This window comes from Rattus rattus, chromosome 1, assembly GCF_011064425.1.
Source record: "Rattus rattus isolate New Zealand chromosome 1, Rrattus_CSIRO_v1, whole genome shotgun sequence".
NCBI classification, from domain to species: Eukaryota; Metazoa; Chordata; class Mammalia; order Rodentia; family Muridae; genus Rattus; species Rattus rattus.
The window spans coordinates 56,745,735-57,322,450 of record NC_046154.1 but is presented as its reverse complement, the minus strand read 5'-3'; the positions used below and the strand labels follow the sequence as shown (position 1 = coordinate 57,322,450).

At 40.2% G+C, this 576,716-nt stretch overlaps 1 pseudogene; it reads left to right on the top strand.

The window, feature by feature from the left end:
- The first annotated feature begins 373,875 nt into the window (after positions 1-373,875).
- LOC116887738 lies at positions 373,876-374,215 on the top strand (annotated as a pseudogene).
- Positions 374,216-576,716: the final 202,501 nt, after the last annotated feature.

Genomic DNA, 576,716 nt, shown 5'->3' with positions numbered 1-576,716 from the left:
TTAAGAAGTAGGATTGTAATAGGTATGAATCTATTATTCTACTGGGAACATATTATTGAAAAAAATGGTGTGACTCCCATCTGAACCTCTTTGTAGATTTTTGAACAAATAAAATGTTCACCTCAATCACTACACCCTTAAGCAAAAAGAAATATATCATTTTAATTAGAATGACACCTGTCACAATAGGAACAACATCTGTAATAAAAAAATTAAATTGTTTAACAACATTGAAAGTGGTTAAAATGCTTACTACTACTGTGTGGATTTTAAAGTCTTTTTTATGGTCCCACAGTCTCGAAGAACTTTTAGGAAATGGGAAAAATACATCACCTTCTTTATTCTTTTGGAAAAATAATTATTCAACTATAACTCAAGATGCCAAAAAGTACTTCCTTTTAAAAATATGGGGGATGCTTTTCTACAATACCATGAGAGAATTACAGGACCCCAGGAGAACAGTCCATGATTTTAGCCACTGCTTCCACAGTTCAATTTATTACAGTGTGCTTTTGACCTGTAGCCAGCCCATCACCATATTGCAGATTTATAAAAGGTTCAAGATGGAAACTTAGGATTCTAGAAACTACTGATGTGCTTTAACAAACTCCACTCCACTTCTTCAATGTAGATTTCATAATCGTAGAGTCACCGTAAAATTTTATTTCTTGCTTTTGGTCTCACCTAGGGAAATTGTACTAGCCTATTTCCCACAATCTTCTAATGTAACCGTACAAAAATCGAATTGTTTTTCTGGAAGTCACCAATAATGTTTCACATTTTAAGCAACACACACACACACAGAAAAAGAAGCCCGGGTTCCGGCTCATTCCGTGATTTATGACTATCCTCTTCTGAGCAGTTCCTATTTATACATTCATTTGTCCTGTCTCTGGCAGCATCACTAGACACAATATAGAGTGTCCCAATTTTTCCTCTGGAATCATAAGAAAACATTTAGCAGAATTGAAATGATATTGCTTTTTAATTTTCTTGCAGAAATCTGTGGTTTGTGTAACATGACTCAGTCCAGTTCTGATTAATAGGAATGCATTTCGCTCCCCCAATAGCCGAGTCTGCAGGTATTAAAAGCTCTCACAATCCAAATACCGGAATTAAATGCAAAGCCCCGTGAGCTCGGAATTTACTGCTCTAAGGAAGAGATTACAAAGAAATTGGAAATAAATCCAATAGTAAATTTAAAGAGGTTCCTGAGCTACTGTTTCCACTTGCAATGGATTCCTTGCAAGTCTGTGCTGATAAACTGCTTGGATAAGCACTGGCCCCAAAGTAACCTTTGCACTAGACTTGATGTAAGGAATGGTTCCGTTACCATAGGCATATCACACATGAAGTTGGGAGCCGATGTATTAAGCACAGGACAGAATCATTCTATTGGGACTGCCAGTAGTGAGGCTATGCCTGACGTCACTCACCCTCAGACCCGAACACAAAAAAAGTGTTTCTCTCAAAGCAGTTCATAAACCCACTAGTGTTGCTGCCGAACACAATGGTTGTCCACACCAACAGAGTAAGCTCAAAGGTTTCTATAGGATATTGAAGAATATTCTCAGATTTTAAGTGTCAAATGTTGGTCTCTGTGGTAGGATCTTCCCTAATACATAAACATTACAAAGGACCAATCACTGGGCAAGTAGGTGAGAAGGGACTTTGGGGTCATAAAATGGAAGAGAAGGCAGGAGAGAGGGATGACGCCAGTTTTAGATGGGGGAGAGTAAGGAGGCAAACAGAGGCTGCTGTTTCAAGTAACCGGAGGATTTCTAACATAGAATATTTTGTAAAATTGAGATGCTGTATTCTGTGCCCAGCAATCATGTTACCTGTTGATTCTAAACTAAGATTGCATGGTGTTGTCCTTCACGTGCAACTCAACTGAGTTCCAGAGAAAGGTATTGGCAGAGCATGGCATCCAGGTATGGGAATTTGGAAGCACAGGGCATACATGGCGACAGCCAGCAATGGGAATTTAGTGAGACAGGAGAAAAGAGCCCTGGTTAAAAGGAAAGAATGCGATCTTAGCCTGCCCGCCAGGCTGATGAGGCCGTCTGCTAGTGCTTGTCTGCATTAGTGTAGATTTTTTTTTTGTTTTTGTTTTATATTTCACACAACAGGTCTCAGAAATGTCATCTTGAGACCTGATTTCTTATACTTCCTTCAGCCCAGCTCTTTGAGTTTTTCTGTACTTGAAATAGTGTCTTTATAACAATTTTCACATAGTATATTTTAATCATATTTCACCCCCTCCCAGCTCCTTCCAGATCTGCCCCACTCCCTCCTTCCTCTCTCATTCAAATTATTTTAATTAGAAAAATTTTTCATATAATATATTTTGATCATAGTGTCTTTTCTTCCAATCTCTCCTAGATCCTACCCAACTTTCCACTTAACCAACTCCATAACCTTTCTTTCACCTTTCTTTCACTATGCAAAATAGAGAATTTAAAAAATGAAGAAAATCACAAGAAACACACATATACACAAAAAGCCCTACAGAACACAAAATTGGAAATCATAATACATAGGTAAACAAAAATGCAGAAACCAAACAGTATGAGACAAGAAGTTTACAAAAATGCCACTAAGTTTGTTTTTTGTTAACCATCTACTGCTGGGCATGGGGGGCACCTACAAAAAAGACACACACACACACACACACACACACACACACATACCTTTTGTGTTGACCAACTTCCCCTGGGTCTTTTACTGAATCATGGTTGATATACCCACTGTTAAGTGTGGGACTTTGTGTCAGTTCTGCTTCTCTGTGTGATGATTTTTTTTTTCTGGCCTGTATTTGTGAAAGTGTTGAGCATATTGTAACATTTTCTGTGAGTTCATATGTGCACCAGCCTGTTGTATCTTGAAAATGATGCTTCCTTGGAATCATCCATGATCACTGGCTCTAACAATTTCCCCCCTCCTCTTGGAACTAGATTTACTTAAGCCTTGAGATGAGGGTTGCAATAAAGTCATTCCATTTAGGGATAAATGTTCCAGTGTTTCTCCCTCTCTGAACGTTGCCCAGTTGTGGGACTCTATGTTAATAGTCATCTACTGCAGTAAGAAGCTCTCTGGAAATACCAACATGTCAGTTGGACTTGTTGCATTTCTGTGTTCATTAAACGTAACAGTAGTAGGGTTTCCCCTAGAGTCCATGCACTGTCTAGTCTTATTAGCAGTGTCAGCTTTGGGATCTGTCACATGGAACATGCCTTAAATCCAACTTTTACAATGTGGTTGTCTACTTCTATGACACCTGTGCCACTATTGTACCAGTGGTTACATCTTGCAGGCAAGCTTCTATTGTAGCTCAGAGTGTACGTAACCAGGTGAGATTGATGACTCTTTTCTACTTTGGTAACAGAGATAGTACTTCCAGCACCATGAATGCTAGTCATAAAGGTGAAGCTTATAGTTGAGTACCTGCTCAATCTCTCCATGTTGGATAGCATAAGTTATCGATTCATTCCACAATAGGGACATACTATCAGTTTGTAGAAGGTAACCAATAGCATTGGAAATCACCTGCTATGTTTGAGATGAGGGTTATCTATAGGATCCCATTGTCTGATAGTTCAAAATAATATAATCCAATTTTGGTTCTGTGGGTTTTGGTAGCACATGATGTCTAGTGAAGGCATTGTCTTCTGTATTATATGGTAACTTCATTTAAGTATTTTACATATGTATATTTTTAGGAAACTCCCATAATAGCAAGTTTTGATACAGATTTTCAAAAGCCATTTAATGTTAATTGTCCCTTCCCATATTTCCTTCTCTATACTGCTCTCCTAACCCCTCCCCATTTAATTTCCTTTTTTAATTTATCCTTTATCTCTTTATACACTATATACTATTTTCCTTTCTTTGGAGGATCACCCTCCCACCCTAGTTTCTTACCACTTATTTAACTCCATGGACATTCTGAAAGAAACCCACACATATAAAACTTAAAAGCTAATGTCCATATGAAAAGGAAAAATGCAATGTTTGCCTTTTTGGGTCTGAATTGCCTCACCTGGAATGATGGTTTTTGACTCCATCCATTTATCAGAAAATTGTATAATTTTATTTTTGTTAATAAATGACTAATAATCCAATGTGGAAATGTACTACATTTTCATTATTGATTCATCAATTGATAAATACCCAAGATTTTCTCCTTTCTGGTCATTGTGAATTGAACATCAATGAGTATGGGTGAGCAAATATCTCTCTAGTCGACTGTAGACTCCTTTGGGTATATGCCCATGGCTGAACCATTTTGTAATCCCACCAGTCATGAATAAATATTGCTGTTATCACATCCTTACCAGCACTTGCTATAATTTGTTTTATTAATCTTGATGATTCTGATTGAGGTAAGATGTAATCTCAAAGTAGTTTGGTTTATATTTCCTTAATGGTTAAAGATGTTGATCAATTTTTACCCCATTTGTATTATACCTTCCACAGTATCTTCAAATTTTTCTTGGAATAAATCTGTGAAAGATTAGTACAATAAAAGATTTAAGACATTGAAGAAATAAGTTGAAGAAGGCACCAGAAGATTGAAAGATTTATCATGCTTATAGATCAAGAGGATTAATATTGTGTAAATATGGCCATCCTACCAACCTACAGGATCAATGCACAGTGTAATAAAATTAAAGATGCAGACATAACTTTGTATATATACAGATACCTGTCATATGTTTCTTTGTTTTTGTTTGCTTTGAGGTTTTTGTTTATTTTTTGATAAATCAAGACTATACACCAGAGTAAAGAAAGCATCTTTAATATCAGCATACCTTGAGTCTTATAGTAGAGAAATATGCTGAAACTCATTGGAACAGGAAGGGGGTTTCTGAACAGGACCCTGATAGCCCAGGCACTATGACTAAAATTTCATAAATGGAACCTCATGAAATTAAAATGTTTCTTTACAGAAAGGATATCATCATTCAAGCAAAGAGTAGACCTACAGAAAGGGGAAAAGACTTTACTCTTTGAATTCATGTGATCTTCCTTTAGTGAAAGAACAGAGAGAAATTTCAGGAACATCTCTTTGACAATTGATACCTTTAAAGACTATAAATGAGAATATCACTGCTATTGGATTGGGATCTTACTCTTTGGGTACCATTTTGTATTATATCCTCCTTAAAGGTCCAGGCAATCATGTTCATCATTTAGAAATACTCATTAGCCATATGGCCATATATGGGACCTTGAAAACAGACAGGGAAGTAAAGAATAATTACCTAACTCAAAGGCCAAAACCAAGACACAAGAATGTAAAATTGCACAGTAAAGTGTAATGGGTATGGGTATGATTTGTGGTCATGAAGAAGTATAAGATATATCTACTGGGATATATATGGGAGAATAGCGGATAAATACTGGTCTCTTGGCTAGATATTGGTCTCTGGAGAGATTTCACCTATCCATGGGATAATGTAGAAGTATAAATATTAAAAAATAGATTTCTATTTATTATAAGGCTCATGGTGAGCCAGAATCCTTATACAGTCTTCAACTGGACAATATTGTTACCTAAATGAAACCTTTTATTTTTTCATATTCTACTCTCTACCCCTACTTTATATCCAGATGATTCTATACCATTCTTTTTTAGTCAGTCTTCAGACTCCTTTTGTTACAGTTGTCTTTTCAAGGAAAAGCAATGTCCAAGATGTTACTTCCTTACTTATTCTGTTCTTAGTTGGACAGACTGTAAAATGACCTGCAAGGTGGATCCATGATTAGCTGCCTCCATCTAAAGTGTTGTGACTCTCTGTGGTGACTCCCTGTATGTTCTATAAAATATGTCTTTTGCTTTGAACCAAAACTGAGATCTTGTCTGTGGACTTGGACTTGGAGGAGGGCTAATCTCCCTAGAGATTACTGTAAGTTTTTATACATATTAGTTTCCTTTATTAAAAATAATATAGTCCACTCCATTATAAAATACAAAACCACTATTCTGCTAACCTATTTTCATAATTTCTTGCCCAGGTCCTAGACTGTAGTAGGTGCTCAGAAAAATGTGTGTTAAATGACTAGCTAAAGCAGTTACTGGATTGCTTCCTGCCAAAAAGTTTATTTTCTTTTCATACACATGTCATTAACAAACCATATAGTTTAATGTTAATTGGACTTTACTGCCACTGAACTGGCCTCCTTCTCATTCTCTTTCCATCTGAGCATCATATACATAACTGGATAATGTCCATCTTTTGTAACACACAGTAAATGCAGAGCTCCCTGAAGATTCTAGACAAGGCACCTGCTTGTCCATGTTCAATGATAGCAAAGATTGCTGTGTCTGGATGTGTGCATGCTGCTCATCCACTAGCTTTCTGCAGCCACTGTTCCGTCTGCACCTAAGTGCCACCAAGCACAGCATCACTCATACAGAATGATACTCTCCAGAGGAAGAATGAGCACCACAGAGACAGCAAAGAGCATCACGATTGATCTTCATCTCAGCCTTGTAACCGACTGGCAAGCAAATTGTCACCACCCTTATCATCCTCTCGGCATCTTTTACAGGTTTGGTGCTGAGGCCTGGATTAACATTTGCTCCAACATCTTAAGTAGAACTCAGGCCCTCTGCAAGTATAGCTAGTGTTATTAGCCACTGAGCCATCTCTCCAGACCCTCTGCCAACACATTACTGCTTAGAACTTCAAACTTATAGGAAACTTGAAAATGTTTTAATTTGAAGACCTAAATTCCTGTCATTCAAGTCACACAATTAGCATTTTGCTCTACTCACTTTATCTTATATTATTCATCTCTTTGAACCCGTTTTAATCCAGGTTAACTTTTGAAATCACTGCTTTTATTTCACACAGGTATTTTGATCTTTCTGCTCTCTGAGCCAGTCATCTGTTCAAATTCCTTACTGAGCATCCTCTACTATGTGAGGACCTGGAGGCACAGCCATTTCCCCAAGCTTAGCTTGATGATGAACAATGAAACAAGACACAAGACAGAAGCTTAGCATTGTAATGCTGGATCAGTGCTCTGTCCAAAAACCACGCGCGCGCGCGCGCGCACACACACACACACACACACACACACACACACAGAGACCGGCACACCCAGGCACCCAGGCAGCATGTCCACGGTGGCAAGCAGGTTCTATGCACACCTCCACAGGGTGATATTGCTGCAATTGCCCTTCTCTCTCCCCTCTTATAGTCCTGTCACTCTTGTGTATTGAGTTCTTTCCATTTGTACTGGGTTTGTTTATTTGCTTGTTTTACAATCTTTTTTCATTTTCTAGAAGTGCTTGTTCAACAACTTCACTATTTACCAAAGAGCTAGGCCTACAGAATGTGCAGAAATTCCCTCAAAAGCTGCTGAAGCTGAGTTCTACAGAACTACCTGCAGGAAAATTTTGGAGCCACTCCCTCAGGCAGAAAGCCCCATACGAGGGGCTAACTCTTTTGTTGGAATTCATATAGTTTCCTACCAGTGAATGTCAGATATGGTCCAGGACTCCAAAGATGTGCTCTTTATTGTTTCATATAAAGAAAGTCAAATAAACCCAGCTTCCATAAGAATTCCATAATGATTTCCATAAGAATTCATTACTGTCTGTGATACTGGAGTGACAGCGACTCTCTTTTTGACCTTAGAGGTAGGTGCAGCCAAGGAAGCCTGGAGTCCCTGTGGCACGGAGGGGACTAATTCACATTTAGGTGCAGATGCTCTCTCACTTAGTGCCCTTGCATGGCTGTAAACTCTTCTGTTGCAGTCATTAATAATGAGGAAGAGAAGAAGAAGAAGAAGAAGAAGAAGAAGAAGAAGAAGAAGAAGAAGAAGAAGAAGAAGAAGAAGAAGAAGAAGAAGAAGAAGAAGAAGAAGAAGAAGAAGAAGAAGAAGAAGAAGAAGAAGAGAACCAAGAATTTTACATATGTCACAAGGAGTGAGAGGGTGTGACAAAGTAACAATTTCTAGATAAATGACTTTCCAGCACAGGATGAAGAACAGAAGTCATGCACATAACAATGAAAAAGAGGCACAAGAAGAAAAGCCTTTGGATGTCATAATCACATACACAGATATTTTATTTTGAAAGTGACAGCAAATTCATGAAGATATTTTCCAGGATGCAGCAAGTTATGTCTCCATTCAAAACAGGATAGAAAATGAACTTTCAAAGGATAAAGATGAAACACAGAGAAATGCTTAGGTTTGACCTAATAATAATAACCCTAGCAAGAGGACCAAGGGAGTTAAACTAATGTGTCTGAGGCAGAAGACAATTGAGTTGGAATAGCAAGGTTGGCCAGAACCCCTGGTCTATGGTCCCTTTTCAGGAAGTCACACCTAGAACCTAGCTCTCAAGTGTGGTCAGTATATTCTCTAGTGGCTAAGAAAGTACAAAGTCTAGTTGAATGGCAGCAGAGAGGGACTAAGCAGGCAACATTTCTTCCCTGTTCTCTTTCTTCTAATCAGTGAAAGCTTAATATAAAATGTTTCTATTAGCCACTACAGGACAGTGTGAGTATACACTCTTGCCTATTAAAATCTTGATTCTACTCTAATAGTTGACATCAATGGTACTTTTTAGCATTATTGTCAAGATAAGATACAAATTCAAGGAGGGGCTCAAAAATCTACTATTTGCACTATATACTCAATACGCTGAGGCAATATTTTTATTTTTATCTCATTAATAAAACAAAGAAAGGGGGTACTGTCTGGGAAATTTGAAACCAGCTCCCTCTACCCTAATGATTCTACTGCTTCTTAACTCAGTTTTTCTGTGACAATAAAAGGATGATCAATTGTCATCTAAACTCTGAGTCAAAAGTAAACTTTATATGTATCATGCCACTCTCTCAGAAAACCTATGACATAGGCATTTTATTGTAATGATCTCCAAGTGTCAGATTTTCAAAGGGCTATAGAATAAAGGAAGTGTTCATGTGCCAATGCTGTGTTTGACATGAAATCAAAGGTCTACACCATCATAAACATGTTAAGAACCAGTTGGGGTACACAGAAAAAGATGCCCTTTTAATTTGCCCCACAAACCTACTTGGATCATGTGGCAGACATTGGTTGACCATTTTACACACAGAGATGAGGGAATAAAAACCACTCGAAGTTTGTCTGGAAACTATTAGAGATTTGCCTAGCATGCCCTTATTCTTTAACACCATTTATAATAAAAACAAAAATACAACTTACCGATGTGTCCTGTGTGCTTTGTATTTGTATCTATTTATTTCAAACCTGCCTGGTACGTATGGAAACACAAAATTAAAGACAAAGAAATCGACATTCATAGAGGTGAAATAAATTATCCTAGCCTCAGAGTTGTAGAACACAGAACGGTCCAGGACAGAAAACTACAAGTGACCTGGGCCCATAGGGGCTCACAGAACCTGAACTGCCAACCAAATGGCATTCATGAGACAGAACAAGGCCCTCTGCACATATGTAAAAGTTGTGTAGGTGGCTTCTCATGTGGGACTCTTAAAGCAGGAACAGGAGCTATCTCCGAAAACACTGCCTGCCTTTGGATCCTTTCCTCTAACTGGACTGCCTTGCCTAGCCTCAGTAGAAAATGAACTTAGCCCTATTGCAACTTGATGTACCAAGGCAGATAGACATTCATGAGAGGCCACTCCTTTTATTAGGAGAAGGGGAGAAGGGGGGGTGGTAAGAACGAAGGACTGGAAGAAAGGGAGGGAGGGAAAGCTGCAGTAAAAATGATAGCAAGATTCAGGAGAAGAGATCGGCTGATGGTATGCTGTTAACCTACAGATACAGAACTGAACCACAATGATTATATATGATAACTGAAGAGTCAAGCTCAAGTCCTGTTTAATTTTACCTGACCTCCCAGGTTCACTTGATTTATGACTGGGTGAATTAACCCTGTATCTTTATCAGAGTACTTACAAAAGAAACAGCTAAGTTAACAAGTGCAGATCATGAGTCAGGATCCGGGTTAGGCACAGCATGGCATTATTTCATTGAGTGCATACAGTAACTGTCAGAGACACATTCTATTATTATCTAGATTCCATACATGAGGCACAGTATAGTAGACGGTGGCAGGTACTTTGCTGAACTTACTGCCCTCTGTGACTTAGCTTATCTGTGACATATCTGGACTACCTCTTTTGTTCCCTGTGAAAACTCAGATATAGATTTTTGCAGGATGTCATACAGGTGAAGACAGGTACAAGATAGAATGAGGCCTGTCATTGGACAAGAAGGAAGGATGGCCAGGAGAAAAGTTTTAGAGAAAGGAGGAGACTGGAGCGAAGAAGAGAAGCGGAGGAGAGAACATGGAGGCGAATGTTAAAGATACCTCTCTGCACATTTACAGGTTGTTATGACTATTTTTAAGGGATGGATGTGTACAGGGCTTTGTATGTCTAGGTGGGCAATTATATCTTATCATTTGGATCAGAGGCTATTGTGTTGTGTTCTTTCATGTGGCGATTTCAGTTCCAGACAGTATGTAGTAGCTGGAGACACTGGGCCACCACAGAATTGGGATGCATATTTCTGGCATGGTGGCAATCTTCCTTGGGAACTAGATAGGTAGAGAGATTGTTGCCAGGCTCATAGAGAAGCCATTGGCAGTGTGATATGGGATGGAGCAGAGCAGGTGAGACATTTTGCTGACTGAGATGAAGATGTTTACCAAGTATCTTGGGGCACTGCAGTGCCGAATCTAACGCGGGATAAAAGACAGCATTTTTTATAATTTTACAGCAACAGATTTTAATCTCAAGTCAGTCCACATAGACCAGTGATGCGAACTTATGTCTTACCTGTCTCTTCCCTATATGTTTCCTCGGTGCCGATTCCCTGTCTACTTATTATCTCTGGCCTTTGAGCGACTTTGTGTTGTAGTGTACACACAGCATCCCATAGAGAACTTTATTTGGATTATGCATCAACAAAAAATAAACTATCCATATATCAAACCATGGATATTTTATCTCCCACAGAATCTAAGATCATATCATAAAAGGTCATAATGATATTACAGAGTTGTCAAGGGTTACATAATCACTAAGTGCTGGAAAAAGATTTGAAATCAGTTAGTTCAGCACAGATTCTGCACATCTAAACAAATGCCATACTACCTTGTTAAATGTCATTTACCTTGCTCCTTATTAAGCTTTGAGGTTTTTCATGGAAAATTTTTACATTTTTAGTTATGAATCAATAACATTAAGTACTTAAAAGGAGCTCAGATGAAATTTAAAGTAATTAAATTGAATTGGATGAAATATTACATAAAATTCCCCAGCATTATTACATTATCTCTTCCCTACTAGGAACTTGCATAGCATTAATATTTTCAAATCATTTTTACTTTTCACGAGCTAGTTGCAAATTCCCAGGGGTTATTAGTCAATGTTAAAATCATTTTGACACTTGCTGTGTAACAAACTCTTCTGGCATTTTCCCATTGATCCTGATTGAGCATGATTGATTAAGTTCAGCCACTAGCTTCAGCACTTTTCTAGGCCATCAGTTATTTCTACAACAATGTTTCAAAATCTCTCTCTATCTTAAAGGTAGGAAAACATAAAAATGAAGGCTTGGAAATGTGCAGCAATTAACCTAAAGTTAGCTGTTGACAGATGTGTGCTTATCTATTGATATCTAGTGATGTGTAGTGTGTGTGTGTGTGTGTGTGTGTGTGTGTGTGTGTGTGTGTGTGTGTGTGTACACTGGTGTGCCTTTTTCTCTTTAAACATAGTTCTTTGGTCAATTTTCTCAGTGTCTCTCTTATTCTTAGAACTCAGAAAGGTCTGCCTACTAGACGTCCACATGAGTGATGCTAAAAGATGAATCAAGCTAATTGTAATCAAAGTAAATGGAGATATCATCCGTTGAAGAAGACCTGGGCTCAGTGTCTCTTTTGAGCTGAGGAGCATCTTGAAAAGAGCTGGACAATGAAAGAGCATCAAGAAACAACACTTCAGAACCCAGATTGAGATAAAGTGAATGTTCTTTAAAGCTGAAGATCAAACTAAATTTTATTTAAACAAAAAATAACAATGAGAGACCAACTAAAATTCAGAGTTAGAGCTAAAATTTTCAGAATCCATTTCTCCTTGTTGATTAAGCAGATAGATTTAAACTGTTACTGCTAGGTTTCCATAGCCCCACATTAAGGCTTCCTTGATTTATTGCCAGTTTATAAAATCCTGAAGTGTTTTTAAATTAAACAACTTTCTCCTAAGTTTCTTTTGAGTCAAAGATTAAATACTGAATGAATCCTAGAGAAAACTGTCAAATATTCTTAAATAAACAGGAATATAATCACAAAATATTATGTTATACAAATAGTGCATTGCTCAATGGTATAATGATATCACTAAAGCTGACTAGAGCAGTATAAATGTGAGAGATAATAAACTAAAGGTCTATGTGTAGAAAGTAACATTTTACAAACAGCAGATTCAAGAAAAGCTTCTTTGAGAACAAAAGCTTGAATGGAAGAAAGTCAAGATGTCTCCATCAAGTCTATCAAGTCTCAGACCTCAGGGACATTTGCAGAAGAGAGACAGAACAATTGCAAAAGTGGATAGAGGACATGAAGGAAACAAGACCTTTTACATTTTTTTATTAAAATATGTATTTATTCCCTTTACAACTCAATATCAGGCCTCCCACTTCACCCAGTACCCCCTCACAAGTCCTTCCCCAGGTCCTCTTCCCTTTCTCTCCTGAGAAGGCAAAGCCCCCATCTGTGTCAACCCCTTCCCAGCCATACACACATCAAGTCATTGCAAAATGAGGCACATCCTCTACCACTGAGGCCAGACAAGTTTGTCCATTTAGGGATGTGGGATCCACAGACAGGCAGGCAGGCAGGCTTAGAAACAATCCCTGCTCCAGTTGTTTTGGGGGCCCACATAAAGACCAAGCTGCTCATCTACTACATATGTGCAGGGAACCTAGGTCCAACTCATGCTATTTGGTTGGTGATTACGTCTCTGGAAGCTCCCAAGGGTCCAGGTCAGTTGACTCTGTTAGTCTTCCTATGGAAATCCTGTCTTTAAGTTCCTCAATCTTTCTCTCAACTCTTCTGTAAAACTCTTTGATCTCTGTCTGAGGTTTGGGTGTGAATATCTACATCTCTCTCCATTGGCTACTGGGTGAAGTCTCTCAGAGGAGAGTTATTCTAGGTTCCTATCTACAAGCATACATGAGTCTTGATAATAGTGTCAGGGATTGGTTCTTGCCCATGGGATGGGTCTCAACTTGAGGCAGTCATTGGTTGGCTATTCCCTCAGTCTCTGCTCTCTCTGTCCATGCACATCTTGTAGGCAGGACACATTTTGGGTTGTCAGCTTTGTATGTCCTTATCCTCCCACTGAGAGTCCTGCTGAAGTACAGGAAGTGGCCACTTCAGGATCTACATTCCCCCACTGCTGTGAATCTCAGCTACAGTCACCTTTTTATACCCTCCGGAGTCTCTGGTACCTCCTAGAGATTGCTGCCACAGCCGATCTCCCTTCTCTCTTGCCTGCTCTCCTACCTACGATTCCCCCTACCCATCCACTCCCTTTCCCCCTTCCACTCAGAACTTCCTGAAAGAACACCAATGCCTCAGGTGCTAAGACCAAGAATTAATAAATGGGATCTCATGAGACTTAAAAGTTTCTGTAAGTCAAAGGATACTGCCATGAGGACAAGACTATAGCCTACAGGTTGGGAAAGGTCTTTACTACAACTGACAGAGGGTTAATATCCAAAATATATAAAGAATTCAAGAAACCAGACACCAAAAATCCACATAACCCAATTAAAAATAGGATACAGAGCTAAAGAGAGAATTTTCAACAGAGGAATCTCAAATAGTTAAGAAGCACCTAAAGAAATGCTCAATGTCCTTAGCCTTCAGGAAAAGGCAAATCAAAACAATTCTGAGATTCCACTGTACAGCCACCAGAATGGCCAAGATTAAAAACTCGAAGGACAGCACATGCTGGCAAGGATGTGGATCAAGGGGACTGCTGGTGGGAGTTCAAATTTGTCCAAACCACTCTGGAAATCAATTTGGCAGTTTCTCAGAAGATTGTAAAAAGTTCTTCCTGAAGATCTAGCTATAGCACTACTGGGCATATACCCAAAAGATATTCCACCATCCCACAGGAACACTTGATCACTATGTTCATAACAGCTTTATTCATAATAGCCAAAAACTAGAAATAACCTAGATGTCTCTCAGCTGAAGAATGGATACAGAAATTGCGGTATATCTACACAGTGGAATATTACTATGGATACTATTGTATACTATATACGATGTATGTATACTATGAATTTCAGCGGCAAATGGATAGAACAAGAAAGTATTGTGCTGGGTGAGGTAGGTCAGACTCCAAAGGACATGCATGGTGTATACTCACTGATAAGTGGTTATTAGCCATAAAGCACAGGATAGCCATTTTATAATCAACACACTCAAAGAAGCCAGATAACAAAGAGGGAACAAAGGAGCAAGTTTAACTCTTTCTCAGAAGAAGGAATAAACTAGGTATCATAGATGGATGGAAGGTGGGGACTGTGTGGAATAACAAGACCTTTTAAACACAGCAGGACTAGCAGTTCATAGGAAGTCACACAGACTGTGGCAGCATGCATAGTTCTGAATGGGACTATTCCAGATGGAGTCTTTCTGCCTCTACCTACAACCCAGAAGATATCTCCACTTAAGAACCACAAAACAATTTAGTTTTCCCAAATGAAGTCATATTGGGGATACAAACTACTCTTATGGGCAGATCTTGTTAAGGGCAGCTTATATTTCCAGTAGCAGTTGGCCAACACACATGAACACAATGGCTTTTTTTATTGTTTGTTTGTTTATTTGTTTGTTCATTTGTATATTTTTGTCTCATAATGCTTTGCCAGGCTATTTTTTCTTACAGGTATTTTGCAAACATATTATGGTTTCTGGCTTTGTTATTTTATGGGATTTCTGTGTGTGATAACACATGTGTCTTCGCATCTATATGTTTTTTCTGCTTTTATTTGGCTCTTTTTCTTCTCTTTTTTATATTTATTTATTTACTTTATGTATATGAGTACACTGTAGCTGCCTTCAGACACCCAGAAGAGGGCATCAGATCCCATTACAGATGGTTGTGAACAGCCAGTTCTCTTAACTGCTGAGCCATCTCTCCAGCCCCCTCTTTTTCTTCTCTTTGTTTGATTTCTTCTACTCTGTTTTGTTTATATTTGATGATTTTTTTATTTTATTATATTTTTTAGATTAATGTTTTCTTTCTAATGAAAGAAAGAAAGAAAGGTGTGACTTTGTATGGGCTCAGTGGTGCAGAGGATCTTGGAGGAGCTGGTGGAGGAGAAACAGTAATCAGAGTAAGGTGTGTGAAAACAATCAACATAAAAAAATAAGACCACATTCCATTATGACAGTCCCACAAACTATAAAGCTTCAAATACTGGAAGATAAAGATGATAGAATGCCAGAAAAGATTTTATAGTCTTACTTTAAAAATGACAAATTACTCAATAGAAGATTCAAATATGCAGGTAAAAAACTTAATTCATTGTCTAGACAAGAATGTTATTTAATCGATTCAGAACATAGCCAAGAAGTCAACAAAGTGGATGAATCAGTAGCATGGAAAGGAAAATTTGAAATGTATGAAGGAAATTTTCAGGAAGGAAGCTAAGACAAAGAAAAGATAAAAATGCTGGCAATGAAAGAATCCAACAAGTCTTCGTAACTGAACAGCAGTAGGCAAGAACAGCATCAACTCACAAGACCAAGAAGAATGAACTCAAGGATGAATGTCAAGGTCAAAACCAATATCTATACACACAGACATATATGAAGAAAAACATTCATAAATATATCCAGAACTTCCTAAGAAGTCTGTGACAAATTGAACAGACCAAGCTTACTAATCAATAATATTTTAGAAAAGAATTTCCCAAACTTATATAAAGAAGTAGGCATGATCTTCTGGTATCTTCTTATAGTCAGAATGTTAAAAAAATAATACAAAGCAAATAGTCAATAAAAATAAATAATGCTAAAGACTAAAAGAAAAAACACATTTACATAAAGAGACAAAAACAAGAAAATCCACTGGCAAGACATCCCTAAGAGGAAAGTTTAAAAGTGTTCATACATAAAAATAAAGTTGGAGAGATGACTAACATCCCAGTGATGACACTCGAAGCCCTTACAGAGTTAACAGGCAAGAAAACACAAATGTAAGTGATGGCGAGTGAAGGCTTGTAAATCATGCACTTACTATACACGTAAACACAAAAGAGAAAACATATTCCCCTAACAGAAAAGAGAAAGACATCCCAATTCTCTGTGGAGGGAGGATCTCTGGCCCCACATTTGAGGTTGTACAGTCCTGTGATTTATAAACTTAAACTAAAAGTTTAAGTTGTCTGAGTTAGGATAGGGCTGTGCTGATGATTGGGGCAGGCTATTTTATTCATGGAAAGTACAATCCATGTATTCTACAATGTACAAATTTTTCTTTGCTATGACTAGTCATTAAACAACACAGTGTAACTACTATTTCCAATATGTTTACTTATCACAGTCCTCTTCAGAGGATTCAAAGTATACAGAAAACTCTGTATGGGTGTGGACAGAACCAAGGCTGGGGAATTCAGAAACTAAACACCCTTGCTCCTAACTACAGCTATATGTAGGAGAATATTTCTGCTAGGTTTTTACATAAAAAACCTATGATGGGAGTTAGCTCAAATATCAGTTAATGAAATAATACTGAACAAATACTTAGATGTTTGACACATAGTAAATAGTCAAACATGTGCCTACTCACCCTTATTTCCACAATCATAGAATCATATTAAGATTTAATAAAGCAGTAAATTACAGAAACAAAGCACTCTACACCACACAGTCTGTGGAGAGTTTGGAGAGGGGAAAACATAATAAGAAAATAATATATGGGGAAACATCCATTTCCTATTTTAAATGAATATTTTTAAGTAGTCTTAAAAGGTAAAGACATGACATTCAACAAAACTCTAAACTCTATTAAAACTCTCTAAAAGTTTAAGTTTTCTAGAAACACTCTAAACGTTATAAAAGGTACTATTGGAAAAGGCAAATTTAATGAATAAAGTGAAATGGTTTCTTTCTGTGTTGTCTGGAGGAGTTTGGTCTGGTGTTGTTTGTGTTTAGATGCTAAATTCTGTACCCCCAAGATGGAATCTCATGTATACTTCAAGTGTGAATCTTTTCCCTGGTACAGAGGGGGAAGAGAGGAGACCATCATGAGAGGAGATGGACCATGAACATATGAGCAGGAGAAAAACAACTAACAAGGGACGTCTGGCTGGGATGTAAGTTAAAATCATTCCAAAACCTTCCCAATATAGGCTTACAGCTTGTAAATTAAATACCTGGATTCTGTGCCTTTTATGTGGGCTAGCTTGAATAAATAATTACATTTACATTGTTGGAAGAGACTGTAATTAGTACAGTGAAACACGGAAAAAATAAGAGAATGTGTTTGTAGGAATATTTTAAGTAAAACCATCTTTATTTATAAACAACACTTAGCTGTTTAGAAGTTTTAGGGATTGGTAGTGTACCTGTAGTAGATACAAAATTTCAGCATTTAAAAAGAAATCTTGTGTGTGTGTGTGTGTGTGTGTGTGTGTGTGTGTGTGTGTGTGTGTAATCAAAATCAACTTAGTAAAATTGTATAATCATATAATTTATGATTGCACACAAAAATATATTTAAGGGATTTTATAACAATTTTATTCATAAGAACACAAAACTGCAAGCTACCCCATATTCCCAGCAAGCAGATTAATGATAAATATGTTATAATATTTACCCAATGTAGGATCACTCAGCAGACCATAAGTTACAGATATGTGCAACAACCTGGTTGGACTTTAAAAGTGAGCCATGTAGAAAGCATATGTAATATATAAATATATAATATATTTATCCAAGATTCTAGCTTCATAAAAGTTGATATGTAAAGAAAAATAAAGCAGAAAACTGGTTGCCACTCTCTGTCTGTGGATTGGAGTAGAATCGGGAGGGGTTGTTGATGCAGATGACATCAGCATTCTGGATTGTGGACATGCGGCTACACAAGCATCTGCACTTGTACTTAATGACTACTGAGTCTGTCAAGTTTTGTTGCTTGAAATCTATGTGCAAATTCAAATGAAAAGACAAAAATGGGGAAATGGACAGAGAGAGGGAGAGGGAGAAAGGGAGAGAGAAACAGTCCCATAAATTCAAAAATAGTTGAGGCAACAGCTGAGAAAGGAAGAGAGGAGGCCCTGGAAGGGTTAGATCATTTCAGAACCCTGCAGCTATTTAAAGATGCCAAATAAAATCCCGAAGCAAAAAAGAAAACATATTTTTGAGATGCAAAAAGCAAGAAACTGACCTCTGACCTCTGACTTCTGATCTATTGGCTTAGATAGCAGTTGGAAGTATAAGAGTTCATTTTCAGGAATTAATTTGTATAGCTCTCTTGTTCGGTCCCTTTAATTTGGAAAATAAAAGTCGTTCCAAATTGCCCACTGTATTTCTGCCAAACTCTCATGTGAAGAATTGGGTGGCAGGTGTTTCTTTCTGTAGTCATTCTTAGGAGGGTTTGTTCCCATGTTTGAATGGAGTCACTTGTGCAATTTCCCCCTCCCCCAGATCTTTCACTGCAGCCTGGCCTGAAATCTATTCTTCTGGAGTACGGTGGAATGTTCGCCCATTTATAATTGCTGCAATCCTTCATTTCTCTCTCTGTTGCTTTGCTGTGCCAAGCACATCAGAGCTAAATTCTTGGCAAAGGATTTTTTGCTTGTAATAGTACAAAATACATTTTACTATGCCCTTCAGTGTGTGTCCTGAAGGGACATGAAGAAAAGCCTGAAATAGCTGAGGGAAGATCTTCTCATGAACAGTAGCTGATATATGAAAGTAACCTACAACAGCTAAATCAAGGTACTTCCAGACTGTGGCAACGAGACCAGCAAAAATTACCTTTAGTGCAGGCAACACCAGAAACCAAATTGTAAAATATGTTAACTCAGACTCTGCACCTAATTCTTATCATTACACTATCGATGGTCATTTCTATTTCTTCTTTGTTTTAAATGGTAACATTCATACTTAAAAACAAATACTAAGGTTTTGGAAAAGTGGGTTCTACAATGGGTTTGAGACATTTTATGTGTCCAAATCCAACCCCAGTGGGCTTTATGCTAGCTCAGATTGCTTTATAATTCCACCCCCAAAATCTATCACCAACACCTGTCACTGAAAACTCTGGATGAGTATGTATTGTGTGAAAAGCCTTCAGAAGAGAAAGCCCACATGAGAAGTAGCAGAGACATTGTAAGAGAAAGTCAACTATAACACATTTTTTTTTAGAACATCTCAATTGTTCAAGAGCCACAGGAAACAAGAAAAACAAAATGTAATTGACAAAACATACATATACACACATACACATTATATGTAATACATGTACATATACTAGATAGATAGATAGATAGATGGATAGATAAATGGATATATAGAAGATAGATAGATAGATAGATAGATAGATAGATAGATAGATAGATAGATAAATGGATAGATAGATAGACATGGTCATATTAATAAATCACTTTCTGGCATGCTTAGCAATTTCAATGACTCACTCACGAGACCCTAATTTTATCAGCTCTGAGACTTTCGATTATTTCATTAATCACTAAGGATATGCTTTATAATTCACATAAAGCTTTTTGGACCTTCAAATTGTATGATGGCACCAATCACCATCTATTCAGAGGGGATGCAGCCCTTGGATGACTGACAATCAGTCTTAGAATATCGATCTGAGTAAGATTGGACTGTTGTTGAGGTTACTGTTTTAGTTTGCTGTGTTCTGTGTAGATTTTTTAATTAGGCCAGTGATCTTAAGGTTTCAGGTAATTGTACAAAATTGTATGGAAACTTGTAGGTACATTATATTTTATATTTGGGGGATGTTGTTTTCATGATTTTATAAAATTAGTAAGGAATTTATGACTCATCACTAAATATTAATGTAATCTTTAGAGCGTAAAGGGTGATCTATAGAGCTTCTTCCTGTATTAACTATTTCTTTTGCTGCTGTAACAAAGTACCTGATTAAAAGCAAACAGAAGGAAGGAAGGAAGGAAGGAAGGAAAGAAGGAAGGAAAGAAGGAAGGAAGGAAGGAAGGGCCAAGGGAAGGAGGGAGGGAGGAAGAAAGGGAACTAGGGAATGAGGGAGGGAGGTAGGGAGGAAGAAAGGAAGAGACAAGGGAGGAAGGAAGAGAGGGAGGAATAGAAGGAGGGAGAGAGAGAGGGAGGAAGGAAGGAAGGAAAGATTGATTTATGTAGGCTCAAAGTTTCAATACAGAACCCATCATTGCAGGGATGCACTGAAGGTGGGAACACCAGAGTACTCAACTGGCATGCCATTTAGAAATATTCCAGGTAGAGTATTAGATGTCATGAACAATTTTTAAACTCTAATTGCAAAAGTCTGTAATAAACTTAAGCATTGAGAAAAAGGTTTCATTGCTCTGGGTACCAGATTGCTAGTGATGTTGATGATGAGCACCATCCAGCATGGTGAAAGTCTATTTGAACATGTTCTCAGATGATGTCAGGAAGCTCAACACCTCCTAGGAGTAAGGCAGAAGTAGCTGGATATAATCCTGTTTTTTTTAAAAAAGAATAGAGTCATTGCTGTGAGGTTTTTCTTTTTTTTCTCTCTTCCTTCCTTCACTCCTTTTTTGTTGAAATCATTTTTTATTCTTTGGAAAAGACTAATTTTAAATTATAGTTAAGTATTTTATATTATTTGTTATTTGTTGATCTAATAGACCAAATTTTGTAAGCAAATTCAAATATCTGTCCACTAAAACAAGTTTTACAATCATTTTTTAATTTAAAGTAATAACCCATGTAGGCATCATGCTCTAATCAAAAATATTTTTATGGTTTAAACAATGAATGACTATCTAAGGTTTTTTCCAATAGGAAAACATAAATCTATAATTTAATTATAGGTTTAATATGTCGTTTCAGAAAAGGATACTTAAGAACAAATAAATGATTAAGAAAATATTATTGTAGAAAATCAAACATAATTTTATTTCAGCGTATTGAATTAACCTTCAAAATTTTCATAACCTTTATATTATTTTTAACTTAGTTACAACCATATTTATTTTTTAAACAAACTTCTATGGCATACTTTAATCTTAACATTATTATTGTTATTTAAAGTTTTTAGAAAATACTTTTAATGAGCTAATTTTCAATGAAAACTCAGGGGGCTATATCTAGAGCGCAAAAACATATGGTAACTTAGATATCAAAGAGTTATAAATGCAGGTAATTATATTAATTATTTTTGTTTTCATAACTTAATTACTCATTAGAGATTCAAATTATTATAACATGTACCTTAATGTGGTCTTTGCTAGGAAAGCATTTGTTTTTTATTAGTATTAATGAAGCTTCCAAAGACGAATAAGGAATCTAGAACAAGCATTTATGACTTTATCACTACTATTTTTTAACTAAATGAAGATGGATATTTTTTAAAATAAGTTTTTATGCTGGAATATATAAAGATGATCTTCAAATGTGAAGGTGTCTGTGCAAGCCTCAAAGTAGGATTTTTAAAATAACAATTAAAAAATTGGCATGTATCTTGGGTAGTCTGAGGTTTTGGGCTAATATACACTTACCAGTGAGTGCATACCATGTGAGGTTTTTTTTTTTTTTTTTTTTTTTTTTTTTGTGTGTGATTGGGCTACCTCACTCAGAATGATATTTTCTCCTTCCATCCATTTGAATAAGAATTTCATGAAGCCATTCTTTTTAGTAGCTGAGTAGTATTCCATTGTGTAGATGTACCACATTTTCTGTATCCATTCCTCTGTTGAAGGGCATCTGGGTTGTTTCCAGCTTCTGGCTATTACAAATAATGTTGCTATAAAGAGAGTGGAGCATGTGTCCTAGTTATATGTTGGAGCATCTTTTGGGTATGATACAATCCACAGACCACCTGAAGCTCAAGAAGACGGACAACCAAAGTGTGGAGGCTTCAGTCCTTCTTAGAAGAGAAAGCAAAAATATTCACAGGAGGAAATACAGAGACAAAGTTTGGAGCAGAGACTAAAGGAAAGGCCATCCAGAGACTGCCCCATCTGGGAATCCAGCCCATATACAGCCACCAAACCTAGACAATATTGCTAATGCCAAGAAGTGTATGCTGACAGGAGCCTGATATAGCTATCTTCTGAGAGGCTTTGCCAGAGCATGACAGATACAGAGGCAAATGCTTGCAGACACCATTGAACTGAGAATGGGGTCCCTATTGGAGGAGTTAGAGAAAGGATTGAAGGAACTGAAGAGGTTTGCAACCCCATATGAACAACACTACCAACCAACCAGAGCTCCCATGGACAGACCCATGTCTCTAGCTGCATAAGGAGCAGAGGATGACCTTGTTGGGCATTAATGGGAGAAGCTCTTGGTCCTGCCAAGGCTGGACCCCCACTCCCAGTGTAGGGCAATGTCAGGACTGGGATGTGGGAAGGGGTGGGTGAGTAGGGGAACACCCTCAAAGAAGCAGAGAAGGGATAGGATAGGGACTTGGTGGATGGGAAACCAAGAAAGGGATAGCATTTGAAATGTAAATTTAAAAAGTCCAATAAAATAAAGATAAAAGACAAAATAAATTGGCATGTTTTCTTAAGTAGATCTGGCTAAAGTAAGGGTCTTGAAAACCATGTTTGCTTGTTTGTTTGTTTGCTTGTCTTTAAAAAGACAATAGTGGCCAAAATAGTGGCCTTAAAACCTCAGCCTAGCTCTTTATCCTCTGCCTCTTACAGTCTTTCCACCTCTTCTTCTTCAATGTTTTCTGAGCCTTAGACATAGGCATGTTTTTGCAGACTGTATTCTTTAGGACTGGGCTCCACAACTCAGAATTTTGGTATAAAGCATCTGTCTATAGCAAAGGGAGGTTTTCTTAATGAGGGGGTAAAGACTAAACTTCTTTGTGGGTATAGTGCAAATGTTCATAGACGGTTGTTGGTGATTATTCTGGTTTAATAAATTAGAGGATGTAGTTTCTCCTCTTGTAGTAATATTTTCTTTACCATTAAATAGTTCTAGGTTTCCAGTACCAGGAAAAGTCTCCCTTTGTTGAGCTAGTCTTAATCCCAATTAGGGAACAGCTGCTTACTATCAATGTATATGTGAAATTATTGTAGCATTAGGAAATTATGCATTCTGGTTGTTGATGTAGTTCATAAGCATCATAGCTGGATAATACTGTTGGTTGCCTCCTCACTTAGAAATTTGCATAGCTCTTTCTCCTATGATGAAGCTAGTCCTCAGAGAGGGGGCATTTAGGCCAATTCAACTCAGGGGCTTTAGGACCCTATTTATGAAGTGTATGGTGTCATCAGAAATAAGGACTTATGTTCTACTCTGAGGGTTAGGGCATGGTAGCCAAGGACAACAACAATGAGCTGTATGCTTTTAGAGTTGCTTAGACAACCCTTGTCAAAAACTCAAAAGATGGATTAGGTGGTCTTTGGCACATAGAGCACTATCAGCTCAGATGAGAAAAGTTCATGAAAATATATAAGCATATTTACACACAGAATTACACACACTTTTCCTTAGTGACTTTTTTCAGCCATTCACATTGTTATTTTACCTATTTTCCTTCTCCTGTATTTATCATTCTACCCTGCTCTAAGAGACCTTCATCTTCCCATGTTACCTATCAGATTACTTATACCCTGCTATTCCCATTTACTCTCTTACTACCTTCTTCTTTCTGTTTTTACCTCCCACCTCCTCTCTAAGCTCCCCTTTCTCATTTCACAGATCTGACCCCGATTGGATTCTGAAATCCCCTCTGCATTGCCCCCCCAATCTCTCTATACTTGCAATGACCCCATTTTACCTTCCTGTTTTCTGAAGTTACAACATTCTACATACATCTGAACATTTGAAGCTAGGAATGGGAAATAAGGTAGAACATATGACATTTGTTTCTGTGTCTAGGTTACCTCACTTGATATAATATGACCTTTTTTAGAACCCGCAAAGTTCTTGATCTCATTTTTTATACCAATGAATAGTATTTTATAATACATATACATATATATCATACATACAGTTATAATATATATATATATAACTTTTCATTTACCATTCACATTCATTTGGTTGTGAGAAATTTAAGTTGTTTACATTTCCTAGATTTTGTGAATAGAATAGCAATGAATATGAGTAATCAAGTAAGGAAGTATCTTAAGAATAAGATGTTGATTTTAATAGCTGAATAGTATTCCATTGTGTAAATGTACCATATTTTCTGTATCCATTCCTCTGTTGAAGGACATCTGGGTTCTTTCCAACTTCTGGCTATTATAAATAAGGCTGCTATGAACCTAGTGGAGCATGTGTCCTTGTTATATGTTAGGTCATCTTTTGGTATACACCCAGGAGTGGTATAGTTGGGTCCTCAGGTAGTACTATGTTCAATTTTCTGAGGAACCACCAGACTGATTTCCATAGTGGTTATACCAGCTTGCAATCCTACCGTCAATGTAGGAGTGTTCCCTCTTTCTCCACACCCTTGCCAGCATCTGTTGCCACCTGAATTTTTGATCTTAGCCATTCTGACTGGTGTGAGGTAGAGTCTCAGGGTTGCTTTGATTTGCATTTCCCTGATCACTAAGGATGTTGAACATTTCTTTAGGTAATTCTCAACCATTCAATATTCCTCAGTTGAGAATTCTTTGTTTAGCTCTGTACCCCATTTTTAAAATGGTTATTTGACTCTCTGGAGTCTAACTTCTTGAGTTCTTTGTATATATTAGATATTAGCTCTCTATCAGATGTAGGATTAGTAAAGATCTTTTCCCAATCTGTCCGTTGCTGTTTTGTCTTATTGATAGTATCCTTTGCCTTACAGAAACTTTGCAATTTTATGAGGTCCCATTTGTTGATTCTTGATCTTAGGGCATAAGCCATTGGTGTCATGAAATTCTTAGGCAAATGGATGGAACTAGAAATTATCATCCTGAGTGAGGTAACCGAGTCACAAAAGAACACACATGGTATGCACTTATTGATAAGTGGATATTAGCCCAAAAGCTCGGAACACCCAAGATACAATTCACAGACCATATGAAGCTCAAGAAGAAGGAAGACCAAAATGTGGATGCTTTAATCCTTCTTAAAAGGGGGAACAAAATACTCACAGGAGGAAAGAGTGGAGCATAGACTGAAGGAAAAACCATCCAGAAATTGACCCACCTGAGGATCCATCCCATATGCAGCCACCAAATCCAGTCTCTATTGCTGATACAAAGAAGTGCTTGCTGACAGGAGCCTGATATGCATGCCTCCTGAGAGGCATGTTTTGATATGAATATTAGATTCCTAGTCATTAAAATATAATTTTCAAGCCAGTTTTCGTAAATTTGCAACATTTAAGAATGTCTTTGAGGTAAACATAACCTTAGACAAAGACATTCCCCAGCAGTCTCCCACGCCTTCACCTCCATGCTCCTCTTCCTCTTAGGATGAATGTGTCTGTTGCCTGAACCCAAAGCTGTTCTTAAGAGAGACTTTATCAAAGGAAAGGCATTTGAATCACAACCAAATGCCTTTGATCCCAGGTCTTCTGAGATCCAGCATCCCCACGTGCCTTCTTCTAGAACTCCAAGCAATATGAGGAGGTCAGGCTGAAGAGATGAGACACTTCCATCAGCATCCCAGCTGGGCTCTGTGCTGACAGCCAGCTCAGTGTCAGGTATGTGAAATGATTCATCTTGCGTGTTTTACTTACTCAAGTGTCACATGACCACAGCTTAAGATGTCAACAACAACTAGAGCAGCAGTGAGCTAAGTCAGGCCCTGATATTTGATAACCAGTTGCAATTTTAGACAATTAATTGTTGAGGCAACATTGTTACACAGCAATAAGTAACATGAATCTTACATCCCCCAAGACTTTTTTTTGGAGGAGGGCAGTTGATTGTAGGCAAAACATGTTTTTTTGAAAATAACATGCTTACATATATGATACGTAATCATGCTTACGTGATATGAAGAAAAAAATAATTTAACTGAATTAGCAATGTTTGTTACTTATAATCAGAAGCATAAATGTGTGGGAGTCGTTTTAGAATATCCCATTTAACCCCAAAAGCTTCCTTCCTCTTGTCACTCATCATTACTTTATTGAGTGTTTCCATTTGTAATCTACAGCACTGTCATAGCTTTGCTGGGTTATCCAGCTTGTCAATGCCACCAGACTAATCTTTCTGAAAAATGACTTGAACAAATATTTAAATGTGGTGTCATAAAAATGCCTATAGACTAAATTCATTGAACTATTTGGTTATGGTTTTCATCAAAGCAAGCCTCTGGTTTATAGTTTGAGTTTATCCTAACCGTCCCGTTCCACTCGCCTCTAAGAACTCTGTTTGCCGTCACTGAGTTTCTAGTTCTGCTGTATTGATTCATCCATTTCTGCCATTTTTAGAATCCATTCCCCTATTCTGCATTTCCCTGGGCTGTATTACTCTCCCCACTCCTACTCTGTATTCTGTTCTTCTGCGGTAACTGCATTCACCCTTCAAGGTTCATGACAAATACTTTATGCTAGGTTGTGAATTTTCATTATCTCCACCTAGAAGTAAGATGCCGTCTAATCTCTTGTTGATTTTATCCTTTAAAAACAATTGGAGACCTCTTACCTGGAATACACTGTGTGGTATAATACATAGATGATGTTTCTTATCCATAAAACAACTGCAAGCAAAATAATAACCTTGAAGTATTGTTAGTGTTTCGTTCCATAGATAAGAAAACTGAGTTCCTGGGTGTTGTATATCATATGCAAAGAGGTGTGCAGTTAATTTGCAGATTCTAGGCCAGATCCAGCTAACGCAAACTGCTTAAACATACAATGGTGTTGTGTTTAGAGAGTCCATTTTGTATTGTTTGTACCATTTCATCCTTGAGAGACGGCGTACTCATGGTCCTGGCACTTAGAGGGTGCCAACTGCTTCCTTGCTAAGTGATTTGCTGATCAAGTACAATATAGTCTAATTCAAGATAGCGAGGCATCTCATTTTAAAGCACTTCATAGATGCCTGGTATCATTTGAGATGCCAAAGGGGAGACAGGGTAAATTGATGTTGCAATGTTTCCTGCCTTAATGCTTATCATAAATCTTGAAAGGGAAGATAGACATTCTCCCGTGCCACCAGCACAGACAGTGTTAAATCATTGTGTTGCAGCAAGACTTCTTTTTTTCATTCTCTGCATAAGCATTTCTCGTAGAGTTTCAATTTCTTCCATGTTCATTGGGACCAGTGTTCCCAACATTGACGCACGATGTGACAGCAGATGTTGTTCAAGGAAGGAGGGGACAGAAGTACTTACTGTGCAGGATAGAGTCTAATAATAGATTGCTTATTCATCTGCTACTGATGGCATTAGCATTCTGGATTGACTCACTATTTTGGCAACTAGCACACTACTCCTAGGGAAGAAGAAACTGATCTCTCTCTATTTCACACTTCTCTCTAACCTAGCTCTATCCTTCCATAGTCTCTACTTTCACACCAGTGCACATACAAGTAGCGGATGTTTGACCAGTGCAGAGATTATGTGGTAAACTTCTCATTGTAAGAAGAAAAGAGGTAGGAAATAGAGACATTGAAAGCAGTCATATATCGAGGGCTCTCTAATGTTATTTATTCACTCCACAGATTCTGCTCACCACAATAAAACCACAAAGAAATATACGGATCTAAACCTTAAGAATAACACCCATCACAGCAAACCTTAGAACTGAGATGGGGGTCCCTGTTGGAGGAGTTAGAGAAAGGATTGAAGGAGCTGAAGGGGTTTGCAACCCCATAAGAACAACAATACCAACCAATCAGAGCTCCCAGGGACTAAACCACTACCCAAAGACTACACATGGCAGACCCATGGCTCCAGAAGCATATGTAGCAGAGGATGTCCTTGTTGGGCATCAATGGGAGGAGAAGCCCTTGTTTCTGCCAAGGCTGGACCCCCTATTGTAAAAGGGTAATGACAAGGCGGGGAGGTAGGAAGCAGAGGTGGTTGGGGAGCGGGAACACCCTTATAGAAGAAGGGGGAGGGGGAGGGGATAGGGGGCTTATGGACTGGAAACAGGGAAAGGGAATAACATTTGAAATGTAAAAAAGAAAAAGAAGAATAGCACCCACCAACAACATTTTGATATGGTTTCAGCATGATGACATAAAACCCACAGAGGATCCACATACTCAGTTCCTGCTTGGAGAAATAACATTATTTGGTCATGGTAAAATTTTCCTGACCTATCTATGCCCTGACCATTATTCTGATTTCTCTTTGACTATGTCTTATCTCTCCCTCAGATTTGAGCAAGGTTTAATGTTTCTATTGTTTGCAGTACCTTGTAGCCTGTCCTGCCTCAATCATTAATATGTTCCTGGTTCTCTAGGATTTATGTGCAAAGTAGTCTTAAACTAGCCTTTAAGATCAAGGTCAAGAGTGATTATAGGTTGGGTGTTATTTGTGTGTTCGCAGGGGAACCTTTGGCCACTAGGACACTGTTCAGTAGGGTGATGGGGCCAGGAAGTGGTGGAAATTTTGGGAGATGGGCAAGCTAGAAAATCTTTAATTCATTCATGTCATTATCTCAGTAGGTAGTTCTCATGAGAACACAGCTTCCCCACCACGGAAATAATACCATGTATTTGAATCTTCAGAACTATAAAATAAACATTTTTTATAAAGGTTAGCTGCCTCAGGTATTATTTTTACAGTGCTTAAAAGTTTACTAAAGGAAATACTACAACTTCTTCAACTTCTTGTAATTCTTTTCCAACATTACATGTTAATCTAGTCCTTTCTCCTGCTCTATTCCATAAATTATTGCAGAAAAGCAACCAGTTTATAGTATAATTATTTTATCTATGCTCCCATTTAAGAGTAATCCTTTAGAGCAGAAAAATGCATATTTTATTTTGTTGTGACCCATGTGTAAAAGATGCCATTAAATTTTCTGTTAAACTAAAGGTAAAAATATACAGTTCTCTAATTCAACAGTTGTGAGGGTTATGATCTCAGATCCTCTGGGTTGATACCCATGCTTAAACACTTAATGGTGTATATAATATTGGAAAAGTCATGTGTTCTCGAATCCTCTATGACCAGGTACCCTCTCAGGTCTTTGTCCCTTTATCACTTACTGAAGACACAAAGCCCTGGTATAGATGCTAGACTGTCTAACCTTAGCTACCATCTGATCTCTAGGAGCTCTTGTTCAGGAGTGGAGGGTCTGTCACAGGAAATGTCTAGTTATACAAGAACCACAGAGCTCGGAGGAGAGACCCTCCAAACATTGACATAGGGATCACATAGAAATTTGCAGAAGGAGAGAAAGAAGAACTTTATTTACTGGCCACAGACTTACAGGTTTGCAAAATGAGAACTTGAGAGGGACTGTGGTTGTGATTATTCAGTAATGTGAATGTGATAAATATTACTACAGAACATACTTAAAAATAGTTAAAATCATCTGTTTTATGTTATATGTATGTCAAAACATCAAAAAATATTTCAATATAGTCAAATGAAGAAGATATAAATAGAGAAAGATAATGATGCCCAGAAAGCCGTTGATTCCTTGTAGCAGGGCACAAAAGACCACACTGGTAGCATTGTTTGCTTCAGTGAGATTTTAATGATGAATGATCTAGATCCAGCCACTTTGTCCCTCCGAGGCTGTGACATTAGATTACTACACGCAACTTTTGCTTCATGTCTCTTTCCAGAATTTTTGTATTTTTTTCTGTTTTTTCTTTATTTTTCAGGTTCTTAATTCCTTTTTAAAGTAAACCCCTTTTACCTTAAAAGACCAGAGGGTCCTTTTTCACATGTAACCACAATCTTGAGGCACTGAGACAATCTCTAGTGAAACAGCATGGCAGAGTTCATAGGCGGAGAAAAATAGGCCTGGGAACCTTGTGAACTTGGAACATCCTTTATGGAATTTCTTCACCTTCAGTTGTTCCTTGGAAGATCTACAATTTTGTTGAAGTTAATTGTATAAATTATCCTTCAAGATTTCTTATCTTTCAATGTTTTCATTTCCTCATCCCTTCCCTATCATTCCCTGCAATTCTCTTCTGATATTTCCACCAGCTTAATAAAACAAATACATTCTGCAGGCAACAGAATGGCCAGCAGTACTTTCTCTACCCATCTCTCTCCGAGTCAGCCACCATTCCTACTAGAGAAGAACGACTGTACTAAACATCTGTATGTTTGTCGAACCTAGGAAGTTTCTGGAATGAATACGTTAGTAATAGAAAATTTAATGAATGAATGAATGGATGAATTGTTGAATGTAGTTGATTTGGAATGGAGAATGTTCTTGATTCTCTTCACTCCTTACTGATTTCCGTCCCCCCCCCCAAGCTTTCTGGGCTACAGACATTCTTTTTGAAGTCTCATTTCCACAGTCAACATTTGCACCATGGATAATAAATTAGCATCACTTTGAAAACAAAAAATGACTCCCTTTTGCACTTGGAATGTGGTCTACAAATTAGAAAGGGCAGCAGTGCTACACTCCCTGAGGCCTGGAAAGTCTGTTGGGGTTTTATTAGGTAACAATTTCTGTTTTTCCTGGATTTACAAGTTCCTACTTTGTCCCTGGGAGCCTGAACAAATGCCAAGAGGAAAACAGAATGTATCGTCTACCTGGAGACCATGTGACACCCAAACCAAGAGGCATCAACTACTGAAATTAGAGGCACCTGTTATGGTGACTCTGAGAATGGATTTCGAAAACTGTGAGCAGTCCAAGGTAGGTGTGCATGGTGTGGCTAAAGGCAGTCTTACCACGGTCTCTTTCTATTAGCTTTTCTAGTGGCAAAGTCCTAAGTAAGAGAAATGGAACAACTACTTCTCATGATAATGATAGTCTGATAAATATTTATTTTATAAAGGGTAATATTTTGGGTTGCCATTTTCATAACTGTGTTAGATTCAGGGGAGCTGCAATCATTTTTCATGAAATAAAAGACATTTGAACTACAGTCTATCTTTCTATCTCTAAAAGTGTCATCTGTGAATTCTTAGCATTATGCTGCCGAGTAGAAAAGCTCTCTGTCCTGGGATAGTATATAGTAGCCACACAATTAACCCAAGAGGTTGGAGGATTGGGTGACATATCTCTCCACACTTTATCCGCAGAAGACTGTAGTCAGTACTTCCGAGATTGTGTTCCTGGCTTGCTTATCAAGGATACCAATAGGAATCCTTCGTGGCTGATCATTGCCTTTGTTATTTGGTGCCACAGAGAAGACAAATCTGCTGAAGTATTTGCTTAACAGAAGGGCACAGTCAAGTAGAAAAGATTAAAATGGTGTCTTTGTTAGGGTTTCAAGTGCTGCAATGAAACACCAAGACTAAAATGCAAACTGGAAAAAAGAAGTGCTTACTTGGCTTACATTTCCTCATTATAGAGCATCATTGAAGGAAGTCAGGACAGGAACTCAAACAGGCAGTTGCTGATGCAGAGACCATGGAGGAGTGCTGCTTACTGACTTGCTCTTCAAGGCTTGCTCAGCCTGCTTTCCTATAGAACCCAGGACCACATGCCCAGGGATGGAACCACCTACAATAGGCTGCCCCCATCCTTCAAAAAATCAGTAACTAATAAAATTCCTCATAGCTGAATGTTATGGAGTTATTTTCTCAACTAAGGCCCCCTCCTCTCACAAGGCTCTAGCTTGTGTCAAATGTGCACAGAACTAACAGTACAAATGGGGAACAGGAACACCTTCTTTTCCAATTTATTTTCTAGAAACTGCTAGGAATCCATCAAAGTCTTGTCATAAGGCCACAAGGAACTGCTGAACAAGATCTAGCTCAGGTCCCAGGCAAACTTTGACTCTAATCCTTCCAAAGGCTGACTTTTGTAAACCTTCACACTTCCTTCTCTAGCTTGGGGATGGAGAACTCACAACATAATGGGGCTCTGGCTGAAGATAAGGAGCTGGGTGAGGTAACAACGGAATTGACTAAGTTGAGAACCTTGGTGTTCTCTCTCCCTTTATTTCCCTCCTGCAGTGGGGTAATGAGATAAGAAGGTGAGTAAGCTCCCATGTTTGTGCTCTCTGTTCTCTCTATATTAGCTTAATTTATTTTAACTATAATTAGTAATCGGGGAATGAAAAAATACCTTGCAGAAATAAAAGTTGTGGCAAATGTTTATTCTCCTTCCAATTCTTTGATATATGAGGAAAATACCAGATCAGCAATGGATTGGGGACCAGATGTACAAACCTATCTGAATGAGCTACACTTGCCCTGCTGAAGGTGCTCGTCTCATCCTGGTTAAACATATTCAGAGGTAGGGGAGTTCCCCTGCTTTAAAAGAGATTGCTTCAAAACAACATCACAGACATCAAGAAGGGTTTTCTGTGGCTTGTGGCAGGACCTGTTTTTGTCTTCATCCTTCTGTTGGCTAATACGTAATTTTATAGTTGACTGGATTAAGAATCATTTGCAATGTAGCCTTGAAGGCTTTTCTAGGGGGTTAACTGACTAAAGAAACCCCACTCTCAATATGTATGGCACTGGTCTATGCCCTGGGTTCACTAACTGAGTCAACAGTAGGAAGGGAGAAAGTCAGCTGAGCACCAAGATTCACATCTCTTCTCCCTGACTCTGGCCACATCGTGTCCAATGATATGCTCCAGCCACCACACCTACAGACAGCATTGCCGGCTACTGTACCTTCCCTACCATAATGCTCTCCAACCTTAGGCCAGAATAAACACTCTTTCCCTAAGTTGTTTGCTGTGGGATATCTTGTCATGTCAATAAGAAAAACAGCTAATGGAGTCTTCTTAAGAGAAAGTCTCGCAGGAGATTCCATGTGTGATAGACTACTCATTCGCTTGCCAGGGGAGTCTAGGGCTGAGCTGTGCTATGCTGCTCCTATGGCCTATAGTTCAGTAAAGTGATTGGGAGCTCTTCCTTTCTTCCTTACTGACTGGGGTCTTAACCTGGTCCAGTATTTCCTATCAGGACAATAGTATCCAGTGTATAGGTACTTTCTGTTGCTGTGATAAGGCATCATGGCCAAAAGGCAACTTAAGGAAAACAAGATTTTATTTTGCCTTACAATTCCACAGGGAGAGTCCAAAAAGACGAGAAAAGCAGGGTAGCAGGCAATAAGGGCAGTGCACTGAAACACTTCCACTGTGCATAGGAAACAACAGCGAGTGGGCTGAAAGGACGGTGAGGCTATATGTACTCCAAGCTCATCCCCACAGGAGGGTGTTCATCCTCGAGCATGGTTATACCCACTAAAGGTTCCATAACCTCTCCAGCAGCAGCACCAACAGGTCATCAAGTATGTGTTCAAATGCATGCTTACATGGGGGTGCATTTCCCATTTAGTCTACCACAGCCATATTGTTCAAATTATCAGATTCAAATCTTTTTAGGTTTAATGTGCAAAATAGGACAATATAATACCCATCTCAAACAGCTCTTGGGAGGATGACCGAATGCACTTGAATATCTTACTATAATGAGTGTCTCGTAGAAATATTTTTAGCAATATTGTCTAATTATTGTCATTTTAGCTGATGTTCCAAGACGAGTTTCCTGATTTCTTCTTAGGGCAAGTAGGGTCAAACAGAGAGTAGTCCAGGGCACAGGTTGCAGTTCTGGGGTTCAAATTCATGTCTCTAGGCTTGCAAAGTAATTCCTTTACTGACTGAGCCTTCTCCCCAACTCTGCAAGCTTAGTTACTGGACCCATCCCCCTTCAGATTTTGGATGGCTGAGAACCAATTATTTATTGTTTCTCTTCAACATATTTTCAAATGATATTAATATCACTATTGTCTGGGACATTTTGATAATCACTGCCTTTAAGTGCCTCAGAATATTCATAGTCAAGGATAATTTTTAAAGTGTGAAAAATATCTATGGTGTATCTGCAATGATTTGGTGCCATGCTGGGTTTTGGATATACAAGAATAAGCAATTATTGAAAGACTGATAAATAAACCCAGGTGCCAACACTGTCAAAAATTAAATTGGCAAGACAATCAAGCTGTTCTATTTGGCTTGTGTCTGAGGAGGAGAAAATATATAGTGAATTCAGCTACTCTGAGTAGCTTCTTGGAAAATTACAGTGTTAAGCCCAGGGATGTTGACTAATAGTAATGAGTAGGACTGCGATGGAGAAGGATGCTGTGTCTCTATCTACTTCTCTGACCTTTAATGATTGCTCCTCAAAGATGAGGTTCTGGGTTTATTAGCTACGTTGGGTTCCTTTTGTAGAAACTTTCTGATAAAAGGTTTCCTGTGTGTGACTTACCTTCCTGGCACTATATTTTCTTTTCATACATTGGGATGGAGATGGTGACATGAGATTGGCTTCCTTAGGACACTTCTTTTATATTGACTTTTAACAATGAGAAGAGGAAGGTCTTTGTTGCCTTTAAGGCTGTAATAAGTGTTTTAAACATGTCTCGTCATAAATTTACACTGGATTTCATCACAAACCAGCTTAGACCATTGTAATATTGTATCTTCTTTAACTACTATACCACGAAGTAGAATTTGTGTATTTGTTTGTTTATTCTGATTGACCATCTCTCTCTGTCTTTGTCTCTATCTCTCTGTCTTTCTGTTTCTCTCTGTGTGTCTCTCTGTCTTTCTGTCTGTCTTTCTGTCTCTCTCCGTCTCTTCTCTCTCTCTCTCCCTCTCTCTTTCTCTCTCTCTCTCTCTCTCTCTCTCTCTCTCTCTCTCTCTATGTATGTGTGTGTGTGAGTGTGCATGTGTGAGCAAGCATGTATGTATGTGTGCATGGGTATTTGATGAATGGAGGCTATGGTGTGCAGGCAGAGGTTAGATATCTTTGTGGAGATTCTGTCCTTCCACCTTTATGTGGATTCTGCCAATTGAACTCATGTCAACAGGTTTACATGTCAGGTACCTTTACCTAGGGACCTATTCTTTTTATTACAAGTACTTAGGATTAAACCCAGGGTTTCATGCTATACAAGTGCTGTACCATAAAGTTACATTCCTAGCTAAAGTAGACTTTTGAAAGAGTGTTTTCTTTTTAAGGCAGTAGTTCTCTATCTTCCTAATGCTGTGGCCATTTAGCACACTTTCTTATGCTATAGTCACCCTCAATCATAAAATTATTTGTATTACTGCCTCATAACTACAATTTTGCTACTGTTATGAATTGTATTGTAAATATCTATGTTTTTTGATAGTCTTAGGTGTCCCTTGTGAAAGGGTCATTTGACCTTCCCAAAAGTCAAGACCCACAGATTGAGAACTACTGTTTTAAGAAATGGAGAAATGACTTAGTGATTAAGAGAATTTGCTGATTTTTCCAGAGAACTAGAATTGGGCTACACACACCCACATAGGTCAGCTCACAATTGCCTATAAATTGCCTGTAACGTCAGCTTTGGGGAGCACAGGACATTCTTCTAGCCTCTAAGGGCACCTTCACAAGATGGCAAACATAAATACATTTACACATAAATAAAAAGGAAAAGGGATACTTCTAAAAATTTAAAATTTAAAACTTAAAAAAAATGAAGACTAGCTTTGTTTGTTGAACAAATGAACTAAGTAGAATTTAATATATACACCAGTATGCATAAATAAATATTCAGTGATATTATTTATTATAACTGATAAGTAACATCAACACAGCACTTATACCCAAGAGTTATGGCTCATGACAGTGTTGTATATCCTGTGGATTTTGACGCACACCCAATGCTATGTAACTGTTGTCAGTTTACTATTTAGTATAATTTCTCTGCTCTAAAATGCTTATGTTCTCTGATTATTCACTCGCTTTTATTGCTGACTCCTGGCCACCAAGATCTTACTTTCACTATAGTTTCTTTCTTTTCCATATTGTTATATAATAAGAATTATCACTATTAATTCTTATATGTTATGTGATTTTAAAATGCTGTAGCCTGGGAAAGGAACCATCTCAGATCTATTTTTATTATTTCAGACAAAAAACACCTCCAGAAAAAAATGGGTACATACGGAGAAAAGGTAGTTTATTCGTAGATCACATTCTGAAGCAAATAAACAGTGTCAACTTCTTGAACTCTGGTGTAAACAACTCTAGATTCCGTAGAACACTCCCTTTGCTGCAGCCTCTTTCTTCTGTAACCAGAGAAGGGATATCACAGGGATACTGGATGCTTCAGTAATGGGGTAAACCTTCACAAACACATCTGTGTTTCCTTCCTGCTTGGAGCATACAGCATGCAGCACAACAGATGCTGTTTGTATTAGATTGAAATTTGAGAAGAGGAGGGGTACTTGGTAGTGAGTGTGTACTTTTTGCATCCATTTGAGGAACATGTGACTGAAGCAACTTAAGAGAAGAAGGTTCCTTCTGGGTGATGGTTTAAGAGGAGATAGAGTTCAGTTTTCACTGGAGGCATACTAGCAGGGATGTGAGATAGGTGGAGACATTATGTCTCCAGTCATGAACCAGGGAGCATAAGGCTGATGCTCATGTAAGTGCTTCAGTTTGTCTCTATTTGATCTGGGAACCCATTACATGAGAGGTTGTTTCCCATATCTGGCATGGGTCTCCTTTCCTCAGTTAAATGTGTGTAGATATACCTTCACATACACACCTCTGTGATTTCAGTCTTATCAACTCACTATGTAAACGTATTGCTTTTGATAACAGCATTTCATTCCCGTCCCTCAGAGTTTCAGGGAACTTTAATAAGGCTAAATGCATTCAATTCAATTTCAAAAATTTCCATAGTCAAGGAAAAAAAACTCCTCAAATTGACTGTGTCTGCAGAGGCTGGTTGGCTGACTAGAGCTGCAGTATTATGGGGAGATTAGAATATTATAGCTCCTATCCTGGGGCTAGTTACCATACTTAGGAGGCTAGTTCTTGCCTCCTTACCAGCCAATCTTTGCCTGTGTTTGTGTTTAAGTATTGTCTTATGAATAATAGATAGAATCTTTTAGATTCTCTTACCTCAGCAGACCTCTACTTCCTACCAATTCAGAAACTAAGAATGCCATTAGACAGCACCTTTGATAGATAGCTAAGCTTCCCTCATCTTGCTATAACTAACTCTAGGATGTATCCACGAAATGTGTTTTAAACTTGCCTTGATTTATGACTTTCTTTGTTACATAAAACTATAAAGACTTCATGGAATAACTTCCATGTTGGAACATGGAATCTGGAGTAATCTAAATCTGTGTTCCTGGCCATGGGAATTCAAAAATGACTTCAGAATAAATTATTTCTCATTTTTTTTAAGATGAGAATTTTGATTTTTGTCTGGATAATTGTGGTAACACAGCTTGGGCCTCCAAGAATGAGCCATCTTTTATTGGAAAAATCATTTGTCAGCCAGGCACCTGCATGGACCCACTGAGTCCAGGCCACCTCATATTATCTCCTTATCTGCACTGTTAGTGAGCTTAAACTTTAATGACTTTTTGGGCCCTGGCAACTCCCTTGGTTTTCTCAACAGCCCATTTTGTTTATTTGAAGCTTCATCATAAGAATTGTACCATGATACATACACATTCAGTCTGCTTTCGATGCATTTAGATGCATTTAGTTTAAAGTGTCGGGCATCAATGGGAGGAGAGACCCTTGGTCCTATCAAGGCTCGATGTCCCAGGAAAGTGTCTAGTTTGTTTGCTTTAAAGACACTTTGGTCTAGACATCTGATTTGGGCTTCTTTGTTCGCTTGCTTTTGAATCTCTAAACATGTTTTGGACTTTGCTCAGTTTCAGAACTTTGAAGGAATTTTTCTTTTTATTTTGTCATGGCTTTCTTTAACATATATATGACCTCTCCAAAATATTCTTTTTTGTTTGTTTGTTTGTTTTTGTTTTTTTTTTTTTTTTTTTTTTTTTGGTTTTTTTTTTTTTTTTTTTTTTTTTTTTGGAGCTGGGGATTGAACCCAGGGCCTTGCACTTCCTGGGCAAGCGCTCTACCACTGAGCTAAATCCCCAACCCCTCTCCAAAATATTCTTAATGTAATCTGTTAAGTGTAAGGATTGTTGTATTAATGATGGACTACATATAGTAGCTGGACTTTTGGCTACTGTATAGGTTCCTCTTCCTTCCATACTTCTCCACTCTTCTTATTCCCTTTCAACCCCCTAACACTAGGTAGGAGAAGAGAAAGGATAGAGTAGAAAGGATATGGTGGTATGACTACATCCTGTTAATTAGGAGTTTTGAATTCCTTGGGGTGAGATTGATCTTTACTATCAGGATATCTACTTTCTTCTTACCTCTTTGTATATGACTCTTTGACTAAGTGCAACAAACCACATCCAGCCTCCTTCTAGCCAACCAGTTCCTTCTACTGGGGCTCTAGCATTTCTATATCCTCGGAAAAGTCCTCAGAATTCCAAATGTCATAAACTTGACAAAACTATCAGCTGCTGCCAAAATCATGGCCCCTGCTAGAGTATGAGAGGCAAATCATAGTTAGCTGTTGTAGACAATCTGAAGTAGCCTCATATCCCATATTCAAAGTGGGGGTTCTAGAAAATATTATCTCAACAAGCAAAAATGTTCAAAAGCCTTGGTTTATTTAAATGTATTTTGTGTATGATTATACACATAATATATATATTATATTACATGTGATTACTATTTGTTTTTAAAATGTACTTAGTATCTAATTGGTTTATAAGGAAATGGTCATTTAAGCTAAAGTTGTTAATTTGACTCAGCTTCATTTGGCTCATACGAAAACTAAAAATTTTAAATAAGAAATAACAAGAAAAGAAAAACAATGCATTTAACCAATGTTATCACATTGGTAAAAAAAAAAATAAATTATAGAGATGGCTAATGGTCCTGAATCTTTTTTGGGACAATGTGTGTCAGTAAAATTAGCATATCTTCCCCCAAGTTCTAGCCTGATGAATGTAGCCCCACATATTTGTTTTCCACTTCCTGCCAAGCCTAGCCCAGTTACCAAAGCATTGGCTTAGTCTGGCAACCTGGGCTTTGTAACAGATGACTTCTAGGCTTCCACAGTGTCCCAAATCCCTTGCCCTGGCCTAGATCCTGGAGAAAAGAAGCTTCCTTCATTGTTGGGATTGTAAACACTATTAAAATTATAGTGGAGGATTCTCAAAATAATTAAAAATAATAGATCTCCCATATGATGCACCTAAACGAGACTTTGACATATTCCCAAAGGATTCAACATATTATTCTTTTTTTTATTATTTTTATTGGATAGTTTCTGTATTTACATTTCAAATGTTACCCATTTTCCTGATTCCCCCCTCTCCCATCTTCCTTTCCCCTGCTTCTATGAGAATGCCCCCCTCCCACCCACCCATTCTTACCTCAAATCCCCTGACATCCCCCTATACTGGGAAATGAGCCTTTACAGGACAAGGGCTTCTCCTCCTATTAATGCTAGACAATGCCATCCTCTGCTTGAGCCATGGGTCCCTCCATATGTATTCTTTGGTTGGTGGTTCAGTCCCCGGGAGCTCTGGGGGATGTGGTTTGTTGACATTGTTCTTCTGATGGGGATACACACCCCTTCAGCTCCTTCAGTCCTTTCTCTAACTCCTCCATTGGGGTCCCTGTGCTTAATCTGATGGTTAACTGCAAGCATCTTAACATGTCTCAGTAAAGCTCTGGCAGAGCTATACAACTTCAGAGGTGATGGACTTTGACGAAAACCTGACAGGAGCCTGTCAAAGTCACTGTGATGAGTCTTCCTCGATCTTCACCCACTCTGAGAGGTCTTTCCCTGAAGTAACACATGCATCTTCTAAACTGCACATGGCAACTCTGCCCATGATTCTCCCACACTTGATCCTTCTCAAACTTCAGCTAAGGAGCCCAGCTGAGAAGGCGGGTGCAATGAGTGTTTGATTAGCGGGTTTGGTGTAGAGCATGTTACTGAAGAGTTCAGCAAGTTCACTGACTGCCACTGCTGCCAAGCCACGAGAAGTAAGGGCAGAAGCACAGATTTGAACATGGACTAGATATTGCTTAATTCCTCTTTGCGCCTTCAAAGCCTATTATTAGCTCCCAGGTATTGTCATTAGTCTTTTCAAATAACGCAAAATCCATACCCTCCATTCATCTCTACCTTCTTTTTTCTGTGCTCTGGGAACACTGACTCTGCTTCTGTGTCCAGTCTCACACCATTAGCCCCAACAATTCTCTGCCTTAATGTCTCCTGCCCTCACTCATCGCACACAAGCATACATATACCCTATGCTTATAACACATGACAATGTTTCTAATAACATAACTTTGGTCAACTCTGCTAAAATTGCCTACCAGTGTATTCACTAAGTAAGCTAGAGATATTTATTTAGACATAAAATAGCAATTAAAATACTGTCTATTTTATGCCTATTTCATTGTCTATTTCTGTTCCCCTGATTCAAAAATCACTTACAAAGATGCCCCCTGAACTTTCAATATATCACTATCAAAACAATATTTATGTATTACTGTATTCTTTATATTTTAACCACTATACCTCAAAACCTTAAAAAAGAACCATATCTTCCCAATTCTTTATATCTAACCCCAACTCAGAACAATTGTTACAATAATGCATCAATTAAACATATAGGTAGAAAATTAACAGTAATATTGGCAATATGAATGAAGGACTTTTAGTGCAAAAACAAGAATATTATCGTCACCAAATCTCTTGTGGTTTTTGTTTGTTTGTTTTTGTTTTACAGCAATGTGCTGCTTCTCACCTAAGAGAAAACAAGATGGGAAAAATTTGAGAGCAATTCTAGATTGAGTGTGATTTGAACTATGATGCCTTCAACTCCTTTCCACTTATGAGACTCTGATACAAATGACTTAGCGAATCTTGTTAAAAGATTTCTAAACCATATAATTAGTTCTCCCTAAATGATACAAGAGGGAAATTTCCAATTCATGACACTTAGAGAGAGACAGTAATCCTATCATCCATACTTTCGCTGATAGGTTGTTTTAATCTCCTGTGAACGGAACTGGGATCATTGGCATATCCTTACAAGTCTCCCACTGCCAGCCAATGTTTCCCAGCTCACTAGAAGGACCCAAGTGATTATAGCTTCAGGAGATGGGTAGTACAGACAACTTGGTCTTGTCTTTTCTTCTCAACTCTCTCTTGTAGCTTCTGTAAAACCCTTGCAGTTCAAAGCAGTAAGACAACTATTGCCAGAGAAGAAGAAAATAGAATTTATGGAATTGTTGTCTCAAAGAACTGAAAGTACTCCCAATGGACAAATTTTTCATTTAGGCATATTGCATTACATCAATAATGCTATTTTTTGGCTCATCTTACAGGAAAAACTTCACATTTCTTTGTAATCTGATATTGAGTTCTTTGCTTGTTATAAGTTTCAAGAATGTCACAGCTAATTGAGTTCTATAAACTGATTCAACAATTACAAAAATATTTATTACATATTTAAAACTACTGTGTATTATTTGCTATTATGAGAAGATGTAAGCTGGACAGCCTGACACAAAGACATCACAGCCAACTTATTACATGGCAGTGCAAGGGCAATAACAAACCAGGTCCCTCACATTCACCAACAAACTAACCAAATCAATCCTGACTGTTTCTCCAAATTAAGAAAAGGATTTTTTTTTGCCCTTGTTAACTTACATGACTGTCTCTCCTTTGCCATAAGAACAAGAAAGGGAGAGAGGGAGGAAGAGTGTTTAACCCATATCTGGTGTCAGATGTCTGTCTTTTCCACTTCTTTTCTCCCTCATCTCGCACTCATGGCTTAGCCCCAGAGGCCATCAAGTAGACCCGTTAAATGGAGTCTAGACAAGTTTGCCACAGTTATGCTTCACAAGCTCATGCTAGAGCAGAAGTAAGCCAAACATGCTGGAAAACACACACACACACACACACACACACACACACACACACACACACACACTTCAGCAAGGACATGTTCTGACTTGGGGTGGGGTGCAAGTGGGGCTTCAGAAATTAAATTTTAGAAAGTCCACTTTAGAATCTCCCTTAAGTATCTCACAGGCTAGAACTAGATGATAAAACAAAGATGTCAGGCCATTTCGTCAAGTGTGGCCCTTGTGGTATCTCTAATCACCACATTGGAGATCTGGAGCAACCCAAGTACCTCTGTGCCTGTGAGAAGGATGCACAAAGAAAATGTGGAATAGTATTCACCATCGTAAAGAAGGAAATCTTCACATCTGTAGAAACATGAATGAGCTGGGAGCACACGACGCTAGTGAAATTAACCAGATACATGAAGACATGTACTTCCTGTCCTCACACAGAGATTTGAAAGTTGACTTCATGGAAATACAGATAGAAGGAGGGTTACCAGAGGACAGTGAATTGGGGGAAATAGGAAGACACTTCTGAAAAGGATAAACTTTCAGTTCTGAGATGATGTTATGGCGACACCACACAGTGAATACAGTTAAGAGCATTGTATTGGAATCTCATTCTTTGCCTGCTAATTTAAAAATAATTCTTAAATTTTTAATTTAGTTTTAGTGTGCCCATGCATCCATGTGTGTGCATGTATGTGTGTGTGTGTGTGTGTGTGTGTGAGAGAGAGAGAGAGAGAGAGAGAGAGACAGAGAGAGAGACAGAGAGAGAGAGAGAGAGAGAGAGAGACAGAGACAGAGACAGAGACAGAGACAGAGACAGAGAGAGAGAGTTTGTGCCTCAGAAACCAGGAAAGAATGTAGAATCTTCTGGAGTTCAAATTTCAGGCAGAGGTGAGCCATCATGTGTGGGTGGTTGGAACTGAACTCGAATGCTCTGGAAGAGCTATGCGTTCCCTTATCCACTGAGTCATGTCTTCAGTGTCCAACAATTCTTTTTTAAAAAAAAGCTATTGAATAGTATTCTTGACAATTACTGGAGCAATGTCTCATAAATGTTCTTATACAAAAATTTCCACTGTGAGGGACACATGAATCATTTAATTTGATCACGGTGACTGTTTCATATTGCAAACTTGTAGCAAAACATAATTTTGTATGTCTGAAATGTGTGTAATCTTGCCATTTTAACCCCAATAAAAATGAAAATAAAAATTGCATACATATACAGTGGGGGTATTAGCCCAGCATGGAGACCTCAAGGCAGGCTTCCCAGGGCAAGTTAGCACCTGACACTTTTTAATCTTCTAATTCAGCATATGCATGTATACGTGTGTGTGTGTGTGTGTGTGTGTGTGTGTGTGTGTGTGTGTGTGTGTGTGTGTGTGTGTGTGTGTGTGAAATGTACCACATCCAAGAATGCTAATAACACATGAGTATTCCTGGAGACAAGATATCCTGCAAAGTTGCAGGAACTATTTCAGCTCTATTGGATCACACACAGGGGAAGTGGCTGTAAGTTAACAAGTGGTACAGTGATGTTTGTAGAGACCCTTAGCCCCAAGCCTGAGCATTCAGGCAAAGGGACATTTCAGAGCACAGTACCATATACAGTGGGGGTATTAGCACAGCATGGAGAACTCAAGACAGGCTTCCCAGGGAGGGTTAGAACCTGACATTTTTTAATCTTCTAATTCAGCATTTTCTGCTCCTTTAAACTCTGCCAGGCATTGACAGTAATGTCATAGTCTGACAAAAAGGGGGCCAACTGTCACCTGCATGTGAAGTGAATTGTGTCACATGGGAGATGCTGACCTACAAAACCTGTCTTTCAATAGTAAATGACCAAGCTGCTTTTCCAGGTGCATGTTGGGGTGGGGGGCATTGTCTTTATTACTATAGAGAATACATATGCCTGCCTGTTACACACAAGGAAGCTACCTTATCTTTTAAGGCCACTCACTCACCTTTTGAAGCAGATATAAGGACCTTCATAACAAAACATAAAAAATGTCTGATTTCAGATGTCCTTAGTATGTGAGATTGCAGCATGCCTTCAATGTAGACTGTGAGCTATGCACTGAAGGATTCCTTTCAAAGAAGAGTTGATGAACACTATGGCTTTCCTAAAATAAGTGTGCATGAGAAAAAAACATACTGTCAGAAAGTAAGAGAATTTATAACAAAATTCAATGAAGTATCTACTTGGCCTCAGTAGGCAAATTTTACTATGTGTTCTCAAAATACTATGTGATTTTTCTCTTGAAACTTTTTAATAACAATTGTGATATATGAAGTAGTTGAATGTCTTTGCCTCAACTTCTATTGATTTCCCTAGACTATATAAACTCTTGCTACTAAGGGAGCTGAGTGCCTTATTTTTAATGTTATGTTTGAATATGTGTAAGTAATAGCATAATATTGTATATCTACTAGGTACAAAGTGTGTACACACTTTGCGCACGCACACACACACACACACACACACATATATATAATTACAAATATTTTATATATTTATATGTAAAGTTATGTTTTAGTGTTGACCAAAGTCACTTCACTTCCTAGTGGAATATGGAAATTTGACCATCAGGACTCTATCATTCTTCTGTTCATGGTTTTCGGATATCTTACTTGAGTTCCCTATGACAAGAGACCATCTAGTATTTTGGCTTTAATTTACAGAGAAGTCACTGTGAGGAAGGGATAGCAATGGATTGTCTAAGTCAGACATCAAGTCATGAAGGACTTAGACTGGAGTTTCCCACCTGCTGGCTTTCCACTTCTCCCCGCTTCTGTGTTCTTCCACCATGAGATGTTGTTAAGGGTTTTAGGGACAATGGGAGGATTGTGAAGATATCTGAAGTTCTATACTAACACCATCCAAGTCGCCTGTGGATCACAGAGCTGGAGTTACAGATACAATTATCAAGTCTCTAGTGGATTCTTCAGTTTGGAACTTTGTTGTTGACTGTTCTAAGAAAAGAGCTTTGAAAATCCACAGGACAACTCAACAAGTCAAACCATTTAAATCATCTGCCAAGTTCAAAGATGCAGATAATTACTGTTTCTTTCTCCTATGCTGTTTAAATCAGTGAAAGAAGCTTTTCCTACTCAATTTGCCTCACTTTCTGATGATTTAGCAATCAATTCATCCATAGTGTCTAAAATTTAAATATGTGAATTTTAATGGCTTAAAGTATATTACTTCTCTTGTGATTTTAGCAACATTATATAGTAGATATACTGAAATAGAAGATCATCAATAACTGATCCTAAAGATGACTGATAATAAAGATCCTGGAAAGCCATGTCCATTTCTATTGTGAAAGACAGCCTGCCATCTGCTCGCCTGACAGCACTACAGCATTCTTGTGATGGACTGTTGCACCAGCAGCCTGGTCTGACAAAGATGTTCCTTTGAATGACAGACTGACTTTAAATATAATAAATAAACAAGGATTAGGAATTGCTATGTAGGTTCTCTACTCAGGAGAGGTAAGTATTTGGTTTTTAAATTTGAAAGAAATGCAGAGCTATTCTCCATCTTCCACCTTGGAAAAGCCAAGATTTATGGACATGAACGTCGCCATTCTCATTCTCATGCAGCTGCAGCTATTGGAATACTTGAGGTGAGATTGCTTTATGGCCCCAGGAGAGCCAATGCTGGTCTGTCTTCCTTTCCAGACTAAGTAGTTTCACACTCATTCCTGAGCAATGAATCTCTTCTTTTTAGTAAATTCCATGACAAGGTTCTTACAGGTAGAATGCTGGAGAACAAATATTTGAACCAGAGGATGAACAGAAAACTTTCAAAATGCAACAAGTCATAATTTTTCTCAGCTACTGGCCAAGCATTTTGCTGTGAATGTGATAGTCTTACTCAATATTTTCTCACTATATACATTGTGAGTATGACTTAAGAGATTCTACAGATTCACAGTTTAACTCATTCTCTTCATTGGAAGGGGGCTACCAGATACACTAGACCTGTGTGATGTTAAAATAGTCTGATGGGAAGTTCTGCCCTTAGTTCATATTTTTCTGATCTTGAGCCATTTTCTTTGATCTGAAAATGTGATATTTTTGGAATCATAGTGCTCTCTTGGTCCTTTGTATTTAATCATCCTTTTGTCTACTGAAAACAGGGAGCTTGCTCTGTCTCTCTTGCACACTCTCTCTTCTCTCCCTATTTATCTCCCTTTCTGTGACAGTTCCTAACTTTTAGAGTACTGAGATGCCATTAGAAAAATCAGACTTGATTTGAGGACTGCACAAATCAAGCCTTCTAATTTCTTAGTTTTAATATAACCTTCACTTATAAAAGCATCTTCCTTAGTAAAACAAAGGCAAAGGATAGAATCTCAATTCCTGTCTCTCATCATCTCTCTCTTCTCTCTTTCTCCTGTTTTTCATACTTTAAAATCATTTGCATACATAAATCTATTTTAAAAGACATTTAAAAGCATACTTACAGGAAGATGTAAAAGTAGGAAATGTATTAGAATCATGAGCTGACTTTTCTCTGGACAAACTTCCTGTCCTCTGAATGTTTAACTCTAGAGTAGAAAGAACTCCTAGTCACAATTACAATGAAATGGGAGTAAGTTTAATAGCTTTCTCATTGGTAGGTGACATGGTATGCTCTACCTGTGGGCATCGAGTTCATGCAATCTCAATGTGTCTATGAACCAGGGTCTGCTCATGTGATAAAACAACACTACCAAAAACCACCCAGGCAGAAAGGGGTTTATAACTTGTAGTTCATTATCTAGAGAAGTTGGAGAGAAAACTCAAGGCAGACACCTGGGACAGAGATGAGGTAGAGGTCATGCTTTCTTACACACCCCAAGACCATCTGTTTAGAGTTGGTACCACCCATAATGGGCTGGGCCTTCATACATCAATCACTAATTGAAAAAATGCCCTTCAGTCAAATTTTATTGAGGCCTCTTTTGAATTGAAGGTCTCTCTCCTCAAATTACTCTAGCTAATATCCAGTTGACATAAAACTAGCATTACTCCCAGGAATTTGATATTGCTTTCTATCCAACCTAGAACTTAGATAATGACAATAACATCCCTTCCTTTATATGATAGTTGGTGTTATTTATTGAGTTAATATATGTAAGGCTACTGGAGCGGTGCCTACTTCTTAGCTACACATGAATGCTGGCCATATTCCTGATTCAAAGTTCACGTCCATAGGCAATCTGTTAAGAGTAGCACAAACCCAGGCAGAAGAGTCCATGACTGCAGCCCTAGCACTTGAGAAACTGAGATCACTAGATCAAAGTCACCCTGCACTACAGAAAGTTCTTGAATTCAAAGGCAGAATGGTCTTTGTACTGGCTGTTTTTGTGTGCCAACTTGACACAAGCTGGAGATATCATAGAGAAAGGAGCCTCCCTTGAGGAAATGCCTCCATGAGATCTAACTATATGACATTTTCTCAATTAATGATCAAGAGAAGAGGTCCTAGTCCATTCTGGCTGTTGCCGTCCCTGGGCTGGTAGTCCTGGGTTCTGTAAGAAAGCAAGCTGAGTAAGCCAGGGGAAGCAATCAAATAAACAGCATCCCTCCATGGCCTCTGCATCAGCTCCTGCCTCCAAGTTCCTGCCCTGTATGAGTTCCTGTACTGACCTCCTTTAGTGGTGACCTGCAATATGGAAGTGTAAGCTGAATAAACCCTTTCCTCCCCAACTTGCTTCTTGATCATGATGTTGTATGCAGGAATACAACTATAAGACAGCCTTTATAGTTCAAAGGAAAAACAAAACAAAACAAAAAGCATGATGGTATTCTTAAGACTGGGCATGACTTGCTATCAAATAAGTACCAGAAAGAAAGTCTAAAGCAAATGTTTACACATATTGGGAACTGTAAGCAGATACTTTGTCTCCCAAGATATGATGAGCTCTTTTTAACCCATATATAGAAGTTGAGACACACTGCATACTGCCTTAGGGGAAAGGAACCAAAATAGAACATGGCAGTCACCAAACTAAAGACAAGACCAGACCTCAGGATACAGCTATACTAGATCTGTTAAACAATGAATGAAGGAGGGAAGGAAATCTGTTCAAAGAAAAATACTAAGAAAATTACATGGAAATTCTCACTTCTTGACTTAATTCTAAGCTTTTCCAGAATACACAGAGCCACAAGAGGTGGAGGAAAACTGACTGTCATGGAAGAGAAGAACTAGCCAAGAGCTATGAGGTCACTAACTACTAGTGCTCGCCAGATTTCTCGGGGATTCTCATTCTTACCAATATGCAAGAAAAGAGCTTGCTGGAAGTCTGGGACACTTATATCTGTGAATTTCACTCTTTACAACAGTAGCAGAAACAGAGGGGCCACCTCTATGTAAATGCTAAGGGTCATAAAGCAGCAAAAGCATCTCCTGTAGGAGGACCTAAATGAGGGCAGCCTGAGAGACCAAGAATTGCTGTCACAGACAATGACAGCCAATCAGGAACTGGTGTTTAGAAGAGAAGCTTTTGTGGGACCAATGGGGCACAGGTGGAGAGTACAAAAGGAGTTTGCTGATCTTTTCTCACCTGCTCCTGGAGTCTGTGCCATTCACACTCTGCCACCTCAACTCCAACCCCCAAGGGCAAGTAGGGTTGGGCTTGAGTAGTCCGGGGCACAGGCAGCATACAACATAATTAACCTCAGCATAAAAACTTGCTCCAACAGGGAGAAAAAAAACATGATGACTTAGTATGTAGAGGCAATTGCTGCCCTTTGTAAGGATCTGAGATTGATCCCAGGACTCACACAGTAGAAAAAGAATCCCACAGGATATCGTCTGACTCATTCTGACTCCACACAAGTGTATATACGCACAGTCACACAGTAAATAAATAACTTGCAAAGCAAAGCAAACAATATTTTTAAACCATAAAGACATATAACCTGAAAGTTAATTTCCTATCTTTTAAACAAATCAGGGTATTGTTTAAAACTCAAACAACGTTCCATATGTCAAGTATCCAATAAAAACTTATTAGATATGGGGTGCTGGAGAGATGGTTCAAGGGCTATATTCATGCATATAAAGTAAAATAAATAAATATCTTTTAAAAAAAAGTATTAGATATGCCATAAAGCAAAGAAATAAAATCCACAGTTAGGAGAAATACTAAATAAATAGATAAAAATGAATAAAGATAACATTAGCAGATAAGCATATTGGGGGAAGTAAGGGCGAAAGTAGAGGAATGAGGGTACCTGCAACACATCCTCTCCTCTCTAGACTTAGGGGTCACATTAAAAGAGTGAGCAGAAAGACTTAAGATCCAGACACAGTAGAATACCACATCAAAACTGTGTTTCCTGAACACTACAGGAAGTCTGTACATATGAACTCACAGCAGTTGTGACATCATGCACTATGAAGCCAAACAAAATCTCAGTATAGAATGAGGAGATGGGCAAAAAGACTCACCTTAGCTGAGTAGGCATTGACAATGAGTCATTGCTAAGAGAGGAAGGATTGGTTTTCTTTGTGGATGTTACCCTTAGTAGGTCAACCATGCTCCAATAGATTTATATGGAAATATATTCCCATGGAATTCCAATGGGTAACATACATTGAACCTGATAGGGTTTTTTGTTTCTTTGTTTACTTGCAACTTTATGTATAATACAAAGTTAATGGAGATATGTAGGCACACACACACACATACATATAAAACTTGGGATGGAAAAACAAAGAGAAAATTCTGAGGAGAATTCATATTAATTAAAATAAAACAAACAAAAGTGCTACAAGTTGTGGGAAAATATCAAATTATTTAATGTAGATACAAATGATGTGAAAGATAGAAAAGGCAGAAAAATATTTAAATAATCACCAAAATACTTCTGAGTTTCCATAAGAAACCACAGATCCACAAATTCAGCAAACTCAAAAAAAATAAAAAATAAAAACACACAAAGCACCTAATAATTGAATATCTCAATGCCAATGGTGATAACATCTTAAAATAAATTTGAGGGAAAATGTGCATAATGCATGACTAGGGTAATAATCAATATTAATTTTATATCTAGATTAATAAAAGTCATAAAATGATAGAAGATGGTATTTGATGTGCTATGGGGAAAAAATTAAAATGATTAACTTGGGGCTTAAAAAAGCTCAATTGGTAAAGTGCTTGACTTGGAAGCATGAGAAACAGAATTAAATCTCCAGCAAATATGTAAAAAGCCAGAATAGATATCACTTACTTATAATCCCAGCACAGGGGGGCAGTGACAGGTGGACATTTGTAGCTCACTGGACAGCCACCTCAGTTTACTCGGTGAGCCCTAGGTCCCATTGCAAAACCTTGTCTTACAAAATAAGGTAGACGTCTGAGTAACAGCACATAAAGCATCTACACACATGTCGAGTCAGGCACATACACACATGCATCTACACACATATCTAAACTCATATAAAATTAATCATTAACTTAAAATTCTATACTCATAACAATCCTCCAAAACAAAAGCAAAATTAATACACATCTTCAAGAAGCCATCACCAAGGTATCTACCAGGCACTAAATGGTCATATTAAAGGATATCACACTAAAGAAAAAATATAGAAATAGAAAAATGGCATCTTTTAAAGGGTAAAGCCAAAAGACATACAATATTGTTAATCTTAATTTCTTTAAAAGATAACTGCTTAAAGCTAAATAACAACAATAGTGATATATGCAAGGTAGTGTCTTTTAGACATGACAGAAGCTGCACTCATCAAATTTCAACAATATGGCTGCCAAAATATGATCTGCATAAGACAGTAACAGTTGACATGCCAAGGCAGGTGGGAGAAATTTTGCAAGGTCCCACCCTTAGCTAAAGAGTTACCAGAGAAGATCAGTGCTCCTAAGAGAAACAGACTCAGTTTTCTGGTAGGTAGGTGGTGCAGGAGTTCTTGGGTAGTTTATGTACTCCCAAAGTGGTCAGTCTGGACACATGTCAGATAGGAACAAAACAGAGAGAGAGAGAGAGAGAGAGAGAGAGAGAGAGAGACAGAGACAGAGACAGAGACAGAGACACAAGACAGAGACACAGACAGAGTCACAGACAGACAGGCAGACAGACATAGACACAGACAGACAGACAAACATAGACACAGACAGACAGAGACACAGATGGAGACAGAGGCAGAGACAGAGAGAGACAAAGAGATAGAGAGAGGCAAAGAGACAGAGACAGACAGGTAGAGACTAAGGCAGAGACAGAGAGGGACACAGAGAGAGACAGAGGGAGAGACAGAGAAACAGAGAGAGGGAATGTTCTTTTCATGTGTAACAATAACTAAAGAGTTCACAAATTTAAGAGTGGGTGAGTGTTGTATATAGTTTCCTCCATGAGTAAAACATTCCATCCTTCAGAAAAGCTCCTTAAGACAGAAAGTAAACATCTCAAAACATTTTCAGCAAGTCCCTGAAATTGATCAGCTTCACTAGGCCCCTCCTTCCTTAGGGGTAAATAATAAAAAGTGCAAAACACTCTCAGAAGAGCCAAGCTACAAAGAAGTCTCAGGTAAGTCCAGCCACCTGGATGAAGCAGAGCCCAATGAGCTGTCGGCAAGAGGCCCAGATGAACTGAGCAACCAGGAAAGGACACTTTCCAGCTTACTGAGTTGCCCACAGGCTGTGTAGTGTTCTCCACGTTTTCAGTTTTTCTGAACCATCATCTATGCAGGAATGGGCTTTAAAAACGCACATGTCTTTGAGTTGTTTCTCATCCTGTAAGCAACCCCTTACCCTCATTCCTGTAGGTAGCTCAAATAAAAACCACTGCTCACTGAGTCGAACACTGGTACAATCATCACTTTGGTTTGTCATGGGCTCCCTATCTGGGGTGAATAGATATGTGTGTTGTATCTTCCTCAGAAAAAATCTGTCACACAATGGAGACATGAGAAGAGTGGCAGAGGGCAAAGGAAGTATGGATGTTGTCGGACCTTCTTCAATCCAACATAAATCCAACATAACTTAAAACACCAGCTCAATAGTCAAGCCCCTGCTGCTCTAACAGAGCCATAGAAAAGACTTAGGGGCTGAGCTACAATCCTGAAGAGAAATTGCAGTGCATATTTAAAGGATAAGACCACAAATCTATGGGGAGGGAGTGGGCTGTGGCATTGTCCAATTGTAATTTTCACATAAAGGGTTGAGTAAGGGAGTTTTCACCAATCAGGTTAGGAGTAGGTTCCTGGGCCTGAGAACACAAAGCTAGTTTGACCCTGTAGCAAGATGGAGAAGCTTTCCTTGAGATGTCTAGACTTCGACTAGTGTTTGCTTATAATAGAAACTATTCATCTATTGGGAAGTCCCCAGCTCCTCTAGGGCCTGGGACGTTGAATTTAGGTTTTTTTCTATGATTAGACAGAGTCTGAGAACAAAATGGTAGTACTTAGAATGAGTGTTTTGTTTTGTTGCTTATTCCAAACAGATACTATGTAAGTAACTATCGTGGTCTGTTACAGGATATTTGGTTACACTGTGAATGCCAAGACTCTACCGGAAAAAACCCTCTCTAGCTGTGGTGTGGCTCAGTCCTGAGACACATCTTTAATCTAAGATTGTCGAGGGATGTTTGATCGCACTCCGAGATTGTATACTGGAAGAACCTGCTTATAGTTGTACTCAGCACTAGCCCAGACCCTTAAGCCAAGAGTTTCCTGTTATTGTAAACAAGATGGAGTAAAGTCAACCATAGGTCAAGAGGTGAAGCAAGCAACCAATTGACATTGAGTGACTATAGAAAAAAACCACAGAGAGTGAGAAGTCAGGAGGACAGACAGAAGAGACACACAGGAAGTGGAAAGGAGATTTTCAGTTGGTAAGGTTATTAAGATGGTGTGGAGAGGGAGAACCAGCCTTTTTCTTTGGGACATCGGCTGTAGAGGAAGATCAGCTGGGTGCTTTCTCTGCCTCCCTGAGATAGCAGGGAGAGCGGATCACCCTGAGAATCTGACTCCTGGGTCTATTTTAGAAAAAATTGAATGTTTTGTTTAAAACAGTAGTCATATATAAAAATTTTTAAAAAATAATAAAATTTAAAACCAGTGTGAGTCATTGTTTTTTTAAATTAGAATAGATGCAAATAGTCTGTAAGCAGTGACTGGAAGGGACAAGAGGGAACTGAATGATAATGCTTTCTACTCTTGACGTAATATTTATTGCATGCATGTGTTCAAAGAGTTCATGGTAAGACTGTGTGTGTGTGTGTGTGTGTGTGTGTGTGTGTGTGTGTGTGTGTGTGTGTAAAAGACAGAGGAAAAACAGATAAGATTATCCTGGAGTGTACTAAAACTCTCACACTGCCTATCGAGCCTAAAGCAATACCAATCATCTTCGTAGTCTTTGTTCATAATTACATACCTTGAAGCTGAACCTGAAGAAGATTGCAAACCTTAATGATTGCTGTGGAAAATGTCCTGGAAATGCATTTCAAACATTTGTTTTAAAGGCAATGATTTTGTTTTTATCTAAGTATATTCATGTGTGTTCGTGTGGTATATGGGCATGTGAGTGCAGAGGCCAGAGGATCCCCAAGAGCTTGACTTACACACACTTGTGAAAGTTAACACTTAACATGGGCTAGAAGTTTAACTTAGGTCCCAGACAAGAGCAGCAAGCATGCTTAACTGCTGAGCCGTCTCTACATGATTTCTGCTGATATTGTATTATTAAAATTTCAAACTTATAGGAAACTTGAAAATAGCTTAATCACAGAGCCACCTCTCAGACTTGCATTTCAAACATTTAGTTTCCCTTCTGTATCAAGCACAGGAATATCAATCCAAATTTCATCATGACTGTTTTTAAGAAGTATAGTCATTCAATTTTTATTGAAAAGCAACACTTTGTAGTGTACATACAAGAAGTGCTTTTTCTATTATCATTATTGTTGTTGTTATTATTATTATTATTAGTAGTAGTAGTTATTATTTTTATTATTATTAGTAGTAGTAGTAGTAGTAGTAGTAGTAGTATTTACAGTCTAGACATTAACCCCCTTGTGGTAACCCTCCCCCAGTTCCTCATCCCATTCCACCTCCCCTCTGTCTCCCAGAGGGTGCTACCCCTACCACCACCAAGCTTTCACCCTCCCTGGGGCCTTAAGTCTCTCCAGGATTAAGCTCATCTTTTCCCACTGCCAGACCAGGCAATCCTCTGTTATATATGTGCTGGAGGCCTTGGACTAACTCCTGTATGCTGCCTGGCTAATGGCTCAATATTTGGGAGCTCCCAGGGGTTTTGGTTAGTTGAGACTACTGGTCTTCCTATGAGATTGCCCTCCCCTTTAGCTTCTTCAATCCTTCCCCTAATTCAACAGGAATAATTCTGTGTCAGAAATTTTAACTGTGATTTGATAACTATGTCCATAATCTTGAGGCCCTGGATATCTACTGGGAGTGGACTCTTTGAGTTCCCTCTCCCCACTGTTGAGCATTTTCGCTATGGTTGCCCCCAATGAGTCTCTCACCTCTCAGGTCTCTGGTACTTTCTATAGGGTGCCCCCCCCAACATCCCTCCCCTGAGGCCGCATATTTCTATTCATTCTGCTGACCCTCTCGGCTTCTCTCATGTCCCCCTCTCCCGTACCTGATCATGTTCCCCTTTTCCCCTCCCATAATTATTTTCTTCCCCCTTCTAAATGGAGTTGAAATATCCTTACCTGTTCCTTTCTGCTTGTTAAACTTCTTATGGTCTGTGGGTTGTATCCTAGGTATTCTCTACTTTTTGGCTAATATGCACTTATTAGTGAGTATACACCATGCATATGCCTTTGGATCTGAATTACCTCACTCAGGATATTTTCCAGTTCCATCCATTTTGCCTGCAAAAATCATAATGTCCATATTCTTAATAGCTGAACTATGTTCCATTGTGTAAATGTGCCACATTCTCTGTATCCATTCTTCGGTTGAGGGACATCTTGGTTGTTTCCAGCTCCTGGCTTTTACAAACAAGACTGAGGTATTTTTAGAATATGATGTTTATGTGTTTTTTTCTTGCTTTTATTCTTATTTTCCATATTTCTGGCTCAGTATTTCAGGAATAAAATTTTAATGTATCTTTATTATTCCTATGCAGAGCCACCTTAGAATTTTTTATGTTTCTACTATTGTCTGGGAACTAGTTGTAGTAATAACTTCTATTCATAGGGCACATAGGCTGCAACCAAAAAAAAATACAGAATCCTCAGTATATTTACACGTGATAAAATCTAATATTGTATATAGATATATACATCATATCTATATATGATATATAATAAAGCTTAATTTATAAATCGCATACAGTGAATTATCACTTGTAGCTAAAATAAAAACAGAGCAATTAGAACAATATCCTATTACCTTAGTTGGGTTTTTATCATTTTGAAAAACAGGAGCCAAAAGAAAATTTGGAGGAAAGGATTTATTTTATTTTCCATCATGAGGGGTAGACAGGGCAGGAACTCAAGGCAGAAAAATGGAGGTAGGAACTGAACCAGAGATCATGGAGGAAGAGGGGAACGTTTCTTACTAACTGGCCCCCATGCTTGGTAATTTTCCATTTTGTATATAAAACCTAGGATCATTTGACAGGCATGGCACTGCACAGAGTAGACTGGGCCCTCCAATACAAGTAATAAACAAAAAAAAAAAAAAAAAAACCCTCCAACCCTCCAACCTCCACAGTAGTGTCTCCGAGAAGCCAACCCCCAATAATGACACTGATATTCCTAAATGTCTGATTCCCTTTCTGTCTGGTCGGTGAAAATCTCCCATGTCTGACTGACTCTACCAGAGTTCCCCTTTCTCCCTGTAAGTTCTGCCGATCAGGTAAGGAAGGGCAGAGAAACATCTTACAAAAAGATTCTCCTAACAGGTTTACTTATAGGCCAATTGGATGGAGGGATTTTCTCAAGTGGTTACAGCTTCCCGAATGACTCTTGTTTGGGTCAAGTTTACTGAAAACCAACCAGCACACTGATAATAGCAAGACAAGTGATATGGAGTGGTAAGTAGGAAAAATGGGGAGACACCTCTAGAGGGAAGGGAGGTTGAGGTCAAAAAGAAGGGAAACGGAACGAAGATCACCAAGGTAGTTTTAAAAAGTATCAAGGAATTATATTATTCTACATTTACCTAAAGTTACATGTAATACATATTATGTACTATATATACATATATAACATAGGTGTTGTCCTTGGTTGTCTCTCAGAGATTGAAGGTAAGCCACTATTGCTAAAGACACTGTACATAGAACACACGATTCATATGGTTCCAGCTGGATCTAACTTGAAAGTCTCCTTCCTGCATTCTAGTTTTCAAAACGGCAGAAAGTATTATGCAAGTTGCAAAGAAGAGAAGCAGTCAATAGCCCTATCCAGTTAGGATGCTTATGAACTACAACACTGACTAGCATGGCAAACTATCCCTGAAGCTTTAGTATTGGCGCTCATGTCTTGGTGCCAACTGTCTAAACATACTAATGCAGATTCAGCAGGAGGGAAATCATGCCTGGGACTAGAATCTTAACCAGCTTCCCAAGACCAGTAAGGTTATAGATCATAGAAAAGAATATACCACAGCCACTTTACTGTAGTGGTAAAACTCATAGCTATCATAGAAATCATCATTTTACCCACAGATAAGTATAGCTATCACCATTTGTCAAGGAAACTTCATTTCACAGAAAATGGGTACCATTATAGAAAACCACAGCTAAACATCATACAGAGATAAACAGATGGTGGAGAGCCCAGACCTAACAAATACAATTACAACACACCTCCTTCCTTAGCATTCCAATAGCATAAAACCCAATAATATATGTGTCTATTTACATTTATGTGTGTATATGGTGTATAATTTTTGGTAAGTATAGAATGATATGCTTCTTTGAGGCTTTTGCATACACATATATTTAATATGCATTGCATATAGCTTTAGGCTCAGGAACATTGTAGACGAGGGAACAGGAATTTTACACAGTCTAGAAGACAAGAGTTCTTTTGTGGGACTGTGTGTTTTATAAATGGCTGCCTGACAAGAGCTGAACTATGACAATATCAATAGACATGCTAAAGCAGAAGGGAGAAAAATCACATGGTGCCCCACCCCTAGACAAAGGACTACAGGCAACCAATGATTGCTGAGTGAAGCCAAATGAGCTCCCTCATTAGTTATCCAATACAAAGTGATCAGTTCTGAAATCATAAGGAAACAACAAAACAGACTCATCAGGCGTGTGTGTGTGTGTGTGTGTGTGTGTGTGTGTGTGTGTGTGTGTGTGTGTTTCAATTACAATAAAAGAAAAAAAAATAGGAAACCATGAATTTAAGAGGGAATTTAATGGGGAAAGAAAGCATAGGAAGGGTGGATTATGAGGACATAGGATGGTTAGTAACAGGAAAGGGAAGCAGGGAAAAGCCTAACTATAGTTTCATTTTAAAAATATTAAATTTAAATTTTAAACTTTATTTTCAAAGTCCCTCTTAAAAAATCTCCTTGTACTTCCAGTACTGTAGGTACTCTTCCTGAACACGAGTGATGAGTAACTGAAGGTGTATCAATAGGTAAGAAGTGATGCTGTAGATGGCCAGTCAGACCTGACAGGTGGAGTAAGTGATGTCCAAGGCATCCTTCCAGAACCCACTCTCCTCTCCTCTCAGAATCCTGGCTGGCCTCTGAGAAAACAGGAATTCCTTGGTTTATTTGAAGCGCCATCCAGCACCACCAGCATATTGTAGTTCTGCTAGGGCCGGTGTTTTAGTGATTAGTTGACTTGTTTATTTCTGTCTCCCTAGCTAGACGGTTTTGGCCACCCACACCTAGCACAAGATCTAACACATAGGAATAAAATGCTTGAAGATGAAAGGGGGGGAGGGGAGAGAAGGCAAAGGAGAAAGAAGAAAGGAAGAAGGAGAATGATTTGCCTAACACTGGCAGAGGGAAAGATATTCTTGGACTTGTTTGTCCAGCAAGTTTCAATTTGCATCCACTGTCACAAGTAATTAGAATCTTTCCGGGTGCGCTCACAGCAATGTCTGTGAAGCCTTTGCAAGTATTAATCCAGTGTTAGGCTGGTGCTGCGTGTCCTGCTATGCCATATGAATCCCTTCCCTTATGATCTGAGGACAGTAAAATATTGTACAAATATTATTATGCCAAATGAGTATGTGTAAAAATTATCCTCAGGGCTTCCACTGAGGAAGGAGTATCTCACCAGCAAAATAAACACACTTCCCCAGCCCCAGGCAACACCGCTCCTCCCTTCTCCTGACTCCCAGAGCACATTATTCATTCTTCTCATTGAGCGCTCTGAGAGGCAGCTGATGGAGCCCCTCTGAGTGTCCTGCCTTCCTACTGTATTTCTAGCCCCTTAAGGACAGAGATCTTTTCCTGCCAGCGTCAGGTCCTTATGTAAGCACTGATACATGTTATTGCCCCACATGTATTTCTCCAGTGCTCTAGTAAATACAAGAGCATCTTTTGATGCTAAGATTTGAAAGTGTTTCCAAGCTTCTGTCCACAAAATACGGTGGAGTTCAACATTAAAGGCCCATCCTAAACAAGGACCAATATAAAGTTTTCCTGAAAAGTGAGCTTCAGCCACTGGTGACAACACTGGAAACAGAAATGGACCCGAAACCATCCCAATATGTTTGGTCAGCAGCAGCAGCAGCATCCATGCAGGAAGGCACTTCTGTGATCTTGGGTGGCATCCGGTGGCTGTTCTATTTTTTCATGTGAAACTTTATAAGCTCACAGAGCAAACATCCGCACATCCAAACGATGCACAATAAAACTATGAAGACAACAAACAAGACAGAAGTGATAGAAGTGGGAAAAACTGCTTTCTACGTGACCACAAACATATAGCAGGTTCCACTCTAGATGCTCAGGATTCCGTGTTGCAATAGGACGAGCTCCCTGGCCTGCCTCACATGTTCTTTAGAGTCTGTGCAATTACAAAATACCTCCTGCTGTACGTTCACAATGTTCTCAGAGCAGACTAAACAAACTCATTGGGAGCACAAGAATTTGGTGCTCAATGTTCAAATTCATTTAGTTTTAAAATCCTGTAAAGTCCAATCTTGATTTACCTAGCACGCCCAACACAAAGAGCATCCTAGTCAAGGTTGTGCTTTCCGGGCCTCTGCTCTTCAAAGTAAAAGCAGAAACTTAGCAGTGTTAGAGATAAGTTGACTCATGCAGCCAACTGAGCAGAAGACAGTGGACAGGAGACTGGAAAAAAACAATGGAATTTGAATTAAGTTACATCTGTGAACCAAGCAGATGTGATAAGGAAAAGAATATTATTGTGAATCTGGAATGGTGAAAGGTGATCATTCCCAAGACTGGAGTGAGGCCACTCAGGGGGTGAGGATGTTCCAAACATTTAAAAGGATGCTTTTTTATTACGCTAATGAGAACATTGACATCAGCAAACAGGATGAGAACATTGACATCAGCAAACAGTATAGTCATCTTCACATGACTTTGGAAGCACTATGTTAGGATTTACTTGAAATTTGATAAATTAGGATTTATTTGAAAATTGTCATCAGTCTATGAGAAGAGATGTCCTAGTAATCCAAATCTCTAATGTGTTTGTCGTTTAATAAAATCTGGAGTCCCATAATGAGCCACAAAATAACTTTGGTTAGCAGTTGAATGAACATGTCACTGGTCTCATAAGAGTGTTTTATATAATATCATAGCCACCATAGTTCCTGTGATTGTCCACCAGTTCAAACGAGGTCAAAGCTCATAAAAACACATTTATCAAAACAGTTCCTGTCATTAAGGACTGCATGAATACATTGTCATTTCAGGGAGAAAAAATATTACATATTAAGACCCATTAACTGATTAATTTAAAAGATATCAAGCACATTTTTGGTGGCAGTTGAAACTTTAACATGTGTACTCGCTTGGTGTATCTAGAAAGTAGGTACTGATCCTATTTTATACACAGTAACAGCCCACAGGTTGTTCATAAACCCATCTCTACCATTGTTTCAGAGCGTTTTGACCTCATTGGTTGTGATTTTCCTGTCTCCTGAAGCCCTATGACTCCCTTTAGAACTCTTGTGGCCATGTTTATATGTGAAGGAGCAATAAAAAGCAACAGAGAGCTAGCAAACTAGAATGCAAAAGTTCTTTTTAAAACCATTCTATTTCAGGTTCCAAAAACCCAGATTTTTTTGGGCTTCAAATATTCTAAAAACTTCTTTCAAAACCCTAGCTAGCACTTTTGCCTGGGTTGGGAAGTTCATCTTACAAGTCACATGGAAAGGCTAAGAACACAGAAGAGCAGATAATCGTGAAACTTAACTGGAAGAGGTTTCATGTTCTTTATTATAAAACATACTATAAATCTACAATGATATAAAGAGTGTGAGATAGGGTGTAAGTGAATGGAGCTGAGAATCTAAAAGAAAACCCCTGCTCTCAGATTCTTATCAAAAGTGTGAAAATGAGTCAAGGTAGAAAGGATTATCATTTGAACAAAGAATTCTGGGATAACAGATAGCCATGAGCCAAAGAGTGAACTTGCCCTCTCACTTAACGCTTAATGTGACACATAACATATAACTTAGATATAAAACAGTAAATGTAGAAAAGTATTCATTGAAAGTAAAGTTTTTGTGATACCTTTTAATAATCCTTACATAATGCAGAAACACTTCAAAGAATAAAACTAAGATAAATACTTTTGAATTTTTATAATTGGAAAACTTTACAGTTTAAGCCAGTTCAGAAAGAAGATGAAAGATAATACCACAGGTATGAAAAAAAAATCTAGGATTGTATATTTGATAAAGAACTTGCATCCAGGAAAAAAAAACCTTAATAGAATATAAATGAACCAAATTTTAATGTGAAAATAATTGAACTGATGAAATTCCAACAAAGGTATATAAAGGACAAAAAAAAATCAACTCTGTAAATGAACTTGCAAAAATTGGGACTTGGAAATTCAAATGCAAAATGATGCAATTGCATTGCAAAACTTCCTATTTTCTTTTAATGATCATATATTTCTAGAAGACAAAAACAGACTAACTCTTTGATATTTGTGCAATAGTAATCAAAGTAACTACTAAAACTTCAATGTGAACGCTCAACACAGCATTATTCTTAATTGGGGGTGAAAGCAAGCAAAATACTCATCAACTGGTGAATAGAAAAACATGTGGTACATCCATACAGCAGAAAAATATTTGGTAACAGAAAGACACATAATACTTCAACATGAGTGAACTTCAGAAAACATTATTCTGGTAAAATACACCAAGAAAATAGTCACATATTAGATCACTATATTTACAGGATATCCTTACTTAAAAGGAAGTTAAACTTGATTGAGAAAGACAATGTCTTTCTGTGACTTTGGGAGAGGCTGTGTCTCCCTTCAATTAGCTTGGTAGCCTTTTGTCTTTTAACTGACAACATTCCTTTTCTTGGGTCAGTCCTTTTTGTTCATTGGCTACCCCCTCACCACCACCAGAAAAGTACTTTAAAACCACAAAATATGGTTCAGAAAAGTTGATACTAATGAAAGCTGAGATGTTTCAGAATTTAAATTTTTTTAAATCAATTAATTTATTTATTTACTTTACTTTATTGCTACCCCTGTCAACAACCCTCCCCCAGTCCCTCACTCTATCCCGTATTCTCCATCTCCTTCTCCTCTGTGAGGGTATCGGTCTACTCTCAGAGAGTGTCGGTCCCCCCTGGTTATCTCTTTACCCTGGCAATCAAGTCTCTGCAGGGCTATTCACATCATTTTCCACTGAGGCCAGACACTCCATTCATGAACTAGGAGATACCCTGGTGGCCCCCTCTTTTTTCCCACAACAGGCTTGTCTCTGTTGAACCTAGTGGTTGGCCTGTGATAAACTAGAAGATTCTGGATATTTGAACCTCTCTTCCTCCGTTATGCCTAATGAATAGTTTTAGGTGGCAAAGTCTGGCACAACCAGACAGTTCTTCTGAGAAACACCATCAAAGAAGTAAGCTTGCATTTATAGGCTGGTGTTGGAAGAAAGATCTGAGCAGGAGGAGAGAAATGAGGATGGAACCAGAATTCCTGGGGAAGTCCGAATCAGAGTTATTATCCATTCTTTGTGCAGTGTATACACACTGTAGCTACACTGTAGAATCTCTTTTCCATCCCACTGCCCTGCAGTATTCTGTGCACACAAATAATTTAGTCCACAAATTTCAACCTCTCCTTATTTTCATTTGCCGCTCACGTTTTCATTTCAACATTTACTTATTTTTAAGACTATCATTTTACCATTATCTCTTTGATAGTCTGCTTAAGAGCGAAGGATTTGGAACCCCACAGACTTGAAATTGTATCTTGGAAGCTCACTGGCTGTTTCTTTGAACACTTAGCTCCTCATAAAATTACTCTATAGAATTAAGTCAATGATATCTGACTCATAGAGGACAGTAAGAATGGAATAAACAATTGTGTTGTGTGTTTGTTGGGTGCCCTGGCCCAATGACTAAGAACTTTGAGATTTATGGACAAGACCAAAAATATTGGTAGCAAAAAGAGCTGTCCATGTGTCCCTGTCATCCTATATGCTGGCCACCCTTCTTTAACTGAGTGACATCGTGCAAGTCTTAGGCATAAGCAGAAACACAAGCAATGGCTGGACTTTAAGCTTGGACCAACCTTCACTGACTTTATTACTGCACAAGCCTGACTTCTCAGTCATCTGTCAAATGATTGATTCTTGATGTCTGCCAGAACGGCACTAAAATACTTTGAATGCTTTAAAAAGTAAAAGTTTCTTAATTTTTGATTCCTTCTTTTTAGTGCCATTAAGCTCTCTCAGTTCAAATTATCTCATTTATCTGCGTAACTCTATTTTTCCCTTTCCAGCAGATGGTATCATTACAATCTCCCTCCTCACCACTCTCCATGCAAACTCATGGCAAGGAAACGGTCCAAATTTAAAAGCAATTTAAGTTACAGGATATTTGTTTAATAACACATTGATGCTATCCTCCTATCTCCTTCGCACAAGTCAGAATGTGGTTTCAAGAGCCATCTCTATAGACTCTAGCTTCCACTGCAAACTGGCCAGAGCACAAATCCAAACTGAAGACTGTTTGGTCATCACACAGCTGAGTTTTACCCACTCTGAACACAGTATGATTTTAGACTTTTTTCCAAGCCACATGTAATGGAGAAGGAGGTTACCAGCAGTGACTGTAAGCAGACTAAATGTGATATGATTTCTGCCCACCATTAGCTATTGGAGCAAATTACTATTTTTACTGATGCAAGAAAAGTCAACAAAATACCCATGATATCTCAGAACATCTTAGGCACCCATCCTCTCTCTACTTGCCCTAATGTCTTCTATATTTATTCATACATTTAAAAAGTATCAGCCAAGCAAGCTCCAGGAGACAGAATCTGCCACTTCAGATACACTGTGAGTCTCCACGCCTGAAGCTCTGGCAGGCTGCAGGCATCAAGAGTTAAGATTACAAGCTTCGTGGGAAACCAATAGCCTTAGGAAGGAACAGTCAATCTGAATTAAGACATCAACACGTCAGATGAGGAAGGTGTGCAATGGAGTCTATTGCTGAATGTGTGTCAGGTGAAGGCAGTACTAATTACTGTGCAATCCAAATGTGTCTGTTCTCTATCCCTCCCAAAGTAGGGTCACCTAGTTATTATGGCATAGTGCTTGCACTAGTTTGGATTCTGCCAAGTGGCAGGTGGCCTGACAAACATTCGACTCAGCATGTTTTGTTGGGTCCCCACAGCTGTGCTGCCAATCAGTTCAGGATGGCTGCAAGTTAATGCTAATTAGCTTCTGTTGATCTGCATATTCCAACAGCCTCCCAGGATTCCCATTTTGATATGCAAGATTGCCAGTTGGGTGTGTGATTGAATTAAGAAGCAAGAAAAAGATTTTTAAGCTTCCATGCGAGGCTATGTGGATTTGAATTCCCAGCAGAGCCCCTTACCTTTCTGATTAACAGTTGGCAGCTCTGGCCCTTAGTGAGGGAGCAGGGGCTCCAGGCAAGGGTGCTGCTGTGTAGCTTGTGAAAACAAGATGACACCTTCACCTCCTAGCACCATTAGAAGGAATCATTCCTTCCATCTGCTCTGTGAACTGTCATTGGCAATGTAGATAGGCAAACAACCTAGAGCTTTCAGTTTGGTTCAAATCCATTTAGCTCCACTTCTTTCTAAAGCAAAAGTGTGGTGATAATGAAATATTATTTCCCATGTTGTTCCAAATAGCCACTTCCACCCTCCCTGGGTAGCTTTGGTTAATGTACATTGACTCCCTGGGGTTCTGTTTCTCCTATGGCAACAATACACAGTTATTATGGGATGTATAGTACACAATAAGGATGCCACAATGTTTGACTAATGTGAGATTCTAAGAATTGTAATATATTATAAAAAAAGAAAATTGTCCAATAACAACAGCTTGTGTTTGTCTAGATGTTCACATTTGAACAAAAACTTACCTTTTCTCCTTTCTCACCACAGGGTAAACGGGCAGGTACAATGGGATACGTAGGTGCACTTGAAGGGCACTAACGCAGCCCATGTCATACCGTTGAGTGAGTTAAGTGAACTAATGCTCAGTATGTTACTGGCACCTCATCAGTACCATTCAGTGAACGGGAGCTTCCTTTGGCTTTGTCTTCAGGAAAGCATGTGAGAATCACAAGTGTGGAGGACAGAGGCAAGAGCAGCAAGGTGGAAGGATCTCAGCCATGCCGAGAGAGGAAACTCGGCAGGAAACCGCACTGTGGGCCTGATGTGTTTCCATTTTGCACCTGTATTTCATCAGGGCAATGAAAAGATGATCTCACTGAGTAAACATTACAAAAACAATTTCCAAAAGTTTTACTTGGCCACGGCCTCTAGAAAGTCTGCTTCCCTGAAGTGATTAAACAATATTTCTTGGAAATCGTTTTTTAAATATAATCATAAGGTAAAATTCTTTCCTCGTTTTCATGTTGTTGAATTTGGGGGCCCAACTGCACATTTGTAAGAAGAATTATTAATACCACGGGTACAATTATATTTTATTTTTATTGCATATTTTATGTTTTCATATTTGTGTATATAAATATGTATGTCTCTACATATATATATATAACAGTTGAACATATGCATCTCTACAGTGTATGTATTTAAATGCCATCTATGCATATACAAATGTATGTCCACTATGATTTGAATTCAAGCACATATGTACATCTGTGTTTTATAATATGGCCCCTAGAGTTATCAGTCACTTCACCATATATTTTTAGTGATGAAGAGAATAGACCTAAATCAGACATTCTGACCTTGCTCTCCTGGTTATGAGTTTAGAACAGTTATTTAACCTCATTGATCATTCTAGAATGGGGACGCGATTATGCCTGGCGCAGAGATTGCTCTAAAAATTAAATGGATTCATAAATATGAAGGTGCATTCTATCATATGGCCGTTTTATGGTATATAGTCTTCTTTCTAATTTATTCATTTGTTTTGGATTCCTTCGGTTTTTAACAATATGTTTCGCTTGTAAACTCAGTGAATAGGAATTTTTCTTAACTCATAAGGGCAGAGCTAGTAGCATTTCTATTCTACAAGTAGTAAGCATTTTAAACTACATGTTACGGCATATCCTTCCTGCATTTTGAAGACTCATTGGTATATGTAAATTTAGCTCTGCAAATGTATATACTGTCTGTCCAACCCACCTCACTGCCTTCCTCATCCTCAGAGAGCACAGCGCATAACCTGAACGCACATGCTTCAGAATTCATAGATAGCGTGCTAGTTGGCAATGCAAACTGAGTGTTTGCTTCAGCAAAGCTCCTCCTTTGCATATTTGGCTGCTTCTTTGAGAGGAAGATTTCTTTATTAAGTAACTTAGGATGAAAATTATTGCTTGTTTTGACCAAGTTGCATATGCTTGGCAATCCAGACCGGACTGAATTAGAATCTCCTCTCCTTCCTTTCCATGTGACCTTAAGCAAGCAGTGAAATTGAAGGTAAATGAATGTGCCTGTCAGCAGTATTGATGTTGGGGTGTTGTCTGATGTGGTCAGACGGTGGCCCCAGTACTACTTCTGAAGAAAGGTGTTTTTATATAAACAATGTTACCCTTTCCACTATAATTATGAGAAGCATTGAATCCGGAGAGTTACAAAGTCTGCACTTTCATTTTCTCTTTAAGAAATATACTTGCGTCAAATACTTATTTACCATACTCTTATTCTAGGTAGGTTTGTTTGGGTTCTAGAAATAGGACATATGACCTCTACTTTTTAAACTCTCATGATAAATAGGGAATATAATATGTAAATTAACAAACAAGATCAATATGATACAGCCGAGTGCAATAAGCAGGTGTGAAGGAGGGGAAAGACCGTCTGTCTCTTCAGATGTAGCAGAAGATCAAAATAAAATGAGCCTAAGCTGCCTCCTTAAAAAAGGAGGGAAATCTGACAAAGGGAAAGAGGGAAAAAGGATGTTCCACAGCAAAGGATCCTCCAGGGTCACCCCAAGAAAGAACGTAGGAACTTAAGAAAGTCACCAAAGGGTCTTGTGTGCCTGGATCCTTCAATGCAAGGAGTAAAGTAACAAGAATGAAGGCTGAGGAATGATTGGCCATCACACTGGCCTGTGTGTGTAGACTAAACAGTACCATTGCTTTTCCTACAGGAAAAGTGCAACTATGGAAATGTTTTAAGCTTTTCCACATGCTTATGGGCAAATATCTTGTTTACATTTTCAGTTTCTTTTGATTACTGGAAATAAAGGTGAAGCATGGAACTGAGGCAGGGACTTATTTAGGCGGGCATTTGAGTAGTTGAGGCTGCTGTAATAAAGGTTAGGAGCAAGCTATGATGGTAGAAGCAAACAAAAAGAAATTGGATGTTTGAAAGAGTTAGAGTTGCACCATCTCCTTGATTTGGAACTGGTTTGTGGAAGGAATGGGTCAATGACAGGCCTAGGCCTCAGCAAGTTATAAGAAACCTAGGAACTATGGGCTTAGTTTCGAAAAGAGGAAGATACTCTGGGTATAGTCCAACAGATATGTAAATTTAGATACATGAGTTTGGAGCTCACAGCAGGGGTTGGGGTTAGAAGGAGACATTTAGAAATAGCTTAGAAGTTTAATGATGGAAATACATCAAAACCCACAACGAAGGCCTTTAAAGACAGATGAGAATGCAGGTAGTGGGGAGGAACCATGGCAGTGACAGCAGATATGAGCACCAAACCAACATCTTTACACTGGGTGACCCGATCACACCTGGCCATTCAAGGGAGCAAATGACACCCTGGAATTCTTGGAAGACCTGAACACTCAAGGGATACAGTGTCCTCCAGAAGCTGATTTCTTTGTCATATGGAGCCCCTTTGAACTGAGGGCAAACAGAAAAAAAAATAATTTTAACATTAAAGGGAAGGATTAAAACTGTGGTGACCACTATTTTGAATGACACCCTCGAATTTTCTCTAGTCTATTGAAAAGAAACAATATGACACTTCATTTTCTCTTCGAAAAGGTTGGTAAGGATGCAAAACACTGGACTCTATTTCAGAACAGAAGGGCCCTATCCGTACAGTGACAGCAGCAGTGAAGAATACTAATTGCTGGTTGGTTTAAGGATTTTTGTAAGTACATGAATGAAAGGTCACCCAGTGATGTGACACCTAAAACTTAAATAGTAAGGCCAATATCTAATTTAATAATATATTCAATAACAAATTTAAAGAGCAGAAAAACCTTTAGATGTTTCTTATGGAAGTTTTATTAAGTTGGGTGGGGCTGATATATCCCTGAAGTTTATTCTTCTTTAGGCAAGGGAAATGACCTCAGAGTGATAATACAGTATTTGTAAAATGCTTTCCTTTTATCAAAAGTTAATTATAAATGAAAACTATAGCATGATTAATAAAGCTTAATACATTTCAGTAATTCATGTATTCTCTATAGAGGAAATTTATAAGTAGTAAAAAATTTGGTTTGGGATAAATTAGTTGGTTATGTTTTTAAGAAGTCATGATAAACGTAATAAATATTTTACAGGAATGTGAGGTTTGGCCTCTACTCTGAAGCCATGTAAATTTTACGTTGGTTGTAGCCCTCTGTTCTATTGCTTAGAAATCACCATTTCCTAACACACACATGCTCTTGGAGCTCCTGACATCTCTGATTTCAGACAGTGCAGTTGTATCTCCTGTGAAGCCTTCTCCAGCATATGCCATGTTTCTTGACCTATCCCTAATCAATAGATTGAGCATTATCATATGTACATAGCCATTTTAAATTCCTTTTTATTTTATCTATCTATATCTGTCATCTACCTACCTATATGTTTTATGTATATTGGTGTGTTGCCTGAAGGTAGGCATGTGCATCACATGGGTGCCTGGTGTGTGCAGAAGTCAAAGGATGCTATCAAATCCCCTAGAACTGGAGTTATGGGTAATTGTAAACCACCATGTAGATGCTGGGAACTTACCTTAGGTCCTTTGCAAGAGCTTAACTTGCAAACTTAGAAGCCATCTACCCAGCCTACTCTAACAATTGATAATGACTTCATTATTATGACCTTTATTTGAATTTCAAAAATGTATCTATCACAGGACTTTAAGAATAGCTATATTTAATCCATATTTCAAATATTGAAGGTGAGAATCTCAGTTTTACTCAATATACCATGACAAGTAAATAGAAGATGAGAAAACAACTCCTTTATGACTCCAAATATATTTGCTTCATTTAATAAATATAGTAATTAGGCCCATGCGCTCACAAATTTAGGCCTTCAGGACATTATTTTATTTGAATAAACCTGAGGTATTTGGAATTGCATAAATCCTATCTCTAGACTTATAATCAGTAGCTCACACCCATCCCCGATACTGTGCATATGCCTGTATTTAAGTTGTAATAAAACGACTCATGCTCACAGATGAAATGGAAACACAGGTGAAGGGAAGTTTCCCTGAAGCAGACCCAGGTGAAAGGATGTTCTGCTAGGGCAGATACAAGAAAGAATGTTTTGCTGAAGCCCAGGTGGAAGGATGTTTTGTGATAGCAGACACATGAAAGGATGTGTGATGTTACAAAGAATATAAGTACGATCCCACAGACAGTGGGAGCTGGACCATTGGTTTGCACTGCTCTGTCTTCTCTATCTTCTCTGATGATACACATGTATTGGTTCACCTTACATTGCGTTGTTGAGCTCTGCTTGTGGCGACTTCATCAAGAGAAACTTGCCACAGGACTTCTTGGGAGGTTCCCGGGATTCTTGCCACTTCTGCACACTTGGGTTACTTGTCCAGCCCCAAGGTTTCTCCGGGATTATTTTGGTTTGTGTGATGCCTGGCTGAGTGAACTGAATTTTGCAGCTACCCATTTCCTGTGGTGTCTGCTCAACGGACTGACCGCAGCTGTGAATCATATTTGGTGTTTACTTTGCTGGACTGGACTGAGGACCACAAAGATCGAAACTGCCCCAAAGAACTATTTCTAAACACGTCCACTTCCCCGTATCCTAATAATCTTTCTTTTCCACTATCTCTGGTGGGTGCTAGGCTAGAGGGGAGGTTGAACCCTTACTAAAGCAAGTTTGGAAACGTTGTGCCTATACACAGATCTACCACTCAGTTCTACAAATAAAACATTCATTACTGTCTATATCTATGTGTTTCTCTTCCCCAACCCTAATCTGCTGTCTAACTCTGAAGTACTTTACTTTGAACTTTATACCTCTCATGTCCCTATTTTATACTTAGTTCAGCTTCATTTGCTCTAGCTTGCTTTCATCTTTATATTAATGCTATCAAATTGTATATAGCTTTCTACAATTAGCATTACTTATTTGAACATATATTACAAATGTATATCCACATTACTTTTGTATAATTGCCTTTTCCTAATTTTCATTGCTAGATAATATTTTGTATAAACATGTTGTAATTTATTCACTCTTTATTTTATTAATAGGACTCTGATCAGTTTTCAATTCTTTTTGTTGATAATGACTATTTCCATACATATTTTATATGTTTTGGAGAATGGAACTATCGTTGGATATGCTTAGGTGTAGCATTACTTGGTTGAAAATTATAGTCTTTATAGGATGATGCCAAACTGCTTTTACAAAGTTGTTCTAACAGTCTGTAAACCCATGGTAAAGGTATAAGAGATTCAGACAACCCGCAGCCTCTACAATAGTCTTTGTAACCCTTTAGCATATCGTCAGTTGTGCACACAAACTGATCTCCCATTGGCTTTTAACTTGCATCCCCTTCAATTACTAATGAGATTGAGAATACCTTCCACATTGGTATTTTGAATTTTTTGTTTACTTATAGTACTTCAAATAATGTGGATAAATTCGTTGCCAGTTATATGTATCTGTCTTCTGTATATATACTCAGCTTTACCCCATAACTCCCTAGTGCACAGGCTTGGGGGAGAAACTGCTCACTTACCTCAACCAAGACCTCTATACTATCTGTTCTACCCAGAGTTCTCCATGGAATTAAGGCTAGTCAGGATTTTAGCTGATCAGCTCCTGCAACTTTCTCTTTTTTTTTCTTTAATTGAATATTTTCTTTATTTCCACTTCAAATGTTATCCCTTTCCTGGTTTCCACTCCTGAAACCCCTATCCCACCTCCCTTCCCCTTGCTTCTATGAGGGTGCTCCCCAACCCACATACCCACTCTCTCAGGCCTTGCTGCCCTGGCATTCCCCTACACTGAGGCATCGACCCTTCACAGGACCAAGTGGTTTCTCCTTCCCACCGGATGCCTGACAAGCCATCCTCTACCACTTACCTGCCTTCTGGAGCCATGGATCGCTCCATGTATACTCTTTGATTAGTGGTTTTAGTCTGGGATGTCTGGTGGTTGATATTGTTGTTGTTCTTCTGGAGTTGCACATAGCTCCTTCCATTTCTCCTAACTCCTCTATTGGGTACTCTGTGTTAGCTCAATGGTTCCATCCTACACTGAGGCTCTGGCAGACCCTCTCAAAGACAGTTATATCAAGGTTTCTGTCAGCATCTTTCAAACCCTGTCTTTAGCCTTCATAGATGTCTCCTCAACCAAGCACCATTCTTCCTTTAATAATGTATCCATGAGTTATTTTCTTTAAAACAACTTTAATAAATAGTTTTAGTAAAAGGTTATCATTTCTTTAATTGTAGTAAGCTTTTCTTTTGAAGAAATGTTTATTGAGAAAGCCTTCCCTACTGAAAAGACAAGAAAAAATACCCTTCTTTGAGTAAGTTTGCTTTCTTTGCTTCTTCCCTTCTTTCTTCCTTCCTTCCTTCCTTCCTCCCTTATTTCCTTCCTTCCTTTCTTGCTGTCTTTCTTTCCTTCTTCCTCCTTCTTCCCTTCATTTCTTTCTTTCTTTTTAAAAAAATTATTAAATTTATTATTTTTTTAAGGAGGAAATGCCAGGACAAACATGTGAACATCATATGACAACTGGTAGGAGCCGGGTCTCTCCTACTATGTGGTACTGAGATCAGTGTGCATTGACCAATTGAGCCTCTCATCAGCCAATTTCTTATCAACATTTATAACTTAGTTTTGGCATTTCTGTCCTTTTGTTCTATTTATATAGCATGAGGAAGATAATCAGTGTCTTTATCTTGTTCTCCATTTCATTCCAATTGACTTACAGAAACGTTATGTATCTTTGCACAACTAATGATCTAGTCAAGATTTTAAAATTACACACACACACACACACACACATACATATATATATATGCATTGAAGACATAAATCTAGAACATGTGTAAATATGAAACATATCCCAAATATCAGAGGGCTTCAGACTAAAGGGAAAACAATAAAAAATGAGTTTTCCTTGGAAAACTTCACAAAGTAATTAGATGTCTCCCAACACAAGTCACGAAAGGCTTGACACAGGAAGTCTAAGAACAGTCACTTTCTGGTGAAAAAAAAAAAAAAAAGATGCTTCTGGATGGCTCCAAGTTGAAGCCACAGATGACCTTTTCGGAATTCCCCTACTTGTATGTGACAAGAGTAGTTGTGGCAACAAATAAGAAATGAGTTAAGAATTCTTAAGGCCTTTCATTGCCAATACTATACTTATTGCTTATTATTGCTCATATCTCTCTGTATAGCCCCATTTCTTAACAGATTGTTTTACTATTAGGGCATGGTGGTACGAATGATGGGACCCAGACTTGGTCACACTAAACTACCTTGGGGACACAGACATTAGTCAGGGGTAAGTTTATGCTACAGTCAACTTTGACCAAAATCCTTTTATGAGATTAAAATATCGGTGTTTAAGTAAGCATTTCTATTAAAGATCTAAACACCAAATTCACAGAAATAAATATGACACACATTAGAAATGTGGAAGAAAGGAAGCAAAGCCTTGAGGTCCCAGAAATGACGTGAGCACCTACCTGCAAGAGAACTGTCTTAAACTACCTAGGCCAGGCAATCAGTTATTCTTATCTAAACTAACTATATTTACATGAAGTCTGACATTTTCAACTAGTAAAGAAATCACTAAAGCAAGCATTAGTTTTAACCTTGATGACAACAATGTGTGATTAAAGCCCCTCTTTTAGGCCAGTGTCCTGGTAACAGCTGTAGGCTTTCTGCAGGTTTGGAATGAAGGGAAAAAACAGAATTTGGAGAAAATAAAGTATAAGAAATGCCAAAAAATAAATGGCAAAAAGATCTGATGGAGCAAAGCCCATATTTTCTTAGTTTCGCAGTACTTCCATTCCATACTATCAAATGAACACTGTCCTATTGATGAAATGATGTTCAAAGAAATGTTCTTTGGTTTCTACCTGGCACCCGAACCTCCCTGATCCCGGCCCACAGCTCCCTGCTCCCAAACAGGGAAAGAAAGCTGATTGCCCAGACATGTGGGCACTCCTGAAACTGCAGGGCAGGAGAGACTGCCAGTACTGCCCACCTTTGCCCACATTCCTGGCCCAACAGGAGACTGTATAGGGCCTCTGGGAACAGGAAGATAGGGGCAGTCAAGCTGCAGGAGCCCTGTGGTCCAGGCTGCGCGTGGATCTGAAGGGACATGGTAAAACAGCTCCCTGCACTCAAATCCCATGGGAGGGAGAGCTAGACCTTCAGAGTGGTAGACATGTCTGGAAACCAGGAGACTACTCTCTGCCCATTTCTCATTCAGAGGGAAAGCATGCGCCATCTGGAGCCCCCTGTACACAGGAACTGGAAGAAAGGAGCAGGCCTTCTGGTTACTGCTGCCCTCAAGGCTAAACCCTGGGCCAAGGGTGACTGACCCAAGACCAGAGAGTGAGACCAACTTTTCACTCCAAGTGACCTGCCTGGTGGACTCAGGACACACACCCACAGGATCGGGTGAAAGCCAGAAGACAGGAACAATTCCACGCCTAAAAGGAGAATGCTCTGTTCCCATAACTGGCTGAAAAGAAAAAAGAAAAAAAACAGGAAAACAGGTCTACAGCACTCATGACACACAGGCCTATAGGACAATCAAGCCACTGTCAGAAATAGCAGAACAAGGTAACATCAGACACAACCTGATGATGAGAAGCAAGCAGAAGAACCCAAGCAACAGAAACCAAAACTACATGGAATCATCGGAGCCCAATTCTCCCACCAAAGCAAACACTGACTATCCAAACACACTAGAAAAGCAAGATCTAGATTTAAAATTACATTTGATGGGGACTTCAAGAGACACATAAAGAACTCCCTTAGAGAAATACAGGAAAACACAAGTAAACAAGTAGAAGCCCTTAGAGAGGAAACACAAAAATCCCTGAAAGAATTACAGGAAAACACAATCAAACAGGTGAAGGAATTGAAAAAGGAAATAGAAACAATAAAGAAAGCACAAAGGGAGACAACCCTGGATGTAGAAAACCAAAGGAAAAGACAAGGAGCCATAGATACAAGCATCACCAACAGAATACAAGCGATAGAAGAGAGAATCTCAGGAGCAGAAGACTCCATAGAAATCATCTCAAAGATAATGGAAAATGGAAAAAGCTACTGGCCAAAAACATACAGAAAATTCAGCACACAGTGAGAAGATCAAACCTAAGGATAATAGGTATAGAAGAGAATGAAGACACCCAACTCAAAGGGCCAGTAAATATCTTCAACAAAATCATAGAAGAAAACTTCCCTAATCTAAAGAAAGAAATGCCCACAAATATACAAGAAGCCTAAAAAACTCCAAATAGATTGGACCAGAAAAGAAACTCCTCCTGTCACATAACAGTCAAAGCACCAAATGTACAAAACAAAGAAAAAAATATTAAAAGCAGTAAGGGAAAAAGGTCAAGTAATATATAAAGGCAAACCTATCAGAATCACACCAGACTTTTCGGCAGAGACTATGAAAGCCAGAAGATCCTGGACAGATGTCATACAGACCCTAAGAGAACACAAATGCCAGCCCAGGTTACTGTATCCAGCGAAACTCTAAATTAACATAGGTGGAGAAACCAAGATATTCCATGACAAAACCAAATTTACACAATATCTTTCTACAAATCCAGCCCTACAAAGGATAATAAATGGTAAAGCCCAACAGAAGGAGGCAAGCTACACCCTAAAAAAAAAGCAAGAAACTAATCGTTTTACAACAAAACAAAGAGAAGACAAGCACAAACTTAATCTCACATCCAAACACGAATATAACAGGAAGAAACAATCACTATTCCTAAATATCTCTCAACATCAATGGACTCAATTCCTCAATAAAAAGACATAGATTAACAAACTGGATACACAATGAGGATCCAAGCATTTGAAAAAATTCAACACCCCTTCATGATAAAAGTCCTGGAAAGAACAGGAATTAAAGGCCCATACCTAAGCTTAGTAAAAGTCATATACAGCAAACCAGTAGCTAACATTAAATGAAATGGAGAGAAACTTGAAGCAATCCCACTAAAATCAGAGACTAGACAAGGCTGCCCACTCTCTCCCTACTTATTCAATATAGTTCTCGAAGTCCTAGCCAGAGCAATCAGACAGCAAAAGGAGATTAAATGGAGACAGATTGGGAAGGAAGATGTCAAAATATCACTATTTGCAGATGATCTAATAGTATATTTAAGTGATCCCAAAAGTTCCACCAGAGAACTACTAAAGCTGATAAACACCTTCAGCAAAGTGGCTGGCTATAAAATTAATTCAATTAAATCAGTAGCCTTCCTCTACACAAAAGAGAACCAAGCTGAGAAAGAAATTAGGGAAAGGACACTCTTCATAATAGTCCCAAATAATATAAAATACCTCGGTGTGAATTTAACCAGCAAGTGAAAGATCTGTATGATAAGAACTTCAAGCCTCTGAAGAAAGAAATTGAAGAAGATCTCAGAAGGTGGAAAGATTTCCCATGCTCATGGAGTGGCAGGATTAATAGAGTAAAAATGACCATTTTACCAAAAGCGATCTACAGATTCAATGCAATCCCTGTAAAAATTCCAATCCAATTCTTCATAGAGTTAGACAGAACAATTTGCAAATTCATCTGAAATAACAAAAAACCCAGGATAGCTAAAACTATCCTCAACAATAAAAGGACTTCCGGGAGAATCACTATTCGTGAACTTAAGCAGTTCACTTACACAGCAATAGTGATAAAAAAATAAAACTGCATGGTATTGGTACAGAGACAGATAGATCAGTGGAATAGAATTGAAGACCCAGAAATGAACCCACACACTTATGGTCACTTGATTTTTGACAAAGGAGCCAAAACCATCCAATGGAAAAAAGATAGCATTTTCAGCAAATTGTGCTGGTTCAACTGGAGGTCAACATGTAGAAGAATGCAGATCAATCCATTCTTATCACCCTGTACAAAGCTTAAGTCCAAGTGGATCAAGGACCTCCACTACAAACCAGATATATTCAAGCTAATAGAAGAAAAAGTGGGCAAACATCTCGAACACATGGGCACTGGAGAAAATTTCCTGAACAAAACACCAATGGCTTATGCTCTAAGATCAAGAATTGACAAATGGGATCTCATAAAACTGCAAAGCTTCTGTAAGGCAAAGGACACTGTTGTTAGGACAAAACAGCAACCAACAGATTAGGAAAAGATCTTTACCAATACTACAACTGATAGAGGGCTTATATCGAAAACATAAAAAGAACTCAAGAAATTAGACTGCAGGGAGACAAATAACCCTATTAAAAAATGGGGTTCAGAGCTAAACAAAGAATTCACAGCTGAGGAATGCTGAATGGCTGAGAAACACCTAAAGAAATGTTCAACATCTTTAGTCATAAGGAAAATGCAAATCAAAACAACCCTGAGATTTCACCTCATACCAGTGAGAATGGCTAAGATCAAAAACTCAGGGGACAGCAAATGCTGGCGAGGATGTGGAGAAAGGAACACTCCTCCATTGTTGGTGGGATTGCAGACTGGTACAACCATTCACAAATCAGTCTGGAGGTTCCTCAGAAAATTGGACATTGAACTGCCTGAGGATCCAGCTATACCTCTCTTGGGCATATACCCAAAAGATGCCCCAACATATAACAAAGACACATGCTCCACTATGTTCATAGCAGCCTTATTTATAATAGCCAGAAGCTGGAAAAGAACCCAGATGCCCGTCAATGGAGGAATGGATGCAGAAAATGTGGTACATCTACACAAGGGAATATTACTCAGCTATCAAAAACAATGACTTTATGAAATTCTTAGGCAAATGGAGGGAAATGGAAAATATCATCCTGAGTAAGGTAACCCAATCACAGAAAAACACACATGGTATGCACTCGTTGATAAGTGGATATTAGCCCAAATGCTTGAATTACCCTAGATGCACAGAACACATGAAACTCAAGAAGGATGACCAAAATGCGAATGCTTCACTCCTTCTTTAAAAGGGGAACAAGAATACCCTTTGGAAGGAAGAGGGAGGCAAAGTTTAGAACAGAGCAAGAGGAACACCCATTCAGAGCCTGCCCCACATGTGGCCCATACATATATATCCACCAAACTAGATAAGATGGATGAAGCAAAGAAATGCAGGCTAACAGGAACTGGATGTAGATCTCTCCTGAGAGACACAGCCAGAATATAGCAAATACATGGCGAATGCCATCATGCAAACCACTGAACTGAGAACAGGACCCCTGTTTGAAGGAATCTTAGAAAAGGACTGAAAGAGCTTTAAAAAAAAAGGGCTTGAGACCCTATATGAACAACAGTGCCAACCAACCAGAGCTTCCAGGACTAAGCCACTACCCAAAGACTATACATGGACTGACCCTGGGCTCCGACTCATAGGTAGCAATGAATAGCCTAGTAAGAGCACCAGTGGAAGGGGAAGCCCTTGATCCTGCCAAGACTGAACCCCCCAGTGAACGTGATTGTTGGGTGGAGGGCAGTAATGTGGGGAGGATGGGGAGGGAAACACCCATAGAGAAGGGGAGCGGGAGGGGCTAGGGGGATGTTGGCCTGGAAACCCAGAAAGGGAATAACAATCGAAATGTAAATAAGAAATACCCAAGTTAATAAAGATGAAAAAAAAAGAAATGTAAATACATAAAATATCCAATAAAAATAAAAAATGAAAAAAAATGTTGTTTTGACTCATAAATTTATCCTTGATTGAAAAAAATAAACAGGGAGAATACTTTCCTATATATATGTATCTTTCTTTGTTGTTAGTTATTATCAAAAGTCATTCAAAATGTAAAGTATTAACAATTAAATAAAAATACAACTGAACATGTTTTTTTTTATTTTTCAGGCTAAAAATTAAAGAAGTAATGGTTTATGAACATGAGTATAATCATTCTATTTTTTCTACTAATTAATATTTTACATGTAAAAATATTGTTAATATTGCTTGTCAGTTTTTATAATGCATAATCATTAGTTTAGAAGGGAATTTGTTGCTTCTAATTTTTTCTTTTATTTCTTTTATTTAAGAATTGTTCATTTATTTTATTTATGTGAGTACATATGTGGTAGTCTTCAGACACACCAGAAGAGGGCATTGGATCCTGTTAACAGATGGTTATGAGTCTCCATGTGGTTGCTGGGAATTGAACTCAGGACCTCTGTAAGAACAGTCAGAGCTCTTAACCACTGAGCCATCTCCTCAGTCTGCTTCTAATTTTCTTAATGCTAATGTTGCCATAAGCACCCAATATGAAGGTCCCTTTTTGTGTTTCAGGTTTTGGAGTTGGATAAATTCCAAATAGAATTACTGGAACAGAGAATATATTCCTTTTTGAGATTATTTCTACAGTATAACTATAAAAATTATACTATTTGCTTTATTTCAACAGAATATGACATGACTGTGGTGAGAAATATTCTCAAGCCTCAGGATCCCTTCACATGTGAAAGGGGTGGGCCATTGGATTCCATTGCGTTTCCATAGGTGTGCTGTTTTCTGTGCTTTATTGTTGTCCTTTAGCTGCTAGACATTTGATAACGTTTCTTTTCTGTAGCTTCAAAGAATTCCAAATGCAGATTTAGTTCAATTTGTCTTTCCTTCTCTGGAGTGAGGTGGAATTTAGGGGTAGTTTTCCTTCCTGAAGACAGTCCTGTAAATGTGTTCTATGGAGTAGAGGACTGGTTAGGAATTTCTAATTTATTATGTTAGATTAGCATTAATTTAAGATCTTGAGTAGTATATTAAAAAATACAGTGTTTGTAATCAGCTTAAATTAGAGGGGAAATTCAAGTTTTATCAAAAGCTTATTACTTTAATTAGGCTATTAATTTATTTAGCCTTAATATATTTTCTGTATGAAATCTAACTGATATAAATAAATATCTTGCCAAATCCAACAATCTACAGAGAGTTCATTTCTTTCTGTGTGGGAGGCCTGAGATCAGAAGATGATGCACACACACAATCTAGAGAGGACAATGGGGGAGAGGGGAAAACTGATGTGAAGGTACTTTGGCTTTCATTGCTGGTGCCAATGACTGGTCTCCTACTTTTATTAGAGCTCTTCCCCTACAAAATAAAAGGGAGGGAATGTACTCATCGGTAGCTGTTCCCTTATTGGTCAAGGACAGTCAGTTTTACTTGCTGGACATGTTCAGTATTCAGCCAATATCTACTGAAAGTCTGTATTGAGAGATAGAAGATGCATGGTGTAACTGGTTGTCCCTGCACAATGCTACTCAGTGAAGATCAGTAGCAGTAGCAGCAAAAGATGAAGCTAATAGTGATATTAAGTGACACCAAGCCTTTAATAGGGATGGAATTTAGAGATTCTAAAATAACTCATATATGATGGAGATTTGCCATTATGGTATTTTCTAGGAGAAAACACATGCCTTGCTTTTCTCAGTTTCTGAAGTCTGCCCTCATTTCTTGGCTAATGACTCTCTTCCCTTTATGATAATGCTCTCATCTTACTTGATGAGATGAGATGGCTCCTTACATGATGCCTCCTTCTTACCCTTGACAAGCCTATATCTCTGTTGTAAGGACCATTGTGATATGTTGGGCTTACCTCATAGTCATGATTTTAAACTTCCCTTATCAAGAGCCTTTATACTTATAAAGACCCCCATTTGTGCTTAAGTAATATATTCATAGGTTTCATCAGGTAGAATACAGTCATTTTGGGCAATCATTGTTCTGCCTACCATAATCTGCAATAAAATATTTTAATAAATTTGTATTATAATTCATTTATCTTACTATTTTTCTGTGTTTACAACTTCCCTTACACACTTACATAAGTCAAGGTTCTTTAGAGAAAGATAGATAGATAGATAGATAGATAGATAGATAGATAGATAGATAGACAGATAAGTATTACATACATACATACATACATACATAGATGGTAGGTAGGTAGACAGGTAGATGGTAGATAGATGATAGATAGACATAGAATGATAGGTGATAGATGATAGATTTATGTGATTATTTACAATTGTCTCATAGATAGGAAATCATGCAATCTCTAACATGCAAGTTGAAGATCAGGAAAGCTAGTATCATTCAAAAGGCTTAATAACCTGAGAGCCAGAGAACCAATGCTACTGAGTCCAGTTTTGAGTCTTTGGAACTAAGAAGCAAAAGCACTAAGGACAGGAGAAATCCAATGCCCTGGAGCAATCAGTCAGTGCTAGCAAGTCTCCATCCCTCCGGCATTTCATTCTATTCAGGACTCACTGGGTTGAATGATGCCCCCGTATGGTAGGATCTACTCTACCAAGCATAACAACTCAGATGCTCATCACTTCCTGCAATACTACCACAGATATTTCATGAACCAATATTCATCCAGCTATTGAGCCTCTGGGGATCTAGTCAAATTGCCACATGAAATTCACTACCATCACATGACATAACTTTTGATCAAGTCACAAAGCCAATTAATGATAGGGTACACTCACTCACCTTAACAATGCGAATGTAGCTCCTCTAATACAGGAGTGAATATTAGCTGCTAATGGTGAGATGTAAAGGCAGTGTCACTAGTCTTGCTGCTCACAAAGGACTGACTGGGATGACAGGAATGTACCTAGTGATGAACTAATGTGAATGAAAAGTATCTTAACTATGAACATGACCTTGCAGTACCTACAACATCAATTTTCATTCTTTGTGTGATTGTACTGAATTGATTGTGATCTACAAAAAAAAAAATCAAGAAATATACCAGGTCTGAGTTGTCAATGACAGATGACTTTGACAAAATAATAAAATTACTGAACCTAAAATCTTGAATAAACACTAAGTGCAAATGTTATTTTGATATCTTGTACCAGGGTCTAATGGATAAATGGATAGAACAAGTAAAGATTGCATTGAATGAGGTAAGCCATGTCTAGAAAGATAAGTATCACATGTTCTGTCTCATCTGGGGCACCTAACTTCAACTGTTCAGAAGCTGATCATTGCAGAAAACCATAACTCATTAGAGTGGAGAGAAAAAGTGATTGTGTGGTGCCCAACATCAGTTGATTCATCTACAACATAACTCCTGTACCTAAGGCAAAGGAAAATCATGGAAAAGGGGGGCAAAATGATTGCAAGAATATAGGGGACCGGGAACTCAGCTGTGATATTGTGTCTCCTAGAAATAGCAAAAAAGCTGAACACATGTTTCAACAACATGACTCTCTAAATAAGACCTGAGCAAGGATACTCATAGACATACTAACAAGGAAGGGAAAAATCTATGAACCCCCAACTCTAGACAAAGAGGTCATGAGAAAGAGTCTTTCCTTTGGAAATGTCACTCAATTGGTTATCTAGTAAGAAGCAAACAACCCTGAAATTGTACATACATGTAACAGTATAACAACTTACAGAGTGGGTAAGCTGCATTCATTTATTAATATACTTATATGTGCACATTTGTGCGCTCACACACATATTTGAAGAAAAGGGTCATGCATTTGAGAGAAAACAAGAGGCAGAGAACATGGGGGGGTGGGAGCAAGGAAAAAGAAGGGAGAAAATAATGAAATTATACTTAAACTTCATAAAGATTCTCATTAGTTCATTGTTACTAATTTTAAAACTTGGCAGTCTCCTGAAGACAAAAAGAAAAAAGAAAAAGAGAAGAAAAGTGAAAGAAAATGTTTTTTCACATAACATTTTAAGAAACTACTTTTTGGTTTGTTGAAATTATAATCCCATCCGAATAATAATAACAAATGTATGTTTAAAAATTAAGGAAATAAACAATCTCCTAAGCACCAGCTGACTTATAAAGAGAAAAGCAAAACTCATCACAAGTACTTTGAAAATATTTGGGCCTTACTCACCCCGTTACAAGTCTTATTCCAAAGTACTGGTTCTATCCTGAATTTCAGGTCCTTTACTTGTTTTTGAAAATAGTCTATTTCTAGATAATACCATGCCTTTTCTTTTGTTGTTGTTTTTTTGGCAATTTCATACATAAATACTATAATTTACATGAATCATCTCCTCTCAGCTCTCAACTCCATTCACCCCCCCACCTCTGTCCCTCTCAAATTCACGCGATCACTTTGTTATTATTAGTGTGCTGAGTCCATTTAGTTTTTTGATCATATGTGTATGCTCAGGACTGACTGCTCAGAACGAGCTAACCCATGTCTGTCTCTCCCCTTTTCCAGCAGCCACTAACTACCTTTAGATCTTTATCTATGGGTGTGGCCTTATATGATGTCCACTATGTTCTTTAGCAAGTCAACTCATGTTCTCAATGGTCAGGCTTGAAATTCCATGGCTAGAATATACTACAGTATACAGAGGTATTATCTCAGAGTAGGTTATCTGTCTGCTCTGAATTTTACAATCTACTTATGGGGTTGGGGGATTTAGCTCAGAGGTAGAGCGCTTGCCTAGCAAAAGCAAGGCCCTGGGTTGGTCCCCCCAGCTCCAAAAAAAAAAAAAAAAAAAAAAAAAAAAAAAAAAAAAAAATACAATCTTCTTGTTCTCCTCTTCTGCCATGTTCCCTGAGCCTTAGAAGTAGAACTTATGTTGTAGGTGTATCAGTTGGCATTGGTTATCACATAACCAGTTGTCAATTGTGTATTGACCACATGGATTTCTGTGGTGATCTCTGGCTACTGCAAGTACCTTCTTTGATGAGGAGTGAGAGGTATAACTATCTAAAAGTATCTTAGTGTTTAGAACGAAATTGAAACATACTTCAACACAGTCAACACTATACAGGATATACCTGGAGCCAACATTATCCCAAGTTGAGTAAAACTAGAAGCAATTTCATTATAATCAAGAATGAGGCAGGCTTCTGCATTGTCTTTACTCCTTTTCAACATAATTCTTGAAACACCAGATAGAGCAATACGGCAAGAGATAGAAAGTAAAGAAAAATACCTTTAAAAGAAAAAAATAGAGAGATTGTAAATATATCTTTAACTACATAATTACAATTTAATAGAATAATTATATAATATAATAATAAAATAATAAATAATAGCTATAACATAACTTTATAACATATTTGTTATTCATATATATATTTATTATATAATATTAATATATGTATATCTTTAGATAGATAGATAGATAGATAGATAGATAGATAGATCGATAGATAGATAGATAGATAGATTGATAGATATCAGATAAGCAATTTAAAGAAACCCATAACCCCTGGTAAAATAAAAGCAGTAATTAAAATTCTCCTCACCAAAAATGAATAAATAAATAAAACAGACCAAGGCCAGATGGCTTATGTTTAGAACTCTACCATAGAAAAATCAAAGCTCCTCCTCCTCAAATTATTCTGCAAAATAAAAATTGAAGGAACATTACCTGATTATTTTTATAATATATTATTAAAATAATCTAAATTATTCATAGTAATATTATTAATTATTTAAATATTAATAGGTTTATATCTAAACATATGTACAATTTTTAAAAGAAAACAACCTGAGCATCAGAACAAAGACAATTTAACTTTGTGACAGAATTAACAGAGAGTTCTTAGAAGATGAAATAGTACAAATGGCTGAAAAGCACTTAAAGAAACGTTCAACGTCGTCAGTCATCAGGGAAGTAAAAATCTAAATGACTATGCAATTTCATATTGCACAGTCAGTACAACCAAGATCAATAATATAAGTGACAAAGATCTTGGTGGCAAGGATTTTGGGTCGGGCACAATTTGCTTCTTGTGGGTAGGGGTGCAAACTTGTACTATGACTATGGAAATCAGTGTGCACTTTCATAGAAAGTTGGGAATGTATCTACCTCAAGACTTAGCTATACCATTCCTGAGTATACACCCAGAGGACTCTACATCCCTCTATACAGACACTTGATCAACCATGTTCACTGTTATTCTATTAATAATAACCAGAAATAAGAATCATCCCACATGTCTATTAGGTAATATTTCATTTATACAATGAAATATTATTCAGATGCAGGTAGTGGATGGGGCTAGAAAAAAATCAGTTCTGAGTGAGGTAAAAGGCAAACATTGTATATATTCTTTTATCTGTTAGATTTTAATTCTTCAATGGGCATGTCCATGTAAATACAGAAATCGAGTATGGAGAAAGGGGTAAGTATTAAGGGAGCTCTCAGAGGGTAAAAAGAATAGATATATTTATACATAGGAAAAGGACTGGAATAGGAAGCACAAAAGGAGAGAGGGAAAGGAGGGGGAGTTGAGGCAAGGACTATGAGGATGGTCAATAAGAATGGAGAGTATGGGAGGTTATATGGTAACTTACTACTCTATGTGCTTCATAAAATATATACATATATGAAAGAAATCTAAATGGAGTCACCCAATAGTAATGAAGACAGAGACCCAACTAGACATTTTTAATAACGGGGTTAAACCTCCAGTGCAAGGAATGGGCTCTATCTCTTTGAGTCCAAGGGAACCCCATGAAAACCTCCAAATATCTACGGCAATTACCAAGGCTGTTAGCTGCTTTCTACAAGCTGATAGTATGGCCTTGCTGTATGTTTTACTGAAGATGAAGAAGTTGAGCTGGTGCCTAACTGGATCCTTCACTCCTTCTGACCAAGTGTTCCTGGTTCTGGGGAATATTCTCCATTCTACCAGGGGAGAAAGGTAAACACCAATCCAGCTCAAAATTCTGTAGTCTACCACAGTGACCTGTTATCCCAGTTGGCTGGTGCAGTTGGGACACAGAGATTGTGTGGATAACCAACCACTCTCTGATGGGATTTAAGGCACAGTGTATAACATGCATGTAACCCATGCCTGACACTGTGCTGGTAACCAAAACCTGGAGATTAGGTAAGCCACAGAGCTAGGGGGAAACCAAATACTACTGTTCTGCTAAAGAAATGAAGCAATAATATGAATCCTAATGAGATTTTCTATACTCATAGATCAGTGTGTTGCTCAGCCATCATGAGAGAAACTTCCTTTTGCAGTATATAGGAAATAACACAGAGAGCCACACCTCAACAAGGTGTGAAGAGTAAGTGACATTGGAACACTCAATCCTAAATGGGATATCACCATCAAAATACATGTCTCAGGAAACCATGTGGAAGAGGAGGCATAAGGATTAGAAGAGCCAGTAGTGAGGTAAGACAACAAGGAGACAAGACTTCTAGACACAACAGGACTGATATACATATGAACTCACATAGACTGTGGAAGTACTCACAGGGCCTGCACAGATCTGGGTCAGATGGGAGCCCAGCACTAAGAGGCAGAAGTGGACATGAGTTCCCATCCCTAACCAAGAAGCTAACTCTATTTGGCATCCACTTGTAAAGGAAAAATTAGTTTCTCCAGTGAAATCTCATCAGGTATATTAAGCACATTGAAGAGTAGGCCTTATGCCTAACAGTAGATGGCCAACGCAAGATGAACTCAATGTTATTTTTCTGTAGAAAAAACAAGACAGAAAAAAAGAAAGTAAAGAAATACAAAATGAAAGAGTTGCATTATCCCTATTTGCAGATGATATGATATTATACATAAAAGATCCCACAATTACCACAAGAATTCATCTAGAAATGACACTTTCAGACAATCAATTTATAAACCTTAGTTTTATAAATATCAATACAAACCCTATATAATGGGATCTTAGAAGCATCACCATTCTCAGTGGAATATAAAATAATAAAATAAAATATCTAGGAGCAAACCTAACTGAGGAGATGAAAGACCCCTGCAATGAAATCTTTAAATGTTTGGAGAAATTGAGGAAGACATGAGAATATAGAAAGACGTCTCATGCACATTGAATGGTAGAATTAATATTATAAAAATGACCATTATATTGAAATCAGTTTACAGGTACAATACAAAATTCTCAAGAAATTCATCACAAATAAAATTCTAAAATTCATAGAGATCTATGAAAGACCATTGATAACCTGAAAAATCCTTAACAATGCTGGTAAAATTATCATACTTGGTTTTAAATTGTGTTAATAGAAATAGTATGATCTTGGCCTCAAAACAGGTTTGTGGAACTAAATAGAATACTCAAATATGAGTGCAATTAACAATAGCCATCTGATATTTGACAAAGATGCCAAGAGTATACACTGGAGAAGAGACAGCATTTTTCACAAATGGTGCTGGGAATGCTGGATTTACGAGTGTGGAGTAATATTGTTCTTAAGTATTATATATAAATGGAATGCTATTACACAAGTTCTACTAGTCAAGCATTCTGGTTTATCTTGAATCTTGATCCTCTTAGTTTTCTTTTGCTACTTAAATTCGTGTGTGTGTGTGTGTGTGTGTGTGTGTGTGTGTGTGTGTGTGTGTGTGTGTGTGTGGTGTAGTATAGTGTTTCATGTCTATGTGTCTATGTGAACCTATGCCTAGATGTGCTGTATAGCAATTTCTTCCAAATAGAGCATTTCATATCAAAGAGAAACTAATTAAGACTCAGAATGTTCTAAAGGAAAGTGAAGGATTCTGTCCTGCAGGAAAGCTCCTTAAGACTTAAGAAGTTATTGGATTGTAGAAGATTTTTATTTGTATGCATATCTTTATTATCTTTGTGCTCCATATGCCTATGGATCGCATGTGTACTTGGTGTCCACAAGGGTAAGAGGCAAGAAGGGGCCTCGGAACTGGAGTTACAGATGCTTATAAGCCACTGTGGGTGCTAGAAATTAAACCCAGGTCTGTCTCTAAATCATCTCTCTAGCCCCAAGTCTTGGAATGTTCTAAATGGAGGCCTTTTAAAACTCAGGAAATAACTCAGAAGCCTCAGGAAGTCTCTGAACACCTTCCCCAAGTTTACTCCCATAGTGAGTGAACTACTAAGGGGATGCAGATCCTTGCAGCCTCCTGGAAGAGGCACAGACCAACTGAGCTGCTAATGAGGTGCAGAGCTCTGCTGAGTTGCCTGGAGGAGGAGTATGCTATGGCCTTCTCAGCTGTCTGAAGTTCTTCTGTAAGCTCCAAGATTCCAGCTTTCAGAATCTGTCACCCATACTAGCTTATGCAGGTGCTTTTGAATCCCTGTTCCAGTAAGACACCCTCACTTGGGATAGGGACACCAACTCACCAACTAAACTTTCAACACAATATTTGTCCCATCTAAAAGAAATGCATACATGGAGCAGAGGCCAAAGCAAAGGCCAACCAATGACTGACCCAACCCGAAACCCATCTCATGGGCAAACACTGATTCCTGACATTATTAATGATACACTGTTACTCTTGCAGATAGGAGCCTAGCATAGTCATCCTCTCAGTGGCTATACCCAGCCACGGACAGAAAAAGAAGCAGATACTCACATCCAGATAGAGCCAATCATTAGACAGAGGTCAGGGATACTTAATGGAAAGAGTTGGGGGGAAGCATTAAAGACCCAGAAGTATAGGAGAACCTCATAGGAAATTCAACAGAATCAATAAACCTGGAGCCCTGGGAGCTATAGTTATCTGAGCCACCGCCAGAGAACATATACAAGATGGAACACCCCACCCACACCCACCCCTGTGCCCCGTGCCCACCACACGTGTAGCAGACAAGCAGCTCAGTCTTCATGGCTGCCATGTCTGGCTTCAGTGGGAGAGGATACACTTAATCTGGCCTAGACTTGATGTGGCCGGGGTGGGGAGGGTCCCATCTCTCTCACCCTCCTACAGGAGAAGGGGAGGGGAGATAGGGAAGGGACTCTGTAGGGAAGAATATGGAACGGAAACAGCCTTTGGGATATAAACAAATTTAAAAAAATAATAATATGAAAAAGAACCCCTCACTCATATTTCTGTAAGCAGTCCCATAAACTTATTGTCTCACAAAGACAATACTGTGTACTTTAATGGTGCACTTAGTTTGTTCTGCCATTGATTTAAAAAAAAATCTGGAGTGAGTACACAATTGTTCAGACTCCCTAAAAACAGAGCCACATAACAGGGAGTGCTAGAGACTGGCTTCTGGATATCTTTCCCTGTCACTCTCTACCTTGTGTTCTAGGAGAGAATCTGTTCACTGAACTTGAGAATTGTGATTTCAGCTACAGTGACTGGATAGGGAGCCCCTCGAATCTTGCCTCTGCTTAGCATTGCTCTTGTTACAGGCTCATGCCACCACGCCAAGATTTGTGTTGATGCTGTGGATCTCACATGGGTCCTAATGCCAATAAGACAAGCATGTTAGCCATCAACCTGTCTTCCAGCCCTATTTACCCATTTACCCATCCTTTTACCACTGTAAATATTTAATCTATTTCCTCTTTTCTGTGCTTGTTTTGTTTGCTTACTGATTTGTTTTGGTTCTCTCTCTCTCTCTCTCTCTCTCTCTCTCTCTCTCTCTCTCTCTCTCTCTCTCTCTCTTTCTCTCTCCCCCTCCCTCTCTCTCTCTCTGTGTGTGTGTGTGTGTGAGAGAGACTTTTGAGAAAAGGTCTCACCATGTAAGCCCACAATGAACTGTAACTCCTGACCCTCCTGCTTCACGCTCATCTGTGTTGGGAATAAAGCCTACACAACAATCACAACCATGAAGTTATTTACTGGGCTATTAAAAATTATAAGCCTATATGTTTTTTGTCCGTAATGAACACATGAAAGAATCTGAAGTACAAATCTATGATTTGCTTATTTGTAAGGTATAAAATGGGTTTTTTAATTTTTAATTTTACAAAATAAATATAATAAATATTTATAATGCATATGATTTCATATTTATTTACCTCTTTAAGATAGAAGAAACTTTTTAATAATTTTTCAAGTTGATTGAAAAACAGAAAGCCACCAACAGTCATGCTAGATATCTCAATAGGCTGTTGTGGTTGGTTTTTGTCAATGTGACACAGCTAGAGTCATTTGTGAAGAGGGTACTTCAAAGGAGGAACTGGCTGCATCCGATTGGCCTGCGTACATTCTCTGTGTGGCATTTCTTGACTAATAACTGATGTGGGAGGACCCAGTCCATTGTGGGAAGTTCCAACCCTGTGCAGATGGCCCTGGGTTGTAGATAAAAGCAAGCCAAGCAAACAGGCAGTAAGCAGTGCTCCCCCAGGGCCTTTGGTTCATTTCCTGCCTCCGGGTCCTTACCTAGAGTTCAGTCCTGATTTTCTCAGTGATGGAGTGTGACCCGGAGTTATAAGCTAAAACAATCTCCTCCTTCCCTACTTACTTGTAGTGATGGCGTTTATCACACGATAGAAAGCAAAGAAGTCTGTTTCTAGCCAAACTTCAAGATTGATAGAGTTAAATTTGGGCGTTCTAACAAGTGTAGAATAGTATATTTTATGAGTGTGTAAAATTTTATTCTGGTGGTATTTCTATGCTTTATTTAGAAAATCATTTCTACCTTTAAGTCATAAGATATGCTACAATGACTTATAAAATTTGATGGTTTCTTCTAAATTAGAGATTTTTATTCTAATTAGGATCAGATTTTTAGATAGAAAGGAACTCAATTTATTTCTTCTGTGTATATAGCCATCTTCCCCTTAGCGTTAGGCAGGTTTTCTACGTTTCCGTCCTAAGTCAATTGCCCTGTCCTACTTCACGCCCACATTACATTTGCACTTGCTGTGCTCTACAGTCAGTCACATCTCGATGGCCGATGGATCATGTCCTCACTTTCTCCTTACAAACTCCTTTGACTGCTCAGTGTGTCTTCTTCATAAAAGTTTCAGGATAAATATAGAATAGTGTTATATACATGTATGCATGATTTACTATTTATGACCATGGAATTCTTTTCTATTGGTTTATAACCTCTTTAATATTTTTAATTTTTTTTGAGAATTTCATACATGATCCACACTCATTGGTCTCTCCAACTGCTCCCAGACTCCCAGCATATCTCCCTTTCAACCTAACACATTCCTTATTTACTTACCCCTTTTGCAACAGATAGCAGTTAATTCTGAGATTGCTAGTTGGCCCAAGTCCTGAGAATAAGTGACTCTTCAGCCTTCAGCCAGGCATCAGAATATGCTCCTGGAAGGCACAGGGATAATGGAGGAAAAGAAGGCAGAACCAAGTAAGAGCCACATGGTGAGGAAAGCCATGAAAGGTCTTCTGGGAGTGACCTGTCCACTGCAGTAATGATCTCACAGCAGCTGTCATTACATGCACAGGTCTGCAGAAGACTGAGTGTGCTTCTGCTTGGGGAGAGGCTCATGGGGCCTGCCCTTCCAAGGGTTGTATATGAGGGAGACTTGGTGACACATGTTAGTTGTCATAGCAGAGGAGTCATTGTATTCAGTAATGTAGCCACTGGTGAGTTACCCATGTTCTAATGGATGCACCACTCTTTCTCATGGCAGTGACTTTAGTTAAATTTTTTGATTACAGAATGAAAACAAAACAAAAGACACTGTAAATGGAGAATGAATTTCAGGGCATAGGGTAGTGGGACAAGAAAATATTCTATACCTGTATGACAATCAAGAGTGTGTTAAAATTGTGAAACTAGAATAAATTTATAATGTTAAAATCACTTTGTCTAATTGAATCAATTCATAAGTTCAGAATCAATTCAAGTTTTACAAAAGATTTAATTAAGGCTTAAGAAGTATTACTTTGGGGAAACTTGATAGCTTTACAGCATTAGAGCCTTGCTATTCATAACCATGAACCCCTCTCTAATATAACTTTGTCATTATTTTAATTCTTTTCATAGGGATTCCATACATGATGTCTGTACCTACATTATTTCCACTCCTCTTTCTCCTATGCCCCCAACTCACTCTCAAATCCATGATCTCTTCTTTAGATATTGTTACACATCATGCATACATATGTATGATAAGTATAATATGTACATATTTATTGCATATGAACACACACATGTGTGCATATAAATACAGCCTGCTGAGTTCACTTTCTGATTAGTAGATTAAACTACAAAATATCTTACCAAGTAGGATACCTAGACTCAGAGGACTAAAGTTTCATGTTCTCTCTTTGCCTTAGTTAGGGTTTCCATTGCTATGAAAAGACACCATGATTAAGTCAAATCTTATAAAGGGCAATATTTAATTGGAGCTGGCTTACAGGTGCAGAGGTTCAGTCCATTATCAAGACAGGAGCATGGCAACATTTAAGCAGACGTGTAGGAGCTGGAAGTTCTACATCATAGCAAACCGGAGAATACTACTCTCTTCCATGCAACTAGGAGGAGGGTCTCAAAGCCCACCCCAACAGGGACACACTTCCTCCCATAAGGTCTCATCTACTCCAACAAGGCCACACCAGGGAATTGTGCCATTCCTTGGGCCAAGCATGTTCAAACCACCATACTCTTGTTTATTGATATAGCTCTGAATCTTTAATGTCTCTCAGTCATTTGTATTTTGAGAACTTTCCGTTTAGTTCCATACCCCATTTTTAATTAAGATTCTTAAAATATATATTCAGTTATTTTAATTTTTTGTGTGTTCTAGATTCTAACATATGTCAAATAATATATATATATATTATATATATATATATCTGACAAAATCTTCCCCATTCTGTAGGCTGTGCCGTTACCCAAATGATGATGATTTTTGCAAGCATTAAGATCAGAAATTAAGAATTAGGGTCTCATGAAGCAAAGAATCTTTCATACAGCAAATCACATGCATATATTTTTAAATTTGTTAAAATGAAAAAGTTCATATTACAAGATTCTTTACCATCATTAGTCTTGGTAGCTCTTTAAAGCAATAATACATACCATCTAGAATTGTGTGGGGGATTAAAGAAGTTAATAAAGGTGAACTCTTGAAATGTGAGATGTTTCTATTGGCGGCAGTATTAATAGTAGTAATGCTTGATTCTTTTAATATAGTAGAAGGGTGAGGGGATCTCTTCTTCTGCTACATTATATATTGGACAACCCTTTTAAACTCTCTGGTGTCGTTTCCCTTACCAATAAAACAACGGAACTGAGTTAATGGTCTCTAAATTCAATTATAGTTTTAATGTAAGAAACTAGGATTCTACACCTATAAAAATTTAAGCATAAATCCACTTTCTTCCAACAACCTGTCAAGTATTCTGCATTATCTTTACAACATGAATAACTTCCATAACTATTATTATTCTTCCAAAATTTTAAAGGGTATATAATATTTTATCCCTCAATAAACTGTTTGAGTATGCCATTTAATCACATTTTATATTTTAGTGTATTAGTTGGCCCCAGCTATTTTCCAGCCATGCTGATGAATTTTGACAAAGTGTAAAATAACTAAAGACAGATGGCTTGCAGCTCCAACTGTTGGGGTCAATTTTCCTCTACTAGGAAGGTCAGTGATCCTTCAACTAAGTGTGACCTCAGACTACATGATGGCTCTTATTTGCATGTGAGAGAAAGTCGGATTCAAGCTCTTTAAGTTTCCTTCTGAAGCATATGAGTTTCGTCATGACGTGTGACTGCCGCAGCTTACAGGTTTACTATGGGCAGCCTCACACATGTCTTTGCACATTTTTGAAATAAGGAGCACATTAGCAGAATGCCTGTAAATTAAACACTTCCCAAAGGAGACATTGCCTTGGATCCCAGAAAACATCCTGCGTTCTAATTAACATACTAAAAGCCATTCCATTGAATAGTTTCAAAGGGAGATTTTATGCTATATAAAATACATTTAAAAAATTCTGAATCTCTATTTTGTAACCTCAGCATTTTAGACCATCGCTATTATGCTCACTAGTACTTGAAATCTGAACAATATTTTTGAGCATTTATTTTAGTGCACACATGCCACTGCATGGATGTGGAGCCCACAAGACAGCCCGAGTCAGTGAGTTCTCTCATTCCACCATGTACTTTGAGATCTGGATCAAACTCATGTCGTTCTGTTAGCAGTAAGTATCTTTCCTATTGCTTTGTCTGCCTGTGTTTGTGTGTGTGTGTGTGTGTGTGTGTGTGTGTGTGTGTGTGTGTGTGTGTGTATGTGTGTGTGTGTGTGTGTGTTTTACAATACTTTAAATCAGCTTTCATCACATAAAAACAATGTCAAATACACAGAGGTTTTTGTGAAGTGTCTTTCTGATTCACTCTCTCCAAATAAGGTAATGCTGAGTTTTCTCACAGTGCTTTACCGAACACAAATAAGGCTTTATCCTTTATATGTTGTTATCAAAAATGAAAGAACAAAGTACATAAACTGGCTTTACATATTGGCTTACTGTCTGAGGCTGTGTCCAGTCAACTCACACCATCACTAAGAGAACAGGCTCCTCTACTAACCCTGAAGAAAGAAGATAGAAATCAGGAATCTGGGCTGCAGGGGCTAACAGCTGCAAAGGGCTGAGACCAGTCATCACTTGAAAGTCAAGTCCTGCTCCTCGTGGAGAATGGAGAACTGTTCAAACACCAATAACTGCACATGGCCACAGCAGGCTCTGCTCATCAATCAGTACTCAGATTTCCTGAGTGTCAACGGTCATTACACTGAATTATTTTCACATGAGTTAATCATCAAAATTTATAGAATTGAGTTTCTCATGGTTGGAGAATCTGTGCCCTAGAAGACATTTGTTAGTATCTAGGGATATTTTTGTCACAACTGTATATGACTGGGGGAGTGACAGGGGCACAGTCAGCAAAAGCCAAGGATCCTGTTCAGTACACCCAATGTATAAGACAGTTCTCCGAAGACTTTTCCAATCCAATGTCAACAATGCTGTGGTTCAAAATCACCATTCGAAATGCATCCGTAGCTCCTAAGCCCTTCAAGATGTATTCCCAAGCAGCAGACTCCTGAAAGTTGGCTATACGGAACTCCCACCAAAATCATTCAAGGAAGAAGGAGCCTCAGGCTTTGCTTAAAATAAATAGTTCATGTGGATTCAATTCAGTTGACCTAAAACTTTAATGTTTACCTACTGTGCAAATAGCACTAGGCTATATGCTATTGGGGAATATGTGAACAGTTACAGCACACTCCCTGCCCTTGAGGAACTTATAATTTATTAAATGTGACAAGACCATTAGAACAAGGACACTATATCCCCAGTACCTACACAGAAAATATTTTACAAATTTTAATTTTTCAAAATTTCCCCTAACTTGATCAAAAAATTTTGTACCCAACATTCTCTCTTTGTTCTTGTCAGAAGATTTTGCCACATGTTTATCAAACAAATAAACAAACAAACAACACCCAAATCTGAACCCATCAGTTGGTACCAACTGTGGTTTCCATATCTTTCCACTTACATTAACATTTCAGGGGACAACCTGCCTCTCGTGGTATCCAAAGATAGCTCTTTCCTTAGTTTTCTAGTCATTCTCCCTTAACTATATGACTCTTAAGATCCAATTTAATCAGTCATCAGAAACACAGAATTAGTTTAGCCAAAACAGTAGCATGGTACAGCAACATTCAGTCAATAAAACTTCTATATCCCCTCTCGGGTCATCCTGTGTATCTGGAACCATCTCAATACCTGTTATACACCTTCTATCTTATTTGTTTCAAACTCTTTCATGAATAGCTTCTGAGTCTCTTCCTTTCTTCTCATCAATCTACTATGCTGAAATTGGATGATGCCTCTATGATTGTTTGAGATTACTTCCGTCCATTCTACTGATCTCCATGCTGTGGCATTCCAAAGGCTTATTCTCAGAGAGTCTTAAAGGCTGAAGAGTGTGCCCTTTCCCACATAAACAGCATATGTAGCCACTCATGTTTTTAGAAATATATATATATGTGTAATGGAAAAAGCAATTCATTTGGAAGAGAGCAAGGAGGGAAATATGGAAGGATTTAAAGGGAAAATAAATGATGTAATCATATTACAATTTCACAAAGTAAAATAATTTGTACAAGAAAGATTAAAAAACTTCATAGAATCTTCAAAGGGTACACAGACACACCCACTGACACCCATTTCCAAAGTGTGGTACTAAACAAATAGTCCCTACTGATTACTTCTTGAGGAAATATGCCATGAAGCTATAGATATGGGGCAAGTTATTAAAGCATAGGAGAGATACATCAAGACACACAGAGTCCAGAAATGCAGAATGAATATCATTTGGAGGACTAAATAGCTCCAAGATTTAAAGTTTGATTGTTCACAAAGGCAGCAATGTCATTCATTGCAAAGAGAACCCAAGAAAAGGGTATGAACTACGAATACAATGGCACTTGTCCCTTGGACATACTGTGATTGAAAAGTATACAAGATATCCTAATGAAAGAGTCCAGTGTTACACACACACACACACACACACACACACACACACACACACAAAGGTCTCTATGCTTCAGCTAACCTCCCAGAAAAAAAATAGAAAATTAAATTTTAGGGTAAAACACTTAAGGCTATTAATTATTACAGAATTGTAGAAAGGTCATGGCTATTGGAAATAAGATAGAATTGATAAGTGTAAACCAGCCATCACATGGTATGTTTGAGACCTTAAACAAGTACTCAACCTCATAAAACTCTAAAATTTTCATGTATAACATAAGGACATCTGTGCCTAGACATCATGTAGAGATGATGCAGCCAAATGATGTTCAGGCTCAATATCACATGAAGAGCAATCACGTTATACTCATGTCACTACTAATTTTACCATTAAAGTATTATATTTATTAAATATCTAATCATAAATTTAAAGATCACAATGTTAACTATGCAAAATGTTTTAAAGATCAATGTTTTCTTATTATTGAACTCTACGATCAGGAAAGAAGTCCAAGAAAATTTATATTTTATAAGCTATAACTTCCTGGCATCAATCCCTGGAATGTTCCACACTTTCATCTATCCATGGGATTATGATAATTCATATCTGAGTCATGAGTCAAATGCTGTAAGAGTTTCTCAGATACTTACACAAAAGCCTGAAGTAATAAAGACAAGTTAGTCATTCTTGTATTCATTTAAAAGCACACAATGAATCTATTCTACATTCTAGGACAATGATAGGTGATGGGGATTCCATAAAGAACAGATTCTATTCACAAAAAGCTTACAGCTTCATGAAGATATAAAGAAAACCACTCTGCTGATGTGTAATGACAAATTTGGATAAATTCCCTCCTGAATAAAAGCATGAAGAATTTAAAATCTGCAACAAGGAACCCTGGTGTCTTCTGCAATTAAAAGAGTACTTCCCTGGGCCACAGTCACATGGGTTGAGAATAAGAAGACAAGAACATTCCAGGCAAGAAAACTGACCATGTGAGGACACTGCAGAGGGACCAGGAAGGATATCTTAGGAAAGGTATAGAATAGGGAATAAGCCTCTCAGATTTAAAATCAAACTTTCTTTCCTGAGAGGCATAGTTCACTAACAGCCCCACCCAACACACTTTGGATTCAATAAAGTATTCACATGAGACCAAGTGTGCCAAGCAGTACCCAGCTTCAGAAGGATCATGGCAGCATACTAGAGCCAGGCCATTTGAATGGACAGGATACACTTCCAATGGGTATTTCCCTGTAGTTCCTCTGCAGTACAAGATTTTCTCCTTCCCTTTCTCTTACAGTCCCCTTCTTTGTTAGATATATACTTTTATTCAACCTCAAATATACAATTGGTATTTTACTGCAGGATAATTTATGGCCAATGCTAAATTTAAAACTAGGTGGCTCTGATAAAATCCACCTCACAAAGTGCAGTTCGGGATGCAAGTTGTTTGGGTGTTTTTTAGTTAAGTCTTCTGTTTGTAGCAGGCCTCTATAACATACAAAACAGCCCAGAAGACCTACAATTATTTGCATATGACATGTCATTGCCTTTTAAGAACCTGTATTACCATGTAGGGGTCATCATGAGTTTTATACTCCATCTTGCCCACTAGGGACACACCATCATTGAGTCTGCACAAACAACAGAGTTGCTCAAGATTATAAAAAAATTAACTGGAGAGAAGGAACCCTGCACCATGATGAAATGAAAAGGTGCTCTCTACAGACCAAGGCTAACAGTATTCATCTCACAGCAAAGCAAGAGACTCTGCTGCTTCAGATACCAAACCTGAATAGAAGGCTGACCCACTATGACCTATGGAGGAGAATGGGACTTTCTGCTGTTACATTCCTGACAGGACTATGAACAGAAGAACTTGAATTGCCAAGCAGGACACCAGAGAGAGCTTTGCACCACAGACAGAGTCCCTTCCGAGGGTAGACTCTAAGGATTTCCCCTTAGTTCCCACATATGAGAAGTTTCACTTCCAACCAATGTCAAACTGGGGGCCAAACCCTCAGGACACTCCATTATTGGTATTCTTCATCTTCAATTATAATTAACTTAATAAATCGGTTTCTAACTGTTGCTAAAAGCTGCCTTCTGTATTGCATACATAAAGACCACTTAAGTTTTCTCTGGATGCTTTGGTAATTCCCTAGAAGACTCCTTAATCATTTATGCCTAGCTCCTGGATGTTTCAAGCTTCCCCTACTGCTTAGCCTGTGGGCTTTGGTAGTTTTTAATAAGGTCCAAGAGAACCTACCTATGACCATTAACTCTTCCTGCTCTTGAATATTTCAACTAACACATTTCAACTATATTTTACCCTCAGGGGTTCAAACCTTCCCAGCTGACACTCAGGTCATTGTCAAAGAAGAGGGAGAAAATAATAATAATAAAGTTTCAACTGCTTCAGTGATAATTCCTATCCCTTTCATTTTTCCATGCTTGACTCTAAAAAAAAATAATAAATTTGCTCCAAAGTATGCAAACATTTATTATGAAACATATTTCCCCTTTCCGTAGAATGAGACATAAACACATTGCCTGACATATGGGTCCATGTGTTCCTTCACCAAGGTGTGATGAGACTCCATGTGGCGTATGTGCCAGGTGAGGGAGAGCTTGCTAGAGAGCAGGAGGAAACAGGTGCAGGAGGCCCATGGGAGCAGAAAGCCCTGCGAAAGTGTGGGCACTCGGATCTTAAGCTCTAATGTAAGACCAAGGCGCCGTCTGACTTTGTTTACTTAGCACCTTACCTACGTGGGAACACGAAGGACTTCAGTGCTTAGTAAACTCCCAAATCGCCTTACAGAATGAGAATCATACAGTTCTAGCCAAAAGTTGAGTGCTTAGAGCTATCAGGTGAACTTCCTTAGTGGTGGTTCTCAGACTTGAGTGTGTTAAGATTCATTTGGGCATTTCACACCTGGTACCATCCCTGCTCTGCCTTAACACAAAGGCAGTTTCTGCATCTCAGACTGAGCTGTATAACCTTCAGTGACAGGATTTCAAGTTGATGTCATTTCTACAAGTCTGGGAGCAATGTACCTTGCTAATTATAATATTATGACACCACACACACACACACACACACACACACACACACACACACACACCACTTATTGAGGTTTCCTTGCAATTCATTTCTTGCCATTCTTCTAAGTGTAGCTCTCTGTGGCTCTGGGAGGGGTGAAAAAGATGTGCACAGGACTTTAGAAACTGTCCTTGATTTTGGAGATCTCAGAACCTAATGATGTGTCCACCCTAGGCTAGACTGAGGGATACTGGATTGGGACTGGGGAGAAGTCATGCATTCTACTTTGTGAGGAAGGAGCAGCTCCACCGTGAACACAGAGTATAAATGTGCCCTCAGTGATGAACAGGAATTTGACTGACAGACCTGTGAAGAGAATCATTTACCTCATTTCCTCCTGCAGTAAAAGAACAACATTTTACCTCAGGGTCAATTCTATCCATAGTGGAGAAAACAGAGAAAGAAAGAAACAAACAAAAAAAGAGAGTGTTTTTGTTTTTTTTAAATAGGCTTCCAAAATGAAGGTTTTGGAATCACTGAAATGAAGTAAATGAAGTAAAGGAATCACTGAAATAAACACATTTTCAAAAAGTCAAGGGTCTTCATGAATAGAAAGATTAGCGTTTTTGAGTGATTTTTGTTGTTTTTTGTTTGTTTGGGTTTTTTGCTTATTATTATTTTTTTTAAATCAGAATCTCTTTCCTGCTTGTCTCCCTCCAGGGAACACTGAAGGCTGTTGATTTTCCTGAATTTCACTGTATTCTTAAGCAAACTTCTTAGAGTTGGAGTATAAAACAGAAAATGTATACCACAGAATCATCCTTTACATGCAAAGTTTGCTGTAGATGTTAATAATGTTTTGTTTTGTTTTGTTTTTTAAAGGCAACTCTACCGTGGCACCACTCCCTGCTTTTCGCTGCTTTGTAATCTGTCTGCCTTAGCATAATGACACTAAGGAGCTTAAACAACAGAAGCATCTCACCAGTTTGTTTTTGTTACTGTAAGTGCACAATGGAAAGGACAATAGGGCTGGTGTTCAATCTCTACTTTGCAAAGCTCCAAGCTCTCTATGCTTACTGAGCATGTCCAGTCCTCTATGAACACATAGAGAGAGTGACCTCTTGATAGTCCTTTTTGTAAAGAAAAAAAATATAACACCTACCTGGTCTATCAGATCAAAACCTAACCGTATGACTCCAGCTACTCCTTTAAAAGTCCTCATCTCCCTGTCACTTTGGGGTTCCTCTTCTGGCATCTGGCTTCCTTCTTATGATTATTTTGACCTCACTTTGTGCCTTGCTCTCCTTCTAGGGAGAGGTATGAATGCACCCTGAACTAAAAGTTCCTTAAGGTCAGAGACTTTATTTCCTCTTAATTAGATGTATTTCCTATTGCCGTTCCTGGTACACTGTAGGGCATTTGACTTGAACAGAATTCACATTTACTGTTTCAGTAAATCATCCCAGCCACACCAAGAGAACTGTTAAAGTATTCTGAGTGTGGGGTTGAGCAATCATGGTACAATATAAAGTCCATGCCACATTCATGCACTTGTTCTAAATTCTTCGCAGATCAGCTACCATAGTTCTCACTTCAATAATGAGGAATTGAAATTCAGAGAGGCCAAATGCCTAACTGAGATGATGTGTAGGAACCAGTGTCAGAACTAGAATCTAAGCCTTAGTAGCATGGTTCACAGCTTTTACCCATGCCACTGGCCACCTGTTCTCTAACAGATGGTTGAACTGTGACTTACTCCATGTTTCTTATCAACTGTATTAGATTCCTAGGGCTGTCAGGAGTTTCTACAGATGTGGTGGCTTAACACAGTAAAGATGTGTTCTCTCATAGTTTGGGAGGGCAGAATTCTAAAATCCAGTTATTGGCAGAACACAACTCCTTCCTTGGGGAAGGATTCACCCTTTATCACTTACGTTTAGTAGCCCCAAGCAGTCTCTGATTTGGCGCTATAAAACTTAAATTTAAGCCTCCAACCCCCCCCCCTCTCTCTTCCCTTTCTCCCTCCCTCTCTTCTTTCTTCCTTCTTCCACTCCATGGTATATGACTTTAATAAGGGTCATTACCATTTGAATTAAGGACAACTTGAGTAAGCAAGGATGTTCTCAAGAGCCTTGACATCATCATATCTCAGATATATTTATTCTCAGTAATCACAGGTTCTGATGGACAGATGTGCACACATCTTTTAAAGGAGCACAGTTCTGCTCACTAAAGCACCAAAGGAACAAAGGACCCAGCATACAGGAACATTCTCCACTAGACCCTTCTTTTCTAGAACTTTGTCTTTGTGTCCCTAGTAAATCTCATCACATGAGTACTCCACTCCTCAAGATGAAAACATGGGCAATATTTGCTCATGAGTCATTGACCCAAAGTGTATACTAATCAAATTTGATTTAATATGTAATTTCACTAAGGAGATTTGGCTTGGGATCAAGGAAGAAAAGTGGAAAAATTGATTGATTCTTTCTTTCTTAAACAGGATTTTAAGTACCCTACTTTGGCTTTGAACTTGCCACACAGCCCAAGATAACCTTGAAATTCTGATCTTCTATCTTCAACTTCGTGAGTGCTAGGATTAGAAGACTACACCATGACAGAGAATGTAAGGTATGGGGAACCCATCCCAGGGCTTTGTGCCTCTAAGCAAGCATTCCATCAGCTGAGCCATTTTTTATAGTTCATTTTGCTCTTGACAGCCACATTTTGAAGCAGGTCTGGGACTGCTGTCCCAGCAGATCCAGCAAAGAACCGAGGTTCAAAATGCAATGTTTGACTCTGACAGACTCAGAGACTGAGGAACTCAGTACCTCATATCACTCTCCTAATTGTTTCCCAGAATAAGATCCAAACACCCCATGGTAGAGAGGCAGGAAGAAGAGACACAGGCGTACACAGGCGAGAAAAGAAGAGTTCTGACGGCATTTAAGTGGCTCTAACCATCTTGAGACTGTGATATTGTCTCCTTCAGTTCAATGACATACTTCGAGTTCTGTGTGAACATGCATTTGTTTGCCTTAATCGTTATTGCACACACAAGTACTCGGCTCCTATAAAAAGAAATCCCAGCAAACGTCTTAGTTTCAGTTCTGCCCTGCCTTTCCCATCATTTCCCAGGATTAGAAGACTGGAGAAGCTGGTGGATACCTAGAGCTCAGCACTAATGACTGTGAGGACTCTGGTTCACAGTTGGGAAACTTTCTTCCTTGGCTTTTCCAAAACACCCTTCTCTGTTGTCTTTTCCTGCTCAGGCAGAAAGACAGGTCAATTGTTGACACAATCTGAATAAACATCAGTGATTAGATAACACTTTTAGGGGCTAATTAAATATATTTGGCCATTTCACCGATTGGCATAGAATGCTATCTCTTTATTGTTCTGTTGCTGCTTTTCAAAGTTTTTCTTTTCTCATTTGTAGTTTTGAGTGGATACAGCATTACAAAAAATAAATAAATAAAATAAATCAGTATACATTAATTAATATTTTTCTTACTATATAGCCAAAAGGTTTTCAATTATCTCTCTGGAAACTGGATCTCTATCAGATTTCAGGGGAATCCCTCTCCCATGAGGCAGGGTAAATAAAGTTAAGTACAAGTTCTCTGGAATCCACTCCTAGCACAATGCCTCTTTCTGTTCGTCCTCCTCATCTGCCTTACAGAATTCAGCATTCAGTGTAAAAGGAGTGACAGAAAGGACTGCAGCCTTCAGCTTTCTTTCTTCTAGTGTTTGTTTATGTGACAGAAGGTTTAGCTGCTATAAATAGGCACCATCATCTTTGAAAATAGAGTGACTGCTGTGTTTCCTAGGAATTTGACACAATTAATCCAAGTTAACCCTTGCAGCCTCCTATTTACAGATGAAGAAGAGATGAGTAGGTTGTGGAACGCTGTGGACCTGAAGTATGACAAAGTTGCATATAGAGCCAAGCAACTGTGCTCTTCCCAAGACTGTGGGGCAGGCCAGTAACTCAGCCCTGGAAAGAACATGCCTTTGCTCCAGAAGGCTCTAGGGGGTGGGAGGAGTGGAGTCCTGAGATTCTGGAGTTCACAGTGTTCTTAGACAATTCACCATAGTTTCTCATTAGCCCATGTTGCTTTGAAAGCATCCAAGTAATCTGTTTTTATCGAAGACAGCTGTAAACTTCCTTCCTGATCCAAAGATAAGTCCAGGCTATGGCTCCGTATGCTATATAGTAGATAAATTTGCCCTGCCCTTTTTCCTGATGTCATTGTTACCACAGTTTTCTTTCTTAAATATCTATCTAGCTTTTGCTTTTACTCAAACCCCTTGAGGGTAGTGATTCCTAGTTTCTGGTAGGCTGACCAATTTCCTGGAGTTGTTCACCACAAGTAATAGGGGCTCAGAAAAATGGACTCACTCCAGTCTTTCTATAATAATGCAATAAAGTGGATTTCAGAGTCTCAAAGATCCCTACCAGTTGATGGTTGTGACTGGAAAGCTACAGAAACTCTTTGCTGGGAGGAAATACCTGCTGAGACTCTACCTCTCTCACAACTCTGTTTCCAAAAGGAAGAATTAGAGAAAGGATGAGTGTAGAGGGAAGAAGCTGAATTAATTCATGGTCAACATAAATATATTTAAGTAACAAATACAAACAGTTAAACTAGGTAAGCCAGGATAGAATTCAGAGATTCTGAGAGCTCAAGGGACAAACCTCAGCATCAGATATACAGACAAGCAAATGCAGGGAGCCCTAAGAAAGAGCCACCTCTTCTAGGACAGTTGCTGCTGTCATGAAAATGTGTTCAGAATTGTCCATAATGATTCTAAGGATCCAGTCTTTCTGATTAGAAAGCTGTATCTAAGGGTCCAGCCTATGTTTGAAGATAGAAGATTAATACTAACTCACTTAAATGATTGCTAACAAACATAACCTTGAATAAATTAATTAACCTTTCCATCCATCACTTCATCTCATCTGAAAAGTGAGCTCATTATGAAAAGCAAGTGGAATCTATTCACTAAAAACAGAAATGCTTGCCATATGCCAAGAACTGGTCTAGAGTCTAAAAATATGCTATGCAAAAATCTTTGCAATTATTATATAAATAACTCACGTAACAATTTATATATGATACAAATACCTCTATATTTTGTGCATTTATAGGTTTATATATTTATTCAATTAAATATTTTTATTAAATGTTCATGTATGATATGATATGATATGATTGATATATATCTTGTCACCCTACAGAGATTGTTCAAGTGATAGTGCACACCATAAACTGGCATTGGCGCGTCTTGGGAGTGGGAAAAGGCACCTCTAAGCAACAAGTCACTGTGATAATAGAGCAGAGCCTTATGGCTAATGGTAGTGCAGCTTGAAACTGAGATCAGAGATGGCAACAGAACCATTTTTACCTCACAGGTTATTAAAATCAGTTTTCAGACCAGTGTAGTTGGTGTCCCATCCCTTGTGTATGAGCCCCAACACTTTGCAGAACCCAGTTGCTTCATGTCCAGTTATGTAACAAGTTGAGTTGCCCAAATATAGATGGAAAAGACATTATTTACAAATGGTATGTGCAAAGGCACTGAGGTACAAGGAAGAGTTGGCTGTGACTGAACATTGGCTATCCAGATAAATACATGGATACATTGAAATCTTATCTTATTTTTGTTATCAACTGATCTCCAGAGAATTCACTCTTAAAGAGACCTGCAGTAGTTAGCTGATACTTTTTTCTCTCCCCTTTTATTGTGTTCTGGAAATTTTTGGTAACTACTTTAGGGGAATTGGAAATTAACTGACTGATACTGACAGTTCTCTGGTAACAAGATACTGGTCATTGAGATCAGCAGACATCACACTTCTGGTGTCTCTTTATCTGGCTGATCTGGCCTATCCTAGGGAGTATGTCTTAGCTCTTGTTGATCATCCTGTCACTATGTAGATCAAACCCTTACTCCAGCTGTGACTGACATGTATGTCATGGTAAAGAAATAAAGGTGAAGCAGGTAGCTTGGTAACATAGTCAGGGTGAGATGTAACTGAAACAACAACATTGAAACAAACGTACTCTGAGATGAAACCCATGCTCTATGTATGTTCATTAAAAGCTTCTGTTTCACCTGAAACATGACATTTTTCAATAAATATAACCGCTTTGTGATTTCACAGAGATTTCTTTTTTTCATCCCCAAACATCCTCTGGGACTCTTCCTTTGTTGTGGAACACAGCTCAGTAGTACAACTGGTCACTCACTAGGAAACATGCAGCAGCTAGATAAATTTTACTTGCCAATGTTAATTAATTGACTGTCATAAAGGCCTCTTGTCTGGAGACATTGGGAAGGTGACTTACTTTGGGTATAGTGTTAGAGTGCACAAATTTGGAACCTGGGTAAACAGGGCTATTTGGGCGGGATTTCTTTTCACTGTTTGATGATGTAGTTTGGTAAGCACCATTGGGTTACTGAGGAGCCCTCTTTGCTGGTCTTTCAGTTTATTCTATCCATCTCCTCTACCTTAGAATACAGGACAGCTCTGTAACCACAGTGACCTGCTTACTTCATCACTTCCACCTGTCGGCCTCCATGCTTCTCAAAGGAGAAGGCAAGAGCTGTTTGGTTCCATAGAAGCAAACTGCCTTTGTCTATAATGTGGAATATAGAATGAGTCAGGTGGGTCCAGCACAACCTAGTCCTAAAACCTTGACTTGGGTGACAACAGAATAAAGAAAGAACAGACACACAAATGCAAATACAGAAAAGCTGGGATCCACTGGGCTATGCTTGCTCTGGTGGAACCTGGTCTGCTCGGCAACGACCTGGAACCTCATCTTGTTTATTGTGTACAGCCCAGAAGAAGGGCTGGAGGGGGTCTCTGTAGGGGAGCTCTCTCAGATGACAGTCATCTGGAAGGAGGAAGCTGCAGCTGCCAGTGTTTGCATCTCTCAATCAATCCTTACAGACAGAGGAAAGCCTTGCCTGGTCTCAGCCCCACCAGGAGGAAGACGTTGCTCCCATTTTATTTAAATTTTGTATTTTTTGGAGTCGAGATGTCTATACTATTTACTTGTGATTACTGGCTTTCTGGATAGTAAATGTCTCTTCTTTTCACTGTTGTCGATGATGTGTAACTCTCTTTTGTTTTCCTTTTTGAAAGGGTGATCCTTTCAATTAGCTTTGACCAAATCGATCTACTTTGACTTCCTTGATCTTTGTCTGATAGTTGCATCTTGGGTGCTGAGTTTTATTGCCACTATTTTATTGTCCCCTTGTTTTTTGAGACTTGAAATCCCATTTTTCAGTCTTCCTGTACAGACATTGGACTCAGCCTGTTTTGCCAAGGGTCTACATATTCCTCTATGCACCAGGCTGCCCACGTGCTAAAGCGCCAATAGGCTCCACTCTTATTACCATTCACTTAAAACTTTCCAGTTTTGACTGAGACCTCTTTGACCTAACAATCTTCCAAAGGCAGCTAGAAAACTAGCTGAACATTTACTGGACCTGTTGGGCCATCATGTTTCTTACTGTTAATTTCTAACTCAGCCTCAGCATCCTCAGAAGTGGTCTTGACAGGATTCCAAGCATTTGGAATTTGTTGAGAATTGTTTTCCAGCATAACATATGGATTTGTTTTGGTAAATTTTCTTGTACACTTGAAAAATCACGTGTATTGTGCTGTTGTAGAAGTCACTTAAGACATCTGTGTTCTTTATTGACTCTGTGTGCCTCTTGTGTTCTGTACACATCTTTTGTTATTGACTGGGAATTCACTAAAAGGCTTCATTGTAATCGTGGATCTGTTTCTGTTAGTTTATAGTCCATGTGTTTTTGTGGTTGTGTTATTGGATGTGTATATATTTTGAAATGAAATATCTAGCTTGTGGATTTGCCCATGATATTTCTATCCTGCCCTGCAATTTACTTTGTCTGATGTTAGAAGAGCTGTCCTGGCATAATTGTGATAAACTTTGGGAAAGTCCATCTCCCAGATCATTAACCCCTAACACTCTTTCTCCATATTTAAGATATATCTTCTAAAACTAACATTAACAAATGTTTGTTAATATAAGTAATTACTTTTTATTCAAATATTTTTCCAATTTAATTTGATGTTGAGTTTACTTATATTTTTCTAGTCTATTAATTTTCTGGATTTTACTATATCTCATTCTTTCTTGTTTTAATATTTTTGTTGGTTTATAGTATAATGATTTATTATATCAATTTCCTCTTATTCGTGTGCTAAATACACATCTGTTCATTTTTCACATTATTACTACAGATCATAACACATATTCTTAACAGAATCCTTATAACTAATACTTTTGTTATATAATGGATAATTCAAGAACTTTGAACGCTCAATTTATCCTCATCTTATCTTTGACTGTTGGTGTGGACTTCCACACTACACATATGTAAAGAAAATAACTTATTGCTTTAAAGGTTCTAAAATCCACCATCTGCATTTGCCTTTTCCACTGTATTTATTCTATTGTGTGAATTTCTATATGTCTCTCTAGGATCATTTTCTTTTTGTCAAGACTATTCAGCTTGATATATGCCTTTCTCTTATTTATTTATTTATTTATTTATTTATTTATTTATTTATTCACTTTACACTCTGATCACAGAGCCTCTCTGTCTTCTCCCAGTCTTCCATCACAAATCCTTCCTTCCATTACCCTCTCTTCTTCTCCCCTTCATTTTCATTTGCTCTTCTTGAGAATTTAGTACCATAAATTGTTATCATATTCCCCCTTCTCCAACTCTTCTTACCCTTTTCCCATCTCACCCATTTTATGTCTTGTCTTTTCTTGATGGAGAACAATTTTGCTGTCCAAACATTCTTAGATGTACAACTTTCCACTGAAGCCCTGTCCACCCACAGTGGCAATACCCTTAGACTAAACTTAGCCTTCCTTTCCCTATAGCTATCAAGTGCCATAGATCCACTGCAAGGGATGGAAACTCAGTTCAGTTCCTCTCTCCATGTTAGGATTTGGTCTGGCTTGGGCTTGACATATCATATGTATGCATTCTGTCACAATCACTGTAAGTTCATGTGCAGCTACTCTGCAGTGTGCAGGAAGTAATGTTTCTTTGTGGACATCTACTGCCTCTATCATTTTTCTGCTGACTCTTGGAGATGATCTCTGAGTTATTGGAGGAAGTGATACAGTATACATGTTCCCTTTAAGGCTGGTCATTCTTCAGTTTCTTATTGTAAGTCTCTGTGTTGACATCGATTACTGAGAACAGAAGCTTTCTCTGGTAAAAGTTGAGAGGTTCCTTAATCTTCAAATAAAGAGATAAGTGAGGGGTTAAGTTCCAAGCAATTACAAGACATTTTCATGAGTGGCTCAGTTAATTGTAATTTTTATTGTTCTAATAATTTCACTACAAAGTATTTATACATTGGACATGATTTAATTGCAAACTTTAAATACAATGTACTTCAACTATACAAGCAAAACCAGCTGAAGGAGCATGTATTTTATCCTTCCTTGTTCACACTTTCCTTCATCGTTGGACTTTCAGCTGTTTCCTGTTGAAGCAAGTATGACATAATAGCCAAAATTCTCCACACTGCTGCTGCTGCTAGAAGCCTACCACTTTCTTCAGTATCTATGTTTTCATGGATTTTTTTTATGTTTTTGAAAATTCTCAGGCAGTAGTTCTTCAAAAGTTTCCTTTCTACCCTCTTATACCATTTTTGCCTATAATTGCGGATATTTGAACATTTATCTATTGTCTGCTTCACATCTACTTTATTCTACATTGCCAAATTTCATTTTTCTCTTTGAATTTCTCATTTTTCCACTAATTTATCTTCTTGATCACTTATCCATTTGTACCCAGCTACAAAATTATATTAAATCTAATCTTTAATTTATTTTTAAAAATAGTGTGTGTGTGTGTGTGTGTGTGTGTGTGTGTGAGACAGAGAGAGAGAGAGAGAGAGAGAGAGAGAGAGAGAGAGAGAGAGAGAGAGAGATGAGTGGAGGGACCTGAAGCCTGAGCAGATCAGAAGAATACATTGGGTTTCTTGGCCTGAGAGACCTGAAGCCTAAGAAGATTAGAAGAATACATTGGGTTTCTTGGCCTGAGGGACCTGAAGCCTGAGGAGATCAGAAGAATACATTGGGTTTCTTGGCCTGGAGTTATTAGGGGGTTGTGAACCACCTAGTGTGAGTGGTGGCCATTGACTTAAGGTGTGCAGAAAGAGCAGTAAGTGCTTTTAAAGGCTGAGTCATCTCTCCAGTCCTGCTTATTAAGTTACTTTAGCAGTGGTTATAGTTTTTCATTACTGACCTCATGGATTAATTTACTTGATAAAATTTTCCATCTCAAAATTCTGGAGGCTTTTTTGTATTCTATTAAAAAAAAAAACCATCCTAACCTGGTAGACTTAAATGACAGACATTTATTTCTTTTGTGTCTGGAAACTTGCAAGTCAACATGATAGTATGAGCAAATTTAGTTGTCAATAAGATCCCTCTTCCCGATTTGCACATTACTACTTTCTCCTAGACCATCACATAACAGAGAGAAAATACTTTGTGTTTCCTTCTCTTTCAAACCATGATCATGAGCTCATCTCTACATACATAGTCCTCCAAAAAACACCCCTCCTGATATCTTAATACCAGGGACTAGAGTATCAAGAAGAAATTTAAAAAGTTAGTTGTCAATGCCATTTGCATGTAATTCTGTAGTCAGAGGACTAGAGTAAGAAATTTATTTCAAATTGAAATTATTCTGAATGTAAAATAAATTTTGTTTTCTAATTTCTAATTCTAAAAAACAATTCTCTAGACAGTATTCCTTTAGCAAATTCTTCCCAAAACAAATATGACAGGTCATTTTTCATACAAAATAATTTTCTAACATTTTTATGTAATTTCGTTGGATAGATTGATATGATCACACTTTTAATATTGTGATGTGGTAAGGTAAGTACAGTTAATGAAGTAGTCTAGAAATTAGGAGCTTTGGGTTTCTAGTTCCATTTCTCCCATTCCCTGCTGTTGTATCCCAAAACAAATTGAATACATTTTATTTGCACTTTTAAATGTGGTTTTTCAAATGATGCAGTCTTCATTAACTATTAATAAAACTATTTTAAAGATATTTGAGACAAAGTTTAACCCTTCCTGAAATCTAAAGTATACAAAATATCCATTAAAATCTCTGATCTAACGAGCCATAAAATATTGAGAAATTGTAGGGATCCTAGATTTAAATACCATCTAAAAGCTAGTATCTCAGTCATTGTATTATCCTACCTCTCCATCCAGCAGTTCAGTGAGCTATGGAGTACCTTTCCAAATGATGATTCACCTCGTAAGACCTAAGGCTAATTAAATATCTAAGATAGAAATAGATTATATTCTTTATGTTAATTATGTATACTTTATTCAATACATTCAATCGTTTGTTTGTCTGTTTCTCCACCTACTTCTTAAATGACCAATCTTTTCCTGTTTTACAACATAGCCCCCTGAAGCAGATATGAACATGACTCTGGGACTTTTTCTGGCCTCAACATAAACTCTACTTTCCCAGCCATAAATCACGAAACATTGAACAAGATACAGTTTTTGTTTTGTTTTGTTTTTAAAGACAGACACCCTCTCTGATTAGAAAGAAGAGAATGGAATAGGAGATCAGGAAGAAAGTCAAAGTCACAGGGATCATTGTGGAACAGGCTGTGTGATTGTAAAAGCAGGAGGATCAGGAAGTTTGCTGTGAGATTGTATCTCTTTGGAACATCAAAAGATTCCTGCATAAAGTCTTATCAACATGACAACGGAGACAAATTTGAACATGGCTATACCAGTAGACATGGTAATGTGGGTGGGGAGAGTACAAAAGGTCTCCACCCCTTGCAAAGAACTGTAGGCGACTAAGGAATATTTATCAGGTGTATCCAACACCAAATACTCAGTCCTGAAAACATGCACACATGTCACACTGTACAAGTAGAGCTAGTTTTATTTATGCGTTTAGGAATATTTGTGTGTGTATATGTTTCTGATTATATATAATATGCATATTATATGTGCATGTTTGTAACAACAATTAATGAAAAGAGGAGAGCATGAAAGAAAGCAAGGAAGGCTATATAGGAGGGCTTGGGGGAGTGAATAGGGAGGGGGAAATGATGTAATTATATTATAATCTCAAATATGAAATAAATAATTAATAATTAAAAGTGGTAAGATCTCAAATTTGCTGCTGAGAAAAGGCAGGCTACCTCTGTGTTCCAGCTCAGTCACAGAAGCTATTTGGTGGGTCAAGAAAGTGGAGTAAGCAGACCAGGATAGAAAGCAGAGTGAATGTTTGCCAAGTGTAACGAAGGATATGTGCCCAGATGTGACCAGTTGAAAAGACTAAACACTAACATCCAAAGGTGTATCTGTTTCTGAGATTTTAATGTGTTTCTGCATCCAGAAATTTAAAACAAATGGCTCTGAGTACGTTATGAGTGGATTAGGTTCAATCTCAAGCCCCTCCCACAGACTTCAAAACTCTGATTGACTTTCATCAAATAGTCCTTATCTTCCACTTTGATCCTGACTCATGTGACTTCCTGCTGTTTATGAACTTAGATGAAACCTATACACTTTATATTAAATGCATGTCTTTTGTAATCTAAATGGAATCATCCCTTCTGTCTTAGACACATTTGTGTTTGGTTTATGGACCCTTGAACACTAAAATGTGCTTTTTCTATAAAGTATTGACCACAGGTATCTCACATTTTCAGCTGATCTCTGATGCTCCTGGATTTTTCTGGGTGTTTCCGGGTTTTTCATATTCTTCTGAGCAGCATTCTATTCTGCAGCCCTAACATGGAGATGATGTATAAAGATAATGTACCTCCTGCCACTGCTAAAGTCACAGTAAGCATCCAGCGCACTCCTCAAGTTGACCACATAGTAGGTTTTATCTATTTTGAAGAAAACCCAGTGGATAACATTTTCTTTAAAAAGTTCAAAATCCAAAGCTGTTCATGGCATAGTTTGCATCACTTAACTTTGGCCAAACCAAGAAGAAGGCTCTTCCTTTGCAAAGACTCACCCACCATTCAGAAAATGCAAAGCAGGAAGACGTTTCTCTTACAATAAGATCTCATTTCAGAGCAGTCCTGAGGAGTCTCCCAGCATGCCTGGCTGCATAGCAGCTGCTTTTGCTGGTGACAATAAAGAAAAAGTGACCTGTGCATGATTATCAGGTTAGAAGCAGAGAGAGAAAGCACCAGGTCTTTATGGACTTCTCCTGTCACCCATTCTTAAGACTGAACTAGGAGATGGACAGAGAGAGATGCATGGAGGTGACATTCAGGGAAACTCATTTTGCCAAACATAAAATGTTCTCTGTATGTATTCTAAAGGAAATGGAAGCCACATGTTTCTGATTCATTTACATGTAATCCATCAAAATATTATTTTGTAAGAGATACTTAATGTCTAAGGAACCTGCCAAGCTTTTTTGTAAACACATTTCCCTAAAGGACCAGCTGTACTGAGGCAGATGTATAAGTTACTCTTGAAAAATGGAACTGGTTTCAAAGTCTCAAGTTCAGTTTAAACTTCCCCAGAACAGCTTAGGATGAGAGGAGTAGCATAGATTCTAGTGTTAGATTCATATTTTTAATCTGTTTTACTTCATAGTAAAATTCATAAAAAAGTTTATGTCCATATATTGATCCATTTGTACAATACTAACACTAGAAATGCAATTAGATAAAGTAAAATCTCTCTCTTTATTGATACTATTACTAAGCTTACACAGCAAAGCATTTTCTTACTGTGAGAAGGTAAGTTATTAAGACAAACCCCTAAAAGTTCCCATCAGTCAGAATCTCTGGCATGAAAAACGAGTTTGGCAAAAGAATTTCCCTTCAATTTTCCATGGAATCTGCTTTCCCTATCTGTGCACAGACTCTCAGACAAGGTCCCTGCTCCTCTAACTCCCACAATTCTCACATAATTACCATGCCTCTCATTTGTCTGTATCTTTGTTAGACAAAAACACACTTTTCTCTGAAGTCCAAAGCTATACACTTTATGTTCAAATGAAACCGTGAGGCTCGAAGTGAGCCCTAACTACTGGGAGACCCACGGCCCCCAAGTGAGACGCAAGAACAGAGTTCGATGCAAATGCAAGAGGTTTATTTTCTGGCTCATCGGGTCACCCTTTAATCAGCCCCTCATGTTGAGTGACTAGAAGATGACCTCGAATGGCTATAACAAGCAGTTTTTATACTTTTTAGGGGTACAGGTTACATCAATAAGGTTACAGTTTAAACTTTTGGCTAAGCATATTGACCTTTAAATCTATTGGCCAGCAAGCATATGACAAGCATTCAAACTCTATCTGGGACCAGAGGGTCAGGTGACTATCAGTCAGTACGTTCTGTGGTTTTTCAAGAATGTCCCTGTCCTCCTGAGAACTGTGGGTGGAGAATAGAACTTGACCTAACCTTGACCTGAGGCGATAGGTATAAAGCTGTTGAGAGCCCTTAGGGTACTACATAGGAACTACATAGCCTACCTATTTTCTACCAGGCCAAGCTTCTTAATAGCTCTTACACTTCAGTAAGAACTAGGGTTCTTCAAAACAATTCCATTTGGTTGTGGGATTTGCCAGTCAAAGCTGTTTCATCCTAGTCAAAGCCGTTTCATCCTAGTCAAATTTTGTGGGTTCATTATATAACCTGTATGACTGGATTTAAAATATTAAACATACAAAGTTGCTTTGATAAATTAAATAATATAATACCAAGAATGGCAGGTCAGATAACTTTCATGAAGAATAAATTAAAACATTTCATATACAATGCTTAAAAACATGATATTATAATCCTCTGAGTAGACTACATAAATTCAGGGCTTTATTCAGTTGGAGCAAAGCCAGTACACTTATCAGCTCTACCCAATAAACACATGTGAGTAGCCACTGAATGTCTTAAAAATGCCCGAGGTTAAATCTCCATAACAAGAATACAAATACAAAATATTTCATTTGCTACTTTCCTTTAATATGCTCACTTCAGTCATGACTAGCCAATACAGACAACTTTTATACAAAGCAGACAGCATCCTCAAATCTTTTCACAGCTTTTCATGAAGCCACTGTAAATCCTTAAGTCTTGGCAGGTTTTCGATATGCATCCTCCGTGTATGGCACCGTCTTGCCCAAGCTACTCTCCTGAAATTTCATGTCTGTGCATTAGGCATTTACATAGTAGTCCTTCTGTCTTCCTGGCTGTGGGGTTATGAAGGTGAGCTACAGAGAAAGAAGCGCACCTGACACACAGGATGACTAACTGCTAAGCAGGTGCGAAGTAGGACAGACAGGAAAAGTAATGGAGGATAGAAATGAATGTTTGTTTTTGTTCTGTGTATCCACTCCTCTCAACAGAGTGTGTCTAAAACAGGGCCGGAAGATGCAATGGATGCTCATCGACTCTGCACCTTCTGAGAGCTCTTAACTACCATGATTTAGTATCTTTGATTTTTCATTTGGGGGATGTTAAGTGCTAACTTTTGAAACATTGGGGAATGTGAAATGGCTAGGAACATTTATACTGGGCCTTAAAGGGCTTAACATATTCTTTCAGAGAGATGATGACATCCAGGAAGAGGGGGATAAAAACTGCTCTGAGCCAATACACAGAAGGATGAAAGTTTTCTGTCTTTGCTGGTTTGCCACCTCCCAGGCTGAGACAGATGGACAGATTCAAAACCAAAGCCTGTGGCCAAGCAGAATAAAGCTAGGTCAAAGGAAGATGGTGAAAGATGCCAACAAGAGAGGCTGTTCTTCATTGTTTGGGGCCTTCGCTAAGGCATTTTTTTCCCATCAGTCACTGCTGCCTGCTTGATCATTAGCACCCGAACATCTTGTTTGTTTCCACCAGACGGAAGTAATATACAATTATGCAAATCACCTTAACTCCAAGTAAGGAATCACAGTCCAGTCAATAATGTTGATGCATTATGAAAGGGCAGTTCCTCCTGGAAGAAATAACATCAAGAGCCCATCATAAGCAAACATTTTGAAGCCTGTGGAGGACTAGTCCCTACAGCACAATCTATTATCATATTTCCACATAATTAGTTTGTTTTCCACTTGAAATCAGAAAACGATTCGACATTGTGTTCCCTGCCTCGGGATGGGAGAGCATTCAGTGGAATTCTCCTGTGAAGGCTTGCATTGTGAATAATTAGTGAGAATTAATCAGTGGAAATTAAGTTTGGAATATTGTCCTACTCATGAATAGTACATGGGGCAGTTTGGTAGAGGACAAGGAGAGTCACACGTCCATGCCAGCCAATCACAAATGGCTGCTGGCGATCCACTTGGTAATCAGTGCTGTGCCAGTCTAGGAGGTGCGTGTGGCTATCGGCTGTGAAGAACAGCCAACTTTTTATTTATTTTTGCAGAATAAGGACTGGGTTCCAGAGACACCTCACAGTGTGTTCATTGTGGCTTTTCTTTGTGAGACAGGCCCCAGAATTAGAAGGGCATTAACTATTTCAATCCTTGTCAGGGCCCTTCCTCTTTGATTCTATTATTCCCATTTTACTGGTAAGGAAATTGTGGCTTTAATAAAGCACAGTCATTGGCTAGAGTCACTAGTGGGTAGATGGGCACTGAAATCAGACAGCAGGTCTCAGAAGGCTAACTGCTGGGTGAAAAGTCCAGCATAGATGGAATTACTCAATGCAACTTCCAACTTTAATTCTTAGGTCATTTTCCCCAAATGAAAAATGGACGTATTGAATTCTATTTTATATGTTTTTAAAAGTTATCTGAAAACGCCACAAGATGGTATAGACAAATCCTTCTTACAGTATTTGCACACTTTATTAGGGAGGCTAAATTAACTCAAGCTATTAAACAGGATGCTCTCTTGGAGCTCTGACACTTTGATATTTGAAAACCCATGCCTTGAGAAAATCCCTACGCATGATTGCAGGATCAAGCTGGATGTTCCCCTCTGCTCCAGCCCTGTGGGGTAGTCTCTCGAGCTCATGTACCTGAGAGGAGACTGAAACGGAAAATTTGTAAACGATCAGGGTTAATGTCTCCAGTTATTAAGTAACCGGAAAAATGGGGCAGCAGGAACACACAGCAGGGGAACATTTTTTAGATGCAGAAAGCGAAGATATTCCTGTAGATTATGGAACGGTTTTGGCTTTCAGGTCTGCGGCATGCTTGAGCACTTGCTGATTGCAGTTACCAGAACAATATGGTCACCAGAACTGAAAGAGCACTGTGGAGTTTTTTTTTTTCCTTTCCTTTCTATTCTTTTCTTTCCTTTTTCCTTTCTAAAAAAAAATCAATCATTAATACAAAATTTGATATAGGAAAAAAGTACGGAAAGGTAGAGCACAGCGGCTCACGACGATCTTAAAGATCTTAAAAAGGCTTTTCCTTTGGACATTTTGTGTGTTTTCCTCTTCAGAAGCAAATGTGAAGGAGGGTGTGTTTTCCATAATAGATACATCTGCAATTTCAACTTTCTTTTTTCACTCAAAGTGCTAAAATAAGCACGTGTCAACTGTTCTAAACACTATAAGAATTTTAATTTCTTGAAAGGCACAATCGGTATACATAATATTAATTGTTTTCAGCTTCAAAAATCACCTTTTGTTCCTTTCTCAGGCAGAGCCATTTCCCATCCAACTGCACATTTCCCTCTCAGGCATCTGTTGAATTTGGAAGAGGTTTCCAGACGGAGTTGAGAAATGGTCATTACAGTTAAGCTGCAACTTCAATCTTGAAAATGAATGAATGGATCCGGTCCAGTCCTTTGGCTGGAACCCAGTCTTTAAAATCCAGCAGAACAATGAATATGTGGCTTCGTAGCCAGCTGGTATCAGACTTGGGCAGGGAGAGTGTCAAAATATTAGTGACTTTTTTGCATTTGTCAAAGCTGAGGCCAATACAAGAAATGCAGACAGCTTGCAAATGTGGATTGAGCACCAAGGGGTGTTTGTATGTGTGTGTGCGGGTGTGCGAGCACACGGGCGTGTGTGTTTTAATCTTGCCCACCGGATGTCAACATTTCCTTGCTTTATGAATATCTCAACAGCAAGGATCTCCTTTACTTTGAGTATAAAAACCGATACAGATTTATCACTAATTCATCAGCACTAATTTATTATACTGGGGCAATGTACTCAACTGGAATGATGGAGCCCTTAGCATTTCCACTGGAATCCCTCCTCTGCTTTCCTGGGTCTGTAATTCATCTGCTTACTCAGTTGTTCCTGAACCTGGCATGCAAGGTCTCAGTGGGAGAATAAATATATTTATACACAGTGTTTAAGAAAGGCTGCCCACACTGAGTTAGAAAAACAAGCATATGCTAGCACTGTCTGGCACTCTCTTTGCAATTCCTGTATCTCTCCAAAAGGGACAAATCTACAACAGGAACTTTTTTTTTCCCTAAAAGAAACACTGCTGACAGCCAGTGGGCAATATGTACTTAATGAACATTTTTCTCTTCATCTTTTTTTTTTCTTGAACCCTTTCAAACAAAACTACAGGAACAGAAACTCATTGTTTCCATTATGAAGTAAAATCAATTATTAACATTCACGTGTCACAGAGAGGCCCTTTTCTTCATTTTTTGTTTCAGTATCCCTGTGATGAAAGAGGGCTGTATTGTGTTGTTAATATCCCATGTTCTGTACCCATGGTGAGAGGCACAGTGGAGTCATCCATCACTAGATGTGTTTGTTAGGTGTGTGTCACTCTGTCAGCTCAAGCCATGAATTTTGCTGTGGAGAAATGCTAAACACACATCCTGAAATTTTAGTGAGTATGAACTATTTACATTTGGAGGTTTGTTTCTGTCAGTGTCTTGCTGCATCAGTCGGATGACCATGGCAAAACTCAGAGGGTAAAAGCACTTACTGTACAAGGATAGGACCTGAGTTCACATCACCAGCACCCATATAAAAGCAAGGCACAGTGTAACCCGTGCTGGGAGCATGGAAACAGGTAGATCTTAGTGGCTCCCAGGCCAGCCAGTAATGTTTAATGTGGAGCTCCAAGGTCAGTGAGAGATGCTATCCCTCAAAATAAGTCAGAAAGTGGTAGAGGAATACACTTGAATTTGACCTTTGGCCTCATGTGTGTAGACAGGTATGCACACACACACACACACACACACACACACACACACACACACACACACACACACACAGCTCATCGAGAATTTTTAGAAACTAATCAGACCTACAAAATTCAAGGACAACGAAAATATTAGACAATGTTGAATTTAACTGAGCTAGGTATGGCCTGAAAGTAGTCTGCTACAAAAAGCCATCCTCTGTCTGAGATATGAGCAGTAGATGAAATTCTTATTTCTCTAGGACAGGGGTAAACACAGAACTGCTCTTTTGCCTCAGGAATGACTAGTTGAAGGATTTCTTCTCATTTACCAATCTGAACAACTCACTTGACTTTTTACAAGCTTACAGCTTGTATCCTCTCTCAGGTGTGGAATTTTACTTATGTTCCATACATACCCTGAATTTGGGATCACCTCCCAAAGCCCCAATGGTCCTTCCAGAGAATATCCAACCATGAGGATAAGAAAAAAAGAGATATCAGATGAACCATATGCCCCATGGTAGTTCTTTATAGCATTCCTCATTTATTAAAGAAAAATCCATCCTGGTATATATAGGAGAAACTTGCAGTTCTTAAATCCAAAATATTTGGTTTCTGCAATAGCCTCCTTTTCTTTATTATGACTTTTTAAAATTAAGAATAGTTTCTTATTTAAGTGTACAGCATTTCATTTGAACAGCAATACTAATGATTGGTAACATATGTGTAGATCTTCGAATTAATAAGCACTTTTACAAGAATCATAACCTCTATTTACATAATGCTAAATGACCATATTTTAATTTTTCTAATTAATTTCTTTCCAAAATAATTATTCACCATTCTTACATCAGTCATTGTTTCATTTAAAAATAAAATCATAGACAAGGAAAAATAAAGCAACTGTTTTAGTCATAGAGCCTAATGCATGGGGATAAAAATGGAAACTTCAGACTAGCAAGCAGCCTCTGTGCCCTGGTCCCCAGACCTTCTTCTAGGCTGGTTATACTGGTTTTTAAAAGTCTGTCTTTTGTAGGATAAAAATAATGGAAATAAATTTGAAGCGAGAGGGCTCTTCAGTCACACAGACTCCTTTTAACAGCATATTTTAATTCATGGTTTTTCTTAGAGACTCCCCACCAACTGTATAATCTTCGAGTCTAACCAAGCTTGGATCTACCCCAGAGAAGGCTGCCAATGTGTTGTTTGAACAGTGTACCCGCAGGGCTATTCTCACAGAAAGCACTCCTTAGGTGGTATAATACCAACCTTCCACAAAAGCTGGTTTTTCACTAGTCATTGCTTGCCAAAGTGTAGTTTTGTAGAGTGGTAATTTTATTACATATTAACAAGTGACCCACAAAATAATTGGTAGTCAAACAAAAGTCAAATTTTTAAGGTTGTGGTTTTTGTTTTGTTTTGCTATTTTAATTTGTAGTCCTACTCTGTGTCTTGCTTATGCTAGCCCATGTAAAGGCTCCTTCTGGACAGACCATTACCTCACACTAACACAGAAAGACGGTTTTGAGAGGGTCAGGATGAAGCCTCAAGGATTTTATGATTCAAAGGAAATACACGTGGACAGGCAACAAAATAAGTCAACAAAAGCTCCCTATACTTTAAGCTCTGTCAGGTTACCTGTATTCAGACTTTTCAGAAAGATGTCGCAGCAGCAGAAGAACAGGAACAGATACGTTGGGATAAGTAGTTAGTGAGGAACTTGCAGGAACTGATGGGGGACGGCAGTCGAGATAGATCCTCCAGAGTTTATGGAAGCATTTTTGTCTAGAACAGGAAAAGAGCTCAAAATGCTCCAAACCACTGGGACAAAATTCTTCTGAAACAAAAGTGAGAGCATAGCAGACAGCCATGATGATGTAACATTTTTAGCTAGAACACTGTTTTTGCAAAAATGTTCTTTTTGCTTCTTTTTTAAAGCAGCTGTGTTTGGGGGAAAAAAAAGACCACTGGACAGAAAGTTCTTTAAATGTGTTTTAAAATCCCTTCTTCTACATTTGGGTTTTTAACATCGAACACTGCTCTTCACTGTTATGAGCCTTGGTTTTCCCATTTTTAAATGAGGAGTCAATTTCTACTTGGAACCTGGCTGTACCTCAGTCCGGCATGTGGAAAAGTAAGCCTGGAGGCTAATGTGTGGCAGGGTATTAGAATACATGTGTGTTGGGAGTTGGGAAATGGTTCAATCAGTAATGGTTGCCAGAATCCATGTAAAAAGCCTGCCGTGGTGGCACCTACTTGCAATATCACCTCTGAGTATCAGTGACAGGCATAACCCTGGGGCTTGGTGACCAGCCAGCCTAGAGTCCTTAGAAAGCTCCAGGCCAGTGAGATACCCTGCCTGAAAAGAATCAATAAATAAAAAGAAGGTGGACATTTCCTCTGACCTCTACACGTGTGCTTGTGCACACAAGAACATACACAAACACACACACACACACACACACACACACACACACACACAAAACCATGCACACTGGATCTGAACTACAAGTCTGACTGATTAATAATTTATTATACCAGAGCAGAGAAGTTGAATTCTTCATTCACAGCTACCCAGAGAGAATATAAAGAGAAAAGGCTCAGTGCCAGGGCTGCTGGCATGGGACTTTGCATTTTCTCCCCGCATTCCATGTGATTTTTTTCTCATATGTTTTGGTATTTGATCTGACCACAATAAATAAATAAATAAATAAATAAATAAATAAATAAATAAATAAATTCCTTGTCACTTTCTGAAGCTATGATTGGGACCTCAACAATAAGGATAAAAATGAAGCACCCAGAAGGTGAAAAGCACAGAACTCTACAAAATCTTATGAAAGACACCCCTTTCTGGCTTCTCACCCATTTTTAAATCCTAAACTGTAACTTTGCCACATTCCACTTTGAATTCCAAACACAGTAAATTTATATTTCTCAGAATATATGAGCATTGATACCCTTCCGCAGTTTGGGTTATGCTATATAAACCTGCCTGCCTTCTGTTCACATCGATATTCCATTTTCTTTAATTATTATTAATTTTATTATTATTATTGATTTAGTTTAGCTGATTTCTTCCAATATTTTCAACTTCATCTGATTTTTCTGACCAGCTTTAAAAAACTATTTCTATATTGTCTAGTTTTGGTGGCTGTATATATATATGGGCTACATCCCTAGGTGGGGCAGGCTCTAAATGGCCATTCCTTCAGTCTCTGCTCCAAACTTTATCTCCATATCCCCTCCTATGAATATTTTGTTCCCTCTTTTAAGAAGGATTGAAGCACCTGCACTTTGGTCAACCTTCTTCTTGAGTTTCATGTTTTCTGTGGATTGTATCTTGGTTTAATTCGAACTTTTGGGATAATATCCATTTATCAGTGAGTGCATACCATGTGTGTTTTTTGTGATTGGGTTACCTCACTCAGAATGATATTTTCTAGTTCCATCCATTTGCCAATGAATTTCATAAAGTCATTGTTTTTGCTAGCTGAGTAATACTCCATTGTTTAGATGTACCACAGTTTCTGTATCCATTCCTCTGTTGAAGGGCATCTGGGTTCTTTCCAGCTTCTGGCTATTATAAGTAAGGCTGCTATGAACATAGTGGAACTTGTGTCTTTGTTGTATATTGGAGCATCTTTTGGGTATATGGCCAGGAGTGGTATAGCTGGGTCCTCAGGTAGTGCAATATCCAATTTTCTGATGAACCTCCAGACTGATTTCCAGAGTGGTTGTACCAGCTTGCAATCCCACCAACAATGGAGGAGTGTTCCTCTTTCTCTACATCCTTGCCAGCATCTGCTGTCACCTGAGTTTTTGATCTGAGCCATTCTGACTGGTGTGAGGTAGAATCTCAGTGTTGTTTTGATTTACATTTCCCTGATGACTAAGGATGTTAAACATCTCTTTAGGTGCTTCTCATCCATTTGATATTCCTCAGCTGAGAATTCTTTGTTTAGTTCTGTACCCCATTTTTAATAGGGTTATTTGGCTCTCTGGAGTTTAACTTCTTGAGTTCTTTGTATATATTGGATATTAGCTGTCTATTGGATGTAGAAGTGGTAAAGATCAATTGGTAAAGATCTTTTCCCACTCTGTTGGTTGCTGTTTTGTCCTAATGACAGTGTCCTTTACCTTACAGAAGCTTTGCAGTTTTATGAGGTCCCATTTGTTGATTCTTGATCTTAGAGCATAAGCCATTGGTGTTTTGTTCAGGAAATTTTCCCCAATGCCCATGTGTTCGAGACTCTTCCCCATCTTTTCTTCTATTAGTTTGAGTGTATCTGGTGTAATGTGGAGGTCCTTGATCCACTGGGACTTAAGCTTTGTACAGGGTGATAAGCATGGATCGATCTGCATTCTTCTACATGCTGACCTCCAGTTGAACCAGCACCATTTGCTGAAAATGCTATCTTTTTCCATTGGATGGATTTGGCTCCTTTGTCAAAAAATCAAGTGACCATAGGTGTGTGGGTTCATTTCTGGGTCTTCAATTCTATTCCACTGATCTACCTGCCTGTCTCTATTCCAATAGCATACAGTTTTTATCACTATTGCTCTGTAATACTGCTTGAGGTCAGGGATGGTGATTCCCCCAGAAGTTCTTTTATTGTTGAGGATAGTTTTTGATATCCTGTGTTTTTTTGTTATTCCAAATGAATTTGCAAATTGCTCTTTCTAACTCTATGAAATCAAGAAGTGCATGCTGACAGGAGCCTGATATAGATGTCTCCTAAGAGGCTCATCCAAAGCATGACAAATACAGAGGTGAATGCTAGCAGCAAACCATTGAACTGAGAATGGGGTCCCAGTTGGAGAAATTAGAAAAAGGATTAAAGGAGCTGAAGGGGCTTGCAACCTGTAAGAACAACAATACCAACCAACTAGAGCTCCCAGAGAATAAACCACCATCCAAAGAGTACATGTGGACAGACCCATGGCTCCAGCTGCATATGTAACAGAGGATGGCCTTGTTGGGTACTTAGGGAAGGGGAAGCCAAGGCTGGACCCCCAGTGTAGAGGAATGTCAGGGTGGTGAGATGGGAAGGGGGTGGCTAGGGAGGGGGAACATCCTTGTAGCAGAAGGGGAGGGGGATGGCATAGGTAGACAGGAAACCAGGAAAGGGAATAGCATTTGAAATGTAAATAAAAAATATCCAATAAAAAAGAATGTTATGTATTTTCAGATTGGATTATTAAACATTAGGAAACAATGAAAAAAAAGTTCTTAATTAGCTCAACGCATGAGTGAATGGAAGACTGTGACCATATGAGGGTCTCTAAATTGTAAAATAAAAAGTAAATAAAAGAACTCAAGAAAAAAAAAACAGAGGAAAAAAACCTATATCTAGAGTTGCCTGCCCAAACCTTTACTAGAACAATAATCAAAACCCTACTGTACTTCTCTTAAGATATTATTTCAATAAAGAGCCAAAAATAAGCAACAGTTATTAAGAACATCAGGACTGAAGTATTCTCAAAGACCAAAGCACCAGAAACTCACAGACATCTGTATTATAACATCGATATAACACTAAAGTCTATGTGATTCCTCTAGTCCTTGATCTAGTATCTAGAAAACCAAAGACTTACTCTAATGTTAAGGGATCTTAACCACATAATTTAGAGACATAGCTCCAGAAGATGTATGCTATTTTAACTACTTCTGTAATCCCACTTTCTACACTGTGATAGAAAAACACTATAGGTGCGTCATGAATATAAATGAGAGTGGTAGTGTCCGCCATTTAGAAACCAGCAGCATGCCTTACACCCAGCTCTACTCACTCTCTCAATAGATGAGACTTGAGATACAAGAGATTAATTTCATTTGGTCATCAGGCAGGAGTGCTCACTCAGCAGTTTTTAAATGCAAATCCAATTGTGGTTGCTCACAGTGTAATTTTGCCTTATTTTCTCTTCTTTTTTGAAAGAATTGACTAGAATGCAATTCTAAAGGATAATGACCACAACCAGTTATATTAAAATGTCAGATATAAAGTAGAAGTAATTATCTGCCCTTCAAGAAAATCTTGATCTATGGAGCCCAAAACCCATTATGTAGTCCATTCATCAACATCCATTCAATACCCGCTATGTACACAATATTGCACTAAATGCACAGAGTGCTTTCCAAGGAAGGTGAAGACCAGTTCTGCTGTTGGAAATTATACAAAGTTGGCTAAAATGGATTGTGTGTTACCATGGAACACAGAATAGTTAACCAACTCACTTTACTCACACACTACTCTTTGCTAAGTGTTTGAAAGAGCAGGATCATATAGCCCGAAGAAGAAAGGATAAAAAGAAAAGCAATGGTTATTTTAACCAATACTCATTAATCAACAAATCTGTACCACATTAGTTTTTAGCTATGTGAGGTCTTTCTGTGTTCTTGAATTCTCCTACAAAAAAGCAGACACAAATTCCCACAAATAAACAAGATGTTTCAAATAATTACCCAGCAAGTAGATCAAGCCAGTGCAATGAAAGCAATTTATTGCTTTAAATTAGTTATTATTAGTTATTAAATTTATTATTATCAAGGTGAATTTTCTGAGCATAGTCTAATATGATAGGAAGTAACTAGTTTTGAAGGTGCTTCAAGAATAATTCCTTGTTTCTTCTTTGGTAACAGGAAATGTCAAGTCTGTGGGAAATGAACAAGCTTAGTTTTAAGGAACAAAGGAAGACATGTGTGGTAACGAAAAATTACAAGTTCTGGGATTCAAAGAGACAGGCAACAGATGTAAATGCCAATTTTCAGGGCATGACAAGAAGTATGATGAGTTTTCCAATGTGCTAGGACATCCCCTGGGCTTTAAGTAGAGAAGTGACTTGACATAGTTTAAGGAAGATCTCTAGGACTGTCAGGTACAGAATAGATTATACAATATGGGAGCTCAAAAATATCCAATCAGAATGAGATCTAGATCCTTTATAACAGTCCAAGAGAGAGATCATAGTATCTTTATCTAACATGGGTTGAAGAACCATCTCTTCAGCCCACTACCACACATTTATTTCTGCAAGTATTTTTAGTAGGACTAACCCATAGGATGGGTTATTGGTGAGTTCTTGATCCCTGGAGTGCTCAGGAAGATACTGAATAATCATGTTCACTGAAGAAACAAGTTAAATAAGAAAATACTTGGATTTTTGACTCTATTTGCAAGTCAATAACAAAGTCAGGATACTCTCAGGGTTTGGTTGAACATTTTAACTCCTGGAGGCAACCTGGTCCAGGCGAACTGTGTATAATAGACAGAACCCCCAACTCGGTCATTTTATTACGTGGCTTTGTTCATGCTCCTTTGTAGCTCTATTCATTCATACTTAGACAAACTAAGAGACGTCATGAACCAAATGGATTTATCAGATATTTATAGAACATTCTATCCTAAACCAAAAGGATATACCTTCTTCTCACCACCATGGTACTTTCTCCAAAATTGACCATATACTCGGTCATAAAGCAGGCCTTAACAGATACAGAAAGATAGAAATAATCCCATGCGTCCTATCAGACCACCACGGGCTAAAGCTGGTCTTCAATAAGGAAAGAACGCCCACATATACATGGAAGTTGAACAATGCTCTACTCAATGACAACCTGGTCAAGGAAGAAATAAAGAAAGAAATTAAAGACTTCTTAGAATTTAATGAAAATGAAGATACGACATACCCAAACTTATCATAGTCTTTAAAAAGAGTAAATCAGGGGATACATATTCAAATCATCAAAGTTGGTATTCCTTTCTTTGTAGGATCCTTTTCAGATTCTGCAAAAACCTCTACAGAGCCTATGAATCACCTCAAATAAGGTCTCCATCTTGGTTCTCACATTCTGCTTGTCATTCGCAAAATAATATTTTCTCTCTCATGCCCACTGACATTACCCTGGCATCTGAACTACTAGATGTGACACACAAAAGCTTTAATGTGTAGACATGCTAATAAGAAGGGAAATGTCAAATCTGCATACATTTCAAGTGACCCACAATATTTACCTTACAGCAAGTCTCCTGTTTCTCTGACAATTGCCTCATGGAGGAAGTGACTCATATACCACACCAAGCCTCATACCATTGGATAACTTTACTTCAGACTTGTTTAGAACACCAGAAAGATGAATGTCACTGACTTGCACTTGATAACAAGGCTAATTTGATATGACAAATGATGCTGATTTGAAAGGGTCACTGACCACTAGAACTTCCAGGTCCAAAAGAGCCTTGAAGCTGGATAAAAACTGAATATTTAAGCAGGCTGTTAAAGCAAATTTGTTTCCTACCTGTCAGTAGTGGGCATAAGACAGAACTAGAGAGCTGGTGGAAAGCCATGCCCAGAAATGATGGCTGCCAGGCATATACCTTGCAGACTGCATAGATCTTGTGCCTGGCAGCCTGTGGAGTTTCTACTCTCTTCATTCCTTGGAGCTTAGTTAGGCATACTTCCAGAAGCAGTTCAACCCTATCTATCTTTCTTTTATTAATTTTATGTTTTATGTGTATAGATGTCTTGACTGCATATTTGTCTGGGAACCATATGCATGCCTGGTGCCTGAGAAGAAAAGAAGGGGATATCAAATCCTCTGGAAGTGGAGTTGCATAGAGTTGTAAGACACCATGTAGGTCCTAAAAATCAAACCCTGCTCATCTAGAGGAGTAACCAGTGACCTTGATTGCTAAAACATTTTACAGAACCTATCCTTCTTTCACATTCCCTTTTCCCCAGTCCTCAAAAAAGAAAAGTTGAATCAGGTTCCAAACTAGATTTGTTCCTAATACCATTTAGCAAATGACCTCCACAAGGCGCTGGCCCAAAAAAGACCCTCTTGAGAAAGAAAATGGCATATTTTTGTATCTTCGGAATTTCAATGTCAGTGATAAAGCCTCTCATCTCTCAGAGCTAAGGAAATGCTTGTCTCCAGAACTACTCTACTTTTTCTAAGCTTTTTGGTGCTTGAACCAAAGCAGCTTTTTCACATAAGCTAGAGGAGGAACAGTGTGAGATTCTGGTATGATTCCTTTGGGTATTTTCATATCTGAGGTAGTGCAGAGGTGACATATATGAATCGTCTTTCCAACATTGTTGAATTGGTCATAGAAGATCCTGTAAACCACAACAAGAAATGTAGTAGTCCCTAAGTGGATCAGGAAGGTAATGGGGAGTTTTTAGCAGTGTCTTTTTATGTAACTATTAGGCAATGGTAAGCCATCAGAGAGCAATTGCAAAATAATATATGTAAAGCACAGAGTAGAAGCCTGTTATGTAGCTGGCACATAACAGGCGCTAGTTGCAGCTATTATAAGCATTAAATCTATAGCCTCTTTACCTTGGCCTTTTCGTTATATTTTACTTCCTTTCTTTTTCTTTCTGTGGATAGGAGAGTACATAATCAATCAAAAGGATGTCCTTGCTCTTGGAAGACTGATGTGCACTTCTGAATAGTCGTATAAGAGTCTACCCATTCCAGACTGCATGCTTTTAGCCACTGAACCAAAGCCAGATTTCTTGTTTTTAATATCTTCGTGCCGGGAGCTAAAAGAGCATCTTGAGACTAAAGGAAAGTTAAAACCAAGTATGACTGGTCTTTGCCCATTAATTTACTCAAACAAATCATATGGAATTCACATATAAAATATAATGTCTTTGAATTCAAATATTTTCTGTGGAGGTCAATTCTACTGTTTAGATAATGCATGACTGTGAACTTTTACCCAATATCTTGAAGTCTGTTTCCTCATTTTCAAATAGGAGTAACGACTTTAAAAGCAAGAAAGAGAGTTTGTAAAATAAATAAAATGATAAAAACAATATAGTGACAGACTGAGAGATGCCTCAGTGGTTGAGACTGCCTTTTGCTCTTCCAAAGGACTTGAGTTCGATTCCAAGTACAGATGCTGGGTGGCTTGCAACTTACTGCGACACTAGTTCCAGGATATGTGAGGTCTCTTACTTGAGTGGGATCCTGTACTCTCATGCTCATATTTATAGAGATATAAATACATGCATTTACAGAATTATACATAAAACAAATCTTTGTTCTTTAATACAGTGTTTGGAAAGATAAAAAAATTGTGTGTTCATGAGGTAGGCATCCATTATCTTCAATGAGCTAACTGCTAATTAAGAATAATATGGTTCTACCATGTCAGAAAATATACTTTCTACAATTGAGAATCTGTATACAAAATGTTCTTAACATTAGCTGCAAATGACATAAACCTAAAAAAGTAGTTGTGTCACTTAGGGTCCCAGATAATAGTCCAATTCATCAAAATATGCTGGCTAACATAAGTGAAGGCCAATTGATGGTCTTACCCCATCCTAGAAGCTATACCATACTGCCAGCACTTGTATTCATTATATAAAATAATCACCATTGTCTCAACTTTACTGGTGAAATAGCTTAAGATGAACTCGATGTTTTCTAGTTGTTATATGTGATAGTTTGAGTTCCCATTGAACACTGCAATGACGAAGATGTATATAGTACTAACCCTGACTCACATAAACCCCTGGGTGCAGTTCAAAATGTTGGCCAAGAAGTCTTTGCCCTGCTGAACTTTACATTTATAATTTGAATTCATATCTGACCTACTCTAGAAGCTCTATGTTCCTACAGAGTCCAATACTTCATTGTGGATATAAATACTATCTGTAGAGATAAATCTGACCCCAACTCAATGAGTTATAGTGTCCCCATGATGCCATCATTCCCTTTATGATTTAATCAGAACACTTGCTTAAATTGAAATAAAGCTTAGTCATGCATATGATCATTTTTCCCAACATCTCTTCCATGGAGCTGTCAGTTTTTTGAACAGGTTTGATTTATACTGATATTTTATCCAGAAATAAATTGAATTAGCAATTTAAAGTACAGACTACAAAAGGCTGCCAGTGTGCTAATAACTCCATTCCCCTGATTAAGAAGGCTTTCACCAAAATGGATAAAGGACAAAACTCTCTCCATTCCAAAACTTATTTTGACAATGGGCTCAGAAACAGTAGAGACTAGACCACAACCATGTCTGACAAATGGGCATCCATCTATGGCCAGACTCTCTTCAGAACTTTAATTCCCATGTTTTGGTCATAAGCCTTTGAGGTTCTCTTTGCTCATAGAATAATAACATCAAACTCCTTTGCCACTGAAAGCCACAAGTTGATTCCTGACGTCATCATTTCATCTCTAATTTTCCACCCCATCTTTTTTAGCCTTAAAAGTAAAAATAAACTTTGCCCTCTCCTCCTAGATCGAGTGGTTCAAATAGGGCAAAGAATCTGTGAATGCCAAAGCACAGGACATAAGTCACCTAGTATTATTTCTACTCCACCACAATTGTCTAGTAGTCTAACACAAGAATGTATACATTTTTCACAGGAAAATTTCTCATCTCTGGCAAAGCTTTTCTAAGTTGGTATATCTACAGTCTTGTGTTTTTTGTTTTTGTTTTTGTTCCTTTTCAAGCTGAGCTCAGCATAACCTAACAGAACCCAAGTCCCTCATTCTTCTAGTCCTCCAGAATATTCTCTGACTTTCTGGGTTTTATTTACTTAGTATCGCCCTTGTCATCCTGGGTGTTCTTTGTCAGTGACTCATCAACTAACTTTCCAGTGAGCTTTAAGAGAGAGTATTAGTCCACTATGGACTATTATGATGAAGATCTACAATTGGATATGTTGAAATTTTTACCACAAGTTTAGAAACTAAGTAGTTCAACATAAGTATCTGAGAGTCATGGTATTATATACTCAAAGGGCAAAAACAGAAGAGGAAGGTTGGACCCAGACAATCCCACTAAATCCTTTTGTAGAAGAATTAACAAAATAGAGTCTGAATCTCTTAAAAGCTGTCTGGCCTTGAATATTTGTTTACTGAAAATCTAGTTTCTTATACATTCATCTCATGGGAGGAAAAGCTGCATTTTATACCAATATATATTCTTTTACTAATTTCTTTTCTCACTGATAGAAAATATCCAACAAAAACAACTGAAAATAGTAAAGATTGGTTTTGCCTGATCAGAAAGTGCAGCCAGTCATAGCAAGACAGAAGATCTCCCTCTACAAAGGCAGAAGAGCTTAAATACATGGTAGGACCTAAAGGTCCAGAGCCAGGAAGGACAGAAATCATCTATCTTTCAAAGGCCAACCTCTTGTACGAACTAGTCCTCATGCCACAAAGGTCACATGACCTCCCCAAATGGTGCTGCCAGTTGGAAAACAAGTACCTAAAACAGGAGTGTTCCAGGGTCATGTCTTGACAAACTGGAGTGCAGATTCCGCTATTTGTTGAGTGTCTGCTACTGACTCAGAAATAATCATAGGTCCTCTCGTTCATTACTGCGCTTGCCACTCATAAGGTAGCTAGTATCGCTCACATTTTGCACACATACAAATGGAAATCCAGAGATGCTAAATCTTTCTTGTTCAACATCTCGTGACCAGCAAGTGGCAAAGCTGAAAAATGATTCCAGGAGAGATTTCAAAGCCATGTTGTTTCTACCAAAATATGCCTTCTCCTTTGTTGAGTGCTGGTAGATGGCTACCCTGATTGAATGGTTTAAGTAACTGGGGCATTAAATGGGGTCTCCGGTAGCTCAGAGCACAAACCATCTGGGCCCAATTATAATTGACCATGAGGATTTCTATGTGACTATTCATCTTGTAACCATCCCTTTCCCTGGCTTTTACTTTTTTGGTTGTTATATCACACATGAAACAAGGAAAATCATAGAAAATAACATGTATAATTCAAATACTAAGTAACTTTATTATCAATATAGTTTTAGTAACTCCAACGTCTCTGTGACCCAGATTCCCCATAGCAAAAAAATGAGAAGATGGTTGCCAAACTAAGACGCATACACTAACATCTATTACAGTAGTAGGCAAGTCTAAGATATTTAGGAAATCTTCAGGAGTGATAACTAGTAATAACTCTTTAATTCCAATTTAGTTATTATGCCAAATATTAGGCATATTCTTTATAAGATATCCAAACTGATAATATTCTAGGCAATATAATAGAATGTCAAATGTATATAGATTAATATTATGAAAAAATAAGCATCAGGCAATTCTTATTAATTCTTTGAAGTTTCAAAATTTGCCTCATATTTTTTTCTAGAAGATTCTTAGCATAGGAAGGCTACATGGACTCATTCTTGAATATGTTTGGGTCAGATTGGCATAATAAATATGAAATACTAGGTAACACTCCTAAGAAGTAGCCCTGTGTATACTGTTGGGAGAAACGGGTAATAAGGGCAGGTGAGATAATGTCCCATAGAGCTGTGATCTTCTTGTTATCCAGGAGATATATATTCCAGTGGCGTCCTCAGCCATGTGTCCAGGAAGATGACAGGAAGAAGCCAGTTAAATTGGAAAGAAAACAATTTAAAGGTACAGAGATGACATGGGACCCTCAGAAAAATAAGGTATTTCCACCACAACACAAAAATTAGTGATATACAATATTTCATTTACTAATCTCTCTAAAGTTTTGAAGCAGAAACTTAATATATTTGTTTGAAATTTCATTACACTTATATATCAGATATTGATCATTTGCATCCAACCTTACCTCTCTCTAGCTTTCATATCCCTTATACCATTTCTCTCCTGGCTCATGTCTTTTATTTTTGTTATTAATAACTGAGTCTATCTAGCATTGCCATATGTAGATAGGTTTGGGGATATCACTCACACATGATAATGTATAGATAGTAGTGCTAATGTGAAGATTTGGCTAATATTTATTGAATGCCTAGTAAATATCTGCTCTGTAAAGAAGAATCACAGGTCCTCTTGTTCAGTATCCCTCTTGGTCCTCATAAGGTATCTATTATTATTTTGCACACATAGAAATGGAAGTGCAGGGACATTTAATCTTCCATGCTCACATCATAAGTGCATAACACATTGTTCATCATATATGGCCATATACCATTCATTATATATTATCATATATCCAAAGTAGAGGAACTGTCCCTCTCTCAGCAGCCATCTATTTCCAATAGCTCTTCAGTTAGGAATAGGGCCTTAGAGGCTCATTCCCAACCATACTATAATTTTGACCACATTGATCTCATGTAGATCTTTACAAATAACCAAAAGCTTCTACTAGTTAGTTGTGCAATGGCCATATCATGTCCTAAACTCAGCATTTCCCAGTCTTGTTTCCCATCTCCCAAATCTTGCATTGTTTCAGTCACTTCTTTAGTGAAGTTCCCTGAGACTTGGATGTTGGTAAATTAATATAGATGACCATTCAAACTAGAGTGCTCACCGTTATGCTTGGCAATTGGACAAGTTGTGAGTCCCTACATCTCTGCATTTACCACTACTCATGGCACACACACACACACACACACACACACACACACACACACACACAGAGACAAATAAGCAAAACAAAAAACACCACCAACAGCAACAAGAACAACAAACGTCTCTGGCCAAAGAAAGTTTGGTACAACACAAATTTATGAGTATTAACATGAATATTTAGAATGCAGTTAAACAGTGTAACCATTTAGGAAATGAGCACCAATCAATTCACTTTAGGGCTTAGGATCTCATAGTCATGAGCTTTGGGCTAGGTTTCCAATATCAGGCCTGAAATCGCTCCTGTAAAGCAAGTCTTATATCCAATCAAAGAATAGTTGGTTACTTCCATAACTTTCATGCCACTATTGCACCAGTGAACACCTCCTGTTAGCATGACAGTTATAGCATGCTGTCTCTGGTACTGGGAATACCCCTGATATATTTTCTCCCCCAGCAACCTTCATGACACCCTTTAAAACTAGGTAAGCTGGCCAGAAGGGAGCTTCCTGGTCAGTTCACAGTTGATTTCTTTAATTCATGCATCCAATGTAAATTGAGTCTTCAGCAGTCATAGTGGTCAACCAAAATCAATGGAAATACTGTATAATGTTTTGGTTGGCTGTGGTCTCCCTGACCAGTAACTTCTAGGAAAGTATCCTGTTACTGGTTTTGGATTTTTAATTTTATAAATTATATCTTCTTGGTTTTTATCCTATATTGTTCACCAATGTAGTATTTCTGTTCAATACTCCCTTTTTAAAAAAGCCTATATTAATATATTTGATTTATTTTATTTTATGTGTATGAGTGATTTGCCTGCATATATAGATGTATACTATGTGCACACCTAGTGCTATCAGGGATCAGAAGAGGGAATCCATCCTCTGGAACTTAAGTCACAAAAGATTGTGAGTTACCAAGTGAGTGCTAGGTCCTCTGGGTTGATGCTCTTAACCACTAGAATATTTCTCTAGCTTCTGATATTTTTAAAACCTTAAAACTACATGTGCATATTTATACATGGAGTTATGTGTGTTATAGGTTTCAGAATTTAAAGTGTAACACGTTAATTGTTTGACTCCTTGTGGCTTTCTCAGACATAGTATTGCTATTTTACCCACCTCTTCTTCCTGGAGTGTTTGCTTTTCTTCCACTTACCTAAGGATCTCCCCTTTCCTATTTATTCTGTTAGAATATTTGCATTCTGTTATTCCCTTTATTCCTCCAACTTTCTCCTCTATTTATCTCCCATCCCTAAACCCCTCTATTCAGGCAATGGTCCCATTTTACATTTTTGGTTTCTGTAGTTATTGCAGGCTACATGCTGCATCTAAGACTTGGAGCTAGGAACAGAGAGAGAGAGAGAGAGAGAGAGAGAGAGAGAGAGAGAGAGAGAGAGAGAGAGAGAGAACATGAGATAATTGTTTTTCTGTGTCTGGGTGACCTTATACAATATGATCTTTTCTAGTTTAATTTGTTTCCCTGCAAAGTTCATGATTTTATTTTTCTTTACCTCTGAATAGCAGCTCTCCATAGTGTATATGCAAAATCCTTCACACTATCCACTGGTCAATTGTAGGACATTAAGTTGTCTTCATTTCCTAGCTATTGTGAATAGAGTATCAATGAATTGGTTGTAAGTTGGACTAGCTTTTCAAGTTCTTGGAGCATAAGCCAAGGAGTTGTATACCTGGATCATGTGATAGATTGAAGGACTGAAGGAGCTAAATGGGATTGCAACTCCATAGGAAGAACAACTGTATCAATTAACTGGACCCTTAGAACTCACAGGGACTAAACCACTAACCAAAGAGTATACATGAGCTGGTGCACAGCTCCCACTATATATGTAGCAAAGGACTGCCTCCTCTGGCCTCAGTGGGAGGGGAGGTGCTTGGTCCTGTGGAGGCTTCTTGTCCCAAAGAAAGGAGATGCTAGTGGGGTGAGGATGAAGTAGGTGGGTGGGTAGGGGAGCACTCTCTTAGAGAAAAAGAGGAGAGGGAGGGAGTGGGAGGTTCTTGGAGGGGAGAACTTGAAGGAGGATAACATTTGAAATGAAAACCAATACAATGATTAATAAATAAAAAAGAAAGATAGAGAAAAAATTCTCCATAGTTTTCTATTTTTACTGAATAAGTTAGAAGCTCCCCAAATAGTGACTAAGGATGTCCTTTTCCCTGCTTCCCCACCAGCACTTGTCAGCTGTTCCATTGATCTTCGGTGTTCTGATTGGGGTAAGATAAAATCTCAAAGTTGTTTTGATCTGCATTTCCCCAATTTCTAGAGAAGATGAACAGTTTTTAAGATGTTTCTTAGAGCATATATATTTTTTTTCAAGAACTTTTTATTAAAGTCTCAGGGCCATTTTTCAAATGGGTAATTTGTTTTGTTTGTTTTTCCTTTTTGTTTTGACTCTGATTTTTGAGTTCATCATATATTCTGGATATTAAACTTTTGTCAGACATAGCTGGCAAAGATGTTCTCCTATATGGAGGGCTTCCTCCTTCAACAGTTGATTTTTATCTATTCAGGGTTTTTAGTTTCATGAAGTGCCACTTGTTATTTGTTGGCCTTAATTCTTATGCAAATTGATTCAGGAAGTTCTTTCTTATATCTCTGCCACATGACACTGTCTATGTTTCCTTCTAGCACTTTCAGTGTTTTTGGTTCCAGGTTTATGTTTTTGGTTCATTTTGAGTTAGGTTGTGTGTGTGTGTGTGTGTGTGTGTGTGTGTGTGTGTGTGTGTGTGTGTGTGTGGTGTGTTTTAATGTGCAAGGTGATAAATGCAGGTCTATTTTTTTTCTGCATGTGGACATCCAGTTTTCTTAGTAGCACTATTGAGGATGACTTTTTTCTTCTAGCTTATGTTTTTGGGGTCTTTGTCGACTATTAAGTGTCTGATGTTACATGTGCTCATTTTTTTGTATTCAACAAATGGCTTGGATGTGTTTGTTTCTGGTAGGCATCAGTTAGATTTTGTTTCTTGATCTATTCTGTTAGCGTGTGTCCTTTGATTAGATAATCGAGGCCATTGATATTTAATATTATTGTTGAGATGTATAAGTTAGTTGCAGTGAAAGTGTTGCTGGGTTTTGTTTTGTGTTCTTAGTTGGAATTTGTATTTCAATAATAATGGCATCTTATTTCTTTCCATTGTTTCTCTGCTAAGTTCAATTCTCTCTTCAACCCCAAATAATGCTTCCTGTATCATTCTTTGGTTAAGTTTATTGGTCATAAATATTTTAGGCTCTTTATTTTGGGGAAATTTTTTCTTCCTCCTTTAATTATAGCAGATGGTTTTCCCGGGTTTATTATTTTAGGTTGGCTGTCATCGTTTTCATGCGTATGTTGTTGACTTGCTATTCTTCACCATCATACACACCTATAATTTGAAGGTTTGGTATATTCATGATGTTCTACATTATCTGTTTTTCTTTCCTGATTTGTTTTTAAAATTCATATTCCCTGCTTATTAGATCTAGATCCTCTATTTTATCTTTGAGACCTGGTATTCTATCTTGTTTTATTCATTCTAATGGAAGCCTTTCCTTTTAGTTTTCTAGTTTGGCCATTGGATATTTCAATTTCATCTTCATTTAAGCTTGGATTTTCTTTAATGTTTCTATCTCCTAATTGAATTACATTCTCAAGTCTTGGCTTGTCTTCAAAGCATTTCTATCTCCCACCCCTTTGAGTTGTCTTGGGCACCACTCAAGCATTTATTCAAATTCCTTGTATTTTTTCCCCTTGATTTTATTAAACTTTTCCTTTGCTTCTTTAAACTCCTTGAACTCTTTGAGGATATTTAAGATTTCACTTTAATTTATGAATCCTGGAGTCCATTTGAATAATTCTGATTGGCAAGTATTTCTAAAGGCAAGTATTTTGGAAAGAAGATATTAATTTGACCTTTCATATTGTTGATATTCCTGCAACAAGAGATCTGGACATGTGGACTTCCTTTATTCATTCTGAGTTTCTTGTGGATGAAGTAGGGTAGTGGGAAACAGAAGATATGGAGACAGGTTGAATAAAAAGGTTGGGTGTAGCTTGGGTGTAATGAAGCCATTTGAACAGAAGAGACTGGGCTGGAATATGGGATGCATTTCCTCTTCTAAGTTGGGAGTATAAGGGTAGATAAGGCTAGGTAGAAAAGTTGAATATGTTGTAAAATAGTCTTGTGACTTGATGAGTAGGTAGGGAACAGAGTAGTCCAAGCCAAGAGAGCCTCTGAAGTGAAGGTAGAGAAGGCAAGAATAAACGGATAACATGCTTGAAGACCAAGGCTAAATCTAGTAGGCTGTGACAAAGATGTGGATAAGGAGGTCATGGATACTCACTGTAATAGGAATGGCAGTGACCACCTCTATGTAAATGCCAGGGTCCATGCAGCTGCAAAAGTATCTCCTGCAGGAGGATGTAATTAAACACTGCCTGAGAGACAAGGATTGCTGATGTAGACAATGCTAGCCAATTTGGAACTGCCATTTAGAAAAGATGCTTTCTTAGGACCAGTGGGGCATGGGTGGAGGGTCTTAAATGAGCTGGCAGCAGCAGCATTCAGGTGAGCTTATTGTAGCATTTCTCACCCGCACTGGGAGACTGCATCATTGAATCCGTGCCAGTTCACCTCTAACCCGCAAGGGCAAGTAGGGTTAGGCAGCAAGTAGTCCAGTGCACAGACAGCAACTCACCAGGCTAGACCTTGGAGGAGAGCATGGGATTTGGAGGTACAGGCTAGAGTGGTGGAAGTCTTATACAGATTTCTGTGTGTGGATACAGGCAAGACAAAGCTGGACAAAGCCAAAAAGAAGGTGTTGGGGCTAGCAGATTGTGTTTTGTTGAATCATTAATATATCTCTGGCATGAAGTTAACTGACCATCAATGGTATTTGTTTTCATTATTATTATTTTTACACAGTCAAGAATTATTCCCCTCCTGGCCCATCCACCTATATTGTTCCACATCCCATACCTTGCCCTATCCCATCTCCAATAGGGTGTCCCCACCCTATCTACCCCACCAGACCTCTAAACTGCTTGGGGCATCCAATCTCTTGAGGGTTACATGTACCTTCTCTGACTGACCCAGACACAAGAGTCCTGTGCTGTATATGTGTTGGGAGCTTCATATCAGCTGGTGTATGCTGCCTGGTTAGTGAGAGAGATTTCAGTGTCTGAGAGATTTCAGGGGTCCGAGTTAATTGAGACTGCTGGTCCTCTTACAGGGATGCTCTCCTCCTCAGTTTCCTCCAGCTTTTCCCTGATTCAACCACAGGAGTCAGCAACATCTGTGGATTGATTGGGTGCAAATATCTGCATTTGATTCTTTCAGCTGCTCGTTGTCTTTTGGAGGGCAGACATGATAGGTCTCTTTTTGTGAGTGTTCCATAGCCTCAGTAATGGTGTCAGGCCTTGGAGCCTCCCCTTGAGCTGGATCCCCTTTTGGGCCTGTCCCTGGACCTTCTTTTCCTCAGGCTTTTCTCCATTTCCATCCCTGTAATTCTTTCAGACAGGAACATTGTGGGTCAGAGTTTTGACTGTGGCATAGCTACCCCATCCCTCTCTTGATGCCCTGTCTTTCTGTTGGAGGTAGGCTCTACAAGATCCCTCTCCCCACTTTAGGGCATTTCAACTAAGGTCCTCTCTATGACTTTGGAGGGTCTCTCACTTGCCTGGTCTATGGTGCATTCTGGAAGGTCCTCCCAACCTCCTAACTCCTGAGGTCGCCTGTTTCCATTCTTTCTGCTGATTCTCAAGGCTTCAGTCCCCCCCACCCCAGTACAGATCATGTTTCCCTCTCCCACACCCTCTTGTCCTTCTTTCCTCCTCAGTTCCCCTGCCCCGCCGTGGTTGCCTTCTTCTCCCTCCCAAGTGGACTGAGTCATCCTTACTTGGACCCTTTAGCTTGTTGACTTTTTTTTTCTTTTTTGAGTTCAGTGGATGGTATCTTGTATACTCTGTATTTTTTTTGGCTAATATCCACATATTAGTGAATACATACTAATATGTGGATACTAATACATATCCTTTTGGGTCTGAGTTACCTCACTCAGGATGATATTTTCTAGTTCCATCGATTTGTCTGCAAACTCAGGATGTCCTCATTCTTAATGGCTGAGTAGTATTTCATTGTAGTATTCTATTCTTCTGTAGTGGGACATCTGGGTTGTGCCCCTGTGGTTTTATATGTTTAAAAAATCATCCATTGCTTTCTCTTTGATACAATATATATTTTTAAAGTATACGATTATGATTCTATGAATATCCTCAGTATCTATTGGAAGAGATACCTTTTCATCTCTAATTTTATTAATTTCAATATCTCTCCTTCTTTTGGTTAATTTGCCAAAGGGTTTGTCAATCTTGATTTTATCAACAAACCAACTCTTTATTTCATTGACATACTTTATCACTTTCTATTTTTATTTCATTAATTTTGAACTTGAGCTTGATTATTTCTTTCCATCTACTCTTTTGGGGTATTATTTCTTCTTGTTTTTCTAAGTTTTGTTGTGGTGTTCAAGTCTACTGGGAGAAATAACAAACTTAGATTCAACTCAATTTTACATTAAGTGAACTTATTCTTACTTATTCTTACTGCTAGCAAAAGGAGAGTAACCTTAGAGCCAAAACAGCATGCCCTGCAGAAATGGGGGGAAGAGTGAGGTTTTAAAGGCTGACATCTGAAAGGTGTGCATCACAGCTGTTCATGTAATTGTCCACAGCTGGGCAGGAACACTGTTTTACTTCCTTCTTTTGTGTTTCTACCTTTCTCCTATACAGTAATAAAAAGATGATTTCAGACCCCGTCCCATAGCAATAAGCAGGTTTTCCAGAAGCAAAGGCAGCTGTTAATACCCCACAGCCCATTAACTTATTCCCATCTAACCTGCAGACTACCAGAATCCCCCAGGCATTCCAGAACAAAGGGCAAAGGCCCTTAAGGGTGCCTGGCTCCATATAAAGTCTCTTAAGTATGGCAAGGGCCCTGTGTGTCTGAGCTCTCAACTGATTGGGATATAGCGGTTAATTTCAGGGCAGGCAAAAAAGAAAAAAAAATACAGTGCCATCAGGTTAGGGTTGACGGTCACATCCCTATAGTTTCAGACATGCTGTTAATTTATTTATATAAAATCTCTCCAGCTTTTGTTTTAATGTAGGCCCTCAGTGCAATGAATGTGCATTTTTTTTTGATATTTCCTTCTTTAGATTTCAAATGTTATTTCCTTTCCCAGTTTCCTGTCCATAAGACCCCATCCACTTCCCCTTCTTCTGTAAGGGTGTTCCCCTCCCCACACACCCACCCCTTACTGTGCCCCTTCCACACTCCCTTTCACTGGGGATCCAACCTTGGACCTTCCATTGTAATCTCCTTCCATTGGTTCCCAACAAAGTCATCCTCTGCTACATATGCAGTTGGAGCCCACGGTCAGTCCATGTATAGTCTTTGGGTAGTGGTTTAGTCCCTGGAAACTCTGGTTGGTTGGCATTGTTGTTCTTATGGGGTTGCAAGCCCCTTCAGCTCTTTCAATCCTTTCTCTAATTCCTCCATCGGGGATCCCATTCTCAGTTCAGTGGTTTGCTTCTAGCATTCGCCTCTGCATTTGACATACTCTGACTGTTTCTCAGGAGACAGCTATATCCATTTCCTGTCAGCATGCACTTCTTAGCTTCATCCATCTTATCTAGTTTTGGTGGCTGTATACATTTGGGCCACATGTTCGGCAGGCTCTGAATGACCATTCCCTCAGTCTCTGCTCTAAACTTTGCTTCCCTACCCTACTATGCATATTTTTCCCCTTTTAAAGTAGAAGCGAAGCATCCCCATTTCGGTCATCCTTCTTGAGTTTCATGTGGCCTGTGCATTGCATCTTGGTTAATTTGAGCATTTGGGCTAATATCCACTTATCAATGAGTGCATATTATGTGTGTTTTTCTGTGATTGGGTTACTTCACTCAGGATGATATATTCTATTTCCATCTGTTTGCCCATGAATTTCATGAAGTCACTGTTTTTGATAGCTGAGTAGTAGTCCATTGTATAGATATACCACAGTTCCTGTATCCATTCCTCTGTTGAAGGGCATCTGGGTTCTTTCCAGCTTCTGGCTATTATAAATAAAGCTGCTATGAACACAGTGGAGCATGTGTCTTAGTTGTATGTTGGAGCATCTTTTGGGTATATGCCCAGGAGTGGTGTAGCTGAGTCCTCAGGTAGTGCAATGTCCAATTTTCTGAGGAACCTCCATACTGATTTCCAGAGTGCTTGTACCAGTTTACAATCCCACCAACAATGGAGGAGTGTTCCTCTTTCTCTATATCCTCACCAGCATCTGCTGTTGCCTGAGATTTTGATCTTAGCCATTCTGACTGTTGTGAGGTGGAATCTCAGGGTTGTTTTGATTTGCATTTCCCTGATGACTAAGGATGTTGAACATTTCTTTAGGTACTTCTCAGCCATTTGATATTCCTCAGCTGAGAATTCTTTGTTTAGTTCTGTAACCCATATTTTCATAGGGTTATTAGGCTCTCCGGGGTCTAACTTCTTGAGTTATTTTATATATTGGATATTAGCCGTCTATTGGATGTAGGATTGGTAAAGATCTTTTCCCAATCTGTTCGTTGCTGTTTTGTCCTAATGTCAGTGTCCTTTGCCTTCTAGAAACTTTGAAGTTTTATGAGGTCCCATTTGTGGATTCTTGATCTTAGAGCATAAGCCATTGGTATTTTGTTCAGGAAATTATCCCCAGTGTCCATGTGTTCGAGACTTCCCCACTTTTTCTTCTATTAGTTTGAGTGTATCTGGTTTGATGTGGAGGTCCTTGATCCACTGGGACTTAAGCTTTGTACAGGTCGATAAGAATGGATTCATTTGTATTCTTCTACATGCTGACCTCCAATTGAACCAGCACCATTTGTTGAAAATGCTATCTTTTTTTCCATTAGATGGTTTTACCTCCTTTGACAAAGATCAGGTGACCATAGGTGTGTGGTTCATTTTTGGGTCTTTAATTCTATTCCACTGATCTATCTGTTTGTCTCTTTACCAATACCATGCAGTTTTTTGTTTTTTTGTTTTGTTTTGTTTTGTTTTTGTTTGTTTGTTTTTGTTTTTGTTTTTATCACTTTTGCTCTGTAATACTGCTTGAGGTCAGAGATGGTGATTTCCCCAGAAGTTCTTTTATTGTTAGTATAGTTTTCGCTATCTTGAGTTTTTTGTTATTCCAGATGAATTTGCAAATTGCTCTTTCTATCTCTATGAAGAATTACTTGGAATTTTGATTGGGATTGCATTGAATCCATAGATTGCTTTTGGTCAAATGGTCATTTTTACTATATTAGTCCTGCCAATTCATGAGCATGGGAGATCTTTCCATCTTGTGAGATCTTCTTCAATTTCTTTCTGTGGAGACCTGAATTTCTTGTCATACAGATCTTTCACTTGATTGGTTAAAGTCACACCGAGGTATTTTATATTATCTGGGACTATTGTGAAGGGTGTCATTTCTCTAATTTCTTTCTCAACTGGATTTTCATTATGTCCCATAGTTTTTTGGTGTGTTGTGTTTTCATTTCATTCAATTCTAAAAAAAATTTCTCATTGATTTCCGTCTTGATGTAATTTTCAATTCAGTAATGAGTTGTTTTGTTTCTATAAGTTTGTATACTTCCTGCTGTTTTAGTGGTTATATCCAGCTCTGATATATGGTGAACACGATGGATTCAGAGGTTGTTTCAAGATTTTTAATGTATGTTAAGACTAGTTTTGTATCTTAATACATGGTAAATTTTAGAGAAAATTCCAGGAGCTTCTCAGAGGAAAGTATAGGGTTCTGATAGGGTAGAAAGTTTTGCAGCTATCTATTTGATCAGGGTATTAAAGTCATCTGCTATTATTGTGTGAGGGTCAATATGTAACATTATCTGAATTGGCATTTCTTTTATGAGCTCAAGTGCTCTTGCAATTGGCGTATAAATATTTAAACTTATATATATTCTTATGGCGAACTTTTTATTAATGAGTGGAAAAAACCTTTCTCTTTGGAATAGTTTTGATTTGCAGTTGTTACATATTTGATTTGATTTATTACCTATCAACATAGCTACCTCTGCTTGTTTCTTGGGTCTATTGGAATACTTTTATCCGTCTTATCCATCCTTTTGCCAGGAGGTGATTTATTTATAAATTATTTATAATTAATAATGAAGTTGTACTCCTTGAAGGCTGCAAAAAGGTCGATCCTGTTTTCTAATTGAATTTGTTAGTGTACTTTTTATGGGAGTATTGAGACAATATTGAGAGTTATTAATGATCAGTGGTTATTCCTGTGATTTGCTGTGGTGGTTCAATTTTCCCCCTCTTTTTGATTTACTCTTCATGTATTATTTATTTCCTTTGTCCTCTTTGGTATAGTTAATCTCTTTAGGCTTATGTTTTTCTTCTCTAGAGCTGGATTGGTAGATGGATACTTCTTTAATTGGGCCAACCATGGAATGTTTTACTTTCTAGTTTTGCATCCTTCTACACACACTCTTCTACACGCACCTTAACTAACATCACCTGTAAGCCCTTAATCTCCTTCAGCTGTGTTATTGCTCTAGCTAAGACTTCAAGTACCATAATGAATAGGTATGGAAAGGGTGGACAACCTTGACTTCCTTACTTTAGTGGACTTGCATTGAGATTCTCTTCATTTATGTTGACGTTGTCTTTGGAGTAGCTGTAAATCACCTTTCTTATATATTGAGATTTGTTCCTTGTACTCCTAGTCTCTGAGCATTTATCATGAAGGGGTGTTGAATTTTGTCAAAGGCCTTTTCTGCATCTAATGAAAATTCTGTCTTTTAGGCTATTTATATTGTGGATTATATTTTTCAATTTATATAAATTGAACTACTCATGTATCTTTGTTCATAAGGAAAATTGGTCTGTAATTCTCTTTCTTTGTTGGGTCTTTATAGATATCTGAGTAACTTTTGCCTTATAAAACTAATTGGCTAATGCTTCTTCTATCCTGTGAAATAATGTAAGAGGTATTGTCAGGAATTCTTTGGTAGAATTCTTGAGGTTCTTGAGGTCTTATATTTGTTTGTTTTCTTTTGTTGGCTTTGCTGTTGATTTAGGAGAGCTTCAGTGAGTCCTCCTATTTCACTAGAGGGTTATAATTCTGCTTAAATTGTTCATCTGATCTTGATTTTACTTTTCTAGGTAGTATATGTAAAGAGCATTATCTACTTCTTTTAGATTTTCCAATTTAGTGGAGTACAGTTTGTTAAAGTATGTCATTATGATTCTTGGAATTTCCTCACTGTCTCTAGTTATGCTCCCCTTTTGTCTCTCATGTTACTAATTTGGATCTTCTCCCTCTAATTTTTAGTTAATCTGGTTGAAGTTTTGCCAATCTTATTGATTTTTCTCAAAGAACAAAGTCTTTGTTTCATTGATTCTTTTTATATATTTGTTTGCTTGCTTGCTTTTCTGTTTTATTCATTGTACCCCGAGTTTAATTATTTCTTGCCATTTACTCTGTTTAGGCATTCTTACTTCTTTTTGTTCTGGAACATTCAGGTTTTTAGTTGAGTTAATAATACCATGTATCTCCCTTTTTTGTAGGCATTTAGTGCTATTAATTTCTTAGAATCACCTTTTTTTTGTCCCATAATTTGGAATATGTTGTGCTTGCATTTTCATAAAATTCTAGAATGGTTTAAATTTTCTTCATTTTAATTTTAACCTACGTTTTATGCAGTAAATGAGATGTTCTGTTTTCAAGACCTTGTAAGATTTTGTTCTTTCTGTTGATGTTAATATCCAGTTTCAATACATGGATGTCCAGGTAAGATGCAAGGTCTTATTTCAATCTTCTTGTATCTGTTTAGACTTGCTTTGTGTCAGTACATGTGGTCAGTTTGGAAGAAAGTTCCATGAAGTGCTGTGAAAGCAGGTTCATTTGTGTTTGGGTGAAATGTACGGGAATACCTGCTAGGTACATTTTGGTTATGAGGTCAGTTAGCTTCAGCATTCCTCAGTTTTTGTCTGGATGACATGTATATTCCTGAGAATGGGGTATTGAAGTCATCCACTATCATTGTGTGAAGATTAATGCGTGAATTAAGTTGTAGTAGTATTTCTTTTATGAACTAGGGTGCAATTTGGTTTGGCACATAGATGTTAAGAATTGTAATAACCTCTTAGTAGACTTTTCCTTTGATAAATATTTCCTTTTCTATTGCTTCTGATTAATTTTGGCATGAACTCTATCTTGTCAGATATTAAAATGGTTATACTAGCTTGTTTTGTAAGTCCATTCATTTGGATGATCTTTCTCCACCATTTTACCCTGAGGTGGTATCTAGCCTTGATGGTAATGTGTGTTTCCTGGTTGCAGCAGAAAAATAGATCATGTATTTAGTTATAATCTGTTAGCCTTTTTATTGGGCTAAAAGTTATCAAAGAACAGAACTTGTTAGTTTTTATTTTGTTCTGATGGTATGGGTTTTTCTGCTTGTGACTTGCTAGCCTGATATTATTTATTCTTTATGTTTTATTGGGTATGGTTAACCTCTCCAAGTTGATCTCCTTTTAGCACCTTACATAGGACTGAATTTGTTTAAATTTGATTTTTATCATGGATTGTCTTTTTTTTCTCCTTCTATTTTGATTGAATGTTTTGTAAAGTATAGTAATCTCACTGGTCTTACTGACACGTTGTATCTTAGAGTTAGTAGAACATGTGTCCAGGGCCTACTCACATAACTTCTCCATTAAAAAGTCAGGCATTGTTTCCTCATCCACACCTAGACCCCCATGGAGACATGGCTGACATTTTGACTGAGTGGTTTTCACACTGGCACCAAGACATCTGTGTTTGATGATTGTAATGCTAAGTGTTGATACCTGGCCTTGTATTTGTTGCTTCCATTTTCTGTTTCTTGGCATCTGTTCCCCCTTTGGATCTTTGAAGTGAGTGGTAGCTGTGAGTCAATTAGTAGGTAGTGCTTCTATGTCTCTGACAGACATGAATACTGAGATCCCAGGGAGAACTTGTTTCTAAGTAATGGGAGCTGAGATACAGGATCAGAGATGATGTAGAAGAGTGAACAGCTGAGAGGGTTCACAGAGAGTAAAAAACTTGCTCTGCCAGGATGATCCTGTGGAGTCCACAGGAAATGGAGGAAGAGAAGAAAGATGGGTCTCTGCATGTGATCTGGTAAAGGATTGAGGATGTCACTAGCAAATTGGAACTCGGAATGGGAATGAAAGTAAAGTCACCTATCTGATTACTTGTCTGATGTGGCCAGACAGTTTCCAGGGAAAGACTGCCTTGGGGGTTGGCAAGTATGACAAAGGCATGGAGTGAGGAAGGAGGGCACATTCTGTGTCTGGTGTGTTCAGTGCATTTCCAGGGATTTCCCACATTCACAATTGAGTTGTATATGTACATACAATACTGTCTAAATTCCCAACTTTTCACTTTTTGGACACTTTTATTTATCTAATATACTTTCTAAAAATATTTAATACAAATTCATCTAGTAAAAATAAAAATACTAAGATTGTGAGTGCTACTGATTTTCAATATTATTACCTGCACCAATTTTATTATGATAGCAAATATATTAATCACTATGTTCCAAGCATTATTCTTTGCTTCACAACAAATGCTATTACTCCCTCCATTTTATAAATAAGATAACTAAGAAGGTTCAAAACCTTTAGATAACTTAGCTAAGTTACATGTTATTTGGAAAAGATGGTTATATATTCATTAGATTCATATAGGAATTTTAATGTAAAAGGATATGGTTTTTACCTTTATATTGATGGCAAAGAAAGCACCATGACAACATTTAAAGAAAAATATTTGATTGGGCTTATGTTTTCAGAGGGTTAGAATCCATGATGCTGGCACTACATGTGGGAACACCTGAGAGATCACATCTCTAATCACAAGCAGGATCCAGAAATTACACTGGTAATGGCAGTGAGACTTCTGAAACATCTAAGCCCACAAAATGTTTTCAAGGAGAGTCATGTGCCCCACTACAGCCTTTCTTGTTGTTATTTAGCTGTTCTGGGTCTATAAATTGTATCATGATTGTCATTCACTTAACAATTAATACCCACTTATCAGTATATGTGTTTGTCATTCTGAGTCTCAGTTACCTAACCCAGGAGAGTTTTTTTTTCTACTTTTGTCCATTTGCAAGCAAATTTTATGTCATTTTTTCTAACAGCTCAATAATACTCCATTGTATAAATATACTATATTTTCTTTATCACCACTTAGTTGAGAAATATACATGTTGTTTCCAGTTTCTAGCTATTATGAATAAAGATACTATAAACATAATTGGGTATGTGTCCTTGTGGTAGGATGGAACATCCTTTTGCTATATTCCCAGGAGTGGTACAGGTGGGTCTTACGGTAGATTGATTAATTTTCTGATGAGCCACTATATTGATTTCCACAGTGGCTGTACAGGTTGACAATTTTGCCAGCAATGGAGGAGTGTTCGAACACCTTGCTCTACATCCTCACCATCACTTGAATTATTGATCTTAGCCATTCTGACAGGTATGTGGTAGAATCTCAAAGTAGTTTTCAATTTTCATTTCCCTGATGGGTAAGGATGTTGAAATTTTCTTTCTCAGCCATGTGAGATTCCTCTAACAGAGAACTCTTTGTTTAGGTCTATACTCCATTTTTAGTTGAATTGTTTGGTTTGCTAACATCTAGTTTCTTGAGTTCTGTATATATTTTGAATATTAGCCATCTATCAGATGAGAGATTGGGGAAAATCTTTTTCCATTCTATAGGTTGCCCTTTTGTCCTACTGACAGTGTTCTTTGCCTTACAGAACCTTGAAGTTTCTTGAGGTCCCATTTATTGTTAATTTAGGGCTGCACTATAGGTGTTCTGTTTAGGAAGTTGTTTCATGGGACAATGCATTCAAAACTATTTCCTATTTTCTCTTCTGTTGGGTTCAGTGTGTCTGGTTTAATGTTGAGATATTGATTCATTTAGACTCCTGTTTGTGCAGGGTGACAAAGTTTTATCTATTTGAAGCAGATATCTAATTAAACCAGCACTGCTTGTTGAAGATGCTTTTTTTTTTCCAGTGTGCATTTCTGGCTTTTTTGCCAAAAATCAGTTGTCCATAGATGTGTACATTTATTTCTGGATCTTCAATTCTATTCCATTGGCCAACCTGTCTGTTTTTATGCCAGTACCATGCAGTTTTATTACTATAGCCAGGCTGTACAGCTTGAAACTAGAAATTGTGGAGTTTTGTTTTTCCATATGAAACTGAGTACTGTCCCTTTAAAATCTAAAAAATGTGTTGGAATATTGATAAGCATTTTATTGCATGTGTATATTGCGTTTGAAAGGTTGACCATTTTTACTATGTTAATTGTATCATTTCATGAGCATGGGAGATCTTTGCATCTTCTGATACCTTGTTTAAAGACTTGAAGTATTTGCCATTCAAGTCTTTCTCTTGCTTGCTAAGAATTGCACCAAGTTATTTTATATTGTTTGTAGCTATTACGAAGGGCATTATATCCATTATTTCTTTCTCTGTCCACTTGTTATTCATATACAGGAGGGCTACTAATAGTTTTGTTTGAGGTAGAATTTTGAGAGTTACTTGTGTATACTTATCATATCATCTCCAAACAAAGATATTGTGAATTCCTTAGTTTCAATTTTTATCCACTTGATCTTTTTCATTTGTCTCTTTATTCTAGCTAAAACTTCAAGTACTATTTTGTTTAAATATGGAGTTCATGGGTAGCCTTTTCTTACTGATTTTAGTGGAACTGCTTTGACTTTATCTTGATTTAATTTGATGTTGGCTACAGGCTTGCCATAAATTGCTTTTATTATATTTAGGTAAGTCCCTTGTATCCTCAATCTCTCCAAGACATTTTAAAACAATTTTAATGAACTTTTAAATTTACATTTCAAATTTTATCCACTTTCCAAGTTCCCTGTCCATAAACCCCCCATCCATATCCCTTCCTCCTTCTACTATGAGGGTGTTCCCCCACACACCCACCCACTGACCCCTTCCCATTTCCATGCCCTGATATTCTCCTGCACTGGGGGTGGGGGGTGTCCAGAATTGACAAGACCAATAGCTTCTCCTCCCATTGGTGCTGAACATGGCCATCCTCTGCTAAATATGCAGCTGGAGCCGTGGGCATGCCCATATGTACTCTTTGGATGGTGGTTTAGTCCCTGGTAACTCTGGTTGGTTGATATTGTTGTTCTTATGGGGTTACAAACCTCTTCAGCTCCTTCAATCCTTTCTCTAACTCTTTCAATGGGGACCCGTTATAAGTTCAATGGTTGGTTGCTAGCATTCACCTCTGTATTTGTCATGCTCTATCATTGGTATTCTGTCCAGGAAATTTTCCCCAGTACCCATGTATTCAAGACTCTTTCCCCACTTTTTCTTCCATTAGTTTGAGTGCATCTGGTTTTACGTGGAGGTCCTTGATCCACTTGAGTTTTACTGGATATAGCAGTCTTAGGGTCTGTATTACATCTCTCCAGGATCTTCTGGCTTTCATAGTCTCTGATGAGATGTCTGGTGTAATTCTGATAGGTCTACCTTTATATACTACTTGACCTCTTCTACTTATTGCTTATAATATTCTTTCTTTGTTTTGTGCTTTCAGTGTTTTGACTTTATGTGATAGGAATTTCCTTTCTTGTCCAGTCTATTTTGAGTTCTATAGACTTTTTGTATGTTTATGGGCATCTCTTTCTTTAGGTTAGGAAAGTTTTCTTCATTAATTTTGTTGAAGATTTTTACTGGCGCTTTAAGTTAGAAATCTTCACTCTCTTCTATACCTAATATCCTTAGGTTTGATCTTCTCATTGTGTCATGGATTTCCTGGATGTTTTGGGTTAGGAGCTTTTTGTGTTTTGCATTATCTTTGATGGTTGTGTCAATGTTTTCTACGGTATCTTCTGCCCCTGAGATTATCTTCTATCTCTTATATTCTGTTGAAGATGCTTGCATCTGTGACTCCTGATCTCTTTTCTAGGTTTCCTATCTCCAGGCTTGTCTCCCTTTGTGATTTCTTTATTGTTTCTATTTCCATTTTTAAATCCTGGATGGTTTTGTCCATTGCATTCACCTTTTTGTTTGTGTTTTCCTGTAATTCTTTAAGAGATTTTTGTGCTTTTACTTTAAGAGCTTCTACTTGTTTACCTGTGTTGTTATGTATTTCTTTAAGGGAATTATTTATGTCCTTCTTAAAGTTTTCTATCATCATCATGAGATGTGATTTTAAATCCAAATTTTGCTTTTCTGGTGTGTTGAGATAGTCAGTATTTGCTTTGGTGGGAGAACTAGGCTCTGATGATGCCAAGTAATCTTGGTTTCTGTTGCATAGGTTCCTGTGCTTGCCTCTTGCCATCTGGTTATCGCTGGTGTTAGCTGGTGTTGCTGTCTCTGACAGTAGCTTAAGCCTCCTGTAAGCCTGTGCATCAGGACTCCTGGAGACTGGCTTTCTCCCAGTGGGGCTGGGTACAGAGAGCTGTGGCACAGGCACAGCTCCAGGAACAAGCAGAAACTGGAAAGGCAGTCCCAGACTACTCCTTGGTTCCTTTGTCCAGAGGGCTCTAGGTAGGTTCCTCTTGGGCCAGGAATGTGAGCAGAAGTGATGGTCTCCCCTGTGCTCTTAGGATTGTTTGCACTCTGAGAGTCCTGATATTTCACCAGGGGATCTGGGTACAAAGAGCTGTGGAACTGGGTCAGCTCTGGGCGGAGGCAGAAACCAGAAGGCTCTGAAACTTTTGGCAGGAAGAAGTCTTGAATTTTGTCAAAGACTTTTCTTTGGCATCTAGTGAGATGACCATGTGTTTGTTTGTTTTTCAGCTTGTTTATCTTATAGATTATATTGACTGATTTGTTGTTGTTGTTTTTGTTGTTGTTGTTGTTGTTGTTGTTGTTAGTTGAGTCTTCCTTGCATCCCTGGCATGAAGTCTACTTGGTCCTAGTGAATGATCATTTTGAGGTGTTCTTGAATTCAGTGTTTGAGTGGGTTTTGTTTATTATTTTTGCATAAATTTTGCATAAGCAACATTGGTCTGTAATTTTGTTTGTTGAATCTTCATGTGGCTTGTGTATCAGGATGACTGAGCTCTCATAAAGCAAATTTAGCAATGTTTCTTCTATTTCTATTTTTTTGGGATAATTTGGAAGTATTAGCGTTGATGTTTCTTTTTCTGCACCCACATTAACGTTTCTTTATTTGTCTTGTAGTATTCTTCTTTATAACCACCTGGCCCTGGATGGTTTTTGGTTGGGAGACTTTTAATGACTACTTCTATTTTCATGGAGGTTATACGTCTATTTAAGTTGTTTATCTGATATTGATTTAATAATGTTGGTTTTGATCTCAGTATCCTGCATATTTTTTTTACTTTATTGGGTAAATATATTTCATCACATTATTTTCAGAGGAAGTCTACCTTATTAGAACAAATATTGCATCATGATCTTTCCTATTCTCATATAAATGAAAGATGACTTTGACATGTGCCTCCAGTCCCATGAAGACAGAGATTCTTGCTTTATTATGGTGTCTTGTGTTAATGAGATTCTAAGAAACCTTACAATTTATATTTAAGTTACATTTTTCATGCCCACATAGCAATTAAGTCACTTGATGAGACTTCAAAGTTTTTTAATTCTTAATTTTATTTCACAGATTCTATATGCAAAAAGAATCCAGGATTGTTTTGTAGACTGCAGCCAAAATTTCTAATATTTGAAAATGTTATATTTGCAATATCATCTTTTATTACATAAATAACTGCATCCAGTTTTTATTGGGCTCACACACCTACTTACGATTTTCTGAGCACACGGGTCATATCTAGCCTCATACATCTTCTGTATTTGGTGTGGGTCCTGGCATACAAACAGATGTTCAATCATTTTGTTGAATAATTAAAAGGCAGCAACTTATGGCTCATTCATATTTATCCATATTTGGCAGATGATAAAAAGATATTTACAGGAATAGATATGACCTTCAAGATTATAGAATTTGTTGGTGACAGAACTAGAATTCAATCCTAGTTTTTATAACCCAAAGTCACATTTCCAATTAGCCACACAATACAGAAACAAAGGATCCCCTGTATATTCTTACAACTATATGGCAATTAAATTTCATGTGGTTTCCTGTGTCAACTATATAAGAAAACTCAAAGTTCAAAGGAACTTAAGGGAAATAGTAAACCTTATGTTGCATTTATAAACTGATCCCTAAAAACAGTTTATTTTGTAAATACAGTAACATATGTCAAAAACCACTCTAGACTTCCTTTTTACGAGGAAAGCTATTTTTTTCTCAAAAATTACATCTTTTGCCAACTTTGAATTTGAGATTGTGTTAATGAAAAGCTGTTCAAAAAATATAAAATTCCTGCTAACACTAGAAAATCATGGAGAGTTGGAGGTATGCCAAAACACTAAAGGCAGGCTATGCCTGGTGGGATTTCAAAAATGGAGATAGAAATCTCCCAGGAAATTCAGATGGATGAGTACAAGTTTAACCCAGTCACTAATAGGTTTCCTACTATTATGTGAGAAACATGAAACACCATGGCTTCACTTGGAACAGATCCCACCAAAGAAAACTCTGAGAAAGACCATAGAGAAAGTTAATGAGACAAACTTCATATATTGAAGTCTGACAACACATGACAACATCTCTCATATCACCTTGATGAAGAATACAAGAATGTTAAAATTAGATATAATATTGAATAGCAGTTGGTATAACTATAAACATTGGTGTTAATTTATGCTGCCATAAGAACTTATTTGGTTGACTGAATTCCTGATAATGACAAGAAATAAGACAGTAAACAGGGGGAAAGTATTCAATAAAACAGAGAATGTAAAAGTAGAATGAAGTTAGCAGTATCAGAAACATAACTACTGCCACAGATGTTTACCAGTTCACTGTGTTTCCAGGTCAAAGTTCAAATGTCAAAATGCAGGGAAATATTAGATTTGAAGGTTGGAATGGATGTAGAGTGTTGTTGGTAGAAGATCCTACTACCTTTCCTGTGGGAACCAGTCTACATTTTCCTCCTTCCCTAGAGAACTGCAGCTTGATCAAACAGAAACGATAACTCTTCACTGTAATGTGGGTATGCTACTCTTTAGAATCAACAGTGATCCTCATTTTCTATTTATGTCTTCATCTTTCTTGCTTATCAGAAACACCTCATGTGGACTTCAGTACTTCTTGATATTTAGGACAATGGCCTCTCTGGCTACTCTGTTAGTTTCATGTCCTTTCTTCTTAGTTAGAAGCAGCCCGGGTTCAGGCATAAATAGTCTCCCTTCTTTATCTGAACTCACTGCCTTTGGGTAATCACCTAATTTCATGACTTTAATTGGCATCTAGATTTTGACATCTATAACCCAGACCTCTTGCTTCATCACTGACTCATGTGGTCAGTCACTTACGCAGATATTTCCCATTAGACATCTTCTAAAAGTAACGTTTATTCACCTGATGTAATTGTCCTCTCAGAGGCTTACTGCATCTGTGTGCTAACCAAGGCCTAATCCTGGAAGGCTCTAGCCTCTGTACAGCCTAGAATGTTTTCAGTCTTTGAGACTTATTGCTGAATGAATTCTTCCCTTCCTAGACTTCTGATCTCTGCCTGGCTCAGTCAACTCAGCTATTCTGACTCAAACTCCTCTCCAAGCTGACTGAGTCAACCTAGTTTCTTTCTCCAGCCGCTCCTGAATTGCTCTGCTTGACCTTATCTGCATTTTGGCAATCTGTTCTAATCTTCTGATTCCTTCTCATTCTCTGGCTCATTCTGTCTTCATCTGTGTCTAGCTTGTTCTCTCTTTGCAACATGTATCTCTACCATTACCCCAATAAAAACTGCCTCCTCTTTTCTTTCTCTCTGCACTGCTCTCTTAAGTAGTTTCCCTTTCCTCTCTTAGACCTACTTATAAAATGTACCTAGAACTACATAATTTTTGCTTTATCTGTTTTACCAGAAATTCTGTCTCCATTTCCTCTCAGTTTGCATTTGATCGCCATTTCACACTGGGCCATTCTTGACCAGTTCATTTTATATTTATTCTGTCCACTTGTTGGGGTTCAGGAATCACCCCACAAACTACAAAAACACTTGTCTCAGTGAGACAGAGATGGTTTATTGAATGAACAACCTGATACTGATCAATCTAGACCATATCTCAGAATTTGGGGGCTGAGCCACAGCACTGAACATCTTTTTCTGTCAGCTTGTGAGGAAAAAAAATGGTGAGTTCATATACAGGTTCAAGAAGTACTGGCCATTGGTTGGCTCTGGCTCAAGCCATTTTAGACATAACAGTTCATACTGACCTTTAATTTGATGGGTCCTACATAAGCCTTGTTCTGAGTCAAGTTATGTTTCTGTGTCAGTTACTGGCAGGCATATTACAGCAACAATATGAAATAGCTGACAGGATGGAACAAAATGGCTACAGCTATGCTCTGGAGCCAGGGGATCATAGACCTCACTAGACCAACCTCATGAACATCTTATCTCACTAACACCTTAACTTTTCCTTGTCCACAGTACTTTTAAGCATCTGTCTCCATCTGCTAGAAAGGGATTCATAGAGAAAGTGTTGCTTTTTCTGTTTTATTTATTAGTGTGCTTATACATTTTTTAATGTTTGAGATTATAAAATAACCAGAACATTTCCCCTTACCTTTGCTAACCCTAAACTCTTTAGTATAGCTCTCTTTGCTCTTTGACTCTTTGGCACTGAACAACAAATTAACATGCTTTTCCATTCTTCTGCTCCCAGCTTTTCTCATTTGCCTATAGATCATCCTGTTCCCTCTTCTACAATGTTGTCTCAGCCTTAGACTTGGGCTGATTGGTAGAACCAATAGTGACTGGATTCCACAACTCTGCATATTGCTTGGTTGGGGTTAAGCATAGTGGTCTCAATTTATTGCCAAGAAAAGTTTCCTTGATGAGGGGTGAAAACTATAATTATCTGTGGATATAAGAATACATGTTTACATACAGTTTAGTAAATTAGTGGTTATAGATTCTCCTTCATAACCACGACCTTACTAGAACTGAGTAGTTACTAGGTTTCTAGTAGCAGATATGGCCACTCTTTTGTTAAGTAGGCATTAAGTTTAGAGAATTGGCTACTATCAAGGTATGTTTGCCCCTACTGCACCCTTAGGTTCTCCTGCCAAGCTGGTTGTTGATGTGGTTTACAGTTATCATAGCTGGGTAGGACTGTTTGTTGCCTCACGTTCTTCAGTGGATATAAACAAACTTAAAATATCTAAACAGGATGGCTATAACACTGAAATGTTGAATTTTTCAGCATCTATTCACTTAGTAATCTTGAATACCAACCCTTGAATAGACACCTTGGTTTAGTCAATAGGATGCAGGATGTTCATATATAGGATGAATGATAAATGTTAACATAAGATTATTAATATTAACTAATATACAAATACTATTAAATTAATTACATGATATATTGCATAAAATAATTCATTAATCACTATATATATATATATATATAGTGATTTAACAATACCATATCACTAGATGATATATTTTATTATGACTCTATTAAGCCAAGTTTTCTACAGGTATGGAATTGATAAAATGAATATACTTTATAAACAATTTGCTTAGATGATAGGGATTTGGTAGTCCAACAGTGGCTATGGGAAGGCAGAGAGAATTTGGTACTTCATAAAGCCAGATGCCTCAGCAGTCTTTGGAGGGCTACAAGATCCCTATACAGTCTCTGATGTGCAATCCTGCTTCAGCTGGAATTGGATGTCAGAGAAAGGTGGGAGTAGCAAGAGATATATTCATTCAGAAAGAATCTCAGGTAATGCTACTTTCTTTTGAATCCCTTTATGTTGAGGTCACCCATTGGACAGCATTGCTCATTCTTAGGACCAGGCCTCTCCTCTAAGTTAATTTATCTGGAAATGCCTTCATAGAGCAGTCCAGAGGTATATGACTCCCGTTTTTCCAGCTTTCCTCAAGCTGACAATCAAGATTCACCATCATAAGCACAGATTCATCTCATTCCATGTAAGTAACCAATAGTATTAGTAGTATATTGATAAGTTTTGTGTATAGTGATCAAAATTGCAACAGAGACTAAGAGGAATCCTGCTACAAGGGAATTAAGGTTTCTTCTAGAGATATTAGGAATAAACTCTACTTTGGGCCATTTTTAGAGATTGAGCTCTTAGGAAGACCAGGCTGGGAGGCTTACTGTCTCATCTTGAGTGAAGCTCTTTGGGTCCTTCATTCAGAGTGAGATTGCTTTACTGAGCTTTGATGTCTATAGTGGCCTGCATCCTTCCAATGATGTCCTTTCTGTGGCCACTGTTTGAATGCACAGATGGTCCTGGATAACAACTCCTCTACCTGCTGGGCATACTTCTCCTTCCTCCTCCAAATCTCATCTTGCAATTTTCCCTGCACAGAGGATTACTTTCATGAAAGAGAGGTAGCCATTTAGTGTTTTTGAATTGAGAATAGATTCTCTCAAACAATACATCCTGACCACAGTTTCCCTTCTCTCTACTTCTTCCAGCTTTTCCTACCTTCTACTCTCCCCCAAACCCACTCTCTGTCCATTTTCTTTTCAGAAAAGAACAGGCCTTCAGGAGACAACAGCTAAACAGTACAAAGCAAGATACACTAAGACAAAGCAAAAATCCTCATAAAAAAGTTAGACAAGGCAACCCAATAGAAGAAAAAGAGGCACAAGAACAGGTAAAAGAGTCTAAAAGCACAGTTTCCACTGTTAGTATTTTAATTAATAGTGTTAATTTTTATCGTGTGTTCCTATATCACTGAAACCATTGCATGTTTTCCTATCAATAATAAAGAAGAATGAAGGCTAGTACAGTTGTAGCTTAGTATGTAGAGCCCCTGAATTTAATCGCCAGCACTACATAAATTGGTGGGTGTTCCAAGCCTGTGATCCTAGAAATTTGTTGGGGTAGGAGAAGGCAGTAAGATCATTCATTCATGGTTATCCTTGAACTGTCCATAGAGAGTTCAAGCCCAAGCTGGACTACATGATGCCTGGTATAAAAGAAGAAAGAGAAAAAGTAGGTAGAGGAGGAAAAGGAAGAGAACAAAGAGAGAATGTTAAGGAAGCACTGTGAAAGCCAGGCTTAATGATACACAGCTGACATCTAAGCACTCTGGAGAACTGAAATGCTAAGGTATAAAAGCCAAGATAGGCTACTGATTTAGCCCAGTGCATGTGCAAGGCCATAGATTTGATCCATAGTTCAAGAGAAGATGGGAAGGTATAAGAAAAGGAAAATAGTCCACAAACTTCAGTCCAGAAAGCCAAAGAAGTCACTAAGTATATGTATTCCCATGAGCATGAGTATAATCTCATCAATAATGCTTCTTAATATGGTTTGTATGTTCTTCTCAAATTCCATATATGAACAGGAAATGGACATAAGTTATGGGATTATGAGTGGGTTAAAATATCCATTGCTACCTTCAGTGTTTTCATTTACTGGTGTGTTGGATTAATATTTATTTTATGGCTGCTCTATCATGAGCCTTGGTGATTTACTAATGGCAGTGTAGTGCTTGGATTCAACAAACTTGTGACAAGCTTCTGGAATACCTACTGGCTTCCATGAACCCCTTCATGATGATGCAGCCCTGTGACATCCTTAGAACCCTACATTATTTAACTTCATGATACTCATATTCATTTTCCTTCTGCTTTATTTTGCTTTGATTATGATAGATTGCCTTGGTGTGAGAGTCACAACCAGTCCCATGTAATCATCTGTACCTTTTCAAATAGTGGTAAGAAGGAAGGGGGTTGGTTAACTAATCATAGTGAGTTTGGAGTACCTGGCAAAGTGTGGTAGGATATAAAATAGTTTGTGAGGAAACTTGCATATCCTACTAAATAATTAGAATTTTATTATTTGAAGAGGGAAGAACAACAGGAACTGGAAATACCATGGCAGATGAAGGCAAGAATATTCATACATTCAATTCAGAAGAAGCATTGCCTATGCTCACTTATCCACAGAGGAGCAAACAGAAGCACCCAGCACGTCACACCCAGAAGAAATACAAAGAGTAGCAGCACCCAACGTCTCCTTAGGATATGTCTGGCTCTGCCTGGAGAACTTCTTTGCATTCACCTGACTTACAGAATGTTGTTCTCAGAAAGCACAATAGCACTGATTGGGATCAAATATCTGGATACGCTCCATCTACTGAGCCAAATATGGGAAGCAGGGACACTGCAGCAGTCAAATACACTGATTACGAATCTCTTGAAATTGTCAAGGATTCAGGGAACATCAGTGCAAATGTGAACGTGTTGATTGTCCTACTCTTAAAAGGGGGCTGTGGAGAACAACCTTGGAGAAACATTGAAGTGCTTGCATAGAAAACAGTGACTTCCCTGCTAAGTTGCTCTCTCACAGCAGGATTCTTGGGGTTACCAAGGTGTTGTTCATTCATCCAGAAAATGTTTATTGAACATATACTTGGTCCCAAGGTCTTGATCAGTTAGAATGTAAACTATTGATTTGAGGACAATATGGCTTGGGAAGTATTTAGTGTGTGTTGAGGCATATAGTGGTGCTTACCAACATGAAAAAAAATAAAAAAAACCTATAGTCTATGTGCTGGTTTCTGTTTTCCATCTGACATAAAACTAACAACATTTGGAAGAAAAATCTTTGAAGAATTTTCTCCATCATATGGGCTTGTGGGCATTTCTGTGGGACATTTCAACTTAGATGTTAAGGTTAAATCAAGCGGAGATGGTCACAAGTTTTAGGTACCATTAATATTATTTTTGTTGTTGGTAATAATAACTAACACATTGGAATACTTAATATTATATGAGCACCTACTTTGTGCCAGGCATTGGCTCCACAGCAGTGTCTTCTTGATTAATGCTACAAGGACCCACTGAGATCGTCATTGTCATTGTCTCCATTTTACAGAAGTAAAGGGAAGTCCCATAGCTTGTCTACAAGTACTCAATGAATACATTGGGGCAGGCACTGTTTGGAAGCAATGGTTTTGAAGCTACTGTTGTTACCTGTATCTGTCATAAAATAAGAGATAGTGACTGACTCTTTTGTTCCTCTCATCCCATTACTGGGGCAGGCACTGTTTGGAAGCAATGGTTTTGAAGCTACTGTTGTTACCTGTATCTGTCATAAAATAAGAGATAGTGACTGACTCTTTTGTTCCTCTCATCCCATTACTCTTGAATTGGCATGGACCTAGTGGTTTAGCTATAAGAGGTTTATGAGAAAGAAAGGAAGACAGAAAGACCAAAGGCAGACAGACAGGGAGGGAGAGGAAGAGGAGGAGGAGGAAGAGGAAGAGGAGGAGGAGGAAGAGGAAGAGGAGGAGGAGGAAGGAGAGGAAGAGGAAGAGGAGGAAGAGGAGGAGGAGGAGGAGGAGGAGGAGGAGGAGGAGAGAATGACTGATAGGTAACAGAAAATGTGAATCTTCTAACAAATAACAAATCTTGTCCCTACATTATCCCACAGAACGAGAGGTTCTCTTCACTTAGAAAGAGATCTCTGTCAAAGAAACAAAGGATAAATGCAAAATTCTAAAACACACTGAGGCCATGGCAAAGGCACAAGCCATCAAACAAACAGTTCAAAAAAGCTAAACTAAAAATACGTCCCTGACAATAAACAGGCTTGGTAAGGGTAAGAAGACACCAAAGCAGTTAGGTTCTACTATGAAGCGCCTCCTGTGCCATCATGAGGACACTCAATATGTCCCTTGGCCAGCAGGTTAAGGCGTTTGAGCAGAAGAGAAACCACTGCATGTCTGTTATAAAGAGCACACTGAACATTAGGTGATGGCCATACAATCCACTGTATGCCTGGCTGGGCTCCCTTAAGAGTGAAAACAGGGCTGCTAACCACACCTCATTTTGTATTTCACAAAAAACAAGGGCAGAAAGCAAGAAAAACAGAAAGGAAAATGACTTATCTTCTAAATAACTTTCGGAGGCATTATCTCACAAGGGAGAATTTTAGCTATCCACACCTTGTTCCCCCCACCAAGAAAAATAGGTTTATGAAGATTAAGTCAGATTTCAAGGATCTCAGACACGGGAAACCAAAGAAGTCAAACCTAATTCAGTTCTGTCAGATTCAAAACATGATCTCTGTCCAGTCATCGTGTCGTATTCCCTATATGTATAAAAGTAGCATCCATCTTCAGTGATCTGGCAAATTTACTTTAAAAGGGATCTTGAAGGCAAGCAAGTCTGCCTTTGAAGACTGGCAATTACCATAGCTAGGCAATGTGCTAATTTCTTAAAGCTCAGCTCAGCATCCATTTTATGCAAAACAGGAATTTATCAGTTAAAAATTTATAATTAGAGTTCAATGAGACAAAGCATCTAAAGGTCTCCAGGGAGCATAACTTGGCGATCTTCAACGGAGAAGAACATACAGAAAGGCTGGAATGATTTTAGACCAGAGAGGAGGACTGAAGAAAGTGTTCCCATCCCCTCAGCACTCCTCTGTGAGAAGAGACAATCTGGACATCAAACCATGGGCATGTACATTTCTTCCAAAGTGAACAAACATTTCTGTTTGTTTGAGTTTCCTGTTTACTATGGGTCTATAAGCATTTATTATGAAACATGTTATAGAACAATATTGCATGGTAGGTAGCAATGTTAGCATACTGGAGCACAGGAGGACCAATCAGAAACAGACTACCATCAATTAATAGGTTCACCTGGTAATCAAACTAAATGTTGAATGTGAAGAGTACCAAGCACAATCAAAACAGAGTAAGTAAAGCATTCAGAAATTTGAAGGGGAAGCAAAATCATCTTTCTCTACAGGGAATAAGAAAAGACGTTTTGATGCAGCATTTCAGTGTAGTAGCAGACAAAGAGCTGTCTGGAAGCTCTAAGCTTTTGGCAGAAGCCAAACGTGCGTGCAGAAAAGTTGCTCATAGGATATCTGTTGGGGACAATGTCTAGTTATCAAAAACTAGCAACTGCTTTTGCTAACCTATTGAGCTACTGTTGAGGGGTTCCAAACGGGTTTTTGGTGATGGTTTGTGACTCTTCTTTCTTTGTAACACTTTAAAAACATGGAAGACAGGCAAAATCATTAGAAAACCATATACCTACTCCAGCCTCTTTCTGATATTTCTCTCTTCGAAGTGCCTTCACCAGTCAACCTTCAGAACTAGAAAAGTCAACCTAGCTTTTTTGTCCACCAGAGTTTTTCTTGCTTCTTCCTCACCTGACTGGCTTAGTTTTATATTTTAAAGTTCTCACTAAAACCCTTCAAGATCCAATGCAGACTTATACCAGGATGTTTTTTGTTTATAGTTACATAAACATTGGGTCTCTGAATTTCTTCATAGTTTTAAATGTATTCCATTGAACTGGCTTGACAAACTTGTGGATTGGAAAGCAGGGAATTTATTACATGGCTTACTGTACTACAGAAAGAAACAGAAATCCAGAGAGTTGAGTAACCTGCCAGGCATGGCAAAGCTGATGGTACTTTCCAGATCACTAATCCTACACTCCTCACCCTGTCCCAGATCTCTCTGGGAGACAGATGTGACATGACTCCAGGCATTTTCACTATTACCTGCATCAGTTGTTCCCTGTGTTAATGAAAAACATCAAATAAGAAAGCCCAAGGTTTAGAGAGAGATTAAAAACAGGTTGGATGCTGTGTGTTTCTCCTTTTCTCTTTTGCCCTCAGCAAGACTGATTCTAGTTTTAGGTGTTCAGAAGGCACACTCCTAACTGTGGATTATCAGTTATCCACCCTTTAATGTGGTTGGCCTTCTGGGCACTATGAAAGATGTTACACCATGCAGCCAGATGTACTTGGTGTGAGGCTATTTCCAGTGAGTCCAAAGAGACCAAACACAGACTTTGCATTAATAAGTTTGTCCTTTGTTATCTTTTCTGTTAAACAATGAAGAGCAAAATAAAGAAGATCCAGTTGCTGCAAATCCCAGTCTCTGAGTTAGGTAGAAGTGGCTTAGGAAAAAGGAGGCCATAGTGATCTGTCTCAATTGCTGTTTCTCTAAAGGCAACTTCTCCCACTTGCTCCTGGGTATTTCCTTTCTGGTCTCTTTTCTTGCTAACTTACGGTTTTCCACTCCAGTCTGTTTCCTCATCAATAGGGACCATGGTGTTTGTTCATGTTCTAAACACTGTCTTCCTGTTCTTTTTCCCACCAATATTCACTGAGGTTGAATTTACCTAGGTAGTTTGCTGATTAACAAGTCTATGAAACAATCTGTTGCTCCTGACCACTCTGAGCCACTGTTCATCATCGGGTCATCAGTTGCAAGCCACCTACTTTGGCACATAGGTCTTATGGGAAAAGTGTGCTTCAAAAGCTCTTCAAGAAGATTAGCTTAATAATAGTTTATCTATGTCGAGCCAAGAAGAAAACATGCCAGGAGAGTAAAAATTGTGGAGAAGCCCCAAGACCTAGAGATATCACAACTGTCAAGAGGTTTGGGTCTGATCTTCTGTGGAACTGGCAACAAACTTATTTAAAATTAAATATTAAAAAGTGTAACATAGGTGCAAGATATGAAATCTCAACCAGCAAAGCTAATATACGCAAACTAGATAAAACAGTGAATTGCATATTTTTGTAGAAATAATATAGAATGATAAGAAGGACACAAATACCTAGAAGTATGTAGAGATGGTTCATACTCCCACTTGGGAAGGTTCCCTTCGGGTAATAATGCTGAATTAAGAGTATTGCTTCCCAATCCCACTAAAATCAGGGACTAGACAAGGCTGCCCACTCTCTCCCTACTTATTCAATATAGTTCTTGAAGTTCTAGCCAGAGCAATCAGACAACAAAAGGAGGTCAACGGGATACAGATCGGAAAAGAAGAAGTCAAAATATCACTATTTGCAGATGATATGATATTATATTTAAGTGATCCCAAAAGTTACACCAAGAACTACTAAAGCTGATAAACAACTTCAGCAAAGTGGCTGGGTATAAAATTAACTCAAATAAATCAGTAGCCTTCCTCTACACAAAAGAGAAACAAGCCGAGAAAGAAATTAGGGAAACGACACCCTTCATAATAGACCCAAATAATATAAAGTACCTCGGTGTGACTTTAACCAAGCAAGTAAAAGATCTGTACAATAAGAACTTCAAGACACTGAAGAAAGAAATTGAAGAAGACCTCAGAAGGTGGAAAGATCTCCCATGCTCATGGATTGGCAGGATTAATATAGTAAAAATGACCATTTTACCAAAAGCGATCTACAGATTCAATGCAATCCCCATCAAAACACCAATCCAATTCTTCAAAGAGTCAGACAGAACAATTTGCAAATTCATCTGGAATAAAAAACCCAGGATAGCTAAAACTATCCTCAACAATAAAAAGGACTTCAGGGGGAATCACTATCCCTGAACTCAAGCAGTATTACAGAGCAATAGTGATAAAAACTGCATGGTATTGGTACAGAGACAGACAGATAGACCAATGGAACAGAATTGAAGACCCAGAAATGAACCCACACACCTATGGTCACTTGATTTTTGACAAAGGAGCCAAATCCATCCAATGGAAAAAAGATAGCATTTTCAGCAAATGGTGCTGGTTCAACTGGAGGTCAACATGTAGAAGAATGCAGATCGATCCATGCTTATCACCCTGTACAAAGCTTAAGTCCAAGTGGATCAAGGACCTCCACATCAAACCAGACACACTCAAACTAATAGAAGAAAAACTAGGGAAGCATCTGGAACACATGGGCACTGGAAAAAATTTCCTGAACAAAACACCAATGGCTTATGCTCTAAGATCAAGAATCGACAAATGGGATCTCATAAAACTGCAAAAGCTTCTGTAAGGCAAAGGACACTGTGGTTAGGACAAACGGGCAACCAACAGATTGGGAAAAGATCTTTACCAATCCTACAACAGATAGAGGCCTTATATCCAAAATATACAAAGAACTCAAAAGTTAGACCGTGAGGGAGACAAATAACCTATTAAAAAATGGGGTTCAGAGCTAAACAAAGAATTCACAGCTGAGGAATGCTGAATGGTTGAGAAACACCTAAAAATGTTCAACATCTTTAGTCATCAGGGAAATGCAAATCAAAACAACCCTGAGATTTCACCTCACACCAGTGAGAATGGCTAAGATCAAAAACTCAGGTGACAGCAAATGCTGGCGAGGATGTGGAGAAAGAGGAGCACTCCTCCATTGTTGGTGGGATTGCAGACTGCTACAACCATTCTGGAAATCAGTCTGGAGGTTCCTCAGAAAATTGGACATTGAACTGCCTGAGGATCCAGCTATACCTCTCTTGGGCATATACCCAAAAGAGGCCCCAACATATAACAAAGACACGTGCTCCACTATGTTCATCGCAGCCTTATTTATAATAGCCAGAAGCTGGAAAGAACCCAGATGCCCTTCAACAGAGGAATGGATACAGAAAATGTGGTACATCTACACAATGGAATATTACTCAGCTATCAAAAACAACGAGTTTATGAAATTTGTAGGCAAATGGTTGGAACTGGAAAATATCATCCTGAGTGAGCTAACCCAATCACAGAAAGACATACATGGTATGCACTCATTGATAAGTGGCTATTAGCCCAAATGCTTGAATTACCCTAGATGCCTAGAACAAATGAAACTCAAGACGGATGATCAAAATGTGAATGCTTCACTCCTTCTTTAAAGGGGGGAACAAGAATACCCTTGGCAGGGAAAGAGAGGCAAAGATTAAACAGAGACTGAAGGACACCCATTCAGAGCCTGCCCCACATGTGGCCCATATATATACAGCCACCCAATTAGACAAGATGGATGAAGCAAAGAAGTGCAGAAGTGTAGATCGCTCCTGAGAGACACAGCCAGAATACAGCAAATACAGAGGCGAATGCCAGCAGCAAACCACTGAACTGAGAATAGGACCCCGTTGAAGGAATCAGAGAAAGAACTGGAAGAGCTTGAAGGGGCTCGAGACCCCATATGTACAACAATGCCAAGCAACCAGAGCTTCCAGGGACTAAGCCGCTACCTAAAGACTATACATGGACTGACCCTGGACTCTGACCTCATAGGTAGCAATGAATATCCTAGTAAGAGCACCAGTGGAAGGGGAAGCCCTGGGTCCTGCTAAGACTGAACCCCCAGTGAACTAGACAGTTGGGGGAGGGCGGCAATGGGGGGAGAGTGGGGAGGGGAACACCCATAAGGAAGGGGAGGGAGGAGGGGGATGTTTGCCCGGAAACCGGGAAAGGGAATAACACTCGAAATGTATATAAGAAATATTCAAATTAATAATAATAAAAAAAAAGAGTATTGCTTCCGGGTTGGGGATTTATCTCAGTGGTAGAGTGGTTGCCGAGTAATCGCAAGGCCCTGGGTTCGGTCCTCAGCTCCAAAAAAAAAAAAAAAAAAAAAAAGAGTAATGCTTCCACCACTGAAAGAGCGATTTTGTAGATGCAATTCATAAAGACTATTAGAGACAGTTTTCTCTGGTAATCCAGTAGGCTTCATTACCCTACAAATCCTTAGAAATGCAGAACATTTCCCCACTAGTTGAGGAGAATTTGGAGATAGAGAGAGAGGTATGAGGACAATGGAGCTGAACCACTGAGATCTGCAGCATGAGGAGATTGACTCAAGAAGGGGGCCCCAACCAATGAATGCATCACTATAAGCTCGGAAAGACTCACATAGATTCTCCTCTATAGCCTTTCTATAGGAGGTTCAGCCATGTTAAAAACTTAAACTGAGCCCAGGATCTCCAGTTGGCCTCTGACTCTAGACGGAAAAAAAAAATGTGTATTGTTTTCAGCACCAAATTGCTGGTATTTGGTTATAGAATCAATAGAAAATGGATCTAGTTTAACTTACAACATTTAATTGCTGTGGGGTTTCTTTTCTATCTCCCTTCATTTTTGAAACAAGAGCAGTTCATTTTGAGTAGTAGCTATTCACTTCTGAAGTTGATGGGGTTATTTCAGGACCATGGGAAAAAGTTTTTAAGTTCATAGAGAGATGTTTATCGGCGCAAGCAGTTCTGAGATGGCTGTTGCTGTCTTCTGGTTTGGTTTTGACGTCACAGGCTGGAGGCTTTGGTTTCCACTCTCAGCGCTTCTGTGGAACAGTTTCTCCACCCAGGAAGAGCTTGGATACAGCTAGCAGAGACCTTGTTTGAGGCACATCTTGTTTCTTCTTGTTGGGAATCTCAAGTGTAGAATGTCACTAAAAAACAAGCTTTGGTTGGGGATTTAGCTCAGTGGTAGAGCGCTTGCCTAGCAAGCACAAGACCCTGGGTTCGGTCCTCAGCTCCAAAAAAAAAAAAAAAAAGCTTTGTTTTGTTCTCAATTTCTATTTCCTGGAAAACGGATACAGTTTGGGACAATTTTTTTCTATTGCTAAATAGAAGTCTCATGGCATAAGAACTCTACTCGGATATCTCATTGACTGTTCGCCATCTTTTGAAATCAGTTCCTTCCAAAAGAGCATTCACAAAATGGGGTCTAAAAATTCCTTCTGTAAAGTTGTCAGAAGCCCACTTCTCTTTATGTTCTGCCTTACTTCTTTTACTTTATTAGCCTAAATTCATAACATCAGCAGAAGCATGGAGATGAGATCAGATCTGAAAAAGAGAACATGGATTTTCTTGCCATGTCTTTACACTACAAATGGGCCCAGTGCAGGGCAATCCCAGCTGTACCTGGAAGAGAGCTTGGGCCCCATGAATAATCCATGGTCCTTTCACAGATAGCCAGGAAGTGCTGACTCAGCAACTGCTTTCCAAGCAGCTGAGAATCTAGGTCAGGGGAAGCAGAGATACAGAATGAAACTCTGGGTGTCCACTTGATCTTGAAAACAGAAAAGGGACTTAAGAACTCTGATTAGAGATAGTTTCCGTTCTCTTCCTGTTTGAATCCCTTTGATTTCCTTCTCTTGCTTTACAGCTCAGCTGGTTCACTGAGCGAAGCATTAAATGAAGTGAGGGTGTCAGATCTCCTACTCCTGATTTCAATAAGATTGCTTCAAGTTTTCCTCCATTTAAGATGTTATTCCCTGTGGGCTCTTCATATTTTATTATGTGAGATTTGTTCTCTTTAGTTTGACTCTCTCTGGAATTTTTATTATGAAGGCATATGGGATTTTGTCAAAGGCTGTGTCCATTCAGATGATTATGTGATTTTTGTACTTGTTTATTCATATTAACTATTATATTTACTGACTTATATATAATGAAATAGTCCTCCATTTCCCAGATAAAGCCAACTTAGTCTCAGGGAGAATATTTTTCATGTACGTCTGTATTTGATTTGCCAGTATATTTTCATATTTTTATTTATTCTTCTCTCATATGTTTACATCACAACCACACTTCCCCCTCCCCTCCCAGTGTCTCTCCACTTCCCCTTTACCCCATATCAACTCCTCCTCCTTTTGTCCTTCAGAAAAAGGCAAAGGTCAAGCCTCCAGTGGATATCAACCAAACACAGTATATGAAGTTGCAATGTGACTAGGGACCTCTCTTTGTATTAAGGTTGAACCAGACGACCCAGTAAGCAGGAAAGGTCCCAAAAGCAGGAAAATGAGTCATAGACAGAAAACTCCCACCGTAGGAGTTCCATAAGAAGACCAAGCTACACAACCATAACATATATACAGAGAGCCTAGGTCAGACACATGCAGGCTCAATATTTGTTGGTTCAATCTCTCTGAGACCCTATTAACTCTGTTTATTTAATTCTGTGGGTTGTGTTCTTGTACTGTTCCTTGCCCCCTCTGGCTCTGACAAACTTTCCAACCCTCTTCCTTGAGCTCCACCTAACTTTCAGCTCTGAGCCTCTGTACCTGTTTTCATCGGTTGCTGGATGAAGCCTCTCTAATGATAACTGACTAGACTCTGATCTATTAGTATAGCAGCAGAATAGCAGGGTACAATCCTTTCATTAATTTTTTTTTCCAGCTGTGTTTGTTTCTGTCCTAGGTCTCTGAGCTATCCGGCCTCTGGTTCCCGGCCCTCCAGGCCAGGTCAGGGGTGAATTCCCTCTTGTGACATGGATCTCAAGCTGGAACAGTCACTGGTTGGCCATTCCCACAATTTCTGTGCTGCATTTACCGCAGAACAAATTGTAGGTCACAGGTTTTGAGCCTGGGTGGTGTACCAATCCCTTCACTGTAAGTCTTGCCTAATTAGAAGATGGCCAGTTCAGGCTTTGTATCCTCTACCACTAGGAGGCTTAGCTAGGGTAAAACTTTGTACATTCCTTGGTATTTCCATTGCACTAGGTTCTAGCTCATCCAGAATATGTCCCCAATTTCAGTTGCTTCTGCTAGTACTCTCTCACGCCATCCTCCCTACACCTGATCCCTTCTGTTCTTGTCTTCACCTACCTCTAGTCTACCCACAGAAATGATTTGATCTGTACCCCCATTTCAACTGGATTATTTGACTTGTTGATGTCTAGTTTCTTGATTTCTTTATATACTTTGCAAATTAGCCCCCTGTCAGATGTGGATTTGGTAAAAATCTTTTCCTATTCGGTAGACTGCCTTTCTGGCCTATAGATGATACCCTTTGCCTTACAGCAGTTTTTTTTAATTTCCTGACGCCCCAATTATTATTTATCTCTCTCAGAGCCTGCAGTACTGGTGTTTTGTTGACAATGCTGTTACCCATGCCAACACATTCAAGACTATTTTCCGCTTTTTCTTCTCTCATGTTCAGTATATGTGGTTTCATATTGAGGTCTTTGATCTGCTTGGACTTGAGTTTTGTGCAGGGTGGTATATATGGACCTAGTAGCATTCTTTGACCTGAAGGCATCCAGTTAGACCACCAACATTTGTTGAAGATGCTTTCATTTTTGTATTGTATAATTCTCCTCTTTATCAAAAATCAGGTTCCTCAGTTGTATGAATTTGTGTTTGGGTCTTCACTTTGATTCCATTGATCAACCTGTCTGTTTTTATGCCAATACTATACCATGGGGTTTTTATTACTATAGCTCTGAAATAGAGCTTGAGATCAGGGTTGGTGAGACCTCTGGAAGTTCTTTTATTGTTCAAGATTGTTTTAGCTATCCTGTTTGTTTTTTTCCATATGAAGTTCAGTATTGTTCATTCAGGGTCTATAAGGAATTGTGTTTGAATTTTGATGGGGATTGAATTGAATCTATGGATTGCTGTATATTGTCTTTATTATATTTAGGTATGTCCCTTGTATGCCAGATTTTTCTAAGAATTTTATAATGAAGAAGTACTTGATTTTGTCAAGGACTTTTATGGCATCTATCGAGATAATCTTGTGGTTTTATTTCATTTAGTTTGTTTACTACTTGTTCACATCAACAGATTTTTGTATGGTGAAATATCCAGAAACCTCTGGGAAGAAGCCTACTTTAGTGTGGTGGATGATCTTTACAATGTGCTCTTGGATTCACTTAGAGAGTCTTTTATGACTTGTAAATATTTTATTCAAGAATTTTTTAACCTATGTTTGTTGAGAATATTAGCCTGCAGTTTTCTTTGTTGTTGTTCTTTTACTAGGTCTTGATATTAGAGTAATATTGGCTTCACAGAAGGAGTTTGGGAGTGTTCCTCCTGCCTCTTACTTATTTTAAATAATTTAAAAGAATTAGGTGTAGATATTTTTGGAAAACTTGGCATAACTCTGCTGAGAATCTATCTGAGCCTCAACATTTTTAAGTTAAAAGCATTTTTATGACTGTTTTAATTGCCTTTTTTGTGATGAGTCTGTTTAGGTTGTTGATTTCTCCATTTAATTTTGTTTGTTTGGATGAATCTAGAAAATCATCCATTTCTTTTGAGATTTTCCAACATAAAGGTGTTCAAAGTATTCTCTTATAACATTCTGAATTTCTTTAGTATCTGTTGTAATGTTTTACTGTTCATTTTTGATTCTGTAACTTTTTAGTTTTCTTTGTATTTGTTTGGGTCAGGTGGTCCATGGGTCTTTTGATCTTGTTTCTTTTCAAAGAACCAGATCTTAGATGTTTTGTATCATTTTCTCTGTGCTCAGCCCTGACATCAAATACATAAATGAAACATTCTACAGAAGGTTGTATTTATATATTTAGGTGTGTGTGTGTGTGTGTGTGTGTGTGTGTGTGTGTGTGTGTGTGTGTGTGTAAAAGAGGCTATAACTTTAAAGTAAGTGAGAGTTAAGTGAGGGGGTAAAAGAAAAAGAAGGAGGCAATGATGTAATTATATTTTAACATTATGCTTTACATTTTTTTAAAATATAACTACATTTTCACTATCATGTAATGCAATACTTTCATGGTTCAAACATTCAACTATCCTCAGAATTCAATTCTAGTTCTTTACTTGATACACAGAGCCGCAGAAATAACACCATCTGTAGGACCGTCCCTTCTGCTCCTACTCACTAACCTCAATTAGCCCTGTTTCCACCTCACTCACCTCCACTGCCAGCTATACCAAACCACTACATGTTCCCTAAAGGAAAACAAATATTCAACTATTTGCTTTTATTTGTCTCTTTCCTAGAAGTTTCTTCTCTCATTTGTCAGCAGTAATCTAAATTGAAGTCTATCATTCAAAGAGAACTCATGGTCCTATCTGTAGAAAGATATCCCCACCATGCAGCTGATGTGGACTTAGCAAGTCTTTCTTAGGTAACACCTGATGCATCACAATGGCCCTATCAATCTATACTAGACTCACCCGCTGTCAATCCTGCAAACACCATGCTCTTTAGAAGTAAAACTGTTTTGGCTCTGAATGCACACTGTTCTTGGCACAGTGCCCAGTAGTCATTAAATGTTTGCTGAAGAAGACCGTGAGAAGGAAAGTGGGAAAAAAAAGAAAGGGAAAGATTTTTTTTTTAACAAAGGAAGTAAAGAGAGGCAGAAACAATGAAGGAAAGAGATGGAAATGAAGAAGGACAGGAGAGGGAAGAAGAAAAGGAAACCCAAGCTCACAAATGAAAAGGTGTTCTATAAATTGCACATTGCTTCATAGCTCTGAGGAGCCCATTCATCTTCACTGGAAATATGCTGATTAGTTTGCCTTTTTGAGTTCAAGGTAAGGTTGCTTTTCCTTAAAGCCTTCTTCAGACATTCTGAACCACTAACATACTCTGTAAGGCAAGTCTGTGACTACTTCAAGGTAGATTTTCCTGGCCAGCTCTTCTCTGTTCTAGTAGGATCAATAACTAATCTGGGTGACAAATTGCTATTAAATACGATCGGAAAAAAAGTGCCAAAAATCACATGGAAACAAATTTTGCTCTCTCAATAATTGTAGTCTCCTGGAACATTCAAGGGCCCTGTAACTATTCAGTGTGTTTTAAAAAAAAGAAAGAAAGAAAGAAAGAAAGAAAGAAAGAAAGAAAGAAAGAAAGAAAGAAAGAAAAGGACTAAGAAGATGGAGCGTGGGTTGATTCTGAGACCATCAGTATCTGTGTGTGCTGGTAAAGGTTGAGGCCCCTCCAGAAACAGTATTCTCACTTATGTGGAAGAAACTGAACTTCCAAATCAACCTGAACAAGAGTTTGTAGGTAATGGTTGCAAATGCCAGTTGCTGCTATTCCCACTTCAGTACTATGGCTGCTTCTGATTGCTGGATGGTTTTGAAGCTGCCTTACACTGTAATAATTGCACTTTCCAAATTGCACCTGAGGCATTACCATACCTGATAAGGCTCTTAATTGGTGTTTTAGAATAATCACTTGAAGAACACTTCCTTGGAAAGAATACTTTCAATAGAAGAGAGATCACATATGCTCCAGAACTATCTTTTAGAATCAGTGTGATAACTGCCTCTGTCCTTCCCTTATCATGAATACTCTCAATAACTTCATAGTTGTACATTTTAAAGGCACTCTAATATTCTGGAAGCTTTGCTTTTCTTTTTCAAACCTGTGTCTCTGTTTCTGTCTCTTTATGTCTCTCTCTCTGTCTCTGTGCCTTTCTGTCTCTCTCATGTCTCTGTGTCTCTGTCTCTGAGTGTGTGTGTGTGTGCGTGTGTGTGTGTGTGTGTGTGTGTGTCTCACTAGCTTTCTCATCTTTACAAAGCAGTATTATCAGAATAGAGAGATTATTTAGAATCAAGGTACTCTTGACCTTGCCTAGTTCTTAAAGAAGTATTTGAATTAGGAATGACTGTGAAGGAGAAAGGATGAAATTTAGAAGTAGCAGTGAACCTGGAACCTCTTCTTAAAACAACTGTCTGAAACTCAGTAAGTAGCTTTCATTTTCGCTCTACTTTTTCATTATGAGATTCTAATAAAATTGAATGCATAAAAAGAAAAACAAAAACCGAGCTGATCTGTATCATCAAGAGACTTATTAATATTATTATTATGGGGTAAACCTGATTGAATGGGAGAAGAAAATGCAATCCATATGCTATAATAATCACTTGGGGAGTCATAATAAAACTCCAACAGTGGAGTCACATAACAGAAATGTATTTCCTCACATGTTAAGGGAGGAAATCCTCATTGTTACAGGCCCCATGTTCTGGGGAAGCTTCTCTTCCTGGCTTTCAGATGACATCTCATCTCATTTACGTCAGTGCCTCAGACCCAGCCGCACTGTGCATTTGAACTTCACGTGTAAACCTTGGGCACAAGACAAAATCATGCAGGGTAGCCAAAGGACTATCCAAAGGACCTCCTCTTCCTCCTCTTCCTCCTCCTCCTCTTCCTCCTCCTCCTCTTCTTCCTCCTCCTCTTCCTCTTCCTCCTCCTCTTCTTCCTCCTTCTTTAGTGGATATTTTAAGTATTTACATTTCAAATGATACCTCCTTTCCCAGTCCCACCTCTCCCATATTCTCTCCCCCTGCTTCTATGAGGATGCTCCCCCACCCACCCACTCCCACCTCACTGCCCTGGGATTCCACTACACTGGGGTATCTACCCTTTATAGGACCAGGGGCTTCTCTTCCTATTGATGCCAGACTGTGCCATCCTCTGCTACATATGCATCTGGAGCCAGGGTCCCTCTATGTGTACTCTTTGGTTGGTGGCTTAGTCCATGGGAGCTCTTGGGGGGTGGGAGGTTCTGGTTAGTTGATATTATTGTTCTTTCTACTTCCTATGGGGTTGAAAATCCCTTCATCTCCTTCAGTCCTTTCTCTAACTCCTCCATTGGGGTCCCTGTGCTCAGCATCCTCATGTGTATTGGTAAGGCTCTGGCAGAGCCTCTCAAGGAGACAACTATATCAGGCTCAAGAAGAAGGAAGACCAAAATGTGGATGCTTCAGACCTCCTTAGAAGGGGGAACAAAATACTCACAGGAGGTAGAGGGTGGGAGGGACTTGGGAGGAAGAGAGGATGGGGAAGAGAAAAAAGGGAGGCAGGATCAGGTATGAGAGGAGACAGGGATGATATACAGAGGGCCAGGAATTTGAACAAAGGTGTGTAGGATGGGGAACTAGTGATAGCTACCAGCAAGTCCCAGATGCCAGGAAAGCAAGAGGCTCCCAGGACCCAACAAAGATGACATTAGCTGAAATGTCCAAAAAAGGGGAGGGAGAACCTGTAGAGACCATATCCAGAGGTGAGGCAAGACCCCCGGTTGGGGGATGGGGCCTCCCACCCTACTCAAAATTTTAACCCAGAATTGCTCCTGTCTAAAGGAAATGCAGGAACAAAGAATGATGCAGAGACTGAAGGAAAGACCATCCAGAGACTGCCCCACTTGGGGATCCATCCCATCTGCACCCACCAAACCCAGTCACTATTGCTGATGCCAAGAAGTGATTGCTGATAGAAGCATCTTCTTTAAGTAACATATGACTGGCTTTCAATTACACTCTGGGCTAGTTCAGAATGTTACCTTTTTGCAAGTATTCACTTCCCTTTTCTTACCAGTCCCACTTGTTCCTTGTATCTTTTATGTTTGTTCTCGAACATTTTGTTTATTAACACTGGTCTGTCTCTCAAGGGATGGAGATCCCTCTGGTTACCATCATTACTGAGCAATCCCCATATCAATATTTTACCTCCTTACCACTAAAGTGCTCTACTCTTAATTTTTAGTTATTGTCATTATTGCATGTGCAGTATAAGCCTTTAATATTAGAAAAAAATTAAAACTCTTTCCTGCTTCTCAGAATAGAGCATCTGAGAAGAAGCTGCAATCTCAGCTACAAGATTTTATGTTGGAAAACAAAGACATTCATGAAGGCTACAGTGGTTGATGCTGAAGCTTTAGGAAGTATGATTAATAAACTGTGCCACATACGCTTCTCTATGTATAACCATCCAGGGTACGGCATCAAAACTGTGTATCTCCAGTCTTCTGGTCCTACTTCTAGATAGAATTATTCCAGACTGGACAAGCCTCCAAAGAACAATAGGAAAAATAGGAGTGATCTTGTATGATTAAACATATTGTAAGAAAAGGGAAGCCAGCTTTTTGCTTTGTTTATGTTATAGATCTGAAGGTTGTGTGATACATTCCTTTCTCAATTTTGTGCATTTAAATTTTCAAGTGTGACAGCACAAGCACTGGAATTAGGAAAAGGTGTCGCCCCAATGAACTGGTTAATGTCACCACTCAATTCTCTGGTGTCTGCTACCATATTGACGATAGAGTAAGAATGTAGCTTTCTGAAAAACAGAAATTAATCCCTCACCAGACACCAAATCTACCAGTGCCTACCAGTACCAAGGACTTCTCGGCAGCCAGAGTTGGGAGGACTGTGTTTCTGTGTTTACATGCCTTGCACTCTGCTCATTTGCTTTCCAGCCTGAACCAAGCAAGAGAGGCTGATTGTGTCTATTGTCTCTTGAGGAGTCTTATAATCACAGCAATTACACAAATTATGGCATAATTGAAATAATATACTATGTGATGCTCCGTAAGTATTAATTATTGTATCTAATATTTTAAAATTCTAATGTGCTGTTTCAGTTTCCAGTGTTGTTGATAGTCTCCCCTCTCTTGGTGGGAATAAAATAACTTGAAGTCCAGTAAACAGTGGACCTTGGACTTGATGAAATGGAGAATGTTCACAGGAGCTTTGTACCTGAAATTCAGTGCAATACTTGGGGTTAGTTATAATGTTTATCCTATTATACTGATAGATGACTGTTATAAAGAGTTTAGTTAGCCAACATCATCATACCTAGGAAGTAGAGAATAGAATGATCATCATGTAAAGGAATTATATACCTTTATTTTTATGAAAGAACTTTCTCTTTCTTTTTTAATTTTTTATTGGTTATTTTATTTATTTACATTTCAAATGTTATCCTCCTTCCAAGTTTTCCCTCTGTAAACCTTCTATACCCGTCCCCCTCCCCACACCCACTCCAACCTCATAGCCCTAGCATTCCCCTACGCTGGGTCATCAAGTCTTCACATGACCAAGGTGTAAAAGAATGTGAATTGATCCTTTTGATATGGCTTTCTGAGAGTGGGGTTTAACTTCTCAACTTCACTCGGACCAGAAAACTCTATTGGATGGCAACATCATGTCTCTGTCAACTAGGTTAGTGGTGCATTCTTCAAATGTCATCTCTAAGTGGATGTTCCATACATATTAACCTCTGGTACCAACTCAACTCTTATTGCTCCCTGACTAGGCTAACTGGGCATGTAGCTCTCTGAGCTGCTGAGGCCTTCCTTGTCATTATCTGTGGGGTAACTACAAGATTCAGGGAGTGGGATTTTGTACATTGAATAAAAACTTATGAAGATGAAATGGCTTTAGACTTACTTGGTATTGCATTGGAGAGATGATAGGTTGTGGGAAGGCTTGATATACAAACCTAAAAGGTCAAAGATGTACTTGGTCAAAGAATGACATCTTTTCCTATATAAGCTTCCCTGATTGCCCAATTTCTGCGTTAGAAAAATAAGATTTGAAGCTCCATGACATTGAGAGATACACTCATTAACTCTGAGCCTTGGCGCTTCCTTTTCTAAGCTAAGGTGACAGTGAGGACTACTGCCTGAAGGCACTGCCTGGGAGATCTTTAACAAAGATCCGGCACACCTTTCCCCATGAGCCATTGCCAGCTTAGCTCTGTGAACAATGCCCCCCTTCTTGAGATCTGTGTGCTTCCCTTTCCCTTTTATAGTTTCTTCTGCTTGATTTGACCCAGCACAAGTCACTAACCTTGGGTTAAGCTGTGAATCAATTCTTTCCCGTATTGACTGCCTTCAATCAATTACATGCTGCATCGTGGGAGCATTCTGCCTTCTGGGTGCTTTGATATTCTCACTAACTATAGCTTCATTCAGACCACCATCACCTCTGGGGTTAATCTCATGTTAGAAAATAACTATCCCTCTGGTACTAATGTCTCCAAACCTATTCCTTAGCCCAGGTTATAAATGTGACCATTCTAGTTTGCCACTGAAAAAGCTTTATGACTGCCCATTGCTTAATAGTGGCTAACATTTGCTAAATGCTTAATACCCATATAGTATATTTTAAAGTACTGTAATGTGCATATTATTGTCATTCCTCTTATATAGCAAGGGTTTTGAAACACAGGAGCACAGGGATGAATAAGTTGGCAGAATGTGAATTAATTTTAGTTTTCCCAATAGAAGTATATAATCCCATATGACTTTGTTACCAACAGTCACCTTGAAAATATGCATTTTATACAAATATGACCTCAGAGAATTTGTGCTTCTTTCCTGTTATTCACTTCCTAGGATAAACATCTTATATTTTCTGCTGACTCCTGGCACAATATCTTCTCTCTCAGTATTCCAACATATGCACTAAATATATTAATCATTCTATTAAGATGTAACATATAGGGATGCTGATGTGAGAGTAGATAGATGATAGCCAAATGAGTGGATAGATAATAGGTCATTGCCAAATCATAGACAGATAGATAGAAAAACATATGGAAGGATATATGACAGACAGATAGATAAATAAATGATAAATATAGAAATAGATGACAGATTAATGGCTATATAGATAATATAATGAAAAATGTATGCATATATGTATCCTTTTCTCTTTGAAAACAGACTAATAATGAGGATAACCATGGAGATAGTACTGTAGCTGTTGTTTTATTCTGGCAGAATAAATAAAGATGACCATGATCTAGTTGTGCAGATTTAGTTTACCCAAAATGCCATATTCCAACTGGATAATATTGTCATGAGGTTTTCATGATAACAGAACAAAGAGATCCACAAATCAAAATATCTTCCAAATACTTTGGTATAAACATCAGGTAGGCTGGTTACCATAAAGTAGGACAGGCTCTCTTTTTGGCCTTATATACTACCTGAAGACATTATTAGTCTTTGGATTAATAAAAACTAAGAGTCTGTTTGTATATTCAATGGTTTATCCAATAGTCACAAGGATTGATGTTAATTCAAACATAGAGGTGGGCAATAAATAGCTATTAAAGATAACCTGATGTAATTTAGTTCAACACATAGCATATTATAGGTCTCTACAACCATAGAATTTCTAATCAGGTAGTCTTTAACAATTTTTAACACAGGTGTGATTTTCCCCCCTAGGAATTTCAGTTCACAATGCCATGATAATAAGAGCAGATAAATCAAAGAACTAGATGATGTGTCTTAGAAATGTAAATGAGTTAACTCTCAGTGAGATGACCTTTAACTAACTAGAGAGCCATGAAGTCCAATTAAATGTCTCCTTTTTGCCTCCAAACTGTAAGTGCTACTATTGCACCACTGAGAATATCTTGTTGGGCTGGTCACTGTTGCATCTTATAGACTTTATGGTTGAGTAGGACTGTTTATTGCCTTTTTCCCTTGGCAGCTTGAATAACACCTTTAGATGCTGTGAAAGCTAGTCTTCAGAGAGAAGCTTTCCAAATCCGTTCCAGTTCAATCACTCCAGGTCCTCTTTCCAAAGCATGTGGTATCATCAATTTGGAAGACAACCAAGAACAACAGAAACAACCTACATTGTTTTGGAAGTTTCTTGGGTTTGCCAAACAACAGTCAAAAAGGAAACATCTTATGCAGGACACTGGGGTTTTCATTAGGAACTTTAAGGAGCATTACTATCACTTCAAGTTCATTCAAGCCATATGTATATAAACACAAATATATAATATAAATCATACACAAGCATAAAAACATATATATGAAGAGAAACTCAAAGAGTGGGCAAAATCTTTGCCACTCTATTCCTAATAGAGAATTTAATATACCAAATTTAAAAAACTCAAAAAATGAAGAATCAGTAATACAAATAGCTAAGCATTATTGTTTTCAATACCCATACCAACAGCTGTACCTTTGAAATAACTTAGGCAGTATGACTGTTGTAAAATGAAATCTGAAAATAATTTTAAATCGCATTTCCTTAACAATGTGGTTATTTAAAAATGCTTCTCAGTATTTCTTCCCATGAAAGCTCTCTGTTTAGTTACATCTCCCATTGTAAACTGAGTTGTCTGTTTGATGTTTAGTTGGTTGGTTTGTTTTTATTTTGGGGGGCATCTTTGAATATTCTAGATACTAACCCTCTATTGTATATGCAGGTGGTAAAGATTTTTCCATTTCTATATGATGTTCATTTAATAGAATGCTAATGCCCTTCATTCTAGAGAATCTTTTTTAGTTTCATGAGGTCCTATTTATTAATTGCTAGTTTTAATGTCTGCAATATCGGGTCCTGTTCAGGAAATTCTTTCCTGTAACAATAAATCCAAGCATAATCCTTAATCTATAAAATTCAAGGTATAGAGTCTCATGCTGAAATCTTTGATTCACTTGTAGTTCAGTTTTGTGCAAGATGAGAGAGAGAGATAAGGATTTAATTTTGTCCTAATTGATATACCTAGTACTATTGGCTGAAGATGCTGTTTTTTCTTACTTGCCCTCTTGTCAAAAATCAGGTAACAATAGCAATTTGGTCTTGTGTGCAATTTTCATTATAATAGGTGTACAATATCTTGAAACTGACATAGTAATACCTCTAGCAGTATTTTTAACTGTCCATGTTGGCTTTGGCTATCTATGGTCTTCCGTGTTTCCATACAAATTTTAATGTTTTATTCAATTTTTTGAAGAATTCTGTTGGAAGTTTGATAAGGATTACACTGAATTTTTGGATTGTTTTTGTAGGATAGGCATTTCACAGTATTTGTGCTATTCAGCCATGAGCATGGCAGCTCTTTCTGTCTTCTAGTACGATCTTTCATTTCTTTCTGCAGAATCTTAAATTTTCATTGTTCAAGTTTTGCATTTCCTTGGTTAGGTTCTTTCCAAGATACTTTAATATTTTGACACTATTGTTCATGATATTGTCTTCCTAGATTTTCTCGTATGCTGTTATTTGTATATCAGAAGGCTGCTATACAGTGCAGCCATGACGAAAATCAGTGTAGTGGTTACTCAAAGACTTAGAAATAGACCTGCTACATGGTCCAGAAATATGACTCTTTAAGATACTCAAAGAAATTCATACCCTACTCTAGAGATGCATGCAGCCTATAGAACTGAAAAATATTTTTTACTCACCTCACATCAGATAGAGGACTAATATCCAAAATACATAAAGAACACAAAAACTCAATATAAAGAAAACAAATAACTCAATTAAAAAGGGTATAGATCTAAACAGAGAATTTTCAAAGGGGGAAGCACAAATGGTTGAGAAACACTTAAGGAAATGTTCATCATCCCTAGTCATCAGGGAAATGAAAATCTAAACTACTTTGAGATTTCACCTTATACTTGTTAGAATAGCTAAGATCAAAGCTACAAGTGACAGCTTATGATGTCAAGGATGTAGAGTCAGGGGAACACTCCCCTATTGCTGGTGGGAGTGCAAGTTTGTACAATCACTACAGAAAGAAATATATATGGTGGTTCCTCAAGAAAATAGTAATCGATCTTCATCAAGATTCAGCTACACCACTCTAGAGCATATACCCAAAGGATACTTCATCCTACCACATACACACTCGTTCTACCATATTCAGTGCTGCTCTATTCATAATAACCAGAAATTGGAAACAACCTAGATGTACTTCAACAGAGGAATGGACCAAGGGTGAAACCAAGTACTACTGTTCTAAAAGTAAGTAAATAGTAAACAGATCGATAAATAAAAGGAACAATAAAATATCTCCTAATAACACTCTTTTATACTCATCGATCAATACTTTGTTTATTCATCAACAGAGAAGCTCCTCTTGCAGCAGATGGGAGCGAATATGGAGATTCACAACCAGACATTATACAAGGAGTTGAAAACCTTGGAAGACTCAAACCTAAGTGGGATGTTTCCATCAAATTCCTCTCCTCAAATCTCAGGGAACCCCACTAAAGTGGAGTAAGATAGAATTTAAGAGCCAGAGCACATGGAGGACAGCAAGAAAACAAGACCTTCTATATCAGAAAGACCAATGCTCACGTGAACTCAGGGAGGCCGAGGCAGCATGCACAGGGCCTGCATGAGTCTGCAGAAGATGGGGTCTTAGAGCTGAAAGGAGAAGTGGACACATGCCCCATCCCTAAGCCAAAAGCAATCTCCAGCTGAGAACCACTCACAAATGAACCACTCACTTCATTTCACTGAAGGGAATATCAATGTGGAAACAAACTACTCTAAAGGGTAGGCTGCATGCCCAGGGGTAAATGGACAACAAAAAACAAACTCAGGATCATTTTTGCAGGTTCTTCATAATATCCTGTTAGGGCTTTTTCTTTTTATAAATTTTAACTTTTTATTACTTTTTTATTTTATATTTTCTTCTTTCTTTTTCCCTGACATGCTCTCTAAGTATATATTTGGCTTCTAGCTCACCGTTTTTATGGGACTTCCAAATGAGCAAACAAGTGGATCTCTTGAGCTTTCTCACAGGTTTTATTCATCTGTATGTTTGTTCTCGCCAATCACAATGTGTTTGTTTTTATTTTATTTTATTATTATCCCTTAGAAGCCTATATTTTTAATGAGAGACAGAACATGGGTGAATCCAGACGGAGAGGGAGGTAAGAAGGAATATGAAGGAGTCAAGGGAAGGGAAAACCATAGGCAATCGGGATGTATTATATGAGGAAAAACTATTTTCAATAAAAGAGAAAAAAATCTGAGAACCAAACAGAGGGAAAGAAAAGTCTCAATAAAAATTAGGTATGGGTCAAAAAAAGATGATTCTCAAATGAAGAAATAAAAATGGCTAAATATTTGTTATTTTAGCAGTTGATAAAGTGCAAACTAAGTCTAATAAAGACGTTCGAGATTAAGAAACAGCTTATGAGAAATGCTGCTGTGAGTACGAAGGAAGGGTGAAGCTCTTTACTGCGGGTAGGAATGCTAACTGGTATCATCATGAAAATAACTGTGGAAATTGTTGAAAAAACTATGTCATATCTACTGTAAGATACAGTGATTCCTCTTGGCGTTTGCCAAAGGATGTGACACCCAACTCCTCAGCCGTGTTCATTGCTCTCTGTTCACAAGAGCCAGGAAAGGGAACAACCTAAGTGCTTTTCAGTTGATGAATGGACACTAAGCATGTGCTACAAACTGTTAAACTGCATTCTATTCAGCTGCAGAGAAAATGAAATCATAGAACTTACTGGTATATGTAGAGAAATCTAAAATATTATATGGAGTGAGGCTTATGGGGTCTTTAGATAAGACATTTATGAGACAAATGCTGTATCTTCTTATGTGTGGATACTAGTTCTGAACCTGTAAATGATGTGAATATGTCACCTGGAGTAACTGCAGAAACATGAAAAATAAAAAATATATTATGGGGGAGGTACTAATCTCATGGTCAATAATAGTAGAATTCCTATGAAGAGACAAAAGTGGAAAATGAGAAAAGGAATGGCTGACAATCAGCAAAGGAGCTCAGTACGAGGAAGAGGAAAGGAGGAGAATAAACAGTAAGGACGTTTGATAAAACCGTGGGGAGTCATATTATTTTCTTTTTACTTCTCATCTCTTTTAGAGTGCTCTTAAGGTCTGGGTCCCTTGTGTATCCTACCCAGATATGTCTCATAAAGATCTGGTAGTCCCACCTATTGATAGCTGAACTGCATTTCTGTGGAATCTGTGACGCGACAGTCAGTTAATAATGTATGCTTTGCCTAGCTTCTCCATAATACAAAATTGCATCAAAAAAGTTTAATGCACCTCAAGGATTATACTTTCTCATCCCGTCATGTTGGTCTTGGAGCATATCCTGCAACAGTTCTGTTGAGTGGGAAATACTGTTATGTTAGCCCCATCCTTCCAACAAACCTGAGGAAACAGGCTGTAAGATGGTGAGGGCATCCGGGGAATTTATTTCTAGAACTCTGGAAATTTACTGAAAAGTCTCCTGTTTTACATTTCCTTGTGAAGGGATAATCAATCAGCAATGACAGGAAGCAAATACCAGCAAGAGCTGGTCACCCAGTGCCTTGTTTGTACTCGGAATGTTGATGAGTGTAACCACAAAAGGCAACTGGCTGGCATAGCTAACTTAGACATCCACGCCAGCTTCGATAGCTTTCGCTCTTCTCTCTCACCCTTATGTCTAACTCTTCCAGGAAACTATTAATAACCAGCCATCTGTATGACTATACTACTATATAGAGTCCATCTTTGAAGAGAATAAGAATACTATTTCCAAGTGTGGGGAAGTAAACTTATAAAACGAGATCAAAATAAAAGGGCTTAACTAAGAGGGCTGGAATGTCCCAGAGATCAACTCATAGGGCATCTCAGGTCAACTGTTTCTATGTTAGAATCCCTAGGATGCTCGTTTGCCTCATCTGTTATTTCAGACACAATGCAGATCAACTTGGACTGAACACTTGCTTAATAACAAAGTAGACTCTATTCCATGAGAGATACCGTACAACCAGCTCCCAGCTATGTTTTTGCTTCGGCAAAAAATACACCATAGTGATATGGGATATAGTTTCTTAAAATACTCCACACATAGTCCAAAGATATAGTAGGAGCATTCAGGGGATTAATAGAGTAGGACCTAATTCTCTACATTCTGCAGGGCTTGATGAACTTGTTCTGCAAAGAATTTGATGGCCTGCTGAGAGTGGCTTATTTTTCTAAGAACAGTAGGCCAGAGTGATAGCATGTAACATTTCCCTGATGCCAACCCTTCCCTACACTTTCTCTCATTTTTTTTTAACACATAGGCATGAAAATTTAATTCTGCCCATTTGCTTGGTAACTGTGGATAAGACAGATATAACAGAATAATAAAACATCAAAATTTTCATTATAATACTAAATAATTCTTCATGTCCTACTTTGTGCTAAGTACTGTCATATATGTAAATTAATGCATATTAATGAAGCCAAGTGATGGCTAGTCATTTCTATAACGCCAGTCTGTAGTGCGCATCAGCAAGGAAGGTACTGTTTCTGGGGATTTAAAGAAAAAGTAGATCATCCTTACACAGGCTCTCTTGTCTACACTGACTAATGTAAGAACATGTCACATTTTAAGCTCTAAATATTAGCATGAGATCACCATCTTACATAGGTTATGAAATATAAACCAAGAGATGTGGGATGGCACTTCAAATAGGCACTTTCCCATCTTGAGTTAGGAAAAATTGTATAAATAATGTATCTGAACTCTTACAGGGTAAAAATTGACAGTGACTTCCCTGAGGTTCTTAAAGGACAATTTCCAGATTGAAGAGTCATTTGTTTATCTGGTGTAATTTTCTGCTATTGAGCAAATTCAATTCAAAAAAAAAAAAAAAATGAAAGGCCACTCAGACTCCTGAGACTCATTTAGCACTCACAGGCCTTCAGCCCCTGAACTGCTTGGCCATTTACCTACGCATTACTCTCGATCTTGAACAAAAGTGGAGAAGAGATTCGATGTGTATGCATCTCAGTGAATTCTGGAGGCCAGGACAACCATGAAATGTGTGTTTTAAAGGGATGGACTGCCTGACACCTGTCAGGGGATGCCACACAAACGGTTATCAGTTTGCCACTGTGCAATGTGCCCTGTAAATAGGAAAACCTAGCACCTAACAACTTTAGTTCTGCTGGCAATTAGTTTGTACGTTTGATGATTAATTTTGCTATATTAGTAAGAACAATATCTAAACAATGAATGGAAAATTATCTAATTTCAAAACAAAAAATATGGGCTGAGTAAAGGCCAAACCAACATGGCTGCCGTGCAACAGTACAGATGATAGACATCAACATGACCTCTGATGGACAACAACATGGTCTCTGATGGACATCAGCATGGCCTCTGATGGACATCAGCATGGCCTCTGATGGACATCAGCATGGCCTCTGACAGACGTCAGCATGGCCTCTGATGGACAACAACATGGCCTCTGATGGACATCAGCATGACCTCTGATGGACATCAATATGGCCTCTGATGGACATCAGCATGGCCTCTGATGGACATCAACATGGCCTCTGATGGACATCAACATGGCCTCTGATGGACATCAGCATGGCCTCTGATGGACATCAACATGGCCTCTGATGGACGTCAGCATGGCCTCTGATGGACATCAGCATGACCTCTGATGGACATGGCCTCTGATGGACGTCAGCATGGCCTCAGCATGGCCTCTGATGGACATCAACATGGCCTCTGATGGACATCAACATGGCCTCTGATGGACATCAGCATGGCCTCTGATGGACATCAGCATGGCCTCTGATGGACATCAACATGGCCTCTGATGGACGTCAGCATGGCCTCTGATGGACGTCAGCATGGCCTCTGATGGACGTCAGCATGGCCTCTGGCAATAGCATTAGACTTGGTGTCTCAGGAGGTGGGACGCAAGGGTGGAAGAGTAGATCTGGGAAGAAAGGGAATCAAGTGTGATTGTGTGAAATTCTCAAATAATTAATAAAATATATTGAGAAAAAGCTCTTATATATTATATATGAATATTAAATATTTTTGATTTATTTTATAACAATGTATAATACATAACATTTGTATATAATATGTCCATAATTTATATACTTTTACACATATATATTATATTTTTTAAAAAGAGTAAGGGTGAAGGAGGAAACATTATGCTAGCAGACATCCACAAAAGCAATTGCCTCATGTGGACCACAGTGTTCACCAACAGGAAGGATGAGGAACTCTGAGAAAGCGGATGGTAATGTTCTGCTCATGTGTAGGCTCTCATATTTCAAAGAAGCCTGCTTTCCTTTAAACTCTAGGGAGCTGGGCCAGGACTAAAGGAAAATGCTGATTTCTGGTTTTTGTTACAATTTTAATTAACCAATAATTGTGTATAAGTATAGAGTGTGATGTTTTGGTATGTGTATGCATTGTAGAATGATTAAATTAATTAACATAGTCATCACCTCACATAATTATTTTTATCGTGAGACCATTTAAAATGTACCCTCAGCATTTTGCAAGAGTGCATTATGGCTAAAGTCACCATGCCATACAATGGATTGCTATTGATTCTGCTTCCTTCTAACTAAAACTCTGCCCCTTTTGACGAGCATCTTCACACTCTTCCCAGTCACAGATCCTGATGGTCACCACTTACTCTCTGCTCCTATGAATTTAAATTTTAAAATTCAACATTTGAAGACGATTGTGCAGTATTTCTGTTTTCATTCCAGACTCATATACTTGGTTTTGTTGAATGTGTTCACCCTCTTTTAAAACCATTTTTATGTTCTGCTATGTATTTTTACCACATTTAAAGTCTGTTCTTCTACTGAAAGATTATAGATTAATTTAATAGCTTAATAATTCTCAATAAAGATTTCATGAACACAAGAGTGCAGACATCTCTTAATTTTCCCCTAAAATCTGTATTAAGTCTGCTGGGTCATAAGGTCGTGTTCTTGATAATTTTTAAAACATCTTCATATTGCATTGGCTCCACTAATTATTACTACCACCCAGGGTACACAATGATTCCCCATTCTCTAAATCCTCACCAACACTTGTTATATCTCACCTTTTTATATAACTGTCTGAAAAAGTGTTAAGCAATACCATATCAGGTTTTTAATTTGCATTTATCATTTAATAGTGATGCTAAGAATGTTTTCATACAAATTACTATGAGCAAACTGTGAAAGCAGAGATAAGTATATCTCCTTCTTTTCACAACTTATCAAATAACAATAAATTCACAAAATGTAATGGTTTTAATCACAATAGTTTGTCAGATAATCCTACATATTACAACCTGGTAGAGTTGAACACAGGTCTTTATTTTTAATTCCCACCTTATTTACTAATATGAGCTCTCATATCATAAAGCATACAGTGCATTGTGTTAGTGTGTATGTGTGTGTGTGTGTGTGTTTGTGTGCTTTACAGAATGGATACATGTTAAAGAGATTATAGCAGAGTTCAAAGAGCTTCAGAAGTAGGCTGAGAGAAATCCCTAGAGTGTCTGTGTGGATATGATAACAATTTCAAACCAATATCATAGAAGAAGTTGCTGCTGAGGTCAAATGATCATCAGGGTGTAAAGCAAATATCAGAATTGACTCTGGCTGTGGGATGAGAGGGCAAAGTAAGATCAGAGCAAGAAGACAGATCTGGGTGCAAAGGAACAATAAGATTATGGGCAGTAAGAACAGTGGGGTAAACTATTTCATCAGTACGGAATGCAGGTAAGCTGAGAGACCCTGGAAGAATCAAGTGTTCTCTTCTTGTAAGGTGTTTATATCAGATGGCAGGTCAGAGGAGGGGTCAAGCATTAGATGTTTGATTCTTTATGGTCCAGGTATTTTTGGTCTTATATGTTCAATAAATTCTTAAAGCTGGTTTTGCTCACATGATGTTAATACGCACATGTGCTTCCACAGTCTCAGGTACCACTGATTTTTTATAGGGTGGTATCTAAATTAGGAGATATATATATATATATATATATATATATATATATATATAGAGAGAGAGAGAGAGAGAGAATCTTGAGCTAACACAACACAAATATATATATATATAATTTTTTGCTGTGATGAAACACCATGGCCAAAAGCAAGAAGAGGATAAAAGATTTAACTTGGGCTACATATCCTGGATCATAGTCCACTGGGAATCCAAGGCAGGAATTCAAGCTAAATAGAAACCTAGAGGCAAAAGTTGATGCAGAGACCACAGAGGAGTCATGCTTACTAGTTGGCTCCTTGTGTCGTGTTCAGCCTGCTTTCTTATGCTACCCAATACTACAATCCCAGGGTGGTACCATCACAATGGACCTGTCATATTAACAACTGATTAATAAATAGTCTTCAGGCTTGCCTACTGCCTGATCCTATGAGGGTACTTTCATAATTGAGGTTCCTTCCTCCCTGATGACTATAGTTTGTGTCTGGTTGACATAAAACTGGCCAGCACAACATCCTTTCTACTCCACAAAGCGAGTGATTTATCTGTCCATATCTAGTGGTGTGGGACAAATTGTGGCAGATGAAGATCTACCCTAGAATATAAAGATTCTCTAGCTTCAAAATGGAGTCAAAGGATACTTGTAAAATGGAGTCTCTTGGTGCAAAGGAAAACCTAAAAGCAACTATTTGCTCCAATGTTGAATGACTTAAACCATGCATGGCCTGACCTTAGCACAGTTGTTGGCCATAAGGTATATTTTTTGAATGTATGTTCAGGTCATTTGATCATTCTGAATCTTTAATAAGGCTGTTTTCTGGACATGAATTATTGACTCTTTTTTATATTTCAGGATACAATCATTTTCCATAAGTATAGCTTACAAATATTTTTTCAAATCACAGGCTGTCTCTTTACTCCATTAATTATTTATTTGTTACCAAAAAATGAGATATGATTCCATTTGTCTACTTTGGTTTATGTTTCCTGAGCTTTAGAAGTCATGGCACAGACCAAGGTCATGGTGGCTTTTCTGTTCTGTTTCCTTTGATAGTTTTGCAGACTAAAACAAATCTTCAGTTTGCTTTATGTAACTGTACCTGTTGGAACTGTACATGTTATGTTTAAAGGTCCGACTTCATTCTTCTGCAAGTGAATACTTCCAACATCATATTATAAGATCTACCTTTTACCATATTTTGCATTCGTTGAGCCCTTTAAAAATACTAGATGGCTGGAAAAACAGGAATATCTTTTGAGGTTTTCCAATCTATTCTGTTGATTGAAACATTTATTTTTATGTTAAAAACATGTGATAACTAGAGCTTCATAACATGTTTTGAACTCAGGAAGGCCTATAGCATGATGTGTTAGCTCAAGATTATTTTAGTTATTCAATATTTTTTCTAGTCCCATAGGGTTGTAGCATTTTTTTCTCATTTCTGTAATGAATATCATTGGTTATTTGCTAGGGAATATTTCCTGAATCTGTATGTTACTTTGCTTAGTATAAAACTTTTCGCACTTATTTTCTCAAATCATGAGCACAGAATACCATTCTACTGATGTGCATCTTCCTTCACTTCTTTTCCCAGTTATTATTTTCAACATGTAGGTTTCTCAACATTTTTTCTACATTGATTTCATTTAAACATTTAGATCTTGAGCTGCTTCATTAATTTTATTCCATTGTGTTGATTGTTTTCATATATTTCTTTAAAGGATTTATTTGTTTCCTCTTTAAGGACCATTATCATATCCATAAAGGCTATTTGAAGGACATTCTCTTAAGCTTCTGCTATGTTACAATTCTCTGGACTGACTATGGTAGAGTTGTTCGGCTATAATGAAAACATATTGTCCTGGATGCTATTAATTGTGTTTTTATGCTGGCATCTGAACTCCTTGGTTTTTGTAATTCTGGGTATTTATATCTGTTCTTGTCTCCTTTGAGGGGGCATATTTTTCCTTTGTTTCTGATTCCCTTCCTAGTTGTTTTTTTTATTTTTATAATTTTTATTGGATTTTTTTATTTACATTTCAAATGTCGTCCCTCTTCCTGGCTTCCCATCCATAAAACCCCCATCTCACCCTCCCCTTCTTCCACACAACTTCCCACCTCACTGTCTTAACATTCCCCCACACTGGCCAGTCCAACCTTGGCAGGAAAAAAAGCCATCCTCTGCCACACACACAGCTGGAGCCACAGGTTGGTCCCTGTGCACGCTTTGGATGGTGATAAAATCCCTGAGAGCTCTGGTTGGTTGATGTTGTTGTTCTTATGGAGTTGCAAACTCCTTCAGCTTCCTCAACCTTCCTCCAACTCCTCCAATGGGGATCCTGTTCTCAGGTCAATAGTTGGCTATAAACATCCATCTCTGCCTTCCTCATGCTCTGTCAGAACCTCTGAGGAGTCAGGCAGCCATATCAGGCTCCTGTCAGCATGCACATCTTCACAACAGCAGTATCCTCTGGGTTTGGTGGCTGTATGTATATGTGTATATATATATATATATATATATATATATATGTATATATGTGTGTATATGTGTGTGTGTGTGTGTGTGTGTGTGTGTGTGTGTGTGTATGGGCTGGACCTCGGGTGGGGCAGGCTATGAATGGCCAATCCTTTAGTCTCCACTCCAAAATTTGTCTCTTTATCTACTACTATGAATATTTTTCTTTCCACTTCTAAGAAGAACTAAAGCTTCCTCACAATGGTAATCCTTCTTCACCTTCATGTGGTCTATAGATTGTATCTTGGGTAATCCAAGGTTTTGGCCTAATAGCCACTTTTAACTAAGTGCATACCATGTGTTTGGGTTTTTTTGTTTGTTTTTCTTTTGTTTGTTTGTTGTTGTTGTTGTTGTTGTTGTTGTTGTTGTTTGTGATTGGGTTACCTCACTCAGGATAATATTTTCTAGTTCCATCCCTTTGCCTATGAATTTCATAAAGTCATTGTTTTTGATAGCTGAGTAGTACTCCATTGTGTAAGTGTACCACATTTTCTGTATCCATTCCTCTGTGGAGAAACATCTGGGTTCTTTCCAGCTCTGGCTATTATAAATAAGGCTGCTATGAACATAGTGGAGCATGTGTCCTTGTTATATATTGGAGGATCTTTTGGGTAAATGTCCAGGAGTGGTATAGCTGGGTCCTTAGGTAGTACTATGTCCAATTTTCTGAGGAACCTCCAGACTGATTTCCAGAGTGGTTGTACCAGCTTGCGATCCTATGAACAATGGAAGAGTGTTTCTCATTCTCCACATCATTGCCAGCATCTGTTGTCACCTGAGTTTTTGATCTTAGCCATTCTCACTGGTGTGAGGTGGAATCTCAGAGTTGTTTACATTTGCATTTCCTTGATGACTAAGAATGGTGAACATTTCTTTAGGTGCTTCTCAGCCATTCAATATTCCTCAGTTGAGAATTATTTGTTTAGATCTGTACCTCATTTTTAAATATGGTTATTTGATTCTCTGGAGTCTAACTTCTTGAGTTCTTTGGATATATTGGATAATAACTCTCTATGGGATGTGGGATTGGGAAAGATATTTACTAATCAGTTGGTTGCCATTTTGTCAGAAGCTTACAATTTTACAGAAGCTTTGCAATTTTATGAAGTCCTATTGGTCACTTCTTAATCTTAGAGAATAAGCTGTTGGTGTTCTGTTCAGGAAAATTTCCCCAGGGCCTATATGTTCTAGGCTCTTCCCTACTTTTTCATCTATTAGTTTGAGTGTATCTGGTTTTAAGTGGAGGTCCTTGATCCACTTGGATTTGAGCTAAGTTCATGCTATCTTTTCTCAACTGGATGGCTTTAGCTCCTTTGTCAAATATCAAGTGAATATAGGTGTGTGGGTTCATTTCTAGGTCTTGAATTCTATTCCATTGAGCTACCTGCCTGTCTCTGTATCAACTGTACGATACAATTGTTATCACTATTATTCTGTAATACATCTTGGCGTTTGGAATTGTGATTCCCCCAGAAGTTCCTTTATTGTTGAGGATAGTTTTCCCTATTCTGGGTTTTTTTGTTATTCCAAATGAATTTGCAAATTGCTCTTTCTAACTCTATGAAGAATTAAGTTGGAATTTTGATGGGGATTGCATTGAATCTATAGATTGCTTTTGGCAACATGGCCATTTTTACTATATGAATCCTGCCAATCCATGAGCATCGGAGATCTTTCCATCCTCTTAGATCTTCTTCAATTTCTTTCTTCAGAGACTTGATGTGCTCATCATGCAGATCTTTCACTTGCTAGGTTAGAGTCACACCAAGGTATTTTATATTATTTGGGACTATTGTGAAGGGCGTCATTTCCCTAATTTCTTTCTCAGCCTGTTCATCCTTTGAATAGAGGAAGGCTACTGATTTCTTTGAATTAATTTTATACCCAACCACTTTGCTGAAGTTTTTTATCAGGCTTAGTAGTTCTCTGGTAGAACTTTTGGGGTCACTCGAATATACTATCATATCATCTGCAAGTAGTGATATTTTGACTTCTCCCTTTCCAATTTGTATCCCTTTAACCTCCTTTTGTTGTCTGATAGCATAGCTCTGCCTAGAAATTTGAGTACTATATTGAATAAGTAGGGAGAGAGTGGGCAGCATTGTCTAGTCCCTGAATTTAGTGGAATTGCTTCAAGTTTCTCTCCACTTATTGTATGTTGGCTACTAGGTTGAGGTATATTTCTTTTACTATGTTTAAATATGGACCTTGAATTCCTAATCTTTCCAAGACTTAACACAAAAGGGTGTTAAATTTTGTCAAATGCTTTCTCAACATCTAATGAGATGATCATGTGGTTTTTTTTCCTTTGAGTTTGTTTATATAGTCGATTACATTGATGGATTTTCATATATTAAACCATCCCTGCATACCTGGAATGAAACCTACATGATCATGATGGATACTTGTTTTGATGTGTTCTTGGATTTGGTTTGCAAGAATTTTATAGTATTTTTGAATTAATATTCAAGTGTAAAATTGGTCTGAAGTTCTCTTTCTTTGTTGGGTCTCTGTATGGTTTAGGTATAAGTAATTGTGGCTTCATAGAAGGAATTAGGTAGTGTGCCTTCTGATTCTATTTTGTGGAATAGTTTGGACAGTATTGGTATTAGGTCTTCTATGAAGTTCTGATAGAATTCTGCACTAAACCCATCTGCTCCTGGGCTTTCTTTGGTTGGGAGACTTTTAATAACTGCTTCTATTTCTTTAGTAGTTATGGAACTGTTTAGATGGTTTATCTGATCCTGATTTAACTTTGGTACCTGGTATCAGTCTAGAAAATTGTCCATTTCATCCAGATTTTCCAGTTTTGTTGAGATAGACTTTTAGAGTAGGATCTAATAATTTTTTGAGTTGCCTCAGTTTCTGTTGTTATGTATCCCTTTTCATTTATGATTTGTTAATTTGGATACACTCTGTGCCCTCTGGTTAGTCTGGCTAAGGATTTGTCTATCTTGTTGATTTTCTTAAAAAAAAAAAAAAACAGCTCCTGGTTTTGTTGATTCTTTGTATAGTCATTTTTGTTTCTACTTGGTTGATTTTAGCCCTGAGTTTGATTATTTCCATCTTCTACTCCTCTTGGATGTATTTGCTTTTTTCTGTTCTAGAGCGTTTAGGTGTGCTGTCAAACCACTAGTGTATGCTTTCTCTAGAGTCTTTTCGGAGTTACTCAGAGCTATGAGGTTTCCTCTTAGCACTTCTTTCATTGTGTCACATCAGTGTGGGTGTGTTGTGCCTTTATCTTCATTAAATTCTAAAAAGTCTTTAATTTCTTTCTTTATTTCTTCCTTGGCCAAGTTATCATTGAGTAGAGCATTGTTCACCCTCCTTGCATATGTGGGATTTCTGTTGTTTTGTTGTTATTGAAGACTAGCCTTAGTCTGTGGTGATCTGACAGTATGCATGGGATTATTTCAATCTTCTTGGATGTGTTAAGGCCTGTTTTGTGACTGATTATATGATCAATTTTGGAGAAGGTACCATGAGGTGCTGAGAAGAGGGTATATTCTTTTGTTTTAGGATGAAATATTCTATAGATATCTGTATGATCCATTTGTTTCATAGCTTCTGTTAGTTTATCTGTGTCTCTGTTTAGTTTCTGTTTCTATGATCTGTCCATTGTTGACAATGGGGTGTTGAAGTCTCCCACTATATTGTGTGAAATGCAATGTGTGCTATGAACTTTTGTATGGTTTCTTTTATGAATGTAGGTACCATTGCATTTGGAGCATAGATTTAGGATTGAGGGTTCATCTTCATAGATTATTCTTTGATGAATATGAAGTGTCCTTCCTTATCTTTTTGATAACTTTTGGTTGAAAGTTAATTTTATCCGATATTAGAATGGCTACTCCACCTTGTTTCTTCAGAAAATTTGCTTGGAAAATTGTTTTCCAGACTTTTACTCTAAGGTAATGTCTGTCTTTATTACTGAGGTGTATTTCCAGCAAAATGTTGGATCCTCTTTATGTATCCAGTCTGTTAGTCTATGTCTTTTTATTGGGGAATTAAGTCCATTTGTGTTAAAATATATTAAGGAATAGTGATTGTTGTTCTCTGTTATTTTTGTTGTTAGAGGTGGAATGATGTTTGTGTGTGTCTCTTCTTTTGGGTTTGTTGCGAGAAGATTACTTGTGAAGTTTCCCTCCTTGTATTGGACTTTTCCATCTATTATCTTTTGTAGGGCTGGATTTGTGGAAAGATACAGTGTGAATTTTGTTTTGTCATGGAATATCTTGGTTTCTCCATCTATGTCAATTGAGAATTTTGCTGGATATGGTAGCCTGGGCTGACATTTGTGTTCTCTTAGGGTCTGAATGACATCTGCTCAGGATCTTCTGGCTTTCATCGTCTCTGGTGAGAAGTCTGCTGTAATTCTGATAGGTTTGCCTTTATATGTTACTTGGCCTTTTCCCCTTACTGCTTTTAATAGTCTTTCTTTGTTTTGTACATTTGCTCTGTTGACTATTATGTGACAGGAGAAATTTCCTTTCTGGTATAATCTATTTAGAGTTCTGTACGCTTCTTCTATGTATATGGGCATTTCTTTCTTTAGGTTAGGAAAGTTTTCATCCACAATTTTGTTGAAAATGTTTACTGGCCCTTGAAGTTGAGAGTCTTAGCTCTCTTCTACACATATTATCCTTAGGTTTGATCTTTTCATTGTGTCCTGGATTTTCTGAATGTTTTGGGTTAGGAGCTTTTTATGTTTTGCATTTTCTTTGATGGTTGTGTCAATGTTTTCTATAATATATTCTGCCCCCGAGATTCTCTCTTCTATCTCTTATATTTTGTTGGTAATTCTTGTATCTATGTCTCATGATCTCTTTCCAGGGTTTTTATCTCCAGGGTTGTCTCCCTTTGTGATTTCTGTATTGTTTCTATTTCCATTTTTAGATCCTGGTTTTGTTCAATTCCTTCACCTGTTCGATTTTGTTTTCCTGTAATTTTTTAAGGATTTTTGTGTTTCCTCTTTAAGGGCTTCTACCTGTTTACCCATGTTGTCCTGTATTTCTTTAAAGGAGTTATGTCTTTCTTAAAGACCACTAACATCATCCTGAGTGAGCTAACCCAATCACAGAAAGACATACATGGTATGCACTCATTGATAAGTGGCTATTAGCCCAAATGCTTGAATTACCCTAGATGCCTAGAACAAATGAAACTCAAGATGGATGATCAAAATGTGAATGCTTCACTCCTTCTTTAAAAGGGGAACAAGAATAACCTTGGCAGGGAAGAGAGAGGCAAAGATTAAAACAGAGACTGAAGGAACACCCATTCAGAGCCTGCCCCACATGTGGCCCATACATATTCAGCCACCCAATTAGACAAGATGGATGAAGCAAAGAAGTGCAGACCGACAGGAGCCGGATGTAGATCGCTCCTGAGAGACACAGCCAGAATACAGCAAATACAGAGGCGAATGCCAGCAGCAAACCACTGAACTGAGAATAGGACCCCCGTTGAAGGAATCAGAGAAAGAACTGGAAGAGTTTGAAGGGGCTTGAGACCCCTTATGAACAACAATGCCAAGTAACCAGAGCTTCCAGGAACTAAGCCACTACCTAAAGACTATACATGGACTGACCCTGGACTCTGATCTCATAGGTAGCAATGAATATCCTAGTAAGAGCACCAGTGGAAGGGGAAGCCCTGGGTCCTGCTAAGACTGAACCCCCAGTGAACTAGACTGTTGGGGGGAGGGCGGCAATGGGGGAGGGTTGGGAGGAACACCCATAAGGAAGGGGAGGGGGATGGGGATGTTTGCCTGGAAACCGGGAAAGGGAATAACACTCGAAATGTATATAAGAAATACTCAAGTTAATAAAAAAAAAAGAAATGTAAATAAGAAATACTCAAGTTAATAAAGATGAAAAAAATCATTGAAAAAAAAAGACCACTAACATCATCATGAGTTGTGATTTTAAGTCAAAATTTTGCTTTTCTGGTGTGTTTGGGTATCCAGGGCTTGCTATAGTGGGGGAACTGGGTTTTGATGATGCCAAGTGGCCTTGGTTTCTGTTGCTTAGGTTCTTGCCCTTGTCTCTCATCATTTGCTTATCTTGCCTGTTAGTTGGTCTTGCTGTCTTTAACAGTGGTTTGACCCTTCTTTAAGCTTGTGTGTCAGCACTCCAGCTTTCTCTCAATGGGACTGGGTACAGAGATCTGTATCCCAGGTTCAGCTCTGGGCACAGGCAGACAGTGGAAGTTGCCTCTCTCAGACTTCTCCTAGGTTCCTGTGTCCAAAGGGCTCCAGGTGGATTCCTCTTGGACCAGAAATGTGAGCAGAAGTGGTGGTCTCACCTGTGCTCTCAGAATTATCCACACTTCTGAGAATCCAGCTCTCTCTCTCCATGGGATCTGGGTATAGAGAGCTGTGTCACAGGGTCAGCTCTGGCTCAGGGGCAAACTGGGAGTGGTGCACACGGAAACTGGAACCAACTTCTTGATTAAATAATATATTCCTAAATGTATATGTGTACAATACCCATGTATGTCAAACTCAAACACTCAATATTGTTATAGGATTGCTTAATGTTGTTGTTAGGCCATGTTAATACATACAAATACCAGTGATCAGATTTTTGCTGTACTCTGAAATTTCCCAAAATCCAACAGCTGTTGATGTGGTCTTTGGGATTTTTCATTTCCTATTTGGATGAATTTTCTCTCTTTTATTGCATAATTGTTTTTGGTTAAAAAGGAAGATAATTCTTAAACACAAAATGTAGCAGGACCAATTTCCCTGGAGTCTAGTTTGGGATGTCTTACAAATAGACGATGTTAAGCAAGGTTTGAGGTCCAGAAGTATCATGTAACATGTGAGCTGCACTGGCTATATGCCTTAAGATCTGTGATAGCTTGAATGAAACATGTGCCGTATAACATTTCGCATTAGAATATTTGGCACTATTTGGGTATTTTTAAGATGTGTCTCCTTGCTGGAAGAGGTGTGTCATTGGGGACAGGCTTTGAGGCTTCAAAGCCTAGAGTCATTTCCAGTTCATTCTCCACTTGTGCTTGATGTTCAAGATGTGAGAACTGAGACTTTTTTTTTTCCCTTTTAATTCTTTTTTTTTTTTTTTTTATTTTTTTAGCTTATATACATTTCTGAAGTGTTACCCTTTGCCTGCAAACATCTGTTCCTCCCAACCCTCCCCCCCATTTGCCCTCTCCCAACAGTCTAGTTCACAGGGACCAGGGCTTCCCCTTCCACTGGTGCTCTTACTAGGATATTCATTGCAAAAGAGTCCACATAAACTTAGTCCCTGGAAGCTCTGGTTGGTTGGCATTGCTTACATTCTTCAAGCTCTTCCAGTTGATTCCTTCAACTTGTTCTCAGTTCAGTGGGTGATTTATTTCTGTATTCTGGTTGTGTCTCTCAATCACATTTTGAAAGTTTCATTTGTTCTAACTAATACAAACTTATCCTAAACATGTATGTCTTTCAAAGTTATAGGATGATAAGTTCCAACCATTTGCCTATTGTCATTGTTTTTATATGTAATATTCCAGTATCCATTCCTCTGTTGAAGGGCATCTGGGTTCTTTCCAGCTTCTGGCTATTATAAATGCCATAGTGGACATTGCTTTGCATCTTTTGGGTATAAGTTTCAAGAGGAAGGCAGTTCAATGTTTTCTGAGGAATTTCCAGACTGATTTCCAGAATGGTTGACAGTCTGCAACCCCAAACAATGGAAGTGTTCCTTTCTCCACATCCTCGCCAGCATTTCTGTTGAGTTTTGATCTTAAATGGAATAGAATTGTTTTGAAATTTATCTAACGATGTTGAAAATCATTCGGCATTTGCTGCTCTGTTTAGCTCTGAACCCCATTTTTTTAATAGGGGGAGGTTTAGTTCTTTGTATATTTTGGATATAAGCCCTCTAAGGATTGGTAAAATCTTTTCCCAATCTGTTGGGTCCACAGTGGTTACAGAAGCTTTGCAGATGGTAATTATTAGAGCATAAGCCATTGGTGTTTTGTTCAGGAAAAATGTGAAGACCAAGAAATGACTTGGACTTAAAATGATATATTTATTCTACATTTTCAGTTTTGCTGAAAATGCTATCTTTTTTCCATTGATGGACAAAAAATCAAATGACCAAATTTTTCCTGAGATGAGATCCACCAAACTATTGCTCTGTTCCTTGAGGAGAATTCCCCTGAAGTCCTTTTATTGTTGAGGATAGAATAATACTGTCTCCCCTTTGAAGAATTGGATTGGTATTTTGATGGGGATTGCATTGAATCTGTAGACTTTTGGTAAAATGGCCAAGAAATGAGACTTCTAAATTATATTTATTCTATTTTCAGGAGTTCTGATACAGAAATTCAAATTTTCCTGAGATGAGCTGGTATTTCATAATCATTAACCTTCTTTTAACATAGAATAATCACAAAGTGCCTTAGAATATAGATAAATCTAAATAAAAGACATATTTCTCATATTTTCTTGCTCCTGCTTGTAATAAATGTAAAATGATCAGAAAAATAAAAAAGTAGAAATATCGAGAAAGCTGTCCTTGCTACAAATCAATATTCTTTTGCCCTTCGTGGCTTTCTCCTTTTAACCAGCATGGAAGGTTGGTAAGATGCTCCAGAATCCATCATGAGAAATGATTTAACCTTGTAGAGGGAAGCAATATGCTGATGGTAGTGACACATAAAATAGGCCCTGAACCCTTTTTGTAACACTGGGAACAAACTCTTTCCTTGCCTTAAAACTTTACTACTAAATAGAACTGAACTCAGTCCTAACAAGTACAGCCACTGTGCAAAGTAATCTGGAGAGCTTGAAATTTAACGTAATTTCTTTGGACCCATCCATATTAAATAATCTGGTCAATAGACCCTGACATAATACTGTACCTCCTTAAAGGTTCCCTAGGATCTCTGGAAGAACAACAAGAGCAATAGCCAGCCCCTAACTGCCACCAAATCACCCCCAAATCACCAGGTTACCTAGCAGGAGATCTTTCCTCTTCAAATGTCTCTATTCTCTTGTTCTATAAACTGTTCTCCATCTTGACTGCTTGGACCACACATCTTTTCATAAGAATGTGCTTCCACCTTTCACCCATCTTGCTCACCCATATTCACAAAGACTGAAGAGTCTAAGAGTGCAGTTCACAAATGTCTGGGTCGCAAAAGCAAAGTCTACATTTGCATGTTGTTGTGGGCCCCAGAAACATTCAATTGTATATTTTTTCTGTATCAGTATTTACCATTTAGAAATTTAAAGTAAGAATAAATTTGATTGTTTGAATAACAATTCCCTTATAAATAATGTTAACATATGCTAAAATGTTTAAAATGTGATTTTATTACAGTTAATGAGAAAATTGACAATGTTTTACATTTTTGCAAATTTTCTATTGTGTGCTTTAGTACAAAAATATGTCTTGGTGGGGGTTAGGTGTTAAGTTGAGAGCATATGAAATAAACATACAAATGTTTACTACTTAATCAAGGATTTTTTTTGAATGTCAGTTTTAAATGACCACCATGACATGATTACCCTAAGGGTGTCATACATGCCTTGGTGGTAACCAACAGCTCCTGACAAACTAAAGACCAGTTCAACAAGAGAATACCATGCTGAGTACGAGAAACCCAGCCAACTACTCAGGGCAAATCATGAACACTGGAGGAGAATTAAAAACCACCACTATACTAAACCATAATAATCTTCATTATAAATATTTGTTCTTATTCTCAGGTAAGTATAGTGCTCAGCCATTGTCATGTAACTTCCATTTATAACAGAAAGATACCATTATATAAAACCACAACAAATCACAATGTAGAGTTGTAGAGCTCAGTCCCAACTGATACATCATAATACAACCCCTGTTCCCACAGCTCAGGAATCATTGCAGGGAGGAGGTGGAAAGATTATGACTCAGAGGACCAGAGTGTAAGATTGAGTCTCCTAGTAATAATCATTGCCAAGACCATAAGCATGAGCAGAACAAGCATGACTCTAATAGATATGTCAACTTGGACTTGAGTAGAAGAAATGTCAAGAGGCCTCAGCCTTACACTAAGAACTCTAGGCAATTAAAGAGTGCTGAGAATGGGAGCAATAGTCTTCCCCAGGGAGAAACACATCAAATGGTTATCCAACCAAATGGTCCTCCCTGAACACATACACATACAAGTAACATAGAGAGTAAGCAGATCGTACTTATGTATTTAGGAAAGAATTATTTTAAAATAAAATGCCTATTTTAGTTGTACGCTCAAGCTTTTGCAGTGGCAGTATCAATGAAGTTTTTCTGAGCACGATTATTGCTAATAGTTGTACATTCAAGATGCTAACGAACACATTGAATAACTTCTAGTTCCTTGGCACCGCTTGCTTTCAAGCTAACTCAATTTCAGTTTCCTCTGACTGCTCTCTTTTCATTGGTAAAAAATGCTAGAAGCAAAAAATGAAGAACATCATCAGATTTATATGGTTATTAAGAAGTGAATCTCATCAACATATATTCCCTGGGTGAGAACATGATCCACAGGAATCCAGGGGCTATGATTTGAGAGCATCTTCTCTTTCCATCTTCCTCATAAGAACTGCCACTTTTTAACTCCTAAAACCTCGGATGGATGCTGTCTGCTTCTAAGTAATCCTTCCACACATATCATAGGTTCTATCTTCGTTTTGTTTCCATTTGCTTTGATAAAATACTCTGACAATGGGAACTTAAGGGAGAAATGCTCGACCTGGTACATACATCCTGATTATCACATTGCAGGGGAGTCAAAGTAGCAGGAACCGGAAGCAGCTCGTCACATTACATTCACACCAAAGGACCTCGTTTTCCTGCCTTCCTGCCTCGTTTTTCCATTCTTACATGATCCAGGATCCTCTGACTAGGGAATGGTGGCACCCCAAAATGGGGGAGTCTTCCTACCTCAGTTTACATAATAATATTATCCCTCATGGATATGCCCACAGTTTAACCAAATCCAGACAATCCTTCACTGAGATTTCCTTCCCAGGTGATTTCAGATTAGGTCAAGATGACAATTAAAACTGACAATCACATTACCAATCAATGGCGTCATTGCCTTAGAATGTGAACAGTTCGCTGAAACAGCCTTTCCTTGGTATTTGAAGCCAGAATATATTAAAATATTGCCAGTGTTGGTAGCAATAATCTCTAACAATGACTAAGAGACAGAAACATCTAATTTTCAGTAAGAATGATCGAAAGATTAACAGTGAGGAAAAATGAAGTGTTTAAATACGCATATCCAAGTCTTCACATGCTTGGCTGTTGTGATATCCATGAACATCAGGAAACATTCAGTGTCTCCACTGCAAAGGCCCCTCTCACAATAAGTCATGTTGGTGTTTGCATCTTGCTTTGTGAGATGATATAAGATGTAGCCCAGGCTAGACTCCAACTCCCTGTGCACCTAAGAAGAACCTTGAGCTCCTGATAGTTCTGCCTCCACCTTCCAAGTACTGGGACTACAGAGTTGCCACCATGCCCTGCTTTAAATCCTTTATTTAATCAGAGGTGAGAACTTTCATCTCTGTACAAATTTAAAACACCTGTATTTGTACCCATCTCTGCACCTACCCAGTGTTGGAATGGTTTCTCCCTATGGCCTTCTCCCAACACATTGCAAGCCCTTGGAAAGAAGTATGATTATGGAAATTTTAATTTTAATTTCAGGGTTAGAAAATTAAATGTATAGATGATTAAGAAAAGAGAAGGAGGGAGAATACTGCTACAACTGTCAGTCTTGTTTTGTTTCTTCCTAAGTTATTTCATTCTTTTAAACATATACAAACACATTTGCAAATCATCTAGACACCAAAACCAAAGCCAAATAACATGACATTTGAAACACCTTCATTGAAGAGTTTCTGAAATTTTGATACAGATTCTGAAGACATGGTATATTAATTAAGAGCACATACTGACTATTCTTGTACATGGTCCAAGTTTACTTCCCAGCACCCATTTCCATTGGCTTACAACTGCATGTAACCCAAGACCCAGACTATCTGATGTCTCTGGTTTTTACAGGCATTACATGTAACTGCACATACTCAAATAGAGACACCACACTATATTATTAATAAAAATAATAAGTAAAACACTTTTTAAATTATGAAACATAGTCTTGCTGGCTCACTTATAAACAGTTATGTTTTGTACCCTGATAGAAATCCATGATTATTTTAAATATTATAAAACAGTGTGGTTTATAAATCAGTGATGTTTAAGCACAGTCTGTATAACTTCCTCATTTATATTATATCCATACTTAGGAGACATCAAAATTAATCCCCCAAATCACTAGGTAAAACTCATCCAAATTTAAGTTGTACACCTCCTTTAGCCAGTGTTCGAATCTTCATATCCTCATGATAAACAGCATATTCCCCTTCTTGGGACTCTAATAAGGTTCACTCAGCTGGCTTTCTTTGAACAGTACATTGTTCATATAGAGAATGGGATAAACTGTCTATAGAATGTTTTCTCTCTTCCAGAAACATTATGTACCTCAGGCTTCCTCTCAGGAAGTTCAGACTGAAAAATAATATGTAAAGAGGAGCTAACCAGGGGCTTGAAGAAGTCAGAGAATGGACGTCCATTCCACAGTTTAAGAATGCTGCCACCACAGCCTTCCAGCCTCCACATCTGATCTGATCTGCACATGCTGAGTCTCCTCCTTAGACTAAAAGCATTAAAACTTTTCTTCAAATAAAACTCAAGCATTTCGCCCCATCTTCCTACCCTTGGATACTGAACAAATGGAATCTGTAATAAATTGAAATGGCATCGTACATGAGGGTGAACATCTCAGGGTATCTCTGAGGAAAAACAATGGCAAGCAGCACTCTTAGAAGATAGGACCCCACCATTGTCCTCACCCTTACATGGTGAGTCAAACAAGTTATTATAAAAACACAGCAATTTTGTCACATGCAGAAGCAGGAGAAGTGTGCTGATTGTATGGAAAAAGAGAATGAACTCATTCTGAGCACTTGGATCTGGGCTGTTTGCAGACATTGTGTTGCTTAATTCTTAAAACAACCCTAGTCAATATATACTTCCCCCCACTTTTGCCAGCAAGGAATTTAGGTCTCATATGTTTATTCAATCTGCATGAAGTCAAAGAATGAATCCCTATTATCACAGCCATTCATCACAGACCACTCTACTTGCCTTAAAAGATTGCTGTGGGATACAAGGAAACATGCTGTGCTTATCTCACAGGCAAAAGATTCATGCACATCACCTGAAAACCTGAGTTTGATGTTTCTCCCTCACCACCTACTAAATGTGCAGCCCTGACATCATTGTCTCTTCTTCAAACCTTAGTTCTCTTGTTAGTCAAATGGATACATAGTCTTACAAGCCCAGATACCTACCTTGCAGGGTAGTAAAATGTCTTGTGCCCTTTAGCACTCTTACACAAAGTACACTATTATTATTATTGCTATTACCATTATTATTATACCATGTTCTTCAAGCAAGACATTTATGTTAAACTGACACAGCATATAATTGGAGCGTTCAAGTTAAATAAATGAAGTCAGCTGTCTGACTTCTTTAAGATAAATGATGTTATTACAACATAATTGTATAACCCCATATAGCTTACAGCAGCAAAAGGATGTGTATTTCACATGCCCTCCTATAATTACATCCCCATTATAATTTTGCAGTTAGTTGTGTTGAGCTCTGGTCATGAAAACATGCCAATTTTGTATGGGATTGAAGTCTGCCTAATTTTAGCAAATTGAGAGTCACACAAAAGAAAAGAGATAAATACTATGTTGTTATTTTTCATTAGAGAATTGCTATATTAAGAGGCTGTGATCCAGCTGTGTTTGTTTAAATAAAAGTGTGATTTGAATACCTCCTACAGCTAATGTTCCTGCCAATGAATAAAAGATAAAACTGCAGCTCTCGTTAGTTGGGAGTCTCTGCCTTCTCGCTGACTCGGAGATTTATTGTTCCACAGAAGGAAGTTGAAAGCGTGGATAGTAGACCACACGCAGCGGCCTTTTGTGTATTGTTTCAAGCCATATCACTAATAGATTTCTTCCACCAAGGCTCCCAGCAATTCAGCTGCGTTCAAATGCTCCACTTAACTGTGGAAAAAAATAAGAATAAAATAGTAATTATACTTAAATGGCTAAGGCAGCTCTACTCAGTGCCACAAGGAGGAAAGTAAACAGGGACAAATCTCGTTCAGTAAGATGTGCTGTACTTAGTGTCCTCATGATAACACATTGGAGCCTCCTATATTTCTTCCTAATACACCCTTTCCCTTCAAACCTAGTGCCTCTAGCTCTCTCTTCTGTATATCCCCCAAAGCTGGGATATTCTGTTGGAATTCATGGTCCTGAAAACTTCCTGTCCATCATGAAGGATGAGAAGGGCTGGCCAATTAGTAGCTCCAATGCACTACAGTCCCAAGTCATCAGAGTGTTGTGCGAGGAGGGGCACACTGAGTAAGGGAGGGCTAAACCTGTCCTCTGGTGGACCAGATGGTCAGTGAATGTGAGGTATTCTCTAAAGTAATAGTGTTCATTAAACAATGACATTGTCATTTCAGATAGAAGGATAATACACAAAATATACGAAAAACTCAAGAAATTAGACTCCAGAGAATCAAATAATCTTATTAAAATGGGGGTACAGAACTAAATAGAGAATTCTCAACTGAGGAATCTCACCGGGCTGAGAAGCACTTAAATGTTCAACATCATTAGCCATCAGAGAAATGCAAACCAAAATGACCCAGCGATTCTACCTCACTCTGGTCAGAATTGCTAAGATCAAAAACTCAGATGACAGCAGATGCTGGTGAGGATGTAGAGAAAGAGGCACACTCCTCCATTGTTGGTGGGATTGCAAACTGGTACAACCATTGTGGAAATTAATCTGTTGGTTCCTTAGAAAATTAGACATAGTAGTACCTGAGTACCCAGCTATTCCACTCCTAGGCATGTACTCAAAAGATGTTCCAACATATAACAAGGATACATGTTCCACTATATTCATAGCATCCTTACTTATAATAGGCAGAAGGCTGGAAAGAACCCAGATGTTTCTCAACAGAGGAACTGATACAGAAAATGTGGTACATTTACACAATGGAGTACTACTCAGTCATTAAAAACAATGACTTCAAGAAATTCAAAGGCAAATGGATGTAACTAGAAAATATCATCCTGAGTGAAGTAACACAGTCGCAAAGGAACACACATGGTATGCACTCACTAAAAAGTGGATATTAGCCCAAAAGCTCAGAATATCCAAGGTAAAATTCACAGACCACATGAAGCTTAAGAAGAAGGAAGACCAAAGTGTGGATGCTTAGATAGGGGAACAAAATACTCGGAGGAAATATGGAGACAAAGTGTGGAGCAGAGACTGAAGTAAAGGCCTTCCAGAGACTGTCCCACCTGAGAATCCATCCCTGACACCAAACCCAGACACTATTGCGAATGCCAAGAAGTGCTTGATGACAGAAGTCTGATAGGGATGTCTCCTGAGAAGCTCTGCAAGAGCCTTACTGATACAGATGTGAATGCTTGCAGCCAACCACTGGACTGAGCATGGGGACCCCAATGGAGGAGTTAGGGGAAGGACTGAAGGAGCTGAAGAGGTTTACAACCCCATAGGGAGAACAACAATATCAACCAACTAGAACCCCTCCCCATTGCTCCCAGGGACTAAATCACCAACCAAAGAGTACACATGAATGGATCCATGGCTCCAGCTGCATATGTAGCAGAGGATGGCATTGTCTGGCATCAATGGGAAGGGAAGCTCTTGGTCCTGTGAAGGCTTGATTCTGCAGCAGAGGAGAAAGCTAGGGAAGTGGAGCAGGAGTGGCTGGGTGGGTAAGCAAACACCCTCATCGAAGTAGTGGCAGGGGGATGGTATAGGGGAATTTGGAGGGGAAACTGGGAAGGGGGATTACATTTGAAATATAAGTAAAGAAAATAACCAATAAAAATAAAAATAAACAAAAGCAAAAACAAAACAAGAAACAATGTCATTATCTCATCTCATTAGTTACTCCTGACTATCTCTTCTTGCCAACACCTATACTTTGTTCTTTAAAGTAGTACTGTGGGCTGAAGAGATGGCTCAGTGGTTAAGAGCACTGACTACTCCTCCAGAGGTCCTGAGTTCAATTCCCAGCAACACATGGTGGCTCACAACCATCTGTAATGGGATCTGATGCCTCTTCTGGTGTGTCTGAAGACAGCTACAGTGTACTTACATATAATAAATAAATAAATCTAAAAAACTGTATGATTACATGGCTTCTTGTCCTTCTGGATACACAGGTACACAAATTCATACACACACACACACGAGAGAGAGAGAGAGAGAGACAGAGACAGAGACAGAGACAGAGACAGAGACACAGAGAGAAAGAGAGAAAGAGAGAGACAGAGACAGAGAGTGACAGAGAGAGTACTCTGACAGTAACCTGCAGTCCTTATCCTGAACTCCGGAAGCTAGTCTGACCTAGAGAGTCATATCCTTGGAGTCTTATCCTTACTCTCATGTAGGAGGAGGATGCCTTTTCGTTTCTTCCTCCTCTATTCCTTCTGTCATTCTTTATCATTTACTAGAGGGATAGTCATCAGCAGTAACCACTGCTGACACAGAGATGCATTGTTAGGTATGTTGAGCTGAAACTGAGAGACCTATAGTCATGTTTACATATCCAGCTTACTTACATGCATCCTTGAATAAGATCTTGAGAACTGGAACTGTGTATCCTGAAGGTCTCTTAACCTTGACTAGAACATTGTAGAACAAATGTCTGATGCAGGGGTGGATGAATGGATACACAAAGGAACCTAACTTTGACTGGTGAGATAAGAAAAGCAAAAATAAATCACAATGATAGCCAGAATTAGGGTGAACTTACTTATAGCTCGTTTAAAAAGGAGAGCTCATATGGAAAAAGTAAGCTGGGTGACTTTTGCTCAGGAATGGAGCCTCCCAGTCAGAGAGCACTGTAAGAGCAACTCATTAATGGCCACATCAGAGTCTATAACCCAAAGGGTGTAGTTTACAGTAGCTAAGATTTATTGCACTAAAAACCAACCTCTGAAATATTGAGAAATTATGTTTAAGACAACTGAGGAACAAAATCTATTTGAGATGAATTTTCTTTGTTTCTTCTTTCAAAATTTCAAGCCTTGGCTAACTAGCATGATATCCCTTACTTTGAAATATGTGGTTCTTATCCAGGATATTTTCTTATTATGAGAAATGAAACAAGTGGACTAAAAAGGTCAGAACCACCGAGGGCACAGAGGTGTTATAATACTTTGTTATGTTTGTAACTTCATGATACTGAGGGAGTTTCTTGTTAAGTTAGGGGAAAAAGGAAACACACACACACACACACACACACACACACACACACACACACACTTTTTTGTATCTAACTGTGCATACTATTCAACCTCTCCGAGACTCAGCTTTTTCCTTTATAAAATTGCATTAACAGAGACCATAGAGATAGCCAGCTCAGTAAAATGCTTTCTGTACAAGCATGAGGAACTGAGTTCACGTGTCCAACACCTACATTAAAAAGCTGAGTTTTGCAGCAAACTTTTGTAACCACAGCACTGGGGCAAAGGAGCAGAGATGGGTACATCCCTTAAGTTCCTCGGCCACTCAGGAAGGCCAATCAATAAACTCTAGGTTCAACAATCAAACAACTTAGTTTTTAAAAACAATACAGTAGAAAGCGTGCTAACACATACCTAACTCAAAGTTCTCAAAAACAAAAAAGATGTATGACTATAAAAGCTATAAAAGAACATGCTCTCACAATTAATAAATAAACAAAAAACCAACCAAACATAACAAAAAAAAGAAAACTAGAGTATTTCAGAAAAGAATGTGTGTGGTCAACTTATTTTTAAATAAATTATAACCACAGATACTCTGGCTGCATGTTAAAACAGGTTTTATTGGAATTATGCAACATGCACCCAATTTGAAAGAACTGATGTGTTAGAGCTGACTTAATTTAGGCCAAGTGGAGGTCTGGATGGCTGACTGCCAGAAGTCATTGACTCCTGAAGGCTCTGGAATGTCAGAGAAAAAGCCTGGCTTGCACTGCCTCAAGTCAATTTAAATAACTCAAACGCCTGAAGCCCAAATGAAGTCTGTTCAAATGGTAACATTTGTGATCACATCAGAAGAACTTGGGTTTCTTGAAGGATACAGCCTAAGAATCAAACAAAACTAGATGTGAAGTCCTGCAAGAGTGCTGACTGACAGCAGAAGTTCCTGGTATAAGAAAACGTGAAGAATGTGTCCCGTTGTGCCATCAGAAATGATTAAGGCTAGCACCTCAGCAATAAAACTATGACACATGGCAGTTTCCTGAGGTGATGGGCCGCCATGTTTTCTACAATCTGGACACTACTGATAGCTACTGTGATCACTTTGGTCACATATAAGAGCCTCCGAGAAGCAGTATTCAGACACTAGTGGAGAAATGTTGACAAAGGGCTGTAACAATATTAGAGATAGGCATGCCGGGCTTAAGTCACATACAAAACTCGGAAAGTCTGGAACATAATCACCGACTCCCCTTCAGAAGGATAAAGGATGCTAAGGATGCTATGCAGCACACACAGTGACTTTCTAAGCATTCCTGCTTAGAAAGAAGCGACGTGAAAGTACAGTGGAGGTTTGTTAAGGTATTCACCCTGAACCGATGAGTCTCTCTCTGTCTCTGTCTCTCTATGTCTCTCTGTGTGTCTGTATGTCTGTGTCTCTCTGTCTCACACACACAAACACACACACACACACACGCACATGCACATGCACACACACATGTGCAAACACACACACTCGGGTGATATCACCTATCCATGCATGTCTGCACCAGTTCTTCGTCAATAGAACACATGAGAGGAGAAAAGAATCTCAGGCATTGAAGACAAGACAGAAAAAATAGATACCTGAATCAAAGAAAATGTTAATTCTAAACATTTTCAGGCACAAAGTATCCAGGAAATCTGGGACATTATGGAAAGAGAGAAAAGAAATTCAAGTCAAAAATATACAGAGAATATTTTCAAAAAGTCATATAAGAAAATATTTCAGGTTTATCCCTGTCAAAGGACAAAATAAATAGAGAACATTAAGTAGGTTGGACCAGAAAATAAATTCCCCATGACACAAACATTAAACATATAAAACAATGACAGAATACTAAAAGGTGAAAGGAAAATTGACCAAGCAACATGTAAAGGTGGACAGAGTAGAATAACACCTAACTTTCCATGAGGAATTTAAAAGCCAAAAAGGCCTGAGTGCATGTCTCTAAACTATAAGAGACCACAGATGCCAGACCAGAATACTATAGTTAGGAAACTTTTAATCACAACATATGGAGAAAGAAAGACATTCCACATCGAAACCGAATTTAAGCAATATCTTTTTACAGAAGCCTATAAGAAGACAACTTCAATACATAGATCTTAACCAAACCAAGAAAAAAGTAACATCAGATCAGTAAATAAAAAGAAGAGAGAAAAACATACTGTAACATAAAAATAACAGGAACCAACACACACAGCTCATTGATAACTCTCAACATCAAAGGTATCAATTTTTCAATTAAATATAAACAGACTAGCAGTTTGGCTTTGATCTATCACTTGGTTGCATCCAAGAAACACACCTTAACATTAAAAATGGACATCATCATGAAGTAAAAAGATGGAAAAACATATTCTAATTATATTTAATCTAGAAAAAGCTGGCATGACCATTTTAATCTCTGATAAATAGAATTAAAAACAAAACTATTCAGAAGAGATAAGGAAAGATATTATATGTTTATCAAAGGAAAAAATCCACCAAGTGGATATTGCAATTCTAAACCTATTCCCCAAAGTCAAGGGTACCCAAGTTCATATAAGAAACACTACTATAGCTTACATCACATATTGATCCTCACATGTGATAGGGTGTATTAACAATACCCCATTCTTGCCAATATAATATCATTGTGACAAAAAGAAAAAGACAAATGCTGAAGGTAAATGACATCATAAACCAAATGTACATATTTTAGAATATAGATGATAGATGATGATGATGATGAAGAAGATAGGTAGATAGATAGATAGATAGATAGATAGATAGATAGATAGATAGATAGATTTCACCCAAACTAAAAAGAGTATACCTGCTTCTCAGTAACTCATATAACTTTGTGCCAAATTGATTACAAATGTCGACAAAAAGCAAGCCTCAACAAATACAAGAAAATTTAAATATACTTCATCCTATCTGCCTACCACAGACTAAAGATGGATATCAAACAACATAAACAACAGAAAGCTTACAAATTCATGGAAACTGAAAACCTCACTACTGAATAACAAATGGGTTGAAGCAGAAATTAAGAAAGATATTTAAAACTTTCTGAAATTGAATAAAAATGAAAATACAATATACTAAAACTTATGGAACACAATGATGGCAGATCTAAGAGGCAAGTTCATAACACTTAGTGCCTACATTAAAAAATGAATTGACAGATCTTACTATTCATGTTTTCTATTAGTAACTTAACAACAGACATGAAGATCCTAAAAACAATAAAATAGTAGTAGTAGTAGTAGTAGTAGTAGTAGTAGTAGTAGTAGTAGTAATAGTAGTAGTAGTAGTAGTAAAGGCAGAGAAGGAGAAGGAGAAAGAGAAAGAATTTAAGAAGAGGGGAAGAAAGAGTAGAAGAAAAGGAGGAGGAGGTGAGGAAGAGGAGCCTAAAAGGGGGAGACAGTAAGAAATTATCAAACTCAGGCCTGAAAACAATGAAATAAAACATACAAACAAGAGCACTGTGAATTGATAAAACATAATTTGTTCTTTGAGAAAATTGGTGAGATTGACAGTCTTAACCAAATTAACTAACAGGTGAAGGAAGAAGATCCAAGTTAGCAACATTAGAAGTGAAAAGAGCAGACACCAAAGAAATCAAAAATACCATAAAGACATACTTTAAAAGCCTATAATCTACCAAACTGAAATATCTAAATGAAATGTATAAATTTCTTGATATATACCACCTACAAAGTTAAATCAGATAAGCAATTTAAATAGACCTATACCCTCTACTAAAGTAATGAAAGATTTTTTTTTAAAGAGCCAAATAAATTTTAAAGAGCCAACACAGAATTCTACCAGACTTTAAAAAAATTAACACAAATATTCCTCAAATTATCCCACAAAATAGAAACAGGAGAAAAAAAAGCACCATTCTTTTATAAGACCACAGTTAGTCTGACAACCAAAACACATTAAAAACCCAACAAAAAGAGAGAGAGAGAGAATTATAAACTAATTTACTTTATGAATATTGATGCATGGATATTTCAAATAATTGACCACATAAACAGATTAAAAGACAGAAGCCTCATGATCATCTCAGTAGGTGCAGAAAGAGTCTTTGATAAATCCAACACAACTTCGTGATGAATGTGCTGGAGATATTACAGATAGGAGAGATATAACTCAACATAATAAAGGCAATTTACAGCAACCCCTAACCAGCATCTGCTTAACTAGAGCAAAACTCAAATCACTTCCACTGGATTAATGAACAAAGCAATGTTGTCTACACCCTCCAAGCTTAGTCAATATAGTAATTGAAGTCTTAGCTAGAGAAAGAAGAAAACTGAAGCAACTCAAGGAAATACAAATTGGAAGGGAAAGAGTCAACGTATTATTGTTCTCAAATGATGTGATAGTACACATAAATGATCTGTAAATTTCCACTGGAAAACATTTATGTGTTTTAGCAGAGAAGCTGGATACGAAAATAACTTTTTAAAAAGCTAGTTTTCCTATATACTAATACCAAATGAACTGAGAATGAATTCAGGGAAAGAACACCTTTCATAATAGCCTCAAATAATATAAAATATCTTGTGATAAGTCTAGTCAAGCTTGTGAAAACTTGTTTAATAAAAACTTTAAGTCACTGAGAAAACAAATTGAAGATGTCAGGAAATGCTAGAATACTCAAGAATTGCTAGAATTAATATAGTAAAAATAGCCATTCTACCAAAAGAAATCTACAGATTTAAAAGCAGTCCTTATCAAAATTCCAACATTCTTCACAGATCTTGAATGGATAATTTTTAGCTTTACAAGAGGCTCTAGAAACTGAAAATAATACTGAATAATAAAAGAACTTATGGGTCCTGCTAAGACTGAACCCCCAGTGAACTAGACTGTTGGGGAGAGGGAAGCAAGGGGGGGAGGGTTGGGAGAGGAACACCCATAAGGAAGGGGAAGGGGGAGGGGGATGTTTGCCCGGAAACCGGGAAAGGGAATAACACTCGAAATGTATATAAGAAATACTCAAGTTAATAATAATAAAAAAAAAAACAAAAAAAAAAATAAAAGAACTTATGGAACTGTCACAGTTGTACTACAGAAATATACTAATAAAAACAACAAAACAGGATGGTATTTGGTACACAAGGAAGCACATTGAACAATGGATCGAATTGAAGGCCCAGATATAAGTTCACACCTTTTATTTTTAAATAAAGAAGATAGAAATGCATATTGGGGGAAAAGCAGTATCTTCAGCAAATAGTTCTGTTTAAATTGGGTGACTGCATGAAAAGAATGCAAATGGATCCATAATTATCACCCTCCAAAAACACAACTACAAATGAATCAACAACCCCAACATAATGCCAGATTACTGAATCTAATAGAAGAGAAGGTAGGGAATAATCTTGATCTCATTGGCAGAACAAAAGATTCCTTGAATAGAACAGCAATAGAAGAGTCACTGTCTTAGTCACTATTTTATTGCTGTGAAGAGACCATGACCAAGACAACTCTAATAGAAGAAAGCATTTAATTAGATGCTTGCTTACGATTTGAGAGGTTTAGTTCATTATCCTCATGGCAGAGATCATAGTGGCATGCAAGCAGGTGCTAGAGCAGTAGCTGAAACATCCTAAGCCTCAGGCTGAGCCTCGACCTAGTGTGGGCTCTTGAAACTTCAAAATTCAGTGTCAATGACAATGCCAGATCTCCTTAATAAGGCCACACTTGCTAACCCTTCTAATCCATTCAAACAATTATACTCCTTAGTCATTCTTATCAAACTACAAAAAGTGACTATTAATAAATGGAGACCTCATAGAACTATAAAAAAAAACTTTATGATAGACATCATCGTTTGAACAAAGCAGCTGACTACAAGATGGGAAGAGTTTTTTTCAACTTACACATTTGGTTGAGGGGTTATATCTGACATATTAAAGAACTCAAAACACTAGATATCAAGAAAACAAATAACCTAATGATCCAAGCATAGAATTCTAAAACAGGGAAACATAAATGACTAAAACGTATTTCAAGTCTAATATATTTAGTCATCAGGAAAACAAACATCAAAACTACTTGAATATTTGATATTACACAAGTCAACTGCTAAGATCAATAAACCAAAGACTGCTCGTGGTTGTTAGGATGGGGGGTAAGAAAAATACTCATCCATTGCAAATTGATACAGTTACTAGGGAATTAAGAATGGTGATTCCCAAGGAAGCTGAGAATAGATCTACCTCAAGATCTAGCTATGCTGCTCTTAGGCATATACCCAAAGACTCTATATCCTACTAGAAAAATTTTGCTCCACCAGGTTCATGACTGCTCAATTCATAACAGCCAGAAATTGGAAATACACTAGATTTCCCTCAACAGATGAGTAGATAAAGAAAAATGTGGGTACATTTACACTATGAAGTATGATTCAGACACTATAAGAAAGAAATCGTGAAATTTACAGGTAAATGGGTGGAGCAAGGAAAAAATCATCTTGAGTTAACTCAAGCAAAAAGACAAATGTGTTATCTATTAATTTATATGGAGTGTTAGCTATTATGCCTTTGATTAGCAGAGTACAATCCATATAACTATGGAAGTTTATATATAGAATAAGGGATTGGAGGTAGCTTTCATCAGTAAGAAGAAATAGAATAGAAGGGATAGGAGAAGTTGGAACAGGAAGAAGAGAGGAAAGAAGAGAATAAGGGAGTGAATATATGGAGGGACAGCTAATACTGTCACTTGAGAGCCATATGGAAACCTATACAATAGAATCATATTAAATTATATATATTTAAATATTATAATTACATAGACATATACATATATAATTTATAAAAATAGAAGCATTATAAATTATATATTTTTATTTTACATATATAATATAAGATGCTTCTATCTTTATAGATAATATATATAATGTATACATATATAAATATGAAGGTGACCTAGTGACCTACCTATGTGATATACTAGTATAATAGTGGTGCAAAGTTTGGATAATAATAAATATTATTAGTAAAATAAATAAATAAATAAATAATAAATAATATTTGACTGGATTTAAGGTCCAATCAGTGAGATGGAAACCAACCTCAACATTTTTCTGGTAGCCCACAATCTGAGACTTCCAGTCATCTAGGAGAATAATTAATACTACTATTCTGCTAAAGGACCACAGGTATAACATGATTCCTAATGACATTGTATTATACTCATAGATGAGTGCTTTGCTCAGCCATCATCAGAGAAGCTTCCTTTTGCAGTAGATGTGAAGAAATAGAGACCCAGAGCTTAGACCTTGGACCGCTGTGTCCTAAATGAGAGGTCTCCATCAAAGCCCTCCCTTCAGAGCTCAGAGAACCATGCAGAAGTTGAGGCTCAAAGAATATAGGAGGGAATGGAGAACACCAAAGAAACAAATCCTTTTAAATACATTAGGACCACCACACATATGAACTCACAGAGATTTCTGGAAGCAGTAAGAGGAAAAGTAGGCACAAGTACCTACTCCTATCAGAATCTATGTCCCACGGAAATCTATGTCCCAAGTGAAAAATGACTTTTCTCCAACAGTCTCACCAGGTTTACAAAACCATTCTTGTAGACAGACCAACAGTAGATGACTAACACAAAATGAACTCAATGCCATTTTTTAGGTTCTTTGCCTCATAGCAATCAGGGCTTTTCTTTCCTTATAGGTCTCTTATACATGGAGCAAAAACCCAGAAATCTAAAAAAAGATGCCAAACTATAACCTCAGATCCCAAGGTTAGGAATCAAGAGCAAAAGTCAGGGAGCACCATACCAGTATAGAGGAACAAAAATAGCTCAATTTGGGATTAGTGAATAGTTTGTCTGATGAAGTGCATGAATTTAGGACTCTACAAAGAATTCTAGCCAAAGACAATTCAGAGAAGCCATTTAATATTTGTGTTTTTAAGATTCCATACCTGATGCTTAAATGTTTTTCACTTTTAATTCCTATGTCTAGCCTGAAAAAGAATAGTACTACAGTTAAATTTTGAGTCTTATCATCCCCTCCCTGGACCGCTCCCAGCATTGTGATTTTGGCCAAAGTACTCATAATGAACAGCCATCCCTCTAAGAGCTTATCATCTAAATCTTTCCCAGATCTTGGAACATTTTTTACCCTATTAAATGGAGCCTAATTCTAAGGTTAGAAGTTGAAGGAGCCAGGTGCTGCTTTTGTGGCCATACTAGTAGATGGAGCTTGGTTCCACGAGTCTGCAAATCTGTGACATCTATGTTAGCCCTGAATAGAAACATGAGGACAGGAGAAAAGTTTTCTTCTTTAAACCACTTTTCTGGGGTTTATTTGAGGCACCATTCTTGATGAGTACTATCTAAATCCAAATTTCCAATAAATCTAATAATTGTCTTTAAATAGTCTTCTATTATTCTTTTCTAAGTCAGATGTCTTCACCTTTCCAGTCGGTTAACATTGCCCTCGGTCACCTCATCCATAAAGTGGGACATGAGACATTCTACCAGTAGGAGGAATGCTGAGCAATTGAAACAAGACATACAATGCGTTTGGAAGCCCCTGAGTTAAGCTTTCTTAGCAAAATTAACATTGTTGTTGAGGGAAGTTTCACAAGTGCTGTGAAATCTCAGGATAGTACTGAGGAAGATACTAATTTTACATTATGGGAACTTAAATCCACTAACATCAATTATCCAGATGGTTGTAAGTAATGTGGAGAGCGTTTAAGCACACACAGCTACAATTCAAGGCACTTCGGAAATAGTAAAAACAGATGAAGTCAGTGAAGAAAACAGTGTGGAAAAAGGTACAAAGATGAGAATCAATTCTAATGTTTGAGGATTCACTGGATGCCATACCTGTAATGCCATCACTCAGGAAGTTGAGGCAGAGACACATTGAAGATCAGCCTGGACTATGTGTTAATACCCCCTCTCCCAAAAGCCATCAATCCAAAAAAAGAAAAAAAAAAGCATGAGAAAAATGAGATATTGGCAAGGAACAGTGAAAACAAAAGTACAATTGTTTAGAAAACAGTTACTAGACAAAAATCCCTAAAAAAATAGTATTTATAGAAAGGACTAAAAAATGAAATAAATATAAAATTAAAAAAGTAGGTGCAGGTGGAGGAACAAGGTATTCAGGTAAGTTTGGTGATAGCCCAGATTCAATTAGCTCTCACTGCCAGCCCCACCATGAGGGGAATTGTGAAGTCAAATGTTCAAGGAGAACATCACTACCTAAAGTTGTCAGAGAAGTTTTAGAATCTTGTATTTGAAAAGAGACACTTCAGTACCTCCAATTGAAAAAAGTTGAGGACAAGTCAGAAGTGAGGAAAATGGAAGACAGAAAGTAGAAATGAGAAAATGGGTGAGCTGAAAGAAAACATAGACATTCAAGTAGTCTGTGGGGAGTGTGGGCCAAAAAGGGGAAAAGGGAAATGAAAAGGGAAAAGGAGAGAGCACACATAAGGGAGAAGGTGAGGAAAGGAAGTTGAGGCACACCACACAGCAGGAAGAGCATCTTAGAGTCATGAGGGTGACTAGCAGAAAGGATGTCTTAAATGTACGTAAAATGGAGCTCTGTTTCTGATCTCTGAAACATGGAAGTGGGGGAACACATCAGGTTTTAATTGCCCTCAATATCAGCTAGTTACATTTACTGCATTTATAAACAGATATCTTTTGGCAAGTAAATAAAAAAGGCCTCCACCAGACATGCGATTCTGGGCTTCAATCCATTCACTCTGTGAATTAATTGACTTTTTTTGAACTCTACTGTTTGCAGTTAGAGAATTCACTGTGAACATGTTGTACATATCTCAGATATCAAATAGTAAATGTACTGTAGCCAGATCCTGAAACAGAGCCAGAAATTGCTCATTAATCAAACAGGGGTTTCTCTATGATTAGGAAAGACAACCAAGAATAAATAAATGAAATAAACAGCTACAATCTTACAAACAATTTCTATTTTTCTCTTGTTGTTTTGGAAGGTTCGGCTTCACTGGAAACCAAATAAGTGTACTCGGTAGGGGGAGGCACTGTATCTAGAACCTGACTTCAAACAAGCATTTCTTCCTAAAATGTCCTTTCCAATATGTTTTTCATATTTTATTAAGGCAGTCATTTAGCAGCAAGAATTCCAATAAACTGATTTTTTCTCCTCTTTTGCTCCATGAAAGAAGTTCCTTTAAGCTGACAAAAATCATGACTTCATGATTAAAAAAAGAAAAAAAAAGGTTTAAAGACCCAGTATTCTAGCCAGAATTTGTGGGAGCTTGAAAAGATGTTGGTCTTTCTTTATCAAAGCACATAAATGAAACATATATAGGTAGGCAGATAAATGCATACAAATGTGTGAGTTTTTCTGGGGAGTCTTGAATACATATATTTACCCACAGACCACAGAAATTATTACACCAAAAGGTAACATGGTAAGCTAGTGAGCTCATTAGAGTTATTTACAAGAGTATAAGTGAGAGGTCACTTTAAAAGCATGGCAATTCAAAGCCAACTACATCACTGGAAAGCCAACCTCCACATGGGGGCCATTCACAACCTCCCTAGAGATCCCTGCATAACTAATAATAACACTTGTCAATGTTCCCTTTGATCTGTGTAGTCCTTATTGATTATATACCTGGAGGAAAGGCTATGTGAACCTACAAAATTCCTGAAACTAGTAAATCCCTGTCTTCCCGAATCTTAAAAGTTTCATTTACGTACCAAGTATTAAGAAGCCTTTCTCCAGGATGTTTCAAATCAGAAACAACTGGTACTCAGCAACATAGATAAATAAATATGGGTAGATAAATGATAGATGGGTAAATTGCCATAATAAAGAATATGTAGGGATAGATACATGATAGCTAGTAAATGATAGACAAAACAAGAAAAGAAAGAAGAAAGAAAGAAAGAGAAAAAGAGAAAGACTTAAAGTGAGGGAGAGGAAGTAACAAAGAAAGGGAAGAAGGCAGGAAGCCAAGAGAGGTGGGCGGAGGGAGGAGGGAGAGAGAAAGAGAGGAAGGGAAAGAAAAGGAAAAAAATGAAAAGAAGGAAGGAAGGGGGGAGGGAGGGAAGGAAGGAAGGAAGGAACGGAGAAAGGAAGGAAGGAAGGAAGGAAGGAAGGAAGGAAGGAAGGAAGGAAGGAAGGAAGGAAGGAAGAAAGACCCCCTGTGAGATGCTGGAAAGCCAGGCTCTGATCAGTATCCATAGCTAAACGCAGGCCACAAAGCTAATCCTGTCTACTTGCCATTTGTAATACAGCTGAGATTAGTCTGAATTATGAATATTCCCCCTGCATTTTATGCTTTTGATCCAAGATCCTCTCATTTTTCTTTGTCTCTTTACCATGATTAACCCCTGTGCTAGACTACACAGCAAAGGGAAACAGCCTTCAGAAAAGAGTAGTGTTTAAAAAACTCATAATGGGAAGATATCCAGGGCAAGGAAGGTTAGACCCTCCATTCAGGAATGTTGGGGCTGTTTTTCAGCCCCAAAGGCTACTGCTTTGGAGTAGAGGATCCTCCAAAGAGGCTCCTCCAAATATTAAAGGAATGGATCTTATAGGAGAAATAATGACACAACACAGAAAATAACACTAAAAAGTGAAAATTTATAAAAAAAATGCATCAAGTAAATGAAGCAAATTGATCATTAATTAAATATCATTATGTATGAGATCATCAGTGTGCCTGCCCCTCTGAAGCCTCCACAATCTGAAGGCCTCCCAAGAGATCTGCTGTACTCAGGGTCACAGGTCTCTCAGAAGACCTGCAACAACCGAGGAACACAGAAGGCAGGCTCAAGACAGAGACAAACAGTCCATTAACAGCAGAGATAACCAGATAGAGAGAGGTAAGTATAAGATCATAAACAACAGAAGCAAATATACTTTGGCACTTATCAGAACCCAGTTTTCCCACCACAGCAAGCCCTGGATACCCCAACATACTTAAAAATATCATGATACTGACCTAAAATCCCATGTCATGAATATAATAGAGTCCTTTAAGGAGAGTATAAATAACTCACTGAAAGAATTACAGAAAAACCCAGGTACACAGGTAGAAGCCCTTAAAGAGAAAACAAATCCCTTAAAGAAATCCAGAAAAACACAGTCAAACAGATGAAGAAATTGAACAAAGTGGTCTAAGACATGAAAATGGAAGTAAACACAATAAAGAAATTACAAATGGAGGAAAGCCTGAAAATAGAAAACCTAGGAAAGCGGTCAGGAGCTATAGATGTAAGCATCAACAACACAATACAAGAGATAGAAGGGAGAATCTCCAGCATAGAAGATACCTTAGAAGATTTTGACAGAATGGTCAAAGAAAATAGAGCATTAAAAAAAAAACTCTCCTAACCCAAAGCATTCAGGAAATTCAGGACACAATGGAAAGAACAAACCTAAAAATAATAGAAGAGATTGAAGATTCCCAGCTCATAGGACTAGAAAAATATCTTCAACAAAATCAGAGAAGAAAACTTTCCCACCCTACCCCCCAAAAAAGAGAGAGATGGCCATTAATGTACAAGAAGCTTATAGAACATCAAATAGATTAGACCAGAAAAGAAAATCCTCTTATCACATAATAAAACACCAAATGCACAGAAGAAAGAAAGAATATTAAAAGCTCTAAAGGAAAAAGGCCAAATAAAATATAAAGTCAGACCTATCACAATTACACAAGACTTCTCAACAGCAACCCAGAAAGCCAGAAGAGCCTGGACAGAGGTCATCCAGACCCTAAGAGAATACAAATGCCAGCCCTGGCTATGATAACAAGCAAAACTATCAATTATCATAGATGGAGAAAACAAAATATTCCAAGACAAAAATCAAATTTAAAGAATAACTATCTACCAATCCAGTACCACAGAGGATTCTAGATGGAAAACCTCAATACAAAGAGGTTACCTACACCAAAGTAAAAGCAAGAAATTAATCATCTCACAACAAAATCAAAAAGAGTCACATACACATAATTCCACCTACAACACTAAGCATAATAGGAACTAACAAACATCTGTCTTTAATATCTCTCAATATTAGTGGACTCAGTTCTTCAATAAAAAGACATAAGCTAACAGATTGGATACACAGACAGGATCTAGCATTTTGCTGCATACAAGAAACACACCTCAATGACAAAGACAGGCACTACCTTAGAGTAAAGGGCTGGAAAAAAGACTTCCAAGCAAATAGTCCCAAGAAACAAGTGGGAGCTGCCATTCTAATATCCAATAAAAGAGATATTCGACCAAAAGTTATGAAGTGAGATGGAGAACACTTCAGACACTTCATATTCATCAAAGGAAAAACACACCAAGCAAAAGTCTCAATTCTGAAAATCTACGCACAAATGTGAGTGTACCCACATTCATAAAAGAAACGCTACTAAAGCTCAAAACACACATTAAACCCCACACAACAATAGTAGGAGAATTCAGCACCCTACTCTCACCAATGAACAGGTCACTGAAACAGAAACTAAACAAAGACACAGTGAAACTAAGAGGTTATAAACCAAAAGTACTTAACAGATCTCTACAGAATATTTCACACTAAAACAAGAGAATATACCTTCTTCTCAGCACTTCATGGTACCTTCTCCACAATTGACCATATAATCAGACACAAAATAAGTCTTAATAGATACAAGAAGATTGATATAATTCCATGCATGCTATCAGAACACTGTGGACTAAGGTTAGACTTCAATACAGCAAAAACAACAGAAAACCCACATTCCCATGGAAATTGAACAACTATCTTCAGAATGATAACTTGGTCAGAAAAGAAATAAATTAAAGACTTCTGGGAATTCAATGAAAATGATGACACAGCATACCCAAACTTGTGGGACATAATGAATGCAGTTCTAAGAGGAAATTTCATAGTGCTAAATGCCCTCTTATAGAAATTGGAGAGATCCTATGTTACCAACTTAACAGCACACCTGAAAGCTCTAGAACAAAAATAAGCAATAACACTCAAGAGGAGTAGAAGGCAGGAAAATAGTCAAACTCAGGGTGGAAATAAACCAAATAAAAGCAAAGAGAATGATAAAAGAATCAACAAAACCAAAAGTTGATTCTCTGAAAAAAAATCAGTAATAGATAAACCCATAGCCAAACTAAAGGGCACAGAGATAACATCCAAATTAAATAAATTAGAAATGAAAAGAGGAAAATAACAACAGAAACAGAAAATTCAAAAAAATCATCAGATCTTACTACAAAAGCCTATATTAAAAAAACTGGAAAATCTAGTTGAAATTTTCTAGACAAATACTACATACCAAAGTTAAACGAAGAGTAGGTGAACTATCTAAATAGTCCTACATGCCCTAAGGAAATAAAAGAAGACTTTAAAAACCTGCCAATCAAAAAAAAAAAAACCTAGGGCCAGATGGCTTGAGCACAGCATTCTACAAGACCTTCAGAGAGCTAATACTAACACTCCTCAAACAATTCCATAAAATACAAACAGAAGGAACACTATCTAACTCATTGTACAAAGACACAATCACTCTGATACCTAAACCACACAAAAACCCAACAAAGAAAGAGACCAATTTTCCTTATTAATATGAACGCAAAACGACTCAATAAAAATTCTCACAAACCAAATCCAAGAACACATCAAAACCATCATTCACCACGATCAACTAGGCTTCATCTCAGGAATGCAAGGTTGGTTCAATATATAAAAAAAAAAAGTCCATTATATAAACAAACTCAAAGAAAAAAAATTGCATGATCATCTAATTAGATGCTAAAAAAAAAAGCCCTTAACAAGATATAATACCCTTTCATGTTAAAAGTATTAGATCAGGAATTCAAGACCCATAAATAAACATAATAAAAGCAATATTAATATTGCAAACCAACAGCCAATATTAAATTGAATAGACAGATACTTGAAGCAATCCCACAAAAATCAGAGACAAGACAAGGTTACTCACTCTCCCCAAATCTATTCAATACAGTACTTGTAGTTCTAGCTAGGGCAATAAGACAACAAATGGAGATCAAGGGGAAACTGACTGGCAAAGAAATCAAGGTAACACTATTTGCCGATGTTATGTTAGTATACATCAGCGACCCAAAGAATTCTACCAGAGAACATCTACAACTGATAAACAACTTTAGCAAAGTGGCTGGATATAAAATTCACTCAAACAAATTAATAATCTTCCTTTATAGAAATGATAAATGGGCTGAGAAAAACAAGAGGGAAGCAACACCCTTCACATTAGTCACAAATAATATAAAATATCTTGGCGTAACTCTAAAAGTGAAAGATCTGTATGACAAGAACTTCAAGTCTCTCAAGAATGAAATTGAAGGAGACATCAGAAGACAGAGACATCTCTCACACTCATGGACTGGTAGGATTAACATAGTAAAAATGCCCATCTTACTAGAAGCAATCTACAGATTCATCATAATCCCCATCCAACGCAATTCTTCACAAATATGGAGAGAGCAATTCTCAATTTCTTATGAAAAAAATATGCAGGATAGCAAAAACAATTCTTAACAATAAAAACCTTCTGGAGGAATCATCATCCCTGACCTCAAGCTGTACTATGGAGCAATAGTGTTGAAAACCACATGGTATTAATACAGAGACAGACAGGTCAATCAATTGTATAGAACTGAAGATACAGAAACAACCCCACTCACTTATGGACCCTGGATCTTTGACAAAGATACCAAAAATAGGAAATAGAAAAAAAAAAGAATGCATCTTCAACAAACCATGCAGGTCTAACTGGCAACCTATATATAAAAAAATGAAAATAGATCCATATTTGTCACCTTGCAAAAAGCCCAAGTCCAAGTGGATCAAGGACCTCAACATAAAACGAGATACACAGAATCTAATAGAAGACAAAGTGGGAAAAAGCCTTTGCATGGGTGTGGAGTGTGGGGTGTGGTGGATTTCCTAAACAGAACCCCAATGTCTCAGACTCAATAGTCCCAAATGATATAAAATACCTCGGTGTGACTTTAACCAAGCAAGTGAAAGATCTTATGATAAGAACTTCAAGCCTCTAAAGAAAGAAACTGAAGAAGATTTCAGAAGATAGAAAGATCTTCCATGCACATGGATTGGCAGGATTAATACAGTAAAAATGGCCATTTTACCAAAAGTGATCTACAGACTCAATGCAATCCCCATCAAAATACCAATCCAATTCTTCAGAGAGTTAGACAGAACTATTTGCAAATTCATCTGGAATAACAAAAAACCCGGGATTGCTAAAACCATCCTCAATAATATAAGGACTTCCGGGGGAATCACTATCCCTGAACTCAAGCAGTATTACAGAGCAATAGTGATAAAAGCTGCATGGTATTGGTACAGAGACAGACAGATAGACCAGTGGAATAGAATTGAAGACCTAGAAATGAACCCACACACCTATGGTCACTTGATTTTTGACAAAGGAGCCAAAACCATCCAATGGAAAAAAGATAGCATTTTCAGCAAATGGTGCTGGTTCAACTGGAGGTCAACATGTAGAAGAATGCAGATTGATCCATGCTTATCATCCTGTACAAAGCTTAAGTCCAAGTGGATCTAGGACCTCCACATTAAACCAGATACACTCAAACTAATAGAAGAAAAAGTGGGGAAGCATCTCAAACACATATGGGCACTGGAGAAAATTTCCTGAACAAAACACCAACAGCTTATGCTCTAAGGTCAAGAATCGACAAATGGGATCTCATAAAGCTACAAAGCTTCTGTAAGGCAAAGGTCACTGTCGTTAGGACAAAACAGAAAACAACAGATTGGGAAAAGATTTGTACCAATCCTACAACTGTTGAAGGACTTATATTCAAAATATACAAAGAACTCACAAAGTTAGACTGCATTAAGACAAATAACCTTATTAAAAAATGGGTTTCAGAGCTAAACAAAGAGTTCACAGCTAAGGAATATCGAATGGCTGAGAAGCACCTAATCTTTAGTCATAAGGGAAATGCAAATCAAAACAACCCTGAGATTTCACCTCATACCAGTCAGAATGGCTAAGATCAAGAACTCGGGTGGCAGCAATGCTGGCTAGGATATGGAGAAAGAGGAACACTCCTCCGTTGCTGGTGAGACTGCAAACTGGTACAACCATTCTGGAAATCAGTCTGGAGGTTCCTCAGAAAATTGGACACTGAACTACGTGAGGACCCAGCTATATCTCTCTTGGGCATATACCCAAAAGATGCCCCAACATATAACAAAGACACATGCTCCACTATGTTCATAGCAGCCTTATTTATAATAGCCAGAAACTAGAAAGAACCCAGATGCCCTTCAACAGAGGAATGGATACAGAAAATGTGGTACATCTACACAATGGAATATTACTCATCTATCAAAAACAATGACTTCATGAAATTCATAGGCAAATTCATACTATGTTTAGGTATGGGCCTTGAAATCCTGTTCTTTCCAGGACTTTTATCATGAAGGGGTGTTGAATTTTGTCAAATGCTTTCTCAGCATCTAATGAAATGATCATTTGGTTTTGTTCTTTCAGTTTGTTTATATAATGGATTATGTTGATGGTTTTCCGTATATTAAACCATCCCTGCATGCCTGGGATGAAGCCTACTTGATCATGGTGAATGATTGTTTTGATGTGCTCTTGGATTCAGTTTGCCAAAATTTTATTGAGTATTTTTGCATCGATATTCATAAGGGAAATTGGTCTGAAGTTCTCTTTCTTTGTTGGGTCTTTGTGTGGTTTAGGTAAAAGAGTAATTGTGGCTTCATAGAAGGAATTCGGTAGCGTTCCATCTGTTTCAATTTTGTGGAATAGTTTGGATAGTACTGGTATGAGGTCTTCTATGAAGGTCTGATAGAATTCTGCACTGAACCCATCTGGACCTGGGCTCTTTTTCCCAACCATCTTTTAATTGACTTCTAAACATCATCCTAGGAATCTTCCTTGGTTGGCTAGAAGGGAATAGCTATCCTGACAAGGTCTCTTCGGGAGCAGGGTGTGACACTTTTACCTAGAAGTAAAAGTTGCTTCTAGACTTGGCCACAGTAGAATCATATACTAATCACCAGAGTTATGTGTAAGTCACTGGAGTTATGTGTAAGCCAAATTGTCTACTGTTCATTCAACTGAGAGAATTTTTCCTAGATACCATGGAAATCTTGGTAAAGGTAGTTTCCTTCAGCCACTAAATTTTGGTAATCTCAAACTAAGACTATTCAATCTCTTTACAAACTGTATTTTCTGAGGTATACAAATATTGGGCATTAATCATAAGCATTTAAACAAAAAAGAATAAAGTATAGAGTAATCAAACTTTATAGTTGATAAATCTGGACTCAGAGTCAGAATATCTATTCATTTTCTACAAATAACAACTATACCAAAAATAACTAGGAAGGTCCAAAACAGCCCAGTATTGCTCCATGTAGAAAGAACCCTGCAAAGATCTTCCATACTGCTTTTGGAAACTGTACTCATCCTTAAAACAACTGCTCAAACAATGTTACCCTAAATATAGTTTTAAAAAATTAAGAAACATACTCTACGAGTGTGTCTTTATCACTAGTCCTGCAGCATAGTACATGTGTAATACTTAAGTCTACTTGTACATCATTAAAGTCACACAAGTAAAATCATTATAGATTTTTCTTTACAAGCTCATTTCCAGATAATTGCAGTAAGTGATATATTTGAATATGAATAGTTTTGCTTTATTTTCCTTACCTGTAAGCAAGGATGAGGAAAGTCAGCAGTGTTCCTTCATCCCTTTCCATCCCAACAGTTAATCTTAGTAAGTATAGATGTATGAGAAAAGTTACTATATGTGTTCTGTATGTTAAGCACACGATTCAGTGTTATTCAAATATTAATTCCCTTAATTATTAAAATTGTCCTCCTTGAAAATACTTTTAACTTTGACTGTCAAATGAGCAAACTAAGACCAAGAAAGGATACATAGACTGCCCAGAATAACAATAACAACAAAAACAAAAACAAAAACAAAGACAAGAAAACTTTTATTTTAGGTTGTGGGTGACAGAAACAAAGATCCTTCTGGTTTTTGGTTATCTGAATTTCTGTCATTAACTTTACATCTTTATGGAACATGACTAAAATATCTATGATAACTCATTTGTGGTAGATATGGATGAGAGAGCCACCTTCAACTGTACAGAGTGTCACTCAGTTGGTGCCACCTCTTCCTGACTCAAAACCCATACAGTTTGCCTGTGCAGCCTCCTTGAAGCGAGGAGAAGCTGATTTTTTTGGAGGTTTGAGCGTGCATTTGTACACAGTGCAGAGCTAAAGTAGAATATCTGTCGATTGGTTGATTAGTATTTAAATGGCTTCTTAAAAACTTCTCTTCTGCTAAAGAGTCAGTCTAAATTATTATCCTATAAGCATTTATGAATATATGACATAGGCAGCCTTAATAGAAACAAATTAACCCCTCTTCCGTTTGATAGTGTACAGGTCACTGAGAGCTCCAACTCATCTAATGCGTGTCTGCTATGGTTGCTATCATAACAACTGCACCAAATGACTTCCTTTGTCTACGCCATAATATTCTAATAGAAATCTAAACCGATAGCGTATTTTCAAACCTAATTATATGCCTCGCATTTCTAAACCAGTCCTGATGAAGTACAATAAGTGGTGGTGTGGCAATTAGAAGAGGCTAAAAAATAGCAGCTCAAATTATACTGTTAGTGACAGGAATAGAAGTCTGAACTCTGCCTCTGCCTATGAACAATGACTCCTATTGTGACTAAGCCATCAAAAGCCAAGGGGAGGGGCCTTATCCAAACATGCCATTATTTTCAGAAACAAGATTTTTTTATATAGAAAAAGCCATGATTCCATTAATTCGGAACACTATAAGGAGCAAAAGCTTTGAGAAAAACCTCAACTAGGCAAAAACCTTTCATTTCTTGTCATAAGCCACCAACCTAGAAATGTGAGACCTGTACATGGTGTCTAAATCACTCCCTCCATACTTTGAAGAATGACTCATGCTTGTTGTAGAATCCTGGAAGATGTCAAATGATACAAAAGAAATACAGTAATTCCAAATCTTACACACAGATCTGACAACCATTCTCAAGTATTTCCATAAAATTGACACCCATGTTAAATATTTGAAGCAATAAAATGATTTCCTTGGATGCATAGTCAAATAATTCAGAATTGCAAATGTCCCAGAAACCATAACATGAAAAGTTATTTATTTTAGAAATGCTGAATTCTTTTTCTACATTACCATGGCAAGGTACTAAAGATGGGTGGCTTTAACACAGGAATCTATTTTCTTATCCTGGAGACTGTAACTTTTAGACCAGACTTGGTTTCTCCTGAGTCCCGTTCCTTTGATGTATGGGAAGCTCTCTTCTTCCTCTACCTTCAAATCATCTTTCATATGCATATACCTGTAGTTTAATATTCTCTTCTCTTTTAAAACTAAAAATTATGTATATGTTTTCCTACATGTCTGGATGTGTAGCCAGTGTATGGTCTTCAAAGGCAAGAGGGTGACCCCTGGAACTGGAGTCACAGGCAGTCGTGAACGTCTACGAGAGCACTAAACAAAGCAGAAGGTCTCAAGTGCCTTCAATAACTGAGCATGTCTCTAGGCTCACATCTTCTTTTTTAATATGGAAACCTACTTCATTGACTCAACACCTAGCATAATTACATTATTTCTAGTTCAGCATTTATTTAGATATCATGCTTCTAAATAGAATCATAACCTGAGTTTGAAATTTCAACATATCAGTCAGAATAAAATTCAAACTGGATCTACTCTGCTATGTATAGCAACACAAGTGTGTGTGTGTGTGTGTGTGTGTGCGTGTGCGTGTGCGTGTGTGTGTGTGTGTGTGTATGGTAACATAAATACCTTATATATTCCAAAGTATTTATACATTCAGTTGGGTCAACTTTTTAAACCTCTTGATCATAAGGTCTTTCATTTACCAATATAAAAGTGTTTGCAAAAATGTATCATTTAATAACTAATTAAATAATTTAGTACTTTGGGGAAATACACCAATGTTCACCTTATACCACATAGAAAATTAGATCAAAATCAAAATTAATAAATGGAAGGAAGAACATTGGAAGTAAAAAGAACAAAATGGGGATATTAAAGGAAAAAATAGGAAAGTGGAGTTTTTTCTATCTTACCTATAAATAGGGCAGCTATTTTGCCTTTAATTTAGTCATTCATTTAATAAACATTCCTTCACCAGCTATCACAAGCTAAATTTTATGCTAAATTCAGCATGGCAGATTTTTTTTGCACTTAAACACAACAGGAGCTCCTCAGATTGCTATAATGTAAATACAAATTCCCAACTCTAATGTACTACTGTGTGTTGTCTGTCCCCATCTACGTGCACCAACATCACAAGCTGCGTGCAGTAAATAGGTCCCCACATATGTTATCTTCAAAGCACTCTTGTACATCAGATCCTATTAGAAGTGCACAAAGAGGCTGGCTGTTAAGGAGCCCTGAGGGAACCCTGTGTAAGAACCATCATTACACAAAGGGATGACTGCCGCCTTGATTCCAATGCTGTACCTGTGTCCTGGCTTGCACGTTATGCCTGAGCGCTCATCTGTGCTCACATTGTCTGTCCTGATGCCTGGGACTGCAAACCCCTGGAGGTTGGTGTACCACATCTGTTCCCTTCATTGTGACCAGTGTGGTAATGAAACACTCATAAAGAGATTCAAGTAAGTGCTTTTAGAAGATAATGATGCAGAAAAGGAGCTCAGCAGGCAGGATCTGTGGGGCCATTGAGGAGATGCCCTGTGTGTGCCTCCTGCCTCTGATCAGTCGGATCCTATATCATCACACATCGGGTGTTGCACATGCAGGGAACAGGACCCACTGTCTTTTGGACCCATTTGTGTTCCCAGCCAGAGAGAAGAGAAATTATTTGATGGATAATATAAAATGGCAAGAGAGTGGGAGACTTCATGGGACACTTCAAGCAATTGAGTCTGGACAGTGTTTAGGTTTTCTCCACTTACTGTCTTGAAGAAGGTGAAATTTTTCTGAGTGCTTACAAATAGGACAGGGTTTTTTCCGATAGGCACTAACTGTTTCAATAGCTCATAGTGTCCCAGCATACTTTTAGAATCCAGCTATATTCCACAAAATAGTGAAAATTACTACTGTTGCCTTAGGGCATAAATACATTAGACAACTAGTTTTTCTAATAAAAACAATAAACAAGTGATGTAATCCCTGTGTCACTGTAAACTATTGCTGATTTCAAACAAAATATCTTGAACATACCAAAGTGTTCTTAATTTAATGTTCATAATGTTGGCATTACCTCATAATTATACTAATACTGTTGACTTTCCCCAAAAGGAAATACATATTTAATAGGATTAAGTCAATTGAATTATTTGACAATTTTCATTTAGCAGTAGCTTTCCATTTTTACTTCTAACTTTCTAAAATTACTAAAATCATATATATTCCACTGTTTCCCTTAAATACCATATACCAAATCATTCAGTTATTGGTCTTGTCCACCTTCTTGTCAGATAAGAGAAACTTTCCCCTCTGTCTCCATTGATGGTTTTTTGGAGGCCATTATTACCAGAGAGTATGATTGCCTTGACTCTATTTTACATTTATAAATTTTATCAAAAATTTACTCTACCCAGTCAATATTTATCAATACATTTTAACATCTTGATGTTAATTTTTGATATTTATCAGTCAGGCTAATTCCTCCAAAAATGATTGACGTTCATCATTTTGTACATTTTAATTTCATGTTTTTTATTAGCCCCTTATTTAATGAAGTGAAAATTTAGCCATTGTTAACTTATTGTTTTATTAATCTAGGATGATATCCTCTGGAGTGTGTGTGTGTGTGTGTGTGTGTGTGTGTGTGTGAGAGAGAGAGAGAGAGAGAGAGAGAGAGAGAGAGAGAGAGATGGAGAAGGAGAGAGAGGGTGAGAGTTAAAGATATTGGATTACAAGAGACTAGAATAATCATGTTCATTTGGCTCTACTCTGAAAAGGCTGAGAGGAATGTGTGGCCCTACTTATGGAATTGCATGTTCAGATTTTAAATGCAAAATAATGAATCAAGGGGGCATTGACAAAGGGGGTTAGAGAGATGGCTCAGCGGTTAGAGCATTGACTGCTCTTCCAGAGGTCCTGAGTTCAATTCCCAGCACCCACATGGTGGCTCACAACCATCTGTAATGGGATCTGATGCCCTCTTCTGGTGTGTCCGAAGACAGTGACAGTATACTCACATTCATAAAAATAAATAGATCTTTTTTAAAAAAAGTTGACAAGGGGTTCATTTTCCTAATTAAATTTTTGGATTTTGTTCATGTGACATGAACTAGATAGACTCACCTGGAAAGAGGGAATCTCAGCTAAGGACTTTCGTCTATTAGACTGGCCTATGGAGATGTCTGCTGGACAGTTTCTTAATGAATGATGTGGGCTGTAACATCCTGACATGGAAGGAGTTGGAAATGGGTGTGATCATGGTGCACGATGTGAATTTCCCAAAGAATCAATAAAAATACTGTGGCAAAGGGAGGGGGAAACAGGCTGAGAAAGCCATGAAGCACAGACATAATTTTTCATGGCCTCTGTTTTGGTTGTATCTCCAGGTTTCTGCTTAAAGTGCCTTCCTTGATGCCCCTTATTGATAAAGTATAAATCGCAAAATGAAATAAAATTTTCCCATAATTCACCTATGGTCAGTATTTTATCACAGTAATAAAGCAGAAAACTAGAATATACATTTTTCCCCAATTTCAGACTCTTACTGAATAGCCCTGGTTGGCTTGGAACTTTCTATATAGACCAGGATGGTCTCAAAAATCACCAAAACCTGCCTTTCATGGCCTCTCAAATGCTTTATTCAAAGGTGTGTGTCATCATACCTGGTCTAAATCACAATCTTAATAAGTTTTTGAAAGAAAAGAAACAGGGCAACCTCAGGAGGTAGGAGTTGGGGAAAACCCTCCTAAAATGTACCATAGACCTGGAAGGTGAAAGACTCTCAGAAGTCATAGGGAGGGACCTTAGATGAAATGCCCAACAGTGGGGAGAGGGAACTTGTAGAGTTCCCATAGTAGAAAGACAGGGCATCAAGTCTAGGAATGAGGTTGCCATCCCATAGTCAAAAACTCTGACCCAGAATTGTTCTTGTCTAAAAGAATTCTGGGTGTAATCATGGAGAAGAGACTGAGAAATGAGGTCCAGTGATCAGTCCAACTTGGAATCCATCTCAAGTGGAGGCTCCAAGGCCTGACACTATTACTGATGCTATGGTGTGCTTACAGAGAGGAGCTTAGCATGACTGCCCTCTGAGAGGCCCAACAAGAACTGATGCTGTAATTACACCCAACCAATGGACAGACAGAAGTCAGGGACCCTGATGGTTGAATTATGGAAAGGTTAAAAAAGCTGAGGAAGAGGGCAACCCCATAGGAAGAACAGTAATCTCAACTAAACTGGACTGCCAATGTCTCTCAGACACTAAGTTACCAACCAGACAGCATACACTAGCTGATATGAGGTCCCCGACACATATACAGCAAAGGACTGCCTGGTCTGGCCTCAGTGAGAGAAGTGCCTAACCCTAGAGAGACTTGAGGCTCCATGGAGTGGGGAGGCTTGGAGGTAATGGGGAACATCCTCTTGGAGAAAGGAGGAGGAGGAATGGGATGAGGAGCTAATGGAGGGTACACTAGGAAGGGAATAACAGCTGGACTGTAAGATAAGATTAAAGATAATTAAAAAACAAAGAAAAATAAGTAAAGATTTTTATTATTATGAATTATTTCTGTTTCTTCATATAAATGTGTTGGAGTTGATTAAATAGAGAATTTGAGTATGGAATTTTTCCAGTCCATAAGTACAAGAATTTTGGAGAATAAAGAGGAATTCAGCAAAAGCATAGTAAGAGTACTGATAGATGCAACAGCTGGTATTAGTCACTATTAAACCATAACCTGTCCTTTCCTGCTTATCCCCAAGATCTTATGTTACCACTAATAATATAAAACACAGTCATAATCATCAGTCTTTTTGAAATGTCAGCACATTAAATGGTCAATGTCTCTTTAAAATATCAAGAACATCTTAATTGTAGGTTTCTGTACCCCCCCACACCCCCCCACACACACACACACACACACACACACACACACACACACACACACACACACACACACACGGACCACAGCTTCTGTGTACTGATCCTGAGAAAATATTTCCCAGAAGGTTTTATTTTAATGGTGTCAGTCTCTAGTTTGCCAATGCTATTATTGTTTTTACAAATCCAACCAAGATCTTATTCTTTTTTCCACCTAAAGACTCTTATCCCTGCTTTCAGGGATGTCTGTCTGATTGAAATGGCATTTTGACTTACTTTATTTCCTTCTCCATTTTAATTTCAAATATGTCTTATATAGCTACAACAAATGCCATCTCCATCAGGCCATTTGAAAGGCAAAGACTGTGCCACAAGCAGCTTCGCTGAACTGCTACATTTAATTTTGAGAAATGTCCCGTGAAGAGTCCTGTAATTGTGAATACATTGCTTGACAAAGAAAAGAAAATGATATCATACTTGAACTCCATTCCACCCACAAAAGGCTCCTATATACATTTTGGAAGAAATAATTGACTATGGCTGTGACCAACAGGTTAAGAAGCCTGATGCTCAGTGTGTCACGTTGCTGGTGAGAGCTTACTAGACTACAAGGGAGAGGGTAATATGGAGACTGCTTTCCTTTACCTTTCTTGCTCTTTGCTCTTTTCTCTTTGCTGCTGTCTCCACTGCAAACAACTTCGCATGAGCTTCTCACATGAGGTTTTAAACAGATGACAGCTCTGTGGTCCTGGGGGCCTTCACCACAACTGTTTCACACTACCTGGTCTCTGCTGCCTAGCATGCTGTCCAACTCCCATTCCATTCTTCCACAGGGGTAATTGTGAAACAGTCTACACTTTCCTTGGGAAAATGCAACAGAAAAATTACCTAGAGGTGTTCTAGAATGACTTCATTAGGCTTTCCCATCAATGTTATGTATGACAAATCAAGCATGTGCATTTGGGGGTACATGAGTTTAGTAATATGCATAGTATAGAAAACTGTGGAGATTTCTATAAACATAATACACACATACACACATGAATACACATGTATGCAGAAAGATCAAACTTTTACAATTTTACTAATCTTTCTACCTATTGTTGTCATTTGATTAAGGGTACTTTTTCCCATTGGTTTGTCTGTAACTATTTGCTGCTGGTTTGTTTGTTTCTGAAACAGGATTTCAGTATATAGCTTTAGCCAGCCTGAAACTCTCTATGTAGACCAGGCTGAATGTGAACTTACAGAGATCCACCTGTTTCTGCCTCCTGATGCCCAGCATAAGGACTTTATTCTGGACTCTGAACCGACGGTAGCCCCACTTTTCCTGCAGATTTTGCCACTTGAAAGGCACTGTTTTGCTGGGAGTTAGTGCTGGCCATCAATGATGAGCTACTTTTCGTCACTAAAGGAAGTTCAGACTTTACAGTTCAAAGCTAGCAATGAAGTTCCGTGTTCTGCTCACTGTCATAGGTTCCCTCAATCATTCATTTTCTATAATTTCGGGAAAAAAGAAAGAGACCCTTGAGGATGATCAGGATGTAAACTTTCCATCACCATTCAATAAAGTTTGTTTAGCTTTAATCTATTCCTAAGGTTTTAACAATTAGACACTTTTTTCCATTCACTATAATGTGTGGCTTCCTGGCAAATGTGTAATACAAAAATAGTGGTTTGTTTCTTAGCATAAGTAAATTTCAGGAGATCTTTACAGACTTAAGGAGGTTTGATTGAGTTTTCCCCCACTTGTCCCAGACATCTAAATACCTGATGACTAGCTGTTTGAAGACGATTAGAAGATATATAGATATAGATGATATATAGATAGATAGATAGATAGATAGATAGATAGATATGATATGATATAGATATAAATATAGATATAGATGAGGTAGAGATAGATAGATAGATAGATAGATAGATAGATAGATAGATAGATAGATAGATAGATAGATAGATAGATAGATAGATAGTAGGTAGATAGAAGGTAGATAGATAGATAGATGATAGGTAGATAGATAGATAGATAGATAGATAGATAGATAGATAGATGAGAGATGATAGATAGATAAGTACATGCTAGATAGATAGATGATAGATAGATAGATAGATAGATAGATAGATAGATAGATAGATAGATGATAGGTAGATAGATAGATAGATGAGAGATGATAGATAGATAAGTACATGCTAGATAGATAGACAGACAGACAGATAGATGATAGGTAGATAGATAGATAGATAGATAGATAGATAGGTAGATAGATAGATAGATAGATAGATAGATCCTTGCTGAAGGAAGTTCTTAACTGAGGGCTACCTTTAATGCTTCAAAAGTCTGTGGCAGCTTTGAGTTACTGTTCTCTGCCTCCTGCTTGAGAACCAAGATGTGAGGTCCCAGCAGCTGCTCCTGCTATTCGATCTGTGTTGTGTGTCTACTCAGCCATCAAATTCTGCTCCTCTGGAACTATACATGAAATTAAACTTTATGTGTAAGTTTCCCTGATTATGGTGTTTTAACACAACCTTTAAAAAGTATGTAATACTGAGATGGTAAATACTGGTTCTTCAATGACATAGGGAAGAACGGAGGACCATTTGGCGACAGGTTGCTGAGAAATCCAGGTGTTTTAGGAAAAGGAACAGTTTTAGTACAAAGCAAAACAATTATACTGATGTCAATGCAAAGTATTTCTTGAAAGGACTCAGAGGATGTTAGGGAGCTCAGATGCTCCCTTGTTTTTACTCAGGGACTCTGTCTCTTAGCACCTTGAATACTATTCTAATATGGAAAAAAATCTCACCATATCTCTATTACAATATATAACACTGATACATGGTAAGGTCTCACTACTATCAAAACTGTATATACTAACAGTTATGAATGGAAAAGGTCGTAATGTCACTCAGTCATACCACTAAACTTCATCTAATGACCAAACAAGCCAGCACAGTACTGCTCTCATCATAGGCTTGTCCCCAAATGTTTGTGTTTATGTATTTTATTGTGATTTTTTTGTTCTATTTAAAAATGATTATTGCGTGAATGTAGATAACCTAGCCCTTATAATAAGCAATTTTAAAAATATATAAAACTCAAATGTAGTAGTAGTAACAATAATAATAATAATAATAATAATAGCATCTCTTTCAGACATAATCTATGTTTCTTATCCTCCATTGCTGGTGAATTTATTTTAAGACATGACCCAGGGGTCTAGGTCTCTTTTCTCTCATGTCTTTAGCACTTTCAGTATGTGGCTTCCATAAATCCCTGTGTTTGTTCCCCATAAGACAGTAAAAGGAAGCAAGGATGTGGGAGATCATGAATGACGAGAAAGGGTGAGGCTGAGTAAATGGTCACATTGCATCCGCTCACATTCAGCCTGGCTAGAAACCCATCAAAGACACATACTTAGAAGCAGACGAGTCTCGGAAAGGCAGCCTGTCTCAGGCCCATAAAGAAGAATAAATGGGTTTGATGAAAGATACTGTGGGCAGACCATAATTCCCACTCTGTTTCATGTGACAGATGGCTATTCACATAGGCATGGGGCTCCCTTAGTGACCTAAAGTTTGGAGAAAGATAAAGAAGCTAAACAACTGGTTTTACCTGTAATAAAATAATAAGTATTATGCAGTACAACTTAAGGAATACAATTGTGACGCTGACAAGACATACCTCTGATGAGTATTAATGACACAGATTTTAAGCTAAGAACTAAATGATATAAGAAAATAAAACCAGGGATTTACCAAGTTGTTTGTGTATGTGTGAGAAAGAAAATAGGTATGGGTGTGTGTGTGTGTGTGTGTGTGTGTGTGTGTGTGTACCTGGGCTTGTGTGTGTTCACTCCCATCCATGATCTATTTAAAGAAAGAATTTCATAGTATAAAAATAACATCAATTAAGGCCCTACCATTTATTCAATTGCTCCCTTAGCACTTTGAGGGCTTACTGTACGACAGACATTCTGTGGGTCTCCCTGGAAAATTACAGGGTGAATTACACAGTTCTCCTGTCCATCTCACTAAAGAACTTAGTTGGATGCATTAAGGACTCCTCACAAATAACCTCATATATTTGGAATAACTTTAAGTACTGAAGGAAGATGAACTTTATGCCACCTAGCAGTTTTCCTTCATCTACCTACTAACCACATTATTGACCCTCAGTGACAATATCAGTACCGCCCTCTCTTACTGCTGAGCTTGAGTTCCAGCTACTGCTCAGCCGGCTGAACATTCAGTTGTATGTGCTGTACTCACGGACCACTTTTAAAAAGCAATACGAGACTAGCATGTGTGGTCCTGGATGACTGCAGTGCAACCTTCTTACTCTGCACACGCTGCCCAGTTCAGACCTCAGCTGGGCTCATGGACTCTGAGCAAAAGCAACAGGAAGACCGTAATTTTCCTCTGCTTAGGGCAGTTACACGTTAATAGGGATATTAAAGTAATAATTGGTACTAATGATTTGATATCAAGCCTATGTGACTGGTTTCCATAGCCTAAATGTATAATAAAAGATACATTCTTGTCTTCTAGAATGAAACACTAAGGTTATTATTTACAAAATAAGTACTTTATATACAGGAAGCCTTCCTGTATTGCTGTGGGTGGGTAAAAATTCATGGGCAAAACAAAACAAAACAGAGTTCTGCCCTAAAGTTTCACACATTTGGAGTCATGATTAATGAAATGGGTCTGCTGGGACCGGAACATAAAAGAGCACGTAGTGGTTCCCCATGGAATGGAGACCTGTGGTGTTTGAGATTTCTAGTAACCCATTTCAAATGGTTCCCATTTGAAGTTGGTTCCTGCTCTGTTCTAATTCCTGTAGTCATGTCTAAATTTTGGGTGTGCATGCTTATACACATTTCTCTCTCTCCCTCTCCTCTCCCTCTTCCTCTCCCTCTCCTTCTCTCTCTACCTCTCTCTATCTCTCTATTTTTCTCTCTGCTTTGGTGATGCTTTGACATGTAAGTGAGAAGCCAATGAGCTTAAGTAAACACCTTTGATCCTCAGAAGGCACTGACCGGCCTGCCTACTCTAGACAGGCCAAGGCTGCTAGATAACTCTGTTTTATGATGACATTAGCAGGGTTACCTATAGGGGGCAATGGCTACCACTACCATCTAACCTGGCTTATTCTGACAGTCATGATTGGGAAATGCTTTAAATCAGCTCAGTCCTCACACTGAACTTCCAATGACTCAACAGGCCAGGACACTACACCACCTCGGCACCCTCATTAGCTTCTTCTAAAATGTGTGTATGGTATGTTGCTCTGTTTTTCTTTTCTGTAGGAAAACAACTGGATCTTAAAAAACACCATTTTTTTTTTTGGTCACCTAGAAACCTATCCATTTCATAGACAAACCAACTCACAACACAAGTTTAGTGCTGCTGAACAGGCTTTGAAGTTTTTAATTTTTGTCCTCTGTTCCTTTTGCTGTTTGAAATCAGAATGCTTTTGAGTGATACGTTAATTTGTTATGAAAGAGGCAGTGACTGGTTTTTTAATGGTTACAAAATGGACTTGCAACCCTGGCCCAGCTGCTGTGCCCACTGGGCCACAAGCAGACTTGCAGCATCTTGTCCAAGGCACACATCAGTGCTCCTGGCTGCTGCCTCTCTCCCAGTGGACAAGCCACCACCTGCTGTTGGCACAGTGCCGGCCCTTCAGGGAACAAATGTTCTCTTGCTGCTGGGTGATAGGACAGGACAGACGATGGAATTCAAGAGAACAAGGGAAAGCCATTCGCCGGCTGGCTGCCCATTCTCCTCTACCCATCTGCCTCACTGTCTAGCGAAGACTGCAGTAGTGGAAACTACGGGGAAGTGGATGTTTGGGTCAGACTATGGTCTAGATTTTTCTGTCTCCTTTTCTCCGCAGCCGTTCTCAGGGCTATTGCTACCCTTTATTTATTCAGCCCACAAGCATTTATTGAGCCTCTGTTATGTGCCAGGCAATTTGCTAAGTGCTAAGACTATAGATTTAAACATTTCATTCTTTGTCCTTGAGAAGGTCATAATTTAATAGGGGTACACAAGACACATCAACTAATAAATTATGATACAACAGCAAGATTAAATAGCAGACTGAAAAACAAAATGCAGACAGGAAGAACATTAAAGTATCACCCAGGCGTGAGATGTGGACTTTGAAGACTCACTCTCAGTAGAAAACCCTGCTTTGCCTCATGCAACTTGATTCACCTTTAATAATTTATTCAATGTCTCCAGTCCCCAATGATTTAGCAGTATAGGACTACGTGAGACATTGTAATGAAGCTCCTTAATGTGGCACGTAATAAATACTTAGTAAATACTGGTCATTGATAGCAAGTAAAAACTGTATTCAAATGTGTGTCCCAAAGATGACGAAGAGTCCCAGTCACTGTGAAAGTGTCAGCCAGATAAGAGGAGGAACATGAGAAGCTCCTGGGCACTGAGGGCTTACAACCAAAACAGAACTGAGGTGCCTGGTTCTAAGACACAGTGCTGGATGCAGGACCTAGTAAAAACTCTAGCTAGGGTCCCAGACAGGACAGGCTGGTCTAAATCTGGGGGAAAGCTAGGACAATAGATTGGAAATGAACAATGTGATAGAGTTTCCATCTTCCAAAGAGCACAGAGTACGGGAGTGGGAGTCTGAGGCAGTGAGCATTTCAAAATACGGAGAGAAAAAAATCTCCAAGGAGGTTTGTTTTGTGCGCATCATGCAAAGTACCTAGGGGTTACTGAGAGGAAAACGTATGGCAGGTGCACATTGACGGGTAGGCAGCATGAGCATCCGCATGGCCACACTCAGGGAAAAAAGCAAGGATGCTATAGTAGCTGTTGGTTGGAAAGAAGTGGAAGGAGCTGGGGCTAGAAGAGGGTGGGAGCTAACACAGAGAGGAGCACACAAGCTGTCTGAGGGAGACTGAAATGGCTTTCTAAACCAGCATGGCCACAGTGACTTATCAAGCGTGAAGCAATGTGCAGGCCATATTGCCAAGAGTTCTGAATTTAACTGATCTGGAGGAAGGCCTGCTCATAAACGTGTTTTTTCTTTTTTTCCAAGAGCTCCAAGTAATTCTAGTATGCAGCAGGGGTGGCAAGCCAGTGGTATGGGCAATCTGAAATCAATGATAACTCACCAGGTGAAGCTACAATTCTGGGAAGCTAAGAGAAGATGTGCATTTAATTTCAGCAGATGTTATCTGCACCAGCTTGGTACCAGGTCTTGTGCTAGGGTAAGGAGAGCAGTGAGACAGGGTCCATTGCTTCCTATTTACCTTCAGAGTAATGACGAATCACTTTCACCTTCACGGTCTCACCAGAGGGACTGCGGTTGCAGCCCTTTCAGGGAGGCAGCCTATGTAATCACCTCAGTCATCTGGAGGCCTATCCTGAAATCTGGTGCGGGGCTGCAGTGGAGAAAATGAATTGAGCAATCTTTTATAGAGCAAAATCAATAGCTTCAGAACAGCAACCACAATGGCAGCTAGGGCTGGGGGGAGGAAGGCAGAGAGAAATGTAAAGAGGCTCTAGGAATAACATAAGGACCCTTCAATTCAGACAAAGAAACAGAGGTGCCCTGAAATTAGGAGGATAAAGGGAGCCATAAAAAGAGGTTGGGAATAAGGCTTTGGACTCCCACCTCTACCCTACTCGTCTTAAGACCCTGTTGCCTGCTCAGAGCCCGAAGTGCAAAGTAAGGCAAGGAGGTCTAAGGGAAAAGTTAGCTCTTGGTACATTCCTGTCTCTGTGCTAGACGTTTTTCATAAATTGTTGCAAAATAATCCTCGCTGCTTGCTAGTTTCATAAATGAGGAAACCAAAGAAGCGAAGATGGACGATTCTAAGCTATGCGTAATGGAGCCATTTAACCCCTCTTAGAAATGCATCACTCCGTGGCTTTGGAAAGGAAGGAGCACTTAAGAAAAGTGTTTATCCTCAGCCCACATGGAAGCGCCATGTGACAGCATCTCTCAGGTCATCCATCAGAGCGGTTCAAAGCAGGACTTTTCTGCAGCCCGACGGGGATACCTTACTCCCCTTACACAGGGAGTCTGAAAAGGGAGCAAGCCCTCACCGAGCACCACAGTTTCCAGGCATTTTGAACATGGATTTGAGAACTTCCAGACCTACAAGAAATAAATTTTTTGTTGTTTGAAAGCTACATAAGCGTTGGGCCATTAAATTTCGAGAATGGCTGGTTATAATCGGCCTTGAGTAGCTGAAATCTGAAATACATTCATAATAAGGATTCGTTTCATCTTTTTCAGCATTTGTTATGATTTATTTATTATTTATTCAACTTTTCTTTGTACAATATATTTTGCTCCTGTTTTCCCTCCCACAATTCCTCCCAGATCATCTCTTTATCCCTGTGTCCAACTTCAAGTTTTCTCTTTCTAGCTCTTTCTTGTGCTCTCTCTCTCTCTCTCTCTCTCTCTCTCTCTCTCTCTCTCTCTCTCTCTCTCTCTCTGTGTGTGTGTGTGTGTGTGTGTGTGTGTGTGTGTGTGTGTGTGTGTGTGTAATGGTGTAATGTCTGGCTGTGGGTCTCTATTTTTTCCCATCTGTTACAGGAGGAAGCTTCTCTTACGATGACTGATGGAGACACTGATCTATGGATATAGCAGACTATCATTAGGAGTCATTTTATTTTTACTTTTTTTTTTTTTAAGACCAATAGTGTTTGGTCTCTGGGATGTCTGGTCTATGGTTGTCGGTTACCCAAGCACTATTTTGTAAGGGTTCCATCACATACTTTTTTTGGGGGGGGGGGCGTTTCTCCAACTTTTGTGCCATAATTGCCCTAGCATATTTTTCCAAGAGGTCAGATTATAGATCAAAGTTTTGGAGATTGGATGGGTGTTTATATTTCTCTTTTGGTATCCATCAGAATATGTTCCCCTATAAAAGACACTAGAGGATGGGGGTGAGAATTCTATGTAGGCACCAGTTCAACCTCCCCATGTTCAATGAGTTGTGTGGGTGTTGGTTTTAGCAATGAGGTCTTGCTCTCTATAGAAAGCACCTATTATCTTAGTAACCAACTGAGTTGCTTGAGGATGTCCATGGAACCCCTCTGACCGACAACTCCATTGGTTGTAACCCGGTTTTTGTACCAGGAGCTTCCTTTGGTAGCAAAAGATGGTCCACTGGGACTCCATCTGCCTCATTATTTGAAGACTTCAATAGGATGTTTAACAAGTTTCCAATGCACTAGGATTCCATACCAGCCCTCAAATGCCCCTCAGTTCTAGCTGTCTCTTCCCGCATCAGCCCCACCTCCCTCTAATTCAACTAAACAAAACTCACAGAAACTCATAGAAACTTAAGCATCAAGCATGGGCCAACGTGGGTCTGCACCAGGCCCTCTGCATATATATTAGAGCTTTCAATTTCGAATTTTCAGTAGACCCCTGAGTGTGTAAATGAATCCGCCTCTGATCCTAGTGCCTGGTCCTGTGACTCTTTTCCCTTCATTTAGTTCGTCTGGTTCGATTTATATGTGATATTTTTTGCTTTATTTTTTATATTTTATTTTATTAAAAATAATACTAATAATAAAAAGGCAAATAACTTAAAAACTAAAATAAAAATTGCCCAAACAAACAACACCCCCAAAACAAACAAACAAAAAATAGAGCTCTTTTTGTGATGGGCAACTACTACTGGGCACTACTCTGGAGAGTAGTTTACATACAAGTAAACTTTCATTGAAAAAAAAAAAAAACAGATGGATTATGTTGGGGCTCTGTTAATTCTCAACTACTTCAAGAAAAATTGTCCCAAATGAAGGTTGAGGGATACTGATATATGAGTAGAATATCATGTCATTAGAATCCCTTGCTAAGTTTCTTTATCAAAGTATAAAATAGATTTTTAATAATAGTAATTTTTTTCCTGGGCCCACAACCTTTGTAGTTTCTTGGCCATTTTAGCAATGTCATTTATGGGTTACATTTCATGGAGTAGGCCTTAACTCAAACAAGGAAAAGAAGTTCTTGGTTAGCCCAATAACATTCATGCCATTATTAATACCAGTATCTTGCAGGCATGTTACTGTTGTAGGTGCCCGGGGTTTGTAGTTAGATGATATTGGTGATTACCTTTCTCTTCCAGTGGCATGTAGAGTACCTTCCAGAACCACGAATGCTGATCAGTAGCAATAGAGTCTTTAGTTGACTGCCAGTGAGACTTCTCCAGGTTTGATGACATAAATAAGTGTTGTCCTGGGCAGCAGAGAGCAACCAAAAGTCTTGGCAATACCCTGTGATGGTTAGGGGATCCATGGGACACCAATAACTTGACAAGTTATAACCATTCCTAATACTGGAGCAGAAAAGCCCTTTGACAAAAATCCAGAGTTCCTTCACTTTTATCAGGATCCCATTGAATTTGTAGATGGCTTTTGGGGGGGTTGTCATTTTCAGAAAACAAATCCTTCTGATCCATGAACGTGGTAGATCTTACACTCTTTTGGGGTCTTCTACAATATCTTAAGGCTTTTATTATTCAGAAGAATAATAGTGTGACTTCTTCCCTTCCCATTTGTATCCTTTTGCTCTTTTTTAGCTGTTATTAGTCAAGCACTATGTTGAATAGATATGAAGATAATGAATTGCCTGTTTTGTTCCTGGTTTTAATGAAAATTCCTTACGTTTCTTTCTGTTTCGAATGATGCTGTTTTTGGGCTTCCTGCATTTTGCCTTAATTATGTTGAGGCATGTCCCTTAAATCCCTAGTCTTTCTAGGGGATATCCAAAAAAGCATGGCTTCCAGAGTTGGAACTGAGACACCACAATATCTTTGACCTACAATGTGTCCCACCTCAAGAGATACTGAGGCAATGCTGGGTCAAAGCGTATGGGTGTGGCCAACCAATGACTGATATAATGTAAAGCTCTCACCACAGAGTCATACATGATAATGCCTGAATGGCTAGGAACTGAAAGGTAGATGGCCCAGAAACTTATACTACTGGAGAAATTTTCAATAAAATGATTCCTAATGATATTCTGCTACACTAATGAAACATAGATCTGTACCGAGCCCTGTCATTTCCGTGTGGCTTCCTCCAGCAACTTATGGAAGCATATACACAGAGCCACAATGAAACATTAGGTAGAGCTCGTGGGAACCATACAGAAGAGGAGGAGGAAGTATTGTAGAGACAGAAGGGTCAATGGCACCAAGAGAACATAACCCACAGAATCAACTAAACAAAGCTCTCAGAGGCTCGCAGAGCCTGAAGTAGCAATCACAGAACCTGTATGGGTCTGTATTAGGTCCTATGTTGTGGCTGTTCAGGTTGGAGGTTTTGTTCTATTCCTAACCATGGGAGCGTGGGTATCTCTAACTCTTTTGTTTGCTCTTGGGACTCTTTCTCCTACACGGTTGCTTCTTCCAGCCCTGATGTGAGAATTTGTGCATAGTCTTATTGAATCTTGTAATGCTGTGTTTGGTTGTTATCCCTGGGATAACCTAACCTTTTTTTTTTTAAGGGAAACAGAGGAGCAGTGAATCTGAGGAAATGGGTAGGAGGGAACTGGGATGCTGTGGTAGAGTTGTATTCTATGAGAGAAGAAGAAATTTTAAAAATTACGTTTAATTACCATATAGTAGGGGTGACGATGCCCCAATAGACATCTTATACCACCATATACATTTGAGGTTTTGCTGGCAAATTTCAGAGTCTTTTTTACTGCAAAGTAAAAAATTGTTCATCAACTATTCCAGAGACTCATGTTACTCACATTCTATTGCCAGGAAACTAAGTTTATTCCCAACGCTACAATTTGAGAAACCCCAGAGAAGGCTTATGTGAAGGAGTCTGTTCAGTCATTTTGGAATGATGTTTACTCTTGCAACCAAATAGTTGTGTCCAGAGAAGCAAAGTCATGCTTGACATCATGGTAAACCTATTTGTGCCTGTACCAACACAGAGAGAAATGCTTTTAGAAAGAAAGAGGGAAATGAGATCCTTTCCCTGTGCATTACCAACATGAAGAATACCCACCAACACCAGCAGAGCAAAGTCCCAGTGGTAGGGAAGTTCAAAGCATATTACTGTGTGCAAAAATTGTGTGCAACACTAGATATTGGTAAGGCTTAGACCAAGACCACTGACTGCTTACAATAGCAATGTGGTAGATTATCACATTATTTTCCTGCATTACTGTTGGGAATAAAGGTACAATTCTCAGTCCAGAAATGGTATTAAGACTGACATCTGACAAATGATATGTGTGCACATCAGTTTTTGACCTTCTCCATGCCATCTTGGGTGGACATGTCCTATTGACTGTGAGTAGCAATATAAAGTCGGAAAGTCACGTATTTAAGAAAGCATAGCTATAGTTGAGATGGCGAGCTCCCTGAGTCACTACAAGGAAGAGACACACAAATCACAAGCATGCACACTGCTCTCTTAGATTAGCAAGAGAAAAATAATCCTAAGACTACAATTTAGAGATTTGGTTTCCTACATCTGTAATGTTTCCCTTTTCCTATGTACTTTGTAAAAGACATTAACTGGAATTAACTATGCTTCTATCCAAGCCCGTGGCAAACTTGCTGCATGACCTTGGGAAACTGACTTTTCTTCTCTAAGACTTCCTTTCAATTATATCTACAGTGAAGGATTTCCTTAATGAATAAAGATAATGCATATGAACAAATGTGAATGCTGAATTGCTTTACAAGTTCAGTATAGAATATTAAGATGTGTCTCTGGCTTGCCATTTCTCCAGTATGCCAAGATTTGACTTTAGTGAATTAGAAACCTTTTGAGTTTATCATCTAGTCTCCTATTTAATAAAGGATGCAATATAAATTATAAGAATATAATTCTCCCATAGAGCCCAATAGTTATTTTCACTATGGATAGTTTAAATAAGTGGCACTTAAACATTTTTATCTCCCAAATTAGCTTTAGCCAAAAATAGCTTAGCAACCACTGATGGTGTCAAGCTGTCCATACATCTTGAAGAACCCAAGACTGAATTAGGGGGAGAGTCACCATGTGCCCTTAGACAGATTCCAACCTTGAACCTGTAAAATAACGTCTGACTTCAAGTTTCTACCCCACCCTGTAATTCCTGCCTGCTGGAGTGCGCAAACTCCTACAGCCAGTGTGGGGCTCAAGGGAGACATTGACTGGACTTCATCTCAAGCTCACTGGAAACCTTGCCTAAAAGACCCTGGCAACCTGGTACAAAAGCAATGCTGAATCTGTGAACCTCCCAGGTCCAGAGCAACCATTTTTTTGAGTTGTTGGCAGAATACCTCAACTACTGGTTTAACCAAAGTAGCGAGATTGTATCTGTTTCACATATGCATACCGAGCTGTGGATCAGACATCTCTGAGCAAAAGAGTTTTCTAAATTTGGCTTTGCTTTGCTTTGCTTCTTGAAATTAAGTTCACTATATAATTCCACCCATCCTATAACTCTGAATTTTCTGCTGAAGTTACAAGCGTGTGCCATCATAGCCTACAGAAGTCCCTCAATGCTAGAGAGAGAGAGAGAGAGAGAGAGAGAGAGAGAGAGAGAGAGAAGGAAGGAAGGAAGGGAGCTGTTGAATCATTAAACAAAATTGTCCTTGTCAATTTTTCATTATTTTCATTGCTATGATAAAATTCCTTGACAAAAGGAGCTTTGCTGGGGGCTTTATTTCACTCAAACACACACACACACACACACACACACACACACACACACACACACACACACACAAATATTCCAGAGGAATGCACGCTATCATGCAGAAGATGTGGCAACAGGAAGAGTAGACATCTAGACATCGTAGCAGGAATGGGAGGCGGGCTGATCATATTGCATCCATAATCAGAAAGCAGAGGAAGGCCTCAGGGTCCACTCCAATGAGCTACTTCCACCAGAAAGTGTTCAAACATCTAAACTAATCAGTACATTCCTCACTCAAATCACAGCAAGGTGAATTTTTGACCTCATATTAGGATGACAAAAAGAGAAGACAATCATTTTATAATGTGGTACAATGTTACCTTTATGACTTTAAACAAGTCTCTTCAAATGCTGGGCTTCCTTGTCTTTAAGCAGAAGACTTGGAAATGAAGGCCAGGAAGGAAGAGAAAACTATGAAAAGATTAGTAAAATCCCAAAGAAAGAGTATACGTTTATTTCAAAATAGCATTGAGCTACAGCTATGTGATAAGTAATTGTACAACTAGGACATGGAGTCAAATAGATCTTGTGCTAATAGAGACATGTCTGAGAATGAGTTGTGCCAATCAGAAAGGGACAGGGGACTTCCAGGGAATGCACCAGTTAAAGAGTAGAAAAGCTCTTACTTTCTTTAGATATTTTCACCCCAAAACATAAAATTATTCTTGTCTTCATAGAATCCTTGCCCCAACCTTACCCCTTCAACCAACAGTAGAGATTACAAAGAGTCAAGTCCTTCATTACATTGTCATTTATTTGTCACTGAATGGCACATACTTCCCAAATACCTCCTGCATCACATATTGTATGCCAGGCACTAACGATTCAGAGATAAATTGAATTTGATGTCAGTTCTCAGGACGCTCATGATCTGTCCAGGAGATTTAAAGCGCTTCCAAAACCTTGCACTAGGAGGATGATAGAGGAGCAAAGAAGCAAAGGATGAGGCATCTTCGGGGGTCTCTCTTGACTCGCAAGATGCCAGACTCCATTTTTCCCCTAACTTCCTCACCTCTCTGCTCCTCACCTCTGCCTTTTGTATGCAAGCTCTTGTGCTGAATCAACGAGATCAGGCGCAGACATCCGAAGTGAGGAAATAATGAGGGCAACAGAAGGTCAGTGCAAATAGAAGGCAGTTATGTTGCTTCATGATTTAAAGTACTAAATGGTACATTTATTTCCATTAACTGCAATGAGATGGTGTCCATGTGGCTGATAGCAATGAGATTTCACCGCATGGCTTTTGCTTTAGCGCACCTGGGACAGAACCAACTCTATCTTGAGTATCAAATGTTCCTAAAACACTGAGAAATAAAGATCATTATGTGTTTTATCTTCCTTGTTCCCCTCTACCTGATCATTTTTAGTTACAGACCAAATCCTTGCATTCCAATCTTCCAGTTAAGCAACCTTTGCTGAGCTATGGTACCTGCGATCCACTATGACTTTTATAGACATGCACATAATAACAAATTGTTTCCTGATTTCAAGGTCTTAACAATCTCATAGGGAAACAACCATAATTATTAAAGTCTTATGATTAGTACTACAACAAAGCAAGACTACTGTGAATGAGACGTACCAGAGATGGATACCCCATCAGACACCATCCCCAAGAGGCTTCCTTCAGGAGAAACTTCTAAGTCAAAAGTGAAAAGTCCTGGCCAGTCAAACAGATACACTGAAAGATGTAACCACAGAGGTGAGATTGTTTTCCTAAATACACTGCCTGGAGAAAATGCCCAAAGGCAATGTATTAATGATGACTAGGGACCTAGAATGCCCTCTGCACTTTGGACTTGAAGAGATTATATTCCCAATTTTGGTCTGTTTTTCCTTTATTGCCATATATCATGATGATGATAAAAATTAAGGTTATATGTCGTATATAGTCTCTGTCACTACAAAATTCTCACCAGTGGAATCAGGGAGGGAAGATTCGTGTGGGGCACAGAATGTGAACCAGAGATGATCTAGAGTGTATCCCTACAGGACTAAAAACTTACCTCACTAATAAAACAAAGGGCTTGTCTTCTGTTTTGCCCCTGAGCCATATTACCACCATCTCAGAATATACCCTACTTGGAACTATTGAGGTCTTCTGATGTAGGGAAGCAATGGAGGATCTGTTAGGAAGTCATAAAGAAGGAAAGCTGTGGGCAGACCCCTTCTTTTCCGTGCCTCAAGTTGCTGTGTCCTTGACAGAAGAGCAAAAGTCCTACCTGAGGTGTTCTATCCCATTTTCTAGTCAACGGATTTTGTAATCTGCACCTTCCTTTTATCTCTGTCACACAAGGGTAAGCACAGCCAGATGCTCCTAGGACCCCTCCCTCTGTATTACCTTTGTGTGTGTTATAAATAATTTTCATTCAACTCATGACCCAGTTAGAGTATGCCACCTATTTCCTGATGGAAGTCTACAAATGATTCCAGGTGGATAGATTAGCAACGTATTATTACGTATGTAGACATGGAAATAGGCAAAGGTATGGGGGAAAAACCTCCTTCTAAACAATAATTCATTACTGTTGGCAACAGAATGACAAGCTCAGACAATTGAGGTCTAAACAAAGGAAAGGAGAGATGATCTTTCCTGCATCTCTCTTTCCACTAAGCTGAGGAAAGAACAGACGAAGTATAAGTCCACCTAATACTGAGCTCCAAAAGTTGAAACACAAAATATGTATGCCATATATGTTTTGTTTATTGGATTTCCAAATAGAAGAGATGAGAAACCTGTCACAGTTGAATGTATAGAATGGAAAATGTATAAAATGGAAAACAATGCAATAAAAAAATTAAATGTCAAATCTGTTTGCCACTCCTCCATATCCACACATGTGCATAAATACACAGTTGTGCCTCTTTTAAGAGCTTAAAGAAAAACTTCACTTTGTGATTATAATCTCAGTTACATGTGTTTGGAGGGTCAAAAAGCAAACACTTCTTTGTGGGATCAGGATCCAAAACTACAATAGAATAGAGGCCCTCTCATTGGTTAGGAGCCCAGCACCAGGAAGAAGCTTCAATCTTGGCATCCCAGTTCTGCCTGCTACTGGAAGACAGTTAATAATGGAACAGATCCCCAGTTCCTGGCTTCTGATCCCTTAGTGGTTACTAATTCTGTGTTCAGATGGACTTTTCATCAAAGGTGAAGCATGCATTGCTAAATTCATTTCTAAGAACCCTAAGATAACGACTTCTTACAAATTCTCTGGCTTCTCAGAACCAGGGACAGAATTTGGCTAAAAGATGTGTTCTGGATGAGATTGTGAGGCTCCCATGTCTTGGGAAAACATTGGACACTACTCCTACACCACGCTACCCAAGATGACACCAGTTGTAATCACAGCTGTGAGGGAGACTGTGTCCCAGTTTTTTTAAGAGAAGAAATGCCTGCTCTACCAAAATGAACAACTGAGAAGCTAGAGGAGTGTCAAAGGAAGCAGAGTCTTACAGCATATGACTCCTAGTTGTCACATAAGAAGGTATGCCAAACAAGGGTCAGTCTATGAACCATATACCAGAGAAAAGATTCTAGCCCATTAGGTGACTTCAGTATGGAAGATGTGAGAAAGTCTTGATGTCAGTTAGGCCATGGGCCAGGGAGAATGCCACAGGGCCAGGACAGTTTCACCACCTTCAGAAATGACCTTGGAGAAGTCACTGCTCACCCCCCCCCTCCGAAGTCAGGAAGTAGGAGGGCCACCTCATTTCTAAAGGTCTTCATGTTCTATAAATCATCAATTCCAAAACACCTCACATTTTTGTAGCTCTTCACAGCTCATAAAGTACATTACCTCATTTCATGCTGCAGCACTAACGGCAAAACTTGGCAGAGTTCAGAACTGACCTTACTCTTCATAGTGACTTCTCAGTGGGAATGCAGAACCCAGAGCATCTCTGTGGTTTTGTTTCTCACCACTCTCTCAAGCAGTTCATCCTCCCCAACTAAGAGAGATATGGTGAAGAGATTCTTAAGAACAAAATAATTCCATTTTAAGTGTTTTTAATGTACATTTCAAAAGAAATAGGCCACTGTTACAGCCTATCCTTAACCCCATAATGTCTGAAGAGTAGGCAACCAGAAAGCGATTGGTAATACATATAACAGAATCTGAACCTAGAGTATAGAGAAAGGGGTGGTTGATGGGGATAGCCTAGAAGAATGGCGCCAGAGAGTACTTCGTTTCTACAACCAGAAATCACCAGTTTTACAGTTGATTCCAAAAGGCCTTGGGAACACTGGAAAATTACTGTTTAATCTTATAGCACTAAGTGACCCAGGGAAGTTAATGAACATCTCTGAGCCTCTACAACCTTATCTGTATCATTGAGTTGGATTAGATGATTAATAAAGTATCTTCAGCATACTACTTCTTCATTCATTATGTGCCTACTGGTTAAGCATCTAACCTGTATCTCTCAGTGTTAGAGATAAAAAAATATAACCAACTTTTTTATTTAAAGTTAAATGTGTGCATACTCCTAAAACCTCAAAACTTTTTTTTCATTATATATGGTCTCATTTATTATTCATAATAAAGAACTAAAATAAAATAACAAAGATTATTTATCATAGCAAATGTATACTATAATACTTCTGCTACAACCTTTAAAATAGAGAATTATGGCTAAAAGTACTACTTACTTATAGCATAATCTACAAGTTGATTTACTTTTCCTCTTTTTTTCCCCTCCATTTTTATTAACTTGGGTATATCTTATTTACATTTCGATTGTTGATACCTTTCCCTGTTTCCGGGCCAACATCCCCCTAACCCCTCCCCCTTCCTTTCGATATGTGTGTTCCCCTTCCCATGCTCCCCCCATTACTGCCCTCCCCCCAACAATCACATTCACTGGGGGTTCAGTCTTGGCAGGACCAAGGGCTTCCCCTTCCACTTGTGCCCTTACTAGGCTATTCATTGCTACCTATGCAGTTGGAGCCCAGGGTCAGTCCATGTATAGTCTTTGGGTAGTGGCTTAGTCCCTGGAAGCTCTGGTTGGTTGGCATTGTTGTTCATATGGGGTCTTGAGACCCTTCAAGCTCTTCCAGTCCTTTCTCTGATTCCTTCAATGGGGGTCCCCTTCTCAGTTCAGTGGTTTGCTGCTGGCATTCACCTATGTATTTGCCATATTCTGGCTATGTCTCTCAGGAGAGATCTACATCCGGTTCCTGTCAGCCTGCATTTTTTTGCTTCATCCATCTTATCTAGTTTGGTGGCTGTATATGTATGGGCCACATGTAGGGCAGGCTCTTAATGGGTGTTTCTTCAGCCTCTATTCTAAACTTTGCCTCCCTATTCCCTCCCAAGGGTATTCTTATTCCCCTTTTAAAGAAGGAGTGAAGCATTCCCATTTCGGTCATCCTTCTTGAGTTTCATGTGTTCTGTGGATCTAGGGTATTTTGAGCATTTGGGCTAATATCCACTTATCAATGAGTGCATACCATGTGTGTTTTTCTGTGATTGGGTTAGCTCACTCAGGATGATATTTTCCAGTTCCATCCATTTGCCTATGAATTTCATAAAGTCATTGTTTTTGATAGCTGAGTAGTATTCCATTGTGTAGATGTACCACATTTTCTGTATTCATTCCTCTGTTGAAGGGCATCTGGGTTCTTTCCAGCTTCTGGCTATTATAAATAAGGCTGCTATGAACATAGTGGAGTATGTGTCCTTGTTATATGTTGGTGCATGTTTTGGGTATATGCCCAAGAGAGGTATAGCTGGGTCCTCAGGTAGTTCAATGTCCAATTTTCTGAGGAACCTCCAGACTGATTTCCAGAATGGTTGTACCAGTCTGCAATCCCACCAACAGTGGAGGAGTGTTCCTCTTTCTCCACATCCTCTCCAGCATTTGCTGTCACCTGAGTTTTTGATCTTAGTCATTCTGACTGGTGTGAGGTGAAATCTCAGGGTTGTTTTGAGCTACATTTCCCTTATGATTAAAGATGTTGAACATTTCTTTAGGTGTTTCTCAGCCATCCGGCATTCTTCAGCTGTGAATTCTTTGTTTAGCTCTGAACCCCATTTTTAATAGGATTATTTGTCTCCCTGCAGTCTAACTTCGTGAGTTCTTTGTGTATTTTGGATATAAGACTTCTATCAGTTATAGGATTGGTAAAGATCTTTTCCCAATCTGTTGGTTGCCATTTTGTCCTAACCACAGTGTCCTTTGCCTTACAGAAGCTTTGCAGTTTTATGAGATCCCATTTGTCGATTCTTGATCTTAGAGCATAAGCCATTGGTGTTTTGTTCAGGAAATTTTTTCCAGTGCCCATGTGTTCCAGATGCTTCCCTACTTTTTTCTTCTATTAGTTTGAGTGTATCTGGTTTGATGTGGAGGTCCTTGATCCACTTGGACTTAAGCTTTGTACAGGGTGATAAGCATGGATCGATCTGCATTCTTCTACATGCTGACCTCCAGTTGAACCAGCACCATTTGCTGAAAATGCTATCTTTTTTCCATTGGATGGTTTTGCCTCCTTTGTAAAAAATCAAGTGACCATAGGTGTGTGGGTTCATTTCTAGGTCTTCAATTCTATTCCACTGGTCTATCTGTCGGTCTCTGTACTAATATCATGCAGTTTTTATCACTGTTGCTCTGTAATACTGCTTGAGTTCAGGGATAGTGATTCCCCCAGAAATCTTTTTATTGTTGAGGATTGTTTTAGCTATCCTGGGCTTTTTTTGTTATTCCAGATGAATTTGCAAATTTTTCTAACTCTCTGAAGAATTGGATTGGTATTTTGATGGGGATTGCATTGAATCTGTAGATCGCTTTTGGTAAGATGACCATTTTTACTATGTTAATCCTGCCACTCCAAGAGCATGGGACATCTTTCCATGTCTTCTTCAATTTCTTTCTTCAGGGGCTTGAAGTTCTTATCATACATATCTTTCACTTGCTTGGTTAAAGTCACACCGAGGTATTTTATATTATTTGTGACTATTATGAAGGGTGTCATTTCCCTAATTTCTTTCTTGGCTTGTTTCTCTTTTGTGTAGAGGAAGACTACTGATTTATTTGAGTTAATTTTATAGCAAGCCACTTTGCTGAAGGTGTTTATCAGGTTTAGTAGTTCTCTGGTGAAACTTTTGGGATCACTTAAGTATACAATCATATCGTCTGCAAATAGTGATATTTTGACTTCTTCCTTTCCAATCTGTATCTCTTTGATCTCCTTTTGTTGTCTGATTGCTCTGGATAGGACTTCGAGAACTATATTGAATAAGTAGGGAGAGAGTGGGCAGCCTTGTCTAGTCCCTGATTTTAGTGGGATTATTTCAAGTTTCTCTCCATTTAGTTTAATATTAGCTACTGAAAACCCCAAAACTTTAATTCTGAAGAAGGAAGCTTGTGAATTCCTGACTAGTTTGGCTACATATTGAGCCTCTTTCTCAAATGAAAATTGAAATACGTGTGACACATGTGAACTAACTCTCAGAGCTCACCATTCAGTGGAGAGAAAGACAGATACATCATCAGCATATGTGGTAAAGAATACTGTTGCTCAATGACCATCTATGTAGGGTGAACACAAGGCAGGTAATTCTTCTGTACAAAAGAATCACAGAGTCTACAGCATGACACCATGTTGCTTACACCAGATCTGAAAGAAAATAGAGACAATGTGGCATTTCATCAGCAGGGAGAGAGCAAATAGAGGCAGGCTTAAGGGCTCAGAATTAATTTGAATTTCTTAGAACATAGAGAGATGAGAAGGATGCAAAGCAGCTAGAGATGCAGACAGGAGCCAGACCATGGAAAACCAAATTAGCTTGGCCAACACAATGAAGGCTTGTGATCAGGAACTAACATGACCAATCTGAATTCTGTAAATGTCATTCTGGTTGCCGCAGAGACTATAGACAGGAAGGAACAAGACTTGAGCCAGGATGAAAATGAAAATATCTGCATCATTCTGGAGATTGAATCAGCATTAGGGGATGCCTATGGAGATATAGAGGAAGGCATAAACTTAAAAGATTTCTTGGAATATTATATACAATTCTTTTATTTACCAAACATATATAGTTTTTCCTATGTTACAAGTAATTTTCTAAGCACTTAAAAATAATTATCATACCATATCCTTGAGCTCAGGATTAGTATTATCCTATGTAACACATGAGGTAAATGATACCTAGGATGGTTGAATCATTTGACCAAGCTCTAATTGCACATGAACAAGTTTTCTTCCCCTCAAACCAATTAAAGCTACATTGACAAGTATGACTTCAAGAGTGCTAGCTTAAGTCATTCCACTTATTTCTGTACTGGAAATAGAACAGATCATACAAAAGAATAAAGGTGGTGAGGGGAGCTTGCTAATCAAGCTTCTTCTTGTATTGTGGTAGACAATCCCATGAAGAACTAGGCAAGTCTGTGTGAAGTAGAGGACAAAGTCATAGCTTGAGAAAAAGACTTGAAAGTTGGCTGGCTATGTAAATGGCAATGGTCATCAAAATAGTGGCCTGGATAGCCCAGCACTGTCACTGACTGGCACAGTTCACAGGGAATGACAGGATGGTGTTCTCATGGCACATCTGGTTTTCATTGAAGGCTAAGAACTGTTCCTCATTTCCTATGGAACATTTGTGATTCCATGGTTGTGAACTAGCTCTCATCAGTGTTCTGAAATACACAGAAAGGTTCAAATGGGTAACTGACAGGAAATGAGGCTTTGATAGAAATAAGGAATTGAGGAAGTTGAACCCTCTTGCAACCTTTAAAAAGCCTACTTAATACACCATCTTTAATATTTTAGAACCTAATTGGTACAAGACATTGGACCTGTAATTTGGTCATACTCATTATGTATTTACATTCCTTTTATTAAAATTTAGTAGAAATGAATAATTGAAAGAACGGAGCTTAAAATGGTTTTTTGCAGAAGCTAAAAAGTTAGAGGTTGAAAACTGATCTACAAATAATTACTATATCCACTTAAAATTTCAAGGGCTGTTCTATTTTATTTTTTTGAGCTCAAAGAACCTCGACAAACTTTACTAAAAGCAAAAAAGAATGCTCACTGGCTGTGGGCACTCCACCTCATTTGGATGCAGCCCTCTCTACCGTTGTTTGTACCAAAAAATGTAGTATACCATTACTCTGTGCCAGGCATTTGACTGTGTGCCCTCTATCCATCGGGAATTCACAATGCTAAGCAAAAAGAGGTACTTCCATTTTAAGTATGATGAAACCTTTTTTCAGAGAAGACTACTCATTTCCTCAAGCTCCTTCAGTGAAGACATGGTAAGTTGAGAATTTCTCAGTGCAACTCGTTCTAGAGTTGGACAGTGAGCAGTTTCTCAAGCCATGTCTTCAGTGTAAGAATTCTTTGGTGCTCTCTAGGAGACCTGAAAAACACTTTGTAGCAACATCCTCTCATCTTTTCTTCCAGACACATCAAACCCTCACACAATATCCACCACCAAACAGCCAGAGAGGACACTGAGTTCTTTTTATCCCTTTCGTATTTGGCTGCACCATTTACATTGTTATTTGAAGCTGTGAGATTCCCAGTGAATTCTATATTTCCAAAACGCCATGATCCCTTTTCAGCTTACGACACACTTATGACAACTTAAACACTTTGCAATGCAGGCTTCGCTTCGGTTGTTTAATATTATCAAATAAACTCAGAAGTGCTCTGGGAAATGAGGAGACCCATAACAAATAGTGTCTCTGCTATCCCCTCAGGTACTGAATGAGTAAGATAACAAACAGAAGAGTAGACGCTGAGGGTCAAGAATCAATTTTTTAATATATCTACTTGAGTTTTTAGTAGCTAGTCTGAATATTCTAAATAACATCAGTAAGTCACCCGAATTAGCCACCCCAACCTTTGACATCTCAGAACTTTGAGCCACTTTTGAAGTTATTTTCCAATACCATTTGTCCTTTCTTTTATGGCCTTTAGGTTTAAATCTTACCTGAGATTTTTATTCCTTTAACATAAACATCCCAATACTACATGTCATGATCACTTAATGATCATTTCATCTCGTCCTTCACGTGATAGTTCCTCCAGTTCACAGGCCCCTCTACTTACCATTATCAGATTTATCTTTAAGACTTACCCCTACCCAGCCCAAGTTCCTGGACTTCAACGTGTATTTGAGTCCTCAATTTCCTTCAGCCTTACCAGCCTGACATGCAACTTACCTACCCTATGTTATTTTAATTGTCTTTTTAATGCTTTACTTTCCATATAACAAGGGAGGGACTTATTTCTTACTCATTTATGTGCAATTAAAACAGAGTCACTTATGTGTGGGTAAAATGTGTGGGTAAAACCTGGTGTATTTGTACAAGTGCAGTAATAAGTCAGGGACTGTACCGCTCCCTTCTCCTTAAATGTTTAGCATTTGTGTTTAATGCAAACACATTCCTCTCTTCTAGTTCTTAACTAATTTAATAAATTTTTATTTCACAATTTCATATAGATATATATTTCAGATATATTTATAGATGTAGATATACATTTCAGATAACTCTCACTCTCTGCTCTCTTACCTCTCTCTTACCTATATCCACCTCACCTTTTCCTTCTTAGTCTCTTTCATCAGTTGCTGCCTTTCTGTTTCATTTTGTGACTTCTGACCTAAACCAGAGCCATATGAGTGATCATGGATTTGGAAACTTCCACTGGACTTTGGTGGGCTCCTATCAGGAACACAACTGAATACTGTGCACTCCCCCTCTCCTACAGTAACTTAGTTGCCAAGGTTCCATGAATAAGTGGTAGAACCCAGTGAGCCCCTTCCCTCCATAGTTGATTATTGCCTTATCCAGTCTTATGTGAGCCCTATGCCAGTAACCACATCTGGTGTGAGTTCATCTTAAATGGCTGTGTAGTACACAGAAGGTGACATTTTGGAGCCCTTCTCCCGTTTGGATTCATCTCTTACACTCTTTTCATCCTCTCTTGCACATTGCTCCCTGTGTCTTAGAATTTATGGTATGAGTTTCTCCATTATTCCTGAGCATTCAACCTTCATTTCTTTTTTGTACTTTGAGCAGCAGTGAGTCTCTGTATGCACTGCAAAAAAGAGTCTTTTCTGATTAGAGATATTAACATTTTTCTATGGATACAATCATAGATGTTTAGAAGGCAGTTTGATGGCATGTCAATTTAACTAAACAGCAGTATTAAGTATGGAATTTAGTCTGAAGATTTTTCAAATTGAGAAAGAGAATTAACAAATGATACTATACTTAGGCATGTAGCTAAAGATAGTGTACAACCAGTTGGGGATTTAGCTCAGTGGTAGAGCGCTTGCCAAGGAAGCGCAAGGCCCTGGGTTCGGTCCCCAGCTCCGGAAAAAAAAAAAAAAAAAAAAAAAAAAAAAAAAAAAAAAAGATAGTGTACAACCATGTTCCATGTTCATTGCTGCTCCATTCACAACAGCAAGGAATTGGAATCAATCTAAATATCTAACAACTGATGTATCGATAATCAAGAATCTCATACATACACACAACAGAGCTTCATTTGTACTAAATAATAATGGAATTTGAAACACACAGGAAAATGAATCAAACCAGAATAAGGTTGTGAAGTCCCAGAAAGACAAACACCACATGACTTTCTCCTGTGTGGATTCTAGCTTCAAATTTTTATTTTGTGTGTGTTTAACTTGGAGTACCTATGGAGGCCAGGAAGCTAGAACAAGACAATGAGGGGTAGACATTAAGAAAGGTAGATCAGTCGAACATGAGTAAAATGAAATTAGAGAGGTGGTATACCAAAGGCAGAAAATTTTAACCAGGGAGGACAGGGAAAGGTGGGAGAAATGAGAAAGTAATAGATATAGTTAAAAAAAAATAAAAGGTATGTGGAAAATGTATATGAAAAACTACTTTCTAACACAATTAAAATTTATATTTAAAAATAAATTAGAAAAGAGATACCCTGCATGACTTAATATTGATGCTCTGGTGAACTATGAATTTCTGGACAAAAATCCTAGTCCCCGGCGTGCAATAAGTTGATAGTTCTGTATTAGTCCTTGGTTGGGGGAGGTTCTGGGCTCTCGTTCACAATAGGTGTTAAAATCTTATTTGTGAAGACACCACACACTTTGGTTCCAATATATAAAGAAATCAAGGGTGTACAGTGTTCAAAGGTGTAAAGCCAGTTTGTGAAAAAGAAAAGATATCAACCAGCAGTTTTCCCCAGCTGTAAATCCTGTGAACTACAGTACCAACATGCCCATCAAGACGGCCATTTTTGTGCAACAGGGGTATAATTCCTAGGGCAGTAACAAGTTGCTCTCTGGTTGTATTTGCATCCCATCCCACAGGAAAGTAACCTGGTCCTTTAAACTTGCTGAAAATCAAATGACCAGAAAAGTCATAGGCTTTAAGGATAATTTTAGTTATTTATAAATGTATTATGTTATAAACTATAACCATCTTTCTGTACTGTAGAACACTAGAACTCCTACAAAATAATGTGAAGACAAAGTCATTTTAATGCCTGTATTGATAAGTTGGAGAACAAGCACTAATGTAAAAGTCAAATAAATAATACCAAAAATCAAGAACCCAGTAACAGGTTCAGTAACAGCAGGGTCAGCTAGGGAATTTGTGACCTCATTGCATCTGATATTGCTAACTAGAGGAGAAATACACTACAATTGAAAGGCCCTACTCTTTCTTAAGAAGAGAACAAACTGTCCCCATTACTCTTACAGAATTTTTCATAAAGCATCGCCCACAAAATATGCTAGAACATAAATAGGACAGGACATTCTTTTTCTAACAATGAAAGTAACTCACCACATATCCATCCGGTTCTAAGCTCGTTGAATACAAGTCAATGAAGAATGATAGCATCTCCTAAGAGTACCTGGGAAAACCCACAAAATCCTCAATCATGATACTCATAAAAAGTAAGAGAAAGACATTAGTTGTACACTATATACATGACATAGATAAGAAGAAGCAAACTGAATAGTTTTAAAGGTCACCCATGAAATGAATAATAGAGTCAAGACTCAGAATCATCTTTCTATTCATCCAATATTACAGACTGATGAACAAGGTGAAACTCTTGACCATTAGTGACTCTATTAAGGTCTCTTCTCTAGCACCATGAAGCAATCCAACTCACAAAATGAAAGAACAAATACAACCTGGTTATTGAAATCTGTTCCACCTCCCAACAGGGGACCATGGGGACAATCTCCCTCCTACTAGAGCTATCACTCACAGGCATCTTAGAGATGAAATTCTCTAAGCAGTATAAGAGTTTCTCTACCCGAAGTCTTTAAGCTGTGCTGCCAGGTTCTGCAGGGAGAAGGTACAAATGAAGTCTTGGTATCCCATCTCAATAACTTGTTCATCTGTTAATCCTTCTCTGTTTCAGTAGCATTATCCCAGTTCCTTAAACTATAGCAAGCACCATCTAAACTGTTTACCCTTTTCTGTGTACACTTCAATATTTATACAACCTTAAAGTGAGTTGCTCAAGAGTGACTTCAATAGTGTGTGGGTAAATTAACTTCACATTAAGATTTATTTATCTTTTAGACATATTGTCCTGTCAACACAAGTTTAATTAATATTCAATCATTACTGATCCTCCAGCCTCAGTGTAGATTAGAAGTATTGGTTGTTTAGGTAACAAATTAAAACATTCTTAATTTGGTAAATCGATTATGCATTTCAAAAGTCTACATTTTGATATTCAGGCATATAGGCATGGGCCTATACTCCTAGGATTCATGATGCTGAAGCAGGAACAGATCTCATTAAAAGCCAGCTGAGATTACATATTGATATTCTATTTAATGGTAGGGAGGGTTTGTTTCTCCTCTGAGTATTAACTAGGCCTCACTCTAGATAACCTTTAACTGATAAATGTATATTGAAAATACAGTACATTTAAACAATGGAATATTATTCAGCTGGTAAGCAAAATGAAATTTGTAGGCAAATGTATAGATGTAAAAATAACAATCTTAAGTAATGTGACACAGATACAGAAAGACATTACATATTTCCCTTATAAGCAAATGTTAGGTTTCAAGCTTTAGATAAAGTGTGTTTTATCAGAATATCCACAGAGATTGGATAGCTGTAAGAATCCAGAGAGGAGGAGAGGATCTTCCAAGGAATGGAAAATAGTATAAAGGGGAATGGGAAAGGGGATGAGAGGGAAAGGTGAAGTGAGTAATATGGAGAGGTACAACTAACACTAAAGACCTTTTGAAAAGCCATATAAAAATCCACTACTATAGCAGTTTCCTAAAATAAATACATGTATGAAAGGAGTTAAAATGGAATCGCCACATAATGGGGAGTCAATATGTCAACTAGACATCAAATATTACCTAACGAAAAGACTCCAGAACCAGGGATATGTTATATCTTTCTGAGTTATTGAGCTTAAAGTATCTAATAGACATTCGACTTCCCAAGCATCATGAGTCCTAGGATTATAAATAGCATGACTATAGCCAATGCTATTTATAATCTCCTAAAACTTGATGGAAAGAATTGATTGCTGAAGAGAGCAACCACTTCTTTTGTCAAACCTGAAAACAAAGGAGCTAGTGCTCAGCTGGAGGCTTCATCCCTACTAATTAGCATTCATATTGCTGGAAGATAACATAGGGGCTAAAAGCAAGGATCTGTCTCAGCCATTTACAAACACTGTGGTGCAATAGAGGTACAAATGTTTTGGTGGTTACCGAGCACCTTTTGATTGAATGCAAAGCTTGCTTCTTAAGATAACATACCTAATACTGTTAATGATGCCAATAATCTGAGACTAGGTCACGAGCACTAGAGGAAAGCCTACTACAGTTATTCTGCAAAGTGAACATAGTGATAAAACAAGTCCTAACAACATATTGCTATACCTAGAGATCAGTGTATCACTTAGTACTCATCAGGAAAGCTTATTCTTTCAGTAGACAGTAATTCACACAGACATCCTGCAACTAGACATTGTGCAGAGTGTGAGAGACTTTGAACCACTCAATCCTAAATGAGATAGATGTCTGGATTACTCCTCCTCTCCTCAAGGATTATTTATCTATGCAGAAAATGAGGGTGAAAGATTTTAATAGCCATAAATGGTTCATGATTCCAAGGAAACATCATCTTTTGGACACAATATGTATGGATACTCCACATTGATTCAGGGTAAACTCACCAGTAAAGTAAAAAGCAATAAAAAATAAGGATCAGAAGGCAGAAGACATGTTTAAAATTTGGCTCTGTAAATGCTGACTATGGATATCAGATTTCTTATTTTCAATTGTCTTGCTTTTAAAAGAAAATTGTTAGGTTCTTGTGATTCTGTAGCCATTAATAAGATACTCAGTAGTTCTGAACATCCTCAGTTCATTTCCAAATATTTTCAGTATGATTATCTGGAGAAACCGAATGCCTCTCCCAACTAAATATTTCTATCTTTATACTGCTTGAAACCCTTTTTTGTACTTGTGCCTTTGTCTTCTCTCAACCAGATACCTAATCCCATAGGTTCATCTTATATTTATACATTTGTAACGCTAGTTCTAAATATTTTCCCTAGATCCATGGAATAATAGTCTCTATGGTATATATAGAGTCCTTATGGGTGTATATAGGTCCCTAAAATGACTCTACTAAGCAATCCAATTAAAGAATCGTTGACCTAAAGTGCTTGTTAATAATATGGCTTGTGTTTATTCAAAAATCCATAAAATCTATACATCCTTTAGTTTGTAAATGTTCACTTCTAAGGAATAGTCTCTTAGGAAATGGTCAAAGACAACAGCAAAAACCTTTTTATGAACACATTCGATGCATCATGCTTTACGAATAGAAATCCAAGAAAGGGAAAGAGGAAAGAAACAAGTCTGGGAAGAAATCAACAATAAAGAGACAGGAAAGAAATTTTCCAACAGCAAGACACAGAATACCAGAAATTATAAAAATGTAAAAATCAGTACAAGGCCAACAACAAGGTACTGATTTTTAATAACTGTTATAAATAACTTTGGGAAGTGGTTGGTGGTGTCTCTCAATGCTTAGAATTCTCGTCTAACGTGAAAAGTCCTGTATATTATCAACAATGCCATATAAAATCAGGTGTTACAATGTATGCCTGGAATATAGGAATTCAGGAAGTAGAGTTAGGAAGATTAGAATTTTACAGCCAGTTCTTGCTACATAACAATTTGAAGGCCAACTTCAGCTACATGAGACAAAACAATAGTAAAAGCTGAGAACAAATGAAGAATGGACAGTTCCTAGACTTCTGTATTGTTTCTTTATTTTTATTTTTAAGTAGTCTTGCTATAGAGTTCAGGTTGGCCTTGAAGTTACTATGTAGCCTAGCTGACCTTGAAATAGCAATACTCCTGAGACAGCTCCCCACCCTCAATGTAGTGGGGATTATAGGCATGTGCAACCATTCCTAGGTCTCTGTATTCATTCTTATAACTTCATGTGAACCTAAAACAATTTCAAGAAGTTCAACTAAAAGTAAAGTAGCAAATACTCAGCGACAGGGATTCACACCTAATGCTGTCAGCTTTGTCTGTACTTTCTTAGCAGCAGCAGTGCTAAATTGGCCCCAAGGTGTTGTTTGATCTTTCTTCCTTGACCTTGCCCGTTCAGGCTCCTGAGTGACTTGACTTTACTGGAACTTTGCAAAGTGCAGCCTGATGTCCTTTGCTGCAAAATTGTTGAAACCACTCCTGAAGACAATTTGCTAGGACTGCCAGGACCAGCAAGGGGCAGCCTGCTGGTTTCCTTGCCAAGGAGGAGCAAAGGAAAGAAGGTAAGAGTCAATGGGCATTTTGCCTACTGAGGACTCTGGGAATGGACGCTCCATAGATATGCAAATTCAATTCTGTATAATTTGTGCTTTTCAATAACCTCAGCATGTGTTGGATATGTACAAAAAGAATTATGAAATAAAATTGCAGACAAAGAGGAGAGTCAGAACACAGAAAGGAAAAGAATTGGTTTATTCCACAAGCCAAACAACAGGTCATCATAAATTCGCCAGCCATTAGCTCCTCAGTTGCTTGGAACAAAGAGATTGAAATGAAATGGTCGGGGGTTGGGGTGCAGAATCACAGTTAACTGTGAGGTGGCTGGCCTGCTTCCATTTGGCCAACCAGACAGCTCAGAAGATGGGCCAGGGAACTGCCTTGTGACATGTGCCATCTCACTGGGACAGCCCCCATCAGTTTGCACACTAGCCACAGCTCTTCCATATGTTCAGGGAGCCACTGGGAAATTTTCCCTTAAGTAAATCACTAGGTTAAAAAAAATCCAACTGGGATTTAAGATAATAACTCAGTGGTAGTGTACTTGTCTCGAATATGCCAGCCCTGGGTTTGATCTCCAGTGCAACTGAAAACATCAAACAAAAAACCTACAATGTTTTAAGTGACTACCAGCTAATCCATAGTTACAAGCCCCACCCCCTAAAATTGTAAGACAAAGTACAAAATAAAGGTTTGAAGGAAAAAACTAATATAGAGGGAATGAGAGAAAAATTGGATGAGAAGATAGTGACAGAAACAATAGCAGCCATAGCTGCTTAATGCCCTGCTACCGTTGGTCTGCTACTCCCACCTGTAGTCCATCATCAGTTTCTCTTCAAGTCCAAAAGCAGTTGTCTACCCAAGAGTAGAGTCCCAGTGGCTCTCCACACATTCATTTTATTTTATGAGTACACTGTAGGTGTCTTGGGACACACCAGAAGAGGGCATCAGATCCCATTACAGATGGTTGTGAGCCACCATGTGGTTGCTGGGAATTGAACTCAGGACCTCTGGAAGAGCAATCAGTGGTCTTTACCACTGAGCCATCTCTCCAGCCCCTTTCCACACATTCATAAGTACTGCAGAAGTGGCTGCGAAACTGTCAGACTTTGTCAGACAAATGTCTCTCTTGATCACCATACTTGCATATTCATTTTCAATTGTCCTTTTTTTTTTTTTGCCCATCCCAGTAGAATCTGAAATCTTCAACAACAGTGTCTAGAGTTCAGTGGTAGATTCCAAAGGCCAACGGTTGGACCCGGTCCATGTGAGCTATTCCAGCAAAGTTTGCAAATGACTGAATGGGTTTTGGATAGACAGAAGGATGAATGAAAGCTAGGCATGTGACTTTTCATACTTGTTATAAGAGTTAGTTCTTATTAGTTCCATTTCTCAAGTGAAGAAAGAAATGTTCAAAGAAAAAAAACTATCTGGCATCTTACCTTGTAAAACAGCATTTTTTTTGTTTTGTTTGTTTTTTATTGGATACTTTTTAATTTACATTTCAAATGTTACCTCCTTTCCCAGTTTCTGGTCCATAAACCTCTATCCCATCCCCCTCCCTTTTTTTCTATGAAGGTGTTCCCCTACCCATCCACCCACCACTTTCTACCTCCCCACCCCAACATTACCTGGGAGGGTCCAGCCTTGCCAAAACCAAGGGCTTCTCCTCCCACTGGTGCCCAACAAGGCCATCCTTTGCTACATATGCAGCTGGAGCCATAGGTCCATCCCTGTGTACTTTTTAGATGGCAATTTAGTTCCTGGGAGCTCTGGTTGGTTGGTATTGTTGTTCTTATGGGGTTGCAAACCCTTTCGGTTCCTTCAATTCTTTCTCTAACTCCTCCAATGGGGACCCAGTTCTCCGTTCAATGGTTGGCTGTGAATGTCCAACTCTGTGTTTGTCATGCTCTGGCTGGGTGTCTCAGGAGATATCTATATCAGGCTCCTGTCAGGATATACTTTTTGGCATCAGCAATATTGTCTGGGTTTGGTGGCTGTATGTATATGGGCTAGATCCCCTGGTAGGGCAGAGAAAATCAAGAAGATGGATAAACCCTTAACCAGATTTACCAGAGGGCACAGAAACAGTATCCAAATTAACAAAATCAGAAATAAAAAGGGAGACATAACAACAGAAACTGAGGCAATTCAAAGAAATCATCAGATTCTACTACAAAAGCCTATATTCAACAAAACTGGAAAATCAGGAAGAAATGGACAATTTCCTAGACAGATACCAGGTACCAAAGTTAAATCAGGATCAGATAAACCATCTAAACAATCCCATAACTACTAAAGAAATAGAAGCAGACATTAAAAGTCTCCTAACCAAAAAAAGCCCAAGACCAGATGGGTTTAGTGCAGAATTCTATCAGACCTTCATAGAAGACCTAATACCAATACTGTCCAAACTATTTCATAAAATAGAAACAGAAAGAGCACTACACAATTCCTTCTATGAAGCCACAATTACGCTTATATCTAAACCACACAGAGACCCAACAAAGAAAGAATACTTCAGAGCAGTTTCCTTATGAATACTGATGCAAAAATATTCAACAAAATTCTCACAAACCAAATCCAAGAACTCATCAAAACAATCATCTATCATAATCAAGTAGGCTTCATCCCAGGGATGTAGGGATGGTTCAATATATGGAAATCCATCAACGTACTCCACTACATAAACACTCAAAGAACAAAACCAAAAGATCATCTCAATAGATGCTGAGAAAGCATTTGACAAAATTCCACACCCCTCCATGTAAAAAGTACTGGAGAGATCAGGAATTCAAAGCCCATACCTAAACATAGTAAAAGCAATATACAGCAAACCAGTAGCCAACATCAAACTAAATGGAGAGAAACTTGCAGCAATCCCACTAAAATCAGGGACTAGACAAGCCTGCACACTCTCTCCCTACCTATTCAATATACTGCTAGAGATCCTAGCCAGAGCAGTCAGACAACAAAAGGAGGTCAAAGGGATACAAATTGAAACGGAAGAAGACAAAATATCTCTATTAGCAGATAAGATAGTATACTTAAGTGACCCCAAAAATTCCACCAGACAACTCCTACAGCTGATAAACTTCTGCAAAGTGGATAGATATAAATTTAACTCAAACAAATCAGTAGCCTTCCTCTACTCAAAGGATAAACAGACTGAGAAAGAAATTACGGAAATGACACCCTTCATAATAGTCACAAATAACATAAAATACCTTGGTGTGACTCTAACAGAGCAAGATTTGGAGGACAAGAACTTCAAGTCTCTAAAGAAAGCAATTGAAGAAGATCTCAGAAGATGAAAAGATCTCCCATGCTCATGGATTGGCAGGATTAATATTGAAAAACAGCATCCTTTAAAGGTGCCATTCAGCCTCAGAAATAGAACACACCAACGACTGGGAGAGGTCTGAGCAGCAAATGGATAGAGAAAAAAGAGAACAGAAGGAAGGAAGACTAAGGAGAAATAAGGGCATAGCTAAAGCAGTTGTGCCTAGGAAGAACAAGGCTTTAGTTTTATTTGAAAAAAAATGAGTAACAAAATCCAGGTTGAACATAAACCAGAAATCCATGATGTCATATTAGCACAGAATCAGGAGTTTAAGATGGGCTTCCCGATCCTGTTTGGTTCTGGCAGCAGGTGAAGCCTGAGATTGGGGTTTGCAAACTGGCCAAGGTCATCCCTGCTAGTCCTAAAGAAAATGAAGCTGCACAGATATCTGATAAATAAACAGACAAGCTCGGAGACTTTGCTGTCTGCATTAGAAAAAGAAATGGGGACAGGCAGCTTTCCTTAAGTGAAGTAACACAATCTCCATCTTAAAGACAGAAGTCCCATGGTCTCTGCCTGCCATAATTCTCAGAGTAATATGATTTTTGACAAATTCATTAAGCAATAAGACATGGCAGACTGTAAATTGCTCTACTGCTAATTTATGTCCACCCTATTGTTAGGCATCCAGCCAAAGCTCTGTCTTAATCTGAGAGCAGAGATATAAATTGCCATTGTGTAGCTACAGTCTGGCATACTTGTGAGGATCAGAGAGTGATCAAATTGTAGAGTCCCTCCACTAAGAGAACAAGAATTCAATTCTGTACACGGGCGTTAATTTTACCAAGTGCCCACTTCAAAACACTTGATCCCCTTAAATTAGGTTTACAGAGGTTTAGGAACCCACATGTCACACACTCTGGGATAATCCTTATGTCCAAAGTTGGGAGTTATTTTGAACAAGCAGAGAAGAAGAATTATTTGTAGCCAGGTTTGAAGGGAGAGTTCCAGAGATGATTCTAGAAAAGAAAGGACATTTAACTTAATATGATGACAGAGAGAGACATTGCTTAATGAAGAGCTGTTGGCAAGAACTGCAAGTAGACCCCAGGATGTGGGGAGCTATCTTGTGCTTATAGTGTTTAAGCAAATTGTGGGTCTGAAGTAGGTTACAAGACAAGAGAATAAGTTGGGTAGATAGGAAGCCCTGGGCTCTAACCTGGGCTACACCTATCTCCATTGCCATTTTTGGTAATCACCACAACACAGGAATATCGGAGGCTCATCGATCAGGAGGATATACACCCTGACAAGGCATGCTAATCTCAACATTTAGGGAAAAAAATTTTAAATGATCAATATGTATTGATGGCAAGGGAAAAGTGTGCAAGCCTTTTGCCTTACAAGCAGCTTATATGAAATCTTTTCACAGGTGCTCACATACCCAGGGAGCAGGATTCCTTTCTCCTTAGGTTACCAAAAGGCAGAGATAAGGAAAATGAAGAGAAACAAATAGTTGCAGGAACCAAGTCCTAACCTGGAGCAGTATAATCAGGAATCTGACATTCCATAGGACTTTAAATATCCTCACTTAGCCCTTCCTTCTTCTTTAACTTCTTAGGGTCTGTGGGGTGTATCATCAATATTCTGTGTTTTGGGGATAGTATCCACTTCTCAGTGAGTACATATCATGTATATCCTTTTGGCTCTTGGTTACCTCATTAAGGATATTTCCTAGTTCCATCATTTGCCTGTGAGATTCACAATGTCCTTGACTTTAATAGTATTCCATTATGTAAATGTACCACATTTCCTATATCCATTCTTTGAGGGACATCTGGGTTGCTTTCAGTTCCTGATTATTACAAATAAGGCTGCTATGAACATAGTGGAACATAGGTTCTTGTGGTATGGTGGAGCATCTTTTGGGTATATGCCCAGGAGTGGTATAGCTGGGTTCTCAGATAGTGCAATGTCTAATTTTCTGAGGAACCTCCAGACTGATTTCCAGAGGGTTTGTACCAGTTTGCAATCCCACCAGCAATGGAGGAGTGTTCTCCTTTCTTCACATCCTGGCCAGCATGTACTGTCACTTGAGTTTTTGACCTTAGCCAATCTTATTGGTGTAAGTAGGATCTCAGGGTCATTTTGATTTGGATTTCCCTGATGACTGAGGATATTGACATTTGTTTAAGTGTTTCTCAGCCACTCAAGATTCTTCTGTTGAACATTCTCTGGTAAGCTCTGTACCCTATTTTTTAAAATTAATTATTTTATTTATTTACATTTTAGCTTTTGCCCCCATCCTGCCTCTCCACAATTCCTCACCCCATCTCCTTTTCCCCTTGCCTCTGAGAGGGTGCTCTTTAACCCCCATATCTGCCTTCTCTGGAGCCTCAAGTCTCTGAGAATTAGGCTCATCTTCTCCCACTGAAGCCAGACCAGACAGTCCTCTGCTATATATGTTAGTAGCTCGTTAGTAGCTCCTACTCTGGGCTCTCCTGGGGGTCCAGGTTAGTTGACTGCTGGTCTTCCTATGGGGTTGCCCTACCCTTCTGCTTCTCCAATTCTTCTCCTAATTCACCCACAGTCCAATGGTTGGATGTAAATATCTGCATCTGTCCCAGTGAGCAGCTGGAAGGGCCTCTCAGAGGACAGCCATTCCAAGCACGTGTCTATAAACACATCATAGTATCAGTGATCATTTTAAGCCTTGGGTCCTTTCCCCATTCTCCATGAGATGGATCCCAAATTGAGCTGGTCACTGGACAGTCTTTCCTTCAAACTCTTCTCCATTTTTGTCCCTGGTGTCCTTTTAGACATGAAAAATTCTGGGTCAGAAATTTTGACAGTGAGTTGCTAACCACACCCCTCCACTGTGACCCTGTCTATCTACTGAAGTTGCATTCTTCGAGTTCCCTGTCCCCAATGTTAGGCATTTTTGCTAAAGTCACCTCCATTGAGTCCTGAGAGTCTCTCACCTCCAAGGTTTCTAGGACTTTCTAGAGGGTTCCCCACCCCCCCCCACATCAATAGCTACATATTTCTATTCCTTTTCCTGGTCTTCTGGGTTTCTCTCCTGTTCCTCAACCCAACACCTGATCCTGTTTGCCTTTTCCCCTCCCACTCCCCTCTCACGATTATTTCTTTCCCCTTCTAAGTGGGATTAAAGCATCCTCTTTTGGTTCCTCCTGCTTGTTAAAACTTCTTATTGACTATGGCTTTTATCCTGGGTATTCTGTACTTTTTGGCTAATTTCCACTTATTGTGAGTACTTACCATGCATATCCTTTGGGTCTGGGTTACCTCATTCAGGATGATATTTTCTAGTTCCATCCATTTGCCTGAAAAATTCATGATGTCCTCATTTTTCATAGCTGAATAATATGTCCTTTTGGGTCTTGGTTACCTCATTCAGGATATTTTCTAGTTCCATCCATTTGCCTGTGAAATTCACAATGTCCTTGATTTTAATAGTATTCCATTGTGTAAATGAACCACATTTTCTGTATCTATTCTTTGTTTGAGGGACACGTGGATCGTTTACAACTTTTAGCTATTGCAAAAAGGCTGTTGTGAACATAGGGGAGCACATGTACTTGTGGTATGGTAGAGCATCTTTTGAGTATCTGACCAGGAATGGTAGATCTGGATGTTCAGTTAGAGCTATTTCCAGTTTTCTGAGGAAGCACAAGATTGATTTCCAGAAGGGTTGTACCAGTTTGCAATCCCACCAGCAGTGGAGGAGTGTTTCTTTTTCTCTACATCCTGGCAAGCATGTGCCGTCACTTGAGTTTTTTATCTTAGCCATTCTGATTGGTGTGAGGTGGAATCTTGGGGTCATTTTGATTGGCATTTCCTTGATGACTATAAATGTTGAATATTTTTTTAAATGCTTCTTGGCCATTTGAAATTCCTCTGCTGAGAATTCTGCTTGACTCTGTACCCCATTATTAATTGGATTATTTGTTTTTTGAAGGTTAACTTCTTGAGTTCTTTATATATCTTGGATATTACCACTCTATCAGATGTAGAGTTAGGAAAGAGGGTTTTTTTCCCCCAATCTGTAGGTCGCTGATTTGTCCTATTGACTATGTCATTTGTCTTACAGAAGCTTTTCTGTTTCATGAGGTCCCATTTGTCAATTGTTGATATTAGAGCCTAAGCCATTGCTGTTCTTTTCAGGGAATTTCCCCTGTGCCAGTGAGTTCCAGGTTCTTTCTTACTTTCTCTTCTATTAGACTCAGTGTATCTGGTTTTATGTTGAGGTCCTTGATAAACCCTTGGACTTGAGCTTTGTGCAAGGTAGCAAATATAGATCTATTTTCATTTTTCTACACCCAGACTGCCAATTAGACCTGCACCATTTGTTGAAGATTCTTTCTCTTTTTTTCCACTGTATGATTTTGGCTTCTTTGTCAAAGTTCAAATGTCTGTAAGTGTGTGTGTCTTTATTTCTCAGTCTTCAATTCTATTTCTTTGATCAACCCATCTGTTTCTGTTCTAATACCATGTGGTCTCTATCACTATTGCTTTATAGTAAATGAAAAGGAAGACATAACAATAGAAACAGGAAATTCAAAAAGTTATCAGAACTTACTACAAAAGCCTATACTCAGCAAAACTGGAAAATCTAGATGAAATGGATGATTTTCTAGATAGATACCATTTACCAGACTTAAATCAAACTCAGGTAGACTATCTAAACATTTCCATAACCCCTAAGGGAATAAAAGTAGTCATTAAAAATATTCCAAAACAAAAAGAGCCCAGGGCCAGATGGTTTTAGTATAGAATTCTACCAGATGTTCAAAGAAGAGCTAATACCAATACTCCTCAAACTATTTCACAAACTAAAAGCAGAAGGAACTCAACCTAACTAATTCTATAAAGCCACAGTCACTCTGATACCTAAACCACACAAGACCCGATCAAGAAAGAGAGCTTCAGGCCAGTTTCACTTACGAATATAGATGCAAAAATACTAAAGATGCATCTAGCCCTTGAGAGAGTTGAGACCCCAGGGAGTGAAGAGGTCTGGTGTGGGTGGGGACATCCTCTGGGAGATGTAGGAAGAGGAATGGTATGAGATACAGTCATAGGGCATAAAGGGAGTGGGAATAACAACTGGACTGTAAAAAAAAGAATAATAATAAATTTTAAAAAAAATTTTTTCTTACAAACTGAATTCAAGAACACATCAAAACCATCATTCACCAAGATCAAGTAAGCTTCATTATAGAGATGCAGGGATGGTTCAATATATGGAAATCCATCTATGTAATACACTACATAATCAAACTCAAGGAAAAAAGTCACATGGTCAACTCATTAGATGCTGAAAAAGCTTTTGACAAAATGCAACACCCTTTCATTTTAAAAGTCTTAGAGAGATCAGGATTTCACTATATATACCTAAACATAACAAAAGAAATGTATAGCAAACTAATGATCAACATCAAATTAAATGGAGAGGAACTAGAAGCAATCCACTAAAATCAGGGATAAGACAAGAATACCCACTCTCTCCCTATCTATTCAAAATAGTACTTGAAGCTCTAGCCAGAACAATTAGATAACAAAAAGAAATCAAGGGTATACAAATTGGAAAGGAAGATATCAAAATATCACTATTTGTGGATATTTTAGTATACATAAGCGACCCCAAAATTTCACCAGAGAACTCCTACAGCTGATAAACAACTTCAGCAAAGTGATAATATAAAATTAACTCAAACAAAGCCTTCCTTTATACAAATAATAAACAGGCTGAGAAAGAAATTACGGAAGCAACACCCTTCACAATAGTCACAAATAATATAAAATATCTTAATGTGACTCTTCCTGAACAAGTGAGAGACCTATGTGATAAGAATTTCAAACTCCTGAAGAAAGAAATGGGAGAAGACCTCACAAAATGGAGAAATCTCCCATGCTAATAGATTCGTAGAACTAACAGTGAAAATGGCCATCTTACCAAAAGCAATCTACAGATTCAATGCAATCCCCATCAAAATCCCAAAACAATTCTTCACAGACATGGAAACAGCAATTCTCAACATCACATTGGGAAAAAAAAAACAAAAACCAAAAAAAAAACAAAACAAAAAACAAACAAACAAACAAACAAAAAAAAAAACAGGATAGCCAAAACAATTGTTAACAATAGAAGAGCTGGCTGGAAGAGTCACCATCTCTGCACCTCATTCTTTATTTGGGATATCTGTGGTGATTTTTTTTACCCCCTTTGGAGTCTAACTTCTTGAGTTCTTTATATATTTTGGATATTAGTCCTCTATCAGATGTTGGGTTAGTAAAGATCTTTTTTCTAATTTGTAGGCTGCCATTTGGTCCTATTGACAGTGTCCTTTGCTTCACATTAGTTTTTCAGTTTCAAGAAAACTATCTTATGAGGCAATATTTTGTTGAGGCAGACAAATGAGAGCGTGTTTTGCTGAGAACAAACACATGGTGTTTTTATGGAAGCTGCCTGGTGAAAGAGCATTTGATATTTTGCTGGAGCACATACTTGAGAGGACACATCATGTTTGGAAAGAATATAACCTTTCCAAACCTAGCAAACCTAGTTTGTTCCCCCTCTTCATCAAGTAGTAAATTTCTGGTCTCAGATACCGAGCCTAAACTCTGTTCTCCCACTGAGATTTTGCTTTGAACCATGTCTACATCTATCTGCAAACTCTCTAAGTGCATAGAAAACTCTTCAATCTTTTCTAACACAAGAAAATTGTCAGGTTTTCCCCTAATCTTTTTCCAAACAGTCTGGGTGGGTCCTCAGCTGCTTCTATTGAAACTGCATGGCTATCAATCATAAGCAACTAGTAAAGTCTCAGGAATATGGATTGGGGTGGAAAGAAAATTGGTGTTGGCCTAGGTTTGGAGCTCAGCCCTGTCACCTGAGAGGCATTTGGCACAGCTCTACTGAGCCTTAGTCTGCTTGTCTAAAATGGATATAATGGGGCCACATATTCGTTATTATTTTTCACCCTAGGTGACAACTTAAGTGAAAGCACTTCAAGAATTGTAAAGTACCAGCAACTGTGGATGCTAAAACACTAGTCACCATTAATTACAGTGATACAGGATATGAGCCTTGCTGCCAGTTAATCCCTATGTGTTACCATCATCCCTTAGCTACTCTCTGTGTCCTGCAGGATACACAATTCACCAACCTCCTCATGATTCAAATAGGGAGATGTTAGTAAGCTCCTAATTAGATCTATGTGGACTTCTTTAGCAGTGGTTCTCAGCCTCTCTAATGCTGCAACCCTTTAATACAGTTCTGCATACTGTAGTAACCTCCAACCAAAATTTATTTTGGTTGCTAAGTCATACCATATTTTTTCTACTGTTATGAATCACAGTGCAAATATTTTGGGAGAAAAGGATTTGCTGAAGAGGTCATGATCAATAGGTTCAGAACCACTGGTTTAAGGCAATTGGCAAGGGGCAGGGGATGAAGAGTTTCTAAGAGGCCAGCATTTGTACCAGGGTATCAGGGTTCGAAAACTACTGGAACCTTGCAGGAGGAGAGGTCAGCCAGAGGAAAGCAGCCAATACCAGATACACAGAAACACAGACTCCCAACTTCTACCCACCATCTTCGATTGATGGAATCCACTCAGAAAAGGCAGCAAGGGACAGGAATGAAGCAATTCACAGAATTAAAACCTCAAAGATGCATGTGCTGGTCATCTTTTACTTCCTATTATTCAATGTTTTCTAATGATCCATGACTGATTTCCATTAGGCATGTGAGACAACCAAGGTCATCTTCAGATCTGTCACTTCCTAGCTGTGCAATCTTGATGATTGTGCCTTCCAGAAGCTCAGTCTTTTCATCTGGGAAAAGACCTTAAGAAGTCAATTCAGGAAGCTGGTGTCTATCCAAAGCAGGGATTTCAGGACAGCACCTCCCACGGCGAGCACTCCATAACAAAAGCGATCATTTCCTGGGACCCTCCGGTTACTGCATCCCACTCTGACCAAGCCAGTTCAGTCAGTCAAGTTCTCTATGGCAGGAGCAAGTGTAAGGCTTGAAGTGAGTCTTAACTACCAGGAGAACCCCAAGTGAGACACGAGAACAGAGTTCAATGTAAATGCAAGAGGTTTATTTTCCAGCACTTCTGGATCAACCTTCAGTCAGCCCCTCATGCTAAGTAACTAGAAGGTGACCCCAAATGGCTATAACAAGCAGTTTTTATACTTTTTAGGGGTACAGGTTACATCAGCAAGGTTACAGTTTAAAGTTATTGGCTAAGCATATTGATCTTTAAATCTATTTTTTAGCAAGCATGTGGAATGCATTCGAATCTGGGACCAGGGGGTCAGGTGACTATGTTAATACATTCTGTGGATTTTCAAGAATGTCCTTGCTCCTTCTAAGAACTGTGGGTGGAGAATGGAACTTGGCCTAGCCTTGATCTGAGGTCAGAAGTTGGTACTAGGCCTAATCTTGACCTGAGGCTGTGGGTGTAAAGCTGGCAAAAACCCTCAGGATCCTCATAGCCTACATACTTTCTACCAGGCCAAGTCTCTTAATAGCTCTTACACTTCAGTAAGAATTAGGATCCCTCACAAGGATTAAAAAGAAAAATGACAATTAGACAACACTGTAGCATGACCCTTATCAGTTCTGAGGCCCAGGTGGGTTTATTTTTTATCCCAATCTGCTTTTATACCATTTTAATTACATGCAAATAATAAGGTCAATTCTAGGTCAAGGAACAAGCAAGGCAATAAACAAAGTCCTATGATCACTGTTTCTATGGACTTATCAGGATGACCAAGATGTCCGAGCCTATTTCTCTGTCCTAGTACAAAGCCAAACTCTTGCCTGAAACCTACTTTTTTGTTCTAGCCCCAAATCAGATTCCTGCCTGAGCTTACTTCCCTGTCTTGACCCATTATCAGATTCTTGCTTGAAGCCTACTTCCTTGTCCTGGCCCAAGGTCAAATTCCTGCCTTGTTTCTAGGAGTAGCCTGAAAAGCTCTCCACACCACTCCTGCTTCTCAGCACCGGAAACCATGCATGGAACTCTCAATCACTTTCATCTTTGTGCTGTTTGATAATTTTGCCTCCTTTCCTGGATCTACTATTTTGGTTGTATTTGACTCCTTAGCTGCATTTCCAGCATTTCTCATTGCTGCTTTCAAAGAAGCCTCCTTCCCTTGACTTTAGTAATATCCAAACTGTTTATATGCTTTTCCAAAAATATGCCCCTTCCCTCTTACCTTAAATGTAGACACATTGCCCATTTGTTTAAACCTGAAAATACCACCTCTTTCTTAACTTTTGCAGTCTATAAATTACGGAGGCACAGATACTAAATATCTAAACTATGTCTGGAATCCACCTGCTGTTCTCCGTGTCTTGCAGTACCAGGTCTTTGTGAGCCATCAATACCTGTTGGCAACGTCACTCTAATAAATTCCCATGAGGTGTTATTGCCTCCTCTCTTTCTCTACCCATTCTTCAAACTATCATTAGGATGTTTCATCTAAAGAAGCCATTTTCTCACACCTCCTCTCTTAGTTAAAACTCCCCAGTGACTCCTTTTGCTTCTATTAAAAAAATATCTTCTTAATTGTCACCAAGACTTTGTGTGTCCTAACTAATGTCACTAGCCAGATACTCATTTAGAGGAGCACTTTCTTCTTAGCCCCATTTAAACCTGTGACCCATGAGTCCCAAAATCCTTTGCTTTTTGCTCTCCTATGGGCGGTGTATGTCCTAGCCAGATCCTTTACCATCAATTAGAATTTACCTTTCCAGTTCACTTTTGATTTCTACCTTTAGCTAAATCCTCTACTTTGTGAAAATCAAAATATGACATACTTGGTATCCACCCTCCCTCCTGTTATACCTCCTCAGCTTTGAATTTCTGACTCTACGAAAGCAAGAATTACACTCATCTTTGACCATAGTTTTAATATTTTTGTCTAATTCCCAACACTTTTGAATAAGAAAATGTAGCCCAGTCTTCATTCTCCTATTTTATCTATAAGTCTAAAATCGTCTCCCAACTACACAGAAAATCTTCGGACTCACAGTTTCTCATAGATGGAAAGCTCTTTATTCCGTTCAAATCTAATCCACAACACACATGAATTTGTCTTACTGTTCTTGGATCCACTTTTACTGCTTCCCTCTTTTTATACACATTGAGTCTGCCACAAGACCAAACCATAAGTGTTCACATTTCTGTAAATAGCAGAACTCTTCAGCTAGAAAACCATGGGCTGGATGTGTTGCTCCTGCCCCTATGGCCTCGGTGTTCTCCCTTCCCTGCTGCTTAGGATTCCTTATTCCATAAAAATTCATCTGACTCCATGAACATTTTCATCCACAAAGAATATATGTTTTTATAATTAAATATTTTGGATTATAGAATTAGGGTTTGACACGTGTTTCTCAAACTAGTCAGAGCAAAGAAAAATAGTTTATCTTTAAGATAGTAGTTCATCAAGAGGCTGTGGCCTAATATAAACTCAAGGAAGCATGGCTGTGCTCTAGTTACTGCTGTTGAGGTGTTAAAAGAAGCTCCGTTTTCTACTCCAAACACTCATACTAATTCCCATACTTGGAACAGTTTATTTCATTTAAAAGCAAACAAGCATCGTGCTTCTTTTAATCATGAAACAAACAAATAAGTTTGCAGTTGTCAACACATGGTAAATACTGTAAAAGCCAGGTTGAAATGCAAGAGGAGATGCTGAATGACTTCCTGGAAATTGGAGAGGGAAGAATAGCAGAAAAACAGAAATGTTTCCCAAGCAAAAGAACTGTCTTAATGAGATATGAGTTATGAGCAAACATGTTATATTCACAAGAAGGACTACAAATACACAGAGTGTAAAGCAGCAAGAAATGAACAGTTAGAGCCTACATGATAAGACATTTTGTAGTTACAATTCTGCTTCCCTTTCCACAGTGAAGAAACTCAGGTCATAAGGTTACACATTTCCAGGTTGTGGAGTATTTAAACAAGGACTCAATCTGAGACTCAAAATCTGGAATCTGAGCTAGGTCGGTCACAACATGCAGCTTTTCATAAAAACTTCAAGGATAATGACAGTAGTGAATTGAGGTAAGATTTTCTTAAATCTTAATCTCTCTTCATCTTTAAATATTCTAATCAATGAAGCTATTTATAAAAAGAAAAATTACCAAGTATCTAATTGTCAAACTTATAGTTAATGTTAATAAGCTGAAATGAAGCCCATGGCTGAGGCTAGAAGGTAAATACTCCCCATCCTCTTCAATTTTTTTCTCCTTACATTTTGGACCAATGTACAATATGGGCAGTCACATCAAGACAATGAAGGAGAAAGCTATCCACTTTCATGCCCCAAGAGAAAATTATGGCTATCAAACAGCAAAAAATGCAAAGCACCAAGTCCATCCCACTAGGACTGTAGACAAGTTCATTAGAAAATGTGCCTCCCTGAAGGGATGAGGAGCTATAGACTACTGAGAAAGGGGAAATCACTCTTCTCCAGAAAAAAAAAAGATCTCTGATAGGTTATTCAATCCTATATGGTGAGCCCTAAATATATCATATAATAAATATAATAAATTGATATATAATATATTGAGAGGTCAATAATTTAAGAGAACATAGTGGAAACATGGGAAGAGTTGGAGGCAGGAAGAAAAATATGTAAACACAGTACTCAGTTATAATATACTAAAATACTAAATGTAAATTAAAAAAGAAAATGTTCCTTTACTCTAAACACTGGGATTTCAGAAGAATAAAAGAGATATGATAGATTACAACTTCTCCTTCAGACAAAAGCAGAAACATCAGAGGCAAATCACACTAATTTATATTATACAAATACACTTTAGAATAAAGCTGAGTATTCAAATATTCTCTGTAGTTCTGAAAGTACTTTAACATTCATCATTGCACTTGAACATCACAGTAGCCCTTGAGGTCAAGAGCAGAACTACACAAAGGTCAAGTGACTTTCCTCAAATCTGATGGTAAATTGGCCATCAAGTCTTCCAAATTCCAGCCTTATTGTTCAAAAGTCATAAGGACAAGTCTTATCTAACCATTTCATGAAGAAGGTCCAGAGGTCAGGCAGAGGAAGGAGCCTTGAGAACAGTGAGGTTAGCCTCTCACAGACATCCTACTGTCGAGCATTTCCCCTGAGTTCCATCTGAAAGTTTAGATAATTACAAGAAGAAAAGAAACACTGGATGTATCTCCTATCCAAGCTATGGCTTTCTTCATGTTTTAAAAAGAAGGAAAAAGAAGGAAGGAGGGGAAGTTGATGGAAGGAGAGAGGGAGAGAAGAAAAGAGGAAGGGGGGAGTGAAGGAAAGAACGGAGGGAGGGAAGAAAAACAGGCCGTCCCCAATTTTTAAAAACCTTAGTGATTGTAGTCATTGACATCAGCACAGTCACAGTTATTCATGCAAAATGTTAGTTATCACAGTCGCTAAGAAAGTCTCTCTCAGAGCTACTGTTCTGCATGAGTAGTTCCCACGGGGCCTGTTTAGTACGTAGTCTAGATGGTCTCTAGAGGAACATTTTTCTCCCTATTCACACCATACTGCCTCAGACTCCACACCTGAATACCATGAATCCTAATGTGTTAGCTTATTTTAGAATAAATGTTAAGCGTGTTTTATTGCAAGCCCACTCATCCATTCTAGGTATGCAGAAAGCTAGTCTTCCAGAAAGTAGACTTCTCTTCATCAAAATCTCCTTGTGCTTTTGTTTTCAAATAAAAATACTGTCTAACCATCATAAATGAGTTTCTTCTTTCTTTCCTTCTTTCTTTCTTTCTTTCTTTCTTTCTTTCTTTCCTTCCCTAGGTTTTTATAATACCTGGTCTTTTAGATAAGTTTTTAGTATATTTTAAGCTTCTTCTTGGATATGATACATGACAAAGGTCCCATTTCATTCCTCAGCACCTGAATATCAAGTTTTCCTAGTACCACTGTTCAAGAAATTATTCTCCACTGTCCATTCGCAGTTATGATGAAATGATTAGTTATGATGAAAGTTATATACATGTATAGCTGCCTTGTGATGCATTGATTAATGTCTGTTTTTAGTCAGTACTGCACTCTTTTGATTTCTGTCGTTCAATAATATATTTGGAAATCTGGAAATGTGGTACAGCTACCTGTGTTCATTTCTAGGTTAAACTGTTTAGGGTCATTTCAGATTTCTTGTAAATTTCAGGATTTTTTGTTTTATTTGTCCTAAATATGTAGAACTACACAATACAAACTTGTTTTTGTATAACAAGTTAATCAACAAAAAGGAAATAAATCCTACAAAGCAGGAGGGAATATCTGTAAGCCACATATATGATAAAGATAAAACTCAACTCAAATAACCCAATTTTAAAATGTGCAAAAGACATTAGCAGACAGGTTCTAAAGTGGAAATTCATATGGAAAAGTAAAGTGTCCTTAACACCAATAAAACTTGGGGAAGGTGCAAATCAAAGCCATGGAGAATCTCCTTTTACACCTATTGTGACAGCTATTGTGAATACGTGTTGGTAAAGTTGTGGAGAGAAGGCACCTCTTGTACACTTTCAGTGGGAATATCAAGTGTAGCCACTATGGTAAACAATATGGAAGTGCATTAGTATGTTAACAAGAAAGCTAAGATTCACCTAGAAAACTGTTCCAGATTTATATCCAAAGGAAAGGAAAACAGTGTCTAAGAAACATCTCTACTCTCCTATTCATTACAATTGGACTCGCAGTCATCAAAATATGGAAAAAAGCTTAAGTGCCCTCTGATAGATAAATGAGTAAAAAAAAAATTATGTCTAAAGAAACACTATTTGGCTTTTTACAAGAAAGCAATATTGCTAGGTGAGAGTATGTAAATGAACTCTGATAAGAGTATTCTAAGAGACGTAAGTCAGACCAAAGCAACATAAGTATAGTATGATCACATCTATGGAATATAAATGAGGTTCAACTTAAAGAAACAGAGAGTATGGGCTAGAAATATGGCAGGGCAGTTCGGAGTGCTATATACTGACCATTAAGAGAACCCAACCTTTAACAACAGTGCCCAACATAAGTGCTTTTACAATGTAATTTGTTCAACCCTCACATCCAACAGGCAAAACAAGTGCTATGATTCAACTTATTTTACAGACAAGAAGACCACTGTACAGAGTAACAAAGCTAGCTAGCAGACCCTCGACTGCTTTAAGGTGGCACTTGGCTGTGAGATAAGCAGTCACCTTCCAGAACCCACTGGATCTAATTGCTATTCAATCTTACTATTGCAGATGTAAGTATAAGACCTGCGGCAATGAGCAGGAGAGCACTGGATTCAATCTACATGTCAGAGAATGACACTCATTTCCTGATAGGACAAAGTAGTTCTGTTTCACTTTTGGATAAATATTAAAGAAAGTTTTCAGGTGTGGTCTCAAGTGCCTGCTCCAGAGCAGAGCTTTGCATAAAGGCTACAAGCTGATGCTATCAGCTTGCCATGGTCTTGGCCAATTAGACCTCAGAAAACTGACAAAAATGGTGGAATGGAGTGGAGCCTAGGAGACCTCCACCCCTCTGTAAGGTGCATTTGTGGTTAATGGCTATTGGAGAATGATTAGTCATTATCCTTAATGGTGTATCCAACTGGTTGGTTTACATTGTCCCACTAAATAACACCTCCCCAAATGCATGTTCATGTAAATAACCCCTATTACATTCAATGAGAATTTGTTGGAAAGGAAAAGAGTTTCAGCAAGGGAGAAAAAGGGAGACAGTAATAGGAATTCATAATCAAAATATATCATGTGCACATATGCCATTCCTAAGGAATACATTTTTCAAAATAGCATTTTATATAGGAAATCTCCTATGAAAGCAAGATTTGGGACAAAAAGAAGATGACCATAAGGAGCAGGAGGAATAGGTAGGAGAAGAAGGAGATGAATCTTAATGCTGTTCTAGTAGTCTACAAAGAATTTGTGTTCTGGAGAGATTTTTCAGTAAAACTGCCAACATTAGACAAGGCCTCAATGGAGGAAGGCAGCTACATATTTAAAAAGCATTATCCAGCATTTTTCTGAATTAGGTTGCCCTTTGGTTTGCCCAAAAGAAATGCTCATAAAAGCAACAGAAAACACACATTGCCTGGTAAATGCCAGCTATGTGCTTGCTCTGTGCCAGAGTCCCCACAAATACATTATTACTTATTTCTTCCAATAATATTACCCAGGAAATTGCTTACTTTTGTCTAGCTATTAAGCAAATATGTCTCAAGATTATGCTCAAAGTCATTCTTTTAAGCCTAAAATAAGAATATATTTGATATTTGGATGTGTGTGTGTGTGTGTGTGTGTGTGTGTGTGTGTGTGTGTGTGTACCTGACTTTAAATTTTCATGGCATTGGGAATTTAGCTCAGTTGTAGAGCACTTGCTTAGCAAGCACAAGGCCCTGGGTTCAGTCCTCAGCTCTGGGAAAATAAATAAATAAATAAATAAATAAATAAATAAATAAATTTTCACACTCAAAATCCTCCTCTAAAAATGTAAAACTCTGACTAGACATTATTTGAATCCTAGGCTGGTGATCACAATTCCCAGGAGAGCAGCAAGTAACCATGTTTTGTTTGTCATTTAACCTCAACCCCTGGGGAAGGCACAGTTCATGCAATGTGACTCTTTAGTAATTGTCAACAGAAACATCAATTTGAACAACTATTCATCTGGGAAAAGAGTTTCACTTCAGTAAAAAAAAAAATCAGGTGAGAGGCCACCATGTCTAGTGATTTGCATAATAATAAAAATGATGCACTGAAAAAGATATAAAAGACATTTTTATATTTCCAACATCAGAAAACCACTAGTCAGATGGCAGAAAAACACAGGGAGAGGCTCTATCCAAGAAGAAAAAAAGAAGTAAGTGAGCTTAGAACACAGCCTTAGAACCCCATGCCAGTTCACCGAAAGAAACACAACACCAGCTGGACACCACGACCCTTTCTTATAGAAAAGATCCACAGGCTGAATCTCTTGACCTGTCCCAATACCACACAAGACTCCACTAGGAGATGGACACAAATTCTGACCTGTATTACACTTCTGAGTACAGTGGAATTGGAACAAGAACAGCTTACAGTGATAGGAAGATGTCCACAGATTTAACAGCTAAATGACTCTACCTCATGGTAGCATCTACCATGGTGTACTATTGCTAATTAATTCTCTGGAATTGCAACACATGCAACAATCATAAGCACATGTTCTACATAAAAACACTTGCCTAGAATGTCAGGCAGTGCAAACTGTTGTAGGACCATTTAAGATAAAAAACAAAAACAGAAACAGAAAGCTCTTTAGCAAAAGCTTCTTTCTTAAGTGCCCAGACATGGCCCTGTGCCACAGCTCTCTGTACATAGATCCGGCTGAGAGAGAACTGGATTCTCAGAAGTGCTGACACACTTGAGAGCACAGATGAGACCACCGTCTCTGCTCACATTCCTGACCCAAGAGGAACCCGACCGGAGCCCTCAGGACACAGGAATTGAGGAGCAGTCTGGGACAGGATCCTTCCAGTTTCTGCCTGCACCCAGAGCTGACCCTGTGCCCCATTTTGCTGTACCCAGATCCCACTGGGAGAGAACTTGTCTCCAATAGTGCTGACACACAGGCGTACAGGAGGGTCAAGCCACTGTCAGAGACAGCAAGACCAGCTAACACCAGAGAGAACAGATGGCAAGAGGCAAAGGCAAGAGCCTAAGCAACAGAAACCAAGGCCACTTGGCATCATGAGAACCCAATTCCCCCACCACAGCAGACCCTGGATACCTCAATATACCAGAAAAGCAAGATTTTTATTTAAAAATCACAACTCATGATGATGGTAGAGGACTATAAGAAGGACATAAATAACTAACTCCCTTAAAAAAATACAGGACAACACAGGTAAACAGATAGAAGCCCTTCAAAGAGGAAACACAAAAATCAACCAAACAGGTGAAGGAATTGAACAAATGCCCAGACATTACAAATAGATGGGGAAAAATAGAGAAAAAAAGATGTAGTAAATGTCCTGAAAGAAATGGAAATATCTAAAATCTGATGATATGCCAATGTGCTTGGGAAAATCTCACAAGGCCTTACCCCTAGATAAAGAGTTTTATTAAAGACTGCCAAGAGAAGGAGAAGCAACCTAAATTGGTTCGACAAGCCCCTAAATTGGTTATTGAACAGCAAATGGTCAGTCCTAAAATCATATACAGGTGAACAACACAGATTGGAATTACTGTGCTGTATTTATTCCTCTATATACACACATATATGTATACGACAATAATTAAAAAACAAGTGACCGTGAATTTGAAATGAATCAGGAGGTTGGGACAAAGGAAGAATCGGAGGAAACATAAAAGACATAATATAAATACAGTATACATATATGAAAAAGACATAATATAAATACAGGATACATAAATGAAAAAGTCATAATATAAATACAGTATACATAAATGAAAAAGACATAATATAAATACAGTATACATAAATGAGTTAAAGGAAAACATTTAAAAATGACAATAGCCACTTTAGAGAAGCCAGCAATTAAAATGCAATCATTCCAAAATTTATCTATAAATTTAATACAGAGATTAAAATCATCAATTAAACAGAAATCATTTAGATGAAAAATATACTGTGAAATGAAACATGGAAGACCATCACTATCAGGGTTAACCAAATGAGGGAAAAAAATCTATGAATTCAAAGACAAACCACATTAGAGAGACAAAACAAAATTAAATAAAAAAATTGTACAAGAATCATGGCAAAAAAAAATCACAGGCGCAATGTTCAGGTCATTGGCATTTAAAAGAAAGAAGAGAAAGAGAATGAAGTAAAATATCTATTTTAAAAAGAAATAACCAGAAATCTTAACAAGTGTGGAGAAATCTATAACTATCCAGTTACACAGGAAAGCCAGCTGCTTTTAATCAGATACAAATACAAATACATATTATATGAGACCCAAAGATAAAGACAGGACCCAGAAAGCAAAAAAAAAAAAAAAAAAAAAAAAAAAAAAAAAAAAAAAAAATGTCCCAAGATACCAAGTGGTAGAAGCTCACAGGACAGGCGAGGGAATTAACATAGTCAAATGTCTAACGGGAAAAAAAGAAAAAGAAAAAAGAAATAAAATAAAAGAAAGGAAAGGAAAGGAAAGACAATAAAACAAAACCAAGCAAACAAACAAATAAAAACCACTAACATATTTGTACCTAACAGAACTCCCTTCAGAAATGGACATAAGACAAGCAAATCTGAAATAATACATCCTACAGGAAATGCTAGTGGGGTTTTCAAATGTAAAGAAAAGAATGCAAAATTGTTAATTGAAAACATTTAACACTATAAAACTCCTTGGTAAGAGAATAACAACAAATTCAGTTTCCATCTGGAAAGTCTCTTGAAGAAAGGAGAGAACGTCACTTTTCTGTGAGAATTAGGACACACATTTAGAGTTCGGTGGGGATAATGCTGGTGTGGTAAAGCGGTGGTTGTAGGTTCTTTTCCAAGATCCATTACTTCACTATCTCTGGGTACCTGGCATTGTTTCCTTCCTGGGTCTTAAGTCCAGTTAGAGAGCTGGTCGTTATCATCAAGATATGTGTGCACTACTGCGCCTTTACCACAGTGTATGTTTGCACTCACTTCGTCAGTAGCATCTTAGTTGCTGCAAATTTATGCAATTGTGGATAAAACAGATGTAAACATTTGTGCAGGCTTTTGTGAAGTTAATAACTTTCGACTCATTTGAGAATCAGCAGGCGCAGTGATGGATCAGGAATTAAGACTGAACCCCCAGTGAACTAGACTGTGGGGGGGAGGGCGGCAATGGGGGGAGGGTTGGGAGGGGAACACCCATAAGGAAGGGGAGGGGGGAGGGGGATGTTTGCCCGGAAACCGGGAAAGGGAATAACACTCGAAATATATATAAGAAATACTCAAGTTAATAAAAAAAAAATAAAAATAAAATAAAATTACAGACAATAAAAAAAATTAGAATCTGAAAAAAAAAAAAAAAAAAGAAGGTGTTCTGTTTTATAGGACGCTGCCTCGCTGTCTTCCATGGTAGCTCTATCATTTGTTGCTGAAAGAGTTTCCATTTCAGCACATTTAAACAAGTATTTGGTATTGTTTTGAATCTTGGACATTCTAAAATGTAGCATAGAATATATATAAATATATATAAATTTCTAAAATCAGAAATTAAATCGAAATAAAATGTTAAGTAATTAAAAATCAGAGTTTAAAGATCTGTTACTCATTGCATGACTTTACAGACTGAAAGTAGGTAAAGAAGATCTCCCTACAATCCTCTTGCCTGTCAGTTTCAAGTGACTTCATCTGGCAAACTGTATTGGGCATACCAGAAATATCAGCTATCTATGTATATTAGTGTGGGCAGCATGTGGTGTGTGTGTGTGTGTGTGTGTGTGTGTGTGTGTGTGTGTGTGTGTGTGTGTGTTAAATGTGCACGTGTGTGTGCATACCTGTGTAGGGTGGGGGGAGGACGAAGGGAGGGGAACGTGTATTGTGTACATATTCTAGAGAAGAGCAAAGGACAGCAGAAATATAATTTGGAATCTTAGTCAAAGAGCCTTCTCAATGTTTTATTCTCAATGTTTTATTTTCTTCTCTATCTACCATTTTCTGTTCCTCAATACTAGAGCAAATATGTCTGCTTCCCTCAGCTGGATTTCCAACTTTTGTGTTTGTTAAAATAATATGCATTCCACTATTTCTTTAGCTTTACTTTATTAAAGCACTTGATAGTTCTACAATCATTGCAGATTTGCTCAATTTAGTATATGGAAGTCCTTTAGATGAAAATACTGTATGAATATACATCTGATAATGATAGTGGGCTAGACATTATTATAATACACTATGTGAATGGAAAGATTTTCAAATAATTACACAAACTCTGAAACTTTAATCAAATCGATGGATGGATCCCATACAAAGCATTTATAAATGGTTAAAAATAATCACAGACAAAAACATGAAACCATATTTTCAATGCACATCACCTAATAGGGTTTTTCTCAACACATTAAGTGCAGTCTGTGGTCAATGAGAGTAAAATATCATTAACTCTGTGGGAAATTACAGGTACATAGTTTATGGGGAAATTCAAGTGTGTTTTTAGAACAAGGCATAATAGAACATCATTCATAATGAAAAAATACACTGAGATAACATTTGTGTCTTAAAAGCTGACAGTAATTCTGGTTTTAAAAACACACTCACATCATGGATGTAGGGGAACACATTTATTGATAGGATTGACCATTGCTACCATGCAGTCATAAAAGGGCTTATTATTTATGGCATTTATCTTAAGATATATAATATAATGTATACTTTAATATATATTTTATACATATAAATTTTAATAGATGTAATATTATATTAAAATGCACAATTTTTCCAGTTTTGTTGGCTTATAACTGCGTCAGAAAAAAAGAGGTTGTCACTTTGATGACTGGCCTAGGCTATACACTAAACTTAAAGCTATCCTGAACTATATGTGTCTCCAAAAAACAAAAACATGAACGAAATCAAGGGTTGCTGATTTAGCCCAGTGGCACGGAACTTGCCTAGTGAAATCAATGACACAAAGTTGATGTACTACACCCAAAAACAAAAATGAATGAATGAATGAATGAATGAATAAAACATTTCAATAGAAACACAAAGAACATACTATGTGTCGCCACTTAAATAATATTGAACACCAAAAGAAACAGAACCATGAGGACTAACATCCAAACCATAATAGCTTTGGATTGTGAAAATGCGCAGGTTGATCTGGGGAAAGATTTTGTAGGTACATACTTAAATACAAATTCTTCATACTCTGCACAATATTTATTCATCTTCTTATACACTGTGTCTGTCATTTTAGAAGGAAATACATGAGCAACATGCAGAACAATTCACTGTCTAATACTTTGTGCTTGGTGGGAAAAAGAAATATTATGTATGTCCATCTGTACTCAGTTTTATATGTGCACAGTATCTCCAAAAGTAATGTGAGGAACAGACAGTATTGATTCTATCAGAGAGAAATTTGGGGTGATTAGAGGCAGAGAGAGTGCAGCTACCTCGTTAAACCTTTTGCTACTTTTGAATTTTAAACTGTATGAACAATATACCTCATCAAAACATGGACTGAATTGCAAACACATAACCTAGAATTGTCAGAAATTTCTGGAATTTAGTAATGCACATTTTCATTCATCTACAGTAAACTGAAGATTCCAAGCTCGACCCTCTAGTAAGAATAACACTCCAGCCATTTTCCAGAGTTGCAGGCCAAGACTGGCAGAGATCTGATCAAGACCCTCTACTATCCCCCAAGAGAGAAGTCTTCGTAATGGATTAGACCTAGACAGTAAGTGGACATCCTGCAAGAAGTCAAACACAGTGAAGAGCTGAGGAGAGGAAGTTCGAAGGGACAAACAACAGGAGAAAGATCTGGAGCAAATTTCCTAACGTGAGAACACCCTTGTCATGGCTGATGAGAAATAAGGGACCATTCTGACTGGCAGAATTAAGTAGGAAACACGGAACCAGATGCAAACAAGTCTTAGCCCTTTCATCTGGATGAGCATGTTAGTCAGTGAATGATTTCATCCAAGTGGATTGGGAGGGAAGCTATTTGATGAACATATATAAGTTAACTTTAGAAAATAGAAACTGAGGGTTAAGTCAAGAATAATAAAATTTCTTTCTGCAAGGGAATTACTACTTGGAGTCGCTCTGCTCTTTGGGATCCTTTCTTGTCGATATGAACTTGGTCAACCCAAGTTTCCTCTACCATATGCCCCATCTTCACATCAAGAAAAGCCAATGTTTGCATATATTATCATTTGTGTCAGAGACACGCTGGTCTTTTCCTACCTGAATATGCTACACACTCCATATACCAAAGCTAAAGGAGCACAGCTATAGTTAAGTCATATAAATGAGCCCATGCGCACACAATGCAGCTGCACTTCCTCCACATACACACCCACTTTAAACTTTATGTTTCTATACTCAGAACTGTCTGTTTAATCGAGTTGTCTCTGAATGAAGAGAACATAGTTACAGAAGAATCACTAATATCACTGGAAATTTTTGGCTTGTGCATTTCAAGACTCCCAAGGCAGTCTATGAGCTTTGATTTCCTTTGTGACCGGTCTAAACATTTCTGCTTCCTGGATTATTCCTCAGCCAGTAACATGTGGGGCAGTCATCTGCTCCTCTAACAAAAACGTGTCCCATCCAAAATGGTTCGGAAAGCCATCTCCCTTACCAGATGAACGGCACAAAATTAAACATCATTTCCGAAAGTCCACATTCATTTACAGTAATTAATTCTGATCTCTAAGAATCAAGTGACTTTTTTACAGAGTTGTAAAGTGATCATAAAGATTGTGAAGATAGCTGACGATAACTTTTTAAAGAGATTATTCATGATTATAAGATGACAAGAACATTTCCAATCAAAGAAGACACATATGTAAAGAAGAGTATCATAAATACTACTAGAAGGATCCAATAAACATGGATGTATGCAGAAATGCTGCATCATCATCATCATCATCATCATCATCATCATCATCATCACCAACAGCAACAAGAACAACAAATTTTCCACTGGTTAACTATCAACCTATCCATCTTTAGGTAAGTTCTATGTCTGTTTGCTAATCTGTGAAGAATGTAAATAGTCATTTTCACCCCCACAGGACACATTCAAATAACAAGGGGTTAAGCATATCATATTGGGTCATGCTCATATGATTGCCTTGACACTGACACAAAGCATGTGATAAACTGAGACTTGTTCTAATACTTGTCCTCATTGCCCAGAGTCTTTTGCAATATACATGGAAGATTCAGGAAAGAAACCAAGTCTAGATTAAGGGCAAACCAGAAAGTCATATAGGAACCAGATAGGAGTCAAGAAGAAGGCAAACCTTGGGGATATTCACATGTGACACACAGAACTCCATCTCAGCCAAACTAGAAATAGACACATATCTTGTTTGTAGCAGAAGGTTTACAAATAAAGGATCGAGAGGGTGGGTTTTTACCAACAGACAGACTTTGGCTTCATTCCGCGCACTGGAGCACATAAAGAATGTCACCTCATTTCACTCAATTTCACCAGCTCACATATAAAGAAAAGGACACAATGAGAAGCTATACTCATCCAAGTCTTAGCCCAGAGTTCCTGTGGGACATCGCCCTCATTGACATCAAGAAAGAAGGCCAGCATGGAGAAGACCTGGTTTCTGAATACAGGCTTAATCTTTTATGCTCTACTAGCTTCAATATCTACCATATGATTTTTGATCAAGTTTAATAATTCTAAGCTTCCTCAACTATAAACTGAGAGTGATAGCTAATTTCAAGAAAGCATGTGAATACTAATATGGTGATAGACATGTAGGAAACTATGATCACTCATGGCCTATGCTAGTTCTTTATTATAGCTGTGCCAGGATCTGGTAAACAAAGCTGCATTTTAGACTACCTTTCATGGGTTTGAAGACAGGTGCTATGTCCCTCCTGTATGCAACAACTAACCTCATTGCTTTTCAATTCCTTAGCCATACCTCTCTCATCCTTGGTCACTGTTAGGTGATCTTTTGCTTGTCATATGCCTTCAGTATATGGTAGCCCCAATAGTGAGGGGTTATCCAGTGACGATAATTAACCTGGAGTACCACAGGCTAATTTTTTTATTTTGACTGTAACTGTGCTTCACCTGACTCAAGGAATATTTCTGAAAGCTTCTTAACTCCTGCAACAGCAACGGGGAAGCCAAAATGAGCTACTGAACTCATCAATAAAGTACACAGCTGAAGAATTATGACACTCTCACGATAGCTCTCCTGATACCATAGTTGAGATGATATATACAAGGAAAGGGGGTGAGGGGTTAGAGACCAAATTTATCACTTTTCCTTTTCCTTTGTGGATTAATGATGACAGTCTGGGGGCCAGAGGAAGAACTACAGGAAGAAGAGCTAGTATTCCTCTTTCATTGCTTAGGCAATCAAAAATGCTCTCAATTTCCACCACTGAAAGAATGGATATACCCATTGTGGGCAGGGTATTAAATGACCAAGGATCAAAGATTAACTAAAAAGATACAGCCTGAAGTCCGTTTTAAAGGAAAACTTGGCAATAAAGTTGAGAGGATCTTTGCTACTGATGTCAGGAAACATTACATTTTAAGTTCCTACCACAAGAAGATAGTGGATTGAATGATGATTTCTACCCTCATGAAGTCAGAGTCCTTTACTGGTGCCTCCAGACAACCAAACGGGTCATCACAAATGAGCCAAACTGCAGCTTTGGCCATCAATGGGTAGTTGATTCAAGCCCGGAACACAGGCAACCTCCTTTTTCAATTAGAATAAAGAGTCCTCAAATACATACTGCGTACTCAATTCATGAGGACAGGTTTCTGCTCTTTGATTTATGTGCCTAGATATGAGTGTCAGAGGCCTGAGAAATCACAGCTGGATTAAAGAGATGAGCTGTGCATGGAAGTCACATTTTGTTTTATGAAAGAAACCTGAGCATTAGGGTTTGAATGGCTGGGCACCTTTTTAATCAGGGAAGAGCTGCTCAGTGGAGGCTTTGCAACTGAGCTAATTAGTAATGTGCTGCAGCCTTACCTGGCTAATCGAATGATTAATCACTCAGTAGACTTCAGTTCTCTTGTTTCCTGGCTGTCTTTGGCTCTTCTATTTGGTTTTTTTGTATTTTTAATTAGCATTTTAATAGGTGGCAGTCACCATTTGGGGTAAAAGAAAATGGCATTTTCCTATTTTAACCATTTTTGTGTGTGTGTGAATAAAAACGAGACAGAGGCCGGTTTTCTGTAGGATTGATTATGGTTTGCCCAAAAACTCTTTGGTTCAGAGGCAATAAGACTTTCAGTAGACGAAGAATGTAAAGCTCTGTGGAGAGGTCTGAGCACTTCCTTACAAATGTGATCCTGGCTAGGGACAGCATAGCTAAACATTGAACCTACAAGTTAGCTGATGGATGCTCATAGCTTTCTATACTTAATTTACTATTTGGCATAGCTGTAATATGAAAAATAAAAACACACTTCATAGTTTTGTTGAACTAACTTTAAAGTCTACTTTAAAACCTTCTTTAATGTTTTCTGGTACAAAAAGAAAACAACTTAAATGTTTCTGGTACAAAAAGCACATACTAAAAAGAACAACACATAATTTATCTGGAATGTACTAGACATTAGACTAGATTAATCATGATCCTGAATATAGATTCCAAAATGTTAAGGAGTTTCATTATTTTTAAAATAATATTATATTATGTCTCTATTTTAATTCAAAATCTTAAAATGATTGTCACCCATGAAAACATGAAAATGGCTAAGAACTACACAGACATTGGTTATATGGAAGCTCCCCATTATGTTAGTATAATTGCCCAAGACAGTTTATCCCCTACCCTGTGTTATGTTCATCATCCCATCCTTCATCTTCAAGCACCATGAGAAAGCATCCTTTGATGATCTTAATGGTGTTTTAAATGCATAACAACATAACAACAATTATCAATTTGTTACAGTGATTCCCCTTTATGGTTTCTTCCTGTGTTTGGTTCTAATTAAGGCATCATCTATTGCTGCATGTGTAGAATTTCTGTGTGAGGGTAGAAAGCAATTACATGAACACATGGCTGGTCTGAAGGCTTCTGTAGCTGAATCTTGAAAGTATGTGTAGCGATACAATGATGAGTTGATCTTTGTCATATAAAGCTAGTGATTCTCAGCCTTCTTTGAAATCGCAGGATTTCTACTTGTATTTTTCAAACTACATGTCTTACTCCTTTAAAGCCCTTGTATTGTTCTTTGATGAACCCCTGTTTCTGATGAGAGAGGATCAAGCACTTGAGGATTAGGAAGTTGTGTGTGTGTGTGTGTGTGTGTGTGTGTGTGTGTGTGTGTGTGTGTATTACCTATAGTGGAAAGCTAATTAATGTACAGTTAAAAAGTGAGGGATAAAAGTTTCAAGTAAACAAAATATCTCTAAAATAATTTGGCGATAAAAATGGAACGAACACTCGGGAGAACCATGGAAGTTGGGAATCCAGCTAAGAGGATTACCTTTCGTTCCTTGCTTCTTTTTTAACCACCTTCTGATAATGGTTATATCATCTAGAAACCTCTGATGCAGCTAGAAGTGGTTCTTGAAACTAAAACATTATCAAGAAGACTCATAAAATGAAAAACTGCATTAACAAATCCCTTTAGTAACAAGAAAAGAGTTATCATAGAGATCTCAAGCTAAAAGCTAAGTTTTAGTTTGCTCCCAGACAGCCAGACCATGATGAAAGTCCTGAGGGAGACAAAGAAGCTGCTTCTCGGCTGGTCATGACCTGCGGTGAGAAGCAAATCTAGAAAGAGAAGGAACAATAAGTCAATCAGCAGTCTCCTTATGTCAAGCTTCCTCTCTCCAATCAAGAATCCGCCAGTCTCCAGACCTTCATTATAAATTTAGGATATGTGTGTTGGCCAGAATCTTTCCCCCTGCTCTGCCTGCCATGGTTACTTCATTCACTCCCTTCCTATAGGTTAGCTTCTGGATCACATTAGCTTGGATTTTCAAAAGTACAATGTCACTTCATCCACCTTCAAGATTTCTCCTCCAAGTAACTTCTGGACTTCCTTGGCTAAATGCCTGCTCCTAAACAGGTCCACTCCTGAAGGGCTTTGATCCTGACCATGGCATCATGGTGCTTACTATGATTCCATGACACCTAATCAAACCCTGGTCCAGGCTTCATGGACAAAATGGCTTTTATCTGCATACAGAAAAAATACACTTGCAATTTGGGAGACCCAGGATCAGATAGAAAACAAACATTATTCCATCAAAAGTAAAAAGAAGCCAATTATGGTAATGCATGCCCTAAATCCCATCCTTTGAGGCTGGAGGAGGAATACGAAAGGCAGGAAGATCTCTATGAGTTTGAAGCAAGTCTAGTCTACTAATGAGTTTAAGGCCAGCCAAGGCTACATAGTGAGGCTCTGTTTCAAAAAAATTAAGAAAAAAATTTGGATTTTTTTTTAAGTGTTAAAAATGTGATCAATGAAGTAAAGTGGAATTTCCTGTTCTGAACAATTATTAGTTGTTGTTTTGAACAAACTTAGATTTTTGTTGTTGATATAGTAAGCTATTAAAATATACATAATTGGTTGTCAGGAAATAACACAGGTTATTATCAATAAGTAATAACTTTTTGAGACACGCAGTCAACAGAAGTCCCAGGATTAGAAGCTCTCTCAATCTCTTCAAAATAACATTCATTCTTGAAATTAAAGATTGAATAATTTGTCTCTGAATCAAACAGTAGCCTTTCTATTGCAATTTATAAATAAATACAAAGAAATCCTGATGTACATCCTAAGACATGAAGGTTCTCTTCACTTATTTCTACATCTATCTGCTTTTCAAACTTTCTCTGTTCCACCAAGCTTCACATCCAATGAGGCACAGGCTTCAGTGTACCAAAGATTTCAAAAGTGGTAAAAGTGAAAATTGAGAACATCATCTCTATTCCATTCTGGTAAATCCTTCAGAATGTGGTGTGTACAGAATGCAATCTTGTCACCTCAAAGTTTGAAAAAAATATGTATGACAGCTCTGTTCTCTAAGAGCTACCCTTCAAAAAATGTATAAGGCAGGTGTGAAGGCAAATCAAAATGGCAGCTAGAGCACATGTTTTTCCCTTGGGAGATTATCTCCCTAGAGCCTACAAGAATGAACGTCACGATTTCTTTCACAAAAAGATCCTCGACATTTCCTCCAAACCAAATTCCATCAAGCCTAAATCTGAACTGTTCAATATATAAAACAGAACTTTCAGGCAGACATGGCTTGTGATGAAATTATACCTGGCTTCGCCTTAAGTATGGATTGCACAAAGTGTCTACAAAACAGAATGGTATTTCAGGCATATTTTTAAAGAAAGAGTGTGGTTTACACATACATACACATACACAAACCCACAACAATGGTCCATGAGGAGGAAGCATGATAAAGAAAAGAGAACCATCACACAGCACAAACACACAAAGAACTATTTTAATCAAATTTTAAGATGTTCAGAAAAATAATTCAATATTATTCTTTTAGATCACACTAACTCATGGAAACAACTGGATAAATATTATTGAATGAATGAATGAGTGGTTGCTTCGATATCTTTAAATGCATTAAATTGGCCTATAGCCCTTCATTCCCCCATTAGTTAAGAGCAGGAAGGACTCAATTTTAGTTCCTCTTAATGGATTTCTCCTTAGACCATTGAAAACAAATTTAACAGTGCATGTGGTATCCACACTCAAGAGATGGTATGTCACCATCCTTAATGTGTCTTTTCTATATCTGAGGCTAATGCTCATATTGGTCTTATACCATCTGTAGGTGGTACAGTAAGAGGCTCATCAGTACTCTCATGGCAGCATGAGTTCAAAATGAACACAGCTCAGGCCTATGGCTCCTCCACATGTCCCAGTAGGAACCAAAGGAATCCATAATCCTCCCAAACAAGCTTCTAATAATTGGTAACTTGTGGACCCAGCCACAGACACACGGACAGCACATACAGCCCTCATTATCCAATGTAAAAAGAAGCCCTTTCCTTCACATAGACCCTATATATTTCTCTGAAGTAGATGACTCTCCTCTCCCCCAGCCTATACACAGGAATAGAATTGTGTGTTTCTATCCAGGTGAGTGACAATCTCCATTTTCAGCCCTGACACATAAAAATTATCACAAATTCTTAAACAAGCAACTTTAACTCTGAAGCATCTGCTTCTTTGTTGTGATAAAGTAAAGGAAAAACTGTTTGTCCTGTCCAGTGCTCCCAAGTAATGTAACTTTATTTTGCCCTCCTCATCACGCTAGCCCTCATAATATTGTGGACACTCACTTTGAACAGGGAATGGCCAGGCTCTCCTGTCATAAACCTTCTTCAGCTCATCATGACCCCAGTTTTCATGTGGAAATCCTGTCCTATGGACTTGACCATTAAATGAGAAAATGTGTAAGGTGTGTGTGTGTGTGTGTGTGTGTGTGTGTGTGTGTGTGTGTGTGTGTGTGTGTGACTAAAACTGCAGCCCAACAATTGGCTAGATTCACTAACTGATGGGCACCAAGGGTTTCCCTGTCTTCACCTGCCCTGCCGTGGGTTTACAGATATTTTCCCACAATGCCTGGCTTTTTGCAGGATTGTGGGACTCCCAGTTCATGTCCTCATGCTGTGCCTTAAAAACATTACCAAGTGAACTACATCCTTAAAGACCTGAAAACAAACAAATTATATCAGTTCAATGGGATGGGCAGACGGTTTGTTCGTGCCATCTTAGAAATCTCAAATTTCTGGGCCTATTCCCTTGTGACTCTGAAAAAGGGCCTAAGAGTAATTCATTCGGCCTCCAAAAAAGAGTGTCCCAATTCTTCATGGGTTGGTTCTGCTCTTTTCACCCTCAGCTCACACTTCTGAGACCAAATGAGCCCTAGTGGTAACTCATAAGAAATACCAGACAAAAATGACCAAGGAATTCTGGGCAATAAAGCAGGTCAGTCACCTGCACAGCATTGGCCAGGTCCCAGAGCCTCAAAGGCTTCTTTGTTCACTCACTTGCAGGTGAACTGCAAGAGGAAGGTGCCTCTCAGCCACCGCCCCCTGGAGCTGCACAAAGCACTCATTCAGTGCCTGGGTCCTGACCATTCCTCTCACACTGCTTCTGACTTATTGGGTTGCCTATACGAGATCATTTCCCCATCTGTGCCTCCTTGCCCCTGACCCTGTTACTACACAATGCCACTCTGAGGGCGTGATAGAATATTACATTCCAGAGAGGAAAGGCTGTACTCAGGCTAAAGACACCAGGCAGACATAAGGACACTCCCTGCTGGCCACAGAGCTCTCAGTGTCTCTGTAGACAATAGGCCTCTGTGTAGCCCATCTCCTACTGCAATGACTGTTTACATGTTTTCTTCTTTGGAAACTTCAAACTGCTCAGTACCCAGGAGCAGCTGCACAGGGAATTGTTTGTCCAGGAAGAAAGGGAAGAAAGGGGGTGAGGTTTGGCCCTCTAGAACAACTTACCAGCAAGCTTGTTTACTCCAAGAGCAATGTCATGGTTTTCACTCATTCAAACAATGATTATCTATTGATTGCTAACTACTCACTGTATGTCTTATTAAGAAGCCTACTAAGAGATGCTGACCCTGATAAGCTGCCTGTCTGTGTTTGGCTGATGGTGACTTGTGTGAAAAGCTTGTCATTAATTATTGTTGGGCGGTATTTCTTCTATCCACTTCTATGGATGGCACTGTGTCACAGCTCTTGAATCCTGTCTCATTTATCATCACATAAGAATAAAGCCAAAATGTTAGCTTTCCCAGACAATCTCTTACTGGTGATAAAAAAATAAATGAAATAAAATAACATAAGACAGAAATCCTGTGAAGGATACTGTAACAAAATATTTAAATCATGTTTATATACACTTCAATCTGGCAATATCACTCCTGAGACTTTACTCTGAATATATACCTCTAATGATGATACCTCCAATGATGTGAAACTATATCCATTAAGATATTTAGAGTGGCAACATTTTTCATTGGAAACTATCTACATATCCAAAGCACGGAAGTGGAATGAGTTCCCCATGGCAAATATGCACTTTTAGAGTATGGTGTTGCTATGAAGAATAGTGATGGTATCTATATACCAATGTAGTGTTTTACAGAAGTACTGTGTTTTGTGGCAAGCACAATAAGCCAGATAGAAAATATAATTCACAGCCTTTATATAAAATAAGGAGTAGGGGACTTGTAAGTCCCCCTTAACTTTATTTCCTGCATTAAAAAGAAAGAAGAAAGGATAGGCCAGGAAGAACTAAGCTGGTGATGTCTCAGAGGTGAGGAAGGAAGGGGAAATGGACAGACATACTGTGAAGCCGTGGTGATATCTGCTTATATTTGAATTATTTAAAAAGGGAAATGCAACCCAGAGGAGAAAATTTGAAGTTAAATGTAACTGTCATCCAAATATGGTCAAAGTGACTTTCATAACCTCAGAGAAAACTTTAAAGTGATTCCAGTAAAATCAATACTGAGTTCTACTACATAGACATATAGACAGATGGAATGTGGTACAAATGTATCGATATAGAACTGGGCGCATGCTCAATTTTAGGAAGAGTAGACAAGAAGAAAAAATAAATTCTTATCTTCTTTTAGTTTACTTTTTATCTTGTGCGAAACAACCCTAAAACTATTTTAGGTATTTTAGGTGACAAAGCAAGTGTTGCAATGTTGTTGGGAGTTGGATTTTCACTGTGGGAAAAAAGAATGTCTAAGTTTGTAATGGAAGAAATAATACCCTATGGTGTTGGATGAGAGCTTAAGGTTATTGGTATGGAGTTGGATTTTAACATATTAGTCTAAGGAGCAAAGGTGGTCCTGTCACATGATTTATGCCCAACATTGGCTCCCAGTGCCATTCCTTTCTGGAAAAAAAAAAAAAAACAGAACATCACAGAAAAATAAATGGCTGATTTCAGAGCAAGGACAAGGTATGTATAGTGGGAACCTAGAAAACCAACCTATGCCAAAAATTAAGGCGATGCTGAACAAATGATTAGGCACCATGTGTCTAGGGGACCAACTTGAGGAATCTTCCACTGACCAGGCATGGGGATGATTGTACAATTAATAAAAACCAGTGAGGAATTTGAGAACATTTAAAAACAGAAATCCATGGATCTATTGTGATAACAGATGACAGATCAGATAAACATAAGATGAGAGACAGATGGAGATAGATAAAATAGATAAGTAGATAGATAGAGCAATAGATGATAGATGATAGATAGATAGATAGATAGATAGATAGATAGATAGATAGATAGATAGATAGATAGATAGATAGATAGATGAGTGGGTGGATGAATGGATGGAGTGATAGATGATAGATAATCTTTTTTTTAGTATAAAATGGTAAAATATGGAGAGAATTCTAAATTTGGACAAATAGTCATTTGTAACTTCACTATAGGGGTAGCTCAGGGAAAAAATCACCACTAGATGCTTTAAAGGATATATTGGGTCAATTACTAAAAGTAACATAGCAGCTCCTATTCTAGTATGACATCACATTTGCTTAACCATTTCATGGTTATGTAAGAAGATAACATAAGCATGCTTGCAAATGGTGGGGAGGAAGCTAATGAAGCAGAGGGAGTCAAGTATCTATGTCTAGCCATCCTTTCCTCAATATTATTATTTTGTGGTTTGTCTTCATTTTTCTTTTTAGTTATGTTCATTGTTTTTAAAAGTGGGGTTTTGAATATTGGGTTTTTCAGTGGTATTCCAGAACAGAATCAGGAATCTGATTTCCTCAGAAGATGCTCCAGTAAGTATCAGCACTTTAAACACAGAGGCTCTTGGCCCATCCAAGAGTTTTTGCAAAGTCATTATATCAGACTCTGACTAGTAAACAATGTATTCTGGACCTACTCATTCTGGCTGCTGAGAAGCAAGAAAAGGTTAGGGCTCCTGGTTTGACTGGGCATATTTGGTCACTGAGTCACTTGAATAACCAGCACATATATACATAATTAAGCCAAGGGGTTTAGAGCATATTATCTCAAACGATCCTCTCACAGCACTGAGAAGGGCACAATAATGCTCTTTAGACACAAGTTGCACTGGGCGGGAGGCAGGGTGTTGAAAGCTCTAAGAGCTCGAGAGCACAAACCATAATTCAAATCACCTATATTTTAGCACCTTGAAGTAAGTAAAATGGGCCCAACAGGCAAATCATACACAACCTTCATCTAACACACTACAGCTCAAGGATTATATTGCCTTATAGAGCAATCTCAGGATGCACAAGGAATAGAAGAAAGTTGAAAAAAGGTAATGTAAACTGAGATCAGACATAGGAAACTTTTCAAGATTTCAAAACCACTAAACGTACATGTACATAATATATATTCCTGCTGCTTTACTAATTACATAACATACACACACACACACACGCACACACACACACACACACACACACACACACACAACCCTGCTGCTCTATTACTTCTGCATAATTCATTTCTTTTTTGGACTCTGACTTACTTGAAAGTATAATTTTTTAAATTTTTCATTAATCTTTTGACAGTTTCTAATTTTCAAATCCTAGCCATATTACCTCCTCTTAGCTCTCCTCCAGTCCAGACTTTGGCAAAAGAACCACCCTTACCTCAGAGGAGTAGCAGAGATGGTTTATTCTGGAGCTGTATTATGACTGACTGGAGAACAGATTTAAGTTTCCATACATTCCCATATTTCAATGGGAAAACAAGTTCATGAACTTTTTATAGTAACAGAACAGAGAAAGACATAGAATAATACACTTTCAAATATGCTGGTGGATGTATCAGGTAAGCCAGTTACAGAAAAGAGAGGTAAACTCTGATACAGGCATTAGAGGTGAACTGAGTTTTATTCCTTTCGTTGGTTGGATTTAGGGGTCTTTTAAACCCTAAATCATACAGATATGCTAGCTTACATACAGAGACACATTTTGCTATCATTATTTCTATTAACAATAATTACCTGTCAAAGTATCCCAAAGCAGGTTTAACTTGTATTTTTCTGGTGGCTATGATAGTCGACTGATAATTATCTCTCAAGGCATCCCAAAGCTGGTTTAACTTGTGTTTTTCTGGAGGCTATGATGGCTGAATGCTTTCTTAAGTGTTTCTTAGTGTACTTTTTCTTTTAAGAACTTTCTGTTCAATTGCATAGTTCACTTTTGTGAGTCATTTGTTTTCTTGATGTTTTGTTTATTTGTTTGTTTGTTTGTTTGTTTTTGTTATTCTTTGGTTCTAGATATTGATCCTCTGTCTGGTTTCCTTCCACTCTGTAGACTAATTCTTAACTTGATTCGCCTTTTTCTTTCTGCACAAAATTTTAAAAATTCTCTTAAGTTCCCTTTTTGTCAGTTGTTTGCCTTACTTCAAAGGCAACAAGAGTATTCATACCTATTCCTGTATGTTATTACTCTTGTGACTTAGCTTCTTATCATTTCAAGATTAAAGTCTCATATTGATGTTGATTTTTATGCAGGCTGGGAAAAACAAATATAGTTTCATCCTTCTATTTGTAGACACCCAGTTTTCCTGGTCTCATGTGTTGAAGATGCTGTCCTTTATTTAAAGTATATTTTCAGAATTCTTTGTCAAAAATTAGGTGTGGGTAATTTTGTGGACTTACATATGAGTCACACATTCTATTCCACTGATCTATAGGTCTGGTTTTGGGGGCCAGTGCTGTGCTGTTTGTATCACACTGACTCTGAAGTACAACTTGAAATCAATTCAGGTGTCTGATACCGCCAACTTGGTTGTTTTTGCCTAGTAGTCCTCGGTCTTCTAGGGTCTTGTGCTTCTATATGAATTTAAAATTTACCTTTTCTGTCTCCTAGAGGAAAGGTATATTCAACCTACAGGAAAAAAGTAAATGATGTCAAGACGTGTTAAGCAGAGAATACAAACACTAAAAATCAACTAAGTAACAGAAATACAATAACAATAAGTAACAATACATCTTTCAAAAAAACAGAATATTAACCATATTTGCTTCCTATTCAAAATGCACCGCTATATAATTAGATAGAAAATCACAGTCTATCTTCTTACTATCAGGAACTTGCAGAAATGTGTATTACCTCTGAAAGCTTACATGTTCACAGGAAAAATTCAACCAGAAAGGCATCCCTGACAACGTTCGCCCTCAGCGAAGCTGAGACACTGAGGCTTTGTGTGCCAGTATCCTGCTTGATCCTACCTCAGACTGCCTTGTTAGCTGTTTCATCAGAACTTGCTTCCAAGACAACTACAAAGAAATCCGCTGATCCCAGATGATCTCACTTTGTTCAGCTTTATAGACTGAGCCAGTAAGGACTTCACTTAAGCCTGAACTTTCTCAGCATGCAGAGACTAGACAACAACTGTTACAGCTAGGTTTCTGAAGACTGACTAAAATCCCAATTTTCCCCAAAAAGAGAAACCACATCCTGAGTCAGCAGGAAGCAACTTTAAGAGAACCATGATCCATTCCCAAGAGTTGTGGTAGATGGTTTTAGTAATTCTATGGATGGTGAATTTTTCATCATTTAATGGGGGTGGTAACAAATTGTAATGGTCTTAGATCAGGAAAGTAAAAAATACAAAGGTTAGACTCAAGGATTTCTCTCTTTTCCTTTCCTCTGTCCTTTCTCTCCTATTTAGTATTAGGGGAAAAGGGAGAGAAGAGATAAAAAGAAAAATATGGAGATACAGGAATAGTATAGATATAATAGAAAAATAGTAGATTCAGTTATCTCTTAGACCAAAGAATATTAACAAGCCAAAAAATCTTACAATTATATAGAGCTTTAGATATTTATATAAAACTAAGGTTATATTTGGTCATACTGGTTATAACATATATATGCATCAAGTCTGCTTAAGGTATTGTACGTATGTAATTCTTTAAATATTAAATTCTAGTCCATTTGAAGTCTGCTATTACAAACTATTTAGAATAGGAATGAAATGCAAGTTAGTAGTCAATCAAACTCATGGTCATGTTATATACTAGTCGAGTTTATTACAGAAATACTTTTTCAAGATTGAACAGATAGCAAAATGCTGTAAACAAACGATTCAGAGATGAAATAGAGAGAGAGATGATAGATAGATAGATAGATAGATAGATAGATAGATAGATAGATAGATAGACAGTCTTCAACATCCTTGGATATCTACAGAATATGGCATTTAAAGTTGTTTTATTACAAAAAGATCTATTTTGATAAGGAGAAAGTTCTGCTCCTGGCAGCAACCTCATCCCATGTCAATGAATATGATGAGCACCAATAACCTTAATATGGAGGTTGCTCCAAATGTGCGAGGCCAGCCACTGGGCAAGAAAGCGTCATTGCTTCAACTGTAGACAGAATACTGTCCAGTGTCCAAACTGGACAAACGAAATGCAGGGAAGTCAACTGCCAAGTCTTGCAATGATAAAGTAGGCAAGTCTTTTAGAATTCCTGCTTCACAAAATGTCTGTCCTATACTATGACAGAAGGCTGAATATGGATGCTCCATTGTTATAGAAAAGTTTCTAGATGACTGTCCAGGTAGTCAAAAACCTCTGTCATGTCAACAGTTGTAGAACCTTCTTGTTCTGAACTTCCTGCATACTAGAGTAATATTTGTTCCTTGTCAGGTCTCTGATGGTTCGAAAACTAGCTAATTTCACAGTTAACACAAGTATGACAGGAAATGACTCCAATACAAAACTCTAATTCACTGGGATAGAATAGATAATAGAGTACTTTCTCTAAAATTGCCAAATACAAATGGATTGGACATTGTGAATGTAATTCTTACCTGATGGTAATTGTTAATATTGTATATAATTTATTGATGTATGAGAAAGCTTTTTATTGGACTAAAAAGGGGAAATGTAGAGAGAATCTCTTATAAGCACCACATGTGAATAAAAAGTTGATGGCCAATGAGCTGAGGCAAGAGATAGGAAGTGGAACACTAGCAGGAAGAGAGAAGATTCTGAGAAATAGTGAGAAGGTAAAAGAGAGACTCAGAGTAAGCCAGGGAGAGGACCACCAGGAGACAGGCATAAACCAGCAGGTAGATGCACTCAGAGAGAAGCTGAGGGAGACACTGAGGAGACACGGAGAAAGAAGCAGGCTGGGACTGCAGAGGTAACTACCAAATGTTAGACAAAGAATAGTTTAAATGGGTTAAATAAGTTATGGAGTAGTCAAGGAATGAGCCAAAGCTTATGGCCTGGACATTTAATAATAAATAATTAGTCTCAGAGTCACTGTTGTTGGGAACTAAGGTGGCTGTGAAATAAAACATATTTAAAACATATTTAAAAATCATAACAGGAAGATTCATTATTTTTTTGGATAGACATCACTTTTAAAGAAAAAGGATAGAAAAAAAATATTTCAAGCCAAAGAAACAAGTGGGTGTCACTTTCCTAATATATGACAAGTTGGTTGTTAAGCAAAAACAAATCAGAAGATATAAAGATCTTTACATTCTGATCAAGGGAGCAATCCATCAAGAGAGAATTACAATTCTAAATGTATCCATAAAGCTCAGGTGCTCCCAGTTTTGTGAGATTCATCCCAGGGGGCATTAAGCTATACAATAACTTCAGCACAATAGTAAAAGGTAATTTTAATACTTCACCTCCACCACTGCACAATTTATCTAGACAAAAATAAAAATAACATCACGGATCTAACCAATAGTTACAGAATAGTTCCCCCAGGAACTATAAGATACACATTCTTCTTAGCAGGCTATGGGAGCTTATCTCAAGTAGATCACATGTTGGAAAACATACAAAAAAAATCTTAGCAAACACAGAGAAATTGAAACAACTTCTTGTATTCTATCTAAGCACAAAATCTTCTCTTCTATATATTCATGGTGTTTGCCTTAGACCTGGTCTATCATGGATATCATTTAAATGCCCCTGAAGCTGTACTGGATTTTGGTAAGTGCCTACTGAACTATTAAAACAGTTCTAGAATGTTCGCCTTTTATCTATTCAGAAATTGAAACTTAAACCTGAAAACTGAGTCAAGAACATGCTAACATTTCTTATAAAAACCAATCTCATTAATAGAATAGGAAAAGGTAGTAAACATCCTGATCTGTCACAGAGAACCAGGCAAGTTAGACACAATTGAGCTCTACATTCACACACAGGTAAACAGGCAAACTGGAGGGACCCAGACAGATGACGGAGCACAGGGGATGCTCAGATTCAATAGCATAGGAACAGAGTTAAGAGCAACTAAAACTGATGAGAGTTCAGAAAGTTTTGTGTGGCTCTTTTGTTTTCTTTCTTTTCTTTTTTTCATTAATTTGTTTATACACTCTACAACCTGGATTGCAGTCCTCCTTCCTCTCCTCCCAGTCCCACCCTTACAAATCCCTTCCTGCCCCCCATTATCCTCTCCCCTTCTCCTCAAAGAAGGGAAAGCCCCCCCTTATGTACCACCCACCTTTGGACATAAAGTTACAGCAGGACCAAGAGCATCCTCTCCCACTGATGCCCAACCAGGGAGCCCAGCTAGGGGAATAGGGATCTAATGGCAGACAGTAGAGTCAGAGACAAACCCCACTCCAATTGTTAGGGGACCCACATGCAAACCAAGCTGCACAAATGCTACAAATGTGTAAGAAGTCTAGGTTTAGCTCCTGCATGATCTTTGGTTGGTGGTTCAGTTTCTGTGAGCCCCCATGGGCCGAGGTCAGTTGACTCTGTATATCTTCTGGGGGTGTCCTTGAATACCCCTCCAGCTTGGTCAATGCTACCCCCTCCACTCTTTCATAAGACTCCCAAACTCTGCCTGGTGTTTGACCTTGGGTCTCTGTATCTGTTTCTATTCACTGCTGGATGAAACCTCTCAGGAGACAGTTATGCTAGGCTCCTGTCTATAAGCATAGCAGAACATTATTATCAGTGTCAAGGGTTGGCACTTTCACATGGGATGGGTCTCAAGTTGGACCAGACATTGGTTTGCCATTCCCTTAGTCTCTGCTCCATCTTTATCCCTGCATAGATCGTAGGTAGGAGGTTGGGTTTTGGGTTGAAGGTTTTGTGGATGGGTTGATGTTACCTTCCTTCCACTGGAAGTGGCTACAGGAGGTGGCCACTTCAATCTCTATATCTCCAGCTGTTAGGAGTCTCAGCTATGATCACCCCCAGAGACTCCCAGATGCCTTCCCAGTCCCATGTCTCAGATAGTGTCAGAGATGCCCCCACCAATTTCTATTCTCACTCCCAGTCCTCTTCCACAAGTCTCTCCCAACACCTGATCCTATCCTCTTTCCCCTCCTTAACCCTCTCTCCCACCCAGTTCCCCCTGCCCCCCATCCATCTCATTTCTCCTCTGAGAGAGATTCAAGCACCCTCCTTTTACCTCTCCTTGTTACCTAGCTTCTTTGGGTCTGTGGATTGAAACATGATTATCCTGTACTTTATGGCTAATGTCCACTTATAAGTGAGCACATACCATGCACGTCAGAAAGTTTTGCATGACTCCTTCTAAACTCCATAGTGTGCTCACCTTTCCCAGCTGAGTGCCAAAGGAAAGACTTCAGCTACTGTGCAGTCACTGAGAGGACTTGGGTTTTATATACTAAAGCAAACTCTTGGACAGTTCTCCAAAAAGAGAATGAATTATTTCCAACAACAGCGAGCTCTCTGTGTAGAGAAAATGGAGGCAACGAGTGACAGATCATGCATTAAGAATGACGATGGAGGAGTCACGCTCCAACAAGTGCAGCGACATCTAGACTGGTGGATCCAAAATGCTGATCCTCAATCCAGTATAAAGCTATCATTGACCAAAAATAAAATAATGGAACTTAAAGACTAAGTAGCAGGGTTTTCATAGCACTGGGTCAATTCAATTTAAAGTATTACCCCTTCTTACCAAATTCTGCTTTTTTGGTGGCATGTGTATTTACCCACTGAGTCATTTTTCTGGCTCCCCAAATTCTGCTTTTGGTGTTTCAAATTTCCCTGTAATGGAAATGAACAGAATTGTTTCTTTAATGGCAGTTCTCTCTTCTACTTTGCTTTTTTTTTTTTATTTTTGTTTTGTGTTTACTTTTGTTTTTCTTTGCTCCTTGGGTTTTTGTTGTTGCTGTTTGTTCTGTTTTGTTTGCCCCTGACATGGCAAAATCATATCAGCTGGGAAGTCTGTGTTGGTGCCAAAGTGTATTTAAAAGTCACAGAAGCCTATGACATTTATATCTGCCCCCTCATGGAGCAGAGCAGCTCTGATGGCGCTTCTGTCCTCAAGCTCTACATCTCATGCATACACTCTGAAATCTGAGTCTATCAACCAGGCATGGCATAAAATACGAGCTTTGGAGCCATACTTGTATGGACTGACGCCACGCCTCAGTTACCCAATAGGCAAGAAAACCAGCTAGCTTCACTGCATCTTTGAACTTCAGTTTTTCACCCTTAAAATAACAAGAAAAATGAATGCCTGCACTATAAGACCATTAGTTTGACTTCCAAACACATATGTTTGTGAAGTATATGCCAAAAATGTCTACATCTCTTTGCTCTTCGTCTAACAATGGGTAGCATGTACTTCATCCTTTACACAAACATCAGTCATGGACCTCACGTATCTGAACACAGAATCTGCTCATCACAGAATGCTCCTTGTACCCCTTTGTGATCTTTTGTCTGCTAGCTCTAAAGGTCCATTGCTACTGCCGAAGTCAACAGTCAGCCAACAGCTAGAGGCCATTCAGGATCATGCAGATTTGGTCAGTTCTCCTCATTTGGTCCTGGATGTAGGAGCAAGCGCAAACAACTTCAGCTAAGCATTGCCCAGGTCATCAGAAACACCCCACTGAACCTGAAAAAATGGAAAGTAATGAAAAAGGTTTTTGAAGCCACTGTATTCCATGGTGGTTCATTATGGAACAAAACCTACAAGATTCAGTTTCCTTCCCAGATTATATTTTACAACCACGTGGCCCTGAGCAAATGATTCCCAGTGCCTGCTCATGGATTTCAACACTCAGAAACTGCACAGTGGCTATTTGGGGGGGTAAAGTCCAGCCTGTGATTAATAAAATATTATACAGAATTTAATCAGCAAAGCTTTGATTGAGCTCATATTTCTGAACCATGATCTGAGCTATTCAGCAGTGCAAAATGACTGCTAAGGTATCCTAAAATGCAGAATTGTCATTCTACTGTTTCAAAGGTTAGTGACACAACATTTCCAGAGATGAAGAATCTCACAGGGCAAGGAAGATGGGGATTGTGGAACTGACTCCTGAAGGTCATGGAGCAGTCATTTTCTCCAGGCTTCTCATGATATCTGTAAGAGTCTTGCAGTAAGCATTTTCAACTCTGTGAACAAAAAGATTGAGGGACAGGCTACATAGGGACTGTCCCATGATCCTCTGCTCAGTGAGGGATGAGGCCCATGTTATCTACAGGTGTGATGTACCCCGAGTTATGATTCATGCTCCTGATGACCCACTTTCTTCTCGTAAGGTCACCTAATTCTGGGCTACACAGATATCATCACAAATAAACAAAGGCAGAACGAATGAGTGATGTTATGGGTATGTTCATTGCCTTGATTAACTCTTCCATAACTTATCTGTCAATCAAGACATGATATTGTACTCCACATGTTCATATTCAAGTCAATCACGCTCATCCCACCTCTGTCTCCCTCTGCTCTTCTCTCACCCTTGTTAATGCCCTTCAATAAAAAATAAATAAAACACTGGAAAGCTGGTGCTGTTGTTTAGCTGAATGAACACAATACGCCCATAAAATTCTAAAGAGTGTAGTTCATGCCCGTAGATTAGCACTGCTGCCAACAGGAGTCAGAGAAGCCTCTTTTGCAGTGGTCAACAGTGACTATAGGGACTTCCGACTGAGCAGAGAACTGAGAAGAGCTGTTGAAAGCCTGGCCATGAGTGGGACATTGGTCTCGTCTTCTCCAAGGCTCACAGACCGTAAAAGCAGGAGAAAGGTGGACAGGGCAGCGGTGTGGAACACTGACTTCTAGTCATGACAGCTACTCACTAGAGTTCACAGCACTTAGGATTACCAGCACAAGATCTTCCCAGAACAGGGCCCCTCGATACCTTGCCATGGAGAGGAGAAGGATACATGGAGCTTCCCTGCACTTCCAAGATCCACACATAGTTCATTGTTGATGGAAGAGGGAAAGAGTTCCTCCGGTGTAGCCACTAGTGAGCTACCCACACTCCCGGAAACAACACTAATGAAACTCAATGGGTAATAAACACTAAAGGACATGAAACAGGAGTATTTGAGAAGAGAAAGGGGATTAACAGGGTGAGAGGGGGACAACAGAGGTTATAAAGGGCTGGGGTGAATATGATTGAAATACATTATGCACTTGCATTAACAGCTCATTATTGTACATAATTAATATATTAAAAAATAAAGCCATGTTCCAAGGATGATCTCATAATTCCTCAACTGCACCAAATGCTCAGAAATAGAGCATATTTTATTTCATTTGTAATTGAATGAATTTTTATTTTGCTTTGAGAACTTCATACTTTAGTGCCTCATACATTACTACCTCAATGTAAAATAGGAGACCCCAAAGAAAAAGAGCCCCAAAATTTTAAGAGCCAGGATGCCTACCGTGAGAAAGCATCTTCTAGAGATGACAGGAAAGTTGTCCTCATGAAATACCAACAGTATGATTGCCTAAACAAGGTCCGCATGATAAACACACCAGTCCACTGCTATCATGGATGTGGAAAATTTCCCAAGACCCTCTGCTAGATGAAGATGAAGCAAACAACAGCTGTCCAGAGAGGGGAATCCGTTTTCTCCAGGTATGAGCCCCCTGATAGGTTATCAAATCCCAAGTGGTTAGCCATAACACATAGACACACGGCCAACACTGAATGGACCCAGCGGTGTGCGTTTGTGTGGATAAGGGTGTGGGGCGGGGGGTTCGTGCACGTATGCATATGTGTGTGTGTGTCTGTGTGTGTGAGTGTGTGTGTGTGTGCGCACGCTCGTGAAACAATAATATTTGAAAGTGGTCATGACTTCGAGGGGAGTGCCCAAGGACAGGGAAGAAGTTTATGACGTCAAAATAATTTTAAATAGACATCCAGGTGGGCGAGAGTGAGAATACTCATGAAGTTCATGGAGTGGAGCAATGACCAAATCAGTCTTCAAAGGTTTGATTTACAAAAGCTATAATTAAGTTAGGTATTTTGTACTCACCGCGCCCCAGAGTGAATGGTGTATAATGGGTGGGGAAATCTCTAACCCTGCCTATACATTTCCCAAATCTAGCATATCAAATATACAGGACAGATGCTCAGCTACTGGCAGGCAAACCTGGGCCCAGTGGAGGAAATCCACTTTAAGTACAGCGGGGGCAAATTTGCCTGCCCTGCCTTTCCAAGGATGCAGGGTAAAAGGAGGCTTTAAGGCTGCCTAGCAACACTGTGTTTATGCAGCAGTCCTCAAGACTTGGAGGGAAAAAGAGAAAGAAAACAAAAACCTGTTTATGGAGGTTGCCTGAGAGCAGGATGAGAGGTGGGAGCCGAGCAGGAGCCTGGGAGCCGGCCTGCGGCTGCCAAGCAGGTCATGTGATCCCCAGATTCCAGGGCTGCTCACTGACATGGGAAATGGGCCTGGTGGCTCCCAGACTGCCCCTAGCCCCACACTAATCACAGCACTCCTCTGCTGAGCCATTGTTTTCACAGCTGTTCAGCTGCTCCTGCTTGGGAGGAGGACAGACAGGCCGACTCCAAATCATGGAGAATAACAGCCAGAGTGCTCAAAAGGGCGGGAGGGGGGTTGGGTGGGGTGGAGGGAAGGCGGAAAGGATGAAAACTCTTAACTCTTTACTTGACTGCGCTAAATACAATGGCTCTTTTTACGCCACGTGAGAACTTGGAGATGAAAACGGTTCTGCATCTCGGAGGTTCGTTGGGGACTAGATTTTTGCACCCGAGATTCTTTTTACCGATAAAAATCACAACAAAAACCGTGTTCATTTATCCTTAACACACTCAGTTCCATTCACTGCTGGGAAACGGGAATACCTGGATCAGAGTGTAAGAAGTAAAAGTCAATAATCTAAAGAGAAAGTGTAGCAGCCAGTTACAAACTGTTCAGTGGGTACTTGGGATAATGCGAGCATAATTTCACCAGTCCCCACACAACCCGTGAAGTAGATAAAAGTCTCCACACTTTAAAAACAGAGTTGATGTAATTAGTGACGTGCCTACAATGACATGACGAAGCAGCAGGCAGGCAGGCCATGACTCTAAGTGAGGTACTGGGACACCCAGTAAGGTTCTTGTCGCTGGGCACACTGTTTCTTTTAATGGCCCTTACTAGGGTTTGTGATGATTGCTGGATTGAGCCATACGATGACTCATAGACGTGATGACTTAACACAACATGAGCTTGTTATCTGGCTGTCTGGAGGTCAAAAGTCAGATATTGGTTTCACTGAACTAAAATCAAGATGTTTCTTCTGAACACTCTAGGGGAGAATCTGTTTTCTTTTCTTTTCCAGACTGTCGAGCCTGCCAAAATTTCTTGGCCCTCTGTCCCTTTCTCCACCTTCAAACCAGCAGTATGGCCTTTTTTCTCTCTCCATCCTGAGTTCTCCTCCTGTACCCAGAAGTACCTCTCACCCTTCTTGGCCTGGTTAATTCTTATCTGTCCTTTGAGACTCAGGTTGAGGCTCGATTCCCTAAAGAATCTTCTGGTACTCTCAGAGCTGTGGGCATGCACAGGCTCCTGGCCTTGCTTTGCTGTGTCCCTTTGTGCCTGCCCTGCCATGTGCTGTGTTGTGTGCCCACACACTTGAGAGCTACAGGTAACTGGATATGGCTCTCCGAAGCTATTAGTGACCATTTCTCTCCATTAAATCTCCATTTGTTAACATTCTATTGCTAGCTATTATGGGAATCTTAATATTCCAAAAATAGGAAGTTATTATTCATCTCCTATTTCCATCTTACCTAGACTGGCTTACCTAAACCCCACTGGCTTAATTTCTCACTCTGAGTTTTCATACCCACAATCTCTTCTTGGCTCTACCTCACTGTTTTTGTTTTGCCCTTGCTAACCATGCTGAGGTGCTCACTCACGAAGCCATACTGTCCCCTTTCTCTACTTCTAGTGTGGAAGACTGAACAGGAATGACCCCCATAGACTCATGCGTTTGAATGCTGAGCCAACAGGGAGGACCACTGTTAGGATGTGGCCTTGTTAGAGTAGGTACGTATGATTTGTGAGAGGAAGTGCATCACAGTGGGAGTGGGTTTTTAGGTCTCCTATGCTCAAGCTACACCCAGTGTGACAGACAGTTTCCTTCTGCTGCCTTCAAATCAAAATGTAGAACTCTGAGCACCACGTCTGCCTACATGCCTTCCACCATGATGATAGTGGATCCAGCCCCAATTAAACTTTGTTTACCTAGTGTTGCACTAGTCATGCTGTCTTTTCACATTAACAAAACCCAAACTAAGACACCTAGCAGATATGAAAGTTTCTGACAAATTCTGGACGGACATTCAAATACCCAAGGACAAACAATAACTATCATAAAATCATGAGTACTTTCCTTGAGTATTTTCCAAACTTACCTACAACTAGATGCACTAACTCAAGCAGACCCAGAGTGGAGGAGTTTTGTTTTATGTACTAGATCAGGACCAGAGCTTCAAACATACACAAAAGCACTCTGTGTTTGAGTAACACTTCCAGCCAGAGGCAGTTTGATTTCTCCTGATAACTAAAACTATTTCAAGTATCAGGGTTATCAGCACTGCCATGATGTCCTAGTAGAGGAGTGGAGGGTGACAGGAAAGAGACAATTCTCTGGAATCTTAAAATAACCAGGTATCCATTCAACAATATCAACCACATTTGGCAATATCTGGATGAATTCAAATATTTTTGTCTCAAATTCATTTCAATTAAAACTTCTCAATCCATTTCTGGGATTCAACCCTCCCATCCCTGCATCTACTGCTGGGTAGCTCTAAGGGGAAAAACAAAAATAAATGGGGAGGTAGCTGGTCAGCTTTAGCCGTGTGCTGCTTCTCTCGCTCCCCTCGCTCCCATGCCTTGTGCTAACAGGAGCAGAATGTGTAGGAGAGCATTCTATGTCCTAGGAGACATGCGTGGATATACTAGCATCCATCAAACCTTTAGTCTCTCACTTCTTTTCCCTATCATTATGTTAAAGGAGCTGGAAAGAATTGCTTCAGTGGCATGAAGCCTGCAGGCCTACGATTTTTGCAAACTACTTTTAATAGGAGTTTAACTTCTCCTCTAGCCTACTACCCCACAGAGGTAGTGGAAGAGAAAAGTTATTAGGATATAGGGGAGGTAGACCTTTTCAGCAATATTTCTTTAGGGGTGAGCTCGATCTTCTTTGACAGCAGTTCAGCCCCATAGCAAACAACTTAGCAGCTGCATTCCAGTCCTCTAGACAGACAGACATCAGGAAAGAACTGGTCGCTGCAGTCCAGTCCTCTCAGCAAGCAGATACCAGGCAGCTGTAGTTCAATCCTGAAGAGACCACCAGGCTCGCCAACCTCCTGAAACCATTTAAAGCACTTTCCCCAAACATCTTTGATCCCTGTTGACTAAGCAATGGTTTCAGAGGTGACATCCCACCTCTGCAGTAACAGCCACCCTAAGACAATTTGATTTAAGTTTTTAAAGGAAAGATAACTTTTATTTACTCTTTGAAAATGTCAGACATATATACAATGCATTTTTATCATATTAAAATCCCACTCACTCCTTCCAACTCCCTCAAAGTCTTCAAACACATCTCCAAAATCCATATCGTACTATACATAAACTTATAAAATACTAAGTTAAAGTAGTATTTCCATCTATGCATAAGTGTGGGTTCTTCCACAAGGGCAATGTGCAATTTGCCAGTTGTCAAATCTCCAAAGAAAAATGTTTCTCCTTCCCTGCAACAACCGTAAACAGCCAGTACCTCCCCAGCCAAGATCATGGCCTTTGTTAGCATTAAAAAAAGAAAAAAAAGAAAAGAAAAGAAAAGAAAAGAAAGAAAGAAAGAAAGAAAGAAAGAAAGAAAGAAAGAAAAAAAAGAAAACAAAAACAAAACCGAAAAAATCTTAGCTGAGTCAGATCTCCTGTAATCACCACTCCCTAAATATCTTTATCTCCTTCCTTAGTTGGCTCACAGCACAGCTGTATTTGTTCTTTTAGATTCATGAAGGACCCCCCCCCTCCATGTAATTCACATTGCATCCTCATTTTTTGCACAGTTGAAAAATTATATATTTCAAACTCATATGTTTGGAGCTCTTTCCCATAGTCCAAAGGACTGACCTGAAGGTCCCAGTGTTTACCATTTTGCTGAGACATAGTCACACCCGGGGACTGGTGCTGTTTCTAATTATCATGGAGTCATTAGCATTACCAGATTAACCGGGAGAACATGCCTCGGAAGGAAACAGTCCTCCACAAACAGTCCTCCACGGCTAATGGGTCCAGAGAATGCGTACATACATTACTATGCAAACAAGTCTTGTGCTCACAGCAGCCATTGTAGAGGTTCACACCTGGGTCCTGTCCCAGAGGCAGGAACCACGTCACTGTCCCCCCCAGGACCACGCCGGGCTCCACATCACCCATTTCTGTCATAACCCTTGAGGTGTGCGGGGTAGAATACAGGTGTGGATGTGTCTGTGGCTCAGCATTTACAATCACTTATTCCCGGCATTTTGGACATTCGTGATTCTCTGAATTAACCATTACCTGCAGTGAGAAGACACTTGAGGAGCAACACTAGTCTATGAGTGTAAACACAACACATTGGCTAGGGAAGCCATAGGCCCTGGGGAGGGGGAGGGGCGGCTACTGTTACTGTCTCTGAAAAGTGAAGAGAAGCAGCAGCACAGGAGTTTGTAACTTTTGTTTTTTCCCCACTCACAAGACAATCAGATTACGGAAGTTCTAGAAATGTTTCTGAAAGGAAATTAGTGAGCGGCAAAATCATCTCTTAAGCACTTTCTTGTTTTACTCTGACTAAATCAAATTGTATCTTCCCGCCCAACACCGTCACTCTCCTTAGCCCATTCAGAGATAGAAGTTCAACTCCAAGACCTGTATGCATTAAAGTGCAAATAATGCCCCTAAATCAAGAAACAAGAATGGCAATCAGAATAAATGAATGAATGAATGAATGAATGAATGAATGAGTGTTGCTTTAAGTATGTACATAAATATAATGTTTTTCAGTTTTCCTACAGTCATGGTATATAGATACTCATATTGACACAGATAATAGCTGAAGTTATATTTTAATGGGTTTGAAATGGGTAGGAAAGGTTTTCTAGGATTCTAGAGGAGCCCATGGCTAGCTCCATAGACCACAGTGTGCCACTGACCAGCATATATTTTTCTCCTCAGGAATAAGGAAGGGGAACACGTCAAGATTCATCTGTGGTGGATGGCTGGACACTAAATTCCATCTGCTTCTGTGCCACCCCGCGTGGAGTCCTGCCCCGTGCTCTCTATGCTGTGAAGTACTCTCTGTCTCTTTCTCCCCTATCCTCCATCTTGGACCCTTTCATGTTGGAGGAAATCACGAACCTCACTATTTCAAGTGAGTACCCTACGGTACTCAGGTCAGCGTTCTGCAACTATAGCAAAATGCCTGAGATAATAGTCTTGTGACGTGCAAAGCTTAACTTGGGTTCAGAGTTCCAGGGCTTTTGTTAAATGTCAGTGCTTCCAATGCTTTGAAAATCAGCCATGTGGCAAGAGGAGTGCCAAGTATTGATATAAAGTTAGGTCATTACACAATGACAACTATTTTCATATAAAACTTCTCCAGGAAGAGTAAGTAACTTGCCCATGGTCTCATAGGTAGAACATAATAATTAAATAAGACCTAAACAAGCCAGTCATTCATAAACTCTTATATAGGACTTAAATAGCCTGTAGAAATTATAAGTGTTTTTAATTATTTGAGAGCATCTTTTGTAGCTCTTTGTATAAGAGTCATGGCTTTCCTCATGGCCTCTTCACACCGCACACTGTGCATCTCCCATTCACACCATTCACACTGTCTTGTTCTCCTCCCATTAAAGTTCCCTGAGCACCAATAGACACATTTCTTCAAGAATTATGCTTTAGTGCTTTAGTCTGTGGCCAGATCTTTCATTTGGATCCACTCTCAATTTTAGCTCAGTGATGGAGCACTAGGCCAGTGTTTATAAGGCTGTGGATTTGATTCCCACAAGTCAGGACAATAAAATGACAACATTTCTTTTTCCAACCATGTACAAGGAAAGGGGCTCAGTGAGGCCCTGATCTTTTCTCCATCAAACTTCCGTGAACCAGAGGGATTATAAAGGGGAAAAACACATGTGCAAATAATACCACATTATTTCCAGACCTATAAACTACAGAACAGATTGCATTTGCAATATCGGCTTGAAATAAGCCCGTAGTATGTTAGACCCAAGGGACGAGTCAAAGTAACCTGTCACAAATACCCAGAGCAAGATATTGGGCGCCCTGGTATAATCTGTGTATTTACAGGAGGCCTCCCTTCAAAGGTAGCTGAGATCCGGATCTGAAGACCTTTATTTGAACTCTCCACTGCAGTGTAATTGACAGGGAGAATTAAAGGGGATATGAAGACCTGGGCCTGAACTTTTTCAACAGTCTCAGCTCAGCTCACATTGCTCATGATATTAGAGGCTGCCGTGATGATATTAAATGATGCCGCACTGACAGAGATTAACAGACTATGCAATTAGATTTAAATGCTGTAATTGGAACATGCTGTTAAGTGCCTACCATCAGTCCTGGGCTCCCTCCTGACAAGTGAGTCTCTCCTTGGGCTGCTTTGGAAATTTAACACTGTCCTCGCCAGCCACAAATCCACTACCTCTTGCACAGAGGCAAAGAAACAACTCAATGTTATGGAGGGATCGCCACGCACTCGACTGCACACATCGACAGTATTCTGTGCTTACAATACACTTCATGTTCTTGGAGCTTTCTGACTGTGTGTGAGTAGAGGACACCCAGCCCAGGGCTACATCGTAGGGTCGGCAGAAGAGAGAAGGCCTGCTCACTCCTCAGCCGCTCTATGCTCTGAATCTAAACTAGTTCTCAGACTCTAGATGCCCAACTCTTCCCATCCTACATCTCTGCCTGCCTAGGTGTGATTTAGAACTAAATCTTTGCCAACTGAGCAGCCTTCTCTCTAGAGGTGAAGAGACCCAGGTCCTAACAAGACAAGCAACTGCATTTTGCTGCCCATTACCCTCCTCACTATAGGTCTCCACCAATGAAATTACCTTGATTAATCACTGACGGTGCCACAGACCAAGCAAATCCATCACCCCCTGCTTGGGAAACCCCATGCAGTGCCTGGTCATTGATAAGCCCTAGTTGAAATTAGATCTTCAGTCTCATTGACTATTTCTGTCTGTCAGTTCAATTTTCTCTCTTACAAAATACAAAAATTAATAGCTAACATTTGCCAAGATAATCACCGAGGGTCCAGACTTTTATAGATATCTATATGTACTAGCTCTGATTTTAAAAATTGATTTCTGTCACCGTGGTAACAGAATTCCACGGACAGGTTACAAAGTTCATCAAGAAGTTAATGAACCTCTGAAACTACTTCCCAATCCTCACACCGAAAATAAAGCAGATTTTAGGGGTTCCTCACTAATAAATTTTAAGTAATTGAAATAAATTATGTGTTATCTATAGTTTAAACTTGGAAGAGTTAACAGAATGAAAAATTAATATTCTGCCCAAATCCCCTAGTCACTCAGGATATTTCCTTTTAAAAGAAAAACAAAATAATAATAGACATTCAAGTTTCCTTCTTTTACACACACACATACACACACACACACACACGCACCTGCACATGCACACACACAGGCACACACACACTTGCACTGGCATTTGCAAGCATACACACGTTTCTCATCTACCACTAAGCAAGTCTTACACTTGGCCTCAGATCATTAGGCTTGACTTCAGGACTCCTCACCAGACAAGTCAGTTTGCTGGCCTTAGGATTTGATCCATTTCGAATTTATTTTGATGTAAAGTATGAACAGGAATCCAAAATTACTGTCCAAATGGATACTTGATAATTGCTGTAAAAAAATGTCTATCCCCAAATCTCCCAGTTCACACACGTGTACAGTGCTGTGAAGCTGGCCAGTTTATCTGGTGCATCAATTACCACACATGTGTAAGTTCTACAGGTGGGCTTTCTACTCTGGGTCTTTTGTTTTACTTTTCAGCCAAAGTTTTGCTGTTTTCTCAAGATGCAGGACATATTTTAATATTTCCTTTAAAAAATTCTTTCCCTTTCTCTGAATCTGGTTATTCTCATTTATTTTTCCATGAGAATTTTTAAAACTATCATTTGGTATTATATTAGGATTATATGTGATTTAAAGACGAATAAAAAAATCCTTTCCAGTTATCTTAGCCTGAGTCTTCCTATCAGTGAACTTCATATGTAAATTGACTCAGCTCTTCTTTCACAGAATCTCAGGAACATGAATGTATGTGTGTGCTATACACATGTGCATATGTATGCAGTAGTGCTTGTACATATATATAACATACATTATTCATACACTCTGTACATAATGTTGCATTAAACAGTTGCCTTTTATTTCCATAGGAGAATGATTATAAAAATAGATTATTATAAAATAAAAGAACTATATTCACATATGAATGTATATTTGTTCATTATTATCTTCATAAAATTCCTCCTTTTTATCATGGTAGAGGCTTCTTCAGTTTGCTGCTGTTTTGGTAGAGCTGATACCTCAGTCTCGAGTCTTAACTACGAGAGTCTTTTAAGACTTGAAGCATTGACTTCATTGGATGATCTTTAAGATGGCTTTAATTTTTACTATCCACTGACCAAAATCCAACAGACATCGTGGTGATAATTAAATGTCACAGTTAGGTACTGACAATTAGAGAAAAAAATGAGGAAAATAATTCCTTATTCTCTGTGATAATTACAACATCTAACACAGTGGCTCTCAACCTATTGGTCTCAACCCCTTGGGGGTGTCGAAGGACCCTTTGACAGGGATTGCCTAAGACCATCAGAAAGCTCAGATATTTACATAATGATTCAGAACAGTAACAAAACTACAGTTATGAAGTAACAATAAAAATAATTTTATGGTTGGGAGTCAGCATAGCATGAGGAACTGTATTAAAGGGTTAAAGCATTAGGAAGGTTGAGCACCACTGCTCTAACACAAATACTGTTTGTTAAATCTGTATATAGAGACCAAATATTTAGTGGGCATTAAGAAATACACGACACAATGCAAGACGCCATGCTGACTTACAGGGTCACAGAAACTGATACGAAGGACCAGAAAGAACTTGGACTGTGTTATACACTCACTTGTAATCTAATCTAGCTCTTCTCCCCAGTTGAATTCTAAGATTCAATACTTAATTCAGTTTCTTAACCTGTAAAATGGAATCATTATAGCGTTCAGTTTATGATGAGTCTTAACTGAAGTACTCTATGTAATTAACACACATATTGTTTTTAAATGAATTATCATAAAATGTAATTATTATTTTTAATAATCATATTCTTTTTAAACATACTTTCCTCTCCTACATACCTCGTCTTTCATCCCCTGCCTTTATTAGGAAAATATACTAAAGTAAAGATTGCCTAGTATAGAGAATAAAACACGTGCATGCACACACACACATACATACACACACACATACATACATACACACAAAGGCAAACTTTTTTAAAGTAGCCTTGGACTATGGTAGGAGCTTACAGTCAGGTTCTAACCCCAGGTCAGCCCTTGACTACCTGTGTGACCATAGTTCTTTCCTTTAAACCACAAAATATTTAGTTTTTTGTCTGAAAACATAAGTCACAATACTATTTCACAAGTCTGTTTGCAGATAGTGACAATACATACAAAACACCTGGGACAAAGCAGGGACAATATCCCCAGTGTCCTTGCTCCTTCCTGACAGCCGCATGACAGCTGAAATATGGATCACCCACTGGTTGCCAAGAATGTTCCTTTTCAGTCAGCCCACTCACATAGAGCTGTCTGGTCAAGAGATATGACAACAGGAAGCCACATTCCACTCTCTCTCTCCCCAGCCTCCAATCCTCTGGTCATGTAAACCCCTCACTGCAGAACTTAATCACACACTGTCGTGTAGGGTTACTCAGCTTGCTGTGTTCTAGCCACCAAAAGCACCTTGGCCCGTACTGTTCTTTTATCTCACAAAGCGCCTCTTGTTGGACTGAACCCAACGTCAGCAAGCAATTAAACGCTGTAAATCATATAATTTTAGGGTTGGAAGGTTACTGAGAGGTGTGATATATGAGTCCCCTCAACTACAGTTGATTAAACTGTTTGAAAAACTCCACTGAAAGATTTCCCTTTTTACCACATCCTGTCCCACTAGGAAGTCCCTCTCATCCAGAGCCCGCACTTGCCTCTTTCTCAACCTGAAACATGATTCCCCATCCTTTCCCGTTTTTCAGTCCTATTACTATAATACTTGGCAAGTGACTTGCTGACCTCCAAGTCAGATTAGTACCACCTTGCAATGTACCATGATAGCCTCTCCACCCCTCCTGAGCTGCCCTCACCACACCTAGTCCTCACCAACTGCTGTGGTGATTTAAACAGTAAGCATCTCTTGTATTCACCAGCCTGTGTCTGCTCTTACGACCACCAGCATCAGCCCCCGACTCTACACCTGGTCCATAGCACAAATATAGGACTTAATACTAATATGCTGGTTTAATCTGGGCACAAATAAAATTACTGTAAGTACTTCTGAATGTGGCTGCATTTTACTCTCTAACTGAATGGAGTCTCACCTCAGTCCAGTCACACAGTTGAGTTTTTATCCTTTCTCTACCTCGCAATTTCCTCTCCTTAACAGCAACAGGTTACATCCAAGCATCTGCATGTGACCTGCCATCTGGAAGAAATTCAGCTTTCCTTTTTTTTTCTGACCCAACTCATTTCTACCCTGCTCCTGAAATGCAAACTGGACATACACAGCATGTTCAAAAAATGTTCCTAGCCAGCAGACTTCATACGTGATTTCTGTACAGTGAGCTAACTCTCCCTCTCCCTCTCCCTCTCCCTCTCCCTCTCCTCTCCCTCTCCCTCTCCCTCTCCCTCCCTCTCCCTCTCCCTCCCTCTCCCTCTCCCTCTCCCTATGTGTGTCTCTCTCTCTGTGTGTATATATATGTGTGTGTGTGTGTGTGTGTGTGTGTGCATTTTATCCATTATGTGCATTAAACACTAATCTATTCCAGAATTTCAGAATTCTGTGTGACTTTCAGGCAAATTTGCCATCCCATGCCGTACTCTCCCCGGAGGTGGATGCTGGGTCACCTCTACAGACAGTCGTGCCTACTGAGTTGGTAATCTACAGAGGCTAGAGAGGAAGAGGCAGGAAGAGTTCAGCATGTCCACTGTCCATCCTCTGATGCCCTCTGCCTTCTATCTCATTGACCTTCCATGGCCCATTTTCCTCAGTGATTTCTGCTCTCAGGCTCCAGAAATACCCTTGCCCTTTGATGTTGTTAGATTTCAAGAGATGGTGGTTCTTCCTGAGGTGTGCTCATTAAATTCTACCAGAATGCTGGGTTTTTGGGGGGTTTTTTTTGTTTTTTGTTTGTTTGTTTGTTTGTTTGTTTGTTTTTGGTTTTTTTTCTTGGTTGAAATGGGTCACATGAAGACACAGAAAGGGAGATTTATCTTTGTGCTTTTCTATGTGCCCTTCATCCCATCTTCAGCTGTGGCATCAAATACTCTGCATTTCCCACCTCCCCACAACAATGCCCTGGGCAACTTCTGCACATTAATACTTCCATAAATGTGTGTTGAGTGCATAAAGTGCACCTTGGGGGAAAAGACATTGAAAACATTGGAAGCTTTTATGTATATTACAAAGTTGTGATACATCAATTAGAGTGTCAATAAGCATCTTCCTCAATAACATTCAATGGTGAAGTAACATAATTAATTCAAAATTACACAATCAATCAAGGTATGCTTATTTTTCCATCAATCGAGATATGATTGCTTAGCTGTGAGAAAGTTCGAAGGGAGTTTGTAAAGCTTCTAATGGGACTTACATAGTATAGGACAAGTCAGGAATTAAAGCATTGTTGAAATGACTAGGCAAGGCTGTTTAAATGTCAGATACAAAAGTAATATCTGTGTGTTCTTTATTTCACTATAAATTTCTGGCAAAATATTTTCTAGAGGTGATCAGATCTACTAGTTAGGTGCAACTTTTCCATGTTTGTCTCTAAAGTATCTCTCTCCCTCTCTCTCTCTCTCTCTCTCTCTCTCTCTCTCTCTCTCTCTCTCTCTCTCTCCCCTGCTTCTGAAGCAAACACATATATACACACATACATACATAAACTAGAGAAAGTATAGTTAGGTAAGGAGGATAGATTAGATAGATAGATAGATAGATAGATAGATAGATAGATAGATAGATAGATAGATAGTTCAGGCTACAAACAGACAGATAGGTAGACACATAGGTAGACAGATAGATAGACAGATATGTCTGTAGATAGACAGATGAATATATAAGTAGAGATAATATTTCAGAAAGGAATTCAATAGTCCCTTTATCTGTGGTCCTGGCAGAACAGAACAGAACAGAACAGAACAGAACAGAACAGAACAGAACAGAACAGAACCAGGCACATGACAGGAACTTGTTTAGCAGGTAGTCCTAGGGTACAAGAGAGAAATTTGGAAGAAGTGATAAGGAAAAAGCAAATTGTATTCTTAAGTCCCAACCACTCCAGTGTTCTTGTCTTCACTTATCAAACACGTAGTAAAGCATTGCCTGACTGCCACACGGTGTCTTTACAGATGCAGAAGAATCCAAAGGCTACCTGCTCTCAGGGCTGCACTTACCTCTGACGTTCAGCTTCTCACTCTGGACATACTCTTCATGGCACTTCCAATTAGCTGTGTGTCCAGCATAGGGCTTCCCGGCTGCTCTCCCTTCCTATTGCGGCCCTCCCAGAATCCCTACACTTCTACTCATGCAAAAATTTTCACAGAACCTTCATAAAATTTTCTTTAAAATCTAAGAAATTTGTTTTGTTGTGGTGGTGGTGGTGGTGGCTGTTGTTTTTAACATTAGTAATAATGGCACTTGTCATGTGATCAAAGCTTACCACCATCCTGCAGCAGTGGAGGGTCTCCCATTTCACTTTCAGTGCTGTCTGTTTATTAAGGCTCTCTTCAGCCAGAAAGAATTACCTCAAAGTGAGCAGGATGTCAATTGTCCTTAATGATGCACATAGTAATTGAGAATGCAGCCTGCAGAAAAGACCACTGTAATATGGTGTGTTTAAGCCAAGAAGGCTACCTGTGGTGTCCCCTTCAACCATCGATACCCTGGCTTCTATCTGGAGTTTCATGCGAGAACAAGCACAGGCAGTTAAAACTAGAAAAGGAAACTTGGTATAAATTCTGACTTTGCCTCCAAGTCCCCAGTTACTGTGGCACTTCATCTCGCTATATCCATGAGCCTCACGTCAAAAATACAGCTAGCAATGCCAACCAACCAGAGCTTCCAGGGACTAAGCCACTACCCAAAGACTATACATGGACTGACCCTGGGCTCCAACCGCATAGGTAGCAATGAATAGCCTAGTAAGAGCACCAGTGGAAGGGGAAGCCCTTGGTCCTGCCAAGACTGAACCCCCAGTGAACGTGATTGTTGGGGGGAGGGCGGTAATGGGGGGAGGCTGGGGAGGGGAACACCCATAGAGAAGGGGAGGGGGAGGAGTTGGGGGGATGTTGGCCTGGAAACCGGGAAAGGTAATAACAATTGAAATGTAAATAAGAAATACCCAATTTAATAAAGATGGAGAAAAAATAATAATAAAAAAATAGAGCTAACATCCAACTCCTAGATGATAATTCTGCTGCTTCTGCAGAAGATTTGCAGGTACATGGAAACTCATTGGCCCCACAATAAGACAGAAGTGTTCTGAGGGCTCTAAACTGAAGAAGGAAAAGGCTCGGAACTCAATGTTCCAGACAGGAGGCTACCAAGGAGTTCCCCGGAAACTGAGTTTGTGAAGGCCATGCTTTAGAGGCAGGAAACAGCTGTGGGAACATCTCATTTGTGCTAGCTTCTCTGTTTCATGTTAAAAGTTAGATGAGCTGGACGCGTGCTCTCCCTGGTCCTGTCCATCTTAGACACAGAACTGGACCAGGATCAGATATGTCTGCTATCCTGCCCTCTCCTCCCTTCCCCTCCCTTTTTATATCTCCCTTAGTAGAACCTGACAACAGTGGGGCAGGGTTGGGAGCGGGAGCAGCACTTTCCCACACGTTTTCTGAGGTGGTGCGAAGACTCTGCCCTGCCTGGCATCTTCACACTCCTTCCCTGCTTTATCAGACTGAGGAGATCCTGTCTAGGACTTACAGATAAAAAGCTTATGAAGCCCAGACCACAGATGTGGGTGTGGGGAGAGAGGAAAATGGGTATTTTTCTCTACCTTCAGATAGTCCTCTCACATAAGAGTAGAAAGCTATCTGATGAAGTGCTCAAAAAGACAAAAGCTAAAGCACCCAGTGAACATTTTTCTGACATTGATCTTCCTCAGCATTGATGTTTTGGGAACAAACATCCAATAATGGTGACTTCTCCCACCCAGAAATTTGGGAAATTTAAGTCGGATGTTCAGGGAAGCCATTTTTCACCTTAGAGCATCTTTAAAGGGGAAGCCAGGTGGCTTTCATCATGAAAGCCAAATTGTGGACAAAGGACAAGAGTTCGAGCGTCTTTTCCTGACACCAATCCATGTTGCTTTAACAGGATTCAGTCACATTAAACTTGATAGTCCCTCCAAAACTGTTAATATGCTCTCGGCTACTTCTGCTGGTTAGAATTGACTGGGCAACTATCCCAAGAACAGTCCAAGGAGAGGAACATGTTCTCCTGTGTTACCTAAATAAACTTTGTCAAGGAAATAGAGTCCTAGTTAGGGAATTAGACCGCTAGGAAATGGTCATATCCTGGACTTACTTGCCAATTTCTATTTTTGATGTATTTTTATTCTATTTTTATCTGTGAAAGGGGGGAATAGACTATATGATTCAGGAGATTCTCATGTAGGTATATGTGTGTGCATGGGGGAGGGGTCTAAAATATATATCTATATGAAAACATAGCACTATTGTTTGTTAGTTATACACCAGCATTGACACACTGGGAGGTGAATGTGCCATACAGGCTGGGGAAAGCCTGTAGGCTTCAAATAATAGACGTTTTCTGTGATTGGGTAAAAAAAAGACACTAGACTTCATATGAATTCAGGCAATTGATCACAAGTATCTGAAATTCTGACTTCCAATTTATACCAATATATGCATTAGCTGGTGAGCACTACATGATATAAGTACAAAAGGCTCGAGAGATATTCATAGTACAGACTCATTATAGGATCTTCTCCATCTCACCAGGACACTGAAGTAGGAGGTCCTTGTTCTTACACTCGGGGTATCCACATGGCCAATAGTTCAAGTGAGCAGCCACCTATTGCTGTAGGTTTTACTGAAACACTGACATGACTATTTGCCAACGTTATTTGTGATTCCTTTAGTTGCTGCAGACATAACACAGGCTAAAAACCTATAATGTTTACTTTCAGATGCTTTATACAAAAACTTGGCTGACCTTTGTTCTAGGTTCTAATCGAATCCAACCTCTATATTCACAGTTCCCAAAATGTAAAAATCAATATAGGCAAATAGTTTGCCTAAGGCCCAGAGGATACTAAGCAAAATACGAAATAAAGAATGTCCTCTATTGGGTAGTAATGGAACCATGATGCAACATTACTATCAACCCAGAGGAAAACCCGATTAGAATCTCAGAGCTCATTATCAGCCACAGAGACAGCTATGAATTGCAAGCTTGCTTTCCCAAATGACTGCAATACTAACATTTTCTAGTGATATTCTTGACAAGGACAAGGTGTATATTATTTCGGTGTCTTTAATTTCAGTCTAATGATCTTTAATTAAAAACAAACATGACTAAAAAAATAAGAAGTAAATTTTTATTGGATATTTTTTGTATTTTCATTTCAAATGTCATCCCCTTTCCCTGTCTCCTGTCCATAAACCCCCTACCCATCTCCCCTGCTTCTATGAGGGTGTTCCCCCACCTACCCAAGTGGCAGCCAAAATGTAATCACTTACTTACTTACTTGAATGATTAGTTCTAACTCCATGCAATTACCCACAAATTTCATAACTGTACTTTTCTTTTTACCAGCTGAGTATTATTCCACTATACTACTACATTTTCATATACATTCGTCAATTGGTCAACTGATGGATATCAAGGCTGTTTCCAATTTGGGGCTACTATGAGCAGAACCGCAATAAACATAGGTGTGAAAGTATCTTTGCAGTTAAGATGTAGAGTCCTTTGAATATAGGCTCAGAAGTCATATAGCTTTATCTTGTGATAGACTGTGAAGTGAACACTTCTAGTTTCTTTGGAAAGCCAGTTATTTCAAATAATGACACATTTGAATATTGATAAAGATGCTTGAATATAGAAAACATGTGAAAGTACCCGTGATGAAGGAGTACCAATATCATCCACAGACAGTGGGGGATGAGCACTGAGCATTGGTTTGTTTTGGTTTAGCTATTCTTCCGAAACTACACACATGTATTGGTTCACCGTACATAGTGTTGTTGAGCTCAACCTGTGGTAACAGAAACTCACCCAACAATAGCTTTTGAGGTTCCTCAGCCTTTTTCAGGATGGTTCATTAGCCTGGTGGTTTCTTCAGGATTGAAGGACAGCTGCTGGTTCAGGCCTGTTATCTGCCTGACAAAAAGAGTGGTCTATAGCTGCTGAATTGTATTCAGTGTTTGCTATGGGACTGAACTGCTGGAAAAGAAGGTCAAGTTCACCCCCAAAGAACTATTGTTGAACAGGTCCACTTCCCCCATATCCTAATAACTTTTCTCTTCCACTACCTCTGCTGGGTGGTAGGCTAGAGGAGTGGTTGAACCCTTATTATGAGCAAGTTGCAAAAAGCATATGCCTAGAGATCTGTTCAGTTTTGTGAGGAACCAACACACTGATTTCCATAGGCCTATACCAACTTGTACTCACACCAACATTGAATAAATGTTCTTCTTTACACAAATCATCAGCTTGTATTTTCATTTGCCTTATTCATTTTGGCTATTCTATCTAGAGTGGGATGAAATCTGTTTTATTTTGTGTCTTCCTGGTGTAAGGATTTTTAAGTGCTTTGCAGTCATTTGTGTTTCGTTTTTTGAGAACTGTCTACTTGATTCTCTTACTTTTTAATTGGGTTATATTTTCCTAACATTCAGTTTCTTTGTTTATTCTACATACTAGCATGAGGCTAGGAAGGTCCTGAGCCCTAGGGGAAAGCCTACTACTGTTATTTTTGCTAAGTGAATCAAACAATAAAACAATGCCTAGTTACGTTGCTAAAACCATAGATCAATGCACTGCACAACCCTCACCGGAGAAGCGTCTTCTTGAGGTAGATGGTTACTAACATAACTGATCAACATGCAGAGAATGAGAGTTTGGAATACTCAGCCCTAACTGAGACACCTGGATCATATTTCTCTATGTGATCGAAGGGTGGAAGAGTGAAACATAAGTGAGTTCAAGAAGGAAAGAGCATTTTCCAGACACAGCAGGTCAGATGAACACATGAACTCACAGAGACTGTGATAGCATAAACAAGACCTACAGGAGCTCATGTCAAACAGAATGCTAAAGGAGGGGAAACAGGCATGAAATCCCACTTCCAGTCAAAAAGCTATTTGCAAGTGCTACTACTCAAAGAGGGAAAATAAGTTCTTCAGTGTAGTGACACTAAATATAACAACCACACTCGAGGGTAGGCAGCATGCACAGAAGTCCTTGGCCAACAAAAGTTGGTCTCCATGTATTTTTTAGTTTCATTTGCTTTGGTTTCTATAGAAAGAATATTAAATAATCAAGTATTAACAGATTGCAGAGTTAAAAACAGGAACCATGAATTGATGTCTAGCAATTCAGTGCTGGTTTTGGGTTTTATTTCCTTTTCCTAAAGTACCTTCCAAATAAAATCCTCTGTCTGAGAATCATGAAAAGGTTGTTTGGCATAAATGTTGTAGGAAGGTAAATGTAAGCCAGTGATAATAATATGTGTGTTCCCACTTTGTAAATCAATTTGGCAGTTTCTCAGAAACTTGGGAATAGTCCTAATTCAAGACCCAGTTATACCACTCCTGGGCATATAGCTAAAAGATACCCCTCCATACCACAGGGACACTTGCTCAACTATGTTCCTAACAGCAGCTTTATTTATTCATAAATGATAAAAACTAGAAACAACCTAGATATCCCTCAACTGGAGAATGGGTAAAGAAAATGTTATATCTACACGATGGAACACTATTCAGCTATTAAAAACAAAGACATCTTGAATTTCCCAGGAAAATGGATGGAACTTGAGAATATCATCTTGAGTGAGAAAACCCAGACCCGAAAGGTCAGGCATAATATATACTCACTTATAAGTTGCTATCAGCCACAAAACACAGGACACTCACTCTTCTCAATGAAGCTAAACAAAAAGGAAAGCCCAAGTGAGGATGCTTAAATCTCACTTAGAAGGGGGAATAAAATAGTCATGGTAGGCAGATGGAGGGAGAGAACTGGGTAGAAAAGGGGAAAGGGAGTGAAGGGGGGGTTCAAGATTGGGTGGGGGAGGGAAAGGAGAGATGGCCATATGACCATGAAAATGAATGGAATTCTGCAACTGGTAGGGTTGGAGAAGAAGAGGCATCTTGAGGACATGCCAAAGACCTGGGATGGGGAGGCACCCAAGAATCTATGTAGGTGTTCTTATCTGCAACTCACAGCATTAGAGATATAGAACCTAAGAGACCATTCCCTCTAACCTCAGTGAAGAGATAGGGACACCAACCCATTCACAAAACTTTTGACACAAAACCTATCTTGTCTATAAGAAATGCATATATGGGGGATAGAGCAGAGACTGAGGGAATGGCCAATCAGTAACTGGCTCATCTAGAGACTCATCCCATGGGCAAGCACTAATCCCTGACACTATTAATGACACTGTCATGCTTGCAGACAGTAATCAAGGCTTTCCTCCAAGAGTCTCCAGCCAGCAGCTGATTCAGACAGATGCAGGCACCCACAACCAAACAGTGGATGGAGCTTGAACTCTCTTCTGGAAGAATAGGAGAAAGGATTGCAGCCCGAAGGGTATATGAGCTCTACAAGAAGACTGACAGTCAACTAACCTGGACCCTCTGCCTTCAGACTGAGCAACCAAACAAAAAGCATGCATGGACTGGACCTAGGCCTCCCTGCACATATGTAGCTCTGTCTTCATGTGCGTCCTGGACAACTGGAGTGGGAGCTATCCCAAAAGCTGTTGCCTGTCTGCACGAAAAATTCTCCTAGCTGGGCTACCTTGTCTGGCCTCAGTGGGAAAGGATGTACCTAGCCCTGCAAAGATTTAATGTGCCAGGGTTGGAGACTATACAAAAGGGTCCCCTACCCTCTCAGAGGAAAAGGAGGGAGAGATTATGGGAGGGGGTGACCAGGGGTGAGAACATCGATGAGGATGTAAAGAGAATAAAATAAAATAACAAAATAAAATATTATGTGTGTTCCTTGCATGGCTAAGTATGTTTTGAAGCAAAAGTATAGGGTCAATTATTAGAAATAAAATTCTACATGGGTTTTCTAGTTACCAATTCATAAAGGGATAAATTATTTTCTTCAAGGGAATAGATCATTTGACCACAAGTCTAATAGAAGCACCTTTGGCTAACGGAATCCAAGGGCTATTGGGATATTTAAAAGTTATCCTAAAATTATAATAAGGATGTCATTGGTTTCATTAACCTTTCCAGAATATTCAGATAATAGTAGCAGAATCATTTTTGAGGTACATAGAATCTTACAGAATGTTCAAAATAAATATTCCCATAAAATGTTTGTAACAATCAAAGAAAACACTTTTCATTAGCTTATCAGGCACAAGGGCCTTGGTTTTGACACATATTAATACAAACAAATTGTATCCACTAAACCTAAAAAAACTCAATTCCTTTTAATTTCATTTAAGAGTCCTTCAAATGAATTTTTTTCTGTCCTACCATCATGTTGAATGTTTGATAATGATCCAAATCTGTAATAAAATTGTACTACTTAGAGAATTAAGCATATTAGAAGAAATGTAAATAATATATTTGAAAATCGGTGAGAATACAGATAGAATGCAGAGATTTTTTCTCAGTAATAAAACATTCCCAACACTTAACCTGTAGTCTGTTGATAGTTGGTCAAAAATGATGCTTTTAGACTTGGTAGATCTTAGAACTCCAACCTGATGGTTACCCTCCTCTAACTACAGCAGCCTTGCTTAGCAGGCATACAACTAGAAAAAGCTATATCTTTAGACATAAAACCAAGATCTTAAACTAGAAGCAATTTAGATAGTGAGGGAAGTTTACGTAGCTTATCTATATGGAGTCAAAACTGATAAGACACACAAATCTACGAGTCTATAAGGCTGATTCACGAAACGAGCCTGTAGAACCTATGAGGCAGTGGGGTGGTGAGAGAAAACAAAATGAGAGGAGAGGAGGCAAGAGGGGAGGGAAATGGAGGGAAAGTGAAGAGAGAGTGGAGGAGAGAGAGGGCCAGAGGGAGAGGATGGGGAGGGGAGAAGAGGAAGGAGGGGAGAAAAAAAAAGAATAAAAATAGAAGAGGAAAAGATGAGGACTAATTAATTGAGATGACCTTATTCCACCATGAAAGCAACTAACCTGAGAAATATCACCCAGACAAGACACTAGAGGAAAGATTTCAGAACCAGGATACAGGTACCATTATAGCTGTTTAGCAGACAATTGGAAGAAGCCAGGCATAAAAGATTCTGTATGCCCAGCACCTGCTCAAAGGTTGTGATCCAAAGTGATGGGCAATGTAACTCAAGTGTTGGTACACCTACAGAAAAACTACCAGAAGTAAATGAAGACCATCCAGCTCTTACAGGAAGCTATTGCTATTCATACTGTGTTAGCAAGAGTCGATAAGCTGACACTTTCACTTGGCAGAGACACAGAGATGGACAGCGAAGCAGACATCTTTTCAGTAAAAATAGGCAAGGCTTCAGGAGTGCACGGCTGGAGAACCCTAAGACAGGCTCTCGAAGCAGGCATTGGATGGCACTGGTTTTAAAGAATACTTAACTTTTGCCTACTGCTCTTGGATTGGAAATGGGGCCAACAAAGGAGGGGATTGTAAGTTAGTGATCAAGTCCTGAGTCAATTACACCAGAGCACTTCTACTCTCCTTATAGCTTATAGGTCTGATCACCACTGTCTTGTGTTGTCTATACTTTGTCTATTTACACATTCTGCTTCAGAGTCTTTGAATTGTCCACTTCATTTTCTGCTAATTATACCTGTTCTTTACATTTTTTTTAAATTTTATTTTTTGGATATTTTATGTATTTACATTTCAAATGTTATCCCTTTCTTTCCCCCCTCTCACAACCCCCTCTCCCCCTGCTTCTATGAGGGTGCTCCTACTCCCACCCACCCACTTCCACCTCAGTGTCCTGGCATTCCCCTACATTTGGGAAAGAAGCCTTCACAGGACCAAATGTTTTTCCTCCTTTTGGTGCTGGACAATGCCATGTTCTGCCACATATGTGGCTGGAGTCATGGATCCGTTCATATGTACTCATTGGTTGGTGGTTTAGTCCCTGGGAGCTCTGGTGAAGCCTGTTTGGTTGATACTGTTGTTCTTCTTATGGTGTTACAAACCCTTTCAGCCCTTCAGTCTTTTTTCTAACTCCTCCATTGAGGTCCCCTTGTTCAGTCCAATGGTTAGCTGCAAGCATTCTCATCTATATCAGGAAGGCTCTGACAGAGCCTCTCAGGAGACATCCATATCAAGATCCCATCAGTAAGCACTTCTTGGCATCAGGAATAGTGACTGGGTTTGGTGGCTGCATATGGGATGGATCCGCAGGTGGGACGGTCTCTGTATGACCTTTTCTTCAGTCCCTGCTCCATTCTTTGTCCCTGTATTTCCTCCCATGAGTATTTTGTTCTCCCTTCTAAGAAGGAATAAAGCATCCGCACACATTTACTTCTTCTTGGGCTTCACATGATCTCTGAATTTTTTCTTAGGTATTCCAAGTTTTTGGGCTGATATCCACTTATCAGTGAATGTATACCATGTATGTTCTTTTGTGACTGGGTTACCTTGTTCAGATGCTATTTTCTAGTTCCATCCATTTGCATAAGAATTTCATGAAGTCATTGTTGTTAATAGCTTAGTAGTACTTCACTCTGTAAATGTACCACATTTTCTGTATCCGTTACTCTGTTGAAGGACATTTCTGCTCTTTCCTGCTTCTGGCTATTATAAATAAGGTTGCTAAGAACATAGTAGAGCATGTGTCCTTGTTATATGTTGGTGCATCTTTTGGGTGTATGACCAAGAGTGGTTTAGCTGGATCCTCGGGTAGTACTATGTCCAATTTTCTGAGTAAACTCCAGACTGATTTCCAGAGTGGTTGTACCAGTTTAAAATCCCACCAACAATCTCCACATACTCACAAGCATTTACTGTCACCAGAGTTTTTGATCTTAGCTATTTGATTAGTGTGAAGTTGTAGCTCAGGTTTGTTTTGATTTGCATTTCCCTGATGATTAAGGATGATGAACATTTCTTTAGGTGTTTCTCAGCCATTCAGTATTCCCCAACTGAAAATTCTTTGTTTAGCTCTGTACCCCTTTTTTAAATAGGATTATTTGATTCTCTGGAGTCTAAATTCTTGAGTTCCTTGTATATATTAGATAGTAGCCCTCTATCAGATGTATGATTGGTAAAGACCTTTTCCCTATCTGTTGTTTGCCACTTTGTCCCATTGATAGTGTCCTTTGTCTTACAGAAGATTTGCAATTTTATGAGGTCCCATTTTTTGATTCTTGATCTTAGAGCATAAGCCATTGGTTTCTGTTCAGGAAATTTTCCCCTGTGCCTATGAGTTCAAGACTCTTCCCCCATTTTCTCTTCTATTCGTTTCAGTGTATCTGGTTTTATGTGAAGGTCCTTGATCTACTTGGACTTGAGCTTTGTACAAAAACATAAGAATGGGTCAATTTACATTCTTCTACATGCTGACCTCCAATTGAACCAGCACCATTTGTTGAAATGTCCTCAGTTTCTGTTGTTATATTTCCCTTTTCTTTTCTGATTTTGTTAATTTGGATACTATCTCTCTGCCCTCTGGTTAGTCTGGTTAGGGGGTTATTTATCTATCTTGATTTTCTCAAAGGACTAGCTCCTGGTTTTGTTGATTTTTTTTTGTATAGTTCTTTTTGCTTCTACTTGGTTGATTTCAGTTCTGAGTTTGATTATTTCCTGCCTTCTACTCCTCTTGGGTGCATTTGCTTCTTTTTGTTCTAGAGCTTTCAGGTGTGCTGTCAAGCTGCTAGTGTATACTCTCTCCAACTTCTTTTTGGAGGCACTCAGAGCTATGAGTTTTCCTCTTAGCACTGTTTTCATTGTATTCCATAAGTTTGGGTATGTTGTGCCAGATATAAAGTTAACTCAAACAAATCAGTATTCTGCTTCTACTCAAAGGATAAACAGACTGAGAAAGAAATTAGGGAAATGATACCCTTCACAATAGCCACAAATAATATAAAATACCTTTGTGTGACTCTAACCAAGCAAGTGAAAGATCTGTATGACAAGAACTTCAAATCTCTGAAGAAAGAAATTGAAGATCTCAGAAGATGGAAAGATCTCCCATGCTCATGGATTGGTGGGATTAATATAGTAAAAATGGCCATCTTGATAAAAGCAATCTATAGATTCAGTGCAATCCCCATCAAAATTCCAACTCAATTCTTCATAGGGTTAGAAAGGGCAATTTGCAAATTCATTTGGAAAAGCAAAAACACAGGTTAGCAAAAACTATTCTCAACAATAAAAGAACTTCTGGGGGAATCACCATCCCCTCAAGCTGCATTACAGAGAAATGGTGATAATAACTGCATGGTATTGATACAGAGACAGGCAGGTAGATCAATAGAATAGAATTGAAGACCCACACACCTATGTTCATTTGATCTTTGACAAAGGAGCTAGTATTATCCAATGGAAAAAAGACAGCACTTGCAACAAATGGTGCTGGTTCAACTCTTCTTCACATTTGAATTGAAAAATGATAGTTTGAATACTGTTCACTAGACAATGCTGGATAGCTAATTAAACCATATCTTCCAATCAACTAGGAACAGCCATGGACAATCATTAATAGTAGTTTCAAATAGAGAAGGCAATGGCTGCTGGACTTCTTGTAGTCTTAGCTAGGCTAGCTCTGGGTAATATGAAGTCTAACTTGAGATAGTCCAGGTGTCTTCAGTACCACAAGTGAATGAAAAAAATAAGGCCGATAGAAAAAAAATGGAATCTGGATGGGGATAAGTGGAATCTGTGTGGGAGAATAATAGTTAGCAATAGCTAATATTTTTAACTCATTGGGTTTCCTTAGTATTATTAACAGTATTATTTTATATATTAAATTGAAACAAAGTTAACTTGCTACCCAAAGATACATAACTGGTAATAAAGTTGGATGGAAGCTCTTGCCGGCCAACCTCCTAAACCTCACATTTTCAGCTAACATAAATAAGGAAGCTGTGTGTAAGTGCAGACAGAGCAACTCCTCCTCAGTGGTTAAAATAACTGGATGAATATCATCCTCCTGCAGTGCATACGACATGGCATCTCTGAGTTTCCTAACCTACTCATTTCTAAGTTCCTCATCTGTAGCATGAACATTTGAAGCACCAGCTCGGTGAAGGTGTATAAATGCTAACACAGTTATTATGATGTGTCAAAACATCACTCAATATGGAATGGGACAGAGTGGAATGGAATGAGAGAGAGAGTATTTCCAGAAGCTTTTTCACAGAATGAAGAATATCTAGCCAGGAGAGATATTTTAATCAGCTTCTGAGAGGAAAGGACAGTTTTGTGTATATAGTTGCTAAATTGTTCTAGGGACAGATGTGTCATGTTAATAATAGGACATCTGTTCTAACCACGTCTATGAAATCTTAGTCTTCAGCTTAATTGATTTGTAAAATGCCTGGCATGGTCAACATTCACTCCTTATCCACTTCCTCCAAACTTTCTCAGTCCCACTCCATGACATGAAACACATACTTGACACTGCTCAGCTGTCCAAGAATCTGAGCTAGCTAAGCCATGGGACTAAAAGAAAACCTACTATTATTCTACTAAAGGAACATAGCGATGACTACTAATACTTTACCTGTAGATCCATACCTCGCTCAGCCTTCCTTAGAGAAGATTCTTCTTACAGTAGATGGGAATCAAACAAAGACCCACAACATGCAAATAACGGGATACTGTGGAACACTCCTAAGTGGGATGTCTCCATTCAACACTTTTCATGAATGGATCTATGTGAAAAAGGAAGCAGAACGTCTGTAATAGCCAGAGGTGATGAGCGACTCCATGATAACAATCTTTTTCAGACACAGCAGTACTGACTCGCAACAGGATTGCTGTACATACGACCTCACAGACACTATAGCATCACATCTCATACATGCAGGTTCAAGCTAGTCCAAACTGAGCACCGAAAAGGGGCATGGACATAAAGCCCCACCCCTAACCAAGAAGCTACTTGTAACTGACACTTTCTTGCAAAAGGAAAATCAGTTTTCTCCAGTGGAGTATCACTGAGTTTATCAACCACCCTCCAGGGCATGCCACACGCCCAGGCGCAGTTGACCAATACAAAACAACCCATTTGGGAGAGGGGGCTTTTTGTTTCACTTTTGTTTGTTTTGACATTTTTCATCATACTAGATTTTTGTGGTTTTTTTCTTTTGTTTTGTTTTTTAGTTTTTTGTTTGTCTACTGAGCAAACAAAGGAGAGAGAGAGAGAACAGGAAATTGTGCGAATGGGATCTGGGAAAAGTTGAGGGAGGGGAAAACACAACCAAGATATATTGTATGAAAAATTAAAAATAAAAGGCTAATATTCTCCCTATAATCAGAGGATATGCTCATATGGTGTTGAAACCTGGAGCCTTTGATGACTTTGCTTTCACATTGGGTGTTTCACTGAACCCTCACAACCATCCCAATTGGAAGGGGATGCTATTATGAGCTGAGGAAAGAGAGGGTACTTCTCCAAGGTCATGTGCATCTGGGGGTCACAAGCATGGGATTTGGTCTCCAAATGCAGAAGCCGATTTCCAATTGACATCAAGAGCAATGAAAACATTGAAATAAGATTAAGTGAAAAACACTTAAACTTGTGTAAGAGCAATTGTAAATACATGCATATCTGAAAGGGTTAGTTATAAGGCAGCAATAGATTGTGTTTAACAGAAACATTAAACTTGAGAGATGTATTACCTCACCTGTCTAAGGGCCCATAGATTTAACAGAAACCCTATATTTATTGAAAACATACATATCTCTGAGAGTAACTACTATTAGCAGTTCCCCTGTTGTGCTTTGCCATGTCTGCGTCTCTAAGAACAGTCATCAAAAAGTTGACATTTTTCAAGCACAATCTTCCAAATGACTAGACCACCATATGTTAAGTAAGTATAAGCTCTACTCCTGGGCACACACACCTTGGGGTACATGAAGATATTCATGGCATATCTCTTCAGAACAGCACAGGTCTCTGGCCGTGAAGGAACAGAAGTGTGGGAGGTACAGAGATACAAGCAGGACGAAATAAGGCGAGACAAGATGAGACAAGATCAGATGATGAGATGCAGGACAGAGAGATGCTTGTGTTGTGCTACTCAGTCACTATCTGTTATCATTAATAATATAATATTTACAATAACGGGATAATGCAATACTCTTTTAGATCAGCTATTATTAAGCTCTAGGCCTTTATGCTCAAATGTTTGCTCAATAATTGTTCTTGGGTATTTCATGGGGATCACAATGCTGACCTTAAGACACCCACCTCAGTTTTGTACTTTCTGCACTGTTTCTGACTTCTAAAAATCTTCACAACAAATCTACCTCAATAAGTCTCACCAAACTTGGAGTCTTAAGTGTTAATAGAGAAGGATAAAAATATCACCTTCTTGGATCCTTGAACTGCCAACTGGTGACAGATTTGTGCCAATCATTCACCAGTGACAAGAAGGGGCAAGTCTGTGCTCTTGATGCTCCATCCCCCTGAGTGCCAGGTCCTGAGACTATGTCTGGGTCTCTGTATGTTCTCAATCATCAGGCTGGGTATTGGAGTGTTGCCTTATCTCAGAAATAACTGAATATATAAATGAATAACTGAAAGTGAGAACTAAAACTGAAAGAAGAAAAGTGGGGGGATATCATTTTGTGGGTCACAACTCATAAACTTACTCTTTTACCACAGGTCAGATATTAATTGAGACCACCTCCTCTGAATAAACAAGTTCCTTGGGATCATTGATCCAGCCATAGGAATATCTAAGTAGGTGAGAAACACCTGACTGCAATACACATGTCTGAGACTCGAAACATGTACTTCAAATTAGTAGACAGTGCTAAGAATTCCTCTCTTCTGAAACCTGGGACTTTGAGGTGTCAGGCCTAAGCTCTGTTTGCTGTCCCCAAAAAATTTCATCACCTATGCACAGAAAGCATGTTAAGTCACTAGACATTAAGCTTACTGTGGACAGATTTTCCATTTATTTCACATCCCTTATAAAAATCAAAAGACTTTTATGGAATTATGGCTCTTAGATTTCAGTGAAACATTTCTTACAGTCACATTTCAATTTCTGCCTTTTATTAGTCAGCATATTGGAATTGATTTTAATGAACAGTTCAATACATTAGTGGAGAATATGTGTGCTGGTTGCTTGGGTTTTTGATAATCAGCTTTGGAATGACGAATTGAAGGCTTAAAACAGGCGTAGGATTGCGGTCCAGACATGAAAACATCCACTCACTTTGCAGATACCTAGCACTGATCTGAGAGCAAAGGGGCTATGTAGAGAGAATGTCTTATGTATTGTATGGATGTACCACCTGTCAATTAAAAAGCCTATGGCCCATTGCTTAGGCAGGAAATAGAAGGCAGATTCTGGATACAGCCAGGAGTGGGAAAATGCTCCTAGGAAGATGTGAGGAGACAGATGTATAGTTCCTGAGCTCAGGTAACCAGCCACATGTCAGCATGTAGAATAAAATAGGTATCTGAAAAGTGAGTGGAATTCTTCACTCAAAGCTGAATTTAGGCCTGGTTCTTCCTTCCAGCCCCATGCTCTCAGAAATAAGACTGACTCATATTTACCAATACCCTAGCCGTATTGCTAGGCTCTTTTCTGACTAGAATCATAAATTATGATTCTGACTTCTACAAGGCTAGACACGGCCCTGCATGGGAACTTTTGCTCTCCTGTGGATCCTCCAGTCCTCTAACAGTTCTCTAACACGGGGCACATGTGTGGAAAGGAGGAAGCCACAACAAAAGCACAGTGGCTACAGAGGCAGTATCTGGGGTTGAACTGGGATGAGGATGCCTCTTGCACGGTACTGGAATGAATTTTAGGCTGTTTCCCTTTGTTTCCAGTGCCTGCACACCTGTTTCGTATTTGACATCTCACAGCAATCCTATAAGCTTATGAAACACAAAGAAGTATAGGCTTGGTAGGACTATGGCCTGGGTTGTTTTCCTTTTAAGTAAAATTAAAATGCATGGAAAATAGATGTTGAAGAGAGCCATAGAAGGCATGACTGCTGAAGCTATTTAGAGTCTCCATAGACAGTACAGTCTTGCTCTGGAGAAGCTCCCCGGGGCGGAACAGTGTTATAGAGTGACTGCCAAAGCCTATTAACAAGGACCTTTTGTCTGACTCTCCAGTCTAGACTACTGGGGACTCTTGAAAACAGTGCACCTGCCTTTACATCATAAACCAGCGTAAGCTAAAGGGCTAGCACAGGAGATTCCCCCACGGGTGACTGTACCTTTAACTACTTTCTGCAGCTCACATACACCACTTTTAGAATCTAATTCATTATATATTGTGGCTTATATTTTATTGTAGTTAAATCTTCACTTCCAATTTATCTTCTCAATGCATCCAACATTTTGGTATTGAGTCATAACCGTCATCCACAAAGTTCACACCTATACATTTTAATTATGAAATAAAGAGTGTAAAAAGTCGTGATATTTTAAGTAAATTTACAATATTTTGTTGGCCACAATCATAGCCATCCTGGGATTCATGTGCCCCTTGATCCACAGGTTTTCCTTGATCCATAGGTGTCCCTTTGTAATACAGAATGTTGGTTGTGGTGAGCATCACAATTGCTCTGCTTACTCACACTGGCCTCTGTAGACAACTGATCCCAACTGCCCAGGGCTAGACCTTATGCCAACTCTTCAGGGATACCATTAACAGTTTGGGACAGATAAAGTTTGGACATACCTTGAACTCTTATCGCTTCACTCTGACAATACAGCACCAAAGTCTTTGAGGAAAATAAGCTAAATCAATGGAAGTATCTGAAAGGGGATAGGCAGTGAATAAAGATTAATCAAGAGTTTAAAATCCATCCAATGTTTTTCTGAACTTACCAGTACTCAGAAAACAAATAGGGCCCAACTCTATGAACCATTGCCACCAGATTATTGTTATTGTTGTTGCTGCTGCTGCTGTTGTTGTTGTGTTGTTGACCAAATTACTTTCAATTAAATAAAATGGGGTCTCTCCAGAATCCATATACTTTCTTCTCTGAATAAAAGAAAAAAGACAAACAATTTTAGCTAAATGCTAAGTAGGTACGGCAACCCCCAGAGGTATGTGTTCTATGTACCTAGGCTACAAGTCAACTAGAGGAAGATGCAGAGGAGAATGGAGGTATCACCCAGTTCTAGAGTTATTGCCATTCTCCTTCATGGTAGAAGAAATGGACATAAGATTTCAAAGTCACTCACAGTGACAAAGAACCATGTGTAAGAAATTTTTCTTTCCCAAATTTAGACAACTAAAATGTCGCAGAGCTACTCAGTTCCTCCCAAGTACTCTGAGATGGTTATCTCTTGAGTTAATTCTCAGTAAGTGCTTGGTTCTTTACTTAGCATCCTGCTCTGTGAGATCAAATTAAGGCAGCCTTAACACAGTGATTTCCACTGAAGAAGGATGTAAGCAATCATAGCAGACATTGCTAGAAAAAAGCCATGTCCTTTAGCTGAACCACCTTCAGATTTCAGAGACCAAATGAAGCACACAATTCTTAATAGTATGATATGGTTTAATGAAGAGCTTGGGTACTGGGAGCTTCATCTTAAGAAATCCTTAAATACCTACTGTGTGCCAAATAGTTGATCCCTTTCTGGGACTCAGAGTTTGATCAAAACAATCCCTAATCTTACGATTCCACTTTCCAGAAATGAGATTACCTCTCCCTGGTGAACAGCTGACTTCATGTAAGCAAATGTAGATTGTGAAGCAACCACACAAGAGTTTTAGTTTACTGCTAGTAGAGGTGTGGAGGCTTTGTGGAACTGAGAGCATAGGAGCCTGACCTTGCATTATGACTAAGTCTACAGCAGAAACACACAAGTGCCAAAGTGTATAGGCAAAGGAAACAAACTGAGAACTCAGGCAAGATAGCACTGTTTGCATCTGGGAAAACCTGAGAGGGCTGCTCCAGGGAATCCGAAAGGGGGAAGTCTGGGGCATGAGCTAGACCAGGAAGAAAGTAATTCAGAGCTATTAAAAAAATCTGAATCACCAAAAGTAGCATGAAGGCCATGAAACAGACATTGGTGGTTCCCATTCTATGTCTTTAGGTATAAGCCAGCCCAGCCTCCAACTGCTACCAACTAGACTCTGAGATATCCCACAATGGCCAGAGAATCCTGTCTGCATGCTGGTCAGGCAATGTGGTAGGCCATTACTGTCTCTGCTCCTGCTTCCTCAAGCAAGGAGTAATGGTGAAGAAATGTCCTATTGCCAACATTGGAAAGCTCTAAAGCTGGTGCCACGCAGCATTACCAGGATTCTGCTGTTCACGTTATCAATTTTCATAATTATTTTTGTCAGACCTTCTGTGATGACTATTATTATTCTATTCTCCAAATGTTTCCTAGGACATTACCTCCAAAACTACCATTTATACTTGACTAGCATTCCCCAGGAAAACAAACTTAATGCTACCATGAGATTATCATTACCAACTATATATCTAATTGTTATCAAATTTGAGCTAATGGTAACCTTCAATGATCAAGATAGGGAAAGACAATCCAGTAAATGAGCATTGAGGAAAAGGGGGAGCTGTGGAGTAAGAAGGGAGTGAGGATGGGCTTCATCAGGACTAGGGCTTCAGAAAAAAGTGCTGTGAGAATAAGCATTAGATTTGCCCATTTCTTGACATAAGGGTAAGGATTAATGGGTTCTTAATCATTTTGATTTTGGGTGCCCTTTGAGAAACTGATGAAAGCTTTGCATTTTCTAACTAGAAAAACAAAAAGTACATACAAATAATTTTGCCCGGAACTTCAAGGGATTCACCAACCCTAGATTAAGAACCTCTGATTAAAGGCTCTGTATGGGCTGGACTTGAAGCCCTGATTGCTTGCTAAGACCTTTGGCATTCATTCCACAGGCACTGGAGAACCAGCAAATGTTTCTGCTATCACGGTTCCCAAGTGGTTATAGTTTTCCGTCCTCAATGGAACCCTAGGAATCTAAATGTTTTTAACAGATTGAAAGAGAGATTTAGGGAAATGTACATAGGTAATTGAACACTTTGTTGGCCAAAAAAAAAGTTTTCAACCAAATGTACTATAGGCCTTCAAAGAGCACTGACTGCAAAAATTCAGATGCACTTCAGCGATGCCCTACAAGTTGCTGCCACAGCCAAATGTGTTGGCCTCAGACATTCCTGAAGCAGGCTGGATGCTGAATGGAGTTGGAAGCTAGCTCAGTACAGGCAGGACTTTGCATCTGATCACATCTGAAAGTACAAGAGTACAAGCGAAAAGAACAGCAAGAACAAAACAATCCACTTGAAAAACAGAGCCGAGAAGATGTAGAGAAGGTCACGCTGTATATGGGATTAGAGGAAAGAAGGTGATGTGAGAACAAATGAAGAAAGTGTTAAGATGTGGTGGAAGATAGGAACTTAAAGGACCTTGAGTACTAACAGAAAGGCTTAAAAGGTTGAGGGATGAGCTGTTTGGGTTTTGTTCTTATGAGTAAACTTAAAGAATGGCTCTCATTTCTCATCACCACTGTGCTGTCAAGTCCTATGTCAACTTGACATACAAACTAGGGTTATCTCCATTGAGAAAATGTCTCTCTAAGATCCAATTATGGGACATTTTCTTAATCAGTGACTGATGGGGGAGGTCCACCATTATAGGTGGTGCCATCCCTGGGCTGATGTCCTGGGTTCTAAGGAAAGCAGGCTGAGCAAAGCCAGGGGAAGCAAGCCTGTAAGCAGCACTCCTCCATAGTCTCCGCATCAGCTCCTCCAGGATCCTGCCCTGTTTGAATTTCTGTCCTGATTTCTTTCAACGATGATCAGTGCTGTGAAAATATAAGCTGAATAAACTCTTTTATCTCCTATTTGGGTTTTTTGGTATAGCAATAGAAACCTTAACTATAACAATTAACCATGTATAATAATATTATAAATAAGACATAAGCTATTATCCACTATATTAAGTGTAAATTAATATTAGAAATTAATTATTTTATCACTAAGGGTTCATATGGTAAATAGTGAAAAACCATTAAGAGGTGGGGTCCAGTGGAAGATTGTTAGGCCATTAGGTATGCCACCCTCTGATATATATGGTTATAGTACTTCTTGTTGGATCTTAATTTTTTTATCTATGCTTCTCATCATGTGACCTCCCCCCTTTGCAAGTTTATCTACCATTATGCTATTTGTCTTGTCCCTTCAGAGCCAATAGCATTCATATGGTTTAGAATTTCAGCCCCTGAAACTTGGGCTAAGACTCTGTTTTATGAATAATACAGTCTCAGAAATTACACTATAATGATAAAGAATGAACTAACCCAGAAGACAGCTGGACACAGTTCCAAATGAGCAACAGAGACCTGGAGTTTGGACCAGATATGACTTGGGGTTATGTGTGCTTCTAGTTCTTGTTGTCCTTATAATAGATCTCACATACATGGAATAAACACAGCCAAAGTGACAGCACTTTATACAACTAAGACCCCAAATTACTGAATAAAAATTATTGATGTCTATATACTTATGGATTAAAGTAATGGGCAGGCAGGATGTTGTTATTATTGGACCCTCTGAGCATCCACATGAAGATCTCTGAAGCAATCTATGTCGATGTAGTTAGGACCTGTGTGACTATGGGAAACCTTGGTAGTCCAGGAGTAGAAGAACTTTCTGATATCTCCTTTCACCATGAACCTGGAAGTGAAAGCTTTATCTCTCTCTTCTTTTGTGGAATAGGGCTTAGGATTACATGTGCTAAGTCGCAGTTGCACAGCAAGTGAAGGGTCAAGTGGGCTGAACAGAACAGAGTAGTGGAATAACATTGTTAGGCAAGTTGTTTTCTTTTGGAAATTATTTTCTAATTTTTCATTAATTCATTCATTTATTCACTTTCCATCCTGATCACAGACCCCTCCTCCCAGGTCTCCCCTCACACAGTCCCACCACCCTGCCCTTATCCTCAGAGGTGAGGGAGGGCCCCCTTGGATATCAACCTACTCTGGCACATCAAGCCACTGCCTGACTAAGCACATCCTCTCCCACCGAGGCCAGACAAGGCCATCTAGTTAGGGAAACAGGATCCACAGGCAGGTAATAGAGTCCGGGATAACGTCTACCCAGTTCTCTTTTTAAAATGCTGTTTTAATGCTATTGAAAGACTCACCTTTGTTCTACTTTTTAGGAGTTCTACTTGAGTTCTGTTTGACGTTTACCCAGTAGAAGTTTATTTGTTACTTATTGTTTGTCTGGGTGTTGAACATCTCACTAAGTTCATGTAGTCTCCCATTTTATTTCCCAAGTTTGGAGGCAGCAGAACCTTTAGGAGGTAACTGTAGGTATTATCCTTAAAAAGGACTGTGAACCAAAAGCAATCTGCTTGTTCTGTCGACCTCTCCCGATGATTGCCATGGAACTTGCCCTCCAGATACTTAAAAGCAATGATGCTTTTCATAGGCTGGAAACTCAACAACTATGAGCTATAATGAACTTTTCATAAACTATTTATCTCAGGTATTTGACTATGGTGATGGAAAGTTGACTAGTGCACTGGTATACATCATATACATATACATCATAAACATATATAATATACACCTACACATATGCCACATATGCTACTTATACATATATTACCTTTACACATACACCTAATGCTTTGAGTTCGCCTGACTCAGAGGAAAGAGTATTGAATTTCCATATCTTTATTTATAATCAGTACACATTTTGTAAGTATTAACTATGTGTTTATTGAAGTGTCAACATGTATATGAGTTGACACAAGAAAAAATTCCTATTTTCCAGAACCTCAAGATCAGGTGGAAATAAAAAAGGAAGTAAACAGCCACAATTCTTATCCGTTGTAAATAATACAAACACGAACCAGAGCTGAAAGCAAGACTTGTCTGTAGAGTAAACTTTTACTGTCTGGTACAAGCTCAAAGTAAGGGTACCTGAAGAGTGGTTTGTGCAATGCCTCAGTGATGTTATCAAAACTGTACTTCTGTCCAGTTCCAGTTCATTAGCAGCTCAATTTTAACTATTTTTGAATACAATATGGCTATATTAAAGTTCAAAAGATGAGGAAACAATACCATATTGTGTATGTCTCTACTGGCTAAAATATGCTTTCCCAAAGCTCTCGGAGACTTCTGTTAGCCCACTGACCATGACAGTGCTCCGTGTGCACCCCTCCACCAGGAAGCAAATGGAGGGATGAAGCTGCCACCAACAGCCATGACTTACTCCCAGGTTTGAAGTGTGGTTGCTTCTCCTGAGTTGCTCAGGAAAGAGAGGAACAATTGAGTCAAATCAAGTTCAGGCAGCAAAGAGAAGGCTATTGTGTAGGCAACTAGTAATACCTCAGTGTACACACAGTCCATTGGGCAAAAGAATAGAAGAGAAGCAAGCCCAAGACTCATCAGAAAGACCCCCAAGGTGGCCTTATGGGGACTGTGCTAAATTCAGAAAGAAAGGCATTTCTATAGAAAGAGATTTAAGGTGACTGCTTTGGCATAGACTGGTGGGACTTACAGTCTTCCCAGGGCTTCTGGCGGTACCTGACACCAGCAAGATAGCACCCACCTCTTGCTGCAGTATCCAAACCAATGGTCAGGCCCAAGGAAGACAGGCTACCCTAAGGAATGGAAGACTACTAAATGGACAAGCAAAAGGCACCTCTGGCATCATGACACCACATTCAAGGTTACTGGGCTGCAGCCGAAAAACTATAGGTTCTAAGAGGCTAAACAACCTTGAGTTCAAATCCAAGCTCCATTTCTGTCTGTAAAACAGACAAAGCTATGGGGAGCTAAGGAAGCTCTGAGTAAATGTATGCTTTTGACATTTGGACAAAGCCATGTCAAGAACCCTAGCCTCAGCTCCTTAGGAACAGCAAAGGCTCATCCCACCCATAATAAGACTGAAAGGCATGGCAAAACTTTCTTCTGGTCTCTGTGTGGGAATTGATGCTGTGTGCAGAAAGTCTTCACTGTAGCTTTTTCCTAGATGTTTAAGCTCTGAAGATTTCACCCCTAAAGAGACCACTCCTACCAAAAGTAGCTAAGCCTGTCTCTTTGATCCAACAGTCTAACACAATGTCTGCCTCCTTGTTTATCTGTATGCAAAAATTCACCTCCCTGTACAACTGTATGTAGTAAGCATGTTAAACTTCTAGGTTGCTGCAGTTTCTCCATTAGATAGTCCACTTGTCTCCCACTTGTCTATGTATTTAGAAATACATAGAAAATACCCTGTGTCTGTTGGTTCTTTCTTCATTCTCTCACTGCCCTAGTCAGGTTCGTCCTGGAAGCTATGCAAGGACACATCAACCTCCTAACTGGTACAAATTAAAAACAATATATGCAAAGCGGTAACAGATTGCCTGGAACCGAGCAGTGACGTGGGTCTATTGCTAGTTAGAGCAAAGGAATGAAGATAATGGAATGGAAATGAATTAGAAAAGCGTGGGATAAAAGGAACGAAGCAACTATAAGCCACAAACTCAGATCTCACAATCAAAAGGTAAGTATTTTAATACTTCTTTATGACATACAAAGCCCCATTCCACATTGTGCCAATGGGCTCCTCACAGCTCCTCACAGTCAACATTATGATCAGGATTCCTTCTTTTCACCCACCAAAAAACCAAATTTATCTAAGATTCTGTCCAGAACACAGAGTGGACAGCCCCCTCTGCATCAACATCAGCGCTCTCTCTCTCTCCCTCTCTCTCTCTCTCTCTCTCTCTCTCTCTCTCCTTCCCTCCCTCCCTTCTTTCCTCTTTTCCTCCCTTCCTCTCCCTCCCTCAGTGGCATCACAACTCTGCCCTAGCATATCACTGACCATGCCCAGCAGAATCACAGCCAGTAGTCATCATGGGGGCAGCAAGGGTCTGTGTCAGAGATGCCACCAGAACTGATCCTTAGTCCGGAGATCCCAGACTTTACAAAGGGTCATGCATTGATTTACTTAACAAAGTCTCAAATGCCTACACATTACTGTTTTAGGCATCAGGATCCCATGACAAACCCACACCCCTGCTTAGGAAGTTTCAGTTTAGCAGCAAAACCTGCCAAATTATTAAAGATTTCCAATGACGTCTGAATGTTCAGAACACAATGCAGGTGCTAATGTTAGCCTAGAGGTGATCTTATCCAATGGCAGAGAAAAGCAAAGGCAAAAGAAGAGTAGATAGATAAGTGAAAATGTGGGTTTCATGGAGCACTGAGTAAATTTGAAGATAAGTATATCCAAAATATTGTATTAAATGACTATACTAAGATCTAAACTTAAAATTTAACTGAACAAAACCCTAATGTTGAAGTGAGAGAAAACACAACCCCCTTAGCAAACTAAAAGCAATTGCAGTCTAAGGAAAGTAGCCACACATTCTGAAGGAAGAAAGTTCCTAGGAGTATATTTGCTAAGGGGATTCAAGCTTCTAGACAGGAACAGCTGCTGTTGGAAAGAGCAAGCCACTGTCAAATCACCAGCTCTAAGTCTCCTTAAATATCCTCGCAGAGCATATTTGTAACCTGTGCCACACAGGGTCCAATATCTGAGACGAGCTATGAAACTGCAGATTGCCACTCCAAGCCCCAAACCTTGACTTCAATGCTCCAGGCTATGGCTTGATAGTCTGAATTCTCATAAGGTTCTAGATGTTACTAACGGTGATCAAGTAGGATCGTGCTTTGAAAACCACTGGCACAAAGATGAGACCACCACTCTACAATGCGGGCTCAGACACACAGGTGAATCTGAGGTACTCTGCCCTGTGGAAGAAAACGCTGATTGTTGAATTCTGTCAAGCTCCTATTGATAACAATGCACACACAAATTGTGTGTTATACTTCTGTGCTATAAATTTCAGTAAATACACATATTTTTTCTCTCCAATTTTATGAACATTAGACAAGTGCTCTATCATTGGGCTACACAGTCAGCTCTGAGTGTTTGTTATGTGTGTTATTTTAAAATACAAATTTGACCATTTCACAATGGATCTACAATTTCTAATTTCTTCCTAAAGGTCAGAGAATTGTCTTGGGCTCTCAGCTTAGTGAACACTGGAGTGACCAGGGACTGTCCAACATATATTAGTTACACACATATCACCCAAGTTGTTGTTAGTGGAAAAATACCTCAAACTCTTCCCTAAACCTATCAAATAGGAATCTTGAGACAGGAACAACTAATGTTTTACAGAATGCTCTATGTAAGTCTATGAATAATAAAATAAGACCCTTTGGCAGCCACCTCAACTAGAGGAAAAAAAACATTCTTGAATCTAAAATAACAGCTAAGGGAACTGAAACAAAGCCCAATACCAAGATGAACTGAGGGGACATTCAACTCTGAGATTCTGGAACTATCCATTGCAATTCAATATTTCTTTCTTCCCTTCTTTCCTTCTTTCCTTCTTCCCTTCTTTCCTTCCTTCCTTCCTTTTTGTTGTTGTTTTGTTTTGTTTATGATTTTCAAGACAGGGTTTCTCTCTATAAGAGCCCCAACTGTCCTAGAACTCACTTTGTAGACCAAGCTGGCTCTCTGGCCTCAAACGCACAGAAATCTGCTTGCTTCTGCTTCCTGAGTGCTAAGATTAATTGTGTACACCACCACACCTGGCTTACAATTCAGTGTTTCTAAATTAATGCTTCAAATTAATGGTGACTGTTCCTTTTCTAAAAAATCTAGTGTTATTACAGTAGCATGATATATGAAAGAAAAGTTTTGAGTACTATGAAATTCTGAAAAGTTTACCATTATAGGAAACAGTGGTCCAGCTTATAGGAACCTGAGGAGAATCCCAGGCACAGGGCTTTCAATGCCACCGAAGAAAGTCTGGGAAAGCCAGGGTAAGTTATTTGGTCACCTTCTTTGGAGATGTTTGATATCTCCACAGAATCATCTTTTCTCTGCTTAAACCAACTACTGAGCTTCTTCATAAAGTGTTGTGGACAGACCAAAAGAGCCCAACTTAATCAGCCAGTTCTGCAATTACTTCACAGCTGTGTGATATACACAGGTCAACTAATCCATGGTAATAAAGCTCAGTTACTCCTCTGCGACATCACAACCAAAACTCCCATGACTGGACTCCCATTATCATTACCAAGGCAAACAAAGATGGTTTTATAAAGCCACATAAATACTTCTGTGTGTCCGGATGGTAAGGAAGACCCCTTGGCATCATGGAAAGAACACATACATTGGGACAGGCTGGTCCTGGCTTCAAACCCAGTCCAGCATTTATATGGGCACATTATTTTATCTCTTTGAGCTTATTTCTATCCACAATGTAGAGATTCAAGTTAACATTCTTACAGCACATAGAGAAGATTAAACAAGACAGTGGTTGCAAAGTGCCTGGCATACTCAGAGCCTCCCTTCCCCATGATTATAAGACATTCAAAGACTTAATGATAGTTTTTTTTCTTCAGTTAATGCCATGAATAGCATCATTATACTTGCTTCCTGAAGTGAGAAGCCACAATAACACTCCTCCCCGCTCCCAGGGCTCCTTTGATGTGGTGGGGTTATGAGGGTGTTATTACCACTGGGTAAGACCAAGTCAGAAAAGCTGCCCAGCTCTAACCCATGGAGTACAGTGAAGGCTTAGAGAAGCCTGAAAATGAAGTGATCTTTGTAACTGGGGAATGTCAGACCTCTGACTTCACCTGTTGACTTCTTCCCTCAAAATATATCATATAAAGAGAACAGCCTTTGTAAGAATTATTTCTTTTACTTTTGAGATTATAATATCAATTCTCCTTTCCCTTCCTCCACCAAACCTTTTCCAAATACATTTTTACTCTTTCACCTTTCCAAATACACTTTTACTCTTTCAAATCCATGGCCCCTTTTTTTTCATAAATTGTTGTTGTTGTTGTTGTTGTTGTTGTTGTTGTTGGTGGTGGTGGTGGTGGTGGTGGTGGTGGTGTGTGTGTGTGTGTGTGTGTGTGTGTGTGTATGCACATATGTACATATCTGCGCAATCTATATAATGTTACTTGTATGTATGTTTTAAGGCTGTCCATTTGGTATTGGATAACAGTATCTCCTATTCCCAGTACTCTGTTGCCTATAATTCTTTGATTAGGGTTGAGATCTAATGGGCTTTCCCATCAACATGTCCACTGCTGTCTTTGTTCAGCTCATATTTAAGTAATGCTGGTGAGACATCATGAAACCTTCTGACATTGCTAGGAGACCAAGTTTCACAGAAAGCTCCCTGATCCTCCGGCTCCTCCAATCTTTCATCTCTCTCATCTGTAATAATCCCTGAGCCTTTAGATGTAGTTGCTTTATAGACGCATCCTTGGGACTTGACTCCACAAGTATGCGATTTGATTAGCTGTGGTTTTCAATAATTGAGTTTCTTTGATGAGGGTGAGGACTACACTTATCTGTGGGCATAAGGACAAATATCTAGAATTTAGGTGGGTATTATGCTAGTTTAGTAAAAATGGCGGTTGCATGTTCTTCTCCAAGGTCTATAACTTCACATCCTCTAGGTAGTTAGCTAGGTTTCCAGTACCGAAGCATGATTTTTCTCTTGAGCGGGTCTTAAGTCCAATTAGAGAGCTATGGGTTATTATCAATGTATGTATGCCACTACTATGCCGTTAGAGTTATTCTGACATGCTGGTTATTGTTATGGAGACAACATGGTATAGCTAGGTAGGACTGTTGGTTGCTTTCCTCTTTTAGAAGCATGTATGACACTTACTGGTATCATATAAATTAGTCATCAGGGAGGAAGTTTTTAGCTAAGTTCTAGCTAGGGTCCTTTGGGCTCTGATGGACAGATTTTTAAAGGAATAGTCCTCCAAAAAGCAAAGAGAAAGTTTCAGTTTGTCCCAGTAGAAAAAGGAGGTCCATCTAAATATATGTTTTCATGTGGGAATCATGTAACATTTGATTCTGAAATATTTCATTCATTCACCAATCAATTTTGATTGGTATTTTGAGCATCCATTTTGTGTCAAGCTTGGCGTATAACAGACATGATTAATTCTGCTTGGCCATATGCCCACATTTGTATAACCACAGAGGCACAAACCAAACTGTCCTAATCGGGGCAAGTCTGAGGAGTGATGATGGCAAAGAAAAGGCTTAAAATCCATGTGGTTTCCTGCCGGAAGTAGCCCGCCTCCATAGTGGGCCCGCCTCCGTAGTGGGTCCACCTCCATAGTAGGCCTGCCTCCATAGTGGGCCCGCCTCCATAGTGGGCCCGCCTCCATAGTGGGTCCACCTCCATAGTAGGCCTGCCTCCATAGTGGGCCTGCCTCCATAGTGGGCCCGCCTCCATTGTGAGTCTGCCTCCACGTGTATATAAAGCTGATAGGCATGCAGCTGACTAAAAGAATGACCCTTTGAGACTAAGGTATCTATGACACTTGCCTTGGCAAGTGACCTTCTTTAGATTCCTGTGAATAAATCATAGACAGAGGGATCTAAGCATTGGTGATTGCATGGATGTGGCATCAGGTCATTATCTCAAATTGGAAAAGCACATTCACCCCTTCCCTTATCATATTGCCTCTACACAAAACCAAAGCCTAGCAGTGAGCACGTTTGGACAATGAGGTTAAGAAAATGACACCCTTCCAAAAAAATTGCAGAGCAACAAGAAAGAAAAACATGTGGGAGAACTTCCTTCATAATTCATATGAAGTCAATGTATCAGCAAAAAGATCATAAAAAGCAGAGTTAGGCATGAAATACAAATGGGCACATTATCTTGGGTCTAGTTTCATGCAGTCATCATTTCACCCATCTACTGGAAAAGTTGTTCATTGTGATGAACCTGTATATTTTCCCAACGGGTAACTATTCAGAACAGCAGACACTTCCAAATGTAAGGTGCCACGACAGCAAGTTATCATCAGAAGCCTATGTGCCCATCTGTGAGTTCCCCCAGTAGCTTACATGCCACCCAGAAGTTGTGGTGTAGAAAATGTGACAAGTCTCTGTAGAGGGCAGCTAGTGTTGCGTCCAGGATCTCTGATTCCTCTGTTCTGTCCTACACTGGAGTGACCTGGATCCCAAAGGGAAACATCAAAGCTGTTCAGGGGAGAGGCTGAGAACTACTTCCTCGCTCTCAGCCTCAATTCTATTTTCTTTTAATTCTACTGCTGACTTTTGATTCTGGTATGGTTCCCAAGTTCCTAGTCCAAGCTAAAGTCTATTCCAGAAGTGGATGTTTTTATTCATTATATGTCTATTCCCAGCTAGAATAGGACCAGCATAACATAAAAAGTTATTAAATATTATAAGATAAAGGGGTAAATGAAGAATACAACATATTTTACTTTTATCTGCCACCAATTTCTATGCAATATCTAATCTCTATTCCAAAGAATAAAAAGATATTAATGAATACCGTTGACCACCATGCACTATGCATTGGTTTCTTACCTTTTTAGATGGCACAAAAATGCAGTCTAATTTTAACCAAGGCTAGAACATATTCAGATATATTTAAGAAATTAAGAATAAATAAATCTAGGATTTCAACCCAATGTTTTAAGGATGGCAGCCTTTTAAATCAGCTACTTCTGACTCAGGATATTAAATACACAGTCTTCAATTCACCATCACTTGTTACAGGCTCAAGGGCTAATTTTCTCTGTGACTATTTCACAGCTAATGCAGTGAGATGTATTTATTTTTCTTTATGAACATCCTCTTCCTTCATTTCTGCTTTTGTCTGTGGGCTTGTGTGTGACTTCTATGACATTTTCTGCTTAAAACTTTACTATACATTTTCTTTCAAAAACACAAGTGCTCCTTCATGGTGGTACAGACTGTAACACACCACCTGCCCCTCACACTCAACCCATGTGTGCTGCAGCGACTGCCTGGTCCTGACTGTGGTCTTTATACTATTGTAGCTAGATCCCCTGCTGAGCCCAGAGGCTCAGATCCCCTCTTGGGCATTTTTCTCATCCCTGATCTAATCCATCACCTGCAGCCCAGATGGGAGACCACAAATCTCCAGGAATGCATCTCTAGTGGAGGACACGTGCTTGCCCCAAGGCTTACCATTCATTCCCAGACCTGGAATCTGGCAGCCTTAAAGAGAACACACGTTCTTCAGGCCAACAATGGAAGAAGAGCCTTTCTCAAAGACTTTAAACAGAGGCTTTTGTCGGGACCAAAATCACTTCAAAATAAATGATAACTCAAAAGGCTTGGTAGAGTTGTCCCCAGTATTGCTCATGACCGTTTCACATTTTGAATGAAGTCATCCTCACAAGTAAGATTCCAAGATTATCTCTCTGATGTGCTGTACTACTTTACCTCAGATTGTTTCACACTCTCAATATGTATTCAATCCATATTTGTCAGTTCTACATATTCCTCAGCAGCATTTGCTGTCATGAAAACACTTAATTTTCCTTATCTTAAAAACACAAAAAATAGAATTGGCAAAGTAACCAGACAATAGAAATTAAAGTTTAAAGTTTTCAGAGTAGTTTAGTTCTTGCTTTAAATGGAAGCTCTGTATATGGACCCCCTTCGACATACTGTGACACATGGGACATTGGGAATGTTTAAGGCCACTTACACAAGTTGAACCAGACTGTTATGACCTACTGTGAGAGTACAACATACATTTGCCAAGTAACATTAAAAAAAGACAGACAGTAATAAAATAACTACTCTTTTAGCCTGTGTAGTTCACCAGGAATTGTGCTGTAAACAATTCTGCTTATTAAAGTTTCATATTATAGATAGTGAAAATAAGTGTGGTGTGTGTGTATGTTTATGTGTGTGTGTGCGTGCGTGCGTGGTGTGTGTGTGTGTGTGTGTGTGTGTGTGTGTGTGTGTGTGTGTGTGTGTGTGTAGGAACATATGTCGTACCATGCCTATGGAGGTCAGAGGGCAACCTCAGACATGAATCTTCACCTTCCACCCACCTTGTTTGAGACAGGGTCTCTTTGCTGTTTCCTCTTATACACTTCAGACTAGCTGACTCTTCTGTCTCTAACTCCATCTCACTGCAACAGCACTGTAATTACAAATGCACTGCAATGCTAGTTGTTCATGGGTGCTGGGGAACTGCATTCAGATCCTCGTGCCTACACAACAAGCATATCACCCACTGAGCAGCGCCTCTAGCTCCAAAGGAAGCTTTTTATTTGTCATGCAATTCTGTGTCCTTGGATGAATTCTGTGACACTGGATGCAGTTGTATAGTGTAAGCCTATTCCCATGATACAGAACACAAGAGGTATGAAGTAACTACATAATGAATTCATTCAAAAGGCTCCATTTAGAAAGTGAACATTATCATTAATAATTCTGCTCTGTTATGGAAGTAGAGAATTATTCCTAGAACGTCAATGCAGAGTCATCCTCAACTTTATCAAAGTCTTTTCTGTCTTCTCGACCAGCTGTCAGAAACATGAGAAAATAGGGAGAAACAAACAAACAAACAAAAAACAGTCCCCAAATAAATGTGAAGTGTGGAACATTTGCCAAGGCCATGGCCAGTATTGTGTTGTGTCATGAAGAAACTAATAAACAAGGAGATAAAAAATGTAAGCAATTTAAGGTTCCTAAGAAAACTTAGGGTTGTAATCTAAGTGGCACCATACAACTGAGCAATGACAGAGTACCAGGCTGAAGGGAACACAAGCACAGTACTAGGTCACAGCTGCAGTCACCACTGACCTATGAACATCAAAATCATTGTGTACAGATTAAGGAGCCACGAGGAAAAGCTCCGGGCTGTCAGAAGGCAACTGTCCATGCTTCCCAGAGGGTTTTTATTCGAGGATTTAGTGTCCTCCATTACAAACTGAGCAGCTGTGTAGGAAAGGGCCATCTATTTCTCTTTGAGTATTGAAGGTAGTAGAAGTTGTGCTTCATTTGTCCAGAAATGTAGAGAGCAAAACGTTATAGCAACTATGAGAGCATTTTTCAGTGTACTTATTTTGTTGAATAGTTTCTTGAAATTCTGTTGGTGATAATATATGCAGCCCCACTTGGAGATCAGATGACTGAATGCATTCTAAATTATAAATAATACCGATATATCTTTAGCTCACTGGACTTCTACTCAGATTTTTAGAACATATGAGGAATATGATTTTTACTATTTAAATTGCCTTCAAAAACCTACTCAGCAAAGAATAGGATAGCATGACCTTCAGATACCAGGCTCATGGACTAGGAGTGTTCTCTATGTTACCTAATGTCTCTTACTGACTGTTAAGAAAAACCAACATTGTAAGAAGTAGCTTTATATAATGTTTGAGCAATAAAAAGTGAGGGACTGGATGATAAAAACATAGCCACCCCTTCAGAAACAGACATGACAGAGTGAGGATTTAGGACTTAGTGGTAGTACCCACATGGGCAGTACTTAGAAATTTGTATAAACTAATCAAGTATAAGGATTTTTTATGTCAATTATACATTTTCCTTTCTTAATCCCACTTCTTCTAACCCTAGGAGTGCAAATGATGTAATAAGGGAATCATAAAGAGTATTCTCATGGTATTATGGCTGCTTAATAACTTGGCTATCAAGGAAAGGGGGCTATAAATCCATAAATATGTGAATATATATAATTTTTACTTTTGTATATATACATATATATTTGTGCTTATACATATAGACACATTGTAAACTGCTGAGCCTTTACATAGTGTTCAGTGGGTTTTCAGAAGGCTGATCACCTTTCCGTCTCTAGTTGTAATATTTCTACCCTATTTATTCTCAATTCCACAAATCGCTCTCATCCATTTACAGAACAGAGATAGTCTCACATTCTTTTGTTGTAATAATAGCCTGATCAAGTTCAGCAAAATGATACTGGAGTGCAGGAAGTCTGCATTTCAACACAGTCTTTGCTTCACTCTTCATTGCGACTGGTCTACAGGCAACACTTGGGAAGACTCAAAACGCAGAAGATTATATCAATGCACTCTCTCAGTAACTCCTAAATTTTTCTGAGCTTCAGAAGAAAGAAATAAGCAATTTAGGAGTCCTTTCTGGCAAAGTAAAGTCACTAAGAGGTGTGTGGCATGTATACTCAAACACTGGCCATTCTATGCCTACCTAGAATTAGAAGCATTCCTTTATCTTGAAAGACTGGCATTCCATTCATTCTGACTTCAGTGGTCAATTTGCATTAAATCATCCAAAGCTACCCTACACAGGCTGTGGGTACTGTTTTCCTGAAAGGATGGAAGGATTTCTGTATCTATCATACAACCCCAGACTCTCGTGCCTAAGGCATTCCTCACTGGTGTCTATCACAACTCCATTCTCCATAGTCAGTCATAGTCACTGTTGTTTGTATAAAAAATACAATAGGTAGATGACAGCAAAGTTCTTATATGTAAATGTGCTCAGCTACTCATAGGAAAATGAATTTCTTTTAAAAAGCACCAGAGGACTCAACAATTCAAACTTGGCTTTTAGAGAAGTAGGAAAAAAATAGATAATAAGATGTTCCTCTTTGTTTTTTTAATGTTAATCTGTTTAAAATGATTTTCTTTTTATTTATTCTCCCCTCATACATTACATCCCAAATGCAGATTTCCCTCCCTCCCCTCCCCCAATGTCTTCCACCACCTCCCTTCTCTCCCAGATCCATGCTCCACTTCTGTCTTCTCCCAGAAAAGAGCAGGTCTTCCAGGGACATCAACCAAATATGGCATAACAAGCTACAACAAGACCAGGCACATATTTGCACAACAAGGCTAGATACAGCATTCTGGTAACAGAAAACGGGTCCCAAAGGCAGACAGAAGAGTTAGAGATATTCTCTGCTCTCATTGTTAGGAATCCCACAAGAACACCAAGCTATGCAGCCACAGCATATATGCAAAGGACATAAGTCAAAACCACTCAGTCTTCCTGCTCTCTGTGAGCCCACTTGAATCCCAGTCAGTTGATTCTGTGGGCTGTGTTCTTGTGATATACTTGATCCCTCTGGCTCCTATAGTCCTGCTCCTCCTCTTTCTTTTCCTCCTCCTCTTCCTCCTCAGGACTCCCCAAGCTTCACCTAATATTTGTCTTTGGGACTCTGAACTTGCTCCCATCCATAACTCCTCATCTAACAGACAGTTAATATCCAAAATATATAAGGGACTCAAGACACTAGACAGATAAACTGATTTAAAAATCTGATTCAGATCTTTTTTTTTTTAAAGATTTATTTATTTATTATATATAAGTACACTGTCACTGTCTTCAGACACACCAGAAGAGGGCATCAGATCTCTTTACAGATGGTTGTGAGCCACCATGTGGTTGCTGGGAATTGAACTCATGACCTCTGGAAGAGCAGTCGGGTACTCTTAACCGCTGAGCCATCTCTCCAGCCCCCTGATTCAGATCTTAACAGAGAATTCCTAACAGAGGAATTTCAAATGGCTGAGAAACACTTAAAGAAATGTTCAGCATCCGTAGCCCTCAGGAAAAGGCAGATCAAAACAACCCTGAGATTTCATCTTATACCTTTCAGAATGGCTGAAATCAAAAACACAAGGATAGCTCGTGCTGGCAAGGATATGGAGCAAGGGAACATTCCTCTACTGGTGGTCGTAGTGTAAACTTGTACAGCCACTTTGGAAACCAGTATGGAAATTTCTCAGAAAATTTGAAATTGATCTACCTCAAGACCCAGGTATACCACTCCTGGGCATATACCCAAATGATGTTCCATCCCACCACAAGGACACTTGTTCAACTATATCCATAGCTATAAACTTGCTCAACTATGTTCATAGCTATGATCTTTATTTATAATAGTTATAAACTGAAAACAACCTAGATGTTGCTCAACCAAAGTATGGAGGTGTGTGTGTGTGTGTGTGTGTGTGTGTGTGTGTGTGTGTGTATTACATTTACACAATGGACCATTTCTTAACTTTTAATGGATGTTTCTTAAATAAGCATCAGTGTGCCCATCTCATACTGTTCACCTTCTTACACATGTGAGTTAAGTACAACCAGAAATCATGTCTGGTGTATCAAACTGGTGGCCATTGGTGACCACAGTTCTCCCAGACCTGCAGCCATACTCCACTTGCCAAGTATACTGAGCCCTCTTTAACTTATCACACTAAACTTTCTGCATAGAACCTGTGCACATGGATTAAGGTACTCTGATTTTCAACTTTCAGTCAGAAACATCCTACAATAAGGCCCTCCTAACCAAACAAACTCTACTCCTTTGGGCTGTGAGACTAGACAGTTTGAGGGCAGTTCAGTAGAATGTACTCAAATCCAGTCGTGGACAGATTGCAGAGGATTCCAGAAATACCCTGAAGGTCATTGCTGGATTCTACAGTAAACCTATAAATCCGCAGTCCAGAAATAAACTAACAAATACTTCTTCATTTGCATGTCAAATTTTTAAAGAACCTTTCGTGTTTGTAGCAAATTAGAAACTCAAAATGCTGATTTTATTTCTGCTCTGCAGGAATGCCTTGAAAAACATACAGGTAAATGAATTTGCTGAAGGAGGTCACCTAGTTTGTGACCTTTCTGCCTTTACAGTACATTTCTGCTCAGTTCACCAGATTCCTCAATGAGGAATGGTGACCATTTCCAAGACTGGGTCCATATCTGTTTAGCTATCATGGCACATTTGTTTTCCGTGAACATTACTGCTCTAAATATTCTCCACCTTTAAGAAGATCTAGTGCTAAAAAAAAACCCTCCCACTGGCAAGTCTTGAGACTTACCATTTCATTCTTAGGAATACCTCAGGAAAATAATTACAAATTATTAAAATTTTCTGTTTATGATATAATAGGGATGATATTAAATCAGTATTTGTCCTACTCTCTTACAAATCCCATCACCCAGGAAATCACATTCTCTGAAACATTTTTACCATTTATAAGTAAGAAATATCAAGCCAGGAAAGAGAGAATTTACTGAGTCAAATTGATCTTTTGTTAACTGGAAATCAGCTCACTAGAGTCTTGGGCAGATCTATAGTCTCAAAAGCCAAGACTGAGGAAAAAAATAGTATTTTCTGCATTATAATAGCTCCATTTTCACATGCTGATATCCAGGTTAGGTTAAGTCACAAAAAGTACCATTGATCATTTTTAAGGTCAAAACCTCTTATTGATTGCTTTTTAAAACAAGTTCTAATATAAGTGTTTCATATTCATTAACTTCTTTCAACCTTACAACAATTTTTCCACCTTGTATTCCAAGATTCTAGAATATAAACTGGTTTAGATGCAGTAACAATAAATGCATTACAGATAAGTAAACAACTCTGTAAAATATAGATCACCACCGAGGTTTACAGATAAGGAAATGAAGGCCCAGGGCAATTGTTTTCTTCAAAATTTTATAGTCCATGGTGAGGAGTAAGATTTAAAACAACTGCTTCTCAAAAATATCAAGTTATGAAGCCCAACATCTTCAAGTACTCAAACTTTAGCTTTTTGCATAATGCATAGAACTATCAGCCAAAGAGAAACAAAGTCATATCTACGGACAAACATGCACAATATATACATTTTAAGTGTCCATAAAATGTTTACCTCTTTTCTTTTATCCCATTCTAAAAGTACAAACAGAATTATAACTTTGCAGCATGCTTTAAGCAATGTAAAATATACTCATGCAATGTACTATAACAATAATGATTAACATTTATCATAATGTTATCTAGAGCTGGACTCATAGATCTAGAGATATCTTCTTTCTGGTGTCAATTGCCACCTGCTCCCTACCTGAACTTTGAATGCTAGGCAGACTCTTTTAACATCTAACAAGAGAGTATTACCAGTGACTGCCCAAGCACCATTTTTCCTGCTACATCATCATTCAGTGACATAGAAAAGGAAAGAATTGCCTCATGTTACGAATTTTATGTTTCATATACTAACCTATTCAATTCACTAAAGTAGCACATGCTTATTCAGCACCTATTATATATTACACACTATGCCAAATGCCAACAAGATGACCAAGTGACCAAAAGTGAAGTGGCCTCTTACTTGAGGCTAATGGAGCCACACATTATTTCATTCATCTGTAGAAACAACTCCTGATACAAGTAGACTTAGTGTCCCAAGTGAGATGTACACTAAACAAACTGTCTATTCTTGTTAGAATAGAATGTGCTCACTCATAATAGTAAGTAAAGTCTACATAATAAATACAATGAGTTTTCATAATTAAATTAAAAAAATAGACTTGGGACAATTTTGTGTTTACGGAAAAACATTTAGGTCCAAGGATAAAGTCACAGGTATGCACTTGGATAAGGCAAGGCCATATAAAGACTGTTGCTTTCAACTTATAATGAGCCTATAGAATGAAACACTGCTTTGAGCTTAACATCAGCTTCCTTCTGTAACTCCTACTCCATGTAACATTTTATCTTTGAGGTAATTTCCTAAAGAATTTTTGTCTAAAAAGGTATAGATGAACAGAGAAAACAAATAAAATTGTTGGTTGAATGGTTTAACTTGGAGAGTTCTGCTCCATCCATCCATCCATCCATCCATCCATCCAAAAGTATATGTCTGTTTGTCTATCTCTTTGTGTGTAAGCATGCATAAATACTTGTGGAGCTGATTGTGATGGTTGGTCAGGCCTGGCCAGAGCATAGATGTATGAATATTTGAATATATGTGTCTGTGCATATTTGACTGTATAAAGCATCTTAGATCTTTTCCTTTCCATCATCTCTGGTTCACAAAGAGTTAACCAGCTTAGCCAGAGAGGCTTCTGGCTGATTCATCCTTTTACTTAATCCTGCGCACACAAGCATATGCACACTCGCACACACATACCACCTTGCTGTTTTACTTTGAGGTGCTAAAAGCCAGAGACTACTATAGTTTTTGACTAAGGCAGGTCAGCTATCACTGCAAAGTAACTTAGATTTAAGGCAGGTAAGTGTTTTCTTATATAAAAAAAAAGGAGGGGCAACCCTAAATATCTCACAAGGCCAAGTCTTGCTCTGGCACTGCCAATGTTCTTCCTCCGCGGCTTACCGTAAGAGACAACCAAGAAAGAAGAACAGCCAGGGATGGCCCCTGGCACTCGGTGTCTTATAAAGCACCTAAAACTAAAGACTGAACAGCAGCCAGAACACACCAACACCTCACACCTTTACTGACTTGTCACCAGAAATACCCAAGACCAGAAGCCGGTGAAGGCGTGTTCTTAATACACTGAAAGAAAATGATTATGAGACCATGGCCGTAACCTCGCAAAATTACTCCTCAAGAAGGGAAGTGAGGACATCTTCAAAGAATATAAGCTAAGAACTTTTCTCTGTGAGGAGTCAGGGTAGAGGGATACCCAGAGGAGCCCCACGTTCTCAGAGGAGAAGGGGAAGGGGGATGGGGGAGGTCTCTGTGAGGGTAACCAGGATGGAGGCAGCATTTGATACATAAATGAATAAATATAAATTTAAAAACGTTCCCCAGATACAAAGGAGCAAGAGCATGAAAACTGGGAACTGCAGAGACGATTCAGAGTTGGAACCACACGCCACTCCCTAAGAGGACTTGGGCAGCTCCCAGCACCTCTGTCTGTAACTCCAGTTCCAGGAAGTTCAGAACCCTGCTGGTGCCTCTGAGGGCACTGGGTATGCCTGTGGCTCACACATATACATGCAGGTAAGCATTCATAGACATAAAGCAAAGATGGAATAAATTTCCTTTAAAATATAAGAAAATTCATATCTTCAAGCAAAGAATAAATGTCTGGATTTTATCATCTGTAAAGCATGGAAAGCAAAAAAATCATATTATTTATGGAGTTTATAAAATACACATGAAAACTATAGTCATATCAGTGACATGGAGTTTTGTAGTTGCAATTCTTTCCATTTGGCAAGTAGTAAAATTTTTTAGTAGTGAACTTTAAAATGTATATTATAATCTCCATAGCAACCCACTTAAAAGGTAATACTACTTCAGATAAAGTTTATGAAAAATTAACATATAAAGAGACCATGCAAGAACCTTGGGACATTATGATAAAACAAAATCTATAAATTATAGGTTACAGTAAGAATTTCTCATAAAGGGCATAGAAAATGTTTTAACAAAATCGTAGAGGAAAATTCCTCAAATTTAGGGAAAGAGAAGCCAACAAGATCCAATTGGCATACGAAACACTGAATGGAGAGCACCAATTCTAATAATGAATGCACAGAAAATACACACACAGAATCTATGTTGAGATCAGTAAAAGAGAATGGCCTAGCCAAGACAGGCCCATCAGAGTTTTCAACATAAATCATAGAAGAGGAAAGGGCTCAGACTATGTCTTTCAAACTGAAAGGTCACAGCTTTCAACTCAATTAAACATACACGGAAAAACTATTTGTCAGGATTGAAGTTGAAAAAAGTTTTCCTGTAATAAAAGCAAGCCAACAGAATTTGTGAGCATCAAGCCTTCTACAGAAGGAACTGGGGAGGCAGGCCATTCATTCTGAAGAGAAACATACGTAAAATGGAGGTTAGAGGAGAAAAAATTAGTCAATGAAGCTACGATATTCATGAAACAAGTCAAGACTAAGAAATTTCTAGATACACTAAGATCAACAAAATGACAAAGAGCTTTATGTGACTATTAGTAGTCTCAAATTTCTCATCAAACAACACAGTCTAGCCAACTGAATTATAAAACAGAGTTCATATTTTTGCTGCGTAAAGTGATAGGTTAGAAAACAGTATTGCAAACAAATGGGACCAGCAAGCAAGTATTTCTATTCTCTTATCTGGTAAAAATTAACTTCAAACTAAGTCTTGTCAGAAAAAATTGTTACCTCATACTGATCATAGGAATAATCCATCGAAAGGAAATTACATGTAAACATATATTTATGAAATTCATCCAATTAATTTCATAAAGCAAACACTATTCAATTTAAAATCACACATTAACCACAAAAACAGCAATAGTGGGTGACATTGTTATCCCACTTTCACCATTAGACAGGTCAACTACACACACAAAAATCCAATAAAGAGGCACTAGAATTAATGACGTCATATATCATTTTGACCTAAAAGTTATCTACAGAACACTCTACCAAACACCAAAAGAATTCACATTTGTAAGCAGCCCATGGACCATTCTCTAAAACAGATCACATATTAGGACACAAAGAAATTCTCAGAAATATAAGAGTATTGAAAAGCATCCAGTATTTTACCTAGACACAATGGTATAAAGTTATAGAAATAATATAGGTCAATAGAAAGAAAAACTACAGAAAATATACAAACTCACAGAGATCACTATTAAATGATTAATTGTGGATTCAGATAATGGATTATTTGAACTAAAGGAAGGTCAAAGCATAATTTATATAAATCTATTGGAGAATGAAGGCTGACCTAAGAGGGAAGTTCATAGCTCTAAGGGTCTATACTAGAAAATCGAAGAGATTTCAAGTGTACAACCTGTTGATGAACCTTAAGGCATTAGAAACAGATGAAGAGAAATAATGAAGATTTTGGCAGAAAAAAAAAGGAAATATAAATAAAAGCTAATTTAAACAGTAAGGAAAAAAGTCAATGAAACAAAGCAGTTATTTGAAATAATAAAGAAAAGTGACAAATCCTTAGCCAAATTAACCAAAAGAATGAGAAAGCGACATTAATATAATCGTAGGTGAAAGGGGAGAGTGAAAAAGTTCAGAGAATTACTCTAAAAGTGATATTCCCCTGAACTGAGCAGGCCTGTTCAAGAGCCTCTTTTTTGGTTATTCTTTTGGACCATACTCAGGAATGGCACAGCGTGGTCACATGGTAGCTCTAATCCCTGCTCCTTTTGAGAACGTTTAGATTGATTTCCAGAACAGTTGTTTACACCCCCACCAAAGTATGTAAGGTTTTCTTTGCCCACATTCACACCAGCATTTGCTATCTGTTGTATTCCTTACGATCGCCATTCTGACTGGGAACATTTCCTAGAAGTGTTAACTTCCATTTCCCAGCTAAGGGTTACCTGCTGTTTGAAGAGGTTTGGGGCCATTTAAATTTCTTCTTTTAAAAACTTTATGTTTGCTTCTATGCCTCATTTTTTGTTTTTGTTTTATTTGTGTCTTGAGACAGTTTCTCTGTGTAGCCTTGGCTGTTCTGGAACCTGCTCTGTAGGAACACGCACGCACACACGCACGCACGCACGCACGCACGCACTCACTCGTGCGCACTCAGAGACTATCATAGAAGTGAGACCAAAAAGAACGTCAGAGCTCAGAGATGAGGCATGTAGAAATGCCACCCTCTGGATATGACGTGCTTATTTCATAGCTGCTGTGGTTACCTGCACAAGACCTGCTTAACGGCAAGCCAGTTAAAAATTCTTTTTTCATATTGGATATATTTTTATTTACATTTCAAATGTTATCCCCTTTCCCGGTTTCCTGTCTATAACCCCCCTATCCCATCTGCCCTCCCCCTTCTTCTATGAGGATGTCCCCCTACCCATCCACCCACCCCTTCATGCCTCCACACTCTGACATTCCCTTACATGGGGGGGCGGTCGAGCCTTGGCAGTTAAAAATTCTATCATGGAGTGTGGAGGGGCTCACAAGATGCTCTTGACAATTGATGGCTACTAGGGGAAGGAAAGACAGTTTTCTTCAAAGCTGTGTTCCCTGATAGGCTAAGCATGTTCTAGAGGATGGCCCCACACGCATGCCAAGTTAGAGACAGAAGACAATGAAGGCAGAAAGAAGGAGTAAGGCTAAAGCCTTACCTTGCTTCAATGCACTTGCTAGGAATCAGATTAAACAAGTTTCCCTGTAATGAATACAGCTAAGATTTCTTGATGAGTCTTCACAGGACTTCATGACAAATGAGTTCTAAGGGATGGGGAAGGAGGCAGCATTTGCACGTCTGGCTTTTCTCCTGTGAACAGCCAGGTGAGCTTGTAATATGAAGGGAGTGAGTACCAGGAGTCCATTTGGAAATATTTTCAGCTTGGGTGACCCAAACTGTCTAATTGAGATATTAGGTAAGTGCTTTGTTCTGTCTTTAGTGTCTAGCAAGTCAGTACAATGGATGTGTCTAAAAATACATATTCTTCGCTGGTATGTCAACTGACAAATCTTACATGCCAGAAAGTTTTATCCAAATCAACTCATTTCATCCTGCAGTAGCCGTTGAATTTTAGTGCTGGTTTTAATTTTATGGAGAAGGGAAGAGGCTCAAGGAGGTCAACGAAGAAACTGTAAATTAGGATTAAAACTCAAATGTCTGTTTCTAAATCCCTGGCTAACTCTGTTCAAAACCGGCCTGTACGACCAACCATGTACATTTATGGAAGTGAGGCTCTATGTTAGAGCTTACTCTCTTTCCTTACCCAGACTTTGTTCCTTTCTCTTTGGAGGACACACCAGAAGCAAACCCAGCAATGTTGCCTTTGCCTCTGCTCAGGTTACAAGAAGATGAAATGCTCCCTTCTCTGAATCCCTTTACTAAAAGCAAAATAGGAAAACAGAAAGCACCCCCAATGCTGCAAGATTAGGGGTGCACTCATTTAACGTTGCTCTTCAAATCTTTTAAGGAAGCTGAAATCTAATTTAATCTATTACATGATTGTACTAAATTGCCTAACCACATCAAAGCTGCAATGGCCTCACACTCTGGGAAGGGACATTGTTAAAATGGTTTCAAATATATAATGCAGTCTCTCAGGTGCTCAAGACAGGGACGCCCATCCCTGAATATAAAGCTTCCTTTACACTTGGAGATCAAAACAACGGAGCCATTATTTGAGAGACTGGATGAAATACCAGATCCATTTCTTATTAGCTTCCATCATTAAAGAGAATTTTGTAGTATGGCTATTTTATAGGGGTTTTTGCCTACCCCCTACCCCATGGCCTTTAAAAGGAAAAGGCACTCCTAATGGGATGAAGGGGCAGAAGATTTTGAAGATCAAGATTATGAGTAAATTTCCCACTAATTGCACTGTTTTCTGCTTTCAGAAAAGAAAACCAAAGACTGTTTTCCACTTCCCCTCTGCATCTAATGCCATCCATTTTAGGAAAGCAAAAGAGATGCTAAACACATTGCCTTTCAGCGAGAAGGAAGAGGGGGGCTTACTCCTCAGCCCTGCCTTTGTGAGTACCTGTAATGAATGTCCTATGTGAAGCTATTCTCTGACATAGCAGGTGAGTTTTTCCCATAGTAACATTGTTGCACTAAGCAAGATTCTTTGTAAAAACCACAAAAGTCAAGAAAGACCGTGACCTTTCCAGAGATGATACTAAGAGAAGGTGCTGGTATTCTCAAAGCAGGAGGAACATCCTCCACTCTCCTGAGAACTCTTCTGAAAGCCTTGTAGCAGTGGGAAGTCAGCCCGGGATGAAGAAAAGAATGTTTCAGAAGGCAGACCATTTTGTACCCAGAGAAGAGTAACTGGGACCAGTTAAAGGTATGAGACCTGACTCTGCACCCTTTCTAGCTCTCAAGGACAGATTCTTTTTCTGTGCCCTGGCTTCCATGTATTTACTAATAAAGATTGAGAGCACGTCCTTAACTTTGTTGTGATCAAATAAATTACTGTTTCAAACGAAGTGCAAGAGTTCCAAGGACATAGGCTACTGGTGTACTCATCTCATTTATTACTTTCCCTCACCTCTCAAGACACATTTTCCTTCCATCTTTAGGTAGATAAACTGAAACCTATAGACATTGAACAGTTTTCCCAGTGAAAGACAGTTATAAAGGACAAGTTTTAAAAGGCATGGCAGAATTTATAATCAAGTTAGGATCCTCCAAACTACAGGCTTCCCACATAGCACTATCCCACAGTAGCATTAGAAATGCAGGGTCCTCATCAACAAATGACTTCCCTTGCCTCAGCTACCAACTTCACAAAAGTGAGGGAAAAGAGTTGAAGTGTTGAAACTTTGCAAGGCTCAGGGATAAGGAGTTTGCCCATATCCTTGCCTAACACAGGGCAGACATTCGAGGCTATTGACTGTTGACTATTGACTCTTGGTAGACTGAGCATTCAGAAAGGCGAGGCACGCCTGTATCTTGAATTTCTTTTGCATATGTTCAGTAAATCCATAGCTTGAGCTCTTTGGACATGACACAGGCCTATGCAAATGCAAGCCTAGCCTTGGAAATTCTTCGGGAGAGTAATTAATTAATTAGAGAAATCACAGTCATAAGAACGTCTTGAAGAAACCATGAAGACAAAGCCTAGCAAGGCTGGGACCCATAAAGCCAGCTGTTAGGTGAAGAGATGTTTGCCAAAGGCTATTCGTGGAAGAACGAACAAGGTTTTCTCACAGGCCTGTCACTGATGTGGTCCTGCTTTTCTTCCTGTTCAGAGCTGGACCATAGAGAAAATAAATCTAAGGCTGCATATAGAACAGAACTATTCCAATACCAAACAATCCATCTTGTGTGGATTCGGGGACTATTTGTAGAGATCATCAGGAAAGAGGCATTTGTTTCTGTATCAGCATGGGTTCCACACCCTGCCTGCAGCACTCAAAACACTTCTTGGTAATTTGAAAATAAATTGTATGAAGAAGGTTCCTTTAAGAAACTACAAAATCTCAGAATCAAATAAGGATTGGTCGTTGTGCTTATTCTACCTGGCCAGTCTACATCATTCTTTGTACTGTCACCACATCTCTTTAATCATTATAACTCACTACTTTTAGAGGCATCGGCTTCAGACTTTGCATACCCTACTCTCTTATCAGAAAATTCTTCCTTGTTATTTTTTAATATTAGTCCTATTTTTCCCAATTCTGCTTTCTATCAATAACAATGTTACAACTGCCCTTTATTAAGCTGTTGCTATTTTTCACACATGTACTTGGTAGATTTTTTGGTTCTTTTTTTCATTTCTGATTATAGATTTTATTTTTCCCATTAATTAATTTATTTATTCACTTTACATCCTGATCACTGCCCCCTTCCAGTACTTCCCTCACACACTCCCTCCTCCTATCACCCCTCTCCTTCTCTTCTGAGAAGGTGGAGCCTCCCCATATCCTCAGGCACGTCAAGCCTTCACAGGCTAGGTGCATCCTCTCCCACTCGGCCAGACAAGGCAGCCCAGTTAGGGGACTGCATTCCACAGACAGGCAACAGCTTTATCGACTGCCCCTGCTGCTGTTGTTGGAAAACCCACATGAAGACTGAGCTTCATCGGCTTCATATGTCCAAGGGTCTTCGGTCCAGCTCATGTATGCTCTTTGATTGGTCATTTAATCTCTGAGAGCCCCAAGGGTCTAGTTTAGTTGACTCTTTTGGTCTTCCTGTGGAGTTCCTATCCCGTTTGGAGCCCTAAATATCTCTCCCAACTCTTCTATTAAGAGTCCCCAAACTCCATTCAATGTTTGGTTATGGGTCTCTACATCTATTTCAGTGAATTCCAGGGTGCAGTCTCTCAAAGGACAGGTATGCTAGGCTCCTGTCTGCAAGCATAACAAGAGTATCATTGGAAGGGCGGGAGGATCTTTAATATGAGATTGCATGCAAATTTATTTGATCTTCTGCTACAGCAAACAGTAACACAATGCTTTCACAGTATTGTGACAGCTCCCAGGATCTCACAACATAATATTTCAAATTAAGATGCACAGCTGATCACAACATTGAGAACAAAACACTGAGTGCTCAGCTCTCTATAAGAAATCTGTATTTTAACTCCACCAGCGCCACGGTTCATAGAACACAGTAGAAGGGGGAGTGAAAAGAATGTAAGAACTGGGTGACAGAAAGGAGTTTTTGTAAAATATTGTCTTTTGGATGGCTTTTGCACTCATTCACTCACAGCATCTGAATTTTTCCCAATTAATTAATTAATTACTTTACATCCTGATCACTGCTTTTTTCCTCTTGCTTTTTTCCTCACATACTTTTCCCCCTATTCTCTCCCCTTCTCTGAGAGGGTGGAGCCCCCTCACCCACGTATCCCCAGTAACTATATGCCACAGCATAGATATCCAGAAATATGCATGCTACCACATATGTTCAGGGTCCTAGGTCCAGCCCACATATACTTTTTGGTTAGTCATTTAGTCTCTGAGATCCTCCAAGGGTCCCAGTTACCCAGCACATATGCAGCATGCATCTTGCCGAAGAACCCTAGTTACTAAGATCACTCATAAGACCTGCACAAGATCAAGCCAGCCAAATTTCCAGCACACCTTACTGAGGTTCAGTCTGTTGGAGAAAGTTCGTCACTGGGGGAAAATTTTGAAGGTTTGCAGCTCTGTCTATTTTTCTGATTGTTTTCTGTGTGGCTAAAAACTTGATCATCCAGTTTCTTATTCCCGCTGACATGCTAAATGCTTTTACCCCCATTATGGACTCGAGCCCTCTGGAACCATCAAAGGAAATAAAATCTGTGTTCCTGAAGTTGCTCTTGGACAATGGTACTTTATCACAATCATAGAACAGTAGCTGATATAGGTAGAGTCGGTCCAGAATTGACATGCCCGAGCCCAGCTTGATGAGTAAAATGAGTTCATAGGAATAAGTTATAGCCTGATAGATGACTCTGGAAGGCTACATTTAGAGTAATTTGTCACCACTCTGAATATCAAGGTCCTACATCATATAGCTTTAAGTCTATAAATGAATTCATAAACACCTGGATTTTAGATTGGTGATGCAGGAACGATGACTACAGTGCAGAGAAAACGAAGCACTGACGAAACCAGCCAGACTCTGGTCATGTTATATGCCCATATGTACGCTGTCTCGCTCTTATCCATGCTTTTCTGGTCTCACAAAATACTGTCTAACCACAGGATGTACTTGGTGGTTTATGTCTACTGTTTGTCACATTATATTCTCAGGGTCTATGAATGCCATTATTATCCCTGGTTTATAGAAAAAGGAAAAGCACCATAAAAAGGTTAAAGGACCAAGTCACTCATGGTTTGAAAAATATCAAATATCTAGGATACAAAATTAATTCATTCAACATCACACTTCACGTTTGACCTGCCAAGCAGCTGAGCACAGTCATCTTGGTTGAGTACTGTGTTAAGGGCTAGACTATTGTCCTGTTCCATGTAGATCATGTACTGGTATGTAAAATGTAGTTTAATTTAAAACTTACCTAGTATCCTAGCTCATTTTGCTCTTGACAAAATCAAGATAAAATATCAGACCACACCACCACCACCACCACCACCACCACCACCACCACCACCACCACCACCACCAGGGATTTTTTTCTGGTTTATAGTTCAAGGGGTTTCATTCAAAATGGTGGGTAAGGTAAAGGCAGCAGAAGCATGAGGAAGTTGCTCACACTACATTGCCATTCCAAAAGCAAAAAACAATGGAGTGCTCAGCAAGCGTTCTCCTCCTTGTGTAGCCTATGGAATAGAGCCACCAAGAGTCAGGGTGGGTCTCACCTAATCTAGAAGGTCGCATAGGCAATCTCCTAGGTGATTCTACATCCTGTCCAGTTGACAAGCAGTACAAACCACCATGCTAGATGATGAGTTGTAATCCAGGAACTCCAAGGTAGCAAGACTAGATGTTGTCCCTGGGAAAGTAGGGAAGATAAACTTTTGGCTAGATCTTGAAACAAAGACATCAATTGCTAGATTATGAGAGAGAAGGATAGTGGATTTGTAAACTTAGGTTAAACAATCACACCAGTTACAAATGTGTTTGGTTAATCTCTGTTACAGACTTAGCCTGCTATGTTTCTCCTGTAAAGTGATCTCATGAGCAATGTTTCTTACCTCTGTGAACTTAGAACACGCTATCTGCCAGGGAACTCTTTGCATTCCCATCCTTGTGTGCCCCGGAGATGAGATGCAGGAGTCTTTCATGTTATCATTCAAGCATCCGTCTTAACCACAAGTGTCCTGTGGAGCTTTGTTCTTTTTAAGGATAAAGAACGTTTTTACCACTGGAAACCCTCTCAAGTTTGATCTGCTCAGAATTTATTTCTCCTCATTCATCTCTCCTGTAGATCTTGTATTGTTTTTGCTTTAGAAATAATGGGAGATAATGGAGGAAAGCAATTAACTGTCCGGTTTATTCAGGAAGGCAGTTTGCATGAGAAACTGTGTAAAGACTCCCCAAGGAGAGAACACATAAAATTGCTCTTTTCAGAGTCTCAAATTGTATTTACCCATACACTCAACATACATCTCCAGCCTGATTCTATTCATAGGTGATTCTCAGAGTGAGTCTGTCCAACAGAGAGAAGGCAGAGTCCATGGGGGTAGGGCATCCTTAGGTAAGATGCAAGCCATGTCTATAGAAAGGAACAGTTCTAGAGGGTTTTGCCAAGTCCCCAATATACCACGTTTGTCTTTATTTCTTCAAACCACAATAAGAATATACCCTAATACAAGACCATTGATCACTTCCTTCACCCAAAAATGTCTCTCTACAAAAAGTCTTTCAGTAGAAATAAGATACTTAGTTACAAAACTTGGTTTTGTTTAGGATTAGGGTCTTTTCTTCCTTAAAAAATAGTAACTGATGATAGATAGTGATCAGTAGGACACTCTTTGAGAAGTTGAGATCTAGGAAAAAAGTTCTTCTCAACCAGTGGAGAGACTTCACCTCCCACTTCATCTGCAGCTTAGCCACGTGGTATCATAACTCTGTCTTTTCTTTCATTCAGGAACCTCTTAAGGTACCCAAAGACTCTCATCCTGACCCATTAGCCAGTGCCAGGCTCAGTGGAGCTCAGAAGCAGAATGCTGCTAAGAAAAGACACAGGTCCTGGATCTGATGCCACATTTCAAGGCCAGTTTCTTTCTACTAGCTTTGTGAGACAAAGGATACCCGACTTCTACACTTCAATAGTCTGCCTGTGAACATCAAAGCAAACATACACCTAGGAAGCTTATGAAAGTTGAATTTATAATTGTACATCTGAGTGTGTGTAACTGTACTGTATTTAATAGGAAACTAAGATTTACCACATTCTTATCCCCCATCTCCTTGTTCCCACCTCTTCTTGTCTTATTAGGCCAATGAACACCTTTATAAGAATATCAGTCTATGTTAGCCTTCTGCTCTCATTGCTAGCTACATGAATGATATCATAGGATTCCAGTTTCTTACCGGGGACCTATGACTTTTCTCCACAGTCTACTTAGGAAACCTAAGCACTCATTGTGCCAAGGATGATAATTCTCCCCCGGGGCCAATCTACAAACTTAAATCCTCCCTAAAAGCAGGAAGAACAAAGCTGGTTTGAAAGGGCCTGTTTGTTTTGTCACTTTTCCCAGAGGCAAGGGCACTGCAGGCAAATGGTGAGTAGGAAAATGAAACTATAAAGAAATATCTGACAGTGCTTCCTTAATCTCGGTCCACATCTGCTGATCTAGCCAAAAGTGAGGGGGCAGAGGTGAACTTTGCTATGCCACGGTGAATAATGCAATCATACGTTGGATACCAAACTACATTTAACTGCCATATAAATCCTGCCTGCCTCCGTACCACACCTCATTATCTCACAGGAAATGTATAGCTTCCACAAAGTCAAATGTGCTCCGACCTGTGCCTCTGAAGCTGAGACGGAGAGGCAGGCCTGAGTTATGTGCTCGCTGCACCAGCAGTCCAGCTTGCCTGGAACACACAGGGAACCTTACGCAGACACCCTTAGCATTTGCTTGTCATGGGCCATCAGGCAAAACACTTGAACACTCTGATTTGGGTCTGCCAAATAGAAAATGGGAGTACTCCTGCTTTGCAAATTAGAAAGTACAAAGAGCTTAGCAAACCATTCAAGGTCAAAATCAAAGATCTGGATGAGCATTGATTCTAAGTCTGTCTTGACTCACAGCATTCTTTCCCCTAAATAACAACAAGAAAAAAGTCCTGTCTGTGTTATGCTTCTACTTTGGTAGAAGCAACTTGGGCTCAATTAAACCCTTAACAAGGGCACTTGCTCTTTAGGGTCTCTTATTCTCAACAGACTGAATTGTGCAGATTCCTTCAAAGGATGAAAATGTGTCAAAGAAGCACAAGTATAAAAGTCCAAGCTTGATTCTAAGGAACGTGGTGAGGTAGCAGAAATTGTCTAAGAGAGTGCAGGGGCAGCTATCTAGACCTCTGGAGGAAAGAGGAGGGAAGTCCGGAAAGCACTCTGCCTGTGTTCAGAAGGGGAAGGAGCAGGTTGGGTGGGTTTTTGCCTTGTTTTCAGCTGCAGGAACTGAGAAGCCCTGTCCAGGTTCAATGCTCCATTCTTAAAGTGGTGAACAAAATCCCTCTTTGTTCCCCAGTGAAACTTATCTCTGAAGAGCTGAACCACTTCCTGTGAGATACAGCCCTGCAGATGTGTCCTGCAAGACCCACCCCACTGCTCTGTCTTCAGTCAAAAGGGCAAGAATGGTCACTTTGTACTGCTGTCTGAAAACGACACTGGTTCCTCTGATCCCTACTGGGGTTACCAAGTGGGTAAAGCTTCCTGCTCAGAAGAGAGCTGGAGGCTGTGTGTGTGTGTGTGTGTGTGTGTGTGTGTGTGTGTGTGTGTGTGTGTGTGTGTGTGTCTTTGTGTGAGTCATTGTGTGTGCCTGTGTGTGTGCTTATGTGTGTACATCTAAGTGTGTATCTGTGTATGCATCTGTTTGTGGGTGTCTAGTGTTTCTTTTCTTCTTTTGTTAATTTGTTTAGTTATTTATAGAGCTGGTATCAAAGGTACCAAGGAGGGCCAATGTAGCCATGTTTTCCAAACAGTATTTTGTGGAACCTGTCCAAAGATTGGAAGCCCTAGCAGCCTGAGGCAGGGGATGAACTGAGTGAAAGCAGTAATTTGTCCTGCATCCTTCCGTCTGCCTCTCTGTACTTTGCTAATACCAACAGTTAAAGAAGTTCTAAAATTTATGTCAGAGTTGATATAATTTCATCCCAACAAAGACTTGTTTAGATGTAAAAAGGTTTGTTATGTAAATACTCTGGGGGGGTTAAGGATCCAACTAAAAATCTGTCCCCCCTCCTGATAACACAGAGCTTTGTGATTCTGACTCATTCATTCCAACTCTAGTCTCAACGTCATCCTCTGTAAAGTAAGGAGGTCCAAACAGTGTACCCGGCTGTGCTTATTCTACTAACTGGATTCTCCAGTTGAACATGCTCTTCATGTCTCTTCACACTGACAGACAGTCATCAACACACTTTCGGAGTCAGACTCTCTCTTTATCTTAAGTCAAAACTGATAAATATAATCCCTTTCATGGAGGAATCTACAATCTGAGTTATAAACAGAAAACTAATTAAACAACAAAAGGTCAAAAGTCCCAAACTAAGCAAGTGGTGAGCCATCATTATTTCAATTTATGCATTTCCTATCGTCTTCCTCTGGGAACTGTTGAACTGATGCTAGCATCAAAGTTGCCTCAGAACTTAAGAAAATTGCACTCTTGCACAGATGGAAATACACAATGAAGACACCATCAAACATGACCCAAAATGCTAGGAAGAGAGGGATCAAAGACCAAGAACAGTGTCCAGCAGTGTTCTAAGCAGCCATCATACGGTTTTCTATTCAGAGATGACCATGAAGAGGTTTAGCAAGGAGGATGAGTATTTCAGATTGATAGCCCTACTCTCGGCAGCCCTAAGTTTAAGGTTTATGAAAAAAAATGCCTGTATTGCACCACATACACCTCACACATGTCAGGAAGGGAAATGATGACCCAACCATTCAAGTTAAATGATTAGTTAGAAGTCCTAAAAGGAATTGCATCTGGGTGCCTGCCCAAGCTCACCATCACCTGGTTGTGTGGTTTGCTTAATTTTTAATATCCTGCCTTTCCTCATTGGTAAATGGAATAACAATTACCTATGCGAAGGCATTGGTGTGTTACATAGTCTGCCATTTCCTCATCTCTAACAATCTAGTTGCTACACTCTGTGCTCCCTGATGATGTTCAAGCCCTATTTTTCTCTGAAATCACTCCAGTGAAAAAAGTTCTTCAGAGCAGACTGAAACTCTCATTACAAAAAGATGATGGGAAAAGCATCAAATCCTTGGCTTACCCTTTAGATTGAATGAGAAATTGTTACAACAAAGCAGGTATCGTTTTTTCCCAGAGGAGATCAGGAACGAACACATGTACAATGGTTTAATTTTTTTCAACAGAGATCCAGTACAATGCTCTTTATGACATTCCTACTTGTGAACTCAGAACTCAGTGGTTACCAGCAGATACTATATAATATACACAAATCTACATTTAGTGCTACTAAAATTGATGGGCTGTTTAAATGGGGCTGTGTAAGGGGTTTTAATTTTCCTCCAGTGAGAAGGATGAGCCACTTTAAATTCATGTCTAGATAATGAAAAGGAGAGAAAGACTTGAAGTTGGAAGTAATTGACGGGAGGAAGGCCATCAGCGTTTCCCATTGGTGTTTACATTTATGAGTGGCACAGGGCATGAATGGATTATGCTGATTCATTTCACTGTCAACTCATTAAGTTGTAAGGTTTGCCCCCCAGAATTCTACTTTGTGAATGACTCTCAGAGAGATTCAGCAAAAAAGAATTTGTATATGGTCTCTGCAGTACTTGAGCAGGAGCCATTAGTCTCTGGAGGCCCCTTTAAGAAAGCAGACATAGGTCTCCCTTCTTGTCAACTGATCTTCACTTTTAGCCCACACCCTTTTTCTTCTGTAGCATAGCTCTCCTTGACAGTGAGCTGCTCTAGGTTTGTGGGCAGATACTTTCTGGCAGACCCATACAGGCTTTCAAGAGAGTTGACTTCTGGGTTATGAGATTGGATGAGATGGTCCTGTCTCACAGGTTGCAATACTTGAAAGAATGAGCCCTGCACCTCAACTGGGCAGCATAGTAGTACTGGGCCTGGTCAAGGGGGTCATGGGTGAGCCAGCCTGAGGATAAGACTGAGGACGAGCTGGCCCTGCCTTTCTTCTGCCATGAGGTATTGTGCGTGCTGGGATGATATCCTCTTCTCTCACCACCTGTGGCAATTGGAGGTTTGGGTGTGGGTTAGCTGGCCTAGAAGACATGAGGGCAAGAAAGCTGACCCTGCCTCCTGCTGAGGCTTCCTCCTGGTGGCATTGGGTAGGCTAGCTGAAGCAGTGCTAGAGAGCTCACCATGGTGGCTCTAATAAGGCAAGCTCTGGGCTGACCAGCTTAGCTGCCACTCAGGCCCAAATCCAAGGCTCTGAGTTGGGCCAAAATCTGTATGACCTGCAAATGGTTGGGATGGTGGAAAAGGTCAGTCCTACTGATCCAAAGCTGCAGGGTCTTCATGACACAGGGCAACAACAGGATAACCAGGAGGAGTCCTGGTGAGGATCCAATATCGATGGTGTCCCAGAAGCCAGAGATCTTGAACCAGATCAATGAATATTTGAAAGTAAAGATGTGTGGACAGAGGAATATACTGCAGGGCACTTTGTATGCTTTGTTTTGTTTGTTTGTTTGTTTATCCATATTTTTATTTTAGTCAAAGGCTACAAGAACAAAGAGTAGATGTGTGAGGATGGGGAGATGAATGGGGCTGGGGTACATGATGTGAAACTCACAAAGAATCAATAAATAAATACTATAATGCATCAAATGTTCCTAACATGTCACAGAACATTTCACCCAGCCTTTTCTCAGCTGCCGCCAAGGTGCTTGGTCCTTCCAAGGAAGCTACGTTGCATTGAGATGAGGCCCTCACTTCCTCCAGTGACTAGCACCATGCAGGCAGTCCATACACAACATATATGGCTTTCATTTCTGAGCTCACCTGGATCTACTCTGCCTTTATCCTTCACGACAACAAGGTCATACAGGATAAGATTGATGCCCTCATTAAAGCAGCTGGTGTCAATGTTGAACCTTTCTGGCCTGGCTTGTTTGCAAAGGTCCTGGCCAATGAATGTCAACATCGGGAGCTCATGTGCAATGTAGGGGCTGGTGGGCTTGCTCCAGCAGCTGGAGCTGTACCTGCTGGTGGTACTGCCTCATCTACCACTTGGTACCTCAGCTGAGGAGAAAGTGGAGGGAAAGAAGGAATAATCCAAGGAGTCAGAAGATGACATGGGGTCTGGTCTTTCTGATTAAACTGCTTTTGTTAACATGTCCAATATAGAAAAGGAAGGAAGGAAAGAAGGAAGGAAGGAAGGAAACGTTTTCACCCAAACACCAAAGAGTAGATATTCTATTCAGCAGCCCATTTTAGTTTCTCTAAAATAAACCACATATTGAGACACAAACTAAATCTTAACAAATTCAGAAAAATTGAAATAACTGCATATATTCTGTCTGACCACAATGTAATAAAGCCTAAAATCAATAGTAAACAAATCTCTAGTAATTACACAAACTCATAGATATTGAATGATGAATGGGTAAAAGAAGAAAGAAAAAGAAAAAATATTCCTGGAACATATGGAAATGAAAGCACAGCACAACAAAATCTATAGAACATGTTAAAATTAGTCTGCTAAGAAAATGAAAAGCTCTAAAGAAATGTGCCCACATTAAAAATCAGAAACAGCACAAATGATGCAACTCAAGAATCCAGTAAATGGGAATAAATAATAACATCAAAGCAGAAATTAATGAAATAGAAACAGAGAAAACAATACAAAGAATAAATAAATCTGGCTCTTTGATAGTACAAACAAGATTGACAGACCCTTCGCCCAACTAGCTAGAAGAAAGAGAAGATCCAAACTAATAGAATTGGAAATGAACAGGGATACGTCAACACATATGCTAAAGAAATTTAGAGTGTTGTAGAGGAGTAATTTAAAACCTATACTCCAATAAGTTAGAAAATATTTTTATATGGACAAAGGTTTAGATTCTTGCAAACGACCAAAGTTGAACCAAGAAGAGATCAAAAACTTGGAGACCCATAACAAATAAGATAAAACAAACAATGAAATGCTTTCTGACTAACAAAAACCCAGGCTCAGAAGGATTCACAGAAAAATTCTATCAAACATTTGAAGGTTTGCAATTAATACTTTTTAAATTATTCCAAAAAAACAAAAGTAGAAAGACCATTTCAAAACTTCTCTGTGAAGCCAGTATTGTTCTAACACCAAAAGGAGGTAAAGATACAGCAGGAAACAGAATACTGCACATCAGTGTCTCTGATGAACATAGATGGAAAAAATCTCGATAATATACTACAAACTGAATTCAGGCATATATCAGAAATATCATCCACCACAATAAAGTTGTCTTTAGAAGATTCAAGGATAGTTCAAGCCACATATGGTCAATAAATGTAAAAAAAAATCATATAAATGGTATATTTTCTCAATTATCAAAGATGTTAAAAATTGTTAGGGCCATTTCCAATAGCATTCTGATTTTCTGATTAAGACAGAATAGTTTTTCTCAAACTATTCACTTTGAGGGAACTTAGGTATAGCCAGAACCCCAGTACAACAAATAGGAAATCCACAAAATTGTTAAAAGGGGGGGCTGAAAAGAGCACTATTCACATGGACTCAAAGAAAAGGATGCTGTTAAAATGAGCTCTCCAAGCCCCACACATTCTATAAATGATAAGAAAGTTGATGGTGTATTCAGCAGCTTACATGAACCACTTGATCAAACTGTGAAAAACACAATGTGTTCTATCAATAGAAGAGCAGAGGTAAGTACATGGAGAACCAAGATTAAGAAAACCATATCCTAGTAACTAAACAACCCTGGTAGGAGAATATGGCATACCACTGGAGGAAGTGCCCAGAGCACTTAAAGGACTGTATGGATCATGCACCGATATTTGCCTCATACTACTCCCTTCTCAGATATGAGGTCTCACAGTTATATTTGCCCATAGCACCATTCTACATTACATGACTGTGAGAAATAACACTAACTCATGTAGTTAACAGATCTGTGCCAAGACAAATGGTCTCCCAGAAACTACTACATGGAATCTTCATTTCCATCTAACGCAGGATCAAACAGTAAGCTGATGGACTTCAAGTCTGTGCCACACTGAAATGTGACAAAGGATGTAAATAGGTGTGGCCAGTGAAGAGACAGGAAAAGAATGACGACAGGTTCTTTGAGGTTCCTACCATGAAGACAAAGAACTCATTCTCTAATACCCTTCCATCCTGAGGAGCTTCTGATTTGCTCTGAACATCTTGGTTGATTTCTTTTTTGTTGTTGATGATGTTTGTGGGTTTTTTCCTTTGAAATGGTTCTATTTTCATCATTGTGATTGTAAATCCTCACCATCCCATTTTCAATCCACTTAAAGCATTCCCAATGGGAAACAAACAAACAAACAAAAAAGGCAAGAGTTTGAGAAACAAAGAACATGGGGACAGATAGCAGTCATTTCAATAGTTTTAGTCATACAGACAAATCTGTTCTGGAAATTACCTACAAAAACGTATACATTAATGGAAAGTGTCTGAATTAGTCCAACCACACTTTGAATGGGCCCAATGTAAACTGGTAAGCTATAGAGCCATGAATAAGTGAATGGTGGCTTGTCAAATCTCCTTTGGTGGTTTGTTGGACAATCAGAGAAAACTGGAGTGTTTTAAAGGAATCAAGTTTAAAATGGAAATCTGAGACTTATTCTCTTCTACAATATGGAGGCTAAAGAAAAATCACATAAGGCACTCACAGTCAAACATCGTGTAAGCTGTGCTAGGGCCTTCTTATGCTGTACTCTAGGCATTTTCCACCAGTCATACACTATAGGTTTCTTATATGACAGAAAAAAAAGGCATTAATGAATTTCTCATGTTGATAAAAGGAAGCCCAGTGCTTGGCCACAATATGAGGTTGTAAATAGCTCTTTAAATTCTCTCTTGTAATACCCAGAAACAAGTGCCTACAAGAAAGAATTCTCTGGTGAACAACCAGTGACTTCCATAGTACATTCTAGCAAATGTGAAGAGTTGGCCCGCTCTTTCTAAGAGTGATAGAAAGATTGGTAGAGGTAATGATGAGTCTTTAAACTCACCCTTCTCACCATTCAAAGTATGATTAACAAACCAAAAAGTAATCACAGGATGGAGGTATAATTCAAGGAAAGAGCTTTTGCCTAGCATGTACACAACCATGGATTTCATCCCCAGCACCACAAAAGCAAGCAGAGTCTTCTAAAAATGCACTCAAAGAAATTCTTATCTAGTATGGTATTGCACCCAAAGAAATTCTTATCTCACAGCTGCCAGTAGAGTCTTCATAACACCATATTCCAATCTTAAAGGTATCTGAAATACACCAAATACTCCACCATCTCATAAGGGCTCATGAAATAAAATTAAGGAGTGGAGAAAAAGTATGATTCTAGAAGGAAGGGCGCCACATATGTATACAGCATTATAACACCAGTTCTTCTGATTAGCCTTTACCAATAAAACCAACATTTTCTTCCTAATGCTTTCAGAGATCAGCGTGATGAAGTTTCTAAGAAAACATAGCTAGAAATAGACCTTCCTTGCCTAGGAACATGGGTATATAATAAAACACAAGATTCAATTGTAGTTATAACAAGGGCGAGGCGCTGAGAGAAAATCAAGAACCAACTACTGGGCATGGTATACATAGTGTATTTACTACAGTTTTGATGCCTGCATTTCTTCTTGGCATTTGATAAAATTCCTACTCTCTCAACCTCTAAATCCCAAAGAAAACTGAATAAATTAGGAAAAGAGAGAGGGGGGAAAACTATTATAAGCTTCCAATAAGAATTAAAGCTCAACAACCAACGGATGGATAGATTTTATGACTCAAGGAAACCTTCTGGTGTTAAGTTGAATGGAAATGCAGAAAAAGCATCTGTATTTCTGAGAATCATGAAAAAAACATTCCAGATGAATAGTCAGAGTCCAACAATCTTGTTTATGGCTAAGGTTATTTTAGAAGCTTCTCTGTGACTATTTCTGCTACTAATGGCGAATCATTTGTATATATAAAATAATATGAATAATTTAATATGCATAGGATATACACTTTATGCAAATCCTATAGTAGATATATCAAGAAATAAAAATTTGAAAGGAGAACAGTTTCCTGCAATGGGGATTATGACACATAAATTTGTGGTACCACTACCTTGTAGAAGCATCTTAACATTGTGTCATTACAATTACCTGGTCATTTTTGGTGGTTCTGGAAACTACCTACAAAAACTTGTACATTAATGGAAACTGTCTGAATTAGTCCAACCATACTATGAATGGCTTTGGGCCACTTAGTAAAGGCTTTGGGCTTTAAACTGCTTACTAGTGAATCCAAGTTCCTTATCCTATAGATTGTCTCAGTGAGGCTGTCAGTCAAAGAACTCAATCCCACAATGGCTGAACTCTTGAACAATGCCTTTATGTGATGACTGGTATGACTCCCATGCCTTTTTTAATGCATCTAGTGGTTGTGTACCAGTTGCAAGTGACTTAATCTCAACTTCAGCTGCCTTAAACATGAAAGATGTGTGTTAGTCCATGCACGGGACCCAGTTAGGATCTTTTGACCAGGAAAACCTTATTACCCACTAAATGCTATGGGTATCTGTACATCCCAACTAATAATTCTATTATTTGGAAGTTGTCTCTGGAAGTTATTTTGTCAGCCATAGATTCCCTACACAAAGGTGAGGTGACCACCGAAATGAATTCTAATAAACTAGCATCTCAAGTTAAGCTAGTAATCATGCTGTGCCCTTTGGCCCATTCCATAACCTATCATCCTACTCTGAACCCTAGGGAGCTGTCTGTAACAGTCTACATACAGATATACCTGTAATTCTAGCTCTGGGCTATTTGACCAAAAGCGAGTCAGAAGAGGAGGAGGAGGAGGAGGAGGAGGAGGAGGAGGAGGAGGAGGAGGAGGAGGAGGAGGAGGAGGAGGAGGAGGAGAGAAAAATGAGACCAAACCATCAGTTGATCTGAGTCCTTCACTACAAGGTAACTTTGAGCTAGCTGCCTACTATAACAAAGGTGGCCTTTCTACAGGACTCTTAGTCTGACTATTTGTGATGGCCAGAGTCTGATAGCTCCTCCTCCCTTATAAACTCTCTAGGACACTGAACTATTTCTTATTGTCCCTTTGTACAAAGACTCTAATATTACTTCCTTTTGTCTTCTAATTTCAATGTAATATCTCTTCTGATGGGTCACTGATTTATGAAACAATGGGAGGAGAATTTATTTCCCGAGTGGTTCTAGTAAAATTTCAATGATAATAGTTTGAATTTCATAATAGAACTTTCTTTCTCTGATCAACTCCACTAACTGTGGCCAGGGAGGTTGAAGCACATTAATTGGCCAAATCTAGTTTTTAGGTATCCAGACCTGACAATGCTGTCATTTCATAGATCTAGAGAGGCTGTAATGTGGACTCAGTTTGGGAGAGATATTGTCGAGGCAAACCTGAATAGCAAGGCCCATAATTCAAATCCACCTGTGTCTATAAAACACACAAGTGTACAGTCTCTATTCCTCAAGCAATTCTCATTGCTTCATTGGAAGCAATTGTTCATTGGAAGATGTCTTGTCAGTCATAGATTAAGATGCTAATGATATGTCTCTAAATGGAGTCAATGGACCAAGTTCTCTTTCCAGTCTTCTTATATCTTTATAATCTATGGATCTGAGTGGACAACATTGGCTTATATCTTGATCAGTCACTGAATATCACTATGACCTTAGAGAAGTCAGCAAACCTTTCTGACCTTTTGTTTCTTTTGAAGTAAAATATGAGCCAAATACTCTCTTGAGTCTGTTTGATATTTTAAAATCCTGAATCTATGTTTGACTCAAGTTCAAAATTCTGGTAACTAATATTGCAAAGATCATATCAGGCTAAGGTCTTATCTCTCTCAAAAGTTAATATGATTAAAACAATTTAAAAACACATACTCTAAAGCAAACACTAGGACTGCAACTTTAGAAATGACTGAAACTATAACACTGGGGAAGGAAAATGCAGTTGGGTGACCCTGTACAGCATTGAATCCTGTCTCAGGGTGAATCCATCCTTCTGCTATCACACTCAATCCTGATTCTCTAAGGATATGCTAAAAGCGTAGCAGTGGGGCTACCTCCTTCTATTCTGCTTGTGGTTGGAACAGCACTTGGCTGACATTCCCACTAGGGCAGCAAGCCACAGAAGAATAATGGTTCACTAAAGATAGAGAAGGTAATGAGCACACAGGATTGCCAATGCACTCTATGCAGGTGACCGAGACCCAAGCTGAGTGCCATTTGCTTTGCATATATTTCAATATAACTCTGTGCCTATTCCTTTTACAGTTTTCATAGAACTCTAGGTACCTAAGCCATGGCCTCAAACAGCAGCAATGAAATAAGTAATCAGTCTCTAAAATTAAAAAAAAGAAAAGAAAAATAGAATAGGTAACCAAGAAATCTAAACATCAGATGAGTTATTTTAAAATAAGATTCACATCGCAGAAACATCATAAAGCTAAGGCCAATGACTTAGTTTTGTTTTCATTAGACTCTATTATTTTTCAGCCAAGGGCAAATGCTCATACAATGAGGTAGTATTAAAATATATGAATGCAAATTCAAGAACTGCAGCAGAACAGGTGAATAATTTATAAGTATACCAAATGAATCAAATGCTCCTCCAACCACGATCAGTGTGCATGACTACACAAAGCCACATAATTACACACTAATTATCCAGTTTCTAACTTGAGGCTCCAATATCAGTACTGGAAATTATTTACCGGTTACACTTGGTTTTAGAGCAGAATTAGATTATTGCCATCATGAATTAGCAACTTGTTGGTATTTTTAAGAAGAATTTAAATATTTAGCATTGAAATGGACATGTTACCTGTTCTGTATATGCATTGACCACACACACCATGTGTGCGTTTGCATTGTATTTATGTCTGTATTTGCATGAATATGAAATTGTTTACCTTGCAATCAGAAAGATTTACAGAGAGTTCAAGGTTTTTATTTTTTGTTCTTTATAGGTAAAAGAATCATTTTTCAAAATGCATTCAGCCTGCACTGTTAATCTAACACATTCCACTAATAGGCGAAAATAAATCTAAGATAAAGTGGGGGGAAACGTAAGTGACCTCTCTTCTGTGATCGTGTAAACCTTGGCTCTGAAAATTGTACACACTCAACTAACACACAGAATCTTCAGGGTCTTGAGCCCACATGGCCCTTGACACACAATGCTTTCAAAAAGTGAGTCATGACTAGGTAGAGAGACGAACATTAAGAACATGGCTAAGGGGGTTGGGGATTTAGCTCAGTGGTAGAGCGCTTGCCTAGGAAGCACAAGGCCCTGGGTTCAGTCCCCAGCTCCGAAAAAAAGAACCAAAAAAAAAAAAAAGAGTATGGCTAAGATGAACCAGGGCTACATTTAGGACTTGTTCTTCAAGGAGGAAAGCATTACGGAATACTAAGACTCTGTTAGAGGATGAGAAAACAGCTCTATTTTTGTTATGAATCCTTTCAGGTCTTGCTCTTCCCCAAACCCAAGAGAACATTTATCAGAATGAGAAATATTTTGCCCATCTGACACCTGCTCACACATGGTGGGAGAGTGGAAGAAAACAATTAAAAAAAAAAACAGAAAATCTACCTCTAGAGATCCATCGCTGAGAGTCTGACCTGTCACCTTCAGTCTGAAGTTGTCCCAGATAGAAAGCAGGAAATGGAGAAGAAGAGCTTGGGTTACTCCATGTCTTCATTCACTCCACAGAGAGAATCCTTTAGCCTTCTCAGCAAAAGCAAACTTAGCAGTGGCAGTGTGCATTTCTCGAAACCCTTCTATAGGCAGTGTGGCCTGTACAGAGAGAATGCACACACACATGCACACACACACACACACACACACACACACACACACACACAAAGAGAGAGAGAGACAGAGAGAGAGACAGAGACAGACAGACAGAGACAGACAGACACAGAGAGAGACCTCATAAAAAAGAGAAGATGCAGAGAAGGCATACACTGAAATCTGGAACAAGGGAGACTTTGCAACCAAGAAATTCACTCGCTGAGTGACAAAGCTGTTTGCATGGAGAAGGTGGAACAGCAAGGCATGAACGGTTAAAGAGAGTTACAGGGTTTGAGTTATGGATGGGGGAAGACACCAGACACTGAGGAGCCAATGTAACTGGATGAATGGATAACAGCAACTGGAAATCAAGTGCCATTCCTTCCCCTTAAACCAATTGTTCCCAATTCTAACTACTCTTTAAAGTATTTGACATTTTTAAGAATGTAGGTAACTTCCATCTCCAGAGATTCTCATGCACTAGACTTAGATGAAGCACCCTGTGGCTGAGGGGCTTTCTTCATATGTGTTTTTCCTTTGACAACTGAAGTGGAAACTTGATTCTTTGGAAAGTCTGACGGTGTTTTGCTGGGGCAAACACGTGAAGGAATGTTTTGTTAAAGTGGACACAGGTGTGAAAGGCTAAGGCCGACTCAAAGAAATGTTTCACTGAGGCAGACACAGGAGAGAGGATGTTCTGCTAAAGCAAGTGCGTGAAAGGACACATGATGATTCTTTGCTAATGACATGCATGCATTGATCCACCTTACATGTTGTAGTTGAGCTGCATTTGTAGGGAGTCCATTAAAGAAAACACATAAAAAAATCTGGTGGTATATTGGAGTTTCTTGCTGCTTTTGCAGACTCAGGCTTAGCACATGCTGAGGCAAGGCACATGGAGGACACGTGATGTATGGAGGGTATAAATAGGACTCCACAGAGCGATGGAGGCAGAGCTTAACTTGCTGGTACAGCTACCTGTGAAATGCTTGTGGGTCTCTCATCTTTGCTGGTCTTCACTTCCCTGACAGAGGCACAGTGGAGAACTTTGCTTGGTGTCCCTCTGGGTCCCTCCCGCTGATTATAAGCTGAGGCTGAGATTGGCTGTCTCTGCTAGATCATATCACTGCCATTGCTAACCCAACTTACTGAACCGCACTGCTGGTGTGTCCATGCAGTGTTTGCAAGTGGATCGAGCTGCCGCTGCTAACCTGTGACCTGAACTGATGATTTCCAGACAACTCAGATTGGAGTTGCTCCAAAGAGCCTTTCTAAAGAGGTTGACTCCCCCATTCTGGACATGATTCTTTCTTTTTCACTGCCTCTGGTGTCTGGGTGGGCTACAAGAGAGGTTAAAGCATTTAAGAGCCATCATTTAAGATAAGGTTTGAAAAAAAATACAGACAAGTCTCTAGACAACCATAGCATGAATCCAGGATTAAAAACTCATTGTTTATGTCACCACAGTCCACCAATGGAAAGAACAGGTACCACATTAAGAAGGATCCCGATATGTCTACAGTGTTTTGCAACCAGATTTCAAGTCAGTATGCTTGAGAGACCATGCTTTATAACCCTAAGCCAGTGCCATCTAATTCTGCATAGAATTCTTCAACATAGAAGGCTAAGCAATGAATCTTGATGCATCTTGGAGAGAGCAGGCAGGACATTGCCTTGGACAGCGGTTCTCTTTGAAAACCAAACTATGCTGCTGCAAATCCCCACATGTTCTAAAGCACAAGATTAAGATTGCTCAAACTCTCTTGGCTACTGTAATAGTCCTACCCATGCCCAAAACAAACGTTCCCAACTCTAAGGCACACCAATTGAATCAAAATGTCTTGTACCACAGTCCTGAGTGCTTTGTAAAGCCCTTGATAGTGAGGGTTGATGGGAGGGACATGGGACATAATGTCAGAGGACAGCTTTCAGAAGCCTCATCTCCCACTGTGTTTTATGGAAATACAAGTTTTATTTTTACAAAACACATTTTCATTACTATGTAATTATGCTTTCAAACGCCTTTATGTTTGAATTGATTATAAAATAGGAATACAGAAAACAAAAATATTTTTGCAAGTTATAATACAGAAGCATTTTCAAACTTTTATGTTTAAAAGAAAGCCAATTTTTATGAAGGAATTTTAAATAATTTCTTCCTGATTTTATAATTCATTATGAAGAAAACGTGTACCTTTTACAAATGATGAGATAAAAATCCCAAGGCACTATTAGAACTATTAAAATGCTTTGTTTCCTACAACTAATACATGCTAATAAAATATTTCTAACCTTAAATATAGAACAACTAAACCACAGTTAAAGATTATATTTTTATTTGTCAATTAAGCATAAAATCTGGCAGTTATGCTGATTTGCATTTCTAGCAGCAAATGTGTAATAACTCACGTCTATCCACATCTTTGGGAGTACTTGCTCTTTTTAGTCCCCTTGGTAATCATATTTACTAGACTGAGGTGGATCTCGTGGTAGTTTTGTTATTTCTCTGACGACTGATGATTTTGAACATTTCTCATGTATTTGGTAACTATGTGTATGTCTTCTTTGTCTATTGTAGATCTACTGTCCTTTTGTCCCAATCCTATTATTTAATTCTTGCTCTTGATTTTGAGAGCTCTCTGTTATTTCTTCATGTCCACTTCTTGTCAGATTCACAGCGTGCAAACTGTTTTTCCTTCATTTGAGGTTTGTGTCTGTACTCTGTTCTTTGCAAAGGCTTTTTATTTAAGTGTAACCCTTTATCTGTTTTGTTTCTTATGTGTTTTGAGGTCTTTTCTAAGAAAGCCTGCCTATCCAGTGTCCTGAAGCCTCCCACATGTTTTCTTCAAGCCATCTCATAGCTTCAGGCCTTAAGTCTTTAAACACAGAAATGTAATAGGAATATGATTTTTGTCTTAATCTGAGGTATGGGGCTGCTTCAGATTGTCCACAGCAGCAGACTATGATTTGTCTCTTGCTCTAGCAGGGGTGTGGTTTTGACAGTTGCAGATAGTTTTTGTGAGTGTGCCACATTTGGAATTCTGGGGACTCTTGAGAGGGTACATAAATGTTAGGGTCCTGAGAGGGGCAGTGGCTGCTGCTGCCATGCTACTACCCCTGTTGCTACTGCTGGTGGCTGGTGCTGGTTGCTGGTGACTGGTGGTTGGTTGCTAGTAGTTGGTAGCTTGCAGTTGGTGGCTGGTTACTGGTTGCTGGTAGCTTATGGCTGGTGGCTGGTTGCTGGTGGCTGGTTGCTGGTGGCTGGTAGCTGTTGGCTGGTGGCTGGTTGCTGGTTGTTGGTGACTGGTGGCTGGTGGCTGGTGGCTGGTTGCTGGTTGAAGATATCTTGATGATGACAATCAATATTACCCCCAGGGACTTGATACTCTTAATCACCAGAAAGTAGTGTAAAAAGATTGATGCCCCTTTCTTCTCTAATCTTTGTTCTCTTCTACTTACTGTTATGGGGTTGGAAGGGATAATGGTAGAGAAGGGTGGTAGAAAAGAGGAACCCATATAGTAGCCAAAAGTCTGGCTATAAGTGGTACCAAGACATAGTGCTCAGCAGAATAGAGAAACTGGTTTCTAATGCCATAGAAGACACAGCAGGGGAAAGAATGAATGGATGTTCTGTTTTAGGATGTCAGCCAGATATCTACTATGGCTATGACTGCTGAGTTGTTCACAGCATTTCTCTAGGGTAGAGTAGGATGGAGCTTTATCTGGGGTGGGGGGATTGCTTTTGCTTCTTCTTCTTCTTCTTCTTCTTCTTCTTCTTCTTCTTCTTCTTCTTCTTCTTCTTCTCTTCTTCTTCTTCTTTTTCTTCTTCTTCTTCTTCTTCTTCTTCTTCTTCTTTTTCTTCTTCTTCTTCTTCTTTCTTCTTCTTCTTCTTCTTCTTCTTCTTCTTCTTCTTCTTCTTCTTCTTCTTCTTCTTCTTCTTCTTCTTCTTCTTCTTCTTCTTCTCTCCTCCACATCACCTGCCTCCTCCCCCTTCCTCCTCCTCCTTCTTCCTATATTCCATCTCAAAAAGGATGGGAATATGGCACAACAACTGGAAAAATTATGAGTGGAAATGGAAGACCAGAGAAACAAACATACAAAAAAAAATGAACAGGAAAACCAAAAGGGCAACTCTAATCTCTCATTTCTTAAACGTTCAGACCCAGTGTCTGAGACTGGGAGTTTCCCCAAGGAGGAAGCGGAAACAAACTGTGCTTGAAGGCATCACAGCTCTGCTTGTTGCCTTTGGTTTTCCACCCCTAGTCAGGGTGAAAAGCCATGTGTGTGGCTGGGGAAAGAGGACTAGGCCAAGGCCGTGCAGGATAACGGGTTAAAGGAGAAATGAAGCAGTCCTTCTCAAGAAAAAAAAAAGGTTAAACTTGAACTAATTGCTCCACCAAACAGGGGTGAGGTGGCTGGGATTACAAAATCACCATCATTTTCTTTTCAGTAACTTTACACACAGCACATGTCTACTAATGGTACAGATCATGGTTATGATAAAATAGGGTGGTATCCTAAAGAAATTATAGATCCAAGGCATTTTTAATAGACCATGATTTCCTACTGAATATACTCATCTTACATAAAACAAATTTTAAGTAACTGGACTGTCCAAATTAGAATTATTCTCTAAGACTGGAAGGGGCTGGTAGTAACTGTGCTAAAAGCCATTCAGTAGTTATAGTAGTCAACATTGTGGAAGGGAGATGCTGCAAATATTGAAAAGAGAAATTGAGTGCAAGGGGAATTAATATTGTCAAAGATCAGTTGCTGGATGAAGAGAGGTACTCTGATCTAGAAGAACAGATTCAATTTGATGACGCCATAATATAGCAATGTTGTTTAATGCCTTTAAGAGCTGGGGATAAAGTTGAGGAGCCCAGGAAAAAGTTCCACCTCATTTACGAAGATTATCTAAGGCTCTGGAGAAGTCTTCTCTGACTTTGCCAAGATTACTTTCAGGTGTGAACAAAGCTTATAAATGCCATTATGCAAGGCAAGTGCTGAGAGAGTCCCTTGCTGTGACAATGCTAATACCCGAAGTAAAAGAGTTATTAAATTGTTAAAGGTACGGACATTGCCAATCAATGGGTGCAAAGGAACACAACTGATACTGGTTCTCACAATTATCATGGTAACTTATCCTAGGACAAGCTATTGCTAAGGGTCTCCAATGTCAAAATGCCCAGGGCTTCCAAAGCGGAAAATTCAGCCATTTGCAGAGAAACTGTGACTAAGCCACACTAAAGGTCTCAGATTTCAAAATGTCTGGGGAGTTAGCTGTGAGAAATACGGTACTTTCCTGCTGCTCCAGTGAACAATCTGTTTCCAGGGCCAATGGGATTTCAAATATCAAACAGAAAGAATGCCTAGGTTTCCCAGGATGCATAGGCATTGTGGCAAGAAATAGCACTGTACCAGTGAGTGTAGGTCCAAGAAAGATATCCAAGGCAATGTGGGGCCATTAGGAAATGAAATGTAGAACCTGAAGGAAAAAAAAGGCAGTTTCCCTCTTATCAGCCAGAAAATAAGAAGCAGGCAGAAAAACTGCAACTAAGAATTGCCTATCTCATGCATGCAAACCTCTTACCCTGTCCCCCAAACTTCGATGTTATAAAGCAATCACTGGAGTTTATGGTCCTTTGCCCTCAGGGACAATACACATGGTCTAGGGAGGATGTAGATTGACCTCCAGAGAATTCACTGTGCATCTAGGCATTATAGATGGGAATTTCTAAAGAGAAATTAAAATTATGTCTTATGGCAGGGGTGGCGGGGAGCAAATTAATGCAGATGATAGGATTGCTAGACTGCTATTGTTTCCCTCCATTAGGGGAAAAATTGCTCCAGAAGAAAGAACAGGGGGCTTTGGAAGTGCCAAAAAATGTGTTTGTTCTAGCAAGGAGTGGTTAATGATCAGAGGCCAAAATTAAAATGGCAAGTAATAGAAGTTTTGGAAGATACAGAAGCTAATGTGACTATCATCGTCCCCCACCTTCCTTCCCCAGAAAAGAATCTTGGAAATGAGAATAGCTACTTCAAAAGGTTCATACACGATTTCTAGGACCTGGATAATTATCTCAGATAAAGTATCTAGTGTATTAAATGTGTGGGACTGGGAGGTCAAACAGGGAACTTAATACTTTATGTATCTCAGATAGACATAAATTTATGGGGAGGCGATCTTTTACGACAGTAGAGTACTCAAATTAATATTTCTGTAATCCCAGACACAGTACAAGATGAAATTATGGATGAAATGGTAGATGCTCCTGGGGAAGGTATTGATATATGTCATCAAAGACAATCCCAGGCTGTGCCACTTGTCCAAACACAGGAAATCCCAGGAATTGAGTTTCCAAATCTATAAGCAGAAACCACTGCTGAAATACCAATGACCTTATCCATAAATGGACAATCGCTTTAAGTTCTTAAAAGGCTGGTTCTATAATTACACATTTACTGGAAGTAATGGCTATTGTGAGGATACCTGTACAAATTAAGACTGACAATGGCCCTGCATATGTCTTCAGTAGAATGGAGCAATTCTTTGCATATTACAATATAAAGCACATTACAGGTATACCACACAATCCTACAGGACAGGCTGTCATCGAAAGATATAATCACACTTTAAAAGAGATACTAATAAAACAAAATCAAGAATTAAAAATCCTCAGAGGTAGACTAAACAATGCTTTGGTAACTCTGAATTTTCCAAATACTAATGAGAAAGGAACAACAGCACCCAAGAGGTACTGGATTATAGAAAAAAAAGTCTATGGGATTAAATCAGCCTATATTATATAAGGATGTGTTAATATCAGAATGGAAGCCTGCTCAAGTCTTGCATTAGAGACATGGATTTGTTTGTTTCTATAGAAAATGAAAAGTTATGGACACCACCAAAATTGATAAAGGTTAGAATTGAGCAGAAAATATCTCCTGAAAACCTTGGCCACTGATTTGAAAAGTGTTTGGTTAGTTCACTGAAAATGTCTCCATTTATAATTTCTTACTAAACACAGTAGAATTAGTGGCTTACAACAGGAAAGGGGAAACATAGTGAGAATTTTGGTTTCTTTAAACACAGAAATGTTATAGGAATATGTTTTTGTTTTAATCTCATGTGCAGGATATGGAACTGCTTCAGATTGTCCACAAAGAGCGGTTTGCCTCATACACTAGCAGGGGTGTGGTTTTGACACCTGCAGATAGTTTTTGCAAGTGTATGATGTTTGGAATTCTGGGGACTCTTGAAATGGACTACAACTGCTGCTGCTGCTGGTGGTGGTCATTGGTTGCTGTTGCTGGTTGCTGGTTGCTGGTTGCTGGTTGCTGGTTGCTGGTTGCTGGTTGCTGGTTGCTGGTTGTTGGTTGCTGTTGCTGGTTGCTGGTTGCTGGTTGCTGGTTGCTGGTTGCTGTTGCTGGTTGCTGGTTACTGCTTGCTGGTTGCTGCTTGCTGGCTGGAGGTATCCTGATGGTGAAGATCAACATTGTTCCCAAGGAACTAGAAATCCCTAATCAGGGGCAAGTAGTCTAAAGACATTGGTACCCCTTTCCCTGACAATCTTCTTTCTCTCCTTCCTAGTGTTGGTTGCTGAAAGGGATAAGGGTTGAGAAGAGTGAAAGAAGGGAATTCCTAAAATTGCCAAAATTCTGCCTATTTTTGGTCAGTTTTGAGATGATGATTTTCATTGCATGGTCAAGAAGAATTCTTTCAATAATGGCAATATTAGAATTTGTTTCCAAAGTTTTATAGGTCTAGGTATGGATATCAAATTCTTCCTAACCCCGTCTTTTAAGCAGTGATGAAGCTCTGACTGTCATAATGGGCTATTCTGCAATGTGTGTGATGCCACTCAGAAGATCGCAACTAATTGGCAACTAAAGAACCAGGGTGGAAAAAGAGCTAAAAAATAAAGTCCCCATAGCCAGAAGAACCCACAGAGAACATTTTTCCACATCTCTTCCCCTCCTGGAATGAGAGTGATCTAGCACATTCCTCAAAGCTACACAGAGGGGACCAGCAGGATTTTCAACTGTCTCTCTTTATTCTGAGCACACCTACAGAGTAGTGATTGTTGACTGACACAGCACAACCATGTCAGCTACCCCAAACATATCAGGAGTGCAGGAGAGAAGGAAACACAGTCTCACACAGCAAGCGAATGAGGACTAAAGGTTCACATCAAGCCATAAAAAGACACGTTATTTATCCTAAATTCATGCATTGACAGATTTTAATAGAAACATAAATCTAAAAATATGTGTTAAGGTGTTTTTTATGTGAGTGAATTAAACAAGACTTCAAAGATAAAAGAAATGTTTTCTTTGTGTTTTAACTGTTTCTTGTATTTTTTGAGATTAAGTATAATTACATCATTTCCCAATTCCCTTTCCTCCCTTCAAACTTTCCCATATACCCATATTTTTCAAATTCATGATTTTTTTCTCATTAAATATAAGATAATAGAATTTCATTATAATTGTAAATTATTGGTGGCTAATATCCCTGGCATACTAAAGACATAATTTATAAAAAAATACTATAATCTAACTGTGCAGTTTCCTTTTATTCCCTGTTTTTTGAGCAAATTTTCTGAATTTTTGGGCTTTTGATTTGATTTAGAATTTCCTATATGATGAGTTCAGGAGTGGAGGAAGTCCTAAATGAATGATATATTTGGTGAATATATGCTACTGATATGTGCATATTTATGTCAAGAACTATACAGACATGATAAAATGGCCAACCCCCCACCCCCAACACACACATACACACTGTCAGGGTGAAGCTCAGGGGGTGACTAAGAATTCCTCTCATGATGTCTGGATGTTGATAATGTGTGGGAAAAAATGAGCACCATAGCTTTCTCCTACTGGATGTGTAAGGCCCACAGACTGCTCCCTACAGAAGCTCCTCCCACAGAGCTTAGATAAACCTGCCTCCTTGTCCTGTTTATCTGTATGCAATAATACCACCTCTCTGCTCAACCATTTGTAATAAACATGCTGAACTTCTACAGTCCTGCAATGTCTCCATCAGAGAACCCAGTCCACTGGATCCCAGCTCTCCTGTTTTTCTGTGTATGCTGGCATTTCTTCATTCCCTTGTCAACCCTAGCCAGGTAAACCCCTGGAAACCACCTTGGCACCTCAGTTTATATTTACATCATTTTTTTACCTCCTTTCCCCCCATCTGACTCTTTTCCTAAGTCCCACACATGTACTTCTTTCTCAGATCCATGGCCTCTTCTTCCTTATATGTTGCCGTTGTTGTTGGTGGTGATAGTGGTGTTATGTGTGTGTACATGTGTATATGTAATTACAGCCTACTGAGCCCATTTGGTGATGTGTGTGTGTGTGTGTGTGTGTGTGTGTGTGTGTGTGTGTGTGTGTGTGTGCACGCGTGTGTATGTGTATATATATATGTATTACAGCCTACTGAGCCCATTTAGTGTTGCTCATATCTGTATTTGTTAAGGACTGGTTGCTATCAAATATGGCCTCTTCTCCCTGTAAAGGAGACTGATTGGTCCTCTCTCAGCAGCCATTAGTTGCCTTGTGAGATTTCCCCATCCGCACTGGCATGTCAAATGATGTTGTGATTCCAGTCTTGTTTAAGGAACAATATTTTTGAGAGTTTATGGGGTAGCTTCTCTGTTATGTATAAAATACTCTATCTCACAGCCTGTTCCCCTGACTCTTAAAATCTTTCTGACCCCTTCTTCTGCGATGTTCCCTGAGCCTGAAGTATGGGGTTTTTTGTAGTTGTATCCATTAGCTTGGGCACCTGGTCAATGGTTCTGTGCATTTTGGACAGTTGTAGATTTCTATAACTTATTTAATGACTTATTCAGTAGTAATAAAGGATTACACAGTGGTCCTGAGTTCTTGTAACCCTTAAGTTCCCATTAATGATAGAAAACTCACACTTCAGAGTCAGAAACAATTAAAATAATAAATACAAATTACAAAATTAAAATTATATTTTTAAAGATTTGTGAATACTATATATAATATTCAAATGCTGTAACAAACTTATGTGATATAACACAAAAAGGTAATAGAATTTCCACCAAAAATCTCTACAAACCAATTTGATTTCATTGTACAAATTATCACTTATTTATATTGATTTTATGATAAAGAAAAAAGATTGGTATCACTGTTCATATATAAATTACTTAAACCTGTGCCCAAATTTGATATTAATATAAATTTTTGACTGTGGTAAAATATTTTTCATCTGCCATTTCCATCTGCCTCTATATGTATTATATGACATAAATTGATGGATATTTCGTATCAACTTAGGAATAAAAGGCAATGAAAGGATTCTTCACCTTACAAAATAATTCTTCATTGATCAGAAATCTACTTTATCTGAGCCTTCTGAAAAGGAAAGACTTGGTAAGCCAACTAACCTGCTTTTGTCTTTACCTAAGGGCTCCTACTGTCCTAATGTTCTCCACATTCTGAAGTGGAGGCTCTCTTTGACGTTGCAATTCGATAACCCATCAATCTTTAATGTTTGTGTGTGAATATATTCAGTAAGGGGAATTTAAAAATAAAGAAGGTCCTCTTTGAGGTCTAGAAGTTCATGAGAAAAGTGGGTGAGTTGCTTTTCTAGTTGCTTCTTTCTATTGCTCTGGCGAAGCCCTGTGACCAAAAGGAAATTAAGAAAGGAAGGCATTTTGTCATTGCCACTGCTGTTCTTTATTGTGGTTGCTTTTGTTGTTGTTGTTGTTGTTGTTGTTGAGACTTATACTTCCAAGTCACAGACGTCAATAAGGAAAAACAGAGAAGATTTTAAACTTGAAGACGACCACCATGGAGAAACACCCCCTTACTGGCTTTCTGGCACTCCTGTGTTTAGCTTTCTTAGGCATCCCAGGACTGCCTGTTTGCCCAGGGCAGTGGTTCTCTATCTATGGGTCATGACCTATTTGGGGGATGAGCAATCCTTTCAGAAGGGTCACCTAAGACTATGAGAAGGCACAGATATTTATATTAGGATGCATTACAGTAGCAAAATCTCAGTTGTGAAGTAGTCAAAGAAGGTATTTTACGGTTCTGGGTCACCACAACATGGGGAACTGAATTAAATAAAGAGCCAAAACATCAGGAAGGTCGAGAACCACTGGCCAAAGAATGGTGCCCTCCACTGAGGGCTGGGTCCTCCTACATCATTGACAATCAAGATAACCCCCACAGAATGCCTCTACCAGCCCATCTTCTGCACTTCCTCAATTGAGACTTCCTTCTCAGGTGAATCGAGCCTTCAAGTTGACAGTTGAAGCTAACTAGGGCAGTTGCATATGTCAGTTCTCAAAACTAGAACCTGATTGACAGAGGCACCCATGTGTTCTCCAATAATTTTTTTGTATTTATGAAATGCATGGTTCTGTAGTACAAGATCTTGAGTAAAATGTAATACTACAGATGGGCCACGTTGAATAAGGTCTTTGTTAAAAAAAAACTGTATAAAGATAGCAAGAAGGTTGCAAGCAGCATATGGGGAAGGAAAGTTAGTGTTTGGCACATGGGGGTGTGGAATGTTTTCATTGCTCATTATTTAAGAGATGTGGGATGTGGGATGATTTAAGAGATCAGAAGCACCAAATCTCATCATCCTCATAGAAAGAGTGAATATAAGATGGCGCATCTGGGTGGGAAATGCCTTCCTGAGAACCCCAGAAATCAACTGGGAAATTTCAAAGTTCAAAGCCAAGAGTGGTCATGCTGAGAATGGAAAGCCAGGTGCAGAGGTATATTCTTAACCTCAGCTACCTAGGAAGCCACGGTTGGAAGATCACAAATTCAAGACCAACCTGAATACTACTGGTCAATCTAGAAAGAAAGAAGGAAGCTAGGAGGGAGAGAAGGGAAGGGGAGGGAGGGAGAGATACAAGTGGTGGTAGAGAGAGAAGACGTAGCAAAGGAAGCTCTTCCATTTCAAGCATCGCCTTTTCCAGAGCTAAGCGCCCACAACTCTGAGTGCAAATGTCCAATTATCAGCTTCTTCCTTGGGAGGTAAAGAGAAAAGTGAAATTTACATTCAAAGACTTTTCTCTCGAGGAACTAATTTCTTTCTCACATACTTCACAGTGTTCATGCCTAGGGGCTGCAGAGAACAAAAGTGAGCTCGACAGCTCCAGTCAGTGCCAGAGAGCTTGTAATGCCACAAACAGAAACTGGCACAGCCTGCCACCTAGGGAGTGAGAGCCCAGCTTGTGGCTTTGGGAGTGGAAGGGATGAATGGAACGAACATGTGTCAGAAAAATCCCAGCTCTTCAGGGAGCTTCAAAGAGACTGATTTCTGGCTTACCCAACACAGGTTCCTGATGGTCCCTGAGGCCACAAGGAAAGGCACATAGTTTAGCACTTTGGAACGTGTAATACTATAGATAGACACTAGAGGGAGGAAGAGATTACAAACTGACGACTAACCCAGCAAAACTCTGCCGGGCGTACTCATAAAAGCATAGAAAAATGTATCCCTAGAAGAACTTGAAGGGCTTCTGGAATCTTCACCTCAAATGACCATGGAACTCTTTCCATGTAGGGAGCTGAAGTAGAAAGATATAGAGGCAGGTGTTTTTCAAATGTACAAGTCCAAATACAAAGGTACAAGGCACACACACACACACAAAGAACATGAGAAAACATGGCCCAACCATGGAATAAAATAAATCTCCAAAGCCTAACTTCAGATAATGGAGTTAAGTGAAGTACCAAATTAAGAATTCAAAATAGCCATGTTATAGACATGCAATCAACTCACAAGAACATAATGAAGAGAATTAACAGGAGCAACGCTCTTGTTTATGGATGTATTTGTTTATGTATTTATTATTTATTTATTCATTTATTTGTTTATTTGTTTTTAGATAACCAAGCAGTGATTTTTAAGACTAAAGAACACAACAGAATTGAAAGATCACAATGGTAGTAACTTCATTCACAAGACAGAATTAGCAGTCACAAAGACATTGGCATTATCCAATCAGAAGCATAAAAAAAATGAACACAAAAAGGGAAAGAAATCCTACAGAAGTTAGAGGGCATCACAAAGTAGAGTGGTTAGGAAAGGAATGGATGGGTGCTTGCTAGAGACTTTGCTGGGCTCTTGGTTCAGTTCCTGGTGCTAAAAACAATAAATAAGGGAGGGGGAGGGAGAGAGAGAGAGAGAGAGAGAGAGAGAGAGAGAGAGAGAGAGAGAGAGAGAGAACACTAACAGATAGATATTAAAAATTGTGTGAATACATAGTGCCCAAGCCTGTGGGGGAAAATGGACATCTAATTGTCCAAAGGACACTAGCTGTAATCAATCCACAGAAGCATATACTGAAAAATTATAATCATAGTGTCAAAAATCAAAGATAGAGGGTTTTGTAGGCAGAGAAATAAAAGTGACTTGTCACCTACAAGGAAGGCTTGGTAAGAATACCAAAGGATTTCTCATTGCAGCCTTGCCAGGCAGAGGGAAGCACAATGACCTGTTCAAGGGCTAAAGAAAAATAATGTCAATCGAGAATACTACACATAGCTATAGTCTCTCCAGAAATACCTTCCCAGATAAACATGAGCTGAGGGAGTTTATCACCACTGCATTTATGAATCAGAAATGGTAAAGGTGATTGTAATTTAATTTAAAAGATGATAAAGAGTCCCAGAAAAGCATATGAAGATAGAAAGCTCAATGGCAAAGGAAAATGCACAGTCAAGTAAATGCATAAACTAGTGAAACGCTGTAATGGCAATGTGAAATGATTTCATCTATGGTGCTACATATAAATGAAAAATACAGCCTTAAAAAATATAACCTGTGACATTAATGACAACATGTAGGGCTGAGGCTGTGGCCCAGTGTCAGGACAGTTATTGATTACACACAAGGTCTGCCCATTTCCTTAATAATGCAGGAATAGAACAAAACACAAAATTCGCATTGACTTTTGTAAGTAAGCTGCAGTCAGCTTGAAGTCAGCGTGATAAAAATAAGTCATGCTACACAAACCCTGTGTTAAACACAAAGACAACGCCGGTAGATTATGCGCAGAGAAAAACAAGAAGATTCAAACTATCCACTGCAAAGGAAGATGGCAAAACACAGTGGTGAAAAAGAAAGGCCTCAAAAACTGTAAGACAGACAGAAAGCAACTGCTGAAAAGGTAGTCCTAAATTCTTCTCTATAATAAATGTTTTTGAATATATCAATTAAAGTCCCTGGTCATAGAAACAGAACATCTGAATGGACTTTGGAAAAAGAAAAAAAGAAAAACAAGATCCAACCATTTGCTGTCTACAAGACACTTTAAATCTACTCTTTAGATTTAAAGACATGCATAGGCTAGAAGCAAAATATAAATGATGCTTCTTACAAACAATAATGAAAAGAGAACAAAGGTTGCGCCACACATACCAGAAAAATTACTTTAAATGTAAAAATGTCATGACAACAAACAATGATATATATAATAATAAAAACAGTGAATTCAGCAGAATTTGTACTCCAAATGTATGAAGCAAACCTTGATAGAATGGGGGAAATACACAATAACACAATAACAATAGGAGAACATAATACCCCACTCTTAACAACAGACAGACGATTCAGACAGAAACGGGTCAGCACACAGTAAGTTTGGAAAAACTAAGAACAGATGGACTAAACCCACACATAAAGAACATAGTACCCTGTTACTTCAGAACTCCTATTCCCAAATGCAACAGGACATTCCATAGTATAAATAGAATGCTAGGACACAAAAGGTCTTAACGAATTAAATAAGGTTTAAGTCACATCACACATCACTTCCAATCATAAGTAAATGAAAGTAAAAAAAATCAGAGAAATCGTTAAATGCGAAAATCAAATAATTTACTCTTGTGTAGTCAATGGGCCAGAGAATAAATGAAAAGATAAATGGAAAATACCTTGAGACTAGTGAGAATGAAATACGAGGACCTAAGCTTACATTATTCAACATGACCATGTAAGAACAATACTGTGAGCTTAAAAATGTAACACTAAGTTTATGTTAATCCATACATGATTCAAAACAAACTTAAAACCTGTTAGATGAGGAATAAATAGCACCTATACCCCAAATACTAGTTATGTTCATATAGACAGTCAAGAACAAGGCTTCCTAAACTTCACACCCACACCCACTTTACACCTGAAAAGTTTTGCACGACTATTGAGATAAAGGTCTAGAAAATAGGTATATATTCACTGACTCCATATTACAAAACTGCTTAAGGCAATTGTCTGCTATACATATCATTTTACCATGTATTAAAAACTAAATCCAGTTTGCTTACTTATAACATGCACATGCTTGTTAATGTTCACATAAAGACCTGAATCTTGACTGATTGTTTGATATTGCAGGACACAGAACATCTTGAATGTTTGTCCAAGTGGTTCAATATTTATTTTTATACATCAATTCTGAGAACACCGTTCTTCATAAATACATAGTATAAAGTGCAGGAGTATGTTTAGATCCACTTCAGAAATTATGAAAAATTCTGCCCTACTCATAAAATAAAATTCATTGAGGGTTTTCCTTTACATTTTTATATATTTTAATTAAAATATAATTATAAAACTCCCCCCCTCTGTTTCATCCTTCTAACTACTCCCAAGTTGCCACAACTTTCAGACTGATAGCCTCTTCTTGTGACATTATTATTGCTACATGGGTTTTTTTCACAAATCTATAAATACACCCTGCTGGGTCCGTTCTGTTGTTTGTGTATGTACAGTTTCAGGGATACTGTTTGTATTGGATAGCTGATCAGAGAGCTCATCGCTGGTGGAGGATAACTCTCTCATTCCCAGCAGTCATCGTTGTCTTATCCACAGATGTGATCCTGTGAGGTTTGGTTTTCTCTTCCACGTCAATATGCTGCTGAGATCGCCACTGTTCAGATTTCGTTTATGCAGACATTTCTAGGAGGACTGTTTCACAGCCAAACTCCTTGGGTTTCGCTCTTACAGTCTTCCTATCCCCTCTTCTGTGATTTTTGCAGAGCTGTAAATGTGATGTAGAGGAAGCCACAGGGATAGAGCTGCCCGCGATCTGTCGATGCCTGCATCGTGTCCAGCTGTGGATTGCTGCGATGGTCTCCGTTTTCTGCAAAGACAAACATTCTGATAAGGGGTGATAGTTGCACTTATCTGTGGGGCTAAGGATAAGATTTAGATTACAGTCAGAAATTAGACGAGTCTGATAAAGCGGTGGGAGTAGAGTCTCTTCTAAGATCTATGACCTCACTAGCCACTGAAGGTGGGCTAGTTTCTAGAAACATGCATGGTATCCCTTCTGTTGAACAGGCTTAAGTGCACGTAGACAGTCATTGGTTACCACCACATGTGACTGTCACTTACACCTTTATGGCTATCTTACCACACTGGTCATTGCCATGATTGGAAAGTGTCACAACTGGGTAGGACTATTAATTGTCCCCCTATCTTGGCATCTTGCATATTATTTTCTGGTAACCTGGAAATTAGGAAAGAGGCTTTTGGATCAGATCCAGACCAAACACTTGTATTGTGCAGTAACTGTGCAGTATAGCGGTACAGCAATAGGGGCTTAGTTGCCTCTGAGAGGCAACCAAGGACAACAACAATAGATTCTATTGTTTTGAGAGTCTCCTGGATTACCCTGATCAGTCATTCAAATGGGGAAGCCCCATTCTTGGTCCTGAGGTTTTGTTAGTCTGTGTTTCTTGTGGGGAAGCACTGTCAGCCCAAGTAGAGTAACTAACTTCCTCTAAGGTGTGTACACATACATGCATGCCCGTGGTGTGTGTGTGTGTGTGTGTGTGTGTGTGTGTGTGTGTGTGTGTGTGTGTGTGTGTGTGTTTAGGTAAAATAATAAAATCCTTAAGGTTTTTATCTCTCCTCCTTCTCCTCTTCACTCTTCTCCTCCTCTTCCTCATCTTCCTCCTTCTGTATTGACGTCTTCATGCTCCCCAAACAACCCTCGACATTTTTCTGTTTCCTGCTTCGTATTACCTACATCCTGCGAGTCCTCTCCCAAGTCTCCCTACCCTGCTATGGCCCCTTTATAATTTCCTGGTTTCTGTAGTACTCCATGTTATATACTCACATCTGAAGATTTGGAGCTAGGAACTGCACATAAGAAAGAGTACACAGCACGAGTCTTTCTGGGTCTGGGTTACCTCGCTTAGTATAATCTTTTCTAGGTCCATCTATTTACCTAGCAAAGGTAGCTAATGGACCCACTGAATGATACTTTTAAAGAAATTCAACTTATCAACTCAAACTGCAATTTTTAAAATTAAATAAGCTAAAGCAACGGAACACAAGGATACACTAATTTGATGTTGAATGCTGAGCGCTAGATGTCTTTTTTTTTGCCCCCAAATTAAATCATTGTCTCTAGAAAAGCAGAAAATTTTGTATGAACAGCACAAACACTGTAATTTATAATACCCACTGGTCTCAAATCTGATCCAGGTGTTTCAGACTGCACTCCTAAGCTTGGCACAGCATGACAGCAAGCAGCAGGGCAAAGTCTGCCTGTGCTCTCAGAACCAAGGCTGTGGTGAAGTCACGTGATGCAGCACAGGCGAGCACTGCCAAGAACACCTCGAATTCACTCCACACCTATCTTTGAATTTGTTTTGGTTGTTGCATACTCAGAAACCTTCCACTGAGGCTGGAGAGAAGGCTCGGCAGTTAAGGCTAGGCTCACAACCAAAGACTTGGAAACCCTTTCACTGTTGGCCAGCTATTGTGACCTCCCCCAAACACACACTAAGTTATACAATTCCATATGGCCTCATAACTCCTAGGTAAGAGGCTGGGTCCTGATCACCTAACCCAGTGGGCTCCGAAACACTGAGATCACTCTTCATTTATTGGATTCCTATAAAACCAATATGGAAATCAAAGAACTGTTTATGTTGAGTTGAGATGTCTAGGAGGTTTCCAGATGACAGACAATACAGGTTAAGCTCCAGATCCCCAGGAACGCCTGGTCTAATCACAGATCACTTCGCTGATAAGCCTGAGTCTGGGGATGAATATGTCCTCATGCTGGAGTACCCAAGAGAGTTGTAATATGGCCCTGTCTCTTCACGTTCTCACTCAGCCCTCTGTGCCTAACTCAGAAGATATCCAGCTAAGCATCAAGGCAATGGAGACAAGGGGACCAGGTGATGACGGGTTATGGAAGGAAGCTTAAGACTCATCATCAGTCAGCTCACATTTCCAGCTTTAGTCATTTCTAATGTCTATTTGTTTCTGTTAGAGAAACAGCAGCCTTTCATTAAAAGAACTTTGGAAATTGCATAAGAGCAGAAGAGGAAAGAAATTATAATTCCATCAGTTATGTACACAACCATTAACATGTGAATGTTTTCTGTCTTTTAATGAATAGATTGCTGGGTTTTTGCTGAACTGTGTTCATTCTGTGTGTTCAATTTTGCATCCTGCTTTTTTCACACTGTTACAGCATAAGCATTTTCCATTTGTAAACAACATTTTCTTTCATGGCTTCACAATATGCTTTGATGTGGTTGTACTGCATGGAATGTTTTTTTTTCTAATTTTTCACCACTTTGAATAATGTTCAAAAGGATGTGCATGTACAGTAGTGAGACCACCTTTTTAATGATGCACCGAGGAGAAAATATGGAGTCAAAGATTTCTAAGCATTTTCACACATCCTGTCAAATCACTTTCATACTTTATTTAAATGCAATTACATGATGCTTTAAAATTCTAGAAATAAAGATAAAAGTATTTATCATTATTCCTCTGAGGTCTAGAGGCTGACAGCTAGTAAGTATTCTGTTATATTCTTTCCCTATCATTTGAATATATATATATATATATATATATATACACACATAGTTACTAAATTAAGACCATTGTAGTCTATAACATATTTGCTCTTAATATAATCATTTGAGAACATAGTCCTATGTCAAAAACTCAGTAGCTAGGAAGATGACTTGACTCAATGAGCAAATTAATTTTTGCACAAGCATGAAGACCTGAGTTCAGATCCCCAGGACCCACATCAAAACCCAGAGTAGTGGCTTCCGCCTGTAATCCCAGTACTATCTAGAATGGCAGAAATTAGGCAAATTCTAGGGGCTCACTAGCCATCCAGAAACAGTAAAGTCCAGATATTTTTATATTAACTTCAAAAGGCACCTGTTTTGGACAAGTAGAAAGCTAAGAAAGGCCCAGCACCATTCTCCCTGCCCTGACCATCTTTTTCTGCCCCCTGTGGTTTGTGAAAGAGATATTCTCTGGATTGGTTATATTAAAAGTGAGTGTGGATGCCTCCTTTTGACCCTTGGGAAATGAGCGAGTGGGGTCCTCTGTTGCAGGAATAAGTAAGCCAGAAGCCATCTCCAGGCCTGGGAGGTCCACACCATCCAGGCACGCCCCCAGATGACAGCTTCCTTCCAGACGCCCCCTCTCGGATTCTTTGCTTGCTGTCTAGCCTGGAAGTTTTTCCTTCTAGAGCAGTGGTTCCCAACCTTCCTAATGCTGTGCCCTTTAATACAGCTCCTCACGTTGTGGTGACCCCCAGCCATAAAATTATTTCTGTTGCTACTTTATAACTGTAATTTTAATACTGCTATGAATCACAGTCTAAACATTTGTGGAGACAGAGGATTACTAAAAGGCTTATGACCCACAGGTTGAAAAGCCCTACCCTAGAAAAAAAAAAAAGATCTCACCAAATACAATATCTCAATATCCCCCACCCCCTTTGCTTCACTTTGTGATAATTCTGCAAGGACAGCACAGCTTCCAGGTTCTCTGCAAGATCGCTTGGTCTTTATTATAACAAACGAATTTCTTTTCTTTCATTGGATATTTTTTATTTATATTTCAAATGTAATCCCCTTTCCCAATCCCCCCCCCAGAAACCCACTATCCCATCCCCCTGCTTCTATGTGGTTGCTTCCACACACACCCACACACCCATTCCGTCCCACCTCCCCACCCTGACAGTCCCCTACACTGGGACATCAAGCCTTCACAGGACCAAGGGCCTCTCTTCCCAATGATGCCTGACAAGGCCATCCTCTGCTACATATGTGGCTGTGTGCTCTAAGGATAGTGGTTTAGTTCCTGGGAGCTCTGGGGAGGTCTGGTTGGTTGGTATTGTTGTTCTTCCTATGGGTTGCAAACCCCTTCAGCAACTTCAGTCCTTTCTCTAACTCCTCCACTGAGGACCCCGTTCTCAGCTCAATGGTTGGCTGCAAGCATCCGTCTCTCAGGAGACAGCTATATCAGGCTCCTATCAGCATGCATTTCTTGGCATCCCCAATATTGTCTGGGTTTGGGGGCTGTAATATGGGATGGATACCCCAGGTGAAGCAGTCTCTGGATGGCCTTTCCTTCAGTCTCTCCTCCACACCTTGTCTCTGTATTTCCTCCTATGAGTATTTTTGTTCCCCCTTCTAAAATCCCCACTTGCCCAGTCCCCCTTCCTTTACCTTCCTGCAGGTGTTGATCCTACAGCTACCACAGTAAACATACACAAGTGCTTCCAAACACCCACTCTGTTTGCTGCCTGGGCTGAAGCTCCAGCCTTACCAATGACTTGATCCATGAGTCGAATGGACATCATTGCTGGGCCTTATTCCCCTAACAGGCAAAGTAGGAAGTTCTATCTTGTCTAGTCACAGCTGCTTACTTTAAATGGATTTATGTGATCTCTGATTTTTTTAAAAATCATTTTTATAAAATTCATTGACCAGGAACCAAAGCATTCTTTAGGGTCCTGGTCATTTATGAATGCACATGACCCTGCAGGTCTGGTTCTGTGGTGTAACCCAGAGCCTGTCCCAGGGAAGAGCCTGCCTCAGGGAAGAGCCTCCAGTCTAGTCACTAAGCACAAACAACTCTTCTCTCCCAGAGAAGGAGGGTTCAGCTGTCAGATATTGGCTACCCTGATCCTGGGGAGTTATCTGAATGGGATGCATACTGTAAGACCATCCACACCCAAAGACGTCACATGACAGCCTCCTATTCACAAAGGAGATACATAAGGGGCTCTAAGATTCCCAGAATAAATAAAAGAAACAGAAACCAGGTGCCTAGTAAGTGTGTACCCAGTGTTCTTATTCTTTTGTGTAGGTTCAGTTACTCCTCACTCCCTATAAGTTGGCCAACACCATCCCTATTTTACAGATGAAACCACTATGAAGAACATGTGACAGCACAGAGTCACATGTATGTATGTATGTATGTATGTATGTATGTATGTATGTACATACAAGAGTCAAGGCTACCTTCCCTGGCTTTACCCAACTGCAAGGTACATGCCAGCTCCTGGGCCTGCATCCTCAGTGAGAGCTAGTGTGCACCTGGAGGGCAAGCCTACCATCTTTCCCTTTGGAATCCTGAGCACCTGGCAGGGTGTCGATCACCTGTTCTTAAACACACATTTATGACATTAATTACTTAGGCTCTCAACTTCGCCGAGCAGCATTTTCCATTCTGCTATCATACTATCAGCCTTCTTACCTCCCCTCAAAACTTCTCTTAAAATGCTCAACTTTCAGAGGAAACCAAATACAAGAAAAATGGCTCTTCTCTCCTAAATTGCACACTAAGTTCAGTCTTTTCCTTTTTGCAAAATCACTCACCTGTCCTGGTAAGCTAGGGTCCCACCAATTACCCCTAAACTTGGTATGCTTTGGAAAGATGGCTTAAATGCCTTCTTCTTAGCATATCCACAAAAACCATTCGAAGGATATTTGATCATTCAGTGGGACTCAGTGGGACCAATATATGTACTGCTGCTTCCCATGGTACCTCCGCTTTAATAAAGCAGGCTTTATAAACCTCATGAAAGCTATAATTAAATTTATAAGCAGCCTTTCTCACAACTCTAACAAAAGCTAACTGGTGGTGTGCGTGTGTATATATTCTGTGTGTGTGTGTGTGTGTGTGTGTGTGTGTGTGTGTGTGTGTGTGTGTGTTTAAATCCTGTTCCATAAAGATTATGGCTCCCCCGCTGTTTGGAAAAGATCATCTCACTTGTAACACTAATAACTGGAGCAGGGGAGAAGCTGGCCTGGTGAATGGAATGCACTTCACTGCACATCTTGGCTCAGCTAGAAATCGGAAACAGATGGTCCTTGCGGCTGCTTTCCCACTCGAGCCCGCTCACTGGCAGCCTGTGGTCTTCAGTGGGCTGCTGCTGGCAGTCTGTGACTTGAACATAGTAGGACGTGGCAAAAGAAATCAAATCTTTTCCAATGAGCAGCAAGTTATAATGAAATTTGACAGATATGACATTCTATACCTAACATCTAGTTAGAATATATTAACCTTTTAGTTTTCTTAAGCGCCTTGCATCGAAGTTGTGAATATACTTATTAGAAGCTTGCGTTGCATGTGTTCTCTTTTTTTTCTTTCTTTCCTTTTTTTTTTCTCATTTTAACAAGGGGCAGAGGGTTTAGCCCAATCTTGGGTGGCAGCTGGCTAACAGAAAAATGCAGAGAGATTAAAAGTCAAGGAACTTCTAAATGGAAACGAGGTGCAAGAGCTGCTACGAAGGGGGAAATACATTCTTTGCAGGACATGGTGGGTAAGTTCCTACTGAAAAAAGAAAGCTTATTTTCTGTATTGAAGATGCAGAATATTTCTTTCAAGGACAAAACCTACATGTTTGCATGCAAAACACACAGGCAAAAATATGACTAAACCCAGAGTAAATCATTCCAATGGAATGGGACTGTCTGGACCCCTTATTTTCTTCAATACTGCTCTTTCTGTTTTGTGAATTTTCTTCTGCCACTCTGCAAGGTGGCCTGGGATACCAGTTTATTAAAGTCAGGACACTTATACCTAGAAATGACATGTACCTGTGCAGATAGCTTTGCCACTTTTGTCAAAAGGAAGGAAGGAGAGAGGTAGGGTAGGAGGGAGGGAGGGAGGGAGGAAAGAAGGAAGGAAGGAAAGAAGGAAGGAAGGAAGGAAGGGAAAGAAAGAAATAAGAAAGGAAGAAAGAAAGAAGAAAGAAAGAAAGAGAGAAGAAAGAAAGAAAGAAAGAAAGAAAGAAAGAAAGAAAGAAAGAAAGAAAGAAAGAAAGAAAAAGAAAGCCTGCCTCCCACCCCAGGGGCTGGATGTTTTGTCTGGCTGTAGAAGAACTGACCTCCTGACATTTCTATGGTGACTCTTCTGCCTCACCTATGTTAAACCCTGTGAATGAGACCACAGTCACTTGAATTCAGCGAGGTAGTGCAGTGTGCTGAGCTCTTTTGGGGGATTTTTCCACCTGACTAAAGTTAGAGGAAAGACCTAGGTATTAATAGTACATAATCTCTCTTCAATACAGAACTCGTCTCTTTTCTTTTTTAATGTTAGATGCCCATTTGCCCTCCACCGAACTCTGCAGCCTCAGCAACAGGGCACCTTTATAATCTCAGGATTTCTGAGATTGTAGTGATTCAAGCTAGTGGGGTTTTTAAAGCCCAATGTCTAAATCTACAAAAAGAAATACAATATATCTACTTTCTTGGACTAGGAAAGACATTGGGTGGCATGGTTTTTAGTCAAGCAGATGTAGGTTGAATCTTTCTTATTCTTTTATTTTTAAGGCAAAATTCTGTTTGTAGTTTAGATTAGCCTTTTATGTGCAAGTCTCTCGCCTGCACCTCCTAGGATCGCAGATGTTCTGCAACACACCAGAATGGTCTTTGATCTTGGTTAACGTGAATCTTTTGGTAAGACTCTTACCTCTTCGACTCAAATCTGATAAATGAAAATAATATCAACCTTCTAGGACTGTTACATACGTTTTAGATGCGTCACCTAAAAGCATTTTAGGAGACGCCTGGCATAGAGCAGGTGCTAAACCTTGTAAGTGACCTCAGAGGTAATACCAGGGGTAAAAAGAACCAAATTCAACCTCTGCGCTTTATCCTCATTCTATTTCCAATTCAAGAACCCTAAATAGGACACTTTGCTGCCCAGCATCTGTTTCTGATCATAAAGTAGGGTTAATAACAAGTCTACCTCATCGGAACCTACCTGGAAAAAAAATACTTAAGGCTCTTGGAACATCGCCTGGCTGAGAGGAAACACTGGATAAACGTTAGCTGTTATTACATACTGCGTTCAAATCACGTGCTCTTGTCGAGTTTCACATTTCCAAGGGTCCTGGAAACAAAGCTTAAAAGGAGAGGGAAATGCGTTTAATTGCTGGCACTACAGAAATGCTATTTAATGGATGGATGAATGGATAAAAGGCATATGTTCATCAAAGACAGGTGGTAATACAGCCAGTCTATCTGAAGTAGACACAGAAGGATGGTAGAGATAAAACAGGCCGGGGAGTCAAAGAGCTGCAGATCCCTGCAGAGTGGGACTCTGACCCAGACCATGTACTGAGAGGGGAAACAACATGAACAAAATATACAGAGGAATCTGAAGGACCATGAGGCTGCAACTGGCTCTCCAGGTGGGCAGACCTCCCTGTCTTCTTAACACGTTGACCTAACCACCGGGAGGACCTCCTACCATTCCCAAAGCCCTTGTAAGAAAGAAAGACAGTCCTGCTGTGTGAATCTCAACTTGAAGATGGGAAGTCAGGTTGAAATACATGACTTTAAGAGTAGGTATTAGTGTCAGAGCTGTATTGGGCTGAGGCTCAGCCTCACAGCCCAGGACCACAGGATGGGAAAGCAGACTATTTCTCAAGACAGGAGCAGCATGAAAGAAACAGAGCAGTGATGACAGCACAGTACTTGTCATGAGTAGGAAGTATGCAGCGGAGGAACATTTTTGCACATAACTACATATATACACATACCTACACATACAGAGACATGCTTACAAAAGTTATGTTCTTTGTTTTCCTAATTGGTATAGGCCACAGAATATCAGAGAGGTTAATTAAACTAGGAGAGGACACACAGTCAGTAACCCTCAGAGCAGGCTATGAGACTTCAGAAACAATACTCTCAACCATTCTGCTACGCAAGCCTCCGAAAAGCATTACCACCCCCTTACACACTGCCCTGTAGTAGCACAGAACCAGAACTTCCCATCGGTGTTGTACACCTGTTGACGGCAGCCTTGAAGGACTGTACCCCAGTGCACTGGAGGAAGGACCCAGCTACAAGTCCTGTGCTCTGGGATTCTTGGTTGGTTGGTTTGTTTTCTATAACGCAAAGGGTTTCAGTTGGACACTTTGTGATAGCCAGAGCACAGTTAGGAGGCCAGGGGCACTTAGTCTAAGACTTCCTCTGGTGGTCCATTTCCTTCCGGGTGCCTCTCCTTATCACCTGGGCCTTACTCTGTCTCCTGGCTACACAGCAAGGGATCCCACTTCTTATAAGACAGTGTCAAGGAAAGAAAAGAAAAAGCCCAGACTCCCCGGCTTGTTTCCCAATGGGAAACGCTGCTGCCTTCGCCTCTGAGCCACTCACTCACGTGCATGGAGAAGTGTTCAAATGACAAGAGCTAAATTCAAACCATGTAGCCGCTTTCTGCTATTTTTTTTCCCCCTGACTGAAGGCAAACCATTTAGATGTTTGTTTCCAAAAAGGCATCTGTCAGCAATCAAAGAGGGAAAAATGCATAAGGCAGTGCAATTGTTTGGGGTAGCATTTCCTGGATCATGTTAAATGCTTGAATTGTTCCCCATTATGCTCACCAAATAATTTTATTTCCCACAATAATTGCAATATTTAACATGTTTTATTTAATCTTGTTTTAAGGCTATTAACAACGGGCCACACCGTGAAAAGACTGCTATCTGAGGAAGGACAGCTTCCAGCAGGCTTTTAGTCGACAATGATAATGTTAAATGTATCTAATTGTTCTAGATTTAAAACTGTTATCCAAAAATATCTAACATTTCTTTGTTCAAGATTACTGTGTTATCTACCACAAAGTCCTCTCGGGTTTTCCATCATTCACAAAATGAAATCTGGATGCCAGTTTAGGTGGTGCCCCATTCATTCATAAATAATGGGCAAGCCTAGGACATTCGGAATCCTGGAAATGCTGTGCTTCAGAGGTTTCTGACAGACACACTTAGACAGGAAAATGCTGCAGCCTAACAAGTACGTGTGTCCGTGTACCCTCCTGCAGGAGAGGAAGCTGGATAGGATTCAGTGGGACAAGGGGCATGAGGAGCAGAATGGGTAGAACGAGAGTTGTATTCAAAGACAGAGCTCTGCTTCCTTTTCCTATTCCTTTGCAGGGGGGGGCAGGGTCAAGTTGCTATTTTACGTTATACATAGAATTTACAAATTCTTGCCTTGTCTTTCTCCAGATGGCCATTTTAATAACACTACAATTGCACAAGGCTGTGAGGGATCTGGCCAGGAAAGTTGGGGTGTGTTTCTGAAAGAGCATGTGTCCCTCAGGGGACACTTACTGGGCTATCACAGGCTCCTTAGATCTGAGACTAAGGGCAAACAAACACAGAGAACTCCCCCAAAGATCGAGAGTAATCCTCCTAGCCCTGAGTTATTGGAAGATTACAATGGGGGGTGAAGAAGAGGGGGAAATGCCCGATTTATTGTATGTTCATCCCTAAATACAGCCTGGGAGCCATGCTTGAAATGAGAAAATGCCTCTGGCTTGAAAAGATTAATAATTACTTTACTGAAATTATTTTGGTCAAAAAAGAGCTAACTGCTGTATTACCGTAACACTGAATTATTAAATGATGACGGTGACAATGACAACAACTCCTATTACTATTAAGGAGTGGCCCATAAATGAAAAGCAAAAAGCCACCAAAGTTAACATCTTTGCAACTTAACGACCTGAACCAAAGTTACCAAAGCATAATTAGGTTGAAAATATGCCTGGGAAAAATTCATTAGCTAGTTACACTGGTAAAACCACAACTCTTCAATGATCACAGTTGGTCCCTGTGAGAAAGAGTAAATCATTTCTCCCAGGCCCTGAGGTACCCACTTGAAGGCCTCTCGGTACAGAAATGTAGAATATCACCAGTGGGAACTTGGGAACCGCACGGTTGCTCATCTTCCAAACAAAACTCAGGAAGAGTTTTCAGTGTTGCTCTCACACAGGTGTTAGCTGCAGTCCCAGGCCAGCTCAGCTCACAGGAATGACAGCTACAAACACAAGTGACCAAACACAAGAGACTCTGGTCACTTCCTGTTCCCCGTCAGTCTTCACTAAGCGGCTTGAATTCATTAGCTGTCTAGAGTTTTTCCCACTTAAAATATTCATTTTTCTAGTGTTTCTTATAGATAGGTCCATGTTATTATGGTGGGGTTTTTTTTCAGGCCAAAAAATATATTGCTTAACTTAAAATCCCTACAAACGAGATGGCTAGGTTACAGTATGATGGGAATAAGAGTTAAATTTTCCTGATTGAGGAGACTCTCAGATCAAATTTAACCTGAATTGTGCAAAAATGAATTGATAATGACTGCTTACTTTATTTATAAAGATTGGAGATGTCCAGAATTCATTTTTAACAGCATCAAAAAAGTGTAGCGATATAGCCTAGTGTTGGCTAGACCACATGCGGCACCAGCAATGTAGTAATTTACTCCCATGAAAACACAACGAAACACAGTGCCAACTGAACCAGAAAGCAAGGGACTCCGAGGCTGGCATCCTGCATTTAGGTTCTTTCATAACCAAATTAACTAATGAATTAATTAAAAAAAATTAAAAAATAACCATCAATAACCAAAACCACAAACAAGGTATAGAAAGAGAAATATTTTTCCCCTGGAATTTTTTTTTTCTCCTTGGAAAACCTGTTCGGTTATTCCCAGATTTAGTTTTAGACTCTTTGCTTTGCTTCTGAGGAGATGTGTAACACAGCAAAACCTAACCAACAAACACTTTCTAAAACGCACAGCTCACGATCTTGAGGAGAGTGGCTGTGAAAAACAGATACTGAATCAGACGTAGAGCCTGAGTTGGGGGGAGGGAAAACAGCCCAAACGTTGCATGATAGTCCTTAAGCAGTTCCATCTGTCAGGCAGAAATTTTAGGCTAATAGCCTGTGGCGATCTCCCTCCGCAGTCCACTACCTGCCTTTGTCCTATTAAATCTCTTTATTCTCCTTAAAAAAAAAAAAAAAAAAAAAAAAGCGGGGGTGGGGGTTGTTGGAAGGAAAGGAAAAACCTTGCAGACCAAAATCATCTGAGTGATGAAGCCCTAATTTTAACCACCTCCCTTTGATGTGTAGCAGTGGGCTCTTGTTTTAAAGAGAGAGAAGGGAAGACAGTTCTAGCAGCAGACTCCTCATCTCCACTTCACCTTGCCACTGGGTCTGGGAGAGATTGGTTCATTGTCAAGGAGATTTTTTTTTTACCCATGATTCCATATGGTATGGACCGGACTACATGTTGCCCCACATGCCACTGCAAATGTTTTCTCAATTAGGTGTCTTATCTCCCGTGAGTTAGCATCAGATGAAGCTTGCTGACAGCGTAATGGCAGGGAAAGCTTCCGACGGCTCCATCAAATGGCAGCTCTGCTACGACATCTCGGCCAGAACTTGGTGGATGGTGAGTTGGCAGCCGGGACTGCCTTTTTTTTTCCTCCCCCCCTTTTCTACTTTCCCTCCCTCTTTGACAAAATGTCCCAGACCTCACATTCATCAAACTCACATTTGATTTTTTACACTCTTCAGTGAGGCTGCCTCACACGGCTTCCTCTTGCCACCCTCCCTCTCTCTGCCACTCTGCAACTGGAGTTCCCAGGAATGCTTGCCCTTGTTTTCCATGGGACGGTATTTGGTGTTTGTTTGTTTTTTTATATATATTAAAAATATTTTTAAGACTGTCAAAAGTTTTAAGGTGGAATTCTGTAATTTAACTATGGATGGTTGCAGATTTAAAAGTAAAAAAAAAGCTGTTTTTCCTGCCCCTTGGGTTTTGCGTCCTCTGTCTAGCCTCACACCCTCTTCACTTTTGATTTTGGAAAACTGTGGGGTGCATGGTTCTCCTTGGCTGTGAAATTTTTCTAGGGGTGCATAACAAGCACTGGAGAAAAGCAAATCCTGCCTGTGAGAATCCTTTCATGCCCCAGTCATTGGAATGCCTCAAGTCACCTGTGAGAGTACTCTAAGGCTCCATTCCTCTTCTTCCTCAGGGGACCATGGCTCTCACATCTAACTTTTCCATGTCTGTTTATGTCGGAGCAGACCTTCCGTTTCTTAGAACCACCAACTTCGAGTGGAACAGACCCACACACCCCTTCTTTCCATTACCCTGGGTACAAGAAAGTTTAAGGAACTCCTAACTTGTAGCTGCAGAATGAGTTAACTCACATGTCATGGTCAACCAGGCCAGACAACCTTTGACTTCTGGGATCTATAAGAGCTGGAGTGAAGTGGGAGGATGTACAATAGCTCATTGTCACAGGAGACGCTCGTCCTGTGAGGAAGAGAGTCCCAGAATCATTGCTGTCCTCGTTAGGGTGGTGTCCGTTAAGGATTAATTCGTTAGCACCGCATTCCTAGTTTTCTGTAATTATTATTCTTACAGCAAGCGTGAATTCTTCCAGGGAGTGAAAAGAAAAGTTTGCTGCCAGGACAATGAATGTATTATCCGTTCCTAACTGGACCGTGAACTTCAGCTCATTTCACATAGATATCAGTTTAAGAAAAGGAGAGTGTGTGTGATGTTGAAGGGGGAGCCTGGCGAATGGAATTACAAAACAGGGCATGGTGGCACTGTACGATCTACAGAAAAAGTACTCTCCCTTCCCGGACAAACGGTGCTGTCATTTTGGCAAGACGTAGGAATTCGGAAGACTGAGACTATTAAAAGTGAACTACTGCAGGATTCTATTCGTCTGCTGCCTGGGATTCAGTAGGTCCATCCCAAGGACTTGAGTAAAAGTAGTTGTGGGTATGTGTGTACTTGTATATTTTTCTCTCATAATTTCTTAACGTAGACGTCAGAAACTTTACCAGTGGCTGCCGAGCAATATCACAGAGCGCTTTCGGGTAATGAGACTTGCAATTCTCTATCTGTTACGACCCTGAACCTGTATTCAAGGCATTTATTTTCCCATTAGACTTTCTGCCAGCAAGAACAAGGTTTGCTTGTATGAGACGGTCATATTGCTTCGATTCACACAGCTTGTTAAGCACTACAAATGAATTTACTGATTAGATTGGCAATTATTTTCTACGCTAAGTTGTAAGCTTGAAAAAGAAAAAGAAAAAAAAAAAGCTGTCCTGATGCCATACTCTCGGGAAAAACACTCCTTTTCCTTACTGGACTTCAGGAGATCCTAGATTTTATAGACTGTTAATGGTAAATTGTGTCATCCTTTTTTATTTCTTGCAAGTATCACCAAGTGCCTCTCTCTCTCTCTCTCTCTCTCTCTCTCTCTCTCTCTCTCTCTTTTCCTTATTTGGAGAACTGTAATTTCTTTCCTGTAAAGTTTACTTGGAAGTTGCTCTTCATCTAAAATTATTTTACAGATGTTTTACCACAGGGGATATAATGTATAAAAGTGGTGGGAACACTTAGCAATGCGTTTGACTACAGATAAACAATACAGAAAGCTCGCACGCTGCTATTTAGGCTGCACACTGAAAAGAAGTTCCTCGGGACTTCAGTGCCCCTTGATGTTTGCTTTGAAAAGGGGGTGAGAAATCTACAGGCTCTTTCGAGAAGTTGTAGAAAATACCGTAGGGAAGAAATCAAAATTTTAGTTCCCTCAAGGGCAATTGTACACCATAGAATTTTAGACCTACCAGTTACAAATAATTCTGATGTAAACTTCCCATTTTGGGATGGAAAGCTAAGGAAAACCTTTGCTGAAGGGTGAAACAACTACTGAAAAGAATATAATTTTTTTACCTTTTATATTTTTTTAGTTCTCGTTCCCTGAATAGCCCTTACTCCTCCCTCAAGATTGCCACCTTACTAACCCGAACAATTTTTCCAAAATGGGAAAAACAAAACAAAAAAGGTAACTCCTGGTTTGCATGGCTCCTCGCGCAAAAGACAGTTGAAGCTCTGAAGGTCACATTAAAGACAAATAAAGCTTTAAAATTACCTCCTGTGTCATCTGGCTGCTCAGACTCCGGGCTCATAGTGGGAGCCTCCGGCTTGGTCCTCCCAGCATACAAAGGCAACTCAGTGAATGCCCCCTCCGCCCATGGAGACTCCGTCAGCTGCCAGCTCCGGGATATGCGAGTTTGCTTTTTAATGAATCGTAAACAATTTGTATGGCAAATGAGTTTGTTTGTTTTAGTTTGGGGCATGGTGCTGAGCCAGGTTGTGAGGGGTCATCACCTATTCCAGGATTTAGGTGCAAACGGTGGAGCTCTGGGTCACTTTTTAATTTTTTTTTCTAAATAATAAAGACACACTAGGATCAAAGAAACCGGTCAATAAAAGATTAAGGATAACGACCCCTCTCCCCTTCCTTTTCCTCCCTTCCCCCCCCCATAACTGCCCTAGCTTACAGTGGAGTTCTGTGCCCTTTCTAATAACTAACTGGAAATCATTTGCATGAAGCAGCCATCACTTCCTTTGGGTGTGAGTTTTAGCCTCGTCTTTAAAAGGCTACTTCCACTTAAAAAAACAGTTTCTTCATGATGAAAAGTACTGAGGTGGGACATCGCTAGCCATCCCTCCTCCAGGTTAGAAGTTAACACTTTCCCAAAGGGTATTGGATATAAGAAATTAGAAGTGTAATTTCTATATGAAAATGGTGCAAAGAAAACTACACGGGACACCCCAGCATCTAATGAAAACTTTTATTCAAAGCCACCAAGTTGTAAACAACTCAGAGGTTGACAGGCAACTGGGTTCGAGCATGCACATTCTAACAGTAATTACCTTTGGCACGGCCACTTATGAGAAATCTTTTGATATCTGAGCCACTTCTCTAATGCTTTAATCATGTAAATCAAGAAATAGATATTGAGTGTCAACTTCATCCCGCTGTGTTGTGACATCTCTAGTTGAAACTTTCCGACAGAAAACTAAAGAGAGTACTTGCAAAATTTTTCTTCACTCCAAATGAATCTGAAATGCCTCAAACGCGCATGTATGCTCCAGAAGGGACTCTCATCCATTAAAACACCTCCATTCTCCCCAGACAGCTTCAAAACGAAGGCAGAATAATTCTTCTTCTGGTCACACTAATTTAGCGACAAGGGTTGGTTATGGGAAAATTTGTGAATTTCAAAATACACTTGTCTTTTTTCTATCATTCAAATTTAAGATTTATGATGACTAAAAATGAAACAAACAAACAAAAAAAGTCCTGGGTGATTCTGCTGTTATCCAGGCCAAGTTCCTGACGATTTATTTTTTGACAAATTTTGCTTTTGAGAAATTAACACATTAGTTTTCTATCAATAATTGTTGTTTAATCTAATTGTTTACAACTCAAACTTGGTATAACAGGAACATGCTTGGACAAGAAGGATCTGGTATGCCTTACGGTATGAATATGTTTTCTAAATATGCATGCAAAAACATGTTTCTGCAAAATACTGCTTTATTCTGTTTACCAATTAGAAGCCATCATGTGCAAGTCTATTTCCACAATGGCTGGCAGCTTCGTGTTCGTGGAAACCCCTTGCCTGTGTTTGCCTGAATTCATGTCGTGAGCCGAATTTCCCATTTCAACTTTTGAATGCTAATTGTCAACTGAACAACTTCTCCAAATGCCCGTTTTCTGCATGCCCTCGAAGATAATGCCTACTGAAGATTTTCCTAGGAATTGGCACCAGCCCTTTCAACATAATGACTGAAATAACTTAGAAATTGCCAAATAAATGAAAATAATTGCAATAAATGAAAAGATTCAAAACGAACAGAACCGGGTAATAATAAAGCACAAGACAGTCTCAGTACCTGGGCTATTTTTAGAAAAGTCCATGGCAAACCTATTTATAGACCTTGAATTGGATGCATTTGCATGCTCTTTTAAAATATATTTATACAGCAAGTGGCTTGATCTGAGCTAATTATCAAATGATCAGCTTTAAGTATCAGCCACCCTTGTAAATATATGTAACCATATCATGTCTAAGAATATCCACCAATCTCAGATGTTTCTATGCCCTCCAAACATTCCTTTTCTCTCAGTAATAGATTCTAAGAAAACTCCAAATGAGGGAGGGTTGGGCTTTTTTTCTTCCACATACATTAAGAATGTATCCTTATCATTTTCTCTGAGGTCAGCCCTGTGCAACTGCTTTTCAAATGCAATTCACTGTTCTTAGAGAGAAGCAAATACATTAGACTAGGTCCTTTTTTTCTCCTTAAATCTAATTAGGATCCAAATGTGCTTCATTCGGAAATGTGATTGGCTGCTTAAGCTAGCCTCTACTCTTCTGCTATCGTTCTAAAAAATCTTGATTTCCTGTTGTTACGGTCATGTTTCTCCTGTGAACTTTAGACAGTGAAATAAATGCTTTGTCCTTCCTTATTTTCTAGTTGAGTTTCCTTCACCTGTCCTGAATATTGTCAGGAGTGTTTCTAATTTAAAACCAAGAGAATCAGGGGCTGATTAGAAGACAGGAAATTGGAGGATTAAGCTGTCTGGTTACACTTCCTTTACTTATCAGCACTCAGTAACTCACTCTAGATTGCGAACTCAACGGGACAGTTTTTACAATTCATTGTTCTTTCTGGGTGCTTGCATACATACACGGAGGATGTGTGATGGCCCGTGCACACCCACAAGTGTGCAAATGTATCTGTGTGCACTTGTGAGTATGGCGAGGAAAGAATCTGCAGCTGGGAGTTGTGAGGAGACACTTTTAAGTGAACCAAAGGGAGGCTTATAATAGAGGCATGAAAGTTCGCATAAAGACTGACATCCCAGGGCAGTTCTGCGAAGTCGAGTAAAGAATGGAAGGCTATGAAGGAAAGGGCAAGAGACGCTAATTTGGAAGTTAGAACTAGACGCTGGTAGCCCCTATGCTGTTCCTCTCTCGGAGTTAGACTCAGATGTGCCAGCACTTATATCAAATAGAGAAGTAACTCAAAACAAGTGAACGAGTCAATCTAACAGGATTCCCAAGGCCACTTTGGGATCCCCTTGCCTCCAGACAAGAATGGATTCTTTCTTCTTGTTGCAGCAAGTCTGCGTGCTGCAGAAGGCGTATATTATGAGATAGATGCAAGTCAGGGAATGAAACGGTAGATTGGGACAAGAGTATAAAGGTTTGTCTTATGTCATCCAATCACCCAAAATTAATGACACAACACAAGTAAACTGATCTTGCAGATTTTTATTGTGCCGTGTATATTTGCGGGGCTGCGTTCTAGAAGCCAGACTTAAAAGACCCTCTTTTGACCTCATTCAACCCACTGCCTTGCCCTGAATAAGAATTGACTGGTTTGATTTTAGAGAGTTCTTGGGGGCTATGTAAGTTTTACCCCTCTTGTACTACAGAACAGTAGAGGATGAAGTGCATAGGAAAGTATGGTGTGACAAGAGCAGGTGATTGGTTAACTGGTAAAGGAGGAGTTAACACTTAAGGGTTTGTTCAGAGGGTCCTCCACCCTTCCCTGTGTGCACCACTCACCAGGCCCAGAGGTCAACTGCTGTTTCTGTTCCCAGGTAGAAAGGAGTCCCTCAGTATCTAGTTGAATATTCCACCCTCACAGGTAACACAGACTGATGTCTGTCTGGTAGATATATGTTTGAATATTTTTTATTAAATCCCATCACAACCTACTTTACACCAAAAAGAAGCAAGGTTAACAAAGGCTACCCATCACCCAAGAAAATGCACAAACTAAAGACAAGCCACCTCTTCTATAGAGTCCACTTGTTTACTTTAAACCCACTCGTCTTCGGTAAATTAATAATTAGAACATTAGGTCACCGAGACCACCCATTTATAGAGGCACAAGTCTGTTCTCTATAGAGGGACAAAGCTTATAATGTGTCAGGAGGAAGAACAGGACAGCAGTCTTGTGACGTCACTCCTGATAAGAAAGTGAGCTATCTCCCTGTTGTCTGACAGGGAGCTTCAGTGCTATTGAGCAGGCTAAGCAACTGTGAAAGACGTGCCAGGCCTGATGCATAAATTTCCTGTGTTTAAGTTCTTGAAGGATGGCACGAACTTTTTTTCTGTTATTTAATATCTATTTAGTAGATATTTCACCTCAGTTTTCAGTGGATGGTGCCATTCTTCAAAAAGCCTTTTTTTTTTTCCACAGAAAAACATTTATTCTTTCCTCTCATTTCTCTTCACCGCCCCCCCCTTCTCATAAGCACAAATGATAATATTGGTGCTGAAAATTAGGGTTAGATAGTTTTCGTTGCCATAGATTTTCTAACTAAGGTTTGCTCCAAATCAGAGTTTTCAATAAGAAAGGACACATGTGGGTTCTATATGTCTAGTGTCTATAATCTTGATATACTTACTACAAACAAACACCTGTGTTCCAGATAACTGCTGACTATGAACGATACATCTCAGTCAAGCTCTTTTTCCTTTTCTTTCTTTTCTTTTCATTTCTTTCCTTTTTCTCTCTCTCTCTCTCTCTCTCTCTCTCTCTCTCTCTCTCTCTGGTACCATGTATATAGAATATTTATTCCTTGTAATCCAAGACTTTTTTGTATGTGTGATTCTTGATATGCACATGCTGTTGCCAAGTTGGCTGTTTTAGATGGTTAAGAACAGGGAATAAGGACCAGGTCAAAGTTGGAGATGAATGACCCCAGGGAGAGCAGCCTGCTTAGTCATGATGCATGGGGAAAGCCAGGACATCAAGGCCAAATCTGGCACTTGACACAAGTTGCTGAGTCACATTAAAGCACAGATCCCTACACAACTGGTGTATGGACAAGCCTACACCATCTAGGTGAGGGTTGCACGTAAGTTTCCAGGACAGCCCTGTCTGCTGCTCATCCTCAAATTCCTCAACCACCTACCCCACAGATGTGAATCCTTTACTCGTGCTAATGAAATGACTTAGCAGCTGGATTTCATAAACCGCCTTCAGATGCCGAAAAGATAAACATTGTCAACTAAATAATTGATTTCATCCATTTATTTAAGAAGCAATTAAAATCAGCATACATTGTTCTGGCTTTCTTATTTCAAGAAAACGGTGATCTCACTTCTCATTTTGTAACTGTGTGGGAAGCAACCTGTTAGCAGGTGTCACAGGCAGTACTCCCTCCTCATAAACAGTGAGGAATGAGTGAACAGCACATTGCCCAACACTCAGGTCACAAAGTCTACACAGTATTGTTGATAGGACTTTTTAAAAGGGAAATATGAAAATAATTTAAATAGTTATAGAAGGGGCTGCTAGAACTTCTCAGGGAGAAGTCAAGAAATAAGCCTAAACACACAAAGTAACAAATGTAACTATTTCCTAATCAACATCTGGGCTAAGGAATCCTGTGAGGAATCAGTGGGTCTGGGAGAGCTGGAAAGCAATATCTATTTGCCACTAAACACAGCGCACACAGCCCAGTAGTAACCACACAGAATATTCCTGCTACCTGGGATTTGTTGTTCTGTGTGCACACCATAGATCGGAAGGCAGAATGAGATTCTAGCATCGAAGAGTTTCCCTGGACAAAACAGCAAGCAACTTAAAGGCAAATACTTTGGGGGAAAGGTCCCAGCCCTTGGAAAAGACACAACAGACTAAACCAATGGCATCTGAGCCTCTTCTCCAGCAGTTTGTTGTAGGTAGAACGTAGTCAGAGGACTGGCAAGTAGCAAAAATAAGAAAGGGAGCCCTCGGGCCGGAAGAGCACTACACATGCAGGTGCCAGATACTGGAAGAAGTGCACGGAAGGCAGAAAGGAAGTCTGGGTGCTATAGATCGCCAGGCCCACTCTGGTCACTCCACTATGGCCTTGTATTTACAAAAGAGCTTTGCCATCCCCCACTGGGCTGTGATGTTAAAAACCAGAGTATGAGGTGGGGGATTCCTTAAGCACTCAGGCTAAACAATATGCCCATTTTCTCCACCCAGCAAATTCCACCCCTCTTTCGATGCCCAGGGAGCTCCTCTGTGGAGTTTTCTCTGGTCTCAGAAGAAAAATGTTTCCCAGGTACTCTTGCTCAGAAAATGCCATCAGTAATGAAACCAGGTTGGAATGTTTTGATTAGTTCTCTATGACTATGCTGTTTCTTTAATATCAGAGTCTAGGCCTCCAACTTCATAGCCCCAGTATCTAGCCTGTGCCATGGACCTAAAAGAACCATAGTTCAGTAAGAGATACTGAAAATGCGGGCACCGTAGGAGCCAATGAACCTCTGTGACTTCCCAGAAAGAGATCTTCACTAGACTTCTGTTTTTTCACCTCCTTCTCCAACCTCTCTCTACCTTTGGCAGCTTCTTATGTCTGTGGGGTTCACGAGCACTTTGCATAAGTGGAGTGTCATTTGCATTCGTTGTACCAGTGAGAAAACTGAGTCCTTGTTAAGATGAAGAGGCCAATAAGAAGTTTGAGAAACAAAGCTGTATCTGTCAGCCCTTCATTGCAATGGGACCAATGCCCAGCACTCTCATGCAAGATCAGAAGACGATGGTCTGTGACCACTTTAGTAAATGAATACAGGTTTCATCCAATTTTCCAGAGAATACAGGAGCCCAAGGGTCAAAGTTCCTCTAAACTCAAACTCATCCCAAAGCCCAGGTTACAGTCACCGTTCTATGAAATAACCATTAGGTCTCAGAGAACAGGGCATTCTTTTCAAGAAAATCAAGCAATCGCTTACTCCTCCTCTGGGTGACAGGTTTGCAAGAGATTTTTCTCTTTTTGTTTTCTATTTTCTTTCTCCTTTTGTTTGTTCTTTCATCTCTTTGGAAATAAGCATGTATTATTTACTTATAAAAATGTTATTTTGATGTGGAGAGGTGGCTTAGCTATTAAATTTACTTTCCTGACAAGCATGAGGACATGAGTTTAGATCCCCAGAAGTGATATAAAATTCTACATGTAGAAGCGTGCACCTATAATCTTGGCACCACGAAATGAAAACAGGAGAATTCCTTTGGCTGGCTGATCATCCAGTCTAGCCAAATTAGTTAACTCCAAGGTTCGGTGAGAGATGGTGACTCAGAAATGAAGACGGATAGCAACTGAGGAAAACCCACAATATCAGCCTCCAACCTCCTCACACACACACACACACACATTCACACACACACACACACACCTCCCCCACATACACACAAATATACACAAACATGCATGTGTGAACACAGACACAAACTAAGATTTAACAATATCATAATCACTAAAAATTTGTGCCTCGTAGACCTCAGAAGAATGGCAAGCCAGCCGATGGTGCGTGTGAGCATCTGAGAGCTTGAAAATGGAATATGACCAAGTATGTTAAAGTCACAATGCCTGAGTCCTTCACCGCATCCTTCACTAACTTGTTTGTGTAAGGTTTCCCTTCTTAGACTGAGGTGTGTAGTTCTTCCCAGTCCCTAGTGAAGCAGCTGCCAAAAGCACAGACCTCAGATTCAAGCTGGCCCTGGAGAAAATGCATGACGAGGGACGGACAGTGCCTGGAAACATTCTAAATGCATCTGCATCTTCAAAGTGGACACACAACCGTCACTGTTGCGGGGTTTAATAGAATAGTGCACGTTGCACAAGCCAGAAAGCTAAGAGGATCCTGACCCTTCCTCTTGTCTCTCTACCTCAAGATAGAGCCCATTACATTTATCTCCTATGTAATTCCTAAATACTCCACCACCACTGTCTCCCGGTCTGAGCTGCCATCTTGACTGGCCAGCATTACCACAATAGCTTCCTCACTGGTCTTGCCACATCTATCTTTGCCTCCTGCGATTATTCTTCACATTGAAGGCTAACGGATCTTTTCAGAAGCAGGTCATCTGTCATCTCAATGGATTGCCCTTGCTTTTAGAGAAAGAGAAAAACCCCTCAAGAGGCCTGCATGCTTTCGCCTCTCTAAGCCTGACTCGGGCCATTCTTCTCCCTGAAAGGCTTCATCCCTGAAACTGAACTGCTGTCACTTCTTCAAACTCTCAGCACCTCAGATGCTGGGGACGTTCTTCTCCTTTCCCTAGAAAACGATACTCTCTGTGGTTAGCCTTCTTACTACCATTCTCAGTACACACACATTTTTCTTAGGATGCCCCAACCCCCAACACATACACACCCAAAACCTGTGTCAGAGGTTTCTAAGTCTGTGTTGTGGGATCTCAGGGCACTCCAGACCTTGATACATACACAAATAGAACACTGTTTACATTTGGAAATGTGTGATTGTTTAATGCCCTCTCCCCTCCATCCTACCATAAGCTCCGTGAGAGACAAGATGTTGCTCATACATGTTTTCTTGCCTCCAGGAAAGTGTCTGGCATGATAGTAGGTAGTGGAGAGATGTTTATTGATCTAGTCAGCAAGTGGGTGGGAGAATGCACACGGATGTTAACTACTGCTACTATAAATAATATTTTCCACACAGAGAAATATATTTATTTACCAGCGGACAAAGTCTTATATGTACTTAAAATTCATTTCTAATAGAATAGCAATTAGAAACTCAAGGTAAGATCCTGCATTTGAGACCTGGCTGTGCCAGGACCACACCTTGGCTGCCAGAGTGCCCACAAATGGCTGTTGAGGGTTCAGCAAGTACACGATATGATGTCATTTGCAAGGCATTGGCAAACGGTAAACATTTAGTAAGTGTTCGATTATTGCTATTAAAAATATTAACAGTCCAAAATCTTCCTCTCATAATCTGTGTGGAGTTTGCAGTCCCCCTCAAACTCTCTGGTTGTCAGTTACGTCACCTTTGCAGTGGTAGTGGCAGTCTCTCTCTATAAAGTCCAGGCGCTGTGTGAACACACAGGCTAATTATCTGGCAGAAAAGCCTTCTCGAAGATCAGGAAATTACAAACATAGGAAACCACTATAGCAATCCCTGAAAACACAGGCTCCAAATAGATACATTAGAACAAAATCTTCACAGCCATTCTGGGCACTTTCTGACCCTTTACAGCTCTCCCTGATAGCCCAGTGTGTGGAATGAGAAGTCAATCCGTTCTCTGAGCCAACAATAACATCGAGAGGTTGATAACTGAAGGAATCCACACAAGTACGCACAGGGGGCAATAAGAGACTAATGGGGAGGAGATAAGAGTCCTGTGGTGGAGTCCCTTTTGCCATTACCCTGGAAGCACCAACTCAGGCTGGTCGCTCATACATAAAGTTAGACCAGTTGTAGTACTTGCCTCATGGATAACAAGTTACGTGTGTAAGTCGTTAACAACATGCCTAGCATGTGTTCCTCATTTATTACGGGCCAGCAGTCATTAAACTTGTAACTATTTTCACCGATGGTGTCAAGCACTGTTATTGTATTAACTACTACATTTTAGTGTATCGCTATTTAAGGGCCTGGGAAAGTAGCAAAGCAGTTCAAGAATATCTAATATCTTTCAAGATGATGGATGTGTTTATGAAGATGAAGACATTGCTGTCCCAGTGTATTTGATTAATTTGCCCAATCAGTTTAGGTAACACTAATACCTGTGGGTAAGATACCTCTTAGAAACCCAGAAGTTATTAAAGAATATCAAGTTAACGATAGCCTCATCTCACGATACGGAAATCATTGCTTGTAGTAAATGCTCATCCAAGCAAGTGTGCTTTCTGCTCAATATACCAAACCTGTTTCTCAGGCCACAGCTCAGGAAAAGACATGGGAGAATTCCACTGTAACCTCCATGATGTGCTGGTACTCTCACCATTCTGGGAGTTGTTGAATGTCCAACTCAGCTCAACACCTTTAGCAATCCTCATAAGAGCTCAGAAACCCCTTGTTTTCTGGGAAGACGAAGCCATGACTGCATACAAATTCCTCTCAAGTTATTGATTACCAACATGTTTAGCAAACCCAGTAACAGAAACAGCTTCTCATCTTTTAAAAAAAAACCTGTGTTAGGGAACAATGAGAGTATTTTAAATAACATTAAAATAATAATTGCAGATATCATGTACTCAAGCTGCTTCACTTGTCTGCTATGGTTCCGTTCTGTATTGGCCCATTTAGCAGGTTAGAAGCTGAAGGACTATTTAGGCTGTTGATGGGCACAGAAGTAAAGGTGTTTGCTCACAAGCCTGATGATGTGATTCACTCCCCAAACCAACATAGTTAAAGAAAGAATTGATGCTGTCAACTTGTACTCTGACCTCCTCATATGTGCGCTCACACTACACATACATGTGGGAATGCACACAAACACAAGATAAATATGAAACTGTCATTAAAACTGCCATAAGCAGATAAAACTACTTTATAAATAGCTAAGTGACTGATCTTTGATTTGAACACTGGTCTAAAACCTGGCTATACATCCCAATTTTATGATAGCAATGCCTGTGGTTTATGATTTGAATTCACTGTTAATCATGCTGTTAATATTCTTCCAAGGGAGAATAGACCCCTCCCCAGAGCATAGTGAGAGTCAGTATTTGAGGCCACAGAGCTACAGACCTTCTGCATGGGGTAATCATCAGTTCCTCAGAGACTGAGTCAATGAAAACTGCACATTTCTGGCTTCACAGCCTCTCCCTGGGAATCCATAAAGAAACCATTTACAACATTACCTTACTTATGACATAGAAAATGGGTTTTAAAAAAAAACAAATAGTTGTGTGGATCACTCTGGTAGGAAATTCCACTAAGTCCATGTCTATAATACAGAATAAAAATGTGTAATAAAAGACTCATGATTATGATGCTCTAAAAACAAAATCAAATACCCACATGTCATGGCAGTGAGCCCCGCGTCACCCCATACAGCTTTTGTATGTGACTTATAGACACCCATTCCTCCTTCCCGCTAATATTCCTGTACTTATACTCAGATAATGAACATATCACATATATTAAAAGACAGGGAGGAGGTGAGTAAAGTCCAAGTGTATTGGCAAGATTAAAATTAGAGTTTTGAGCATTCCATCAGCTCTGAATATTAGGTAGTAAGGCACTGAGTAAAGAAATTCTCTCACTGCAGGCCAGCAGAAAAGCAGAAAGATGAACTGGTACCAGGCCAGGGCACAAGTTAGAAGCACACAGGTCAGGGGGAAAGAGTTCACCAAGACTCACCAGGACCCATCAGGACCCACCAGGACCCCACAGAACTCAACAGGATCCAACAGGACCCAACAGGACTCAACAGGACCCAACAGGACCCAACAGGACCCAACAGGACCCAACAACAGGAGAGTGACTGGATTGCCAAGTACCATCAACACAGCAAATGTGTAGAAGTGGCAAATGATGGATCCAAATACCTCTCTGCCCACTTGAAAATGAACAAGAAGTAAAAGATAAGAAAAACACTAAATCCTGCAGAGTGAAAATGAAGGAAAACTCAGAGGAGGAAACTATCTGAAAATCACAGAGTAAAGAAAACCATTAAAATAAAAAATTACATTTCTCTATATTTAAAAAAAGGAGAATAAAAACATTAGGGGGAAAAGGTAAATAGCTGGATAGAAATATTTTAAGTGAGGTTACCAAGTGGGGTAGTGATTCAAACAGCTAATACTGCATACCAGTCTGACTCACACCCCATGTGAGCCTGGACCTGCTAACTCAGAAGTCGCATTTTCGATAACTTTCCCAAACACATGAATGACACAAAGTAAAAACCATCATATAACAGAGAACAACACTGTCCCAGAAAGTAAGATCCAACCCAAAGCTGCCAGAGGTGTTTCTATGACTGGAACAATTGGAGAGGAAGCAATAATCAAAGACATTAAAAGAGGTTGAAAGAGAGAGAGAGCACATGTAAGACATTAATATCCTGAGCCATGTTTCCTGTGTTTTGGGGGAGAGCTAAACAGAATTCCCACCTACACTCCGCCTTCACAGAGGAGAAGGCAGGGCAGCCACAATGCTCAGTGAGAGAAGGAGCAAAATTTTACCAAGCGTCTTATCTCATGTAAATGTTCTAAAATTCTATTTAGTTAACAACCTTGATATTAAAATAAATAAAGATCAATGGCTAGAGTTTGGAAACTGCAAATAAAGTTGAAAGGAGGATGTTCTTACTTCCCCGTCACTAAGGAAGTTACGCACTGTTCTGGGTGTATAAATCCAGACTACACAGCCATAAAAGAGAATCTAAAGAAAAATAAATTAAGTAGAACAGACTAACAGAAGTTAACAGAGCAATCTGTACAACAATAAATGTAGGTGGTCTAAACAAGATTCTCAGATGAATTTAAAATATTAAGGCCTGATATTTGTCACCTCTGACATACCTAAACAAAAGTATTTACAGTAAAAATAAGAAGAAAGCTGAGCTATTAAACAGAATGAAATGAAAAGAGTAATAATCTGTTTCTGATATTAGCAAGCTTCAAGTCAGAAACAACTAAATATGGAAACTAGACAAATGTATAATACTATCTTATATATATGACCATCTTAATGACTCAAACACCAAAGCAAGAAATAGCACCTGGCAGGTAGCTGAATGTGCTGTGTGAGGAACCTGGGTATCCTCTAAGGCCTGAGTGTGCTGAGTTCCTCTGTGGGGCCCTTAGCTCTGTGTATTTATGATTTTGCTTTGGATATTGTTGGGAATAGAGTTGGAAATTTATATACATAAATTATATGAATATAATTTATTCATAATAACCAATTAGAAGACGGAAAGATAAAAGTATAGTAGTAATTAATTCCTTCATACATCAATTAACCTAATATCAAATGATATAACAGAAAAATTAGCAAAAAAGGGAAGGAATTGACAGAAACCCAATTTACACCTGAGTAATTTTGTATAGATTTACCTAACTTTGAAAGTTCAATTAAACAACAATATGGCATGAGCCATTTGAATAAATATAATTAGAAATATTAAAATAACTAGGTAGTATTGACCTCTATACAGAATATGCATACCACCTTCTAGAACATTCACAAAAGTTTTATGAAAATGTACTATGTTGTACAGTCCACGTACATGGAAGCATATACACACAGTAAATTCTTAGTGTTTCTGTGCTATCATGCCTGGTCACATGCAATAAAAGCAGAAAACAATAACAAGAGTGGTCAATATCACAACAAAGTTAATTTTAAAATTACCAATGATGGGCAGATGCCCAAATTGCCATTTTATTGAAAGCTGTCCTAGAGGTCCTGACCAACTCTGAGGTTATAAAACAGAGAACTCTGTATAATTATTGAAGGAAGGCTACAGTATTGTTATCTTCACATGAGATGATTAAATTCTTGAAAAACTCAACAACAAGAAATAGAAACTATCATAACGATGGTTAGCTAGGGCGACAGCAAGCTCCTCAGGATACAATGGCAGATAACAGTCATATAGAACACTGACTCTATTCCCAACAGTATCCAGAGCAAAATCACAAATACCGAGAGCTGAAGGCCCCTCAGAGGAACTCAGCACACCCAGGCCTTAGAGGATACCCAGGTTCCTCACACAGCACATTCAGCTGCCTGCCAGGTGCCATTTCTTGCTTTGGTCTTTGAGTCATAAAATGGTCATTGAAAATGAAAAAATTTGTCACCAATTTTCAGCACTACCCACCTGCCTGGAAGGATTGTTTTCACACCACAGTTTCACAGATGATGTGTCCATGGCTGGCCAATGTAGAATCCAAGCTGGGGTTAGAGTTAATGTTTTGGCTTCAGGGCTGAGATCAAGATTATGTGGAAGATATTATTATTGTGTTCTAATTGTGGTAGTCACGGACTAGGTGACTACCTAGTTAGGGGTAGAGCTAGAGTTTGGGCTAACTTTAACTTTGGCTTACGTCTATGGGGAAGAATAAGGGTGAAGAGAGTTAAAATAGCTTAATCAGGAAACAAAGTTGCTGGAATTTGAAGGTTAGTTGAGTTGCTTAAAGATTTGCACTGATGGTAGAAACTTGGGCAGCAAAAACAACTCGAGTATCTCAAATGATGCAAACAGGCCAGTTTATTGGTCTTCCATTTCATTGGTCTTCCAGTTCATCATCTGTTAGTCATTTAGTGTGGCTCCCAGAGGATGGGATTTACTGAAGGAATTTGAAAACGCTTCTGTAAGTGATGACACGCTTACAAAGTTGTAAACATGAAAACGGTATGGTGAGATTCACCTGTTAAACAACTGCTGTGCCTCTAGCAAGTGTGTGGAAGACGGGTGAGAGATAGCAGGGAGTCCAGAAGTTAGGTGGATGGCGACCTACTCTCTGTGACTTTAGGTCCAACTGCTGATGCGGTCCACTAGCGAGCAGCATCTTCTTGCTCTGCTGTTAGGATGAGAGTGCCTTCTCTCTCAGCCTTCCCACTCGCTCATTCTTCTGTCTGCAATATTTTCCTCTGCATTTATTTGTCCCTTTATGACTCTGATCAGCCATTAACAAGTGTCTTCATTGACTAATTAGCCACCATCCATACTCAAACCTATTTCCTTTCTACCTTACCAATTTACCTTTCCTCTCCGTCTTTCATCAATGACTTAGAGTCTGTATGTAGTAAAATTAGGAAGGCAAGGATATAGCTCTTCTTCATGGCACTATTGCCCACACCTAGAAAAGCATATGGCACATGGTATAGCTTAAGAAATATTTGTAGTAAATGAATCTTAGAGATGGTCATTAAAATGATACCTGTAAGTAGGAGACGTGGACAAGGGAACAGGTAGTTATAGAATAATGGCAGGTGCTGTGGCAGAGTTTTACATGGGATGCTCAAACCAACACAAACAAACAAATTAGACGGATCACAGCCCCAATCCTACTAGGAAACAGTTTCAAAAGGAAGTTCTGGAAAGCAACTTGAAAACCCGAATTCAACAAGGAGTAAAACCATCTCAGAGGCACAATTGAAATCTCCCCTGAGATTCAGAGTCAATGAATTTACCAATATCACAATATTACTCCAAGGTATTCCCAAACCCCATGATGTTTCCTTTGAACCTACTTAGGGGACAAACCCCTAAAACTACTTTAAAACATGGACTTAGCATAGCTGAGAGTCTGGGCCTCCTCGTAGCCAGGCCCCTACACCACACTCTGCTATGCTCCTCAGATTCAGGCAGGGATAGCTTTGAGATGTCCTTCCCTGATGCCTGATAGACCAAGTAACAGCTTTTGAGAAAAAACTGATTTAAATCGCCAGTCTTACACTTTTTCTGGTTACCTTATTAAAGTATAACTATAAACCAAAAAATGTATATTTCAACTTAGTATAGTTTAGAACAATCAAGCTTTGCCTGCTTGCTTATGAGTCCGTACTCTTGGAATAAATAATGTTTTCAATGGGCAAAAATTGAGGATAAAATTCACAAATATGAGTGTTGGCTCACGGTAATATCTAGAGAAGCCTCTGTGATGTTCGTAGTCTTGTATCTTCTTGGATTGCTGCTCGGCCTGTTCTCTGTCCCCATCGTATTTATCGCATATACTAAAACTCAGTTGGGGACTAACGTGTCTGGTCCTCTCCCTCTGCACACACCGAGTGATGAGCATTCTGACATCATCACTTCCTGACCTTCTTGTTGCCATAACTGAGGGAAACTTCAAGGCCTTTCTTGCAGATCAGGATGCAGAGGAGTTGAAATTGCACCACATTTTCCCCCAGAATTGAGGACAAGCTCTGACCTGTGACTTGCCTACCTCTTTCTGTTAAATCTGTAGTAATAAATATAAAATAAAATAAAAATAAATCCAAGATTTTACCTTATTCGTACCATTTCCTCAGTAAGTGGAATAGGCCCAATGAGCTGCCTATTTTGTGTGCAGGCTAGAGTATTTCTGTCACTGCTGCCATGTGAATGAGATGCTACCTATTGGCTCAGTCTAGCTTCTGGATGAGCAAACCAGTTTACTAAGCATTGAAATGGTTGCTGGATCCTAGTGGTATCTCAGGATAACCTAGGCTGTGAGTGTTTAGAACTGGTCACCTAACCACCTAGTGAGCACACTCTGCAGGCAAGGACAGTGAAGACTAAAGGGAAGAGAAGACATCAGGAACTAGAAGTCTAAGGCTCCAAAGACAAGGGTCAGCCACCTCTTTTCTCAATGGTTCACAAATGAGTCATTCTCTTGGTTCCCAGACACCTTATATATTATAGGACATTTGTTTGTTCCAGCCTCTGCCAAGTGACACAAGGAGATGCCAGCATTTCTCAAAGGGGAATTTCTCCTAGTCTTCCCTTTAGATAACTCTTCCATAACTTCCACAACAGCACTATAAAGCACTCTCTGGATATGTATTAAGAAGGATTACTTTCTCCCTTTGAAGCTCAAAACCAGCCAAGGTGCCCACCATCCCAAGCCCAACAGGAATATTTTCTGTCTCTAGCAACCATCACCATGTTGTGGAGAAATGACACGATAATGTTTCCTAATGCCCCTTAGTCACTAAGAGTTCCAGCTCCGTGGAGTGATGTAGGTCTACAATCCCAGCACTTGTGAGATTTGAGGGTTGTGAATTCAAGCCCAACCTAGGTGTCCCATCCAGATCCTATCTCCAAAAAATAGTAATTACAATTATTTTTGAAGCATCTTTGGTTATAAGAACACCATTAGAGACCTGTGGTCTTTGTAATTCTAAGCAAAGTCTTCTGAAAGCATGCTGTGAAAGCACTGATCCCCAGTGATCTAGAGAAACAGCGTCTCTACACACACTAGACCAGCCAGGTTGATGTTCTGGGTTTTACTGTTTCTTTGACAAGCTATTTGCATGAGGTGATTCTCCAGGAAAAAATCTCACAGTAAACAATGCTAGCTCCGTATGCTGTGGCACCTTGAGCTAGCGGAAGAGCTCTGCTCTTTGCCATACCATCCCTGAGTAAAGAGGTTAAGCTGGATTTTGCCGGCATCGCCATGGCAATCCATCCTAGTCATCTTTGGTAGCTTTATGCCAAAGAAGAATTTTCTCCAGAGATTCTGGTAGCACATTCTCCCTCGGGGAAGGCAAAACCCAAAATCTTCCAAAGTCCAAAACTCTTTGAGAGCCAACATAATTCTATATCATAAAATAGCACTCTATACATGAACATACTAAAACTATTACACAAGCCACATATTTAATGAACATTAACAAATTGTCTGTTTAGTCTAGTGCCTCATCCCAAGAAATTGTTCTTGTATGTGCACCCAGTACAAAACAGAAAAGGCTCTGGTCTGAAGCACTTTCCTTTCTAAGCATTCAGATAATAAATACTCCACCTGTGTTACTGGTCACCTTTTTCTGTTATCCACTTAAATCCCTTACCAGCCATGCTAGTCTGATGTGATAAAGACTGCCTACTGGGGACGCTTCAAGGGGGAGAATGTTTATAACCATTTCTAACCGGATAAGGGGCAGCGGTGGGGGGAGGTGTTTGCTCATGACTGTTATTAATTATGATAGCAACAATGAAAGCCGTAGCTCCTTTTTATTCCTTTCCATCCTTCCCACTTTTAGCATTGATCTTTATCTGAAATGACAAACATTTTCTATGACAGTTTGCTTCCACCCAGAACATCTGGTATGTGGCCAGCAACTGTAAATTGATGATCCTGCTCTAGTGTCTGACTCACTGGGAAGGGGCAGGGAGGGGGCTGCAGCAGAGGCACTGCGGCCACAGAGACAGACGCTGCTAAGACATTTAAGACATTTAAAATGCACACTCCCCTAATAGGAAACAGAGCAGACTGTGACCGAGGAGGGGATGAGAGGCCGCTGTGTGAACAAGGGTGGAGGCAGGGAAGGAGGAGGGAAAACCCTATTACTAAAGGCTGAAGCAAGCCTGGAAGGACAGAACCGGAGTGGAGTTGCCTGATAAGATAGTAACAGAAAGCCATGTGATAAAAGTCTGCCTGGACGGAATCTAGGCGCAGAGAATCACCTGACAAGGGCAACAAAGGGTGGCAGAGGCTGGAGTGGCAGAGAGCTCCTGCAGGAAGGCTTCGCAGATGATAGGAGAGGGAATGGCTTAGGAGAGATGGGGAGGGAGGGTGGGAAAGAGCACCCTTCCCCTCCCTCCCTCCCTTCCCTCCCTCCCTGCTTTCCAGCTTCTTGATGAAGACTAACAACTTCCCCTTCTAGGGTCCCCAAGGCATCGAGCCCACCAAGATAGGAGCTTGTTGACTCCAAAGTATTTAATCTCACAGGTGGACAGAATCCCCAGACAGAATTTCACAAGAAAGATTGCTGCTTATGCAAAGGTTCTATTATGGGAATCAGAGAGAATTCCAGCCCATCCCTTTCCCACAGGACTATAAGCAATTATTAGAAAGGTTTTGGTACATTCGTGGAGTCTTCTGACAAGAACTTCTGGAAACCTATCAGGTTTTGAGCTGTGGAATGGCAGGTACGAAGGCCGTGAGGGAAATAAGAAACAAGTCCAAGCCACAGAAACGATAAGCTGTTTCAACACAGCAGAAATTCACTTCTGGCCTTTGGCTATTAATCTCTGCAAGGATTTCTAGGTCCTGAAACAATCTCCACAAGTGTCACTTGTGTAAAAAGAACTTTCCATCATCAACAGACAGTGGGTATCTGACTTAGGTGGAACTTATTAATGCTTATTATTTCTGGAAATAATGTATTTAGAAGAAATGACCTTTAAGTCACCCTTTGACAAAAGGCACTTCTTTGTTTAGGATTGGAATCATATATTAAGAGTACCCAAAAGCAATGGTGAAGGAGAATCAGCCATACGGGAGAGATTTCAGGATGACCATGCCCAGATTCGCTCAAATTCAAAAAGTATTCAAGGCAGAGATTGGGAACCCTGAGCCCTGGGTGCCAGATGGTTGACTCACTGACAAGCTCAGGAACACCATGCCCTGGGGGCTGGGCAGCTGCCACGTACTCCCCCATCCCTGGGAGAGTGCCAGCAGGCCGTCAGCACCCTCACCCAACACACTTTTACTATGAAGGTGGGCACTGAGAATCTGTTGGTGTCTCAGGAGATTTAACTAGTCCCGAGCCTACAGTCATTTTCACACTTCTACCCTGCTGCCCATTGGCTCCTTGGGTAGAAAGGGTTTGACTTTGTTTGTTTTGCTTTGTTTTGTTTTGTTTTAGAGAGGGAAAGTTCTGGTGTTGTATGTGTGTGTGTTAAGATAGATAGGTAGGTAGATAGATAGATAGATAGATAGATAGATAGATGATAGATAATAGAAGATAAATAGGAAAATAAAAATTACTATTTTACCCTTTGATATAGTGCAGTGATGTTAAATGCATTCACATTATTATATAATCATCACCACCAAAATTTTCCCACCTAAAACTCTACACCTATTAAAAAACAATCCCTACACCATGCCCCCAGTACCCAATAATCCCCACTCAAATTTCTGTGTGTATGTCTGATATGTTGCATGCCTTGCATAAGGGCAATCATAGATATTGTCTGTCCATTGCTTTTTTATTCACGTAGCATCATGTTATAACACTTGTCAAAACTTCCATTCTCTTTGAGATAACACTGCCTCTGTAGGTACAGACCACATGTCAATCATCTATTTATCCATTGGTACCTAGGTGGATTGTTCTCCCCTGTATTTGTCGTAAATGCCCATATGAGCATAGTGTGCAAATTGCCCCTTCTAATGCATTTGGTTACATAATTATAAGTGGAATCACTGGAATCTATGGTAATTCTGTATTTAGGGTTTTGGGGTTTGGTTTTGTTTTGATTTTTTTGTTTTTGTATTTTGGTTTTTGTTTTTGAGAAACTATCACACTTTTCTCACATCAGCTACACAATTTCACATTCTCACCAGTAATACAGAAGGGTTCAAAATTCTTCATAATTGACCCAATGCATCTTATTCTCAACTGTTGCTTATTTACAGCTATCCTATTGGTTGTGGTACGTTATTCTAGCATTGTGTGACTTTCTAAAAGTCAATGATGTTGAGCATCCTCCTTGTGTTTAAGGCAGGATTTGCCCTCTTCTGTAGAATTCCCCATCACTAGCTGACAACCCTTCATGGAGCCCCTCTTGAATTCCCCTTTAGCTGTTAATGTTACATCTTCCCTATGTCACCTGTCACCAAGCGCCAGTGCCCATGAATCTAATCACACTCTATGCAGTTTGGTGTATTGATATGTTTGAATGCCATGAGAACATGCAGACTAGAAAGAAGGGAAGACTGGCTCCATGCCTGGGAAAATGGACCATAGTTTTAAATCTATTCTTCTCATCTGTTGAAGGCTAAATGTGTTTTCAAAGAAGATTTGTTTTATTCATTAACTCATTAAGTAAACTTTCACTGGGTGTTTACATTTGGCAAGCACCTATTAACCTTTAGTGGGGTTTGGGTAATGATAGTGCTATCCCTTGGATTTAAGGGCAGTGGTTCTCAACTTTCCTAATGCTGTGGCCCTTTAATATGGTTCCTCGTGTTGTGGTGACCCACAACCATAACACTATTCTGCTGCTACTTCATAACTGTAATTTTGCTATTGTTATGAATTATAATGTAAATGTAAAAATATCACAGATTAGAACTACTACTTTATGGGCTTCTTCCATATGCTGTAGGGTTCCATCCATCCGAAAGACAAGATTTCTTTTGGTTCTTGGCCGGCTATCTCATTGTCTTCTCATTTTAATTAGAGCATCATAATCCACAGAAACAACACTGTCTCTGGGCATTTGAAGCAATGACTAAAGCATGCTGTATTTGCTAGACATAGGCCTGTAACTCCATCACTACAGGAATGCAGGCAGAAGTATATACAGTCTACGGCTAATTTAGACCATCTTAATTTTTTTAAAGTGATTATAATTAAGCTTTTAAAAAGAGAATGAACTCTATAGAAAGACAGCTGTAGTGTCCCAAAATATTACGTGTGTGGCTCTAAGGAAATTTCTTAAGCTTCAGTTTTCTTGCGTATTTCAAGGGTGTGATCATATAAAGTGCTAAGTTGTATATAGGCACATCATAAACACAGTGCTAGCTGTCATCGTCATTATAATTACACAATACATCTTTGTCCTTATATTTATTAAAATTTTTCCCATTACAAGTTTGCAGTTGATGTTTGAGTAATGGAAGAAAGGAGGTATTCGCTTGTCCTGTGTTTTATTTTTCCTTGTATAACTCTATGAAGTCCTCTCAATAGAAAAGAAGGAGAAGCAGGGATTTCTAAGTCCTGTGGAACATCTCTGTCCTTTTTGCACCACACTGGATCTCTTCAAGGATATAAGAATCATCTGATCCGTGGGCACAAAGTGTTTATAAATATGATTTCAGAAAACAAGGTTTTCTCTCTTATGCATAGACCTAAAGATCAATATGACTTTAACATTCACAAGAAAATGTCTCCCAAGAATCCCTTGTACCAGATTAATACAGGACCCACTGTGGTAAATGGAAGGCCTGAAGTCCAAAAGCAGGAATCCCATGCCAACACTAGAGGTATGTTTTCTGGGGGGAGACATACAGGCTTAGACCACAGTTCCCAAGGGTTTGTGCTTCATCCAAACTTTGTATCTTTCAAACTTTGCCTTGGGCATCACTACAGGAAACACACTCTCCTGTGGGCCAGCCTGCTGCCACAACCACAGACCAAGAGTTTGGAGCGGAGAGGCAAATGCTCATCAGTTTCAACTTCCAGCCGCCCAAATCTTCCTCTTGCTTATAAAAACACAAAATTCAGAAATTCATTTCCTTGGGTTGTAACTCTTCCTTGGCTAGTATTCCAAGTACTATCCAAAAGGAACTCACAAGGAACAAAGTTTGGGATCATTACTCTTAAACTCAACAGGGTTTTGCTGCTGCTGCTGCTGCTGCTGCTGCTGCTGCTGCTGCTGCTGCTGCTGCTGCTGCTGCTGCTGCTGTGCTGTTGTTGTTGTTCTTTCCTGGCAGATTCAGATGAAAGGGAATATGTTATGGTTGCCCACAATCAACTTGGTGTGCTGTTCTCTATCAGCGTTGGCACTGAGACTTTAAAAAGAGTATTCCCTGCCTCCTTAGTGACTTGAGGGGACACTGCACCTTGCTGTGCTCCAGTTTCCTCAGACTGGTGGCAGGGCCCAAGATCAAGAGTGAAAGGTATAAGGGTCAGTCTGGTCCCACCCTCCACAGGGCAACATATGGGGAGGGAGAGGAAGTATATAGATTCGTATGCTTCCGTTTAAGCCGTGTGCAGGGCCGGCTTTTATCTTATTTTGCCTTTAAGCTAAACTGCACGGGTCACATTTAGAGCATATGTTGCTATCACTCGCTTCTTTGTAGCTCAAGAAAAGTGAGCGGATATGGGTATTGTCTTCATATCCGCCATGGTTAGAGGGGTTGCACGTTTAGAAATCTCACAAAGCAATAGATTCTCTTTCTGTCATTTACCATGGCAAGTGAAAGGCTTTAGCCAGTGTCTCACTGTTCATCCATGTTCTTAGTGATCCAGGTTGGGGAAGATATTCTTAAATCAGCAGAGTGTTATTTTACAGGGGAAAAGTTCTCTCACTTTCCTTGATGTAGAAGAACAGACATCGCCCCCTTGGATGCCCACATACCTCTCCCTCACCAAAAGCCACCCAATCAGTGTGTTGTGTGCATTCCCTTCCTGCTTTTCTCCTGTAAGGGGCTTTCACTTTACTGATCTTCCCTTATAAACTCTGGCCAAGAACTCCAACCCTAAGAGCGTCAGGGAAGAAGTTTCATTAAGAAAGAAACCCCCTTTCTCATTTCGACTTTAGATAGGCACCAGGTGGTACACATCAGAAAGGTTAGTGGAGTTCCCTGGGTGTAAGACATGAAATGGGTTTAAATAACACTGTATTAGTCATGAGGCAGCAATGGAGTGACGTTGACATGACTTGAAAGTAGCACTGTTGAGGGAATGAATGTGTGAAAAGAGCTCGCTGCGCTAAATGGGCTCTGCGATTGTGTGCACACTTGTACGATCCTGTTTATTGATGCCTGAAACAATTTGCAAAATAGAAACAAATCTACAAAGAAATATGTCTGGAATTATTTGTTCATATGACAATTTAAAACACACACACACACACAGGAATCCAACTGCCACATTTCATGTACTAAATATACCATATGTGGTAGACTTCCCTCAGAAAACCAAACAGCAACCTTTACCATCCCACACACAGAACAATTGAGGAGCAGTCTTTTGCCTTTCTTCCACCATGTAGCCAAACAAAATTCCAAAGCAGCCATACTATTGCCCTCTGCTCTGCTGGTAAGCCGCTGAAGAACTGATTTCTCCTAAGGCAGCTTCAGTAAGATTGATACAAAGTTGCACAATTTCCTGAAAACAAATGTGTCCTTTTAAGGGAAGAAATGTGTGAGTTTGGAATCGGCTAACCATTGTACTTTAACCACTTTACAAACCCTAACCCACTGAGACTTCTTTACACTCCCTCAAGTCTTAGGATCATTCCCAGTCAGCAGCTGGGGAGTGTGAGGCACTGGGAACCTCATTAGCTTGCACATTCACACAGCCTATAAGAAGGCATCCTCTCCCCAGCACAGAATCCACATATGAAGGTCTTCTGGTTCCTTTAGAAGCTTTTGGGTTCCTGATATAATTTGTCATCCAAACACCAGCCTTTTATGTTTGAGACTCAGAATTTAACTCAACCTGATGCTCCACAATTAGGGGATGCTCTCTCTCTCTCTCAGATCCATTTCTCTGGACCCGCCGAGCCTCTGAGGAGGAACACTTGTTGCTATGTGACTCAGTTCAGAAGGACAAGGGGCCTGGGCTCTGCCAGCTGCAGTCTGGCTGGATCACTTCTCCAGATCTGAGGTTAATCAACTGCAAATTCCATTAGTTTCATACAGAGTGAAAATAAAGAACAGACGGCCCTGTGTGGGACCCTGAAGTCAGGTGTGGTCTTCCAGGCTGCCCAGCAGGTATCTGTTCTTTCCCTACTTCCAAAAATTGTTCCTTTGACATGAACACAAAATAATAATAATAATAATAATAATAATAATAATAATAATAATAATAATTCCTAAAATGCCTCTGTTCTTGGAGAATTCAGCAGCATCTGCCTCCACATATACCACAAACATTTTGCTTTTCTAGAAAGTAAAGACACGGGACCCTAAACTCAGGTTCTTGCCGTCACAGCCACTGTGGGAGCGTTTCCTAGGTGCCCCATGGTATGCAGCTGGGTTAGATATGAAACACAGACATCCTGCCCCTTGTCCACTGGCTCAGAAAGGCTACTGTGACTCCGAGGTGGTCCTCGCTTGAGTCTTCAGGCTTCTTTTCACAGTCCCTGATATAGAATGGCTTTAACCCACAAAATAAAATCTGTTTTCCAAAGACCGCTTGTGTTGTTCGAAGAACAAAAGTGAACTTGCAAGGACATATTCAAATACACGCTCTTAGTTTCTCATTAATCCAAGTTGAACAAACAAAAGCCCTGCTGGCGGGATGGATGGAAGAAGTATTATAAAGCAGTGCTGAGTGTGCTGGGAATGCCCTTCAAAATGTTCTGCTGCTCCTCTTGTGGGAGGCTGCCCCGTCAGGTGAGGGTTCACTTTCCATTTGACTTTCTAAATGCCATATGGTCGTTCTCTAAATCCTTTCACTTTTCCTGAATCCCTGCCCCACACCAGTTGGCTGCTGGGCCACTGTTTTGCTTGCCTAATTTTCCCTCGTTTAATTACTTACCTACTCCCACCTCCAGATTACGGGGGTGGGGGGGGGAGGTCAGGAGGATGTTACTGTTTTAAAAGGGAAGAAAAATATGATGACTCACTTGCTGGGAACTTACACGTTAACGAACCCCATCGCAAACGGGCCCCTTTCTAGTCGGAGTGTGTGGAGGAATGAAACGTGCAATTGTCTGGAAGGGAGATCCGTGGGATCCACCCTGGCTCGGGGGTCAAGGGTCGTGGCGTGCAGAGGTGCCTTTCTCTTTGGCAGGGATCCCTCTGTATAGCGTAGTTTGGCAGCTATCTCCTTGCGCTTCGGCTACCTGCCAGTGCAGCTGGTACTGTGTCTGGTGCCTACAACAAAGCATCCCTCGGCTACCAGCAGCTCTACATGGGGCCACTTTTCTCAGATGACAAAGAAAGATGGGCCATACATTCTACCGTCAGCGCCCATTAAAAGGACTTTTAAATTGCATTGCTACAGTTATTGTTAATTATGTAGTAGTCACTGGAGCTGGGGGAGCTTTCTGAGGAGCAGAGGGCGACTATATGCTAGGAGGGAGGGCGGAGGTAGTTGTCATGGAAGGGGTTACTTGGAGCAAGGAAGAGGAGAGTTAAAAAAAAAAAAAGCCACCTTGCCTGTCATGTAAAGCCAAGTGGCATAGAAAGGGTGAGCTCTTGGTTCTGAAGGCTGGTGGTGTGACTGATGAAGAGGGAGTCAATGTGCTTAGAATCTCTAATATATGCAGCTTGGAAACTGTCCTGCCCACCCTCCATTCAAAAGGTGGCTTCGGAGATTTCCAGCATTTTCATTTTTTTTTTTAAAGAATAATTTTAAGCAATTTATCACTTGGCTGTAATGCATTCGCTGTGGGCTGAAGTCAGTAAGTCCTGCAGGGTAGAGATAAGGCCTGTTGGAAGGTTGGGGAAAGAAGACCAGAGGTTGCCCGTTGTCAAATAGCCAGAAAATTAAAATTAAAGAGCTGTGTTTACCCCCTTTTGGCCAGCTGGGGTAGAACTATGTCACCGCATGGGTGTTATCCCTGTATTTCAAGGATAGATTCTTTGAGATGTTTTTATTACAAGAGTCCAGTCCCTTCCACTGTTTGGAAGTGAAATTGTTGTGTCCCTGTGCCCACCGACAAGCAGAAACCCCTGGCCTATTTCTGATGGATTCCTTTGTGCTGTTTGAGATCTGTATTTGTCTTATTGTTTTTGTTGTTCCTTCACCACCCCCACCTCCCTGCCTCTCTGAGCGAGGTTTCCAGCGTTAGCAATTCACTTACTTGTCCCTCAACAAGGAATTAAAAAGCACAAGGAATCCAGAGAGGGGTCCTCATGAGCTTTGTGAATCTTCTTTGGCTTATTTTGAGATTTTTTTTTTTTTTGGCCATTGAAAGGAGATGACGCTGTTCTCGAAACGTCTGGCAACTTTTTGCTGCTACGCACTGAACTCTAGCAGAGAGAGGATCCCAGTACGATGTCATTTCACTGCAAAACACAGCGGTGCTACTGTTTGCTCCTCCCACTCCCACCCCTCTGTTCCCCCAGGCTGTCACCCTGGTTCTCTGCACACCCCAACCTCTCCTGCCAAACCTCCTCAGATTAAAAGGAAATCCAAAGGGGCTAGGGTACAATGGGGGCAAACGAAAAAACAATCTACAGTCTTTAGTTCCTGTCTTTTCTTCTTGGGGCTAATTTTCCACTTCTTGGTTGTTCTGATCTCAGCTATTCGCAATAGTTATATATAATTTAACATTATACAAAAGTATTGTCATATCAAACATAGTGAAATGGATTCCAAAAACACCATCTGGTATTTGGGAATGCACTGTGAGTTGGGAACGTGAGAAGAGATATTCTTTGCCACTCTGCTTGGGACCCAGCCATTAGCAGTGTAATTGCCAAGAAAAGGTGACAGGCTCCCGGCTTAAAACAAGTGGGTTCCTCCCCCCTTCTCCTATTAACTCTTGTGAGTCCTAAACCGTGTTAAAAGGGACTCTGGGGATCAGGCAATTTAAAGAGGGGAGAAAGAGAAAGACAGAGGGAGTGAGAGAGGGAGGGGGTGGGCAGGAAGGATGGAAGGAAGGAGGCAGAGGAAGAGGGAGGGGAGGAGGAAGATGCAGGGATGAATTAAGAGACAGAGGAAAGGGAGATCTGTGGGCTGGGGTAATTGTGCTTTCAAATTATCTGGGTTTTCGATAGATTTGCATGTTGAGGGTTTTAGTCTAAAGCCTGTTTCGAAATCCTCATTAGTTCCCTCTAATCCACCTAAAATTATGGAGGCCTACATCGTGAAGGTCATCTGTGATATTCAAACCTATCATGGGGTTAGTATCTACGTCTCGATAGGAAAAAGAGAATTTATAACATCAAATTCTCTCCTGGAACTGATGTTTGGAGGATGGCCACACAAAGGAAACAAAGGAATGAGGACTCTCCACATCGACAAACTTGTCCCTCGCTGGTCCAGTTTGAGCTAAGAGGAGTAAAACGGAAACAAGAAATAAAAATAAATTTTAAAAGCCCAGTGACAAGGCGAAAGTGTCATCCTTCGGGGCAGGAATCAGAGAGGACTTCTTAGCAGGAGATAAAAATAAAGAAGCAGCAAGGGAGGGGGGAAGCACAGGCTGTCATAGCTCTGTTCAGCCTGGCATTCACAACCAGGGTCCAGGTCTGTTTCAGGCGACAAAAAGAGTTCACAGTCATTTTGTTCCCACTCTGGTGTCAGAAGTTAGGATGTGCGACCCAGACCTGCCATTCCATTACATGGAGTCAAATGATATCTAGTGGGTGGATGAACACTTGCCAAGGCAGAACAGTGAAAGCTAACTCTCTCCGTCGAGCTCCTGTTTTTAAATATTTATATCTCTGGCAGACTTTTTTGGGGTAGAGGAAACTGAAGGCTCTTTTGCTATCTGTCATTTCACCCAGTCAGGGGAGAGAGTCGCACAACTTGATTTTTCCTAGCTAGAGTTTGGCACCAGGAACAGGCGATGGCGTTTCTTTGGGGTGGTGAATTTTGCTTTGTGGAAAAATGGCCCAGACCAAGGATTTTTACAGGAGCCAGCAGCCGCTTTCCATGCTGGCTTGGGGCAGGGCCAAGTTCCCATTAGCACTGCTGTTACAGTTCTGGCCTGCCTTGCCGTGGGCTGATACTGGCAGTGGTCATGGCCCGTTAGAGAATCTACCAGGGAAACACTGACAGCCTGGGGTGCAGGGAAGTACATAGCGTCAGGGCCTGGACATCAGGCTCGCCCCTTTTGCCACCAGCATGAATTCTCTTTGCATTCAGCGGTTTGCTTCTGCCTAGCCCTAGTCCTGATGGCCTTCCTTCCTTCCCTGCTAATGATAATGGCTACTAATTAAATTGACCTCTTCTATGCCCTGTCTCTATCCCAGGGCCGGGAATACAACATTAGCCTTCTATCAATGAAGCAACATCGGAGTATATACACGGCAGTGGTTCCACAGGTAGATATGAATGTTGACAGACCTGCCTCTTAACAGTGGCTCTGCCTCCTCGTAGCTGTGGGACTGCTGGTAACTCTGTGGCCTCTGCCACAGGGGAGGGGCTTGTTTCTCAATAAGATGTTGCGTGGTCTGAGATGGTTTGTAAGGGATCTGAGACTATCTGTCACCTCATGAGCAGATTTTTTGTTTTTGTTTTTGTTGTTATCATTTGTCATGCATAACAAGATATACCCAAAACAAAATAAATGGAAGAACGATTGATTCGGTTTCTATTCATCCTGGGCCTGTGGCAGGACAGAAACATCACAGCATGCATGAACGAAAAGGCTACTCATCACAACAAGACAGGAAGCAGAGAAAGACAGGAAGGGGCCAGGGACAAGATACCCTTCAAAGGCATGTCCTTAGCAACCTACATCTTCCAACTTAGCCCCGCCTCCTAATAGCCTCTTGGGTTAGAAACTTGTCCATGGGTTAATCCACTGCTGGGCCTTGTATCTTCATGATCCAGCCACCTCTGGTTCAAGCACTGGCAGCTGGAGGCACAACCCTTCAACACATGAGCCTTTTGTGGGACTTCATAGCTAAGCCACAACAATACTCTATGGGTTTTGTCATTGTCAACTTAGGCATATGGTTCTATCTTCAAACCTGCTGGACAAAGAAAGTTTTGTGGTGAATGGTAAGGATGTAGAGAGTGGTAAGACACAGAAACCCCCTCCCTTTCTGGGAGTTCTCCGTTAGGAAAATCTGGTTAAAAAAAACCCACAAGACAACTACATACAACTTTCTCTCTCAACTCAAATTCCTTTTACGTTTGTAGTTCCTATAGGTTTTTTCTTCTATCATTTGTCAGTAAACCCACAATTATAATGATGTTGGCTATTAATTAAATTGACCTTTGGATGAGCCATACCTGAAACAAGTCCTTTATATAACCTGCTTAGTGTATGTGCTAGAATGAAAGTTTGTCATAGAACAAAAGCTAAAGGATGAGTACAGAGTACCTTGTATAAGAACCTAAGATCCCTAATGTTTCTGAGCCAATGACAGGCAGGAATTCCCTACTTTTGCTTCTTTTGGTTGAGCTAGTCTGGTCAGAGACTCCAGGAGTCTGCTCTTATCCTAAAAACCACAAACATATGAGTAGATTATGTTGGAGGTAGGAGCCACGGGGGACATAAATGTTGCTCTTTGGCCAAATACTTTTCCATCCCTTACTACATACTCCAGAACTCAAATAGGGAAACATAATTCCACACAAATTCTTCCTTCAAGAAAAAATTAGAATGTGGATATAGCTCACTAAACATTTGCCTAGCATATGCAAGGGGTTTGGTTCAATCTCCAGTACTTAAAGGAGAAAAAAAAAAGGAATCACTTGTGTTTAAGTAACCATGGTGTTCAGTCAAAAGGAAGGAGCAGCAAGGAGCTTGCATTTCTGAACTCCATTCCCTCCAGCGGGAATTTAATGGGAAAAGAAGGACCCTCAGGAATATGACACACAGGTGACGCTGAGTGTGCAGGAGGAAACCTTACAAGCAGGAAGGGTTGGAGGTATGCTATCATGAGTTAGAGGCACTTAAAACAGACCCAAGAAAAGGCAGTCTATTCACAAACTTGAATAGCTGAGGGGCTGAGTGAAGAGAGTAGATGTCAAAGACAGTAGTGCCTTGCCAAATTTTATGAACAAAATTATTGCTTAATAAATATTCCTCCCTAATAATGTCATATGATGTTACTTAATAAATATTACTGATGGGAAAGCCATGTGCTGAGCTGATGGGGGAAAAAAATCAACCACTTCAATTTTTCTATTGGCTTCCAGCAAAACACTTATTAAGCAAATATTCTGTACCAGTTTAAGAACTAAAAATACAAAAATGAGCAAAACATCATCTGATCTGTCAATCTCAATTGCAAAGAAACAGATAAATTCTCTAAAGAATCATAGTGTTTATTAGGAAAAGTCAGAGCTATATTGTAACAGGGGTGGCGGAGTCTTGTGCTTTGAGACTGCAGCCATTGGAAGTCATGGGTATATCGACACTGGGAACAAAGGAGAGGCTTTAAAAGGGAAATGAGAACTCTAGCAAGTATTGTGGAATAGTTGTCATTGGCGACTGATTAATCAAAGTGGCATCAGTCTGGGGTTGAACAGAAAGCCACTAGACAGATGTCCCTGTCAAAGTGGTCTTTATACAAGGTTGTGGACACTCTGCAAGGTTGTGGTTCTGTAAGCATCTTTTGTGATTGCTACTGTAAGGCATACATACAAAACAGCAGGTCCTTCACCCACTTTATTTACTGGTTTGTTTAAGGTTGACAACAGCTTTCACATTCTTCCACCGTTCTTTGGCGATGTATATGGGTCAGGAGCAGAGGCAAGCACGTGAAGTCGTAATTCAAAATAGTGTAATGAGGCACTACTACCAGTCCCTGTGGTTCAGATGGAGAATGCGTCACAGAGCACAGAGAGAAAGCAGAAAACATACGTTTAAAGTTGAAGACTGGAGGCATAATCCTGGCCAAGTGCAGCTTTGTAATCTGCAAAGCTCTGAGCAATGCCACTTATCACTTTCCTATTATTTGTCATAGTTACCTCTCTGGGGTGACGTCAGCCCAAAGGGAAGCGTAGACATTATTTTTGGAGCCAGAAGAACACTTTAAGTAGCATCTGGTCCACTTTCTTTTAACTTTTATGGAATGAATATACGTACTGCAATTTTGCTGACAAAATAAATGTTGGTTGATCCCTTCAGACTAACGAAACTTTTTCATGCTCCAAGATTAACAGAAATCAATTCATTCTAAATAACCGCAACATTGTATGTTGACTTACAGATGACATTGTTTAGCATTGATTTTATTTGAATATATTTTAGTGCCTGGCTTCATCCAAATTCTGATTGCATTAGTCAGGAATGAAGGTATCTGTTGGACCTTTGGTTGGTTTGATCTTTGTTCATAGCTTGACTTGCAATCCCAAGATACTCTTCATTTACTCCAGGTCAGAACTCTAAAAGCATTGGTCCATCTCACACCAGTGACAACTATTGTGCCAGCTCTCTGTGCTTCTTGGTGATAGACAGACAGACAGATAATTGTGATCTGACACACAGTAGCTCAAAACTTAGACAATGCTGTCTACAATAAGGATTCACGGTTATCAATCTGTTCTAAGTCCACAAGTGTCTGGGATGAACTATTGCAGATGGCGGGTTAGTCAAGCAACCATTGCAATATTTGCTTGAATATTTATACGAGGGGCTATGGATCACTTCTAGAAAGACCATATTATAGAGCTACAATCTTCCTAGACAATGGCCTGTTAGAAGAAAAGTAAAGTGTGGGCATAAATATAAGTTGTTACTCTTTATCATTGAAAAAGTGTATGGAATGTGGGATTATCTGGTCTTTGTGGCTTATTTGTCTTTTCCTATATTAGAAATTTGGTGAAATATATTAAAATAAAACTTTAGTCCTACCCAAGCTCTGACGGCCTTGCCATATGTGGCAAACCAAAAATTACTTTAAGTCCTAACAGTCTAAATATAAAACCAGGCCACATTTCTGTAAGTACAACTTCTTCAGACTTCTCTGAATTTATATAGACATTTTCACTTGTTAAATATGAAAAACATGGGTCAAATAGGCTTACTAAAAACTATAGAATACCATATTGGAGCTCTTCTCAACTTAGCCTGTGAAGCCAGCCGCCTTCTCCTTGCCATCAAGCTTACTCTTCATCTCTTATAGAGCCCAAGATCTTAGACTAGAGGACAGAGAAACTCTTCCAGCACCAGTCAGATGAGTATGTCAAAATTAAACGAATCAGTAAGAATCTTGAATTATTGATGACAACAGAGAATGAGTGAGATTCAAAGAGTAGTCATTGGTGTCCAATGTTGTTGATAAGAGCAATAGGATAAGAAAACACATCCCTCCCAAACAGCATCCAGAAGTTTCTGGTCCACAATGTCATGGAACAGGAACTGTTGCTTGTATGCAACAAACTTTACTGTACTGAAATTGTCCCCAGCGGTTCCTCCAAGAACCTCACGGCCAACATGAACAGGTTAGGTGGCTACCGGAGTCACTAGTCCCAATGCCAACCTTCACAGCAAGAAAGCAAACAAGTTTTCTTTCTGTTTAAATAAAACAACGAAAACTAAGATCTAAACAGCCTCTTGACATTGAAAAGTTCGGCTATAGAATTGTTGTTAGTCAAGGATGATCCAGAACTCATAGTGGCCTACCTTCTTCATTCTGTTGTCCTTGGACCCCTCTTGAGTAACTTCACTATTTCCATCTAAGAAACATCTCCTGCATTCCCTCCAAAGCTTCCAAGATTCCTTTCATTCAGATTTGTACAGATCCTATGGCTTATTCTTAAACCAAAACTGTAACCAGAAGATGGACGATTGCTTGGTATAAATCAGCTATTTGTCCCACAACTAGAGTGGAACCTGCAAGGGATGGGTCTAAATTAACTCTGTATCTCAGTCAGGGTCTTATTGCTCTGAACAGACACCATGACCAATGCAAGTTTTATAAAGGACAACATTTAATTGGGGCTGACTTACAGGTTCAGAGGTTCAGTCCATCATCATCAAGGTAGGAAGCGGGCATAGTGCAGAAGGAGCTGAGTTCTACATCTTCATCTGAAGGAAGTCAGGAACAGACTGAGCATCCTCAGGCAGCTAGGAGGAGGGTCTCCAAGCCCATCCCCACAGTGACACACTTTCTCCAACAAGGACACACCTTCTAATAGTGTCACTCCCTGAGTTGAGTATATGCAAACAATCACACTCCGTGTCATTGAGATTGGTGACAGGTGAGAATAAAGGTCCAAAAGGCAGCTGCTAGTATCCACTGGCTTGTAGACCATTGATGCCACTAAAAAAGAAGGCCCAGACACAATCTGGGAAAGATGCTGCATACTACAGGGATATGATATTGTATTATGATGTTGTATACACAAGGTTGTCTCAGCTCTTGTGGTGTTCAGGGTCACGTCTGCAAACATACCTGTGACTCTCTCTCTCTCTTCCTTAAATCACGTTGGAAATTGATTTCTTCACAATTTCTCCCCTACCTTCAGTTATGAGCCCTTCCCTCATCGAAAGATTCGACTGGAAGACTTTATCCTTCCTCCCCTTAAAATGGGGAAGCACAAAATAAATCAATGAAGTGCTATCTGAAGGTTAAAAGGAAAGAGAAAGGAAACCACAAATTTTACCATTTGAACTTGATGTTTGGGTAGAAGTAGAAACTGGTTCAGAGAGACAAAGGGAAGGTATTTTTAAAGCAAAATTCTGGCTCGAGTCATAAGTAGCTTATTAACTCCCTACTGGTGCCTAAGAAGATATTTGCCACTAAGATGAACTTCACAGTTCAGTCAGATGGTTTGCTATATCTCAGAGTGTCAAAGGGACACCAGTCCTAGGCAGACGGATTTCACCAGTGCCAGGCAGTTAGCAAGAATCAGGAAAAGTGATACCTAGATCTCTGAGGGCGCCCGAAACTGCAACCTGTTGGTAAGAGGAGTCTGACTTTTCTAATGGGAAAACTGGGATTCCTTCAGCTGGAAGACAAAGGGCAGGCACAGTCATTCGGATGAGTTACTCCGTTCCCACATCAAACCATGAGGCAAAGATTCTACTCTGTTTCACAGCTAAATCAGCAGGTGTCTCAGGAAACTAGACTGATGGTGGCATGACCCAGAGGGTTCCTTCTTAAAGAGTTCAGCTCTTCTCAAAGGAGATCCAAGTCCTGGAAATGCCCCCTGGCTTCCTGTGGAAGCTCAGCCTGGACACTCGGTCTGGGAAAGCTGGTTCCAACCTCCTCATCCCGTCTGTGAGGTCCAGATCCTGGGCAGATGTCTCTCACCATATGCTGGGGGTGATTTAACAAGGCCAAATGGGCAGCCTGGCCAGAGGCACTCTGGGGCGCTGGATTGCGCCTAGCAAAGCACACTGCTGCCGCCTGCCCGGCTGTCCCAGCCTGGCCGCTCCTTCCTGGAGAACAGACAGCATCCGCGATTACAGATGCCAAGCAGTGGAAGATATTTTTAAAGCTGCAGCATCTGGCTCCTTGGCAGCCTTTATCCGCTGGTGGGCTGGGTGTTTTGGAGTCGCCTCTGGGCACTTCACATGGCTTGGCATCTGATTATTGTCTGGGCCGCCTTTTAGAGCGGAGCTGTGGTTGTGGGGTGGGGGATCCCTGACACCCACTGTTGATGGTGACCTGGGTCACCCCTCTCACTGACATCAGTATGTTTCTGCATCTTTTGTGTTTTTTTTTTAAACTTCCTTTTTAACAAATGATAAAAGAAAGATCATTTTCCCTCTGCCAGAGTGGTTTTGAATGGATAGAGCCTGCAGCTCGCAGCTGCCCAGCGATGCCCACACTGGCCTCTGCGACTCACTCAGAACAGGCTTTCTTGGCATTCAAACTTCCCTCAGGCTTCCCTGTTCCTCTAATGTCTCCCTGGAGAGGGAGGGGTTCACTCTTTCTTTCTTCCTTTTATTTTTGCAAGAGATTCTGAGGCTTCCTGTGTATCCAAATATACACACACACACAGACATACACACACACACACACACACACACATATGCACACAGATATACACACACACCACAGACACACTCACACACATATGCACACAGACAAACACACACACACAGTCATACACAACACACACACACACACACACACACACACACACACACACCACCCACAAAGAAGAAAAGAGAGAAAGAAGGCAGGAAAGCAGGCAGGCAGGCAGGCAGACAGACAGACAGACAGAGTGACTCCTCTGGCAAGTTGTATTAAGATTTCCTTTCCTTTCAAAGGTACGTTTTAGGGAAAGCCAGCTCCTTAGCCTGGGATCTCGGGCTGGAGGATTTGGCCCTGTTTCAGAACAGCAGTTTGAAGATGGCTTCCAGTGACTGTTTCAGACCTGGTGACAAGAAAATTATCTCTGTCAAGCCATGGGCTCCCGTGTTACTGACCTGGGAAGGCAGCAGCCTGCCTCTCACCCATGGCTTGGCAAGAGCACAGAGTGTGGTCTCTTCTCCAGCCAACAGGCTGGGCAGTAGCTACCAGAGAATGCCAATGGCCAGGGTGATGCCTGGGCCCCAGCTGGGTTGGCCAGAGCACAGTGTTTTTAGGAAACTGGCATCACTAGGCATGGTTGTCTCCTTGCCTCAGCGAACTACAAGCTAGTTCAATCGTTGTCTGGTCCATCCCCAGATCTACAGTAGTCATGGACAGTCAGGAGTAGAGAGAGCTGTATCTTCTTCACCAAGCTCAATGCAGAGGCAGCAGTATTATCATCAAATGAGTTAGCAGGAAACCAATAACACTCTGAACTGGTCCAAGGCCATGTCTCAGCCTGCCTGAGTCCCATTGCAATACTGGGAGGCAGAGACGGCTACTCTTTCTTTCCTACTGAGGACACTGAGAGGTACAGTCACTTGTCAAAGACACCTGGGAGTATGTTAGGAGATTGTTGACGCCACTGTTCTTCCTCCAGAAGACAACTGAACCATAAAATAAGTGAAAACTAAGTTGGATTTAACTCAATATTGAAGACCAAACAGCTGTGTTTATATCGGGCATATTTGGAATTACAGAGATATGAAGAGTAGTTAAGGTGGGTTATAAACACATTCAAAACATATGGCAACACTTTCAGTATATCTAGGGCAACCCATCTTTCACCTGGCCTCAAACTGGGTAGCTTAGGCCCAACCATTTCAGAATGTTGAGTAACTGTAGAAAATCCCATTAAAACAGAGGCCTCTTAAATATTTGACTTAATTCACTGTATCTGTTGAGATCCTTCTCTATGCTGGGCATTCTTCTGATTACTAATGAGCAATGGGGTTGAAGATGAAAAAAAAAATCAGGTAAGGGGAGGTTCTAAGTTTTAAATGGGATAATCAGGAGTGTTGACTATGAAATATTGTCTCTTGGGTAAGAGGCTCAGAGAAGTGAGTGATCAGACACATGAGTCTGGAGGAGAGAGGGAACAAGTGTCAGGGTGCATTAAAGTACCCCTGACTACTCAAGACTAGGTACTACTCAGGAAGTTCCTAAAACAAAGTGAATAGAGGACAGTAGTTAAGAGATAAGGGAGATCCTTGAACCTAGAATGAGTTGAAAGTGGCCTCAGGAAACAGAAGGATCTCTATACCCCTCTCATATCTCATCATCTCTAGGAAGGTGTTAGAGTCTGTCACTTTCTGTGTTCCTTAGGAAAAGCCCACTCCCTTTAGTGGTGCTTAAAGTTATCGTCTGCATGTAAGAGAGCACAAGCCTAACAAAGCCAAAAATGGGCACAACCAACCACATGACTTACCTTGATCCTTCCTTCTTATTCGCACAGTAACAGTTGTAACTTTTGCCCATATATTTTGTAATGGATGACCTTAAAGCCCACGGAGACTTTGGCATAGAACAAAGCCTACTGGAAGAAAGAGAGCCTTTGTCCTCTTCTCAGAAATGAAAGTGGAGTCTGAGTCATGCATTAAGCCAGTATTTTGTGAGCATACTCTCTGTGACTTGCTGCAGTGACATTCATATCCTTCAAATTTGGAGTCCTTTATTAAAAAGATTATGAAGGGCAGAGATCCAAGGGACTCCATGAAGGGTTTAAGAATTCCCACTTGTTCTGTTTCCCATCACTGGGACAAAGAGGAATTCTAAGGCCACTTTTGGACCAGTTTTTACCTGGCGCTCTCCCCCTTCCCAGCTTTAATTTCATTACTTTTCTGTGATGATTCTGGTAAGTGACCCTACACAGGCTATGGAAATCTGAAGCTTTTTAAAGGAATGCAATGTATGACTTATTTCTCGTATCACACGCCCGGTATACAAAGGATCCTCTAGTGTTTTTTTATAGTCTCCTGATCTTGACCATCAACATTTATTTACAACTGCCTAGGTAGTCGTAAGCAATACTATACTAATCTCATAGTATTTTCTATAGGAAGCTGTACTCCTGTCATTCCTAGGGGGAAAATACATTCATTTGTTTAACTTACTTGTATAACTTATATAACACGTAATATAAAAAAGCTGCAATTTTCAAAGCACATTGAAAGAAAATTAGAATTAGAAACCCAATAAGTATTTCATGTCTAAATAAAGTTCAACAATGACACAGGTAAATCAAACACAATAGAGTTTTGGTTTGCAACATGTCCTCAATCCGTGAAACTGGAGAATTAACAAGGGAGAAAGACTCAAAAAGAGTTTGGGACATTCTACTTCCCTGATGCCTATAAACCTGCTTAGTGAGGGTTACAATCATTCTCTTGCATCTGGATAAAAATCTAGGCAATCCTGTAAGTCTCCTGGTGAATCCTGGTCAATGGCTAAATACGCCATTGTCAAAGACTGAAATAAGTCAATACTGCTGCCTTCCGTGGCGGCTGCTGGAGGCAGGTGGTCTGCCTTTATACATTGGCTCTGCCTGGCTCTGTGTGTATGTCTCTCTCTCTCTCTCTCTCTCTCTCTCTCTCTCTCTCTCTCTCTCTCTCTCCATCCATCCATCTCCTCCATGTGTTGTGCTTCTTCACCCTAGTATATAACCGTCCACAGCTAGGAGTCAAATGGGGAGTATGGGCTGAGATGGTGTCTAGGAAAGTCCTTATTCAATGGGTGCTTCCATTAAACAACTACAGGCAGGAAGGCCTCTCTCCTCGCATCCTCCTATTGACCAAATCCTATCATGGGGAAAAGGCATCGCTGTCCAGAAGGCATATGGAGCAGCCCTTTAGAAAAGAATAGAGTAAGACAAGGAGGAAAGTAGCAGAGGGTTGACAGGATCCTTAGGACCCCGGCAGACAGTCTTTGTAAAAAGTTTTTTAATTAATTTATTTTTATGTGTGTGGGTCTTTTGCCTGCATATCTGTCTGTGCACATGTGCAGTACCTGAAGAGGCCAGAGGAGGTTGTCAAGTACACTGGTTTATGCCAGTGGTTCTCAACCTTCTAATGCTTTGTAGCCTTATGATACCATTCCTCGTGTTGTGGTAACCTTCCCTCCCCCACCCCCCCAACCATAAATTTTATTTTGTTGTTGCTTCATAACTGTAATTTTGCTACTGTTATGAATTGTAATGTAAATGTCTGATATGCAGGATATGTAATATACAAACTCCAAAGGGATCACAACCCACTGGTTACGTTCACCATGTGAGTGCTGGCAGTAGAAATCCCTTGTCATCTGCAAGATCACCCAGTGATGTCACACTGAGACTTTTCACCAGTACACACACACACACACACACACAGAGAGAGAGAGAGAGAGAGAGAGAGAGAGAGAGAGAGAGAGAAACAGAGAGACAAAGAGACAGAGAGACAGAAATGGAGAGAGATAGAGAGACAGAGACACAGAAACACACACAAGCACACAGACACACACATACACACACACACACACACACACACACACATCAGATGTTCTTCAGAAGCACCCCCAACTTCATGGAGTGGCCACCACCTGCCCCTTTAGCTGCTTCGCGTGGATTTTTCTCACTCCGAGTGTTGCTATAAGGAGACCCCTCATTCCCTCCAACTAGAATGTTCCTTCACCACTCTCCACCTAGCAGGGAAAAAAAAATATGTTCCTATTTTATAACTCATTCTTCGCACTGTTACTTGGGGAACCGTTTCTTTTAAAACAACCGTGCCTCTCCTACATAGTTGGAAACAATACAACACTTTGTATTGTAACCGTTTCTGTTTTCTCCTCTGGATAGAAGTTCCTTTAGGGCAAGGGCTTTGCCTACTTCACCTACTCAGGCTTCCTGGATCTGGTACATAGCAGGAGCATGGGAAGAACTCAGAGCCACCAAATACCCCTGTTTGGGCCTCAGTTTCCTCCTCTAGAAAACAAGAGACTTAATGCTGGTGGTGTGAAAGGCCCCTTTGAGCTCTCAAATCCCTGAAATGTAAATGCTAATCCCTCAGGTGAGAGACCCTCTTGACTTCTCTGTCAAGAAACTTACTCCAAGTTTATACATTAACCAGAGAATACAGTGGGGAGAGACGGTTACAAAAGCTCAGATTACTTAGAGGAGGGGAAAAATGGTATTACAGGGGACGTATACAGTCTCTCACGGAAATGAGCAATCTCTCCTTTGATGGAATATGTGAAAGCTAAACTGGAAGGAATAATTCCATTAAATGGTGATGTAAACTGGAAAGGAAGCATTACTTCCTGAACTGTACTGAAAGTCTTACAGGTGTCACGGGACCCACCGCCTCAGTAATTAAGTGTTTTAACTGTCTCCACTTAGCTATGTGCAAGTAATTAAAAATGGGAGCTTACTGGGACTCCTGGCACCAGAACATTCTAGTGAATTGAGCTTTGTTCTCTGTTACTTAGGGTAAAAAAAGGAAAACCCATGGTAAGGATAGATAGTAATGGCTTCTCTCTTGCCACAAAGGACCCAGGAATCTAGAGGGCCTTTGTGACCTCAAAGGATATATATAGACAAGTAGTATGACCTCAAAGGATATGTATAGACAAGTAGTATGACCTCAAAGGATATGTATAGACAAGTAGTATGACCTCAAAGGATATGTATAGACAAGTAGTATGACCCAACAGCGAACTAGAATGCAAAGCTCTGCTTTGAGGTTTAAAACATAAATTGCAGTACCTGGCTCTGATAATTTTCTGAAAAGCAAAACCTGAAACATTTTGCAAAGAACACAACATGACAGTTTTCATATCAGAGAAGGTGTCTGATACATCACAGACACATCATAAAAATAAGAAGAGTAATTCACAGAATAATTCATAGATTTGGACCTAGCAAAATTACGTTCTAACCCAGCCAAGGCCACTTATCATATAAACCTAAAGCGAGCACTTCTTTCCCCTCTAAGTCCTTGTTTCTTGTGTGAACACTTAAGTATGACAACATGAGTATCCCAGACTAGCTTGAACAGTGCAGTGAGTCAGCGGGTCCTCGATAAGGGAACACTAATAAAACTATAACAGATAAACAGGTTGATCTTACCACACCCAAAAAATCAAATCTTTTACTTCATCCATGTGACTCGTCCAGATATACAGAATGGATTCCACCATCAATAGTGCCAATCTAACAGCCATGCAGTCTAGCCAAGGAAAGGACTTCCAATAGATAGTGCCATGGGAGAAAAGACATAGCCCTGGGAAGGTAATTAGAAGTGCACGTTGTGTTGATGGTAGATGACAAAGAACGCCATCTTATAGATGAAAAGGACGAGTTGGCATCACCCAGGTGAGGTATGGGTCAAAGATTACCTGCAATGTGGGAAGAATACACATGAATACCAGGGGTAGGAAGGGATCTGGAATTTTAAAAACACCAGGATGGCTAAAGTCTTACTAAAATGGGAAAGAGAGCTATAAAAGGAGGTGGAGGATTGGAATCAGAAATTAACTCCTGTAGATTTCTCCCTAAACGCCGAGAGACATCTCTGTACACACTCCTAACATTCAACAGGGACCTGGCTTGTGATCCCATATTGCTGACTTGCAAGTTATCCCGGGACAGCTGTTGAAACTGAGCATCCCACATTTGTCCTATTGTCCATATCAGAAAGGGAGCCTCACCGCTCCATGCCTCAGTTTCCCTCTACCAAAATAAGATTGACTTGGACAAAATTATCCTAGAGACGTCATCCGACATAAAACCTTTAGATTCTAAGTGTTGATTTCTCGCCAACTTCCTTGGGTGACATTAACATTGAGACTGTCACTAACAAAGAGAAGGGCTGAGCATCTGCTCTGCTCATTCCTGCCCTGCTGCTGCCCCTGGAAACTCTCAGGGGGAGAACTTTGGAAGGAGGCACCGCCAAGGCCCCACAAAGGGTTGCTGTCAACAAGGGAAGCAGCTGGCAAGGATGGGCTGACAGTGCTCCTGGGTCCTGCCAGCCTGAGGCAGGGGAGAGATGCTTTCTGCTCCCCAGAACTGGAGGAGGCAATGTGATCCCCGAGGGGTGGGGCCTCTCCGAGGACACCTGGAACAAAGGGGCCTTTAGAATTTTCTCCCAAGCCTGTTCTGTTCTGTAATCAGTTTGGTCAACCAGCTCTTAGATTAGTCAAACCTCTCGCGATTTTGGCTGGGTCGGCACAGGAGAAGTCAGGTGGAAAGTTAAGGTAATTACCCAGACGAATCGAGCCTTACAAAAGCAGAAAAACTACTGAATGTGGAGCCTGTCTACAGGGCACGGATTTTTATAAGCACCAGTCTGGCCGGATCTCCTCTCAGCTTGGCTCTCCATGTCACCAGGCTGTGTGGCCCGCTGTCCCATGGCACTCAGAGGCGGCACCAATCAGCCAGCCAGCAGTTTTATTGGTTCCCTATGAGCGAGGCAGCAGTCTGCAGTTCTGAGAGGCTGTAACTTGTAACCTGGTTAGGCAAGACCAAATACTAGAAGTCCAGTGAACTGCAAACATCACCCATGCCCTGGATGTAGATAAGCCTGACTATTTTTTTTGGAGGGAGTATGAACAGCATGGAGTAGATAGGGAAGCTAGCTTGCAGGACCAAAGGCATAAAGGGAAAAGAAAGGGGCTGGTTCCAACCGTGAGTCAGAGAGACAAAAGCAAATAGGTAAAGAAATGAAAACATGGGTAAGTTAGAGGAAAGTGGAGATTCCAAGAGCTGGGGAGGTGACACTGTGTATAAAGCATCTTCCCCAACTTGTGATGTGACATCCTGAGTTCAAATCCCCAAAGCCCATGTGAAATCCGGTGCCATAACCTGCCTGCACCTGTAATCTCAGTGCTTCCACAGAGAGGGGAGAAACAGAAAAATCACCATGCGCATAGGCCAGCTAGCCTGGAATACGGAGCTGGGAACAGCGGGGCACTGTCTCAAATGAACCGTGAGGACTGATGCTTAAGGTTGTCCACATGTGTGCTCAGGATTGGCACACATATACATATATGTATGACATACATGAAGGAAGGGAGGGGGAGGGAGGGAAGAAAGGAAGGAAGGAAGGAAGGAAGGGAGAGAGAGAGAGAGAGAGAGAGAGAAAGTAAGTTCTGAAACTTTAAAAACTCAAAATTGTGTCCGATGTGGAATCTCAGTAACTCCAGGGCCTTGGCTACAGTGCTTGCGTTCCCCATGTCTCTGAGGAGAGTATGAAGTCACAGGCCTGCGAGGGGGATCCATTTAGAAACAGTTGTTGTGTTGTAGGTGTCATCAAGTTTTCGGAGGAAGCTCTGATCCAATATGACTGGTGTCTCTACTGAGCAATGCCAAGAACAGAGATAACGCGAAGAGAAAACCCATTAAGGGGACGATGTGACAAATTTGAGCAATAGGTCCACAGGCCTACAGCACAGAGGACTTCCAGGAGGAAGTGACAGAAATATGTCAAGGAAGGATTGTCCCCTATGGGACATAGGAGGAACTGTGGACTTGTATTCTCCAAAAACGTGAGATGGTGAGTTTTTCTTGTTTTCAGTCTCTCCCAACCCCGTTTGTGGCACTCATGACAGTAACCCCAGAAAACCAATTCATATATGCATTCCCTCCAGATCAGTGATGGCAACACTTGTTTCTGCAAAACACGGTGGTCCCAGACTCCCAGAAGGAGCTTTGCAGGACACTGAAATTGTACATTTACACACTGGGAGATCCCAAAGACACAAAGAAGGAAGCGTTGACAGAAAGAACCAGGCAGAAAGCAAGGCTCGTGGGTGGCAGTACTAGCCAGCTCTAGCATTAGAGAGGCCAAAGTTTGTGGGGTGTCATGCTGATCCTTACTGGCTGTGCAAACTGGGGTTGGTTATCTCCCTCTCTGGGCCTACATCTCTTCAATAATGAAAGGGAGGTGCTAATTTATCTTAAAGCAACAGGAGAAATTGTGGGGTCCCAAAAACCTGTCTCCAGGGGAGAACTACCTTCCCTGCTAGACAACTGAAACACAGAACTCCGGTTGGTATTGAGTCAGGCTGGCTCAAACCTTAAGGCAGGTGTCTACAAAACTCAGACGCTTGCCACAGTGACCCTCTCTGCCAACGGCAGTACAGACTTGAATTCAATTCAATCTTCCATTCCCTTTCTCCTTACCGCTCCTGCTCTCTCGGCCATACTATGGAGTTTCCCATTCTAACGTCTCCTCACACAGAACTGCCTTCCCCTCCACACCCCTAAAAGCAATGTGCCCTTCTCAATATGCCTTGCCTTCTGGGCAGGCAATCACTCTCACTGAGAGCCAAAGAGCAAAAAAAGGGAATGTAGGAGGCAACACCATTCTCTGAGCCACCCACCTCCTTCAAAGCCACTTTGCCATTGCATTTGTTCTCCTTTTATCCCACCCTACTAAGTATGACAGCATCTGACACACAGTAGGTGTTCAATAAGAGTCACTTATACTGCACTGATGTCTGCAGTTCCTTGCCTGGGTCAGAATGGGAGAGGAGCCAAAAAAGAAAAGGTTTTGCATCTCCAGGTTTTGCATTTCAATTAGCAAAGAGAAAACATTGCTCTCTTTCAGAAACGGGCTGCAGAGCCCAGCATTTCCTCCTGAAGCCTCTCTAGCCCACTTTGATTCCTCTCCCCTCCCATCACTACCTACCCCTGCAAAGTTACCGTCTTGTTACACACAGCCTCGCCACAGGACAGCCCATTAGGCCGTTGGGCCTTATTAGTGCCGGCTACAGCACGGTGGAGTGTAACTGGATCCTGAGCCCTGTGCTAAACGCTCCATCTGGACCTGCTCTCCGATGCTGATGAGGCTGCGCCCTCGTCTCCTCAAAGGTCTTCCAAAGAAGGGCTCGGGTTTCCCAAGCTTGGTCAGAGGGAAGACGGAAGGCTGACAGAGGCCACCCACTCTTTCAGACATAACCATCTCGATAAAGGCAGGGACCTACTTTGCTGTCCAGTTCCTGTTATGGCCTCCTGGGGGTGCATTTATTAGCTCTCTGTCTTATGATAAATTCACTCAACGCAATTTTATTGAACTTCACATATAAGCGAGTCATTGTTCCCGTCAGGGTAGAGCAAAGCGTCTTCTGCTGAGGGGAGCCTGGACAGGCTAGGGATTGGGGGTGGGGTGGAGGTGGGAGGCAGTAGTCAGAGAAGAAATGTAATCTTGCAGAAGCAAATTACAGAATGTGTATTCATTTGCTAGGGTTGCAGAGTTCTATAAACAAGACAGAGACTGGCATAGACAACGGAAGTGATTGTCTCAGCTAGGCATGGTGGGGCACACCTGGAAGCCCGGCACTTGGCAGGCTGAGACAGGGGCATTACAAGCTCAAGGCCAACCTGGGTTGTGTCGAGAGATTCTGTTTCAGAGAGAGATGGGGAGTGGGATTACAGCTGCCCACCACCACACCCAGTACAAACTTTTATCTCTACCTCTGCAAAGACAATGTCCAAGTAAACTCATGTTCTGAGATACAGAGGTTAGGGTTTCAGACTGGGAATTTGGAGGACCATGATCCAGCCTATAACACGTTAGAAGTCAGTAAGTACTGTGTACAAAACAAAACCGGACAGGGGCTAGAAATGACAGGCCACGAGGCCTGCCTGCACAGTGGGGTGTCCGGAAAGGATGTCCGAGACTGGAGGAAAAGCCGCAGAGAAAGCCCCAAAGCTGGGATTAATCTGGCTAGAGCTGAGGATACGACAGAGGCAGGGGCAGTACTGGCAAAGGTGACCGGTGAGGAGGTGGCACCCGTGCTTAGGGCACTCTATGACCAGCAGCTGGACTGCTGTGAAAAAAACACCCTTCTGCTTTTACAGCATGCTAGAGAATTTTTCTCCATTAAATTTCAGATCAGGACCAGGAAATTGGTCCCCCAGGACTAACATGTGATTTCTTGTATAGCACTGGACCACTGGCTTGAGAATGTAAAGACTAGGCCCAGGGCATGCAGACAGGGTTTTACTAGGATGCATCTTCTTGCTCCACAGACATAGAACAGGGTGGTAGGAGGGAGGGTCTGGGTATTTCTGACCTTTCTGAACACTCAGAGGTTGTCTACAATGGACCAAAGTGCTTTAGCATTTCCCATCATGGGCTCTGGCTGGCGCTCAACTCCCTGTCATACTGCAAGCTCAGAGAGGGCAGAAAGCCTTGAGAATGCACAAGCTCATGAGCAGACCTAAACCTGCCTCCTAAGGAAGCCAAGGCCTATAAATGCTCCTGGATGAACAGGAACGAAGGGTAGTGTTCATGGACATGACCAGGAAATGTCATTAGGCCTGTAGAGTGGGGTTAGCCTCTGAGAGCCATCACCTCCCCTCTATGGGAGTCTGACCGTCCCCCCTTCCTCTCCCCAGTGCTTAGGGGCCCAGACCCTAACATATAAGTTTCTCCTAAGAACTGCTCACATAAACCAGGGTGGCCATTGCCAGACACGCTATAACTATTGTTTTTAATCTCCAGGAAAAAAAAAATTCAGGGGATGCCACAGTTTCCACTCTACAGGTAGAGAAAACAAGCCACATAGAGGTAATTTGGGCAAGAGATCACATGACTGGGCCAATGACGGGGGCTTGGCTTGAGCTCAAGTTCAAAGAACATCAAAATTTGTTTTCTTTTAGAGTCATTTTTTTCCTGCAACTCCTAATTCAATTTGGATAATAAAACTTTATATGTGATGATGTCTTTTTAATATTAATGTAAAAATTCCCTTTATATCCTCCCCCATTGAAAGTCTTGCCCTATTTTAAAAACCCAACTTTAAATAGTAAAACTGGGCCCTCCCCTTCAGCGCAGGATGCTGTGCTGCTCTGAGGCCTTGCTGATGGCTCCTTAGTCCCAACAGAACCTGGTTGCATTGTTGCTGGGTTACAGAGCGCCAGTAAACATGAACTTTGGAGTGCAGAGGGTCCAGCTTTAAGACAGTGGACACCTTATTTACTTCCCTTGACTCACACTTCCTCCCGAATGCAATAAATATGAAAACCCTACTTCATATGGTTTCCGTAAGGATTAAAGAAAACAATGTATGGTTGACAGTCAGTGCTTAGTTATTAGTGACTTCTCCTGTCTTCTGATGGGCCTCAAAACATGCCACTGTCTAGAATTATTGTTCCCATTGTCTTTGGATAAGTAATCGAGACCTTACTCATTCCTCTAACCCCGCAGTGATGACTTACAGGTAAACTTCAAATGCTCATGGGATAGGGTTCAGTCACAAGAATTCTAAAAGGAGGAAAGAAGAAAAAAGAGGAAGGGATGAGTGGGAAGAGGATATTAGACACAAGGACACAGAAAAGGGAAGAGGAGCAAAGCCTTTGTGAAGACAGTGTGGAGAAGGAAGTTACCCACACGGCCTCACTGAAAGGTGACAGTTCACGAGGACAAGTTCCCCTTCCTCACAGATTCTGGGAGCTGCTTCTGTGAGGAGCTTCTTCCCCTTGCTTTCCACAGACATCAAGAGTACATTTTATCAGCTCGTCAAAAGACAGGGAAGGAACTGAGGCATCCCATTCTTCTATGTGTTAAAGTCAAGAGCGATTCTGTAACTACCAGGATCTTCCTCCTTGTGAGATCCCCTGCATGGCAAGGGGTAGCACATGACAGGCTGGGGTGGATCTCTCTTACGGCCAGGAAAGGAAAACCGGGTCTCTAGAAGAGCTGGCCAGCCTTGTTCTCCCCTTGGTCAGCTGACAAAGTGAAGGAGTGGCGAGATCTCACAGATTGTAAGTCAATTAGGACATGCTGACTTCTCTAACAGGATTATCTGGGTCCTTCCCCAGAGCCTGTACCATTAATGAAGCAATCAATGACCTTTCACTTAGAGCTGCCGCCCTCCTTCGCACATTGGATTCCCCTATAACAGAAATCAGTTAGTAATCTAAATAACCAAATGAGGAGTTAATAATCCTTTTAAAGCCATCATTAGGGCCATTTTTGCTTCTTTCCCCCACAGTAGTAATACTAATATTAATAACCTTTTGGATATGGGCATGGTTCCAATGTCATTCCTGCTCCCAGGCACTAAAGGCATTTCAGGCAACACATAAGGAGAGAAGGAACTGGTACTCTCCCACTCGTAGTAGACAAAGTGCTCCGTAACCTTACCACTTCAGGAACTTTGAAGCAAAGTACAACATAAAAGAGGGTTTCAATTCAATGTCAGCTTGAGCCACATAGCCAGTTTGAGGTCAGCCGTACAACTTAGCGGGACTGTCTCAAAGTAAAATAAAAGGGCTCAAGATGTAGCTCAGAAGTAGATGTCCTGTTACTGACGTAGCTCAGTAGTAGATGTCCTGTTACTGTCGTAGCTCAGTAGTAGATGTCCTGTTACTGATGTAGCTCAGTGGTAGATGTCCTGTTACTGATGTAGCTCGGTAGGAGATGTCCTGTTACTGACATAGCTCAGTAGTAGATGTCCTGTTACTGACATAGCTCAGTAGTAGATGTCCTGTTACTGACATAGCTCAGTAGTAGATGTCCTGTTACTGACATAGCTCAGTAGTAGATGTCCTGTTACTGATGTAGCTCAGTAGTAGATGTTCTGTTACTGACATAGCTCAGTAGTAGATGTCCTGTTACTGATGTAGCTCAGTAGTAGATGTCCTGTTACTGACATAGCTTAGTCGTAGATGTCCGGTTACTGACATAGCTCAGTAGTAGATGTCCTGTTACTGACGTAGCTCAGTAGTAGATGTCCTGTTACTGACGTAGCTCGGTAGTAGATGTCCTGTTACTGACATAGCTCAGTAGTAGATGTCCTGTTACTGACGTAGCTCAGTAGTAGATGTCCTGTTACTGATGTAGCTCAGTAGTAGATGTCCTGTTACTGACATAGCTCGGTAGTAGATGCCCTGTTACTGACATAGCTCGGTAGCTCGGCACTTGCCTAATGAGCACAAGGACCTGGGTTCAACGTCAAGTGCCGAAAGAAAAACTAGAAAACCTGTAATGACGGTAGATTTCTTCGGGCACAGCAAAAACATGTGCATATCTGTGAAAGTAAGAATGCCATGAGTCTCTTAAATCTCTGCATACTCATAATCATCTCCCTAAAGCAGAATAGGATAATTTCACATCAGCTTACAGTTTCTACATACTCTTCCATTGCTGTCTGTCAGGGCAAAGATTTAACACTGGAGACAAAACATTACAGACTTGCTCCTGCCCACTTCTTCAGCTCATTACAGCTATTTCTACTATTGGGGACTGCATTGTGCTCTGAACATCACACACACACACACACACACACACACATGCTCATTTCCCTCTTATCTATTGACAATTATTCAGGCCCAAGACTAGTTGTCCCAACCCTTGCAGAAAGTCAAGTGTTGAACTAACGATGTTCGTACACATTTTGGGGTTTCTTATATTTTAACCCTTCCTAATGATTCGGTGACTACTGGTTTGATCTCCCCTATAGTATTATCAATAAGGACTGCATATGTACATATAGTCCACTGTTGTGTCCCTATGCTCTAAGACATAGCCTAGTACCATATATAATTTCCAACTTAAATTTAGTTGAAGAGGCTGATTTTACTATAACCTGGAAACATCTTAGGGTAAGCTTAGCATATAGTAAGTTAGTGTCCGGTAAGTTATTTGTCAGATTAAATTAAATTATGACAAATAATCACAGGAAGGAAAAGCATAATCACTTGTCAATAGCATCAAGCAGCATCGCCGTCCACGTGCGGTACTAATTGCCAGAGAGGAGAGGTCTTGCTGGAATATGAGGAAGAATGCCTAGGAAGGAACTGGTCCCACTCTAAGGAAGGCGAATGGACTAGTCAGTGGCTAGAGCTGCTGCCGGAGGGCAGTGCCGCAAACATGTACGGCCACTAAGTCTCAGAATCCCACTCTCAGAGGCACTTTTCAGCCAGCCTCTCTCCCCTTCCCCGACACATTTTCCTACAGACAGCCCATGTGCTGACCCAAGCACTTCTGTCCTTCCACAGCTCTTTCTCATTGAAAATGAATAAATTGGCCCAGCTCACACACCAGGCTAGAGGGAATCTGTCCTCAAACCCTGCTCTATTCTGACTTTAAGAACAAATATCATGTTTCTAAATTTATAGAACTGACAACCAGGCCGTTGGACTCAGCAAACTGCACTGCCTTGTATGGCCCAGCCTAAGTGATCACTGCTTCCCCAGAAGACATTGCTGTCTGGTTCCTTAGAGACACAACAGGAAGTAAATCTAGGGCTCTTAATTCAGTAAGGGCACTGCTGGGACAGAGCTGCCTGTGCTGAGGACATCAGACAAAGTGGCCCTGACTCAGGCAAGGTTAGGCAGGTAGGAAACAGAGAACCATGGACCCAGACTAGAGAGAGTCTTTGTAGTAGGAATTCAGCATCTGGCTTGAGTACTAGAGAGGTTCAAACCAGAGAGAAAGGGGCACGGGAGGCTTAGGTAGGACTCTACGGCAAAGTTGAATTTATGAGCAAATGGGTTAAAAGCCTGGGGCGCTAGTATCATTCTAAACCTGCTTCTAGTTACTGAGCACCGAGTGTTTTCAATCAATATCTTGGTATCATTCTATACATTACCCGATGTAACCTTCCAACAGCACTATATATGATCCATGTATCCAGCACCTTTATTTATAGCAGGACATCCCTGTATATATAATACTAGGTAGTTTCTATAGTTAGAATCTCATATGTACCCCAAAATCCTGGAAGAAACTTTAAATGGTGGAACGTAGAGGAACATGGTACATGAAGATGTACCTTAAGGGGTCTCTGGGATCCTGGCACCTACTCTTCCTCTTTGTCTTATTCTTAGCTGCGGCAATGTGAACTTGTCCTGCACCACACCATGCCCCTATTGTGATGTTCTTCCTCACTGTAAAATAGCAGAGCTGTCTCACCACATAAACTCGTCCCCAAGACTGGAAACCCAAATAAACCTTTCTTCTTTTTAAATTGATTGTCTCAGGTATTTTGCTAGAAACATAAAGCTGGCATGGTTGTCAATGTGTTAGCATGAATCATATGCAACAATCAGCATTTGGCTATTGCTTCCTTCAGAGAGAGAGAGAGAGAGAGAGAGAGAGAGAGAGAGAGAGAGAGAGAGAGAGATTCATGTGTTTCAGACCCATAGTTTCTGTGAGGCTTGGTCCATTAACATGATGGTAGCCATGACCAAAGAAGGAAGAAAGAAGAAAAGACTTGAGGGGTTGGTGGCCGTAGCAAGGACAAAGCCCACCAGCATTATTGTCAGGTCCCCTGCAAATAACTGTAGATTTGTGGCCTAGGGGCCTGGACTCCAGACAAGCCAGGTGTTGTTTACCAGCAAGTCCCAGAAGTCCCAGGCTAAGCTGCCCCCTCCCCAACACCCAGAGGCCCAAACAGCCCTGGCTGGCCTCTCTCTCAGAACAGAAATCAGATCACATGTTGCCTGAAGTCAGATATGTGACCAGACTCGGTGCACTGTGCAAGATTTCAGCGACGATGAAAATAGCTTTCTCCTGCTGCATTTAACATCTGGTGTCACAGATTTTTGCTGAGAGCCATAAAATCACTAACTTGCAGAGAAAACCTCATTGTGGAAACATACATTTCTGGGGGAGGGGGTGGCAGCCAGAGCCCGGCTGTGTTCCCAGCCTGCCTCAGTGACAACTTAGCAGCAGCCCTTTGTCTCCAGGGAGGATGATGGATTTCACGAAGCCTTGAGAGGAATCTGGGGCAATAAAGAAACAGTGCTAGGCTAGCAACTCTGTCACTGACTAGCTGAGAGACCTCAGACTGGTTTCTTAACCTCTCGGAACTTTCATTTCCTTATCAAAAAAAAAAAAAAAAAGCAAAGATAAAAATAGCCACCTGCTGGGGTTACTGTGTGGATTCAATGACTAACATATGTGGCAGTGCCTGGCACAAAAGTAAATGCTAGCTGCTTCTTCCTTTCTTCTCCTTTGCCTTTCTTGTTCTCTGACATTTCCTTTCAGACCCAAGTCTGCTGGAACACTGTGGCATTTGTCAAAGCTCCTGCATACAGAGCTCCTGCAGTGTCTGGCCTAAGTAGTGGCTACTTGGTCCCTGGTGCCATGCTGGGAGGAGCTCTTCCAGGATTGACAGTGCCTATTGAGAGCCTCCTATAAGCACTCCCTCAGGCATCTGCTGACTGTGGAGGGAACTGTAGGGCATCTGGGAAGCAAGAAAGGAAGGAAGGAAGGAAGGAAGGAAGGAAGGAAGGAAGGAAGGAAGGAAGGAAGGAAGGAAGGAAGGAAAAAGTGAGCTAGGAAGCAAGGAAGGGAGGAAGCAAGGAAGGAAGTTTGGCTACCACAAGTCCACCCACCCGTGCTTCTTTAGTAACCCCCATTCTGTCCCGGAAGATACATGGCCTGTGGATTCAAAGAATCCATGACAAGGTGAGGTGAGGCCCAGGCTCACCTTTGAGTAGATGGGCTTGGAGGGGCACTGTAAAACTTAAGCTAAGAGTGGAGATAGGCTGCCTACCCACCACCGCACACATCTGGAACATGTGTCTATCTTTGTACTTGACACTCTCGGCTGCCTATGGAATCTAGTTTCTGTCTCATCACCACTGTGAGCAGAGTATGAACTGCTCAACGTGATGTGTGTGACCACAGTCCTGGTCTGCTTCTCAGCACGGCCTCGAACTTTAAACAGGCCCCAGCTGCCACAGATATAGGCTCAGACATCCCCCCCATCTCCCTCCGTGCATTCTGTGTCCTTGTCCTCCAACTCTGTCCTCTGTGTCTCTGTCACTGTCTCTCTGTCTCCCCATGTGTCTGTGCCCTTACTCGCTGCATTTTTCTGCCTCGTTCTGCCTGTCTCCTTCATCCCAGATGCTATCTACCTGTGCTACTCCCCAGCTGCCTGGGGTCCCCCACAGCCCAGCCACTCTCCCATATTTTTAACTCTCAATTATTATCTTTGCAGTCACCATTTCTGGCAGCAGGCCACAGCAAACAGAATGTGAGAAAGCAAAAACTAATGAGCTTCTTCAGAGAGAGTAGGGGGCCTCTGTTACATGTCTAGTCCTTGGAGTCTAACTTCTGGCGCTTCCATCACGTCTCCAAATGCTAGGTGAGGGTTGTTACTTTTCAATTTGGTTGGGCTGTGTAGCACATTGTAGCAATTAAAATGCACCCTCAGTGCAAAATCACAACAGGGCCGGCAGGAAGGGTGCCAGTGTGTGAGGACTTGTTTCTTTCAAAGTTACTTTTCTCACATGTTCTCTAAGGTTGAGATATGCTACAACCGGATTTATGCAGAAAGAGCAGCACACATACCGTTCACGGCAAGGCATGGCTCTGACTGGCTGAAGACGTCCCAAGACTCGCTAGGCCTTCCTGTGGTTGAGTCTGGGTCTCTGGAGTTAGCTCTGAGATTAAGCTGACCTCCGAAATTATGCAGGGTCAAAGAGCTCACCTGTGTCTTCTTCAGTGATTCCTCACCAACAGTCCATAGTAGTTACCAGATAACAGGAAATGGACGGCTTTAAGAGAGGCAATGACAGAGACAGGAATGGGAGTCATCAACCACGCTGACATCCACTCATTCAATACATACATATATACACACACACACACACACACACACACACACACACACACACACACACACAAAGTATTTTCTAGACGTCATATGCCACCCTGCCTTCAATATTTGGAAACAATGGACTTGAAATCTCGACCTTTTCCTGCGCCCTTCTTACCAAATAAAGAAAGAAGATGGTGTTCCTATTACCTACATGGCATTTCCATTCTTTGTACCTTTAAGAAATGTTTAAAGGGAAAACCAGAGGACACTTGTCTGTTTCCTTACTATTTATTTCAACAAAATATTTAGTGTAGACTCCATAAAAAGAACACAATATAAATGTGTCACAATCCTACCTGCCATATACAATAAATATATATATAATAAGAAATATATTAATTGTATAAGAACCTGTTATTTTCAAAGGAATATTATTTTTAATATCAGGAGGAACCAGCAATCCTAGTAATACAAGTAAGTCCAAGAGGAAAAGAAGTACCCTGAATTTAATATGTTTCTTGTAATCCTACCTCACACAAGAACCCTTCTTGCTTTTCCAGGGCTGGGAAACTGAGTCTTGTGTAGATTTACAAAAACATTTAAAGCTCATAATTTGGCAGTGGGCTATTTATATCCCATTTTCAAGCTAGTGTCTCATCCACTCTAGAGTATCTTCCGACTCTGCTCTCCCTACTCTTATTACCTTCCTCACACAAGCTCCCTGTAGCCTTGTAACATCACAGAGATCAGCAATGGCACCTTCGAATATGAAGACAAATCAGGTAGGCAGGCAGGTGGGGAGCGGCTGGGCAGGCAGCTTTGTTGTGCTTTTAACACTTCTGCCATGGGCATCTTCCTTTATCTCATCGTAGGACTGGTCTTTTCCAAATGTTCTGAACTGTGTCGGACGGGAGAACATTCCTACCCGGGCCTCAAAATGTTTTGCTCAGCACTGAAGTACCTTGAGATGTTGAGAGGGAGGTCAAATGGGTTCCAGAACATTCCTATCACAGGACTCATCAGTACTCATCCACTGAGTGGCCATGGTTTAACTCTGCTTAAACCATTGATTTTAACCTCTAGCCATAGAGAAATATCTTAGAATATTCACGTTGAGAAAAAATGTTAGTTCTTTTTAATATTTATTCTTATGATTATTTATTCTTACAACATTATCGAAAAAGAGGCACTAGGTTTGGCATGATTAACAGCATCCTTCTCTATTCTTACCACTGTTAAAGTCATCGTCATCATCATCATCATCATCATCATCATCATCATCATCATCATCAGTCAGTCAAGGCCATCACTGGTATGGTCCCTACCAGCTCATTAGCTTTACCTCCCTTCCATTCCTCAGCTCAGCCTCCCATGTTTGCTTGAAGAACCATATGTTTGCTATTCCTTCTTTGTTTGAACTGTCTTCCAGCACATGCCTGCAAACAGCTCCTACCTATCCTTTAGGGCCCAGCTTTCCTCCTCTACGGACTCACCACTGAGCCGCTCAGAATAAGTGCCCCACAATTTTTTCTTCCTGCCATGGTTTATGTACTTCCCCTAGTGGGTGGGATTATTTTGCTTCTATGTGGATCTCCTCTGCTGGGCTAGGAATTATCAGAGGGCAGGTCTTAGTCATGTCCACATCCATAGATTTAGCACAGTTCTGAGTCACAGACATTTCCAAATGAAAGGTGAACATGGCCTAGAGCCCAGAGACCAGGTCCTCCTGGCTAACGGGGACAAAAGAAGAGAATACTTGAAAAGAGGAGGTTCAGGCAGAGAAGCAGCAGCACTTGGAGGCTACAGTTATTTGTGACATCCTGGTGGCACTAATGTCTCTTCACAGCATTGGCAATGTTCCAGATGTGCAGGTGGTCTAGGGTCAGGGTGAGGAAGAACAGGCTCTAATGGAACTGGACTTGAGATTCAGCAGCAGATCAGGGTGGGGGAAGCCGTAGAGAATCCAGGGAGATCTGGATGCAAAGCGACTCACTGGGTAGTGGTCATTAGTTGATTGAACTAATGGCCTAGAGTTCTTTAAAGTCCTCATAAGTAGGGAGAGGGCTAAACCCGGAGTGGAGCAAGGCTGAGTCCACAGGTGCAGACTAAGTGGCTACACCTGGGGGATTAGAAAATGATGGGGACAGGAAAGCAAGCTGAACATTACAGCTTCCAGATGCTTCTCTCCACCAGCCCTTGTTAATGTCTGCCTCTGCCGAAGTCCATAACCTCAGGCTCCCACACTGCGGATTTATACATTCAGCTCACAGTCTGGAAACTTGGCTTCTACATATCTTTAGGCTCGCTTATGCCTTAGAGTGAAATTCCAGGATTAGACTCATGGAGGTGCAATCAAAGGATGCGCTTATCACACGTTGCTCAAGCCAGTGAAGAGAGCCTTCCTCACACTCTAGTGAAACAAAGGCCACCCAGCCACGTAATTTCACATGAAAATAAAGATGACTGACAGATATCAGCGGATTCTTGTAAGAAAGAAAAATAGTTCCCTCTTTTTTAATGACTGAAGGCACAGTCTCTAAACCAATTTCAATAGTTAATCAAAAAACAATACAACTAAGGGGATCTGAAATATAGTTTGTGCTATTTGGCAGCTCCTTAATCGGAAAGAGATTATAAATCCTTTCTGAAGCCATAAGTCCATATCTATAGCCATAAAGCCATATCTGCAGCATAAACTTGGAAGGAAACAAAACACTCCAAGTTCAGGATGGTAATACTGCCAAGGCCAGTAATTATCAGGAAACTATTCAAATGAAGAGGCAAAAACCATCTAGAATTTCACATATTTTCCACCTTCAGTTCAAAGATGTAAGAGAATTATACTGACTGTTGTTACCTTCTCAGCTTGACATCCAGAAACTTGTATAAGAAAAGCTACAAGGGGGTAGGTGGGTAGGTTGTTGGGTAGTAGGTGGATGGGTGGGCGGATGGACCATCCTGATGCTTTCAATTTCCCACTACTTTAGAATCTGTTAGGCTTTCTCTTCTCCTACACAGAGCTTTTCCTCCATGGGTTACAGAGACTCTTTGAGACTAAACGCTGCCACAAAGACGTGTTCTAAAGCAAAGTCTTCCCTCCATGACAGAGATCCCCCCACTTCTCTCAGCTGTAGTTTGTCTCACCTTATCCACCAACACCACTTGTTTTCCAGCACTAACCCTCAGACCCTCAGAACCATCGTTGAGTCTCTTCTGAAGCTAGTACTGAAAGTCTGTGTTCCTCAGTTCGGTCTATAATGCTGAACCAATCAAACACACTAGTTACTCTCCCAAGTTTTCCACTATAATCTTCAGCACAGGGCTTCTCAGAAAGAAATCATCTAAAACATGAAGAGTAAGAAGAGCTGCTCAATGGCAGAGTCATGTGACATGTGATCTATCATTTAATGCCTCGGCAATCCTATAAGATTAAAAATCATCCCCAGTTTATAGGTGAAGAAACGAGTTCAAAAGGTGTCTTGGTTTCCCTTCTGTTGCTGTAACTAAAATAAAAGGGGCGGGGAAGCAACTTAAAGGGGTTTATTCTGGCTTACAGTTATGGTGGTTACAGTCCATCATGACAGGAAAGACTTGACAGCAGGCAGGAGACAAAGGCTGGTCCATCACAATATGATACAACACAATGAAAGCTGAGGGTAGGCAGGAAGTAGGGCCACTCAAAGCCTGCCCTGAGTGACTCATTGCCTCCTGCAGGATACAACCTCCTAAAAGATCTTCAACCTTCCCAAAGAGCTATGCCAGCTGGGAGGCAGAACCAAGTGTCCAAACACATGAGCCTATAGACACATTTCTCACTGGATCACAGCCATCTTTTGATGAAAAAAGCATCCAGTCTAATTCCAAAGGTCTCTGTGGTATTTCACAATCTTAACACTGTCCAAAAGTCCAAAGTCTATTCACACTAGGCAATTTCTTAACTGTGACCCTCGTATTGGAAAAAAACACATTTGCATACTTCTTGTATATACATTGGCACAGGACAAAAGTTTCTATGTGGAAAATGAGAAATGGGGGCATAGCAAGGAAAGGTCAGACCAGAGTAACACCAGAACTTAGTAAACACCAAATCCTGCGGCTCTGCATCCGGGACTCACACTGGAATCATCGCAGTTCTGAAGAGCATAGTTAGTCATGCCCCTCCTTCTCTGCTGCCTGCAGCATGCATGGCCTGTCTCAGACTGTTTCCAACACTTTGTGAACTCAGTTTTCTTCCGTGGCCACCCCATGGTACTGGCCTCTCTGACATCTGACTAATATTACATATATATGTGTGTGTATGTGTATGTATTATATATTATAATATATATTATAATTTAGGTTTCCTCTTCACAGCTTAATGATGTCCCAGTGACCCACTTCCTCCAGTGAGAGTCTGGCTCCTAACAGTTACTGTCCAAACACACGAGCCTTTTAAGATTTCATAGTATTAAGCAATTTTTCAGGATTTAAAGCTTTCCTCCTTCTCATCAGCTCCCATTCATGTTGCAAGAACTGTTTTCCATTTCTGTGGCCAGAGAGTCTTCTAAGAATGATGGAATCGGATGGGAGAGTAATGATGCCAAGTTAAGATAAGTCTCATTGAGTCTAGAAAAGAAACAAAGCCCACAGGTAATGAAGGAACACGGCTTATGCCTACCAATCTGAGCCCAACAGTATTTCTAGAACTTTCTAAGAGCCCCCGCAAGAGGATCCTTCTGGGCCTACATGCACCGCATCTCTGTACACTTTGCATGTATACTGAAAATATGCAAGTTTCTGTAACATTTCTTCTTATTTTAAGTTCTTTAAGACCACAACAATTCAGACAGAGTGGCTCTGGACAGAATACGTGACTAGCAACACATTTCTACCAACAAGCTGGGATGCCGATTTATGCCTAGATTTTAAGACCAGTAAAAATTTCCAAGTAGCTTATGTAAGTTCCTTTCTTTGCCTTTGAAATCTTCTTTCAACTTCTTTAAATATGGCAGTGTTTACTCTGGCTTTTATTGCTCTATCGTATTTTAGCTGAACCTCATCCCCGCCTCTTTGGGGGTTAACTATCTGCCACGTGAAGTGGTGTCTTTAGCCATGTCCTGGGGGAATCAGCGTTCTGGCTGGCAGACATTCCTACTGTCCTTCTAGGCTGCCACAGTGGTCTGCTTGGTGGTCATACAGCCATTGCCTTTTGGACCTCTTTCTCCAAATCACCATTTCCCTGCTCCCTCCTCCTCAAAGGCTAGGTTCGAGTCATACTGAATTATCTGTTCTTCTGGTGGTATTCATCTCTCTCATCACTGTGTGAGAAAGTATCTGACAGCAACTTAAGAGAAGAAAGGCTGTTTTTAGCTGAGAGTTTAGTTCTTGCACAGCAGAAGCTCTGGGCAGAGTTCTCACACATTTTTGGCAGATCGAGAAGCAGAGGAAGAAGGGAAGCAGGGTCCTCTTGGCCTACGCCTAGCAACCTAGACCTACAACCCAGGCCGCATGCACCAAGGGTTCTACAACTTCTCAAAACAGCACCACCAACTGGACCCTAAGGGGTATTTTAAATCCAAACCGTAGCATTCCTTAAACACAGTTTCAGTTCCTTCTGCCTGTTATTCTCCCCCTGCTGGGAAAAGGTGAGAGAATGGATTTCTGAGGCACTTTCCTGATACTGCCACCAGATTTCGGTTGTTTTTTTTTTTTTTTTTTTTTTCTCTTCCTATATGTTGCTGCATACGGAGCATTGATGTGACTACATTATCATTTTTAATAGCCATCTGATGTACACACTAAACAGTAAACTTGAAAGCATGACTACGTCTTCCGTATCTCTGTAGCCTTCTCAGTGTAAAATCACAGGCATGTACATTGGGATGGGAGACAGAAACGCTACTCTCAAAAGGTCTAGGCTGCATGGGTAGGATGGTGACAGAGCTCAAATGCATCCCCTTACCCACATGCCCCAACTTCACTAGCCAAGTCACAAGATAAAGGCAGAAACTGGCATGAACTCAGTTTAAAACATGAATGAAAAGTGATTGAATAAACAAGGCAGGAGCTGGGGCTGATATTTTTGCCCACGGATGGCGTTTCTTCTTTAATACCCCTCAGCAACTCTTTCTTGCTGTTGCCTATCAGCATGATGAAATTAAAAGGCGCTATGCAAGACATTTGGGATAGGAATAACTAAGGCAATAAATGTCAATCGTCAAAGTCTCCGGTGAGTTTATTCTACCAGTGTCTGATACTACACTAATGCTGCTCCTGAATTAGCTTTCTGATTGGCTACAGGAACCCCATTCTTCCATTTATTTTATTTTCCTTTTTTTTGTGTGTGTGGGAGTGGGGGGATGTCTGTGTGTCCATGCTCCTGTGAACGTATTCCATAGGTAAATGGACATGCATGTATATGTAGAGGCCAAAGAACAACTTGTGGTTAGCGTTTCTCGGGCACCATCTACCCCTTTTTAAAGACACGACCTCTTACTGGCTTTGAACTCTCCAAGTAGGGATGTGACAAAACTTTTCCTAGGAAGACACTACACATTCACATCTACTCCCCCCAGACAGGGAACCCACAGTAGAACAAAGGATAGGTACAACCAGAGTCCAACTCAATGAACCAATGAGTTTTATTAAGGTTACTTACATGAATACGCGGGGTTACACACAAGAGTAGAGATGATTCAAAGACAGCTGTATCACAAAATCCTACCCCAGGATGGGTGACAGCTCACCAAAGCTGGGACACCAGAGCACAGTACACAGCCTGCCAGTGGGTCAACATGTTGGAGAGTGTCCTTTAAGTGACTGTGTTAGTCTAAACCTCTTCCTGGCAGCTCTGCTTCTGGGAAGCCTGGTTTGGGTTAGATTCCTTCTTCCCAGCATTGCTTGTCTGAGAAAGACACTCAGCGCTCACTCCTTGCTTGCTCTCAGGAGGGAGGGGCCTAGTTAATCTGTTCACTTTGAGGAACTTCCTGAAGCTATTTTGAGTTGTTTACAGAGCTTTCTTGCTGAATAAAATGTTACAATCTTCGAGGAAATTGCTACATGACATTAGGCTAGGCACGGAAAGCAGAACAGAGAGACCAGGGAACCGTCTGGCTCTCCAGTCCTGGGAATATGAACACCATAACCAACGTTTTGTTTTTGTTTTTGTTTTCTTTATTCAGGGCATGGCAAGGGGAGTTAAGGGGGTAGTAGAGACTTGGGGGGGGGAAGGGAGGGAAAAAGGGAGGGAGAGATGGAGACAGGGAGGGAGGGAGGGAGGGGGAGGGAGGGAACTGGGGCAGGAAGGCAAGAGCAGGAGCAGGAGAGCAAGAGCTTGTTTTGCTTTCTAATGTATATTCTAAGAGTCCAACTTAGGCACTCATGCTTGGAAAACAAGCATTTTACTGATAGTTCTCCCCAGCACCTACTGATTATTTTTGGAGGAGGGTCTCACCAAATAGACAAAACTGGACTCAAACTTTGAATTTTCCTCACTCAGTTTCCTGGGATCATAGGCTTAAGCTATCTTGCTCACCAAGACTTAGACCAATTCTGCTTCCCCATCATCAAACTCCTCCAAATGGATCACTTGCCTTTCTCTTCAACGCCACAGGAAAGTGCTTACTAAGAAAAAAGTTGTCCCATGCTCTCTATGTACAAAGAAATCCTTCCTCTGCCTTATGAACCTTCCTGTTGTGGGCACCCTGTGGCTTTCAGTACAGACCATTTTGTCTTGTTTGCTGAAGAATGAAAATTCCCCTAAGTGTTCCTGGGTGTGTCAGTGGGTGACTGTCAATCCCCTAAGTGACTCTGAGTGTGCCAGTGGGTGGCTGCAAATCCCCTAAGTGATTCTAGGTGTATCATTGGGTGGCTGTAAATCCCCTAAGTAATTCTGGATGTGTGTAGTGGGTGACTGTGAGTCCCTTAAGGGATCACAGTGAATAATGAATGCATCCAGCATCTCCAATTCTTGGCATATAATATAGTCAAGGCCATGTTTATGGAGAACTTTCCTATTCTCAACTGTTTCCAAAGTTATAATCAATCCTCTAGGAATTGCAGTTTTGTACCATTTAATGGGCTGTCATCAGGATGATGTCTCCAGGACCACAGATGGCAACAGGTAAAAGGAAGGGCCTTAGATTCTCTGAGGGGCTCCTCTGTGCCAGGCACCATGCCCTTGTCTATTTAATGTTCACCATAGTCTTAGCAACCACAGATCCCATTTACAAAAGAGAAGAAGAGAATGGCCTTCCTAAAGCCACACCATTGATTGTTAGGGACTTGAAATTCAAAACTACATCAGCCCCAAAGGCTGTGCTACTTTGTTTCTTGACCACAGACTTCTTTTTCACTTTTGACAACTTATTTTATAAAATACAGTATATAAATTATACAAATATATATTATTTGTATATATATTAATATATTAATAGGAAAGGTCCAATGTAAAATGTGAACGCCATCTTAGGTAGAGAGTACAGCCCAGAAAACAAAGAAGGGAGAGTTTTAATACAACAGAAGAACTGTTAAAAGGGAAAAAACCATCAATGAGTATTCACTAAATATACCAGGTTTTCTTGTTGAGTTAGCGTTTATTTTTATTATTTCTTTGATAATTTCATACGGTGTGTTGTGATCCGATTCACACATTCCCCACTCCTTCCCCTAGCCCTACACCAACCCTGTGAGTCATTATCATGAAGAAACTGAAACTCAAAAAACTCAGAAAATCACTCACATCTATAACCAAGCAGAAGAGCTTTGATTGAGCCGGGTCTTTCTGACCAAAGGGCCCATTGTCCTTCCTTGTTGCTGGACTGGTTTCCCTGACTCCAGTATCCCCAAGAGAACCTTCAGAAATGAATAAGGATCAGTATAAGAGGGAAATTGGAATTGAGTGAAGTTCTACAAAGGTAGCTTTCTTGACTGTCCCACACTAACCTGGGTCTCCTAACAGTATGGCACCAAACTCGACTCAGCTGACCCAGGCACTGGACAGTACACTTGAGAGCATGGTAGGCCTTGTTTCTCTTTGGTTCTCCATGGCGCTCCAAGGATCTTCGTGTATCTTGTAACTATAGTCATTTAGGAAAAGGGTAACTTCTTCCAGGGTTTGGTTCCTCCAATAGTTTGCTGGACAGGATAGTCTAAAACTCATGCAACCTAAGGTCTTGAGGGTCATCAACCAACAAGGACGAACTATAATATTCTCCACTTACCAACTAGTAGTTCCTTAAAGTCCTTCATGGGGAACTAACCCTGTCAGACTGATTTCGACTTTAAGAATGGTTCTGTCATTGCTTTGTTTGACAGAGTTTAACAGGAAGTGCTTAGTACTGGCTACACAATATTTTATTGAAGGACCTATCTCACACCCTGTAGGTGGGAGGCCTACCTTAGTCATTCAGTTGACAAATCCTTACCAAGGCCCCACACAGTGCCTGGCACAGTGTTCCGTACTGTGGGTTTCCTGCTATGAATACAGGGGGAAAAAAACTGGCAACCAAGCAGACATTAGACAAATAATCACACACACACACACACACACACACACACACACACACACACACACACACACACTACGAAAGACCAGTTGTGTTCCATTCTGAGTGCTTGAGAAGCCGGTGATGGCTAGGCAAGGAAGTCAGTTGTTGAATTTCTATGGCTTCAGCTACTTCATGAATTAGAGATGGCTAGATTGGATGCAGTTAGAAAATCCATAGCAACCATCCAGGAGAGGCTTGTTGAGGCTTGCAATAAATCGGGGCTGATGGGGACAGTGATGGACTGACATTGTTGGGAGGCAGAAGAGGGAGTGAGGCAGAGATGTGGTATTAATGACACCCCTATTGCCAGTGTTGCTTCATGGGGGGGGGGGTAATACTAATCACCATGCACGTGGCTAGCTTGGTTTGCCTGTCCAGGGAGGCAAGATGCCAAGAGGCACAGGTGTTCCCTACCATCGAAGGAGGCTGCTCCCTCTCTTGATTGCATAAACAGGCTTCCTGCTTTCCTGCCTTCTCAACATCCAGGCTCACCCTGGGGAGTCCTGGCCTCCCATCCAGGGTGCTCACCACAGAGGGAAAGGATTGAGGGGGTCTGAGTGAGGACGAGGGCACCTTCTAGCCAATACTGAGGAGTTGTTGCTCAGGCCTTACAGAATCTGCAAACGCTGTGGGTCCACCTGGGGCAGCATCCGTTCTACCGCCATCTGTTTCCTATCGAGGCTGAGCACGCTCATGTGTGTGGTCACAAACGCACGGGGAAAAAAATCATTCTGCCGATAAATATGGAACGTTAGGTTTCGTTTTCTCTCTTCTTTTTAAACTGACTTACAAAGTGAACCCTGAAAGTTTCTGACTCCTTCTACCATGCCTTGCCCAATCCGAAGGAAAAACATAATGATGTCACATTCCCCTTGAAATCTATACTTTATTGAAGGGTTGGGAGGGGCTCACTGCTCATGTACAAGGGCCAAACCAAAGGAGGAAATGTGAGCAAAGTGGTTGCATCCTTTTGCAGTCAACTATTATAAAATCTGGCCATCTCCCGTGCTTCATGAAGACATATAGTTTCCAACAGGCCTAGTTTTACTTTACATAATTGTAACCATCTCGGCATGTCAATTAGCATAGAATGTTACCTTTGGGATGGGATCAATTAGAGACCTGAAGATTGAATTTGGAATCATGATTAGCCTGTTTTACATTTTGCCTTCATTTTCTAAAATATACAATTGTCTGATTCAGCCCAATTTAAAAAAAAAAACATATTGTAAACTTATTTATTTTTTTAACCTGAAACAGACATGGGAGGCTGGTTAGTAACAGGAAGCATGGCAAAATGAAGGATGGGGGTGCCATTTGATTAGAGCCTATTCTTAAATTTCCACAGCAAGAAAATATTGAGAGTAGCGTAATGGTTGCTGGATTTTCTTAAGGACTGAAATCATTACGCTCTGGCAGGGTTCCAAGTTCTTCTCTTTTTTTAGGTTACAATTTGAAACGGTGCAGAACATGCTATAGTGTTGTAGTCATTCATGTAATGTCATTGAATCGAGCTTCTGGAAATAGACAAAGGACTTTGTGTCCCCAAAACGCTCTTCTGGCGGAAAATTGATAGCAGCATGAGATACGCTATTACCAGGTTTGGTTCTGCCTCCAAATTTGTGCTGACTAAAAGTGGAGAGAGAGAGAGAGAGAGAGAGAGAGAGAGAGAGAGAGAGAGAGAGAGAGAGAGAGAGAGGAGGTTTCAAACAATGCTACACACATTTCTAAGAGAAGCTGCAGAAGTTTTCCCGGGCTTGCTACGATAATGTGAAGCTTTTTGTTTGCTTTGAAGTTGTTGTTTCCCAAATGGAGACAATGAACAGGCAAGTGCAGGACGTGAAATCTTCAGCTAATTCTCCCAAGCCCTCCCTGCCCCCATTCCAGCCCTGAGAAGTGTTTCCCGTTCATTGAAGCCCAGAGTCTGGAGTTCTTGCCAGATTCGTCAGAGTGACAGGCGAGTCTAGCTTCAGCAGCCAGAGACGCAGCCTGAATGCAAATCAAGGCTAGGCCTGGACTCTCTGGCCAGGACACATGGTGTTGGGCCTGAGCCCATGCCCGGCCAATTCTTTACCCTAATGCCTTTCCAAGCTTTTCCCATCTTCATTGCTGCCACCCCCTTTTAGAAAGAAAAGTTAGAGCTGTTTGTGCATGATGTGAAAGATATGCCAATAAAGCCCCTTTCCATATAAATAGCACATCAAAATATTACCAAATAATGCTGGTGACTTTGCCAGCAGGCAGAGGACTCCATCTGGAGATAATATCTTCCAACTGAGAGGCATCCAAGGTGCCCTTTCCTAGGCAACAGGCACGCTGACCCACATGGGACTAAATCCCATTCTATCTGAGCGTGAGCAATCCTTCTCCTGCCACACTCAGGCCACCTGTGCTGGATCCTGGAGCAAACAGCTCCAGTCCAAAATTAACTCATTGGTCATTTCCTCTGAGACAAGAACAGTGCCATCCTTTCCTGACGAGTCTGAGGATGTCCACACATTCACCAGAGAGACTCAAAATAGCAAGTACAGGACTGAGGACAAGCTCCCTCGATGCATTCTGTTACTGCTCTGATCCCCTCAGTGACAACAGGCCAGCTCACTATTGGATCTGCTCTCCAAAGCATCTACCATCTAAATCAAGCCTCCCAGCTTCTCTGAGCACAAATCTCTACAAACTGTGTAATTAGCATCTGGGTGAAATATTAAACTCTAAATATAGAAGGTGGATTGACCCAATGGCAGACAAGTTCAAAAGCCCACAGACAGACTCTTTTCCTGATGGGTTGTTCAGCAGATTCCTGGTGAGTGCTTACTAGACACAGGAACAAGGGTGAGTCAAACATGGGTGGGGTCCCCCAGCTCTTTGTAATCAGTACAGATCCTCAGTTCTTCTTCTTATGACTAAAGGTCTCTGCAGCTTCCTGGAGGGGCCTGTGTTCTCTGCCCACCCCAGTGGCCAAGTTTCTCTTATAAGGACTGCTTCTGACTTGATTTCTGCCCACTTAATCATGAAAGGGGCCATTTCTCCTTACAGTGGAGTGCAAAGCACGTCTGGGTAAAGGAACACATTCAAACAGCTCGCTGGGCTGTCGAGGAAAGCAAGTACAGAATCCTCCTTCACACTGGGGGCATTCAGACTCATCTCCCTCAGAGGTCCATATTTCCTTTTATTCTCCCCAGCTCAGCGTCCCCTCTCACAGTTCCTGATTGCTGTCAGAAAGTATCTTAATTGCTCAAAATACAAGACTTGGAATGATCCCTCTTCTAGGGGTTGGGGATGGGCAGCGTGATTGAAAGTCAGACTTAAGCTTTCATATCCTCATATCTCAAAGACTATTAACAATGGATCAGTTTTCACCAAAGATGGTGAAATGTGAAAGTTCTCTCTGATCATGTTATACAGAGATCTGATGCCGTCCGATTCAGTGTCACCAGCCATGTCCTGAATCCCTTCCCTGTTAGGCAGTATCCTAAACCTCTCTCAGCATACATCTTTATGATGCACCACACTGTTTACCTGGGGAACTGAAAATGGGAAGAGCTACACACCGTCCAGGACATCCCCATCTGTCTTTTCAAAGCTAGTCTCTGGATTGGTCAATTGCTAAGCCTCCCACAGCTCAGCAAGTGTTAACTACTTGCAAGGTATAAGATAGATCAAAGGTAAAAGACAAAGTCCCAGTGAGCACTGGGATATAAACAGCCTGGAGAAAATAGAGTTATGACTTAGCAGACAAACAGACAGACAGACGGATGGACACATCAGGATTTGAATCCCAGCTCCGGTGAATTTATTGGGTGTGATTAGGCAAGTTACTCAACTTCTCTGGGCCTCACATTCCTCAAATACAAAATGACAGCATCAGAAGGAAGTGATTGTGGGGTCTAAGGAGATAAAGCGTTCAGTGCACATGGGGCCGTGAGTGGGCACCTCTTCTCCTTACTCTGCTGAACATGATTGTACAGCTTGCTTTGTAGACCCAGCATTTAATGGTGAGATCTCTATGCTCTGAATACCCTTTTTAAGAATGATTCGGCCAGCTAGTCAATGGTTTATTGTATGGGCACAGCATACTTGACCCATACTTGACCCTGCTGCATTTATATACTAGGGAAGAGCACAGTTTATTTTATCAAGACCTTTATATATTAAGAATATTATATCTGTTTACATTTGTGGTAGATGTTTTCTTAGGTTTTTTTTTGTTTGCTCTCTAGTTTTATGTAAAATGTGTTTTACATGAAGTTGTTCATTTTTATGCAATCTAACCTGTATAAATTTTCATTTGTGGTAGCACCCATTAATTTTAAGCTTTAAAAAGAGCCTTCATATAATAATACAGAAACTAGGGGGCTACTCGCCAACATCTTTTCCTAGTGTAAGAATATCAAAGTGATTCACCAAGTAAATTCAAATGGAGATTTCCTACTGGTGATTTGGTTTCCCATGAGCAACCTTGACACCTGATGACTTGTACTAATCGGTAACAGTGTCAATGACTTTGTCACAGTCCTGCTTAAGAGATTAGACAGTCAAATTTACTTTGTTCATATTAGGAGCTTTTCAGAGACTAGCCCACTACTCCTTTCTCAAGTCAAAATATAGAGGATCTAAAACATACCCAACACTCTAAGGGATGGATGTACTAACAAACTGAAAAGATCTACTTTGTGTGTCCCTGGCCCTCAGGGACTTTCTTTGTCAGAGACATAGCAACCCCATACCCCCATTCTCAGTCCTGATGATATGGAGGAGAGACGGCAGGAGGTTGGCTTGGGTCAATTAAACGTTTAGCTCTGTGCTCAAAACTGTGATTCTAGTAGAAGGAAAATCTGGACTATTGCCTCATATGGGAATGGACAATCATGAAACTGATTTCTGCTTTGGAGATTAAGAACACATCCCCCAGTCTCTTACCACAGTACCTGACAAACAAGTAACCCACAAGCATTAGCTACTTTTCAATCTTCTCTAACACAAGACGACCATAGTTATTCTCAAATGTCCCAATGTTTGGTATAAATTGTAAAATCTTCACACCACAGCAGACAGCTTCACATCTTTGAACTCACTTATTCTTTTCAGAATGTTCTTGAGTGAGTAGTGTGCCCTGGACTTGTTGCTTAGGAGAGAAAGTGGGAGAGGCAGATGCATGCTTAGGTAGGGGTACTCAACCTGGATTCCTCGGCCTCTTCTCTATCAGCGATGGCTGGCTCATCACCACCCTTAGAGAAACACAGGCTCTTACCGAGCCCTCCTACCATGTGCAGTAAACAATCAGAAGATTTGGGTCCGTGCAGATTCCTTCAGCTGCCCCTGAGGATGCCTCTGATATGGTTAGTCTCCTGTGAAGACCAGAGACTGGCTATATTAATACACATTGTCTCCAGTGACACGGTGCTTCCTATGTGGACCACAGGCCTTGTTTTGAGAACCATAATCCAGAGGAAAGAGAAACGTAGGCATGTTTCAACAATGGAAGGACCCAGCCTTCTGCATGTCATAAGAACAGAATGGATCTCTCAGGCAGTCTCCCTAGGATTAGCATCTGCTATTGCAGTTTTACTCCTATGGGGCATATTGAAGAACTTTTAGTTCATTCACTCATAAAGTGATTACATGGTAAATATGTCCTCTACATTTCTTCTCATTTGCCTTTTCTGGGGATTAATCACACAGTGTTCGATGTTCACGTCATGTTGTTTCCTCCCAGTCTAATTGCTGTTCGTCTTAAGTGAAACTGAACCAATGAGCTACTTTTCCATGGTCTCGGCAGTAGACCTCACCTACTTAAATACACCAGTCAAGTTTAATTTGTCTTCAGAGGATTAGATCAACTACTCAAAACAAAGAAAGTGTGTGACAATCCCTGGAAGAAACTCCGAAAGAACTGAAAATTCTCCTTGCTGAGTAACTAAATCTAAAGTTCATCTAAACCAAACTTTACCCTCTGTCACCCAGAGAAATGAGAGTGAGCTAACGGTAATGGCTTTCAAATCTAAAACAGAGGTTACCTGGAGTGACGGGGTGGAAAAAGATCAGGTGAGTAGAGGAGACACAATTCAAAAGGGCTGCCCAGAGGGTTGGCCTTAGCACTATAGCAACTCTGCTTACTGTGGCTTGTGGGCTGCTCCTTCACCATTGTGTATAATGCTTAATGGATGCAAAGTGTTTGATGGATGGTTCTGTGATCACCTTAAAGATCTGTGATCTGAGGCAAAGTCTCCAGGAACCATCTTGAATGGTCCTGCAGGATTAGACACTCCACTGTGCCAACTCTTTCTTCTTTACCTGGGTAAAGATAGTTCTTGGGTGTCCTAGAGGATCTAACATATGAGCCATGACACATACCACTAGCTTGTGGTATCGCTATTACTTCTTGGTATTTTAAGCACACATATCTAGCTAACATAACATGAAGATTTAAAGGAACTAATATAATAATATAAACCAGTGGAGTTTATTTGATTCAACTCAAAACCATGGTCACAGTCTCTGGAGGGGGGCAGAGAGGGACACATGCTGCATTTCCCACATAGACAAGCTGTCCATACATATTTTCACTTGGCCTCATTCAGGATTTGTAACAGATGATTCAAGTGATAAGTTCTACAGCTCAATAGAAATAAATTTCACAAATAACCAATTCTGGAAAACTAGAAATTTAAATTCTTCTATTTTTTTCATTCACAACCCAAATTTAGGGCTGACTATTGACTGCATACATGTGTACACACACACACACACACACACACACACACACCATCAAAAATGGGACTATTTTCTATGTACATTAATTTCTCAAGGAAGACTGTGATCAGTGTAGACACGCAGGCAACAATTGCCACTCTGTTACTTGTCAAGTGAGGAAGGGGAAGTGAGTAGATACAAATAAAAATGCATATACTTAATAAATCCACTCATTCAAAACCCAAAAATCAAGATGCAAAATAATAAATTTCTAAGGTGTATTGTGTCCTGTGGTGTCCTATTGTTAAAATTATCAGTCATCCACGATGTGAAAACAAATATAGATTCCCATGTGTTCATCCAGCAGCCAGAACACATGGCTGAAAACATTTTCACATGCGAGTACTCCAAGCACAAGCTCTTTCTTAAACTAACATGATTACCCTTGACAGTAGCAATATAAACAGACTCGTGACAAATTTGATAATTATCTTTCTTCTGTTAACTTCCACTTTGTTCCTCTGCTTTCTCATGAAAAGGCTTTCTATTGGGAAGTGTGTTCCATGTGGAAATCTGCCACATGCACGCAAAGGCTGTCTAATTACATAGCTCTTCTATGACTCTCCTTTCACAGACAAACTCATAGACCAACGAGTTGGCCATGGTATTTCCCTCCCTCAGTGGAAAGAAGAGAATAACTATTCAAATCAAATGCACCTCTTACTAATTGGGTAACTACTAGCTGACCTAGGAGAGATGGAGGAGGGAAATACAAGGACACTCACAGGAGCTGCAGAACTGAGTAGAACATCTATTTAGTCCATCCGATGCACCAGGAACATTGGCCAAGCCTTAATGGCAGATATGAATAAACAGCCTGGGTCCTTTAGCAAGGAAAGCTTTTGCCATAGTAAGCAAGGCAAGCACTGAGGAAAAAACCCACCAACAGATGTAAACTGCTGGGTGATTTATAGGGAGAGAGTGAGTCTTCATCTAAAGGGGAAGCATTCATTTTTAAAGTTAGCTTTACAAGAAAGCATCAGCTGTCCCGCCTCCAGTAACTCTAATGTTGCATGTAACCAAGATATAATCCAGACTAGAACAACATGCAGATACCTGTGGATACACAATCTTAAAAGTCCCTAGCTGTAGAACCCCTCAAAGGATAGACACTATTTGGGGTCTGGGGATGGATGATTGGAGATTTGATATATGGAAAAACTATATGATAATGGAGGGGAGATAGAAAACCAAAGTGCATCTAGGAAGCAGAGAGGAGTTGAGTAAGGCAGGATATCACTGAGGAGAGCCTAGCATGGAAGGTCAGGGAGTCTCAACGTTGTGTGATGGGCATTGCCATGGAAAACTTAGGAGCAGGGTTATGGGGTGTGCGTACCTGGTTTTTACAGCATCTTCATGGCACATGGGAAAGCATGATGATAGGAAGGGACTCTGGAAATGTGCAGAAGATCTAAAACCAGATGAGATCAACAGAAACAAGGGAAACCACGGGATCCATGAGCACGTGAGGAGGGTCTGAATTCAGCAGCAGCTGCAGCCATGAAGTGATGTGACAAATGGCAAATGCTAAGAGGCGCCTTGCCTGGATAGACATAACTCTGTCTGGATTGGCCTAGGGAAGATGGTGGGTGGCACTGATTGTCATACTAAAACCTCAAGTATTGTAGACTGGGAAGATGATGATGGCACTACTGAATGCAGTAACTAGGAAAGAGGCTTCTGGGTAAGACTTTAGGAGTTAGTACTTGATTTGAGCTTAGAGCAGCTTATAGCTCTATCTTTGAGACTTCTATCCAACAGCTAGTTCAAATCTGCCCAGCCAGGATGACCAAGAGGGAAGAGAACTGATTTCGTGAGGCAACTATAACCCCATCCCAGAGCCTGCCATGTGCCACCTCTGCTTAGTTTATCTGGAAAATATTATAAAATATTTAGTGTCATTGAGTTTGGGCCTGAGAATGGGGATCACAGTGCCTTGCCTAATATTCTCTGGGATTATTACTGCTAGTAACTCTTTATTGGGGAAATCAAATAGCTATAACTTTTCACTGTTGTTGGAAAAGCTTGTGGAGTGACTCATTTACTCCCCATAGAAAAGCCCTGTCTACACGAGGCAGGTAGTAAAATTAAGTTCAAATAAATGCTTCAGAAGAGTGTTTCATTTCAGAAAGCCTTGCATTTTCCCCTTACTGGAAATGAGTGTTACAGGACATTAAAAGTCTCTATGTCCTATATGGTGTTTAATATAAACACTCTGGTTTTTTTTCTTTAATCTACCCAAGATCAATACTAAAATCCGTAAGCAGTGAGAGGTGGTGGCAGGAGAGCTGGCATTTCCAGCACAGCATCATTAATGAAACACTTTGGACAATAGCTCTCTTCTAAACAACCCAGCAGTCAGCGCTGCTGCCTCTCATTTAGGAAAACTCAAAGCGTAAAGAGACCGAAGAGGTGGCCAAGGTTAGGGCCAAGGTTGAGTCTAGAGATCCCAATGTTACCTGTGTGTGTGTGTGTGTGTGTGTGTGTGTGTGTGAGAGAGAGAGAGAGAGAGAGAGAGAGAGAGAGAGAGAAAGACAGAGACAGAGACAGAGACAGAGAGACAGAGAAAGACACAGAGAGAGAGACAGACAGAGAGAGACAGAGAGACAGAGAGAGAGAGAGACAGAGAGAGAGACAGAGAGAGAGATTCCATATTAACCTTCAAAGACAGCCACCTCAGCCTTCCCCAGGGTGGATCTGATCCATTCCAGGTAGACAGGAGGTAGACAGTTCTTTTAACTCCAGATCAAGTGTCGCCATAGCAATAGTCAGAGATGACCTCATGCCCACTGAGCAACCTCGGGAGAATGTGGAGCACCCGTGCACAGTATATAGACTCTTAAAGGTAACGTAAAGAGGACTGAGCTACTCGGAGCCACCTTTTCCCTGTAGGGCTTGTTATTAGCAGGAATCAAAAACCCTAGCCTGGAAGTACAGAGGTATCTAGATGGAGGGAAAGGGAAGACATTTCACATAGTCAATCAAGTCTCATTTCACATAGTCAATCAATACATCCTTGTCTCATCTAACACATCCTTGCAAATATCTCTGCTACTCCCAAGTCCTCCTTCTCAACAGCTGCTGTTGTCTCTCTCCTCTCCCCTGCAACCTCTACACCCCCTCATCACACCACTGCTACCTCCTTTTCATGGAGGGCAATTGGCATTCACCTCTGTCAACACTACTGAGGGAACTTAAAAAAATATTCTTTGGGATCCATTTGCTTTTTTATGATTTGGGAACTGTTAGAAGAAAGGGTCTAAAAGCTCTTGATTTTATTACTCCTATCCAGAAATAATGACAATATAGTTAGGTTTCCTGTTCTAGGCTCTTTGCACAGTTTATCTTTTATTCCAGAAAACTCTGTAAGGGCAAATGATGGTCCCCATTTTACAGATAGGAATATCGAGATTTAGAGGAATTAAGCTACCTAGAAGATTCAAGCTTATTGTTCAGAATACCCAAGTCTATCTAACTCCAAAAGCACCAGCTGTAGCCTTTATAGAAGAATCAGGAAGATTAGAACTCCACCTCCCATCCAGCAAGTTCAAACCAGCTACAGCTCCCTGCCCCATCCTGTTTCCTCCAGCCAGAGGGAAAAGGAAGCTTGTTACCTTTGAGCCTATAGATCCACTTCCTGAACCAGCCTCAGGTGCCGAGTACACACATGGTCGGGCTTCCCCATTCCCGTAGACCTGCCTAACCACCCGCTAGCCACATCTGGAACATATTTTAAATTACCTTTAACCACAATTGCAAAAGGCTGTGTGTGTGTGTGTGTGTGTGTGTGTGTGTCTGGGTGTGTGTGTGTGCGTGAGTGTATGTGTGTTTGTGAGTGTGAGTGTGTGTGTGTGAGTGTGTGTGTGTGTATACGTGTGTGTGTGAGTGTGTGTGTGTATAAGTGTGTGTGTATACGTGCGCATGCGCGTGTGTGTGGTACATAAGATTAATATATTAATTAAGTGGCTTAGAGTACTTGTAGAAGCTGCGTGAGAGACCTATGTCCCCACTTCCTTTACTCTCCCTAGCCCTGCACAGGAAACCTGAGCTGCTGGACATGGGAAACTGAGTGTGATAGTTGTTCTGAGGGCATACACAAACTCTCAGGTCTCTTTTGGAATCTGACTTTATTTTAAGTGAATTACTGGGAACTGGTATGGGGTGAGCTAGGATCAAACAATCAACTTTAGAATCAAAGTGAGCCAAACGGGAGTCCTAGACTTGCTGGCTAGATACTACTAACAGAATGACCCTGGTTGACTCATCTTCACTCTAGGTCCCACCTCTTAAGAGAGTTGCTAAGGAAGAGTGAGATGCTGAAAAGGTAGATGTAAATGATCCTTTCTGACTTATCCGAAGTCACTTCTCACTCTCTCCTGCTCCCCCTAACATTGAGGATGTCCCCAAGTGACCTCCCCTGGGATGGTAGCTTAGGTTTAGCCATGTTTGAGATCTCTTCATTCATTTATTAGCTATGAAGCAATCTCTCCTTTGTATTTATTTTCCCACATATTGGATGAACATGACATCACTCATTCTCAAAGCCCCTTAGACCAAGAGTCCTGTACATGTAGACTTTCGCTGATGGCGCTCAGCTTTCCTCCAGAAGAAGACGCATGCGATGCTTGCTGCTTGTTCAAAAGCAAAGAGAGACAGAAGGAAGTCATCGCTAGGGTACAGTTATGTAACAAAAGTATCTGGACTGTAGGGGGAGGAATCTTTAGGCAATTGGTATATTGTCTTGGGCTCTGAAGGGTTTTGTACTGTGTAGTGGTTCGCCCAGAGTCTTTACCTGTGTGGGATAGAAACAAATAGGATAATGTTACCAAAGGCAGAAATCTTGGAGGATTCTCTGAATTAGAACCCAGGAAGTGACATTCAGTACCAGAAAGGTTCACTAAGGGAACAGGGATGTGATAAAAATAAGTATTAGCTCATGGGGTGGATGTGTATGGGGATAGAAATTTTAGTTTAAAATCAGCCAGGCTCCTGCTGTTGGCCAGTACTTACCCTGCAGCTTCCCAACAACATATCATCTAGCCAGCCCCATCCAGCCCCCATCCAGGGGCTAGCATTGTGGACAAATGTCTATGTCAGCTTTACTGGGGCCACAAGTGTATCTTCATCCCCATTCTTCAGAAAGAGTTTTCCCACTCTGACCGATTTTCAGGGTAGCCTTCTAACCCAGAACTTGAAAAGCAACAACCATCAGACCCTCCTGACTAACTTGTAAAATGAAGAAAATCATACATCTTTATTCAAAATATGGCACAATATCCAGTTATGGGCCTTGTTCAGTCCTGGGCCTCAGGCTTCTTGATGAACTTTGGTGCTTGCCTTCTTCCTGTTCCCCTTACGCCTCAGACACTCCTGGAAACAAGTGCTCTTCCAGTTAAGGAAGCTTTATGAACTAATTTATTCCAGCTGTTCACTCCTCTGGGCAGCTCACTATATCATACACGTATGTATACATACATACATATGCACTCATGAGCGTGCACACACAGAGAGAGAGAGAGAGAGAGAGAGAGAGACAGAGACAGAGACAGAGACAGACAGAGCAACAGAGACAGAGAGACAGAGAGAGACAGAGACAGAGACAGAGGGACAGAGACAGAGAGATACAGAGACAGAGACAGACAGAGCAACAGAGACAGAGAGACAGAGAGAGACAGAGAGAGAATCTAAGACATGTTGGGTCTTATATTGATAATTATGTCACCTTTAAGTAAGTTTTATATAAATTGCTCACTTATCTAGTACCATAAAGACACAGATACAGCTAGAAACTGCATATGAAAAATGCTAATCTCTACATGGCATGAGAATGCTTAAGCCCTAGTCCTTCCAGGCCTTGCAGTGCCTTGTTACCCAAGCTACTGAATAAGCTGAAGCTCAAGGATCATAAGTTCAAGGCCAGCCTAGGCTACATACAGTGTGTTCAAGGCCAGTCTGTGTAACTTAGTGGGACCTTGTAGCAAAATAAAATATTGAAAAAGGAGAAAGAATACAACTCCATGTTAAAACTCTTACATAGCACCGTGTGTGAGGCCGCACATTCAATCCCAGCACTAAAAATGTAATGCAATAAAAAAAAAATTAGCTGTAATCAGTCAATGGTAGAAGGAATGGGAAGTGAATGAATGAATGAGTGAATAAATGGCTGTTAAATGGATGAATTAACTGAGTACAGACTGTAAGTTGGTTCCTTGACCAAGAAGTCTATGTGCTTTTAATTCTCAGAATAAGCTTGTTGAGCGGGCATGTTGGAAATGAATATTCCCAATATCACATAACCAAACACCCGAACATAACAAAAGTAAACCAAGAGGCAGTTTCTTTTTGCAGAAAGGGTGTGCGTCAACCCAAACCAGGCTAGAAAGCACATGGGGCAGGAAGTTCACTTAGTTTTTATAGTGAAGCAGGTGGTGCCTGTGTCTCATCCTATTGGTGAGAGCTGAACCTCACATTCCAACTCAGTGGTTAAACTTTAATTGGCACAGAGGAAATGAAGGAAACAAGGGAAGGGATTGGCCCCTCCAGGTCATTAAGTTCCGTTGGTATAGCAGGGACTTTGCATAAACAGAAGTTTTACCAGGTCGGAGAGATTAAAAGATTTGTGTAAAAGTTTTACAATGTTGGAGAGATTTATGGAACATTGGTCTTTGGTGAGCTAACCACCTTTGATAGAAAAATATAATGTTTCATATAGGTTGAATACTACTGAGTCACAGGTGAGAAAAAAAAATGTGCTTCAGAGAAGTGAAGTAGCTTACCTTAGGTCGTTCTGACCTAGATCGAGTAGCATGGGGAAAATCCAAACTCAGGTAATATACTACTGAGTTGACCTAACATCTACTCCTCTTCTCAAACTTCACTCATGTCTCTGCATTGATGTGTTGTCTGTGTGTGCCTTCTAAAGCCTGACATCCAGTCTTCCTTAGGACCTTACTACATCTCCAGAGTAGGGAAGACAAGTTTGCTTGGCTAGCGCAAAGGAGCTGTCCCTGCTTCCAGATGGGGAAGCCCTGATGCCATGTGTAAGTTTCCTTCATTAAGTTAGTCCACTTTATTTGAAGTCACTGCTCTTTAACTGAGTTGACAGCAGGTATCTGATCAAATATGACTGAGTTTGCCTCTAGGTGTGAACCTGGGTAGAGTCCTCTGCAAGTCTTTGGGGGAATGCCTCGTGACTAGAGATGCCAGAGCTAAGAAGTTTAGGTGAGCCTAACCCAAGGTGACAGCTGTCATCGGAAGAAGAAAAAGCTCCTTCTCATCATGGTTCCCAGGCCTTCTTCAGGGTCTTACATACTTCCAGCTCGGTCTGCAGTGGGCCCTGGGAAAGGTCTCTTGCCCATTTGCAATCTTTGCATTAGGTCCCTGTTCTGTGTCTATAGAGTAAGGAAAGGAGTCTTTTCTAGTGAGTATTTGGCCTCTCCGATACAGTAACCCACTGGAAGGACTGGAAGGATTAGAAGGCTCTAACAGAAGGAGAGACCCAGGTTATAGGCTTGTGGGTAAAAAAAAAAAATACTTGTGTCCAGGCCTTGTGTAAGTCTTATTGGCTCAGAACTAATGTTGGAGACAGTCTGGGAAGCTCAAGACACATTTTCCACAGTTCAAGAACAATGGTCACTCCAGCCTGCAGTGGATTGAGATAGCCTTGAAAATAGGAACGATGAACACAAGAACGCATCATTGTCCTGAGGCCACATTGGTACATGGAAAGATCTCTGCCAGATCTCTTCCTCGTGCCAAGGCTTCCAGGTGTTCCTTTGTGTTCACACAGAGAGCTCACATCATTTTTCCCTTCAGTTTGGAAGAGGTGGTCCAAAGTGTTTAAGCGACAGTAGTTGCAACATGTCAGAGTGGGAATTTATTATCTCAGCCCCAATAGGTCTTAATAAGCCTTACACAACTGTTTAGGCATTTATTCTATTAACGGCTGTTCATTCTGGTGGCTTCACCTGAATATTCATGATCTTCCTCTCCCCAGAGCTTCAGCATAGCAGCTGTTGGAAACCCGCAGCAAATGTTCAAGAGAGTTCCACAAATATAAACACCCCTCGCGGCTGAGTGTTTCAGCCCTGGCCTCACAGAGGCAAAGATATGAAACATTCATGCCAAGGGGGTTTTGAAGGACAGCATCTATAAACCTACAATCACCCCCACCCTCAGAGCATCCTTCCCTCTGGTTGGGATGTAGCCATGAGGAGGAAGGGTCCGGGATTGTCCATGTCCACAAAGATCACAGTCCCCCTCCCTGCTCTCTCCTGGAACGGAAGGAAGGTTCTGAATAAATTCAGCAAGAAGTTGCAGTACCTCTGAGAGACGGGAAGGGAGACTCGTGGGATTGGGACAAGATGGTACCTGTTAGGAGTGAGGTGCTTAGCGAGAGGGATAATTTTAGTGGAGAAATATCAAAAGAGAAAGAGTTGGTGGTGCCCTCTCCAAAGGGATGTAACTAGGAATGACAGGATTAAATTAGCAGGCGGACAACCTGACATGAAACTCAGCGAGATCTCCCCCTTGAGCACATGTTCACTGCCTTCCAAGTCAGAATTCAAAGTAGAAAAATTTCAGGCCCATCTTTATGATGGAGCAAATCTCCCCCTCGGGCCAGACACTTAACCACTTTGTGCCTCAATGTCCTCATTTATAAACTGTAGGGAGGGGCAGTGTCAAAGAAAAGCCATAAGCCCATTAAGATATGAATGCATCATAAATACATTTCTATTGTGTTTATCTGGGGAAGATTTTGAAAGTTCATTTTAAAATGCAAGCCAATGGTGAGTAAACAAACCAACACAGTTCTTTTCACCCAGTGACGATTCAAACGGTCAATGGAAATACAGTAGAATGTATTTCCGTTGACCAACTTTGTGTAGTTTTTTAAAAGGACACAGAAAATGCATGAATTATGAAAATGCAATCATATAGGACAGGAATATAATTTCAGGCCTACACAAGAAATTTAAGTAAATTATACAGCTTTTTCTAAGCTCTGGGTCCTTCCTCCGTAAAATGAAAGGAGCCTCTGCTGTTCACGTATTTTGCCAGGCTACAGAGGCTGGACAGAGGACAGTGCCTTAAAAAAGAGCTGCTCCCTTCGATTCTTCCTACCAGAGCATGGCTGGCCCAGCCTCTGACAGCTCTCAGCCATGCCCCCTCACTTCCAGTCAGCAACTTCTCTATCCAGGACAAGAAAAGGCTGGAGAGGACACTACTGTCTGATTCTCCACTGGCCTGGCAGACTTAGTCTTTCCTGGAGAACAGTATTAAGGGGAGACTTAATTACAAGGGTTTTCCAAAAGCAAAAATACACTGATAGATCTCATGCCTTGCAGAACATGCCTACATATCTTTTACCAACATTTTTTTTAAATTAACATCATGTCCAAAATTTTTGCAAATGCTGTCGAGATTCACATGAAGATTCTAAAGTTTCCAGTAGATGGTCCTAAACTCCTGCAAATACAGACGACACTGAGTGGATTCTGGCTTTGAAAGCGGGGAGGAGGAGTTGGAAGAGAAGGAAGAAGAAGAGGAGGGAGGGGAGGGAGGGGGGGGAGGAGAGAGCAAAGTGCATGGATATGAGAGGAAGATGGCAGGGCATAGGGGAGGAATTGTGAGGAAGGGGACTGGGAGTGCATTATAGCAAAATACATTACAGACATGTCTTAAATTCTCAAACGGTATCAGGGGAGGGAAAACTCTGGAACCTTTTCATGGTACCTGGAATTGTAAAACAATATAGTGGTTGACCGGAAGTCAATGCAATAACAACATGCTCTTTCGAACTCAATCTTTTTCTCTCTGATGAGAGCTATTCCAAGCTTGAAAATGGCCGTAATACCAAGGAAGGAGAATGATGGGAAGGTAGAGAGCAGAACAGGCACTGAGCGTTGCCAGTGTGGGGCCAGAGCACATCCTGGGGGCTGACAAGGCTGTGAGTGGGATCGGGATCCTGCTGAATGTGGACGCTACAGGAGGAGACACAGAGGCAGAGCGGACGTCTTCAGATGGCAGTGATGAGCGGGGCATTCCAGGCACCTGTCATGACATGGAAAATTGCTGAGAGAAAGGGAAAGGAGGCTGGCACGAGGAAACCAGAGAACCGAACGCCCCTGTGACTAAAGTGATGAAGCGAGGAGCAGTGGCGAAGAAGGTCAGTCCCTCTGTACCACACAGAGCACTGGACCAAGCCCACAGGCAGGGCAGGGCACCGTGACACTGTGAGCATTCTATGTCAGGAGGAAACGCAAGCATGTGCAGATCAGCAAGTAAGGTTTGAATGCCGGGGGAGAAGACCACTGATAACCTAACCCCACCAATTACCCCCGTGAGGTAGCGATTAGTCCTCCAGGACAGTGCAGGCACTGCGGCGGCTCAGGAGAACTTAGAACTCGGAAGCTGCCGAGAGGCCAAGCTGAAACTCAAACGTACGATGTTTGACTTCAAGTCCGGACTTATTTTCACTTCTCGCCACAATTCGTTAACAGATATAATCATTTAATGCAGATGCAAATCTGATTTCTGGGGTCCCGTGAACCTGTTTAACAGTCTCATGAATCACGGACCTCTCCTTGAGATTGTTTTTTTAATTCATAGAATAGTTTGCATTGAACTTCTAGAGGTAATTATTGTGTTTTCAGAAAACATATATAAATTATCAAAATATGTAATTAAAATTTAGTTGCAGAGAAATTTTAAATACTGTGTGAGTGGAATCTAAATGCCTCCTCAGTCATGCGTCAAGGAGCGTGGCTCCAGCAGACAGGCTAACAATGGCCCAAATCTCGAACAGTGAGTGGCCAGTGGTGTTTCAGGACACCTTCAACAACCACAGTGCAATATGAAAATAAGCGGTTTCCCATGTGACAGACCCACGGGGGGTTTGTGACTTTACCTCCTGCGACTTACGTCTGACCACACTCTATACAAAACGTGTCCAGAGGATATATTTTTCGTGGCAGACAAGTGAACATAAAGGAAGAGAAGGAACTTTTCTCCCCTGCATTCACAGGTTTGCTGGTATCATTCCGATCTCTGTTAGAAACCTGGGAGATGCTTCAAACCCAAGGTGATCCGTAAGAATTTCTAAGATATTCAGGAGGAGGGATGGAGCTGTGGATTTTCTTACTGAATTAAGAAAATACTTCAGCGATATTCATGTATTATACAGACTCAGAAACTCAAGTCACTGGCTCTCCTCCTGGTGTCCCACAGGCCCAGCAACTGCTGGTGGTGCTGGTTCTTGAGATCAGTCCTCCCCAAAAAAATACTTGGCTGTGATTTCCCGACACTTGCTGTCAGGGCTCAGCCTTCAACATTCTGGACCGTTTTCCTACTATGATAACAACCCTTTCCCAGAACATGCCCCCTTCCTGTTCACAGGAAAGCAGGCTTTAAGGGTCAGTGTTTTGAGCAACCAGGAATATTCCAGGGGTAGAAATGTTCCTATGCAGGCCTGCCCACAGCAAACAGTAACGGTTTCAAGCTAATAAGGGGATAATGCGTTTTCAGCCGATGAAAGAAGGATCAGAAGGTAACTTGAGCTAGGGCAATGACAGTGCCCAAAGCCTTACAATGGAAACTATCTAAAGCATGCGAGGCCCTTTGTTAGTTATGAATGATTCCTTTTTCTGGTGAAAAGTGTATGAAGAACTTGAGAAGAAGGGCCTGAGTGGCTTTTATGAAGAAAACCTCTGTCTGGGAAAGCTGGTCTCGGGGTTAGGTTGCAGCTCCAGTGAATCCTCCCTTCCCAAACAGGGAGGGAGCTGAAAGATGTTCAAACCGTGAAAATATGATGTGTCTGTCTTTGAACGCTTTCCTCCAGCTTTTACACACAAGTTTATGCACGTTCCCTTGAAAAAAAAATCCCGTCTCAATGTGGAGTCTGAAGCAAGAAGAGAAACAGACTTAATTAAGAACTCTAAGAAAGTTTTACACACGCCTGGTAACCCTCACTCCGTTCTCAGTGCCTGCAGCAGTGTACTAGTCGGGATCAACACACTTACTCCAGATACCCATATTCAATAAAGCGTTTCAGTTTTTAAAGGGCGGGTTTATTTTTGAGTATTTAATAGATTTGATTGAAAATATTTTGTCCTGTTCTGAAGTGCAAACTAGAATCTACGGCCACTACTACTAAAATACAAAGAACTGCAAATGATTTAGTGAGCTGTTATTAGGGTATGGCTTTTCTTATTCAGACATGCGTGCATTGATTTCTAAAACTACTATTGAATGACTTTTACAATCAATAAACTAAAAATAGGTGCCAGAGATACAGTGTAGAACATGACGTGTTCCAGTTTTCATGAGGAGACACGTATAAACATTCAATTATTAGTTTATCCTGAAATAGCTGAGAATCACAGAGGAAGGTTGTTGACAATGACGCATTTCTGAATTAAGAGCACAGCTATGAAGTGAGCCTGAGAACTCAGCGTTCCTACCCAGCTCCACAGTGAGTCTAATTCAAGTGGCGGGCACCCCACCCCTAGGAGAATCCTGCAAATGAAACATGGAATATACTCTTTCATGGGGCCCTTGAGTTTGTTCTCCAAAGTTCTCTGCGGAAGAATGCCCACATCTTGCTTCTAAGCCCTGATTTCAAAGCCTTAGTCAGTGAAGATATGTTCTTAGATGGAGGCCAGTCTTTATACTTTAGAGCATAAGTAACAATTTATTTCTAGAGAAGACTGAATCTTACCAACATGCACTGAAAACGCCACAGTGGTTTTGTGGTAACTCTGGTTCTCCACTGGACCCACAGACCTTCAAGTTTCCAGGCAACTGTCTGTGAGCATCAAACAGGGTTCCTACTGCTGTGGTGGGAAAGCCACATTCTACTCTCAAGGCGCTTTAGTACTTCAACACCAAGCCATGCAATAGCCTTTGCCATGTGGTATCTTCATTCTCCAACACACACACACACACACACACACACACACACACACACACACAGAGAGAGAGAGAGAGAGAGAGAGAGAGAGAGAGAGAGAGAGAGGTGTTTAGAAATCAGTTTGCATGTTAGAGTTAGCCAAATAAAACCTGTCATCTTCTTGGTGTTATTAAGTACTACTTTTCCAATTCTTGGGTATAAACCATATACAGCTAACCGTTCACAGAGGAATCGGAGTCTTCACAATTCCACTTCATGAGGCTTCCACACATCGAAGAACACCAGACTCACGTACAATGGCCTTCTTCTTCCCATAGAAGGCAGGCTTAGGTCCACCCTTGACATAACCCCATGCCAGGACTGCTCTGTGGCTCCACCATAAATTAATCAATTAAAGTCAGCTTCTGTCTCCCTTCCAAGCACAATAATGTCTGAGCCAATTAACTGTATCACAGTGAGTTCCCTTTACAGGACTTTTAAAACTTAGTCCCTACGGGTTTTAGTTTGAATGTTGCTTATGATTGCACGGAATTGATGAAAACTGTGACTAATAAATGGTATCTTCTCAGAAAAAAACATTTCTACAAAGTACAATTAGACTAAATGAAGTGTTAGAAGACGTACTATCTTTCCCTGCTGTAACGGGCGGATAAGAATTACTTGCAATTAGCATAGCCACGCTCTTTTGATGCTCTTCGCTTAGGACACACAAATTTCTCTTACATACATCAGACGAATGATTCGAGTGTGTTCTGGCTAATACTTAATAATTCCATTGTAGCAGCTTTAAGCCCTGGGTAATTTCAAAAGTCATCCTGTGCCCCCAAACTCCTATGATATTCGTTGAGTTTTACATTTTTCTCTTAATTTGGTACAAGTCCTTTATGAGTAGGCCTAAATAATTACAAGATCTTTGTTCTGAATCCAACTACTTTGTTTGCATGTTTTCACAGGAGGGCTAATGGTGTCCCTTCGTGTGGTTTCTTTTATAAAGTGATGGATACTTGTATGGAGACTACACACATAGCCCTGTGCACTTTAACAATCTCTAGACTATGGGCAATGGCTAGAACAGCCTCAGTGGCAAAGGATGTGCAAGCAGTTAGTAGACTACATTGTGTGAGGAAGGATAACCAGGAAAAGGTCTGCACACATTCACTACAGATACCTTTTTATTCAGTTTTTTTTTGATGCATTGTTGATGGAAACCTTAGACGGGAAATTCACACCTCTTCAAGAGCGTCACACTCTAGGTGAACAGCAGAGGGGAAATAAAAAGAACACTTCACTCCAGAGAGGCTGAGGAAAATTATCCGTGTGACAATGGATTATCATAGGGTATTGGTATTGCCAAATGTAGTGTATCTTCTTAAATTCCATATTCTGTATAAAATCAATGGTTACTGTTGGTGGCAAAATAATAGTAATAATATATGTGAAGTGAGAGAAGGCGAAAGCTGATGAGCTCCTTCTGGACTTGACTCCTGACCTTCTGCGTCCACAGTGTAAAAGAATCAATATATAGTAATTAATAAATACGCAAATTGCTCTATCCACAAACAAAAGAGTTGGCAATAAACTAGCCAAGGAGAGAAAACATTGGCATCCAAGCTCAGTGACCATTTAGGAGATGCGCGTCTCTTAGGTGCTTAAGAATATGGCATCTGGATGGCAACACACGGCCAAAACTGACGACAGAATTTACAGCGTCTGGAGTAAAATGAAAGTGCAAAAATAATTAAGAAATTTAAGACAGTGGCATAGAGCTCGGAAGGACGGGTCACTCGGTGCATGGGGAGCCTTGAGATACTGCACACGTGCCTTTGGGCATTTTAACATTTTCAGTTGCAGAGGCACTGGCTCTTGGCAGAAATAGCTCCATCCTGTACATGGCATTTGGGATATGTGCTAGGCGGGAAGGTGCCTGATGGTTTGATGATTGGATACCTGATGGTGCGTGGTTGGTAGAGGCTGTAGGTTCTCCAGATCCTCGGTGTCGGGGACAGTACTGAACTATAATCTCCTGTCCGGCTTCCCAGAGGACTTTTCCCACAAGATAGTCCCCAGGTGAAATGCCTTTTGTTATTATCTGTGCTTAAACACTATCCTGTTTTATACACCCCAAACCTTCCAGCAGAGTGACAGTTGCATTGGTTTTGAAAGGCTGCGTGCTGCTACTTTAAAATTATAACAATGTGAAACCAGTTACATAAGCGACAAAACCTGTATGCAGTACAACTATGTCAATAGCTGTGACGCTTCCCGCACTGTAGGAGCCGCCAATGAGAACCACCTGCTTTAGTCTGCATTTGCAGCTGTAGTTCAAAGTGGCTGGGTGACGTTCACAAGAATCTGATTCCTCCGTCGTGTCTTTTAGCTGGGTATTTGCCTCACTTTTGTGAAATGAATACTTAAGTTTATTTTCCTGTTATTTCATCTTTTCATTGCAGTAAGGCATGTTTTTCTAATTGGACGAAGTCACTCATAGTATTAGGGCATTCACTTCGTGTTGACAATGGGAGCTTTCGAAGTCTATGTTACCTACAGTGTCTTTGGATAGGACACATTTGGGAACCACAGACTAAGAGGCACGCGAATATGAAATGTGTGAGCCAGGAGGAATTAGGAGGATTAGCATATGTCATGGATATAAAAGGAAACCGAGGCCGGAACAGGTTAAAGACAACCAGAAATTGCAGGCCATGTCAAGCCTTGAATCCACACTGATGTCTAGGACTAAATAAAATAATTATTTCTTTCCCCTCTCCCTTATTTCTTTTCTTCTTCCTTCCTTCCTTCCGTCCTTCCTTCCTCCCCCCCCCTCCCTTCAGTAAGCACAAGGGGCCATTTCTGTGTGCTAGGCTGCAGGGTGGTCCTGATAAAGCAGAGATGACTAAGCCACAGACCCAGACCTTAAGGGGGTAATCAGCTGGAAAAAACGAGTAACAGAACTATGGTGCCCGTATTCAACTCAGCACAAGGCCCCCTCGCCACTCTGGGGGCTGCAGAAGGCTTCCTGGCAAAGACAGCTTTGAGTAGCGTTTTTGTCAGTGTGTTTTAGACAGCATGTGTCATTGACCTGTAACAGTGGCACCTATTTCTGGAGTACAGTGAGATAACCCAATGCATACATAATATGGAAATGACCAAATCAGAGTAATTAGTACTTCTGTCTCCTTACACCTTTTTCATTTCCTTGTACTGGGAAACCTTTTAATTCTTCTCTTCTAACTTGTTATATAACTTCTTTTGAACAAGCCACACTATTTAGAATTTGAATCCTGATGTTACAGAGCCTTAAACTTATATGGTCATGGTAATTCTATCCCAAGCAGGTGCATAGACTGTGCAGACTCAATAGCTGAGACAAGAGCATTTATAATCAAGTATTGACTGCCCACGGCCATGAAAAAGCTAACCGTTCCTTGCATAAAGAACTTTCCAGAAACCTAGGGTCATTCACCATTTCGCCAAGCACAGCCCCGAGGCCAGACAGTGGGGCTTTTCAGAGGACTTGGGGCTCCCTGAGGTGCACAGGAAGAGGGGAAATGAAGAGGAGATTTCCGTGACTTTCTGTGGGTTATGAGGACCTGATAAGCCCTTGGATTTCTGTGGGCCTTGGCTGGAGGGCAAACTAAGAAAATAGCTTGTTGATTGCTGAAATGATTAAGTGGATCGCCTTATTGATTCTCACCTAGCTTGGAACAGGCCTCAATAACCAGCATCAGTGTTTTAATAAGAGCAAAGGAAAGATTTACTAGACACAAATGCTTTCCATTAGAGGTGAAACAAAGCAGCCTCAGCCACCAGCAAGGGGCCACAGAGTGGCCTCAGCCTGGAGCTTGCCAACCAAACGGGAAGGTGACGAAGGAAAAGTTTAAAGAGACAGCCTTGGGCCTGTGCTTACCAAAGCCTTAGAAGTGAATTTCTACCAATTGCCAGATTGCTTCCTTGGCCTCTTCTTCCCGGCTCTTTAAACCCCAACACCCATCCTGGAAGCCAGGGGCCGAGCCAGACAGCTGAGCATGCTGGGGCCAGGAACTAGATGACTGCTGAGCGTACTGAACCAGGAACTGTGCCTACGTGGGCTTTTCCCTAAGGACTGCTTCTCATTCCCAGCTCAAACTGACGAGGGGTGTGCTATTGTCTCTATGTCTCAAGAAAGGGGACTTCTCATGGGGACTCTTAACCAGCTGGCCCCAGACCTGGATTTTAAAGGTTTTCGCTTAGAAGTAGGGTTTGTGAGCATGCGTGTTTTTCCTCTGGTGCTTTCCACTCTCCCCTGCCTAAGCTGGCAGTGTTGGTTTTCTTAAGCAAGTGCTGTGTGCCTGTGCCAACCACATATTATGTCACTCATTTTTCTCACTCTACTTAGAAGTTGACCCTTCTGTCTTTGTATCCATTGTAGAGATGAGTCAGTGGAGGCTTAGAGGTTGGACATGGCCAAGGTTTACCCAATTTGCATTGGCAAAGTGGGACGTTGAGCATGTTATCTTCTGATTCCAGGTTCTAAACTCGAATCAGCTACACAACTACAACAACTGCCTCTTAAAGAAAACATGGCCATGGTGTCATTAACACAGAGAGAGAGAGAGAGAGAGAGAGAGAGAGAGAGAGAGAGACAGAGACAGAGACAGAGACAGACAGAGACAGAGAAAAGAGAGAGAGAGAGAGACAGAGACAGAGAGAGAGAGAGAGAGAGAGAGAAGAGGGGGGAAGGGAGAGAGGAGAGAGAGAATCAGAGAGACAGAAACAGAGAGGAACTGTTCCCAGCCCTTCTGATTCTTAGTGCATAACTACTAAGTCCCTCTTTAACTCTGGCATTTCTAACGCAGAGGGACACAGTGCTGAGCACGAAGGACTGCTACATAGAACTACCATGCTTGTAGGGGCAGCAGAAAATAAGAATGAGGGCACAAACCTCCTTTTTGCATTTTTATTATCTTATTTTTTTTATTTATTCACTTTACATCCTGATTGCTCTCCCCTTCTCTTCTCCTAGTCCCACCCTAACATAACCCTACCCATGCTATCCCCCACTTCCCCTCAGAGAAAGGGAAGCACCCCATGGGTACCAACCAATCCTGGCACATCAAGTCTCGGAAGGACTAACCGCATCTTCTCCCGCTGAGGCCAGACAAGACAGGCTATCTAGGGGCTTTAAACATTTCCATGAGTTGTATTTTTTAAAATACAGTTATGGCTGCTGTTTAGTGGGACAAGAGAAGGCATACGGTTGAGGGGAATGGCCCCAGAGAAGGCAGGCTGCAACAATACTGCTGGATGCCTCAGTTGTGACAGGGAGATGGAAGGACATGCCATAGCTGAATGTGTTTTGGGAGCAGACTGGCCTCTTATCACCTCGCATTTTGCAAATGAACAAGAGCTATGCTTCCTGGGTACCCCAGATGGCGCCCCTGCCAGCCGCTCTCATTATACTCTGGCTCTGCCAGTTAGACCATGAGAACTTGACCTCAGTAACAGAATGCCATGCCTCACCTCCACAGAGCCCAAAGTCAGGATTTTATGACAGTTTACCAATAATGGTTTCTAGGAAGCTATGCAGCAACCTGGTCAGTGTCCACAGGAAGCCCCACCTACAGAAAACTCCCTGTTTTACCAACTTTATGACCATAGCCCTGTTCTCTGGGGTCAAAGAAGCAGTGGCCTCAGGGGGGAACAAAAAGCACAAAGTGAGGCAGTATAGGAACACACGGATCCAGGTGTAGGTGCCATTGCATATATGTCAAAGCAGCGAAGGAATTAGGTATCCTAAAGGGATGTCAGTGAAATAGGACAAAGGTCTTCCTACCACCACGATGTTTAAATGTCCAGTTTGGAAACAGAGAAGACTCATCAGAGGGGTTACACAAACACAGCAGGGACGTATTCCTTTGCCCACGCTCTCCAGAGGGAAACAGCTAGGGGCAGGCAACTGTCTGCAGGCCTGACTCCTAAAGACAGAAGGTTGAGTACAAGGTGAATTCTCAGAAGAGAAAAATGTGAGGGAACCTCAGAGAAGACGAGTCTCGTACATAATTGATCTGACAGACAGTGCCCATTCAGTCACCACAGACGGACCACTCTCCCACGCAGGAACATATTTCTATTGAAAGGCACCAGATGCCACCTAGTTAAAGGTGTGTTCATGGGAGAAGTACTATGTCTCTGAGCTAGGGAGTTGAAAAACCCAGACACTGTGTCAAATACCACTGTTGTTGTTGTTGTTGTTGTTGTTGTTGTTGTTGTTGTTGTTGCTGTTGTTGTTATTATAATCATCGTCATCATCATTTTAAGTTTGGCTCTGGACAAAATTGGACAGAACTTTATTCACTGAACGATTATTGAGGGAAGGCCCTGTGTCTGTCCTTAGGATGCAACACACCTTGTGGTTGATTAAACAATTTCAGAGAAAATATGTTTTTTGCACTTTGAGAAACTTAAAATGAAAACTGAGAGGGCTATGAGAATCTTCCTTAGGCAGTTGGGTTCACCTGTTTCCTAAAGGCAGGATAGAGGCTGCATTTATCGCATCAGTGTGTCTGTGTTTGCGCGTATCCTTGTCCACCATTCTTGTTGGAAATAATACTAGACAAGACTAGCACTATCCCTGTTTTATGAATTTTACAATCCAGCAAATTTTCATGCAAGTCGATAAATATCCAGGCATGTCTGTGACAAAACATTAAGTTCAGTTTGGTTGACTAACATAAACAGCTTATTCTGATTGAAGTGGTTTAAAGGTAACTTACAACGTTTCAATACCAATACATCTTAGTAAGCCAACATGTGAGACTGGTGGTGGTCATTGTTCAGAGAGACCATTGATATGGACATGGACAGCCGTCTAGAGGAAGCAGCAGTGTGATAGGAATAGCCAGGCACGTGGAGATAAGTAAAACTGATGACAGAAAATCATAATTACAAATAGAGAGAAAGAAGGCACATCCAGACCTTTAATAGGAAGACAGTGGATATCTGGCTCCTGGGAGATAAACAAAATCTAGTTCCTACCTCAACTTCCCAATATGCCTGTTTATTTGTACAATAAATAAACTAATCCTTTGTACAGTCTAGACACTGTTATGATCTGGGATGAAAATCAGACTAGATCAAAGGCAGTTAACAGCATAAGCACTTTCCTGGTGGCTTGTGGAAGATACCCTGAGAACGCAAGCATGTCCAACTCTGCTTGCTCCAAGTTCACCCTGGAAGCCACTGCCAAAGAAATGACGTTTGCTGACTGTCAAGAAGTGACCACTGCAGGAGAGAACAGAGGGAGTGCAATAGTTGAAAGACATAAGGACAAGGACAGACGTCAAAGACAGCTATGGGGACGCTCGGGTACATATGGGAACAGGAGGCAACGTAGGAGAGACCAAAGGGAAACAGGAAGGAAGGTTGCAGCCCTTGGGAAAGGACAGGAAGGTGTTTGTGGGGGAGGAGCTGTAAGGGCACGAAGCTCTGGAGGGCTGTTCTGGGGAGAAGCTAATGACACTAATGAAGAAGATTCAAGAGGCAGGCTGCAGCAAGCGTGCACAAGCAAGACACGGAGACAGCGCACAGTGGATCAGGGTATAAGCATGGATAGCAGACAGCACTAGGCAGACACAGCTTTGCAAACATAGGGAGGTGGCAGGACAAGGCCATGGCAAAGCTCAGCTTGACGGGCTAGAAAAAAGGAGCCAAGAAGCTGGCACCGGAATAGTGAGTGACTCAATTCCAACAGGCTCTGCACTGAGGAGTATTTCAAAGCCTCCTCTGGCTTTGACAGGGGAGGGCCATGGTCAGCCAATAATGTTCTCCATCAGTCTGTAAAACTACGATTGATGTGCCACCTCCAGACTAGAGGCCAGATGAAATCGTAAGGGTGAGATAGAAGCAAGCCCAGAGAGGAAGGTGGGGAAAGCTGAGGTGTCCACAGTAGAATCTTCAGGGCCATACCATGGCCTATAGTACGGTCATGGGAAGGTTGGCTGAACACAGAACAAGGCATAGGCTATTATCCAAATATTCAAATACAGATGGTATCTTTCTCACTGAAGGATGTAAGCAACTTCGGAAATATATACTTGTTAGTGAAGAGAAGAGTAGGTGGTTGGAAAATCCCTTGTCTGCTAGAACAAATGGGAAAACAGAGTGAGCACCTCCTTCCCACCTATAGCTTCTGCTTCCCTCAAACTATTATCACACCACACATGGAGACTTCCTCCAAACTGATAATTCACCTGAACCTCTGAGTTCACCGAGAAGCCAGTCATGGGCCATTTCCTCCAATGGGATAAAAAGTAGAAGTAGCACCTTGTCTTCAAGTGACCAGATCCCATTCATCTCTCTCTCTCTCTCTCTCTCTCTCTCTCTCTCTCTCTCTCTCTCTCTCTCTCTCGCTCTCGCTCTCGCTCTCTCTGTGTGTGTGTGTGCGCGCTTGTATGTGTGTATACATGGATGTGCTCATTCTGTATATGTTTGTACACATCATTGTATGTTCATTCATACCCAGATGTATATGCTATTCATGTGAATGTTCCTGTGGACAGACCTTGGGGCCTCCTACAGGCTGAGTTAGTGCTCTACCACTGAGCACTCCCCCTATCTTCCAAAAGAACATTTGGCACAGGACCTACCCTGAGCACATTTGGAGTGTAAGATACAGAGAGCACAGGTGCAGTGTTGAATAGCTGACCTCTAGAACTCACTCATCTTGAACACTGATACCACTGAACTGTCAACTCGCCATGTGCTTTGTTCCTCAACTGTTTGTGGCAACTACGAAGCCAGTGTTTTATTCCAAACAGTGGACCTGTGCAATATTGCTCATTTAATAACGTATATTTCACTTAACATAATGCTTTCAGGATTCACCCATGCCATTGCACAGCTGCCTTCTTTTAAGGGCTAAACAGGGTCCCATTGCACGAATCTGAATGTCTTCTTTTCTACTTATCCTTCAGGGGACATGCTATTTCTGCATCCTTCTCACTTTGAATGTGGCTGTAGTAAATTAAGGAGGGTTAGTATCTCTCTGGTATTCTGATTTCAAACCTTTGGGGTAAATAGCCAAAAGTACTGGAAACCATGGGAGATCTATTTTTAACTTTCGAGGTACCTCCACACTGTTTGCACTCGTGCCAACACTGCATTTGATTCCAGTTTCTCATTCTCTCTTAACTCTCCCCACATCCTCTCCCATGCCCTTCTGTTCTCTGCTCTCCAGAGCAACAGAATCCCAGCAGCTTAGCAGAGAAGGCTCAGTCAAGGATCATACATAGCCCTGCATTCTCCATGACCCTACCTGCCGGCTCATCATGGCTTCACACAGAAGACCGTGAGATTAGAGAGTGAGACTCCGAAGCTTGCAGAACCCCTCAAAAGGGGGGAAAGCCTTTGTCATCAGAGGAGTTAATGAGCACGTCTGTGCAGGAAGCCCTACAGAAACGAGCGTGCTGAGTGTAGAGCATTCGCTTTACAGTAGGTGGTGTTATTGTTACATGCTCATACAGACAGTGCTAATTAACAATCCTAAAGGCCACATCATTAAATTACCTTCAGCCTAAAGCCCTGCAATGCTTAGCACAGCCCAGCAATTCGATTATATTCAAGACACAAGCCTGAATGTCAGGTACTCTTCTGTGGCCAGTGAGGAGCAAGCGGCTCTCAGAGGCAGATGAACCTCAGAAGGAGAGAGCAGCACTGACACACCCCACCCCTGCCCCTCTCCCTGACGTACACGCTGGATGGGGAGCAATTACAAAGAAAACTCAGGAGTGAAACACCGACCTTATCAATTCTCTATGTAAAAACAGGAAGACTCTGACAAGATCTGTAAAATCTGACGTGAAGTCAGCTCACTGCCCTCCATCTCCTAAAGGTTCTGCAGCTCCATTTTCTTCCGGCCCTTCTTCCTCCCTTCCTTGTGATTTCTGAGCCAGCTCAGCGCACTGTGTCTGGGGGCTGAACTTGGATGACTTGTAACTTGTGGCTGGGTTTGCCCTGCTCAAAGGAACACACAAAGCTGCCCTGTTTAATGCGCCCTAGGAAACAGTTCCTATGCAGAGCAAAAGGGCTTTCTCCCAGCAAACACACACACTCACACACACACACACACACACACACACACACCTCACAAACACACCTCACACACACACCTCACACACTAATACACACATACACCTCACACACCTCACACACACACACCTAACACACACACACACACACACCCACACACCACACACCGCAAACACATACACACACTCACACACCCACCTAAAACACACCACACACACACATACACACACACCACACACACACACACATCACACACACACACACCACACACACACACACACACACACCCACACACACATTCACACACTCTCTCACACACACACACACACACACACACACATTCACACACCTCTCACACACACACACACACACACACACACACACACACACACACTCACACACTCACACAATACACACACATACACTCACACACTCACACACACATTCACACACTCTCTCTCACACACACACACAGCCACCGGGAGGCAGGGCGGGGGGCGCTCAATCTCATTTGACATTCCCCATGCAGAAGAGGTCTTGTGCATAGGCTCAGGGCATCTTAGCAGGCCAAGTGGCCTCCATTAGCAGGTGACATCCACCCGGACAGAACCTCTAACTTGGAAGCTGCCAGTGAAGAGACTGCATGCGGGAGAGGCACATGTATGGGTCCGTTGATTAGCACACAAAGAGACAGACAGTGCCAGTGGCCAGCTGGCTAGCCAGGCACTCATCTGCAGGCACAGAAGCAGCGTCATGAGCAGCCTGCCTAAGTCTCTCTGAACTACTTCCCTTAGACCTCATCTCTGGGAAACCATTTCAGCATCCATTCTTACTCCAGGGCCATCCCAGTGTTCCTTGGGAAGACTCCACTCAAATCCTTGGGGTCAAGCAACATATGAATCTACTCATCATGTTTAATTACAAGGTACACATCCCAGGAAGGGTTTAGGGGTGCAATGAGAGCTGTACAGAAAGTTGAAGGACAGACAGATGACAGATAAATGGATGGATGAGTCCCTGAAAGAATAAAGCACACCAAAATGCTCTTGCTTCTCCCTGTGGGAACCAAGTCCTCCCCTGATAGCATCAAGATGGATGCTAGCTCTCCAGAGAGAGGAAGTTGGGGACAGAAGCCAGACTCTCTGGCTTCTAAGAGAGATCTAAGATGAGCATCACTGTCCAGTCAGAACACTGTTGCCACAGACCTAATAGAGCTTCTCTTAGTTTCCCTGCATATGGTCCAGATAGGCACTGCCAGACATCAAACAACCAACGTCTGTCTCTGGGCTTTGCACACTCATAAAGCATTGTTAGGTCCTGTCTCTATCATGACATCTTACAAACCTACAGGATCTAAGACAGCTCCAGCACAGGCTGCAGCCATTTACATGTGGAGGATAATTAAGAAACTGACTTCATAGGCTTTCCATGTAGATTAATGTTTTGTGAGCCCCTGGCATGCTCCAAGTCAAAGGTATCCAAGTTAATAGAAGACAGTCTGTAGATTGGCAAGTCCCTAATTTCTATCGAGACTGTCACCACTGTGAAGTGTGTTGCTTGGCATCACACCCAAAAGGATGGCAGGGGAAAGCCACTGTGGCTGGAGGGAGTGTCACATGAGCAGACCGCCAGGTTAAGGAAGTATAGTCTCTCTGGTGTACCGGCTTAGAATGATGTCAAGTCGAGAAGCAGGACTGAAGAGAGCAGGCCGAGAAGTGAGGAGAACGTTACCCAAATAGATGAACAGGAAGAGCCTGCCCATGCCTACGAGCTGAGATTTCCTCTGGGAGACAAAGCCACAAAATTACACCGCTGCTAAAGTCCCTTCCACCTCCATTCTGTGACACCACTGTCCTCTGAGTCTCAGTTTACAGCTTCTTGCTGCCTCACTCGATGCCAGCTTAATCATCCCCTACTGAAAATAAATCCTCTCTCTTCGGAGGACCCTTAACGCTTGCGTGTGCTACACACCTGCAGATTTGCCCATGCTGGCCCCTTATAATAGGATAATAACAAACATTCAAATCAGACTAAATGTGGGAGGAGAGATTGTTTGAAGCAACACACCTGCAAACACACAGCCAATTAACTCTCACAACAACATCCCTTTAACTATGAAGCAGGTGGCATCAAAACTCCCATTTAACAGATAAAAAACTGATGCAGAAAACATAATTAGCATGCTCAAGGTCAAACCACTTTCAATACCTAAGGCGGCAAGAACCTCCCTCATTATTTATCACCTCATTTCTCTTCCCAGCACAGAGGTGGCACTGCCCAGAGCATATAGGCTGTACACTATTGTGCTAAGAGCCTGCATATATTCAACTTCCAGGTCTATATAAGTATTCTATTCCTCCACCCTCTCATTCTGAACCTGAGAATGCTAAGCTCATGCCCCCTTACTGGGTTGTTATGAGAACTAATTGGACCGCTCTGAGCATTCAGGGTGACTCCCAAGAGTACTGTGTACGCGCACCTTGCTACTGTGATCAAGAGACCTGGCTGCCTCTTCTTTATGCCGTGTGCTTCAACCCCAGGAAGTGCTCTTGTGTCCACACGGTTGATTTCCATGACAAGTTCAAGAATGTGGAAGTAGCAATAAAAGAGATGGCTCAGTTCATTTCAGCACCGAGTAACTTTGTAACGCAAAGCATGACCATTAACGTCTTAGTCTTGGCCTCCGAGGTTTATAAACTAGGAATCCCACATGCTCTCCTGGAAATCTACCAGTGTAGTGGAGGCAGTGCATACATCACTAGGAGAACTAAAGGGACCATCCTGAGTTTATAACAACATGGGGTAATATCTCATGAGGGTCTCTGGAAAACATTGCTCAAGGTTTTTATGTCTTTGCTTCCTACAAAAGCTGTTTGTAGAATTCTTGATAAGCCAAATAACTTTCTCACAAAGCAGGTTACACAGGCACCTTTCTGATCCTATCAAGCGGGAGAATCCACTGCCCTGTGCTGGAGTTCAGTGGCCACACATCATCTTGCAAAGCTTCCACCAAATCCCACCTACAGTGACTATAACATAACAGGTCAGTCTGTGGAGGAGTGGAAAATGGTGCGACGGGTCAGACACTATAATGGATGAGACATTTATGGACCTGTTCCTTCTCTTGTAGTCAGACAAACCACTTACATGTACATGTATCCTATTTAACTTCTTCAAGAATGACCCAGAACTTCTAGGAGGGTGAGAGCCCCAAACCAGCTTCCGGCACAGAAGCGCCCAGTGAAGCTCGCGTTCCTTAGTTATTTTTCCGTCTTTGCAAATGCCCGTTGACCCTCATTTCATCCTGAGTACAGGAACCCAGAGCCTGCTGTAGGGAACTCGTGTTCTGAACTTTTCCTGACACCTTGCAGCACACGCCTCTCTGTCCTCTGTCTGACACCAGTGCCTGCTAAGACATGCACCTCCTAACGTGACGTTTGCTGAAAGACGCTTACTGCGACAGCTCATAAAGGCTTAGAGTGCAAGACCCCTCGTTTCCTGTTCATAGAGTGGAAGCTCATGGGCTTGTGTGATAACTACGGTCTGGCGTATCCCTGCATACTCATTAGTATTCGTTACCTAACAAATTATCCCAAAACTCTGTTATTTTATAATAACCATTCTTTAGGTTCAAAAGTCCGTGGGCTCACAATTGGCCTGGTCTCACTTCTTTTGCTGGACTCCCCAGACCTGAGTGTGTATCTCAGGACACCGATCCTTCCACATTCAAATAATCAAAAAAAAAATAATCACAAAGCAAGCACAGATCTGAAGGAAATGAATTCTGCCTCCTCATGAGAGTCATTCTGAATTGATGGTTGCATAATAATGCTTTTGTATGCTGCCATAAGTGATAAATAAAAGTGCCTCTTCAAACTAACTTAAGTTTCTATCAAATTTTCTAGTTCAGAAATTTTTGCAAGACTTCTTACGTATAATAGGAAAACCAATGTGATGAACGTTTACTGTGTGTTCACTCATTACTAGGTACTGGAGAGGAAGAAAAGAGTTTATAGTATAGTGTGGCAACATCTCTGCCCTAAGGGTGCTTGTCGGGGAAGCAGGGGCGTACACAGGTACACAGATAAATTATAAATCTTGGTGAGGTGTCAGCATCCGGCAATAGAATGGCTTTCTCAGGGGCATATACAATTAACCATTAAATGTATTCTGTTTATGCTGGATTCTAACTCAGAGCAAAGCTGCAGTGTGGGCAGGCTGACCAAAGGGTGAAAGGTTTTAGATGGATCTGGAAAGTTGGTCAAAACTGCTCTAAAGCACAACAGTGAATGACCCCTTGCTAGCCACTTTATATCCAGCTCCCATTCTGGGTGTCTTTGCTTCAGAAGAGACTCCCAATAGCCATAGATTACAGGATGAAGCGCTGTTTCCAATATTGTCTGGGGAAATCCTAATCTCGGAAGCCATCCGTAAATTGGAAAGTCTCTTGTGCTATGGTCCAGTGGAAAGACCTCAGGTGCTTTCAGTCCCAAAGCTGCTTCTATTCATTTGGTTTTCTCTCTCGGATTCCATTCCTCAATTGTTATCTCTAAGTGGGTCCTCCCTGCACAGAACATAGAATGCCACACTGGACATTAATATATTGCCTCTGGCACAGATATGGTGATCAGTGCAGTCCCTGACCCTTGCCATCTATATCAGTTATTTACTGAATGTCCACTCTACCTAATTCCTGATAATTCCCGGTTTCTAGACTTTCACTGTAGCGTTCATGCACCAAAGCTCACTTCATAAGATCCCCTTTAGCACCCTGTCATAAGAAAAGCACTCAGCTGCACCAGGTTCAACTGCATCTGTGTGGAACCTGGACAGTGTCATCATTACTCCTTTTACTAGGCTAGCACTCTCTTCTTCCTTCAAATTTCCAACTTAGCTAATTCTCATTCCCCTCTTCCATTCACCTTCTATTCCTCCAGCATGACTTTCCTTCACTGGTCTCCCATCCCAGATTTAGCAATCAATCCTCATTACCTCTGAGAAAGACATACAGAACATGAAATTTCAAAAAAGATGATTATGGATTGAAGGATGGACAGGTGGATGGATGGACAGATGTATGTATGTGTATATCTACGTTCCATCAGGAAATCCTAATCAATAAACAAATACACCAAAAGCTCAGTTTGGGTACTATACATTTCCTCCTGTGAAATATAAGATTTTTTAAATCAGAGATTCTAGCCACATTTTCTATTAATGTGTAGGAGATGATAATTAAGACTCAGTTTCACATGATGACCACAGCCCAGAACATTTATGTTCAGCATACACATGCCATCACTCCTCAGAAACAACACATAAACACTATAATTGGAAAGAGAATAACAAGGTCCAGAAAAAAGGACACCCTTAGGAATTTCAATCGCAAACTTAAGACAGGGTTCTTGGAAATGGGGCTCCTCACTAAGGGTCAGATGTCATGAGATTCCAAATCTTGCCACATTTGGGGGAAAGGTTTTCTGGGCATGGAAACTGAAATTAGCTCTTCTTAGATCCTTGACATAAATCATCTTCATCTTCCAAGGCTTTAGCATCAGAGGGACCTAGAGACCCTACTTCTCAGCTTCCAAATGCCTCCTCTCGCTCTCATCACCCATAAAGCCTTCACCACCCTCACGACGCCAGTAACTCATCGGGCAACATTTCTTAAGTGTTTTTGAGATCAGAGAAAAATAAATTTAATTTAATTTTAGAGCACCATTAAATCTTTCTTTTAGCAGTACAGGGCCTTAACCACTCAGCAGCCTGGTCCCTAAATCTCTCTTTTAAAAGTACTCAATGCAACAGGAACAAAACAAAGTAACTGGTTCAACTTATGAAAGCAGATGTCTCTCTGGAGTGTCTGACTATGATAAAAGAAATATTACACAACTTAGATAATAGTTTAAAGTGCCAAACAAGAAAAGGTAAAGTTCTCTTTTTGTTTATGCCCCTCTCTTCCTGCTTCATCCTCATGAGACACATTCATTGATTGTCATGTATCAAGCAGTCTGCTGAGCCCCTCCATGTGTGATTCCTGGAGCACAGTTGTTTCCCACATCCAGAGGAAACACTGGAATATAATACACAGTGAGGGTACAGGATGAAAAATGAACGAAAGCTATGACCAGAATGCACCACAGACATTGGGGATGGGGTAAAATATCCAAACAGAAGGAAGGGTCACAGGTTTCCCAGGGGAAATATCTGAAGAGTGACTGTGGTATACAGGCGCTCCCATTGCTAGAATGCTATGCACAATGTCAGCTGGATGAGTAAACATTTGCAGAACAGAGCATCGGTCGTAACTTAGGGGATGGAGATGATAAGGTATAGTCCAAAGTTAAATCCTGAGATGCTTTGGATACAAAGCGAGTGTGGTTTGTCTTAAATGCCACAAGCTGGCAAAAGGCCAGGCGCAAGCAATGCCATAGTCCAGTGTGTTCAGAAAACTTAACTCTTTTGCCAGCATAGAAGATAGAGAGCTAGTAAATGAAGCTGGAGTCAGAAAGCCACCTCAGTAAATATTAAAGTAACCTTGATGGGAAATGACACAGGCCTGGTGGACCAAGACAATGCCTGTAGCACATAGTTGAGGCTCTGTCAACTTTAGACAGAAGCATATCCCATCAGACAACACATGTAGCAGTCGGCACTACTGGTGACCTCCTCTGCATTTCCTTTCCATACCTACCTGGTTTGGATAAGCGGTGTCTTTAGCAATCAGTGTGTTCAGAAGCCTTGGTCACCTTACTATCACGTTCATTTATCAGCTGTGCTCCTTCTAGTGAGTCACCTGTTTCCTCTGGTTCTTGTCACTCTTGCTTTTAAGTTAAATCACAAAGCTTACCTGCTAATTTTGAATAGTGATAATATAATTGCTTAGTCCGATGTGTTCTCAAACATGTATCAGTTATTATCCACTGTACCACATAAGGAATTTGTTAGATGTGACTGGCAAGGTAAGGGATGTCTTGGAAATACATGAACGGGCCAAGCTGTAGACACAATTTGACCTGCATTCAAATGACATCAGCAAGATGTCACACTCTTCCCATTAGGCTCCATCCCAAGTCTCTTACTATACCTGCTTCCCCTACCAGCTTCAGGTGACATTACATCAAATAACATCTGTCATTCACTATGTTCTTCCAATAAGCCTAGAAGATGTGCACGCTCTCTCTGTTTCTTTAAGCTTCAGTGACCTAAACTGGAATATGTGACTATAGTTATGACCAGAATAGAATTCACATTTTCATTTAAATCTATCTCAAGTACTCTATACTTGGGACATTTGGAAGAACAGAGTTCAGAACTTGAGTCTAATTGAGAACTCCCGGGATTCTGCATACTTATCACAGGGGAAGATACAGACAAGCAAATCCCTAGGTCTTGGCCTAACATAATTGGGGAGCTCCAGGACAATAACATACCCTGCCTTAAAAATAGATCACAGGTAGGTAGATAAATAGATATATAGACATATAGATATACATACATACACACAGATAGATAGATTAGATAGATAGATAGATAGATAGATAGATAGATAGATAGATAGATAGATAGATAGATATAAAGAAATAAATACATATATAAATTAAACAATGCCTACGGAACAATACCCAAGGTTTTTACATACATATGCACACACATGTACAGGTATTCTCAAACTTATGTGCACCTGCAAACACACACACACACACACACACACACACACACACACACACACGAACAGAACTGAAAATTAAGAAGGCTTAGTTATCCAAACTCAGAATGAGGGTCCTTTATTTAAAAACAACAACAAAGAGACAAATGCTACATACATAAATCACAGGCCTCATTTACATAGGTCCAGGCAAGCATCACTTAAAACCTTTAGCTCCTAAGGGGCTTGGTAGTGATCCTAACCTTGCTGTTGCTGCCACCATTTTGTCTGAGCACTGAAGACACACCCCTTTCTGCCTACTTATATCATAATCATGAAATGGTTGTTTCTTGTCAAGCCTTCAGGAGTTCCTGCAAATTCCACACAGGATACATTTGATAAGCACTTGAGAAGTTATGAGGCAGGCAGCGAGGGAGAGCCTCTAGCTCTGTGAAGAGGTTCAATGGGCAGGAATTAGATAAATGGATCTGACAGTAATCAATAGCAATTGTATTGTGAGAGGAATCCTCTTCCTCTTTGGAAAGTACCTTCTTGTCCCCAGGGCCTTCCCTATGTCTATAGGATTTGAATCATCTCATTCATCTTTTCTGTCGAACTATGTCAGCATTGAAACCCTGGATTCAGTTATCAATGTGTGTCCCATCAAAATGTGTTCACAAACAGATAAACACACAAAACCAGCAGTTGTGTGGACATCAAAAGAGATGACCATCAACAGCTTCCTTTCTTTGACACAGGAGAGCACAATGCAGATGAAGAATGTCCTGTGTGTCCTGTTGCAGTCAAGAGAGTGGTCAGACATAGCAAATCACCTTGAACACTAACTCTCAGTCTTGGTTTCCTTTATTTTGTTCTGGATACATCTAGAGCTCTCTTATCTGTTAAGAAACCAATACCAGTTCAGAGAAGCCTCTTAGGCCTGGTAAATAAAGTGATCTAGAGTATTGGTTTGCACTAAAAGATCTTAGAGCTATGTGGGGTACAAGGTGAAAACATAACTCATTTGAAATAAGGCACAATGTTCTGATTGTGCCTATAGATAGGTAGCCCTTTTTTATTTACAGAGAACTAAATCATATCCATTATATTGTTTGAGTCTCATCTGGCTCAGGGATAGTGATCTAGCACATATGACATGCTTCATCATATAGATGTGAAGTCAATTAGTTTGGAGGCAAAGGACAGAGACAGTCAACTAAAATGACATAGTACATTAGTGACAGAGATTGGACCTGTCCCCTGTCTCCCAGGTCTGGGTTTTTGCATGGCATCTTTGCATCCAACATAGGGATGTTCAACTGTAGACACTCAGGACATGGTATATGATATAACTGCTAACCAGTATTCTTCTAACGATCAGTCTCCTATGTGCTCTCGTCTTATCACCACCCAAATTTATGTGGCTATGTATGGACGAGGAAAGAGAACAGTTGAGTGTCAATTTAGACTAAGTTGCAAAGCTAGCCATCAACTAACTTAAAGCTTCTCCTCCTTCGGCTTTCTTCCTGGCCCTAAAATCTCAGAGCCTTGGCATCTTTGTAATGACAATGGAAGAATACCCTTTGTATGCAGACATCCTGCAGTGTGGCTTCTCCTCACACACCTCCAGAACATACTGCTTGAAGCATACGTTTCCCACTCTTAGAATCCCTGCAGTTGTGGTTTCCCCCCAAACAAATACAGCATTGACTCCTTGTCATCTCCACTCATCAACCTGCAGCGTCAGTACGACCTCATTCACCGTGTGTCTACCAAGTCCCTGTCATGGGTCTGAGGGCCACATGGATACCTGCTCCTGCTATTCTCAGCCTGCAAGCAAAGAAAGAGTCTCAGAGATTGAAGTATCGACCCAAGGTCAGAGCAGAGAGGAGGCAGGGCAAAGTCTCTTTTAAAGCCAACGTCTCTGTGGCTTTGAATGGTCATGCATTTGAAAATACAACCCCCTCCTCCAGAGAGAGTCAAGAGCCATTTTGCCGACCCAGCTCCCTGCGCAGCACTATTCTGTTTTACAAGTCAGTAAATGCTCAGGAGCTCCCCATGTAATGGATGAGGTTAATTAATAATATGTAAAAGTTATCGTTTATACAGCAGAATCCCATAAACATTTATTAGTATGCTAATAGAGAGTAACGGCCATGTGAGCATAAAATCAGATGGGGCTGTTGTGACACAGCAAAAGACTGTCGGGAAAACCCCAGGATCCTCCTATGCAGTGAGAGCATGCAGATGCGATCTCTTGGTAGATTTCGCCATTACACTGACCTTGCCAGGTTGAGAAGAGACTGAATGGGATTCTGGAAGCCTGACTCTGGCCCTGGCTCAGCCATTCCTTATGCAAGGAAAAGAGCAGGCATGTATTGCAAATCACTCCATCACAGGATTTCTCTTTTCTTTTCTTTTTTTTAAAATTTACTGTATATCCTGCTCTCTCCCTCTCTCAGACACTCCCTCCCACAATTCTTCCCCTATCCACCATCCCCCTTCTCCTCTGAGTGGGTGAGGCCTCTCTGGGTATCCCCCAACACTGGCTTTGTGCATCCTTTCCCACTAAGGCCAAACAAGGCAGAAGAACATATCCCAGGGACAAGCAACAGCTTTTGAGATAACTGCTGCTTAAGTTGTTCTGGACCCACAGAAAGACTGAGCTGCACATCTGCTACATATATGCAGAGAAGCCTAAATGCAGCCCGTGTATGCTCCTTGGTTGGTGGTCCAGTCTCCGAGAGCCCCAAGGGTCCAGGTTAGTTGACTCTGTTGGTCTTCCTGTAGAGTTTCTAACTCCTTCAGGGCCCACGATCATTCCCCCATTCTTCCATAAGAGTCACCAAGCTCCATCCACTGTTTGGCTGTGGTTGTCTGTCTGAGTCAGCTGCTGGTGGAGCCTCTCAAAGGATTCAGTCTCTCTTCTATCCCTTATCCCTGCACTGTACTCACTCATAAGTGTGTATGAGCCATAGAATACAGGATACACTTGCTATACTTCACAGATCCAAAGAAGCTAAACAAGAAGGAAGGCACAGATACGTGAATCTCACTTAGGGGAATAAAATAATCATAAGAAGCAGATGGAGGTAGGGAACTGGATGGGAGAGGGGGTGGGGAGGAGAGTGAGGTGAGCTTCAGGAGCAGGTATGGGGAGGGACAAGAGAGATGACAAGATGGCCATGAGAATGAATGGAAATCTACAACTAATGGAGGGAAGAAGTAAGGGGCATCTCCAGGACAAGAGAGAGATCTGAGATAAAGGAGGTACCCAAGAATCAATGGGTGTGACCTTAGCTGTGACTCATAGCATTAGGGATATGGAACCTAAAGAGGCCACCTCCTGTAACTAGGCAGGAACCCCTGTGGAGTGACAGAGACACCAACCCTCCCACAAAACTTTCAACCCAAAATTTATCCTGTCCCAGTAGTTCAATAGTTGCCTTTCCAGTAATTTCTCCATTTACTCCACCTTGGCTCTACCTCGGTGAATTTGAGCAAATGCCTGGCACCTAATGCATATGCAAATATATTCTGCAGCTATGAAAGTTGAAATGAACCCGCTCTCCCTCTCCAGGTGCCACTCTCTTCACTGCATCTCTAAGGCTCTTTGCTTCTTGCTCTCCTGACTTCCAGAAAGATGTCTGTCCTCTCTAAACAGACATAGTGATGTCATTCCGTCAGTCCACTTTTTGCAGGTGAATGTAAGGCAGTTTACTGCAACAGACTTTCTGCAAAAGCACAGCAGTTTCAATTCTTAGTTCCCCTGATTTGGGTGGCCATGGGACAAGACTGGACTTTCGTCTCCCGATGCCCTCGATGCTGGAGGGAGAGTCACTGGTGGAATGCGCTGCTGTCAGTTCCTCATTGGAAACGGGGATAGTGAAGCTCTCTGGGAACAACAGCTTGAGATGTTTAGAGACACGTAGGTGTGCTTTTTTAAAAATTACACAAGTAATTATCATCTATCGCCGTCAGGCTCTGAGGTGCAACAATGCCAAAGATGTAGATCTTGAAGTCGAGAAGCTCGTGACCTGTGTGATGGAGGATAAAGGGTAGAAAGCCACTCCTGACCAGACGGAGTTATAAAACCCTCTTTGTTGGCTTGTTTCTCCGGGGAAAGGTTCTTGTCGTGTAGCCTTGGTTCTGGTGGAGTTCACTGTGTATTCAAGGCTTATCTTGAGTTTGCCACAGTCCTTCTGCCTCCGCCTCCCCACGGGAAAGCACACTATTTATTTATTATTTAGTTATTTAGTTAGTTAGTTAGTTACTTAGTTTATGGTGCCAGGATGGAGCCTAAGACCCCACCCATGTTAGGCAAGCACTTTACAATCAAGCCACATCCCCAGAGAGTATGATGGCCATGTGAGCATACAATCAGGTTGGGGGGAGCAAGCACGGAGATACAGCTGAAGGCTGTCAGAAGCCCCACAGAATCCTTCTGTCGGATGAGAGAACCGCTGGATATAAGTCGCAAAGTTATAAAGCTTTATGGGAGAGAAAAGGCAATTGATTTCATTTGGATGAGATTTTTCACAGAATGCTTCATTAAAGAGAAGGATCGCGCCTTTAACTTGGCCATGAAAAACGAGCCGTTCTGTTTTTCGGCTTCTTTTTCTATATGACATTATGTCCATACTGCATGTAGCTCTTGTTTAACTGCTATGTGATATGTTATTAACAACAGGGGGTTTTTTTTGGCTACTAGGGAGCAATTGAGTAGTCACCACTTTTGCTCCATTAGACTGGCTCTCCTGAATGTTTCGTGCTTATGTGAGCTCTTTCCCAGCACTAACAGTCACAAGTGGAATTACTGGCACGTGTCCCTTGCCAAATGGTGCCCCAAAGACTCCGTGTGGACAAATATCGGCAATCATAGAAACATACACACACACACACACACACACGTGTGTGTGTACAATAAAGACACCTTTGGAGTTATTATATGCTGGCTTTACCTGGTACTTTCTTCCAGGATTCAGGAAGACGATAGCTTAGCACACGTTATCTTCCAGAGCTCAGTGGTGGCTACTTGAGTCCTGGCCAACGATTTCTGTACTTTTCTGAATGTACATAATTAACCCTGTTTATACAACAAGACCCATCACAGTATGAGAATTGCTCCCTGGCCGTTCGGCTGACGGAGGATATCAGCATAACGGGAGAGACCATCAAAGATTGCTGGCTCCAGCAGCAGCGTGCAGTTGTTTGAACTGTTCGCTGCCTGGGTGGAGAGAATGGGGGAGAGAGGTGGAAAACACCGTGTAGAACATCCTGATAGGATCTGAAGTGAATGGGGAGCCACAGGCGCCTGTGTGTGTCTGCTGTCCTCTCCCATCTATCAAAGCACACTGGCCATGGCCCTCTGACCCCTTTCCTCCTCCTCCTCCACCTTATGATGCTTGCAAAAAGCCAGAACTCTGAGCCAAGGAGCCAGGAAGTCAGGAGGTCAGGGCTACAGTCCTCCAAGATGACTCACCTCCAAGCTGGCAGCATGAAAGAGACATAGTCTCATACCCAGGTGTGAGAGCTGGAAGCGTTCTGGGCCAGCCCCACCCGAAACTCCGAGAGTTCAAACAATCCCCAGAGCCAGCAAGAAGAAAATTGTCTCATAAAATTTCCCATTGATTTTAGTTGGATCCTTATAAATCCCGTGGGGCCAGATTGCTCTTAGCATGATTAATATCCTGCCTTCCCCAGCCACGTCCATGTTCTGTCTCTTCTCTCCACCGGTTTCTTACACTTTTGCACCCCCCCCCTGTACCCCGTGCTCACACGCTGTCACACACCCAGCCTTCAGCCTGGTGTGCAGGAACACATGCACAAAGAGACATCTTAAATAGGGCCGTTTCCCTCATCAGGAAACTTGAGGTTTGTTTCCTTTTGTAATGTGTTTTTCACACTTATCTCAAACTGGCCAGCCTTTGCCTCATGACCAGATTTTTCCCTTGAAAACATCCCAAGTTCACATAACCCAGAGCACAGACCTCCATCAATCACAGGCCTGCTGACTGGTGGGTCAGCACCGTGAACCAAAGCAAGCTACTCAACAGCCTGTGGTCGGCACAGCTGGGGCTTCAGGGGTTCCTGAGCCAGCAGGAAGGCACCTCAGTGAGTGCTCCGCCAGCACAGTGTGGAGCTTCCCATGGACTTCCTTTGTTCAAGGGAACACAGGAGTCAGGGGAGGCTGCTTCCCCACGCAGGGCAAGATCCAGGTGAACTTGCACCAGAAATAGCCCCAGAGAACTGAGCCTTTACCGAAGACTGCTTTAGTGGGTAAATCAGTGTGTGAATAGGGTTAGACGTTCCGTCACTGTGTCTCCCAGGCACACGGCTTACACAGCATTCACTGCCATGCATCTCATACTGTTGTCCCTCCAGCTGCCCCTTCCTGAGGACTTCCAGACGCTCCATCAAATCTGAGTCTCCTTGGTATCCAAGCCTACCACACAAAGGCAAACTTCAGACACAAAAGCTGTTCTAGGATGTCAAGGGGACCCTCAGGCAGCACAATGGAGGTTCAAGGATATGTAGACCTCGGGGATATTTGTGATTTGCGCCATGCTTTTGCCTATCACGAAGAGAGCAGAGGCATTCTCCCCTCAGATCATTACAGGGCCCAGATCTCTATACTGTCCCTGCCTCCTGTGTGTGGAGCCCCGTGTGTGGAGCCCCGGAGTCGGAAAGCGCACACTCAGCCTCCATTTCCTCAGCTCCTGGTACAAGCTTTACCACACAGGATAAATGCCTATGAAGTCGCTGTGAGGGGGAAGTGTGTACCTGGTCTGAAGACGTCTGTTCTGTCACAAAGATGGCCACCCCTTGAGAGAAGAACCACTACAGGGTTCTGCCTCATCCCGGCGGTTCCAAACTAAACATAGGATACCGTAGTGCATCACCAGGCATGGCAACCTTCCCTCGTATCATCTGTGCGCTAAATAAATGCCATGAGCACACATTAATATGCTGTCTCTTTTGCATAGGGAAGTGATTGCAAGTAGAGGCCCCAGACGTTAGCTTTGAAAGTTATGTCTACTCGATGTGACACTTTGGGGCTGGGTCTATGAACAGTCTGTGTACTTCATAGGGGCAGTTGTGAAGGAAGTGATGTGTGTGTGTGTGTGTGTGTGTGTGTGTGTGTGTGTGTGTGTGTGTGTGTTTGGAGTGGTAGCTGGTATGGTTGTCTAACAGTAAGGATGCACCATGTGTCACACACCGCTCTAATTATTAGCATTGCCAGAGGAAACACAAAAAGCAACCACAAAGTCTGTCTTCCTGGAGCTCACAGTCTAGTGAGGCTTCATCCTAAACAAGTGTCAGAGGCCCTTAGAACTGTGTCATCTGTGCAGTTTCTATCGCTTCTTGGCCTCTTGGCTAAGATCAAATGCAGTTTTACTCGTTCTGTGGCATCGCCCTTTGTCTGCCCCGTGGGTCGTATCTCCAAGCCTGGCAAAGTTCCAGGCACACAATGGGCATCCAGGAAACAGCCTCTCAGTTGCCAAAGAGCAGATAAATCTGCATTTGTGATGTGGCTAAATCCTGTCAATGCCCAGGTCATACCAGGCAGCATGTTCTAAGCTCTAGTCTAAGGGCTTATATATTCACACTCCATCGTCAACGTCCTTGCCCAGGACCTCCATCCATAACCACCTGCCCAGACTTTGAGTTCATCTTCCCAAGTCACCTACCCCAGTCAAAGAAAACAGATGCAATTCCGAAAATGCACTGGACCCTCTTACATAACTGAAGAGAGTAGCAGCCATATCTAACTCACCCGCTTGGCCCGGTTTCCACTGCAAACTCTCCCAAGCCACCAATACAAAGAAAGCATCCAGTGAACCACCGTAAGTGGCAGGTTTGATCTAGAAACCTGTTACTTCCCCAGTGAAACATCTCCCACCCAACCCTGTGGTATCCCTATTGGTTAAAGTATTCTGCACATACACACACACACACACACACACACACACACACACACACACACACACACGCTGCCTGCCCTTTACTGCCTTTGCACTTTATACATACCTACGCACATACCATACCTTCCAAAGCTTCCTTATAGGGGCCTAGGTTGAGTTACTTAACATCCTCTGCCTCAGTATCTCCCTGGTAGCGTGTTTCAGGACAACCTGGGTGATTATCTCACACATAGACTCCACAGAGTGTCCTGTTTACCGACATGCTAAGAAATGTTTGTCAGTGTTAGCAATGTGTTGAAGAGGAAGAACAGTGAGCTAGCCTCAGTTTACACTAAGGTCGTTCAGAGCTAGCTCTGATTTAGCGAGGAAACCCACAGTTTAGAAGACATGTGTCCACAATCTGAAGCTACACAATTAAAGTAACTATTTTAGAAATAATGCTACCAGCATGCTAGAGGCAATTATTTTAAACAAATTCAGATCCATGGTCCTACAGATTCTAGTTGTCCAAGATTTCATGCTAGAAAATGACTTTTCAGCTGAAGATCAGTTTTCATCTCTGTATGTATTTTAATGTGCTCAGAGTCACAAACTTTGGGCTGTGGCACTCCTGACAGAGACAGACTGGACCATGCGGCTTAGTTGCCAGGGATGGCGGTAGCCCCAGTGTGCTGTTTGAAATAAGCTTTTTTTTATGTAAGCACAGCAATGGCTCTTTATTCTCCAGAACTCGAGTATTCCTGAAATACAGGCAGCCAGGTTAACAGCCAAGTCCTAAAAGGTGCCAAGACAGTCTATTAGGAAAAGGAAAAATCCCGGGTTATAAGTCATTCGAAGGCAGTTTAATTATAAAATGTGTGAAGCTGGGTTGTAAATGTGAAGGGTCACACTGGCTATTTCCTCGGAGCCTTGGGAGAGCGTTAACTAGTTATCATGATATGAACTTTATGAATGTGCCAAGCCCGGGGCTATTTATTACTTCCCAGGCTCCTCAGTGGTTCCCAGGGATACCAGTTGATAGTGACCGTTAGACGTTACCAGTGCTGGCACCCGGCAAAAGCTTTAGATGTAAGCACTGGCATGAGAAGGTTGCCTAGCAAGCATCAAACTTTCAGGCCTGTTTAGTGTCATTACAATTTTTGTAAGCAGCTATTCTCTACTCTGTCATCTTTTCCCTTCTGCCCACCCCCAAATGGGAGCCTTTGATCTACAAACCTGGGTGATCTACATGCATGGATGCTCACGCACGCAGAGAGACCCACTCCATTCTGAAAAGATTGTCATTGCTAACAGGTTCTGCGTTGTACAAGCCACATCTCTGTGCCCTAAGGAAGCCACCCCTACTTGGAATCAGTGCCTGACACTCTGCGAGATCACAAATGTTAGCAAATTGAACCATCTTGTTTGTAAACCTATGTCCTCATCTTCATCCTCCAAATAGACCAGGGGTGAGGCAGTGTTCAGAAAGGAAGAATTGGCACAAACAGAAATAATCAATGATCCTCCACCTGAAACTCATAATGGTCCCAACCAGGAACCAAACTGGGGTAGCAACTGCAGTTGTCAGATGTGTGTGTTTGTCAGATCTCTGAGCAGCCGTGGTGTGCCACAGTGGAAGTGTTGCCTTGGTAGCATATTGTTAAGCACTTAATGGTCCTAGGCCAAAGTCTGGGTTGTAGCCTTCCTGTGCTTCGGTGCTATAAATGACCCAACTGTGTTGTTTGCAAGGTAATATGTGATGTCTAGAATAGATTGGGAAGTAATGTCTAGTAACACTACCTCTAGAGATACTAGAGTCGGTGAGTATTAGGAGGTGGAGTTTTGAGTTGATATTAAATCCCTGGCATTAAAGGCACTTTATTTAATTGCTGGTGATGAAATCAGATTTTAATAACAGCCTCACAAAGTTCTTGTCCCTTTTAAGCAGCTGAGCTCAAACAGTTGCAGTACACTCCAGTGCAAGACTGGGTGAGAATTGCTGGGACACAGGGTCACAAGGATACCAAGCAAGCCACAGTAGAAGCTCCAGGTGGTGATTCAAGAAGCCAGATGTGAGCTGAGAGCTTGCTTAAAGCCATCTGGAGGGGTAAGGGAGGGCCAAGCCAACATTTCCAACACACTAAAAGCCAAACGCTTAAGAAATAACATCTTGACACTAAACCAAAGGGCAAGACTCCACAAAGACGAAGCACAGTGGAACCCAGGGAAAGCCAACCAAGTCCTGATCAAAAAGAGATAAGGCCAGGAACACGTGGAGATGGTTTGAACTGTTCGGTGCATATCTGTGAGAAGTACGACACTTTTATTTACTAATGAATATGATAATTGCTCTTAAAGGACCCACATACTGTGCTGCTGGTGTTCCATCACAGTAACAAAATGCCAGAGACTTAGAAACTTAGAAACAGAAGAGGTGTGCTTCATTTAGATCATAGCTTTGGAGGTTTCTGTGTATAATTGGTCCCATTGGTTGGGTCTATGGAAGAACAGCAAAGCACAGTGGGCACTCCCACCTCATGGCTAAGTAAAAGATATGGGGGGGATGAAGTTCTACAACCCCATTTGAAAGAGACATTTCAATGACCTATATGACGCCTCCCCTAAGCCCCACCTCAAGGTTATACGCCTCAAGCAGTGCACTGGAGAAAGACTTTCACATGGACCACTGAGGGGCATTTAAAATGCAGACTCTTACACCGCTTCCTCTCACTGTAGTCACCTACACTTTAGAAATGCAACACAGTGGTAACTCAAGAGAAACCGGTAGTTATCCCTGCTGTGCAATACAAGCGTGCGTCTGCATTGGGCCATTTGAAAATTGTAGAGAGAGGGCCAACAAGACATGAGGAAACTGTTCAGAGTGGAATAAACACCTGTTTCCAAGGCAGCATTCAAACAGTTGGTGCAGTTGGTGCAAGGAATATATACTTCCTGAGATGTTACATTGTCAGGTGGGGTTATAAAAAACACCTCTCCTGGTGACCAGGAAAAAATTATATATATATAAATGTTTATATATAGCAACTGGTTGAGCTCAGCTGCTTAAAAGGGACAAGGACTTTGTGAGGCTGTTATTAAAATCTGAGTTCTAGCACTTGCAATTAAATAAAGTGCTTCAACGCCAGGGTTAGTATACCAATATGCCAAGAATATACCAATAGAAAACAGAAACATAGCCCTGGCATTATAAGGCTCCATTTTCTACATCCTTATTCTAACACTCAAAGCTTCCAGTTTCCAGGGCTGTCATTGATCTTGAATGTCTGCCTTTAAACACAATGGCTTTGGGTTCCCTGATGCATCAACACCCAACCCCAGACCCAAGCCAGCTCTCTGAGGAGAACTCAGCTCTGGCCTTTCTGGAGAAAGACATTCCAGTCCCTGAAGTCCTTAGCATTTTACAGACTTCTTTAGAGGACCAAGAACAGTGTCTGGTACAATAAATCTGTGTTGACTTCTAAGCCAAGGCTGCCTGTGTTGAGCGAAGGCCTGGTTCTATATTTATTAGACCTTCTTATTTTATGATTCACTTCATGAGACCCGTGCCAGAAGCCCCTGTTCCTCTAGAAAGTGGCCTGATGACTCAGTGACACAGTGTTAGGTGTCCCCAACAGGGAGCTACAAGTGCCTCATGGATGTCTTGGGCAGCCTAGAAGCTGCCTGCTGAGCTTTGGGCAATGCTTTCTCTGCATTGTCTCTGCCTACTTTGTGACTGTGAGGAAGGGCTGTTAACATGTGCTCTGGGCTCCGGGGAAGTGAGGGACCAAGCTTCACCATTAAACGGGGAAAGTTTCCATGATTTCATTCTCTCACCCACAGTGATCTCCCGCGTGCACGCTCGGATGAGGGGAGAGGTCTGCTTTCAATTAGATTTACTCAAAGGGGGGGAAAAGTGTTTTTAAATGGTGTGTAAAAATAATTCAATAAAGGCTTCAGAGGTGTGAGCTGTTGTCATACTTCTGTTTGGAAAACGTCACTCAGAAGGCACCCAGAGGCAGCAGAGGGATGTGGCACCTTAAAAAATTAATTTGTGAAGCAAACCTTGGAGACTACTTGTCCTTTGTGCCAGGCTTCCAGTGTCCTCGGTGGGGAAGTCCAAGGCTCTGGATCCTTAGCCAGGGTGGATAGTGTTACCTGGTTTGGTACTGCAGAAATTAAAATTTCTTTCCCTTTCCCTTTAATCCTAAATGTCACTAGGAAGGTTAGCCCCTAACATGAATGATACTCTATGGCCTTACTACAGACAATTACCAACTCATAAATCTTGGTCAGACAGTAATAAGAGTGTGAGAAATGACTGAATTCAATCCAGTATTAAAGTGTTAGAGCAAGGGGAGACCTAGAGAAGGTGAAGCTGGGGGAGTCTCGGGGGAGACAGGAGATCCCTCCCTAGTGCCGAGAACCCTCATCTTGTTGAGTGGCATTTTAGACGGATATGAATGAGGTCATTCAAGATGGTAATAGTTCAGTGATAGCTTGGATCCCATCTGAAAATAGGATAGAGGGACTGGGGTGTGGTGAATCCGAGCTCAGCCAATTACTGTGTCGTATGCTCCTATGTTGGGATCATGGCTACCAGCATTTCATACAAAACAAGAGAGGGTCCTGGGAGGTAAACCATTAGACTGTTATAAAAGTCATTGAAAGTGGACTCATGAGATGACTCAGCCAGTTGAAGTGCTTGCTGCCAAGTCTGACAACCTGGGTTCCATCTCTAGAAAACATGTGGTACATGGAGAGAAGCCACTCCCACTCTTTTGGGGGTAAATCTAATTGAAAGCAGATCTCTCCTCACATCTGAGCTTGCAAGAAGATCACTGTTGTCCTCTGACATACACACACACACACACACACACACACACACACACACACACACCACACCACATCCACAGCCACCCCTCCCACACACATACATAATAAATAAATGTAATGTTTAGTCATAAAAAGAGACACTATGGTTAAGGGAGTTAACAGTATTCCATTAAGCAGTGATCATTTTGAACAAATCATTCTGACTGAGCCTTCCACTTATGCTAAAACTGTGTGACTCTAGCTTCCCATCTGGGACCAACCCCACAGCATGGACCACCTAGGTGACTGGGATGAAGGTCTTCCCAAGGGCTCCTCTTTGACAGCCTATGTCTAGCCACTAAGCATAGTCCTTTAAGCATGTCCCATGAGGCTTCTGAGCAAAATGCCCTAGTGCTTCCCCATTGACCATAGTCAAAATCAAGTCTCAGAAATGCCAGTCAGATGTTACAAATTCTGGTGCACATTCCCTGCCCTGGACACATTCCCTCCTACAGCTTCTGTAGTCCCAAGTTCCTGTTGTCCCTCATCCACACGGGACATATTTGTCCTGTGCCTTTCCCTGGGTAGGACTGTCTTCTCTCCAGTTCCTCACTCAGGCGTCACTTTCCCTGACTGCTCCATTGAAAACCGTAACTCAGAGACTTTCCTCACTAGCTAGTTCTACTCTCTGTGTGACACCGACCCCACCACTGCCACCACCATCTGGAACATAAGATGGATGAGAACACAGATCCTTACCAGTCCTCTTTGCTGTGAGCTAGCTCTGATAGAGATTCCATGGTTGCCAGAGAAAGACTCAGTGCTGACCAGAGTCACTGACACACATATTGCCACGCTGAACTTGTTGACTTCCACATCCATCCGTTGGGAAAGCTTTGTGTGCCCAACCATGGACTTACTCTGCAAGGCACCGTACCTGGTCCCGGTTTTGCTGTCTATTGCCTCCACACAGTTTGGTAAGTGCTTCTAGAAAGACATGAAAATTGGGCTCTGCCAAGGGTTCTGTCTGGTTCAGCTGCTCGGGAATCAGAGCAAACTACAGGACAACTGTACTGATGAGAAGAAAAGAACTGTTGGCACCACTGTGCCCTCAGCCACCCTGGCTTGTACCCACGAGACTCTAATGCCATTCTATGCAAAGCTGTCAACATCCCTAACTGGATGGGATCAAGGGATTTTTGAGTGGAAAATAGCAAGCATTTTGTTTTTAACACCAAGCATTTTAAGCTAATGAGTATCTAACATAGTCACAGCACTGTACAGTGATGTTCCAAATGCAGGTTTCTTTCCTCTGTATTTCAATACAATATAGACAAAACGGCAGAACACAATGGGTCCTTGGCAGAAGTTTATCTACACCTCCTTTCAACTCTAAGTGAACTTAGCCTAGCACCTATGAACCATAGCAAATGTCCCTGCCTGGCCCTCTGTTAGGATTCAGCAGCAGCTCTGTGTCCACCTTGCTTCCTCTGCTTCCTAAGCTACTGAAGTCTATTTGAGTATAGCGACTACATCTTCTCTCTGGGTCTCCCAACGCTCTTGCACAAAATGCTTCTGCAACAGGAGCAGAAGTTAGTGAGAACTAAACAACAGGCAAGGACAAGTTCTGTGAAGCAATGGAAAGGGTGCTGAGACAGGTTTCACTCTGTTAAAATGATGTGCACTGGACACAGGGTCCAGAGAAGGCACACTGAGAGTTCACATTCAAGATGAGGAGTAATGGTGACTTAGTTCCTCACTGGACATAGGTGACTCATTGTCCCTGCTGAACTCAGACTTGAAAGGGAAAGTGGTCAGGAGGCTAAGTCTGGAGTCACACATACTCCATGTTTTATTTAAAGGAAATGCACTTAGAATCTATGGCATAGCATGCTGCTCTGGGCATTAGAGCTATGAATAAAATTCATGGAGCCGATTTTCTAATACAGAGACAGTCATGGGACATCAAATAAGCAATACATTAGTGGTAACTGCTACAAATGTAAACTAAATACGAGCAGGAGACCGAGTGTGACAGGAGAAGGGCTAGACAAGTTCAGGGTAAGTGACACTCAGAACGTGACATTACCACAAAGGCCCAAACATGAGAGAGCATGAAACACACCATTCTGAGAGGCTGACAACACCAAAAGCAAAGCCACCTTGCCATATTCAAACGGAATCCAGGGAAGTGAGAGGGCAAGCAAAGGGAAGAATGGGAGGAAGAGAGGCGGGCGGTGAAGACAGGAGGAGCAAGGTGGCAAAGAGCCTGTCCTGACTGAAGTTTGCATTTTGTTCAATTCAGTGAAAACTCATTGACTATTTTTGCAAAAGGAGCGGCCCTGATCTGATTTGTGTTTCAAAATATCATCTGGCTGCTCAGGCTTCTGATACAGGAGGACAGCGTGCAGAAGGTGTGTGACAGCAATGTCCGGGATGATGCCTGAGAGACCTGGGACTGGGGTGAGAGGGATGGTGGACCTTCCTCTGGGGGACAATTGAAGGAAGCACCCTATCAGGGAATCGTGGTATCTGAGGAGAGAAGGGAGCTGAGACGTGCTGTTCCTTTTCTTCTCTGAGGTCTCTAAGACGTTACTCGGGAAGAAGAGTCAGAGATGGGGATCCCTTACCACTGGGGCTCCTGTAACAAATCCCACAGGCCAGGTGACTTAGGTATAACTGAAGCTTCTTCCTCGTGGTCGTTGAGGCAGAGAAAGCTGAAGCTGAAGGTGGTTTGCACATCAGGTGTCAGGTAAAAGCCACTTCCTGCTTCATGTATGTCTGAGCCTTGTATCTTCATATGAGGAAAATGGTGAAAACGCTTCCTCTAAATCCCACCCATGAGGGCCTAGCGACCTACTCCTTCTTTCTCAAAGCTCTGCATCCTCATCTATTGCCAAGGGGCTCAGGGTTCACATGGGAACTTGAGGGGATATTCAAATATCAGTATGTCCTCCGCCCCCTCTAAAGGGGAGAGGAAGTATTTTTTATAGAAAATATATGATTACAAAAGGCTCACCCTAAGTGCTGGCTAGTTTTGTTTTTTTTTGTTTGTTTGTTTGTTTGTTTTTTGTTTTTTCTCATCTTGACACAAGCTATAGTGGCATATAGGAAGAATGATTTTCAGTTGAGAAAAGGTCTCCATGAGATTGCCTGTACACAAGTCTATGTTTACTTCCTTAATTAGTGATGGATATGAGAAGGCCCAGTCCATGTGAGAGACACCACCTCTGGGCTAGCGGCTCTGAGTGCTAAAGAAAGCAAGATGAGCAAGCCATCAAGAACAAGCTTCTACTTGTTAGAGTATATTCTTTCCAATTATAAAAGAAGAACCTTATTGTCGAGTAACACCATGCTAATGGCAGCAGGAGTTGCCTGCAGACCATGCTTACTTCAGCTCTTCTACTCCTCCGTGGCTTCTACTTCAGTTCCTGACTCCTGTCCTGAGTTCCTGCCTTGATTTGCTTTGATGACAGCTTCCGATTCTGAAGTATAAATGAAAGAAATCCTTTCTTCTCCAAGTTGCTTTTTGTCATAGCATTTATCACTGTAATATAAGCCCTAAGATACCCTGCAATTCAGATTTTCCCTGCAATTTAATTCACCCAGGAAGAACAGAGTGAATAAGCAATGTCACAACCAAACTGCCTGGAGGTTCAGAAGAAAGTTTGTCTAGTCATCTTGTCATCCCAATACCCGCTACCACTCTGAAACAAAAGTATTTGTTGGGTTGAGTTGTCATTAAAATTTGAATGAGCAAGAGATAAATCTGAATGACAGGACCAAGGAGTTCTTGTTAAGGGGATATTTCAAGTCTTGTGTTTCTGCTTGTTACTCCTATTCACAGGATCTCTCCAAGATTGATGTCATGGGACCATGTGCTCTATAAAATGCACCAGAACAAGTCAAGGCTCTGCCCACAGATTCTGAAATCTAAAAGTGCATCAACGCAGATTGAGCTGACATATTTTTTAAATGCTATGACAGTAGAAAAGTGATTCAGAGAATGAACTGTAGCACTAGTTCCCTGCTCCAGTTAAGTTCATGATGTACCTTTTAGGCAAGTTCCTGTCTCTCTTTAGTTTCCTTATCTGCATAATGATTACTGTAATAGCAGGTATCACAAAGTAAAGTGTGTGCACGTACGTGAAGCACTTAGGGCAACATGTGTGCCCCTGGATGGCAGGATCGCATTTCGGGAACTCAGTTGTTATGCTGCTCTATCCTGAGAACACGTTGCTGTGTGCACATATAGACACAGTCTGTCACTCAGCATAATCTCCATGACATCAAGAGCTGAAGTGAGCATGGTCTGCAGGCAACTCCTGCTGCCATTAGCATGGTGGTACTCGACAATAAGGTTCTTCTTTTATAATTGGAAAGAATATACTCTAAAATAACCATAAGCCTATATCATAGTAAATACCTAAACCAGAGATATAGGTGAGTGCCGTCATCACCCAGAGTTCCATGCTAGGGCCATTGTGTCCACTGGCAGGGCAGCATCTGTGTCATTATCATCACAGACATTGGTGAGATCCCAGGCTGGAGATAGTAGCAATATGCAATGGCTGTTTCCAGCCCCATCAGATTGATGGAGTCACCACCACCCACAGGGACAGTATTAACTAAAGCACCCTGGGATGTCTGACTGCAGAACCACCATGATGGTTGTGGAACTTTTGCAGACCTAGTATCAAGTCCCTTAATCCATTCCAAGATGAGCTCCTAAAAACCATTTCTAAGTGACAAGGGTAAAGCAAAGAGCTTAAAAATAAAGAAGACCTTAAAATGTGAAGAATTGTTGTAAATATGAAAGAAATAGCTAAGTGTCTTATTTCTCCTGCATCCACAGACTTAGAAAATTCTTTCTTGTCTCTCTGACTGGGGAGTGTGGGTTTTTAGTGTTATCCAAGGTGAGGAGGTTTGAAGAATAAAGATCTGGCCTTAGAACACCATAGGCTTAGAGACTAACACACCTTGGCTGGAAGGCAGTAGAAGTGGTACCTAATGTGTTGCTAATGGGTGTACAGCACTCAGCCACTTTAAGAAAACTGTGTTGCAGTTCCTCAGAAGTTAACACTGAATTACCACATGACCAGCAAATCTAACTCTAAGCATACTCAAGGAAACTTAAAACAATATTCATATCAAAGTGCATGCACAAATGGATCATTGAACTATTATTAATAGTAACCAAAAATGAGGATCAACCCAAACATCCCCAAACATGTAACTAGAGAAAGAACAAGTGGTACACAGATACAATGGAATATTATTCAGTCTTTAAGACAACAAACTATTTAGACTATAACAAGGTAGATAAGCCTTTCAGACCTCGTAGTACATGGAAGAATCCAGTCATAGTATGAGTTGCTCATAATACAGATTTGTAGTGGAAAAATCTAAAAATGACTGCAACTGTTATACATCTTCTTTGAGATCCGAGGAAAACACTCTGGAGTGGCATAAATGAACAATAATAAAGATACTAAAATCTACTGAATTATGAACTTTACATAAACTTGTGTTATGGGAATTATTGTATCTAAAATGTTGATAAGTTGGCATATTCTTCATGACCCTGTGCAAATTTTCCCTATGATTGTCACATCCAGCTCTTTCCCCAACCTGAGATCAGATGTGGTAAGTGTAATTCCTACTCAGAAGATGGAGGGATGCAGGCTCAGAGTGTCAAGATCAGAGTTGAACAGTTAACATGAGAAAGGGACTGCAAGCAGACCCAAGATCAAAGTCTTCTGAATCAGTCCAATGTCCTCCTAAAAGAAGCAGTGGGAGGGGTTGGTGTGGCCACCAAAACACTGGGCAGGAGCAACCAGGAAAGGAATGAGGCGCACTGAGAACTGTGTCCTTCAAGCTCTAGAACTGTTAATCATCAGCTGCTCAACCTTGGCTTATGACTATCAGCCCTTGGACCTCAGCTTTCTTATTTGTGAAATCGGGATGGTAGAACCTAATTATGCCTGGAAGGATGTGAGACTATGTAACACACAGGAAAAACATTCAGAGTTTAGAGAGATGCTGCCATTCCATGTGAGGATAGTATCAGGGTTCACCAGGTTCCTCCCTGCTTCAAGGACATGGCTCCTATCCTCAACCTAGGTGGTGATGAAAGTCAGAGCCATATGTTAGGAGTCAAGGAGACATGTTCTGACTTGATTTTGACTTTAATTTAGTATGCAATCCTTACCGTTTCCCTCCTTCTTCATATCTCAAGTATCACATGTAATCTCAGGATTATCAGACTCTAATGAAACCAACTATCCAAATGGACTTTGCAAAGTTGTAACCGCTTATTAATTACAAACTACTAATAATCATCTCCTTGGTAGGAAATGGGCATTGAACATCCGAGGTTCCCCAAGAGCTTCAGAGTGCTTACTCTGTGCTCTGACACTCTCTGGGAGTGAATTAGTTAGCTAGCCCACATGACAGTCTTTAAAAGGCAGTGCGACTGTCCTCATGACTTTCCAAATGAGAACAAAGAACAATGAGATGATTCCCTTATCCCAAGATCACACAGGCAGTAAGAGGCACAGCTGAAAGCTCCAACTAACTTCCCTGGCATGGAAGCACTTAACCTCTACTCATGTTCAGCCTGCTCTCAAGTCACAGATGGTGAAACTCATGGGGTCACAAACCGAAGGCACTGGAAGGAATTAGCTTACATTCTGAGACCACCACCCACCAAGCCAGTGTTCGTATTCCTCTTAAGTCCTCTGACTCACGTGCTGGTCACTGAGAGCATTCTGCTACAGGGGAATTCAAAGGCATACAAGCAACCTAATTACTTGGGATCTCCATCTCCAGCTTAGTAAGAATAACAGACTAGAGAGCAAAACCTCTGTTCTTTCCATCTCCTAGACCTGGTTAAGATCTACCCTGATGCCAAGTATACACACACGCCCACAAGGATGGTGTGGTACATTTTGCCAAGGTCTCTTCCGAATATGAGAAAGGCAGCACAGTATATATCTTTCAGGCTGCAGAGTTTGCTACCCTGGCAAATACTTCTTTTAGCCACTGAGCAGGGATGGGCCCCGTGACATGATGAGTTATACATCACAGAAAGACAAGATCCTGAATGGCAATGTTGGCAGAGTGTGCCCTGGTAAAACTAGGAGCAGGTGGTGTGGAAATTAAAAAGCAACTGGAAAACAGAGGAAATTGTGGCATCCTTCATGTGGACTGAGAGGCAATTTTTGGTCCACTCCCCTGGAAATCACTTGGGGATAACCTAGCCGTTATTAAACGTGGAAAGATGCTTTCATTACTAAGATCCCGTGCCAGCGTTTCTGCTTAGCAACATGTCAGCTTCTCAGAATCTGATTTAGGCCCAACATGAGAGGCTGTAGTAAATCCTGTCACTTAGCAATAGGCCAAAGAAGAGAGAACCTTCTGGAGGTATAATGAGGCTGCCGGTGGGGTGCCCTGGTGCCTGGAAACACTGGGATATAGAAGAGAGTAGATTGATGAAGTTACTCATATCTTCCAGGAAGTAATGTTTCAGTAATGAGATTCCAAGTCTTGGACTCTGGTGGGAGCTGTAAGTCTATTGACACTGCTACTGGAGGGCCTTCTAGCAAACTCCTAGTTTCTTATCCCAGACTCCTGAGCAGAGTTCATTTATTCAATAATCAATCTGTGATGACACATGGGGAGAAAGCTTAAACTCCAGGTTTTTGCTCATGTCGTGCAATAACCCAGTGACAACTCTACAGGGTTACAGGAACAGGTCACGGACCTGGGAGCCACCTCAAGTCCCTCTTTTATACAGTCTGTACCTAGCTCATGACTAGCCCTCGTAATCTCATGACTCCCGTGTGCTGTAAGCTGGAAGATAGCCAGAATCCAGCTACCCCATGGCTTTGTCCCATCCCAGCTGCCAGCATCTCTCATCTGGATCGGGCAGAAATCTCCTCACTAGTCTCCTACTTTCTCCTTAACACCTCTATGGTTTGAATGTGCCCCCAAAAATATTTTGCTAAAAACACCATCCCCAGTGCAACATTTGGGAAATTGTGCCCAAAAACAGGACTCTGCTCCAAGTGGATTAGTGTAGCTCTCAAGGGGAGTAAGGCTGTGATCAGAGGGCGAGGTATCATAATTTCCAGCGTGGTCTTTTCATGCTTCTTTACTCTTGGCCTCTCTCTTTTCTCATGGGCTGACACAACTTGAAGGTCCTTGTCAGAGCCGTGACCTTGCCCCTGGACAATAAGCACTTCCAGGAGGAGCAGATAAATGAATGTGTCTCCATAACATACCCACTCAGCTATTCTACAACAGCAACAGAACACAGAGTAGGGTACCACACATTTAAGTGTCTGTCAGTCAAATCATGTTATGTCTGTACGTGAACCTCCATGATTCTCCACTTCGGTAAAAGCTTGAGTTCAGCAGATGAGGGCGCTTGACAAACTTGACAGTGCAGGGTCAATCTTTAAGATCCCCATGGTGAAAGGAGAAAAACCAACTCCTACAGATTGTCCTCTGAACACACACACACACACACACACACACACACACACACACACACACAAATTAATATGCCCCTTGTCTCCTTCCTTACCATCTATCTTAATGCCCTCTCCGCCATCTCTATAGCAGCTTCAGTGGACTCCTTGCTCTGCACCAGATAGTCTAGGAGCTGAGGTAGCCCACGGTGGCAGAGGCCAGCAGATTGTGGGGCAAGTGAGAAAAAGAGTAGTCTTTGTCACCTGCTGCAAGGGTGACCAGTCTAGTGGATGGGACACAGCTTATCTGGAGTAGATGGGGAGCGATAAACAGGATGTTTGCACAGAAGATGAACACAAATCGTCATTCTCAGGAAACCAGGGGAAGCCTAACCACAGTGTCCGAGGGAGATTTTCATGTGCCACTGTTTAAAGTGCACAGCTGTAAAATACATCTGATTCCTTGCTCCATGCTCAACGTCAGCCTCCTCTCATGACTCCTCAAGTCCTGGCAACTGCATACTCCTATGTCTCCTTTTATGTCCCCTTACCGTGACTGTAATGGCTTTCTAAGAGCCGCCCTGATTGACCATGCAGTCCTGGACGTGAGCACCTTCAAATTGCTGTTCTTTCTGAACAAAACACTAATCCTTTTACCGGACCTCTTGACATTAGAAAATTGGCCTGAATCAAACTGAGCTTTCTCTGCCTCTCGGTGCCTTTCCTATCACCAATATACCTGCATACAGAACAAGTACACTCACACACACACACACACACACACACACACACACACACACACACACACACACACACACTCAACTAACTGCGAGTGGTATTTCTACCTTGGTCGCTATAATTCTGTATATTTAATGATAATGACTAAACCCCTTGACTTGTAATAGAGCTGTCTCCACCCACTAAGTAGTTCTTGTGTTGGGGACCAGTTCTTGTGCGTCAGTGTAACCCCAGCTGTGTCAGGTCCCTCTCAACCCCATACATAACAAACAAGTGGCTGAAGGGGTGACAGTAGGTGTCCCATCCATTCATGGAGGCTCCAGAGGCTTGAAGAAAGCCAGGAGCAAAATTACACGCAATGAGCCATGGGTGGATCATCTAAATGGGCAATTGAGTCCAGGTCACGGTGAGGCCAGGCATAAGAAACAAAGAAGAGACGGGCAGCATGGTAGACCCCAGAGCAGGGTGGACTCCTGCTAACTGATGGAGCTGTTGAGCCAGGAGAGAACTCAGCAGCTGGAAAGGACCAACTGCCCCCATTAAAAAGAATGAGGGATTCAAGAAGCTGGGCCATGCATGATACCCTACAGCTTCCATAGCCAGTCTTTAACCTGCCAAACTGGGAGGGGCGCCCCTGGTGATAGCCTAACTGAACCATAGCAAATGAAATACGCAAGATGCAACTCCCATGTCAGGTAGACCTTAAATCCTAACTGTGCCCCTTGTCAACCACTTGCTGCCGTTTTTCTCCTCTATGCAGTGGGGTTGGTCAAAAGAGTTTGGCCAGTAATTGCATGCTGTGATTTGCATGTGAATTGCAAGGTGTTTTATTTACAATGGAGCACGGGTTCAAGTTCTCCACTTCTCAAAAAGCTTTGTGACCTTCACGACATTGGTTTTATCTCCCTTTCCTCTTCTGTACCTCAGAGATAGCAATAGTCTTAGAGGGTTATTAAGAAAAAGAGCGTACTGAATCATGGTAAATCATGCAGGACGGTTGCTGGATTATAGTGCCATCTAAATATTTGCTGAACGAATGCATTATTGTTTTTATTAGGAACCTGGAGCCTAATAGTTCCTCTTCCTGATTTGCAGCCCCCATCCCCTAACAGTAACTGACACAGGCAAAAGGAGCATTGGAGCTCCCTGTTGTCTCCCAGTTAGTGACCATCAAGCCCCGGCCCTTTCTCTCTGCTAGCCTTTCTGGCATCAGGGGAACCAAGCAGCCCCCAGCTTTCTGAGAAGGTCCCCAGAGGCTTGACAGAATGTAACAAAGTGGTGGGAGGGAGAAAAGCCAGCAGAAAAGGGCTGACCCAGTGGGCTGGCTACTGCCCTGGGATCTATTTCCCGATGTCTGGGAAGTTGCTGACTTCAGCCATTCCCGAGTGAAGCACCAGCCATGGTCAGAGACAGCAACGAGCCGAGCACGCAGCACAGCCGTAAATCTGCGAGCCGATTATTTAAGAGAACTGACTTTCTGTGTTGCGATATTAAAGCAAATCTGCCTCCTGCCTATAAATCAGCAGAGCTGTTTTCAGCTTCAGGCACTCTGTTGGGCTGGCTGGAGACACGCGTGCCTGGGAGGCCCAGAATGAGAAAGAATAAGAGATGGACTTACCTCTTTGACATACTGACTGCGCGCCCCTTCCCTGTCACATGACCTCAGGTTCCCGGCATCCTCTAGGGAGCTTCAAAAAAAACCAGAGGAACACCTGATGCTGACATTGCACTCTGTGATCAGATGGAATAGATAGCCTTAATCCGTTTAGAGTTCATGAAATTAAATATCAAAGATATGAAGTGAATTTCCCAGGACCACACAAGGTGAGGGCAGAGTGCAGATTAGACTGCGTCTCACGGCTCTCAACCCCGAGCTCTTCTTAGGACATTAAGTCAGCCTTACCAAGGAATTTTGTATGCGTGGAAGAGGCTGAGGAGATGGCTTAGTGGGCAAAGTTCTTGCCACACAAATGTGAGGGACTTAATTCAAGGAGCCCAGAATCTCTGTATATCCAAGCATGGAAGCCCATGTCTGGCAGGAGATGGAAACAGGAAAACCCCTGCCAGTTTATGGGCCAGCTAGCCTGGCACTGACCTCCACACATGCACTATAGCACACATGTACTCACACACACAAGGCTCAAAATGCCCAAATGCACATTGCCTTGGGCCTACTCTGCAAACGATGCTCTCCAGTTTATCAACAAAACTCGCCACTGTATTAAACCCATCCTTGGCTTCCCATCGCCACAAGCAAAACTCGGGTTCTTAGCAGGATACACAAAGGTCTTTGTGTTCGTGGTCTTGCATTTGACTCTATGTCCTACAAATACGGATTGTGACCCTCACTTCATGTTTCTATCCTGGGAGACGCTCTCTGTGACCCACCTCCTAACCCAGGATGGATAGGAGCTCCTCTTCGATATCTGTCTATCACCTTCTACTTGCCTCTGCTAGCCCTTCTGGGGTTTCCTTACTCGCTCACTGTACTCCACATGCTGTCTCTCACCTTTAAATTAACTCTTTTCAAGCAGGAAGCCTGTACTACGGCCCCAGATAACACCGCGGAATCCAATAAATGCTGTTGGACTTGAATTCTCACCAGTACCCTACACAGTAAACAGTGTTCTTGATGATTTGTGTAGGAAATAAAAGTCCAAACACAGTGTACACATTCTTCAGGACGGTCACAAACTAAGATTACAACGAGATTCTAACTACAATGCTACACCCAGCCCTGATCCCCTCTCTTCTTGCCTGATTTTACCTTGGACACTTCACTGGAATCACTTTTCCAATTCAAATGAACACACTGAATTTAATCTGCCATCCAGATAGAGGAAGAAGAGATTCCAACATCTCCCAAATATCTCACCCCTCCAGCCAGCATGCCTCTAACATCCCTAAGAGATGACCAAGTGGTTACCCTTGAATAGCTGCCGCCCCATGCACCCTCAGAGGGTAGACTATGACTCACAGGTAAAAACAGAGAGCAGAACATTTGTATTAACTCACAGCCTTGAGGTTTGCTCTGCTCCACTCACTTCCAACAGCTGCATCTGACTGCCCCAGGAGCATCTGACAGGATACTGAAGGCAGCAAGAGGACAGATAGCAACTGGACTGCTAAACTCTCTGAATCTAGACCCCTGAGCCTGTATTTTTCTCCCTCCCTTTTTCTCCCCATGCCCTCTGCCTCCCTTCTAAACAGTATTAAAAGGAAAGGGCTTGAGAAATGTATTTATTTTGTAAAATACTCCAAAAATGTTACTTTATGGATTTAGGGTCCTAAGTGATTTTTGTTTCCAATAGTTGCTGCCAAAATAAAAAAAAAATCCTCCTTGTATTTCAATGCAGAGAAAATAAGTCATCAATATTTAGCCAAATTCGTTTATTTATTTCATAAAATGACTGTGATTTGGGAATCACTAGTGTTATTCTCGCCCCCACCCTCCCCACCCCCAGTTCAGGTTAATGTCTTATACATGGCCCCTGGAAGGACATTTCTTGCAAAGGGAGTTATTATTGGCTTTTTATTTAAAATGTTCTGGATGGGTGATTTGTGGGTATAACAAACCTAAATAATTTAAAGTAGTCCCTATTTGCTGAGAACTGCAGTTTTTTTTTTTAAGCAGATTTTAAATCTTTAAAGTTTCCGAGATTAAGATAGATTGGACAGGGGATTTATTTGTTGCAGGAATTTCTGTTTCTTGGGCTGCTCCTTTCCCAGCATCCATTCTTTCTCCGTGCCCCCATCCAGACTCGTGTAACACCAGAGCGGGGGAACACTGTTCATAGCCACCCCTCACAGTGTGAGCTTTCAGATGATGCAAAGTAAATCTTGGTGCTTTAGCAACAAAATGGGCATAGCAGCTGTGACTGGGGCTGCGATCTCAGCCTTTCACACTTATGCAGAGTCTCCCAGAGCCCCTGAGTAGCACATGCTGAAGCGGAAGGGTGAGGGTGGATGTACCCAGTGCCTCTGTGAGTGCAAGGCGGATTCAGCCTAGGACAATGGTACCTCTTGATTGACTCGGTATGTATCCCATCACCTTTGGCTGCTCTTTGCACTTGGTTTTGACCTCTTCGTAAATCCATCAGCCATCATCCCGACTCCCATCTCTTAGCGGTGGTGCAAAGAGGCACTCTTGCCCAGGAGCACAGCATGGAACAGCCCTCACACATCATACTGTGAACCACGGCACTGTTTCTAGGCAAAGACTCCTAAGATATACCTGTCCCTCAGCAGCCATGCTCGCCCCAGCAAGGCTGGGTGAGCATGTCATTTCTAAGCAAGGCACGTTTTTCTGCAGTCCCTTTTCCTAAGAGCAAGTGGTGACAGTGTCTGAAATGCGGAGTCAGCAAAAAGGCAGCCACTCCGCCTGCAGAGGCCCGCAGAGACCCTGCAGAGACCCGCTCCACCCGCTCTGCCCCTGTCATCCTGGGTAGAAGCTCAGCCTTTCCCCTGGGAGCGTTGTACTCTGTGCCAGCTACTGACTACCACGAGGTTGTTTTTACCAGTTTCTACGAGCCACATGGACTCCAAATGAAAGCAAGGGTTTTGGTTCAGTTTGGGCTCCTGTTACGGGAAAGGGTGTTTGTCTTTCTGAACACCTTAATGGATTTAGGTCTCGGTTTAGAGAATGCAGGCTTAAATGCTTAAGAAGTTCATTTTTACTTCATGACGAGGTTGATTGGCAGCATTTGCTTTACTAGAGATGACAGAAGAGACAGGGCAGAAATGCTTCTGCAGTTCGTGAGTCTTTAGTCTTAAATGTCCCTTGGCTAAGGAACTCTATAAGAAAAACCAAACACGAACAAACAAGCAAATGGCATGAGGTTTTCAAGTTCTGCCTTGTGCAGACCCAAGTACCTTGACTCAGTGGTTTTCCTGACAGGAACTACTATGGGCTGCCTCTACTTCAGGTGGGATTAGAGAGAATGAGGTACATGACAGGGCAAAGAAAATGCATACGGGAAGATGGTTAAATTAAAATTAGAGCCCAGCTCCAGAGTGGGCCCAAGTCTTGCCAACAGAAGTAATAGTCCTTCCTCTTGGGAGAGTATAGTGCTTTATCCTCCTTAACATGAAGGCTTTGCCTGTCTATCCTGTTTCCATTTTGAGTGGGCAGATACACCATTTAAGGTCAGCTTCACACACCCCTGGATACAGCATGTAGCACTGTGGAATTTGTCAGCACTGACAAGCGTAGTCTTCAGAGTTACACAAGGCACAGTCACCACTCCAAGCTGCTCAGAATCCTGATTCACTGGCAACAACTTCCGTCAGAGTCCTAGAAACAGACATGGCTATACCTGGAATAAAATAGGTCCAAAGCAGAGAGTGCTTCAGTGTTTGAGAAAGTTGCGCATCAGCCACTACAAGAAGCAGGAAAAGATCTGGGAAATAAGAAGGCTTCCTTAGGGAAAGGTAGGTCAGGCAGGAAGCTGAGAGTAAGGGCTAGGGTGTGGACAGTGGTGCAGCACCTACTGGAAGCTGCAATGAATCGGGACTGGCACTAAGGAGCGTCCTTCTCCATCCCTCAGCCCAGGTTTGCTTCTACTCCATCAGCTCCACCAATTGTCAACCAGTCAGAGGTAGAAAGTGGGATCGCTAGTCAGATGGCAGCAGGTCAGGTGTGTGACACTCCCCTCTGTACCCAGCATCTTCAGTATTTCAGCTAGTCAACCCTCTCCCGCTACAGTCAGAAATGAAAACCCTTCAGAAGACTTTGGTTGGGTTTCTTCCATAGCAAAATCTCTCCTCCAAGTCAAAGAAAAATCATGTCCAACATTTGGGTTTAAGAATGTAAAATTTGGAGCTCTGTTTCCAGTGAAGAGGCAATGTCTCAGGTGCATGGGTTCTGCACAGAACTCATTGATGGAATCTCTAACTCGTGTTCCATGACGTAAGTCTGTTTTTAAATTACTTTTTATGTGCGTTGGAGGTTTGCCTGCAAGTATAAGTTGTGTGCAATGTAAGGTTGTCAGATGTTGGGGTTACAGACAGTTGTAAGATGTCATGTAGGTGCTGGGAATTGGATCCCAGTCCTCTGGACGAGCAGTCAGTGTGCCCTTCATCACTGAGCCATTGCGAGGGAGTTGAATAAAAAAAAAATCAGCCCCAAGTATGGTTAAGACTTGAGTTGAGTTTGAAATCTTCCTGAAATATGTGGAGTGGTTTGAACTCTGACACATATGAATATTAGCTTGCACAGTAAAACCATCATGACTAATTCAATGAAACTACAGGAAGTTATTTGGGGGTGCTGGTGGCAGGGGTGACTGAGAGCACTAGGTTGTGAGGAAGGAGCCTTGCATGGTGACTGAATGATTTATTAACCCCCAGAGAAGGTGTTACACACAGGGCAAGTCAGAGTTCCCTGGCAGGGCAGCAGTGGTGAAGGGCTCTAGCTGTAAAGTCGTCTTATTTTACTGTTTATAACAATAGGGTTAAGAAGAATTCAGAGAGTGTCAAAAATGATTTAATAAGGCTTGGCTTTTTGTTGTAGGTCTTTCCTGGAATACGTTCCTTATCTCTTTTTTAAACAACCAAACGCTGCAGAACTTGGGGGCCCAGTTTCTTGCTCTGATTTCACAGATATTTTCTCCCCCAGCAAATAAGCACCAGAGGAGGAGAGATTCACAGGCCCCTGAGCTTTTGGTCAGACCTGCAATGCAACACCATCACCATATTATTTAGGTCACCACTTGGCTTAATGAACCCGCTTGATTTTAATTCTGCCCCAAATATAATCTTTTGAAACCTCTTGATTTGTTTTCCTGGGTTCTCTGATGAAATATAAAGAGGCCCCTTAAATCCAATGAAAATTTCTACTTCAAATGACTTACTGAGCCACGAGACTGAACTTGATGTCACTCAGTACGAAATTGTACAGTAGCAAAGATCTCACCAATGAGCCTCTTCACCCCCAGAGATGAGAGGCACCAAGAAAGGTGGGCATCTTGATGGATGGTCTTTAACATCTCATGCAGCAAAAGTATAGAAGAGGAAAGTGGAGAGTTATTATTCTGCTAGACCAGTGATTTCCAGAGGTCTACCGCAGTGGAGTGGGGGAGTTACAAAGACTGTTTATGCTGATGGTTTGCCAGGAGAAGGGATCTTAAGTTCAGTCTCAGTGCACGTGGGTAGCAATGACACAGAATAAGTGTGTATTTAATTACTTGACTAGGATGGCCACAGCTCTCGTACACACACACCCAAACATCAAGTTGCACACCTTAAACACAGACCACGTTAGTACACCAGTAATATTTCAATAAAGCTGTAAAGATAAAGATTTAAGGTGCTGGAGACATGAGGGCTCTGTGCTTAAGAGCACTTGCTGCTGTTGCAGAGGACCTGGGCTTAGTTCCCAGCACTCAGATGGCAGGTGGCAACTGTCCATAACTCCAGTTCCAGTGGACTCAGCGCTGTCATCTGACCTCTGTAAGCACCATGCATGCATGTGGTGCAGTGTGTGTGTCTGTGTGTAATATGTGTATGTATATATATATATATATGTACATTAGCCAAAATATTCATGCACATAAAATAGATAACTCTAAATAATTAAAATTTAAAGTAAGAATTTAGCATTCCTCCCTGAAACAATGCATGTTATCTGAATTAAGTCCTCCAGCGCCCCAGAGACTCAGAAGGCACACAAAGACATAAGTCAACAATAACTGACGTCTAGCATGACAGAGGACAAGGGCAGAGCTCAGCCGGGCATCCCTCTTGGCAACTATCTTAGCACAGATCCAGCAATGTAAATCTAAATCAAGCACCCCTAAACCAAGGCAGTTCTAAGATGGTACATTCATGCAGGAAAAAAAAAATTACGGTAAAGCTTGCCCCAACTCTATGTGCCAAAAGGTACGCTGTTTCCACCCTCTACTTCCTCATTCAAACCGTGGCAGTTCCATTTCTAATTCAGTGTTAGGCTGGGAAGGTTGCAAATTAATTGCAATTATGCCTTTTTGTGCCAAGTGATAATTTACTGCAATTAATTATCAAAAAAACCCTACTGCTGTCAATTATGATACGCGCTCTTGAGTGGGGGAGGAGCCACTTGTGAGCAGGGGAGTCTGTGGCAAAGTTATGTTTTGCTCTTTTTCCCCCATTTCCAATTAAGTGATTATAATTTGTTTTCATTATGCCAGGCACAATGGAAAAACTAACAATGCTACTCTAACCTCTTTCTTAATCTAAATATTATCTAGACTTGCGCTGTCCTATTGTGACACCTGCAAGTTGTGCACGGAGGGAGGCGCACTTCAGAATTAATGAGTGCAGCTGTGGTCTCTCTTACAGCCGCTCTTGTGAAACAACCTCTTTAAAGTGCCATTACCACAATATTGACAGAGTTATTTATAGCACCGCAAGCCCTCCCCATCATAACAGAGGACTTGTCACCCACGGCAAGCTCATGATGCTGTCATCCCCTGGCCTTCATTCAGAACCTGGAAACAGACACCAGGTGGACCACATTTTTGCAAATGAGCTTCAGGAGATAACCAAGAAACTTGGCCAACGTGAGTGGGATCATCATGAATAGATCCAATGGCTGAGTGACCACTTAGTAAGCAGAGCCAAACTGAGCCCAACTACCACAGAAGCCACCCCATGCTAAGGGGCAGGTTATCCAGGGATAGGAGACAGGGCATGTGTGACTCAATCCAACACAATTCTTCAGGGAAACAAGCACCTCAGGATGTGAACTCGGTGACTATGAGTCAAAAGGTCCCAAGGCACACAGGTAATGTCAGGATAATTCCTTCACATGTTTGTGCCATTCACTTCACTTCACTAGGATATCTACAAAGGAAGCCCAACACATGTGTATTTCATGTCACAATGTCAAAAGTCATGACAACAGTTCCGATCATTGAGAAATTAACATTTGCAATTTGGGGCAGTGAAATTTTAAGCTCTTTGTGGGTGAAGAGGATGTCCTATCTGTTTCATTAGCTCAGTGCTGAATATGCAATTAGCAAATGCCACTTAAATTTCAGACTTCTCTGCAAGAGTGAGTCAGTGTAGAAGGCACGCCTCTGGGCCCTTTTTGATCCAGGCTTGTAAATCACTGTTCCTTCCTCTTAAGAATACCACGGTGTAAAACAAGAGGGCTTTGCTCTTGAGAGTCACAAACGCCTTTGCTCATTTAAAGCAAATGCTTTTGGACCACCCTCCCAAAAGCAGCAGGTCACCAGGACAGAATATTGATCTCCAACCTCGCACCATGGAACTAGACGAACGGAGACTTTGGGACACCAGCTGCCAGTACCCGGTGGGGATGCTGAACACAGACTCCAGGCCTCCTGCTCTGCAGCTGTGCATTAATCTAGTGACAGGAGGGAAACTGAGTGACTCACAAGGCCTCTGTACAGAATTGAGTGCCTTACCCAGCCCCCAACCCTACCCCAAGACAATAACAATGAGTAAGAGAGTAGGAAGAGTGGGGTGGCTGTGTGACCTGAGAGACCCAGGGGTAGGGCACAGTTGACATAATGTCACTTCTCAGTTCACCTTTCCCCCCACTGCAAAGGGTTTGGCTTCCTGGGGTGCTTTGGGCCAGACCATGGTTCTGCGTAAACTTGGATGTTAGCCTGGGATTTGATTTCTCTTTCCTACCTGGATTCTTGTTATATTCCATAATCCCAACCCTAACCCTAACTGCCCCCACCTCACCACTACCCCCAACCCAGTGGATCAGAACTTCTAAGCAAATAGGTCAACATCTTGCCATCTTCCCTCCCTCCTGGCCTAGGGGAGGAGAAAGGCAGCAGGTAAGATGAGCAGAATGCATAACCGTCCTGTGAGTCCACATCTCAGTTGGCAAACAGGCTTTCCTAAGTGACTCTGACCCAGAGGGTTTAAATTGATGTAGTTTTCCCAGGTAAACCCTGCCCATGTTCTGTTCCATGGATACCTCAATATCTCTCATTTACCAGCAGGAAGCCAAGGTATGTGCCCTTCTCACAGAGAGAAGGTTGCCATTGTCTTAGGCTATAAGACTGAACCGTTGTATGTTGTGTGCAGATCCTAACTCAGCCCAGGCCTCCTCCTGAATCCCATGCCTGCATTTATTGGTAGGAAAAGGTATTTTCTCTTGTCAAAAGCTCCTGTAGATGGGGTTTGCTGAGTTCATTCACAAAGTGATATTGAGAGACAAATCTGTCATAGAAAGAGGTGAGGGTGGGGTTCGGGAATCAGAATAGTTGAGATTCTAGGCCCAGCCCTGCTATATCCCACAGTACTTTTTTCCTGTGAAAATTTTTGTCTGAAAAGTGAATTGCTTAGACTAGATCTGAAGTTTGAATTTCTAATGCCCTCTGGCCAAGGCTGGCAGTACCAGCCTACATAAAATGTTCTGAACCACAGGGAGTAAAATGCCTCTCTCCCTTAAGGACATTTTTACCTTAAAAACATCAGCTGTGCTTGAGCAGCAAAGTCTGTGCCCAGTATGAATCCCTTCTGTGATGGCTAGTTGCTGACTGCACTACCAGAGAAAACGATATTAAGGGTATTTCAATTGTTAATTTATGAAGTGACCCTCTTCAGAAATATTTAAAATGCTTGTAATAAAAATCAGTGAAATTAAATATAGATTCATTAAGCTTTTTTTCATGTATTTAATGTGCGTGTTCTATATTCTAAATATGAAAAGCAAGCTATGCATCCCTGGCTGTCATTGGCTCTGCTCCTACCTTTAATGCTAATCCCGAATGCCTAGAGCAATTGGAGAGTGTGTAAAGCAGCCAGGCCAGGAACCTCTGACAGCTGCTGTACCTGAATACCACCTTAAGGGAAGTGCTTCTAGGCCCTGATCAAAGTTCCATATCTCCACAGTTAGATTTTGTTTGTTTGTTTGTTTGTTTGTTTGTTTGCGGTTGGTCGGTTGGTCGGGTAGTAGGCTTGACGCTCCAGTGAGTTTCGTTAGTATTACTTACAATGAATGAGGGGTTATTTACAACAGATGCCGCTCACCAGTGGCTACCCCATGGAGAAAATGTAACTCCTCCCCCAACCAGCCATTGGCTGTCCATAGATCCTAGGGAGCAGTGGCATGCTGTAAACCGTTCCACTTTCCAGGAGAGAATGTTGATAGGCCCAGTCTTTTGCAGGTCTTGTGCAGATAATCAGGGCTGCTAACAGTCTAACACCATGTGCTGCCTAGGAGACTGAATTCCCATAACACTCCATCCTTTCTCCAGTGCTTATGTTTTTTTCTGGTCTTCCTTCCTTGATGGTCCTCGCCCCTTGGAAGTGGTGATGCTTATATTTCATTTGAAGCAGAACAGTCAGAAGTCACCTCGTCTTAGCACTTAGCTTAACCCTGAGTCTCTTCAGGGGCCATTATCCACTGCAAAAAGAAATTCCTCTGGCCAAAGTTAAGAGTAGCATTGATCTATGGCATAAACATAAGTATTTAGAAAGCAATTTGGCAGGTAAATCATGCCCGTTTAGCAATACAACAGCAATGTCCTCTTCATTAGGGCCTACCACCTCCCCAGCCACAGTCTTTTGAGCAGGCTTCAATAACCAGTCTTTCCTGTAAGGTAGGCCTCAGATCTAGTCAGTCAATATTGGTTACAGCCTTGACCATCATGCCGGTATTACGTCATACCTGACTGATTTGTAGCACAGCAAGCAGAGACTATGGCTGAGTAGAATTGTTAGTGACAATTCTCCACTAACAGCCCACACAGCACCTTCTACCGCTGTGAACGTAAGGGAGGAAACATCCAGCCTAGTTTCAAATCTATGCCCTACAGCCGAAGAACATAATCTCTCCAGCATCCAAGTCTATTCATATAGTCCTAACGAGCAACCCACAGACATGGTGTCGTCTGTATTGTTTCAGAAACCAACAATTCATAAGGAAATAGTGTACTCCCCAGAACTTACATTTTCATTTAATAACTATGGTTTCTGCAAGTGGCTTTATTCATCCATCCAAGGTACCTTTGTTCAAACTTTTATTTTAAGCTTTCGCACACATATCTACCATCACAGCTGTTTTTCCATCCCTCCCGCTTCCCAGAATGGTGACTCTGTGGAGCCGTGCCCTTTCTCTCCTGCATAAGGTCAGATGGAAGCAAACGGACAGTGACCTGGACCAAGACAGCATCCCTAAGGAAAGAGTTGGTGATGATACTCAGTTTCTTCCGTCCCACACTCCAAGGGACTGTAGGAGAGCTCAGTGGAGGGAGAGGTGGGCTTGAAGGAGATAGGAGGGATTGAAGGCCACTTTGTCCTTTCAGCAGCCAACGTTCCTACTTCCAGCAGAACTTTTCCCATATTGCTCTGTAACTTTAACTGTTCATTTGCCTATTTCTTTTTTTTTTAATTGGGTATTTATTTACATTTCAAATGTTATTCCTTTTCCCGGTTTCCTGTCCATAAGCTCCCTAACCCCTCCCCCTCCCCATCTACCCCCTTGCTCCCCCTGCCTGACAATCCCCAACACCGAGGGTCCAACCTTGGCAGGACCAAAGGCTTCTCCTTTCATTGGTGCCCAGTAAGGCCATGCTTTCGTTTGCCTATTTCTTCTACTACAGTGCTAAGTTCTTTGAAGATAATTTTATGTCCCTAAGCCCTATCAAAATATCTAATATAGTGATTTAATATTTTATATTAAATGTCTTTCTTCCTAATTTATACTTATTTTTAGTATATGAAGTTAATGTAAGCAGAATTATGACAATGGAGTACTTGGAAAGTTGAAGCATAAATGATTATAATTTATAATTATACATTTAAATATGCGGCTTCTCAATGTCTATCTTTTCTACCCCAGTATACTACTGAATTAGCACGGTTCCTAATATATATTACGTGGTGAGTAAGCACTTCTTATATTATGTAAGAAATGAGGGGAAAACAGAATTTTCAAGATTTTTGTTGCTGTCAGTATGTCCCACGAAGTGTTTGACTCCATTGCTTTCTCAGTCTGTCCTGAGACACTCCCTCCTCTGAAGCAATTGCTTGATGCTTCTCTGGCTCGTAGCATCCAGAAATGTTGAAAGAAAGCCCTACACAAAGCTCACAAGCCTACATGATAAACCAGACTGACAGTTAAATCAGGGAGGCCTTCTTCATAATTTAATTAAACTCCCTTAAATATAGACATTAGTCAAGGACAACTTCATTGATTGCATCTAATTGCACATATTTTCTTACACTTTTACTGAGGCCTATTTTTCAACCAGCTTGAAGGCTGCTCCCATTTCTGAAAGGGGATATGCTACAGTTGGATTTTAATTCATTACCTCTTGGACATACTGTCATTCCCTGGCTAGTACCAATCCGTTACAAAATGTGATCGTGTAATTACTTATAGGACTCCCATACTACCGTACTGTATCTAAGTGTTAACACCTTGGAAATTCTGCCTTTTCTTCATTTCACTTATCAGTCACTCAGAAAACATTATTGGGTCCCTGTTGTGCACTAGAAATATAAAGATGGATTCTATGCAGGACTGCTGTCCATGGACACCCAGAAAGGTAGAGCAGTAGCCCCATACCTAATTTAGCACCCTTGCATACTGTACATGAAAATGTGGTAGTCCAGAAGATGTAGTCATCTCATGGAGAAGAATTGGGACAGGCTTTTGAGATAGGCTTTAGATGCAACAGGAGTTGCCCAGTCCTGTATAGTCAGATAACAGCATTCTAGAAAATATAACCATGGTGTGTTGTCAAGAGGCAACAAGGATCAGTAAAAGCACTGAGTGTCTGGAGTGAGGCGATGAGGAACAGATTTCACTAGATAGGCAGCCAGGGACTACTAAGAATTATCTTCTCCATATTACCAGCATGACCACCTTTCAATTCAGAAGATAACTCTAGCCCTCATGTGGGAAAGGAGACAGATAGGCTCCATCATTCCAGACGAAGACAAACTTCACTGGCACCTCCTGCTGAACCTGCTGCAGGCCCATGGAGCCCCCAGATCAAGATTAGAACCATCTGCAGAATTCATAGAACTGAATCATGCAGTACTAACAGGAAGGCAGGACACGTCAGAAGGGGACCTAGTACATGAGCCCTCTGCACCGGAATAATAACTACCATCTAATAAGTCCATGCCACCTGTTCTGATGTGCATCAGCTGAGTCTTCCTGGCAGCCCTGAGAGGAACGAACCACTCTCCTTCTTCAAGGATGAGACACTGAGGCATACAATTTGTGCTCAAGTCAGCTCAGCCCGATAGAGGCAGAGCCAAGATTCATACCTGTGTCTAGGATAGCCTTCTAAACCTTCAAGCTGCATAACTACATCGTCACAAATGAAGTCAGACCCTTCATGAATTTAGTGAATTACCAGACATCACTGGAGGCAGGCTTTTGGACTCTATGGTTTAATTCATTGATTTAACCAGTCCGAACCCATTGTAGCTCATTGCCAAAATATTCCCTGCTTCCCCATAAGTCAACTTTGACCCCTGCATCCATACTCAGCCAAGATGTTGCTTCCTCCAGAAGAGTAGGATCTGATTGAATCCCCTTGCTCTGGATTTTTGATTAATCTCCTTTGTGCACTTAGTGGTATCACTTGTTGCTCTGAAATTTCTCTTCCCTATATCTGTTTCTTCCCTATCCTAGACCCATTAAATCTTGGGGTGTTTGTTTGTTTGTTTGTTTGATGGGTGTGGCTATATTGTACTGACGTTTTTAATTCCCAGGTACTTGATATATTAAAGAGTAGTATTACTGGTTGGATGAATAGAGACAGTTTTCAATGGATTGATTACAACCAGTCATGGGATCTCTACAGACCTACTTAATGAAATTTCCAACAACCCATTCACAAAATGTACCACAGCTTGTTTTCTGGTTCTGAAAATTTTGATACAGACCACTAACAATTATACTTCCAGCCAACTATCTGTGGGAAATGTTGGTGCTCCTGAGGGATTTTTCCTTGAAATCAGGAGGGCAGAGGGCTTGGGTTCCCGCCCTTTCATCGCCTCCAGTTTGGTTGATTATTCATGAGTCACTCAGTCTCCCTGAGGTGAAGATATTGGTTCAGACAGTCCCTATCAGTTCCAACTCCAGACCTTCCCCAAGAGGAGACTTTGAAGGAAGAATGACCAAAGGGATGGCCATGGCGTGCATGTAGAGAAGATATGTAGAAAAGGTGCACTACTTGAAACATACAATCATCTTGATTGATTGTTTGTTATTGATCAAAGCAGGGCCTCAAAAATACAAGGGCTACACCATTGGGTCATATCCTCAAACCTATTAGTTGTCTGTGCCTGTTAAAACAAATCATCAAGAATTTGACAGCTCATTGCTAATACAAATATGTCTTACAGTTCTGTAGCTTGGAAGTCTAGCATAGGTGTCACAGAAGATATACCAATGTGTTGGCATTTCTTCCCAAGATTTCCAGAACAGAATATGCTATGCCCATGCTTTTTCTAGCAGCCATTGAGGAATGCTCCCTGCCTCCTGATCCCTTGTCCATCTCCAAAGGCACCAACCCTGCTTCACCATCCCCCAACCCAACTCTCTTTTTCTACTTCCTCTTTTTCCCCTAAGAATTCTTCTTGCATCACTGGATCCACTTAAAAATATAGAATCACCCTGCTTAATTCTTCCCCTTTGCCATTCATGTAACATAACCTATCACAGGCCCTAGAACTGTGGTATGGACATCTTTGAGAAGAGCATAATGATGCCATAGCCAGATAGAGGGTACGGAGTGAAGAGGGAGGCATCATCAGATGAGGGGACCAGCTCTACCCACAGTGCTTTGGAGCTGTAGTTCTGGCTCTAGTAACACTCATGCTTGTACCAGTTTGTGAGTTTGAACTAGCCATGTAACATCTCTGAAGTCCACTATGTTCCTCTTCCTCCCAGAAAAAAAAATTGTGGGAGGTAAATGTTTTTAATTAATGAAGCTTGGCCAAGAACAGGTACTTCATAAAAGAAAGAGAGCAAGAGGTTATCTTGTTGGACCAGTGGGAGCCAGGGGAGGGATGAAAGGAAACAGGGACAGAAAGGTAAATAGAATTCATGCCGTGAAAAGCTCTAATGCCAACTTTTACTTCATAGGCCATGAAATGTTATCAAAAGCAGAGACTGGAATAAGTGACTTGAGCATTTTCCAAGCAACAGGAATGTTGGGCGAATTTAAATGAGTAGCTTTGGCTTGCAGATTCCCTAAAGACAGGTAGGCTAGGCCTCTCACATCTAGACTTCACATTTTAAGTCAACAAGATGAAAATAAATCCTTCAATCCTGTTGCTGCCAGTGGCGAACAGCATGGTGCCCGCTAAGCACTTGGTTCATGTTCACACATAATTTTAATTCTCCCTTAACTCGAGATTCATGGATTTTCAATTTACCAACATCTGGAACAGTAAGGGCATTGGAAAAGCTACCCTGGGAACTTGCCACTTACGCAGTGGGGCCTCAGTAAACATTTGTTATCAAAAAACCCCAAGCATAAGAAAAGGAGGATTTGGAAAGCAAAGGCAGTTCTTTTGAACTGAAGCGGAATTTGAAGAGTTTAGCTGTGACATACTGAAAAGTGTATTTAGCGAATGAACAGTTGGTGAAAATCATCAGCTAAGGTTAGCAAGACATGCTGGGGGAGGGGTAGGGAGTCTAAAGTGTTTGTGCATGAAGGAGGCACTTTGGGTTTATATACATTTTCTCAGGATCAAAGGCACACATGCACACGCACACATATGAATGCACGCATGCAGAACAGGGCAATTTCGACTAGGAATTATCAAGCAATCTCCCTGAGCACTGTAAGAGACCCATGGTGCCTCCTGTGACAATGCCATCAAGCATTCCTAATTAATTCTTAACAAGATCGAGATGTTATTTTGTAAGTCCCCCTGCTGTCCAGTTATTTGTATGTAAACTGATATACTGTTAAAATGAAAAGAATGGGTTTCCCTTCATTTTTTTTAAACATTTCCCTTTGAAAATTTCACACATGTATAAAAATATTCTGATCACTTTTATTCCATTCTCTTCCGGCTCCTGCTGAACCCCTCCTCCTCCTCCTCTAACAAGCACCCCTCCAGTGTTCCTGACTTTTGTTTATTTGTGTTTCTTTTGTCTCCTGCTGAATTTAATTACATAGGCAGGTAAGAGCAGAGGGTCACCTATCAGAGCACAGATGACTTACAGGACTATGCCACTGCAGAAAGTTAACTCTTCTCCACCAATCACTAGCTGCCAAGGGCCCCTGAGGCGGGATGGCCATTGGGAGCCCGTTCCCGTTCAGGATGTGATTCCCTCTTGTACAGATCCAGCGCAGATACCTGTAGCAGTGGGTGCACCTACGCAGTGGTCCTATCCTGTGAGGAGGAGCACTTTGCAGAACTCTTTCCTACTTTCCAGGGTTCACGTTCTCTCCGCTGTCTCTTCTCTCTGAAGCCTGAGCCTGGAGAGGGGTGACATAGATGCCCTGTCTAAGGCTGAGCACTCGCTCAACAGTTCCTTACTCTCAGCAGTTTGACAGTTCTCTGCATTAACTGCCACCCACTGCAAAAAGACGCTTCTCTCTGAGAGCAGCACTAATTTTCGGATATGAACATGAACGTTTAGAAAGCAGATTGATATCACATACATTCAGTAAAACAGCATAGTAGATTTGAACCTGAGACTTAGGACATCCTCAACCATGGTTTTTGACCATGGGTTTTTGGCCAGGCTTACAGATGCCAACTGCCCCCACTGGAGTAAGCCTAAGGTCCAATCAGAAAGTAGTTGATTACGCTTCTCAGAATCAGGACACTATCGCACTAGCAGGCATTCCTTGCCTGGGAGGTCGATATCGTAGCTGTCAGGGTTCACAAATAAGTACCGGCTTCTGCTGACCCTCTGCCTGCAGCAGCCTGCTTAGCACCTTCTAGCTCTACGAACTCTAGCTACCGGGGAGGAAGCTTCCAATTCCGTCCTCACTTGATCTCTCTATGTCCAACAACTAAAGTGTGTGTTGGCAGTTTGCTGCTACTTCTAGTTCTCGTGGGCAACCAAGAGCAAGAGCTGTACCCTGCATTGCCTTGGGGGTCTCTGGGATCTCCATGAACAACAACTAACAGGGAGGCAGCCCACATCCGGTCCTGAGATTTCCACTTAATAACCACTGAAAGCAGAGTTACCAGGGTCCCTCTGTTAAAACTCTCTAAAAAACCGGTATTTTGAAAATTAAGTGATTCTCCAGATCATAGGAAGTTGAGTGAAAATAATGCTTCTTGCACCAGTCTCTGCCCACAAAACGAGTTCTGAGTTCCTGACTTAGAATCTCCACAAGAGAGTCAGTCACAGTCCACGGTGTACTGTTCCTCCAGAAAGTTCCCTTTAAAGCATAGATTTGGTTGTGAGCAAGGGCGAGGGAGAGGGAGAGTGTGTCTGTAGAACGCTCTGCGCTGGTTCTTTGCAGGCATCGTCTCATTCAATCTTCATAGGAGACCCCGAGAGCACCTACAGCACCTTTTCAAATGAACGGCCAAGAGTTTAATTTCTCTCCAACGATCCTTTGTCCAGCAAGTGGCAGAACCAGAACCCGCAGCTAGCCTTCTCAGCCATCACCTGATGCGAGACACTGAGAAAGTCCAGCCGAGATCAGCCTCTGCTGCAGGGTCCTGCCCACAAAGGGTCCTGACACAGTCCTGCTAATTAGGTGACCTGTGTTAGAGGAAGCACCGTCAAACCAGAAATTAATCACTTTTCAACTCTGAAAAGAAACCAAGAGAGAATTCAGTCGGCAAATGAGTGCCCAGACTGCAGCTGAAAGCTTGTCAGATAATTATTACAACCACACCCGTGACAATATGTGCTCGAAGTACATTTTCCCTCACAGCGTTTGAGGTTGCTGTTATCCTCACATGTCATAGGTGAAGAACCAAGGACACTGAGGGCACGGAATAGGCAGCAGAACAACGAATCGTCCCAGAATCACACTATCACCATAATGGAGATTTGGGCTTGTAAAATGTCAGAAAATATAGAGCTACACTGGGTAAGAGTGTCTTTTAGAAGACACAAGATGGGACACCCATTTAGGAAGATTTTCCGGCTGTTTGATTGTATATTTGGCTGGTAGACATTGTTCTAGTTTGGTATACCAAAGCAACTTGGGGAGGAAAGGATTTATTTGACCTCTATGTCTCTATCACTGTCCATTATGAAGGGGAGTCGAGGGCAGGAGCCTAGAGGCAGGAGCTGAAGCAGAGACAACTGAAGAATGTTGTTAACTGGTTCACTCCCCTGCTAACAGGTTTGCTCTGCCTGCTTTCTTGTGCGACTCAGGACCATCTGCCCAGGAGTAGCACTACACACCAAACATTAATCAAGAAAATGTCCCTCAGACTCGCGTACAGTTTGTTCTGATGGAAGCATTTCCTCAGCTGAAGTTCCTGAATCCTAAGTAATTCTAACTTGTAGCTTATAACCCAAACCAACCAACCAAACCAACAAACCAACAGAAACCAGCACAGGAGTACTTCTGAAACTATAACCAAAGGTGACATTATGATTTCAGGAAAAATCTCAAGGAGGTATATTGCAAGCCACAGCAGCAGTGCTGAGGTCTGCTCTAAAAGGGAAAAGTTGGCTTGATTATTGGACAAAGCACTCTTCTCCCAGGACATGGAGATACCACAGCAGTTCTAGAAAACATGGGTAATTTCTTCTTAGGGGTGGGGACGTTATAGGAAATCATGGAGACTGAAAACATAGTGGAAACTGCATTGTATAACTGCTTCTTCTAACTGGAATCCTGAAATCTTCCTTTCCAGGCCTCTCTTTGTAAACTGACATCATCCAAACTAAAAAGTCACTGTTGTCTCCAAAGTTTAGTTTTATTGTTCTGGTAGGAACATTTCTAATTAAAATATGTACATAGAAAAAGAGAGCAAATCCTTTATCCACAGACACAATGACAACTAACATGTACACAGAGTTTGGCATTTATAAAAATCTTACACATTTATATTTCAACTGAGTCTGTTAACATACCCTGGGAATATATTTTTAATCATACTGTGCATATCTGTCATTCACTCAACAAACACATAGAGAGCTCCTTCCCTGAGTTGGCTTTGAATATAGGTAGGCAATCAAAATGGGCATTCCTTTGCCTTCCTGGGGCTACAACACGGCAAACATGGCATTCCTTAGTAAGAGAGCATGGACAGAGAAGTGGAAATGGTATTAAAAGCTATAGAAGAAAAGCACTGGGGGTTGGGAGAGCCTATTGCGGAAATCCTAAGAGCGACTGAGAGACTCTGGAAAATAGCACCAAGGAAATGAATTCAAGCTGCACTCTAAGGAGAACTGAGAATTAATATAAATACCATCCTGCCAATAAAGACCTTTCTAACACTATTTATAAGACTTTACTTCATAAGACTTTACTTTAGTTCCTTCTCTCATTTCCATGACAAAATATTTCCCGGAAGCAACTTACATTTGCTTTCTATTTCTGTGGCCAAAACCAACTTGGAAAGGAAAGGGATTATTTCAGGTTATGCTTGAGAATCCATTGCTGAGGGAATTCAGGGGAGGAACTCAAGGTATGAACCTGGAAGCAGGAACCGAAACAAATACCATGGGAAAACACCGCTTACTGGCTTGTTCCTCATCCCTTGCTCAGCTTGCTTTCTTGGAGAACCTAGGACCACCTGCCAGGGGTAGCAATGCACGCAGAAGGCTAGCTCTTCCAACGTCAATCCCTAGTCAAGAAAATAATCCACAGACTGGCCTGCAGATCAGTCTAATGGAGGCAGCTCCTCAAATGTTCTTTCTTCCCAGAGGACACTAACTTATGTCAACTTGACAAAAACAAAAAAAATAAAAATAAAAATAAAAAGCTACCCAATCAGCACAAAGGGTTTGACTAGCAATTTCGGAAGATATAGCTCACGATGGAGGAGAGGTATGGCAGATGGAATAGCTTCATGTATAAATGTATAACACGGAAGAGCATAAGACAGTAGCTTCTCACACTGTGGGGAAACAGAAGCAGAGAGGACAAGATCAGAACAAGGGATAGTATCTCAATCGAGGCCCAGCAAACTCACTTCTGCTAGATTGGCCACACATCCCAAGTGCCCCACCACCTTCCAGAAGATCTTTATCATCTGGAACTAGCTGTTCAAGTATATGAGCCTCTGGAGGAAATTTTATAAGACTATAGCAACGAAAATGGTTAGACTAAGGCAGCAAAAATGCTTGAATCCAGACAGATCAGGGTCAGCATGGGCAACACAGAATGCATTTTATCCCTATGGTAGAGTCTCTATCTCAAAAATAAAATAAGATTACAGGAATCTTTGCTTTTATTTGTCCATTCCTATTTTCATGTATGAATTCCCTTCTGCTATACTGTGTAATTTTCTTATTGTTTTATTACCTGAACTCCTTCATTTGAAGGAATATGCTAAGAGGGTTTTTAATTGTTTGTACTTATCTGTGTATTAGGCATATATTGAACAGGGAGTTCTCAAAGGAGAAATACAAATGGTAGATAAACTGCTTTTACAAAGATCGCAAAGTGTTCAACATCACTAGACATCAGGGAAATGCAAATTAAAGCGACTCTGAGATTCTATCTTACCCCGGTCAAAATGACAATGCGTGCTGGCAAGGACCTGGAAAAGGGGGAGTCCTTACTCACTGTTAGCAGAAGTGTAAATTGGTGAAACTAGCATGGAAATCAGTGTGGAGGTTTCCCCAAAAAGCTACAAAGTGTTTTCATGAGACTCAACAATACCACTCCTGGGCACATACCCAAAGAATTCCATATTCTATGACATCATGGATCATAGTCTACATTCATATCCATGTTTATGACTTCTCTATCTGCAATAGCTAGGGAATGGAATCAGCTAGATGCCTATCAACTGATTCATGGGTAATATAAATGTGGTGCGTGTACACAACGGAATTTTATTCACCTTTAAAGAAAAATGAAATGAAATAGATAAAACTAGAAGATGTTATGCTGAGTGCAGTAACCCAGACCCCAAAAGACAAACCATTTCATGCTCTCTGGCTTAGATTTCTGTGTTTGAGTTGGAGTTAAGTACCCATAGAAGCCTTGTCAAAAAGCCCATGGCTGTGGAGGTCATAGATCACAGAGGTGGAGCCCACTATCGCTGTCTTTGTTACATGGATAACAAACAAATTGCCTTCTAGATATGCATGTGTCTACCCATAGATCAGTGCTGTTCTCACTCTGGACAGTATTTAATACAGAAACTCATGCTGGACAAAACGTTGGAAAGACATGCTCATTGAGTGCTCACCTTTAGATGGGACTCGTGGTGTCTATGTGAAAGAGGACTGAACAACTGAGTATTTGGAATGTGCTTAGACTGGTTGGTGGGCTAGGAAGCCCTGTAATTATATCATTGTGATTAGTTGACATGGGCATCATCTGCCCCCAACTTTGGTTGTTAGGCCTTGGACATGATTTGTGCGGAGTAGCTGTTTGATGCTGCACCATTCTGTGCTGACATGGGTTCTAGTTTATCTGGAATCCCCAGTCTCAGTAACCCTTGGGTTCAAATGCTTAGTTATTCTTCCCTGTGATATAACACCCTGTTTAATTCTGATAACAGATTGATGCGAAGCTTATACTGGAAACTTTAGGCCTTTCTTCCCAAATGAGAATAAGACCATGATTATATTAATCATGTTTCTACTTAAAAGTTCATCTACTATAAAGGTTCATGAATCGTCCTTGATGGGGGACCAGAGCAAGAACCAAAGTAGTATTAAAACTGATACAAAGGATCCAAAATTATTCGAAGCATTCGTTGTGTTTTAGCTTTGTAATGTTAGACTCTAGAATGTATACATAGTCTTGGAGATGTAAGGATATATAACTCAGGGCAGATTAGTGTTTATCAAAAATTACCCAGATCTTGGGAAAGACTTCACTAGGTGGAAGGTTAGGGTTTTACTGCTGTGAACAGACGCCATGACCAAAGCAACTCTTATAAGGACAATATTTAACTGTGGCTGGCTTACAGATTCAGAGGTTCAGTCCATAATCGTCAAGGCAGGAGCACAGCAGCAGCTAGGCAGGCGTGGTGCAGGCAGGACTGAGAGTTCTACATCTGCATCTGAAGGCTACTAGCAGAATACTGGCTTCCAGGCAGCTAGGATGAGGGTCATAAAGCCACAAACACACCTACTCCAATAGGGCCACACCCTCTAATAGTGCCACTCCCTGGGCTGAACATATACAAACCATCACAGAAGTGCTTGCCTTGCAAACTTGATAATGTGACTTTGATCCCCAGAACCTATGTGAAAAAATGATGGGGTGGTACTGTCATAAGCGGGAAAGGAGTAGAGACAAGATATGCCTGAAAGGTCTTGGACCACCTAACATGCTAGCATGGAGTATTCAATAGGGCAGAAGCACTAGAGAGGTTTTTCACCTTAACAACGTAGATTGAGAGAACAAATTCCCAAAATTTGTTCTCTACACAAACACACAAATAACAACAACAACAACAACAACAATAATAATATCACCAAGGTCAGTAGCCAACTAGTAAAGCCTGATAGCCTTATATCAAGGTTTATCTAGATGCCAATCGAAATAGGAAGTTAGGTAACTCTGGTTTACAACAACCAGAGAATTAACAATGACCAAGACAACAAATGGAGTCACAGTAAATTACCATAGTTCAATATATGAATACTCTGAGGAGGACTGCTGGAATAATGTTCACCTTTAATTTAATTTACTATAAATTGCTTGTGAGAAAAGATTACTGACACCCATTGCAATGTTTACCTGCAGGAACGAACCATCTGTGGGTGTAAAGATCTCCACTCACTAACTAGAGTGTTAGAATAGAACAATAAGCATCCTTGTGGGGAGAACTAAATCTTGGAAATGACCACTTAGGACATAAAGAGCCATCTTCCTGTAATTCACCCAAGATAGCCGGAGATTTGCGAGAACACTAGCCAGCGTCAAGGAGGCTACAGGCCCTGCACAGCAAAGGCATCTCCCCTTGACAAGTGTTTAATTTGGCCTTGTAAAGTGTGTGAAGTGCAGGCATTTAATTTGTTTGACAGAAGCAAGCCCAGAGCACCTTGTGTAATATGGTGCCACACGGCTTTGTGACTCCTACCACATGGTAGGCATAGTCTGGGTGTCTGTGTTTTTTTTTTTTTTAAAGTTGAAACAGTTTGACAAAGATCTGTTTTAATTAAAATACACCAACCTTTCTCTTCTGAGCCCAGTGGATGGAAATGAAGGAGAATATCACTCAAACTCAGCCCAAGGAATAGTCACTTTTTCCTGTAAGAGGAAAAGATGCTTTGGGCAGGTAGGTAGTCTTTGGTGGGTCCTAGCCTTTCTGATCTCCTCCGCCTTCCAAAACATGTTTTTCCTCCGTCAGTGCTGGCCATCTGCCCCAACATCAATTCTTTCTTCCTGAGCAGTGATGGCCTAGGACAGCAGTTCTATACCACGATGTTTAAACAACGTAGAGCCAGGCAACTACCAAATTCCTCACTTTAACTCTTCTGCATTAATATGTAGCTGCTCATAAATTATCCACATCTGTCAATATTTTTCTGCCTGGGCTGTGTTAAGGGAATCACCTCAAAAAATTCTTCCAGCCTGAGAATTCTACCACTCCCTGTTACCTACTTTAGCAGGGTCACCTGTTTGCCCCTAAGAGAAAGTCATGTCTACTTCCCAGCAGAGAATGGGGGATGACTCAGAGGGCTGTGTTCCACTTAGCACCTGAATATTCTCTCTCTGCCCTCTCTCTCTCTCTCCTCTCTCTCTCTCTCTCTCTCTCTCTCTCTCTCTCTTCCTCCCTCCTCTCTCCTCCCCTCTCCCTCTTTCCCCCCCCTCTCCCTCCTCCCTTCCTCCCTTCTTACTCCCCTCCCCTCCCTCTTTCTCTTCATTTCCAATTTCCCACCTTTTCCTCCACCATATCTTTGGCCAGCTTCATTCTGTTCTCTCTATTCTCTGGATATATTGGCCTTATGGGTTCCAGCTAATGTTCAATATGTACTTCTGCCCCAGGACCTTTGAAGAAGCCATCTCCATAGTGAGAACCCCCCTTCAGTGCTGGCTCTGCTTCCTAAGCCCCTCCCACTAGCCCCTCCCACTAGCCCCTCCGCTTCTTCATTCACTTGGTACCTATTGACATGTTATTTCTTTTCAGATAACAACTTTGATTACAATATTCAATCACGTTGTTGTGGGGATGACATTGTTGGATTTAATATACTTCTTGCAATTTCTTACCTTTGCACACTGTATGGTGATCATATTCACCCCATTGCCTTATTTCATTGCCTTCCCTCTCTTTCTGACCCCTTTTAATTTCCAACTAGACCTCCTCTTACTTCCATATATAATTTGGCTCTCTGGGTTTTCCTTAAAGTTGCTTGCGTGAGTGTGGAGGTAGCAGGACTCTACGATGCACACCCCTAAACATTGAACTGCATTTCTGCTTTAGCAGTCTGATGCCTAGGGAGAAGCTCAAATGGATGGGACAAGCATTAAGAAGCCTGGATGTATGCCCCAGGTTACTTTAAAAACCTATGCTATTGTGATTGCCATGCAGGCACAATGATACCCAGGCCTTATAAGAGCAAGGACAGCTGTCCTTCCCTTTGGCTGGACTACATTCTTCTAGACCAGAGGGCACTGCCCTGCTATGCCTAAGTTCCTTTCACAGAGTATTACAGGGCAAATTTGAAAGTAGGAAGGTATATTTGCTCAGTGTTGGAGGCTGATAGTTGAGAGCAGAATCCACAGCATGGTCAGTTCTGGTGAGGGCTCTTCATGGCTACAGCCAATCTGACTCTTAGTGCATCTCCATGGACTTCCATAGTTTCATTTATAGTTGCTATGATAACTATAACTAAAGCAACTCAAGAAGAAAAGGTTTATTTCAGCTCACAGTTCTAAGTCCAGTCAATCATAATGGGGAAGTCACAGCCCCCGAAACTTGAGGGATTTGGCTTGTATGTAGGAATAACACTTGGGATCACCAGTCCTCTGACAATCTAAATAAGGCTGTGGACCCCTCTCCTAGAAAAATGGATTGATGCACACAATTCTGTGTCTAATTTTAAGGGGCTCACCAGCCATCTAAAGGATAAAACACATGGAAGTATAGGTTAGACCAGTCCCCCAGCCCACTACAAATCAGGATCTGCAGTAGTTATAGCGCAAAGGTGTGTATGCATACATTTCTAAAACTATAAACTAGAGAAAGACGTATGTTGAAGGATAGCAAGCCTTGATGAGGATATGGGGAAGAAAGGGAACCATTACAGACAGCTGCTGGGAAAGTCAGTCAGTGCAGCCTCTGGAGAAACCACAATAGGCTTTCTTAAGCAAACTGAAAGTGGAACTATGGCATGCCCACTCTGAGGACTGTGCTGACTAGGGTGGTGAGGGATGAAGACATTGCATACACACAGACACACAGACACACAGACACAAAAATACCTCAGATTGAGTGGTCTGGGCTTTCTGTCAGAGAACTTGCTGGACCCTAGAAGCTCAGCATTTTTCCTATATTCGATAAGACAGGGAGGTGAGTTTATTGCATTCTGGTGAGCACAGAGGTAGCTTAGCTAATGTTGGTAGGAACAGTCCCTGTAGGGGGAGCATCTTCAGACCATAAACACCCTGGGGACTGAGGGGGTGGTGCAGCTATGCTGGACTTTTTCAGCACACATTGTCAGCATTCACACTAGGACCAGAGGAAGGCTTTGCTGTCCCTTTGAGCCTCACTCAGGGAAAGCTTTGCCACCCCCGGGGGTCTGAGGCACTGGGGTCCTTGGCATAGAAGTGTTCATGCCAACAATAAACACTTATTCAGAACTTCACTCCCTCCCTATAGAGATGCCATGAGCATCATCAATCCCAATACTGCATTTGCAGCCAAAGGAAATGAAACCAGTGGATCCCTGCACCCAGTTGTTCATTGCTAGCAATACCCAAATAGAGAATGAGTCTAAGTATTCCCAACCAATGAATAGGTAAAGAATGCAGGCTTGTGCGTGTGTGTGTGTGTGTGTGTGTGTGTGTGTGTGTGTGTGTGTGTGTGTGTGTGTAAAAGGAGGAAAACCCTGTTTTGTGATACCCTTTGGGTTGGTTGATTTTGTTTATCCTTTGGATAAACCCAGAGGGTGTTACATTAAGTGAGCTCTGCAGGCATATAATAATAAACACCATGATCTCTCTCATATGTGAAAATGTTAAAAGTCAAACTCCTAAACAGAGAGAAGAATGGTAGGCACCAGGAACTAGTGTTGGGCACTGGGGAAATGGCTGTCAAAGGGTATAAAATTTCACTTTAGAAGGAATAAATTCAAAAGATCTATTACACGTTGTAATGACTAAAGCTAGCCCTAGTCATCTGGAAATCACTAACGTTGTAAGATAATACATATGTCAGTTTAGCTTGATATAGCCACTTCACAATACATATGTATTTCAAAACATCTTGTGGTAAACCATAAGCACTAATATACACAGTTTCCATTTGTCAGTTCTGAAGGAAGAAATGTCTATGATGTACGACTGCACTCTTCCCATGAGGAGAGACTCGCTGTATCGTGGCAGTGAGGGGCTCCCTGTCTGACTGTCTGAGATCGAGTTTTAAGAGTGAGAGAAGAGGGGTTGGGGATTTAGCTCAGTGGTAGACTGCTTGCCTAGGAGGCGCAAGGCCCTGGGTTCGAACCCCAGCCCCGAAAAAAAAAACCAAAAAAAAAAAAAAAAAAAGAGTGAGAGAAGAAAATGGCTTGTGACTAAGTACCAAGGAAACACTCGGGATACCTACCCAAGAGAAGCAGTCTGGAACTCAGAGGTACACAAGCCTCAGGCAGACAAAACTTCTGAAGCAGAGCTAGTGTGACCGAACTGGAGGAGTGTTCCCCGAGACCCTATCCCGCCACACTTGTGAGGGCCTCAGCTTCAGTGGCACAGATCGCTTCTTAAACAAGCGAAACTCTAGAGTTTTAAATAACATCTTCCCATTTTTAATGTCTGCCTTTAAAGAACATGAGCCTAACTTAAAAAATGACATCCTTTATAAACTTCCGTTTCCTCGTCAATAAAATATAAAAACACAGTACGAGAAGTTCTGTATTTTGTTTTTGAGAAGATCTAATGAATGAAAGCAAGGATGGGTGTGGTCAGCAATAGAGCACTTGCCTAGCCTGTGGAAGCCCCACCCCTACCCCCTCCCCGGTCACTCCCTGCTGCCATAACAAGAAACAAACAAACATTGTAGATTGGGAAGTGCTGGACACCGTTAGCAAAACTGTCATGAAAGATGAGTTGTCCCCAGTGGCAGAGGCAATGGGTTTAAACGCCACACGTCACACACCTGTAGAATCTATAGAACAGCGAGAGAGACCTTTGCAAAGTGTAAATCAAATTATGGCCACTTTGCCTTAAAACCCACCAATGGATTCCCTCTCAGAAAACAAAAACAAAAACAAACAAAAAATAAAAAGCAAACAAACAAAACCCAACGTTTTTCCCACTCTTTCCCTGGCTTTCAAAGCTTTCCATGATCTGGGTAGTTAATCTATCTCACTCAAGTCCCTGTCTCCTTCACTTGATCTAGTTCAGCCATGGGGCACTATCTCTCACTTGTCTCCTCTTGCAGCCTTAACACTGGACAACTAACGACTGGGTACAGCCCTGGCCCTGGGGTGCAGTCGTCTCATTCTTAAACTCAGCTCTCAGTAGCCCACCAAGGTACCTCAGGCCCAAGTGCCACCTTAAGACTGTGTAATTCTTGGGGTTGGGGATTTAGCTCAGTGGTAGAGCACTTGCCTAGCAAGCGCAAGGCCCTGGGTTCAGTCCCCAGCTCTGAAAAAAAGAAAAAAAAAAGACTGTGTAATTCTTGGCACAGACTCAGCATCTGACACGGTCCTGGATTCTTATGACTTGTCTTACTTTATGACTGTGTTGCTCCCCAGGGATAGGGTCCATCAAGAAGGAACCTACACGATCTGTATAGCTATTGTATCCAAGAGCCTCCGAAATGGCACGTGGTTGTACAAATTCATTTTGGCAGTGACAATGGTGCTATTTGAGCAGACAGTTTAGTAGAGAAGTGGCAAAGGCCTGGGTTAGGATCAGTGTGGTTTCTTGGGCCCTGTTCTGGACTCATGAATTAGAGTCTAAAGAATATAGCTCACGTACCCAGATTTTTATAAACATTTAAGTGGGTAAAGATTGTGACTTAAGTGACCTCAGAACATATTTTTTCATAATGAGTTTTTAAAACTGAATTCTAGAACAATTTTATTTGTAAGGTTTTCATACAGCTACATGATTATTAAGGCCAGCCAAGTTCTTAGCCTATTCTCAAACCAATAAACAGAGATGGCAAGAGCTCTATTGCCTTTCTGGCATGGGCCTGCAGCATATGCACTTGGAGAGAAGGGAGTCCCTGTGCCCCAAGGCAGCCACATGGAGGCACACATGAAGGTGAGGGTCTTACACAGAGGTGAGAAAATTAAACTGAGAACATAGATTTCCCTTTTGTATTTCTGACTCTGTGCAATTCTTAGGCACTAGGAATATAGATGTATTTCACTTTTCCCATGCCACGAAGTTTTATAATGGGGCAACTGTGTATAATCAGTTTTACTTTTAAAATTACTATTGGGGCAGGAGAGATGGCTCAGTGGTTGTGAACTCAAGCTTCTTTTCCAGAGGACACAGGTTCAATTCCCAGCAACCATGTGGTGGATCACAAACATCTGTCACTCCAGGTTCGAATGGATCAATCCCCTTCTTCTGACCTCTTCAGGCACCAGATACACAGACATGCATGCAGGCAAAATATCCACACATATTAGATACATTTTTTAAGTTTAAAAATAGCCATGGTTATCCTTCAGGTTCAAATAATAGTAAATTTGTGTCAGCTCATTCAAACACTGAAGCAAGTAATAGAAAGAATTACCAGTAGAATCTCACTGAAGACTGGTCTAGAAACTCAAAAGGTCAGCAGTCTGCAGTGAGGAAATCGCACTAGGACTTACCGTGCATTGAGCCTTGGCTCAGACCCAGCACAATACACAGCATCTTAGTGAATACACTCTTCTACATGAGTGGGGTTCATGATCACCCTCTTACAGATTAAACCTGCAAGGAGTAGGAGTTTAGCTCAGCGCTGCCTTGCATGCCTGTGGCCCTGCATCTGCTCCTCAAGATCACAGCAAAAGACAAGGCATTAATAACGCTTCCCCAAAAATATGTAACTTGTTCACTTCGAGTTTGGTTTCAACACTAGGCAACTAGTTGACCCTGATGTCATCCATAGATGACACCTGACTACACTGTGCACACATTTGTATCCTCAGTCATTCTAAAAACTGGTTCGCTCTGGCTTATTTGGCTATTTCAGGGAGATCGTCCCCTCCTTCAGACTAATGTCTTCTTCTTTTGGATGTTACCTCTCTGATCATTTCTAGTTTCCCCCCCGTAAGATACTTTTGAATATATCTAATCTGATTCACTCTACTTATTTAGTGACCCAATTCTTAAGGTCTGGGGGTGGGATGTTTCTTGCTGACATCTATGGCTTCCCAGAATAATCAACTGATACCTTGAAATACTTTTCCAGTCTGATGACAACATGCTAGGGAGTGGTTTATGGTTGTGGCATTTTTAATATAAATAGAACTCCACATGTAGGTCTAGGCAATGTGATGTGTAGTTTGGGACCAATGTTCTAGGTTGCCAAGATTATTTTAAATCTTGACCCAACCACCTGCAGTGTTAGCTATTGGACCCTCCTCTGTGTCATCTGGGGATTGCATGCACTGAAAAGTCTATTCCTTTTGCAAGTGTCTATAGAAATGTTAACCTGTAGAAACTGAAGTGTATATATAACATAGCAGGAGTGGTTTTGTGAGTACAGTATCAGATCAAGAATGAGAATGAGAATTCAGTCATTAGAATTGACCTTGAATGCACTACCCAATAGTAGTTGGCCTACCCTTGCCTTGAATCCTCTGTGATGCCACATATAGGCAATATACTTGTGTAGCATTTCCACTTCTGGTAAACCTTTTTAGAAATATCCTTACCAGTATAACTGATTATCTTATAATCAACAACATTAATTAAGCAGCAAGTATTCTGTTAAAAGTAAAGCATCAGACTGGAGAGATGGCTCAGAAGTTAAGAGTACTGATTGTTCTTACAGAGGTCCTGAGTTCAATTCCCACAACCACATGGTGGCTCACAACCATCTGTAATGGAATCCGATGCCCTCTTCTGGTGTGCCTGAAGATGGCAACAGTGTACCCATATACATAAGATACATAAATAAACCATTTTTTAAAAGTAAAATATCATGCATATGTGCTAGGATCTCAGAATTGAAGTAACCATTCCTAGCATGGTGGAATAAAAGCTATTTGTGGAAAGTATTGTGAGAGAACACACACACACACACACACACACATACACAGACACACACACACAGACAGACACACAGACACACACACAGAGACATACACACAGACACAAACACACAGAGACACACACACATATACACAACCACACACACACAGACACACACACACACACACACACACACACACACATACCACATGCACCATGAGAAAAAAAAGTAAGAATGGCTTCCTATAGGAAGGTCATCAGAGTTTGACACATAGGAGTAAAGTAAATAATGGGGGTTGGGGTTGTCACTGTGTACTGTGACCACAAAGAGCTCTGAAGCTACGTTAGTGACTTCATTTTTCATGTGGAAATAGTTAAATGTCAAGAGCCACATCCTCAAAGCCTTCTCCGTGAACTTAGATTTTCATAGTCACCCCTGCCTTGAGAATCCTACAGTTGTTTTCCCATCCTAGTTAGCTTGTTTGTCACTGATGGGACATAGATTTTCCATACCTCAACACTGTAGAAGGAGATCATGAACTGAAAATACTGTCTCATAGCCTCCCTGTATCCTTCCACAGTTCTAGAAGCATCCTTGATGACTTGAAAGGGGCAGTAGTGATGAATGCTAAACATGTACAGAGGGTGAAGCTAGGGAGAAAAAAATCACACACACACACACACACACACACACACACACACACACAAGTAAGGGTCTGGAAAATTAGACACAAGCTTCATGGTGACAAGGTCATATGTGTACTGTATCCTCTTCGATCCAAGTAACTAGCAGAGTGTCAAAGTGTCTTTCAATTAAATAAACAAAACATGAGCTTAGAAGCCTAACAGCAGCTGTACCTGTGGCCTCTGTTACAAGGATAGGTTCTGACTCTAGAATTCCTTGTTTAGGCCCCTGCGTCTGTAGGGTGGGGCTAGTTTTATGCATGGTTTTCCTGTTCACATCAAGGTGGGATGAGCTTTGTAAGATGTATACCGCTGGGCTGAAACAACAAGGTCTGGTTATTTGATTTCTATAACTAGTCAGAGAATGTAGAAAAGAAATGCAAAGTAGATCGGATGGCAAATGGAAAATTGATTGGAATTTCCATGACAAGGCAGCCAAGTCACTGAAAGAATGGCTGGCAGGGATATATGAGCATATCACCATTTCCTGATGATGTCTGATCACAGATGGAGAATGTGTTGGTTGGAAATCATGGGATCTATCAGCTATTGGTTATGGTCATCAACTTTAATGTTTTTAAAAGTTTCGGGGGAGGGGGGAGACAATCTAAACATGAACTACTACTGGAATGTATGTAGGATACAGCACATGGACAACAGTGGCTGACTTCAACAGTTCATCTGAATAGGCCTGCATGATATCACCCAGTCAAGGAGCACACGGTGACCAGCCAGCATTAGGATGCCTCTCGCCTTTACTTTCCCAATGTTAACCTTCCATGTACACCAGGCTTCCTTTATAGCTCGCCACCTAAGTATTGCTAAGCACTGTGGCATAGTCTAAGTTTGTGTTTTTTCCCTCTTTTCTTTGCTACTTTATAAATATTATACACTACATATTCTTTCATGTTTGACTTATTTTGATTGCTAGATTTTTAAAGGAGTCCATTAGTTTGCACATAGCTGTGTCTCATTCTTCTTTTTCATTCTTGTATAGTATTTCAACATCTGGATGCTTAACCATTTTACTTATTTATTTCACCTAGTGATGGTTATTTGTGTGACTTAACGACTTCTAAAACTACATTAAATGTTGTTAAACATTAAATGTCTTAAAGCAAGCCTTTCTACTGACAGGTTCATAGAGCCAGAGAGTAAGTTCTGGGTTGTAAGATGTTCTTACTTTCAACATTAACTGATAATGCCAAAGTCCCTCCCATAGTAACTGCAGGAATCTCGTGGCCACCCCAAGTATGAGAACATGACTAGTAGGTGTGCACTCCTGCTAAGAGTTGGTCTTGTCAGTCTGTTCATTTAAACCATCCTGCTGCTCCTCCTGTTTTATTCCATTGTGATTTAATTTTTTATTCTCAGGAGTAATGAGCATGTTTGGTTTACACGTTTAATGATCCTTTGTGATGTGTCTGCCTAAGTCTCTGGCTTATTAGGCAGATTTATTACCTTTTATCAGTTTTTATCATCCCAGCTGTGTGATTTTATCTGTTATATCTTTCATAAATATCTTCTGTTTGTGGCTTCTATCCCGCTTTCCTAACGACATCTTCAGAGACAAAGAAATCCTTGCTTTTATGTCACTCGCTGTATTAATGGTTGTGTTTCTGTGTGTTCCTTCACCTAGTTTTCCCAACAGAAGTTTGTAGAGACACTAGCCTGGTCCCTTCCAGAACCCACACAGCTTGAACTTTCACCTTTAGCTTCCCCTTTCAGATCTGCTGAAGCTGATAGGAACCGTGAGTAAAGAAATTTGCTTTCTTGGGTCCGAGAAGACAGGCTATGTCCATTCATTTTATTCTTCTCCATAGCCAGCTGGCCCCTCTGGAAAGAACCATTAGGAAGCATGTCTTTGCTTTAATCTACAAATCCTGGTTTCCTTAAGGCACGCCCCCCCCCCTTTTTTTTTCATTTAGATGACTCTAGTACACAGATTATACACTCTGAATCTGGTGCATAATCTGAGTCCTCCTGCTCTTCTCCAGGTGTCCTGAATATTCATTGCCACTCCCGTTACCTCCTGTTACCGTATGCACCTAGAGTAATCTTTTCACTCCATTTCCAAATGCTCTTTGGGTTTTCATTGGGAGCATCTACAGAAAACGTAGAAAGAAATAGCAATGTCTAGATAGTATAGCGCTGCACGGCTATAGACATGACTTACATCTCTTTTACTAGGCATTCTCCTTGCACATGTTTATTCTGAGGTTTATTCTTCAGGGTCGATAGTCTTCAGCTTGTAAAGACATTTATTTAATTTTTTAATTCACTGAGACTGGGAAGTAGAAATGCAGTGTTTTTTTTTGTTTCCAGGTAGAGCATGTCTCTGGTGATCTTATAACTTACCTGTTAAGTCTAGTAATTCTTGTTCATTCTTGATTTTCTATATAGTTGATAAACATAATAAACAAAAAGATGAGTTTTGCTCTTCCTTTATGAAAACTCATACAGTTTATGAGTTATAATGTTATAAATCCATTACTTCAGTAGCCAAGATCAGAACAAGAGCAGGGTCAGTGCACTCATTAGGATCAGCACATCAGCCAGGATCAGCACACAGGATGAGGATTCTAGTTAGTTAGGATAACACACTAGCTACTGTCAGTGCAATGGGTGGCGTTGAGTGCATTAACTAGCATCAGTGCAATGGAAATAGAGGCAGTAATAGCCGATAATCCTGCGTGCTTCTCACTCTCAGCTCTTTATATCGTATTATTATAGATGGTGCTTGCTATGGGGTTTCCCTTAGAGCTTAATCCCTTTGCACAGCAAATAACATATATAGATATTAAATTTTGTTTGATGTTTTCATGCATAGAGTTAAGTGATTATATTCTGTCTCCTGCATTCAATTAACAAAAGACATTGGTGAAGTTTTTAATGCCAAACCAACCTTGAATTCCTGGAATAAGCCCATATGAGTGGTGATGTATTGGCTTTTTACATTATTGCTAAAGCTTCTTTGCGACTATTTCATCCAGGGTTACTTTAATTAGCACTTTTATATCTGTCTTCCTAAGAGAGATCGGTGCAGAATCTTGGGGAAGTTTTGGTATTGAGGTGACATTTTTGACGTGCCACAGCATGGCAGCGTCTGCCCATATGACTCACATAACATAAGGGAGCCTCGAATTTTTGGTTCTCTGGCAGAATTCTCAGAAAATTGGTACTAACTATTCTTTTAAGTGACAGGTAAATTTCCCTGGAAGAGCCATTTAGTCATGGTTTTTTTTCTTATTTAAAGTTTTATCATAGATTCATCTTCTCTAATAATTATCAATCTATTTATACTTCCCTTTTCCCTTATCATCCACTTAAGTTGTGCTTCTTGGGGGAATTTATCCATATTGTATGCATGGTTAATATATTTACATAGTTATTACATTTTAATATGTGTAATCTCTATAATAATGCCCTCTCGATATTTGTGATATTGACCTCTTATATTTTCTGCTTTATTTCTCACTTTTGCTGTCTTCTTCTATGAAGACTGAATTATTTTAAATAACTTTGTAATTATATTTACTTTACTAATAATTTTATTTTATATTTATATTATCTATATTATTTCTAATATAAAGTTATATGCTATTTCATAAATTTAATAATTTTATAAATTAATATATTTTGATAAATTATAATAAAACTATATCATTTTAATAACATTAACCATGAGGAAAGATTAATTTTATTAGCTTGTGAAATGAGCTTCTAGCATTTTGGTGCACTCTCTTCTGTTTTGTTTTAATTAGTTGCTGTTATTATATTTCTGTCTCTTGCTTTCTGACTTATTTTAATCTGTAGCTCTTTCTGCAAACTTCTAAAATGAGTTGTAGTTCTTCATTTCTCACTCTTTTCTACTATGCGGCTTGTATGTGTTTCTCTAGTGCATGTGCAGATGCCAAAGATTTCACCTAAGCATAACTTTAGCTGTGTTACATTACATTTGTTCACTCTTTTCCACTCACATTGTTTCCTATTCCCTTTGCCATTCCTTCTCTGAATGATGGGACTATAGAACTCCATTTGTTAACTTCAAACTATCTGGACTGGCATGGTGACGTATTCCCAGCACGAGGGAGATCGGGCAGGCAGACCTCTATGTGTTTGACAAGGCCTAGTTTATGTAGCTAGCTCCAGGCCAGCTAGTGACAGAGAATGAGACCCTGACTGAAACAAACACAGGAAAGTCAAGGGGGACAGGATTTTCCATTTCTTACTGGTGTAACTTCCAGCCTAAACGCCAGAAAGGGAATTTTCTGAATAGTTTCAGAAACTTTGTTAGGTTTCTATATTCTTGAGGAAAAAATTCATATTTTGACATTATAAGGTGACTTATTCTATACCTGCTTCAATCAAGTTTTTTCTCTCTCCCTACTGGTTTGAGGCGTTTAGGTCCCATTAGATACTAAAGTGATCATTGAAATTTCTTGATGTGATTAAAAATAAGCCAATTTCACTTTTCAGTTTCTTCACTCCTAGCTTTGTATTTTTGCCTGATGTGTGTGTATCATGTTTCTACACACACACAATTTCCTGTGAGTTAATCCTTTCTTCATTAAAAAGTGCTTTCCTCGTGTTCAATAATGCCTTACAATGTGTGTAGCTATAATAGCATTTGAGACTACAGACTACTTATGTACTTTCTGTTGTTCCTTCCAGCCTCCCTCTATGTCTGAGCTCTGCATGCATGTCTTCTGCATAGGTAAAGGTTGTGTCATATTATCCCTACACCCAGAGCCCACATGGTCTGTTTCTGTTGCCTGCGGGGTCTGCCACGTTATTCCCATAATCTTGTTTCCTTGTATGTCTAGTTATTTTTCTTTTTTGTTATTAAACAGTAGTTGCTACATTTGAGTGTTTGTTGATAGGGTAGATTTGAAATCTAGGATGATGTTATCTTCCTCGGGGAATATTCACATTTATCTCTGCCCTCAAGCCATAAGTATTTCAATCTAATTTGAAGATAATTCAAAACTGACTTTAGCCCTAGTGGCATCCATTTCCAGTTCACCTGTATGCTCGGCGTTTATACATGCTGAGGCAGCTTCCAATTTCTGTTTATCTGCCAACCTCTCAGGCACACTCTCCAGACGTCAAATACTCCTCACGGAAAAGGAGGCCCCAATACTCACCTCTGGCCTGGTCATTGGTTTTTGCTGTTGCTCTGTTTTTTTTTTTGTTTTGTTTTTTGAAACCTTGTTCATTCTCCTAGGTCTTGCATAGATATTCTAATGTTCTATCAGCTTTCCTTGTCCTCAGCAGGATGCAGCCTAAACTGTGCTGTCATCAACTGTAATATGGGTCTACAAGGTTGCCTCATAGTTTCTGCTCTTTAGTATAGGTAATCATTACACTTTTCTCTTTTTGTTGTGTTTACAAAAGTATCACATTCCTACATTTAAACATTTATAATGCGGACCTAGCTGTTACATTGCTTTATTGATGGGAAGGTAGCAAGGCAAGACCCTGTATGTGTTTGTACATTTCTTGCTTTCTGGATCCTTTGTTGGTTAAATATGCAAATGGGAAACCCACAGGTGGAAGGTTGACTTCCCTTGAACACTTTGATTATTTCCTCAAGATAAATTCCTAGACACATGATTTTATGGGGAAGTAGTGTAGCTCATACATGTACAAGGCTTGACACTTGATCCCCAAGACGAAACACTGAACATTTCCTGAACTGTAATTGCTGGACAGAATATAGAAAACATTCCATATATTGCCAAGTTGTTCTCCAGAGAATATTTCTTCTTCTTTTTTATTTTTGCACTTAAAAACAAATATTTTTATGTAAATACATTTTATACTTTTTATGTATGAGTGTGTCTAGTATATGCGCATGTGTGTCGGTGCCCATCAAATCCCCTGGTGCTAGAGGTACACATGGTTATGAGCTGCATGCTGTGAGTGTTAGGACATGAACATGTGTTCTCTAGAAGGATAACAAGCATTCTGGACTAAACCACCAACCAAAGAGGACACATGGATAGACCCATGGCTCCAGCCACATATGTAGCAGAGGATGACCTCAATGGGAGGAGAGGCCCTTGGTTCTGTGAAGGTTCTGTGATGCCCCATTGTACGTGAATGCCAGGGGTGGGGAGGGTGGGAGTGGGTGGGTGGGTGGGGAGCACCCTCAGAAACAGGTGGAGGGGGATTGAGACAGGGGTTTTCCAGAGAGGAAACCGGGAAAGGGGATAACATTTGAAATGAAATAAATAAAATATCCAATAAAAAAAAGATGTATTTGATTCCCAGAACTTTCTTCTCAGAGAGAATTTCTAATACATGTTTCTACCAGTGGAAGCAATGCTGTTGACCTCCAAACATCAGAACTTCTGAGCACTTAATCTCAAACCAAAATAAATAAGATTTATCATTAAAATGTTTTAAAACATAGAATTTTAAAGAGGAGTTTTGTGCCCTGCTGTGTAATAATTATATCTTTGACTTTTTCCCCTTTTGGGTGTGAAAGATGAGTCATGAGCTTGAAGACTATTGGGTTCTAGAACAAGCAATTAGAGAATAAACTCATATAAAACTTGGTTTCCTGAACATCACCAGAGATAAGCAGTAACTTCCAATCCTCTGGGGACCAAAGTAAGACTCCTCTTAGATAAGGTGGTCATATTCTCTCAAGTAAAAGGCAGACAATATGAACAAGTTTCAAACTTGTAATGGCTCCATAATTACTGTAGTAATGAACAGTCAGAGACAGTAAATCTTTGGTTCCAATCCCGTTAAATTCAGAGTACGGTCCAAAGTCCGCAACAAAGCCTTGTGAGGTCAGCCCTATACCTGTCTCTTCTGCCTAGGCTCTCTCCTTTGCTACCTTATATCAATGGCCACCTGACTTCCTCCTCACTCCCAGACTTTTACACAGTTTTCTTATTTCCCATATATCACAGATCCACAGTGAACCAACTTTGATGTGTGCTTCAAAATGCAGCTCAGCCATCACTTCTGCTAGGAAACTGCCCCACCACAGGAATAACATGTTCCTATTTTATCATACGCTACATTTCATGGCCACCATCACGCCACCGCCTAGCTATACTCCTCTGCCTGTCACTAGCTGTATCGGGAACTGGTGATGACAACAATTATGTCACATCTCCCTTTATACCTTGAGCACTACACCAGAAAATAACAGCTATCAAATAAATTATCCCTAAATTAAGTCTTTTCCCTATAGACATTTTTCTGGTTTAGCCAAACATCTTGGATTTTTCCTTTTATTAAGGAGAATTCAGCCTAGTAGTCTATTTCCATTAAAAAAAAAAAAAGTTAAATGAGAAACAGCTGCATAACATCCCAGAAAGGGGGAAGTAGGAGGGACATGTGTGACAAGCCAGGGCCTTTGTGTTTTGGGTAAAGAAAGTGAATTTCATGGACATCAAGTGTCTTATCCAAGGTCACTCTGCAAAGTCATAGAGGAAAAGGAGTGAGCATACAAGGCTCCTCACCTCAAGGCTGAATGTCCTCCCTCTAAATTAAGGACTTAATGTAGGAGCAACTGTGGTGGAGATGGGCACATAACTCACAGAAGGGAGTCTCCAAGGGTGGCCGCATGCTGAGGAGACAGCTGGCCTCTCTCCTCTTACCTGCCCAAAATGCCAAAAAGAGAAAATCTATAATATCAGCACGAGGAGAGAAAAGACGACACCATGCGTGTTTCGTGCAGAGCATTACGCTCTGGGTGTGTTACTGTATGTGCTTTTAAAAATACCATCAGCTGACTTTATTCTTTATCAGATGGGGAAATAAAAGCACCAAGGTACGCCTGCCTTTTAAACTAGGTTTTGGGGAAATGAACATCTAGTTCTACGGGTGTGCTCTTCTTGGGCTGTTTACTAATGGACGACCGCCCTGTATAAACCACAGATAACTTTCCACTGGGAGGTATCACGGAAATAGATGAGAAATTAAATTCAACAAAGATATTTACCTGCCAAGTTACATTGATAATTAAATCATGACATAGGAGTTTTATTTCTAAATACTGTTAGAAAAATAAAACGGAGATGTTGAATGACTCAGGTCCTGTTGTAACTCATGGGATCATTAAATATAACGGTAAACCGTGTGGATTCTGCGGTTATGATGTCTTCAGATCAGGGACTTTGAGGAAATAACTTTCCAGCCCTTACCTAGGCTCCCTCATCAAAGAATGGCGGTAGTCAGGGTACATTTGTGATAGCTGTGTCATGGATTAAATGAGATGCCTGCAAAGTGGTTTTAAAGCTGTCAGTCGCATGGTAAGTCTTACGGTTACTCATCATTGCAGAGGCCTTTGAATAAATGCAAATTGGTAATCATCTACAGATCTACTGGGGATGGGAATTAACCAATCGTGCACCGAAATGCAGGCCTTCCACTATGGGAATAATTTTGGAGAATATAATATATCCCCAATGACTGCTATAACATTATGCCACGTGAGACCTGCAAAGGAAAACGGGCGAGTCGCAAGCATCAAATGTTATAATCATCTATAACTTCTGGGTTTCCACAGAGCAGTTCTTCCAAAACATAATTAAGGGTTTGAAAGTCAAATGATATGAGTGCTAGTTTTAATTACCGCTTGGTGAACTTTAGTGTGTTAGGATTGTCACAACTTTCCTTAAGGATTACTCCGAAGCCCGGCAATACACTGGGAAATTATTAACTCCTACTTTGGTACAGCAATTATCTGCATTACAAGGTTTATGCAATTAGCTGTTTAAGATGTCATTATATTTTGCCATCTGGTACACAGGAGTTTATGCATATGAACAGGCACGTGTTGAAGTGATTTTCACTATATGACTTGTTCTCAACCCAAGCCATCTCTCTAATGAGGGAAGTTACGGTGCGTCGCGCATTAGTGGCAGGTGCACACCATCAAGCTTCATTTTCATCGAAAACCTTCATTTTTCCATTCTAAAGTATTCTGCACAAGTGCTGGGAAATTAATTAGTCGCTCTCGATTCAAGGCCTGCAGGCTTGTTCCTTAGCAGTTAGAGGGGGCGAGGCTTCAGTTAGGGACCTCTCCTCCTTTCTCACCCTGACAGCTCTGCAAGGAACCCTCAGGTAGTGAAAAGACCCGGCATGAGCTCCTGTAGTTGATCTTGCAAAGTGGGAACGAGGGACCTGGCCTTGGGGTGCCCTACACCCCCCTTTGCGCCCAATATAAAAAACAGATGATCCGATCGCGCTGTCAGGTTGCATCAACTGAGAACTAGATCCCTAACCTGCCTCTACGTCTGCGCCCCCTTTGTGGATCCCCGGCTGAAGCACATTAAAGCGGCGCCCTCTGGTGTCCGCTTGCGACCGCCGGGTCATTTAGAGGCTCTGGGATGAAAGTTGTCACCGGATCGGATCGGACCACCAAACTGAGGATCTGTAACTCTAAAATGAACCTTTGCGTCACACGTGCTGAGTGCGCCACCCCGCTTTCCAGAACGTCTAGGGAATGGGGAACACCTTCCAGGCCCTCCACACTGGACCAGGGTTCCAAGACCCCGGAAGATGCCCTGCGGAAGCGGCAGGCTGCAGCAAGAAAGTGAGTGAGAGAGTGGACTGCAGGACAGACCGCCCCCTCGCTCCCGCCCCCTCCCTGGGAGGGACACAGGGAGAGGCCAGGGGATGCAGAGTGAGCACAGTGCTGCTATAGTAATGTGGCACTGAGCAACCAGCTGGAGCTGCCACTTCCTCTGCGTGGTGGGCATTGCCATTCTTGGGATGCAATGCTCTGGAGTTGCTGGGGAAAACATCCTCCTCCAAACCTGCCCCCCCCCACTCTTGGCACCATAGCTGTCTCCTAAGTTTTACCCTCCCTCAGCCCCAGATAGGCAGGCATGTTTCCACTATCTCAGTGAGGGTGCCAGTCCAAGAGTTTAGTTCTCTCCAAAAGGTCAACAGGCTCGTGACAAGCAGTTAAATCTATGGGATTGATAAAGTCACCCTCGAGGCTTTTCTTTGGACACTCTTGCTCCCCACTCCTCCCTTCCTCTCCCTCCCCCAGTCTTTCATCTTTTACCTTTGGAGCAGAAACTGACTGACTGAAAAGGGACTAAGGAAAGAAACCTGGACTCTTCTCATTTTCCACACTAGCTTTACAGGGGGTTTGGGTGGGGGTGGGGTGAGGGGGCGAACTGGATGTCTTACAGGCAACCGGCATTATTTTTGAAGAAATAAGCTTATGTGTTGCACTGAACCAGGTCACATCATCATAGTAAAGAATAAAAAACCACAAGCCAAAAGGAAAGCTCAAAACTAGGGATGGAATGAATAAAGCATCTAAATAGATGTATACGAATAAG